This window comes from Sciurus carolinensis, chromosome 3, assembly GCF_902686445.1.
Source record: "Sciurus carolinensis chromosome 3, mSciCar1.2, whole genome shotgun sequence".
NCBI lineage: Eukaryota > Metazoa > Chordata > Mammalia > Rodentia > Sciuridae > Sciurus > Sciurus carolinensis.
In genome coordinates this window covers 143,176,248-143,739,342 of record NC_062215.1, presented here as the reverse complement: position 1 = coordinate 143,739,342, position 563,095 = coordinate 143,176,248, and the positions used below count along the sequence as shown (strand labels likewise).

Sequence of the window (563,095 nt, the reverse complement as noted above, 5' to 3'; positions counted from 1 at the left end):
TTTTTTTTTAAAAGTATTTTTGGCAGGATTCTGCTGCAGGGTTTTTTGTTGTTTGATTTGTTTGCTTATTTTTTAATTAACCATTTCAAGTTCTGGATACTTAAGACTTTAGAGGGAGAACCCAATTTTCAATTATGTTCACTTTTTATAAAGCTTGAGTTATGTAAGATTTAAATAAAAGTTTGCTATTAAGATGATGGCCTTATTGAATAGGTCACTGTTAAATTCCTTTAAATATTGATATTTGCTATTTGTGGAATCAGTGTAAGTTCTATTAAAGTGTAAAACAAGGCAAGCCTCAGACCAGCAATAAATTATTCAGTTTAGATTTAAAAAAAAAAAGAGCTGTCCTTTAAGTAAATTAATCTTTATTCATAACTGGGTTGGATTCTGTGATTTACAACCCAATGACCCTAGCTACTGCATCCTATACAGCATAAAGTACTGCATCTGGCATGTAGAAAGTGTTCAAAATATGAGGACTACAGAGGCAATTGTCTGATATTTGGCTTCCCAAAAGTTCTGCTCTGTTCTCATATACATTGATTTTGACAAGGCCTTGCTCACCTGTCTGCTGGACATCTCTGCGACTCTGACCAAAGAGGCAAAGAACTTATCTGTTATTGACTGATCCATTTCTCTCTCAATGGGTCCATTGCCTGAATCACACTGTGAGCCAATTATTAGAGTCTGCTCTATCCTCTGGAAAGTTTCCAGAGGATACCCAATGGTCAACAGGTGAGTCTCATTTCCTTGACATTAGAGACTGGGGAGGACCCATGAACCAGAAGTAAACTCTTGGTGTTTCCTTTCCTGAGGGTTCATGACCCATGCAGAGGCTCTAAAGTTTATTTAGGAAAGGGTGGCCTATCTCCACCAGAGTGACAAAAACTAAAAGAACTGATGTGTCAAGGTTGGCAAGGATCTGGAGCATTCTCTGCACTGTTGGTAAGAGTGGAAATTGATGTAACCATTTAAAAAACTATGTGGTGGCATGAACTACAGCCAGACATATGCATAGCTATGACCAGCAAGTTCACTTTTGAGTGTGTGCCCAACTAAAATGAGTGTTTATGTCACCAAAACACACATTTGAAAGTTCCATAGCACTTTACTAATACCTCCAAAAATAACGCAATGTAGAATAAATAGATTATGATTGTGTTCATTTGTTGAGCTCTAAGTCAGAAATGAAAAAATCAATTACTGCAGCAGCATGAATGAATCTCACAGACAAAAAGAGTTCAACACAAAAAAAAAGAGGACATACTGTAAATTTTATCTATATAAAGTTTTCAAACAGACAACAGGGGCCTGCAATGATAGAAATCAAAATAGCAATTTCCTTAGGGATACTGATTGGGACAAAGAGCAGGGGAAGCTCTGGGGGACTCAAAATGTCCCATTTCCTGATCTAAGTAACGTTTACAAGGCTATGTACATATTTTGGTTTTATCAACTGTATGTTTAAAATACAAGCACTTCATTGTAGGTCAATAAAAAGGAAGAAGAAAATTTAGATAAGGTAAATTTACTTAAAAAGAACATAAAGCATGATCTATGATACCTGACAAATCTAGCTCATATCCTGGCTCTGCCACTTATTTGTTATGAAACCTTGGGCAACCTTACCAGTCTGAGTCTCACTTTTTTCACTTGCAAGATAGGGATAATTCCTTTATCATACACTCCTTTTTATGTTACATAAGTATAATGCATATTTATTTAGCACATGTCTTTGTACTTGAAAGTGCTTGGTAGGTATTTCTTTACTACCCCACTCCGTCCTAGTGAATGGGTCTCATCATTTCTATCTATTGCCATTGGAAGGCCACCAGATCTCAGTTCTATTTTTAGTGAAAAGTGTCTGGTCTTACTCTGGTCAAAAAAGTAATGTAGCCTTCCCTTGATTGAATGGCCACATCACCTATTTCCTCAGATCTCTTTGGAAACTCTTCTAGGAATGATTTACCCATCTATCCTTCCAATCAACATTTATGGAGTTGCTAATTTTTGCCAGGCACTATCAGAGATGCTGGGAAACACTGCTGAATAAAGTAGTCATGGCAGGCACCTTTGGAACTCCCTTTGGGGAGTTTACAACCTCATAGGCAGGACAGGCAATAAACAAATAAATCCATGATTACTAATTGTAACTTTTAAAAAGGACTATAAAGAACAGGCAGCAGCAGTGGACTGAAAAAGCCTCTCAGAATGTAACATGTAAGATGAGAACTGAAGGTGGAAGAGGAGCCAGTCATTGGAAGATCAGAGGGAAAGCTCTTGCAGTATCCTATCATTGCAGTCCTATAAACATCCAAAATAATTACAGAGTATACATAAAAGACGGAGTCATTGCCAAGGACAATCTTCTCATATTTGAACATTGGAACATCTATCCTGCTTCTCAGAAATGTTTTTGCCTACTTCCTGTGCCTTAAATGTTAGAAAGTCAGATAAGTCATTTTCCCCTGTAGTAATACAAACTCGTTTATATGTGTTGTGGAGATAGGACACAGTGGGGAATAAAAAATGAGAACAGGTAACCTATACTTAGTTTGTAGTGCAATGTACTGAAAATGACATGAAATTGGTAGTCCAAATTCAAATTCTGTCTCCACTTCCTAACTATGGGACCCTCGACAGGTCTCTCTGAGCCTGAATTTCATCTGAGAAATGGGAATAATGAAGGCTACCTCAAAGTTGTGCTTTGAGAATTAAACAAAATGACAAGTACATAGTGTCTTGCATGCAAAAGTTTGGACAAGCTTTATTTGCAACATTCTCATTTCACTTAAAAGCATTATTGCTTTGTATTCTTTTTTTATGTTGTCTCACCATGGAAATGCTAGCTTTTAAAAATGGGTATATTCCTTTGTCTTAACTATCTTTCTCTAACCTTGACAATTGGTTTGCAATTCTTAGCTCCATGTTAAATGTTAGTATTTCAGATGGTAAATCATTCTTGTTTTTAAAAAATTCCCACCCCCAAACTCCTCAGGCCATCCAGGCTGGCAGAGGGGAGTTGGTGTGACTGAGCCAGTTGGGAAGGAGTAGACATTCTGTTTTCAGGTGATATCAGGGCTTCTGATGCTTCATACAGCTGCAGGTAAGACAGCCATAGGGCTTGGCATGGCCTGCCATCTGAATGTTGGATCCTACAAACAAATTGTTTTCCTTTCTTTCCCATTGTTCATGGCTGATGGGTCATTGGGCTTCCTATTGTGGTTCAGAAAAGGGGTGGGAATGGGAAAGGAGAGAAAGCAGGTGCGATAATTTTGCAGTCTGTACAGTCCTCTTTGTTAGGGGTAACCCAAAAAAGGATCCAGGATTTTCAGCTCTAGACTAAACCCTGAGCTTCTATGGACAAGTCATTTTTATAGTCCCTTTTCTCACCAGTAAAATGGGATAATACTAGCCTTGCTTGCAATAACCTTAGAATTGTTCAGGCTCGGATCGGATAAAATGCTGCATGTGAAAATCCTATATTAACTAAAATGTTGTACAGACTTCAGGTGTTATTAATACTAATATATCCTGCACCATATTCAGCATGCATGGCTGACCTAGAAGCTTTTAGACCTGTTCAGGACTGAGCTACTCAGAGGGGATTTTTCTAGGTCAATGAGTAATGGAAAGTGTCTCAAAGGTATTGCCTATTTTTACTCTGAAAGAGCAACCTTCTCAGAGTCAAGCTTAATAGCAAGAAGAACACAAGGACTGGAAGTTTCAGAGTTATTTAAATGCTGAGCAAAACTAGCCTGTTCTGATAATTTGTATAATTTTTTTGACAAATATAAATGTGCTGTTGGCCTAGGCTGAACTGAACAAGGCTCACTGAAGTCATGGGAACTGATCAAATCTTTATTTTTGCAATTTCCCGTTCTTAGCAGGAAGAGAAAAAAAGACAAACACCCTGGGTGAAAGACAGGAAGAAATGAAATCAAATGATTTTATGTCTCTGCAGTTTCATTCAAGTACACCAAGATAATCATCTGTAGAGTGCTCAAAAACCTCATATTTAGAAAGATGTACCCCTAATTTAGGCTTGCAAGATACATGCTCTCATTGGTCATTACATGTGCCTGTTTTTCAGTTTCTCAACCTGTTCTCAAAATGAGGTATGCTGATTTATGCTTTTCTGTTGACTTCAACTGTACACAAGCCTTTCTTCTGAGAGGTTAATGGTAGAAATGGCAGACCAGATTCAGGGGCCCCTAACCTCAACAATCAAAGAGCATGAGAGGAAAAAAGCAAGGGGTTGCTTCCCTTGTGTGTTTTCTCTAAATTATTTCAAGACACTACTTCAAAGAATCTTTAATCTGCAATAGTATTTCAATTGTAGAAGAAGATGCTTTTTCTAGTCAAAATTAATTTAAATCCCTAATAATTTTAGTTAGCATGAAATGGGAAGATCTGAAGGACCTAACTAGCCTGCACAGTTTTCACCTTTGATGTCTAGCAGGAAGATAACTAGATTAAAAATTACTTTAAAACTTGCTTGCAAAACTATAGATGGCAGAACCATTCCAGACCACAGCAGCTTGAATAGAAAAGCTTTAAATAATAACGAAAAGAAACCTAATAGGAACCAGTTCCAAAATCCTTTCTGGATAATTTGGTACATTTGAAATACAGTATGCTTTTCATGCCTCTCTTAAGCACTCTATAAAATGAGATACTCTTAAATGCATTAGAACATTTCTGTTTTGATTGGCTCAGAATGGCTGGAGGTACTTGAAATGATTTATAATGAACCAAGCACATGGTGTGGCGTCACCAGTCATTCTCTTCAGAGTCTCTTGGTCATTTTATAGAAATTGCATAATTGGGAAATAGCATAATGAAAAATCTTACACTCAGCTGGTTGAAAATTGAATCACAATTCCAAAGTCTAGGTAAAAGTTTATAGCTGGAGCAGAATGCCAACTTTTTTTTTTTTCATCTTTAAAAATGCTAAATGTTTTAATTTCTTTAAGTAGTTGTTTGCTTCCTGTGGTGGATAAAGCAAAGAGTACATGTCTTTTTCTTTTTCTTTCCTTCACTTCATTAACTAATAATGGTTTATTAATGGAATTTCAGACAGGCCAATTGATATAAAATGTCAAGATTTATAACCTCAGAAATGAACTAAGAAACTATTTTTCATAGGACCAGAGTTCTTAATTGCAAGCAATGAGGCATTTCTGGATGATTGAAACTCAAAAGGAATGCATTTTACGGACATTTTAAGGCTGTTTGAAAGTACAATGAATCAAAATACAGTCTGTAAAAATTTTTTTAAAAATTAAAAAAGAAAGAAAGAAAGTATATCCAGACAGGAGAGCCAAGGTCAGGGCATGATAACTAGGAATATTCAAAGTCATGTTTGTGGATGGTTCTGGTGAAGATATCACTGCTCCCAAACTTAGGGTTCTACACTGCAGCTTGTAACATGGACACTGCTGACAGTGGACACAGGAGGAGCCACCAAAACTGCTGCTTCTAGGAGGTGATCTCCCTGTAACTCCTCCTCCCATTGCAGAGTTATTTATGGCCTGGCCTCACTAGCTCCAAATTCAAAGGTGCAAGTGAACCTGACTGAAAGAGCCTAAGGTAGCTGCGCGGCAGGGGGTGGGGAGGCTGGGGACACATTAGCACTTGCACTAGCATAAACTCAAAGGGTCAGAAATTCTCTAAATACTGAAGGTGTTAAGATACACCTGATTATAGGGTGACAAATGTCCCAGTCCTATGATTATTTTTGGCTCTAAAATTTTCTATAACCCCCAAATTACTAAGAAACTCCAAGAATTTTGATCTGTGTAGGTTTTATCTATCAATATTTGTCATGCTATATTAGAAATTAAACAAATTTAAAAATATTTATTAATTCATTTAAATGACAATTACACATTAACATAAATAACATATTTTATGAAAAATAGCTATATTTTCCAGAGCAAACAAAAATAGTGATAAGGGTGACATTATTTGTATTTTTGCAATTTCTAATTTCTGGCTTAATAGAAAGCAATGGACTTTCCTATATGCTTCTACATTAATCTGTTGTGATATCACATATCCTGTCGTCTCTAAAAACTCCATCATATGCCCAGAGAAAGAGTGAAAAGATAAAAATCATCTTAGTATGATTATGAAAATAATTTTGGGAACTCCCTGAAAAGGTCTTGGGTTCTCCTTCTCTTCATCTAGTTTGAGAATCGCTTGATGGAAGATTCACTTTGGGATTGAAATTAGATGAGATATCTCAAAATACGCAATTCATTGTATCTCTTTTTGTATCCCTATCACATATATTTTTGCTCAGAGCTCAACAGGATTTTTTTATTTTTGGGTACGGGGGATCGAACTCAGGGGCACTCTACCTCCCAGCCACATCCCCAGCCCTATTTTGTATTTTATTTAGAGACAGGGTCTCACTGAACTGCTTAGCACCTTGATTTTGCTGAGACTGGCTTTGAACTCAGGATCCTCCTGCCTCAGCCTCCCAAGCCCTGGGATTACAGGTATGGATCACTACACCTGGCTTGGTTATTTTATTGAGCTTTGTTTTCTCCTTGGATCTCAGAGGTTACTTCCAGCTCTTTCTGATCCCACACTTCTTTATATTTGGATGCAGCATTTAGTTTTTTAAAAAAACAAACCTTTTAGATTTACAGAATTATAGCAAAGATAGTATAGAGAGTTTCTGCATAGCCCATGACTTATTTCCCCTATTATTATCTTATGTTAGTAGAGGATATTTATGGCATCTAATGAACTGATATTAACACATTATTATTAACTAAGCCCATACTTTATTCAGACTTCCTTAGTTTTCACCCAATGTCGTTTTCTGTTCTAGAACACCATCCAGACTAGCACATTACATTCACTCCTCACACCTCTATACTCCTTTTGGCTGTGATCATTTCTCAGATTTCCCTTGGTTTTGATGGCCTTGACACTTTTGAGGAGTATAGGTCAGGTATTTTATAGAATGACCTTCTACTGGGTCTTGTCTGGTGTTTTTCTTATGACTAGACTGGGGCTATGTGTTCTGGGGAGGAACACCACAGAAGCAAAGTGTCATTCTTGTCATCTTTTACAAGGGTGCATGCCACCACCATGACTTATGGCTGTAGAAGTTAACCTTGATTACCCAGCTTGAAATACTGCTCCTCAGCTTTCTCCACCATAAAGCTGCTCTTTTTCTTCTTTCCCTCCCTGTCCGTACTATACTTTTTGGGAGCAAGTCATTACAGGCAACCCACACTTTAACGAGTGATAAGTTATGCTCCACCAACTTGAGGGGGGAATATCAACATAAATTATTCATAATTCTTCTGTAGGAAGATAATGCGTATTCCTTCACATCTTGTATTTCAATTATTCATTTATAACAACAAGAATCCATGGATATTTATCTTACACTTTGGGTTATAATCCAATGCTGCTTTAGTTGTTGTGTTGCTCTAGTTGTCCCAGTTTTGGCTTCGGGGAGCTCTTTCCAAGGGTTCATGGGTGCCTTTCACACACCTCATTATTGTATGGTATTGTTTGTACTCCCTTGTTTCTGAGACTACAAAAAAGGTTGTGGCCCATCTGAATCGTATAGTTCTATTCCCAGCGCTAGAATCAGCCACTTCCCCAAGAGCTTTGGTTCCTTTGATGGGAGAATGGTATTAGAAACCAAGACCTGGGTGCTAAGTTCACTTGTTGGTTCTTGGGTGTCATTGCTTGTAGGCACTCTCAGCTGACAGAGTAAGAAGATATACGTGTGTATACTAAACCATGTATGTACTCACATCTACAAAAATTTCTAAATGTAAACATCTGTATCTATATTGAGCTAAACATGAGTTTATACTGATGTTTCTAACTCTAATCCATTGACACATGGAACATTCTAACCCTCACCCCTTGCATTTTTAATACGTTTGTAAAGTTATTTTAGTAATGAGGCAATTTGGGAATGGTAGGTATGAGAGGAAACAAAAGGATGGAAAAAAGCAAGGATGAAAGCAAATTCTTGTTTATTTCTGTGTTTGTAATGCTGGGGATCGAACCCAGAGCCTTAGCATATGCTAGGCAAGGGCTCTACCACTGAGCCACCTATCTACATCCGGGCACCAAGGTCAGGCAAACATCCAAAAACTTGTTTTTCTTTATTAGTAGCTACAGTATCACATACCCAATATGTCATGGAGGATGGACTTAAGTCCTGGCTCCAGGAGTTATTGGTTGGGTTACTGTAGGCAAGTATGTGTCTCTTTTCTTTAAAGGAGGAAAATACAGCACATTAATGCCCAAGAATGTGTGAAGATTAGATGAGTTAAGACAAGCGGCACAGTCAGAGCAGTGCCAGGATGGTTACCTGTGTTGTACTCTATGGGGCAAGTATATTATTTTCTCCATTTTACAGATAAAAAAACAGAGACATGGAGACTTTTTTTTTTTTAAGCTACTCCAGGTCTTGCAGCTTGTAAATTACACAACTGCTCCCTCATAAACTGTAAAAAATGTGAAACCTTTAAAGGGTTTCAAACATCTCTGAACTTATTTTTCTTTCTGTAAAAATCAAACTATGATATGCTGCTCTCAAGGTAAAGCAAACTACAAAAAAGACTCAAGGATGCTTTGAGTGCTCTCAATGTCAGAGACACTGCCATAATCAGTAATATTACCATTTCCCATGCTAGCAAATTTTTAGGCCATGAATGGACTCAATTAGTGGAGATTAGCCTTAATGTGTGTGCCATCACCTTAAACCAAAGGAGGCAAAGATCACTCCTAAGCAGTTGGTAGGGGTCAATGTCAGCTCTACCTTACCTGAACTGTGACCCACTGTAAGATTCACTCATTGAAGCGTTCCTGGAAGTTTAACTATTTTTTTACCTGCCTTGTGCTATAGGGCATGTGACACTAGGTCATGATTCATGGTGTATGCCGTTGGGAGAGGAAATTTCTTAGGAAAGTGAAAGAGGAGGAGACTTGTTGGGGAGAGCTAGTAGGTATTATCTACTCAAATCAAATCAGTGACAATTTTACTCCCTGTATTTAGTGCTTTGCTCCATTTGCTATCTGCGTCCCTTTAAGTCCTAGTGACTAATTTCTTTATCTCACAGAGGTCCTGGACTTTACTATTTGTTAACCTTAGAGCTTCATTTTGTTCCTGGTGCCTGTACCAGGCAGATTTTGAAAGGGAAAACAGTCATTTCCCTCTTCCCTTTCCCTACTAGTGACTTTTGTCATTTTTTTTTCCAATGACCTGTATGAGTATCTTATAACATTATTAGACAAATATTTATATGGAATCTACTATGTCTCCAACATTTTGCTAGAAGGTACAGTAGTGAGCTAGACATTGGCAGTCCTTCTCCTCCACTATAAACAACAGCAGTTTAAATAAACCAAGGGTTTAATCTTATGTCACTATGCTTTGAATTCATCATCACATCTAACTCTCACAGAGGTAGCTATTAATATTATTTCCATTCTTACAGATAGGAAAAATGAGGAGCGCCCCAAGTTATATAACTAGGAATGGGCAGAACTTGGACTTAAATGTAGGTCTATCTGATGCTATCCACTTAACCACACATATGTCCTCTCTTTCTCTCTCTCACTTGTCATGAGGTAGGACCTCTGGGCTTGGCATGTTTGTGGTCAGAGGATAGCAACTCTCCTACAACTTTGCTTCAGTTTCTACTGAATACTTTGGTTTGCAAATATGAAGGATTCTCTGAACCACAACCTTAAACAAATGTGTAGACAGCAAAGAAGGAACAGCTGCAGGTAGAAAAATGTGGCCGGATGCCCTGTGGGTGGGTGAGATCCATGTGCAGTCAGGTGGTACGCAGGAGAGGAAGCAGTGACAGGCTGAGGTGAGAGGCACTGACAGATTCAACCCAGACTCTGAACCACAGTGGAAGGAGATGCCTTAAATGTTGTAGAATGCACTTGTATCAGGTTATGCAAATGTAGATAGGATCTGGCTCTACTTTTCTTTGGCCATCATTTGAGTAATTACATAAATAAATTAAAAAAACGTTCCCCCTGAAGTTTGTCTGGTGTAAGGAGGTAATAATATCTTGGGATTAAGAATTAGGATCACTATTCAGCTATGTACCAACAACTAGGTTATAGGTATGTGACTTTTTGCAAGTTCCTAACTTCTCCCATTCTATGAGTCTTTCTTTCTAGAACAAGGGAATTATGCTACTCAATCTTAAAAGATTTTTGAAGTTCTAAGTGACTCTGATGCTATGTTTTATGGAAAACCTACATTGTATCTAGTACTACATCAAACAATTGGAGGTTTAGCCACAATCTGAATCCATGAAGACCTACACTATCCAATGCAGTGGTCACCAACTTCACGTGGCTATGGAATGCTTGAAATGTGACTAGTGTGACTTTTAATTGTATTTTTTAAATTAACTAAGAAACCGATACTGTATTCAGATATTGAAAACTTTTAGTATGTTTGAAACAATGTAAGGGTGTGGCCTGCTCTTTTCAATGGTAATTTTATGAACTCCATGTACAGATCAGGTGTTTTCTATGAAAATTTAGTATCTGAATTAGGAAATGTTGCATGTGTTAAATACACGCTAGCTTTAAGATGGTATAAAACAGAAGTGAAATAGCCCAATAATTATCACTGCATGTTGAAATGATAATATTTTGGATATATTGAGTTCAATAAGATATATTATTAAAATTAATTTCATCTATTTTTACTTTTAAAATATGACTACTAGAACATTTAAAATTACAAATGTTCAGGGAATTTCTTTTTTTTAAATTTTCTTTTTAGCTATACATGACAGTGGAATGTATTTTGACATATCATAATTACATGGAGTACAACTTCCCATTCTGTGGTTGTACATGATGTGGAGTTACAATGGTCATGTATTCATATATGAACGTAGGAAAGTAATGTCTGATTAATTCTACTGTCTTTCTCATTCCCTTTCCCCCTCCCTTCTTGCCACTCTGTCCTGTTCAATCCAGTGACATCCCCCGCAATTCATTCTTTTATGGTTGCGTAACATTTCACAGTTTCTTTATCCATTCATCTGTTGAAGGCACCTAGGTTGGTTCCATAGCTTAGCTATTGTGAACTGAGCTGCTATAAACATTGATGTGGCTGCATCACTATAGTATGCTGATTTTAAGTCCTTTGGATATATGCTGAGGAGTGGGATAACTGGGACAAATGGTTGTTCCATTCCAAGTTTTCTGAGGAATCTCCATACTGCTTTCCAGAGTGGTTGCATCAATTTGCAGTCCTACCAGCAATGTATGAGTGTACCTTTTTCCCCACATCCTTGCCATATTTTATTATTTGTCTTCTTGATAACAGCCATTCTGACTGGAGTAAGATGGAATCTCAGTGTAATTCTAATTTGCATTTCTCTAATTACCTCTGTGAAGTATCTGTTCAGTTCTTTAGCCCATTTATTGATTGGGTTATTTGTTTTTTTTGGTGTTAAGTTTTTTTGAGTTCTTTATATATCCTGGAGATTAATGCTCTACCTGAGGTGCAGGTGGCAAAGATTTCTCCCATTCTATAGGCTCTCTGTTCATGCTCTTGATTGTTTCCTTTGCTGTGAATAAGCTTTTTATTTTGATCCCATCCCATTTATTGATTATTGATTTTACTTCTTGTGCCTTAGGAGTCTTGTTGAGGAATTCAGATCCTAAGCCAACAAGATGGAGAGTTGGGCCTACTTTTTCTTCTAGTAGGCGCAGGGTCCAATGTGTTCATCGCATTTCTTTTGGAAAGATTTGAAGGTTATAGACTATGGTGGGTGACTGAATTGGCATAGTGGCCCTAATCAATGATGGGTGTTTCATAGAAAAGAATTGTGTCACCCTTTGAGAAAGACTCCTGTACAAGTCTGAGTCACTACTCTCTTCAGGGAACACTTGCCCCAATTACTTTTGCTAGCAGTGTGTAAGAGAACCAGGGGATGTGAAGTCTCCTAAAGTCTATTTGGTTCTCAGTGCTTCCAAAATTGGCGTGTGCTGTAGGTGCTGCGGATTACAGAATGATGTCTCCACCTGAGTACGCCCTGCATCTGACCTCTGGAGAGAGGATCTGTCTGGAGGAGCTGTCTCCATTCAATATGCATCTGTTGGGTGGAGGTTTGAGTTATGCCTCTTCAGAAGCTGTTGGCCCCCCTTGCATCTGGTTACCTTCAGTTTTGCCACAAATTTCTGGGTTATTCAGTTGTAGATAGGTAGTAGTGCTTGTTTTATTCTTTCTTCATGGATTGAATTATAAGATCTTAACACAAAAAATTACTGGTTGACTTTCTTTCTAAGAAGGATGTATCAATGGCAGGAGTTTTGAGGTTTTCTTCTCTGTGCAAAATTCAACCCTCCTTTGCATTTGTAAGGAGTAAACATAGGATCAGGGAGAATTACCTTCCCTGTTCACTATGTGGTGACTTGCACCACAGTCAGTAAGGTCAACTTTCCTGAATAAAGCATGGTGGATATCATGGTATGAGCAATGAGGATCACTGTCCCTGGTCACAGGTGGTGATTCACTTGAGTGATCAAGAAGGACCACCATCCCTAGTTAGCTTATGATGATTAACCTTAAGCGTTTGGGGAGAATACTATATTAGCTTGCTAGGGATGCCATAACAAATACAAAGTGGGTGGCTTAACCAGCATAAATTTATTCTCTCACAGTTCTGGAGACAAGGTCCTAGGTCAGGGTGTCAGATTTAGTTTTTTCTGAGGCTACTTTCTTTGGCTTGAGAATGGCTGTCTTCTTGCTGTATTCTCACATGGTTACTCTCCATTTGTGCTGTGTCCTAATCTCTTCTTATAATGACACCAGTCATATTGGATTAGGACCTTCCCATATGACCTCATCTTATTTAATTACCTCTTTATAGGCCATATCTCCAAATACAGTCATATTCTGAAGTATAAGGTATTAGGACTTCAACAACTGAGGTTGAATGGGAGAATGCAAACACTGTCCTGGGTCAGTGTACTGCATTCCAGGATGACTACTGTAATGAACTGTGTGGTCACAGTCAGTGACCATAGAATGACCATCAGGCCACATGGGGATTTCCTATTCAAGGGAATGAGAACAAGAACAATCATCTCTGACACACTTATGAATGTATTTAGGTAAATGAGGTGGAACGAAGGAATGTGTTGAGTCCTGGATTTTTTTTTTTTTTTTTTCTTTTTGCAAGGTGACAGATGGTACAGTCTTCTCCTTAGAAACGGGAATTTTTTGTGACTTGAACCACAGTGCCAGAGATCATGCAAATGCAGCTGAATGTCTTTGGGAGAGCATGATATGTCTGATATCAAGCACAAGGGTCAAGAACCTATTTAGGGAGATGAGCAGATTGAATGAATATAAGTCCTGTACCAAGGCAACTAATTGGGTAAGGAGGTGGTCAGGCTGAGTAGAAAGCAATGCTGATGAATCAGATGATGATGAAAAGCTACAGTCAAGGCAGAAGCAGGAAAATGTAAGACATGAAGAGATCCCTAGAAGGCTGGTTGGTTACAGCAGATGGATTTTAACCCAGGGCATTGGTTCAAAGTAGTAATGGAGAGAGAAAGGTCTGTGTCTAGATGTGATGTGGGACCGGGTTGGTGATAGAAGGAGAGAAGGCAGGTGGAGAATAAGAAGATTGCTAAAAATTGGCACTTGATTAAATGTTAAAATTAAGAAGATTCAGAGTTACACACACACACACACACACACACACACACACACACAAACCCTACAGATGTGATTCTGAAATCCCAAACAGTTACTGGCTGGGACCTCTAGGATGTAGTACCTGTGTTCATGAAAGATGGGAACTGTTTCATTGGTTGGTAGATTGTTAAGACACCTGGAAAGTCAATTTCAGTGTGTGGTTTTGTTTGTTTTCATCCTAATTTTAGGTTTCTCTACTTAGCCCAATTGTAAGCAACAAGAAATTAGATGGAAACAATATTCTCCATCTGACAAAACTCACAGGATACACACATTAAAATGAGAAGAGGACTCAGTGTAAAAACAAATAGGCTTCATTAAATGGCTATGATGCACTCAATGCATTTATCTTGAGGAAAAGTACGGCGTGGAAGAACAAACAGATGGCTTAATGGAAATTTGCCTGGGTCAGTGTGAAAGAACAAGAAAATCTCTCCTTTAAAATTTTGGTTGAGTGTTAAAATCTTTTAAAAGCAAGAGAATGATTTCACTTTCGATATCTCTTCCCAATAATTTTCTACAGTTATTGAAAATATAGCTGGGCGTGGCTCGGGAGGCTGATGCAGGAGGATTGCAAGCTCAAAGACAGCCTCAGCAATTTTGCAAGGCCCTAAGCATCTTCAAGAGACTCTGTCTCACAAAAAACAAAGGATGGGAGCCCAGGATGGGATGTGGCTCAGTGGTTAAGCATCCCTGTGTTCAGTCTCTGGTACCAAAAACAAAACAAAACAAAACACACACACACACACACACACACACACACACACACACATATATATATATACACTTTGCAACCAATTGCAGATTATATTTCTGTACAAGTATAGTATGTATGATCTAGGGTCTTTTAAATAGGTAAAACCAACTGTGACATGCACAGAACTTCAACTTTTTCACTGTCTTCAAGAGGTAACAGAACCTTAGTGGGCTGTTGTGGGCTTTCATATTTTTCCTTGGCATCATACATGAAAATCAGCAATTCATTCTATTTGGACTCTCTCTACACTGCCTTCAGTCAATGTGTCAGGACACCATTCGGTGGAGCGAACTTCAGCAGTGGGGCCCAGGTTCCACAAATCCCCAAGCGATGTTGATGGTGCCAAGAACCTCTGCCAAGATGCAGCAAACTGGACTCTCCACTTGAGGGGTAGGTTCAGGCATAAGGAAGATAATCCGGAAGACTCTGAAAACAGGTCTTTGATAGGCACAGAAGTTTGGTAATGAGTTGTACGCACCTGGGAAGAATTTTGCTTCTTCGCTCTCACAGAGTCGGCTTATTCACACCTCGTGGAATGGTCAGGCTGAACGTGGGAAGAGGTGCACTCACAGAGTTACAAACCTGCGCGTGGCCTTGGCGCGCCGTCTCACCCTTCCCGGCCGCAAATACCCTAGCTTCCCACCTGCTTGCAGAGCCGCCCAGCCGCAGGGCTATTGGGCACGGACCACGCCCTCTCGCCGCTGGGGCCCGCCCCGCAGCACGCGCCGAAGGCCGGCGCCCCGCCCCGCCCACCACGTGACAGCCCCACCCTCCGCGCACGCTCGGGTTGGCTCTCCCTACCCAGGGGGTGGGGTCTAGCAAACTGCACTGCCCCAGACGCGGCTGCAGTTTTCAAACCTCAACTGTAGACTTCGGTCCTCGTCCTCGCCACCGTCGCCGCGGGTCACTTAGTAGGGGACCAGGTCACAACTGTTGATCTTTGTCCGGAAAAGTAAGCGTGGACTCTGCCAAGTTCGGCGTTAGCGAGTGCCTCACCTGGCTAGAGCTGGAGAACGCTTTCAGTCGCGGCCACCCGCGTGGAGCGGGACGGGATCCCAGGGACAGGAGCCCCCTCGGAGGGGGCAGCCCCGGGAGAACCTGCTGCGTCCGGAGCGGCCAGTGTACTGTGCCTCGCGGGGCCTCGGTCCAGCCGGGATTGACGGGTGAGCTAAGGTTGCGACTCCGAACCCCTGAATCGGTTCAGAGACCGGGGAGCGGATCGAGACTCTCTGGAGGGGTCCCAGCGGTCCGGCCGGGTCTGGGGTCTTCCCGGAATCTGGCCTGGCGGAGATGGGCTCGGACCTGCCGCCCCCCCCGCACCCCTTGGCCCTGCTGCTCCGGGCCCCTCTCCCTAGTCGGGCTGGAGTCTTGGGGCGGTTTGCAGTGGGTGCGCCCCGGGGGCGGCCGGGTCCACTGGCCGGCTTCCCAGCCCGGGGGGCGCGTGTGTGTGTGCGGCGGGCCCGGCCCCCGCCCCCTACTCCTCCGGGGTCGCCATGCGGCGGGCCCACCCGCGCCCCTTCCACGTCCCGTTGACGTGGTCCTCCGTAACCCTCGCCCCGACTTCTCCGCGTGGTGTAGGCTCAGGACGTGTTCCTGTCTGCGCCCGGGGACACGTCATGTCCACAGCAGTCTGTCGTGAGGAGAAAGTTTGTGCTCATCTGTGGGGTATTTTCAGTCACCGCTTGTGAAGTTTTTTAAAATTCGTGAATAGAGGACAAGAGGAACTGCAGCTGTTTCAGGGACTTTTCAGTAATCGAATTTTACTTGAATGTCGTAGAAACCACTTTGTGTACAAGACCCACCCTCAAACTGTACATCTACAGGATGGCCACGATTTTGACATTTACCCGGGCTCTTTGTTTTATTGTAGGGAAAAGCGCTTCATTTGCATTCCCTCAGAGGGATAGATAAGTGGAGACAAAGTTGAAAGAAACTTTATGGCCAGCTGGTAACTGGTATTAGTTTTTCCTGTCCATCTGTGTTGGGACTAGAAACACTCAGACGTGACTTTGCACTTTGTAATTAAGAAGAAAACTACATTTAAAAAGTCCAACCATAATACTGATCAGATTTCAATAATATTTGAATTTATCAGGTCTGTGTATCACATTCACCAGTTGTTTGGCAGGAGTTATGTTTACATCTGTGGTAAGAATGAATGATAAGCTGAACCTTGCAGGGATGTATGATATGGTGGATATGGTGTGACTTCTCAAGTCTATGAGAATGTGTGTGTTGAGATGGCAGGGTCTGTAGAAATGACTGGGCAAGTGGTAGCATATGTAACCTGGCATTTTGAACCCAGGAGCACAGTTTTATTACAGGAAAAAATAATTTCTCACAGGTACAACATTCTGCAGTTTTATGGTAAACTGTCTAGAAGTAGTTTTCAACAATTTCTCAATGTGTGTTTTATAAATATTAAACCACATACCTATGAAGTTGTATATTTTTAAAAAGGCTAGTCCATAAAATAGTGCCTAGAATTTTATTGTCCCTCCAGTCCTCCTTATCTGAGCAGATGTTCAGTTTTAAAAAAAATTGTATTAGTTATAGATGGACACAATATCTTTATTTATTTTTATGTGGTACTGAGACTCAAACCCAGTGCCTCACACATGCTAAGCAAGTACTCCACTGTTGAGCCCCCAGATGCTCAATTTTTAAGAAAATTTCTAATACTTAATAATTAGAGTTTATTAATAGCTTATTTTTAAGATGCACATTATGCATGTTAAATCATTTTTCTAAAATATTACAATAAAATATATTTACTTGCATGGCAATGTGCTTAACTTATAAAAGCAAAATTTCCATAATTATTTTGAAATCTTTTTAGTGTGTGGATAGAATGATTTCAATTTCTCTTGGGATCACTGTATAGTGAATTACAAATTGGTTAAGGTACAATCAGTTTTTAGGAAAGTGGAGACTTGACTGATTACTGTCAGCATATAAATAACAAATTTGAAGAGACAGATTTGACAGACATTTCTAGCAGATACTTCTTTCAATTTTTTTAAGCTTGCACTCACAATGTTTTACTGGTAAACATTTCAGCATAATTTTAGAAACTGTTTTGAAGGTGTTTGCTGATTAGAAGGGAGAATTATCTTATCAAAATTTCTGTTTTAATCTTGAAGACTCAATTTAAAACCCAGAATCAAGTAAATCAAATACTGATTCATTCACTTAATCTTTAAATTGTCTCAAAAATGCACATGTGGTATGTTATAGTGCATATTTCCTGTGTATAAAATTGGCAACTGAGAACAGTGCTCTTGACCTAACTACTTTTATTTTTGTGGTGCTAAAAATCCAACCCAGGATCTTGGTCATGTTCAGCAAACAGTTCTACCACTGAGCTACATCCCTATCCCTTACCTACTACTTTTAAAGGTTTTTGATTGATTCTTGGTTGTTTTTATTTTTGTTGTTTAGAATTCTTTTGAACTCCTATATATTGTGTCAGAAACATCAATAGTCATTAAAATACTACCTTTCTATTTGGAAAAACTTAAAATGTAGTCAATTGTTTTCATTTTTCATAATATTGAGGACAAAATTCAATGTTTTTCACTTTAAGTAGTTTATATTTTTATATTCTGTGATAGGCTAGTTTCAAAGGAGATTTCTTTGAATTGGATTCATTTCCCAGCACCAAAGAGAAAAAAAAGTTCTTACAAACTAGGTTACAAGCATATATTTTTATGTAAATATGTTGTTGTAATGTTGCAATTTTCAAGGCATACTTTGTTAAATTTTTTCTTTGATTTATTTATCCTTTTTTCCAAAACATTTAACTCAAACTTCACTGCTTTTTAGACATGAATTCAATTTCTTTTAATATTTATGTGCTATGTATCTTGGTTCATCTCTAACCCTTTTCAGCTACTCCAAGAGAGGGTGTTAGTTATGCATTAAGCATTGAAAATTTTAGTAAGATAGTTTCCTCTTTAATCCTCAAAGGATCAGATTCCATTTTGCATTGTAATAGTTACTGAATAAACAGTACTTCATTGGTGCTGTTAAGTAAACAGTAATTTATTTTACAATAGAAACCTAATTTTCCATTTGATGAATGACAAGCATTGTTTATTTGTTGGCCCACTCTATTTCCGTTTTTTTCAACATCTTATCCTAGTTTATAATTATAGGACTTGATTTTTTTTTAAGGTGGGAAGAGAACATCAGGCCTTACTGTCTTGACACAGTCAGGGCTGGGGTCGTTCCTTGGGATTTCAACCCTTGGATAGTATTAGTATATACTAGACTGGTTGGACTAGAGTCAGTCTAGCTGGTTTTCCATTGTGATTTTCAGGAGATTAAATTCTTTTTTTTTTTTTTTTTTGGCGTTGTTGGGGATTGAACCCAGGGCCTTTTGCTTGCGAGGTGAGCACTCTACCAACTGAGCTATCTCCCCAACCCGAGATTAAATTCTTGAATTCTATTTTCTGTTCAATATTTAAAAGCAAACAACAACAAATTGTTAGTAGAATACATATAAGGAATATACCTTCCTTGAAATTGAAAATCATCATCTTCATCCTTCAAACCAGTACCTTTTCTTCCAATCCATGACTAATTAAAAATAGACCCTCTGCCATGACAGTAGAAAGTTCTTCCTTTCATGGATGTTATGTAATTAAATTGCCAGGTTCCTCTTGTTCCTAGGGACAATTGGGTTTCAGTAAATGCCCATGTAGACAGGAGGAGTTGGTTCTCTGCAGTCTTATGGTTTGCCTTGCTTTCCATTGCCTTTCAGATTTACTTCATGAAGATAATTTATTACTCTTTGATAGCACAAGTATCTGAATTTACTGATTGAAGTATTAAACTATTGATGTTCTTAGCTGAAGTAGGTACTTATATGAAAACAGGTGGTCACCTAGTCTGGAAAGACTGGTAGATAGGAAATGAATGCTCAGTTGGCATCATACTGCAGTATATAATGTAAATAATTTTTGGATGTCCTGTTTTGGCTTGAAAGTCTCTAATAGCAATTTAAATGTGTCTTCTTTTATTTATCTTAAGCAAAGATGAGCTGAGTTTGTATCACCAGTACTAATTTCAGGATGGATCTCAACCCTTGAAAATATGAAATGTACTTGAACATTCATTCTTCTGTATAATTCATATAATTCTATTGATCAAACATTTTTGAATTCTTACCAGGTGCCAGACAACACCTGGTAGTGCCTGTTTGCTTAGGCATAGAGTAAAAGGTTCTTTAGACACAAACAATTGCAGTCTAAGGCATTAAGAAGTAAGGATTATGCCAAAGATCTTCTTATTTAAAGCATAAAGGAAAGGCATTTAAATCAACCTGTGAGTTTTTAGGCAAATCGTCCTGCGGAAGAACCTGGGTAAAAAGAATTAGTCATTTAAGGAAATGTAGAAAGGGAGTTTCAGGCAGAGAGGAATAATCCAGATGGGGAAGAAAAATACAAGATCGGAGTGTGGCTGGAAATGATGGTGGTATATACTAGGCTTCAGGAGCTTTGAGTGTCTCTGTATAAGGGTTTTAGCTTATAGGTACTGAGGAGCTAACAAAGGAATCAAAGCAGACAATTTAGTTCTCATGATGTTTTCATTGTATATTGCAAATATTATTTTCATAAAACTTTGATAACTTTGAAGTGAGTCTCATGATGAGTATTTTTAAAATAGAGCTGGTTAGAGGTTTATAACAGACTATTTGTCTTACTTTTGATCACATCATATTTGCTTTCTCCATTCAAATAAGATAAGACTTAGATCAAACCTAACATATCTTTCTGTTTCTTCCTTCATCAATCATATCTGCATTCTTATTATAATTATTGTAGTGGGAGTTAATGAAAAGAATCTTTGAAAATAAATGTGAAACACCATTATTAGTAGTAGAGCTGTGTAATTGAAATCTTTATTGTATCTTACCTTCTTTTACCTTTTATGGTTAAAAAAAGCACTCATTGTGTCTCTAATTATGTACAGACATACAAATTTACTTAACATCTCTTCAGATTTTTTTAAATTGGTAGAGCCTGATAAAATGTTATGAAATGGATTTCAAATGGAATAAGACATAATTTATAATCAGTTATAGAATCTATGCCCTTTATTTAGATGTCCTAAATGAAGGGCAACCAGATATTTGTGAAGGGTTTGGAAGACAAAGGTAATATTCATGCTTCACTATATGCAAAATTAGCCAAAGGAAAAATGGAAAGATATATGGACTGTGACAACTGGTTCAAGAGAAGTAAATACAAAGAAGATGAATTTGAGAAATGATATACAGAAACTTAAAGCAATTCATGAATATTAGCAATAAGTAGATGAGTGTAGCATTTAATTTTTAGAAATGTACTCTTTCTTTTTCTGAGAAATGGCTTGTGTTCCAGCAAATTCAGAGCCAGAATGAAGTGTATCACAATATCTAAAATGATTTTTGTATTGACATTCATTTAAAAAACAGCTGCTGCCCAACACTTGTTTTAGCTACACCTATAGTTATCTATGTAACATATTTATCTGTTATAATAACCAGCAGTACATGTTAGTGTTATAGAATTTATTAGGGTAAAAAATTAAATACACACAGTTTAGGAAATTCTGTTAAGTAGATTGATTATTAAGTCACTATTTAAATTATCACAATTCATTTTAATCATTTAAAAATAATCTAAACTCCCTTTTTTCCTAACATAACTAAAAAATAATAGACTTTATCAAACTTTATTTTCATCAGTATGTCATGTTCTTCATTGATAAATAGCATTGGGAATATAGCCCAAATAGATCCATAACACAGTCATTTCCTTTTTTTCTATATGTGCGTATATGTTGTAAGTGTGACTATCAGCATATTAAATCACATTTTGAATTTTCTTAAGGGTTCCAGGATGAGTCTGAATTTTCACAAGTAATATTCATAATAAATTCATGGGTCTCAAGATTAACAATTGTGATTCTTTTTATGGAATAATAACTGTAAGTTCATTCAGAGTTTGCTAAGTGTTTTTTCTGTTTTTATTAAAGATATTAACTCTTGCTTAGTATAGACCCTAAGTATATACCCTAAATTCTTATGTGGCCTCTGCATGAGAACTGGCCTATGATTTTGTTGACAAACACCATCAGCTGCTTGTCAATGCAGAGAAAATATAGGGGTCTTTCAAAACCCAATCAGTGATGGCCCTTGAATTTCAGGCTAAGTAAACCCTTACCATGGAAATAGATACCTTTTGCTATTGCAAATGGGTAAGCTGCTGCATTTGTCTATTGATATATTCACAGCGATCTTTTTTTTATAAGGAAGAATTTCACTTAAATTATTGGATTAAGTATTGATATTATTTTAGTTTTAAAAATATTCATCTCATATGATGTGGAGTCACAACCATCTTTTTTTTACCCCAAAGCATTTTTTTATTGATTATTAAAGTAGTGTCTTAGTGTAGTTAACATAAACATAGGAAATTATAAATACTGCCCATAGTCCCACCACTCAAAGATAACCACTATAATATTGTGCCATAGTTTTCCAATGTTATTCTGTTTGCTTTTGTATTTTACCCACAAATTTATCATACTATATATAAAATTTTATACCTTTATTTTTTCAATTAATGGGCTAATAGTCTTTGAAGGTATACTTTTTGTTGAATGTATTATATTCTGATATACTTACTTAACTATTTCCTTATAACTGGACTTCAGTGTTCATGAGTTTAAACTTTTGAAGCATTTTTTGCTATTATAAATCATGCTTGATTGAACATAAATATTTGACTACATGCAAAACCATATTGGTTCTTGAAAACTGAAAGCAGAAAGTGGCCTATTCACAAAAATATCTTAGTTCTACTAGAATTCTTATGAATGGATCATTTTGGAACCAATATATTACAGTATAAGGTAAACCTCCTAGAATCTAGAATCTAGTGAGAGAAAAATCTAGAATCAAGAAGCTGTGGTACTCTTGACTCTGTGTTTGAAGTTGTCATGTTCTTCATTGATGAATAGCATTGGGAATATAGCCCAAATATATCCATAACGTCATTTCCTTTTTTTCTATATATGTGTATATGTTGTAAGTGTGACTATAAGCATATGTAGACCCCTTAATTTAGGTGTAAAATTCTAAAAGCCCAAAGACAAACTGGAAAAAGAAAAGAAAAACCCAAGTTAATTGAGCACAGAAATTGATGCCCATTTTAACTTTTCAGAGAATGATATGTGACCAGTATAACTGAGTGTCATCACAACTAAGAAGATCCAAAAATAGTTCATCAAAACTGCGTGCAGTGGCCCATGCCTGAAATTCCAGCAGCTGGGGAAGCTGAGGAAGGAGGATCTTGAGTTCAAAGCCAGCCTCAGCAACTTAGTGAGGTTCTAAGTAACTTGGTGAGACCCTGTCTCTAAATAAAATATAAGAAAAGGACTGGGGATGTGGGATGTGGGATGTGGCTCAGTGGTTAAGCACTGCTGGGTTCAATCCCTAGTACAAAAACAAACAACAGCAAAACAAAAAAACCCAACCAACCAAACAAAAAAATCCCAGAAAATAAAAAGAGTTTTAAGAGTCGAATGTAGGCAAACTTGAGGTGAGAGTTTTGTGTATGGAATCAACAGCTTCTCAATAATGGCAGAGAACTATCTTTGGGTAGAATGTTATTTTTTTCTAATGGAACAATCATGATGTGCCATTATGACTAGCATGCACCAGTGTCATTCCACAGGAGTTCATCATATTTTGATTTTTATCTTTAGAGCTCTGCAAGATAGATTCTGTTATCATCCATTCTTGTTTTGGAGGGGTACAGGAATTGAACTCTGGGGTTCTTCAATACTGATTACATCTCCAGCTCCCACCCCCCAACCCCTTTTTTAAAACTTTTGATACCAGGTCTCACCAAGTTGCCCAGGTTGTACTTGAACTTTTGACCCTCCTGTCCCAAGTTGCTGGATGTCATCCATACTTTAGAGGCAGCAGAATTGATGCTTTCCTTACTAGTGATCAGGGAAATGCAAAACAGATCACAGTAAAATTCCATTTCACCTTCATCATACTAGAATAGCCAAGAGTCTGATAGTACAAGTATTGTCAAGGTAATGATAAATCCCTCCATCCAGTGCCTGTGGAAGAATAAACTTGGGATGGAAAAAAGGGACTTTGTCTATGATGTTTTTTTTTTTTTTGATGTTTTATTTAATTTAAATGAAATATGGCCACATAAGTAGATTGGAAAGAACAGCATTTATTATGGTATTTGTTTCCTTGCCTCCATATTTGAAGTGTGTGTGTGTGTGTGTGTGTGTGTGTGTGTGTGAGAGAGAGAGAGAGAGAGAGAGAGATATTAATAACTTTATTGCCACAGGTTGGGTGACTTAAGTGGAAATTTGTTTTCTCTTAATTCTGGAGGCTAGAATTCTAAGATTGAAGTGTCAGTAATGTCGCTTTCCTTGGCTCATAGATGGCCATCTTCTCCCTGTGTCTTCACACAGTCCTCATGTATGTTTGTGTCCTAATCTCTTTTTCTTGTAAGGATGCTAGTCATATTGGAGTAGGGACCATCTTAATGACATAATTACTACCAGAAAAGGCTGTATCTCCAAAGGTAGTGACAGTGTGATGTCCTGGAGGTAAGAATTTCAACCTATGAATTTGGGAAGGACATAGTTCAGCCTTCAATAGTAGCTGCTCTGACTTTAACGTGGTTTGTCCTCCTGAACCCATATTGAAATTTAATTTCCATTGTGAGCTATTAAAAAGGTGAGAACTTAATTAGCAGTGGTGTTTAGAGGTAGAGTTGTTTGGAAGTGATTAAGTTTAGATAAACTCATTAGATTGAGACCTGGTGACTTTTTAAGAAGAGATCAGACACACACACACTCACACTGTCTCTTGACGTGTGATATTCTGTGCTGTCTCAGGACTCTGACAGCAAGAAAATCATCACCAAATGGGGCCTGCGTGCAACTCTAGAACCATGGGTCAAAATAACTTCTTTTCTTTATAAAGGAGCCTGAAATTCAGGAATTTCATTATAGTAATGAAAAATGGACTAATGGAGCAAAGTTAAAAAAATTTAATTAGGGTCTTATAGCTGGTATTGATAAGTATAATTCAGACCCTGATGTGTTTCAGCCCAAATGTTATTTTCAGAAAGCTGTATTGCTGCCCTTAGATTTCTAGAGATATACCTCCAAAGTAGTTACTTTCCCCACCCCCAAAGACTAAGGAATTTATAAAAAAAAAAAAAAAGAAAGAATTTACTGACTTGAAAATAAAACCAAGAAGAGAAAATATAGAACTGAAAACATTGAACTCTAAGCACACTGCCTGTTTTCTAAGTAGAATATAGTTTGTATTTGAATATAGGAAAATAAATAATAGTAGATGTGAAGTAGGAAATAGGGGTGGTGGGATATGGCAGAGAATGAACAAAAAAGCCTAGGAATTTGTTATAGGAAGGAGCAAGAAGACTACTACTTTTTCTTTTATTAGGCATACATAGCAGAAAGTTAGAAGTATCTTGAAATATATAGTCGGCTATTATTAACATGAATTCCATTATTACAAAATGGTAGTTTTGATGGTAAACTGGATGCATGTAAATATCAAAAAAAGTTCCAGATAATCTTGAACTTCAGATATGATTAAGACTTCAGAATAAAGCTTTATTTGTGATCAGTTGCTCATCCAATAAAACAATTGAGCTGTTATACATGTCTAGGTTTTGACAAAGGAAGAATGGAGAGTGTCTGGATTTAGTTTTGAAACGTGGTCAATCCACAAAACAAGTTCTATTTCTTATAGTCATTCATAGGACAGTAATATAAATCACAATGTCTGAACATTAAACCAAACTTATTTGGTCAGGTGAAATTAAAATCAATAATTGTTACCTTGTTATGTTAAATTACCTAGTTGTGTGAAAGGTATAATTTTAGAGAATGAGAGTTTAAAAATGAAAATAAGTGATTGCTTTTATTACAGTTTTATGATAACTTTTTTTTAAAACAAGTTGGGAAGAGAATGAAGTCAGTAACTTTATTCAGATGCCATTGAGGCATTGACACCACTTTATATGTGTGCTTCTGGTGTTTCCTCTTGTGGGTAAAATGTGCTCTTTTAAACCATTTTTTTTTTTTTTTAGTTCTACCTTATTGCTATATTTGGAGCTGTATAATATAGCACACATCTTGCCTAAGACAACATCTTTTTTTCTTAATTGCATTTAAGTTATATCCTCTTTCTTCTCTTTTTGTAAATAGGTAAAACTAAGTGATTAGAGAAGTATATCTGGGATTCATCTAAGATGTCTCGGAGAAGATTTGATTGTAGAAGTATTTCAGGCTTGCTAACTACAACTCCTCAAACTCCAATGAAAATGGAAAACTTTAATAATTTCTATACACTTACACCTAAAGAGCTTGGAAGGTAAGACAACTATGATGTGTATACTGTTTAAAGTTAAATTTTGGATATCTGTTTCTATAGTTTGTGAAGTCATCATCTCTGTTGCTGTTATACAGAGTGTCATCTTAACTGACTGGAAAATCAAATCTGTACAAGGTTTAGTGACCTTCTATCAAGTGTCCTACCTAACTTCAGAGTCTTCATGGGAGGTTTCCCTTTCTTATCTAAGTTCATGAATAGAAAGAGGCTGCATAGCACAGTGGACTGCTGAGTCCAGATCTGGTCTCTGTCATTTCCTAGCTGTCTGAACTCATTTAAATTATTGGACCTCTTAGTGCTATAGTTTCCTCATCTGAAGAAGGGAGAATATTAATTGTGTCTATTTTATATGGTTTGTGTAAGGGTTAATTACTTAATATTTATAAAGTGCTTGATACAGGGTGGTATCAGTTTTTATTTAATACTTTTTAAAAATTCCTAGGATATTTTGTACTTGGCTAAAAAAGAAATAGGAAGATTCCTCTCTACTACTTCTTCCCTAATTAAACAAAAGTAGTTAACTTATATCTGAAGTATAGTTCTGTATCACAAAGAATGAGTCTTCTGTAAATAAAAGCCTGTATAAATTTTGCTTTGGCTTAACCAAGGTGTAAATTTCTAAACGCCAAGGAGTAACCTGATATTATGAGATCATTTAGTACTATGTTTTTAGTATACATCAAATTATAAAAGTCATGCCAAGTTATCTATTCAGTATCTTCTGAGCTTTAAATTAAAGGTAATTAATGAAGGGTTGGAAATGGTGATTAATTTATATATTCAGTGTGATTTAATTATGGAGGTAAAAGTTTTGGTTTATATTAAAATGGTCTGGTTAGTCAATGTTTGTATAGGTACATGTATACTAAAATAGTATGGTTAGACTTTTTCTTTGAAAATCTCAGTGTGAAAACAAAATTGAACCATTAGAAGTAATTCTTTCCTTAGTAGTCTTTTTCATTTTTACAGAAATTTAATGTAGCCTTTTTCAAAATGAAGATGATGAGAATATTTTTTTCAAAATAAAGATGATAAGATCTACCTTATTAAAAAGAACTCAGTATAAAAGCACAATTCATAATTGTGTCATATTCATTAATTTCGTGTGCAAAATATTTGGATTTTTTTTTCTTTTTTTGTTACTGGGAATTGAACCCGAGGACACTCAACCACTGAGCTACATCTCCAGCATTTTTTGTTTTTAAATGACATGTCTTGCTAAATTGCTTAGGGTCTTGCTAAGTTGCTGAGGCTGGTTTTGGACTCCTGATCCTCCTGCCTCAGCCTCCAGGATTATAGGTGGGTGCCACAATGCCTGACTTGAGTGTTTTAAAGGTATATTCTAAGAGAATTTTAACAATATTTTTAAATGATTTTGGTAAATCATTTTGTTCTGTCTTTATTTGTCATTGCATTATAATAAGGGATGTTTTTTATTTTCTTTTTGGTTCCTGTATCTTACATTGAATAGTCATAGAATCTTTTCGTTGAAAAGATTTCAGTGGTCTTCTGATACAGTTTTTTTTTTTTTTTTTTTTAATGCAGTGAGCAATCCTTCCTCTTAATTTCCCCCAGCAAGCCCTTAGTCAGCCTTAATTTGAGTACTTCAGTTATCTGTTCCATTTTGTGGATACCTTATAGTCATAAAATGTTCTGTTTTCTACTTGGCTAATATCTATCCAATAGACACTGTTCTTCTTTTATAGCTGTATGTAATGTACATCCATGTGAAAGTCCTTCAGACATTTGAATATTTCTAACCTTGTTAGTTTCCTTAAATGGTTGTCATATGATCTGACTTCCAGACAGCCTTCCTTGATGCAGTAACCCTCTTCTGGATCACTTTGTAGTATTCATTTGTCCCCTTTAAAATGGGAGGCCTATGGTTAGAAACAGCCATCTTACCATTGTTAGCATCTTACCATTTAGAATATAAAGGAGATTGTGTTGAGGAAGCCTAGGGTTCCATTAGGAACCAACCTCCCTCCCTCCCTCCCTCCCTCCCCCCTCCATCCCTCCCTCCCTCCCTCCCTTCCTTCCTGTCTGCCTTCCTTCCTTCCTTCCACCCCCGTTCTGTCATCTAACCACCCTTTTTCCAAAAGCATCAAATCTGTCATATGGCATCCTATAATAGGTAGAAACACTCTAGCTACGAGTCAGTTGGCCTATCTTTACTCTGTATGTTGTATGATCTAGTTGTGTGATTTCATTTTTCATAAGTGAGAAGGAGGACTAGATGGATGTCTCATAGTTTCCTTTTATTGTGTTTGGAAACTGCTGTGAACAGGCAATTGGATATCAAATCCTTGAACTGTACATAAAATAAAAGGCTTTCTTTTGTATTTTTCTAAGATACTATTTTGATGGGTAAATTTAGTTACCTTTATTAAATTAACTTTGCAAAATAAGAGCTCTTATGGGAGCTAGAAAGTCTATTTATAAAGTGTCTTTTTTCTTTAAAGGTTTTAGAAAACTTAAACTTTGATGAGGGCAGTGTCAGTAATTCTAAATTGTTTTATAAAAATGAGGTACCGTCATGAGTAAGACTTACAAACTTGTATCAGTGTGCATTCTAACATTTTTGAGTAAGAACTCTTGGTAGACTCTGATTAAAGCAAATTCAGATTGCTAATGTTGTCATGAAAGAGGCGTAATATCATCTTTTTAAATTGTTATGGGCTAATGAGTCACATGTTAAATAATGATGTATTTAATAAGTAGACCTTGATAAATTAGAAATCATGAATTCATCTGCTGAGAACTTAAATTTCTTTCAATATTGTAACCAATCTTAATATACTGTACTTTTGTGAAATGGAAATAAAGATCATAATCTTGTTTCTACTGAGGTTTACATATTTTATAGTATATGAACATATATTTCTAGCATATGATGAACTATAATGCTATCTTTCTAAATTCACTGTTTTTTTAAAAAAAAATAATTTAAAGATGTCAGTGAGCAGTCTAAAGGAAAATACATGAAAGTTAGTCAAGTTCTTTTTTTACTGCTCTCAAAAACCTTGCATTGTTCCTGTTTTTTAAATATGTTGGGTGAGTTTTTTCCACCCCTCCCCCAACCGAGGCAAGGTTTCATAGGGCTTGTGGTTAGAAGGGTGAGGCAGATTCAGAAATAAACGTCAGCTTCCTTTGTGGCTTACCCTCCCCAGCCCTTCATATTTTATTGTGTATTCTAGAATGCAGAAGGGTAACTGTTAGACCTTTTCACTGCTGGGAAATATAGTCAGCCTTGCCTTTTTAGGGTATGCATTAAGTATTATTGTTAAGGGTTTATAAAGTTTTCTTGAGTGTTTCTATTAAATTCGGTATGGTAACAATTTATATAGAAAATTATTTTGGAGACTTCTAATAACTAGCATTTTAGAATGAAATATACTTGTTTATCCCCAAGGATTAAGATAATTATAAAAATATTTACCTGGTTTCACAGAATATACATATTCATTATATATATATTTACTTATATTCACACACATATAAATTTCGGAGAATCTCCAGCTTTAAAACATACACATGCCTCAAGAACAGGGTACAAAATAGCACAGTAAATGACATTCTAGTAAGATTTCATTCATAATTAGATAAAAAGTATTATTTTTGTTCTTTGTTTCTGAGGGAATTTTGACTTGTAGATACAATCATAAAATTGCAGCAAAACTAAATTGTCACTATTAGTACTATAAACTATTTTCTGATGTATAATTCTCTTGGCTGTTTCTGTTTTCTAAATTTTACAAGATGAATTTCTTTATAAAAAATTTCCTGTTTTAGAGAAGTTTTTGCTTCTAAATCCAAGAATTGGCAGAAGTTAAACTTCTTAGAAAAAAAAAAATTACAAAAAACCAAACTATTTTAAAGGAAAAAATTGTAGTGGTTAGCACAGAAAGTTTAATTCTTGGTACTCCATTTCCATATGTGACCTTTTATGAGTCACGTATTCTTATTCTGACTCATTTTATTCAGTGTAAAATTTATAAAACATCAATGATTCAAATATAAAATTGAAGAATTGATTTATATTTTTGTGTGCTTATTGAAATGCTTCAATTTGTATTACATTTTCATGAAGTGAGAAGATAGTTTGTAGTGAAAATTAAACATTCTCAAATCTTAAAACTGCTTTTATACATCAGATTTATTATATGTGAATTTATTTGAGGTATATTTAATAAATGTAAGGGTCAAATTATAACACTTTTTTTTCTTTACTAACTTGTTTGGTTTCCAGTGCTTTGCGTGGCACCCACTTAGGGGAAATTTGAGAAGAGTGGAAATCTTTATTATCTTTATTCTTGGGAATAGCAAGTAAATAATCAGGCAATTTATTCTACCACCCCGTACACACTCTAAAGACCCAAGCATATTAAAAATTGTTTACCTTGCTAAAGATTTTGGAAGTTTATTGTGAGGGAATTGGGCAAGGGAACTGTGGAACAAAATTATCTTCTAAAAATTTAATTTATACCTGATTTCTTTGTACCAGAAACTGGAGAGTAATTTGAGCTTTAGAATGAAAGTTATTAATTTTGGAATCTTCTAGATCAGTTTTAGAAGACTTACAGGTGGGCTGCAAAATCTGAAAATTTCTAGAATTGAATGTGAAACCGTATAAGGATATATGTACATTTTTTTCTGGAGAGCTTTTATTTCTCAAAATTGTCTTTCATTTAGTCCTTTGTGAAACTAAATGTTGAATGACCATATGCTTGTTGTAGATGCATATACCAGAAGATACTCTTAGTTTTTGGTGTGTTTTTAAATTTTGACTAAGATGCTGAGTACTGATACTGGAGAAAGCCAAAAACATACTGCTTTCTAAAATAATAAATATGATTTTAATGTGTGTGTTTGTACCTACCTGTTGATAATTGTTACTTTTCTTAGTTAAACATGAAATGTCTTTAAATACTCTCCATAGAATACCTCTCTCTGCTATCTGTTACAGGCATCACAGACTCCTGAGCATTACTAAGAAATATAGTGGTAAAATAACTGACATATTGTAATTGAAAGTTTCCAAGCTTGCTAAAAATATTTTCAAATGCAAAATTATTACAAAAATAAAATTAAGTAGGCCAAATACCCATTTTTGCATTTATTTTAATTTTTTGTATTTGAAGAAAGGCTATTTTGATTAGGGAGTTAATGTGATGCCCTATGAAGGGTACAGTCTTTGGAAAAATACCTAAGTTTAATCTTTATCTTGACCAAGTTAAGTATCTTGTTTGAGATCTGCAAAACAGAATAGCATTGTTGTGATTCTTAAACACAATAATTTATGTCAAGTATATGGCATGGAGATGGTATACAGACAAGACTGTCTTTTTGCAGTGATAATGTATCATATTAATAATGAAGAATAAATACAATTCTGCCATATCCTGTTATTAAAGTTTGTCATTTATATTTTTATGTGATAACACTGTAAATTTTATAAAAGTAAATGTGATGCTTGATTTAATTTAGAGACTAAAGACACATTCCTAATGGCATGAATATTTGAAACAATTGATTTTAATGGAGGTGTAACAGTGTCTATAATATACTAATGTGGTTCTCTGTGGCACAATTAAAATGGATTTTCTGTTTTGTTTTGTTTTTCTCTCCAGAGGAAAATTCGCTGTTGTAAGACAATGTATATCAAAATCTACTGGCCAAGAATATGCTGCAAAATTTCTAAAAAAGAGAAGACGAGGACAGGACTGTCGAGCAGAGATTCTGCATGAGATTGCTGTTCTTGAATTGGCAAAGTCCTGTCCCCGTGTAATTAATCTTCATGAGGTCTATGAGAATTCAAGTGAAATCATTTTGATATTAGAATAGTAAGTATGTACTTTAGTAAATTTAAGGTACATAGTCTAATTGGTAGGATAAGGTGACTTGAAATATAAAAAATAAGAATAATAAAAATGTGACAGGAACTTGTAAGGATTCCTTTGATAAATTATTAGACATAGTTCATTTTCAGATGTTTTTCACAAGGCTAAGGAGTATAGCCTTACACAAAACCACAAAATAAACAGCAAGAAATAAATGACAATACAGCATTTGAGGAACGTAGTAAAATGATGATAGTTTGATTTTGCTAATGACGTGGAAATTGAGATTTTTCTGGAAAACAATTTAATGGGGAAGTAGAATTAAAATAATTTATACACTTTGTGCATCTACTTGAAAAACACCTCCAAGGAAATGATCCAAGAACAGCAGAAAGGTAAACTGCATAAGGTAATGACTAGTACATTGTTGGTTAAGAAACACATTTAGTATGTGTGAAATGCATAGTGTTATGTTAGTAATTGTAGCCATAAGAAATAAAATGTCTTCTGTCAGTGTACATTGAAACAATGAAATATTCAATAATTCATGAGGGTAGTGGGAATAGAATATGGTTAAGATAATTGGTTTTACCAATATATCCACATGTGACTCTTAGTGTCTTTATTACATGAAGATCTGACACATTTATTATAGGATGTAAAAAGTGTGTTTGAACACCTGTAACAATTAGAAAAGATCAGTTTAATATATGTTTAGTATGCTTTATATTCTAGTAGTTTTAATAAAGTAAGTCTGTTTTTAGAAGAAAATGTATTGATGACTATATTCTTTTTAGTAGCTAACTTGCCTCTTTGCCGTTTTGAATTTAAAAGCATATTGCCCTTATTTTAATTTCTAGTCATTTTAAAGATGAAGAGCTTTGTTTGCATATTAATAAAAAATGTATTTGTTCCAGGAAATAGATTTACTTGGAATCAACTTGTAAATGAAACTGCTACTTTGGAAAATATTAAATAGACAAGTATTTCATTTCATTATAAATACCATGTACATTTCCCAGAACACCAAGATACCATACTAAAACATGTTATGGGCACCTTCAAAATAAATTCAAATTGCAGTAAATGCCAGGATACTATCAAAATGATTTCATTTTTCATACATTTTGTAATTATTTTTGTCAGCTGTTTTTTGAATAATTATCACATGCATGACATCTGTGTGCTTGAAGTATGTAAACAATAGCTAACATTTTTCAAAAATTGTGATAGAATATTGACTGTTTTCATAAATTCATCTTCTGGGAGTTCATTTAAACATCAACAACAAAATGCATTAGAAAGTTTTGACACATTTTATGGATAGACCTTGTTTATATTCTGAAAATCAATTCAGGTACACTGTTTAGCAAACTAGCGGAACTGTTACTGATCTCTGTAGCTGTGGCTAAAATGTAGCAAGCACTCAGCAAATGCTCGAGTGGATTAATATGTTTAATTTCTTACCTGAGTAACAAAGACTTACTTAAGTTATTGCTAGGATTTTGTCTTAATTATTATGCCCATAACTTTTGGAGTGGCATTGTTATATGATGTAATTTGAGTTGATGGTAAAATATGCTCAGACAGGTTTAGTTGTTTTAAAAGGTGACATTATTTTTTATATGGTAAAAATAAATGGTGGAATCTTTTACTCTAATAACCTTTACCAGTTCCCTAGCCAATCCATTCCACACTAATACTACTCTACAGAAAGATCAGAAAATAGTACAATTAACAGTCTTACATGCTTCACTTTGATTCACCAATTTTTGACATTTTACAGTGGCAACATTTTGAAAATTGTACATATCATGATATTTATCCTTTACCTGCTGAAGTACTTATTACAAAGACTAGGAGTACTTGTCTATATGATCAGTACCATTATCAAACACAGTAGAGCTAACATTAATCCAGTAGTATCATCTAATAGGCTATATTTAAATTTCTTTGTCTCCAAAATGTCTTACAATCTGACTTTTTCCAGTACAAGATCCAATGAGATTCACATATTTCATTGTTGAGTCTCTTCAGTAATTTTATTTTTCATGACACTGACTATTTTGGGGGAAATTTCTATCATGTGTTACTTGAAATGTCATACATTCTGAATTTGTCAGTGTCCCTCCCCATGATTAGATTATGACATTTTCCTTGTCAAGAAGACTGTATAGGTAATATGTACTTTTTATTGCTTCACATCAAGTGGTATTAATGTCAGATTGTTTCATTGTTGGTTTTCTTACATTTGAACTTGGTTAAGGTGCACTCTTTTAGGTCTCCATTTATTAACTATTCATGAAGATGTAGTTATTTGGTTTTTAGATGAGAAAAATAATGTAAATTGCCAATATTGTCTTCCTACATCTCATTTTGGAGTTCTCTGTTATAAACAATAACATCAATATTCAGATTGTCTTCACCATGTTATCATGAGACATATTAATTTCTTGTGAATTTTCAGGGAGTTTCAGGAAGGGGTGAGATTGAAGTGATTAGAACTTTTATATTTGTCTACAGAGCTTTTTCTGCATTGCCATAAAGGGTAATGTGGCAAATCTTTGTTGCTTCTTTCATGTGTCAGACATTTTGATTAATACTTACAGAGGTGATCTGTTTTGATCCTGTTCATTTATAAAATGAGAATAATAACCATCTTTGTAACTTGGTTGTCGTGAGGATCAAAATAGATGATATTCATTTATATCCAGATCTATCTATCTATATGTATAGAGCAGAGCTTGATGTATTAACTACTTTTTTGTTATTTCTATCACAGTTAAGGGAGACTATAACATTATTCACTTACAGAGCAATTCAGTTTTATTTATTGAGTATTCACGTATTAGTACCCAGAATTTGAATTATTTTCGTCATTTATTTTCCTCAAAAATCTCCCCTCCCAAGTGCATTCTATTGTAATGTATAACTAATTAGAACAAATAAGATAAAAAATGTTTTAAAGAATCTCCCCTCCTCCTGCCATTCTTACAAGTATGTACATGTGTACACACATACAATAGAGTTTAGATGGCTGTCTTTTATTTAGCAAATGTACACTATTTAAATGTTATTTTTAGGCAAATGATTTAAAAGTTTGTGTTATATGAATTGTTTTCAGTGCTGCAGGTGGAGAAATTTTCAACCTGTGTTTACCTGAGCTGGCAGAAATGGTCTCTGAAAATGATGTTATCAGACTCATTAAACAAATACTTGAAGGAGTTTATTATCTACACCAGAATAACATTGTACACCTTGATTTAAAGGTAAGGTAAAGTGATTTAAAGTAATGCAAAGTCTGTGTTCCTTCTTTGCTTTTGATGTTCAGAATTTTAAGTTAGTTTTGGTCAGAAACTGGTCACATTCAGCCTGTTCTGGGTGTACTCTGCCTACTTCCATGCTATGAGGACTTAATTTTGCATTGACAGACAGAAGACGACTGCACATGGGAGCAGCTAATCACTGAGCTCTTTAAATGCATCATTCTTATGTTCTAATCCTATAGTCATTCCACACCATCCCTCTCTTAGAGCCACACCCTGGATCTTTTCTTATTTTATGAAATTGTCCACCTCTGAAATACTCATTTCTATTCTCTATCTCTGAAGATATATTCTTAATAATCCTCATTCCTTTGTTTCCATTATGCTCATTATGCTCATTCATTTTTCTCTTGAGGCTTTTAGTCTTCTGACTCCAGATCTTTTAGGCTTCTTATGTAAGTCTGGAAACTTAAGTATTTTAATGTTGTTCTTTCTCTTCCTTTTCTTCATAATCACCCAAGGACCTGAAAGTCTGTATCAATCTGTCTCTTATTTTTTGAACATTGGACTCTTCTCTACAGTCTCCCTGTATGATCCTTTGACTTCCACAACCACTTTATAATCATCATCATCATCATCATCATCATCATCATCATCATCATCCCCATATCTCTACCTATATAGCAGGCCTATCTCCTAATTTCCAAATCTTCCCTTTTTTTTAAACTGCAAATTGGATACCACGTGAATATCCTATAGAAACTTTAAAATGTACATATCTCAGACTGAACTTGTCATCTTTGCTTTCTCTTACCCTTTTTCCAAAAGAAAAGGGGGCAGAAAAGCCCTTCTCTATTGGGTACCCCTGTGGAGGGGGAGCAGTTTTGACCATCTAGTATCCCTACCATTTCCACTACTGATGAGATATAGAAAAAGAAGAAACATAAAAAGTACCAGGATAGTCAGGCTCCCATCAGCTTCCTATTATTGGACTTTTTTTTTTTTTTTCCTGCTAAAGACAAACTAAGTATATTACATAGCATCACACAGCACTTGAAGTCATGGATGGCATATAAGCCTAACTTTGTATACCATAAAGCCTGAGATTGACAACAGAACTAATTACCCTTACTTTTTATCCTGTGTTGGTATCTATGATTCAATAATAAACAAACATGAGATTCTCCCAGAGGTAAGAGACTATTATGATTGTACAGACTTTAGGAATAGTACCTTTGCATTTATATATGTTTTGCTAGTAGCCAGAAACTTTGTCATAAACCATAGTCTTACAATATATTGTAAAGCTGAGTCACATGATTCTAGGAGTATACCATGAATGTATACCATGAATCATGAATCTTATTGTCTAACTTCAAACTTGGGAACAATCAGACCCAGCTCATCCAGAACCATCAGACTGTATTGAAATGCTTTTAGAAATGTATGCATGTTCATTCCTTCATTCCTCCTTTTGTGCTATTCCCAGATCACCTTCCTCCCTGGCACACTCGTGCTTACCCTTTTAAGACTCAACTTAAGCATCATCTCTCCTGCATAGCCTTCTTGGACTTTTTATGGGCAGTATTAAGTAGTCTTCCCTTATTACTGAGTACTCTGTCTCATAATCTATCTGTCAATCTAACTTTCCTCCAAACTGAAAAACCTTTTTGAGTATAATTTTTTACTTTAGTGTTCATTGAATGTATAACTCTTCCTAAATAATAATTCAGTCTGTTTTGATGAATGACTCAAGGAAATACATAATAGCTAAGCAATAAATTTCACTTAATATATCTTCAGTCTGAGATTAACATTCTTTTATTGTACATTTATGTAGCCACAGAATATATTATTGAGCAGCATATACCCTCTTGGAGATATCAAAATTGTAGATTTTGGAATGTCTAGAAAAATCGGGAATGCTTGTGAACTTCGGGAGATCATGGGAACGCCAGAATACTTAGGTAAGAATTTTCTTTTATTTTCTGCACCTTTCAAATTTATTAAGTAATGATACCTCTCTAAAGCTGTATTTTAGAGTACATAATTCCAGAATTCATTAGATTCAAGTCTTTAAATACACTGAAACTTAGTTGTGACACATTTAAGTGAACTGTACTGAATGTAGGATTATTAACATTCACAGGACATTGACTAAACGTAAAAGTTTAGTATTTGTGTATAAAGACTTTGTATGTAAGGAAAAGAGAAATGAGTAAGAGGGGAGTTAGGGAACAGGAAAAAGGCTTTATTAGCAAGAATGTTAGGCTTTAGAAAACAGTTTTGCTTTGGAGAAGTATAGAGAATTTATTTTGCTCCTTTTTTTCTTTTTCCATTTTTTTGTTTTGTTTTTGTTTTTGCAGGTGAAGAGAGCTGGAAATTAAGTGCTTTGGAAATTAGGTTTTTGATATTTTAAAAGGGGTATTTAATCTACTGGAAAATCTGTTATATCCAAGAAGCATAATTTGCTTATAATGTCATTATAAATGCATATGATCCTATTTACTTTGAAAAGATAAACTTAAATCAGTCTAATGAAATTAATTCCTAACAGTAATAAAACTTTAAAGATTTTAGTTTCTCACATTTTATTTTTTCATAATTGCTTCTTCTGAGATTAATCTTAATGAAACCTTGCTTCTTTTTAACTATGTAGCTACCATTTGCTACCAAGAATATTGTCAGCACTTTGAACCATCTGGTCTTATAATTTGTTCAACATTAGATGTGTTTAAATGTGTAATCACAGGATAACTAAACAATGCTAAATTTCTTATGTTATTCAGATTTTCAAATTAAATCCAGTTAGTATAAGTTTTTGTACTTCTTTTTTTTTAATTTTTTCATTCATTCTTTTTTAGTTATTTGTGACAGTAGAATTCATTTTGATAAAATTATGAAAACATGGAATGTATTTTATATTTATGTCATAAAATTTGTCAGTATTGAATTTGACATTTATTTTCTCTTTTAGCACCAGAAATCCTGAACTATGATCCAATTACCACAGCAACAGATATGTGGTAAGATTCTATTAGTTACCTAAATGCCCTCATTTTCTGAAAGTTGGGTAAAGTATATTTTGGGGTTCTTTGATTCCAAGGTTAAAACGATAAGGGTTTTTTTTTTTTTTTTTTTTTTTTTAAGGAGATTTTATTCAAGTATCATTATTACACCACAGGAAAATATTTACTTTGTCTGTCCTTTCAAGGTAACACTTAAACTCTGAGCCAAAGGTACAGAAATAAATGGGAAAATTCCTTTCAGTGATGAAGACACAGTTGAATAAGAGAACAAAATATCCACAGTGCAGAGCTACATGTTCTGTAATAGAGATAAAATGCTCAGAAAGCCTGAGATGAAGCAGTAGACAAAGCAGTCTTAGGTTCCACCTAACAATGGGAAACTTCGGATCTAGGTCCAGGAGAATTAGGCAGAGGTGTTTACCAAGAAGAAAGATGAGGTCTGTTGTATACAAGTTTGGTTTTATAAGGGTACTCTCTAGGGAATTATGAGTTTTTGTGGCTACCACAGAAAGAATATGATGGGGAATAGAACCAGAATTGATGCTAGAACTTCTTTTGGGACTTCAGCAGGAGATTGACTTCTTAGGCCAAGTGGAAGAGTTGACTTATTCCCTGTGTTCTCTGAAACTGCTCATTAATTTGCCAAGGAAAAAAGATCCCTTTGTTAAATATGTTTGTGAAACATGTACCATATTGTCTGTTTCTGGCTTCTGAGTGCCAGCCTTGTCATTAATATATATATAGCTTTGAAAAGTTTTATAGTGGAGATATTTACCTGTCCAACCCTGTGCTTTGCTAAACTTGCATACCCTATGTGCACAGAACCCCTGCTTACAACTTAAAGATTAACACTGTGTCATTGCACACCATTTAGGAACTGTTGCAGCAGTGTTCTAGCTCTGAAACTGGCATCTGTGTTGAAGAGTATATTGTGGACATTATGATATATTTTTAATACATTGTTTGTGTTATGGTAACACATGCAAATTCTCTTTTTGCAAAGCACACTTTGAGGTAACTAGTTATTTTAGTTTTAATAATATAGGAATTTCTAAAAGCAATTGAGTCTATAGTTTATATAAGTTGTCAGGACAGGAATTTATAGAACATTGATTATGTAAATATTTAAAAATTAACATACATTTTTAATATCCTCTCATTTTTCAGGAATATTGGAATAATAGCATACATGTTGTTAACTCATACATCACCATTTGTGGGAGAAGATAATCAGGAAACATATCTTAATATTTCTCAAGTTAATGTAGATTATTCAGAAGAAACTTTTTCATCAGTTTCACAACTGGCCACAGACTTTATCCAGTGTCTTCTAGTAAAAAATCCAGAGTAAGTAATAACATTAATTGTTTAATTACTATTACAAAGTAAATAATATGTGTTCATTAAGAAAGATACATTTTAAAGTGATATAAAATTAGAAGTATGCTGAGGTTTCAGGTAAAATGGGGGGAGAGGTGATATGAAAGATCACTAAATAATAAATATGTAACTTCAGATAAAAAAAATGTTCAAAAGGGAATGGGGTTGTAGCTTAATGGTAGAGTGCTTCCCTTGCATATGTGAGGCTCTGGATTTGATCTTTAACAGCACATAAACAAATAAAATGAAGGTATTGTGTCCATCTACAACTAAAAACAACAACAAAAAAATTTTACATGTACAACAGGAAATTTGGAATGGAAATATACAGGTTATTTCTCAACCAGCTACTAATCCTTGAAAATAATAGAAAGTTTACAGTACATATGGCTGGTTATTATAAGACTTTTTTTTGTGAATGATTTGTAGTTAAATAATTACAGGTATTTAACAAGAACAAATTACTGATTGTCAAATCTTGAAGGATCAGATGCTTAAACAGCCTTGTAACTGTGTATCAGGACTCTTATTCCTTAGCAACTTAAAGGCAAAAAAAAGGAAAAGCCAATGTTTTCTTTATCCAGAATCAGCCCTATTTACTTAAAAAATGGCCTCATTATGCCTGGTATATTCATAGTGCCTTGAACTGGAATCCTGATTTTCTTTCTTTCAGTCTTTCATCTCTGACAGTTATGTAACCTCCTGGAGGACTCAGTTTCTTCATCTTTTAAAAGAGAGAAAAACAAAAAGTCATTGATTCCCCCCACTCCCCCTTACTGGGTATTGAACCCAGGGGCCTTGTGCTTGACAGGCAGGCACTCTACGAACTGAGGTATATCCTCAGCCCTCATTGATTTCTTAATTATTTTATTAGGTTTATTCAAATCAAAACAAGTATTACTGGCTAGATTATAGATATGAATGGTTATTTAATAGAAATTGTGATATTACTGTACTTTATAAACAATTTTTGCTTCTTCAAATTTTAATATTCTAAAATTTCTGTAATGAGCACATTAACTTTACTACAGTCAGGCAAAAACTATACAGAAAAACAAAAGACAAAGCATATACTAAGCAGTGGTTATGTTCAGCTTAGAGTTATGTTTATAGGTGGGTGTTTTCCCTTCTTTTACTACTGTAATATTTGACCATGTTACTGTCATAATAGAAACAAAATTTGAAAACCTCAAGTGCTGGATAAACATCATTGATTTGCCTTGGTTTTCAAGTTTTAGTGTTATTTTTTAAGAACACAAAATAATAGAGAATATGTTACTTATTTATGTTTTCCTCCAAAGAATTGGTAAACCAAGGGAGTTTATAATTTTACTAAATTTTATTTGTTAGGTTAACATATTGTTTCAAGCTTTTTTACTATATTTTCATCTGTAAGTTCCATGGTAAGTTGAATTTTCAATACATGTCAGTATTGAAAATGTAGGTATTCCAGTTTTCGTTCTTTCAGTAATCACAACTAGGAACACTTTTATATATAAAATGAATTTGCACATGAACAGATATGAGGCTTGGAGGTGATGAGGAAATATAAAGCCTAAATAGTTCCTTGATTATTTTTGTTGTTCACTTCTCATTCTCATTCTTTGTCTTTTATCATTTACTCAATAATGAGGCAGTATTTTCTTCTTCATTAAAGGAAATTTCAGTTATCTTTTTGTGAATGCAGACCAGAAGTAAGATTTTCAATTAGAGAAAGTGGTGTTTAGCCATTAAATTTTTTTTCATGTGAATTGTGCATCTACGAAGAAATTTACTAGAAAAAAGTAGTTTTTAGGTCTTTCCTTATACAATATAAGTTCATGGGCTGGGCACGTAGCTAGTGGTAGAATACTTGCTGAGCATGCACAAAGTTCTAGGTTTGATCCCTAACACTGGGGAAAAAAAGAAAAAAATACATATGTGTATATTTTATTTGTTAGATTAACATATTCTTTCAAGCTTTTTTGATCCCTAGCACTGGGGATCAAATAAAGAATAAAATTGGTTCTAAAAGTAAACTTTGAAAGTAATTTTTTTAAATTTGATTTTTTTCATAATCTTGTAGAAAATATTGGTAGGTTTGCATATTAGAGGTCATTTAGAGGGCAGTTAAAACCATCTTTCAAAATAGAAAGACCCAATAACTTTATTAGTGATTTATTCACAGAAAGTAATCAGAGAAGTTCCCCCAATTTTTTTTCAGTGTTCATTTCAGCATTAATTATAGTTAAATCTGAAAGCATCGATGGAGATCTGGTTAAATAAATTATGGCATATCCATATGGAAAAGTGATAAATAATATGACTTAATATGTTAACTCTGTACTGATGTGGAAAATTATGCTTCAGATACTTTACTGAGTGGGTGAAGAAAGCAAATTGCAAAAATATATAGTGTAGGAACATGTGTTTGTGTGTATGTGTATGGGTGTATGATGTGAATTCCAAAGGGCTTGGATATCCCTATCTTGCTAACTGCAGCCCTCATGGCCTTTCTCTCTCACTGCCTGCAACTTCAGCAGGTGTCCTGCATTCCTGACATCTCTAATTTCTTGAGTTCTGCATTATAGCTCTGGCTTCACTCTCACAGCTTTACTGTGAAATCATCCTGTCAGGGACTGCTTGCATGTACTCTGACCCTGCCACAAACAACCTGGCCTCCCAGGCTTTCCTTTGAAATTTTAGTGGAAGCATCCATGATTCCACTACTCTTGAATTCTGCATGCCTGCAAAACCACATTATGTGGATGGTGCCCAGTTTTGCCTCTAACAAGAGATGTACAGGGTCCTGCTTGGATCATGCACGCAGTGGCCTCTGGTGTCTAGAAATCTGAACGTGGGGAAAGCAATCCCAGATAAACAATTCCTGAGGTATCTCCGTGCAAAGAGGGCACCCTGGGGCTCTCTTCTCAAGGGAAGTCTTTGAAACAAGTTTACACTTACCCATCTTTGAGCCTACAAGGGGAGGGGTCTTAACTGATCCTGAGATGCTTTCAAGGCATGTTTCCTATTGTACCAGTTCAAGGACTTGGCTTATTTTTAAGGGTGCTAATCTCTTTAACAACTATACCCTCCTTGTCTGGAACTTTTCTTATACTTCTTTTTTGGCTAAACTCCCAAGTTTTCCAAACTTTTACACTCTGCCCCTCTTTTTTTTTTTTTTTTTTCCTCACTATAAATCTGACTAAAGGCAGCCTGTACTGCCTGTGCCACTTCCTAAGTGCTGTGCATCCATGATATTTTCTATATCATATTAATTAGTCTTTTAACATTAAACTCAGCCTGACACAGTTTTAGGGCATAAACAAAATATAGACAAGTTCTTTGCCAGAATGTAATATGGGTTGCCTCTAGTTCACTTCCCAGTAGAGTTTTCATGTTCATCTGAATCCTTATCAGCACAGTCTTTACTATTCACATTCCTATTAGCAGTTCTGGTCTTCTGAGCCCCTCATCAGAATTTGTCCACTAAGCTCTGCTTATAGCATTTCTAGACTTTCTGTAGCCCATTTCTCAAAATTTCTAAATTCCTTCTATTTTACAAACCAGTATCAAAGGTTCTAAACTACATCATCAGCCCCATACAATCACAAGCAACAGTCCAGCTTCTCAGTACCAAATTTTTGTTTAGTTTGCACTCTGCTGTATTGACACGTTTTATTCAAGATAATCATCTATTAAGATGGAAAGGTATATTTTGACTCATCATTTCAGAGATTTCAGCCCATGGAGAGTTGGAGCCACTGTTTTTGGTCTGCAACAACGCAGAGTCATGGCAGAAGAACATGTGGATGGAACAAACTGGTCTCCTCATGGTGGCCAGGAAACCAGGAGAGGGACGAAGGACAGGGTTCCTTTATGTTCTTCAAAGGCATGCTCCCAATGACCTTTCACTTAGCTCCTAAAGCTTTCACTTCCTTCTGATAGCACTGTAGGCTGGTGGCCAAGCTTTTAACACACAGGCCTCTTGGGGGGACATTCAAGGTCCAGACTACAGCATGTACCATTTGTAAGTTAGGAGAATTTAGGCAAAATCCAAGCCTCTTGGTATCCTTCTTCCCTAATCTGTTAAACAGTATAAATAGTACCTATTTCTTAGTTTCTTTTGATTTTTAGATAATATATTGGAAACAAATAGAATAGTACCTGGAATATAACTAGGCATTCAATAAATGTTAGCTACTATTGTCATTATTATTCTCTACTATTTGGATTTTATATATTATGTGTTATCTTCTTAATAATTTATAAATGTCTGTAATCTATCAATCCAAAGACTTTTTCAACTTGTTTTTAGTGCTAATTTCCCCTTGGTGCTTTCTTTCAAAGGAAAAGACCAACAGCAGAATCCTGCCTTTCTCATTCTTGGCTACAGCAGTGGGACTTTGGAAGCTTGTTTCACCCTGAAGAAACTTCCAGCTCCTCTCAAATTCAGGATCATCCAGTAAGGTCCTCTGAAGATAAAACTTCTAAATCCTCTTGTAATGGAACCTGTGGTGATCGGGAAGATAAAGAGAATATTCCAGAGGATAGCAGCATGGTTTCCAAAAGATTTCGTTTTGATGACTCTTTGCCCAATCCCCATGAACTTGTTCCAGATTTACTCTGTTAGCACTTTCCTCTTTGACTCATTTGAATTGACTTTGAAATTTATGAAATCTACTCCATTGTGAGATTGTGCTTTGTAGCTTCATAGATGACTGTTTATATTGTAAATGCCTTTTTGCATAGTAGAGTTTTAGAGAAGTGTTTTAAAGTTCTGGTTGCTAGCAAAATATCATCTCCTCCACTGAGATAGCTCCGCAGAGGAAATATTTAAATACATGACAAAAATAAATTTTACATGTGAGTTCACATGTTAATAAAAAATTCAAGTTCACGTGAACTTATAAAAATGTTTTATGTATCAAGAAAAAAGTTTATGCTATATTATGGTTGCTGTAAACTGAACAAAATGAAGACTTTGGCATTTAATAGGTTCTCTTAAGATGAGTTCTGTACCATGACTGTTGACATAATTTCTTTAGTAAAACAGTGTAAAATTTAAGCCAAAATATATACTACTTTGTAGATGCTTCAGAGATATTTTACAAGAAAATATTTTTCAATTATAAATATTTCAAAACTGTATTTCAAAACAATTTCCATTATATATGATCTACTATGTGAAAGAGGTTCTTTAACTAGAACAAAATGGAGTTAAAAGACTGATGTTCTCTGCAAGTCAGAGCAATGAGTAACATGGCTTTATTTTTAAACTCACATGTCTTTTGCATACTCCAAACATACTTCAGATCTAATAAGGTCTGGAAGATGGAGGATGCATGGTATGCAAGTGGTTCTTCATGCTCTAGAATACAAGAGACTTGGTAAAATTGAACATACTCTATTTTTAATCCAATGTATTCATTAATTAAGTGTGGAAGAAAATATTGGCAGACCCAGACTGCTTACTGAATTTTTTTATGTCTCCTAAATACAAGTCCATCATTCAGTGCTCTAAAAGTATATATAAAAAATAGCACAGCATCAACAGAACTATTAGCACAATGCCAAGGGTCAGCAGTAGCAAGGTGATGTGATCATAAACATGAGGACATCAAATGCTCCTAAAGTTCTTGTGTGAAATTCCTAGTGATTAAGGAGGCTTTTGGAGGAGGCCTAAGACCACCAACACAGTGGCCTATAATTGTGATATTTTGCTGGGAGCAATGTGGGTAAGTCTAGGGAGAGCCGAATGTTTGGTCAGTGATCACAAACTATGTTCAATCCTAATAGTGGAGTACAATTTTCTCATTTTAGAGGATTCTTTGATGAGTTTTTCTATCTGGTGATCATTAAAAAGTCTGTTATAGCATCTTTTTAAAATAACTGATTTCATTGCCATGTTACTATCAAATTCTATGTTGACAATACAAAACAACCTCATATTTCCCCATTGAGTCAGATATTACTCTAATGACTTAAATTTCTGAAATTTTTATAAAATTCCAAATTCTTTAGATGACTTTAAACTATTTTTTAATGACCATCAGCTTATTTTATTTGACTAATTGGTGAATTCCTTTAATATCCACAGCATTTTAAAAGGTAAAGTTCTCTCTACTTTGTTGTGTGTATGTATGTATATACATATGTGTATATGTATAGATATGTGTATATATGTATAGATAAAATTTAGTCTTTAAGCAACTTTTCTTAGCCATTCTTTGCTCTGATATATTGTGTGCAACTCAGGTGCTACAAGAGCTCTCTTTTTATGAATTAATCAATACACATAAATTCTTTAAGAAGTAGTTTGTTGGTTCAATAAACTAGATACTGCAGATTCTAAATTGAGCTTTTATATATCTAAAACATATATGAATTGTTTCTAAATTGTTGAGTGTCTTTTTTTTTTTTGGCCTTCAGTATTAAGGTAATGTAAGTAAAGTTTAGTAAGTCATTGAGAATGAGGGATGATTACTTTTCCAAAACACTGTATTATATTTTTAAAATTTTAGAGTAATTATGCTATACCAAAAAAAGAGGAAGAAATGTTGAGTTTTGAATTATAAGCTACTTCTTTAAAAATCATTTTATACAGGCTTTCTTTTTCTCTGAGGAATCTTAAAATAGTTTTACATGTTTCCCCTTAGATAATAGAATATTCAGTTATACATTTCCATAACTTTCTTGTAACATTGTTTTATTGTAAAAAAGCAACTGCTTGTTGCACAAAGAATATAAAAACAATCTTTTGATGGAGATAATTTAAATATTTTCACTGATTGAAAGGTGAAAATCAATCTTTCAAGAGAATTTATTAGCAAATGACTGAGTTCTTATTCTTTTTCTTCCAAGATTTTTTTAAAACGTCTATATAAAGCAAATGATGTATTTTCCTGAAGTAGGAATCTAGAGAGCCCCTCCAAATGAATAGGTGTCAGTGACATTTAAACACATCTGAAGAAAACTGTTAAATTGTGATGATTTTATAAAATTATTTGCTTTTTGAATAGGATCCCTGGATAGATGGGATTTTAAAATAAATGGTGTGTAGATGACAATTACAATTGTCATTTTAATCATTTTTCTACTGTAAGTTAACCTAACTGAGCAGTGAAATTATAATGACACTTTAAACAAAGGAAGGTAGTACCTGTTTTCCAATCTGTAGTAATATTAATGTGCCAGAACATAAAATAACTTTTTTTCTATTATGAAAAAAACTGAACCAGTGTGACTAGTGATGCAGTTGATTTTCATTCTGGCACAAACTCTTTCTTTCATTTTGGATGGGTGACAAATAGTTCAAGGCCATACTTTGAATAGTCTTGCTCTAAGTAGCATTTATAAGTTGATATTTTATAACCGTTTACATTTCTTCTGTTTATTTTTGTTTTTGTGGTACTGGGGAATGAACCCACAGCCTTGCAGGCTAGGTAAGCATACCACTTATTTTTAAATTTTCAGTTTGATAACTGATTTGAAATTGTGTCCTTATTGTTGTGTAAACAATTATACTTAAATTTTAAGTTGTATTAAAATTATCTGACTTCTAATTGGGGGAATTATTATCAATTTATAATTTTACAAAAGTATTTTAAAGACCAGTGATTGTAAATTTCACACAAATTGTAATTGCCCTGCCATCTTCACTTCCATTAAATCATCATGTTACTTAAAGCATATAAACACACATTATGAATATTGAAGCAAGAAAAGTCACAGAACTGTTTGTTGTCAACTTATTGATTCTTCTGGTTAAAAATTAAAAAGCACTTTTTGTTTTTTTTACATTTGTGATTATCCTTTGTTTAAAAGCATTTTTAAATTTGCTATTACTAAAAGTTTGCCTGAATGTGCAAGTCTTTGACCCAGGCCGTCTTTGACTTGTTTAATACAGCTATGTTTATTATTAAGTTCTGTCCATTGGAAAGACTACATAAATTTGAAGATAAGCAGGCCTATTCTCTGGTAATAATAAATACTTTTTTAAAATGTGAAGGAATGGCAATGTACATTTTGCACAAAAGATGAATAAAGGTTTTTTTGAGATTTTTTATCTGGTTGTGGACTAAGGTACAGTTAATTACCATTATTCATGGTAGTTCTGTTCTATAAAGTTTCAGTTGGTGAATACTGAAGCATCACTCCTCAGGGAAATATAGAAGTTCCTCAAATCTCTGTTCATAACATTTTTTTAAATGTTATGATTCACACATAACCTTCTTTTCTGTGTTTCTGTCTAAAGACACTACATAACATATAATGTTGATTCATTAACGCTGAACTCGGAACCAATGGCACCACAGCTCATGAAACTTACCTAACACATTTTTTCTCTATAAGGCATATCACAGCCTTCTGGTGTGTAGGAACACATGTAGCACTTTGACACCATGCTTTGGGGTCACTTGGTAAACAGTGAAATCACCAACAAAAAGCATAAGAATGAAAAAAAAAAAGATGCTTAAAAAGAAGGAAAGGACACTTATGGTATGCAAGCTGAAGCAAGGCAGAATGTCACTTTGCTCAACCTTAGCTGAGAATGAGTTTTGACAGATCGCCTTTACCACTGTAGTATGTAAGTGACAGTGACTGCATCACGAGTGTTTCTTTACGAGTAACGAATTTCAGTGAGTGGGTGAATAATGAGGATCAACTCTCTGTGATAAATTCACCATGTAAGGGGTATGAAGTGTAATGAGATTAATGGTATACAGACTTTGACAATGGAATCTGTAGGAAGAAGAAATTTATATATGTTGGAACTTTTAAGTTATATGCACTTTCAAGTTCTGTAGTTTATTTTCTTTTTCTGGTACACAAGCATTCCAAGATTTTCTTCCTGGGCACTGAGCATATCTGAATTATCTTTATTTGGATACAATATAAGTATCTTCAAATGTGAAATACTTCTTGGGCAAAATCATGATCATGTTCTCTATTCTATCACTTCCACACCCAAACTTCTTGGCTGTGTTTCCTCCCTTCGTTAATACAGTGATACTTACCACATATAACAAGTGGAAATCTTTAGTTGTCATTCTAACATTTGTATTTTCTTAGTGTACCCCTTCTAATTAGTCATCAATGTTTATCACTCATACCACTTAACTATAATTTCTAGTCATGTCTTGATTCCTACTGGTACACAATCTTTGATCTAGATCTGGATTTTCTAGATCATCTACAAAGAGATCAGCAAATATCTTCTGTAGAGGGCCAGTTACTAAATATTTTAGGCTTTGCAAGCCAGACAGTTTCTTCATAACTACTTAATTCTGCTTTTGAGCACAAAAGCAACCATCCACAACATGGAATGAATGGGTATCCCAATAGAACTTAATTTATAAAAACAGACACATTGAATTTGTGTACTCAATATTAACAATATTAATAATATTTTAACTGGTTTTCCTGGCTTTAATCTATTTAAGATAAAAGGAGAGAATAGACAAGATGGGGTAGTGCAACATAAGCTAAGGAAGAAATGAGTGTCATCTGAGTTAACTAACAGACTTCCAATAGGAAGACTAATGGTTGGGTGTAACAATTTCATTATGAAGAGGTCACAAGTTGTTAAGAAAAAAGAAAGTAGAAGCCACAGATAAGACATGATTCTTTTGAGAAATCTGGGAGAGGAGGGGGAGATCAATTGTTTGAAGAGTAAACAATGTTAATAGGAGGGGCAGGACTGGCATGTTTGTGGGTGAGAAGGGAGACAGAGTCTGTGTGGAAACAGTAATTAAGTTTAATTAATGAAAGGGCAAGAAGACTGATGAAAGAAAATGCCCCAGAATATGGTGAACTCACAATCACAAATGGAGGAGTCAGTCTTGGATAGAAGGAAGAACATTTTCTCTGAGACAGAAGTGAAGAAAAGGTGAATGACAACAGAAATGTGAAGGGACTGATCTGTTTCTCCTTTTCTAAGATTATAGCTAAATCTTCTGAGAATGAAGTGGAGAGGGTTGTGGTTTGAAGAGAGAAAAATTGTTAAAAGTGAGGAACACAAAAGTCCTTGTCATTTGCAAGTTGGTAGAACTTAGACCTACTAGGAGAGAAACATTCAATAGGGAACATCGTAATTTGTGATGAGTTTATTGTGTAAAGTGTGTGGTCAAGCCGTCTCTTGTAATACCAATTTATAATTTCTGCCTCTATTTTTCCCCTTTGTATTGAAGGACTGTTTCTTTGCATCAGGGGAATTACATGGTAACATTCAGAATGAGGAACCTCAAAACATTCCTTCCATTGGTGCTTTTATAGACTTAAGTCTATTGGGAGAAAATTTGGAGAGAGTGGAAAAGGTTTAGAAGGAAATGAGGAGAAAGATCTCTGGATCTTAGAGCAGCTGGATCTCTTGTCCAGTTCTGTTAATTGAGAATATCACAGGACCTTGTAGACAATGGTCTAACACCATGTAGCTTCTTGGGCCAAAGTAGAACCAAAAGGGTTACATGCAAGTAAACTTTGCCTCTGGAATGAGTATCAGAAGGAAGAGGAAGAAAACACTGGGCCTGAGATTTCTCATATGGGTCTTATTAATGGCATATTGTTTTCCTCTACAACTTCGTGAGTAGAACATAGAAACAACCAATTTTATGTAACTGGTTCTAACAGTATCTCTTGATGGAAGCTGAAAGCATAAAGCCACAATGCAAGTTCCTACAGGTAATTCTGTTGTTGAAGACCCTGTCCTTGGATAATTCAGTGGTGATGACCAAACTTTTTATCCTTTACTTGCCTCCACTCAGTTGCTTTTCAGCTCGTATGGAGTTAGGGATGACCTGGAAGTCTTGAGATGGCTTTTGGTTCTTTTTTTTTTTTGGGCGGGGGGGCATGTACTAGGAATTGAACTCAGGGGCACTCAACCACAGAGCCACATCCCCAGTCCTATTTTTATTTTGTTTTGAAAGGGTCTCACTGAGTTGCTTAGTGCCTCGCCATTGCTGGAGCTGGCTTTGAACTTGCAATTCTCCTATCTCAGCCTCCTTAGCTGCTGGGATTACAGGCCTGTGCCACCACGCCTGGCAGCTTTTGATTTCTTAATGAAAACCAGAAATGCTTCTGACTGCTCCCAATATCTTGGATGCAGGCTGCTTCCATCATCTTATAACTATGAGGGAAGGGACAAGGGAATTCTGGAGATGTTGACCCAGACATTATTATTGGTCCACTGAAGTCACAACTAGTCATTTTAACTTCTCAGTGTGTGATAATAGCAAGGCTACTTTGTTGTTGGTTAAGATATTTTTCTTTGGGTTTTCTGTTATTCAAAACAGAAAGCATCTTTTTTCTTTTTGTGGCAGTGCTGGGAATTGAACCTAGAGCCTCACATGTGCATGCACTCTACCGCTAAGCTATGTCCTCTGCCCTGAAGCATCTTAATTGACACAATTGTTCATGTTTTGCAAAATTGCTTTTCTCTTAATGTGGAAAGGTGTGCGGCAAACAAAGCATTATGTGCCCAATTATGTTTTGGAAACACTATGTTCAACAGTGTTAAACATGAGTTTTTACTGCAGCATCCCTTACAGACTTTATTTTTTTAATAGTTTTTCAGTTGTAGATAGCCACAATACCTTTATTTTATTTACTTGTATGTGATGCTGAAGATCGAATCCAGGGCCTCCACATGTGCAAGTCAAGCACTCTACCACTGAGCTACAACCCCAGCACCCCTTGTAGACTTTGATATGCACTGGAAATCCCCAAGTGAGGAACACAGAACACTCTGTGTATTATAATTACTTAGATTGTGCTAACATCTCTTGAAATATTTTCCATAGACACATACTTGAAAAACAGTAGTAGATGCCAAACCAGTGTAGTCCAATGATTTCCAAAGATCTGCCTTATCCAGGCATGGAATTCAAGTTATTTTGAAAGAATCAATCAATTCCTACATTGGAGAAGGAAGTGGGAAGAACAGGCTCTGACCTTTTTGATCCAAATAAAACTACTTTTAGTAGCCTTCTTTGCAGTACTGTAAACTTTATACCTTTATCAGAAGCAACAGTAGATTTTGACAACGCTCTCCTTGGTTCTTATTGGCCCCCAATGTCTTGAAGATATTTGTTTGATAGAAAGTCAGTCATGGGCTTCTGCTAAGGGTACTCAGTCATGCCCTGGCTTCCAGAACCTACATTTCATCTCCAGCTATTTACCTCTTTAGTGATATCTTCCACACCTGGAAGTAAAAATCTTTCCTTGACTTCTGACATCTTTATTCATCAAAGTGTTCCTGTGAAGATGGAGAAGTTCCAAGGTTTTCCTTTATCTCTCTTTTTCTCTCTCTCCTCTCTCTCCCCGACCTCTCTCTTTCTTTTATACACACACACATACACACACTTTTATATCTCCTTAAGTGGAAAACCTTTCTTCTTTATAGAAAACAGAATGTTCTTCCAGTTTATTGAAAATCATTAAGTACTTCCCCTTAAAATATATTACGAAAGAAATTTAAAATGTCTCCAGTGGAAAGGGTGGATGTAAGTGTGGTCAAAATCAAAAGAATAATCTCTCACGTTTAGGTTCTATGCCAACCCTATGCTGTGGTCAACTCTCAGAATAAGTAAAAAAGGGATTATTTTATAATTAGTCGGGAGGATTCCACCCTCTGTGGTTCACCACTGGAATTTAAATTTAGTCATTATAATACCCCTTTGAAAGGCCAAAGGAAAGATATATGCTAATTATCCCAATATTTCTAGTCAGATTATAAAATGCAACTGGGTCACCAATTACAGACATACAAGTGTACAATCACCCTACCAATATTGAATAGCAAACAAATGAATGCAAATGCATGTGTGGAAAATTATAAGAATTATAGAATAAATGAAACATAACAGATTCTCCATATCCTATATCACACATCACAGCCGTTTCTTACCCTTACAAATCAATAATCATAATGAACCTATGAGGCTTCATGATCTTCCCTAGTTTCAGCCTGTATCATTTTATAAATAATTTTTATGATTTTTACTTTTGGATTAGCTGCCTCTATAGTCATTCAGTTAATTTTATAGATGAAATATTGTAGTTTCTTCCTTTGAAAGCAGTTGTTAGCCCAATTTAATAAGAACGTGATTGGATTTTAAACTGAGATTTGCACAAAAAGGCCTCTGAAGTAAATGAATATTTAAATAATCACGGACTAAAGACCATTGAGAACAAGTTTAAAGGAAGAAAAAGAACTTGGCCATTTATTGAGGGGCCTTTCTGGCTGCTTTCATTTGTGTGAACATCAAGTACTTCTTTTCTTTTACAAAGCAGCAGTCATCAGCTGTTTGCTTCTTTGATTAGTTCTGGTCCTAATTCATTTAATACTAATGATTAAGCATGGGATACTACAAATAAACCTGTCTCTTTTCTTCCCAGAAATAGAATAATTATGCTGGCCAATGGCTGGGACCTTTTATATTACTAAATTTGTTAGAGATTTAATTACTTTGGCTCTGCTCCAATACCCCTGAGCAAATATGACAAACAATACTACCAATCCCACAATATTGTATCTTAAGTAGTCAGTTTAATTTGGAATCTCTTTATAGTTTGTGTCTTTATTAAATGGGGCTTCTGAGATATAGAATACATAAGTTGATTTGCAGGACTGTTTGTACAGATTCATTGAAACAGTATGAATGAAAAAGCCAAATATAATTCCTGATTCATAGTGGGCCCTTGGCAAACTGTATTCTTACTCCTTTAGTTTATGTAATGTGGTGAGAAACCTGAATCTCAAAGAGTTAGGCAACTTTTCAAAGTTATCTAATTATCATAAAGTTATCTAATTTTCATAAGATAGGATTTGAGCCCAACTTCATCTGACTTCAAATACCTTTGCCCTTTCTGTCATACCAAATTTGAACTAAATTTTTCAGGATTCATTAAAAAAAAACTAAGAAAATGATTGGAATCTGGATTTTTTAAAAATGCGTATTAAAATTTTAATTTATGTTTAATGAAAAACTGAAAAAGTATCATAAAGTCAGTGAAATTTAGAATAGGATATTCTAAAGTGAAATATTTTTTGTATTACAGGGTGCAGGTTTTGCTAAAGAGAGAAAAGTAAACAGTTCACCAACGAATGTCCTGGTGAGCACTTTGTACTATGCAAATAGGCACCGTACAGATTACTCGTATTCACACACAGTCACACAATTGCATGAAACAGCAATTGATATTGATCTTTCATAACTCTTTTATTATAATGTCTGGAAAAAAAATGTCTTGTAAATATAGACCTCCTTAGAAGATCTTCTCCAGGAAGAAGGAATAGCCTTATCTCTGAGGTGGGAAAGGCGTTTATGTTTTGGGAACACAAAGGTGTGGCTAGCTATGAAGATAAAAATTGAGATGCCATCATCACATACAAATTGAATGAGGTGACTGTGTAAGTCAGAACAGGGAAGATGGCTGCCAGAATTCAGATTTACATATTAGATGTTCTTACTGACTTGCGTGGAAGACAAGTCTTCATTAGGCTATTGTTTGGGATAAGGAGAAAGGTAAGATAGAGTGGAGATAAGAGGTTGGAGGAACAGTAGAAGGAATTCAGAATCTTTCTTTCATAGAACACTCACCATTCCCATCCACAGAGAGGAAGAGTTGCTTCACCAGCAGTTGTGGGTGGGTGCCTCAGGATAGTGGGAAGTAAAGCATGTCTCTACTTCTGTAAGCACTGGGTTTTCTTTTATCCACACCTCCTTTCCAATTCTTGTAAGTCTTGGTATTCAGTTTTATCCCTATTCTGAAAAATCTCTTCACAGAGAATCTGAGATATATTCATGCAAAAGGCAAAATGACTAAAGAAAGTTTAACAAGTTATCCCCAATTGCAGATTATCTATCCCAAAACATGACCACAAAAATGTTTATGATATCTCATGCTCATCCCTGGCCTTGCCATTCTCCCATCTTCATCCCCACTTGTGTGACTGCATAAATAAGTGACACTGGTAAGTTGTCAAAATGCATTTAAAAAGTTATACAAAGAAATGCCAATTATATCAAATTAATCAAACTACTTTTATTCTTAGGTTAGACTTGAAAACACCCACACTGTATGTAAGATTTACAGATTGTTATCAAAATGTTTGCAATATGTCTAATCTTAAAATGTAAATAAACCTATTCATTCCCTGGATAGGGAATTTTCACATTTGCTTTGAACTTATAGTAAAAGTCTGTGAATTAAGTTATTTTTTCTCCAAAACAATTCTCTAGTTTCACTTAGGAAGTGCAGTATAAATCAGAGTTAAAATGAGTCAACCTTCTGAAAACCTAATTGGAAACTTTAATAATTATCTCTTGAAGCTATAAGATCATCTCAAACAAATATAAAATATTTGTTATGAAATAGTGCTTTTCAGCCAGGAAAATTCTGTTGCCAGAAAAAGGCATGTCTATTATTAGTGCCCTTGAAACTATGGAAAATGAGCCAACATCTGACCATTTTCAATAATGTGCTAAGAGATCTCTTAACTTTTCAAACAACAGTTTTGAGATGAAATTAACATACCATACAATTCACCCTGTAAGATTTAAAGTGGGGACTGGGGTTGTGTGGCTTAGTGGTAGAGCGCTCGTCACACATGTGTGAGGCACTGGGTTTGATCCTCACCACCACATAAAAATAAATTAAATAAAGGTATTGTGTTTATTTAAAATTAAAAAAAGAATTGTGGATTTAAAAAAAGATTTAAAGTGCATAAATCAATACTTTTAGTATATTCACAGATTTGCGCCACCATTACCACAAATTCCAGAACAATTCCATCTCCCCAAGAGGAAATCCCGTACCAGTTTACAGTCACTTTCCATTTCCTTTCTACCTTCTCAAATCTAGGCAACTACTAATCTACTTTGTTTGTATGAACTTGGCTGTTCCATAAAAATGGAATCATAAAATAAGTCATCTTTTGTTATTGACTTCTTTCACCTAGTGTGGCATTTTCAAAGTGCATGAGTATTGTAGCTATCAGTTTTTATTTTCCTGGACAAATAATATTCCACTGTATGGATATACCACATTTTGATTCATTAATTAATGGACATTTGGATTGTTTCTACCTTTTGGTTAAGAATAATACTTCTATGAATATCCATGTACAAGTTTTGTTTGGTTGCATGTTTTCATTTTTCTTGGGTACATATATAGTAGAAATACTGGGCTATATGATGACTCTTTTTAAGTTTTTGAGAAATTATCACATTGATTTATAAAGCGGTCATATCATTTTACAGTGTGTGAGGGTTCCAATTTTTCCTCTACCCTTGTTATTGTCTATCTTTTTTATTATTGCCATCCTAATAAGTGTGATATAGTATCCTTCATGGTTTTTATTTGCATTTCTTTGATGACTAGTAATGTTGAACTTTTTTTCATGTGACTATTGGCATTTGTAAATAATTTTTAGAGAAACATCTATTCAAATATTTTGCCAACTTTAAAATTGGGATTTTTTTCTCTTTATTATTGAGTTGGAAGGGTTCCTTATACATTCTAGATACAGAGGAATCTTTGTAATTTTTTGGTAACTATATCAAAGAAAATATAGTAGATAAATCAGAATATCTTATTTTGGCAGCCAAAATTGAGATGTGTACATACACACACTTAATAAATATAGGAACAATCCTTTTATATTTTAGGAAAACTCATTAATTATAATAATAAAGCATTCACAGACAAGAAACAGTTAGACAAATTATAACATATTATTGTGATTAAACCATATTCTGCCTTCAAAATGATAAACATGAAGTGTTCTTCATGATCTGGGGAAATTTCTATGATACATTAAGGGTAAAAAACCCCACATACACAGTATGGTCTCAACTAAGTCTAAAAACGTGTAGGAAAATGTCAAGAAGTAAACATGACAACACTATGGTTTAGAAATGTCTCCCCAAAGGCCCATGTTGTCAAGACTTGGTCCCCAACCTATGGTGCTATCAGGAGGTAGTGGAACCTTTAAGAGGTGGGGCCTAATAGAAGGAAGTTAGGTTATGGGGGGGCGTGCCCTTGAGGGAAACGTAGAAACTCTGGCCCCTTCCTATGCCTCTTTTGCTTTTCAATTTCCGTGAGGGGACTAGGTCTCTGCTGCCACTTGCCACCAGAGTACCAAAGCAACAGGGCCAAGTGACCATACACTGAAACTTCTGAAACTGTAAAACTTTCTAATTTTTACATTGATATCTAGGAATGCTGTAACAAAAAGCTGACTAATATAGCGGGGATGTTAATCACATCAGTGCCTGGGCAGTGGAATGATAGGTAAAATTTTTTCATGGTATTCAGTGTTTATGATGAACGTATAATCTTTTATGGGAGAGGGGAAGAGTTGTCTTTGCAGTAGCACAATATTGTAAAACTAAAATAATAAATTGTCTAAGGAATTGTGATGAATTTGGAAGTCCGTGATGGTGTTTCATGGCATTGTATTATATCCTTTCGAGTCATGCCAGAAGGAGTTGTTTTATCTCCAATATCCCATGACCATTTATCTTGGACTTTATTTCTCCAAGTGTTTTGGTTACTTCTTGGAGGGTAGTTTGACATACTGAGATACATTTCCTTGGTCAGAAATAATACTTTAAAGTATTAATGCACCCCTCTCCTTGGCACTATCCATGAAATTCTGATCAAAAATAACTTTTCTTTGTTTACTTTTTGTTTGTTTGATTGCTTGCTTCAAATATTATTGAAAGAGAGGCCCATAAAGCTTTGAGAAACATACTTTGTGCCATAAAACTCCATGCAGTTTGTTTTTCTCAGATGCCAAGGACAGTCCCGTGATGTAGGCAAGCAATGGATCTCTGGCCACAGTTCTTGCAAGTGCTATCATTTCAAGACCAACCACTAATTGCTAAGGAATTCCCTGGGAGCTAAAAAAGAGCTTTTCTTTATAACATAGTCCTTTAGACCTCTTGCAGATTTCTCATTCTCAAGCTGAGTTCTTATTATCCACTAACAGTTCTCATTGCCTTCTCTCCATGTGAATGTATTTTAAGGCAGAGCTACTTTTGAAAAACAAAATGTTCTGGTGGGTTTGGATCCACAGTGATACAGTGATGTTGGCAAAGAACTGTGAACACACATCCAGAACTGCTGTTTGTAAATGTGATAGCAATTTTACTAAAATAAGGACTTTCTTTGCAATTTATAGAGGTATGTATTGAGAAGAAACTGCAGTTGTCCCTCGCTTTTCCAATGCCCTTTCATTTCCTGCTATGTGCTGATGTTTCAAAGACTCCACATGAATTAAAGTTCCAGCGAGATTTGCCATAGTGGTTTCTTGGGAATGTCCATAAATATTTTTTGCTTTGCTTTTTGTTCTCAGCAGAAAGTATTGTTTGTAGTTATTCCTTTTCTAAATAATATCTCTTTTTAAGATCTGAAAAATGAGTTTGTATTTTTCAGAAAGCAAACACATTTCTTTTCTTCTGCCCTATGTAGGGTCAAGATATTTTCCTTAAATGGCATGCAGTAAATTTTCAATTACTGGTTCTACTTGAAGGTGACAGTAAACTTACTAATGTTTTCCCTTTTAGGTAAATTTTTTGTACATTTTTCCTGTGAGTGTTTATTGTTTTAGCAGATCAAGTATACTATCACACAAAGTACTCATTGTTCCCTGGGCTCAGTGCCCTGAATAATTCAGGCCCTTCCTTTTATTGAGACAACTCATACTGGGCTTCAGCATTTACTAGTTTTCCCAGAGATTTTCATTCATCCATTTAAAAGTTGGGTAACATTTAAATAATTTTTCAGAAGGAAAAGTAATCAAATAATTCAAAGTGGATTCCTTGATGCCTACCTCTGTTGGACTCTGTCACAAAGTGGTAAATTTATTATTCTCCAAGGCTTTGCAATATTTGCTATGGTGGAAAAGGCCTTTCTTCTACTCTGTTTATTTATTTTTCAACAAAAAGATTCCTTTAAGGCAAATACACAGACACATACACACAAGGGCATTTCCAAGTTCAATTCCTTTTCATGGTTTATACTTTATATTCCTTGGGCAACATCAAGAAACATAGTAGACTGTTGACTTGTCTTGCTATTTGACATCTCCTCCACAGGTTTGGTCACATAGGACTGAGCAGGTTTAAATGTACCAATGGTGTGGTGCACCTATTAATTGCAACAATAACTAAAGTTTATTAAGAGCTGATTTGCCAGTTGTGGCGTAAATTCTACCATTATCACTCCTTTTTCTCATTTAAATCTCAAAACGTCTGGCAGGGATAAATATTATCATTATCCTTGGTTTATTGGGGTTAATTAAATCGGCCATGGATTCCTAGTTCTCTTAGTTATCTCAGAGTGCTATTATAAAATATCATAAACTGGTGGCCTAACCACCAGAAATTTCTCACAGTTCTGGAGACCGAATATCCAAGATCAAAGTTAATTTAGTTCCTGATTTTCAGACAGATGTCTTCTTACAGTATCCTTACATGGTGGAGAGAGAGGTCATCTATATCTTATCTTCTAAGGGCACTAGTACCATCCATATGGTTCCACTTTCATGATCTAATTACCTGCAAAGGCCCACCTCCAAATGCCATCACTTTAGAGTCTTCAAAACATGAATTTGGGGAGAGACACAAAATAATCAATTCGTAGCAACAACCAATGAGAGGCAGAGGCAGGAATTAAATGTAAGCCATTCTGGATACCTGAGTGTTGGCTTTCTACCATTTGCTGCTAACATTTTGAACTCAGTACAAAGGTACCTACATTTGTCAGACGTTCCTGTCATTTCAGGTGCTTCTCATGAACTGAAGTACAAGTTTGCAAATCTCACCTGTCCACTGAACCTGTGCAGAATCACCTCATGTGTTATTTAAAAATGCCTGGCAAGGAGCACTAGAATCCTGTTTTGATAATGCCTTCAACAAACAGTACATTTTATATTATTTGAATTAAATTGATAAAAACTAGAAGAATATAAATTTTTATGAAGTTATTCTAACAGATTTTAAGGTGAATGCCAATATATGCTTACTTTAATAACATTTAGAAAGGTATAGATAAAAAGCATTGTTATATTTTATATATCTTTCCTATTAAAATATTACATTATGTTTTATAGATTTTTATTAAAATGAGAAAGTGCAGTCATCTTAGATAATGCAGAAAGAGAAAGAAATGAAAAAATTTAAATATCAAATTAGATGTCTATATGATCATATCACTTTCTCTTTGTATATCACAGATACATTCTTAATACAAAATGTTCTAACATAACATTAGTTTTAATGACTACATACTGCATAATTTTGTGGGCATAGAATCTTTTAACCAAGCCCCTATTATTGGGCAATTAAGTTTTTGATCTATTCATTGTTTAAAATGATGCATGAGCAAGTATCCTTGAAGGCAAATCTTTGTGCACCTTCACAATTATTTCTTAAATTCCTTAAATGTAGAATTTCAAGTTCAAATAATATGAAATGTAAGATTTTTTCCTTCTGGAAAAATTATACAATTTTAAGGCCCATCAATTAAGTGACTGTTACCATTTTTTTCCACCTGTGCTAATATTGAATATTATCAAATTTTCAAGCCATTATCAATTTCATAGGAGAAAAACAGCATTTTGATTTATTTTTCATGCCTTTCATTACTGTGAGGTCAGGCATCTTTTTATGGTTTTTTTTCACTCCTTTGTCTTTCTCTTCTTATTGCATTTTTAGAAGCAATATTAAAAAAAAAATTGGGTTCAGTCTAAGCAACACCAAGTATCCTGATGCTGATAATAGGTTGAAAAAAAAAAGTTTTAGGTTTTTTGTTTTTTTTTCCTGGAGTCCTCTTCCTTTATTTAGATACTAAAGTCATAGCCTTTGGGGCTGGATGTGCCTTACAGTTTTAAACCATCTAGACATGCCATTGGTCAGTGTGGTAGGCTTTTGTTCTGTGAATGAACATGCATGTAATAGGCACTAAATGAACATGTGGAGAAATGGGCAAATTAATAACTAGTATGACCCAACTAGACCTTTTTCTGACTTGATTCAAAACTTAAATGCTGAGTTACCAGATTATTTGTGGCCACAAAAAATATTATTGGCAGGTAGTCTGGGACTATCAAATTCAGCTCCATCTGTAATTGAATTAGAGATCCACATACTTTTCTCCAAGGGGATTGGTGTATCAAATCCTACTTTTGACATCGAATAATATTAAACAGGATTTCAGCCCATGAACAAAGTTTCTATTTATGGGAAATGTCAAGGATGATAAGCATGAAAGAGTAGTAATATCATTATTTTTTATCTAACTAACTTAATAATTGAACATGAACAGTGAGAAAATTTCTGCCAAGTAATATTCAGTACAAATGTTCCGTCTTGAGAAACTGGATTAAAAGTTTGTGGAATCTTAAAAGATCTAAACCAAATGCAAAACCAGCTTTTTAGATGTGGGCAGTTAGGTAGAAATCCAATGGAAATATGCATATGTTTCAGAGAAAAAAGAAAGGGATCGATTCCCTAAAGGCCAAGATAAATGCCAGCTATTATTCCCCTGTCTTTGGTTGCTATTTTTTACACAGTTTGAAAATTCCACAATAGCAGTTGGAATATCCACTTCCTCATCCCTCCTCCTTCTCTGTATGCATATACCTGAGAGCATGCAAGCACACATGCACACACACGTGTGTACCCAAGACGCACACATACACTCCATATTACTCCCCCACCAGTCAAGGATTACATGTTTCACCACCATAAATTATTTAAAGTAACAGAGATTTTACCTCCAACTGAATCTAGCACAGAACAAATACCCACTAAATAAATACAAACATGGATCAAAGAAGGACAGAACAAATCTGACAGAGCATGCCAGAATAAAGCACTCAGGTAAATGATCCTTGCATTGTCATCTCTACCTGTCAGATGAGAAGACTGATGCTGATAGAGTTGACATTTAAGCAAAATTATATAGTTAGTGACAGATTGAAGTCAAGTGGAACCTCTTATTCCTAGAATTATGTTCTTGTCACTACAAAATACTAGTTGGTAAATTTTTGAGTCTCTAGTTCATATTGTAAAACTGAGTTTAATAATATTATAAAGGTTATTTTTCATTCTATATTTGTTTATACCTCATTTCATTTCCCAAGTAATTCAGAGTAACTCAGACTAGGCAATGAGGTGAAGGTGGGATGGGAAGAGGAAAAGTGAGGGAGGGAGTGTGGTAAAGAGGGAAAGAGAATCATGACCAAGAATTATGAAAATATACACTAGAATTATGATAGCTAACATTTAGTGACTGCCATGTGCCAAGTACTGTTCTAAGTGCTTTTCCATCATTGAGCTTGTTTAATACACACAATGTCTTTTTAAGGTAGGTACCACTATATTCCCAATTTAATGACCATAGGAACTAAAACAGAGAACTGCAGTCACTTTCACTGGTCACGGGGCTAACAGGTGGTGAAGCTAGGACATAAACCTAAAGTTTATATGATTAGGTAATGCAGGTGATGTGGGGAGAGAGAGAGAGAGAGAGAGTTAGTTTATGTGTAGGAGTACCCACATGTGAGTGTCCTCTCTGCCGTGTCCCACGTGGAGGAGGAAAGGGTTAATTGCCAGAGGAGGATGTTGGTGGTTTTCCTATCTATTACCCAAAAAACTTAATCTACTCAATGAACACATAAGAGTTAATACTCTTTTATGACAGAGGGAGCATGATGGGTCTGGCCATACCAGCTCTGACCTCTTAGAACAACATGGGGTCACCTCTCTCTCCTTTATTTATAATATACAGGTAAAGGGGGGCAAGGACTGGGAGGAGCCCCTTCTGTGATGGACAGGATAGGGGGAGTTAGGAGAGCCATCCTCTTAGGGGTAAAATTCCAGAAGGAGACAGGGAACCACACCCACACAGCGCCACATGCTCCCCGGCAGTTCCTAGAAGCCAGGCCTCTGGGTCACAAAGCTCAACCTAGTCTAATTCTGCTCATTAAGAATGACTTCCCACACCCACACTAAGTGCTGTATGTTCTGCCTTTGGAATATCCCTGGGATCTGTAGTTCTCCAACTTCTGTCCCCAGATCCTTGATCTGGGAAACCATGCCCATGAATGTACTCTCACACATAGTTCTAAGATCCAAACCCAGGATCCTCTCTCAGACTTATTACATTTTCACTCTGGTAAATAAGTGTTTATTGAGATCAGTATTGATTTTGTTCTCAGCAGTTGTTTTGATTTACTATTAAGTCTAAGCTCAAATTTTCAGCTCCCTTATTTACTCCTTGTATAATCTTGGGCTAGACATCTACCTTCTGTGTGGCTCAATTTCCTCATCTGTCAAAGTTTGTTATTATTAGTAACTGTGTGATGTTTATAGTGAGCATTAAATCCAACCATAGATGAATAGCACTTGGCAGAATGCTAAGTATGCTTAGCACATAATAATTATTAAATCAATGTTAGTTATTACAGTTATTACAAGAAATTATAGCACTTTGAGTTGTTACTCTTAGGGTCCAGTTTGGTCTGATTCTCAGAGAAAAAAATCTGAATCTTCTAATCAGGCCTAAGAATATAAAATCAAGTTGAGATAATATAACCACTAATTGTTTACAGCATACTGTTAATTAAACTCTGACTTTTGGTTTAGTTGCCTGACCTAAATTTGATAAGTCTAGCTCATCCATACCCAGTTATACATATTTATAAAATATTTCCTGTCTACAAGCCTTCTAGATCAGTTTATTATTTTAATATTTTAAATTATAATGCTAATCATAGAAATAAAGCCACTCATAAGCATGCATTTTAAAAATGATAAGAATTGAATTAATCAAAATTATTGGTTTATGGCAAATTATTGTCAAGGTCCATGCATGGCCATCTTTTATTTCGTTTCTTCATCATTAAATGACATAATGAATAGCAAAGACCCATTGCCTAGACCAAGAAGTCACTGAACATTGCTACTAACTCTCTTCTACCTATTGTTTTTCCCTATTTCCTTCGGACCCTGTGTGCTTTCCCTCTGGAGATGACTATTATTTCAAATTCTGTGTTTCTCGGCCTTCCTTTTCTTAGTTTCATTATGCATACATACGCATGCACACATAAATACATATTCACATGTATATGCATGTGTGTCTAAATAATATATTTAATTTAGTTTGTTTTGAACTTTCAAAACATAGTTTTATATTATTGAGATTATTATTGCAATGGAGATATATTATTGATATTTATATTCATTCATGTTGTCTTAAAGGTTGAAGTTCATTAGTTTTAAAAACTAGGTAATATTTTATCCTGTAGCTATCTTTTATGTTGTTAATGGGTATTTGAAGATATGTTTCTTTGAGTCTTAAAAAAATGTACTCTTTACGTTATTAGGATCAAATGCCATGGAACTGTGGCTGTGGCTCAGTGGTGGAGCGCTCGCCTCACATGTGAGGCACTGGGTTCAGTGATCCTCAGCACCACATAAAAGTAAATAAATAAAATAAAGATATGATGTCCATCTACAACTAAAAAAACTTAAAAAGATCAAATTCCAGAAGCAATTTTTCATTTTATTATAAATTTTAGGGACAGTAATATCTCATTCAGAAGATATATAAAAATTTACCTACCCCCCATCTTTTTATTATTAGACATTGAGGTTATTTCTCATGTTGTGTGTAGTATAATTACCATATAAATAATTGAACATAAATATATTTTCTGAATTTTGTGTTATTTCTGAAAGTGATTTGCAGAAGCAGAGCCACTGGATCAGAGAGCTAAACATGGTAAGACTGTTGTGTATTCTGCTATGATGGTTTCCAAATGCAATCGACTAGTTGAAATTCTACCAGTAATGATTCTGTGTATCATAAAAGTGTCAATTTAAAGTCTAACTATTCAAAGGAAATCATACATTCAAAGCTAAATGTGAGAGGAAGTACATTTACAGCCATCAATGATCTTATTTAGTTGACTTCTTTCTGAAATAGTTGAAACAATCAGTTTTAGAAACCAATTTCTGAGAAGGAGAATATCCAGATCATTACTGTTTTCCCTCTACCATATCAAACATCTGTTTGGAATAATCCAGATAAATGTCAAATATTTTAAAATTTTTCTTTCTAGATATTTGATATGTTTATACAGAGTCAGAATTGAAACAACAAACTGCCATGATGAAAGTTGTTATGTTTCAGGAGGGTTTTGTTGTTGTTGTTGTTTCCTACTTTGTATTTTATCATAAATTAACCTCCTACTTTCTTTTGTGTGTTTCAGAATTTTGTGTTCTCATAGGTATTATTTGTTTTACTTTATGCACCTAATCTACAGTGTCCCATCTTCAAATAACTTTGTTGAAACTCTTGTCAGCTCTAATAGAATCAGATGAGTTTAAAAATTAATCTTTATTCACTTGGCATAGAAATTGCTGCTGTTCAGTAAATTACTTAAAAATCATCTCAATCTTCCTCGCAGTGCCAACCAGCATAAATATAGTGACAGCATTTTCAGGTATCATTCTCTCTCTGGGAGATAATCCAATGAATTTAACATGAAGTTTATTACTATCTCTATCTGTATGTAAGAATTGATAAAGATCATTGGGTTGTATTATATCTAAACCCAATAGCTGTAAGATGAATAAATAGTGATAAGAAAAACCAAATAGGCAAAACATAATTTAGGCCTTTATATCTGGAATGGTTATAGCACAATACTCCATACACAGTTTTGAAAGATGTTCATTCAAAGAAAGGGCAGGATATTTCTACCAACATATAGAAATCATTAAAAATGTTAGTCTGTGTCTAGGGAAAACCAGATTATTTTGATTCCATATCAGTTCCTTGAGGTTTCACATTTTTCCTCTAGTTTATAAGTTCAAGTTCAATTTAGAAGGTTAATCTTTTCTTATTCTTTCTTTGCTGCCCACACACCTTTCATTTTTGTTCTGTTTTTGCCCACCCCTCAGATTAGGTTTGAATGCTGTTTGTGTTACTTAATTTTACAACAGAAAGAATTTTCTTAAAGTATAATGTAAAATCCTCCTGCAGTTTATATCCTGTATCAGGCACATATTTCCTAAATTGTTTCTACTTCCTTTTAAGATACAATTGGAGATCCACCCCTTGCCACTGCTTAACCTTTTCCTCAGATGAGTTTGTGGATTAGCAATGGTTTTCCTCTCTGTGCCTGAAGTTTTTACCTATAAAATGGACATTAAAAATAGTACAATTTCAGGGTGGCACATGCCTATCATCCTACCAACATGGGAGGCTGAGGTAGGAGGATCATAAGTTCAAGGCCAGCCTCAGCAACTTAGCAAGACCATGTCTCCAAATGAAAAGGACCAAGGGCTAGGGATGTAGCTCAATGGAAGAGAGACCCTGGGTGCAATGTCCAGTACCAAACAAACAGAAACTCAGTACCAGTTCATATAGCTAAGGTTAATGAATTTTATGAAGTTCTTAAAATGATAGGCACAGAGAAGATGCTATATAAGAGTTAGTATTTTTGTTTTTATTCAATATGATACAAATATCTATGTCCATGAAATCTCCAACAGATTCTGAATACTTGCTCAAACTATTGAAAAATAATAAGAAAATAATACCATTGGAGTAATAAAATAATAAATATGAAACCTTGATCAATAAACATTTATTTAAGGCTTACTCATAGCAAAGAAAATTATGAACTAAATGAATTTGCATTCTGGGTCAGAAGATTTGGAGCAACAAGAGTAAAGATTATAGATTCACGCACTCTTCGCCTAGTGAACGACTCTTCTTTATCTTGGAAGGTTCTTCTCTCTGGTGAAATTGCTCAAAAGGATCCTTGAGTGAGGAGTGCAGACACTTCACTTGCACCAGTTACGCACCACCCTCCACCTCTCTTCTTCCTTACTAACACAAACAAGGACTTGGGTCAACAAGCCTTTCCATTGTTCTGGGGGTGAATGTTGACCCCATTCCCTCTCTAAGTGACTATTTGAAAAAACATGGACAAGTGATTCAATTCTTGCTAATGCCACAAGAGGAAAAGCCCACTGCGGAACTTCCAAGGACATTCAGGTGCTTACAAAGGGACACATGACAAAGGTAGTTTTCTTTTCCAACCTTTGGACGTTAAAGTGCTTGGAACTGCGCAATTAATTTCAATGATGAGTGAACCAAGCTGACCTTCAAGCTGAAAATGGTAGGGTAGAAATCTGGAGAAAACAAAAGTCTGGGTCTCTGATGATGTCATTGAGCTGTTGAAATAACCCTTGAATCACCCGTATTCTGTTGCTGTCCTTTCAAAATGTGAGATAATAAATTCCTTAATTGTTTAAGCCATTTTGAGTTGTTGCTTCTGTTACTTGCAACAGAAATATCTAAATTAACACAGGGCTAGTCTCACCTGGTCATCCAGAGATATTAGTTTCCAGTAACTGGTATAGCAGATAACCACAAATATGGTGTCTTTAAAAAGGAAGTCCAGTCAGTCTTTTGGCAGAACAGTGTTCCTTTTAGAAGTTGAGGGAAGAATCTATTTCCTTGCTTTATCAGATTCTGGAAACTGCCTATATTTCTTAGCTTGTGGCCTGACTTTGTCTGTTTGGGCTACTATAACAAAATACCTTAAATGGAGTGATTTATACACAGAAATGCATTGCCTACAGTTCTGGAGGGTAGGAAGTCCAAGATCAAGGCATCATAGATTCAGTGAGGATGAGGGGTGGTTCTCAAAAGTGACCCTTTTCTTGCTGTGTCCTCACATGTCAGAAGAGGCAATCAAGCTCCCTTAAGTTTCTTTAATAAGAACTTCATAATTTGATGTGAAATTATTCTTTTTGCCTTTTTATTTTCTATAATAATGCTTGACATTTACATTGAGTCTTTACTATGTTCCAGGAACTATTTTAGGAGCTTTACTTATACTTAATTTGTTATCAGGATGAGCCTCTGAAATTATTACTACTGCTATATCCAGTTTATAGATGAGAAAATTCAACTCCAGTTTCCTTAATTCATGCAGTTTACCATGAGTGCTCATTTTCTCTACTATTAAAGGAGTTGATAGCCTATGGCTTATAATATACTCTTCTGGAAATAGAAACTAAATTCAGATTCCTACCACTGGGGACCAGTTAGGAGGCCTTTATCTACTTTGGCTACGTCCAATGGAGTTTCAACAATAGAGTTTATTGTCTTTCCAGACAAGAAGTCTAGCGGTAGGGAAGGTAATGGTATGTAACTCAGCAGCTCAGTCACATCAAGTTTCCTTTTACTAGGGAAGAAGGGATTTTCCCCCCAAACCCCTAAGTAGTGTTTCTTTTTTGGCTTGATTCCTGCACCGTTCATTGGAAGATGAGAAGGGAGAGTCATGAGTCTCTCTGGTCACGAGTCTGACTACCATCACCATCTTGCTGACCCCTAAACAAAGCCTGAGGTCTATTAGCAAAGAAAAAAGATGAGGAACCAGGGAGCCAGTCCTCTTCAGGACACGCACACCAACAAATGCAGAATGTTAAATGTCTAGCATGCTTACGAAACAATGGTTTTACAACTGGCCCCGTGCATCCCCTGCCACCTGTAACTAACAGGCCATTGACTACTTATGCTATGATCCAGAGCAGCCTTCCCAGTGCTCCTCAGCCAGGGCTGGTAAGGTAGTACATGAGGCAGTGACTGCGGAGAGTATCATTGTAAATAGTGTTTGACTCCCTCCTTATCAGGTCCACTCATAGGACCCGTGTAGTAAACAGTTCCAGATAATTTGGAGATATTCTTTTCAAAAGGAAAGGAAAAAGTTCTCATTATAGGCCAAATGTGTATCTTGTCAGATAGGGACATTTTGTGTTCACTGGAATTTTTTTAAAAGTTGTTTTCTACATGTTTTCCAAAATAATCTGTTTTACCCAGGGTAAAGCACGTGACACCTAATTTATCTTCCTCCAGCAGAGCAAAACTGAGTCATTGGCATGGGGACTGAAACCTTTTCTGCCAAGCAGTCTTGGGAGGCCTCACCAGAGCCAAGTCTCAGTTAGCTCAGTGCTGCCTCCCTCTCCTACAGTAAAGGTTCATGTCAAAACTCAGACTTGGAACATTTGACTCATATATCATAATCATTGAACAAACTGTCCCCCAGTCCATGTCCTATTGCCATATGACCATTTCAATGCTTATTTCTTAAGACGAGTAGTTATTTAGCCTGGAAGTTTAATCAGATAGATGTGCATATTGGAACAAAGTGTCCTCTTACTATCTGAACATCCAAACAAAGTTGAGAGCAGCCTTCTTACCATTAATCAATAACCAGACACAGAGCTGTCTGCAGAAGAGGACTGTTCTGCTCCAGTGGTCCAGCCCACCTCTCTGGTACACTGAGGGATGGATGGTGGGCTGGAAGTAGTTGGAATGTTCAAGATAATAAAGGAGGCAAGTGGTAGGGATCACCTCTTGTTTTGACTTCTGCTTGCGTAGTGTGACTCTCCTTCACTGCCATTGCTACTTTCCTATGTAGATCAAAGTCTCTGGAGTAAACACCCCTCAGTAAGCACAACAGTGCCCTTTGCACAGGTGGAGTTTTCCTTGTAGTTTGAGCCAGATGGTGTTCTATATATAAAAGCAACATTGCATACAGTCTAAGAGGTTCTGACAACTCCTCCTACATGCTCTGTGGCTTGTGGGTGAGACAAGGAACCAAGCTACATGGAATAACTTGGTTTGGGGATGATTAGTCCTTTGAACCATTTGGTCTCACGTGTGCCCCAAGATGTGGAGCAGTGAATGTGCTGTGTGCCACACACCAACATCACTGCCACTTTTGAGATGCTTTTCCCTTCTCCACCAGGATGTTACTGCAGCACTCAGGTGATGTGGAGTCTGAGGATGTCCTTCTGCATGCTGGTCTTCATGTTGAGAGCTAAGAAAGGTGCTGGAAACACTCTATTTTCTCTTCCACTCTGGCCTCTTCAAGAACTGCTTTGCAGTTGTGCTCACTGCCCTTTAAATCACACAGTGCCCCCACTGGCAAGTGTAAGATAATTTCTCTAATTGAAAGTGAAATGTTATCAGATTTGTCCAGTCTAGTGAGAATCACTTGTGTGCCTGAGAAATGAAGTCCTATCCTCTGTTATTGTTGCTAGAAGCTGTATGAAAGGAATGAGTCCCTGGAGTTCAGGACTCACCTCATGAATCTCACACCAGCAGTGCTGTGGCCGTTTAGAGAGATGAAGTAAGAGTCAAGTCCCTCAGGTGGAACTATCATGAAAGTCTCAGATTTTAATAGAGAGGTGTTTTGAGTAGTTAACACATTGAACTTTAATATTATGCACTTGAAGGAAAAATATTTCCTTTGTAGCAGGCAGCTTCTATTATGTTTTGGAGGAATTTTCCAGTAAATCATCTAACAGCTGCTTTATTGTACAGGCCTTGAAATTTTATCCTTTCATTGGTTACATACATTTTTGCTTTTGGAAACTTCACATGCTTTTTTTTTTTTAACCAGTAATATTTTGTTCCCAAAATATCAGCTCCTGGGGAGGATTTAATAAAGACTGACCCAACAAGAAATGTTTTTGAGCAAAATTTCTGGGTATCTTTGGCTAAGGTTTCATATCCTATGTAAGTACTTTCAATATAAGATTACCATTAGAAATCCCAAAAGACAATTCATAGAGCTTTTGTGACAAAAATAAAATGTTAACCATCTCTTAACATCAAGACATGTTTATTTGAGAGTGTGAAAACATTGATTTCAATGAGTGTTAGTAAACGTATTTGTGTGTGTGTGTGTGTGTGTGTGTGTGTGTGTGTGTGTGTGTGGTGTTGGGACAAACCTTGGCAGAAGTATAGCCAGTGGAAATTCTTGTTTTCAGATTGCATTTTGAAGACTCCCTTTACAGAGGAAAAGGTGCTCAGTAACATGCTATTGAACTGAACTTGCAATTCTCAAAAGTATGTTGGGTGTGAGGGTTACCTGGAAAGTCCCTGTTCCAGAATGGTGTCCTACTGTGTTGATTTTTAGAAGGGGTTCCTGATCAATGGGGATTGAAAAATAAACAAACAAACAAAAAAAAAATGAAGACTGGAAACACATCAACCAGGACTTCAGTTCATGTGGGCAGAGTTATTATTTAAATCCTTAAGAAATGAGGATTCCCCATGGATAGTGCAAGAAGGAAGTGGAGGGTCAGGGAAAGTGTAGAACCCTTTGCTCTCAGGCTCATCTGATGCTGGACACAGTGTCATAAAGGCAAAATGTAGGAGGTCAGGAGGCTTAAATTGGGCCTGGTCAATGAAAAAGCTTTCAAGAAGATTTTCAGTGACAACTTAGAATAAGAGAAGAAGAGGGGACCATTTATGAAAACCTTTATGTAGGTAAAAAGTTTGCAAATCACTGGGGAATCTGGTGTTATAGTTGGAATGTGTCGCTCAAAAATTCTTGGGTTGAAAACAATCCCAAAATTCATATACTGATGGGGCCTCTGGGAGGTAATTAGGATGAGTCGAGGTCATGAAGGTGGGGTCCCAGTGATGGCATTAGTGACTTTATAAAAAGAGGAAGAGAGACCTGAGCTAATATGCTTGCTCTGTCCCACTCTGTGATACCTTGCACTAGGTTATGATGGAGCAAGAAGACTCTAACCAGATACCACCCTGATGCCAGTCCCATGCTTTTAGACTTCTCAGTCCCCAAAATTGTTAAGACATGAATTTATTTTCTTTATAAATTACCCAGTCTCAGGTATTCAGTTTTAGCAACAGAAATCAGACTAACATCTCTGGGTTACATTTTGTCTCATTTATCAATTTTGAATTAGAATAAGTCCTTACTTTATAAATTTTATATGCTGGCATGGTAAGAAGTCAATAAGTAGAACAGCATGTTCTTTCATAGGTTCTGAACCAGCCAGTCCAATGGAGATAAAAAATATAAGTCTGATTACTGAAAACAATTATATTAGAGGGCATGTCTCATGTAAATTGTCAAATTGGATTTCTACTCTTTGCTCCCTCTATCTTGGCCTTGATTCAGGAATTTTGGGACATTCTTATCCAAGATTCTTGTGTCATGTTAGTTTAGGACACGAAGGGAAGAAAAGAGCAAATGCCCAATAGTTACAGATATAAAAGTTTTTTAATAGACAAGATCGACTCAAATGAGATCAATGGGTTTCATCCACCAATTTTGAGCATGGAAGACTAGGAAACCCATCTAAAAAATTACAAAAAATTATAATTTTTTGCATGACAGCACATAGAAAATTTTAATTTTGAATGAATTAATTATAATATTCACACATAACAGAAAAATGGATGAGAAGCAGCTAGCTTAGGCACCTTCACAAGCCTTTCTCAAGTTTGGTTCACCTGTTACCCATTTAGGGTACACCACATGCACTGGTATGGAATCTGGACAAACTTGTTGGAAAGCTCTGTCTCAAAAGATCTGCCACCTATTACTGTGCTTTTTGAGACAATCATGTTTTTTTCTCTCTTAATCTGTTAACCAGTGTAATGTCATTCTGAAAATTTTCTGATTCTTTGATACCGACTGTATGTCCTACAATGCAATTTAATTTTGACCCTAACTATCCAGAGTTAATGCAAACCCCACAAGTTGATGGGTCAGTCCCACGAAATGCTCTCACGTCACACAGTAGCTGCAAGACCTGGATTCCATGCATACTTCTGACTGACCAGCTATACATTCTAGGTTTCCCATGATTTCCCTTCAAGTTCAATAATTCTCTAGAATGATTCACAGAACTCAGAAAAGTTCTATAGTTATGATCACAGTTTTATTATAAAGGATACAATTCAGGAACAGAAAAAGGGAAGAAATGCATAGGACAGGCATTAAGATAGAGTTTGGGGGCTGGGCACAAAACTTCCACACCCTCTGTGTATCAACATCTTAGCACATGAACATGCTCACCCACCTGGAAGCTTCCTGGACCTTGCTGTTCAAGAGTGTTTTATCAAAGTTTCATTACAAGCATGATTGAATAAACGGTCACTTGGAAGAGAGGAGAGGATAAAGAAAGATTGGCTAATCAGTAGAAAAATACATTTAGGTAAGAGGATTAAATTCTAGTGTTGCAAAGTGCAGTAAGGGTAACTATAGTTAGCAATAATTTACTGTATTTCAAAATAACTAGCAGAAAGGATTTTAACTGTTCTCAACATATGACAGCACATGTGTTCACCCACCTGGAAGCTTCCTAAACCTTGCTGTTTAAGAGTGTTTTATCAAGATTTCATTACTAAATCACTGGCCCTTGGTGACTGAACAATCTCTAGTCTTCCTCCCTTCCCGGAGTTGGGGAACAAGGCTCAAAATTCTAACCCTTTAATCTCGTGCTTGGTCTATTTGATGATTAGCTCCCATCCCAAAGCTATCTAGGGGCCCTGATAAATGTTTGAGATGATGGATGTGCTCATATCCTGATTTGATTATTAGACATTGTAAACATGTATCAAAGTATGAGACTCTAACCTAAAAATGTGTACAAGAATTATGCATCAATTAAAAATAGAAATAGTACTTGTAACTTACCAAAATAGACTAATAAAAGTAGGAAATCTGATTTATGACAGTAGAATCAGTAATTAAAAGACTTCTCAAAAGTAAACACCAGCTCAGAAAGTTCTATATGTGGAGTAAATGAAACATTCAAGGAACATATAAAAGTTTTAATCTTAAATCCTTCATAACTCTAAAAAAGAGAAATATTCTATAGTGGTTTAATAAAAACAGTTTAACCTTGATAATAAAATTAGACAATGATAGTATGAACATGGAAAATTATAGATATAATTCTCAAAATATGAGAACCCCAAATAAAGTATTAGTAGATCAAATCAAGTATTTTGTAAAATATGAGCAATTTAAGAAGGAAAGAATTCTTCGATGTTTAAAAAATATATTAATATGATTTACCTTATTGTGATTCAAGTACAGAAAGTTCTCATATGACTCCTCAATCCACTCTACCCGAGTTTGAAGTAGTAATAATACCAGTATTAGCATGGTATATTTGTTACAATAATGAGCAACTATTGATAGGTTATTCAGTAAGGTTCAAAATTGACATTAAGGGTCCCCCTTTGTGTCCTACATCCTATGATTCCAACAAATGTGCATTGACCTATATCCACTATTATATTACAGCTTGTTATTTTTATAATTTGAGAAAAGATTACAAAAATAAAATAATAATTATTATTTAGGCTATGGTGACAAGTATTTCTTAGGCAATAGTGATAAGTAAGTGCTTAATTCTACTAAAAAACAGAACAGTTCTGAGAATTCTGTTTCTTGCTTCTACTAGTAGTGCTAATGGCTCAACCTAGAAAAATGCCATCTTTCTGTGTTAATTTATGCATATATCCTTTGGGTCTGAGAAGGCAATTAATTTCATTGAGGTCATTCTTCTTTAAAATATAGAACTGGAAGATTTTGCATCTGTTCAATGTCTAAAACTATGCCTGGTACATTTGGAGGGCATAAGGACCTGGAATTATCTAGGAAGACTTTGTAGAGGAGGTGATCTTTGATCTGGGACTTAGAGAATAAGTTAAAAAATGGATAAATATGTAATAGGAAAAAAGGAATGGAAAATAAATTGGACGACTATTCCATATGAAATATAATAGACTGTTATTGGATGTTTGAGAGAAAGTTTAATTGATGGAGTACCACTGGATTTGTTTGGGATAAAGGTAGACAAAGAAAGATGCTGTTATGGTTTGGATGTGAGGGGTCCCCCAGAAGCTTATGTGTAAGACGACCAAGAATGTTTAGAGGTGAAACCAAGAATGTTTAGAGGTGGGTTATGAGAATCTTACCTAGTTAGTGAATTAATCCCCTGGTAGGGATTAGCGGGGTGGTAACCGTAAGCAGGTAGGGTGTGGCTGGAGTAGGAGGGTCACTGGGGGCATGTTTTTGGGGCATAAATTTTGTTTGTGGTGAGGGGAGTCTCTGCTTCTTGGTACCACGTCCTGAGCTGCTTTCTTCTGCTACACTCTTCTGCCATGGTGTTCTGACTTTCTGTGAACCCCAAGAAATGGACTGGCTGTCTATGGACTAAGACCTCTGAAACCATGAGCCCCCAAATAAACTTTTTCTCCTCTAAAATTGTACTTGTCATGTCTTTTGATCGCAGCAATGTAAAATATGACTAAAACAAATAGAGGAAAAATAGACTCAAATTGTGGAAGATTACAAGCTGAACACATGATGACCAATGTAGAGTTTCTGCATAAAGAAGATTGGAGGAGATTTGACTGGATTGGTGATGAAGGAATTGATGAATAATCTTCTGAGGTAGAGTTCGATGACACCAAATCTAAGATGGATAACTGGATTATTTTAATATTTCCTGCCTTTAAATATACATTGGATATGGAAGACAAAAAGGGCAATTAATTAAGATTTTTAAGCTATCTATGTGTTCAAAGCTTACATTTAAAAAGTGGCAATAAGATTGGAAAGAGGGGATGATCTATAAGACATTTCTATAAAAAAGGACTAACAGAAACTAATGACTGGATTTGGATTTGGAGGACAGGGAGAAAACAAAGATAAATTTCTGTAATCCCAGCAGCTTGGGAGGCTGAGAAAGGAGGATAGTGAATTCAAAGCCAGCCTCAGTAATGGTGAGATGCTAAGCAACTCAGTGAAACCCTGTCTCTAAATAAAATACAAATAGATAGAGCTGGTGATGTAGCTCAGTGTTTGAGTGCTCCTGAGTTCAATCCCCGCTACCCTGCCCCCACCAAAAAAAGACACTGAACTAAGAAGACTGGTGAGGCTGATGGTAAAATGAAAAAAAAAAAAAAATCACAAAGAGAAGATCAGACTTGAAGCTATGGTTTTGAATAGTAGGGCAAATTAGAAGGAAAAGTCAAGTAGGCAATTGAACATAGGATATAGTTGTTCAAATGAAGCGAACACGGGATGGCACAGAAGCAGGAGCCAATAAGCATCAAGGTGACAAAGGAAGCTTGGTGAGATGAGACTTTGGTGGGAAAACTGAGGGACAGTACCAGCAAGGGTTTGGGGAGTACCAGTGAATGAAGAGAGTTAGAAGAGCCAGAAAAAGAAGTGTGAGCTAAGGGAGGGAATGAGGGTAGGCAGTCACTGGAAGCAGAAGGGAAAGGAGTACACTCCCATATGTATATTTTTTCTGCATCTACTTTTTTTTTAACCTGTCAGACATTAATTAAATATTCTTTTAAAAATGTATTGCCATGCATTTATTCTGAAAAGAATATAGATTCAATTATAATCATTAGTATCTGAAAGGATGTTTCTATACTGTCTTCTTAGAGAACATGGAACCTTACCTAGATGTTCCTTACAGGAAAGGTGGGGCCACCTTAAATCAGTCACACTTCAGGAAAGTCACAGAGCTGCTAACAAGCAGCAAGGATTTAGGATTATTTCTTTTCCATGCTATGGTTTGACTGACACTTGGGGAACAGGTGAACCGGTTCATGTGTGATTCTTTATTCTTCATTCCTTTGAAGAGCATTCTAATTCTAGCTTCACTGGCTTTTTATTCTGCATTCTGAATAATACTGAAACTTCAATTTCTGTTTCAGTTCTATGTATTATTAAAAATGCAGTTATGTTTATAGGCATATAATAATAATTTGTATATCTTATGATCCATAATAAGATTTGACTAAGGGATTTTAAAAGAAGAAATGGTTAACCGGTGGTAAAATGTTTATCAGGTACTCTCTTTGCTATATTGTATTTGTAGGTGATGACCAAGACATCGTGGTAACTGTAACCTGTTCCAACTCAAAGCAAACATGCAGGAAAAACCATGGCACAGGTGCCAAAATAAATTGCAGGAGTAAAAGCCCTGATATGTTGTGGTTTTTTACTTTTCCTTTTTGAGGGTCTACGATTCAATGGAAAAACATAATTTTCAGATGGTAACAGAAAAATGATTCCCTGTTGTGTTCTATTATCAAACTGTATGTGACAAAGCAAACAAAGGAAAACTGACGCAGAAATACATTTAAGTTTGTATTCAATGTCCACTTTATATAGAACACCATGAAATATGCTAAAGGAAAAAAATCTCAAAATCTGACAGATTTCTGCCTTACAAGAACCTACCTGGCTGAGGAGACATGTAAATCAAGTGGTAAAGTAGGAATGCACAGCCAGATGATTAAATTAGGTAAATGTTACAGGTGTTTGGAGAGGTGAATTCACTTAGGCTGGAAACATTTTCTGGGGAAAGTAGGATTTGAATTGGATTTTTCTGAAGATGGGAAGGAAGAATTTACATTTGTGGAGGGAAAGAGGAAGTTATTTCTTTCTTTTAGGGACAACAGTCCCTGCCTAACTTCTAGTCGCCCCCTTCCTCTTTCTCTACTCCCAAACCCACATTTTGTAGTAGTTGATCATGAACCATATGGGACATTGTTGAGGTTGGGTATCTGGCCTTATCATAGAGAGTACAGTAATACAACTCTGACCCTATTCTGTACTCTGACATGATTGTCTTGCAAATGTGGCTGAAGTCACATTGTGTACTTATCACCAGCACTTGACAAATAACTTCAGGGCACATAATCTAGGCACATGTGATTTACAGCATTATTTTATAAAGCATTTCAGATGGAAAGAAAGAAAGTCCAGGGAACCTGAAATGACTGCCTTGTACTTGAAACTAAATCGGGTGCTTTTCATACCAAGTGAATCAATCCCTACAACAATTCTAAAGGGCTGCGATCCTGATTTAGAGAGATGAAAAATGGCAGTTTAGAGATGCCAAAGCAAAGTGTTCACCTTCACCAACAAGTAGAGACAAATCAGGATTTGATTCCAGAAAATAGCCTTTTTTCCTACACCAAAGTCCTACCCTAGAGAAAGGTCACTTTTTCTTTAATGACCAGAATCATTTCAGTGTTGCAGTCACACGAAAGAAGCCTTATTAAATTAGTTACAAGGTCAAACAAATATTTGGTAGGCTAAGAATTGTTGGATGGGACTCTGATTCAACCTTTGATCAGGAAAGGAGGACGTCTTGCAGTATGTTCTTTGGAATGATTACTGAAGTAAATAAAGAGAAAGTTTTCCAGTTGCCCCAAGCAATCATGAAAACACTACATATCTATGTGATTACCAAGCAAAGTTCAAAAGCATTTTATTGGGCAAATAAAAAGTCCAGGACGAACTCTGTGCCAGTGATCTTTAAGCCACCTGAGAAACAAGGAACGTGATGAAGTACCACACGTTCACCAGGCGCATAGACAAAAGGTCTCTCAAAGTTTTGACACTTTGGTTTACGAGAAGCATGTTTCCAGAATCCCCAGGGAGGAAGAACTGATGTTTCTCCAAATAAAAATTAGCTGGTTTATATGTCGTTGCTTCACATTGCTTTAGAGAAAAATGACAAAGGGATCACCTGAAATTACAGCATAACATTATCATATATTTTAAAGCAGCCTATTAGTAAAACTTAGTTTAACAAGGAAGTCGGGTTACTTTCCAAACATATAGAATTTTCTTCAGTCCTAAGACATGCCTTGACTTCTGGGTAACTGCAAAACTATCAACATTTAAAAAATTCTATGAGTCTGTGTTAAAGAGTAGTTATATAGAAAAAAATCTGGAGGTTGCCCTCTTCCTGATTTGCAGATGAATATATCTCCCTCTAGTGTTCAAAGAAACTAATGCAATCATATGTGTTTTCTGGATCTGGTTGTGATTAGCAGAAGGTCAATGTGTGGCAACAAAGCAACATCATTATTTGTTTTTACGGGAATTGGTCCATATATAGTTCAATATTTTCACAAACAAATACCACATGCATGAACTGCCAACCACGTTTCGTAGTGCTCTTTTATATCTAAGTTATCTATTGTAACTTTAAATTTGTACTTGCATAACTTTGTTAAAGGGTTGAAAATTTTGCAATTTTTAAAAATTTTGAGTTTCCAGAAAAAGAAAACAAAAAGTCCAGGGCTTGGTCCTTGAGCTGCCTTTTCTCTCTCTTTTCTAGGTACTGCTTCTTGTCTGATGACCTCATCTGCCTCATGGATTCAGTTACCACTTAACTGTAGATGAACTTCTATACCCTGACCAGAGAGCTACTGCAGAGTTGTGTAGCTTCTTGTCATCTGAACATCTTGCTTAGATATCTAATAGGATTCTCAAATTCAACAGATGCCAAATCAAATTTTTTATTTCTTTTATCTTCCATCATGCCTTCCCTCTCCTTAGCCTTCCTCATTTTAAAAGCCCTACCATCTACCAAATGGCTTGGATAAAAAAAGGGAAGAGGCATTTTACCACATTCTCATCCCTTACATCAGCAAGTCCTATTGTTTACCTCCAAAAGTCTGACCTGTCCCCTTCTCTCCATCTTCTCTACCCCTGCAACCATGTTAAGTTGCCATTGTTACTTCCCAGGACTTTTACCTTCTTGGTTCATTGCCCCATTTCTGTGCATGATATCTCCAGGCAATTAAAATACAGTCCTTCCTGATTGGGTTCCTGGCCTTTGTCAGGCGCTGGCTGTGTCAACCTCTTTCCCACATTGGGGTCTACACACTAGCTTCTCCCACTTCCTGGGAAATTCATTCCTATTGTCTTTGGTTTACCTGAAAAGGAGGATGTGTAGCAAACACAGGTCTCCTTCCTTTCTTCCACAGATGCTACAGTTTCAAAAGCAGGAAGTAAATAACTAAGTGGTAATAAATAAAAACATGAAAAGTGGGAATTCAGAAGCTGCTTAAGTTTATACAATATATATTTTAAAGGAAAAAAATCTGATTTCATTCAAATCAGCATAAATTTGGGTACAAAATCCTAGCATTTGGTTCATGTCTAATAAAAACCATTTTAACAAATTAACAAAAATCAAAGAAGCACGCACAGTGTGAGAGAAAACACAAGATCATAAATGCAACTGAATTTGATGCTTAGGGAACCAAGATATCACCAAGTTATTTTCTGTTCCCCATTAGGTTTTTCACATTTGTTCAACTGGGAAAACCAGTTTCTGTTCTGAGATACCTTCCCTTAAAATGAACTTCTGTATTTGTAGATAAGTAAATCAAAGACATGCAGATAACTCTATCCAAATTAAGTACTAAATGCCAAAGTATATCAATCTTTCAAGGAGACAACAGGAGTGAAAAAACTGCCTATCATTTGAGGGATCTAGTAGTTCAACACATCTATTCTAAAGTTCATTTTGTGAAATATGTTGAGGGTTGTCAGGATTTTGATCTGGTCTTAACCTGAACAGTGAGGATAAGCATTTACTTTGCTTACTTCTTTCAATTCAGCACTCAATTAGTGACATTACTGATTACTATGAGAATTACTGTGGGAACTCAATCCCAGGAGCCACATTCCTCTTGCTTGACAGAGATCATGATAACTGACAAATACAAAAGGATTGGCTTTGCCAATTTTTATCAAATTGTTTTCCTTCCATAATTCTGGCAAGGTGTCCAGCTGAAGGCAAATTTAGAAACAGGATTCTTCAAATGAAATGCTGATCCCAGCGGAGCTATATATGGAGGTCTGACAAAGGCAATGTAGAAAGTCAGAATAGCCTGATGTTTGTATATTTCTAACTCTTAGGATTGGAGTGAATAGACAGCGAGACAGCAAAGAACTGAAGAAAGTTTGTAGATGGGAAAGAGTGGAAAAACTGTTTTCTCAGGCTCATTTCTATCTAGTACTGTTGCTGTGAATCCATCTCTTGCTGGGTCACTCATGTGGATTTTGACCCTCCATGAAGCAATCCAGTTGACCTTGAACTGCTAGCAAAATCCTTTCAATTCCTTCTGAACACTGGGAACACCTGGGAGTAGTTCTTTGGGCAGCATGTTGGCAGTCATTAAGCTTATTGTACTTTCACATCTCTTTCTCACTGCCTGTGGCACAAGTCCTCAAGATATTTTTCTTTTCCCTCCCATACTTTTACCTTCTAAGTGCTTTTTGTTGTTGTTGTTTCTGCTTGGATGACTCAAACTTGTAGTGCTTTACTGACTTTCCAATATTTCACTGTGCCCATGAGCTATGAAACAGCAGCAACAACAACTATATCTTCAAGCCAGTCTCAGACCTCTATCCAGACCTCCTGCCTCTGTTGAAATGTTTCCACTTTCCAGATTTGGAAGATGGGGTCTGCAATATTTATCCTATTTTTAAATTTATCCTCTGTACAAATTCTTACCAGTTGTAGATTCATTGCATCTTCTCTCCTTGTCTCTTGCTTCATTTGTTGAAGAATTTGGCTCAGTTTTCCTCTCTTCGGCTACTTCAGCATCCATGAGAATAATCACATTAGCAATTCAGTTCCTTGACCTTCCAATGGCCAAAGCCTCTATGCACCCCATATGAGTGGAATGATACAGTATCTTGTCCATTACTGCCTAATTTTAGTTAGCATAATGTCTTCAAGTTTCATCCCTGTTGTAGTCTGTGTCAGAATTTCCTTCCTTTTTAATGTTGAACAATATACAACACTTTTTGACTATTATGGATACTATCCATATTATGGATATAAATATGAATGTGCACATATCTGGTTGTGTCCACCCAAAGTGTAATTTGGAATAATATGGTAATTCTACTGTGATTTTGGGGGTAATGCCATACTGTTTTCCATTTTATGTTCCCACCAGTGGTGCACAGGATTGCAATTCTTGTTAATATTATTGATATTCTGTATATTAATCCCTTATCAGATATGTGATTTGCAAATGTTTGCTCCTATTCTGTGGATTGCCTTTTTTTTTTCTGTTGATGTATCCTTTGATGCATAAGGTTTTTAATTTGGATAAAAACAAATGTCAGGTTTGTCTTTTGTTGTTTTGGGTGTCACATCTAAGAAATCACCAAATCTAGCATCATGAAGATTTTTCCATTTTCTTCAAAGAGTTTTATAGTTTTAGATCTTACATTTAGGTCTTTGATGCATTTTGAGTTAATTTTTATATATGATGTTAGGTATGGTGTTCAGTTTCAGGTTTCTTATCCACATGTGGAAATTTAGTTTTCCCAACACCATTTGTTGAAAAGACTGTTTTGATTTATTGTACCTTGGTAATACGTTTTGAAATAATCAAGTGAGTCCTCCAACTATGCTCTTCTTTTTCAAGATTGTTTTGTTTATTAGGGATCCCTTGAGGTTTCACAAGAATTTTAGGATGGAGTCTTCTATTTCTTAACATAAAAATTTTCAGGGGAGATAATTTGCCCTTGAAATCTAAACTCTTTGCCATGTTTTATAGGGTCTTTAAAATAAAGTACCTGATTATCACTTGTTTCATCTCTAAATTCTAACCTCCTTTACCCTAATCTACTCTCCAGTCTTTCAATCCATTTCCAGTTTTTCCTCATCTCAGGCTTTTATATATGATCTGCTTTCTACCTGGAACATTCTTTGCATGGCCATGTGTTCCTCCTTCAGACCTCAGCTTTCACATCCCTTCCACACCTTCCATGAGAAAATTAGTTGGTGCTTTGTGTTCTCCCGAGGACTCGAGGACTCACTCATTACCAGCTCTGTCTCCACTCACTGCATTATAAATGCATGCTGGAACCTTCTCCTAGCCTGTGCTGAAGGGACTGTCTGGTCACCCTTGTGGGTGGGGGCTTAGTAGCACCTTCCATATAACAAACCATCCGTGAATTGTGGATTTAAATGAAAATTTGAAGGTTCTTTTTTCTGGTATTCTTCCAAAGGATGGTCTTCTAGCATGTAGGAACAGTCAACGGAAGAATGGGAGTTGGCAAGCGTCTGGTTAATATAGGTGTTTACTGGCTCCAGTCTGGCATACCTGGTTCTTATTCCACTTGCCCATATTGGCGTTGTAATTTGCGATCATTTCACTTCACTAGTCCTCTGTCAGTTTCCAGGCAGATAAAGCTAATTGACGGGTAAGGCGGAAGTCCCGTGCACCCCGCTTAGTTGGAGGGTGCAAGATGAAAGGATCGACTTCAGTAATCAAAGGGTATTCCCTCCTCATGGCCGCCACCCACCGCCTCAGCCCAGGTGCCAGTGAGGGCGCAGAAGGACCTCCTGGAGGAACGCGCTGCAGTTCCGGGCTCAGTTCCTAAGGCAACATAACCGGAAGTGGAACCTGCGCGGGCCTGTTGCTAGGCAACGAACGCTGCCGGGACGCTAGACTGCTTCGGCGCCAAGGGAGCCGAGGTTGAGCGAGCAGAGGCTGCGCACCGCACCCGGACGCCGCATCCCTGATCGGAGGGCTTCCGAGGGTTCCGGGCAGGAGCGACCCGGGAGCCGCTCGGTCGTTCAGCGTGTCCTCGCCGCCATGAGTGGCGAGCAGGTGAGAGGGCCACACCAGCCTCGTCGCCGCCACCTTGCCCGGCATTTCAGAAGTGGTTGAAGCCGCGGCGCCCCGGCCCCGCCGCTGTTACCCTGCCGTGTACCCCCGGGGTATTGAGCACTCTCGGCGATTACCTTGATAGGTTCCCTTCACAGCCGTTCGCCCCCGACGACATGACAACCAAAGAGAACAGCCGGCGGTGCGCCAGCATTAGAGCTGGCCCGAGAGTGGCGGGACCTCTGGCGGCCGGCTGTGTGCCTGCGGGGAGCTGAGCAAGTGGCAGGGGCGGGGCTCTTCCTGGCTGTGTGGCTTTGGGCGAATCACTTGGTCTCTCTAAGCCTTAGTTCTTCCCCTCTTCTGCAGAGGAGGAAAATCAGAGCAACTTTTCTAAGCTGGCTAAGACGTTCAAATATGAGAAAATACTACACCATATCTTAGCTCTGGTATGCCGCATTATACATGGGGGGGTTTGGTACATCCCAAACAGCACTTCTTAAGAAAGTAGCCCCGTGGAGTGTAATAAAAGATGCATGTTGCAATGGCTACTCTAAAAAAAAGATGTCTTTATTGAACTTCATTAACAGCATCTGTAGTTGAAAGAAATGCAGAACAATGATCTATCCTTTTTAATGCCAACAAAGAATGGGGAGGCAGTACCAGGGACATCCCCCCCCGCCCCCCCCAGCTAGCTGGCAAACAACTCCAGTCCTCCACACAGTGGTGAATTGGGCACTGTAAGCAACCAGGACCAAAGAGTTATTTTAAGTCTGCAAATTTTGATTAGCTTCTTTGTTTCGGTAGTAAACTACAATCCTTTTTTCATTGCTTCATAATGCTGTGTGTGTGTGTGTGTGTGTGTGTGTGTGTGTTAGAGTTTATTGTGAAGAACACAATAAAAGGTGATTTAGTCCCGTATTCTATAGGGTTGTAGATTATAACAGAAAATGTCAAGACCCTAATTCATTGAATGCTCAAGAAAATTTGACTTTAGCGTTTTACTGACATGCATAGGTTGAGAATTAAGAAACAGACACTCTGGGGCTGGGGTCGTGGCTCAGTGGTAGAGTGCTTGCCTAGCATGTGTGAAGCACTGGGTTGGATTCTCAGCACCACAGATAAATAAATGAATAAAGTAAAGGTCCATCAACATCTAAAAAAATTAAAAGAGAAATAGACACTTTGATTTACATACCAATGTATAACTAGTAATAGGTAGTAAAATGACAAAGGAGCTAGCAAGAACCAAAAAATTAGATACCAGCAACTAAAATACTGAACAATTGATTACTAGACCTTACTAGTAATTTTTTGTGATGTTATTGTAATCAGTCTTTTAAAAAATGGAATCCTCAGTATATATTGAGCAGCTTTTTTGATTGATGCCCACGTCAGAATTTGACTTGATCTTGAAGCATTTCAAGATTTGTCAAAATGTGAGATAAATCTTTATTAAATTTACAATGGTATTTCTGAATAACTTATTTCTCAATTCCCTTAATTTCCTCATCGTAACTAGAAAGCGTTCACTAAAACCCCACTGGCTGTTAATTTTAAGTTTTGCTTCATCTTCTTAAAAGTGATGCAGGGAAATGGTGCCCCTGGTCTCTCCCTACCTCTCCAAAAAAGGTGTTTTACTGAACAGGCGGAGGGATCTTAAATAGTGAGCATTAGCCCATCTAGGGTTTTTCCCCACTTTCTCCATACTATTTTTAAACAGCAGAGGGCCCCCTCTCATTGTTTTGTTTAACTTGAAATTTAAAAATTTGTCTCAATACTTTATAACTTATGATAGTTTAGAGTGTAGTTTTCCTTTTGAAAAGATGAAAGTTTTCATATTTTAATCTAAAGCAAATAGAATGGATTAAACTTTTGTAAATTCAATTTTAATGTGACATTTACTTATGTATTCATTCAGTTTGAAAAAGTGAGCAGGTGGTAAAATCATATTTACTGAAGAGGTTTTACCATGTTCATCTCATTAGTGGAAGGTTGAGAATGACATGACATTTTTCAGAAATAGCATTCTGGGTTTTTCTCTTAAGTTATTTAAAAGAAATATAAGTCTTATGCAGTTGCTCAATTTTTAAAAGTAGTTAAAATGTAAGGCATTTTGAGTTTCGGTTTAAGAACTTGCAGAGGTTTAAAGGTACGAATAACCAAAGACCAGAAAGCTGTCCACAAATTGACTACACTTAGGAGAAGAGAAGAAGAAATAGTTGTTAGCCTTTTGCTACCCAGGTGCTTTTTCTAGTTATAAAACCAAGGAATTTTTTTCTATGATGTTCATCCCTTCTTTTCCTTCATCATATCTTCTTTGTGTCATTACTCTAAAAAGAAGGAAAAAAATTCACTGTGAGACCAACATCTTGGTGACAACTTTAACAGCCAGAACTTAATATGTGACACTTACATTGAAATCAACTCTAATGAAGTTTGATAGGTTATTGTCAATTTAACTAGACATATTTGATCAGAATAGTTAACATTTAGATTATACCAGGTTAATATCTCTACCAAAATGCAATTAAGTAAAAATCTGCAAAGTTAAACCCAAATGTGAAACCAGAGCATTTAAGGAAGACCTAACTCTATAGCAGTTTTCATTGTGGACTGTATTTTATATTAGGATCCCAACAAAAAACAGATGGCATGCTCAAAAAGATTAATTAAAGAAAATGTATAAAGAGACCACTTGCAGAAGTATGGGCAAGTTTCAGGGACCAAGCATGGGTGATAAAGCACTGAGGTATTACAAGCAGAACGATACCATTACCATTCTTAGGCCTGATAGGTCAATGAAATGAAACACCATTCTCAGAACTTGGTGGAAACTAGAGGTTTGGCACAGTAGTTTTCTGAAAGAAGCTGAGCTATGGGAGAATTTAGCCCCTATCAGAAACACAGGAAACAGGGAGAACTAGGAAATAAACATCCTAACCCTCTTTTTGCCTGCTCTCCAGTCTACTAAAATACCTCGTATTGATTAATCCTCTTTACAAGAGCCCAGATGATGCTTATACATAGAATTCAGCCTCTCAATCCCAGGGCAGAAAGAAAAAGGTAGAGACTTGATTTGAGACAAATACAGGGTAATCACCCCAGAAATTATTATAAGTAGGACCAACCTTAATAGGCCAAACTTTCATAACAACAGACATAGAACATTATGAAGACAAAAACTTCATAACAAAAGACATATGACATTATGAAGAATTATAAAATGTTTTTGAAGGATACATTCTAGGTATGTGAATAAATTAAAAAATTGTATTTAGAAAAGTCAATATCATAATGATATCATTTTCCTCTGTGCTATTCTAGAAATTCCGTATGTTTCTACTAAAGTTCCAAACAGATCATGTAACATGGATCCTAAAGTTCACATGGTGGAAGAAGGATCAAAATTGTCTGATAATTCTTAGGAATAATAAAGTGAAGGGAATTGCCTTGCAGATTTCAGGAACTCTTGTGAATTGTGGTGATTTAGGCAATGTGATACATTCTTTAAACAAATAATCAAAGGAACTAAATAAAGGAACGAAAAGATATGCACATAGTATGTATGTAATATATGAACAGTATATATACACTCATAAGTGTGTATGCAGTTCATGTCCAAGAATTGTGTATATACTAAAACATGAGGATATTCACTGAAGCATCTTTTGTAATAGAAAATCATTGGAAATAAGCTAAATATTCATTTATAAGAGAAAGGAATGTGTAAGTTGTATTGTATTCATATAAGCACTATATAGCTGTGAAAATCAGAGAGGTAAATTATAATTTATCAATTAATGTGGATAAATTTCAAGAACATAATACTAAAAACAGGAGGTTGCCCAAGGATACAAATGCTGAAATACCATTTATATAAAATTTAAAAGCCTGCAATAACAATATTTCAGGCTATTTAATGATTACACATATGTAACAAGTGTAGTACACATTGCATAGGAATAATAAACACAAAATTCCAGAGTGCAGAGACTTAGGATTGATAGTTGGGTTGAGGACATATGACTTTTCATGGCATTTTTTCTGTTTGAAATATTGAATAATTTTTAAGAGAATGGAATGTAAATAAATGTGGTTAGTGTGTACAATTTGGTTCAGGAAACAAATTACGTTTGCGATAACTAGAGTGGAAAGCACAGTTCAGGAAGATTTTATTTTCTTTTTAAAAGATAAACATTCTTTATTTGAATGTCGATGGGAGTGTTCCAATATAAAAGGAGACATTGCTAATTACAGAAATAAAGGAGGATTACTAGGAGCATAGTCCTTGTTAAAGTGAAAGGAGATTGTGGTAACTGAAGGACTGGCTTCTGCTGAGAGGTGGGATACTGTCTCCTTGTAGATGGAGGATAGAATCATAAGGGTGCCATTGCTAGTAGCTTATAGATTTGGTTACATGAAATGAAGGCATTCTCAACTAGTAAAATGATGATATATGAAAAATTTTGGAGATATATTGTTTACCCCCAAAATTAGGAAGGTAAACTTATTGGAAAAATTAGAATATTTGAGTCTATGTGAAATCATCCATAATTAAGTGAATCCAATAGGATTGGCGATAGGATTTTCCTCTAGCAACATACACCTATGTGGGTACACATACAGAGAAGGTGAATTGTTGAATTTCAGTGGGATTATACTTCAGTCAAATGTGTGAGAAAGAAGGAGTTGAGGGTATTTGATATTATAGAATCTAAGATGAACAAGGAGAAAGAGAACATATGAAAGAGTGGATAGATTGTGATGAGAAGTGTGTGGGTTTTATTATCAGAGATCTCAATAAAAGCAAAAAAAAAACCAGAGCCTTTAGGAAAGTACCAGGTGATAATAGAGAATCAAAACATGTGGTGATCAGAGAAGAGATGTTTAAAATCAAGATTTCACAACTGGTACCATATCTAATAAGAACTCAGAAGGGTTGCCTTGGGAATGAATGACATGAATTGAAAAAAAAAAGGAGGTTGCATATAAGATTAAATAACTAGGGAATTAGAATATTGTACATATGATTCACAGGTATATTTTTTAGTCATTGAGATTGATGAACAAGAGTAGATGCTCTTTCTGTTCAAAATAAATATAACAGAACTCAAATTCTAAAAAGTTAATTAATTAGAGAATGACATCAGAATGAATTCAAGTATGAAAGGAACATACAATATTCAGGACTCTTTCTCCCTCCCTCATTCCTTCTTTGTATTCCCGAATATCTCCAGTCTCTCTCCTTTCCTGCTCTACTCTTTCTCTTTCAGTTTCTTGGACCAGGGTTATGGTTATGAATGTGGTGAGAAAATGTTAGATTCAGAAAATATGTTGTAGGTATAACTCAAAGGATTGGCTAATGCATTACATATACCATGTGAGAAAAAAAAGAGGAATCAAGGGTGAGATTTTACCTTGAACTCTAAATCTGAATGGTGATGTCATTTTTTTTTTTTTTTTTAGTTCAAGAAAATATATAGGAATGTTCTACTAGGGCATGTGAGTGTTTATTAATCAAGCAGTATTTTGGACATGTTAAATGTTTTTTAGACCTCCAAGTAGGGACATCAAACTAAATATAGGAGAGTCAGGAACCTTAGAAAAAGGTTAGTACTGGAGAGATAAACTTTAAAGATTTCAGTGTACAGATGATATTTACAATATTTGGACTAGATGGATCACTTAGGAAGGAAATGTACATTAGAACCAAGGCATGTCTATAACATGAAAATCAAAAACATGAGAAGTAACGAGGAATAAGTTCAAAAGATTTCCCATTGAATTATCTTGACACCCTTTTGAAAAATTCATAGATCATAAATGTGCGGGGGTGTTGAACTGCCAATTCTATTGTTTTGATCTATATGTTTATCCTAATGCTAATACCACATAGTCTTCTCTATGGTAGTTTTGTAGGAAGTTATGAAATATGGAAAGATAAGTCTATCACTTTGTACTTATTTTTCAATATAGTTCAACTCTTCTGGGTTTCATACATTTCCTTGTGAAATTTGTGATGGACTTTTAAATTTCCACTAAAAAAAAACAATTTTAGTCTCCCAATCCATGAACACGGAATTTTTCTCTAATTTATTAAGGTCTTTAAAACTTTCTTTTAGTAATACTTTATAATTTTCAGTTTTCATTGTACAACTGTTACACTTCTTTGGTTGGTTTTATTCCTGAGTATTTTATTTCTCTTGATGTAAATAAAAAATTTTCTTGATTTCAATTTTGGATTTTTTTGATAGTATCTAAATATAGTTGATTTTTATATATTCATCTAGTATTCCTCAACCTTGTCAAGTTTATTCATTAGCTTTATTAATTTTTTGGTGGGTTATAGGGTTTTATATATACAAGATCATATGATCTGTATAGTGTGTTTTAGACTTTTGGATGATATGTACTTTATAGTAAACATAAAATTTGGTTGAGTGAATCAATTTTAGCACTAATAGGTAAATTGTTTTGCTTTTTCATATTTTTCATGCAGGATAAACCAACTGGCAAAGAAAAATCCAAGGTACCAGTAAGATTTCTACCACAGTTGCCTATGGTAATTCACTAATATATTATCACTGTTTATTGCTTTTATACTAATATCTAATTTGAAATTCTGTAACTTGAAAATGAGTTACTGAATTCCTGATTTTAAATTCTGTGTTCCACTTGATTTTTTTCTGTTGAAGAAATTCAATGAGGTACATATATTTGGAAAATAACTATCTTAATAAAGTTACTGTAACTACAGTGTCTTAGTTATGTACAAATATTTGAGTATTATGATTAGAATTGCCAACACGTACTAGCAGAAGGAATGTTAGTGTTGGAGTCAGGAAATGAGAACATGGGTCAAAGCTTTGCCCTTTGTGACTCTATGACCTTTTGGGAGTCACTTCTCTGAGCTCTCATTTCTGTATTTAAAAATAAGAGGACTGGACTTGATGATCTTTGAGGAAACAGCTCTTTGTGCTAAAAGGCTATGCTACAAAAGATCTCTTAGATCTTGGCATCCTTTTTCAATATTTTGACTATAAATGATCAGTTTCCTGTTGAAGAGACAGTTAATAGACATTTTCAGTTGATAAAATGCTGAACAAGTTATATTTTACCATATAAATTTTTTTGTCTAGTAATTATGTTAAATTTTTAATCCCATTGAGTTAAACTCTTATAATTCCTAGAAGCTGAGTTCAAGTGGATTTAAATGAGAACATTTATTTTGAAATATTTTAAAAGCTCAGAATGAATTCTACAAGATTTGCATTGCTTCATATGAAGATGATTCCTAATTTAATAATAAATTCTTTCAGCTTAAAACAAACTTGAATGAAAATTTTAAGTGAATAGTCTTGAATATTTGAAAGTACATGTTTCATGAGTCCATTTTTGTTGATAATAATACAAAGATTACCACAAGTTCTGTAAAACAGAATCATAACTTTTTTAGTTTTATGAATATCTACTTTAAGTTTTCTATAAGTCAGAGAAATTGAAATTAAACACTTTTTCTCTTTAAAAGTTAAAAATTTAAAAACTGAATATATTGATATTAGGGGTTTTTATATGTTAAATTTAAATTCACTTACTGAATAAATTTTCAAAACTGAGTTGAATCATCCTTTTAAGCCAGAGATGCATATGGTTACCTTAACTGCTTTTGTTCACTGATTTAAAACCTACTGTGCTCATATTTGACTATATTTTGCAATATTTTTCTGTATCCTTTGGGTTTTATGTCTTTTAAAAAAATCATACTTAAAAGTATGTTACTTTAAAATAATTCTCATTTAAATATTAAGGTTTATATTTGGATAAAAGTTTGGCAGTCATTAAGACTGATTTTCATTATAGATCATTTTGCTTCTAAAAGATATTGTAGTTGAAATCAAAGGTGACCTAGCACTGATAACTCTCAGAGTCTGAGAGTTGGTAACCTGATTCTCACCCTTTCTATATACCTCACTCATGAATACTCACTCCCATGAATCTTAAATCCTTTATAGAGAAAGATGGGAGTGGAAGATGGAGCCTGAGGTGGAAGAATGAAAGAGCACTGATTTTTAAGTGCTCTTATCTTGTCTTAACTTCTTATCCCATGAAAAAAGAGTCTGACAAAAAGAACTTCTGTAGAGCTAGTTTATCTGGGTAGATGATCACAGGATGCAGGAATAAGAGAGGAGGGAGAGCAAAATTAGGAAGAAGTTAATACAAACATGAGCTATCTGACTGGTTGCCACAGTATGCCCCTATTCCTGTCATAGTCTTCTGAGCTTATAGGCTGCTTCCTGTAATATTCCACCTCAGGAGAATCAAGGAATGACATTTATCCATTTTCTTTCATCCTGTGTTGGTAGATAATAGCTCCTGGGGATATTACTTCTCACTTCTCCTGGATGCTTATATGTGTGGGCATAGTGGAATCTTCCTATGCTATGGCATTGTAGGAGTCCCCATCCAGAAGCACAAATACATATTTATTGAGGCAAAACCCTCATGAATTGAAACTAACACAAAACTGTTTACTACAGCCATGTGTGGAATCAGATTTGAGGTGTGAGGATGTTAAATGATGTAAGACAACATATCATTAGCTAGATGATATTACTGCTTATGTGTGAATACTTTTCTTAGTTAGCCAGAGACCTATTATTTATAAAATTTACTATGAGAGATATACATTCTGCACTTTAGTATAAGAAGGAAATATTGAGGCCCTACCAACCTTCTCCACCCAGAGTATTGATGAGACTGGGGGAAGTAGCTCAGCAAAGAGATGGGTAATACAGAGATTCTAAAGTTTGTGTGTAGATTCGTTGTAGGAGGCTGGGGCTAAGCAAGGTGTTTTGGATACTTGTAGACAATTTTGGACATTATAATAGCCTCATTTGAATTGCCTCTGTACCATGTTATCAAAATTCCAGGAGGTGTAAACCATACATCCCAAAACTACTTCTCTGTTATTAATAACTGAATTCTTGTCAAGTCTTTGCCACACTTTCACTCTCCCCAAAGGGGAAACTTCAATTCTGAGAACCTGCTGTGCCTTTAAACATGAGAATGTTGTGCTCATATTTCCCTTGTTATTGTGTGGTCCACTGGGAATGGTAGAAAATAGAGCAGTTTGGGCTACAGCATTGGATGTGTATGAAATATTCACCTAATTTGAAGTTTGTGCTTTGGTAAGTACTTTCTGAAGCTCATTGCAATTCTTTAATTCGTTTTCTCTTCTTTTTCTTGTTACTCTATTTTTAGGATTGTTTAACCAATTTTCTAAGATAAAGTCAGTTTATCCAGCTCTGCAAGACTCATTTAGTAGACAAGGGTGGAATGAGGAGGTAGGAGAATAGGATAAGGTAGGAGCACACATAACCTTAGAAAGAATTTAAACTGTAAGTGTCGTGCATATTCAAAGGAGATCACCTGCAGTTGAAATAAGAAAGAATATAAATATTTCTGATCCTTGTCTTGAAGAAAGGTCATATTTTAACAGAGATTTTGAGGGGTATATTGATGACTCTGTTAGGCAGGGTAACTAATATTAGCTGATGTAACAGATAGACTTCCAAATCTCAGAGGCTTTACCCGACAAAGATTTCCCTATGCTCACATGAAGTCTGATGTAGGTCAAGTAGCCTTCCTCTGTCTTATCACTATGCCAGGCTAGCACAACGCTGCAGTGTGCTGCAGTGGCAGGGGTGAGACAGCAATGGATGAGGCATTCCAGCTCTTAGCTACCTGCCTCGTCCATGCAGCATAGATCACATGGCAACAGAATAACTGTGAGAGAGGCTGGGAAATAAAATAGTTCACAGTACATTGAGGGGGGTTTTGAACACCAATACAAAGACATGTGCCAACTTCTTTGGGAGTTTGTTAATGTCTCTGAGCAGTATGGTCAGAGCTGTGCCTGCTGAAGTGACTTTCTATTATTAGCATTGTCTATAAATCAAGGCCCGTATCTCCTGTTGCCTGGATTATCTTAGAAAGCTGCTAGACTTGACACAAGTCTCTTCTTGTGTATCTTTTTTACTGCTGCTAGAACTATAATCCTTTTCCATGTCCCTGCATGATAAATAGGGTAACAACGTAATTAATCAACCAAATCGACATAACATTAAGAGTGAAAGTGCTACTAATTATACTGGGGCAAGAGATGTCAACTGGGACTATGTCAAGCAAACTGGGATTTAAGATCACCACAGGAGGGACTGCGATAGTAATGTAATGCCAGTCAGGCCAATCATCCCCTAAAATCCAAGTCCTCCATGGCATAGCAACACCCACTTATCCATCCCTATTTCTTCCCTAACCCTTTCTTCAGATTCCTACCCCAAACTCTAGGCTCTTCCTACCCATCTCTCATAGCATTTCTCTAGCCCTTCCCTCTCTATCCCTTTGCACTGTTTTATTTTTCTCCATTGCACATTCCCTATATTATATGACATATCTATTCTGAAATAGCTGTCTGTACCTCCACTAGGATGTACATGCCATGAGGGGAGGGACTTAGTTCTGTCCATGACTATAGACCGAATGCCTAAGTAGAGTCCAAGATGTGGCAGGAGCTCAGAAAGTCTCTGTTGACTAGGAAAATCGATTGCCTTTGACTTGAGTTGGTCCAAGTCCCCTCACCATCCATCCCAACATCCCCTCCAAAGCTGCCAGTCTCATTTAACCCCTAATTCTTGATGCTCCTTCTGTCTTTAGTACACTCCTTGCTGTTCTTCTATGTGGAGATCCTGTGCTGTGCTTCAAGGCTTAACCTCTGTTTTAGTCAGCTTTTTCACTGTTGTGACTAAAGGACCTAACCAGAACAGAGGAGGAAGAGTGTATTTAAGGGCTCATGGTTTCAGAGGTCACAATCCAGAGACAGCAGGCTGTATTCCTTGGGGGTCAAGGTGAGGCAAGACATCATGGAAGAAGAATGTGGAAGAGGGAAGCAGTTTACATGATGATCAGGAAGCAGAGAGAGAGGTCTGTACTTGTCAGATACAAATATACACCCCAAAGTCACGCTGCCAATTCCCACCTCCTCCAGCCACATCCTACCATTTCAGTTACTACTCATTTAATCTCTATCAGGGGATTAATTCACTGATTGGGTTAAGACTCTCACATCCCAATCATTTCTCCTCTGAACCTTCTTGCATTGTCTGATACGTGAGCTTTTGGGGGACACCACATCTAAACCCTAACAATTTCCATATTTTTTCTATTGGAAGTTTCTTAGAATATTTTCCTCCACATCCTGTCCTGGATAGAAGCACATTTTTTTTATGCTAAGTTTGCGCTTTGTGGCAGCAGGAAATATATCATTCCTTTTGTATAATAGGCACAGAAGTGGTACAATGGCGCTTATAATTTTTGAGAAAATTAAATGAACTACTTCATTTAAACTTCTTAGAACAATATGGCACACATATGGTAATCAATACAAAATACACACAAATTCATATAAACAGTTATTGTTGAGCTAATGTATATCCTTTGTATTTTATACTATCTTCAAATTCTAGTATGTATTTTATACTTAAATACGTCTCACCTCAGCCACATTTCAAGTGGCCAATAACTACAGGGAGCGAGTGGCTACTGTTTTGGATAATATTGCTCTAAAAAATGCAGAAATAGGAGATATGAGGATTATCCCCTCCCTTTAAGTTTCAAGGAACAAATTTGGAATTTGAAGCTTTATTTTTTTTAAATTGGGGATTAAACCTGGGGGCACTTTGCCACTGAGCAACATCCCCAGCTCTTTTGTAATTTTTAAATTTTGAGACAGGGACTTGCTAAGTTGTAGAGGTTAGCCTTCACCTTCTGATTCTCCTGTCTCAACCTCCTAAATTGCCGGGATTACAGGTGTGCTGGGATTACAGGTATGCACTGCTGTGCCTAGCTCAAGAAACAAATTTGGAAGAGCCATCCATTCCCTAAACCTTACACTCAGACTTCACTGGAGAGGTTGTTACATGGCTCACTGGATGGGAGAGACATTTGCTGAGGAATTGCAGGCTGGGCTAGAAAGTGCATACCACATGCTGGGATGCTGAAGGTTTGAAAGGAAGCCTCCCTCTATGGTATAAATGAAACTTGTGGAAAATCACCCACAGGAATGCCAGTGAAACCTGCTGGAGGGGGTTGCCACTGGGTGAGCCACGTACCACAGAGGGAATAGCTGTCAACAGGAAAGGATGCTGACTGCTGGCAGCCATGCCACAGAACAGTGAGAAAAAGTGCTGGAAGAGGGAAGGAAGCCTCTTAAACTGTCTCTTTATGTAGTTATTTTGGATGGAAGTCCAACTGAGGGTGAGGACGGCGATGCCTCCCAATAAACAGACATCGGAGACCAGGCTCAGAAGGCACAGATCTAATTTTACTTATGATTGTACAAGACATGTATAGGCACATTATCCACTCAGGTTAAGACGCTTGTTAAAACATAACAGAACCAACCTATAGGTAAGCTGTCCGTCGTACAATGTAAACAAACCAAGTATCCCTAAGTGATTCTGTCCGGCAACAAGTCTGAGAGGAAAGACTGGGAGAAGGGTGAGCTCCAGCACACAGCATGAGGTGAGGCAGCGCGGGCGAACTCACATCACAGCTTGCCATGATGCCTGTTGAGCGAGGCTTCCCCTCCGCTCATGGCTTAGCCTCAGTAAATGCAAAGGCCTACAATCCATGGGGAGTCTTTACCATTTCCTCAGTTTCTCCGTCCAGACCGTTAGGTTTATTTGAACCATGGTGTCAGCTACTGCTGTCAAATAAGCTTAAGGAATGTTCCCTACATATTTAGAATCCTTTATAATTATATACTGGTTGGCAAAGAAGAAATGTTTGAAGGTCCCATCAAATATCGCAAGGGAGGGCTGAAAGGGTAAATCCAGAGCTGAGAGGCAATATGTTGATAACTGGCCAAAAGCACAGCTCATGTTATCTGCTTTATAGATCAAAATGTTCCGTTATCACCCCAGCAGTGTTCTTCTTAGCTAGATAACAATGGAATCATTATGTACTGCAAAGGAAATAGCAGCAGTTTTCTCTTGAAGTTACTGCCCAAAAGTATAAATGTTGTTTTTGATAATTTGAGGCTTCATTAACCTGAATACATTGTAACCTTAAGAAGTATGCCATTTTGGTCTATCAGTAAGGATAAAAATGACATTTTTATAATAGAGTAAAGAGATAAAGCTGGGTAACCCCTGGACATTAGATTCAGATAAATTCTCAGATAAGGATGTGATGGATAAAAGGCTTTGCATACTTTTTAAGCTTTTGACAACTACTGCTATGCACCATTTTCCTTTATTTCCTTGCTCTAAAGAAACAATTCTAAAAAATATTGAGAATTTTAAAAGTCATAGAGTATGTCTTTGAATATGTTGGATAATATGTGCCTTACTGCATAACAGACACTGTAAAATTTGGTTGTTGAGTTTATCAATTTTTGCATTAAGAGAGTAAACAAATTTTGTCCCCCCCCCTTTTTTTCATGCAGGAAAAGTCATCTACCAAAGATAAAGCAAAATCAAAGACAGCAGCAAGAGTTTTACCACAGTTGTCTATGGTAATTTACCTACATACTCTCAATATACCTCTACCTATTCTCTATACTCTCAAATGTTTTGCCATTTAAAAAATGTTTGTTAGTTTTCATACTCAAAAATAAGTAACTGAATTTCTGACTTTAAAATTTGTGTTTCATTTTGAATCTCTTCTGATCATATATCTTAGGAAAAATAGGACTACCTTAATAAAGTCACTGTAACTGTAATTTCTTAGTATGTACAAATATTCAAGTATTATATGAATAGAAGAATTGTGAACATGGACTAACAGAAGGATTATCAGTGTGGGAGTCAGGAACAAGGGCTGGGGTTAAAGCTCTGTCCGTTATGGCTCTGTGACCTTTGTGAAGTCATTACCTCTGAGCCTTGGTTTCTAGGTTTGAAAATGAGATAACTTAATGATCTCTGAGGAGAAGGCTCTTCCAGTACTGAAAGGCTATACTACAAAAAAAAATTCTCAGATTGTAGCATCCTTTTTCTTTATTTTGACAACAAGTGATCCTTTTCCTGTGGAAGCGACAGTTAATAGTTGATAAAGTGCTGGACAAGTTAGATTTTATCATAATAAAATTACTAATATTTGTGTTGAATTTAATGCCATCAGATTACAGTCTTGTAACTCCTAGAAGTTGAGTTTAATGGAGTTTCTATGCAAACATTATTGTTTTACATTGTAATAAAATTTACATAACAAAATTTACTACTTTAGCCATTTTAAATACACAGTTCAGTGGTACCTAGTAGTTTGCCTTGTGTGCAACCATAAGTACCATCCATTTCCAGAACTCTTTTCATTTCTCCAAATGGAACCTCTGCATCCCTTAAATGAAAACTTCCCAATATTTCCCCAAACCCCTACTTTTGTTTTTTTATCTCTTACGTATTTGATTAGACACTTCATATAAGTGGAATCATGCAGTATTTATCCACTTGCATTTGACTTATTTCACTCAGCATAATCTTTAGATTCATCCAAAGCATTACTTGTTTGGAAGGATATTTTAAAAGTTTAGTGCGAATTGCAATATTGAATTTGTGTTGCTCTGTACAAATTTGAAACAAAGATGATTTTCACTTAGAAAACTTGAGTATGTTGTTAGATAAATTATCTTAAACATTTCAAAGTACACATTTTGATTGAAAATATGTTTATTGATAACGTGTTATTATTACACCATGTCTGTACAATTCACGTTTTCCCTAATTCTGCAAAATCTATGTTAAATGTTTAGTTTAAAATGTAAATACCTGAAATGGACTAGACCGTGTATTTTCTTTTTTAAGAATTTAACAAATTTTAGGACTTGGGCTGTAGCTCAGTGGTAGAATGCTTGCCTTGCATGTGTGAAGCAATGGGTTTGATCCTTAGCACCACATAAAAAAATAAACAAATAAATAAAGATATTGTGTCTATCTACAACTAAAAAATATTTTAAAAACTCACAAATTTTAAAACTGAAAATTTGCTCTTAGTTTGTTGTGTCTTGTCAATATACAAATGCAGAAATATAAACCTAATTAAAATTTACTTACTGAATGTAGCTGAGATGAATAATTCTCCTTTCCTGTAGAAAAGCATATAATCACCTACAGTGCTTTGTTGCCAGTGCTCTTGTTCAATATATGCTTTGAATTTTATATGTTTTAGGGGAAATAGTATTTTCAAGATTATTTTTTTAAAAATAATTAATTAATTAAAAAATTATTTTCATTTGAATATTAAGGTTCTCATTGGGATAAAAGTGCTCCAGCAAGGTATAGAGTGAATTTCATTATATACCTTGATTCTTCTAGAAGGTGATCATTGTAGTTGACATCACATTGCTCCAGCACTGGTGGCCTCCCAGCCTGTATGAACTGGTGACCTGATTTTTACCCTTTCTTCATACCTCATTTGTAGCACTCCTGTGATTCTTAAAACCTTTATGGAGAAGATGAGCATGAAAGAATTGAGGGACAGAGGGAAGGATGGAAAAGCACTAACTTATAAGCTGTCCTAGCCTATTTTCCTAAGAAAGAAGAGCTGGAAAAAAACTTGTGTGAAGCTAGTTTGTTTTGGGATGCAGAAGTAAGAGACTGGGCTGAATACAACTATGAAGAAAGAGGACCTAATCTAAGCCTGGGTTGTCAAGTTGGTATGGATATGAAAGGAAGAGACAGACCACATTTTTGCATTAGAAAACAGATTTTCTCCTGGCACTCTCATACATCCATAATCCCAGATACTTGGGAGGCTAAGTCAGGAAAATCCCAAGTTTCACTTGGAAAATTTAGTGAACCCTATCTCAAAATTTAATGAAAAGGGCTGGGGATATAGCTCAGTGGAGAGCACTAACCTAGCAAGTACAAGGCCCTGGGTTCAATCCCCAGTACTACACACACACACACACACACACACACAAATGTAGATTTTACTTTAAAATGTTCTTTTCTGGGTTTGTTGATGAATTGTTGTCTCTAGCAACAGTGGGTCTGTGTTCTGGCATTACAATAATTTTCAAGAGTCAAGTTGGTCATTGCCTTTCTAGGAGATGTAGGTGCTCTCCTGTCTGCTGCAGTTCCCTCCACACTCTGTTATTTCCCAGAGTGAATCTGAGAGCCAGTTACCTATCACCACTCACCTTCTCCCTCTTTATGAGACTCTTCAGATAATGTAAGTGTAAGAATGTGTGACCCAAACTTTAAATGATGGAATAAATTCCCAGGCAGTTTAAGCCATGAGAACTGGAAGCTGAGATGTGAGGGAACTCATTAGCACTATAGATCAGCTGAGGTCATCCTCTCATCAAAATAGAAGGCTTTGAGAGGAAGAAGAGCCTTATGGCCCATAAGGTCCTCTAATGATTGTCTACCCAGAGACAGACCCAAGTTGATCAGCTGCAAAAACACCACATTACCTTCACGAGAGCTAAAGAGATCAGGTAAGAAACCACAATGCCTGTTTTTAGTAAAACAAAATAAAAAGATACCTTGAAGAAGGCAGGGAAAAAAAAGTTCTCTATATCTCCCTTCCCTCAACTCCAAGCAGACCATCTCAGAGAGAGATGCAACTCCCTTACGGGAGGGAAGGAAAATTAAGTGGAGGCTATAGTCTTGAAACCCAGTAACAGGTCCACCATGGTGAAGCTCAGTGCTGAGCAAACTCCTAAGACCCCTATCATCAGGTCAGTATCCACCATCAGAGCCTCTGGAACTGACTGCCTCTAAGGCAGGACAAGAGAAATAAAAATAGGAGACACAAAGGAGGGACAAGGAAATAATATTTTAATTCAGAAGTTTTGCATACTTCTCCAGGCCTGTCACTCCCTAAGCAAGTCTCTCTTGCAGGCCTGTGACTCCCAGATTTTTGGGAAATCTGTGAATCTGTGTGTGTACTGTTAACTAACACCCCCCCCCAATAGATTAAGCAAAGAGAGATATATCTTAAGGAAACTACAATTTTGGGGCTTTTAAGTCTATCTACTGATCAGATAATAAAGACTACATCAACCTGAGGATTGGGAAAGTGGCTAGACCACCAGAAACCATCTTGAGATCATCAGACTGATATTATTCCTACATATCTTTCTATACACACCCCTCACCAAGTTTCCTTTAAAAGAAAAACCAGGAACCCCAAAGCTGCATCTCTCACTCTCAAGATGACCTGCTTCTTGAATGTGTATTCTAGTTGTTTTACCCACCCCCTCAACCCAAATCATCTCTCTTGAGATTGCTCTCCTTCTACCTTGAATATGTATCTACTTTCCTAAATAAACCTCTATGCCTTTGACTGGCAAGCGCTGACATTCTTTTCCATCACATGTGCTAGGAAGTCTGTTGGTCCTGATTTGAGTCATCCTCTCCAGGAACCCCTCAGATCCTTCTTCAGAGACACCTCTTTTGCTGTGATACCTCCACCATTGACCCTCCAATCTCAGGTAGCAGAGCAGGGAACAGGACTCCACTTTCTGGGGAGCAGGATATGAAAGCTGACACAGACCATTGTCTCAGAACCCAGTCCCAGCCCTTATGGTGAGACCCAGCACCTGGTAGAAACTGAAGGCCCCATACACAGGCCAGAGTTCTGAGACAGAGCTCTAGATCTTCGCTGACATCAGGTGTAGACCTGTACACTGGTATAAGAGACATGAGTTTCAGTCTTCCTCATTTCCAGTGTTGGAAAGGGTACGGGAAATGCCTGTCCTCCTGAGACTGCAGTCATGACTGTGACACTCAGGTGTGGCCCAGCTTAGTAACCAGGGAACTCTCTACCCACTCTCTCTCAACCTGTGTTAGCACAGCTGTCGGCAGACCAGAGCTAGCAAAGGGGGCTCTAGAACTTCCTTAGCAGTCGCTGGAGACCTGTACGTAAGAGAGATGGACTCATGTTTCAGCCTGCATCACTGCCAGCTGTAGCATAGGTCCTCATACACCCTGAAACTGCAGGACCATTCAGCTGTGAGGCTCAGGCACAATCCAGCTTACTAGCAGTCTAAACATAGCATGGGGTCAGACCCCATCCACTGGGGGTAGGACTGCATAGTAAGCACAAGACTTTGCCCTGAAACATAGTGCATATCTGGTGAAACCTAATACTGGGAAGATCCTAATGGACCCCATCCTTATCCCTTCCTGCAGAAAAAGCCCATGGAACAGTTCTAGTGCCAGAGAAAGACATGCAATCCCAGTTGAGTGGACTTCTATCCCAGCTAGCATCACCCGTGGCTGGCTGCAATGGTCCGAGGGTACAAGTCTACCTTAGTAATAGGCAGTCCATATCAGTGTATAGGTCTTGGTCCTATCACAGTGTCATGCTGGTCTTGCAAGCTATGCCCAGATTTTGGCAGAATCTTGCAGGGCCTGACCATGGACCAGTAACTGTGAATGAGGCATTTGGTTCTACCTGAGCCCCGGAAGAGGCTTGTGAGCATGGACTACACTTTCTAGGTACTATCCCGGTACTTTATGGATAGCACATGAACAGTGTTTTGGGGACAAAGTTGTACTTGGATTTCTTTCTAGTACTGAAGTAATGATAACACACTGACAACAGACTCCTGACAAATCTGAACCTATACACCATCCACTGCTGAAATAGAGGAAGTTACTGCAATCTTAGAGAAAATAAGCAGTCTCCTTAAAATTTCTGGAAAGACAGGCATACATACACACAAAAAGTCTGATTAGGAAGAATGGAATAAATACCTAATCCATGCACAAACATCTTATGCCAGCAAATATAAAAAGCAAGGAAAACCATGACCTCTCTAATACTCAAAATCAGAAATTGATCAGTTGAAAAATAGAGACAAAATTCTCAAAGTTGCAAGAAAAAAGAAACAACACATAAGTGTGCCCCATTTGCATGATAGTGGACCTTTCAGCAGAAACCTTACATAGGTCAGGAGAGAGTGGCATGAGATTTTCATAGTACTGAGGAGAAAACTGTTAACCAAGGATACTGTGCCCAGGAAAGCTGTCCTTTAAAATGAAAAAAAGATAAAGGTATTCCCAGACAAAAGCTAAAAGAATATGTCTGGTAGACCTGTTCTACTGGAGGTGCTAAAAGAAGTTCTTCAAACTGAAAGAAAGAATATTAATGGATAAGAAGAAAATATGGAAGGTATAAAATTCACTTGTAACTATACAAATTCAGCGTGTTCTAATATTGTAAGCATGGGGTATAAACCATTTGTATCTTTAGTGTGAAAACTAAAAACAAACAATTAAAAAGTAATATGTTAATATGTTAGGATCTAGGTAATATAGAAAGATATAAATTGGGATATAAAAATTTCAAAGTGTGGGGAGGGATGGAGTACAAGTATACAGTTTTCTTATTAATAATATTTTCTCTTGTTTGTTTCTGTTCTTTATAATCATGTTAAGTTGCTATCATTTCAAAATAGCTTGTTAAAATCAAAATGTGTATTTTTGTAATTTTCATGGTAACCACAATACAAAGATCTATAACAGACGAACCAAAAATAACAAGCAAGAAATAAAAACAACTACTAGAGTAAATTACTTAACCATAAAGGAAGACTATAAGGGAGAGAAAGAAAGAAAAACTACAACAAAATTAGAAAACTGTGGGCCCTATTCCTTGGAAGGAGGCCTCCATGGCATTCTGTCAAAAGACAGAGGTGTCAAACAGGATCCTCGGAAACTAGGGCCCCATATTCCTCTCCTATGTTCTGTGAACAGGATGTTCTTCTGTGGTCTGTAAGACAGTTCTTCTGTGGTCTGTGAAATGGCCCTTCTTTGTGTTAAGTTAACAGATGTTCCTCTGTGGTTAGTAGAACTAGGTCAATGAAAATTTACTATACCTGATCTATAGTCTGCCAAATAGATTGGTAACTGCTTAAGTAAGGTTTGACCTTTGCAATGTATGACTAGCTTAACTGCAAGATTATAAAAGACAGTGTTATATGCAGTAAAGAGAGAAGCAGCTTCCTGTGTGACAAGTGCCCCATTTCTCTCAAATAAGCTCTTCTCCTCAGATCTTTGTGCAGAGACTGAGTCCTTTTCCCATGCTTTGCTAGAGTTGCTGACAGAGTTTGTCCAACACAGCGGGAGACCCTCTGGCGTTGCAGACAACAATCGTGCAACAGAAAACAAGTTATGTAATGGCTACACTAAGAATTTACCGACGAATAATTATCTTGAATATAAATGGATTAAATTATCCAATTAAAAGAAATAGAGTGACTGAATGGATTATAAAAAGAGACCTAAATATATGTTGCTTATAAAAAAAACTTATTTACCTCTAAGGACACAAAGACTGAAAGTGAAGGGATACAAAAAGATATTGCATGCAAACAGAATCCAAAAGAAAGTAGAAGTAGCTATGCTTATTAAATCAGATAAAATAGACTTTAAGTGAAAAGCAGCACAAAGAGACAAGGAAGGTCATTATATAATGTTAAAGGGTGCAGTCAGTAAGAGGAAATAACAATTCTAAATATATATACATCCAACATTGGAACACCCAAATATATGCAGTAAATACTAATAGATATAAAAGGAGAGGAAAATTCCAATATAATGGGAGTTGGGGACTTTAACACACACCTTCAATAATGGAAAGATGATCCAGATAGAAAAATCAACAAAGAAAAGGTAGAGGTGAATGGCACCCTAGACCAAATGACCCTAACAGACATCTATAGAATATTCCATCCAACAGCTATTGAATCCACCTTTTTATTTTTCATCAGCACATGAAACATTTTCCAGGATATGATAGGCCACAAAACAGGTGTCAACAAATTTTTAAAAATCGAAATTATATTGGGTATCTTTTCTGACCACAATGCAATAAAACTGGAAACCAGAGACAAGAAAATTTTTGGAGACCTATACAATTACATGGGAATTAAATGACTTACTTTTGAACAACCAATGAATGAGGGAAGCAATCAAGAATGAAATTAAAAACTTCTTGAAACATATGAAATTGGAAATACAATATATGCAACCTATGGAATATAGCAAAAGTAGTAGCAAGAGGGAACTTTATAGCAATGAATTCCTACATCAAGAAAAGTAGAAAGATTTCAATTAAAAAAGCCTATTAATACATCCCAAAGAACTAGAAAAGCAAGAAAAAACCAAACCATAAATTATTGGAAGGAAAAACATAAGAATAGAGTGGAAATAAATGAAATGGAGATTAAAAACAAAATACAAAAGATCAATGATACAAAGAGTTCTTTCTTTGAAAAGATAAAGAATGTAGACAAATTCTTACTTAGACTAAGAAAAAGAGAAGGCTCAATCAGAGACAAAAGGGGAGAGAGCACAACCAACAGCATGGAAATCCAAAAGACCATTGGAGATGAATATGAGCAACTTTTGCCAACAAATTTGGTAACCTAGAATAAACCGATAAATTTCTAGATATATATACTTTACAGGGGTGGGAATAGGGAAAGGTTGATCAATGGATCCTAAGTATATCTAGATAGGAATGAGAGTTCTGGTGTGCTATTGCACAGTAGGGTGACTATAAACAATAATAATGTACTGAACACTTCAGAAAGCTAGAAGAAAGAATTTTGAAAGTTTTTATCATAAAGAAATGAATATGTTAGGAGATAGGCATGTTTAATCTGGTTTCAACATTACACAATATAATATATATAATGTGTTTTGAAACATTACATGGCACTCCACTGATATGCAAAATTTTATGCTTTTTGGTATTAGTTAAAATTTTAAAAAGATAGAGATACTTGTCAAAATCTGGGGATGAATGGAATGAACACCTCAGTTTTAGGTAACAGGCACCCATATCCAACTGGCAGCAGGATTTTGGTAATGTCTCTCAAGTAGGACATACTGTGTGTACTTGATAAAATCTGCTATTGAGTGTTTGTATCTCCTTCCCACATGCCTGATTTGTTTGAGAAAATGTCTGCATTTTAAGAAAACATATTATTTCATGAAAATATATATATTGCTTACTAATGCTATTTAAATATCATATTTTAGGTGAGTACAAAGCCCCAGTGGCAGCAGGCAGCCCCTTCATTCCATTTGAATATAAAGCAAGACAATGAGATTCCAGAAACTTTTAGTGTTAAAAATGAACAGTCATATGGTAAGAACCTCAATATTCTATATTAGATTTAAGAAAAATTTCTAGAGGAAATAATACAACATTTAGCTAATAGAGTCACAAAATTATAAAGCCTAAATGAGATTTATGTCAAGGAGAAAAATTACTCCTAAATATTTTCCATCAGAAAGTAATTGATTCCAGTTCTTAGTTATTTCAGGCTATTGTAAATGCTGTAAGAGGTGATATAGGAATTGGAATGTTTATCAAAAAACTTTTATTTATTGTGGTCAGAATTTGCTCTTCTGAGAGAAATTTTTTTCTAAGAAGAATTTAGTAAGATGTAAATATTACTTCTAAATTGGTCATTTAATTCTTTATTATTACTAGTAGTAGTAGTAGTAATAGTAGTAGTAGTGGTGGTAGTAGCGGTAGCAGTAGCAGTAGTAGTGGTAATAGTAGTAGTACTGAGGATTGAACATAGATATGTGCTTCACCATGGAGCTACAACCCCACCCCACCCCCTGCCCTTTTTTTTTTTTTTTAAATTTTGAGATAGGTTATTTCTAAGTTGCTGAAGATCTCACTAAGATGTTGAGGCTGGTTTCAAAATTGTGGTTCTCCTGCCTTGGCCTCCGGAGTTGCTAATTTTTTAATTACTTTGACTGATTGAAATATAGTGCTTATCAGCTAGGTTTGGTTGCACATGCCTGTAATCCCAGCAGCTCAGAAGGCTGAGGTAGGAGGATTGGGAGTTCAAAGCCAGCCTCTGCAATTTAGTGAGGCCCTGAGGAACTGAGTAAGACCCTGTCTCAAAAATAAAAAATAACAAGTACTGGGGATATGACTCAGTGGTAAAGCATTCCTAGGGTTCAATCCCCAGTACCACAAAAACCCAAAACAAACCAACAAAAAACTATATATATATATCACACTTATATATTGTTTATCAGATATATTATACTTAATATTAATATTTTTTCATGCTGGTCTTGGTTCTTTAAATTTTCTTGAATAGTTTATATTTAATTTTTACCATATATTTAATCTTATTCATTAAAAAAGATTCTATGCAAATACAATTGAAAAATTATTTATTATCATATTAATAGAAATAGAATAAGTCAATTGAATATTCTTGAAACAGACAAAGGTTTCTATTATGATGACATTAAACCAGAGAAGTTTAGCTTAGGGTTCCTTAAGAATTTAAAGCACATTTTTTTTTTTTTTATTGAATGGTGCTTGAGCATTTTATTCTAAGCACTTAAATATTTTTGCTATCTTTTTAAAGGGCTAATTAATTTTTTTCTTTAATTCCAGCTGAATACATGGAACGCTTTGGGAAAAAAGGCAAGATCCTCAGCCAGATTGATGATGGCTCTGCTGGACCATCTACTTCCAAATTAAAGGGCAAGTCTCCACAAAAAGAAAGAGAAAACTTCAGAAGTACTCTTGTTAATGTCATTATGTAAGTTCTGTAAGCTTCTAACTATTATGTTATCCTAGTTAGAGTTCCTGGGAAATTTTATCCAAAAATATAACATAAAAATATAGTATTTCTGTACCTTGTTGCGATGAGGTCAGTGTACACAAAATGAAAGATCTTGAGTTTAGCTCTATTAAGCATGTCCTACTTTTTTAAACCCCATGAGTTTTAAAATGTACCTATGTTAATGGATGACATTGCCTGAGTGAGAAAAAAGTTCTGTTTATGGCCATGGAAGCTGGTGGAAAATTTAGCTAGTTTGTTTTCCCCCATGTTGTCTGCTCAGGTGATATGGTAACTTCTCTGAGGTTTGGGTCTCCTTGTACAGAAAAAGGAATGGGGGTGGAATTGTCTGTAATGGCAGTACGGCCTGAGTGACCCAGTCTGGGTCTCAGAACATTTTATGGAGAGCAATGTAGACTTAAGTTACTAGTTCCTCCTTGTCTTGTTTCCACTCAGCCTCACACAAGTTGTTTGGTACCTTCTTTTGTTTCATTTTGAGTCAGGGTACAAACAACAATTTGTGGAACCATAGAGTTTCATGACCTACTGTGGTAAGTAACTCACCAGCAGAACCTTGTTTGCTGGTGAACCTTGGTGGCACTTTACTGGCTGACTGATCATCTTGAAGGGTTGACAGTGGTTTCTGAGTGCTTCCGAAGTGCATGAGGGTTATTTATGGGAGACCTATTGCAGCTGAATTGAGGCTGTGTGCCTTGTCTAGAGTAGTTTTGAATTTGCTTCTGCCAGGCACCACTAGAGTATTACCAGCCTGGCCCACTCGTACTGTTTTCTTGGTTTTAGCGTGCGTGCGTAACACAACCAGTGTAATCAACACCAACTCAGTGGAAGGTCTTTGGATAAAAATTCTTAAGAAATTTTTTTTTTGTACTTGGAACCTCTGGCCAAGAAAGATGAACTTTTCTTCCTTCCCAATGGTTTGAATGCAAAAATTTAATATACGTAAGAAATACTACCATTAATGAATGCAGACATGCTGGAATACACTACTATTAGATGGAAGATGGCTCTCTTTAGAAAATGAACAGGGTTAGGAGGCTCAGAGTCTCATGTCATGCCAATCAGCCAGACAGTCAGAAGGGCACATGACAAGGGGGCATCAAGGCATGCAGTGAACTGAGATGAGCTTTCTTAATACAAATTCCTATGCCTATAATTTCTAGTCCAACGTTTAACTGACTGTAGAGCCCATCTTGGTTTTCAGCTTAATACAGGGTCTTGGTTTGAGTTCCCCATTCCTCTTAGGCCTTAGAAATCATCTTCTTCCCCATCTGGGCATGAAAATCCAAGGTCCCACCTCTATAAGTGCAGCCATAGCCCCAGGATTTTGCTGATTGCTTTGTCTTGCCATTTAATTATTTTTTTTTCCTGAGTGTTCCTTTTGTTCTTGTGTGCTCAGCTATGATTTTGGCTAATTATCCAGCATAATACAAATGGGAGGTTTTTCAGATTATCTTTGCTGAAAGGTTGGAAGAGAAAGAAGTCTATTTTTAGGCATTCATGTCACTTTTTAGTTATGCCTTTTATAAATGGGATGTACACAGACTTACTAAAATTCAGTCTTAGAGTTTATGTACTTTAATAGCTTATTAATCCCAGTTATATTTATTGGTATTTTTTATATATATGAACTTCTGCCAGTATATTTTATGTGGTTTTGTACCATATATTGCCTTTGCTTATTTTTTTCTTTTTCTGCTTTCTATTGAATTGAAATTTCTTTATTCTCCCTTTATCTGTATTGGTGTAAAAGCTACAGAATATATTTTTGTTCTTTTAGTTATTAGCCTAACATTTAAAACTACATATTTTAATGTGCATTTTTTAAATTTAATATTCATTTTGTCTTCATCTTGAATAACATACAAAGACTTTAGAATGCTTTAATTTAGCTCAAAACTTTCCTTTGTATTTTACATGTGATTATTGTTAAATATTTTAATTCCACTAAGACCTTAAGTACCTGCACTCTTTTTCAAAAGTTAACACATACTTGAAATTACTAACTTCTTAGAAATTTACTTTTGCATTGCACTCTTCACTTGCGAGTTTATTTTCTTTTTTGCCAAAATTTATCTCTTAGTATTTGTTTCAACTAGAATCTGTGTAAAAAGGTCTAGAGTTTCATGTCTGTAAAGATGTCAGTTTCATCCTTACATTCTCCCAAATTAATGGCTAATCTGACTATAGTATTAAAGTAAAAAAGTAATTTTCCCCCCGGACCTCTGAAAAATAATAGATCAAAAATATTAAACCTTATCTCTTCTTATGTGTTAGTGTTAATGAGAAACCTATGTCACATTATTTATCATTGCTCTGTTTGTAAACCATATGTTTTCTGCTAGCTTCATTTTTCTTTGAAAGACTTGCAGATAGCTTTAAAAAAACAGATTTATTGAGAGCAACTTAGTATGCCATTAAATAAATTCATTTATATTAATTGTAAAATTTGAATTTCAGTAAATTTCTGAAATACCTATCACTGAAATCCAGTTTTAGAATACAGTACTTCCATCATCCACAAAAATTCCCTCAAACCCACTTTAATTAATATTCTCTTCCTCCGTTGCCCCAGGCAATCACTGGTCTGCTTTCATCTCTATTGCTTTTCCTTTTCATATAACTGGGATTATATAATATGTCTTTCTTAAAAATTTTTTTTAGTTGTTGATGGACCTTTATTTTATTCATTTATTTATATTTGTTGATGAGAATTGAACCCAGTACCTCACACCTTTATGCTCGACAAGTGCTCTACCACTGAGCCACACCCCCAGCCCAATAGGTCTGTTTTTGAGACTAGTTTATGCTCTTTGTTGGCTCTTGTCTTTGGTTATTATGAACAATGCTGCTGTGAACATTTGCATTAAAGTCTTATGAACATGTTTTCATTTTTCCTGGGTAAATACCTAGGCATAGAAATGTTGGGTTGTATGGTAGGTATATGTTTAAATTTTTAAGGTATCAGTGAACAGTTCTCTAAGTTCCTGTGCCTTTTTACATTTCTACAAGCAATGTATGAAGAAATTTCTAATTTTCTCACAGCCTGCCCACACTTTGGTTTTTGTTTTGTCATTCCAAATATTCTGATAGGTGTGTTGTATCTCATTATGGCTTTAAGTTGTGTTTCCCTAATGACTAATGGTGTTGGACATCTTTTCTTATGATTATTTGACATTTGTCAATCTTTGGTTAAGTGTCTATTCAGATTAGCCCACTTTTTATTGTATTGTCTGTTGTCCTATTATATTGGCAGAGTTCTTTATAGATTTCCTATATAAGTTCTTTTCAGATAATCTTTTGCAAATATAGTCCCCATCTGTGGCTTGTCTTTTTATTTTCTTACTAATGTTTGAAAAATAAAAGTTTTAAACTTTGATAAAGTTTATCAGTTTTCTTTTATTGCTTGTGCCTTAGGAATCATATCTAAAAATCTTTTCCTAATACAGCATCACAAAGACATTCTATATTTTCTTCTAGAAAGTTTGTAGTTTTAGCTTTTACATTTTATGAGATTAAATCTATTTCAACTTCATTTTGTCTGTGAGATGAGGTAATAGTTGAGGTTCATTTCTTTTTGCATATAGATATCCAAATGTTTTAGACCCATTTGCTGAAAAGAATATTCCAGTTGAATTACCCTGGCATCTTTGTTGAAAAAAGTTTGAACACGTATGAGGGTCAGTTTTTGTTCCCTTGATGTATATTTCTTTTCCAACACCAACACCATGATTGTCTTGATTAGTTTATAGTAAGTTTAAAAATGAGATAGTTTAAAACATCAAAATTTATTCTTTTTTTTCAAAATTGCTTTAACTGTTCTAGGTCTTTTACATTTCCATATCCATTTCCAAGATCAGCTTTAGTTTTTGGAAAAAAAAAAGTTTGGTGAGATTTTGAAGATATTACATTGGGTCTATAAAAATGATAATTTTTCTAAAGTTACCATTTTAATAACATTAAGACTTCTTTCTAGTTTATGAATAGGTTATTTCTCTCCATTCATTTAGATTTTCTTTAATTGATCTCAGCAGATTTTGGTATTTTTAAGGTACAAGTCTTGCACTTAAAAAAATTCTTAATAATTTTTTTAAAAAATTTATCATGAACAGAATTATTTAATTTTTCTTTTTAAAGTTTTTATTTGTTATTTTTAGATATACATGATAGTAGAGTGTATTTTGACATTATATATTCATGGAGTATAAGTTATTTTAATTAGGATCTCATACTTGTGGTTGTACATGATGTGGAATTTCACGGGTCATGTATTCATACATGAACATAGGAAAAGTTATATCTGATTCATTCTACTCTCTTTCCTATTCCCATCCCCTCTCCCTTCCCTTCATTCCCCTTTGCCTAATCCAATGAACTACTATTATTCTGTTCCCCTCCCTTATTATGTGTTAGCATCCGCATATCAGAGAGAACATTTGGCCTTTGGTCTTTTGGGATTGGCTTATTTCACTTAGCATGATAGTCTCCAGTTCTACCCATTTACCAGCAAATGCCATAATTCCTTCTTCTTTATGACTGAGTAATATTCCATTGTTTAATTTTCTGATTGTTCTTTGCCAGTATATAGAAAAATCAGTTTTCTACTTATTGTTCTTACATCCTGAGACCTTCCTAAACTTGCTTACTTGTTCTAGAGCTTTTACATTTTTCTTAGAATTTCATATATATATATGAAACATATATATATATATATATATGTTTAAGTCAGCTTTTTCACTGCTGTGACCAAAAGACCTGACAAGAATAATTAGAGGAGGAAAAGTTTATTTTATGGCTCACGGTTTCAAAGATCTCTGTTTACGGAAGACTGACTCTATTCCTTGGGGCTCTGAGGTAGAATATCATAGTGGAAGAGTATGGTGGAGGAAAGTGACTCAGGATATCTCAACATGGAAGCAGAGAGAGTAAGCTCAGCTCACCAAATATGTACCCTGAAGACAAGACCTCTTCCATCCACATCCTACCAGCCGCTCGGTTAATTCTTGTAAGAGGAGGGATTATCACACTGATTAGGTTATACTCTCATAACCCAATCATTTGACCTCTAAACCTTCTTGCATTGTCTCACCCATGAGCTTTTGATGGACACCTCATTTCTAAACCATAACAATATATATGATCATGCAATCTATAAACAGAAATGATTTTACTTCTTCATTTTCCATCTGGTTGCTTTTCTTTTCTCTCTCTCCTTTTTTATACTTATTAGGACCTTTAACTCATTATTGAAAATAACTCATGGAATTCCTTGATCTGGTGTTAAAGCATTCAGTCTTTCACATTTCTGTGAGACGTTAACTGTAGATATTTAAGGTACCGTTGGTGGAGAAGAAGGGATCCTTATGTGCCCTTAGTGGAAATGTAAATGAGTATAGTCATTATGGAAAACTATATGGAAGCTTCTCAAAAAACTAAAAATGGAATTGCTGTATGATCTAAGAATTCCACTTCTGGGTATTTACCCAAAAGATTTGAAATTGGTGTGTTGAAGAAATACCTGCACTCCCATGTTCATTGTAGCACTATTCACAAGAACCAAGTTATAGAATCAGTTCACTAAAGTGTCCATCAATAAATGAATGGATAAAAAAGATGTGATATATATATGTATATACACACACATAATGGCATACTATTCACCCTTAAAAAGTGAAGGAAATTGTCATTTACAATTACATGAATGGATTTGGAGAACTGGCTAAGCAAAAGTCAGTCTTAGATACCACTCATTCTCACTTACATGTGGAAACTAAAATAATCAAACTCAATGAAGCAGAGTAGAATCAAGTGGTAGGGGTGGGGTGGGAAATGGGGAGATGATGGTCAAAGGGTACAAAGCTTCAATTAGGCAGGAAGAATAACTTTTTTTTTCCTTTGAGAAGCTTTGCATAGTGTAGCAAATACAGTAAATAATAATATAGTGTACATTTCAAAACCACTGAGAGAAAAGTAAATTTCAAATGTTCTCACTACAAAAAATAAGTATTTGAGATGATGACTATGTTAGTTTGCTTGATTAAATTATTATACATTGGATTCATAAATTATAATATCACTTTATACCTCCAAATTGATAGAACTATAACTTTTTAATTTATAACAAAAATTTAAAATTAAATTTAAAAGAACACATAAAATGGGAACATGGGCTAAATAAATGTGTACATGAAAATAAAAGATAACTTTTATGAGGTTGAGGAAGGTTCCTTCTTTTCCTAGCTTTTTGAGATTTTTCATGAATGGATGATAGGCTTTTGTCCAATACTTTTTCTGTGTCTATTGATAGAGGAACATTTGACTTTTGTCTTTTATTCTATCAACATATGTTATATCATTTTAATTGCTTTTCCTATCTTATAGTAACCTTGCATTCCTTTTAGTCATTGTGTATAAACTTTTAATATGTTGATGAATTTTATTTGCTAATAGTTTTATAAAAACAAACATAAATAATGTAGTTTATATTTGTGAGTACTCTGAGTCTATGATTTTCTTGTCATGCCTTTGATATTATGTTTTACTACTGGTCTCACAAAATGAGTTGGTATTCTCACCTCTTCTATTTTCTGAGTTTGTGTAGAACTGGTATTTCTTTCTTTTTTTTTTTTTTTTGATAGAATTTATTTGTGAAGACATCTGGACCTGAACTTTTCTTTATGGGAAAATTATTAATTACTAATTCAATTAATTTACATGATAGAGATCTATTCTTATTTTCCCTCTCCTTTTCTAGTCATGTTTGGTCTTTTTTGCCTTTGGGAATGTGTTCATTTCCATTATTTGTCTTAATTTACTGGCATAACTAACTGTTCAGATAACCTCCTCGTTTTCATTCTTCCTACTCATTTCCTGCCTGGATTCCTGCTGACTCCAAGACCAGTGCCTTTTTGGAGTCTGCAGGCGCTGCTATCCTTCCTGCATGACTTACGTACTGTGGTCTTTTAAACTATTTCTTCTGGCCTCTCTCTTCTTTCCATGTTCCAGAAATATTCCTTCAACTGATAACTTCTAAATCTATTCTCAATTATGGGTTAAAATCATTTTGCTACTATTTTTTCAGGGGGAACTCAAAAAAAGATATGTTCACATTATCATCTTGATGAGCAAATCCTTATTTTCATACTCAATTAACTGTATGACCAAGAGGTAGCTGTTTAATCTCCATGACATTTAGTTTCTTCATCTTGAAGTAAGGATAATTATGTCATTATGTTATTTTAACAATGGATGTAAGAGAGAATATATGTGAAACTGTTGAAGGTGTGAGTAGGTGATCAAGAAAAAGCTTTTTTTTTTTTTTTTTTTTATTGTTTCCCACAAGCAGAATCTTGCCAATAACCCTAGAATGAGAGTCACAGAGTTGTAGAGTTGAAAGGATCTTTACTCTGACTGCAAGAATTTCTGCAGTGAATTCTACAATTCTAGTGTTTTCCTCCTCCCTTTTCCCGGCCTTTCTGCATCTTTCTAGGTAGACATTATTTACATAGTGGATGGATTCATCAAGGTAAGTAATGTGAACATTTCTACCATTAAAAAACCCAACAGTTATTAAAGTAATATACTTTATAGTGGCAGAAAGTGAATCCAGATGTCCTGATTTTCTGTGCAGTCAACAGTATGAGATTATGTTTGTGGTTAGAATAAGCAACTCTTCTCTTCTAACTACTGAATACCTTGAAGAGCTCCCATTATTCTTTTCATGCTCACATTTCCTCCCTTGATAAACATTTATTGAGCACCTGTGATGTATTAAATTAAATTGAACAATTACCCAAAGACATGACTTTTTTCTGGCTCACATGATTTAAAAGAATAAGTGTAAAATTCACACACACACACACACACACACACACACACACACAATGGATTCCTGGATTTGCAACAGGTGAATTAAAAGGTTCTTTCTTTGGCTTGATATCTTCTTAGGTATTCAGTAAACCTCCAGTCTTGGTTCACCAGATTGTTAGTGGGAAGACATAATTTTTTATACAACATCACTTCCCTGGATTCATCCCAGACAAACTTGAGATCCAGAGAATGATGTATTTGATGCTAAGCAGGTTAAAGCTATTCCAGAAAAATATTTTTCCTGAAGATGTGTACTATGCCTTTTGGTACAGTGGAGTCCCAGAAAAAAAAATCACAAAATGTGGGTCAGATTTTGTATTATATCATAGTTATAAACATAATGGTTTTATATGAGCAAGTACCCAATAAAAATCCATGGGAACATATGAACTTCCATGTTACTTCTTGTTAACTTGTAATTTTCTAGAAATCTGAGAAAACTCCTTTTGCAGTATGTGTCTGTTTCTTGTACAAAAAAGCATTTAAAGTTCTCTTTATCAGTTCTTCTTTTTCCCATATTTATAAATTACCTTGCTTTGCAAATATAAAGAAGAGAGCACTTGATTTTGGAATAATGAAGGAGAATGAGTAAAGACCCCAAAAAAAGGGAATGGCCTTGAAATTAGTTCTTGGAAATCACTTCTAATACAATTGTCTCCCCATGACTACAAAGAAAGTATTTGGGCAGGAATATGGTACCAAACAAATACGTATATCATTTATAAAATGTTCGGCAATGCTTTTTTATTACTAATAGAAAATAGTCCTGGTGTTTTTATATTATATCATGTTATAACTGCCCTATATATACTTTTCAATATTATATTTATCATTTTTTCAGGCAACAAGATGATGTTTTAGACTCAGCTACCCCTGATGAACTCACAGTTCCAAAAGCTACCACTTCTGCAATAGAAAAAGACATCTTGGTAATAAGCTAGTTCTTTTATGAGTAGAATTAAAAATAAAGGAAATACTTGAAGATATTTTTATATCTTTGAGATTATTTTGGGATTGTCCCCTGTGGAACTCTGTGGATTTAGGAGTAAATATAGAGCTCCATAAAATGGCTCTATTAGATTAATGGAGGAAATATTCTCTTTTTTTGTCACTTAAAACTACAATTAAAAGAATCTTACCAGACTCAGTGGTGCACATCTGTAATCCCAGTGGCTCTGAAGGCTGAGGCAGGAGGATTGCAAGTTCAAAGGTAGCCCCAGCAACTTAACAAGGCCCTACACAACACAGTAAGACCCTGTCCCAAAATAAAAAATAAAAAATGGGCTGGGGATGTGGCTCAATGATTAAGCGCCCCTGGGTTCAATCCCTGGTACCAAAATAAATAAGTAAGTAAGTAAATAAATAAATAAATAAAATCTCAAATCTGCTTGCTTTCCCATCTTAAAGTTAGCCTCAGTCATGTATAACTCTTACATGCTTTTTATTATTTTATGGTAGATTATCTTAGTTATATAGTATGCATTTATCAAGTATATTGACCTCCTGTAAAATGGTAGTTATTCAAGTATTTCAATACATAAGAATTTTTTAAATGTGGATATTAAATAATTTAATAGTGCTAATTTAAAGTTGAGGTTTAAATTTATAAGTGCCATGTAAATACTTGTGAAAATATATTAAAGTTTACTTCCATTTTTAGAGAAATAATACCAGGTTTTGAAATGAATATTTTATGAACAAATATAATAGAAGTTCTAAAATTATAATATAGATTATTAATAGGTCAATTAGAAATTTCCTAAATTCTGTTGTATAATATTTTTGGAATTGCTGTGTAGGGATACTGATTTGCTTGCAGCTTTTTTTTTTTTTTTTTTTTGGTACCACAGATTGAACCCAGGGCGCTTAACCACTGAACCACATCCCCAGCCCTTTTTATGTTTTATTTAGAGACAGGATCTTGCTGAGATGCTGAGGGCCTTGCAAAGTTGCTGAGGCTAGCTTTGAACTTGCAATGCTTGTAGTTTTTAAGATCTACTTTTGATGATCAATAATAAAAGGACAAAATTCAACATTTTCAAACATTTATAAAACACTAAGCTCTAATTCAGCATAGACTTTAAGTACATTATATATTTGGTAATAAAATGTGATGTTTAAGTATATTTGTGAATTAAGATAAAAGCTTTAATTTTCATGAAATAGCATATATATTTTAAATTTAAGAGATCCCAAAAAATGCTTCCAAGAATTGCACAAAATACTTTTCTTTATGATTTATAAAGACTTAGTTCTCTTAAAACTTGAATTTTTCTCCGTTGTTTTATATTTTGACAAACCCTGATCTTTTTTATAATACCTTGTATATTTCCCCTTTTTCCTTTTCGTAGAGATATTACTATTATATTCACCATGGAATTGATACGGACCATGTAGCACCAATGGAAGATTCTTGGCTAGAACATGTATTGAATCTAGTCCCACAACATCTGAAAGTTCTCACTGACAGCATAGTTGTATTATCAGATGAAATGAGAGAAGATTATCTTCTTAGTGTAAAGAAATCCATAGGTAAGTTGGAATTACTTTTTGTTTTTCTAATTTGAATGTGTTACATTAAAGATAATTTTTAATTGAAGGTTAACACTTAAAATTGAAGTTATTTGCTATATTAATTATGTTGTTTCTTTGTTATTACATAAATTCTTAGGCAAATTTTATAATGAAGTCTAAAAAGCAATTAAAAAAATCAGTCTTTCTATTTATAGTATACATACTCTCACTAAAGGATATCACTGAAGAAAATTATAAAACCTTAATTTCAACCCATCAAAATATTTGAGTATCTAATTTATGCAAAGCATTAGATACTTAAGGAGATAGTCTGTCCCTTCAAAGATGGTTCTTTCCTTCAGTTATCTCTTGGTGTAGGTGTAAGAGATGAGACATACATATATGAATAATAACCTAAAAGTTTAGACATTAATAATTAACATTAATACTAATAATGTCATAAATTCACATGATTACATTGTTGCTATGGACCAGATATTGGAAAACCATGGCCCAGCGGCCATGTCTGGTCATTACCTGTTTTTATAAATCAAGTTTTATTAAAACACAGCCGCACTCATTTATTTACACATTGTGTTTACTTTTGAGTTGTGAGAACAGAGTTGAATAGTTGTAACAGAGACCTTGAATCCCACAAAGTTGGAAATATTTAAAGTCTGGTCCTTTACATAAAAAAGAATCATTGACCCATGGTATACACCAATAGATTGATCCTGAGTTTCACTGCATCTTAAGAATCATTTTTAATCTACTGATTTCTGGCCCAACTGAATTAAAATCCTTGGAGATAGGGCCTTAGAATCTGTACTTCTAAAAAAGTTTCCCCAATTGATTGTGATCACAAAACTGAATCGATGCGGTGTTCAAAGTTGGAGAAATCATAACACTTTGGGGTGATTTGGGAACACTTCAGGGAAATGGCATTCTTTGAATTTGGTTTCTATTTAGTATCTTGGTAATATAAAGAGACAAATAGTATAATGAGGGAGATGGACAAATCACTGAACTGTAAAGCACAGTAGTAAGTGCAATGAGGAGACAGAGGATACACTGTAAGGGAGATGTTATCCCAACTTGTTAGGGAGGACTCTGGAGGCCCCTGAACTGAATCTTGAAGAATGAGGAATGTGTTCTAGAGAACATATTTGGCTTAGGAAATGGTGTGAGTGATGGCAGTTTTGGTGACCAAAGCATAGGGTGCATTTTGGAAAGGGGATACTATCTGAAGGACTATATTCCTTTTTTGGTTTTTTTTTTTTTTTTTTTTTTTTCGCAGTGCTGGGGATTGAACCCAGCAAGGCAAGCACTCTACCAACTGAGCTATCTCCCCAGACCTTCCATATTCCTTTTTAAAGCAATCGAAAATAGTGAACAGGCTAAAAATTTTAAGCAAGGTGGTACTAACATATTTGCATTTTATAAGGAGATTCCTGAAAGACAGGCAAAAGATTTAGTATTTTTGAATTAAAGAACACTGAAAATAGAATCAGAAGTAGCTTATTAGACTGATTTTATAACAAGATAGTTTTATATGCTTATGCTATTTAAAAGAGAACAAGTTAATATGTGCCCTTTTTTTCAGTGAAAGAAAAGTTCTCTGTTTTGATGACCTTCAATTCAATAAGAACACTTTTGGTGAAATAGCTATAAAGGAAAATGTAATATTAAAAACAATTATCATTTTCAAATGAAAGAACAGGGATACATTGTTAAGAAAGGGAACAAATATTCTCATAGACACAAATCTGATAGATTGTATCATAACTTTTAAAAATTTTCTTCATAAGTACACAAATTGTTTATTATTAAAAACTTTAATATAATTTAAGTGATTAATTTTAATAGAATTTGTTTTGTAATTGCTTGTAATGAGTTTTATAAATGCACTATAATTAATACAAGGTTATTTATCAAAACTTTACAATTTTCTTTTAGTTGATTTTGTTTTAAAAGACCCTAGAGAAAAAGAAGATGATAAAAAGATAATTGAACTTCCACCCCATCGTGCTGAGTAAGTGATCAGGTTTCTCTAAGAATATTGATTCTATGTGACTATTTGTGTTTATATAATATATTTACATGCTATGTTTTCTCATATATATGTTTATTACTTATATCTAAATATATTCATTGGATAATTACATATGTGTGTATATATATATTTCATATATGCAACTAATTTTTCTTATGATCTTTATTAATGTGTTTAAACTGTAATATGTTACATTCACAAATTAATGAACAGACAAACACATGGACAGATGGAAACTTAGATGGTGTAGAGAACCTGAAATGTCTTTGTATCTCCACAGCAAGTATCAAAAGGCTTCAGTCTTGTGCCAGGCTAGCTCATACTCGGGGTAAGGGTGTGGAGTCAAGAGCCAGACTCTGGGAGTTGGGTGGAAGCAGGCTTGTGACAAGCAGCCTGCAAAATCGTTTATCGCGGGAACAGCTATACATTTTATAGGTTTCTTGCCCAATCACAATGTGCCATGGGGGATCAGACCACCAGGTTCCTATACGTGTTCTCTAGGTAACACTGAGTCAATTGGGGGCAGTTGTTTACTTTCCTAGGTGGCGGAAGCAGAAAGCTCCTCCCCGAAGGTTTACACACTTGAGATGTTCACTGCTGCCAGCCAAGAATTAGGATTTCTCCCAATACTTCAGATATAGCGGAGTATCAAAGCTTGATGATAACTTTCATAAAAATGCATTTGGGAACCTTGTAGAAAAATATGCATATAGAGAATCTTCAATTTCTTACATGGATTAAATCATAGACCATATAATGGAAAAATTCACTTGCTATATGTTTTCCCTAAAAATAATTAACATTTAGGAATAAAACTCTTAAATAATTTGAAGAATGGGACTTATATAATTAAGTAAGCAATTCTGTTTTATTTTCTTTGTTTTACCATTAAAAACGCCCCCCTCCAAAAAAAAAAAGAAAAAGAAAAAAATGAAAGAAAAAGTCAAATAGCCACTTGTTTTCTATGGAGAACATCTCTTCACCTGGGGAAAAGGAAAAATCATCCTTCATAATTTTATAGGCATATCATAATCATACATGAAAAGCTAAATTAATCTTACTATGGAGTAAAACAGGACCAAGTGTTTAAACTCAGTGAGAATAAAACATTATAGTAAAAAAATGGGTATTTAAATATGCAGATGCTTGAAAATACTGTAAGATGAAAACACATTTAATATGCTTACCTGCTGAACTAACTTCCTTCCTTCCTTCCTTCCTTCCTTCTTTCCTTCTTTCCCTCTCATCTTTCCTCCCTCCTTTCTTTCTTTCCAGTGCTGGGTATTGAACCTAGGGCCTTATGTATATTAGGCAAGCGTTCTATCACTGAACTGTACCTTAGCCCAGTACTTTCTCTTGATTATTAAAAAAGTAATTAAATATTTTCTCTTTGTTTTCAGAATGGAAGTTCTGCCAAAACCTTGGAGGAAATCTTTTTTAGCTGCGTGTAGTTATATTAGGGATCACTTGAATGCAATGAATCCCACAATGCTGGCTGTGCTAGATTTGTGGCACAGTACTTTTAAGTGAGTATTTATTTCTGGCTTTATTGAGGTTTTAAAAAAAGACAGAAAATTTATTTGTGTTACATCTTAATTATTTATTTTATTAGTTTCACTGCAGATTACAATATTAATTACAAATGCAAGGTAAGTATTCAAAGTATTCAAATGTGGTTTTAAGTAAACAATATAGAGATACATAAAGAGGGAGTATTTCCTTTTATTTCAAACCCAGTTCTTCCATCTTCCCCAGTTGAATACCACATGCACTTTAAGGATAATTACAGATAAGGGGCTGAATTGTCCCACTTTATTTAAATTACCCAGAACTTCAGCTGTTACAGTCCTTTAACCAATGTAGAAACCTGGTGAATATTTCCCAAGTGAATGGCATGAGGTGAAATTCCAGGATGACTGCTGGGAATCATGGCCTGCCTCCCAGCCCCTGTTTTGGCTGCCTGGTGCAGCTGTATGCAGAGTGTTTGGCAGAGTGTGAAGCCTGGTTGGTAGGTGCTGATGGGGCAAAAATCTTGGCCCCTTATGGTAAAGAGAAGGGTTCAACATGCAATGCTGGACCTTTAGCTTCATATCCCCTGCCTTTCATTCCCCTTCCAAGGCCCTGGAAGCAGTCTAGTAATATGTTTACGTGGATGTATGTTTTTAAAAAATGCAAAAACAAATGTAGATTTATATAATTTTTCTTAAAGAGGACTTTTCTTCAGGTTTTCCAAAACCTGTATCTGTCCCAACCCTTATGGTAGATGAGATGGCACCCTCGTTTCCAAAGCTTGAGTACAAGGGTGGTCTGGCGAGCCTATATGCACCACCCCAACCACAGCCCCTGCTTGCTTTCGTCTAATCTACTCTCAGAGTTTTCAGGGTTTTACTGCACAGGGGAAAAATAAGTGAGTATGCTATCCTGCCTCTCATAGAACAGCCAAGGGAAAGCCCCTTCCTTTAGAACCACATTAAGTATTACGTGTGTTACAGAAGCACATCCGGTGCCCTGGCCTTGGAAACCCTCTGTATGTACCCTAGGGGGCCTGGCCAACCAAGTTCTCTCAACTTCCAACATCAGATTCTATGGGCACACGAAGCACCTAACCCTCATCTTACTCCTGGGGCAGGCTCCACAGAGTGAAGCCATCCCAGCTTGCCAGCTGGGTCTCCATCAGATCACGGACTCTAGTCCCCATCTCTGATTCTCCCTAGGCCTCAACTTTGCTACATATGAAATGATTACTTTGTGGTGTCTAAGGCCCCTTTCTTCTCTTACTCCACCTCCCCTTTTCCTTTCTTCCATTAACAAATTTTAAATTTAATTTCTTTTTTTCCAGATTTTATTTATTTAGTTTTTATTAAAATTATTTGTTTATTTTTTACAGACTGCATTTTGATTCATTGTACACAAATGGGGTACATCATTTTGTTTCTATGGTTGTACACAATATAGATTCATATCATTCGTGTAATCATACATGTTCTTCAGGTAATGATGTCTGTCTCATTCCACCATTTTTCATACCCCCTCCCTCTCATTTCCTTCTACGTATTCTAAAGTTCCTCCATTCTTCTCTCACTACCCCACCACCCCCATTATATATCATCCTCCACTTACCAGGGAAAACATTCAGCCTTTGGTTTTTTGAGATTGGTTTATTTCACTTAGCATGATATTCTCCAGTTCTATCCATTTATTTGCAAATGCCATAATATTATTATTCTTTATGGCTGAATAATATTCCATTGTGTTTTATACCACAGTCTCTTTATCCATTCATCTGTTGAAGGGCTTCTAGGTTGGTTCCACAATCTAGCTATTGTGAACTGAGCTGCTATAAACATTGATGTGGCTGTGTTATTGTAGTATGCTGATTTTAAGTCCTTTGGGTATAAACTGAGGAGTGGGATAACTGGGTCAAAAGGTAGGCCCATTCCAAATTTTCTGCGGATTCTCCACACTGCTTTCCAGAGTGGCTGCACCAATTTGCAACCCCACCAGCAATGTAGAAGTGTGCCTTTCCCCCCACATCCACACCAACATCTATTATTGTTTGTGTTCTTGATAAAAGACATTCTAATTGGAGTAAGATAAAATCTTAGAGTTGTTTTAATTTGCATTTATCTAATTACTAGAGATATTGAACACTTTTTCATATATTTATTCATTGCCTGTATGTCTTCTGTAAAGTGTCTGTCCAGTTCCTTGGCCCATTTATTGATTGGGTTCTTTGTATTTTTGGTGTAAAGTTTTGTAAGTTCTTTATAAATTTTGGAAATAAGGGCTCTATCTGAAGTAGGTGTGGAAAAGATTTTCTCCCACTCTGTAGGCTCTCTCTTCACATTCTTGATTGTATCCTTTGCTGAGAAAAAGCTTTTTAGTTTGAGTCCATCCCATTTAATGATTCTTGCTTTGATTTCTTGTACTTTGGGAGTCTTGTTGAGGAAGTCTGATCCTAAACCAACATGATGAAGATTTGCGCCTACTTTGTCTTCTATTAGGTGCAGTATCTCTGGTCTAATTCCTAGGTACTTTATCCATCTTGAGTTGAGTTTTGTGTAGGGTAAGAGAGGTTTAATTTCATTTTACTGCATATGGATTTCCAGTTTTGCCAGCACCATTTGTTGAACAGGCTGTCTTTTCTCTATTGTATGTTTTTGGCTTCTTTGTCTAGTATGAAGTGACTGTATTTATGTGGTTTTGTCTCTGTGTCTTCTATTCCGTACCATTGATCTGCATGTCTATTTTGGTGCCTGTATCTTGCTGTTTTTGTTACTATTGCTCTGTAGTATAGTTTAATGTTTGGTTATGATACTCCCTGCTTCACTTTTTCTACTCAGGATTGTTTTGGCTATCCGAGGTCTCTTGTTCTTCTAGATGAAGTTCATGATTGCTTTCTCCATTTCTCTGAGGAATGTCATTGGAATTTTAATTGAAATTACATTGAATCTGTATAGTGCCTTTGGTAGAATGGCCATTTTGACAATGTTAATTCTGCCTACCCACGAACATGGAAGATCTTTCCATCTTCTAAGGTTTTCTTCAATTTCTTTCTTTAGTGTTCTGTAGTTTTCATTGTACAGGTCTTTCACCTCTTTTATTAGATTAATTCCCAAGTATTTTTTTTTTTTTTGGAGACTATTGAAAATGGAGTGGTTCTCCTAATTTCTCTTTCAGAGGATTCATCACTTTTGAATAGAAATGCATTAGATTTATGCATATTGATTTTATATTCTGGTACTTTGCTGAATTCATTTATTAGTTCTAGAAGTTTTCTAGTGGAGTTTTTTGGATCTTCTTAATATAGGATCATGTCATCAGCAGATAGTGACAGCTTAAGTTCTTCTTTTCATATTTGTATCCCTTTAATTTCTTTGGTCTGTCTAATTGCTCTGGCAAGTAGTTCAAGGACAATGTTGAATAGAAGTGGTGAAAGAGGGCATCCCTGTCTTGTTCCAGGTTTTAGAGGGAATGCTTTCAGTTTTTCTCTATTAAGAATGATGTTGGCTGTGGGCTCAGCATATGTAGCCTTTACAATGTTCCTACTATTCCTATTTTTCTAGTGTTTTAAGCATGAAGGAGTGCTGTATTTTTTCAAATGCTTTCTCAGCATCTATTGAAATAATCATGTGATTCTTAACTTTAAATCTATTGATTTAATGAATTACATTTATTGATTTCCAGATGTTGAACTAACCTTGCATCCCTGGGATAAACCCCACTTGATCATGGTGCACTAACTGTTTAATATATTTTCGTGTGCGATTTGCCAATATTTTGTTAAGGATTTTTGCATCTATGTTCATCAGGGATATTGGTCTCAAGTTTTCTTTCCTTGATGAGTCTTTGTCTGATTTTGGTATCAGAGTGATGCTAGCCTCATGGAATGAATTTGGATGGGTTCCCTCCTTTTCTATTTCTTGGAATACTTTGAGGAGTATTGGTATCAGTTCTTCTAAGGTCTTGTGGAATTTGACTGAGAATCCATCTGGTCCTGGGCTTTTCTTGGTAGACTTTTGATGGCTTCTTCTATTTTGGTGCTTTAAATTGATCTGTTTAGATTGTATACATCTTCCTAATTCAGTTTGGAAGGATCATGTCTCTAAAAATTTTTCAATGTCTTTGATATTTTCTATTTTGTTAGAGTATAGATTTTCAAAATAGCTTCTAATTATGTTATGTATTCCAATGGTGTCTGTCATAATCTTTCCATGTTCATCCTGAATTCTAGTAATTTGAGTTTTCTTTCTCCTTCTCTTTGTTAGTGTGGCTAGGCGTTTATCAATTTTGTTTACTTTTTCAAAGAACCATCTTTTTGTTCTGTCAATTTTTTGAATTGTTTCTCTTGTTTCAATTTCATTGATTTCAGCTCTGATTTTAATTATTTTCTGTCTTCTACTATTTTTGGTGTTGATCTGTTCTTCTTTTTCTAGGGCTTTGAGATGTAGTGTTAGGTCATTTAGTTGTTGACTTTTTATTTTTTTAATATATGAGCTCAATGCAATAAACTTTCCTCTTACTACTACTTTCAGAGTATCCCAGAGATTTTGATATGTTGTGTCATTGTTCTCAGTTACCTCTGAGAATTTTTTTATTTCTTCCCTGATGTCTTCCATTATCATTGCATCATTCAATAGCATATTATTTATTCTCCAGGTGTATGAGTACTTTTTTTGTTGTTTTATCATTCATTTCTAATTGCATTCCATTATGGTCCTATAGGATACAAGGTAGTATCTCTATTTTTTTGTATTTGCTAATGGCTTCTTTGTGGCATACCATATGGTCTATTTTGGAGAAGGATGCATGAACTGCTGAGAAGAAAGTATATTCGCTTGATGATGGATGAAACACTCCGTAAATGTCCATCAAGTCTATATCATTGATTGTATTATTTAGTTCTATAGTTTCTTTGTTCAGTTTTTGTTTGGAGGATCTATCTAATGCTGAGAGTGGTGTGTTAAAGTCCCCCACTATTATTGTATTTTGGTCTATTTGATTCTTAAAATTTAGAAGGGTTTGTTTGATGTACATAGATGCTCCATTGTTTGGGGCATAAATATTTAAAATTATTATGTCTTGCTGTTTTATGCCTCCCTTAAGCAGTATGAAATGTCCTTCTTTATGACTTCTGACTAACTTAGACTTGAATTCCACTTTATTGATATGAGGGTGGAGACCCCTGCTTTTTTACTGGGACCATGTGCGTGGTATGTTTGTCCCCATCACCTTTAGTCTGTGGATGTCTTTTTCTATGAGATGAGTCTCTTGAAGGTAGTATATTGTTGGATCTTTCTTTTTAATCCAATCTGCCAGTCTATGTCTTTTGATTATTGAGTTTAACCATTGACATGACATTCAGGGTTATTATTGTGATATGATTTGTATTCCCGGTCATTTTGGCTTATTTTTGGTTTTTACCTTGACTGGGTTTCTCCTTTGATTGGCTTTTCCTTTAGGGTAATTCCTCCCTTTGCTGACTTGTATTGTTGTTTTTCATTTCCTCCTCATGAAATATATTCCTGAGAATGTTCTGTAGTGCAGCCTTTCTATTTGTAAATTATTTTAACTTTTGTTTATTGTGGAAATATTTTATTTCATCATCAAATCTGAAGGTTAGTTTTGCTGGGTATAGGATTCTTGGTTGGCATCTATATTCTTTCAAAGCTTGAAATATATTGTTCCAGGCCCTTCTTGCTTTTAGGATCTGGGCTGAGAAATCTGCTGCTATCCATATTGGTTTTCCCTTCCATGTAATCTGATTCTTTTCTTTCACTACCTTTAAATTGTATCTTTATTTTGTATGTGAGGTATTTTCATTATAATGTGCCTTGGTGTGGATCTGTTGTAATTTTGTGCACCTGTGTTCTGTAAGCCTCTTGTAGTTGATTTTCCATTTTATTTTTCAGGTTTGGGAAATTTTCTGATATTATTTCATTGAACAGGTTGTTCATTCTTTTCATTTGTATCTCTGTGCCTTCATCCCAATAATTCTTAAAGTTGGTCTTTTCATGATATCCCATAGTTCTTGGATGTTGTCATGATTTCTTAACATCTCAGTTTGTTCAACTCTATTTTTAAGATTAAATATTTTGTCTTCATTGTCTGAGATTCTGTCTTCCACGAGATCTATTCTGTTGGTGATGCTTTCTATTGAGTTTTTAATTTGGTTTATTGTTTCTTTCATTTCAAATATTTCTGTTTGGGTTTTTTTTTTTCATAATCTCTATCTCTTTATTGAAGTGTTCTTTTGCTTCCTGCATTTGCTCTTTTAACTGTTTATTGGAGAGATCATGCATTGTCTGCATTTGCTCTCTTATCTCGTCTTTTGCTTCATGGATCATTTTAATCATGCAGATTCTAAACTCTTTTTCTGTCATTTCTACTGCCATGCTGTCATTGGATTCTATCAAAATAGCATCTTGGTTTGTTAGGGACACTTTCTTCCCTTGTTTTTTCATATTGTTTCTGATTATTTCCCTCTAGCAGTGAAGATCTGAGGTACTGAAGTTTCCCCCCTGCAGCTTATTGTGACCCTGCCGTTTTCCTGTACCTCTTCTTTGAAGGGGAGATCAATATTAGTAGCACCCAATACAGAGAAAATGGAGCCCTGAACCAGATAGCCCCTATAAAGACTTTAACATTATTATAATAAACAGGATGAGTTTGATTATTATTTACAGTATTTCTAGTGGTGAATGGAAGAGGATGGGGAAGGGTGTAGGATGTAAGTGAGTAAATAGAGATATCTGTCAAAGGACTTCCAGTCTTCTGTAGGTGTCTCAGGAAGGGAGCTGCCCTTCCAATGATGGTGGCCACACCCTCAGGAATAATTCAAAATGCCTGCACCAGCCTCCAAAGAAGCTGGGGAGCCCCATCAAGTCAGTGCGAGGGTGGGGCAGGCGGGCACTGTGTATCCGTCTGCGGTTGGGGAGACCGGTGGGCGTGGTGTCAGGCATTCGTCTGTGATCTCCATATTTTAAATTGGTGCATTATAGTTGTATATAATGGTGGGATTCATTGTTACTTATGCATACATGCACATAATATAACAATATAATTTGGCCAATATTATTCCCACAGCATTACCCCTCTCCCTTCTCTCCTCCCTCCCCGGTTCCTTTTTCTACTCTACTGATCTCCCTTTGATTTTCATGAGATTCCCTCCCCACCTTTCTTCTCTTTAGCACCTACATATAAAAGAAAACACATGACCTCTAACTTCGAATTTGCATTATTTCACTTAATGTTCTCAAGTTCCATCCATTTTCCTGCAAATGATATAACCTCATTCTTTTTTATGGATGAATACAACTCCATTGTGTATATATAGCACATTTTCTTTATCCATTCATCCATTGATAGATACCTGGGCTAGCTCCATAGTTTGGCTATTGTGAATTGTGCTATTAAAACATGGATATGCATATATCACTATACTATGTTGACTTTAATTCTTTAGGATAAATACTAAAGAATGGTATAGCTGGATCATATGGTAGTTTCATTCCTAGTCTTTTGATGAACCTCCATACTGTTTTCCATAGTAGTTGTATTAATTTACAGTCCCTCCAACAATGTAAAATTGTTGCTTTTTCTCCATATCTTTCCAACATTTATTGTTTGTACTTTTGATGCATGCCATTCTAAGAAGACTGAGATGAATCTCAGCATAGTTTTGATTTTCATTTCTCTAATTGCTAATGATGAACATTTTTCATATATTTGTTCACCTGTTTAGTTCATTTGCCCATTTATTAATTGGATTATTTTTGTTTTAAGTTTTTTGAGTTCCTTATATATTCAGGAATCCTCTGTCGAAAGAGTAACTAGTGAAGATTTTCTCCCATTTTGTGGTTTCTCTCTTCACAGTCTTGTTCCCTTGTGTGCAAAAATTTTTAATTTGATACCATCCCATTTATTAATTCTTGGCATTATTTCCTGAGCCTTAGGAGTCCTCTCAAGAAAGTCATCGCCTGCACATATGCATTTTCTTCTAGGAGTTGCATAGTTTTTGGTCTAATTCTTAAGTCTTTTATTCATCTTGAGTTAACTTTCACATTGAATTTTTGGCTTAGATTTGCTTTGGCTATTCTGGGTCTTTTATTCTTCCACATGCATTTTAGGACTGTTTTTTTCTGGTTCAAGGAAGAATGTCATTGGTATTTTGAGGAGATTGCTTTGAATCTGTATATTGCTTTTGTAGTATGGCCATTTTAACAGTATCAATTCTACTCATGCATAAATATGGAAAGTCTTACAGTCTTCATGTGTTTACTTCATTACTTCTTTTTTCTTCAGTGTTACATACTTTAATTGTAGAGGTTGTTAATCTTTTTATCTCTTTGGTTTGATTTATTCCTAGGTTTTTTTTTAAGCTATTGTGAATAGAATTATTTTCATGATTTCTTTCTCATGAGATTCATTATTGGTGTATAAGAAAGCTCTTAATTTTTGTATGTTGATTTTGTAACCTGCATCTTTGCTGAATTTGTTTATTAGCTCTAGCAGTCTTCTGATGGAGATTTTTGGATCTTCTATGTATAGGATAATATGTATAGGATCATATTATCTGCAAGCAGTGATAATTTGACTTCATTCTTTTCTAATTTTATTCCTTTTATTTCCTTCTCTTGCCCAATTTCTCTGACCAGAATTTCTAGCACTGTATTGAATAGGAGTGGTGTGAGTGGACATTTGTGTCTTGTTCCGGATTCTGTTTTTGTGGTGAATTACATTTATTGATTTGCATATGTTAAATTATTCTTACATTTCTGAGATAAACAAAATTGGTCATTGTTATGGTTTAGATTTTAGGTGTCCCTTAAAAGCTCATGTGTAAGACAATGCATGAAAGTTTAGAGGTGAGATTATTAGGTTATGAAAGCATTAACCTAGTCAGTGCATTAATTCCCTGGTAGGGATTAACTGGGTGGTAATTATAGGCATAGAGGGTGTGGCTTAATGAGGTGGATTCCTGGGAGCATGAATTTGGAGTAAATATTTTGTCCTTGTTGAGTGGAGTGGAACTTTCTCTCTGCTTCCTGATGTTATCCTGAGCCACTTTCCTCCACCACACTCTTCCCCTATGATACCTCACTTTGGGCCCAGAGCAATGGAGTCAGCCATCTATAAACTAAAACCTCTTCAACTGTGAGTCCCAAGATAAACAGTTTTGTTCCTCTTGTTCTCACCAGATCTTTTTCTTTTTTGTTTTTTAAATTAAAAAAAATTTTTTAGTTGTAGATGGACACAATACCTTTATTTTATTTATTTATTCTTATGTGGTGGTGAGGATCAAATTCAGTGCTTCCACACATGCTATACAAGTGCTCTACCACTGAGCTACAACCCCAGCCCATCAGGTCTTCTGGTCAGAGCAGTGAAAAAGCTGACTAAAACTGTTGTTGAATATGGTTTGCTACATTTTATTAAGAATTTTTTGCATCTAATTTCATCAGAGATGTTGGTCTATAGTTTTCTTTCCTTGATGTTTCCTTATCTGGTTTTGGTATTAGGGTGATACTGGTTTCACTGAATGAATTTAGAAGTATTCTATCTCTCTATTTTATGAAATAATTTGAAGAACATTGGCAGTAGATCTTTTTTAAAGGACTGGTAGAATTTAGCTGAGAATTTGGGTCTAGGCTTTTTCTTATTGTTATTGTTGGAAGACTTTTTATTATTGGTTCAATATCATTGCTAGTTATTGGTCTGTTTAAATTTTCTTTGTCCTCTTGATTAGATTTTAGTAGGTCATATTTCTTATAGGTTTTCTAATTTATTGGAGTATAAGTTTACAAAATAGTGCCTAATCATCCTCTGGATTTCTGTGCTGTCTATAGTGATTTCTCCTTTTTCATCATTAATTTTGTTAATTTGGATCTTTTTCTTTTGGTTAGTTCAGCTAAGGGCTTATCAATCTTGTTTATCTTTTCAAATAAACTACTCTTTCTGTATTCTCTGTATTGTTTCTTTTATTCTCAGTTTCATTGATTTTGGCTTTTATCTTAATTATTTCCTTCCTTCAACAGATTTTGGAATTGGTTTGTTCTTGTTTATCAAGGGCCTTATGATGCAGCATAATTTTTTTTTATTGGTGATCTTTCTGATTTTCTCACATAGGCAGTCACAGCTATAAACCTTTCTTTAGAAAGACCTTTATAGTGTCCCCTCATTTCTTTGATCACCCATTCATCATTCAAAAGTGTATTGTTCAGTCTCCAATTTCTATGTGTTTATATAGTTATGTAGTTTCTACAGGGTTTTTTGGTGTTGCTTTCACTTTCATTCCATTATGATCAGATAGGATGAAGAAATTATATCAGGTTTTGTTTTTGCTAAAAGTTGCTTTGTGACCTAATATATGGAATAGTTTGGGGAAAGTTTCATGAGCAACTGAGAGTGTATTCTGTTATTGTTGAATTAAATATTCTATAGAGGTCAGTTACATTCATTTGATTTATAATTTTTTTTAGGTCTGAAGAGTTTTACTGCATTTATATCTGGCTAACCTCTCTATTAGTTTGCAGTGTGTGCTGAAATCAGCAGTCTTAAAGTACTGGGGTTTATCTGAGCCTTTAATTTGAGTAGTGCCTGTTTTATTTTATTTTATTTTTTTTATTATAGACAAATGGGATACATGTTGTTACCACATCCTGTTTTATATAATGAGGTACAACAATATTTGGGGTATAAATATTTACTACTATTATATCTTCATGTCGGATTGTTCCCTTTACCAGTATGACGTGACTTTCTTTATCTTTTCTCATTAATTTTGACTTGAATTCTGCTTCGTCAGATATGAGAGTAGCTACTCCTGCTTATTTACATTCTGCATTTACATAGTATATCAATTTCCATCCTTTCATTTTAAGCCTGTGGCCATCTTTGCCTGTAAGGTGAGTCTCTTGCAAACCACATGTAGTTGAGTCTTACTTTTTTCAATTCATTCTGCATTCCTATATGTTGTAATTGTAGACCTAGGAACATTTATGTTAAATATTCTGATAGAGAGATGTTTATTAATTCCTGCTGTTTTGATATATTTCTAATGTTTAATTTGGTCCTGTTTCTCATTTGCTTAGCTACTCATCAAATGAGATTCATCTCTTTGTGAGCTTGTTTTTATTTCTTCTGTTTGAAGTAGTTCTTGAATTTTTTCCCATAGTGCCAGTTAGTATTTGTAAATTCTTTTAATTTCTGTTTATCTTTATTTATTCTTGAATTCTGAAGATAGATTATCTGGATATAACAATCGTGTTTGACAGTTAATTTCTTTCAGGGTTTTTTTTTATTGTAAACAAATGGGATACATGTTGTTTGACTCTGTTTGAGTCAAGGCATACCATTTGTGTAATCATAAATTTACATAGGGTAATGTTGTTTGATTCATTCTGTTATTTTTTTCCCTTCCCCCCCAGCCCTCCCACCCCTCTTTTCCCTCTATACAGTCCTTCCTTCCTCCATTCTTACCACCCTCCTTAACCCTAATCCTAAACCTAACCCTAACCCTAATGCTAACCCCTCCCACCTCCCATTATATGTCCTCATCCGCTTATCAGCAAGATCATTCGTCCTTTATTTTTTTGAGATTGGCTTATCTCACTTAGCATGATATTCTCCAATTTCATCCAGTTGCCTGCAAATGCCATAATTTTATCATTCTTTATGGTGGAGTAATATTCCATTGTATATATATATACCACAGTTTCTTTATCCATTCATCAATTGAAGGACATCTAGGTTGGTTCCACAATCTGGCTATGGTGAATTGAGCAGCAATGAACATTGATGTGGCTGTATCTCTGTAGTATGCTGATTTTAAGTCCTTTGGGTTGGCGATATAGCCCATCGCATAGAGTGCCAGCCTTGCATGCTCCAAAGCCCCGGTTCGAGTCCCCAGCACAGTTAGATTGCGGAAATAACAAACAAACAAACGAGACCAATTCGGAGGATCTCAGTCTTCCATCCTCTCACCTCTTTCAGGGTTTTGAATACATTATTCCAAGCCCTCCTGGATTTATTTTAGAGTTTGTGCAGAGAAAACAGAAATAATTCTGATTGGCTTGCCTCTAAATGTGACCTGAATTTTTTCTCTTGAGGCTTTTAAAATTTCATCCTGTGTATTAGGCATTTAACTTATAATGTGTTTTGGAGAGATTCTTTTTTGATCATGTCTGTTTGGGGTTCTGAATGCATTCTCTATCTGGATGTCCATCTCATTTTCTAGGTTTGGAAAAATTTTCATTATTATTTCCCTGAAGAGGATATCTATGCTATTAACCTTTATGTTCCAACTCTCTTCAATACAGTAATTCCTAAATTTGATATCTTGATGTTGTTGTACCACAACTTTTGTATATTCTAATCATGGTTATTTGTTTTCTGTTAAAGACTGGTCACCATCTTTCAGCTCTGAGATTCAGTCTTTGTCATTGTCTATTCTGTTAGAGAGACTTTCAACTGAACATTTTATTTGATTTACTGTGTCTTTCATTTCCAAGATTTGTCTGGTTCTTATTCAATATCTCTACCTCTTATTGCATTTCCAATTTATATCCTGTACTGTGTTCCTTAATTCACTCAGTTTTTTTGTGTGTTCTGTTGGAATTCGTTGATCATTTTTTTTTGAAGATTCAAGATATTTTATTAACAACTACTACAAACAATAAGATAGCTCAATTAGATTACCAAGTACAAAGTCAACAAACAAAAATCAGTAGTTTACATATGTTCAAACAATCTTTTGGAAGATTTAATGGAAGAAAAGATTTCATATGTAACAGTAACAGAAATATATTGTTTGTCATAAAAATGTGAAATCTATTAAAAATAAAAATTAAAATACCACTGAAGGCAAAAAAAATAGCCTTTCTACAAATAGAAGGACCATATTATTATGTAAATTAATTTGTTAATTTAACAAAACCTCAATGAAAACAGTTTTAAGCTATATCATCTGATGCTAAATTTAATGAAAAAAATTAACATAAAAATGGGACCAGCACCAAAACATTAAGGCATTTTTTAAAGCTTGAATAATTTAAGAGTATCATACTGGTATATTAGCAAAACAGAATGCCCAGAAGTAAGTACACTCATATACATATAGAAATCAAATGTATAAAATGGACATCATCTCAAATCACTGGGAAAAAGAAGTAGTCAATAAATGTTACAGGAATAAGTAAAGTAATATCCCTACCTTACCTCATATACCATGATAAATTCCATATGTACCAAAGATAATTTTTAAATACAACAATTAAATAATAATAAGAAAACTTGAAATTTTTTTTTCTTTACAAATCTGGTGTTAGCAAGAACTATCTAACCTTTCATGACTCAAAATTCCTAAGTCATAAATTATTTCACTGGTACTTTTTATTACATAAAAGTTTTCTATGGAAAGAAGCATCATAAACAAACTTCTGAAAAAGACAACTAAGGGAGATATTTACAGCTCATATCACAAAGAGCTATCCTTCCTAACAGGTAAATTGACAAAATCATAGCCCTTTTGAAACATAGAAAAATTTTGATTGATGAGTTTAGGTCATTAACATTCAGGGTTATTATTGAGATATGATTTGTATTCTCAGTCATTTTGTCTTATTTTGGGTTTTAGCTTGACTTGGTTTCCCCTTTGATTGGTTTTCCTTTAGGGTAGTTCCTCCCTTTGCTGACCTACATTGTTGTTTTTCATTTTCTCCTCATGGAATATTTTGCTGAGAATGTTCTATAGCACAGGCTTTCTATTTGTAAATTCTTTTAACTTTTGTTTATCATGGAAGGATTTTATTTTGTCTTCAAATCTGAAGGTAAGTATTTCTGGTTATAAGATTCTTGGTTGGCAACCACGTTCTTTCAGAGCTTGAAATATGTTGTTCCAGGCCCTTCTAGCTTTTAGGGTCTGGGCTGAGAAATCTGCTGATATCTGTATTGGTTTTCCTCTATTTGTAATCTGATGCTTTTCTCTCAAAGCCTTTAAAATTATATCTTTATTTTGACTGTTAGGCATTTTCATTACAATGTGCCTTGGTGTGGATGTGTTGTAATTTTGTGCATTTAGTGTTCTGTAAGCCTCTTGTAGTTGATTTTCCATTTCAATCTCCAAGTTTGGGAAATTTTCTGATATTATTTCATTGACTAGGTTGTTAATTTCTTTGGTTTGTATCTCTGTCCCTTCCTCAATCCTGATAATTCTTAAATTTGTTCTTTTCATGAGATCCCATAGTTCTTGGAGGTTCCGTTCATGATTTCTTACCATCTTCTCTGTTTGGTCAACTTTATTTTCATGATTAAATACTTTGTCTTCATTGTCTGAAATTCTGTCTTCCAAGTGATCTAGTCAGTTGGTGATGCTTTCCATTGATTTTTTTTTTTTTTTTAATTTGGTTTATTGTTTCCTTCATTTCAAGAATTTCTGTTTGGGTGTTTTTGTTTTTTTTTTTGGTTTTTTTTTTTTTTTGAGAATCTCTAGCTCTTTGTTGAAATGATCTTTTGCTTCCTGCAATTACTCTTTCAACTGTTTATTGGAGTGATCGTTCGTTGCCTGTATTTGCTCTCTTATCTCATCCTTTGCTTTGCAAATCATTTTAATTAATTATATTCTGAACTCCTTTTCTGACATTTGTTCTACCATGCTGTCACTGGCTTCTATTAATATAGAATCTTGGTTTGTTTGGAACACTTTCTTCCCCTGTTTTTTCATGTTGTTTGTGTATCTTCCCATCTAGCAGTGCAGATCTGGGGTATTGCAGTTTCCCCCCTATAGGCTTATAGTGACCCTGCATGTTTCCAAAACCTCTTCTTTAAGAGGGAGATTAATATTAGCAGCACCCAGTACAGACAATATGCAGCTCTAAATCAAATAGCCCCTATGAAGATGTTAACAATATTGTCATAATAAACAGAGAGGATGAGTTCAATTATTATCTACAGTATAACAAATAGATTTGCAATGAGGTCTACAATTTCTAATGGTGGACAAAAAGGAGGGGAGGGGTGTAGGATATAACTGTTAATCATATAAGAAAAGAGTATATGTAAATACTAGATTGTAAGAGTGAAAGCAGAATCAAAATAAGTTGGTTGTTAGCATGAGAAATGAGAGACTCTGAGAAAACATAAACAAAAGGAAAATAGAGTGAGAAAAATAAAGAAATAAAAATTTAAAATTTTCAAAAAGGAGAAAAAAAAAATCTACGCTATAACAGTCATATACTATTCAAACCTCCCCGTCTTCAGTAGCCTGACAATGAGCTTCTAGTCTTCAGCAGGCATTTCAGGATGGGATTAGTCCCATCTAAAGATGGCAGTTTCTGCTTTGAGGGTAATCCAAGATGGCTGCACTGGCTTCCAAACCTGTTAACAAATGGGGAGCTGCAGCTCAGGGTGTGGGCACCAAATCTGTGTGGGACAGTTGAGCTGGGGGTCCTGGAGGCAGGGCAGGGTTGGTCAGGCTGAGGGTCCCGGAGGCAGAGTACAGTCAATTGGGCCAGGGATCCTGCAGGTCCTGGCTGTTGTCCCACAATGGTGGCAGCCTCATGTAACCAAACCTGTGCGTACTGTGACGGTGAACTACCAGGCAACAGCAGGCAGCTGGCAATCTGCTGGCAGTCTATGGGCAGTCTTCAGTCTTCCAGTAGACGATTGGCAGGTGGACCTTGGGTGGTGGGTGATGGGTAGGTGAAAAGCAGGCGATGGGCCGGCAAGAGGCAGGCAAACAGACAAATGGCTGATTATAGGCAGGAGTCAGTGAGTGATCTGCACTCAAAAAGTAGTTGATATGCTGGCAGACTGCAGGTTATCAAGGTGTACAAATGGGATAAACAGCAGGGGATCCATGAGTAGCAAAGACTGCCTCACAGAGAAACAAATTTTCCTCTGCTTGAAACCTGGATTATGAAGCAACAAGGAACACAGTCTCCTCTAGTCCACCATCTTGAATCTCCCATTGGTCATTTTTATAATCATTATTTTGAATTCTTTATCTGCTATTTCATCTGCTTCAATATCTTTGGGGTCAGTTGTTGGTGAATTATGAATTTTAGGAGACATTGTGTTACCTTGTATTTTTATATTTCTTGTTTCCCTGTATTAAATTTCATCTGTTGGGATGGATTTCTTTTCCACTCATGTGTGGGCCTTTTTAGGGACACACTTTTTTTTTTTTTTTTAACCAAAGTGTCCTAGAAGGATGTAGATTGAGACCCATTATAGTTGTGGTATCCATAGACTTTGTGTTGATATTGTCTGTTTTTGCTGTAGCAGTGGATGTCCATGGGTGGGACCTGAGACCCCCCTAGCTGCTGCTACTTGGGGTCTGGTTGTCAGTTTGGGATTTTTATTTCTTCTACTCTTTGTATTAAAGTATTGCTGGAATACGAGTTTGGTTACTTTGTGTGTGGATCAAGATGAGTCGTCTCTTGACTGCATTTAGTTCAGCAGCAGCGTGTCTACCTTATGAACTTGTAGTGTCCCTGTAGATTCCCAGTGCCTTATAGAAAAGGGGGAAATGAAGAATAACAACAACCAAAGCAAACAGTATGCGGCATTAAAATAACGATCCAGTGCCTACTATGTCTTCTACAACAACAATACTAATTACCACAAAAATAGTAACAGTAGAGTCAGCAATTGCCAACTGCAAGAACAATAAATAGCTGTGAACTGGTCTGAAGTAGTTGTCATCTGTGCCATCCACAGTGCTAATAACTGCAATCGTGTGAATGGTGGGATCAGAAGTTATATAAACCAAATAGTTTGAAAAGATGGTAAAAATTCAACTCATTAAAATAAAAGAAAATGTGATAGGAAAGTAAAAGAAAGTTTAGAATGTTCAAAAATGAACAGAATGTAGAAGAGATGTAGCAAGTAATGGCTATAAAGAAGGAGGAGAAAAATAGGAAAAACAAAGTAAAGGGAGAGAGAAAGAAAGAACAAGAGAATTTGGTAGAGAAGAAAGGAGAGAGAAACAAGCAAGCAAAAACAAAACCAAACCAAAAGGAACAGACCAAAAAACCCAAACCCTCAAAAGACAAGGAAAATAACTATTACAAAAAAATTCTAAAATTGGGAAAAAAAGAAACAAATACATGTATATGCATATATATCCATCAATCAATCAGGGCAGCAAGAACACATACAGCCAAAATTAAAATGAAACAAAAAAAAAAAAGAAAAGAAAAGAAATGGGAAAAATGATTCTTAATGAAAAGTGAAAACCTGTCTCCACTGTGGTGATCAAAATTTTTGATGAATGGATGGTCACTTCTACTACCAACTTTCTTTCTTTCCTTCTTTCCTTTTCTTCTTGGGCTATGTACTGGGAGAGAGAAATAGATAGAGGTGCGGAAAAGACTGGGGATTGTTAACCCCTACCTCTTTTTGTTTTGCTCACCAAGCTACCAGCTGGAGTGGCCTAAAGCTGAAGCTAGTTGAAATAACTCTTAGCTTACCTTCCCACCAGTATAGGTAGGATGGAATAAGTACGGTCAATTGGCATTTTATCTTGACATTCAAGATAGATGCACTCCCAGGGTGGGACTGCTGCAGAATTCTAAGAGGAAAGTCCCCGTGGTTGGAGCTTAGGTCTAATCAGTCCTTATGAACTAAGTTGGGTGGTATCTTCTCTGGAGAGATTAGATTCACACACCCCTAGGGTCAAATAGATGCTCTCTGCTGGGATTCTGGATCTCAGGAGCCTCCCAAGAAGTCCACTCCTGGGCATAGCAGTCAACTCTTCACAGTTTTCATATACTCTGTTGCTCAACAATACTGCCTTCCCAGGGTTAGTCCCTATTCACCCTGCCTGATCAGTTTTCTGACCCTCTTCAGCTGGTCTTGGGAGCCTCCAGACTCAAAGGGAGAGAGAGTTGCACTGCCCCTTGCATTTCTGATTAGAATAACCCTGGGCACAATCTTCTCTTGTGTCCATTTCACTCATCATCTTCTAGGTGCACTGTAGGTCAAGATAGGTGCTTTCTAAGACAGTATGGCAATGTTTGCTACAATCTGAGCTCCTACAGCAAGTTGCAACATGGCCTCCTCAAGATGGCTCCTGGCTGAGCTCTCCACTTGAGAAACAGAACTTTTCATATACCAGTTCTCTATGGAGCCTCTGGATCAGCTAAGTTCAGGCTGCTTTTCTGATCTACAGATTTTTTTTTAATGCCAAATTTGTCTGTAATGTTTCTCTGTTTGTATTACCCTCCCCTCTGCAATGAACCGGTACTTCTGCTGCTGCTACTTGTCTCTAATCTACTCTTTCTTGTTTTTGTTCAGTTCACCTAAATTTCTGAGTCTCTAAGACTCTTCCTGTTTGATACTGAGTTTCAGTGAATTCCCTCTTTCATCCACCTTACTGAGAATTAGTACTCCTGCTGCTCGAATCCTTAAGCATGGAGCAACTGGAAATGCAGCATTGCTCTAATCCACCATCTTGAATCTCCCTAATTTTTTTATACAGATGCATGTGCAATTTTATATAAGTACATAAATGTCAACATACAAACTTATTAAGTACAGTCTTTATGAATTTTGCTTGATTCTTATCTTTCTTTTACTTAGATTTTCCTTCCTTTCTATGAACCCAACCAAATGATGCCTGATATCAAGTGAATGAATATTTTCAATGTTTTATAACTTATAAAACCATAGGCATTTGGATTACCACTCACATACACATAGATACCTAGCATAAATATACAAACATATAAAATATTTTTGGTCTTTGTTATATAAAAATTACCATGCGTACCACTGTATTTTGGAAAAATCCTTATGACTAAACTGGCATAGATGCAATTTATACTTTTTCAGAGGCATATAACTTTTCGTGGTATAGCTGAATCACCATTTTTCTCATCTTTACCTTCTTCAAAGATAATTCATTTTACTTTCAGTTTCTGCTATTATGACTAATGCATTAGGAAATAGCCTTCTATGCATGTCCTTATTTACAGGTGTTTTTGTTTCCATGGGATAGTTTCTCCAGGGAGGGAAAGCTGGATAAATGCATTTTTGTGTTTTCATTTTGGTAGATGTTGCTAGTTCTTTCCAGGAATGTTTTATACTTTACCTGTCTGCAGGAGCAAAGGAAAATTTCTTTCTCCAAAACACTAGCTAGTCATTGTCATTTCTGTTTGCATTTGTTGGACTACTAGGGAATTTGATCATATTTTGTATGGTTTTTGGTTATTTAGATTTTTTAGATTGTAAATTCTCTGTTTATATCTTTTGTCTCTTTTCCTCTTGGGTTCTAATCAATTTTATGACCTCTTTGTATAGTAGGGGTTTTAATTTTGTTCCCGTTCCCTGAAAAAAATCAATACTAAAACTCAGATGTAAAATTTATCCATTGACTGTTATATAGAATTTTAAAATTTAACTTTTTTTGGTACATTATAATTATACATAATAGTGGTATTCATTATGCCATATTCATACATGTACAGAACAAAATATGATCCAAAATTATTCCTCAGTACCTTCCTTTTCACTCCCCCTCAAACCCCAGCCCCCAATCCCCTTGCTTTCCTCTACTGGTATCCCTTATATCATTATCATTATTATTATTTTAATTGGTGAATTATAACTATATATAAATGCAGGATTCATTATGGTATACTCATACATGGACATAGCATAAGTTGGCAGATTTCATTCCCCAGTATTTCTTCATGTCCTCCCCCTTGTTCCTTCCTCTCCACCCCTTTCTTGACTCTATTGGTCTCTCCTCTGTTTTTGTGAGATTCTTTTTGTAAAATTTCTTTTATTTTCCTCTCTAGCTTCCACATACAAGAGAGAACATTTGACCCTTAGCTTTCTGAGGCTGGTTTATTTCATTCAGCATGATGCTCTCCAGTTCCATCCATTTACCAGCAAATAACAATTTCATTCTTCTTTATGACTGAGTAAAACTCTGTTGTATTTATGTCCCACATTTTATATAACTTGGCTGTTATGAATTGTGCTGTTATAAACATTGTAATGCATGTATCATAGCAGCATATTGATTTCAGTTATTTTGATAAATATCAAGTTGTGGTATATTTAAATCATGGTGGTTCCATTCCTAATCTTTTGCAGAATCTCCATACTGTCCACAATGGTTGTACTAATTTTCAGTCCCAGCAACAGTGTATAATTGTACCTCCCTACCCACATCCTTGCCAGCATTTATTGTTACTTTTATTCTTGATGATTGCCATTCTAATTAGAGGAAGATGAAATTTCAGTGTAGTTTTGATTTGCATTTTCCTGTTTGCTAAGAACATTTTTTTACACATTTATTTCTCTTTTGAGAAATTTCTGCTAAAACCATATGCCAATTTATTTATTGGGTTATTTATTTTTGGTGTTCCTTTATATATTCTGAATGTTAATCCCTTGTCAGAAGAATAACTGGCAAAACTTTTCTCCCATTCTGTAGGTTTTCTCAGAAATTTTAATTTTTTCATATTATCAATGTGTCTTTTCTGACATTTGAATTCCTGGCTTGGTTAAGAAGGTCTTCCTACTGAGGAAATTTCATTCGACATCTGCCTGGGTATTTTAGCTTTCTGACCAACTAGATATTATTTTTACTTATGAAGTAAGATGGGATTCACTTTGGTTTTCTTTAGAAAGTCAACTTTATTAAACAATTCATCTTTTTTTCCTTAATTGAATTCTCACCTTTATCATAGACTAAACTCTTTAATCTACAGTAACACATGTAATCTATTGTAATAATAGAATTTCTTTCTGAATTCTCTATTTCGTTCCTCTAATCTTTGAAGGTCTTTCTGTACGAATACTGTAATACTGTATTAATTGGATTAAAGTAACTTTATGGTATATTCTTGTATCTAGTGAGAGAAATCCCCATTCGCTAGTTTATTATACTACTCTACATGGCTATTTGTAATATTCATTATTCCTTATTAAATTTAAGGCTATTTTTGCAAATTCAAAAGAGGGAAGAAAGAAAGAAAAATATTATACTCTGTTAGAATAATTTTGGAAAATAGAGATATATAATTATATTCAGTAGTTTTACTCATTTCTTACATATTTCAATGTTTAATCTTATGTACGTATTTCAATGAGTAATTTTCTTCATGTAGATTCTCTCTCACAGAATTATCTCTCATATCCTCTTTAAGACAGGTTTTTCTTTATAAAAATTTTGATTGATTCTCTTTTTTAGGGAAACTTGGTTCCAGCATTTTCAAGAAAATTCTTCCTTCTCCATATGGGTTATTCTAGCTTGTAGTTCTCTTCTCTCTTCACTTCTAGCAGCATTTCGTGGAACTCAAATCAGAGGGCCAATGTACTTGGCTGAATGTACTCAGGACTGTCGAATACAGTTGAATTATACTGTGTTTCTTAAAGCATACTCAGCTCTTCCTTCATATTTTAGGGACCTTTGGTGACTTCAAAGAATGAATTAGGTCCCTTAAACCCCTTAAAACTGGCCTTCATTTGTCTGCAAGCCACTAGGAAGTGCATTCTTCTAACTTTCCTTTGTGGGGTGTGGGTTTGTCTGCTTACCTTGACTTATCATGAAGAGAAAGAGGCCATTTCTTTGTCCCGTGTCTTCTTGTTTCTTTTCTTTTGGACACCGGGGTTCAAACACCTCTTCCTGACAAGGCCCATGATGTAATTCTTCATGGAGTCATGAGTTCATACAATATAGATATCACTTTCACAAATGATGTTTACTATCTTAAGCACATTGCATTTGCAGAACAAAACCCTAAGTTGTTTTCTTTTATATCTGTTAACAGATGCAATCTCAGAAATCACTGAGCCCGATGCAGGGAATAGAGCTCTATTGCCTTACATTTTCCAAAAAGTGTTAGACATTGTCAGGAGGCAAGAGACAAAAAAAAAAAAAAAAAAAAAAAAAAAAAAAAAGGAAAGAAAGGAGGAAGGAAAGAAAGAGCAACAAAACTGAAATAGTAAATAGTGAAAGAGTAAATAGTAGATGTGTCCAAAATTGGGTTCCATGGTCATGGTGGCAAAGATGTTAATAGCAACTGAAACAAAACAAGGCATCCAGGGCAGAAACAAGCAGGAAGGAGATTTTTCAGTCAGTGTGTGGAAACAGAACTCTGCCAACTCCTGTTGCCTTTGAAGGGGTTGGTTGTTTGTACTTTCTGTGGGAATATTAAATGTTTGACTAGTAGCCAACATCCTTACTCTGGGTATCAGTTTTATGCCATGATCTCAGCAGATCTTTTAAATAAAGGAAATCTGTATATGCAGTGGGGAATGTTAATGAAAAAAAAATATGAACAACTCTAAAATGCATGAATGTGCAAATTCAAGTACTTTAATATTTACACTTACAGAATCCACTCAATGTCACAGGGAGTATTTGGAGTCACAGCCTACTTAGAACACACACATTTTTACTTTAAGAAGAATGTAGAAATTATGTGATACAAATTACAGTAGTTGAGTGTAATTTTTTTCAGTACCAGGAATTGAACCCAGGGCCTCGTGCATGCTAGGCAAGCACTCTGCCACTGAGTTACATCTCTAGCTGTCAGTAGTAGAATGTAAAAAGATGTTCAGGAAAGTTAACTTTAACATTCCTGATTTGACCAAGGTGAGCACAAGAAAATATAACTAGTTCAGAACATATGGATTCATTTACTGTAGGGCATTCAATATACAAATTAAATCACTCTTAAATGTATTTAAAAGATGTCTAACTCTTAAGACAAAAATGTAAATAAATTGAAATAAAAATTACACTGAGAAGTCCCCGCCACCAGATTTGGCAAAATTTTAGAATTTTGATATCATATTTCATTGGTGAGCTTGAAAAAATGGGCCTCCTTTTCAGGGAACACAGAAGTATTTACTAAAATTAAAAATTTGAAATTATAAATGACACTTGAACCCAACAATGTCATATTTGGGAAAGTAGCCTATGATATACTTGAAAATGATTTAGTTATAAGGTTCTTTATTGTGGCATTTGTTCGTGAGTCAAAGACTGGAAACAACCAAATATCCATTGGTAGTGGACTGGTTGAATGTTATAAAAACAGTCTCAAGATGTGTAATTCTCATTACACAGCTATAAAGTAAAAGTAAGAAAAATCTCAATTTGCTAATATGGAATGGTCTCCATGATGTACTAATAAATGAAAAAATTGAGAGCCGAACACTGCCTGTAGGGTGCTACTTTGAAAGTAATGAAGAGGACTGGTAAAAGCAAAACACGTTTATAAGAAAGGGACAAGCAAGAAATGTAGGCACTTGGGGAGGATTGAATTTGGGGCACTTGGTTGTGGTTAAGAAGTGAATTTAGTTTTGAGAACTGGAGAACAAAGTCAGAGATTGACTTGATGCTGTGTCCAGGGAATTGACCAGAACTGTTGGAATCCCTCTTGCTTGAAATCAGTGATGTAGCTGCCAGTAGAGGTATGTTTCAGCCCATGATTAATATCAAGTGGCAGGTATGAGGGCAGAAGAGATATGTGACCAACAGATGAGTCTACAGCAATTTACCTCTGATTGCATATGGCAGATAAGAAACAGGGAGAGTTCAGAAAAGATTCTGATCACAGGTTAATGATTTGGAGCTATTTGGTTCCAACAGAACATTGAAGAAGAGATTTGGGTTGGTAGAAAGCTCATTATCATAAAATTTTTAATAAGACTTAAACATTTCTTTATGCTAACCAAACTCAAGCTAATGCATAGTGCTAATGCATAATATTCTTTCTGATCTTTTCTGTTGTCTTAAACCAATGGTTTAAACTATTGTTGCAATGCTTATTTTTTTTCCCTGAGAAAATAGAAACTGTTTGGTAGTATTTTTTTTTCATTTTCTTAATAATTTAGCTACCTGAACAAATGGGAAATATTATCACCAGAGATTTCATGGGAAATTGTACTATAAAACCTTTAATCTCAAAACATCACAGATGGAGCCTATGCCTAGAATTCTTTCTCAAATCAAATACTAAGAAACTAAGGAAATTTTGTCTGGTGGCTAAGAGGCAAAGTAAATTCCAGGGCTCCTACTGAGCATTTACTTCTTATTTGGTACAGTTTGACCACATATATCTGTAGCCTGACTTACAGCTACAGTTTTAAAATATAATAATGTTCAAAAAATTGACCAAGAAGCATAAAGATCTGATTGTGCTGTTGTATTTGTTTTGGTTAGGTTTATTGTATATAATGGAAAATACAAATTAATAGTAGCTGAAATACTTTATCATTTATTTTATCAGGTAAAAGAAGCCCGAAGATACATAGTCAATCTTTGCTAGATGTAATGTCTATTAGGGTCCTAAGCTCTGAAGTTTTCCTTCTCTGTCATGACTTCCATTTTCAAGGGTTCAAGTACTTGCTGCTTGTGCTCATTTTACAAAGCAGTAAGGAAGCAAAATAAATACAACATGCTCTAGTAGCATCAGAAACCTTGAAGGGAGTCTTCCTAGAAGTTCCACGTAGCACATTGCTTAAATTTCATTGGCCAGAGTTCAGCCAAGTTCTGGGAGGTTGGAAGTATAGCACTATATTTTAGAAATATTTTATTTAAAAACACAGAATAACAGAAAATGTTTGTCAGTTACTCTTCCAATATAGAAGTAATATGCAGAATGTATATAGAACAGCGACAACAAAAAGCTCAACCCTCAAAACAAATAATCCATTCAATAAATGGGCAAATGAACTAAATAGACACTTCTCAAAAAAAGTAGAAATGGTCAACAACTATAAATATAAAAATGTTCAACATCATGGAAATGTAAATCAAAACTACATTGTGATTCCATCTCGCTTCAGTCACAATGGCGATCATCAAGAATACAAATAACAATAAATGCTGGCGAGAATGTAAGGGAAAAAGGAAATCATATACCCTGTTGGTAGGAATGTAAATTAGTACAGTCACTATGGAACTCAGAGGTTCCTCAGAAAACTACAAATTGGAGTACCATAGGACCCATGTATACCACTTCTTGGTATTTATCCAAAAGAATTAAAGTTAGCATACTTAAAGATGCATGCATGACCATTTTTATTGCAGCACAATTCACAATAGCCAAGTATGGAATCAGCCCATGTATCAGTCAACAGGAAGATGGTTGAAGAAAATGTATCTATCTTATCTATGTATCTATCTATCTATCGTGGGTTTTATTCAGTCATAAATTAGAACAAGATTATGTCATTTGCAGGAAATGGATGGATCTGAAGACCATCATGTTAAGTGAAATAAATCAGACTCAGAAAAACAAGTTTCATATGTTTTCTCTCAATTAGGGAAATATAAAGAAAAAAAAGATGTCATGAAAGTAGAAAAGAGTGTTGGGGTAGAGGAAGGACAGAAGTAGGAGGCAGAAGGAGAAGATTAGGTGTGGTAATGAGGAGTGAAACTGATCAAACTATGTTATGCATATATGCAAATATGCCAAAATGAAACTCACCACTCTGTATAATTAGTATGCATCAATAAAAATCAACAAAATCATTACTTTGTACAATTGTTTTGAATAACACAATAGAATGTTTCTCTAACAATGGTTACCTATTTATGCCTAATATATTATCAATGTCATATACTGAATGCATCTTAATTTGTGATGAATTTGTAGCTTGGAAGAGAAAGTTTGTAATTTATTACTAATCAGTATTTTAGTCTTTACATAAATTTTAAGTGTGATTTTTTTTTTTTTAGTTAATGTCTTATTAACTTGCCCAGGTTGACCTAAAATTCATTATCCTTCTACCTTAGCCTCCTAAGTAGCTAGGATTATAGGCACATACCAGCATGCCAAGCTTAAATGTGGTGGTTTCTTTTTTTTTCAGTTTTTGTTTTTGTTTCTGTTTTTGGTACTGAAGATCAAACCCAGGGCCTCATTCATGCTTGGCAAGCACTCTATCACTGAGTGACATCCTCAGCCATTTTCTAATTTTTATTTTGAGTAGGGGTCTCCCCTGACCTTGGACTTGCAATCTTCCTGCCTCAGTCTTCTGAATAGCTGGAACTATGTGCCACTATGCCTGGCAAATGTGATGTTTTTAATAGTGTGTTTACTATCTTCCAGAGAACATAAAAATTACTCATTCACATGGAAATTAAACAGCAATCAAGGGAAGAGCTTTGTAGTTAAATTAAGGTGAAAAGCACAATGGTACTAATAGCTAATATTGGTCTTTTATTTTGGTTAATCTGCCAGAGAAAAAATTTAAATGAGTAAACTAAATTATGTACATAATGAAGATACATAGCATTGCAGTGAGAATAAAAGGATTGCATTGAAAATTGCAGACTCCTGCAAGTTGTGTGTTAGAGAAAAAAAAAATCAGACAGGTAGAAAAGATTTTGATACAATGGATCTTAATGAGGTGTTAGAACTTCTCTACTCCCTGGCTCCCTGCTATTCAGGACTGCTTCCTTTTCAGAGAAGGTGCACGTTTTGTTTTAGAAGAAAGTTGTGTAGCGTTGATTATTATAATTGTTCCAGTTTAAAAGCCTTGTTGCAGTGTAAACTATCCATTAAATCAAAGTTATTATGCTCTTCTACTTCACAGAGAAGTTTCATAATATCATATTATGTCCCTATTGAATTTAACTGTATACATTATTTTTAAATTTAGAAAATCTCATGTTATTGAATATTTAATTTTATGGAACACACTTTAAATGATAAAACCTAGAAATATGCTATATTTGAGAAAGGATCAATGAGCAAAAATGTTACATATCAAACAAGGTTGAACTTATATTATCATGTATTTTTTATCTCTTGCAGAAAATTACGTTTGGTTGATATAGAAGAATTTCACAATCGCCAGGATGCCTTGGAACTCTCAAGTTTTCAGAGTATTGCCATGAAACACATGGAATCTGCCAAAGAGACTTTGTTTAAAATGTAAAGTTTTAAAATCTCATACAGGAAAACACAAGTTTATAAATGTAATTGATGGGATATTGCATTTTAACTGCTTTTAGAAAATCCCATTTCAAGAAGTTTTAAATCATTTCCAGTAGAGAATGAAATAGGTCTTTAATTGCCTTGGTCTATCCAGATGTTCTACACATCATAACTTGTGCTGAAACTAAAATGATTATAACTGATAGTTGCTTTTTTCTAACTATCTGGTTTCTGCCCCTGCTCTGGGAGTGGTATTGGATACCATGCAGGAATGATCATGAACTAATCATTTACGAGATAGTTATCTTACATCTACATGCAAAGTGCTGGGTCTCTCCATTTTGATTTTGGATGAGGGATGCAGAAGAGTTTAAAGAATGACTCAGAAGGAAAATATGTTGTTTAAATGAGCTTACAGTTTCAACAGAGATTATATTTAGATTTGTTAAATGATAATTAAACAGCTCCTTGATTGTCCCTTCAAAATGGAATAGACACATATGATAATGATGTTTTACTTGGTAAAAACATAGGAAATAGTTGCTCCCATGGATCATATTTCTAATAAATAGAATATTAAGATTAGATCAAATTTAAAATATCACATGAAACTTACACCATGATTTCCAAAAGTTAACTTAGAAAGTTAAGTTGGTCATTTAAAACTAATCTTTTTGCTCCAATAAGTTAGAATCAAATTTTTTAATATTACTTTGGAAGAACTTTAGCTTTTTATTTCATATTATATTTAGTTAAAATAAAAAGAGAGGAAAGGTGAAGAATAAAATTGCATAACTAGTTGCAGAGAAGAAAATGTCCTCTTAAGAACATGATGCAAATAAGTTATCTTGAACCATGACTTCAGGGTTATACACTAGGAATACATTACCACTATAAATTTTAGTAAAATTGATGTCAAAGTACAGAGGAGAGTGCAAACCCTTACTGAATAATTGTTGCTGGTGAAAAATGTAGATTGATTAGCTTTATCTCTTGATGCTTCCTGATTGATTCTAGGGGAAGAACTTGCTGACCACACTTTAGTGAGCCAGAATGTGTTTATCATGGCTAAGAGGCAGAACATCAGCTCAGAGTGGAAACACAGTTAGCAAATGATTAATTAAAACATCTATCTACACCAAACCCAGAGGAATTTGCTTAGTTCTCATCTTTCACTTTTACTCAGCAGTTACCATAGGTGGTCACATAGCTTTCTGGAACCCTGTGTTTGCCCCTGTGCTTATCTGGTTCTTCTCCACTGTCTCATTTTTTTGTCTACTTAATCTCACTATCTCCTAAAAGTCCTAGGTCTTTTGTTGCTCTTTTTTTCTTTTTCTTTTTTTTTTTTTTTGGTGCTGGGGATTGAACCCATGGCCTTGTGCTTGCGAGGCAAGTCATATTCTTTTGACACTTTCATCTCAACTGTCTGAAGATCTTGTTTTCTGAGCTCTTGGCCCTTATTAACAATTTCATACTAAATATCTCAGTTGAATATCATGTCAGTACCTGAATCTCAGCATATTCATAACAATGCTTAGCTCTTTCTTCTAAACCTATTCTTCCTCTTCTGGACTATTCTTAGGGCAACTTGAAATCTTGTGACTTTTTTTTGCCTCTTTTGCTCATTGTCTCTTTACCCTTACCTGAGTTTTCCTATTTTTTTTTTTCATTTTTTATTGTTTTTTTCTTTATTTGTTCTTTTTAGTTATATGTGACAGTAGAATGCACATTGACATATCATACATACATGGAGTGTAACTTCCCATTATTATGGTTGTACATGATGTGGAATTACACTGGTCATGTATTCATATATGAACATAGGAAAGTTATGTCCGATTCATTCTGCTGTCTTTCCTATTCACATTCCCCTTTTCTTCCTCTGAATCCCCTCTGTCCAATCTGGTGAATCTCCTCTTATTGCTCCCCACCAGCCTATTGTGAGTCAGCATCCACATATCAGAGAAAACATTAGGCCTTTGATTTTTTGGGATTGGCTTATTTCACTTAGCATGATAGTCTCCATTTCCATCCATTTACTGGTAAAAGCCATAATTTCATTCTTCTTCCTGGCTGAGTAACATTCTATTGTGTATATGTACCACATTTTCATTTTCTTAATCCATTTATTGGTTGAAGGGCACCTAGGTTAGTTCTATAGCTTGGCTATTATGAATTGAGCGGCTATGAACATTGATGTGGCTGCAGCACTATAGTATGCTGATTTTAAGTCCTTTGGGTATATGCTGAGGAGTGGGATAACTGGGTCAAATGGTGGTTCCATTCCAAGTTTTCTGAGGAATCTCTGTACTGCTTTCCAGAGTGGTTGCACCAATTTGCAGTCCAACCAGCAATGTTTGAGTGAACCTTTTCCCTCATATTCTCACTAACATTTATTCTTGATAATTGCCATTCTGACAGAAGTGAGATGGAATCTCAGTTTAGTTTTAATTTGCATTCTCTAATTGCTAGCGATGTCAAACATTTTTTCATATATTTGTTGACCAATCATATTTCTTCTTCTGTGAAGTGTCTATTCAGTTCCTTTTCCCATTTATTGATTGGGTTATTTATTTATTCATTTTTTGTTGTTGAGTTTTTTGAGTTCTTTGTATATCCTGGGGATTAATGCTCTACCTGAGGTTCAGGTGGCAGAAATTTTCTCCCATTCTATAGGCTCTCACTTCAGGTTCTTGATTGTTTCCTTTGCTGTGAAGAAGCTTTTTATTTTTATCCCATCCCATTTATTGATTCTTGATTTAACTTCTTGCGCTTTAGGGATTTTATCAAGGAAGTTGGTTCCTGAACCAACATGATAGAGATTTGAGCCTACATTTTCTTTTAGTGGGTGCAGGGTCTCTGGTCTAATTCCTAGGTCCTTGATCCTCTTTGAGTTGAGTTTTGTTCAGGGAGAGAGATAGGGGTCTGATTTCATTTTGTTACATATGGATTTCCAGTTTTCCCAGCACCATATGTTTAAAAGTCTATCTTTTCTCCAATGTATGTTTTTGGCACCTTTGTCTAATATGAGATAACTGTGTTTACATGGGTATGTCTCTGTGTCTTCCATTCTGTATCATTGATCTTCATGTCTCTTTTGGTGCCAATATCATACTGTTTTTTTTTTTTTAATAGAGCACTGAAGTATAATTTAAGGCCTAGTATTGTGATGCCTTCTGCTTTACTTTTCTTGCTGAGGATTGCTTTGGCTATTCTGGGCCTCTTATTTTTCCAAATGAATTTCACGATTGCATTTTCTCTTTCTATGAAGGACATCATTGGAACCTTAATAGGAATTACATATATCCATAGAATACTTTTTGTAGTGTGACCATTTTGACAATATCAATTCTGACTATTCAAGAACATGGGAGATTGTCCCATCTTCTAAGGTCTTCGATTTCTTTCTTTAGAGTTCTGTAGTTTTCATCGTAGAGGTCTTTCACCTCTTTTGTTAGATTGATTCCCAAGTATTTTATTTTATTTTTTATTGAGGCTATTGTAAATGGGATAGTTTTCCTAATTTCTCTTTCAATTGATTAATCAGTGATGTATAGTAATACAGTTGATTTATAGATGTTCATTTTATGTCCTGCTACTTTGCTGAATTCACTTATGAATTCTAGAAGTTTTCTAGTAGAGTTTTTTGGGTTTTCTAAATATAGAATCATGTTGTTGGCATGTAGTGATAGTTCGAGTTATTCTTTTCCTATTTGTGTCCCTTTAATTTCTTTCTTTTGTCTAATTGCTCTGGTAATTTAGAGTTTGCAGGATTATATTGAATAGGAGTGGTGAAAGAGGGCATCCCTGTCTTGTTCCCATTTTTAAAGGGAATGCTTTCACTTTTTCTACATTTAGAATGATGTTGGCCTTGGGTTCAGCATATATAGCTTTTACAATGTTGAGGTATGTTCCTACTATCTCTAGTTTTTCTTGTGTTTTGAATATGAATGGATGCTGTATATTGTCAAATGCTTTTTTTGCACCTATTGAGATAATCATGTGATTCTCATCTTATGTCTATTGATGTGATAAATTATGTTTAATGATTTCAATATGTTAAACCAACCTTGCATCCCTGGGATGAACCCCACTTGATCGTGATGCACTATCTTTTAAATATGTTTTTGTATGCAATTTGCCTGAATTTTATTAAGAATTTTTGCATCTATGTTCATCAGGGATATTGGTCTGAAGATTTCTTTCCTTGACATGTCTTTGTCTGGTTTTAATATCAGAGTGATACTAACTTCATAGAATGAGTTTGGAAGGGTTCCCTCATTTCCTATTTCATGGAATAATTTGAGGAGGATTGGTATAAGTTATTCTTTGAAGGTCTGGTAGAACTTGACTGAGAATACATCTGGTCCTGGGCTTTTCTTTCTTGGTAGGTTTTTGATGGCATCTTCAATTTCATGTCTTCATGTTCAACTTTTTATGTCTTCCTGATTCAATTTTGTAGGTCATATGTCTGATTCAACTGGGTAGCTCATATGTCTATAAAAATTGGTTGATGTTTTCAAGATTTTCTATTTATTAGAGTATAAATTTTCAAAATAGTTTCTTATTATTGTCTATATTTTAGCAGTGTCTGTTGTGATATTTCCTTTTTCATCAGGAATTTTAGTAATTTGAGTTTTCCCTCTCTCTGTCTTCATTAGCTTGGCAAACAGTTTGTCAATTTTATTTATTTTTCAGAGGAACAATTTTTGTGTGTGTATGTTTTGAACATTTTTGCTTCAATTTCATTGGTTTCAGGTCTGCATTTTAATTATTTCTTGTCTTCAACTTTTGGTGTTGATTTGTTATTCTTTTTCTAGGGCTTTAAGATGTAATGTTAAGTTATTTATTTATTTATTTATTTATTTATTTATTTAGCAGTGCTTGGGATTGAACCCAGGGCCTTGTGCTTGACAGGAAAGCACTCTATTAACTGAGCTATATCCACAGTCCTCTATTGTTTTGATGAATGATCTCAATGCAATGAACTTTCCTCTTAGCAATACCTTCACAGTGTCCCAGAGATTTTTTTTTTTAATATTTTTTTTTTAGTTGTCAATAGGTCTTTTGTTTTATTATTTATTTATATGTGGTGCTGAGGATTGAACCCAGGTCTCACACAGGCCAGGCAAGCACTCTACCACTGAGCCACAAATCCAGCCCAAGTCCCAGAGATTTTGATAAGTTGTATCATGATTTTCATTTACGTCTAATTTTTAAAATTTCATCCCTGATTTCTTCTGTTATCCATTGGGCATTCAATAGTGTATTATTTAGTCTCCAGGTGTTAGAGTAGTTTCTAATTTTTATTTTATCATGGATTTATAATTTTATTCCATTATGATCTGATAGAATGCAAGATATTATCTCAATTTTTTGTATTTGCTAAGAGTTTCTTTGTGGCCTAAGATATGATCTTTTTTTAAAGAAGGATCTGTGTGCTGCTGAAGAAAATGCATTCAGTCATTGATGGATGAAATATTCTATATATGTTTGTTAAGTCTAAATTATTAATTTTATTTTTTATTTCTATAGCTTCTAGATTTAGTTTTTGTTCAGAGGAACTAGCAGTGAAAGAGCTATGTTAAAGTCACCCAGTATTATTGCGTTATGGTCTATTTGATTCTTGACATTGAGAAGGACTTTTTGATATATATCAATGATACATTGTTTGGGGCATAAATATTTATGATGGTTATGTCTTGTTGATATATAATTTCCTTAAGAAATATGAAGTTATTATTCTTTTTCCCTTCTGATTAACCTTGGCTTGAAGTCTGCTTTATTTGATATAAGTATAGAGACCCCTTCTTGTTTAGAAGATCCATGTGAATGATATGTTTTTCCCCATCCTTTTACCTTCAGTTTGTGGATGTCTTTGCTTATGAGATGAGTCTCTTGGAGACAACATATTGTTGGGTCTTGTTTTTCAATCTAATCTGCCAGTCTGTGTCTTTTGATTGATGGGTTTGGGACATTTCCATTCAATGTTATTATTGAGATATGATTTTTATTCTGTCATTTTGATTTATTTCTGGTTTCTAATTTGAATTAATTTCTCCTCTGACTATTCTTCTAGTGTAGTTCTTCCCTTTGCTGGTTTTCATTTTTAATTTTTCATTTCTTCTTCATGAAATATTTTTTTGAGAATGTTTTATAGTGAAAGCTTTCTAGTTGTGAATTCTTTTACTTTTTGTTTATCAAGGAAGGTTTTTATTTCATCATCAATTCCGAAGCTTGATTTTTCTGGGTACAGTATTCTTGGCTGGCATTCATTTCTTTCAGCGTATGATATATATTATTCCAAGACCTCCCATCTTTGAGGGTCTGGATTGAGAAGTCTGCTGAGATTTAGATTCATTTCCCTCTAAACATGACTTGTCATTTTTCTCTGGGAGCCTTTAAAATGCTGTCCTTATTCTGCATGTTAGTCATTTTCATAATAATGTGACTCGGTGAGGGTTTTTCAAGATGGCGGACTAGAGGGCGGCTGCATTTCACGTTGCTCCAGGATGCAAGATTCAAAAGAGGAGATAGAGAGAGACTTGGGACCAACTCAAAGCTGCTGGGTAAGTCTCTCCCGTTGGGGAGGCATCCCGGATGGGGTGGTAGCCCCGGAATGCAGGGAACTTGTGAAGTAGAGTTGCTCCGCGAGACGCCCCTCCCCCCCGCTGGAGCGGTAAACACGGACAACTGGGATCATCGTAGAGGAGGCGGCTCAGCACAGCGCTTGGACTCGGAGCAACCACTGGGGCTCCAGGCGGCTGCCTAAGGAGGAGCAGTGTGGCGAGGTGTTTAGACTCAGAACGACCGCTTCTGAACACCAGGGGGTTGCCCGGAGGAAGAGGAGGAAGGCAGCAGGTCGCTTGGTCTAGGAGTGACTGCATCAGAGCCACAGGCAGTTGCCAGAGGAGGAGGCGAGTGGTGAGTTGATGGACTAAAAGCGACCGCTCCTGAACACCGGTAGCCTGCCTGGAGGAGGAGCATGGTGGGTCACTTGGTCTCGGAGCCACTGCTCCTGAACACCCGGGGGGCTACCCCGAGAAGGAGGAGGAGGAACAGGGCGGGTCACTTGGACTTGGAGTGACTGCCTAGGGCTACGGGCGGTTGGTGGGAGGAGGAGACGCGAAGTGAGTTGCTTGAACTCCTAGTGACTGCGTCGGAAACCGGGCGGCTGTCCAAAGGAGGAGGTGTGTGGTGCGTCTCTGGGTCTCAGAGCTATTGTACGGGGCTCCAGGTGGCGGCTCAGAAGAGGGGCCGCATAGCCAGGCGATTAGGTACAGAGCAGGGTCCCAGGAGCTAGGCGGCTTCTTGCTGTAAGAGCCACACAGAGACACGCCTAGGGGCGGAGCGAAGTTTCCAGGACTTCGGGCAGAGTCTCTGGGAGAGGCAGCCTAAGGAGACTCGCCTGCGAAGGGTGAGGCTCCCAGGCCCAGGAGGTAGGTCCGGGCCCCTGGGAACGTTGCAGAGGAAGACAGCCCAGCCCAGGCAGTAGTTGTAGATTGAGGGGAATCTCTAGGAGGGGAACTGACCAGTGAGATCTCCCCACCTGGTGAGTCTTCCCTGCCGGGTGAGGTTTTCCCACAAGGACGGTAAAACCAGAGACACAGGCACAAACAGGCCTTGCCTCAGCCCACAGCCTAGTTCCCCGTTGGATGACCATTGGTCAACAAGTGGAGGCACCTCTGCCCACTAGCAGGGAATATACCCCACCTGAGTGTCACCACCCCTAGAGAGGCAGCTTCTTCGTGGAGCTCCTCATTATCAACTTCCTTCAAGACTTCAGGCTACTGAAGGATAAGAGTGAATATACTAGCAATCTTCAGGGACATTATAAGTTGATAGAGGAAACCTGCAATATCTTAATGACCCACTAATTCCTGAACAATATGAGAAAACAAGGGAAGAAAATGCCCCAAACAAATCTAGATGTTGCATCAATAAAATCCAACAACAGCATGGCAGAAGAAATGACAGAAAGGGAGTTCAGAATGTACATAATTAAAATGATCAGGGAAGCAAACGATGAGATGAAAGAGCAAATGCAGGCATTGAATGATGAGATAAAAGAGCAAATGCAGGCATTGAATGATCGCACCAATCGACAGTTAACAGAGCAAATTCAGGGAGCAAAAGATCATTTCAATAAAGAGTTAGAGATATTGAAAAAAAAACCAAACAGAAATCCTTGAAATGAAGGAAACAATAAACCAAATTAAGAACTCCATAGAAAGCATAACCAATAGGATAGAACACCTGGAAGACAGAACTTCAGATATTGAAGACCAAATATTTAAACTCGAAAACAAAGTTGAACAAACAGAGAAGATGGTAAGAAATCATGAACAGAATCTCCAAGAACTATGGGATATCATGAAAAGGCCAAATTTGAGAATTATTGGGATTGAGGAAGGCTTAGAGAAACAAGCCAAGGGAATGAACAATCTATTCAATGAAATAATATCAGAAAATTTCCCAAATCTGAAGAATGAAATGGAAAATCAAGTCCAAGAGGCTTATAGGACTCCAAATACACAAAATTACAACAGACCCACACCAAGGCACATTATAATGAAAATACCGAACATACAAAATAAAGACAGAATTTTAAAGGCTGTGAGAGAAAAGAACCAAATTACATTCGGGGAAAACCAATACGGATATCAGCAGATTTTTCAATCCAGACCCTAAAAGCTAGAAGGGCCTGGAACAACATTTTTCAAGCTCTGAAAGAAAATGGATGCCAACCAAGAATCTTATACCCAGCAAAACTTAACTTCAAATTTGACGATGAAATAAAATCATTCCATGATAAACAAAAGCTAAAAGAATTTACAAAAAGAAAGCCAGCATTACAGAACATTCTCAGCAAAATATTTCATGAGGAAGAGATAAAAAACAAAGAAGCAAATCAGCAAAGGGAGGAATTATCCTAAAGGAACTGTCAAATAAAGGAGGAACCAAGATGTGTCAAAAATAAATAAATAAATAAATAAAATTTTAAATATGAACCAAATGACTGGGAATACAAATCATATCTCAATAATAACCCTGAATGTTAATGGCCTGAATTCATCAATCAAAAGACATAGACTGGCAGATTGGATTAAAAAGAAAGATCCAACAATATGTTGCCTGCAAGAGACTCACCTCATAGAAAGAGATACCCATAGACTAAAGGTGAAAGGATGGGGAAAAACATACCATGCACATGGACTCAGCAAAAAAGCTGGAGTATTCATCCTCTTTTCAGATAATGTGGACTTCAAGCCAATGTTAGTCAGAAGGGATAAAGAAGGACATTTCATACTTCTTAAGGGAAGCATAAATCAGCAAGATATAACAATCATAAACATCTATGCCCCAAACAGTGGCTCATCCATGTATGTCAAACAAATCCTTCTCAATTTTAGAAACCAAATAGACCATAACACAATAATACTAGGTGATTTTAACACGCCTCTCTCACAACTGGACAGATCTTCCAAACAAAAATTGAACAAAGAAACCATAGATCTCAATAACACAATCAATAATTTAGACTTAACAGACATTTATAGAATATACCATCCAACCAAGAGCGAATACACTTTCTTCTCAGCAGCACATGGATCCTTCTCTAAAATAGACCATATATTATGCCACAAAGCTAATGTCAGCAAATACAAGAAGATAGAGACACTACCCTATATTCTATCAGATCATAATGGATTGAAGTTAGAAATAAATGAAAGAGTAAAAAACAGAAATTACTCCAACACCTGGAGATTAAACAATATGCTAATTATATGATGAATGGATAACAGAAGATATTAGGAAGGAAATTAAAAAATTCTTAGAGGTAAACGAGAACAAAGAAACATCATATCAAAATCTCTGGGACACTATGAAAGCAGTACTTAGAGGAAAATTTATTTCATGGAGCTCATTTAATAAAAGAAGTAAAACTCAACAAATAAACAACTTAACACTACAGCTCAAAGCCCTAGAAAAAGAACAGACCAACACCAAATGTAGTAGAAGACAGGAAATAGTTAAACTCAGAGCTGAAATCAACGAAATTGAAACAAAAGAAACAATACAAAAAATTGACAAAATAAATAGTTGGTTCTTCAAAAAAATAAACAAAATTGATAAACCTTTAGCCACACTAACAAAGAGAAGACGAGAGAAAACCCAAATCACTAAAATTCGGAATGAACAAGGAAATATCACAACAGACACGACTGAAATACAAAACATAATTAGAAGCTATTTTGAAAATCTATACTCCAACAAAATAGAAAATTCGAAGACATCAACAGGTTTCTAGAGACATATGAATTGCCTAAACTGAACGAGGAGGACATACACAATTTAAATAGACCAATTTCAAGTAATGAAATAGAAGAAGTCATAAAAGCCTACCAACAAAGAAAAGTCCAGGACCAGATGGGTTCTCAGCCAAGTTCTACAAAACCTTTAAAGAAGAGCTCATTCCAATACTTCTCAAAGTATTCCATAAAATAGAAGAGGAGGGAACCCTCCCAAACTCATTCTATGAAGCCAATATTACCCTGATACCTAAACCAGACAGAGACACATCGAGGAAAGAAAATTTCAGACCAATATCCTTAATGAACATCGACGCAAAAATTCTCAACAAAATTTTAGCAAATCGCATACAAAAACATATTAAAAAGATAGTGCACCATGATCAAGTGGGTTTCATCCCAGGGATGCAAGGTTGGTTCAACATCAGGAAATCAATAAATGTAATTCACCATATCAATAGACTTAAAGTCAAGAATCACATGATTATTTCAATAGATGCAGAGAAAGCATTTGATGAAATACAGCACCCCTTCATGCTCAAAACACTAGAAAAAGTAGGGATAGTGGGAACATTCCTTAACATTATAAAGGCCATCTATGCTAAGCCCATGGCCAATATCATTCTAAATGGTGAAAAACTGAAAGCATTCCCCCAAAAAACTGGAACAAGGCAGGGATGCCCTCTTTCACCACTTCTATTCAATATCGTCCTTGAAACTCTAGCCAGAGCAATTAGACAGACCAAAGAAATTAAAGGGATACGAATAGGAAAAGAAGAACTCAAACTATCCCTATTTGCTGATGATATGATTGTATACTTAGAGGAACCAGGAAATTCCACCAAAAAACTTTTAGATCTCATTAGTGAATTCAGTAGAGTAGCGGGATATAAGATCAATGCACATAAATCTAAGGCATTTTTATACATAATCGATGAATCTTCAGAAAGAGAAATTAGGAAAACTACCCCATTCACAATAGCTTCGAAAAAAATAAAATACTTGGGAATCAATCTCACAAAAGAGGTGAAAGACCTCTACAATGAGAACTACAGAACACTAAAGAAAGAAATTCAAGAAAACCTTAGAAGATGGAAAGATCTCCCATGTTCTTGGATAGGAAGAATTAATATTGTCAAAATGGCCATACTACCTAAAGTGCTATACAGATTCAATGCAATTCCAATTAAAATCCCAATGATGTACCTTACAGAAATAGAGCAAGAAATTATGCAATTCATCTGGAAGAATAAAAAACCCAGAATAGCTAAAGCAATCCTTGGCAGAAAGAGTGAAGCAGGAGGTATCGCAATACCAGATCTTCAACTCTACTACAAAGCAATAGTAACAAAAACGGCATGGTATTGGTACCAAAATAGAAAGGTGGATCAATGGTACAGAATAGAGGACACGGATACAAACCCAAATAAATACAATTTTCTCATACTAGACAAAGGGGCCAAAAATATGCAATGGAGAAAAGATAGCCTCTTCAACAAATGGTGCTGGGAGAATTGGAAATCCATATGCAACAGAATGAAACTAAACCCATATCTCTCACCATGCACGAAACTAAACTCAAAATGGATTAAGGATCTCAGAATCAGACCAGAGACCCTGCATCTTATAGAAGAAAAGGTAGGTCCAGATCTTCAACATGTCGGCTTAGGACCAGACTTCCTCAACAGGACTCCCATAGCAGAAGAAATAAAAGCAAGAATTAATAACTGGGATAGATTCAAACTAAAAAGCTTTCTCTCAGCAAAGGAAACTATCAGCAATGCGAAGAAAGAGCCTACAGAGTGGGAGAAAATCTTTGCCAATCATACTTCAGATAGAGCACTAATCTCCAGAATCTTGAAGAACTCAAAAAACTCTACACCAAGAATGCAAATAATCCAATTGACAAATGGGCTAAGGAAATGAATAGACACTTCACAGAAGAAGATCTACAAGCAATCAACAAACATATGGAAAAATGTTCAACATCTCTAGTAATAAGAGAAATGCAAATCAAAACCACCCTAAGATTCCATCTCACCCCAATTAGAATGGCGATTATCAAGAATACAAGGAACAACAGGTGTTGGCGAGGATGTGGGGAGAGAGGTACACTCATACATTGCTGGTTGGGCTGCAAATTAGTGCAGCCACTCTGGAAAGCAGTGTGGAGACTCCTTAGAAAACTTGGAATGGAACCACCATTTGACCCAGCTATCCCACTCCTTGGCCTATACCCAAAGGACTTAAAATCAGCATATTACAGAGATACAGCCACATCAATGTTCATAGCTGCTCAGTTCACAATAGCCAGATTGTGGAACCAACCTAGATGTCCTTCAACTGATGAATGGATAAAGAAAATGTGGTATATATATATACAATGGAATATTACTCCGCAATGAAGAATGATAAAATTATGGCATTTGCAGGCAAATGGATGAAATTGGAGAATATCATGCTAAGTGAGATAAGCCACTCTCAAAAAACCAATGGACAAATGATATCGCTAATAAGTGGATGATGACACATAATGGGGGGTGGGAGGGGTTAGTGTTAGGGTTAGAGTTAGGGTTAGGGAGGGGGGCAAGAATGGAGGAAGGAAGGACTGTATAGAGGGAAAAGAGGGGTGGGAGGGGTGGGGGGGAAGGGGAAAAAAATAACAGAATGAATCAAACAACATTACCCTATGTAAATTTATGATTACACAAATGGTATGCCTTTATGCCATGTACAAACAGAGAAACAACATCCCATTTGTTTACAATAAAAAAAAAAAGGGCTTCTATAGGACAGTAATTATTAGTGACTTAAACATATTTATTAATACAAATAAAGTAAATAAAAATCAAATTGTGAAATGTAAAAATCTAAAAATCAGTGTATGAAGAATGTTTATAGATAATCAGTATGAAAATGAGTGTTAAAATGAAAACCATTAATACATAGCAATTCTGGGGCCGCCATGCATAACTGTGTTCTGCCTTGCATGGTCCTCCAGGGCACTATTCATGTAAACTACAATGTTTACACATCTACACAGTCTTCTATGGCAGACCTAGGGAGGGAAGACAGAAAGATGGGGTGGTTTCTTAAAAAAATGTATCAGCTATTTATTGTGAGAGAGAAACAGAGAGGCAGCTGAAATAGGCTAATGTTGACTTTCAGTATTGTGTTTCATTAATAGATGCCTTTTTATTTTTATGCTTTTTGCTATGTGTGCAGTGTTTTATAATTAAAAATAATAAAAAGAAAGTAGTTATAAAAAAAAATGTGACTCAGTGTGGGTCTGTTGTAATTTTGTATATTTGGGGTCCTGCAACCCTTTTGTAGGTTTCCATTTCATTCTTTAGGTTTAGGAAATTTTCTGATACTATTTCATTGAAAATATTGTGCATTTCTTTAGTTTGTATCTCTGAGCCTTTATTTATCCCAGTAAGTCTTAAATTTGGTCTTTTCATGTTATCCCATATTTCTTGGAAGTTCTGTTCATGGTCTCTTAACATCTTGTCTCCATGGTCAGCTTTATTTTCAAGATTGTGTATTTTGTCTTCATTGCTTGAAACTATCTTCCAAGTGGTCTAGTCTGTTGGTGATGCTTTCCCTTGAATTTTTAATTTGGTGTTTTGATTCCTTCATTTCAAGGATTTCTGCTTGATTTTTTTTTTCAGAATCTCTTTATTAAGTGATCTTTCACTTCCTGTATTTGCTGTCTGATATCACTCTTTACATTGTCCTTTATCTCACAGATTAGTTTATCTATGTTCATTCTAAACTCCTTCTCTGACAGAAATGAATTTTGTTATTGAATATCTTGGTTTGTTCGGGACAATTTATTCCCTTGCTTTTTTCATGTTGTTTCTGTGCCTACCCATCTAAGAGTCCCTGTAGATTTATAGTGTCCTGAAAATTTGAAATGTACCAAACTTCCTAGTCCTCAAAAAAATTGATCCATGAAAAATAACTGATTTCAAAAATGCTAGAAATGAGAAAAGAAAAAGAAAACCAAATATGAATATGTGTAAATGTTCATGAACCATTAAAGGTCACAATGAAGCAGAGAAAATAAAAAAGAAAAAGAAATCCTGATGAAAAGTTAAAGAATTGTTTCTATAGAAGTTCAAGAGATTCTCTCAGTTTCCCTTCTCAGCAGTTGGGTGGGTTTGTCTGGAGTATGATGCTTGTTCCACCCTCAGGGTGGGGTTTCTAGGGTGAGAGAGGTAATCCTGTAGGCAGAACTCCTGGAGGAGGGGTTTAATCTTAGGTAGGCTCCAGGCTCTTTGCTGGATACCAGTTGGTCTGGAGGTTTTGAATCAGTGCACGTCCAGTGCCCAGCAATTGCCATTCATGCTTGCAGACTGCGGCCCAGGGATCTCTCCTGGTTCTGCTGGTGTGGTGAAGGAGCCAATTCTTAGTCTACTGTATCACCTGCAGACCCCAAGTTTTCTGGTCTCCAGTTCAGTCTCCAAACTTAATCTTTCCCACCTTGCCTTTTGGAATTCCTGGCTAGGAATGTCTCTCCCGGGTGGTCCTGCAAGCGGCCAGTTGTCCCCTGTGTAAGCCTCTCTCCACATTTGATTTTTCTCCTGGTCTCTTAGGCACACTCTACATCATGCAGTGTGGATTGTCCAGGCCTGTATTTTGGGCCAAACTTGGGTTTGTCAGGAGTCGTCTCCCTCAGCTGCTGGCTTTGGCACTGCAGCTGTAAAATTGTTCTTCCTTTGTCTTCTGCTCGCTGCCAGGAAAGATACAGGTTCTTTCCCATACAAGCTATTGTGCAGCACACCTTTCAGTTTAGTCAGGCAGTTTCCCCTATCTCCAAACTCTCTGCACCCAGACACACCCCTGTCCTCCCCCAAATGTGGGTTTCTTTAATTCCCTTGTCCCTCCACTGTGCTCGCAAAGGGACTGCTCTGGTTGGAGCAGCAGTGGTTGTGGTGCTGGAGATTTCTGGTTTATTCTATTATAGCCAACTTCCAGAGTCCCCGATGTACTTTGAGTGTCCAGTATTAAATTCCAGTAAAGTCCCCCCGCTTGTTTTGTTCACCCACCTTGCTGAGAAGCTGCCTGTCTGCTTTCTTGGTTTTATGCCATGGAGCAGCCAGCAAAATTACCTGGTCTATTCCACTATCTTGAAACCTCCTTTCCTACTTTTTTTTTTAACAAATAAGCTATACTTCACTTATCATAAAATGTGTATAGTCTGTGGTTTATATATATTTACAAAGTGTGCAACCATACCACTAAATCCAGAATGCTTTCTCCACCCCAGAAGAAGTTCTGTATCTGTTAGAGATTACTTCCAATTCATCCCTGTATAAGAACCTAGTAACCACTATGCAGTTTTTGTCTGTATGGATTTCCCAATTCTGAGGATTTCATCTAAGTGGAATGATACAATATGTGGCCATTTATTTTCTGGTTTTTCATAGAAGACACATTTTCAAGATTCATCCATAGCATAAAGCATGTATCAATACTTCATTTCTTCTCATGGCCAAATAATACTACATTGTACAGATAAACCACATTTTGTTTATCCATTCATCAACTGATAGACATTGGGTGATTTTCACTTTTTGACTATTTTGAATAATGCTTCTATGAATAATCATTTTGTTTAAACATGTTTTCCATTCTCTTCTGTACATACCTAGGAGTGGAATTGCTGGTTATATATGTTAATTATATGTTTAATGCTTTCAGGAACTGCCACAATGTTTTCCAAAAGGACAATAGGATTTTACATTCTTTGATTTCTCCACATCTTTGCCAATACCTATTGTCCATATTTCTGATTATAACCATCCTGATGAGTGTGTCAGCGGTATCTCACTTTGGTTTTGATTTGCATTTCCTTAATGACTAATTAAGTTGAGCATCTTTTATAAGCTTATTGTCAACTTATTTATCTTCTATGGATAAATGTTTATTTAGATCCTTTACTCATTAAATATTGGGTTATCTGAGTTTTTATTGTTGAGTTTTAAGAGTTCTTTTTATATTTGGGATACTAAACCCTCATTAGTTCTGATTTTCCAATTTTGCAAATATTTTCCCCATTATGTGAACTTTCCTTTAACTTTCTTGTAAGTGAATTTAATGTACAAATATTTTTACTTCTGAGGAAGTATAAGGTATTATCTTGTTTGGTTCCTTGTGCTCTTGCTATCATATATAAGAAAATGGTGCCTAATCCAATATTACGAAGATTTACTGGTTTACATCTTTTTCCCTAAAAGTTCCAGTTTTAGCTTTTACATTTCAGTCTTTTTTGACCATTAAAACTGGTCCATTTTGAATCAATTTTTTCTATATGGTATGAGGTAGGGGTCCAAGTCAATTATTGTTATTATCATCATCATCATTATTTGTACTGGGGATTGAACTCAGGGGCACTTGACCACTGAGACACATCTCTAGCCCTCTTTTGTATTTTATTTAGAGACAGGGTCTCACTGAGTTACTCAGTGCCTCACTTTTAATGAGGCTGACTTTGAAGTCATGATCCTCCTACCTCAGGCTCCAGAGCTGGCTGGTGCCACTGCAACTGGCTCAAGCCAGTTATTTGCATGTGAATATACAATAGTTCTAGCACTATTTGTGCATGTCTTTTCTTCATTGAATGTCCTTGACACCCTTGTATGTATATATTAGGGTTTATTTCTGGGATCTCTATTCTGCTCCTATGTTCTACTTGTGTGCCTTTATGCCAGTATGAAACTTTTGATTTCTGTAGCTTTGTAAGTTTTGAAGTAGGAAGTGTGAATCCTCTAATTTTGTTCTTCTTCAGGACTACTTTGGTTGTTCTCAGTTGTTTGTATTTCCACATGCATTTTAATACTAACTTCTCTATCTTTGTTTTTTAAAAAAGGGCCACTGACATTTTGATAGGGAATTCATTGAATCTGCAAATCAATTTTGGGAATATTGCCATCTTAATAATATTGAGTCTTCCAGTCTGGGATAGGGAGATGTCTCTCCACTTACTGAGTTCTTTAATTTCTTTCAACCATGTTTTGTGATTTTTTCAGTATACAAGTTTTACTATTTCTTTAGTGTGATTTTTCTAAGTGTTTTATTTTTGTTGCTATTGTAAATTGGATTATTTTCTTAACTTTATTTTCAAATTGTTTTTTGCTAGTGTATGTAAAATCAGTTGCTTTTGCATATTGATCTTTGTATTCTGCAACTTGATGAACTTGTTTATTAGCTTTAACAGGTTTTTCTGTTTTTATTTTTGGCATGGACTATTTATAGCTTTATATAAGGTCATATCATCTTCAAATAGAGGTAGCTTTACGTCTTCCTTTTGGATCTGGATTTTTCCTCCTTTTTCTTGCCTAATTTCCCTAGCTAGACCCTCAATTACAATGCTGAGTAGAAGCGACAAGAGCAGACATCCTTGTTTTGTTCCTGATTTTAAGGGGAAAGCTTTCAGACTTTCACCATTAATTTAGCTGTGTGGTTAACTTTATCAAGCTGAGAAAGTTCTCTTTTCTTAATTTCTTGAATGTCTTTATCATGAATTGATGGTAGATTTTGTCAAATGGCTTTTCTTCTTTGGATTAATATGGTATGATGCATTGATTTTCATATAATAAATGAACTTGCATTCCTGAAGCAAGTCCTATTGTGGTCATGTAGTATAATTTTTTTTTAATATATGCTGCTGGATTTGATTTGTGATAATTTTCTTCTTCTTGTGGCACTTATGTCTGGTTTTAGTACTAGGATAATACTGGTTTCATAGAGTGAGTTAGAAAGTATTCCTTTTGCTTATCTTTTATGGTTTGTGAAGAATTGGTATTAAACCATCATGGTTCCTGGCCTTTTAAAAGTTTTTAGGAAGATGTTTAACGATTGACTAAATCTCTTTATTTGTTAGAGATATATTCATATTTTCTAAAACTTGTTCAATTTTATAGATTACCAAATTTGTTGGCTTATAATTTTTCTTTATATTCCCTTATAATTTTTGGTATTCTCTTAGGTATTAATGTCCTCTTTTCCATTCCTTGTTTTAATGATTTGAGTCTTCTCTCCTTTTTCTTGGTCAGGCTACCTATAAGTTTGTCATTTTAGTGATATTTTCAAAGAATTCACTTTGGAGTTTGTTGATTTTTTTTTTTCTACTTTCTATTTTGTTTTCATTTAAATCATTTTTCCTCCCTTCCTGTTTTGAATTTAGTTTGCATTTCTTTTATAATTTCTGGTATAAATTTACTTTATTAAGTTGAGATTTTCTTGTTTTTAATGTGGATGTTTACAGCTACAAAGTTCCTTCTGATCACTGATTTTGTTCCCTCCATTAATTTTGGCATATTATATTTTCATGTTCATTCATTTTAAAGTACTTTCTAATTTCCCATATGATTTCCTTTTTAACATTGGTTATTTAGGAATGTGTTGTTTTATTTCTACATAATAGTAAATTTCCAAGTGTCCTTCTACTATTGACTTCTCATTTTGAATTTCAACTCTTTCATATTTATTGAAACGTATATGATGATTACCAACTATTTTCTTTCAGAAGCATCTTTCATGTGTACCCCTTCATCTTATTTCTCATTGCTACACCTTTGGTGGGCCCTTTTCACCTCCCATGTAGGCTTTGTAAAATCTGAATAGCTTCTCTATTCCTTTGTCTCTGGCATTTCCTTCTTTCAATCCTGTCCTATAAACCACTGTCAGATGAATCTTAAAATACCCCAGTTTAGTATCTCCCATTTGTTAATGAAATAAGCCCATATTTCTTTTTATTGTTTTAAAACTATTTCCAACCGTTATTACAGAATGTTCAGTTGAACAGGGCATCTTAAAGAATAGTATAATGAATATGGCAAATGTCCCACCTAACTCAATTTTTAATTTTTTTCCATTTTTTTAAATTGTAAATCTATATTTCTTAACCTACCTTTTAAGATTTTCTGCAACATAAACCTACCTTTAACCTTTTCATGGTTGTGGAAATAATTGTGATTAATAAAACAGAATATAACTTGTATGACTTAGTGTGTAATAATTTTTACCACTGTTAAAAATATATCTATGGATTAAATCTGATGTGTTTTATCTCCTTTTTAGCCAACTACTGATTTTTAAAATACTTTTAAAAAATTGGTCAGATGAGGATGCTAGGAAAATTTGAAAGTTGTTTAAGTGCTTCCCTCTTATACTCTATCAATTTCAGCACTGTTATCTTTACATACATAATCGTAATAATCAAATGAACAGTTAAGGAGATTAAAATGGAATAAGGACCTCTTATACACCAGCAGCATAATAATCATATTTACAATGTTTGACACAGCTCATTTCCAAAGAATTCTCTCTTCTGTCCTTTAGATCCTCACCTCAGTATCCCTTCCTCCATGAAATCTTCACTCTTGCCTTTTTGGAAGTGAGCTCTTTCTTCTGAATGCATCTCGATCTTTATTCTCATTACATCTTCCTTTTGTATTTCTTTTGTATGTCCCTCTTTTCCTTCTCTTACTTATAAGTACTTTGAGAACTGAGAAATACTTTGTACTCCAATGTTTTGCACATAAGAGGGAATTATAACTATTTTGAAGATAATGAGTAAATGAATTTTTTTAAATGCATTTAGTCATCCTTTTTAAGTCCCTACAGATCCAAACTTATTTTGTCTTTTGCCCAAACCTACAGGTAGCATCTCAGTTTCCTTTCTTGATTTAGCACCGTCCTCTCCTTGTATTTCCCGCTTGTCCTCTTTATGTGTTGCTTTACCAGTGAGATACCTCACCATAGAAGCGTCTACCCAGGCTTCATCTGAGTGTCTGTCTCAAGTTCTTGGTTTTAATTCCAAAGTTCTGCAAAAGTCCTCATGGACTTTCCTTCACTTGTTTTTTCTCATTTTCCAGTGTATTATCTCTATTATCTGTTATCTCTATTTCAGACAGTGAAATAAGAGATATTAGCACTACCTATCCACTTATTTTACTTTTTAGCCTACGTCCACTTCAGATCTTTTTTCTCAGGGTTTTCTTATTCTTATTTCTATCTATTCTTTGACAAAATTGCCATCTTCACTATAAAACCCTTCTTCAGTACTTACATGAAAAATGATCTTCTCTGTCCTTTGACTTTATACCTGTTTTTGTTGAAGGCACATTGCCTGTATTATTGTGAGAATACGAATGATGTCATCTCTTTTTATGTCTCCTAGAACACTATTCCTAGCACATAAGTAGACATTTAATACTTATTTGTTAAAAGGATGAATAAGAATATTTAAAACTTAGTTGTCTCTCTTGGAACATTCAGGTGACTCCTGAAATTATATTAACTACTTTAAAAAATCCATTGTCTCTCATGAAAGAAGGTACCAGTATTTCCTAATCCTGTAGCATTGGCCAGTAGTTTTACAAGCTGAAAACTCGACTTGTTACCATCATGATTTATCTCTATATGAAATTTCCTGATTACTCTTTTATTATGTATTTTAAACTCTGTTTCAGACCAGTCACTCTTTCAGGATTTCATACTAAGAGGAATGTCAAAATAAAATATATGACTTTGTTGATTTGTATTTCATCAATTGTGAAACTGAATAGCATGAAATACTAAGCGGGTTTAACTTGGTATAAGCTCTGCCTAGATTTAATCAGTTGTTCACATTATGGTTTTAAACTAACAGATATATTCCTTGGAGAGCATTTAAGAGACTGGAAAGAAGTATCTCATGATAGCCAATAAAGTTAGTTCTCATATTTCTTCAAAAACTGCTGGAATCATAGTTCCAGGAGTTAGATTTATGTCTTACAGCATCACATCAATGAGTCATTTTCTATTAGTTATGATTTAAAATTTCTTTTCTTAGGAGAAGTGAAATATTCTAGCACTTACATTTCTGAGAGTGGATAATGTCACTTGGCAATATACCTCTTTATGAAGACCTTTGGATGTCTAGAAATTACAGTTAATGCTTAATGTAAAAGGAGTAATTCACTGAGAGTATTGACTTTTAAAAGTCTTTTGTTCTTTCAAGGTGGTTTCCAGAAGTACAGAATATTTATTACCAAGGTAATAAAAAAAAGCAATTGCCAACCAGTGACAACAGTGCCAAATTGGAATCTTTTTTCAACTGTGCTGCTACACTTATGACTTTACAGCTGCAGGACCTCACTTTAGCCTCCATGCAGGATTTCACAGACTTAATTGCACAACCCCCTGTAAGTATGGTTTAGATACACTGATCAGCATTTAGTAACTTTCTTATTTTTAATTCTTTCAGAGAGGAAAATGATAAAATATGTTTACCAAGAGCAGAATACATCTTTAGATCTGTTATGCTTATTTATTAAACAAAAATGTTGGTGTCAAAAAAGTTGGTGTCAGATAGTGAGATCAAAGCCAGCCTCAGGAAAAGCAAGGCACTAAGCAGCACAATGAAACCCTGTCTCTAAATATAATACAAAATAGGGCTGAGGATGTGGCTCAGTGGTCAAGTGCCCTTGTGTTCAGTCCCTGGTACCCCCCCAAAATGTGTCAACCTGCATATTTGGGATATATGATTATTATCACTGAAGATTAAGGGAAATAAGTAAAATAATTCCATTATTAGGAAATCTGGGTCATAAAGGTTGCGGAGAGTTTTCATGAGAAGTATTTTCTTTTTCTAGAAGAAGGTTCTATTAGTTATATAGTAAACAGAATCTTGGAATTGGAATGTTTCCCCCTGGCACTCATTCTTGAGATCCTAAAGCCCATTACTAAGCATGGTCTGCTTTTTTTTTTTTTTTTTTTTTTTTTAAATACTTCGACCCTGTGGTTAACCTATAGGCCAAGTGGATAATAGATGCCAACTAATCTAGTTTGTAATCACTCTTGCTCTCTCCATTAAAGCTCTTCCTTGGATTAACTAAGATGAAAGAGGAAATGTGGGTGGGTTCCCGTGTATTCTAATTAGAACTGGTGCACTCTCTATCACTATATGTATATAGATACATATATATATGTGGTTGTTTATAGTTAAATATATTACAGTTATATATACATATACATATACATATGTAAATTTTTATTTTTTGTAGGATTCTGTTAGAGCTTTTGAACATCCAGGTTTCATCATGAGACTGATTCTTGAGCATGATGCCATTACGTTTGAACCGGACTTTAATGACTATATAGATATCTTTGTAAATATTTATGCTATCATGATTAAGGCTGTCAGTTCTGTGCCAAGAGTTGAGACAAAATTGTATTCTAAGTGGGTAAGTAACAAGGAACTTCTGATTGCTTTAATTTGCATAATGATATTCACTTCAAATAACTTCTGGAAGGTGTAGACAGGTATCTTTTGTTTCATAGACTATGAATGGCTTAGTGACATTGGCTTATAAGAAAGCTTTATTTAAAAAATACATTTTCCATCAGCATCTCTTACACATATGTATTCTTCTACATTTCTACTGATCCACTGAGGGAAGGAGTTAAAGTTGTGATGGGGTTTGAAGCAGTTGATGAGTGTTTGCTGTGGTCTCAGACTGTTTGCTGTAGCATTCATTCATTTTGTAGACCTCTATTATTCTTTTCTAGCTTGTAAAACTGTCCTTTGGTTGATTACCCTTCTTGTACACATTTTTCCACAAATAGTGAGCTCCTCTCTGTATGTTTTCAATTCATAGATCCCATCTACGACTTTTCAACAGTCATTGCACTTTAGTTCATTAAATAAGCATGCCCGAAGACTGCTAAGCTTACAAGTTTTCCAAGGTTGTAATTCCAAATATAGTTTTCTTCTGTCTTTCTATTTTTAAAATAATTTACAGATATTTCACCCATACAAAAGAGTATAGGATATTAGTGTGTAAAGGTTTCCATAGTAATAAAATTAACATCTGTTGTTGGCTATAGCCCATCTTAAGGGAAAGAATAATCCTGATAACTGAAAGCTGTCCCTCATTGCTCCTTCCTATTTAGATCCCTATTCTACTTTTTAGCACAATAATCACTATCCTGACTTTTGGATTCATTATTCATAATTTTAAAAAATAGACTTATGTCTATAAATATCTAAACAATTTCAGTTTAGATTTTTCACATCTCTGTATAAGTAGAGTCATCTTTTATGTAATTTGGGACTCGCTTTATTTCATTTAACATTATGATTGTGAAATTATGCATATTGAGGATTTTATCCTCATTGCTGAGTTTGTAATTTTTATTTTTTTTCCAGGAACTCCATTAAGTTCTTTTTCAAACAGGCCTGGTCATTTTTGATAATCTTTTGTACATCATGTATTCATTAAGCTTTTACTTTTCTTTATATATATTAAATATGTTATATTCTGTATTTAGGAATTACAGTATGTATGGTCTTTGCTATTCTGATTCTGCTGTTTGCTGACTCTTGTTCCTAGTGTTTTATTCCCTGTGGATATTTTTTCTTTACTATTATAAGCATGTGTGTGTGTGTGTGTGTGTGTGTGTGTGTGTATACACGAACTTTGTGCAGGGAAGTTTTTGATGTTGTGATTTAAGTTGATTCCTTTGGAATTTGCATATAGACGATGGGATTGTTTTTAACTAAATCCTTATTTAACAATTTTGTGGACAGCACTGGCAGTTACCCACCTGTTTGAGAACAAGCTTAAGGTTCTAAATTCTTAAGGCAGCCATTTTTTCTTCTTCACTGAGAAACAAGACAAAAAACAGGACATTTCCCGTTCTTTCTCCCCTCATGCAAGGATTCTGTCACCTTTTAGTATTCTGAAGGATTTTCTCCTCAGAACTATCATTTTATTGTGTCACCTTTCAGTGTTCTTCATTTTATGTGTGGGTATGAAATATTACTTCCTACCTTGCTCAGTCATGAGAGTTTGTCACCCCACAGCCACTTCCCACCTCCTATTTCCACCTTGCTGGAGACTCAAAAGCAAAGCTTAGATGAGGAAATCATGAAGTTCCCAAGGTAGCTGCTCACTTCTACAGACTGTGATCTATCACAAGTCATTCTCTCTCATTTGGGCATCTTAAATTTTCCCATCTTATTTTGTTTCCTTATAAATGATAATTTTAGTCCTTTTATGAATATCTGTTTCTCAGCTTATCATAGTTAGAAGTTACTCAAGAAATTTACTGTTTACTTATCCTTTGTGAAATTCAATTCCTTTATTACATTTTTTCATGTATGATTTGAGGTAGCCTATGAAACCCACAAATACAGCAAATTACCAAGGTGAACTAATAAGCTCTAATTAGATAAAAGTAATAATTGTAATTATCCAAATGAGTACAATTATTATGATTTTATGATTATAAAATATGACTATAAGCTTCCTGATTTCTAAAACCATGAAAATATGATAAGTTTAATTTAGGATTAAAATAATCAATTTAAACTTCTCAGAGGAGAATGATATTTTTCCTGGTATCAGATTTTGAGAGCGAAGTACATTACCTGTAGTAATGTACAAGTATTACCTGGTGACATTTTAAAAATACAAATTCCAGGGCTCACCATGACCACGACCCCTATCCTTTGGTGATCCAGGAAATCAATCAGGTTTGGAAACAAATGATAATAAAGTGTCTTGAATAAGATAATTGCACGTAGCTTCAATGACAGCAATTGTATAAGTAGAATTTATATTGCTGTTTTATCACAACTTTTGATAGGAACTGAAAGTGAACTAAAAATACACTTTTTTTCATGGAAGGCAAACCTGCAAGAAGCCAGTGCACTGTGAGTCCAAGCATGTTAACTGTATCATGATCTAATTTGATATGCTTTAGAGCACATGAGGTGTCTCATACAAAATATCATTTCTTCTAACTCTGGACAGGAGCTGATTAGATTTTAAAATACTTTCTAATGTAGTTTTTTATTATTATTATTTTTATTTGACTTTTAATTTTTCACAGACTGCATTTTGATTCATTGTACACAAATGGGGTACATAATTTTGTTTCTATGGTTGTACACAATGCAGATTCATACCATTTGTGTAATCATACATGTACATAGGGCAATGATGTTTTTCTCATTCCACCATTTTTCATACCCCCCCTCCCTCTCATTTTCTTCTACATATTCTAAAGTTCCCCAAATATTCTCTCATTCCCCACCCCCAGCCCCATTTATATATCATCCTCCACTTATCAGGGAAAACATTCAGTCTTTGGTTTTTTGGGCTTGGTTTATTTCACTTAGCATGATATTCTCCAGTTCTATCCATTTATTTGCAAATGCCATAATATTATTCTTCTTTATGGCTGAATAGTATTCCATTGTGTATATATACCAGAGTTTCTTTATCCATTCATCTGTTGAAGGGCATCTAGGTTGGTTCCACGATCTAGCTATTGTGAACAAAACTGCTATAAACATTGATGTGGCTGTGTTACTGTAGTTTGCTGATTTTAAGTCCTTTGGGTATAAACCGAGGAGTGGGATAACTGGGTCAAAAGGTGGGTCCATTCCAAGTTTTCTTAGGATTCTCCACACTGCTTTCCAGAGTGGCTGCACCAATTTGCAACCCCACCAGCAATGTGTAAGTGTGACTTTTTCCCCACATCCATGCCAACGTCTATTATTGTTTGTGTTCTTGCTAATAGCCATTCTAATTGGAGTAAGATGAAATCTTAGAGTTGTTTTAATTTGCATTTCTCTAATTACTAGAGATATTGAACACTTTTTCATATATTTATTCATTGCCTGTGTGTCTTCTTCTGTAAAGTATCTGTTCAGGTCCTTGGCCCATTTATTGATTTGGGTTCTTTGTATTTTTGGTGTAAAGTTTTGTAAGTTCTTTATAAATTTTAGAGATAAGTACTCTATCTGAAGTGCATGTGGAAAAGTTTTTCTCCCACTCTGTAGGCTCTCTCTTCACATTCTTGATTGTATCCTTTGCTGAGAAAAGCTTTTTAGTTTGAGTCCATCCCATTTATTGATTCTTGCTTTGATTTCTTGTGCTTTGGGAGTCTTATTGAGGAAGTCTGATCCTAAAACAACATAATGAAGATTCGGGCCTACTTTGTCTTCTATTAGGTGCAGGGTCTCTGGTCTAATGCCTGGGTCTTTGATCCATTTTGAGTTGAGTTTTGTGCAGGGTGAGAGGTAGAGGTTTAATTTCATTTTACTGCATATGGATTCCCAGTTTTGCCAGCACCATTTGTTGAAGAGGCTATCTTTTCTCCATTGTATGTTTTTGGCTCCTTTCTCTAGTATAAGGTGACTGTATTTATGTGGTTTTGTCTCTGTGTCTTCTATTCTGTACCATTGGTCTGCCTGTCTATTTTGGTGCCAATACCATGCTGTTTTTGTTATGATTGCTCTGTAGTATAGTTTAATGTCTGGTATTGTGATACCTCCTGTTTCATTTTTTCTATTCAGGATTGTTTTGGCTATTCGAGGTCTCTTGTTATTCTAGATGAAGTTCATGATTGCTTTTTCTATTTCTATGAGGAATGTCATTGGGATTTTAATTGGAATTGCATTGAATCTGTATAGTGCCTTTGGTAGAATGGCCATTTTGACAATGTTAATTCTGCCTATCCAAGAACATGGGAGGTCTTTCCATCTTCTAAGGTTTTCTTCAATTTTTTTCTTTAATGTTCTGTAGTTTCATTGTACAGATCTTTCAACTCTTTTGTTAGATTAATTCCCAAGTATTTTATTTTTTTTTTGACGCTACTGTGAATGGAGTGGTTTTCCTAATTTCTCTTTCAGAGGATTCATCACTTTTGAATAGAAATGCATTAGATTTATGCATATTGATTTTATATTCTGGTACTTTGCTGAATTCATTTATTAGTTCTAGAAGTTTTCTAGTGGAGTTTTTTGGATCTTCTAAATATAGGATCATGTCATCAGCAAATAGTGACAGCTTTAGTTCTTTTCCTATATGTATCCCTTTAATTTCTTTGGTCTGTCTAATTGCTCTGGCAAGTGTTTCAAGGACGATGTTGAATAGAAGTGGTGAAAGAGGGCATCCCTGTCTTGTTCCAGTTTTTAGAGGAAATGCTTTCAGTTTTTCTCCGTTAAGAATGATGTTGGCTGTAGGTTTAGCATAGATAGCCTTTACAATGTTGAGGTATGTTCCTACTATTTCTATTTTTTAATTAGAAGAAGCCATCAAAAGCCTACCAACAAAGAAAAGCCCAGGACCAGATGGATTCTCAGCTGAATTCTACAAGACCTTTAAAGAAATACTGATACCAATACTCCTCAAAGTATTTCAGGAAATAGAAAAGGAGGGAACCCTTCCAAATTCATTCTATGAGGCTAGTATCACTCTGATACCAAAACCAGACAAAGACACATCAAAGAAAGAAAACTTGAGACCAATATCCCTGATGAACATAGATGCAAAAATCCTTAACAAAATACTGGCAAATCGCATACAAAAATATATTAAAAAGATAGTGCACCATGATCAAGTGGGGTTTATCCCAGGGATGCAAGGTTGGTTCAACATCTGGAAATCAATAATGTAATTCACCACATAAATAGACTTAAAGTTAAGGATCACATGATTATTTTAATTGATGCTGAGAAAGCATTTGATAAAATACAGTACCCCTTCATGCTTAAAACTCTAATGTAGTTCTGAAGTCCTGGTATCCAATTATATTAAGAAAGATAAATCTATAGACTTTAACAATTAGAGAGATTGTTAGTAAATTTAAGAAACGGTCTATAGTGAATATTAATGAGTTTCACACAAAAATAAATAATTTCACATTGCACACAGTACATGTTATAGATTATATTATCCTAAAATTTATTTTTCAGAAAAGACGAGAACTAAGCATCTACTAAGCCCAGGGGTAAAGTGGAGGATGAGGTAGCTGGGTTCACTAATATTCTTGTGAAGCATCACCAGTTCTGAGCAAGATGATTTTCTGAAATGCACACTAGGGGGTGTCACAAGCAAATGCCCCCGGCCAAAAGAAAATTATCCAGTTCTCTAAGGAATCCTTTAATGTGACCATTTGGAACATTGTAGGCTATTCACACTGATTTTCATTTGTTACAGTTAAAAATTTCTTCCTCTGGACAACAGAGCATAGATATATTTAAGAGTTATTTAGTTCAGATAATAAACTATGTCAACATAATTACTTGCCGTCTTATTTGAGAAGGGAATAGAGGCAAAGTGTTAAAACTTGTCTGCTTATTTAAACTTGTCTGGTCCATTCATACCCACAGTTATTCAGATTATATATAGCAGAATATAACTTTGCAACTAAGGATTTCAGTAGTTCTAGTTGCTGTTCTCAGAATCAAAGATTGAAGGTCAATGATTGAATCAACATTCTTTGTTCTAGATAAATTTCTCCTCAAGGTCAAGAAGCTCTGTGATTAAAGTATATGATGATATGACATTAAGCTAGTTAATTTTCTTTTAATAATATTCAATGCAGACACAACCTTATAAAGCTAGCATGTACAATTGCACAAATAAAATGTGGATTTTGTTGTTTTTATGTTCTAAATCTTATTTTTCATATATTTCCAAGTGACTATTTGTTGATCAGGACAGAAAAACAAAATACAACTGGCTAGCCTTAAGGAAAACAAAACATTCTATGAAATCTAGATTTTAAAACCCTGCTGTGATTAGAATGAATATCTTTCTGTAGAGTATAGATTAGAAAATAAAAATAGCCTTGGGAGTAAAAAAATAAAAAAAAAAAGGAAAGACAATAGCATCATCAGGTTTGCATTTTTACAAAGACAAATGATATAGTTACTTTAAGGTATTTGAAATAGCTTATGTTATTCTCCTACCTTTGTTTAGGAAAGTAAGTCTAAGCCAACAACCTTGAAGCCTATAATTCTGGATGAAATTGTAGAAGCTCACAAAGCAAAGATTAAGGAGGTGATTATTAAAGAGAGTTTGGCACCTATGGAGCACCTCAGACTCTATGACAAGTATGACTTTTTAATTACCAGAAAAGCTGAGCAAGATGCTGATGCATTCCTTGCAGAAAATCATCATTATGAGACAATAATAGAAGAAATTCGCAAATACCAAAAACTAATTGATGAAATACAGTACACATCTAGAAAGGTAAATGACTCGTTTTATGCAACAGTTATCTGTATCCAACAATCTTTCCCCTGTTTTATCAGCATGTAGTTTGGAACACACAGAGAAAGAATTAGAGTGTTACTATCACCAGGAATAAATTTATTGAGTTTGGGATATGCACCAACCATTGTGGTAAGCTCTGGATATTAGGAGACCGACAGGACAAATAACAGTTCTTGTGCTCATGTAGCGGAAACTGTAGTACCACTACATTACCTTCTAAGTCCTTTATATAATTTAATCCTTCTTTCTCCCAATCCCAAGAACCTAAATTTTCTCTTTGCCTCATGTTAATGAGTCCTTTGGAAAATACAGTAATTATACCAAAATGTGCTAACTTCCGTCTGGTAGAATACTAGTGATTTAAAGTTTTCTTCTTTTGTCCTTTTCTAATTGACATTTTTCTCGTTTTCTACCATGCCCCTGCATTATATTTTTTATACAGAGTAAATGTAACATTTGAAACCTACCTCATCTATTTAGCAGTAACTCAGTTCTTCAAATTGTTTTGACCCATTATTGTTCTAAAATAGAATTGGTTTCCAAGATAACAAATTTCAAGGATGTTTAGCCAGAAGATAGTTATAAAATTTAAATGAGTGTTCAGAAAACCCTCCCTGCATCATATTTCTACAAAAAAACAACAGCTGTGTTGGAGCATAGATACAAAAATCAATAGTGTGAGAATGGCAAAATTATGGGAATCTCATTAATTTTTATTCCATTTCATGTTTATTAAACTTTTAATATGTTACAGAGTGTTCGCTTGGGAATGTTTGAAATACACTGTGAAGAATTAATCAGAGCCTTGGTGAAGCGAGCAGATATTATTTGTGGGAAACTTATAGCAAAAATGTTCAAAGATCATCAGGAAGTAAATACAAGGTATTTGTGTGATATTGAATATATTTTCATTTTGGGAGGGAATGTCAACAGAATAAACTGTCCCACAACTTAACTAATGGACTAGTACATTGTCATAAGTGATTCAGAAGAAAAGATTGTCCCAAATGTATTTTTACTTGACTTTAAGTGTCATTTTGGGATGTGATTATTAATATTATTTCTTTTTTACTACTAATATACTATCCTAATTGTCTAAATTAAGGCTGAATTAAAATTTGTTCACATTTCTTTTGCACAAATCAGGTGAATATTATCTAACTTCAGATTTTTAAAATTTGTGTAATCAATATACAAAGTGAGTTTTCAAAGTGGATTTATACAGTAGCTGTCATGGGTTCTAAGGGATTCTCAAGTTTGAAATTTTGTCTTCCTAATTACTCTTAAAGGCCATGACAAGTTGTTAACTGAAAACTCATTTGTGGATTAACCCAAGATATTTTTAAGAAAGCTGATCCATCTTTTATGATTATGATATTAGAGAAAAATAGATCATCTAAAATATTTATTTCAAGCTGTATTGAAGCCTGAAGGAAGTTTTTTTTTTAATTCCTTGTTTGTCTTTTTTGTTTGTTTATTTTTAATGTATCCTGTATTAGGCACAGGACCAGACTCAAGTGTGACTACAACTTCTGAAGGAAGTTACAATGTAGAAAGGGAGTAGAATATAAATTACAATGGGGTGCAGTGAGTTCTGTACAGAACCATAGAAGTAGAACAGAGGAAGAATGACTAATATTGTTTTGAGGGTGGTGTTTTTGGGGGAGGGGAAAATTAGGGATGTCTGCAAAGAGGAAGTGATGTGCAAATTTTATTTTGAAGGATGAATGTGCTAGGTAAACAATGTAGGTGAAAGAATTTCAGGTAGAGAAGAAATTATGTAGAAGGCAGTGTGGTGTGAAATGGCATAGTGTATTCCAAGAGCTGGGAGTGGTTTTTGTTACTTTCACAGATGTCGTGAAGAAAGAGGGGTGGGGAAGGCTGAAGATGGAGGCACCACAAGTGAGAAGACTGGGACTTGCGTAGCTCAGTTAGGAATAAGATCGTATTTTCAACTTAAAGCACCTTTTCCTCTAGAACTACTAAAAGAATAGAGAAGATGCCTTTTATTTACAGTGTTTCCTACTGGGTGAAATATTTATTTTAATTTCGTAGCTACTTTCTCTGCCTCTTAGTGTCCTCTGAGCTCGTGCTAGTTGTACTTTTTGTTCTCATTTTCTCTTAATCATGCTAGTCTCACTAGACATACAAAGGACATATCAGGAACCAGGAGCTAGAATGACCTCAATTTCCTGCTCCTTAAAAAGTTATCTACCTCTACATGAAGTTCTTCATGGCTTTCTGATGCAGTTTTAGAGGACAGGATTCTGTCTTTCTAACTATAGGTTTCAAACATTGCTTCCCATCACTCTGGACCTGGAATCCCCTCTGTATCCTTTAGGTCAAACCTCTTCTTTTCTGTTGATTCTTCCTCTGAAGTTTGCAAAGATGTTCAAATCTCTCTTCCATCTTCTAACCCTAACTTCAACCCAACATCATTACCATGCTATTCCTTTCTCCTTCACCTTACAGCCAACCTTCGTGAAGAATTTTTCTGAACTTCTTTAACTCCTGCTACTCTTTTCTTTCTTTTTTACCCTCTACCCTGAAGTAAGTTCATTATTTATATTGGCCACAATCCAAATCACTAAGAAAGATTTTCATATTACCAGAAATTTGTAAGCACACAGGTCCATTTTAACCATTTCCTCCAAGTAGAGTTAATTCCCCCCTTCCTTTGGGCCATCTCAACTAAATTTCTGTTAGAACCCTCAAAACTCTAGGTTGGAAATGGTCATTTATAGTCCTGTCTTCGTACTAGGTTTTGAGCTTCTTAAGGGCCATTCCTACAGCTTAGTCATTTCTGTATTGCCATCAGTTAATATTGTAGTTGAGAATATAATAGATGATCCCAAAATCTGTATCGAATGGATAAGTCAATGAACAAAAAATTGCATTTAATTTATTATGTCATATAAATAAGTTATAATCTTTATTTTTCAATTAGAATACTAAATAGGAATGTATTTTGAAATGAAATTTAATCATGAATTTGTAAGTTTGATTTTTGTCTGGTGTTTCAGATTATGTGAAGAATTTGAGGGAATAGCTGAAAAAGCTCTTAGCACTCCTCCAAATACAGCAGAACTAATGGAAATGAAGGTATTGTCTATAAACACATTATAGTTGTTTATCAGTTCATTACTGACAAGATCATTCAGAGAAACAAATCATTCCAAAGGTTGAGACAGAAGCTAAAAATAATATGGACTTTAAAAATGCTTAGTTCATGCATCTGCAGTTTGGTGATTTAGGCTGGACTCTTTTGGGTGTTCTTCTGGTCTCGATGGGGTCATTCACCACTCAATTGGGTCATTCACTCCATTGGCTCAGCCAGCTCTCAGTTGGGTTGACTTGTGTAACTATGGTTTAGAAATTTTCGTTGCTCCACTTGTCTCTCAAACTTGAGCAGGTTCACCTGGGCATATTCTCATGGCATGATAGAGACAAGCAAGCCTGATTGCTCTTCAAGTTCTCTGCTTATGTCACATAGCTAACATTTCACTGACCAAAACAAGGCAAACTGAGAGACATTACAGGCCCTGCATACTGGAGAGGTAAAATATTGGAGCAATTAATGCACTTGTCTACCAGAATATTTTTGAGAGCACTATTAATAATTATTACCATGTTCACAGGTATAAACTGGACTGTTCAGGACAACCTCAATGAATGGTTACCCCTCCTTTTTATCAACAAATGTTTAATCCTTTAGCAATATTTTATTTTGTTTTCTATAAAAGCTACATTTTATTAAATATTAAAATTTCTGTGGTAATTTTCTGAAGTATATTATGTTTTAAGCATAGAATTTATGGCACTGAAAATATTAGGTAAGTTTCAGTTTGATTGGTTTTCATGTTACTTCTGTGTTTGAAGTCTTACCGAGTGGCAAAATAATACAAAACAACTAGTTACTCACCATTTCATGTTACTCCCTTTTCACTTTGGTAACACCGAACTTTTACATAGAATTGCCACCTGCTTCATCTCATAGGCTGTATATTGTAACTTTCTTATCGATAAACCTCAGTGGATGATAATATACATATTGGATGATTAAGGAGAGATTTTGCAGTCCATTGACAATGTGGGGTCATTTCTTGATTTTGTGGGAAGTTACTGTCCTCCTCCAGCTGCCTCTGATGTTTCTTATATGCTCTAAGCAGTGCGTTTCCTTTGCAGTAGGTGTCTCTGTTGAGTGTCACTGGTGGTTATTTGACCATTAACTATCTTCTCAAGTAGATTACAAATACCACGAGGATGAAAATGAGATCTGTTTTTTATCACTCTACATTGCCAGTACCTAGCACAGATCCTGACATAGTTGGTCCTCCGAAATATAATTCTGAGAGAATAAGTGAAATCACTCAGATCGCATCTGCTCCATGTCTTTCAGGGACCCACAGCACTCCTCTCTGCTTTCCCATTGCTTTCTATGTGTTGTCAAGTATTTTCTAAGTTTTTTTTTTTTTTTCTGCCATTTTTAGTGAGGTGCTTGGAAGGGAGGGCTCAGAAGTGATCTGAGCTGTAGTTCCTTAGTTTGAACCAGAAACCTTCACCTCTATTAAGTCTGTGTGTTCTTATGCAATGTATTTCCATCATCTGTTTTTTGACATGAGCAGTTCATTGAAATGCCATTTGTTATTTTTGTTTTTCCTCAGGCTTACATTCAGAAAGTGGAGGCAGTCGAAATGATTGATTTGGGACAGAGATTAGTGGATTCTAAAAACTGCCTTGCCTTCCTCATTGAGTGTGCCAACTTTTCTCCTGCAGACATTAGGTTAAATAATAATGTTTTCCAGTGGTATGGAAGAATGGGAGAAATTTTGAAGAACACAGAAAAATCATTAAAGAGAAAACAGAACAATATCAAGAAGGCCTTAAGGTTGGTATCTTAGATAATTTTAAATTATTTTCATTTCTGGAAATGTTTAAATTTTAACTTTTTCAGAGTATTGCCAAATCTTTTATTTCACAGGTCACATATTGAACTTTCTTACTTTATAAATCTTAGTTGAAGATAGTACACATATTGGATCTCTTATAATGCTTATTGAATGTTTAACAATTGATTACCATATTGACCAGTGTGGGGTCATTTCTTGATTTTTCAAGGTACTAGGAAGAAAACATTGGAAGGTATTGCCCACAAGTGACTATGACCATTAAAAAAGAAATTGCATTAATCTTATATAGTTCTTAGTACTATTTTTGGTTTTTAAATTTTTTAAAATTTTTTATTTTTAATTTTTTTTAATTACTTGAATATCAACACTCCTTTGGCAAAATGTTCCTTCATAACCTCCTAATCACTAAAACTCTCCTAAACACTGTGACTACAGCATTTTCTTTTTGTTTTTGTTTTAATCTTCCAAATGAAGATGGTTTGTGACTTTCTTTGTGTACCTTTTTAGCCTTCTCTCCTACTTCTCTGTACTCCTTGCTTGTGACTTCTCTGCAACCCTAAGCAACGTCTACATCCTGCTCCTAAACAGCTCTCATCTCTTGCACATTGTCTCTGTTTACTCTGGAGCACATTCTACTGCCACCATGTGCTTCTCTAACACACTCAATTTATTTTCTGAGAATTCCTCTCAGACCTCAATGTAGCTTTTCTTTTGCTCACCTTGCATTTTTAACACATGCCTATCAAATGAATGATCCGATTCTTGTGTTACTATTTTCAAGTCTGTCTTTCATCAGATGGCCAGAACCTTGATCGCAAGACTGTTTTCTTTTTATCTTTTCCCCTTATATCCTATTGGCTAGCACAGTGACTGACACACAGTGTTTTCATCCAATTTTTGCTGCTATAATAGAATATCTGAAAAGAACAAAAGTTTATTAGTTTCTGGAGACGGAGAAGACCAAATTTGAGAGACCCACATTTGGCAAAGGCATTCTTTACTGTATCATCCCATGGCAGAAGGCAGAAGGGCACATGCTTGAGAAAGAGCAAAGGGGGTTCTCTGGGGACACAGAGACAAGCCCATTATTTTTTTCGGGAACCCACTTCTGTAATAACTAACCCATTCCCATGATAATGGTATTAATTCATTCATAATACAGTCATTCATGACCTACTCACTTCTTAAAGGTTTTACCTCTCAGCATTGCTTCACTGGGGATCAAGTTTTCTAACACATGAACTTTGGGGGATGCATTTAAACTATAACACACAGGAGTACCATGAGTACTCCATGGCTAGTGTTTGAATAAATGTCTTAAATTTTTGTCTCATTTTATACATGAGTAAACTAATTCCCCAAAACTAAGAGACTCATTCCAGGTCAGCCAGTTAAGATATCCTTTGATCACAAGCATAGCTGTCTTTCTGCCATGCTATGGAAAATACAGTTAATTCACAGAATGTTAGGTGGAAAATTAATTTGTATGCTTTAAAAATCTAAAATTATTTTAAACTGTTAAACTGTGTTTTCTATTTCTGTTTCACCTTTAGGCCATTTCAAAAAATGTTTTAAAAATGTAGAAAACAGAGCTGGGGCTGTAGCTCAGTGGCATAGTACTTGCCTAGCATGTGTGACACACTGGGTCGGATCCTCAACGCCACATAAAATAAATAAAGTTATACCGTCCATCTACAAGTACAGAACAAAATAAAACAAAAACCATAGAAAACATGAGGAATAAATATTAGATACTTAAATTACAATATAATGGGGGGTCTTAGAAAATTTCTATGTGACCCAGAATTATCTATATTGTAAACTAAAAAAAAAAAAAAAAAAAAAAAAAACTACATGTAATTTTCATTAATTTTTCCTCTTATTTTCCTTTCTTACTGGGCCAGATTAATAAATTTGCCAGGAGGTTAGAGAAAAGAAGACAACTAATAGATAATTATCTATCCAATAGAAAATCTATTTTTAATAACCCAGATTTGATTTTTGAATATTTCGTTATTAGCTATCTTTTAGAGCCATTTCACTTGGAATGACTTACCAATGACAATTTTGTAATAAGCCTTTCTCATGAAAAACACATACATTTTATATCAGAATGTTAAAATTTTAAGCTTTTAAATCTGAATTTATTCTCTGTGTTAGAACTCTACAAAAATAGTAGAGAGTAAACTTTTAATTCTGGGAATGAGAGAAATCTTAGCACATTAATTTCAAAGTTTAAAAATCTTGTGTATTATAGATCTTAGTCATCTTTTGAATGATCTCTTTATAGTTTGTCAGAAACAAAAATATAAGAATAATTCTGATAATCCTTAAAACTATTTAAATTTTCTCTTGATGTGTCTAGAGTTTTTAACTTTTAAAAATTGTAACAGCAATTTTTTTTTTAATTAGTTGCGGTGTGAACGGTTTGTGGAGGAATTGGAGAGTTATGCCAAACAGGCAGAAGAATTCTATTCGTTTGGAGATCTTCAGGATGTACAAAGATACCTGAAAAAGGCTCAGACACTGAATGCCAAATTGGATTTAGCAGCAGACAAGGTACAATTTAAAATTTAATTTGTTCAAATTAAAAAAGCATTGCATTTATATTGGGTATTCAGCTGGCATCCCTGTAATTCCAGTGGCTTGGGAGACTGGGGCAGGAGGATCATGAGTTCGAAGCCAGCCTCAGCAATTTAGCAAGGCCCTAAGCAACTCAGCAAGACCCTGTCGCTAAATAAAATATAAAAAAAGGACTGGGGGCCTGGAGTTGTGGCTCAGTGGTAGAGCACTTGCCTAGCATACATGACACAGTGGGTTCAATTCTCAGCACCTCATATAAATAAAATAAAGGTCCATTGACAACTAAAAAAAAAAAAAAAAAAAAAAAAAGGACTAGGGGTGTGACTCAGTGTTAAGTGCCTGGGTTCAATTCATTTGAAATAGATTCAAATGAAACATTTTAACTATCTTTAGTTAGAGAATACAGAAATGATACAAATAGATTTTATAGAGGTTCTTCAAAACAGAATTGCTGTTTTCTATTGGTACTGATTTTTTTCGTGGTCTGAATCTTTTATTTAAAGATAGAGTCATGTCTAAGTCTGCCTCTGAGTTTTTGCTTTGCATCAGTTAAATATCAGCATTATAATTCTATTGTAAATATAGATATTGAACCTATATTTGTTAGCAAAAGTAGGCAAATAATAATTTCTGGTTACTGTTTAGTTTTTACATCTTCACAGAAGCCTGGTTAGATTTTGAAGCTCTATTTTATTTTTATTTTTTTGATTGATGCACTATATTTACACATAATAGTGAGATTCATTGTGACATATTCATCCATGCACATAACATAATTTGGCCAATTTCATTCCCCAAAGTACCTCCTTTTTACCTCCCCTCTTCCCTCCCCTGATCCCTTTCCTCTATTCTGTTTATTTCCCTTCTATTTTTGTGAGATTTTCTTATTATCCTTTTCTTCTCTCAAGCTTCTACATAAAAAAGCAAAAAACAACCCTTGACTTTCTGAGTTTGGCATATTTCACTTAGCATAATGTTCTCCAGTTCAGTCTACTTACCTGAAAATTATATAATTTTATCCTTATGTATGTCTGAAAACTTCCATTGTGTTCATGTACCACATTTCCTTTATCAGTTCATCTGTTGAAGGACACCTAGACTGTTTCCATAACTTGGCTCTTGTGAATTAGAATACATATGTCACTATAGTATTCTGATTTCTGTTCTCTTGGACAAATACTGAGAAGTGGTGTAGTAGTTTTATAGTAGCTCCATTCCTAATCTTTTGAGAAGCCTCTATCCTGATTTCCACAGTGGTTCTACTAATTTGCAGCACCACCAACAAAATGTAGGGGTACCTTTTCCCCCATATATTTACCAGCATTTATTGTTATTTGTAGTCATAACAATTTGTAAAATTGTTAATTGCAATTTTAAATAAAGTAAAGTAAAATTTCAGTGTAATTTTGATTTATATTTCCTTGATTGCTAAAGCTCCTGGACATTTTCCCATATATTTATTGGTAATTATATTTCTTCTTTTGAGACATACCTCTTTAGTTCATCTGCCCATTTATTTATTGAGTTTCTTGTTTTTTCTTATTAAGCTTTTTGTTCTTTATATATTTTGGATTATTAGTCCTCTATAGGAGGAATAGCTGCTAAAACATTTTCTCCTCTTCCATAGGCTCTCTCTTTACATTCATATTTCCTTTGCTGTGCAGAAGCTCTTTAACTCAATGCCATTTCATTATTGAGTGTTGGTTTTATTTCCTGAGTTTTAGGAGTCTTACTGAGGAAATTGATGCCTATGCCTATATATTGGAGTGATGACCCTATAATTTCTCTGGCAGTTGCAAAGTTTCTGGTCGAATTCCTAGGTATTTGATCACATTGAGGTTACTTTTTTTTCAGGGAGAAAGAGATCTTGTTTCATTCTTCTACATATGGAAATCCAGTTCTCCCAGCACCTTTTATTAAAATGGCTGTCTTTTGTCCAATGTGTATTTTTGGCACCTTTGTCAAGACCCAGATGGCTGTATCTGTGTGGTTTTGTGTCTGTCTCTATTTCTTCACTTCATGTCTGATTTTATGCCAATGCCACACTATTTTTTTTACTATAGCTTGGTAGTACAACTTGAGATTAGTATTGTGATGCCTCCAGCATTGATCTCATTGCTCAGAACTTCTTTGGCTATTCTGGGTCTTTTTTTCTTTCATATGAATTTTAGGACTTTTTTTCTATCTCTGTGAAGAATGTCATTGGTATTTTGATGGGGATTGCATTGAATCTGGATAACACTTTTGACAATATTGCCAGTTTGACAATATCAATTTTGCCTATGCAAGAACATGGAGGATCTTTGCAACTTCTGATATTCTCTTTAGTTTCTTTCTTCATTGTTCTGTAAGTTTCATTGCAGTGCTCTTTCATCTCCTAAGTTAGATTTATTCCTAGGTTTTTGTTTTTTGCTTTTTTTTTCTTGAGGCTATTGTGAATAGAATTATTTTCTGATATCTTTTTCAGTGGATTCATTATTGGTGTGTAGAAAAGCTATTGATTTTCATATGCTGATTTTGTACCCTGCAATTCTGCTGAACTTGTCAGCTCTAGAAGTCTTCTGATGGAGTTTTTTTTTTTTAAATTACAAGATCATATCATTTGCAAACACTGATAATTTTACTTCTTCCTTTTCTATTTATATTCCTTTTATTTCCTTCCCTTCTCCTAATTGCTCTGGCTAGAGTTTCTACTACAACATTGAATAGGAGAGGTGAGAGTGGGCATCCTTGTCTTGTTCCAGATTTTAAAGGAAGTGCTTTCAGTTTTTCTCCATTCATTATTATGTTGAATTTGGGTTTTTTCGGAATATCCTTTATGATGTTGAGATAAGTTCATTCTACCCTTTGTTTCTTCAGTGTTTCTAAACATGAATGGGTGCTGAATTTCATCAAAAGTTTATCTGCATCTATTCAGGTGATCATGGAACTTTTGTTCTATTTATGTGATGAATTATGTTTACTGATATGTGTGTGTTGAATCAACCTTACATACCTGTAATGAAGTATATCATGATGTATAATTTTCTTAAAGTGTTTTTGAATATGGATTGCTAATATTTTATTAAGGATTTTTGTATCTATGTTCATCAGAGATATTGATTTTAGTTTTCTTTCCTTGTTGTACACTTATCTGTTCTTGTCCGGATGATATTGGTTTCCTATAATGAATTTAGGAGTGTTCTCTCCATTCTGTTTCATGGAATAATTTGAGGAACCATTGATCTTAGTTATTCTTTGAAGGTTTGGCACAATTCAGCTGTGAATTCATTGGGTCTTTGGCTTGACTTTATTGGAAGGCTTGTTATTACTACTTCAATTTCATTGCTTGTTATCAGTCTGTCTAGGTTTTCTATGTCTTCTTAGTTCAATTTGGGTAGGCCATGTGTGTCTAGAAATTTCTCTGTTTCTTCTAGATTTTCCAATTTATTAGAATATAAGTTTCAAAGTAGTCCCTAATGATCCCGTGGATTTTAGAGATGTCTTTGGTGATATCTCCTTTAAAAAAAAATTAGAGCTTTATAGCTATACACTATTGGAAGCCGTGAATGAACTGTGAGCATGTCTGAGCCATCTGTAAGTGGAGGTGAGCCCCTCGGAGAACTCCAGGTGTTTACACCCATCTGAGACTGCTTCTTTGCCTTGGTAAACGTCCTGCTCAAAGAGCATTCTGTGATACTGTGGAATTTATTGGCTCAGACAACCGTAGGTTCAAATACAACTTCCTGGAGGTAGAGAGAGATACCAGTGTGCCCAACCAGCCTTGTGGTGCCAGCTGCCTGGAGGAGGAAGAATTACTGTGCAAGTGATAAGTCCCCAACCAGGCCAACTTCCCCCAGCTTCTCCCTTCTTGTTTACCTTGAAGGACCCCTCCTCACCATAAACTCCTCTGGTGTGTTTCACTATAAATAAAGTATTCATAGGCTTTTCCCCTTTGTGAGGATCAGACCCATCAGGTCTTTTCCAATCATCAAGCACTCATTTAAAAAAAATATTTTCAGTGTCTTTTGCTTTATTTCTTGGTATTACTTTTTTAGACTTTTATTTCAGCTGGCTCACACCTCCAGGGGTTACTTATTCCCTCCCGCTCGCATAGACCTGTGCTGAGAATACATAGTAATTGGCTTCATCCCAGCAAACTCACACTGCATAGAAATCTGTTCCAGTTCAAGATCCCCCCACTTTTCCCTCTTCTCGCCCATTCTCCTTTTGCTATTAGACTTCCTTTCACTTATCTATTAATTTATATATGATTACCTCTTCACATTATCTTGTCCTTTTCTACCCCTTTCCTTTATTTTACTGTAGCTTCCACATATGAAAGAAAAACATTCAAACTTTGAATTTCTGTCTTTCTTTTGGTTAGTTTTGCTAAAGGTTTACCAATCTTGCTTATCTTTTTAATGAACCAACTCTTTGTTTCATTGATCATTTGTATTATTTTTTAATTCTCTATTTTACTAATTTTGGTTCTACTTGTTTCCTTTTTTCCACTTCTTTTGGAATTGGTTTGTTCTTGTTTTCCGAGACCTTGAGATAACATGATTAGGATATGTATTTGGGGTCTTTCTTATTTTTTAGCACTCAGGTATAAAGTTTCCTCTTAGAACTACCTTCAGTGTGTACTAGAGATTCTATTACGTTGGGTCTCTATTCTTGTTTGAGTCCAGGAATTTTTTCATTTCTCCCCTTATTTCGTCTCTGATTCATTTATCATTCAAAACTATTTTTTTTCAATCTCCATGTCTTTATATAATTTCTGTTTTTTTTCTTGTTGTTGTTTTCTAATTTCGTTCCTTATGATCTAATAAGATGCAAAGGAATATACAGTTTTTTAAAACATATTTTCTAAGACTTGCTTTGTGTCCTTAGTACAAAGCACAAGACTTGCCTTGTGGTTTGGAGAAGGTTTAGAGAAGGTTCTATATAAGAAGAAAGTGTATTAAACTGTTGTTGAATTAGCTATTATATACATGTCTTGTAGGTCCTTTTGAGTTATAAAATTGTTTAGCTCTGAAGAATATTTATTGATTTTGTGTCTGAATGTCCTATCAAAAGGTGAGATAGGTATGTTGAAATCACCCAATATTGTCATATTGGAGTCTTTTTGAGCCTTTATGTCAAGTAGCATTTTGTATAATTAGATGCACCAACATTTATGGTATATTTTGGTTGGGTTGTTCCCTTTACCAGTATGAAGTGACCTTCTTTGTTACTTCTGATTTATTTTTACTTGAAGTCTGCTTTATCAGATATGAGAGTACTTATTCCTGCTTGCTTTCAGTCTCTATTTGCATGGGATATCTTTTTCCATCCTTTCACTTTCAACCTGTGGCTGTCTTTGCCTATAAAAGATTCTCTTGCAAACCACTTATAGTTGAGGTTTTTTTTTTTTTTTTTTTTTTCTGTCCACTCTGCCATAGTTGAGACTATCACATTTGGTATTATTACAGAGAGATATTTATCATTTCCCAACATTTTGATTTAATTCTAAATTTAAAAATGTTAATTTGGTCTTAATTCACATTTGCTTAGTTTCTCTTCAAATGAGATCCATTTTGGAGCTCTGAAATTTGTTTTTAACTTCTGTTTGTATTGTTTCTTGAACTATTTTCTGTAGGGCTTACTTAGTATTCATGAAGTTTTTTAGTTTAAGCTTATCTTTGAAAGTTTTTATTTCTCCTTTGATTCTGAAGATAATAATTTTGTTGGATACAGCATTCTTGACTGGTACTACAGGGCTTGGAATAAAACATTCCAAGGTATTCCTAGGTTTTAGTTCCTTGTAAGAAACCAGGAGTTATAGGTTTACCTCTAAATGTGATCTTGCATTTTTATGCTGAGGGTTTTAAAATTCTGTACTTGTCCTGTATCTTATTATAATATGTTGTGGAGGGGTTCTTTTTTAGTCTTGTGTTTTTGTGATTCTATATGCATCTGGCGTCTGGATGTCCAGCACATTCTCAAGGTTTTGACATTTTTTTTTTTATTTTGGTTTTGACATTTTTCTGGTATTATTTCACTGAAAAGATTATTAATGCCATTAGCCTGTACTTCAGTTCCCTCTTCTATTCTTTTTCTTAATTATTGACTGAATGTTCAAGTTCATACACATTATCTTCAAGGCCTGAAATTATGTGTCCTATGTAGTGAGACTTTCAAACGAATTTTTTATTTGATTTCTTTCAGTTCTAAGATTTCTATTCGCTGATTTTTCAGCATCTCTTTAATGTTTAAATGCTCTTTCACATTTTTATTTCATCTGAGTTTATTCCTTACATTTTTAAATTCATTGATCATTTTAACTATCAACTTTTTGTATTCATCTGGGATTTCCCACATCGACATTTGTAGATTCACTTGTTGAGGGGTTATAAATCTTTGAAGTCATCTTGTTTGCCTATTTCCCTGTGTTTTCTGAGGTCCTATTTTTGCATCTGTTGAGATGGATTCTTCTTCCTCTTTTATGTGAGGGGTCCTTTGATGAGTAGTTATCTATAATAAATCCTGAGCTGGGGTATATCTTAGCATCAATATAAATGAACAGCATAATCAAAGTGTTAATTTCAACCTCCAACACCTCTTTGAAAAGAGAGTTACAACAAATAATAGTGGTAATTTAAGAGCACACTTTATATCAACTTATATCAACATATGTCATAAACATTATTATTAATGTTTCCTACAACTCTATTAACAAAGGAGAATCATGGGTGAGAAATAATACAGAATAGGCTAAAAAAGATTAAGCATTGATTATAGTATACTAATTTGAATTGAAAGATGGGATAACATAAAGAAATTAGAAAAAAGAAAAAGGAAAAAAGAAAGTAAAATGGTGGAGGAGGGGAGGAAGACAAGTCAAAATGGAGAGAGAAAAATGGATGAAGGACAAAGGATGGAATGGAGATGGAAGAGAAGAAAAGAGATAGCAAGACAGGTTCCAGATACTTGACAAAATATATGATATTAGAACTCCGACAAAACAAATTGTAGGGTGATACTGGGAATCAGTTATCAAGCAGTTAATGCAATAATTATCAGCAGAAGTTCTGTTTCCTTCTTGCTGAAATTTTTAAAAGGGGGCCTTTCTTTTTAGGGTTTTGATTTTAGAATCTCCCAACTATGAGGCAGTTTCCGTTATGCAAATATCATTCTATTTGTTGTCCTCTGACCCAAGCCAGACGAACTTGTTTTAGGGTAGTCTGTATGCTGTTTCACCCACTCCTTTCCTTGCTATCTCTGCTCCAGGGGAGAAGACATTGTCTACTACAGAGCAGTCTTTACCCTCAAAATGGCTTTGTTATTATGTCAGGGAATGGGAGTGTGGTTCTGACAGGGCTGCTGACCTGTCTTTCATCTGCTCCATCTGTAGACTGATCTGGGTTGCATTACACCCCTCATTCCAAGAGCCCCAGCCCAAGTGCAGGAGGAATTGGGGAGGGGACACATCAGTCTATCCTCCAGCCTCTTCTGAGTTTTGGGAGGAAGGTCTTTGCTTTCTGCCTGACCCTAATGTGTCCCAGTCTTCCCTCCCGCATCAGCCATACTGCTCATCCTAGAGATCGGACAGCCAATTTCCAACGAAATTTCCCCTTGTTCTCCTCTACTCTTCAGGCTGATTGACTGGCCTCTCTTGAGTTTCTCCCTAGTTAGAGTCACCATCTCCTAGGCCCAAATTAATTCATGGTATGGGTACTACCACTCCAGTGAAGAGTAGAGCCTAAATGTTTGTTTGTTCTTGAGTATTCTAAAAGCAAATATGCCAACAATGGGGAAAAAGAAAAGGAAAGGAAAGAAAAACAGTGAAAATCTCAAAGGTAAACTGCAGGGATTCCTAGTTGGCTGGCTTAGGATTAAGAGGCCCTTCAGGCTGTCACTGCTTCCCTGCTGCAGCCACCTCTGCCAGGATGTAGGAGTCCGTGCCCTAGAAAGCACTAAGGCTTTCTCCCACATAAGCTCAGCTCTGCCACAGCCCATTCAATGCTGCTGGTGTCTGTTGCCTCTATTCTAGAAACCACTATTTTTGGTTTTCAACTAGTTGCTAGTTCACTGGATTGCTTACTGGTGTTTTCCTATTGTCTTTATATCCTAGTTTGCTGCTACCAAACTGATGTTTTAATTCACTGTTAGAGTACTGCTATAACACTGTAGGTTCCTCTGATCCACCATTTTTCCCTCTGCACAGCTATGTTTAAATTGAACCTATTATTTTCTTTCACTGATCCACTTTATTCCTAAAACCACTATTTCAAAAACTAACTTTCTTACTACAAGAAACTGGGAGAAGTAAAACCAAAGACTTTGGTAATTTTCAATATAATACTCTTTTCTACTTTCTGCAGTACCTAAGAAAATGCTGTATATATTTAATGCTATATATATTTATATATTCTTAATAGTGAATGAAGCTAGATCTGCAAAAACTTCTTTATATATTTAAATTTATTTGACTGTTTTAACTAGTATAACCAAAATTATTCTCTGGAAACTATAGTAAAAGTAAATAGGATAATTATATTTAGTCTTTAAAAAAAAAGCATATTATAGCCGGGTGTGGTGATGCACGCCTGTAATCCCAGTGGCTTGGTGGGAGGCTGAGGCAGGAGGATCTCAAGCTCAAAGCCAGCTTCAGCAACAGTGAGGCAGTAAGCAACTCAGTGAGACCCTGACTCTAAATAAAATAGAAAAAAGGGCTAGGGATGTGGCTCAGTGACCCTGAGTTCAATCCCCATTACCCCCCCAAAAGATAGTATGTCATTTGCGACAATATGGATGAACATTGAGAATGTTATATCAAGTGAAATAAACCAAACTCAGAAAGACATATACTCCATGATCTCATTTTTGTATGGAATCTAAAAAATTCAAAACTTCAAAAGCAGAGGGGAAAAAAGTGGTTACCATAGACTGGGGGACTAGATAGCAGGGATTAGGGAGGTGTTGGTCAAAGCATACAAAATTTCAGTTAGAGAAATAAATTTGCATTTGTTAATTAGCTTGATTTATTTGTTCTACAATGTGTACATATTACAAAATACTCTCATGTATACTACAAATATTTACAATTTTATATAATGATTTAAAAAAGAAAAATAGGAAATGGAAAACAGATTACTGCTTACTTTTCTAGATTATTTAAGTTTAATTTTATGGCTCAGTGAGGGCTTTTTTGGTTCACATTTGAAACATTTTTTAAAAATTAATATTTACTATTATTCACTTTTTGGCATTGTAAATGGACAGCATCTTTATTTTATTTATTTTTATGTGGTGCTAAGGATTGAACCCAGTGTCTTATATATGCTAGGCAAGTGCTCTGCCACTGAGCTACAGCCCCAGCTCCTCACTTTTTAATTTATTTTTGTTTTTTGGTACTAGGGATTAAACCCAGAGCTGCTTAGCCTCTGAACTACATCCTTAGCCCTTTTTCTTTTTTATTTTGAGACAACATCTTGCTAAATTGCTTATGACCTTGCTGAGTTTCTGAGGCTGATTTGAACTTGTAATCCTCCTGTCTCAGCCTCCCAAATTGCTGGGATTACAGGTGCATGCCACCATGCTCTGCAATATTATTCACATTCAGAATAGCATATTTAATACCTGTCTTTTCAGATTGAGCAATTTAATGCTGAAGAGGAGGCATTTGGCTGGTTACCATCAATATATCCTCAACGTAAAAAAATTCAAGATGGCTTGAATCCTTATCTTCGTCTTTATGAAACTGCTGTTGAATTTACCAACAAACATAGAGCATGGACAGAAGGACCATATCACAAGGTGAATCCAGATCAAGTAGAAACAGATGTTGGAAATTACTGGAGAGGACTTTATAAGCTGGAGAAGACCTTCCATGATTCTCCAAATGCTTTGGCAATGACAAAAAAAGTAAGAGCAAGGGTGGAAGAGTTCAAACAGTTCATTCCTCTCATTCAAGTGGTCTGTAATCCTGGTTTGCGCCCCAGGCACTGGGAAGCCATGTCCGCAATTGTTGGCTACCCGCTACAGCCAGCAGATGACTCCACCGTCTTCTCCTTTATAGACATGAATCTGGAACCATATTTAGACAGATTTGAAAGTATTAGTGAATCAGCTAGCAAAGAATATTCTCTTGAAAAGGGCATGGAGAAGATGATGAATGAATGGGATACAATGGAATTTGTCATTCATCCTTACAGAGAAAGTGGAACATATATTTTGTCTTCAGTTGATGAAATTCAAATGCTGTTGGATGACCATATAGTTAAAACACAAACTATGCGGGGCTCTCCTTTCATTAAACCTTATGAAAAACAAATGAGGTAAAGTGATATGATATTTATACTATGTTAATAAAAGTGCTTGTAGTTCACGTGAAGTTCCTTTAAGAAGTGATACTGCATTTTATACATAATGTTTTAAATAGTTCATTGTAGGAAATGGTGACCTTTATGACTGTTAATTTTTTGAGGTACTGGGGATTGAACTCAAGGGTGCTCTACTTCTGACCTATATTCCCAGTGCCCACTTTTTAAATTTTTGAGACAACATCTTGCTAAGATGGGAGGCTGGCCTCAAAGTTGGGATCTTCCTTCCTCAGTCTCTTGAGTAGCTAGGATTACAGGTGTGCACCACTGAGCTCAGCTCCTTCATTATTTTTAAAAGAGTACATATTCTTTTGCTAACATCTTATTTATTAACTTCTATATTCATACCAAAGGCAGTGAACAATCAATATCCACATATTTATTTTTATTGCCTATAATATGATCTTGGTTTTTTTATTAAAATTTTTTTTGTAGTTGTAGCTGGACAGCGTGCCTTTATTTATTTATTTATTTTTTTTAATGTGGGTCTAAGGATCAAACCCAGTGCCTCACACATGCTAGGCAAGTGCTCTGCCACTGAGCTACAGCCCTAGCCCCTGATCTTGCTTTTTGATTCTCAAAATGATTTGTGTGTGAACATAGTTTATAAAGTATATGGACTATACAACTGAAGATAATAATATCATTTTCCAAATATGTAAATTATTTTGTTAGAGATGACCCCTGAACATTATTGTAATTTCTACTTATATGAATGAAGGATGACCATTAAGTGCAAAAGAATGAAACTGTAATTTTAATTTGAAGTTTTAAGTAGTAGACACAATCAATTACATTAAATTCTTACCCTGTCTGTCAGTGTTTCCAGTTTTGGAATTTGTATTCGGCAGTTTATGTTAACAATTTAAACAGTAGACATCCAAATCAGACTGCCATCTTCAATGCAAATTTTCATGGCAAGAGGAAAGCTAACTGAGAGTCTCTGTGATTACAACATGATTGTAACATGTTATGATACATAAATTTGAGCATACTTTGATTGGAACTGGCTCATTCTTTATGTTTGATTGTTCTATTTCTTACAAGAGTACCACAGTGTGCACATCAAAAGAAGAAAAACTGCTCTGAAAATAGTACATATAGATTCTTTTTTTTTCTTTCAGGGACTGTGCATGATAATATTAACTAGTAAGAAATTTTCTCCATCAGATAGGGATTAGGAGAAAAAGAAGAATTTCAGACTAAAGCATAGGCATTCATGTCTTCTTGTGAAAGAAAGTTAAATTTATTAACACTGGAAGAAAATAATTTTAGAAGCATTTAAAAATGGTTACTGAGGGAACTATGTACATTTCTTGGATTTAGTGATATAAAATTGCAGATTACCACTTATGTATGGAAAGTTATGTGTTAATATACAAAATAAAGCTATCCTACCTCTAAGTTATTATTAATAAAGCATTCCTTATTGTGGTTATGTTATCTCTGACAGCAGAGTGGTTACGGTTGTCTGGGTTCAAATCTTGGTTTTATCATTTTAATACTTACTAATGTAAGGTGAATTTCTGTCATTTATCAGCAAGGTGAACTTAAGCCTGGAACTTACCCCTATGTGCCTCAGTCTCCCCATTCATAAATATATATACTATGATGGATCCCACCTCATTGACTTGTTGTAAGGATAGAGAAAATACAAATAGAACTTAGAAATGTGTTTATAAAATTGTTATTTAATGGGATGTTATGATTTAGATATAATGGAGGTGTACCTTTGGCGTTTATATTTTGTCCCTGGTGAGTAGAACTCTCTGCTTCTTTGTTGCCATTCCTTGAGCTGCCTTCCTCTGCCATGATATACTGTCTTACCTCATCCCCACATCTGTGGAGTTGGCCATCTCTGAAACCATGATGAGCCAAATAAATTTTCTCTCCTCTGAATTGTTCTTGTCAGGTCTTTTGGTCATAGCAATGAAAAAACTGGCTAAAACAGAAATTGGTACTGAGAGTGGGATTGTTGTAGTGACTAACCTGATCATGTGGATCAGAAGCCTTTGGAGCTGAGCTTGTGGTGGGAGTAATTTAAGTTTGATATGCAAGCTGGAAAAACTTTAGAATGTTGTAAGTGGAGCTTAATGAATGATTATTGTGATAGACATAAAACCAGAATGTTATAGGACTGTGGGCAGTAAAGACTGTGCTCTTGAAGTTTCAGAGAAGGAGGACTGTATTATGGCAAAGTAGTTGTCTACATTTTGCTTATGAGACTTTTTGTGAAGCTGAATTTAAAGATGATTTGCTAATTAATTAATCTGGTAGAGGAAAATTCAAGGCAGTATAGCATTCAGGTGGTGGCATGGATATTGTAGGAAGCTATTAGCCAAGTTTACTATGATAACCAGAAACAGAAAGCAAAGAGGAAAGATTTGAAAACTTGCAGTTTGGTCTGAAAACTAGGAGTAAAACAGGGCTAAGGTAGGTGTGGTTGTTAAAAATTATAGCCACTAAAGAAATGCAAAGTACTTTACCCAGAAACAATAGGAGAAATGGTTCGAGGTCATCTCAGGAATTGGTAAGATTAAACCCAACTTAGACTCAAGGATATAAAAGTAAAAATTCCTATGAGAAGAGGCCATGGGACAACCTACTTGCACAGGGAGGCCTAGGAAGTGTTTTCACCATGCTTAGCCACCCAATAACTCAGAGGCTACTGCAGCCATGGCTCCAGGAGGATTGGCCACTGCTAGAGATGATGGCAGACCTCTGTGACAACCTTATGATAATGAAGGATACTGGAGTTAGGAGGTCACAGAAGCTTCCACCAAGATTTCCAAGGAAGGCCTGGGAGGCCAAGCAAAGTGTAGCAGAGTCAGAATACCTGTGGGCCATCCTTGAAAGGGTGTTGCATGAAGATGTGAGAAGGAAGTCAAAGCTGTATTGGAGATCCCTGAGATTAAGAGATGCCAATAAAGTAGGACTTCTGTCCAGGAAAGTTGCAGAAATAAAGTGAAAAGAAGACCATGTGGGTTTCAACCAACAATGACAGGGTGGAGCTGCACAAGTCCTTTGGAGAAAATATCATGATGTCATGTGCCCCAGAGCTGGGCATGGAGCTATAGGACTCGATTGCCCAACTGGATTTCATTCTTGCTTTGGTCTCATGCCTTCTTTCTATGTCCCTGTTTCTTCCTTTTTGAATGTAAATGTTTACTCTGTACCATTATATATTAGATAAAGATAACTTGCTTTGATCTGTACAGGGCAAAACATCCATGAGTTTGCCTTGAGTGTCAGATGAGATATTGGACTTGGACTTTTGGGCATTGCTCTAACTGTTAATACTATGGGGACTCTTGAAAATGAACTAAATTTATTTTGCATTTTGAGGTGGGCATGAGGTTTTGGGGGTCATGGAAAAAATATTAAGGTTTAGATATGAGACCTCCTCCCAAAGCTCATATGTGAAACAGTATAAGAATTTTCAGAGGTGAAATGATTGGGTTATGAGAGCTTTGACCTAATCAGTAGATTAATCAGTGAGAAGAAAAGGATGTTAAAGTAAATAAATGAGTCTTGGATATAACTATGTTTCCTCAGACATTCAAATACTTCATCATTGAGTATTCTCACTTCAGAATTTGTAACTTCTAGGTATGGAATTGTATCACTGAAGTTTGCTATGACATAAAAAAACCAGCCCATTTGTAGATTGGTATATATTAACAAATATATCTGTATAAGCATAAATGTTGATGTTATTATTTTAAAAACATCTTGTTGGACAAATGTAGTGACTTTGAACAAAACTAGAGGAATGGAAATTGGAGTAAGAACATTGAATACAAGATTACAGTCTACTTGTGGCTTTGAGTTTTGTCACCTGAAATATTGCTTGCTTTGCTCTTGATGAGAGCCACTGTATTTTCTCCTCAGAGAATGGGAGGGCAAGCTCCTGCTGCTTCAGGAGATTCTGGATGAGTGGCTCAAGGTCCAAGCCACTTGGCTTTATCTGGAGCCCATTTTCAGTTCTCCGGACATTATGTCTCAAATGCCTGAGGAAGGCAGACGATTTACAACTGTGGATAAAACATGGAGAGATATAATGAAAAGTGTCATACAGGTGGGTAAAAATACCCTTGAAAATGGAATTATTTAGTTGAAGTGACATGATTTTTATGTTTGAATGTCCATATAAACCAGTATTGTTTCCAATAAACCATTGTCTTTTTCTCATATAAATTTTCTTTTCAACTATTATTTTAGAATTCCAGGAGCAAGAACTACAAAAAGCAAAAATAGATATTTTGTCCTGATTATTCCTTGAGGTCCAAACTGAAGTTCCATTATTTAATGACTTTTAGTCTGTCTTTGGTTCTAGTAGATGCTCTGTTAGAAAGATGGTGCATTCTGTAGGCTGCTTCTCTCTATTCCATGGGCTCCTGGTTATGGGCTGCAACCCACTGAAACACATTGCAGCAGAAGCATTTCAGCATGCCACCTACTCCATTAGCAAGTGACTCTGATAGGGACCTGGAAAAAAAGAGATGAACTTCAAAGATAAATAGATCTAAGGAGTTCAGTAAATGCAAACAAAGTTCAATGAAAAAAAATAAAAATAATACTATGGAGGGGAACTTACAATTTAAGTTAGGCAGGAATTTAACAACAGTCACACTGAAAAAACAGTCTGAATTTTTTCATATAAAGAAGACATTCTTTCTGTATATGAAGCATGGTATGTGTGTTATTGAAGTTAAAGTAAAAATAGAAAAATAATAGTTATATATTTAAATAAATGTAGGCCTCTGCATTGATATTTTGATTGAATATAACACTGTAAGACAGAAGTATCATCATAAAATTTCTTAACCTGAAATAGAAATGTGCACATATTTATTAAACTTTGAAAATTATGTCTATAATCCTAAATACTGATATTTTATTGATATCAACTGTATGATTTGACAGAAAAATATTTAGAAAAATAAGACATGCATTTGTTTATTTAATAGATTTACCTCATTATATGTAACATTACTTGAACCAAATCTGTATAAACCAAACTTTTGTACAATTAATTACAGTCACAGCTGGTATGGCTTTTTTTGTGTTATATGTAGTAGTCTTTCTTTTTTTTCTCTTTAAAGTTAATTAAATTTATTTTAACTGGTACATAAAGGCATAAAACCAGTACCTCTGTACATTTCCATCTGGTACCATGTACTATTTCTATGCATATATACATTGTATAATATTTAAATCAAGTTAAACTATCTCCTCAAATGTCTGTTATTCCTTTATGATTATAAACTTTAAAAAATCTTTTCTTCTAGATTTTTAAATACACAGTACATTTTTATTATCTGTAATCAACCTAATATATAATAGTACTTCAGAACTTATTGCTCCTAACTGTAACTAAATACACATTGATCAACCTTTCTCCATGCCTCCCTTCCCCACTACTCTCCTCAGCCTCTGGGAACCACCCTTCTATTCTCAACTTATATGAAATCAATTTTTTTTAGATTGAACATGTAAGTGAGATCATGTGCCTGCCTATTTCATTTAACATAATGATCTCCATTTCCATATATGTTGTTACAAATGACGGGATTTCATTCTTTTTAAGGCTGAATGGTATTCCCCAGTGTATATATGCTATACTCTCTTTACACATTCATCAGTTGATGGACACTTAGGTTTTTTTCTATTTCCTGGCTATTTTATAGGGCTGCAATGGACATTAAGAGCACTGATGTCTCTTTAACACTCTGATTTCATTTTCTTTGCATATATACCCAGTAGTGGGATTGCTGGACCTATGGTCATTCTATTTTTAATCTTATGATGAACCTTCATAGTATTTTCCATAATGGCTGTACTAATTTACATTCCTACAAACAATTATGCAACTGAATTTGAACTGAATTTGTCTCTTTAGTTACTCTTACTGGTGAGTTTTATACCATCTCATGTTTTCTACTTACACCTTAATGTCTCTTTCAGTTTGAAGAACTCTCTTTAACATTTCTTGTGGAACAGGTCTGGTGAAGATAAATTTTCTCAGTTTTTGTCTGGAAGTGTCTTTATCTTATCGATTTCTAAAGGATGGCTTTGATGGGTATAATATTCTTGTTGGCAATTTTTTTTTTCTTTAATACTGTGAAGTTTCTGCTGAGAAATCTGTTTTCAGGTGAATTGGGACACATTTATGTGTTATTTCTTTTCTGTTGCTGCCTTGGAAACATTAATTTTCATCTTCGAGAGCTTGATTTTAATGTGTCTTGGGGTATACTTGGTTCAGTCTGACTGGTGACCTTTGACCTTGTACTTAGATATTTGTATTCTCTAGGTTTTGGAATTTTTCTATTAATATTTTTCTACATAAACTTTCTACCTACTTGGCATTCTTGAGTATCTCTTTAACCCCAATAACCCAAATATTTGCTATTTTCATATTGTCCCAATGTTCTCATAAACTTTTCTCGTCATTCTTTTTTTCCCTCTGTGTATTTTGAAATAGGCTGTCTTCAAGCTCACTAATTCATTTGTTCTATCCTGCTTTTTATGCCTTCTATTGCATTTTTAATTTTACTTAGACTTTTAGCTCATGCATTTCTTTTGATTTTTTAAAAATTGCTTCCATCTCTGTTAAGTTTCTCTGTTGAAATATTGAATCATCTCCCTATTTTCTTAAATCTTATAGAATTTCCTTAAAACAAATCTTTAAAATTCTCCATCTGAGAGTTCTCCCACAGTGAATACTATTTGGTTAGTTTCTGGCATCTTATTTTGACTGTTAAATGAGGTCATGTTTCCTAAAAACTCTCGATGCTTGATGTGTGACATCATTTGGGCATTGAAGAATTAGGTATTTACTCAAATCTTTCTAAGTAAGGTTGGAAACAAAGTCTTCCTAACTGACTTTTTGTCTATCTTTCTAGAAATTCTAAACAGGTAGCTTTTTTTTTTTTTTTTCTGAGTCTGTAGTGACTTCCATTATCAGCACAGGTTGACACTAAGGTCCATGCGTGCCAGTAGTCTGTTACTGGTATGTTGTTATTGTTTCAGGAGTAGACAGTGATATAAGCCCATATTTGTTCCAAATCCATAATTGGTGCATTGTTCAGAATGAACCAGGGTAGTACTTAGAAAGGGTAGTACATATCCACAAACTTTCCCTGGTACCAGGATAGGTCCAAAAATCTTGTCCACAGTCATTGGCCTATGGTTGTCAGATACTTTGGTAATTTTCCTAACTCTGGGCAGAATCATCATGGATGAGCCAGCCCAAACTTCTTTGTCATAACTCTGGCCACCAGTGGTGCCAAGCTGTGTCACACTCAGCCCACAGCCTGTCAAGACCAGAACAGCACTGGTATTGGACCAAACCCCACACTGCAATGGACTGCCTACTTCTAAGGTGCACTTGTGGCCCAAGTCTGCTTTAACCAGCTGTAGGTGATACTGACTAGAATAGACTTGGGATGCATGTCTTCCCTTGGCACTGAGGCAATTCCAGAGTATCTGTTTTTTCAGGTAGGTCAGAGAATGTGGGCCATTTGGTTTAGGATTTTGTTTGTTTGTTTATTTGTTTGTTTTTTACTATTTTTGAGGAGGTAAAGTGCATGAGTGGCTCACTGTGGGTTGGGTGAAGATCCCAACACAGCTCTCACTACTGAGGACTTCATCTTGAGCTGTCCTCTAGATTTGGTCATCCTCTTTGAGAATTGATGGCATCTTCAAAGTGAACCTCCAATGATGGATTTTGCCACAACATGTCTGATACGTGGGTCTCTTTGCCCCATACTGCAAAATAGGGGTCTGATAGTGTGTGGCATGTAGTACAAAAAATGGTCCATATGGTAGGAATTTGAAATATAAGGGGTTTGAATTGGGCTGAATTTTTTTCAAAAGCACTGAAGTAATGAAATAACATAATTCAGGATTTTAAATTCTCTAGTCCAGATGTGGTCAGAGGACTAAGGAGCTTATGTTGTTGCCCTCAAAGAACCTTTTATTTCTCATACTTATAACTTTGACATAGTCAAAAATATAATTACAGAGACTAATCAGTTGTCAAATTAAAATGTACTTAGATCATAGCCTTTCCAGATCTGTTATTTGAAAGGTAGTTTACTTATAGGGAAAGATTGAGATGGTAAGAATGATAACTTGGGACAATTGAGTGGATTTGATTGACACCGGTTATCCTGAACCTCAAACCGCTGATCCTTTCTTGCCAGAAGCTTTGATAGAGCTCCGCAGAAACGTGGGTGGCAGTGTATTGTAATGATACTTACCTAAGGAGGAAAGAACCTAAGTTAGATGTGATCAAATGTGTTGATGTGAGGGCACTAAATCCTCATTTCAATGACCTAGTAAAGGAGGTGTGAGTGGTACTCTACTTGTTTTGCTCACCAAATCTGGCCTCTCTGATGGCCTATCTCAAATGATAGATGACCTTGATATAATTTAAATAAATTAGAGACTGGTTTACAAATGTCTATGAAAAATATACTTACACCTTCCAAAAGTGGAAATTGTATCCCCACCGGGGATAACCTTAAAGAACAGTAAAAATGAAATTCTTTTAGTGGGTTATAAATTTAAAGAGAATATAAATGTTTGCTTTTTTAACTTTGCTTGGAAAGAGAGATGATAAAAGTATGGATCTACAGTCATCATGTTCATTAGCGAACTTGATTGTATAACTCAAGGACTTGAAAATTAGTAATAGGAAAGAAGTATATAAGGGATCACAGAATAGACTACATGCAAATGCTTATTAAGGTACCATTGCAAAAGGGGGCAATTGGTTACCTGGTTGACTATTTGACTTATTTTGTGAATATCAATAGCTTATACCAGTGTGTGCACAGTGAGTTATGAAATAGGGCAATCATGTAACATATTACACAAACTAGAAAAAATTTGAGACCTAAAGTAATTAATAATTAATTCAGAACAGCAAGCATAAACTAGAACTTCTTGTATCAAACTGGGATGTATGGTCACTCTAGGTAAAAACAAAGAAGTTATGACAGCTGGAATGGGAATTATGGAAAGGTTTACAATCACAGATGCCCCTTCCCTAACTGCTGTATGCTCAAGCTGCCAATAGCAGAAATTAACAATGCTTCTGATACCAACCACACCTGGAGGAATCAGGTAGCCACTTGGAATTGAATACATTGGCTCTCTTTCAATATGGAAGGAAGCAGTAATTTGTCTGCACCAGATAGATTTTTCTTTTTCCACCTGCAAGCTTCTGCCAATACTGTCATTCTCTTACCAACTGAATGACTTATTCCTTGTTGTACTTTCCACACAACATTGCTTCTGTTTAGAACTCACATTACAATGGAAATGAGGCAATTGACAGACACTGAAGTGTGATTTACAGGTCCTACTATGAGCATTGACCTTCTGAAAAGTTAAATGACTCACATTGAAGTCTCATTGCTGTGCCTGAGGGTAGAGAACAATTTATGAATTTGGGGTGCATTTCTAGAGGATATGTTCCTTAGTAGCTCCAAATAAGTGGTTTATCCCATAGCAGAGTGCACAGGTCTGGGAATTAAGGAATGAAAATGGAAGTGACAGTTCTCACCAATCCACCTAATAAAACACAACAATGTTATTTATTAATTTCTGGCTTTGCTGGTTGAATTCCAGAATTGATCCAGTATCTTATTAGATTAAGTCATTTTAATATCTAGGAGAGAAATGCTTCTTTGTTGGGGCCATATTTAGGCTTACATTAAATGGGAAATTCTTGATCTGTGCATTCCATCTTTAATCTCTCTGTCCTTTTAACTTTCCACTTCCTACTCTATTCTAGCCACACAGGAATTCCTTCTTCTTTTTTTAATCACACATAACAAGCACTTTCTTCCCTAGAGCCTTAGTACCTGCCAGCCCCTCCCTCTTCCTGGGATGGTCTGTCTCTAAATATCTACAGAACAATACCTTGTTTCTTTGAAGTCTTTCTTGAGTTGTACCTTCCGAGGCTCACATTGAACACCCTATTTAAAACTGACCCATCGTTGCCTTTTTTGGCACTCCTTACCCCCTTTCCTTTTTGAAGTATCTGCCATCTTCTAACTTGGATATTGTAGGCTCCATTCAGATGACTGCAAAAAAGTAAAAGCAAGTCATACAAAGTTTTTGGTTTCCTAGTGCATATGAAAGTTACATTTACACTCTACTATAATCCATTGAGTGGTAGCATTATGTTTAATAAAAGAAATGTATATAACTGAAGTAAAAAACACTTGTTGCTAAAAAGTGCTAATGATCTTCTGAAACTTCAGTGAGTTATAATCTTTTTGCTGGTGGAGGGATTCGTGTCTATATTGATAGCTGCTAGATGATTAGGTAGTTGCTAAAGTTTGGGGTGGCTGTGGCAATTTCTCAAAATAAGAATGAAGTTTGCCATATCAATTGACCCTTCCTTTCATGAAATATGTCTCAATAGCATAAAATGCTATTTGACAGTGTTTTATCCATAGTGAAATTGGAGTCAGGCACCTTGAACCTTACTACTGCTTTATCAGCTAAGTTATATAGTCTAAATCCATTGTTGTTGTTTTAATGCTGTTAATGGCATCTTAACCAGGAGCTAATTCTATCCCCAAATGCCACTTTCTTTGTTCACCCATGAGAAGCAATTCCTCATCTGTTAGTTTTATCATTAGATTGCTGCTGCAATTCATCCACACATTCAGGCTCCACTTCTAATTCAAGTTACTTTCCCCATCATATCTGTGCTTATTTCCTTCACTGACCTCTTGAGCCCCTCAAAGTCTTCCATGAGTATTGGCGTCAATTTCTTCTAAGCTCCTGTTAATGTTAATATTTTTATCTTTCTCCATAAGTCACAAATGTTCTTATTGGCATCCAGAATGGTGAATCCTTTCCAATAATTTTCAGTTTATTTTGTCCACATCCATCAGTAGAATCCCTCTCTACAGCAGGTGTAGATTTACAAAATGTGTTTCTTAAATAATAAGACTTGAAAACCAAAATTACTCCTTGATCCTGGGGATGCAGAAATGCATGCTGTGTTAGCAGGAAGGAAAACAATATTAATCTTATTGTATATATCCATAAGAGCTCTTGGGTGACCAAGTGCATTGTCAAAGAACAGTAATATTTGAAAAGAATCTTTTTTCTGAGCAGTAGTTCTCAACAGTGTGCTTAAACTATTGAGTAATTCATGTTATAAACATATGTGCTATTATTCAGGTGTTGTTATTTCATTTATAGAGCACAGACAGAGATTTAATATAAATATCAATGACCCAAGGATTTTTGGAATGATAAATGTTGACTTTATCTCAAAGTCACCTTTTCATTAGTCTCTAACAGAATCAGTTAGTTCTTTGAAGCTTTGAAGCCATGAATTGACTTTTCCTCTCTAGCTATGAAAGTCCTAGATGGCATCTTCTTTCAAAAATACCATTTTATCTAAATTGAGAATCTTGTGTTTAGCGTAGCCACCTTCATCAGTTATTTTAGCCAGATCTTCTGTGTAACTTGCTGCAGCTTCTATATCAGCACTTGCTGCTTCACCTTGCACTTTTACGTTATGAAGACGCTTCTCTCCTTAAACCTCATGTCCCAACCTCTGCTAGCTTCAGACTGTTCTTCTGCAACTGCCTTAGCTCTTTCAGTCTTCATAGAATTGAGGATAGTGAGGGGCTTGCTCTGGATTTGGCTTCAGCTTAAGGGAATATTGCAGCTGGTTTGATCTTCTATCCAGACTATTTAAACTTTCTCCACATCACTTATAGAGCTGCTTCACTTTCTTATATTATGTAAAATTCCTTCAGGAACTATTCGTTTCCATTCACTTCTTGGCCAATGGTTTGGCACCAGAAGCCTATCTTGACTTTTACCCTATCTTGACTCTCAGTGGGCCTTCTCTAAGCTAATGACTTGTAGATTTTAATTTAAAGTGAAAGACATGTCACTCTCACTTGAACAGTTAGAGACCACTGTAGGGTTATTAAGTGTCTTAATTCTAATACTGGTGTCTCAGGAAATAGGGAGACCTGAGGAGAAGGAGAGAGATGGGGGAATGGTCAATTGGTGGAGCAACCAGAACACACACACTGCTTATTTAAAAAAAAAAAATTGTAGTTGTGGGTGGATAGCATGCCTTGATTTTATTTATTTATTTATTTTTTTATGTGGTGCTAAGGATCAAACCCAGTATCTCACTCATGCTAGGCAAGCGCTCTGCCACTGAACCACAGCCCCAGTTCGACACACTGTGCTTATTAAGTTTGCCATTTTACATGGGTGAGGTTGTGTTACCTCAAGACAATTATAATAGTAAATATCAAAAACCATTGATCTCAGATTACCATAACAGATATAATAATAATTAAAAGGTTTGAAATATTGTGAGAATTACCAAAATGTGACATGGAGACAAGAAATGAGCACAAGATGTTGGGGAGAAAAATAGGCTTGCTCTACACAAGCTTTCCACAGACCTTCAATTTGTAATAAACAGTATCTGTACAGCATAATTAAGTGAAATATAATAAAATGAGGTATACTTGTATATAATTTATGAATCACTATGTTTGTTATTTATTGTCTATCTTCCCTGTGGAGGATGGGGGTCTTTGTTTTGTTCATTGTTATCACCTAAGCATTGAAAATTGTGACAACACAACCAGGTTCTCAGCAAGTATTTGTTGAATGAGTAAATGAATAAATGGGGTTGGTTCTTGAATCAATTCTGAATTTATTCTGAAAACCCTTCTATGAAAATTCATTTTTAGGTAAGTGGGTCCTAAGATCTGGATTAATCCTAGAAATATTCTGAGTCTTAAATGGATGAATTTCTTCTCCTGATTAAGTCACAGAATCAGAGTTGTAAGGGATCTTAAAGTCCTACTTGACCCACATTTTCTTTCTTAGTGCAAAGGGTTTAATAAGGTTCTACGAGTTGTCTGTTGTCCAGGGATTTCTGATGAGGAAGGTTATGATTCCAGAAGTTTACTGAGCAAACTTGAGCTTAATTCCATGAAGTATATACAACTGCGTTTTCTGTGGGAGCTCCCTGGCAGCTGTAATTAGCAAAAACTTTCTCTATACCCAAATTAAGATTTCAGGTCTGTGTTGGCATAGTCCTTTGGTTTGGAAATGTCAAATCAACCCATAGATCTTTACTTGAGCTGATGAAATTGATGATGCTTATGAAGTGAAAGAAGACACATAAAAAGTTGTAAAAAAAAATTGTTTCTTTAACCAGAATATATGACAGATGATAATTCCTTTCTTCCCCTCCAGGAGACATAAAGTGTCAAGGAAGTCATACCAAGTTTCAAGTTTCTAGCAACTTCCTGTTTTCAGGCTTTATTGTTGTATACCAAGAACATAGCTGATCAGTACCAACCTGGTACAACGTGGGGGGCTGGAATTTCCTTGAGCTTCACCTGCCTGCATTCACTCAGGCATTCAACATATATTCACAGACTACTTATTCTGTACCAGGATTTTATAGTGATACTTAAAAGGAATTCAGTCCATTTTATTTTACTATGATAAATATCTTTCTTGAAGGAAGGCAGATTATAAAATGTTAATTTTAACTCCATTGAAGTGAATGAAGCAATTTAAGTGTCTCATTCTCCCTTTTTCCCGGGAGTTTCTCTCTCTCTCTCTCTCTCTCTCTCTCTCTCTCTCTCTCTCTCTCTCTCTCTCTCTCTCTCTCTCTCTCTCTCTCTCTCTCCTCTTATCCAGGTATGGAAGAAGAAGGGAGTGAAGTTTTAGGTATATGTGCACAATATTAGTCACTTCAAATATGTTGCTAATTTGGTTCTTATACCACCTTTAAGGGAGAACTCTTCTCTCCCTTTTACAGCTAAGGAAAGAGATAAAGCTAATGATCTGAAGTCACACAGGTACCAAGGAGCAAAATGTGGGATAGAAACAAGGTCTACCCTACCTCAGAGCCTTTCCTTTATTTGAAGCAGTCCTTGGTATATTCCTGTTCTCCCTGGGAGAGGGTGAAACTGTTTATCTTTCAGTAATGAGATGACTACTTCTTTGTATTTTTTAAGTTCTTATGTAAAAGTATACACATTACTGCCTGTGTTTATTTAGAAGTGGCATTTTTGTTTTAATCATTGAGCTAATCTGATTGACTTGACCTCAGGAATTTCATACAGACTGAGCCCTAATGGAAAACCTGAAATGCTCCAAAATGCAAAACTTTTACTTTGGATTTTGAATTTCCAGTTTAAGGATGCTCAACTGGTAAAATTTATGCAAATATTACAAAAAAAAAACACCTCTGAAATTTGAAAAACTTATGGTTCCAAGCATTTAAGATAAGGAATATTCAACCTAGAGTAAAAAAAAATTTTACTTGAATGCTTAATTTTTCCACAGTTTTTTTGGCTTGCTTGTTTGTTGTTTGGTAATTGTATTATTTTGCAAAAGGAATGTGACTCGTTATTAAAAACTAAGTCTTAAGCTTTCAAATATTAGATTCAAAGCAGCAACATTGCAAGAAATTATTTGGACAAGAAAAAACAAATATTATTTATCTCTGAAAGGAGTTTTCCCCTTTGATCAGCAATTCTGCTTTTTTTTTTTTTCAACAAAGAAAAGCATACTTTTCCAGAAGGTGGCGCTCGAAGAACACCATTTCGATTTTTAGATTTAGGCATACAGGACTACTACTCTATTATGTACTGGATGAATTGTACATTTTAAATTATAGCCTGAGTCTTTGTCCTGGTGTGTGTGTGTGTGTGTGTGTGTGTGTGTGTGTGTATGTGTGTGAGTGTGTGTACCTGATATTTATCTGAAACACAAAATCATTAGGAAGTAAAATGCTTTAAACATAAGTTGATCAAATCAGTATGTTTCATACATTCCCTTATTATGAAAATGAGTGATAATGGTAATTGTTTTGTTCTTTGATTAAATTTTTCCTAAGTTACATTGCTAAAATTCAGAACAAAGCAGAAAAGTATACTTTTTTAGTTACAAAGTACATTAACAAAAATGTATTTTAGAGACTCTTCTAATAGAATAAATTCTTAAATGAAAGAATTTACAGTTGGCATTTTTGGTTGATCTTTCAGTTGTGACTGAACACCCAAAATAAATTTAATTAATCTTGAAATTCAGTGCTTCTTTTTAAATGATATTCTTACTTCAATTTCATATAAATTTTCTTAAATACCCAATGATGAGAATACATGTTTAGTGTATTCTCATGAAATTTTTATTTGGTCTGGTAACTGAAATCTCTTGTGTTTGAAACTTCCTTAGTAAAGAACTTTTCCATGAACACTGAGTTAGGAATTATAAAACCAAAAATAGATCTAGATGACATCAATCATGTGCTAAGGAAAAAAGAGTTTCATTTCAACTATATCTAGATTGTATTTTAATATGTATTTCTAAAGATTTTCATAAACCCAGTGGTTAGTGAATGGATATTTTGAGAAATCATAAATTCTTTTAAAAAAACAAAACAAAACAGGAGTTCTTAAGATTTGTTTTTGGTTCTTACTTTAAATCCTGAAGCATAAAAGAAAACTCTTTTTAAAATATTTGATTCTGTTTGAATCACTTTGAAGGAGACAGCTCAGAGTGACACTTTCATGTGATAGAACGTTCAGAGTTCCCCACCTTCAAGGTGGGCCAGTCTTATTCTCGTGGGAGCTTGGGAAGAGCCCACCTTGAACTTAAGTCCTTGAGCAAGAACAGTTATAATGTTGTTCCAAGGGTGGTTGTTTATTAAAATTTTAGAAAACTTCTTCCCCACTACTCACAACACCTAATTTATTGCCCATAGTTTTTTTTTTAAAGGGATTGTGGTTATTTTGTTATTACTGACAGCAATAATATTCAAAACTTTCATTTTAATAATGGCTTATTATTTAGGGTACATTTTCTCAAAGAATAAAATACAAAAGGGCATATCTCATACTAATTTTTACCTTCCACCCTTCTGGTAAGTTCAGATAGTGTATTGTCTGTTTTCTCTGTGTCTCTCTGTGTATCTTCCTCTCTTTCTTGTAGTTTCCAACTCAGAATAAGAAAGTATGAACATTATGTCTGAGGTTCAAATCAACCTGACTTTTTATATGACTAAAGAGGCTTGTTAGACCTAGAATATGCAAGACTGCTTTTAAAAAATATTCACATTAAAATTTATATAATCTTCATTTGAATGAAAATGTGTCATCTCAAATATAATATGAAAATAAATAAAGTTAGTATCTAATATTTTCAAGTTGAGTGTTTTCTCTTATTTTTAGGATAAACATGTTCTGTCAGTTGTAACTATTGAGAGAATGCTGGAAAGACTGAAAAAATCTAATGAACTTTTGGAACTCATTCTTAAAGGACTTAATGAATATTTGGAAAAGAAACGTCTCTTCTTCCCCAGATTCTTTTTCTTGTCAAATGATGAACTTCTTGAGATACTATCTGAGACTAAAGATCCCACTAGGTAAGTAATTTACATGTATTATAGTACATGGCTAAGTTTATATGTTTAAATTTAATTTCTAGAATAAGAAAATAAATTATATACAATCACGCTTACATAATAATTTTTCTTCAAGAGTATTCAAGATATTATCAGCAAACAACTGAATAACTATTAAAAACTAGTAATATCATTGAATGCTATTTTTCCCCAATGTGCTGAACCTTAGAATGGATTTCATATTTGATCACATAATTTCTTACAGATTTTTCCAGGACACTTCCCTCTTCTGTATCACAATTAAAGTAAAAGTTAGTACTCTTGCAATGACTTGCAGTAATCCACACAGATAAACCCTGCTGTCCTCCCAATTCGTCTCCTGCTAGTCTTCTGGTTCACTCTGCTATAATCCACCAGTTCCCTGCAATTCCAGCATAAAAGGGCAGCGTCTTCACTCAGCATACATATTCCCTTTGCCTAGGATGCTCCTTATTCAAATGTGCATGAACTTCTTCCTTACCTCCTAGAGGTGGTTGTGGAAACTTATTCAAACTCAGGCAAAACTATACTACTTAAAATGTCACGTCTCCAACACTCCCTGGCCACCTTCCCTAGACCTTTGTTCCCTTCCTTATTTTTCCTGTTGCTTACTTATTGTCACCTGGCGTACTCTCTAATTTACTTATTTGTGTACTACTTGTCTTCCTTTAGTAGAATATAAACTCCATGATTACCGGAAGTTTTGAGTATTTTTCCCCCTCTTGATTTCCCAATCCTTAGAAGAACATCTGATACAAAGAAGGAAGTGAATACATATATTTGTTAAGCAAATTTGTTTATTTTATATCGTGGGCCTTCAAAGAAGGTGTCACATAGTCCAGATAAAAAAAGACAAATTTAGGCCCCATTTGAGTTTTTATACTTTGCTTCTTTTTGCCCATTTGAAAGATGAATGCAACTGGTGATTACTAATGTGCCAAAAATGAGGTGTATAGTCAGTACCATTTATAGTACACCAAAGAGACTACAGTTGGGTATGTCAAAGCAGTTGATTTAATAAACTGTGAAGTACTTAAAATACTAAACCTAGTCCATAATTTTCAAGCAGTCTCTGAAGACTCCACTTGAAATGGCTACTTTTGTGCACTTGAAGATTCTTTAGCTTAGTGTACTTATCTGTGAGTTAAGATTGGTTTGCTTGTTATGTTACTTTTGGCATCTTTCAATTCATTATAGTAAAAGCAAAAAACTTATGGATATCTCCTTTATAGCTCTTATTATGATTTTAACTCCATAGATCTTTCTGTGATTATTCAATTAGTACTGACCTCTTACCTGGATTGTATAACCCATTTAGGCAGAGATTTTGTCTTGTTTTTTGCTTTTCTTTTTACTTTGTTTTTATTTTCAATTTTTGCTCAGTATTTCATCTCCATAGGCCTAACACTGAGTATACATTTGTTAATTTTGAATGAAGACAAATGCACAAAGAACAGTGAAGTGTTACGTACTGCTTTCATTTGATTAATTCTTTAATGTTTTTCCTTGGTAGGGTGCAACCTCATTTGAAGAAATGCTTTGAAGGAATTGCAAGGGTAGAATTTACAGAAACTTTAGATATTACTCATATGAAGAGTAGTGAAGGAGAAGTTGTGGCACTCACAGAGATCATTTCAACATCCAAAGCCAGAGGTCAAGTGGAGAAGTGGTTGGTTGAGTTAGAGAGAATTATGATTAAATCCATCCACAAGGTAATTAGTATACTTATTATTGCTTTTAGGAAAAAGTGATCAAGTGTTACAAATTTATCATTGACATATGTGCTATTATTTAAACAGAAACTGAGGCATGAATTACCATTTCAAGTGTAATAGACGCTTGAAGGCTTAGAGATAGTGTAAGGTAGTTATTTTGTAGTGACTCACTTGAAATAGGACAAAATATCCATACTACCCAAGAAAACCTAGGTTTTAATAATGTGTCTGTCTTATTCCTTACAGTCATATGTTAATGCTTTCGTCATTAATTAGACGCACTTTTGTTCACATGAGCTTTTTCATCTTGCCCTGGAAGCCCATCTCTACAGGTTCACATCAATCTCTTGATAGATATGAATCCTATTGTTCTCTGTGTATGTAAAATCACAGAGAATCATAATATATCATTTCAAGTAATGCCAACTTCATGCCTTCCACATTTCATAAATCATACTGTTAGTTCCATTAATTTTTTTTGTTAGTAGAGAATTTCAAGTCATGCCCACAGATAGATTGAACACTTAATTTTTTTTTCTATAATATGAGCTTAGTATTCAAGTTAAGTTTTCCATTAAGAATAAAAGTCATGATTAAGCAGGGGAGCAGGAAGGGAGCATAACAAATTAATTTTTAATTTTTCATATTCTCTCATGTTATTGGAGAAATTTATTGGAATCTAGGCATTTAATGTCACCCAAGTGTCTTAAGGTTTCTTTCTTATCCTAAATATAGCTTTAATATTTCCCCTTATAATATTTTTCAGTAAATGTAAAATCTTTTGCAAGTTTCCCATTTTCTCCCTGTTATAAACAGTATTACAATGAATGTACTTATCCATTCAGTTGGTTTCTTTGATTGAACTAGCTGTTTTCTTAAAATAACTTCTCATGTGTAGGACCACAGGGCCAAAGATGAATTTCCATAGACCTTGCTAAGTACTAAGAAATAGCATGACTATTTATGTGGTCATTAGCAATGCAAATGAATTCAGCCCATTAAATTGGGTTATATGGTTTCTGAATTGATGTCATGTACAGTTATAACTGATTTTTGTAGACATGCCTGTTACTATTTCAAGTATTCTTTTAATTTGTTTGTCAAACTACTTAGAGAAAATATTTTGATTGCCACCTTAGAGCCTTAAGATGTGGTGGCAAGAAATTGTGTAGGAAATAGATAGCTTCTCAAAACACTCATGTGTAATTTTTTGTTGGTCAAATGATCAAGTGAATGCAACATAAAATACTATAAATAGGAGATATGTGTGTAATTAAGTTGTGCTATATGTAGTTGCATGCTCGAGATGTGATTGCATTTATAAATACACACTACATGGTATTCATAGATAATAACAGACTACTGTGGAATTTTATATAATAATTTTTCTCCTCATCTAACTCTATATAATCCTTTCTGTAATTCAGATTTTAATTTCTTCCTCTCGTTCTCCCCACAGTGTCCTTCTAGAACACACATTTACTCCATCCGGGCATTTCTCTTCTGTGTCTTTCTATTATTTTGTTTCTTTCATGCTTCAGTTAACTGTCCATTTTCACCTACCCTTTTTGTGACTTCTGGTTTTTTAGAAATTTATATCAATAGCCATCATTCTGTCTTTTATCTTTGTTTGCTTCTATAAATCTCCTAGCTAGGCTAGAAATCCCCCAAATTTGAACCATGTGTATATGTTTTGCTAAAACATCTAATTTTGACAGTTTTCTTGAAATTCATACACTTTCCAGAGAATGTTACTACTTTTGATTGGTACATTTGATAGACTGTTTCTCCACTGATGGTGGTGCAAAAAGTAGACATACCAGCCCAGTGAACATATGCAGCAAGGTATATAAGTTAGACTTCTTAGCTTTACAGCCCTCAACTCTCCATGACAGAATTTGTACATCTGTTCCTGTCATCATTGCCTGGGGAGTCAAAATATACAGGATTGAGAGGGAAGGAGGTCTGGAACATAGGAGGCACTTTAGAACACCATGTGGTTCTTCTGTGTGTGCATGTACACACATGTATGTGGCTGGGCGGAGAGTTGATTAAGCCAAAAGAAAATCATTAAGCTTAAATTTGATGAATCTCATTTTGAAATTTTTTGAATTTATATTTCACAATAAAGTTATTCATGCTTGTCCAATATGATAGAATGTCTTTGGCTAAAACTTGTCAAATGATTACCTGATTTAATGTGGTTCCTACAAATGACAATGAATCAGCAAAAGCAAATGTTATATAATACATTTGCTTTGCTAACAAGTATGTGAATAAGATTGAGTTTAGATAGTTGAATTACATCATTTATTGTGAATCTTTCATAATTGGTTAAGAATGTTGTAAAAAGTTAAGCAGTATGAGTTACTCTATTTTAGGAGTTTAACTCTTCATTTCATAACTTTTTCAGAACAGGGTTCATCCTTAGCATTTTATTTTTAATTAGGTAATTGGAGATGCAATTTTGGCCTATACAAAAAATGAACGAATTAACTGGGTAAGAGAATGGCCTGGACAGACTGTTCTCTGTGTATCCCAAAACTTTTGGACAAAAGAAGTACAAACAGCTATTCCAATGGGGCTAGAGGTAAGCTTTTATCACCCCCAATTTTTTTTAGCATTTTAAAAATAATTACCTTTGCCAGAATGTCCTTATTTTACAAAGACAGTCTACATAAAAATCTACTTTATGCTATAAGTCAAATTACAGATTTCTTAAATAAAATTTTATGTTGCGAGTAGGTAGAAAAACTTATAAAAATAATTATTTAAAACTTATGTCTAAACCACTTGTTTATTTATATTATGCAAAATTCAAGGGTATTTGATCCTCGTCTTGTGATTATATACATTTGTGTGCCTTTAAGTATAGAGGACTAAGAAACTTCCCCCTAAACTCAGAAAGATTTACATCCATAGAATAATAAAATTATCTTTTATGCCTTGAATAAAACTATCTTCTAGGGGCTGGGAAGATAGCTCAGTTGGTAGAGTGCTTGCCTTATAAGCACAAGGCCCTGGATTCAATCCCCAGCACCCCAAAAAAAAAAAGAAAAAAAAAAAGAACTATCTTCTGTAGACAAGGGGTCAGTTGATTGATTGTTTTTTTGATGTTTGATTTTTTTATTTTGATGTATTGATTTTGAATAAATAATATTTTGAATGATGCTTATTAAATATTTAAATATACTAATGTATTTGGATATCTGAATTTAAAATTATTAATTGGATGGCTGCTATTAATTAAAAAATGAATTTACACTTAGTGCAAACATCTTACCCTTGAGGTAAAATTTCAAGTAAGTCAGTTTTATAGTTGACCCATCAGTCTAGCAATTGTAGATCTTTAGTTTAAAATCACTGATTTAAAGTTACAGATGGACACACTGCTTTATTTTATTTATTTATTTTTATGTGGTGCTGAGGATCAAACCCAGGGCCTCCCACATGCTAGGCATGCATTCTACCACTGAGCTACAACCCCAGCCCCCAAAATCACTGATTTTAAATACACTTTTGACATGGAATGTGTTATGTCTTTAGTGCTAAGGCAGTGTTGAACACTAGTAAGTGTCAGAGTTTGGGAGGGATACATTATCTCTGCAGGCAGGCAGATCCCAAAGAGGAAGAAGCTGAGTGACGCATGCTTAAATTACTGTAGTTTACCAACATGTTATCCCAGTAAGGACCTGGGGCTATTTCTGGGACTCTGGTTGCCTCTCCCTTGTGCATTTCTCTGTGGGGTTAGAGAATTTATTTTGTCTTTTCAGTCTTTTTTTATTTATTTTTTTATTTTTTTATTTTTTTATTTTTTTACGTTTACATAGGGTAATGATGTTTATTTTATTTTTCCACTCCCCCCCACCCCTCCCACCCCTCTTTTCCCTCTATACAGTCCTTCTTTCCTTCATTCTTACCGCTCTCCTTCGCCTAACTCTAAACCTAACCCTAAACCTAATGCTAGCCCCTCCCACCCCCCATTATATGTCCTCATCCGCTTATCAGCGAGATCATTCGTCCTTTAGTTTTTTGAGATTGGCTTATCTCACTTAGCATGATATTCTCCAATTTCGACCATTTGCCTACAAATGCCATAATTTTATCATTCTTCATTGCAGAGTAATATTCCATTGTATAAATATGCCACAGTTTCTTTATCCATTCATCAACTGAAGGGCATCTAGGTTGGTTCCACAATCTGGCTATGGTGAATTGAGCAGCAATGAACATTGATGTGGCTGTATCTCTGTAGTATGCTGATTTTAAGTCCTTTGGGTATAGGCCAAGGAGTGGGATAGCTGGGTCAAATGGTGTTTCCATTCCAAGCTTTCTGAGGAATCTCCACACTGCTTTCCAGAGTGGCTGCACTAGTTTGCAACCCCACCAGCAATGTACGAGTGATCCTTTTTCACCACATCCTCGCCAACACCTGTTGTTGCTTGTATTCTTGATGATCGCCATTCTAATTGGGGTGAGATGAAATCTTAGGGTAGTTTTGATTTGCATTTCCCTTATTACTAGGGATGTTGAACATTTTTTCATATATCTGGTGATTACTTGTACATCTTCTTCTGTGAAGTGTCTGTTCATTTCCTTAGCCCATTTGTTGATTGGATTATTTGTATTCTTCGTGTAGAGTTTTTGAGTTCTTTATAGATTCTGGAAATTAGCGCTCTATCTGAGGTATGGTTGGCAAAGATATTCTCCCACTCTGTAGGCTCTCTCTTCACATTTCTGATAGTTTCCTTTGCTGAGAGAAAGCTTTTTAGTTTGAATCTATCCCAGTTGTTGATTCTTGCTTTTATTTCTTGTGCTATGGGAGTCCTGTTAAGGAAGTCTGATCCTAAGCCAACAAGTTGAAGATTTGGACCTATTTTTTCTTCTATAAGATGCAGGGTCTCTGGTCTGATTCCGAGGTCCTTGATCCATTTTGAGTTGAGTTTTGTGTAGGGTGAGAGATAGGGGTTTAATTTCATTCTATTGCATATAGTTTTCCAGTTTCCCAGCACCATTTGTTGAAGAGGCTATCTTTTCTCCATTGCATATTGTTGGAACCTTTGTCTAGTATGAGAAAATTGTATTTATTTGGGTTTGTGTCCATGTCCTCTATTCTGTACCATTGATCTACCTGTCTATTTTGGTACCAATACCATGCCGTTTTTGTTACTATTGCTTTGTAGTAGAGTTGAAGATCTGGTATTGCAATACCCCCTGCTTCGCTCTTGCTACTGAGGATTGCTTTAGCTATTCTAGGTTTTTTATTCTTCCAGATGAATTTCATAATTGCTTGCTCTATTTCTGCAAGGTACATCATTGGGATTTTAATTGGAATTGCATTGAATCTGTATAGCACTTTAGGTAGTATAGCCATTTTGACGATATTAATTCTGCCTATCCAGGAACATGGGAGATCTTTCCATCTTCTAAGGTTTTCTTGAATTTCTTTCTTTAGTGTTCTGTAGTTCTCATTGTAGAGGTCTTTCACCTCTTTTGTGAGATTGATTCCCAAGTATTTTATTTTTTTCGATGCTATTGTGAATGGGGTAGTTTTCCTAATTTCTCTTTCTGAAGATTCATCACTTATGTATAAAAATGCATTGGATTTATGAGCATTGATCTTGTAACCTGCAACTTTACTGAATTCACTTATGAGTTCTAAAAGTTTTCTGGAGGAATTTCCAGGTTCCTCTAAATATATAATCATGTCATCAGCGAACAGGGATAGTTTGAGTTCTTCTTTTCCTATTCGTATCCCTTTAATTTCTTTGGTTTGTCTGATTGCTCTGGCTAGAGTCTCAAGGACGATGTTGAATAGAAGCGGTGAAAGAGGGCATCCCTGCCTTGTTCCAGTTTTTAGGGGGAACGCTTTCAGTTTTTCACCATTTAGAATGATATTGACCATGTGCTTAGCGTAGATTGCCTTTATAATGTTTAGGAATGTTCCCACTACCCCAATTTTTTCTAGTGTTTTGAGCATGAAGGGATGCTGTATTTTATCAAATGCTTTTTCTGCATCTATTGAAATAATCATGTGATTCTTAACTTTAAGTCTGTTGATATGGTGAATGACATTTATTGATTTCCGAATGTTGAACCAACTTTGCATCCCTGGGATAAAACCCACTTGATCATGGTGCACTATCTTTTAATATATATTTGTATGCGATTTGCTAAAATTTTGTTGAGAATTTTTGCATCGATGTTCATTAAGGATATTGGTCTGAAATTTTCTTTCCTCGATGTTTCTCTGTCTGGTTTAGGTATCAGGGTGATATTGGCTTCATAGAACGAGTTTGGTAGGGTTCCCTCCTCTTCTATTTCATGGAATAGTTTGAGGAGTATTGGAATGAGCTCTTCTTTAAAGGTTTTGTAGAACTCGGCTGAGAACCCATCTGGTCCTGGACTTTTCTTTGTTGGTAGGCTTTTGATGACCTCTTCTATTTCATTGCTTGAAATTGGTTTATTTAAGTTGTGTATGTCCTCCTCGTTCAGTTTAGGTAGTTCATATGTCTCTAGAAATTTGTTGATGTCTTCGAGGTTTTCTGTTTTGTTGGAGTATAGATTTTCGAAATAGCTTCTAATTATGTTTTGTATTTCACTCGTGTCTGTTGTGATGTTTCCTTGTTCATTCCGAATTTTAGTAATTTGAGTTTTCTCCCTCTTTCTCTTTGTTAGTGTGGCTAAGGGTTTATCAATTTTATTTATTTTTTCAAAGAACCAACTATTTATTTTGTTAATTTTTCCGATTGTTTCTTTTGTTTCGATTGAACCAAATTACATTCAGGGGGAAACCAATAAGAATATCAGCAGATTTTTCAATCCAGATCCTAAAAGCTAGAAGGGCCTGGAACAACATATACCAAGCCCTGAAAGAAAACGGATGCCAACCAAGAATCTTATACCCAGCAAAACTTACCTTCAAATTTGACGATGAAATAAGATCCTTCCATGATAAACAAAAGCTAAAGGAATTTACAAAAAGAAAGCCAGCATTACAGAACATTCTTAGCAAAATATTCCATGAGGAAGAGATGAAAAACAACGATGCAAATCAGCAACAGGAGGCGCTAGCCTAAAGGAATAGCCAAATAAAGGAGAAACCAAATCATGTCAAAAACAAATATGAGTCAATTGACTGGGAATACAAATCATATCACAATAATAACCCTGAATGTTAATGGCCTGAATTCATCAATCAAAAGACACAGACTGGCAGATTGGATTAAAAAAAAAAAATCCAACAATATGCTGCCTGCAAGAGACTCATCTCATAGAAAGAGACACCCATAGACTAAAGGTGAAAGGATGGGGAAAAACATACCATGCACACGGACACAGCAAAAAAGCTGGAGTATCCATCCTCATCTCAGATAATGTGGACTTCAAACCAAAACTAGACAGAAGGGATAAAGAAGGACATTACATGCTGCTTAAGGGAAGCATAAACCAGCAAGACATAACAATCATAAATATCTATGCCCCGAACATTGGCTCATCCACGTGCGTCAAACAAATCCTTCTCAATTCCAGAAATCAAATAGACCACAACACAATAATACTAGGCGATTTTAACACACCTCTCTCACCACTGGATAGATCGTCCAAACAAAAATTGAATAAAGAAACTATAGATCTCAACAACACAATCAGCAATTTAGACTTAACGGACATATATAGAATATACCATCCAACAAAGAACGAATACACTTTCTTCTCAGCAGCACATGGATCCTTCTCTAAAATAGACCATATTTTATGCCACAAAGCTACTGTTAGCAAATACAAGAAGATAGAGATACTACCTTGTACTCTATCAGATCATAATGGATTGAAATTAGAAATAAATGACAGAATAAAAAACAGAAACTTCTCCAATACCTGGAGACTAAATAATACACTATTATATGATGAATGGCTAACAGAAGACATCAGGAGGGAAATAAAAAAATTCTTAGAAGTAAACGAGAACAAAGACACATCATATCAAAATCTCTGGGACACTATGAAAGCAGTACTTAGAGGAAGATTTATTTCATGGGGTGCATTCAAAAAAAGGAGTAGAAATCAACAAATAAACGACTTAACACTACAGCTCAAAGCACTAGAAAAAGAAGAGCAGACCAATACCAAAAGTAGTAGAAGACAGGAAATAGTGTCTTTTCAGTCTTAAGCTACCATTTCACCAACCTCCCCACACAGAGGGGCCAGTGGGGAGAGCATAGTGCCCTACTCCCTGACCCTACAACCCATCACACCAATTTTGTCACTTACCGAGACAAGAGTTTATGCTTCTTCTAAATTTCTTCAGATTTTAATGTGGTGTTTATTACATCTCTAGTCTTATGCCAAGCAGGCAGGATCAGGCACATGCAGTGTAGGTTATCCCCATTTCAGTGGGTACTCTGCTTAAACTACCTGCCTTTAATTCTTCTCACATTTCTTATAGATGAAAATAGTACTTTTTTAATTTCTTGTTTTTAGATTACATGACAGTAGGGTATATTTTGACATATTCTACAACATAGAGTGCAACTTATTCCAATTATGATTCCATTCTTGTGGTTGAACATGATGTGGAGTTACACTGGTCATATATTTGTGCATAGGAAAGTTATGTTCAATTCATTCTACTATCTTTCCTATTCGCATGTCCCCTCCCTTCACTTCATTCCCCTTTGTCTAATCTAATAAACTTCTATTCTTCCCCTTTGTATCCTCCTGTTACGGGTTAGCATTCACATATCAGTGAGAACATTCCGTCTTTGGTTTTTTGGGATTGGCTTATTTCACTTAGCACGATAAATTCCAAATCTATCCATTTTGTATTTGTACCACATTTCTTTATCCATTCATCTTTTGAGGGGCATCTAGTTTGGTTCCAAAGCTTGGCTATTGTGAATTGAACTGCTCTAGACATTGATGTGGCTGCACCACTGTAGTATGCTGATTTTATGCCTTTGGGGAATAAGCCAAGGAGTGGAATAAGTGGGGCAAATGGTGGTTCTATTCCAAGTTTTCAGAGGAATCTCCATATTGCTTTGCAGAGTGGTTGTACCAATTTGCAGTCCCACCAGCAATGTATGAGTGAATCTTTCCCTCCACATCCTGTTGCTTATATTCTTGATAATTGCCATTCCAACTAGAGTAAGATGTGATCTAAGTGTTGTTTTAATTTGCATTTCTCTATTTGCTAGAGATGTCGAACATTTTTTCATATATTTTTTGATGATTTGATTTTCTTCTTCTTTGAAGCGCCTGTTACATTCCTTTGCCCATTTATTGATAGGGTTTTTAATTTTTTTTTGGTATTAAGTTTTTTGAGTTCTTTTTGTGTTCTGGAGATTAATGCTCTATCTGAGGTGCTGGTGGTAAAGATTTTCTCCAATTCTGTAGGCTCTCTGGTCATGCTCTTTATTGTTTTCTTTGCTATGAAGAATAATTTTAGTTTGATGACATTTCATTTATTGAGTCTTGATTTTACTTCTTGTGCTTTAGGAGTCTTATTGAGGAAGTCTGCTCTTAAGCTGACATGTTGGAGAGTTAGGCTTACTTTTTCTTCTAGTAGGTGCAGGGTTTCTGGTCTAATGCCTAGGTACTTGATCCACTTTGAGTTGAATTTTGTGCAGGGTGAGAGTTAGGGGTCTAATTTCATTTTGTTACATATGGATTTCCAGTTTTTCAGCACCATTTGTTGAAGAGGCAATTTTTTCTCCCATGTATGTTCATGAAGCCTATGCCTAGAATGAGATAACTGTATTTATGTGGGTATTTCTCTGTGTCCGCCATTCTGTACCATTGGTCTTCACTTATATTTTTGTTCCAAAACCATGCCATTTTTGTTACTACAGCTCTGTAATGTAATTTAAGGTCTGGTATTGTAATGCCTCTGCATTACTTTTCTCGATAAAGGTTGTTTTGGCTCTTCTGGGCCTCTTATTCTTCCAAACGAATTTCATGACTGCTTTTTTCCATTTCTATGAAAAACATCATTGGAATTTAATGGGAATTGCTTTAAATATGTATAGTACTTTTGGTAGTATGTCAATATTAATTCTGCCTATCCAAGAACATGAGAGGTCTTTCCATTTTCTAAGGTCTTCTTCAATTTCTTTCTCTAGAGTTCTATAGTTTTTATTTTAGAGATCTTTTACCTCTTTTGTTAGGTTGATTATCAAGTATTTTCTTTTATTTTTTGAGTTTTATTGTGACAGGTGAAGTGGTATGCTGGGGAAGCTGGGCTGCAGGTGAGGGGCAAAGCAGCTGGCCACGATGGTGGGTGGGGCAGGTGGATCAGGGTCTGGTGCTGGATCCTGTGGGCCAGCAGTGAGGCTGTGTGCTGGACTGGATAGGTCTGGTGGCGAGTTGGGGTCTGACCACGTTGTGGGGCCAAGCTGGTCTGTACCAGGTGGGTCAGGGCCAGGCTCTGCTTCCTGCGGGCTGGCTGCAAAGCTGTTTGTGTGGAGGGGCAGATCTAGTGGCAAAGCAGCAGCCTGGCATGCAGGGCTATGGGCCAGCAGCTATGTCATGGGCCTATTTGGCAGAATGGTTAGCAGATTTGGGGCCTGAGGATTGAGAGACTGGAGATGGGGAACTGGAGGGCCAAGGTGGGTGCTGGACTGGTGCCAATCCTGGTGGGTCCTGGGGACCAGTGGATGCCAGACTGTGGAGGGAAGTGGGGACCAGGCTGGTTCTGGGACCTGGCAAGGTCTGGACCAGATGGACCCCAGGAACCTGGTGGATACCAGACCGACTGGCTGAGTAAGCAGAAAGCAAAATCCCTCACACCCTCTCTTCCAACCTTCAACCTCTGTAGCCAGCCCTGTCAGTCTCTGCAAGTCACAAGACTTACAGAGCTTGGGAGAGCCCAATTCTCTGGAGATTTTATAACCCGTGTTCTCCTGGGTGACATATTCCCAGTTTCTGACTTTCCGCAGGTTTGCCAGGCTCAGAAAGAACCTTGCACACCCAGCTGCAAACTCATGGATCTGGGTTTCCAGTTTCCAGAACCTCTCCGGTACTGCCAAGATGGCTCCTAGATCAGCTTTCCATGGACCATTGATAAACTCAGGGCGAGAGGTTTCTTTAGATCTGATTAATGGGTCAAACAGTGTGGTTTGGCTAGGGCAGACTGCCCCTCCAGTCTCAGGATTTGCTATTGTAAACCTCATGGAGACATAATATTCCTGCTGCTTGAGTTCTGGGTAGCCAAGACGTAAGTATTCCTGCTACCTGAATTCTAGGAGAAATGCTGCCTCATTCTAATCCACATCTTACCCCCTCCAGGGGTTTCATTGTTGTTGTTGTTTTAAAAATTTACACTGATACCGGGCTAGAGCTAATTATACATTATTATTCTATTCATTTTTATTACACAATATTAATATAGTGCAGATCTGGAACCAGTCACCAAGAATGCCAGAATAGAAACTGTGTTTTCCCCTTGAATGGCTTCTACAATAATATTAATAATGTACTTTCACAGCTAAGTTTTGTAGCATGAAATCAAATTTTCATACATCCTCAAAAATTCTTTTCTTTTTTATTTGCTTGTGATTTTCTTGTTTCAATCTGCCCTTCATCAGCTGACAATATATGTCCCTGACATATTTCATCCAAGTTCCGGTCATTCAAGTTCTGTAGCAACATCCTGAGGAGCTAGTACATGCTTTAGTGTTCTTTAGAATTAAAAAAAAATAATAATAATGGAGGCTAGCATATGTTTTAATATTCTGTGTTGAGAATTTTTCCCCTGATGAATGAGTGGCTCACATTTGAAATTGTTGACTTCAGTTGAGCAGTAGAAGACTCTTCGTAATCTCATGGAAGACAGACTGCTTCCAATCTCTGCAAACATCCTAAATTGCCGGGAGCTGAATGCCTTGATAGCACCATATTATACTGTCATGCTCCCGGGGACCTGTTCACCCCAGGATCTGTGTTTACATTTATTTATTCAATGACTGTTTATTGTAAAACAAGTCTGCATGAAGCATTGTAGGGAGTATAAGATAAATGGAAGATTTACTGCTACTACAGAGCCCAGGATATTGTAAATACTAATGTGATTTTGAGGCAGCATATGGTGGTATAGATAGAAGAATCTAGGTATGATAGAACTGTGAGATTTTAGGGAAGGTTTATTTTAGTTGAATATTATACAAGTTACATTCAGATTAATTGACTCACCATAAGATTGTTTGATAAGGAATGGAATGTAACAAAAATATTATCAGTGTAGCCAGGCGCGGTGGCTCACACCTATATTCCCAGAGGCTTGGGAGGCTGAGCCAGGAGGATCACAAATTGAAAGCCAGCCTCAGCAACAGCAAGGTGCTAAGCAACTTAGTGAGACATTGTCTCTAAATAAAATACAAAATAGGACTGGGGATGTGACTCAGTGGCCAACTGCCCCAAATTCAATCCCTGGTAGCCCCCACTCCAAATGTTATCAGTATAATGATTTTTTCAACTTAATTCATCAAAAAATTTTATTGATTCATTTAACATAGTCCTAAATAACTTGGTTTATTATAATCTGAAGCTAAATTTTAGGTTCAAATCTGTTTTTCTAGTATAGAAAAATTCTTCTGGGCATAGAATTTGTACAAATAATAAGTTCAAATGTTATTTTTTTTATGTCACAATACAATGTGAGAACTCATAAGTCTCTTAGAGATCCTGAATTTAACTGATGACGAGGAAACTAAGATACATCAATAGGCAGAGCTTGTATTCCTAGGATCAAAATTGTCTTTACTTTTGTGTATACTCAATATAGTTAAATTTATCTTTTGGGTCTAAGAAATTAAATATTTATGCAATTAAACATAGGTGGAACCAGTTCATTTTTCATTACTTAAGAAAATTACTAACAAATTAATCATGTAAATAATAGAAATGGAATAATGTTTAAACACCAAACCTTTAAATATAGGGCTTTCTTAAAAATAATAATTTTGAAAAGATAATATATTTCAAGGAATAAGACAAATATCCTGATAGAAAAAGCCTTCAATTCTCAGGTCTATCTTTTAAACTTTTTCTGATTCTTGGAAAGACTTACTTTCAGTTTAATCATTATACTTAGCAATGGACCTTAAAGAGTGAAATAAATTCCTCAGTGTATACTGTTTATTAAATATTATTAGAGTGAAAAAAGTGACTTGCTGAGCATATTAACAATTCCCCTAAACACAGTGATGTTCATTGATTCTAATTTGATTTTCATCATAAACCCTCTTCTGATTTGAACTTATTCATTAGATTTATCTACCAGAATACAGACTCCAAAGCAGGCCTGGTCCTCAGAAAACTAAACCACTTGGTGGTCCGTTTATTAGTATCTGTCTTAGTCTATTGCAAAATACCTGAAGCCGTATACTTCATACAGAAAAGAACTTTATCTCTGTCACAGTTTTGGAAGTTGCAAGTCCAAGATTTGGCAGTCCTATCTGTTTGGCCTTTGATGAAGGCCTTCTGGTTACATCAAACATGGTACATGGCATCGGTAGGAGTGTGTGCAAGAGGGAGCGATGACATGATGCAATAAATAGCAAGAGAGGCTAAGGCGGAGCCAGGATCCCTTCTGAAATAACCCATTCTCATGGGAAGTAGTCTAGTTCCACGAGGCCTGCATTAATCCCTTCTGAGGGTCATGTCCATGATTGAATTACTTTCCAATAGGCACCACCTTATAGATGTTCCACCACCTCAACACTGTTGCCCTGGAGACCAAGCTTCCAGCACATGGACTTTCTGGGGACACACTCAAATTATATCTAAACCACAGCAGTATCTTTTTATCTCAAGTGGCACAAACCTTTTCAGAAAACTTGTGTAAGAGCCTTAGAAGGACTCAAATCAATGGAAAAGAAAGTCAGAGTCAGAATCTCAGGACTTCATCATTGCGATAGTCCCTCTTTCATTGTCTATCTCTGACTACTAGTTACTGGCAGGTTTTTTCTGTAAAGAGAAAGAAAAAGTAAAGAGTTTCTTTTCTGTAAAGAGAAAGTATTTTCATGAGGGCATATTGATAGTCTGTTAGACTAGTGAGAAGCACCTTTTCTCTTGGTCTGGATAGCAGTCCCTGGGAAGAATTGTGATTGGCTCTCTTTGGGTCCCACGGACCCCCTTCATGTTGCCACAGAGATGGGGAATATTATTGATGACTCCAACAGAATCACAGAGAACAGAGAAAGAATATTGTATAGATACAAATCACATATATCTACTATATCTTGCCAGATTGGACTTGTTTGCCGAACACCTTTTAGTAAAACAAATAGATTATTTTAAAATTGTCTCACAGAAATTATGACAAAAATACAAAGAATACCCTATACATATGTGAGTTCAAATGGATTTTGTTCAAAATTATTCTGATCACATTGGGAAATTGTATCTTATTTTACTTTCTTTCAGGCTCTTAAGGAATATTTGGAAAAATGTAATAGACAAATTGATGATATTGTCACTTTGGTCCGTGGCAAATTGTCTAAGCAGAATCGTGTTACTCTGGGAGCCCTCGTCGTACTGGATGTCCATGCTAGAGATGTCCTTGCAGCACTTGTGAAAAAAAATGTTACTGATGACAATGACTTTGAATGGTTAAGTCAGCTGCGGTACTACTGGCAAGTAAGTGCTCTTATTGAATGTTATTACACAGCAATTTCAGCTCATGGTTTTTTAATTTGTGCTTGCTTGCTCACAGGGAAATAGTAATGTAGGATTTCTTGCTGATGACTGACTATACTTATATAAGTGTTTCTCCATATTGAAGATTAAGATAGCCTATATATCTATATTTTAATATCTATATTTATATATAATATATCTAAGTGTATAAATATGTATACATATGAATATAAAAATGATCAAAAATTATTCATTTTGAGTGAATAATCATGTTTACTATTTTTAAAATGTTGGGACTAGTCAATTTTTAGATTCCTGGTGCATTCAAGGAATGTACAAATCAAACTATTTCAGTCCAATATAATCATGAAGTTTCTTCTCATTGACCAATAGAAGAAGTCAGAAGCATAATTCATAAGGAAGGATTTTATTGGGGCATATGCGTGACTAAAAATGTGATAATAATCATAACTGGGAAGGCAGAAAGAGGAGGAAGTTAGTACAGTGGAGAAGATTGACCTGCTAAGTGGGCAGAGAGAGATGCTGACTGAGAAATGGACTTGGATGTACTCAGCATACAAGTTTTTGTAGAGTCTTGAGAGATATGGGAGGAATAAAAGAGTGGCAAGAACCAACATCCTGGGAAACCACTTGAGAGAGCTCAGATGGTAGAGTGTTGTTTCAAATGTCAGCTCCTGAGCAACAATTGCCCCACCCACTGTACTGCAGCAACAATGGCACCTACGTGGAGCAACAACCACACTATGGCTCCCCATCTACCAACACGCAGCTCCCCTAGCCGCCACCATCTTGGGACACTGCAGCCACCACCATAGCCCCATCCATATGGTAGCCTCCACCTTGGGATAGTGGACAGGGCCTGGAAGCAACAGCCTGCCACAAAGCTGTGTCTCCAAACAGACCACCCAACACCACCACATGGCCACCCTTGCAGCCAGCCTCATATCTGAAAGTGGTCACCTCCATCTTGGGACACCTCTGCCACCATCTTGGATTATCTCCACTTCCCAGCTTCCATCTTGGGATACCACCCGGGGCCTGGAAGCCCAACATCAAGATACAGGTTTGATGCTGCTGCCTTCACCAACTAGGAACATGACAGCTTCCATCTAGAGATAACAGTCAGGACATAGAAGACCATCACCAAGGTCCCCACAGGCTTGGTATCCCAGCTAAGTGTGCTAATAGCTACCATCTTGTGGCAGAAGCAAGAGAGAGCCTTGCACAGGGTCAATAGGAGGAAGAAGGTGTGAGGGCATCTTAATCCTGGCTTAACCAGCCTGGTACTCACTGGGATTCTAGGGCCAATTAAAGTGACACTTGCTGGGACCTGACACCAACTTGGTCCCTGACTCCCTCCCCAATCTGACATCCACTGATTACCTGGTCCTGCCAGATTGGCAATCAACAGGGCCCTCCAGTTCCTCAGTCTCCAGGCTCCCAACCCCACCCAGCCACCAACCCAGCCCATCACTTGAAACTCCATGGCTGGCCTACAACTCTCAATGTCTGGTCCTGATCTGTGCTATACATAACAGCTTTCCACGACAGGCATGTAGGTCCCAGTGCTCAGAACCCAGGACCTCCAGAGAGAATGGTTCTTGATTGGGAAGTCAAAAGGGTAGGTGTGGGAGAGACTAAATTAGAGACCAGGAATTATGGGGTCCACAAAAATAATATAAGAGGCTAAGACAAAGCTCCTACATCACATGAGTGGACCCCAAAGAAGATTCCTGGAGTGCCGTCTTCCAGAGGGACTGGTAATTACTATACCCTGCCTCCAGGAGTCCTGCCTCCAAGTCTAACCTTCCCATCCTAGTAACCTTTACCATTCTGAGGGTGGAGTTAACAGCAAACTCCAGACAGCCCCACCTATTGGTTGAGAAAGAAAGCAGAGAAAATATTGAACTCCATCAGAAAAAAATTATTCAATTTTCCTTTGTGATTTTTTTTTTTCTTTTTTCATTTCCCACTTTCACATCCCCAACATTTCCAAAAACAAGTACTTCTCATACATCAAGCTACTGAGAAATGGGATGCTGGAATAGTATTTTACAATTTCATTGTATATTCTTTTATCTTTACATTTTTCTTTTTTTCTTTTCTTTTCTTTTCTTTTTTTTACTCTCTCTCTTTATTTTCCTCTCATCTGTTTCCCCAGTCTCTTTCTCTCATTTCTCCTGCTAATAGTCAACTTCTTTTGATTCCTCTCTTACTCTTCCTATGATCTAATACTGCTATATTCTCACCTACTACTTCATAAACATCACATCCTACATCCCCCCGTTCTCTCTTTGTCCACCATTAGAAACTGTAGATCCTATTGCAAACCTACCAGTTATATTGTAGATATTAATTGAACACATCATTTCTGTTTATTGTGACAAAACTGTAAACATCTTAATAGGAGCTATTTGGTTTAAGACTGTATGTGGTTTTCATTGGGTGCTGTTAATCAATCTCCCCTTTAAAGGTGAGGTTTTAGAAACCTGCAGGGACACTATAAATCTATAGGGTAGAAAGTGTAATACCTTGGATTTGCACTACTAAAGGGGAAGGCACACAAACAACAAGAAAAACACAAGGGAAGAAAGTGCCCCAAACAAACCAAGATGCTACAATAGTAGAATACATTGACAGCACAGAAGAAGAAATGTCAGAGAAGGAGTTCAGAATATACATAGTTAAAATGATCTCTGAAGTAAAGGATGATATAAGAGAGCAAATGCAGGTAGCAAAAGATTACTTCAATAAAAAATAGAGATTCTGAAAAAACAAATCCTTGAAATAAAGGAAATAATGAACCAAATTAAACCTCAATGGAAGCATCACCAACAGACTAGATCACTTGGAAAACAGAACATCAGGCAATGAAGACAAAACATACGATCATGAAAATAAAGTTGACCACATAGTGAAGATGATAAGAAACCATGAACAGAACCTCCAAGAATTATGGGATAACACGAAAAGATCAAATTTAGGAATTATTGGGATAGAGAAAGTCATAAAGATACAAACTAAAGGACTGCACAATCTTTTCAATGAAATAATATCAGAAAATTTCCCCAAACCTGAAAAATGAAATGGAAAATCAAATACAAGAAGCTTACAGGACATTAAATGTACAAAATTACAACAGATCCACACCAAGGCACATTATAATGAAAATACCTAACATACAAAATAAGGATAGAATTTTAAAGGCCTCAAGAGAAAAGTATCACATTATATATAGGGGGAAACTAATCTGAATCTCAGCAGTTCTCTCAACCCATGCCCTCAAAACTAGGAGGTCCTAGAACAATATATACCAGACTCTGAAAGAAAATGGATGTCAACCAAGAATCTTATACCCAGCAAAATTAAGCTTCAGATTTGATGGTGAAATAAAAACCTTCCATGATAAACAAAAGTTAAAAAAATTTACAACTAGAAAGCCTGTACTATAGAACATTCTCAGCAAGATATTCCATGAGAAGGAAATGAAAAACAACAATTAAAGTCAGCAAAGGAGGAACTACACTAAAGGAAAAGCCAAAGGAGAAACCAAATCAAGTTAAGAACTAAAAATGGGCCAAAATGACCAGGAATACAAATCATATCTCAATAATAAACCTGAATGTTAATGGCCTAAACTCATTAATCAAAAGACATAGACTGGCAGATTGGATTTTTAAAAAAGATTCAACAATATGCTGCTTTCAAGAGACTCACCTCATAGGAGACATCCACAGACTGAAAGTGAAAGGATAGGAAAAACGTATCACTTACATGGACTATGTACAAAGCAGGGGCTTCCATCCTCATATCAGATAAAGTGGACTTTAAGCCAGAGTTAGTCAGAAGGGATAAATTAGGACATTTCATACTGCTTAAGGGAATCATATATCAACAAGACATAACAATCATAAATATTTATGCCCCAAACAATGGAGCATCTATGGACATCAAACAAACCTTTCTCAATTTCAGAATCAAATAGACCACAACACAATAATTCTGGGTGATTTTAACATACTTCTTTCACTCAGTAGTGAGATAGATAGATCTTCCAAACAAAAACTAAACAAAGAAACTGTAGAATGCAATAATACAATCAATAATTTAGACTTAACAGACATATATATAATATTCCATCCATCAATGAGTGCATACACTTTTTTCTCATCAATGCATAGATCCTTCTCTAAAATAACATATGGTTATTTTATGTTATGCCACAAAGCAATTTTTATCAAATGAAAAAAAATAGAGATGCTACCCTGAATTCTATCAGATTATAAAGGAACGAAATTAGAAATCAATAATAAAATAAAAAATAGAAGCACTCCAATATCTGGAGAATAAATAATATGCTATTGAATGACACATGAATAGCAGAAGACATCATGAAGGAGATTAAAAAAAAATACTTAGAGGTAGATGAGACTACCAATACACCATATCAACATCTCTGGGACGCTATGAAGGCAGTCCTGAGAGGAAAGTTCATTGCATTGGGCTCATTCTTTAAAAGAATAAAAAGTCAACAGATAAATGACCTAATATTACACCTCAAAGTCCTAGAAAAAGAACAAATCAACACCAAAAGTAATAGAAGATAGGAAAAAATTAAAATTAGAGCTGAAATCAATGAAATTGAAACAAAACAATTGAAAAAATTGACAAAACAAAAAGTAGGTCCTTTGAAAACATAAAATTGATAAACTCTTAGCCACACTAATGAAGAAAAAGAGACAACTCAAATTACTAAAATTTGTGATGAGAAAGGAAATATGACAGACACTATTGAAATACAGAAGATAATTAGAAAATTAGTATTTTGAAAATGTATACTCCAACAAAATAGAGAATCTCAAAGATATCAACAAATTTCTAGAGACATGTGACCTACCCAAACTGAATCAGAAGGACATACAGAATTTAAACAGATTAATTTCAAATAGAAGTCACCATCAGAAGCCTACCAATCAAGAAAAGTCCAGGACAAGACAACTTCTCAGCTAAGTTCTACAAGACCTTCAAAGGAGAACTAATACGGATACTCCTCAAAGTATTCCATGAAATAGAAAATGAGAGAACCCTTCCAAACTCATTCTATGAAGCTAGTATCAATCTGATACCAAAACCAGACAAAGACATATCAAGGAAAGAAAACTTCAGACCAATATCTCTGATGAACATAGATGAAAAAGTTCTTAATAAAATTCAAGCAAATTGCATACAAAAACATTAAAAGGATAGTGAATCATGATCAAGTAAGTGAAGTTCATACCAGGGATGCAAGGTTGGTTCAACATATGGAAATCAATAAATGTAATTCATTACATCAATAGAGTTAAAGAGAAGAATCATATGATCATCTCGATGCTGAAAAAGCATTTGACAAAATGCAGCACCCATTCATGTTCAAAACACTAGAAAAAATAGGGGTAGTAGGAACATACCTCAATGGTATAAATGCTATATATGCTAAGCCCAAGGACAACATCCTTCCAAATGGAGAAAAACTGAAAGCATTCCCTCTAAAAACTGGAACAAGACAGGGATACTCTCTCTCACCACTGCTATTCAACATAGTCCTTGAAACTCTAGGCAGAGCAATTAGATAGATGAAAGAAATTAAAGGGATACGAATAAGAAAAGAAGAACTCAAACTATCACTATTTGCAGAGGACATGATTCTATATTTAGAGGATTCAAAAAATTCCACCAGAAAACTTCTAGGACTAATAAATGAATTCAGCAAAGTACTAGGATGTAAAATCAACACCCATAAATCTAATGCATTTCTATACATCAGTGATGAATCCTCTAAAAGAGAAGTTAGGAAAACTAAAAATTGGTGCAATCACTCTGAAAAGCAATAAAACCTTTCACAATAGCCTCAGAAAAAAAAAAAAAAAAGCTTGGGAATCAATTTAACGAAAGATGTGAAAGACCTCTACAGTGAAAACTATAAAAAACTAAAGAAAGAAAATTAAAGAAGATCTTAGAAGATGGAAAGATCTCCCATGTTCTTGGAAAGGCAGAATTGATACTGTCAAAAAGCAATATATAGATTCAATGCAATTCCAATTAAAATCTCAACATCTTTCCTCCTAGAAATAGAGCAATCATGAAATTCATTTGGAAAAATAACATACCCAGAATAGCCAATGCAATACTTAGCAAGAAGAATGAAGCAGGAGACATTGCAATACCAGACCTTAAACTATACTACAGAGCAATAGTAACAAAAATGGCATGGTATTGGCATCAAAATATACAGGTAGACCAGTGGTACAAAATAGAAGACCCAGAGACAAACCCACATAAATACAGTCATCTCATACTGAACAAAGGTGCCAAAAACATACATTGGAGATAAGTTTGTCTCTTCAACAAATGGTGCTGGGAAGACTGGAAATTCATATGTAGCAAAATGAAATTAACCTGTCTCTCACCCTGCACAAAACTCAGCTCAAAGTGGATCAAGGACCTAGGAATTAGATCAGAGACCCTGCACCTATTAGAAGAAAAAGTAGGCCCAAATCTTTATCATGTCAACTTAGGACCTGACTTCTTTAACAAGATTCCTAAAGCACAAGAAATAAAATCAAGAATCAATAAATGGGATAGATTCAAACTGAAAAGCTTCTTTTTAGCAAAGGAAACAAACAATAGAATGAGAGAAAATCTTTACCACACGTACTTCAGATAGAGCACTTATCTCCAGAATTTATAAGGAACTCAGAAAACTTAACACCAAAAATACAAATAACCCAATCAATAATTGGCTAAGGAACTAAGCAGACACTTCACAGAAGATATACAATTGATCAATAAATACATGAAAAAATGTTCAACATCTCTAGCAATTAGAGAAATGCAAATCAAAACTAAGATTTCATCTCACTCCAGTCAGAATGGCAGTTATAAAGAATACAAGCAATGATAAGTGTTGGCAAGGATGTGGGTGAAAAGGTGCACTCATATGTTGCTGGTGGGAATGAAAATTGGTGCAATCACTCTGAAAAGCAATATGGAGATTCTTTAGAAAACGTGGAATGGAAGCACCATTTGACCCAACCATCCCACTCCTTGGTCTATACCCAAGGGACTTAAAATCAGAATACTATCGTGGTGCAGTCACATCAATTTTATAGCAGTTCTATTCACAATAGTTAAACTGTGGAACCAACCAAGATACTCTTTCTAGATGAATAGATAAAGAAACCATGGTATGTGTACACAATGGAATATTACTCAGCCTTGAAGGAGAATTGAATCATGGCATTTGCAGGTAAATGGCTGGAGTTGGAGAATATCATACTAAGAGAAATAAGCCAATCCTCCCAAACCAAAGTCCAAATGTTTTCTCTGATATGTGGATGCTGATTCATAATGCAGTGTGGATAGGCAAGGGAAGAATGGAGGAACTCTGGATTGGGCAGAGGGGAGTGAGAGGAGGGGAGGGGGCATGGAAGTGGGAAAGATGGTGGAATAAGACAGACATCATTACCCTTGGTACATGTATGATTGCATGAATGATATGACTCTACATCCTGTACAACCAGAGCAATGAAAAATTGTACTCCATTTGTGTACAATGAATCAAAATGCATTCTGCTCTCATGTATACCTAATTAGAACAAATAAAAATAAAAAAATTTTTGAAAAAGTCAGTTCCTCCCCTTTCTGGATATATAATGTTGGGTGAATTCCTTACTCTCTTTAAACATCAGTTTCCTCATCTTAAAAATGTTGATAATGATAATACTCACTCTATATTGGGGGGAAAAAGATTGAGAATATGGAAGAAATAAGGGACAAATTCTAAAATATTCTATGGGAAAAATTAAAACCACTGACCTTTATCTATGAAAGTTAGCTTTTGAATTCTTCTGAAGCAAATAATAATTTTACAAGTAAATTTTAAAGAAATCTATTTTATGGTTACTATTTATTAAAAAGCTTGAGATCATATTGTTTAAAATGTTGGTATATTGACCTAACTTAATTTTATCTGCCTTATCCTAGGAAAATCACTTAGAAACAAAAATGATCAACGCTGGTTTGCGATATGGGTATGAATACCTGGGTAATTCCCCTAGGCTGGTTATTACTCCACTCACAGATCGATGTTACAGGTAACCCCTTTAATATAAGGGTCTATTGGTAATGACTTTAACTCACCCTTAGCCCAGTAATTTATTTAAGAATACCAAATTATCTTTCACACTGGAAGTTTTATCCTGTGTTCTTTTTTTTTTCTTAGACCTTTAATTCTCCTCTCAACTTTATCCTCCATTTCTTTTTCTTTGCTGGTTTCTTCCTCTCAGCTCAGGCTCTCAGTATCCTCAGTTGTTGCTGTTGGTCTTGACACTCTCCAGCCCTTCTTTCTTCCTGAAACTTCCTAACTTCCTTTTGGATCACTAGAGCCATATTGTTCCTTTCCCTCAAATGTTAACTTTTCTGGAGTTCCATTCTCGTGTGGTGTTTTGTGTCATGCTTCCTGGTTTCCTGAATGTTATCATACATGCTCAGGCTTTAGTGGTCTACATCTTGAAGAGTCCAAATCTGTTTCTCTCTCCTGTAAGCTTTTGCTATATGCCCGCTGGATATACCCATTGAATATCTCATTGGGACTTGCGTTTACATTTTTTTCCAAAATAAAATTTATCATTTTACCTTCTACCTAGCTTTGACATTGACTGTTTCTCAGTTCTTCTTATTTAGTCACACACTAAGTCCTACTGATTTAATTGAATTAAATTAATGTATTTGCTTTTTAAAAATGTAACTGTCCATTTCCTTCCTTTAAAAAAATAGAACCAAAAGATGAGCTATGGAGGATAGGCACAAAAATAACAAAAGACTGACCACATCTACCTTTTCAAATGCAGTCTCTGATCCAGTTAGGCTTAAGTTGGGAGAAAAGGAAAGTTTTAAATTGGATGAGAGACATTAGACCTAAGTAGACTTTTACTAGTTGGGGGGAAAAATGACACAATTTATTAATGTCTCCCCAGCAGTGGGGGAAAATATTTGATGAAGTTTAAAAGAACAATGATAAACCAAATGAAAAGCTTCTTAACAGTGAAGGAAACAATCAAGAATGTGTACAGATAGCCTACAGATTGGGGGAAAATCTTCACCACAGTACCTCAGATAAGGCATTAATTTCCAGGACATACAAAGAACTCAAAAAACTTAACACCAGAAAAATATATAACCTAATCAATAAACAGGCAGAGGAACTCAACAAATACTTCACAGAGGAAGAAATATGAATGGCAAAAAAAAATTTTGAAAAAATGTTCATCATCTCTAGCAATTAGAGAAATGCAAATGAACACTACACTGAGATTCCATCTCACTCCATTCAGAATGGCAATTATAAAGAATACAAGTAAACAAATGTTGGCAAGGATGTGGGGAGAAAGATACTCTCATACATTGCTGGTGAGACTGCAAATTGGTGCAACTACTCTGGAAAGCAGTATGGAGATTCCTTAGATAACTTGGAATGGAATGACCATTTGACCCATCTATCCCATTCCTTGGTACATACCTAAAGGACTTAAAATCTATGCTGATCATAGATTGATGATCTATCGTGATCAGTCAATAGCTTTCATATACTGCAGTAGTGAATCTGATGAGAAAGAAATTAGGAAAGCTATCCCATTCGTGATAACCTTAAAAAATAAAGTGGGCATAAATCTAACCAAGGAGGTGAAAGACCTTTACAATAAAAACTGCAGTTTTCACTAAAGAAAGAAATTGAAGACCTTAGAAGATGAAAAACTTCCCATGTTCTTGAATAGGCAGAATTAATATTGTCAAAATGGACATACTACCCAAAGCAATAAACAGATTCATTTCAATTTGCATCAAAATACCAATGACATGCTTTGTATAACTAGAAAGAAAAATAGCCCTAAAACTCATTTGGAAGAATAAAAGACCCAGAATAACCAAAACAATCCTGAGCAAGAAGAGTGATGCAGGAGGCATCATAATACCCAATCTCAAATCATACTACAGAGCTAGAGTAACTAAAACATCATGGTATTGACATCCAAATAGCATGAAGACCAAAGGAATAGAACAGAACAGAGACAAACCCATATACTTACAGCCATCAATACTTAGCAAAGGTGCCAAAAGTAAATGTTGGAGAAAAAAATAGCCTTTAAACAAATGGCGCTGGGAAAACTGGATATCCATATGTAGAAGAGTGAAACTAGATCCCTATCTCTCACCCTGCACAAGTCAAATCACAGTGGATCCAAGATCTAGGAATTAGACCAGAAATTTCTAGCAACTGCTAGAAGAAAATAGAGTCAACACTCCATCATATTGGTGCAGGTACTGACTTCCTTAAAAAGACCCCTAAAGCTGAAGAAATAAAACCAAGAACCAGTAAGTGGAGTCCCATAAAATTAAAAAAACTTCTGCATAACAAAGGAAATGATTAAGAATGTGAAGAGAGAGCCTACTTAATGCAGGAAAATATTTGCCAGCTGCTCCTCTGACAGGGGATTAATATTCAGAATATATACAGAATGCAAAAAAAACTTAACATCAAAAGAAAAAAAGCCTAACAATCAACCAACCAACCAACCAAACAAACAAAAAACAAGTAACCCAAACAATAAGTGGGTAAAAGAACTAAACAGACATTTCTTAAAAGAAGAAACACCAAAGACAAATAAATACGTGAAAAATGTTCAACATCTCTAGCAACTAGGGAAATACAAATCAAAACTACACTAAGATTTCATCTCACTCTAGTCAGATGGCAATCATACACAACTAAGAATAAATACTGGTGAGGATGTAGGGAAAAATATACATTGTTGGTTAGACTACAGATTATTACCACCATGCTAGAAAGCAGTTCAGAGATTATTCAAAAGAATAGGAATAAAGAACCACCATATGACTCACTTATCCCACTCCTTCATGTTTATCCAAAAGAACTAATATCAGCATACCATAGGGATATAGTCACTTCAATGTTTACAGCAGCACAATTCACAATAGCCAAATTACAGAATCAGCCCAGATACAAACTGATAGGTAAATGGATAAAGAAAATGTGGTATATATATATATATATATATATATACACCACACATATATATATATATATACCATACATATATATATATACACATACATATATATATATATACATATATATATACACACACACATATATATATATATATATATATACATACATATACCGTGGAGCTTTATTCAACCATAAAGAAGAATGAATTGTGACCTTTTCCAGTAGATGGATGGAAATGAAGAACCTCATGCTAAGTAAAATAAGCCAGACTCAGAAAATCAAGGTCAAATGTCTTTTCACAGGTGTGGAAGACAGAGCAAAATAAGGGGAAGAAGGTGGTGGGGCAGGAATAGGGAATATCATAAAGATATAGGGAAGATCAGTGGAGTAGAAGAAGGAGATCAAGAAGGGAGGGAAGGAGAATGAGAAAGGAGAGGAAATGTGGAATCCATTAACAAATCACATTATGTGCATATATTAATATATCACCGAATTTCATCTTTATGTATATGTACAAAGCATCAATCAAAAATAAAAAAAGGAAGATCAGTAGAGTAGAAGAAGGAGAATAGAGAAAGGGAAAGGCAAGGGAAAAGGATGGGGAACAAGGACTGAAATGGAGTAAATCAATTTCCATGCATATATGACTTTGTCAAAATGAGCCCAACTTCTATGTATAAATATGATGCTCTAATTTAAAAAAGAATACAAACAATAATAAGTGTTGGTGAGGATGTAGGGAGAAAGATATACATTTTTGGTTGGACTGCAAATTATTGCAACCACTCTGGAAAACAGTATGGAGATTACTCAAAAGAACAGGAATTGAACCACCATATAAATTGCTTATCCCACTCCTTGGTGTTTATCCAAAAGAACTACTATCAGTATACTATAGTGATACAGGCACATCACTGTTTATAGCAGCTCAGTTCACAATAACCAGGTTATGGAACCAGCCCAGGTGTCTGTCAGCAGGTGAATGGATTAAGAAAATGTGGTACATATACATAATGGAGTTTTACTCAGCTATTAAAAAAATTGAAATTAAGGCATTTGTCAGTCAATGGACTGAACTGGAGAACATCAGGCTAAGTGAAATAAGCTAGACTCACAAAGTCAAGGGTTGAATGTTTTCTCTCATATGCAGAAGCTAGAGCAAAGTAAGGGAAAAACAGGGGGGTAGATATCACAAAACTAGAGAGAGATTAGTGGAGTAGAGGAAGGAGTTTGGACAGGGAGAAGGGGCATTTTGGGAGAAAATGTGAAATGAATTTGACAAAATTATACTATGTATATATATGAATATTCCACTGAAAATTCTACCTTTATGTATATTTATAAAGCACCAATTTTAAAAAATATATGATAAATAAATAGAAGGATGAGCAGTAGAGTAGATGAAGGGGAGTAAGAAAAGGGGAAAAGGGGAGGGAAAGAAGAATCACTAGGGACTGAAATGAGCAAATTAAATTCCACGGATGTATGAGTATGTCAAAATAAATCCCATTGTTATGTATAACTATAATGCATTAATAAAATCAGAAAAGAGGGCATTTTATTTAAAAGTTACTTCACATTTCCTTTCATGTAACATTTCCATATGCTTGTAGTAAGAGCTCTCTGTGTTGTTCAGGGTCAGATGAATTCTGCATGTTGACCAGAAGTTGACATTGAATTTTAAAAATGAATTTGTTCTAAGTTTGTCATATATACAGCTATTTAGAAGTGAAATAGAATAACAAAGTAATGTAGTGTCAGCGATTTTGGGAGGTTAATGGGGAGGAAGAAATTATTAAAAAGGAAATGGTGAATTTGGTTCTCCAAAGTTTTCTTCTTTTTGGCATGTGCATTTAAAAAATCACATTATTCCTGAAGGAATGTCTATTTCTTCTACTTCAGAACCTTATTTGGAGCCCTTCACCTGCATCTGGGAGGAGCACCTGAGGGTCCAGCTGGCACTGGAAAGACAGAAACTACTAAGGATTTAGCAAAAGCTGTAGCCAAACAATGTGTCGTTTTCAACTGCTCTGATGGGTTGGATTATTTGGCCCTAGGAAAATTCTTTAAGGTTTGAATTGATTCCCCATTTGTTTACAATAGGAAAATTGACAGGAAAGTTCTTTATAATAACATAATTAAGTACAAGTAAAAACTTTACTGTATCTTAAGTAAAAGTAAAAATTTAAGTACTGTCCCAATAATTCTGAGGGGAAGTAGGGTTCTATTTAAAGTTTTCTTGAGGAGGAGTTCTGCTGCCTCTTCAGACAGTCCCTGCTACAGTGGGTCATTATTACTGATAGGAATGAGTGAGTGAGTCCGTAAATATGTTAGGGCAGATAACAGTTTGAGAACTACTACATTGTGTAAAGGTTGTAGGGGTCTAAAGACTTCTTTCATGTGTAGATCTTGTTACCAGCAGTTTTGTTGATTCAGTAAATTACTGAATTATAGGCGCATTCTAATTAATCTTTTTCATTGAGCTTAAATTCTTTGCTTCTTTGTTTTGTTTATTTCTTATTCTGAGTCAGATTTCTACTTATAGCTGTGTAAGATTCCAAAAATGGAATTGAAGATTAAAGAAATTAAAGTCTGTTTACAAACATGAATGTGTAGTCCATTCAGTAGTTCATTGCTAGAGCTTGCTATTCTTTAAAATATTAGGTGACACCATTTGGGATTAGGGGTTCTTTATATTCATATATTTTTATTTTCTGTAATTTTCAAAATATATTTTAATTATCTTGTAGTATTTACTTTTATACATTTTCTTCAGAAAAGTTAACATAAATAAATTCGTGGAACTGGGAATTTGGCTCAGTGGTGGTAGAGTGCTTGCCTAGCGGGCAAGAAGCCCTGGCTTCCATTCCCACATCTCCCCCAGCCCAAATTAATAAATAAACAGAAAATAACATAAAAATCCTACTCAATACAGTGAACTGTTTGTTGACTAATATATCCTGGCCATTTTATTAAAAAATTGGAATTTTATAATACTCTACATTTGTGATACTGAAACAATTATATTGAGTTAAAAATTAAAAGTGAGAGTTAAAATAATGAGTTAAAAATAAAAGGAGTCAAAATTATAATAAATAAAAAAACCAAGAAAACATTTAAATAACATTTTAGTTCATCCTCTGTAATGACATACAAAATTGCTATAAAATTATTTAATAAATGAATAGCAATTTTAAAAGATTCTATATGTAGTTTGAATAGCCACTGTATTCCTATGTGTTGAAAGGAAATTCTGGTATATTAACAGTTTTTAATCTATATTGTGATATTTATAGTTCTTTGATTTAGATTCATACACTAAATTAAATTTGCTTATGATAGTTTACTTAATTATGTGGATACTTTATTAGGTTCAGGATGAATTATGGAGGTAAAAATAAAAAAGACATCATTCTCACTATCAAGAACCTCACAATCTATATAACTGAATATGTGACTTTATAAGTATTCTGTTCTGTGTGATTTCTAATCCTTTTACTATATCTATTATGCATTAGAGGTAAAAGTCATGAATAGAGTCTTCTCTAAATATGAAAATTGACTATTCTTTGATATGCTTGAAGTTCATGTTCAATCCAGTATGGTTCAATAATAGCATGATCTATGTACAAATTCTAGGTCAGACACTATTAGTTGTGTGGTCTTTGCTAAATACCAACATGTCATATGGTATAGCCTTTGTTTCCTTGCATAAGATATCTGTAAAGTACACTTGCACACACATGATATATAAAATGTGTGTTTTTAACAAATATTTTTGAATTGATATTTTTAAAAAGTAAATCTGAATGCTTGATTTTCCAGTTTTTCTTTAAGAGCAAATGGCACATATTTGTGAGGTAGCTGTGAGTTAAGATTGTAAATTAGGGTCTCAAATTATGTTAGTTGGTTATTAAAGTCTCAGACTACAAAATAGTTGCATTGGTCACAGAAGTCATCTCAGGGAGAGGATTATTACCGTCTATTATATTGAGTCCATATGGTAAAAGCAAATAAAATGAAATCATAAATAAAAATAAGAAAGGCTTTGAAATTACAGGTGTACATCTAAACACCAAAGATACACAGGAGGTAAAAATAAATTGGAAAAATTTCCAGTTGATCAAACTTTTTATTCATGCAGAATAATGAATTAGTAATGAAAAATAAGCTGTCTTTAAAGATAAAAGTGAATAAGCAATTTCCTTGATAGGATATTAAATCCTTGAAAAGATCAGGTAAAAATGCAACATTTCAATGTAATATTCAATCAGATAAAGTTGAAAAATTTCATTACTCTTTTCTCCTAGGGACTGTTATCTTGTGGAGCCTGGGCTTGCTTTGATGAGTTTAACAGAATTGATTTGGAAGTGCTTTCTGTGGTTGCTCAACAAATCCTTACTATCCAAAGAGGTAATGAACTAATCTGTCATTGTATTATGTGAAAATAGAAGAAATATAGGAGGTAATGAGTGGTATAAGCCACATTTATATGTGGTATTGCTAAGTCATTTCATTCTTGATTATCTGCAGGTATTAATGCAGGTGCTGAAATACTAGTGTTTGAAGGAACTGAACTAAAACTTGACCCCACATGTGCTGTCTTTATAACAATGAACCCTGGATATGCTGGGCGATCAGAACTACCAGATAATCTGAAGGTATGGAGAATATAATGATATCATCCATTTTCTTTTCATAACTTATAAAGTTAATACAAAAAAGAAAGATTATGCCACCCTAAAATTTTATGTGAAATATTTGCTTTTGGGCATTATAATATTTTAGAAAATTGGTCTAGAAGATTATCAAACTCTGAGTACCTTCTGATAATAAATATGTATGGTGGATTCAATTTCCAAAATTTATATTTTTAAATAGTGTTTGACATTTAAGTTACTTTTAGTTTTCCTGCATTAAAAATAATGTCACAGTGGGTAGTTCTCCATAAGGCTTTTCTCTATTTAAAACATTTCCTTAGGTAGTGTATAGGATGAGCAGTATACTGCTAAATTGCCTTTGAACAGAGGTTGAAACAATTTATTTTCCACATCAATCCTCAATTTTCATTAATATACTGCACTAATTATTTTTGTTAAAGAACAAAACACTGCCCTAAGAGAATAGACCACAAGCTTCACTTGAAAGTGCATGCTCGAGTACACACACACACACACACACACACACACACATATACACACACAACACCTTTGATTATTAGTGAAATGTGACATCTTCTTCATATCTTTGTTAGTCATTTTATATTCTTTTCTGGTGAATTGCATGTTGTGTCTTTTTCATAGTGAACAATGTTGGAGAATAGTGCAATGTTGATTGCAGATCCCAAACTAAGCCTTCTGACCTCATTCCATGTCTTCCACTATTCATGTTTAGTCTGACAGCCTCTCAAAGTAAATGAGCATTTTTTCTTTTCCATCAAAAACTTTGGATATGCCAGGTATTTTTGTATCCCTGCACTATGTCTTTTTATATGTTAAATGAGATGTTTTAGTACTTTGCCATAGTGAAGGAAGGCATGATTTAAAATGAAAACCAGTACATCCTTTACCTAAGAAGCATTTTGTGATTTTTCATTGCAGTTTTCTTTTGGAAAGCTCTTTTTGTAGTAGTTTTGATATTCATTTGCTTATGTTACTCTTTTATTCAGTAGGATCAACCTGAATGCATAAATATTTATGAAAGCAAGGGAGGCAAAAATCTGTGAGTAGCTAGTTGTAAAATGCTGGGACCCTTTATTGGTTGAATCTGTCAATGTCCCATGCAGACCTTTCCAGAGTGTGCACATTGAAACAATATCAAACGATTCCTCTTGTGGTTCTTGGGGTCTTTTCATTCTACATTAAACCAAAAGCTGTTCTCAAATGTGATAGCTATTTTTGTTGTTCTTCTTCTTGTTGTTCCTCTATTGTGTTCTCTTTTATTAGAGCAGGTACAGAATATCTGTTTCAAGTATATATGGAAATACCTAAGAAGTCTGAAATGGAAGAGTTATATATTCCTACAAACAAAGACAAAACCACAAAAACTAACAGACAAAAAGCCAGCTGGGCCATATTTTTACCTGTCTTAAGAATCATCCTTGAAATCTCATCTTCAATTGATGATTCAGTCAGCCACCAAAAACCAAGGATCCCATCTCATGAAAGTCTTACAATTCCTGCTGATCCTGGCTAGTTCTGCTGCCTAAGCTTGTTTCCACCCCTCTCAGTCTTCTCTTGGGTATCTTACTGTGACAGCTTTCTTTTCACCAATCTCTTTCTCACCGGAATTCACTATGATGAACTCACCATTACAATGCTACCACTGTTATCTATCAAACAAAATTTAATCATGTAATTTCCAGACTTAAAAAATGCTGTACTCCTTCCTGCTTAAAAAATAAGTTTCAAATTTCTTGGTAAAATCTAGGAGAGCTGTGGCCTTAGGACCCAATGCATGTGTACTACCATTTGCCTGCATCTGTCTGTGCCATGGGGCCTCACTAGCCTCTGAATGTCCCACGCCTTTCTGCATGCTGTTTCCTCTCTTGAGTGTCCTGCTAAATCATCACTTCTCTGCCTGTTAGATTAATTTATACTCATCTTTTAATCTAACAGTGAACTACTTTACATACCTATAGTTCAGATATAACCATCTGGATGAAGTCCCTGGACCTGGCAAAGGTCTATGACTGAATCCTGTCATATGCATGTCTATGACTTCTTTGGGTACTCCTCAGTTGGGGCTCTCCACTTGTAACCAGTTGTCAATCCCTCCTCTCTGCCTGGATCTCTGGTGGCCAATTCCATAAAAAACACTTCACTGTTGGAGAGTTCTCAGTCTGCCATGAGCTATATTGGTTATATTGGGCAGGACTTCAACAGTACATTTGAGCTCTTTTTTTTTTTTTTATTTAATTGCATGCATCTCATGTATCTTTTGTCTCAGCAAATTGTGGGAATTGATCCTGCTGCCACAGGCCACATTTTCTTTCTCAAACATAAGCCAGGCACTAATCCATATCCCTTCAAATGCAGGGATACCTTCCAAGCTCTCACTAGATTTGGGAGCGGGAAATGGGTTCAGGGGATTCACAACATAATAGCAGCTCCCTTTGAAGGAAATGTTTTCATAAGTCCTTCCTCCTTCCTTACTCTCTCCAATACTGTATGATCGACAAAATTGTGAGATGAGAAGCTTCAAGGGTTGTAAACATTTCCTTTGTAAATTTTGCATATTGCACAAGTAAGATGCACTTTGGTAACTGGTAAGTGTTATTTCTTGCAAAAAGAATCCCATTTTGACATTTGTTACATCTAGATAAAAACTTCCTAATAGAGCAATTTCTTAAGCACAACTCCTCTTGAGAGAAGCTGTATTTTAGATTGAAGTTATTCTGAGGAATCAATATTTAATTATCCTTTCAGAATAGTTTAATGGTAGAAGCCATGGTAAAAAGGGCATGTTCTAGATCTCATGCCCAGAAGCCAATCATCTGATACCTAGATTTCCAGAGAGTATGTAGGAGGAGACATCCTAGTATTACTGTAAATCCTGAATCTCCCATTTCACTCAACTAAAATCAGCTTCATTCCTTAACAGGTCAAGGTAATTTTGAAGTTTATTTCCAGGTCCCTAGAAAGAAATAGTTAGAAGTTATTGTGTAGTGGCACCCCCTCCCCGACCAATGCATCTTAGTTAAGTGAGATGAGAAGACCAGAGACCCTCACCACAATTGTTCTTGTTAACAAAATATCAGTCAAGATCTCTGCAGAAGGGCTCAGTGTGATTAGATGCCCTATTTCCTGTTGCTCTGCTCTATCTTGCAAAAACTAAATTTAACCACAGATGTGGATGTACTCTGCTTTTGTGGTATAACCTATAAAATCCCCCCTGACTGTTCTAAGAAATGGGACAATAGGCACCTTCTAAGAACTCAAGTAAAAAATTGCTTCTATACTTCTATTTAAACTTCTGAAAACAATTATAAACCTCCAAGTTCACCCCACCGTGGGGTATAAAGTTCAAAGAATTTCTAGACTTGGCATTCAGGGGAAGAATTTGTTTTAGGCAGAAGTCCCCTCTGGACCGGCTATAGCCAGTGAACCTGCTTTCTACTAATTCTTAGGGTGTCCAGCCTCTTCTGCATCAATGGCTTGAAAAATTTTTTTATTGCACCAATATGCAGGCCTTTGACAGCATACTCCAGAAAGTAGTATATACAGTATTTTACTTAACAGTCTTCTGTAAATAGGGCAGAAGCAGGAGAGTCACTAATCTCAATCATTTATCATTGATTACTATTGAGATAAACATGAAGGGCTGGAATGTTACCAGTATCTATGTCCTTCCCTTCCTTCCTTCCTTCCTTTTTTTCACTCAAGAAGTTATGCCATTAGCTGAGCTAGACTCCAATTTAGTTTTTTTTTTCCAAGAAAGGACTAAATTTGACTCAAATGTACTGCTGTCACTAACAAATTATTTGACACATGTTAAATCAGTGTGTCATCTATCTTGTTTTGGAATCACTGAATTAGGCCTAAAAATGTTTTGATCAGAATGCTTTTCTCTGTGATAAATGAGTACCAGTGTTAAACATTTGGTGGAGGTCTCCTACTAAGCGGAACTTCATGATAAGCTCTTGAACTTTCTTTACTCAATAATGTTTTATTTTGTTTCCTTTGTACGGATGTGTCTGTTTCATAGTATTTCACAACCATATTGCTACTGTGCTAGGAGAACATGAATAGGGATTTGAGAAATACCTTGAGTGGTCATAGGAGAATTTACAACTCAGTACTGGGTGCAGATGCCAAACTCTACTACTGTAGAAAGACTGTCACCCTAACCTAGACATAGACTAACTGATTTGTAAATCCAGTCATTTTCTTTTATTCAAAAGTAATTGTTGAGAACTTAAACTTTTAAAGAGCTACCATTTGGATTATTCTCTTTCATGCTTTTATTTTTTCTCATGTATATAGTAGTTAGAACACTCAAGATTCTCTAAAGTTACTTGCCTAAGCTATATTTTGACATTTTATTTTTCCCATACTTTAATGCTAACCTTATTGGTAAGACAGTACTAAGGTCTCTGTCTAGTAATTTACATAATCCCCTGAAAGGAGCTTGCTTGATACAAATCTGTTACTTTTTCTCAGACTCAGAAGTGTCATAATAGAGCACTTAGGCATGATGTTCATATTTATTTTTATCTACCTGTGTTTTGGTAATTCAATTAATTTCTGAAGGTAAGATGTTTATAAAATATATGAATACAATTACCATTCACTATTACCATTCACTATAGGGGCTTTATTTTTCCCTCTACAATATTTTTTTTCCTCTTTATTACAAGAAAGTTATGTTTTAATATATGAACTATTGAAACCTAAATTTTCATACTTATTCTTCAAATATCTATTGAGCTTTCTGTTTACTTACCATGCATGACATTTATTTGTCCAACGATATTTAAAATACTGTGAGAATAAATTCCCTTTATAATTTGAGAACTTGAATTATCTCTAATAATAGTCATCCATGACTTAACTCTAATTTTCTTCCATTCTTATGTTTGCAGAGAGCACAACATTACTATAGACTCAAAAAGGTTCAGAATTTCCCCAAATATATCATTTATTTAACACAGTCTTGTTATTAGGGGTTATTTGATTAGCTTCAGATTTTGCCTTTTTTTTTTTTTTTTGTGGTACTGGGTATCGAACTCAGGGCCTTATGCTTGCGAGGCAAGCCCTCTACCAGCTGAGCTATCTCCCTAGCCAGCCTCAGATTATAAAATTAATTAGATCCCTAGAGAATCTTGCTTGGAGCCCCATCTCCCAACAGTAGGCACTTTCTCACCAGCCCAGATGAGAAGCCTGGCTTTTGGACATCCTGGCCAAATCCAATCTTCTTTTCCCTATGATAAATATGCTGCTTCCCATAAAGAATATAACATAATTGATATTTAACATTCAAATAGAAAAAAATTTATACAGTTAATGATATATTTATTTTTATAGCTAAAGTAGGAAGGCAATTTTTAAAAATACATGACTTGAGCATTGTCATTAATACTTATTCAATAAGTATTATTTGTTGTTGAATAAATGTTAAATTGTTGCTTTAAAAACTATGAGGTTGTAGCACGGTATAAAATAAAGAGTATCTTAATGATTTTTTCAAAGTACCTTTTCTATGCACCCACAGGCTCTCTTTCGGACAGTAGCAATGATGGTCCCTGACTATGCCATGATTGCTGAAATAGTCCTGTACTCCTGTGGGTTTGTCACTGCTCGGCCACTGTCAATAAAAATTGTGGCCACATATCGCTTGTGTTCAGAGCAGTTGTCATCTCAACATCACTATGATTACGGAATGCGGGCCGTGAAGTCAGTGCTGACAGCTGCTGGGAATCTAAAGGTAGAAACTCAAGTGCTTCTGACTCGTGAATTGCCCATTTGTAAAGCTAAGGATTGTGTATCTTCCTAGAGTTCCAATAACAAATTGGTTTCATGAATTAACTGAAAAAACAAATATTGTACTGAAATGATTTATTGTTTTCTACACATGAAAAATAAATTTTTATAATAATTTGTAATAATTTTATAATGATTTTTAAAACCTCATTAAGAATGTATACTCTTAGTGATTTGAGTTCTATTCCATAATTTTAAATGTATGAGACTGAGTACTGCCAAGGAATAAAATTGCTTGATGCTGAGAAATACTTTGAAGACTTTCAGTCTATAAAACATGTATCCCTTTAAAAGAAATAATGTATAATTAATTAATATATGTAAAAGGCTCTAAACACCTTCACTTAATGTAATTACCAATTGCGGCCAATTGTGGACTAGTGGTGATCAATTTGCAATAAAATGTTTGTACTTGAAAATGGTCTAAATCACACATAACACACTGAAATATATACTTATATAATTTATTTGTACTTATTTATTATATAAATATATATTAATATACACACATACACATGTATATGCATGAGAAACCCAAATACTTTAAGATTTGGTTAACTTTTCTTTAGAAGTATTTTGTGGGATCATGAAATATAAATGTACATTAGTTAGTTCTTTATGAAGTCAAGATAGATCTATACTTAGGAGCACAATACAAAATGTGACCTTGGAGTTTACAGAATTTTCCTGTTCCTGATTTGTAGAAGATATAGATTTTAAAATATATCCTATGTGATTAAGAGCAATGGCATGCATTTTATCTTCTATAATAATGTTATGGAGAATGCTGATATATAGTGGTGATATTCCATTTCACATTAACCTAACATAACTTCAAGCCATTGTTTTTTGCAATAAACAAAAGTGCCTAGGAGCAACAATTTGTATTAACCTGGCATGTCAGTATTACACTGCAGTCAGATAATGGGAGAGATAATGCATTGTCTTAGTGTGTATCGTCTCTGAAATCTTGACTGTGGAATTGAGCTATTAAAGTTAGGCTGCAAATGAATCCTGAAAATGAATCCTATCATTCTTGGTAGAAGCTAATTTAGAATTGTTGAACGTTTTGACTTGAATATTTTGAAGTTTGTTTCTATTACATAAACAGACAATTTAAATAAACATTTGTTTCAAAGTAGTAGCCTCTCAAATAATAAAACAGGCTTCTGACACTTCACAATTTATTTGTGGTTAGATTGATCAAAGAAAAAACCCCAAAGAGCAGGACTGGTTTTGGCATTGGGAGCTCTAGAGATTCAGAGGTGGCTGACCCTGACAGCCAGGCATCTTTGACTTTGTAAGATTGAAGCCACTTTAGTAAGAAGGAGGCATTTATTTGATATAAAGGTTTTAGAGAAAAAGGAGAGGGTTCTAGAAATAAAAACATGATGGTTGGAGAAACTTTGGAGTGAGATGGTGTCAGAGTTGGGAATAAATAATTCTGGAGTTAGATTTCTGTGAATTATGTGAATGCTATTATAGGCATGAGTAACAAGTCAGAGTTTGGTCAGATTCTTAGTAAACTTTGGATAGATGTTTTGGAGTTGAATGTAAATTTTCTTAAACACCCTCAACTTAACTGACTCAGCACGTCACCCAGCCCCCTCCATGTTCTCTGTGGGCTGATACCTGGGGCATAGTGAGCTACAACTAGCACATCGCACTGCTCTGCCCTCACTTCTACTTCTAGCAGAAAAGCTTACCTCATTCCTTACCCAGTCAGTTTGCTGGCTATTGTATCTTTGAAGCCAGTTGGAACATATTACTATTAATATGTCATTTAATTGCATGGTAGAGAAACTGATGACATATAAGCATGAAAAGAAGGAAAGTTTCCATTCTATGAAAACTAAGATTATTGTTTAAGAAAGATTCAGTAAAGATGAAGCAGTGACTTTAAATTGGATGTGAGTGAGAAAAATGTATAAAATTGAAAGACTTGAAAATTTATAAGTATGACACACTTAAACTGTCATACAAGTATCTTTGAAGACCATTATCCCTGTCAATAAAACAAAACAGAATGAAATAACTAAACTGGATGGAATAGATAATGCTTTACTGATATGATTTTTGCAATAAATAAAAATGGGTGCAGACCTCAGATAGAGCATTAATCTCCAGGATATAAAAAACTCAAAAAATATAACAACAAAACCCAAATAAGCCAATCAATAAATGGGCAAAGGAACTGAACACTTCACAGAAGAAGAAATATAAATGGTCACAAATATATGAAAAAATGTTCAATATCACTAGCAATTAGAGAAATGCAAATTAAAATAACACTGAGATTTCATCTCACTCCCGTCAGAATGGCAATTATAAAGAATGCAATTAACAATAAATGTTGGTGAGGATGTGGGGAAAAAGGTACACTCATACATTGTTGGTGGGAATGCAAATTGGTGCAACCACTCTGGAAAGCAGGTTCTTTAGAAAACTTGGAATGGAACCATCATTTGACCCAGTTATCCCACTCCTCAGTAAATACACACAGGACTTAAAATCAGCATACTATAGTGACACAGCCATATCAATGCTCATAGCAGCTCAATTCACAATAGCCAAGCTTTGGAACCAACCTAGGTGCCCTTTAATGAATGAATGGATAAATAAAATGTGATTACACATACACAATGGAATATTACTCAGTCATAAAGAAGAATGAAATTATGGCATTTTCTGGTAAATTGATGGAACTGGAGGCTATCATGCTAAGTGAAATAAGCCAGTCCCAAAAAAACCAAAGGCCAAATGTTCTCTTATATGCAGATGCTGACTCACAATAGGTGGGAAAGAGGGAGGAGTAGAGGTTCATCAGAATGGACAGAGAGGTAAGGGAGGAAGAAAAGGGGGATGGGAATAGGAAAGACAGTAGAATGAATTGGACATAACTTTGATTCATATATGAGTGCACGACTAGTGTAACTCCACATTATGTACAAACACAAGAATGGAAAGTTAGACTCAATGTATGTATCATATGTCAAAATACATTCTACTGTCATGTATAACTTAAAAGAACAAATTTTTTAAAAAGGGTGCAAAACTCCAAACTCACAGAAAACATCCTGGTATCAAAATATAGGAAGTGATTGAGTGTTTCTATGTTTTAAATTTAAATGCAGTATTTTTTTTTTCCAAAAATGCCCACTTGTACTGATTTTCACTGAGTCAACCTACTGCTGGTCTTAAATACAAAGCAATGGTGACTCCAAAACTATATTGAATTCATGGCCAATGACTAATTACCTAGTATGTTTGAAAATGTACTTAAAAGTAGGTTTTATTATAAACTAGTAAAACATTCAGCAAGCATAAATGTTGGATTTCATAATTAATCCAATAATATAAAAAATGAAAGTAACCTTTTTTTACATTTGCTTAAATTGCCCTTAGGGCCTGTGTATTTGTATGTGTTTGAACACCAAAGGAGTGTATTTAGCAGTATCTTCATGAATATATTTTCTTTTAGCTGAAATATCCAAATGAAAATGAAGAAATTTTGCTGTTTAGATCTATCATTGATGTAAATCTGCCAAAATTTCTGTCCCATGATTTACCACTCTTTGAGGTAAGAACAGTTATTATTCCTATGTATCAAAACTCTTATAATAATGTACTACTTATTAAATGTTCAAGTTTGTAAAACTCCTTATAAAAAAATTCCACTATAGAAAACGATGACATGATACATAGAAATGTAGATCATTCCTTGTTTTACTTGAGATATGTTTGGTTAGCTTTGTTGCTTCAGTTGACTTTCAACAACTTGGGATTTTTTAAAATAGTACTTTTTTTCACTACAGAATATAATGAGCATGCAAAATTTTAAAAGTGTTTGCTTATAAATTCCACAAGAATGTAGGACCTGTGAAGAAAAGTAATTTTCCTAACACACCACTGAATTCTGGATTCAGAGTCTGGAGTTCTCACCATTACACCATGGAACCACCACACCACTGAATTCTAAGCAAGAATATGTACTCAGTAAATATTCATTCAGTTAGTGACTGAAGAAATAAAAAAAAAAGGTTAATTTCCTTAAAAGAATGAGATGACTTTTTTTCTGATAATTTTAAATAAGAACCAAGTTTGATGATCTTCTTATCTTTTAAGATCAGATTATGAGTAACTGAGAGGAGGAAATATTAGATGATTAAAGTTAATGGTTAAATTTCCCTAATATCTTTTGGTGTTCATGTTTTCCTCTTCCCCTTTTCAGCTAGAGTAATCAAGGGAGCGGTGGGCTGCTTATAAATGTTAGATGCACTGTCTTGCACTACTTGGAGTACCAGCATTTAGCTTTCAGCATGTGAAGACTGAAGATACCATGACTTTCATGGGGAAGGAGAAAAGAGATGCTGCCACCAGTGTGGTTCAGTGTCATTAGCTATACATGGCAACTGTGTTTCACAATTTTGTGAAAGACACTTTCCTTAGTATTTAGAGTTGGTGGTGCAAATATTTTACGGAACAAATCAATAAGAAAATATTTCAAATTTTCTTTCTTAAGTTTTTCCAGTTTCCTTGGTACTGGTACATTGTACAGATTTTTTAAGAGCAAAAGCTATATTTATTTTCAGAATGTGGAAACACACCTCACTACATGTAATCTTATGCAGTTGCTGATTCATTCAGTAAACATGTATTGAGCATGTTTCTCAAATGGAACATACTTGACATTTCCACCTGGGACAATTTCTTATTATACAAGACTGTCCCAAGCCCTGCGGGACATTGCCCCCCAGATCTCTATAGACTTATCCCATAGTGACAAGCAGAAGGACACCTCCACACATTTCCAGCTCAATAACCAACGGGAACGTGTGGGGTATTGGTCATGGTTGGAAGGTACTGAATACCACATACGTCCTGCTTCTTTCGGATGTATGCACAAACCAGTTGAACAATGTGAAAAGATATTTCTCTTTTAGCAAACACTATGGTCCTAATGTGAACCAGATACTATTTGTGTGTGTGATGTTGGGAATCAACCCTAGGCCTCCCATATGTTGTATGCACTCTACCACTGAGTATAATCCCAGCCTGGACCAGGTATTATTTTCAGTGCTTTACAAAGAGTTATTTATTTAGTGCTCCATTGACTCAAGAGGGCAGCTGCTATCATTAGCCCTGTTGTATAGATGATGTAACTGTGGCACAAAGATGGTAAGTAATTTGTATTTATGGCAAGTACCTGAGGAACAGGGATTCTAACCACAGTCAGGCAACTTTCCTATGTTGTCATCTTTTTTACCCCAAGGACCTTTATTGCTCTGATGAACTGGGATGAATTTTTTCATAACAGTATCTAAAGGATTAAAAGTAGAGGCAATTAAATGGGTAACTCGTAAGTTGCATAGTGTGTATGCTTTCATATTAACCACCATGGAAAGTTCAATTTTACCTTCAAAGTAAAAAGAATTTTCATATTTCTCATGAGTTGTGATAATACTTATAAAATAACCTTACAAGTTTATAAAAATAAGTTTCTTAGACCTTGTAATTAATTCTATTTATGATTATGTACAGTATGAAATTGTAATTCTCTCTAATCATACATTATGTGATTATATTTGTTTCCTGGGGTTGCCATAACAAACAAACAACCACAAACTTGAAGCATAAGGCAACACTTATTCTCTTCACAGTTTCAAAGACTAGAAGTCTGAAATCAAGGTGTTGGGAGGCCATGCTGCTGAAGGCTCTAGAGAAGAGTTCTTCCTTGTCTCTTTCGAGCCTCTGGCAGCCTCCTGCAATCCTTCATGCTTCCTGGCTTGTGACTGCTTCATTCTTGGCTCTGCCTCTATTGTTATATGACTTTATTCCCTGTGTCTGAACCTCTCTCTCCTTTCTCTTATGTAGATGTCAGTCACTGGATTTAGGGCCTGCCCTAAGCCAGTATGACATGATCTTAACTAATTTCATCTGTAAGACCTTATTTTCACATAAGGTCACATTCTGAGATTCTCAGTGGGCATGAAATTTGGGGGGACACTACTCAATCTACACAATACATTCTTTAAAATACTTCTGAACTAATTTATATATATGCATGAGTTATGGATTAAAGTTATTTTGTCATAGCTAGTTTTTCTAGTACCCTTTGTTGAAACCTTTGTATCTTCATTGAGAAGCAGTTGTTTATATATGTTTGGGCTTCTTATTCTGTTCTATGGGTATATTTGTTACTTTATACCAATATGGCAGTCTTCATAAGAAACCTCAAGATCACATAGTATGAGTCCTTCAACTTTTACTTTAAAACATTGTAAAACTAAATATAAAACCTCAAGCTAAAAAATTTTTAGAAGAAAACAGGCAATTTTTGAACTAGTCATTATTACTTAAAAGCTCTATTTCCATCTAAATTAAATATATATTTATATACATATTTTAACCAACATACATCATTTACTTATGTATATTTAATATAAATGTATAAAATATAAATTTTCCAAATCATCTGTCATCAGGGAATTACTTCAGATTTGTTTCCTGGGGTGAAATTACCAAAACCAGATTACAATGATTTGCTGGCAGCTATTAAAGACAATTGTGCCTCCATGAATTTACAAATGACTGACTTCTTTTCTGGGAAGATTCTTCAAATATATGAAATGATGATTGTACGTCATGGTTTTATGATTGTTGGAGAACCATTTGGAGGAAAAACCAGTGCATACCGTGTCTTAGCCGGGGCACTGAATGACATATGTGAGAAGGTATGTGTTATTAATGCATTAATTTACCTAAAATCAGCTTAAATAATTTTAAAGGACACCACACAACTTAAAATCATGAGAAAAATGAGTCAAAGAGAAAATAAAATTAGATAAGTAAAATGAAACCAGTAGGAAGTTCAGCATATAAAGAATGTACCACAAATTTACCTGTCGACCTTTTATTTTTTTTAATTGTAAAGTTAATAAATGTTAATTGTAGAAAAGAGTCTAAAAATACAGAAAAACGTGAGGATTTTCCTTTCATTCTTTTAAGAGAATTTTTTATTTTCTAGAAAGTTAGATTTGTAATGAAATCTTCTGATATGGGCTGCTAGTGGAATTAATTTTAAAAAGGGACTATGTATGTGTATATACATATATATGACATATACAAATATGCATACATAATGCCTATTTTTCAGGTTATTATTGTATGAATGATGTATATGTACAACTTAATGGATTTCATTGTGATGTTTTCATGTGTCATATTGATTATATCCACCTTTTCTTCTAACCTTTTTAGCGTCTTCTTTCCCCTCTCCCCCAGTTCCCTTCCCTAATAACCTCTCTTCTACATTCAGGTCTTTTGTTTGTTTTTTTGTTTCCACATATGAAAGAAAATGTGCCACACTTGTCTTTCTGTGTCTGGTGTATTTTGCTTAACAGGAAACCCCCCATTTCCATCCATTTTCCTACAAATGACATAATTTACTTCTTCATGGCTAATGCCACATTAAGCATATATATCACATTTTCTTTATCCATTAATCTATTGGTGAGCACAGAGGTTGACTCAGTATCTTGGCTACTGGAGATAGTGCTGTAAAAAAGGGTATCAAGAAGGGTGGACATGGGCTGGGGTGATAGCTCAGTCGGTAGAGTGCTTGCCTTGCAATCACAAGGCCCTGGGTTCGATCCCCAGCACCACAAAAAAAAAAAAAAAAAAAGGGTGGACATGATCAAAGTATAATATATTTGTGTATGAAAATGTCACAGTGAAACCCATTGATTTGTATAGTTAATATATGTTAATTTAAAATAAGAAGATTACAGAACTTTCTCATGGTTCTGAATTTAGGAAGTTACATTGTTAAATACTTCCTGGGCATGGATAAGAAAGCAAAGAACTTGAACTTGTTTTATCACTTAAGATTAGTAAGTCTGCATCCTTGGTAGTTTCCACAAAATTTGGTAGTTTGTGTCCCAACTTCTGGCTGTATTGAATAAAACTGAACTCGTCATGTTGTTAAACATAAAAAATTACTGTAAATAAGTGAAGCACAGGGGATTTTAAGGTAGTAAAATTATCCTATGTAATACATGGTGGCTAGAAGATATTATGGATTTGTTAAAACCCATAGAATTTTACAACACAAAGAATAAATCTTAAAATTATAGACATTAGATAATAATAATGTATAAATATAAATCCATCAATTTTAACATTGTAGCACACCAATGTAAGATGTTAATAATAAGAGAAACTCATCAGGGAGGAAGTAAGTATTTAGGAATCTGTACTTTCTGCTCAGTTTTCCTGTAAGCTTAAAACTGCTATAAAAAAAAATACGATCAAGGGCATTAACAATTCTTGTAATTATGCCATAGATCAACTTTAAGAATTCTGGGCTAAATAGACAATTTACCAATATTAAGATTTGCATACCACAAGAAGTACATATTTCTGAATCTTTATTTTTTTTAATTTTCTCTCAGAGAACAAGACAGTTTCTCTTTGTGGTAAGAGTCAGCAAATTACAATCCATGGGTTAAAGTCTGCCCTAAGCTTATTTTTGTAATATCAGTAAACTTGGAATGGTGTTAAGGTATTTTAAAATCTATTAAGACAAAATAAAGAAAAATAGAATATGAAACCTGGAAAGCCTATAATATTTACTATGTAACTCTTTACAAAAACATTTACCAACTAATTCCTGTTTTGTATGACATTTACTGATTTCTTTCTATGTAGTGTTTTAGCTTTTAAATACTATTGTAAATGGGACTTTTTTATTTTTCAATAGTCTGTTGACATTATAAAGAAAATATAATTGATTTTTATACATTGAGCTTGTGTGCTAGAACTTAGTTAAATTCACTCCTCCCTCTGGTAGTTTATTTGTGAATTTCTTAGAATTTTCCATTTGCATATTCATGTTTTCTATGAATAAGACAGTATTCTTCAAAATAAATAAATGATTGATTCTTTTGTATTAAGGGGCTAATGGAAGAAAACAAGGTTCAAATAACTGTCTTAAATCCTAAATCTATCACCATGGGTCAGCTGTACGGACAGTTTGATTTAGTGTCCCATGAGTGGTCTGACGGAATCCTCGCTGTCAGTTTTAGAGCATTTGCTTCGGCAATGGTAAGTACTAACACTTATTTTTTTAAAATATGCATATTTTAAAAATATGCATATTCTTCTGACCAATTTCTGATTTTTTAATTATTTCAAACAGACATTTATATTTATAGTTTAAGATATTTAGAAATGTATTTAAGACACATTACTATATAGTCTATCAGTATTTCTGTGAAGAACAATGTCAGCACCTGTAAATGCCCGTGCCTTTGCATGAGGTGTTAGAGAAGGAAGGAGAAAAACACAGAGCCAAGGTACTTGTAATTCTCTTTCATAAGCTAGAAGAGTCCACAGACCAGTAAGTGATAACTTGGTTGCCAGGTTTTAGCAGGTTCTCCATAGAGTGTAATTATATGAGTGACAGCTGGCTAAGGTTGGTGGAATAGAAAAAGGGTCCTAGACTAGAAACATCTATTTATTTGCTAAGTCCTTGTTTTCTTTATTCTAACTACCATGCATGCTAAATTTGGTGCTCTTTACCACACAAGGGTCTGGTGGACTATGCATGCCTCACAAATTGGTGTAATAATAGAAATCTCAGTTTGGTTCTTTTGGCAGAAAGACCTTAGAAAGTGAGCAAAGTAAGAATTAACTATCCTGGGGCAGAGATCCAGTATCAAACTTTCCTAGTAATTTCAAAGATAAAAATAATCATGAAGCACAGGTGAAGTAGGTAGTGGTCTAGGACCTTACTGTGTCACTTCTTAGGTCTTCTCTTGCCACAGTGAGCACACTCTGGCCTAGAATAGCATATGAAGTCTCTAAGTAGTGCATACAATTACATTATTTACACAGAAATAGTCATGAGATATCTTGATTCAGTTACACTGCATTTTTCTGCATTTATTATCCCATAAATATTGAGTATCATCAAGGTTAAATAGGTTACCAAAAGTCACACAGCTCTTAAGTAGAAGAACCAAATGAAAAACAAGATCCTTTAGACTGTGTGAAGCTCAAGTGTCAATCTCACAAAGTAACAGTTAACAGGCATGGGAAACCCACAGCCTGAAATTTGATAAAATTTCAAAAGAGAAATTTTATCTCAAGATGATCACTGAGGTATGGCTTTTCCTTGCTTCCATCCTAGACACAGCCAGAACTAGCCTCTGAGTGTGGGTAGTTGGGTGGTAGTTTGAGCCTGAGACATATCCATTGTCTAGTAGATTAATGAGTTGGCCACGGGGCCTGAGAGTGTGTTAGGATGGATTCAAATCCTTTGCCACTTCAACTTGAACTGGGTGTTTGCTGAAGACAAACCAAGACAGCATGGGCATACACCAAGAGGTGGCATTATAGAATCTGGGAAGGAGAATCTGTCTTTGCACTCTCCAGATAATGCCTGGACTCTCTTTCATATTTGTTTAGCCTTTATTATATTCTGGACATTATATAAAATATTTTCATATTTATTAAATGACTGTTGGACTGAGAATATTATATTGATTTTAATACCCTGTACTATATGAGCAAGTTCACCTCAAAAGGCGTTTGAATATGTGTGTATATGTCTGAATTCATTCAAGAGAGGGAAGAAAAAATTTGGCTTAGCAACAAAAGTAATTAGTCTATATGAAGTTATGTTAGTAGAATTCATGTTAAAAGCAATCTGTGATTTTCTAAGAACTGACATATCTGAATGAAATTCTGTTTTCCCTGGCAATTACATTTTTTCTTCTAATATTTTCTAAAGCATATGTATATATGTGTATGTATATATATTTTATATATGTATATATATATTTGAGTTCAGAAACATGGAAAAGATTGAATCTTAAGGAAAAATGTTATTATATTTCTGTCTTGTTCATGACATATATAGGCTTCTTCATATATATGTGTGTGTGTGTATATATATATATATATATATAAAATACATGTGCACACACACGTGCATTTTTCAAAGGGCACTTTTATATTTTCATGGTAAATTTAATTCTAAGAGTTTTATTTTTAAATTTTGAAATAACATTATTGAATTATTCCTTTATCCCCTTTATTCCCTATATGCATACAATAGACTCCAGATAGAAAATGGTTAATTTTTGATGGACCAGTAGATGCAGTATGGATTGAGAATATGAATACTGTGCTGGATGACAACAAAAAGTTATGTCTGATGAGTGGGGAGATTATTCAAATGTCACCACAAATGAATCTTATTTTTGAACCCATGGATTTAGAAGTTGCTTCTCCTGCCACTGTAAGTTCTCAATTTTGAAATCTGCTTGTAAATTGCAAAAGATTAAAAATCTTTTGTTTATGCAGTAGCTTTGACTTTAAATGAAAGATATTAGAATTTATTCCGAGTGATCTTTTTTATCTCTTCCTCAGTACTGGGGTTGAGCCCAGGACCTCATACATGCTAGGCAAGTGTTATACCATGGAGAGCTACATCCCAGCCCTTTTTAAAATTTTATTTTGAGTGGGATAGCTGGGTCAAATGGTAGTTCCATTCCAAGTTTTCTAAGGAATCTCCATACTGCCTTCCAGAGTGGCTGCACTCATTTGCAACCCCACCAGCAATGTATGAGTGTACCTTTTTCCCCACATCCCCGCCAACACCTGTTGTTGCTTGTGTTCTTGATAATCGCCATTCTGATTGGGGTGAGATGGAATCTTAGGGTGGTTTTGATTTGCATTTCTCTTATTACTAGAGATGTTGACATAGGGTGATGTTGGTTGATTCATTCTGTTATTTTTTCCCCTTCCCCCCACCCCTCCCATCCCTCTTTTCCCTCTATACAGTCCTTCCTTCCCCCATTCTTGCCCCCCTCCCTAACCCTCACTCTAACCCTAAAACTAACCCCTCCCATGCCCCATTATGTATCATCATCCATTTATCAGCGAGATCATTCTTCCTTTGGTTTTTTGAGATTGGCTTATCTCACTTAGCATGATATTCTCCAATTTCGTCCATTTGCCTGCAAAATGCCATAATTTTATCATTCTTTATGGCTGAGTAATATTCCATTGTATATATGCCACAGTTTCTTTATCCATTCATCAACTGAAGGGCATCTAGGTTGGTTCCACAATCTGGCTATGGTGAATTGAGCAGCAATGAACATTGATGTGGCTGTATCTCTGTAGTATGCTGATTTTAAGTCCTTTGGTAACATCACCCTATGTAAATTTATGATTACACAAATGGTATGCCTTTACTCTATGTACAAACAGAGAAACAACATGTATCCCATTTGTTTACAATAAAAATAAATAAATAAAAAAAAAGAAACATAAAAAAAAATTTATTTTGAGACAGACTCTTTCTAAGTTGCCTAGGCTAACTTTGAATTTGCAATCCTCATGCATCAGTCTCCTGAGTAGCTGGGATTACAAGCGTGTGCCACCTTACCTGGCTTTGGTCTGTGATACTCAAAAAAGAGACATTTGTTGATATACCTTGACAAATGTAATGGTTAGAATGTTTTCCTCTTTCATTTGGGACCATTTAGTAAAGTCATATGTGAAAATTAAGATCATGAAATTATAAAAGAAATTAAGCCTCTTTTTTCCCCAAAACTTTCTGAATATTAAAGAAACAGATGACCAAGTCATATCAAAGTCATGCTTGGAGGTCAGATTTCATGCTGGACTCCCTGTTTAACCTCACCTGACCCTTGTCTTCCACAATGATCAGGTGAAGTATGTTTTCTTTCATTGCCATGAGATTGACGATCATCAAGAGGCAGCTGCCCCTTTAGCTGGTCCATTGTATAATATGTCAGGAATTGCTTGTGGGCAAAATAATGAGTGATAAGAATAATCTGAGGAAATAATGAGCCAAGAAAACCTGCACTTAAGAGAAGCTGCTCTCCTATTTATGATCACCTGTCTCCTATATAAACTGCCCCCAAATCAGCCTCCCCTGAAGATTTTTTGTGTGTGTCTCATCTCCTAATCTGCTAGTTTATCTTAAAGTCCTTTGTCTTTAACCGCTTTGCTTCTCAACTTACTGGCTTCTGTCATACCACAAGCAGACCTGTACATGGTAATAATATTTCTTTGGTAAGCATTTCCTTAATGGTAAACAATCATTTTTTTCCAGGTTTCCAGATGTGGTATGATTTACATGGAGCCTCACATATTAGGCTGGAGACCACTGATGTTGTCTTGGCTGAATCTTTTACCTGAGTCAGTCAGTTCTATTGAGAAGGAATTTATAACAGGCTTATTTGACAGAATGGTCCCTATTTCTGTTGAATTTATTAGAAAGCATACAAAGGTAAGAGAAATGGGAATTTTAAAATTAAAAAGTAAATAAAAACTTTACATTAGTCAAATATATCAATTTTAATGTGTTATTAACCAATTGATGAGATATTTCTCCATTGGTTTGATTGAACCATTTTTCTGATTAAAATAAAAAACTTTAACTCATAATTATCCTCCAAAACTATTTTAAATGAAACTCCTTAGAGTTCAAGAAAGTGTAATTGGTGCTTGTCTTTTGAAAAAACAAAAACCAAAAAAAGTCAAAGGCTCCCATAATCCTGTCTGGATAGCGAGTTCAAAATGTTCTCTCTTATTTCTGATGGAATGTTGTATAATTTCCACTTTTATAAACTTATTTTGCAAACTTAATAAAATAAGCCAGTTCCTGGTAGAAGGATTGTAAAGAGGTCCTAAAGTAGACAAATCCATTTTTCTTCCTTCAGTATACCCTGGGGAGCAGGTGAGGAAGGGAAAAAGGACCCATGGTAGAAAAGGGACAGTGGCAAGGGAATCTGCTGCCTAAGGGTGGAAGCACCATCAAGGCCCCCAAACTCTCTCCAGCTGAAAATTATAAATTATGCTTAATTTCTGCTTTGGGAGAGATTAATCAGAGGTCTTTTAGAACAACTTTGGCTCTGTAACAATAGGGAAATAGGGTTGATGTTTCTTCTGCATTGGGAGATCTAATAAAAGACCTTAAAGGCAGAAGTTGGGCTCCATGTAGATTTGGAGAAGGGAGTTTAAAGCCATTTTGCCTAACGGGAAAATTCAGGAGAAAAAATAAGAGAGCAAAAGACAGAATCTCTGGTGTACAAGTGACTTAGAAGAGAGAGGGAAAGGAGAAGAGCATTTCAGGAAGAAAGTAGTCAGTATTGTGAGATACTACAAAGAAGCCAGGTGAAGGCAGGAAAGGGACATGTGTCCCTTGGTTTGATGGTTGAGAACATGGAGGACACCTGGCAAAAGTCCTTGAGGGGAGGGAGAGACACTTTAGGGTAGAACCTGGAAGATACATGTGACTACAAAATAGGTGTAGCCTGCTCTGGTCCAGAAGTTTGGCTATAAACAAAATATTGGAGATACGAAGTAATCATGTTTCAAAAACAGCTAAATATGTATGCATTGAGGGTCATAATAAAACAAACAACAGGATTTTTTTTTCCCTAGTGCTTTCAGAGAATTCAGGTATTACAAGTGGAGTGAAACTGCAATTATGAATGCCTATCATTTACTTGGTAGTAATATGTGGTAATAAGCATCTATCTTACTTATAGTAATAGCTATATTTTATTGTTGCATCAGTACCAAAGACTCAGCTACCATCTCTGCTGAATGGGAAGCCAACAGCTTCTAATCTTCAAAGAGTCAATTTCAGATATTTTTTTCTTGTTAATCATGAAGCAATGCAACTCTATAGGCTGAAATAGAACTGGGAGGGAAGCCAACAAATATTTATTGAGAACTTGCTATACACTGCATGGTTCTAGAAGCTGTGTGTGCTATTTAAATTATTTTGTAAATTTTCCTGGTGAGGTAACCAAGAAGTGATGGCATTCCAGCAGAGTTTTTGTAGACTCTGAAATTTGAAAAATGTATTTCATGGAGTTGGGTTTACCATAACTAGTGATGTGGCTTATAAATACGTTCCAAAGTGGGTTGTATTTACTGAGTATTGCAGATACAGAAATGAACTGCCTTCTCTGAAAGACATTTTTGACTTACAAAATTAACAAAGCATAAAATCTGTCTTTGATTTAAATTAATTAAACATGTACCAGTACATTTCTTTAAATATGAGAATTAGTGTAAAAGAGGTTAAAAAGCACACACTACCTAAAGGTGAGATTTTCTGCTGCCACACTCTAGGCAGGAATTAGTGTGTGCCTCAATTTCCAATTGTAACACAAAGATCATAATAGTACTACGGCTGTTAGAATTAAATGAGGTCAATAAACATGAGCTAATGCTATTTTATCTGGTTTTAATGGTTTTATAGACTCCTTTTTCTGACTTTTCAGGAATTATCTCCTACTTCAGATGCAAACTTGGTCAGATCCTTAATGAATATAATAGACTGTTTTATGGATGAGTTTGCTGATGATACCAAGGCAAAAGAAAGAAATGATAGAGAAACTTACTCTTTGCTTGAGGTAAGATCTTGCAATAGAAAAACATCTTCAGCTTTCTCTAAACTTTCTAATTAACAAGACTCATTGTAGCTTATATTTTATGAAATAAATTGTAATCGAAGGATAGTTTTCCAAGAAAAACAATCTGTGTGTAAACAAGGAACAGGTGAACAGGTTTCACTATGGCTAAAATTTGTACTTTGCATTGTATTATATGTAAGAATTATAAGACATGCAGTTTGAAAAAGCCTACTTACTACGACACACTCAGAGGACCCAATGTTATATATCAGCTCATGGATTTCCTTTCAGAGGCCTTAACCTGACTACAAGGATAGATTGACGTTATCTTTAATTGCTCTGTATCTTCTCATCTTTCCAATGCAGGGAATTTTTCTGTTTTCATTGATCTGGTCTGTTGGAGCTTCTTGTTCAGATGATGATCGGTTGAAATTTAATAAGATTCTTCGAGAACTAATGGAAGGTCCAATTTCAGAGCTAACTCGAAATAAGTTTAAATTACTGAGTGGTACTGAACAAACATCCTCAAAGGCACTAACTGTCCCATTTCCTGAGAAGGGAACAATTTATGATTATCAATTTATCACTGAGGTAAGAGTTTTGAAGCAAGATTTGTAATTGCCAATCTGGCCATGTCTCTTTTGAGACACTGCCTTTAATGACTCTATGGCCATTTCTTCCTCACAGTTTACCTTAACAGACAGAGTGGAGAAGAGGAATGTATACTGGTTCCGAAGTCAGACATATCTGGGTTTGAGTCCTAGTAAAGTTACTTTCTTTCTGTATAGCCTTGGGTTAGTTGATTTCCTTGAACATAGTTATTCACAATGATTAAATGTGATAATAATAATACCTGATGGGCCAAAGTGCTCATTAAATAGAATTATGCATTATGATCTAACCCAGCACCAGTCACATACTGTTCAAGGACACCTCTTAGAGTTTCATGTGTACTCGAATATTACAGGCAGTAAGTCCTGTAGGAATGTAGCTGGTTAAGTGTTAATTTAACACTTCCCAAATGGATTGGGCAATAAAATTTGGGTAGCATTTACTTGTTTTTTTTTTTTTTTTTTTTTGTGTGTGTGTGTGTGTATGTTTAACAACTCCCACAAATACTGTGCTGAGGATAAAGTTTAGATATTTTAAAAGTTTATATATTTAAATATATATACATTTAAGTGAAATTGGAACCACACAGCATTCTTTTCTATTTAATAAGGAAAACACCTTGCCCTCTCAATGACATTGCTTCAGTGAACTTACTTCCTAAAGCTTCCCTCAGTCTTCTGATGGATGGACCATCATCTATTTATTCCATTTCTTCCCTTTGACCATTGGGTTGTCATTCTTGTTTTTAGTGTCTGACTTTTTAAAAATACTGCTTTGTTGAACATTTTTTGGATAAAATCATGGTTTGCATCTGATTATTTTCTTAAGATGAACTTTTAGAAAAGGCATTTGAATTTTATGACTCTTGAGATGTATTGCCATACTCACCCCAGAAGGCATTCTTTACCCTGTTCAGCACAGATACTATTGTTCTTACTGATTTTATTTCAAATTACTAATAATCTGCATTTTCAGGGTACTTGACTGTTTATTATGCTTTCCCATTTTTTTTCTATTTTGTTTTCTAGCACCAAGGTGAAATAGAAAGAATGGGATTATTTTTTCAGGTTCTACCATTGAACTAGGGTTCAGAGATTTTTTTTTTTAATTTTTAAAAAAAAATTTTTACAGACTGCATTTTTCTTAAGTGATTGTTCCAGGATCACTTAATTGCTAATTGACTATATAGTCTGAATTTTTTAATGCTCAATTCGTCCTTTCCCATTTGGTGTCAAAAGACACATGTTTGAAAAGGTTAGCTAAAATATGGGAAAAGCACTATTCATCAATTCTAGAAACAATTGCAAGACAGTTTTCAGAATGATGTGAATTTGGTGCCTCAATACACAGCCTTGTACCAGAAGACATGAAAATAATGCACAGTTCTGCCCTCAGGAGTTCATAACTCTATGGAAGAGAGACATGTCACATTATAGGCTAGGGGAATGTCATATGTGAAAGCCCAGTGGTGGGGGTGTGTTGGGACTAATAGGCCCATCAGTGAAGTCTGGTTGTAGGATATTTGATGATATGGAGGAAGGATAGGTCTGAATTCTGATGTGCTTTGAATCACTAGAAATTTAGATTTAATTTCACCTTAAGAATGGAGAAGGGGCCTGGCATGGTGGCACATGCCTGTGATCCCAGCAACTTCAGAGGCTAAGGCAGGAGGATCACAAGTTCAACATCAGGTTCAGCAAACTGGTGAGGCCCTAAGCAACTTAGCAAGACCCTGTCTCAAAATAAAAAGGGCTGAGCATGTGGCTCAGTGGTTAAGTGCTCCTGGATTCAATCCCCAGTATACTCCAAAAAGAGAATGGAGAAAGGGACTGGGGATGTAGCTCACTGGTAGGGTGCTTACCTAGCGTGTGCAAGGCCCTGGGTTCCATCCCCAGCACCACCAAACACAAAAAAGAAAAAAGAATGGAGGAGGCATTAGTATTTGTCTAGAGAAAAAAATAACATATTTTTGAAACATTATAAATACTGTCATAGAAAGTTAAAATTTTAGTCCACAATCTAATTGGATGCAAAGATACAGCATATGAACTCATAATAGTCACAAATCAGCAAATCTAATGTTCTGTGGATCTGCTACATTGCAATAATACACTTAATAGTACTGAACTGTATACTCACAAACAATTGAATACATTATATTGAGCATATTATTTTACAATTGCAATTTTTATAAAAATAAATCTTGCCTGAAATGTTGAAATGTTGTTGATGTTTTATCATTATAAGAATCAAGTATTTTGCAGTTGATCTTCTAGAGAGCAAAAAATTCTGTAATTTTTAATGTTTATTGAATAAAATTCTTTACTCTTCGATGCACTGATTAGTTGAATTTTCTCAATACCATTAAAGAATTCAATGTTTGTTCATAATAATTGATCATTGGGTTAGCTTTGGTAGTGATTTCAAGGCATCAAAAATATCACAGCATAGCCACTTCATTTTTTATTTCCTTAATTTACATATACAACTAACTATAAACTGAATGTTAAGTATTTTAAAGGATAAAATGAATATTTGAATAATAGGATTTGTTTGTCACGGAAGTAGAGTTTTTAAAAGTATTTTGTAATATAATTTTTTACTATTCAGTTGTTTATTCTGAATAGGGAATAGGGAGATGGGAGTTATGGGTAAAGAAATTAGAAGATGCTCCTCCAATTCCTAAAGATGTGATGTTTAATGAAATCATTGTACCGACTTTGGACACCATTCGATATTCTGCATTAATGAATTTGTTGACTACTCATCAAAAGCCTTCAATATTTGTAGGACCAACAGGAACAGGAAAGAGTGTATATATAATTGTAAGTATTACTAAAATCTATATATTTCAAGGTGTATACATAATAGTCTTAAGAATGCTATTTTGCTCAGCTGGTAGAGTGCTTGCCTTGCAAGTACAAGGCCCTGAGTTCGATCCCCAGTACTATTTTTGAAAATAGTAGGCTTAGATAATTTTTAAAAATCCTCAAGTATTTTGTTTGAACCACAGAGAATTTTTGAGTAATTGACTTTTTAGAAAATTAACTGAAGATATAATATTCTGGTTTTTTTTTTTTTGTTTGTTTGTTTGTTTTTACCTCTGGTGGTTGGGCTGCCAGTATCAGATGCTGAAATACTGATGCCATTTTTTATCTAAACAATTGTTCCATGTCCCATTTTAATAATAAAAACTTGTTCAGGAGGAAAACTTCTTTCCTTGAAAAATAAGTTTTAATTACACTTGATATTTAATTCATTAATTACTTTGTATCTGAAAGTTTACTATGTAGTAATGATTGTAATGATCGATTTTGTTTTCCTTAATGTTTTTGTGGTGTGTTAGTTAAGATGATGCTAGTTGGTAAAACAGATAATGCCCCAAATTTCAGTGGCTTTACACAACCTGAGAAGAAAGGTGCTGTCACTGGCCCCTCTTCTGTTACAGGTTCATGTTTATATGCATCAGGAGATGTCTAAGAGGGAGGAGGGGAGAAGTTCTCACTGAGAGTTAAAAACAAGGCGTTGATTTGGCCTGTATTTAAAAAAGTAACTGAACATGTACTTGATATGCAAAATATCAAGAGCCAGGGAACAGAGACTTGATGTGATGAAAGACAGTTTTTGTCATTTGTACCCCCATCAAATTCAGTTGAGATAGTAAACTGTCCAGTATAAAAGCATTCCTTTTCATGAAATTGGGAGCATATTTTGTAATCTCTATTTTTCTTTTTACTTGTAAATATTTTCCTACTTTCTTATTTACATTTTATAAATATTTTCCTGTTGTTGGTAATTTTAAGGATATCATAGTATTTGATTCTATAATTTCATGACAATCAATCCAACTCCCTAACTTAGGATATTACACTTTAAAAATAAGATTGCAGTGAACATTTTTGTAGCTAAATCTTTGTTTTTAATCTCTGCTTATTTGCTTAGTAAGAATTTTTTGATTTCTGGAAGTGAAATTGTTTATGTTTCAACAAATGTTAGCGTTGTTTAGAAAGGTTATTCTAATCTAAATTGTCTTTTATGGCCTCTAAAGGATATCCCATTGCTCCAATTAATTAAGAGTTGATTGTATTATAAGTAATATCCATATAAGACTGGGGCTCAAAATCTTATTTTTGGGTGAAAGAGAATATTATTTTTGAGGCAATGCTAGATACCTTTTACTTCTATAATTTCATTGAAAATTTTTTCAAATAAGATATAATGAAAATTTGTATGTATTTACAGTTTTTCTTATTGAAGTGTTGAAGCAGGAAATTTAATATTTCCAGTGATTTTCATTAAAATTATTTTATATCTAGATATTTAGATTTTAAATAAACAATGAAAAATAAGTAGTTATTTAGTTAGAGGTTACATTAAAATGTAATAACTTATAATGACATTCTACAAAAAAGACATTTATTAAAGATACTCCCTATGAGCAAATATGTTGAAGAAGTTTAAAATCCTGTGATGGGAAAGGAGTCTATAATTTCACATAATTTACATTGTTAATAGGTTAACTTAAAAAAATTGTGAGCAAATACAATATTTAATATTATGTTTATTTCTCATTTAAAGGTCAGCTCTGTTGGCATGAGTATTTTTCTTTTCATATAGCTACACAGATTTTATAGAATAACTTTAACATATAATTTGATAATCAAATTGAAAAAGAAGTAATTTTTATAGGTATGTAACTAATTTCAAGAGTATTGTATATGAACATAAAATATTCATTTTGTTCAATGGGTCAAATGGAATTTTATATGTGGGATAATTAGAAGAGATACTGATGAACAACAAGTATCCCATTTGTATACAATAATAAAAAAAAAAAGAAGAGATACTGATGATTCATTTAAACTGAAGAGCAGGACTTGTCTAATGACAGCTTATAAAAACATTTTGTTCACATAATTTTTATGGCACAATGGTAAAAATGTACTTACTTTGAAATGTTTTCATCAATGACTATCAACTTCTGGAATTACAAAAACTTTTGATAATGGTCTTTTTACATGATCAATACACAGGACCATACTATATTAATTGTCCTCTTTGATTAGATTCTTTTTACTTTCTGCAATGACCTATACTGCAATTAATTCAGAAACTAGTGAGGAGTGATGAGGGATTAGAAAAAACAGACACACGTAGAGAGAAAGCTGAGACTAGGAGGGACATTACCCTCTGATGAAGGTATAATGACATAGAGCTAGCTCTGCACATTTATCATGTAGATTTTATCATCAAAAAGGTTTCCAGTGAGAAAGTTTCTTCAAAGCGGGCAGACTGAAGGACAAGTACTGGGCAGCCAATTATAATTACCTTTTTTGTGCTCATAATTCTCTACCCCTGGCAACTGGTGTCTGAACTCAGGGTCAAAACTGATAGTGCCATGCCTAGCACAGAACTTCCTTTAAGCAGGACATCACCATAGTAACTGGGCAGTCTTAACTTGAAGTTTTACACAGGAAGTTCCCAGCATCTGCCATAGGACAATCAGAGATGGAGATTCAAATCATCCCTCCAGAGGGTTTTCTTTTAGTTTTCTTTTACATGGTTTATTTTTGCTGTTTTTTTTGTTTGTTTTGTTTGGTTTGGTTTGTTTGTTTTTGTAGTTTAAAGCTGTCTGAGTCACTTAGATTCAACATATTCCTGCATTTTGAATTTGTGTGTTACTCTAAGTCCTTTTTTTCTACTATTAGGCAAATTGATCTCAGATACATAAATTGTGATGAGTCATTTTCCTGTATTCTCCTTTTCTGTTTTTTTATGTTCTTTTAAAAATGTTAATCCATTGACAGGATGGCGTGTTTATTTTCTTCATATCGATTTAGGATGTTACTTTAAAATTCTATCAGCTTTGCTTGAATCTATTGTAAGTAACTGAAGTCTTTTTCTCAAATCTAATTTTTTCCCTAAATTCAGTTTTAAAATGATTCTTACTATGAGTTACAGGGCTCACCTCCTGACTTTGTTCCCTATCCAGTTAGCTATATAAGGCTGTGATGCTACCTAATGCCCTGTTCCCTTAATCTTCTAGAAAGACTGAGATTTTAAAAATCTGTTATTGCTAAGTTATTCTGAATATGCTTCAACTTATAGTCACTTTAAAATAATAATTACATTTGGATTGTTTGTAAAACTATTCATATTTATTATAGTTAGACTTAGCTCTGCTTTGAAATGGTCTCAGTGCCAAACTTTCTATGCCCTGACTTATGCATGTGTTGAGGATTCATTTTCATTCTTGTTGCATTTAATTTATCTATCATTTCCTCCATCTGACAAGACATATTAGTTATCACTATGGAGGTCATTATTAGCTGAAAAATTCATTATAATAAAAATATTTGCATTATATGCCATGTAACCAAATAAGGTGAAATAATTATTTAGCATTTTAGGTCAAAAATATAGAAAATATAAATTTGCTTTATTCAGACATGTAAAATATCAGTTCATTGTAGTAGCTGCTCAAAATAGTCATTTAAAAATATTTTAAAATCACTTGTTTTCAAACCTTTTTTCTCTTGAAATAATCTCTCATTTACATTGTAATTATATAATCATAAAAAAAGACATTTTATTCATAAAATCATGAAAACATACTCCTGTTTTTATTCTAAACTTCACCCTTGCTACTTTTGGCTAATCTAATGGAAAACAATTTCTTCAAAGGTCTTTAAAAGCTTACATTTTAGACTGTGTTCACTTTATGTAAAAGAAAATAATTTTAAATTAAAATAAAAAGAAGCTCCTGCTGGATGGTTGGAAGGAGTGAACATTTAGCCCTAATTCTAAAATCTCTAGAGTTCAGCACTTGACTCTCCTTGCTTGCTAATTTTCTTTTATCCGCTCTACCTCATTACAGGGACAGAGATGTGTGTGCTGAATGTGGTTATTAATGGCAACATGCCAGTTCCTTTTCAAAATATAAGTGTTGCTATGATAAATAAGTTAAGACTTTGAATTGTGCTTTCAGAATTTTCACTCACTTGATTATAGGAATGTTTAGCATGTAATTGTGTTTATGAAAGGGGGACCTGCTTAAAGTGTTTTACCACGCGATATTTTGGGTTAATAATGTAGTATCTTATATACAATAAAGCTGAATACTAGAAGCACTTAAAATAAATTTTGGGACAGGTTAAAAACCTTCACCTTTTTCCTTCCCTTACTCATATACATAGTGATAGATAGTAGTATCATTAAGAAGATGTGATTTAATTAAGATTTTCCAATAAGTTGACCCTGGGGAGAGTATGTAGAGAGCTCCTGAGAGGAGAGTTAGGAATGGTAAGGAGAGGTAAATACATTTTGAAGAACTTCTCAGGAGATTCTGATATTCCCTGTCCCTGTCATACATCTTGATTAAGAACCATTGCAATTCCACCTGTTTTTTTTTTTTAGTGGAAATACCTTGATATTATGTAAACTTCCTAATTTACAGAAAGATAACTTGATATATAAATAGAAAGACAATAAGCTAGTTCAAAAAGAAAACAGATCTGGAGAGAGAAAAATGGCAGGATGGATTCCTGTTCATGTCTGAGATCAGAGGCAAGTTTCCTAACCTCTGAGTCCTTATGACTTTATGTTAAGAAGGAGCATGTACTCTTCATGCTGGTTGTGGAAATCAGAAAACACATGCAAGGAACCTGGACAGATAGAGACACTCCTTTGGTGTAGCAAATTATTCCTTTGACTTTATCTCTTTTTACATTGTTATGACATGTAAGGTTAAATTCAAGTTTGTCAACAATGATTCTTTGTGTTTATTCTGAAATGACAAAATAGTTTCAACTCTGACTCATTTTATTATTTCCTGTTATATAGAATTTTCTTTTAAATCATCTTAATAAGGAAATTTACAAACCTCTGATAATCAACTTCTCAGCTCAAACTACAGCAGCTCAAACTCAGAATATTATCATGTCAAAATTGGACAAAAGAAGAAAGGGAGTTTTTGGTCCTCCTTTGGGCAAGAGAATGGTAATTAATGGCTTTCTGTTTCTATACTTATAGTATAATACATGTCCTACTTATGGATACTTCTGCAAATCAGAACAAGGAAACCAAATATACTGAAGATTGACATCTTTACTAGTTTTTCATCACAAATTTTTGTCTTAAAATTAAATTAAAACCGGTCATATTTCTGTGTACACTAAACATCTTATTTGTAAGAACAAGCAATATCTGTTTGAATTGAAAATAGAACATACATTTGAGAAATTATTTACCCTCCTAATTCATTAACTAACATTTTTACTCAGCAGGGTCTTTGCTGCTTACTTTTCTAGATCTTTAACAACTCAGTTACCAGTTTACTTATCTGTGTTCCTCTGAAAGGAAATACCCTTATGATATTCACATTCACCACTAAAGTTTTTAATCTAAAACTCACACCTTTTTCATCTATTTTAATGAATTGTTATACAAGGAAAAAAGACAAGGCACACTGTGAATCAAATAATACGAGAGGATTAGTGAATCCTAAACTATTAACCTACAATGAGTAGTAAGGATAAGGTATCCCAAGTCTTAGAGGAACAAGGAACAGGGAAAATAATCTCCCTATTCCATTAAAACTAAAAATATTATCCTTGTTTGGAAAAGAAAACATAACTTCTCACATATGAAAATAATAATTCACCTCAACCTTGTATACACAATAGGATGCTATCTTATTGCATTATTTTCTAATACCTTCTCTCTTTTCATTCCCAGATTGTATTTGTAGATGATGTCAATATGCCTGCTCGGGAGGTATATGGAGCTCAGCCTCCCATTGAGTTACTTAGGCAATGGTTAGACCACTGGAATTGGTACGACCTAAAAGATTGTTCTATGATTAAACTAGTGGACATTCAGATCATGTGTGCTATGGGACCTCCAGGTATATATTCTAATAAGTGATTATTAAGATGAAAAATCATTCTGGCTATTTATAAAGAGATAACTGGAGAGAAAGAAAGAGAAATTCAGTTGGACAATATAAGTTACAGTATTTTATGTGTGTATTTCCCATGTGAATCCACTGTGACTTCATGGTATGTACCACAATTACTGGCTCTATAAAGTGAGTGACCTTTTTTGGGCCATTTGCCCACCAACTCTTCTAAATCCCTTCCTCTACTACTTTCTGGGGCTTGGCTTCTCATTTCCTATCCCTACATTCTGAGAATCCATATGGATCCCCCTCAGGCAGCTCATGGTTCCCTTTATTTCATTCCTTAAGGCTTCAATGGAGTAGAATGCCTGCTTCAGATATCATCTTCACCCATACAAGTTCCATTCTCATCTATCTCTGGATTTAGGCCTCTAAGAAAAATTTAAGTAGGAAATGATCAAAAGAATTAGCCCTTAAAGATCCTTTACATTATCCAAGAGAAATTTATATTTCAAAAGAAATCTCTAGGTAGGGAGAAGAATTTATGGTAATGTGTTTAAAATGGCTTAATTCAACTAACTAGAGATCTTTAATGATTCTCTTGAATTCAAGCTGGTATTCTATTTTTAAAAAAATTTGTTCTCTCAATATACCATTTCAAATGGTGGAATGAGACAGGCATCATTTCCCTATATACATGTACGATTACACGAATGGTATGACTCTACACCGTGTACAACCATGGAAATGAAATGATGTACCCCATTTGTGTACAATGAATCAAAATGTAGTCTGTAAAAAATTTAAAAAATAAATAAATAATTTTAAAAAATATATACCATTTTGGGTAATTTCTCTGCTATTTGCCTCCTAACCCCTAACTCTGTCTGATGTTTAACATGGACCTTTTGCTCTGAGTCAGAAACTGCTCTTTCAACACTCCCTGGACCACTTTGAATCCTTTAAAACTAACTAAAGTCTATAAGACACCTGGGTCTCAGACTTCTCTTCTGCCATTGTCCCAAGCTAGTCATTTGTACTCATGTGCCCACTTTTTCCTGCCTACTCAGGTACTGGACAGAAGAGTAGGTGGAATTCATGAGGTATCTTCCCCTGGAACCCCATTTTTTAAAAATACCACCATTTCTGAATATTCTCTTGGGAGGAAGTGTTGGAAACAAAGTTAGGGTAAATGATTTCTCACTTTTCTTCTGCAACCCTTTAACTACCTCCTTAAACTTTTCCAGGTAAATTAGTTTATAAATTCATAGACATACATAAGTGTTTTGACCTATACTCCCAGTTACAGGTATATGGTCTTACACATTAGGCACTTTTTCAGAAATGGCATAGAATAATTCAGTGATTGATACAAAACAGATTTGTCTTGCTTTAAACGAATATAAAACACATACCAAGTGTATCTGTACACGTGGTACAAATACATAGATATATGCTTTGAAAATCATTTCTTAGCCAGGTGTGGTGGTGCATGCCTGCAATCCTGGTGCTCGAGAAGTTGAGACAGGAGGATCACAAGTTCAAGACCAGCCTCAGTAACTTAGCAAGGCCCTAAGCAACTTAATAAGACCTGTCTCAAAATAAAAAATTTAAAAATTTTAAAGAAAGCAAGCTGGATGTATAGTTCAGTAGTAAAGCATCCCAGGTTAAATCCCCAGTACTAAAAATAAATACATATATACATACATAAATACATAAATAAATAATACATTAAAATTACTTCTTTACAAAATGTTTAAAAAGCAAATGAAATTTGCTTTATTTGTGGTGCTGGAGATCAAACCCAGAGCCTTATGCAGGCTAAGTATGTGCTCTATCATTGAGTTATACCCAGTCATATGTATTTTTAAAAGTATAGAATTTTCTAAAATGATGTGTTAAAATTTAAGTCACTTATTAAAGCATCATATTTGAAAATGTAATCATTATTTTATGAACGTGAGATAATCTCCAGTTTTTAAAAATACAATCAGCCAGTGAAGTAGCTCCATGTACTATATAGACTAGTCTTAGGGAAATTGATTTCTAGATGCAGGGGGAAAATTAGGCCATAGGCCATGGTTGTATGGAATTTCAATTATATGGTAAATATCCTTTTAAAGTTTAGTTAGATATCTCAAGGTTATATTAATGTATAATGTACCAATATTGAATTACAATGAAAATGTTTACAGTTTACTTCTTTGGACTGTGAACCACAGAGAACACAGTCAATGGCTCTTTCTGTCTGATGTGAATTCCTTTGGTAACATAGGTCTGACCCAAGATTATGTCTAATTAGTTGAACTCATTCAAATAATTCAACAAGAAAAATAATATCTTGAGTTTAATGGGAAACCAGTTTTGATGTCATGGTTTCCTGAACAATTACTTTTAACTTTTTGTGTGCTGTGAATTTGTGATCTTTCATGTTATTTCAAACTGTAAAGTACTGGAGAAAATACTCTGGCATATTCTAGTAACATTGGTTAAAGTTATCCTTTTTAATATTTAGGTGGTGGCCGGAATCCAGTAACTCCTCGATTCATGAGACATTTCAATATCATAACAATCAATGAGTTTAGTGATAAATCCATGTTTGCAATCTTCTCTAAAATCTTAACCTGGCATTTGAAAATATGGTAAGTGATTTGAGGCTTGAGTGTTTTTTCATTAAGAGATACAAAGTTTTTTTTTTAGAAACCAATCAGTGTAAACAAAACTTCTCAAACATTTCCATGAAAGCATCCCTAGGCACAGAAAAGGTAACAGAGAAAATTGCTCCCCTTCATTCCTCCTGCTTCCCAGTATGGAAACATAACACAAAGGGTTTAAAGAATTCTGCTGTGTATGTCTACATTTGAGTTTGTATTTTGAATTTTATAATGGAATACCATTAGTGCTGGAAAGAGGTGCCAGGTTTATGTCATGACTTTGATTCCCTCTGGTACAATTCTTGAGTTATGTGAGGGTATCTGTGTCCAAGCTTAAGAATTATAGCTTTGAAGTCTCTCTCCTGGAGGAAATGTTCTTCCCTAGCTCTGGAGATTCAGTTATAATCCATAAGATGCCTTGATGTCGAGAATTCATAATCACCTGGGCAATAGAAGTCTTAGCTCTCTGAGGAAATGGTTATTCCTTGCTTTATCCAGTGGTGATGGAAGAGACAGCTGACTTTGTCAAGACAAAAACTAAATATAGCTAATCTTTCCAAATGGTTATTCTTTCACTGTATTTTTTCAACCCTATCATGTGCTTTGTCCTTTTTATCCTCTTTACTCTTTTGTCATTTACAGAACATTTTTATTTTCTTCTTTTTTTTTGAATTTACTTTTATTTTTTTCTTTCTTCTGAAAACACCCATTTCACTAATGTTCTTTACAAATTCTATTTATATGGAATTAAGAATGCCAGGTAGTAAGAGTTAAAAAGCATCCGTTTCGTAGATAATGGATTTGGGATTACATATAGTTTCCTTGGCTGGCTCTTCTATTCACTTGCTTAAATAGTTTTAAGTCCACTACACTGATCCTGCTTAGTTCACAAGATTCCTTCAGACATAAAATAGGGAATGGAAAATAATCTTAAAAGAAGTAAAAATCTTATTAAAACAAGAAATAGGGTGTTTAAATATCAAATTGACTCAAACAATTAAAATTTGATACTGGTCATGCTAAATATCATTTATGTAACATAATTCTATATTTACTAATATATTTTCTTTTTATTTAAAAAATTTTAAGTTACAAATTTCCAGATGAATTTCTGGACTTGACTACACAAATTGTAAATGGCACAATGACTCTGTATAAGGAAGCAATGAAGAATCTCTTGCCTACTCCAGCTAAATCTCACTACTTGTTCAACCTTCGTGATTTCTCCCGTGTCATTCAAGGTGTTTGTTTGTCAAGACCAGAAACAGCAGAAACCCAAGGAGTGATTAAACGTCTTTGGGTTCATGAGGTAAAACTCCATGTTATTAAATTGTGATTGTATAAGACACAAAGATTTAGTGTGCCAACGACTAGGTAAACAAACAAAAAAAAAATCATAGTTAAAATTGTCGAAATGTGTTTAGCTATTTGGCCTTATATAGGCCAATGATCAAGATAATTTTTTAAAATAATAGTAAGATATTTATAATGTTTAAAATGCTTATGCTCCCATTTTTAGGAATTTCTGTTGATTTATAGGCTATTTCAAAGTAGGTATTAATTTGAGCCAATCTCCTTTAGATGACTTAATCCTTGTTAATTTGGTTTCAAGAAGTTTTGAAATGGAACACTTCTTAAGTAGTTGTTTATCAAAAAAGTGAATGAATTAATTTGCATTTTTATTTGTAGAATTACTAGTTAATGAGAAAAAATATCTACAAAGAAAGTAATTTTGAGAGTTCTTAGTTTGAGAGTGTCTATAAAAATGTATAGAAGTTCTCAGGAGTAAGTATATGAATGTGTATTTTCTTATAAAAAACAGTGGAGGGAGGAAAGAATACAAAGTTTATACATCAAAATAATAGTTCAGTTTTTTAAAGTGCAAACACTATGGAATGGAAGAAAAAATGGGAGAAAAAAGATCTAACCCTAACCCATTTTTAAGATATAAATACTATAATTTTAATTTTAATAATGTATCCAATAAACCAGGAAAATGGGGATTTGTCACTATAGTGAAACCATGTGCTACAGACTCATATATTTTACAAGGTCTTAAAAATTTAGTTTCTCTAGACTTTTTAGGTATACAAATTGAATTCCTAAATCCTTACACATTCAAATATGTATCCAAGTGATGATCCACTTTACTTGGAAACTTTGGCCACAGTAAAGTCCCTAAATGTGTTCTTTGGAAAAGGATGCTGTGGAGATTCTCACAGCTTTTTACCATCACTTACTGTAACCTACATCCTGGGACATGGGTACAGGCTTTCAGTTTGGAGAGCTTTATGGGTGGTAGAAATATGCTGAAAACTGGAGAGAGGGAGCAGCTGGAGGGGAAGGTGATACTAAATTCATTGAAGGAGTGATCCTTAAGTTTGTTTGGGCTACTGTAGCAAAGAACCTTAAACTGGTTGCCTTATCAATAACAGGCATTTGTTTCCCACAGTTCTGGAGACTGGGAAGTCCAGTATCAGTGGGCTGGCAAAGTTGGTGTCAGAGGAAGCCCTGTGGACTCCTTGTTCATAGACTGTGCTTTCTCTCTGTCTTTGATGTGGAAAGGGCAGGGCAGGGAGCTCATCCATAAAGCATTAATCATTACAAAAGCTCTGCCCCTGTGACCTGAATACTTCCCAGGGACCCCCACCTTTTAATACTACCACATTAGACTGAGAATTGAAACATATAAATTTTGTGGAAAGCATTTAGGCATGAGAGAATCTTACTCTATGAAGCAACTGGCATCCTATACCTCAGGGACTTGCCCTTGATGTTCCTTCTCCCTCAAACATTCTTTTCTTATTATCCACCATCCTCGCCCACTTATTTCCTTAAGACCGTTGCTCAGGTACCTCCATATCACACCCATATATCTCCCATAGCTTATTATTCCTTGCTTTATTCTTCTTTATAACACTAAACATCACAAGTTTTCTAAAATTTTTGCTTGCTTGTCGTCGCTGTTAAAATAGAAACTTTATGAGAACAGCAACTGTCATTTATTCACTACTTTTTCTAGTGCCTGACACATAACAGACACTCAATAAACACCTGTGGATGAGTGCATAAAGGAAAGAAGGTAGGCTTACTATACAAAACATATTTTGTTACTTGAGATTTTACATGCCATTGCTTTCTTCCTATGATGGGAGTAGTTCACATGCGCTATTATATATTTGTGGTATGTATATAATTACCTTTAAGTCTTTTTCAGATTCTGTACTGCTTTTTATGTCAAATTATTGACTTTTGACATTGACTGTTGAACTCTTTGGGCATTTAATGAAGTTTATAACAATGTATTTTTTAATGACTACTTCATATTTTGGTATATACATCTCATAATATGAGTTTAGGTTCTTAAAACCTTGCAATAGCACTCTACTGCATTCAGAGGAATTCGGGATTAAAATCCAGTGGCTCATAAGACCTAGTATGTGAGCCTCTTCCTCTCAGGTTGTTCTCTGTTCCCACCTTCATTCACCCCCTGGCTATTCACTCTTCCTGAAATGTATTTCCCCCTCATAGTGGTCCTTTGGAGTAGCTCTTGCCTGTCCTGGGTCAGATCTCTCCTCTTCAATGGACTGTACACTTGCTGTCCTGTCTAATACTTTATATAGCCTGACACCCCACTCCCACCCTAAGTCTTTCCTATCCTATTCTATTTTCCTTCTTTATCTAGCATTTATCAACTTCTAACATATAATTCGCTTGCTGTGTTTAGTGTCCATCTCCTTCAGATAGGATGCAAGTGCCATGGGAAAGAAATTTCTTTTTTTTTCTACAGCACTGAAAACAGTGTTTGGCACCTTGTTGTCAGCATTTCAAAACATAGGAAATAACTAAACTCAACACTCTTAATTCGCACTTTATTTTGATTGACTCGAGAAAGATTCCTTCAGGGTCAAATATGTTTCAGAGACTATGGTAGGTGTTTTACTTTTCAGACATCGTAGTACACTGAAGGACCTAGTATAATTTCATGAAATAATTTTGAAGATATAAAATTGGCTTACTCTCCTTTGACTTCTCCATGACTCTCAAACTTTAGTGAGCATATTACCTGATTTGTTTGTTAAACATAGATATTCTGCAAAAACAATAAACATAAAAGAAATGGATTTTATCAAAATTTAAAATTTTCATGCTCCAAAGAGAACTATCAATGAAGTGAAAATACAACACATTAAATGAGAGAAAAATACTTGAAAATCATATATCTGATAAATGTACAGTATCCAGAATGCATAAGAAACTATTACAACTGAACAAAAAGACAAATAATTCAACTTAAAAGTGGGCAGAGGATTTGGATTTGAATAGATATTTCTCCAAAGATGATACACAAATGGTCAATAAGCAATGAAAGGACACTCAGCATGATTGTCATTAGGAAATCCGAAATGCAATCAAGTACCCTTCATACCCACTAGGATGGCTATAATCAAAATGATAAATAAGAACCTATATTGGTGAGGATGTGAAATAATTATAACCCTCATACATTGCTGATGGAAATGTAATATGGAAAACAATTTGGTGGTTTGTGAAAAGGTTAAACATAGTTACCATGTGACTCAGTGATTACACTTAGATTACACTCTGGCTATATCCCCCACTCCCAAAATTGATATATGTTCATGCAAAAACTTCTACATGAATTTTATTAGCATAATTATTCATAATAGCTCCAAAATGGAAATAACACAAATATCCACTAGTTGATGAGTGGGACAAATACAATGCTGTATACATACAACAGAACTTTATTCAGCCCAGGACAAAATATTGTTATATTTTATAACAAAGGTAAACCTAGAAAACCTTATACTAAGTGAAAGAAGTCAGGCACAAAAGATTATATATCACATGTTTCCATTTATTTGAAATGTCCAGAGTAAGTGGATTAATAGAGACAGTAAGTAGATTTGTGGTTGCCAGGGACTGGTAGGAAATGGTAATGAGAAGTATCTGCTAATGGGTACCAAATTTTTTGGAGGATGATGAATAAGTTTGGAATTAGATAATGGTGATAGTTTGAATTTTCTAAAAACCATTGAATTGTATACTTTAAAAGAGTGAATTTTATGTTATGTTAATTATAGCTTTTTTTTTAACTCGGCAATTAATACTTTGACATAAGTTACTTCAAAGCACAAAATTACAATATAAGCATGCCACAAATTACATCTTTTGCAACTAGATTTATAATAGAAAGTTTTACATATCAATTTAAAGCATGAATAGTGATAATAGACCAATGAGTCCTTTGGGGGAGGGGGAGGAAGACAGGGTACCACCAAGAATGAACATGAGGTAGTCTGTCTGCTAAAGCCCTGGAAGCATTCTGCGTCTTGATCTTGGTTGTGATTAGATGGGTGTATGAATTTGAAATAATTCTTTGAGTTGTATACCTAGGATTTTTGCACTATATATGGGAAAAAATAAAGAGATGAGGAAAAAACATATTTCTAGACACCATTCTCAAAGTTTTTAATTCTGCAGGTCCAAGGTAGGACCTGGGATCTGCAATTTAATAAGAACCTCAAATGATTCCAAAGCAGACATGTTGACCATTTTTGAGAAATCCTATCTGAGGATACTACAAATTGCCAGTTGGATAATAACATTCTCAAGTCATGCTAAGACATTTATCCTGATATGCAGGGTTGGTTTAATCTAGTTTCCACCTTTCATAGAAATATTATCTGAAGTCTTCAGTACCTTGGTTCAAGAAAGTGACTGTTGGCATATGTTGGGAAATTAGATTGCTCCACAAAGAAATACTTTTGAACCAGTTGGAATATAGAGGAGATTTAAATCATATCTTTATATCATACTATTTGCCTGTGCAGCCACCATTACTAGAAAAAAAAATATATATATATGCTATTAAATCATTGATTTGACAGTAGTAAAAACTAAAACCATAGCTCTCCAACACTATTGACTTGATGCCAAGGCAGTTTGTAATTGTTACATATTTCAGTTCTCTACTTTTTTCACATATTGTCATTTTATTTTTGGCACAAATCCATGAGATTTCTGAACTAGGTATTGCCACTTCCATTTTGTAGGTGAAGAAGCTGACGCAGATGATTTAAGTGATTTACCCAAAGCAGCAGGTCAGAGTTAGGACACAAAGTTCTGGTGGCAAAAATATGCATTGCTTATATCTGTGTGTATTAGTTTGCTTGGGATGACATGACAAAATACTATAGGCCCAGCAACTTTGTTAATTTTCTCACAATTTTGAAAGCCAAAAGTCCAAGATAAACATGCCATCAGTGTTAGTAAGAAAGAAGCGGGAGGGGACAGGCAAGTGAAAAAGCATGCTGGTGTCTCTTTTTCTTATTATAATTCTACCGTATTGGGGCCATACCCGTGTGATTTCTTTTAACCTGAATTACTCCCCTTAAAAACCTTATCTCCAAATGTAGTCACATTAAAGGTTAGGACTTGAATATGTGTATATAGGGGCACACAATTCAGTTCAAAACAGATTGTAACCCCAGGACACTCATATCATTTTGAGGAAATAGTTATTATATGTAACAACCTGATTATTTCTTGCAGTCCCTGACTTTAGGCAAAAATAATTAAAGATGTCCAAAACAACTTTCCCTCCACTCAAGACTTTTCTTCTTATTTCTAGAAAATGTACTTAAAAATAAAGCAAATGATATTTATTGATTTACCAATAACTTTAAAAATGTCATCTGTATTGGGAAAAGGAAATGTTGATGGAAAAGAGGTGGCAAACCTGGATGCCAGTGCCCAGCCCTGAGATCCTTGTGTGGTGGTCAGCAGAGGCAGTCAGTATCTTTGCAAGGCCTTCATCCTCTTAGCATCTACACAATCCACATCAACTCCCCAAAATACCTTTCTTTTATGGATAACTGAATGTAACTGTTTATTAGTTCAACTTGTTTTAGTCAAAATTACTATTTAAAAATGAACATCTATCCATCTAGCTTATTTGGATATGCTTTTAGCAAAGCCTGTTGAAATTTGTCAGTATTTTTATATTTTACAATAATTTATACTGCAGAAATAAGAAAACTAAAAAACACCAAAAAACAAAAAAAGTCTACCAAAAAAATAGTTTCTAAAGCTACTTTTTAAAATTGCGCAGGTCCTTAGAGTATACTATGATCGCCTGCTGGATAATGCAGACAGAAACTGGCTCATCAACTACATTCAAGAAATTTTGAAAAAGTACATGTATGAAGATTTTCATGAGCTATTTCAAAGTTTGGATTTTGATCATGATGGAGTGGTGCAAGAAGATGACTTGAGAAGTTTAATGTTTTGTGATTTCCATGATCCCAAGAGGGAAGATACCAACTATCGAGAAATTTCAGATGTGGATCAACTTCGAGTGATAGTAGAATCTCACCTGGAAGAATACAACAATTTGAGCAAGAAAACTATGAAACTTGTCTTATTCCGATTTGCCATAGAACACATCAGCAGAATTTCCAGGATCTTGAAGCAGCCACGAAGCCATGCTCTCCTGGTTGGAGTAGGAGGGAGCGGAAGGCAGTCTGTCACCAGATTAGCTGCCCACATGGCTGATTATTCACTTTTCCAGGTTGAAATCTCCAAGAGCTATGGTAACAATGAGTGGCGTGAAGATTTAAAAGTGATCTTAAGGAAGTGTGCCGAAGGTGACATGCAGGGGGTCTTCCTATTTACAGACACTCAGATTAAAAAAGAGTCATTTCTAGAGGATGTTAATAATATGCTAAATGCTGGGGAGGTTCCAAATCTCTTCGCATTAGATGAGAAGCAAGAGATATGTGAAAAGATGCGCCAGTTGGATCGCCAACGGGATAAAACCAAGCAAACTGATGGAAGCCCCATAGCTCTTTTCAACATGTTTATTGATCGCTGCCGCAACCAACTGCATGTGGTTCTTGCCATGAGTCCTATCGGAGATGCATTTCGAAATCGTCTTAGAAAGTTCCCTGCTCTTGTTAACTGCTGTACCATTGACTGGTTTCAGGTATTGCCATGTAAATTTTAGATAGAGCTTTAGAAATGTTGACTCTCTATTACCCATAACTTATTTTATATTTTATATTTTCCCAAAAATATAGTTTAGAAGAATTTTCTGAACAAATGTAAAGGATTTTGTAGAATTAAAATTATAATCATAGAAATCAGCATAATAGAAAAATATTTAAGAATATGTGTAGTCATTACTCTCAATATATTATGGGAAATATTAGGATAAATTTTTGAATCAGAATCCTGATGGGAAACAGAGGGTATATTTGAGGAGTTTCATAAAGGGACTGCTCACAATGGTGAAGCCCAGGTTGAGAGCCAAGAGGGGATGTCAGAGCACACAGGAAGTGGTGGAACAATAGCAGGAAGTTGTTACTATAACTGGCTATTAAAAAGCCAGATAGGGGGATCCCAAGTTCAAGGTCACTTCTGCAACTCAGTGAGACCCTGTCTCAAAATAAGAAGGACAGGAGATATAATTCAGTGGTAGAGCCCCTGAGTTCAGTCCTCATTATCAAACATCAATAAAGGCAGAAGGAGGGAAGAGTGTTACTGTATCTCAGAGAGAATGGGTATATGGAAGGAGGACTGCCCAACTGAAACCAGAAATTTAGAACTCAGCTACTGTATCACCCCACCCCACCCCAAAGTGGAAAGAAAAAAAGCCAGAGGGACACTTTTGGTAGTAAATATCTGTTGCAGAAAGTACAGAGCTGAGCAGAAAAAGGCAGAGAACAGATAATGGGGCTTGGGGAAGGGAACAGCAAAAGAAGACCAACTGACTCAATATGAAAAATAATTTAATTCTTTCTGGCTTTAACAGTGTATCATAATGGACATTCTCTAAATGTCTAGTAGGAAATGTGTGGGCTGTAAAATGGTTTAATACATAAGCATTTATTATGTTGGAAAATTTACATGGTCTCTATACTTCCATTTCCTGGTAAAAGTATTTCATGTGAAACATGTTTATTGAATTCTTGTTTTGAAGAGGGTGCTATTATAAAAGCTAGAGATGAAGAGGCAAATAAACAAGACCTCTGTTTTCCTTTAATTTACTTTCGACAGATAAATTAGATAGCCTATAGGGAGTGAAGACTTTCTGAATAGGTGACCTTTAAAAGGAAACTTGAAAGACAAAAGTACCAGTACCAAGAAGATCTGGGCAGAGTGTGTAAACTAGAAAAGGCCAGGGACTAGACGGAAGGCATGAGAGGGCAGGAGGCAGGCAGGATGACAGGAGCAGAGAAACAGAGGGAAGGAGCATTATCGAGATCAGAAAGACGGAAGAGGTCAAATGAGGCAATGATTTGCAAGTAGGTTTAGAATTTCTTTTCTTTTCTTTCTTTCTTTCTTTCTTTCTTCTTCCTTTTAGTGGTACATTATAATTATATAGAGTAGGGGGCTTCATTATGCCATATTTATGTAAGTACATAACAATTTTGAGATTGATTAAACTACAGAGTTAATCTTAAATATGCAGGGTGGACTTCAAAGGGTTGTAAGTCAGGCAGTGTAGTATGAACTGATTTATATTCCGAATACATGCCTCTGACAGCTATGTAGGAAATGAAAGCGGCTAGGGTACTATTGGAATATTTGGGGCAGGTGATGATGAAGACTAGAGTTAAGACAGTTGTGATAGATATAGGAAGAAGGAAAAGGATTTGGAAGCTATTTTAGGATCAATAAGTGTAGAACTTGCATATGGAGTAAGATGTAGGTTTGAGGAAGAGGTGAAAAATCAAGGACAACTCTCATTTCGGCTCAGGGAACTTGGTAAATGGTGGTGAGTTGGGAAGACTGCAACTATGATAGGGGAGATAGGGATTGTGTTATGGGATTGTTGACTTTGAAATGTCTATTTGCTTCCCAAGACTGGTGGAGGAGGTAGTTATTCTTATGATTCTGTTGTTTCCTGAGAAAGGATAATAACATTTACCTCAGAGAATTGTTGGGAGAATTAAATGAGATGATACTGGTAAAAATGTGCACAGAGGTAGACATTCTGTGAGTTTAGACACTTTCCTTTTTCTTGCTGTTACAATGCTCATGAACATTTTTTTAATCCCAGAGAAAACTGTAAAGTCTTAATGCTCCATTCACTCTCTAGGGCTGCCCTGCCCTTAGCAGTAAGTTCCTTGTATAAGTGTCTTTCCCACTCCATGCCTCCTGCTACTCCTCTCCATAGCCAACATCTATAAATTGTAAGGACAGTAGTAACAGACTCATGTTAGTAACCTTGATAAAGTGCTAAAGCATTTATCTTAAATTTAGTCATGGCCTGAAGATGCATTACAGGCAGTTGCCTCAAGATTCTTGGAAGAAATTGAAATGTCAGAGGGAATACGAGATGGCTGTATCAACATGTGTAAAAGCTTCCACACTTCTACTATAAATTTATCAAAATCCTTCTACGATGAACTTCAGAGATACAATTATGTGACTCCCACTTCCTACCTCGAATTAATCTCCACCTTCAAGCTCTTGTTAGAAAAGAAAAGAAGGTAAAGGTGAAATTTCATATTTCTGAGTAAGCTATGAGAGTTTAAAATTTCCTGTGTACAAATATGACATAACAATGACATAACAGGATTTGTTTCTTAGAAATATACTGTTTGGTTGAATCTTCAAATGATTTAATCCATACACATTTTGAGGGTAGGAGGCAGCTCTTAGGCTTTCAGTCAGAGGCATTGCCTCACACATTGCAAAAGCATAATTGCATGTTTGTTGAAAGAATGAAGGTGAACCCTTCAGGATTTTGGTGAGATTCCAGGGTTCTTTGACAATGACATTGAGTAGACTTCATTAGAGAATGATTTTTCTTTGATCCGTAATAAGATAATACATAAACTGTCTTTGGGTTCTGAACAGCTGAGACCCCAGAAACTGTCATTTAATACACATGACCAGCTTTCCCTCTAATAAACTCTCATTTGAAAACATCAATATGTGCATCAAGAAACTTGTGCTATGGAAAGTAGCAAAATGGGTTTTCAGAAAAGTTTTTCAAAAGTTTTTTTTGGTTCTAAAAAATTAATACATAGTACATATATTATAATATTTAAGAACATTAAATAAGAAAAACAGAAGTTTAGAAAGTCTTTGTGGTCTCTTTTCAGACCAATTAATGTTCAATCTCATTCAAAAACTTATTTAAATGATTTTTGTACTACATTTGTACTTTTGCTATATTTTCGTTTCTCTTAAATTCTGATTTAACAAATCAAGTTTTCCTAGGTACCTAAATAATTTATAAACTTAGTAAGTTAAATTTATGCATATTGTGAGCCTTAAGTTCAATGTTTAAGCATTATTTATAAAATTCATGATATTTTTACCTGAGTATATGAATCTTAATCTATAGCTCAGTTATATAATATTTATATCGGAATTTCAAGCTAACCTATTAATCTAACATAAATTCTTTTAAGTATTAAAAACATACTTGAAACACCAACTTTGTATAGATTGCTTAATATAAAAATATTAATACTCTGAGTTTTATTTTTATTTTTATTTTTGTTGCGGTTCTGGGGCTTAAACCCCGGGCCTTGTGCATTCGAGGCAAGCACTCTACCAATTGAGCTACATCCCCAGCCCCAAGAGTTTTATTTTTATTATACATTTCCATAGTGAATCGCAGGTCTTCCAGTGACTAACCCACTGTTTGAAGCACTTCTGCTCTTATTGGTCAAGATGCTCCCTAGATACTGAGATTACATTCCTTATCCACATCCATTGTGGTTATGGCTGTGCCTCCCAAGCCAAACACTCACCCCTGTCAATCACACCACTAGTAATTTTTCCATCTACTTAGTGAAATCTGTGACTCCCTCCCAAGACTGCTTCATGACTCGGTTGGATTTTATTATTTCCCTGGCTCTCAGGATAACTGTCTTTCTGTGTAGATTATATGATTTTTACTTAATGGAACTTTGTTTTCTTTTTCGTTCTTATTTTCCTCTCCCAAGTTCCTGGAAATTTTAATTAAATCTGGATATCTCCCATGGTCAAGACTTTGTGCACTCATAAATGTCATGCTAATTGAAAGTAAGATTATAATAATGAGTTACAAACTTATAGAAAGATTGAATCATAGCTTTCTAGGCATTTTCAAATATTTTTATTTGTCTTTCAGATTTTCTTCTTTCAGTTTTTTTCCCTTTCAAGTTTTCTTGCAAATTAAAAAAAAAAAAAAATCTTCTTTATCCCAACTAGAATCCCTGCCCTGTGGATTCCTCTTCCCTCAGTAGCAAAAACTTTCAGATCTCCTCATAGCCAGATATAACCTAGAAACAATAGTTATCGGGTCACCTGCTGAGAAATCAGTGGTTTAGCATCATGTGGGGTGAAGTACAATACTGAAGCTGCTTAACACTGACAGGAAAAAGACCTTTGCTGTGCTTGCTACACAGAGCTTCAACTGACAAATAATATAGTATTGTATATCTAGCTCCTAAGGTCATAGTTCGCTCCCTCAGAGAATTCAACATGTGACAAAAAAATGTGGCATGACTTCACTTCTGGTTTTTGTTTTGTTTTGTTTTGTTTTTCCCTGTGACAGTTTGTTCAGTCTGGTTTGTTCAATCCAGCCCAAGCTGATTTCCTCCCCTAGTATACTTTATGAAAAGGATTTCTAAAATGTATCACTTTTTACTCTGAAACATTATGACATTATTTTTAAGGGATACAATTATAAAGGAGAGTTTTCCCTCTAAAGAGAACATATATGAATGCATATAAAAATTTCAAAGAACATTAAAATATTAAAATTTAAAGCAAAAAAGATATTATATTATTTCTAATTAGTTACTGATATTTTATAATTATTTTGTACCAAAAGTATTGAATTTAATTATCTTATTTATCCCTTTTGTCTTAGTAAATCATTCTTTTTTTTGGTACCAGGAATTGAACTCAGGGGCACTCAACCACTGAACCACATCCCCAGCCGGATTTTTTGTATTTTATTTAGAGTCAGGGTCTCACTGAGTTACTTAGCACCTCTCTTTTGCTGAGGCTGACTCTGAACTTGTGATCCTCACGCCTCAACCTTCTGAGCTGCTGGGATTACAGGCTTGCCACCATGCTCGGCTTAATAATGCATTTTTATTTTAAGATGTGAAATATCTTGGAAAACATTTTTAGCTCTGGTGACATTCAAAATATGTTTTGGGTACTGAAATCTATTTAAAATAAGTGATTATAAAAAGATTTTAAGGAACAATAGTGTGATCAACTTCCAAAGTGAATAATTTTGGAGGTATGTCATTGATTTTGAAATAGAGACTCCTTGCCTTCTATCTAGTGTATTTATTCTTTTCAATTTGTTATGCATATAAATACTATGTAGGTACTAAAGCCACAAAAAGGACTAAGACTTTTTGCTCATAATTGTGCACAATTTTTTGACAAACAATATATATGAAAATCTTTTAGACCACTCCTTTAGTTTATGTCTTGAAAAACCTGAAAAGCTCAAGAACAGTTTTCTTCCTTGTCAGATACAGATCCTCACAAGCAACCTTGTTTTATTTATTTGCTTTCAGTGAAGTAATGAAAATGAAAAGGAGGTACGAGGTGGGTTTGGATAAACTGGACTCGGCTGCTGCTCAAGTAGCCACGATGCAATATGAGTTGGAGGCATTGCAACCGCAATTGAGAGTTGCTAGCAAAGAAGTTGACGAGATGATGGTTATCATCGAAAGAGAGTCTGTAGAAGTCGCCAAAACTGAAAAAATAGTGAAGGCTGATGAAATAATAGCAAATGATCAAGCCATGGCAGCTAAAGCCATCAAAGATGAGTGCGATGCAGATCTGGCGGGGGCCTTGCCAATATTGGAGTCAGCGCTGTCTGCCCTGGACACCCTTACTGCACAGGTGAGCATTTACCCTTGTGCTTTCTAGCAACCACATGAGCACAGCTCAAGTGGGGATCCAGCCTGTGCCATACCCTAATTTGTCTCTCTGAATTAGTCTCCAAGTTTCATGAAATTGAAAACATTTTTAAATTGGCAAAAGGATTCCCTAGTTCGCTGAAAAAAGATATGCATGTGCTTGACACTCGGAAGAAAGCTGCCAGATGGCGTGCCTGCCAAACATGACAGCTCTTTCAAGAGCTCTGCACCCTAACAGGCTTGAGACCCAAGTGTATGTTCTAAATCTAACACATATTTTTTCATTTTAGACATGTGTGGAACTGGGATATGCCTTGCAGGAGATAGGATGAAGTGTGGTACCAATGTTCATCCACAGTTTTTTTTGTGATATATAAAATAATAATGTCTTTCATGATAATTTATTTTTAATAGCATGTCTTACATTTGATTAAATGTATTAAAAGTTGAGAGGTGAAATGGGCATATTTCACTTTAGAAAATTAAAGGTAGATTTAGTTGGGAAATGAGCTAAAATCTGGCAATAGAAGAGAAATGTATATGATGCTTTCTTCACATCTTACTGTAAAACAGATTTCAGACAAACTTAAATGTAAACAGCTTTATTATTATAAATACTAGAATAGAAGAAAGATAGGTCAGATGTTTATAATCTAGGGTGGGCTAGGACCTAAGGATTTCCTAAGTATGATAAAAATCAGGAAGAAAAATTCCACTAAATAGACTATAATAATGTTCTCCCAATGCTCCTTATATATTTTTCATAAATAATAAACTTAATATGTAAAAATCAAGACATTTGGTTTGATGTATATGCCATAGACAGAATTTTGGAAACATTGGGGTAAATATGTAAATATTGAAACATATGGCAAACAAAGGATTAATATGCCTATGTGTTTAAAATAAAACTTAAAATCAATAAGAAGAAAAAGTATCTTTAATAATGAATGTTATAAAGGCATAATTTACAAAACAGAAAATATAATAGTCTATTAGCATATGAAAACATATCCTACTTCAATTATATTTAAGGAAACACAGATTACTTTTGCCTACCAGAATGCCTGCCTAGTGCTGGCAAGGGTATGTCCAATAAAACCAGCACCATTGTATACTTTCTGGAGAGCTCTTTGCTGATATGTGTCAAAAGCTCTAAAAATAAAAGGTATAAAATCTTTAATTCAACATGTCAATTGTAGTAGTAAAAATAGAGAAAAATAGCATCTTAATATGGTGCATGTCTTTGCTTTGGAATGCTATGCAGCCATTCAAAATGATGATATAAATGTTTACTAGCATAGAATAATGTCCATGATATATTGCTATTTAAATACAGCAGGTTTTAAAACAACATTTATGTTATATATGCATTAATTCCACTGATTAAAATGTAGTATTATACACTAGTTTATAGCATATACCCAATTACCTTTTTCTATAAAATTCTTTCTTGTTGCTATTACTTTCCTCCTCTTTGACCTAGAGATTGCCATAGGAAAAGATGATAGAAAGAGAGAGAGAGAAATTCATTATGGACAAAAATGTTTCTAGTTGTTCATTCTGTATAGCAGCATTATAGAAGACCTTCAGAAGTATTATGAGACACCTCAATATGTACAATTTCTCTGTTTTTCTAATGTGTACAATAGCTATCTCTTATTTTTATAGTTGTTAAGAAGCTAAAAAACTCTGTGACATTCTAATCTCTTTGTGGGTTTTTTTGTTTTGTTGTGTTTGTTTTGTTTTTGGCAGTGGAGATTGAACCCATGGGTGCTTCACCACCAAATTACATCATTTTAATTTTTTTATTGTGAGTCAGGTTCTCACTAAATTGCCGAGGCTCCCCTCAAATTGCCATCCTCCTGCCTCAGCTTCCTAAGTACCGGGGATTACAGGTTTGGGCCATCCCACCTGATTCTCATGTATTTGCAGTCAACATCATGTGATAAATCTGTCAGATAGGGTATCCTCCTATTCTTTTAACTTTTTCTCTGGGACAAACTTGTCAACCCTTTTGACATAGTTCTATTATTGCTCTGTTTCTGTTATAGTTTAGATAGTTATCCGCCAAAAGCTCATGTGTGAGACAATGCAAGAAGGTTCAGAGGAGAAATGATTAGGATATAGCCTTAATCTAATCAGTGAATTAATCCCTGATGGGATTAACTGAGTGGTAACTGAAGGCAGGTGGAGTGTGGCTAGAGGAAGTGGTTACTTGGGGGCATGGCTATGGGGTATGTATTTGTATCTGGCAAGTGGAGTCTTTCTCTGCTTTCTGATCAACCTGTGAGCTGCTTCCCTCCACCACACTCTTCCACCATGATGTTCTACTTCACCTGTAGTCCAGAAGAGTGGAGTTGGCCTTCTATGGACAAAGACCTCTGAAACCATGGTTCCTCAAATAAACTTTTCTTTCCTAAAATTGTTCTGGTTGGGTCCTTTAGTCACAGCAGTGAAAAAGCTGACTAAAACAGCTTCTATTCAACTAGTGGGTTTCTGTATTTTTAAGATTTAGTTTGAAAACACAAATTAATTATAATTAATATACAAGGGATGACTTTTTTTAATAATTGCAATCTTGTTATTTCAAGGATATTACAGTGGTGAAATCCATGAAGAGTCCTCCTGCTGGTGTCAAGCTTGTTATGGAAGCTATCTGTATTCTGAAAGGCATCAAAGCTGACAAAATCCCTGACCCAACAGGATCAGGAAAAAAAATTGAGGATTTCTGGGGACCAGCTAAGAGACTTCTTGGGGACATTAGGTTTCTACAATCGCTTCATGAATATGACAAGGACAATATTCCTCCAGCTTATATGAATATCATAAGAAAAAGTTATATTCCAAATCCAGACTTTGTTCCAGAGAAAATTAGAAATGCTTCCACAGCTGCAGAAGGTCTGTGCAAATGGGTCATAGCAATGGATTCATATGATAAGTGAGTACTGATAAAAAGAAATGACTATTTCGTTTTCATGTATGTCATTCTGATAATAGACAACTTACAAATGTTTATTTGCCATGCTAGAAGTTAAAATGGAGAATTTAAAAAATATTTACTAATTCAATTAAAAATAGTAATAAAACATTATATGGTAATATAACTTATTTTGTTTATTAGAAATCCACATTTATATCAAAAATGGAAAAAAAAAAACACAGTTGTGAGAAGAGTACTGCTTTACTATATTTTTGCAAGTTTTTTTTGTGTTTGGTTTAAGGCTAGGCATTGGTGAAGCTCAGTGGTAGAATACTTGCTTAGTATGTGTGAGCCCCTGGGTTCAGGCTCCAGTACTAAAAGAAAAAAGATGATTTAATATGACAGTTGGACTCCCAAATCTTATGCTTCTTTCAGTATGTTGCAATGTGTTGTTTTGATTGAAATATATAAAGAAAATCCAGCCTCACACAGATGTTTAGTTAGACAGGGAGGGCCTCGTGAATTCCCTGAAGTGGCAGATGTCTTTAGGATCCCTACAGGTCCACAGACCATGTTTTGAAAACCACTGCCATAACATATATTATCGTGAGATGTGAAACTTTTTTTTTGATGATTGTATGAGAACCATTTATGATGCACAAAACAAGTAAAATTTATTTTTCCAAACAACTATTGTAGGATGTCTTTTAAACTCATACCCAATTGAATCATTATACATATATAATAATGTTATCTATGCTTCACACCATGATATTAATGGTAAATTTTAATTTCATTTTTATTATTTATAAATATAACATGACTGGTTTAAGTTTCTAGATACTGAGAAGAGAATTTAGAGCCATCCTTTTTCCAATGTAATCCCTTTCATTACTATATATGTATTTAAAATACGACTGTTTGGGTTGAGTGTATATTCTATGATTTTTGTAAGTAATTTTTTAGTTGTAGATGGATACAATACCTTTATTTTATTTATTCATTTTTATGTGGTGCTGAGAATGGAACCTTGTGCCTCACACATGCTAGGCAAGTACTCTACCACTGAGCCACAATCCAAGACCCTATGATTTTTTTTTTTAAGAAGGAAAATGACAAAGATGAACTAATTCTCCTCATCAGAGTTAAGTTCTAAACAATTTGGCTAGTTAAATATTGCAATATTCTACATAAATATCCTATTGTTCTTCTGCAAAAATCACCAAAATTCACCCTGATGATGTTTTATTTTGAATAAAAAATTATTTGAAAACACTACATATATTTGTTATCTATTTTAATAGTCATATCATGTCTTGGATTAAGATTGATCCTTAGATGAGATATGAAATATAGAAATTAGTACAAATTTTGCATAAAGAAGTGTTTTGAGTCAAAGTAAGGATATTACGAAAAGTAAATTCAGAAGTAGAAATTACCCTGTAATATTAAATGGATACTTAATTTTCCAATTTTACTTTTTTGCAGAGTGGCAAAAATAGTCGCTCCCAAAAAGATAAAACTGGCTTCAGCTGAAGGGGAGCTTAAAGTTGCCATGGATGGTCTTAGAAAGAAACAGGCAGCACTTCAGGAAGTTCAGGACAAGCTGGCCAAGCTTCAAGACACACTTGAGTTAAACAAACAAAAGAAGGCTGACTTGGAAAACCAGGTGTGTGCTCATACTAAGTACATATGTAGGGCAGTACATATACAGTGTTGTGAATGATTGTTCATGCTAGCATGTGACACTTTCATCCTACTTTCTTCTTGGTTAAGAGGTGGCACACTGTGATTCCCAAGTCAAGTCTGCCCATGACCTGTTTTTGTCTGGCTCACAAGCTTATGGTGGTTTTGACATTTTAAAATGATTGCATGTTAAATGGCTATCTAGGTAACTACATAATATATAAATCTTCAGTTTTGCTTCTTGGCCCTTATGCTGTCAGCTCTTTGTCACTTTGACAAAAATACCTGACAAGAACAACTTAGAGGAGGAAACGTTTATTTGGGGTTCATGGTTTCAGAGGTCTCAGTCCATGATTGACCTACTCCATTTTTCTAGCCTGAGGTAAAGCAGAGCATCATGGTATAAGGGTGTGGCAGAAGAGAGCTGCTCAGTTCATATCAACTAGGAAGCAGAAAGAGAGCCAGGAGCCAAAAGCAAGAAACAATTCCCAAAGACATGCCCCCAATGACTTATTCCTTTAACCATGCCCCACCTGCCTACCGTTATCACTCAGTAGTCCATCCAAATTATTAGTCCATCAAATGAATTAATCTGCTGATGAGATTACAGGTCTCATCACTGCCTAAAACCCCACCTCTGAACCTCACTCTACTGGGAACCATGCTTTCAAAGATGAACTTTTTAGGGGACATTCCAGATCCAAACCATAACAGTTCTGAAAGACTGAAATATTTACTTTTGAACCTCTACAAACAAACAAACAAATAAACAAAAAATGCCAATCTCTGCCTTAGATTACTAGAATATTGAGCTATATTATATAAATCACATTTGACCTTATAAATAAGGAAATGGAGAATTGAAGCATTAACTGACCTAGACTGTATAACAGTTAATGGCAGAACTGAAATTAGAACTCAGTTCCCCAAATCATATGATGTCTAATGAAAATGTTTTTAAGACTAAAAACAGATTTAATTTGTATAGTGATATCATTTGCACAAATTAATTGTTGAAGTCTGATCATATTCCAGAAAAAGAAGTGGTTTGGATATGAGGTGTCCCCCCGAAAGCTCCAGTGTTCATATAGGAATTTTGAGAGGCAAAATGATTAATTATTAGAACTGTAACCTAATTGGTGGATTGATCCATTTGATTAACAATTTGAAGATCTAACTGGGTGGCAACTGTAGGCAGGTGGAGTGTGGCTGGAGTAGGTAGGTCCCTGAGGGCATGCCCTGGAAGGGTTTATCTTCTCTGTGGCTCCTTCCCCCGCTTTCTCTGCTTACCAGCTGCCATGAGCTGAGTAGCTTTCCTCTACTATGCTTCTCCATCATGATGTTCTGCCTCATCTTGTACCCAGACCAATGGAGTTTGCTGACCATGGACTGAATCTCTGAAACCCTGAGCCCAAAATAAACTTTTCCTCCTGTAGTTTGTTCTTGTTGGGTATTTTGGTCATAGTAACAAAAAGTGACTAAAACAAGAAGTGTTAAAATATTTTATAACAGCGCTTATTGAGTGCTTATTATGTACAAGGCATGCCAATTCTTTTTTAATCATTACATTGGTTTATTTTAAAAATGATAACAATAATAAAATGTTAAATCCTCCAGAGAATGTAAATGTAAAAGTCCCACTTCCCCCTACTGATTCCCAGTGCTTCTTCCCTGGTGCAAATACTATACCTGGTGTCTTGCAAGACTCTGTTGTTCTAAGAGCATTATATATTATTTCATGTATTCTCACAACTTTCTGGGGAGATAACCTTTTTTGTTGTTTTTTTTTTTTTTAACCATTTTGAGGAAACTAAAGCATGGAAAGGTTACATAATTTGTTCATGGTCAGCCCACCTTCTAAGCATTAGTCTAATACCTAAACCTAGGAAATCTGATTGTAATGGTTCCACTCTTTCTGCAGTACCAGACTGCTTCTTTCTATGAAATCTATTGGGTGTACTTCCAAACTACATTTGCACAAATATAGGACATTTTGCTAATCTGTCAGATATGACCTACTGTTGGACACGATAGCTAATCAGTTTTAGTTTAAACAATATAACCAATAGGTGTACTTGCCCCCTGTAAACATTTTCAACTCTGCTATGCATCTGAAATTTGTGGGTTTTTTTTAATAATAAAATGTTGGAACATTATGGTAATGTAAAATTAACATAGATATATATTTATACTAAATACCTGCTTTTGGAAGAAAAAATTTAGTTGAAATATTTTTATTTGGTTTCTAATGACAACTTTATTATAGCCCAAGGTCTAATTCAGTTTATTATTAGCATTGTTTTGAAAGAAGAATGAATGAGGAAGGAATGGAGGAAGGCAGAATATACTTCAGGAGGAAAAATTGAATAGAAAATGTTTAAATTTGGAATATCAGAAATATTACCTATCATGTACCTTTTGCTTTTTTCAAACCTCTTTGGATAAACTGATATTTGATATTTTGTATCTTTTAATTTGAAAACATTTATTTAACATAAGCAATAGTATTAGGAAAAGTATAAGACAAATTCATATTCCAAAATAACTCAAATGTCTCTTCTTTTATTGATTATTGAATTCTTCTTTTCATAAAAGTTATTTCAGTTTGACTCTCAAGATAAACTTTACTTAATTTTGTCTTCTTTCAAGAATAATGATGCTATGCAACTTAAAATTAAATCCAAATAATTAAGGTATTTTGCTGGAATATTGCTATTGTGTGGGTTGAAATAGCCTTTCCTCAAGTATGCCACCTTCAAAGGTACCTTCTCCCCTGTCTTTGTTTTTCAGATCACATTCTGTAATTACATATAATCAAATTTGGTTGATAGTTTTAAGCACAAAGTAGGCTCTTAACTATTAATTAATCTCCTAATTTAAGCTTAATTGCAAGTATCTGCATAGGTTAGCACCATATAACTTGAAGATTTGTTTTGTACATAAGCATAAATTGTTAGTCTTTAAAACATTTTACCTTTAAAATCATCATCAAGCCAACCATTAGTTAAGTGAGGAAAAATGTTTATAGAATATTTGAAATACAATGCACCTGGATTTTTTTTTTTAGCAGTGCTGGGGATTCCACCCAGGAACATAAATTCTAGGCAAGTGCTCTATCACTGGCTATACCCCTGTTCTCCCACCCGCTTTTTTCCCAATTTCTTAAATAGAGAGAAAACATCTATATTTGCAGAATGTTCTCTATTAGTTAACTAACTTTCCAGTGTCTTGTAAGTCTTTTCCTTAGAGTTATAATTTATATCATATGCTAGATATATCATGAATTTCATAAATTGTATTATAGATAATTTATTTTTTTTAATTATAAAATATGATGGACTTTATAGTAGTGAAATTATCACATTTTTTGGGGGATGATTTTTAAACATTTCTAGGTGAAAGTTTGAAATTCTTTAAAAATCATTTCTAAGACTGCAGTCTTGCAGAATTTAAAACTTATTCTACTTATGGATGTTGATAAAAGCTTGCATTTATTTTTGAGGTTGACTTATGCAGCAAAAAACTAGAAAGAGCTGAACAGTTGATTGGAGGCCTTGGAGGTGAGAAAACTCGATGGAGCCATACAGCACTGGAGCTGGGTCAGTTGTACATCAACCTGACAGGTGATATCCTCATTTCCTCAGGAGTTGTCGCTTACCTGGGGGCCTTTACATCTAACTATAGACAGGTGAGGAATGTTTTGGATCTCTTCTTGACCTTATCTTGTCACAGCCAACATTAACCTTAGGAAGATTGTTGTTGTTTTATGTGATTTTTTTGAGGGTGGGGGGTAAGTACAAAGAGCAACAAAATATTTTCAAATGATTTCTAGTTGTGTGTTTTAGTTATCCTATAAATTAGATAGGTAGCCAAAAGATGTTATATGAAGTACTCTTCAAAAGCTATTTTTTTAAAGAATAAGAAGATATACTGAAAAATGTGTTTTAGTCAGTTATTGCATTGTTGTGACCACAGACCTGCAAAAAACAACTTTAAAGGAAGAAAAGTTTATTTTGGCTCATGGTTTCAGAGGTTTAGTGCATGGTCCACCACTCCATACCTCTGAACCCAAGATGAAGTGGAATATTATGGTGAAAGAAAGGGCATGCAGAAAGAAAGCAGGACATGGTGCCCAGAAAGGGGAGAGAGAGAGAGACACACAGAGAGAGAGAGAAGACACACTCTGCTCATCCGCTAATCAGGGACAAAATATAAATCCCAAAGATGACCCAGTGACCTACTTCCTCCAGCTACTCTTTACCTGCCTATAGCTAACACCCAGTTAATCTGTATCAGTGGATTAATTAATTGATTAGGTTGAAGATCTCATTAATTATTTCAGCTCTGAAAATTCTTGGAGTTTCACATATGAGCTTTTGGGGACACCTCATATCTAAACCATAACTAAATGTAATGTAAAATGATAGACTCTATTACAAAATTTTCGTTCCTAAACAAGCGTAAAGGAATCAAAGGAATCAGGTGTGCATGTGTGTGTGTTGTTTGTATGTGTGTTATGGTTTAGTTGTGAGGTGTCCCCCAAAAGCTCACATGTGAGATAACACAAGAAGCTTTAGAGGTGAAATGATTGGGTTATGAGAATGTTAACCTAGTCTGTGTGTTAATCCCCTGATAGGGATTCACTGAGAGATAACTAGAGGCAGATAGGGTATGGCTGGAGAAGGTGGATCATTGAGAGTACATTTGGGATATTTATTTTGTAAGTTGAGCTTAGTCTCTCTCTGCTTCTGTGGTGTGATGTCCTGAGCTTCTTTCTTCCCACCACACTCTTCCACTATGATGTTCTGTCTCACGTAGGGGCCTGAGGAATGGAGCCAGCCTTCTATGGACTGACATGTATGAAACTTGTTAGCCCTAAAACAAACTTTTTCTCCTAAAATTACCCTTGTCAATTGCTTTGGTCACAGCAGTGAAAAAGTTGACTAAAACAGTGAATATGCATGTGCTTAATCACTACTCTCCATGAGTCACAATAAGTCATTTCAAAATCACTTCAAAGACTGAAGTTTTGGGGGATGGAAAAGATGAGCCTTCCTAAAACTCTATTAATTGGAGATTCAAGATGGTGGGCTGGAGTGAGGCTGCATTCCTTTTCCCTCCATGACCAGGGATTCAAGCAGAAGGGATACTGCTTTTCTGCAAGATGGATGAAAGGAATTTCACTAAAACCCAGTGATGGTCAGTCAGAATGTCTCAGAGACTCAGAAATTTGGGTACATTAAACAAAGAAAAGAGACTTACATTTTAGCCAAGCTGGTTGCTGCTGCTATAGCAGTGTTACCAGTGGCAACCAGTTCCATTTCCTCAGATGTGAAGATTGAACACCTGAGAAATGCCAAGGGGAGCATAGAAAGCAAGTTTTATTTAAAGAATAGAAACAGACTTCTCCTGGGAGGAAGAAGGGGACCCAGAGTGATTTCCAAAGAAGTGGGAGAGTCCTGTCCCTTTTTTACATATTAGATTTTTTGTTTTGTTTTGTTTTCCTGCCCTCTTCTCCCCTTATCTCTCCCCATCCTGGATACAGGGATGGGCCAAAAGGTGAGAAGCAAACTGGCAGGGGAAGGGCCAAATGGTGCAGTGATCCAGGCAGGGAGATAATAGCCCAGGAGGCTGTTATCAATATTCCTTCAACTCCCTGCAGAAGGGAACAATCCCTGAGGAAGGTTAACTTAGCAACAGGTTGGAGAAGGAGAGGTAAAGGGCTCTGGAGATGTCATCATTTTATATCCTTTCCTTTCCAACCAGCCCCCATCTTCCCTATCAGACCCAAATCATTTATTACCTATTTTGACTGTCTTTTTGTCCTTCAGCTTCAGCAGCAACAACTGCAGCAGCAGTGGTAGTGGTGCTGATTCAGCATAGAGGGAGGGAGAATTCAGAGAAACACAACAGACAGATTTAGTTGGGAAAATCCCAAGTTCAGGAAAGTGGCCTGCCCTTGACACATCCAGAGACTGCACAGTACACTGGTGTATGCAAGGCTCCCTGAATTTCCCAAATGGCGGGAGCCATCTTGAAGCAGCCATGCTGAGCTGCAAAGAGAACTAGACAGTCCTGGCAAGCAACTGCCACATAACCTGGGCTCTACTTAGCAGAACGAGAGTGCAACAGGAACAGAGCTTTTTCCCAGAGAGATTCAAGACGGAAAAGCAAAAGGGGGCCCAACTTGCTTCCCCCTTTGAGTCTAGCATCTTACAAGACCAGTTGAAGTAGGTTGGGAATTTGAACAGGCAGGTGTGAATATATTCAGGGACTAAGCCCAGGAAGTCTGGAAAGGCTATGTTCAGAGGGTGTGAAGGATTGGTTCCCTCACCCCATGAGTAAAATCCTGGAAGACTACTAAAGTCCAGACTCCCCCCTGAGATCGGCAGCTGCCAGGTCCTAAGGGTGTGTTGATCTAATCTCTCCAGAGCAATCTCCACCCAACAAAGCCCCTGAGGTCTGATTCAAGCCCCACCTGTGGGAACTCCACCTCTAAAACTGCAGTGGCACCACCCTGGGGTGCATAAACTGGGTCTGTGCAGACAGAACTCCAGATGACAGTACTTCCATCCCATCCTACCTCATCCTGGTGAGAAGGGAAGCTGAGAATTTTTGAATTCCAACTGGCAACCTGTTGAGCAACACAAAAAGAGGAAGGGTTTAACAATCCTCAGCCCTTGCTCTCACACTCAGTATACAATTCAAGAAGAAACAGAAAGACACTTGGGCACAGACAGCGAACATATATCCTCATTGACCATTTTGACCACTTCAGTGGAAACGGTTTCTTAATTTCCATTAAGAATCTTTTTTCTTTCAGTTTGTGGCTGTATGTGTGTGTGTGTTGATTGATTGTCATATATATAAACACGTATTTATGGTTTTTCTCATTTATAGCATTTTTTAAATGTAATTATTTTTACTTGCCTTGTCTTTTGAGGGTTAGAGTTTTGATTAGTGTATTTTGGTTTTGTTTTGCATTGTTTTTCATTTGTCTGTTTCTCTTGTTTCTCTCTTCTGCTGGCAGCCAAATTCTACTGTTCTTTCACTCTTCTTTTATTTTTAATTCTATTTTTTCTCCTCATTCTGTATAACCATCACATCCTACATCTCTTCTGCATTCTCTTTGTTCATTTTTTGAAATTGTAAATTCTTTTCTGCTTCTATCATATTTTCTTTTAATTCACCTTCTTTTAGCACTAATTGGTTTATATAATGCCTGCTCCCACTATTAATCACTATTGTGATTAATACTGCTGTAGATGTCATAGTTGACACCTGTTGCTTGATTTAATGCCAGATATAATGCATGGTTACTTATTGTTTTTGCTGATGGCAATTACTGGCCATACCATTTCTGGTTTAACATTGTAGATGTAGGAACCAAGTATTCAGTTTACTGTTTTATATTGTCGTTGCTAATATTTGTTTCCCCCTAATTTGTGAGATATTGGAAGCCCACAGGGACACTACAATTTCATAGGGTAGAAACTTTGCTACTGAACTAAACTCAACCAAAAGACTTTGCTCCACACCCAAATTAATGACACTCAATATTCAGCTATACTTTAACACAAAGAATAAAAGAGACAAAAACCCAAACTAATGACCAGGCCCCAAGTGGAAATAGCTAGGGGTGGGCCCCCAGATCCTGCCTACGGACTTCCATTGCTGTAGCAGAAGCAGAGTGACATAACACAAAAGCTATGGCCATCACCTATACCAGGGGATCTCTAGATCACTCTAGAATACTTTAGCAACTGAAGACAGTGCCCTAAAACAAGAGTAGAGGAATCCACTTCAACTGATGGGCAGAACCAAGACCTCTGAAAACATGAGAAAACAGGCAGACAAACCTCCCCTCCCAATTCACAATCCCCCAACAAACAAAACCACTTATAGTGAGGTAGATGAAAACCCAGAGAAAGATTATAAAAAACTGGTTATCAAAATGAACTAAAAGAAGATCTAAGGAAGGAATCAAGAGCTCAATTATAGGAGATGAAAGATCATTATAATAAAGAAATTAGCTGGGTGTGGTGGTGCTCACCTGTAATTCCCAGTGGTTCAGGAGGATGAGGCAGGAGGATCATGAGTTCAAAGCCAGCCTCAGCAAAAGCGAGGTACTAAAGCAACTCAGTGAGACCCTGTCTTTAAATAAAATACAAAATAGAACTGGGGATGTTACTCAGTGGTTGAGTGTCCCTGAGTTCAATCCCCAGTATTAAAGAAAGAAAGAAAGAAAGAAAGAGAAAGAAAGAAAGAAAGGAAACCAAGTGGAACTCCTAGAAATGGAAAACAAGATCAATTAAATTACACACTCACTTGAAGATATAGATAACAGACTAGATGGTATAGAAAATAGAACCTCAGCCCTTGAGACAAAACTTCAGGCATTGAAGTTTTAAAATAATAACTTTATTTTTTTATGTAGTACTGAGATTGAACTCAGTGCCTCACACATGCTAGGCAGGCACTGTACCACTGAGCCACAACCCCAGCCCAGGCTATATGATCTTGAATACACAGAAGGCAGTGTATGGAAAAAACTGTAGAGCATGACCAGAATACACAAAGCTCTGGGACTTTAAAAGACCAAACCTGAGAACTACTGGGATAGAAGAGAACATGGAGATACAAACTAAAGGCAAAAAGAACATTTTCAACATTTTCAGTATCAGAAATGAGACAGACATTCACATACAGGAGGTTTATAGGACCCCAAATAGACCCAACCAAATGAGAAGCTCACCGAGACATACCATAATCAAAATGCCTAAAATAGAAAACAAGGAAAGAATATTAAAAACTGCAAGAGAGAAACAACAGGCTGCATTTAGAAGCAAAACAGTATGGCTGGCTTTTGATTTCTCTGCTCAGACCCTAAAATCAAGGAGAGCCTGGAATGAGGTATTTTGATCCCTTAAAAAAAAAAACAAACTGTTAGCCAGGGTTACTAAGGTTACTATAATCAGCAAAACTCAGTTTCAAATTCAAGGAGGCAATAAAAACATTCCATGACAAGAATAAAGTAAAAGAATTCATGAGCACAGAGCAGCACTAGAAAGAATTCTTAAAGATAAACTTCACACAGAGGAATGAAAAAACAATTCCCATAGCTCACAAACAGAGGAAGTTCAATAGCAGAATAATCCACTAACTAGAATCAAGACAGAATAAAATCTAGCAAAAACCCCAAATGGCAGGAAACCACAAATACATATCATATTAGTATTGAATATTAATTGTCTCAACTCCCCAATTAAAAGACAAAGGTTAGTAGAATGGATAAAAAAACAAAATCCAACTGTAAATGATATTTACAGACGACCCATCTTATAGACAGACACCCACAGGCTAAAGGCAAAAGGATGGCAAAAATTATTTCAGGCATATGATCCATGAAAACACATATGGGTAGGTATTCTTATCTGACAAAATAGATTTCAAGCAAAAATTAATCAGAAGAGATAGAGAAGGACATTATAATCCAATAAGAAGATATAAACATTGTAAATATTTATGCCCCAAATGTACCCAATTACATGGAAAAAATACTCCATGACATTATTTCCAGATAGAACTCAACACACTAATACTGGGGGATTTCAGTACACCCTTATCACCAATAGACAGTTCATCAAAACAAACAAATCAAAGATCTCTTCAACCTAAACAACACTATAATCAAATGGACTTAATGGAAATGTACAGAATATTTCACCCCCAAACTGAAATCTGAATTTGTCTTCTTCTGAGCTATGCATGAGACTTTTTCTAAAATAGTTCATACTGTAAGCCACAAAGAAAATCTTAGCAAATATTTAAAAAAAGAAGCAATCCCATGTATCCTCTCAGATCATCATGGAATGAAACTAAAAATCAACAGCAAGAAAAATAAGAGAAACCACATAAACTCATGGAGACTGAACAATACTCTTTTTAAAAAAATTTTTTTAGGTAGACGCAATGCCTTTATTTTATCTATTTATTTATTTTTATGTGGTACTGAGGCCACATCAAGCCCAAGACCTCACACATGCTAGACAAAGGCTCTACCACGAAGTCAAAATCCCAATCCAAACAATACTCTCTTAAATGAAGAATGGACCAAAGAGGATATAAAAACAGAAATCAGAAAATTCTTAGAAATGAATAAGAACAAAAACACATATCAAAGTCTCAGGATATAAAATCAATACTCAAATCAATAAAATCTCAGGATATAAAATCAATTCTCAAATCAATAAAATCAAAATCAATAAATCAAATGAAATTCACTCAAAGAGAAATAAAACTACCCCATTCATAGTAGTCTCAAAAAAAAAAAACTTTGGAATCAATCTAAAAAATGAGATGAAAGACCTCTACAATAAGAACTACAGACCACTAAAGAAAGAAATTAAAGAAAACTTAGAAGATGAAAAGATCTCCCATGTTATTGGATAGGTAGAATTAATATTGTCAAAATGGCCATTCTATATTAGTCAGCCATAAAGAATGATAAAATTATGGCATTTGCAGGCAATTGGATGAAATTGAAGAATATCATACTAAGTGAGGTAAGTCAATCTCAAAAAACCAAAGGACAAATGATCTCGCTGATAAGTGGATGATGACACAAAATGGGGGGTGGGAGGGGTTAGTGTTAGGGATAGGGAGGGGGGCAAGAATGGAGGAAGGAAGGACTGTATAGAGGGAAAAGAGGAGTGGGAGGGGTGGGGAGAAGGGAAAAAATAACAGAATGAATCAACCAACATTACCCTATGTAAATTTATGATTACACAAATGGTATGCCTTTACTCCGTGTACAAACAGAGAAACAACATGTATCCCATTTGTTTACAATTAAAAAAAATGGCCATTCTACCAAAAGTGTTATACAAATTTTATGCAATTCCTATTAAAATCCCAATGACATTCTTCATAGAACTAGAAAAAGCAATCACGAAATTCATTTGGAAAAATAAGAGACCCAGAATAGTCAAAGCAATCCTTAACAAGAAAAGTGAAGCAGGAGGTATCATAATACCAGACCTCAAACTATACTACAGAGCTATAGTAATAAAAACAGCACTAGAACAAACATGTAGACCATGAATAGAAGACACAGAGACAAACCCACATAAATACAGTTATCTCATACTAGACAGAGGTGCCAAAAATATCTACTGGAGAAAAGATAGCCTATTCAACAAATGGTGCTGGGAAAAATGGAAAGCCATATGTAACAAAATGAAATTAAACCTTTATCTCTCACCCTGTATGAAACTCAACTCAAAGTGTATTAAAGACTTAGGCACTAGAACATACACCCTGCAACTACTAGAAGAAAAAGTAGGCCCAAATATTCACCATGTTGGCCTAGGATCTGACTTCCTTAACAAGAACCTAAAGTACAAGAAGTTAAATCAAGAATCAATAAATGGTGGTTTTCAAGATGGCAGACTAGAGGGCGGCTGAATTTCATGTTGCTCCAGGATGCAGGATTCAAAAGAGGAGATAGTGAGAGACTTGGGACCAACTCAAAGCCGCCGGGTGAGCCTCTCCCGTTGGGGAGGCGTCCCAGATGGGGCGGTAGCCCCGGAATGCAGGGAACTTTGTGAAGTAGAGTTGCTCGGCTAGATGCCCCCCCCTCCCCCCGCTGGAGCGGTAAACACGGACAACTGGGATCATTGTAGAGGAGGCGGCTCAGCACAGCACTTGGACTCAGAGCAACCACTGGGGCTCCGGGTGGCTGCCTGAGGAGGAGCTGCGTGGCGAGCTGTTTGGACTCAGAGCGATCGCTTCTGAACAATCTATTCAATGAAATAATATCAGAAAATTTCCCAAACCTGAAGAATGAAATGGAAAATCAAGTTCAAGAGGCTCATAGGACTCCAAATATACAAAATTACAACAGACCCACACCAAGGCACATTATAATGAAAATACCTAACATACAAAATAAAGACAGAATTTTAAAGGCTGTGAGAGAAAAGAACCAAATTACATTCAGGGGGAAACCAATACGGATATCAGCAGATTTTTCAATCCAGACCCGGAAAGCTAGAAGGGCCTGGAACAACATTTTTCAAGCTCTGAAAGAAAATGGATGCCAACCAAGAATCTTATACCCAGCAAAACTTACCTTCAAATTTGACGATGAAATAAAATCATTCCATGATAAACAAAAGCTAAAAGAATTTACAAAAAGAAAACCAGCATTACAGAACATTCTCAGCAAAATATTCCATGAGGAAGAGATAAAAAACAAAGAAGCAAATCAGCAAAGGGAGGAATTATCCTAAAGGAACTGTCAAATAAAGGAGGAACCAAGTTGTGTCAAAAAATAAATAAATAAATAAATAAATAAAATTTTAAATATGAACCAAATGACCGGGAATACAAATCATATCTCAATAATAACCCTGAATGTTAATGGTCTGAATTCATCAATCAAAAGACATAGATTGGCAGATTGGATTAAAAAGAAAGATCCAACAATATGTTGCCTGCAAGAGACTCACCTCATAGAAAGAGATACCCATAGACTAAAGGTGAAAGGATGGGGAAAAACATACCATGCACATGGACTCAGCAAAAAAGCTGGAGTATCCATCCTCATTTCAGATAATGTGGACTTCAAGCCAAAGTTAGTCAGAAGGGATAAAGAAGGACATTTCATACAGCTTAAGGGAAGCATAAATCAGCAAGACATAACAATCATAAACATCTATGCCCCAAACAGTGGCTCATCCATGTATGTCAAACAAATCCTTCTCAATTTTAGAAACCAAATAGAGCATAACACAATAATACTAGGTGATTTTAACACACCTCTCTCACCACTGAACAGATCTTCCAAACAAAAATTGAACAAAGAAACCATAGATCTCAATAACACAATCAATAATTTAGACTTAACAGACATTTATAGAATATACCATCCAACCAAGAGCGAATACACTTTCTTCTCAGCAGCACATGGATCCTTCTCTAAAATAGACCATATATTATGCCACAAAGCTAATGTCAGCAAATACAAGAAGATAGAGACACTACCTTGTATTTTATCAGATCATAATGGTTTGAAGTTAGAAATAAATGAAAGAGTAAAAAACAGAAACTACTCCAACACCTGGAGATTAAACAATATGCTATTATATGATGAATGGATAACAGAAGATATTAGGAAGGAAATTAAAAAATTCGTAGAGGTAAATGAGAACAATGAAACATCATATCAAAATCTCTGGGACACTATGAAAGCAGTACTTAGAGGAAAATTTATTTCATGGAGCACATTTAATTAAAGAAGTAAAAGTCAACAACTAAACGACCTAACACTGCAGCTCAAAGCCCTAGAAAAAGAAGAACAGACCAACACCAAAAGTAGACAGGAAATAGTTAAACTCAGAGCTGAAATCAACGAAATTGAAACAAAAGAAACAATACAAAAAATTGACAAAATAAATAGTTGGTTCTTCGAAAAAATAAACAAAATTGATAAACCTTTAGCCACACTAACAAAGAGAAGACGAGAGAAAACCCAAATCACTAAAATTCAGAATGAACAAGGAATTATCACAACAGACACGACTGAAATACAAAACATAATTAGAAGCTATTTTGAAAATCTATACTCCAACAAAATAGAAAATTTCAAAGACATCAACAGGTTTCTAAAGACATATGAATTGCCTAAACTGAACGAGGAGGACATACACAATTTAAATAGACCAATTTCAAGTAATGAAATAGAAGAAGTCATCAAAAGCCTACCAACAAAGAAAAGTCCAGGACCAGATGGGTTCTCAGCCAAGTTCTACAAAACCTTTAAAGAAGAGCTCATTCCAATACTTCTCAAAGTATTCCATAAAATAGAAGAGGAGGGAACCCTCCCAAACTCATTCTATGAAGCCAATATTATCCTGATACCTAAACCAGACAGAGACACATGGAGGAAAGAAAATTTCAGACCAATATCCTTAATGAACATCGATGCAAAAATTCTCAACAAAATTTTAGCAAATCGCATACAAAAACATATTAAAAAGATAGTGCACCATGATCAAGTGGGTTTCATCCCAGGGATGCAAGGTTGGTTCAACATCAGGAAATCAATAAATGTAATTCACCATATCGATAGACTTAAAGTCAAGAATCACATGATTATTTCAATAGATGCAGAGAAAGTATTTGATAAAATACAGCACCCCTTCATGCTCAAAACACTAGAAAAAATAGGGATAGTGGGAACATTCCTTAACATTGTAAAGACCATCTATGCTAAGCCCATGGCTAATATCATTCTAAATGGTGAAAAACTGAAAGCCTTCCCCCTAAAAACTGGAACAAGGAAGGGATGCCCTCTTTCACCACTTCTATTCAACATCGTTCTCGAAACTCTAGCCAGAGCAATTAGACAGACCAAAGAAATTAAAGGGATACGAATAGGAAAAGAAGAACTCAAACTCTCCCTATTTGCTGATGATATGATTGTATACTTAGAGGAACCAGGAAATTCCACCAGAAAACTTTTAGATCTCATAAGTGAATTCAGTAAAGTAGCGGGATATAAGATCAATACACATAAATCTAAGGCATTTTTATACATAAGCGATGAATCTTCAGAAAGAGAAATTAGGAAAACTACCCCATTCACAATAGCATCGAAAAAAATAAAATACTTGGGAATCAATCTCACAAAAGAGGTGAAAGACCTCTACAATGAGAACTACAGAACACTAAAGAAAGAAATTAAAGAGAACCTTAGAAGATGGAAAGATCTCCCATGTTCTTGGATAGGCAGAATTAATATTGTCAAAATGGCCATACTACCAAAAGTTCTATACAGATTCAATGCAATTCCAATTAAAATCCCAATGATGTACCTTGCAGAAATAGAGCAAGCAATTATGAAATTCATCTGGAAGAATAAAAAACCCAGAATAGCTAAAGCAATCCTCAGTAGAAAGAGCGAAGCAGGGGGTATCACAATACCAGATCTTCAACTCTGCTACAAAGCAATAGTAACAAAAATGGCATGGTATTGGTACCAAAATAGAAAGGTGTATCAATGGTACAGAATAGAGGACACGGACACAAACCCAAATAAATACAATTTTCTCATACTAGACAAAGGTGCCAAAAATATGCAATGGAGAAAAGATAGCCTCTTCAACAAATGGGTGCTGGGAGAATTGGAAACCCATATGCAACAGAATGAAACTAAACCCATATCTCTCACCATGCACGAAACTAAACTCAAGATGGATTAAGGACCTCGGAATCAGACCAGAGACCTTGCATCTTATAGAAGAAAAAGTAGGTCCAGAACTTCAATATGTCGACTTAGGACCAGACTTCCTCAACAGGACTCCCATAGCACAAGAAATAAAAGCAAGAATCAATAACTGGGATAGATTCAAACTAAAAATCTTTCTCTCAGCAAAGGAAACTATCAGCAATGCAAAGAAAGAGCCTACAGAGTGGGAGAAAATCTTTGCCAATCATACTTCAGATAGAGCACTAATCTCCAGAATCTATAAAGAACTCAAAAAACTCTACACCACGAATGCAAATAATCCAATCGACAAATGGGTTAAGGAAATGAATAGACATTTCACAGAAGAAGATATACAAGCAATCAACAAACATATGGAAAAATGTTCACCATCTCTAGTAATAAGAGAAATGCAAATCAAAACCACCCTAAGATTCCATCTCACCCCAATTAGATTGGCAATTATCAAGAATACAAGCAACAACAGGTGTTGGCGAGGATGTGGGGAGAAAGGTACACTCATACATTGCTGGTGGGGCTGCAAACTAGTGCAGCCACTGTGGAAAGCAGTGTGGAGACTCCTTAGAAAACTTGGAATGGAACCACCATTTGACCCAGCTATCCCACTCCTTGGCCTATACCCAAAGGACTTAAAATCAGCATATTACAGAGATACAGCCACATCAATGTTCATAGCTGCTCAGTTCACAATAGCCAGATTGTTTAACAAACCTAGATGTCCTTCAATTGATGAATTGATAAAGAAATTGTGGTATATATATACAATGGAATATTACTCAGCCATAAAGAATGATAAAATTATGGCATTTGCAGGCAAATGGATGAAATTGGAGAATATCATGCTAAGTGAGATAAACCAATCTCAAAAAACCAAAGGAAGAATGATCTCGCTAATAAGTGGATGATGACACATAATGGGGTGGGAGGGTTTAGTGTTAGGGTTAGAGTTAGGGTTAGGGAGGGGGGCAAGAATGGAGGAAGGAAGGACTGTATAGAGGGAAAAGGGGTAGGAGGGGTGGGAAGGAAGGGAAAAAATAACAGAATGAATCAAACAACATTACCCTATGTAAATTTATGATTACACAAATGGTATGCCTTTATGCCATGTACAAACAGAGAAGAGAAACAACATGTATCCCATTTGTTTACAATAAAAAAAAAAGAATGAATAAATGGAATGGATTCAAACTAAAAAGCTTCTTAGCAAAAGAAACAATCAATAATGTGAAGAGAGAGCCTACAAATTGGGAGAAAATCTTTACCACATGCACCTCAGATAAAGCATTAATCTCTAGGATATATAAAGAACTCAAAAAACTTAACACCAAAAAAACAAATAACATAATTAATAAATGGGCTAAGGAACTGAACAGACACTTCACAGAAGATATACAGTTGATCAACAAATATATGAAAAAATGTTCAATATCTCTATCAATTGGAGAAATGCATATCAAAACTAGGATTTCATCTCACTCCAATCAGAATGGCAATTATCGAGAATACAAGCAACAATAAATGGTGAGGATGTGGGGAAAAAGGTACACTCATACATTGCTGGTGGGAATGTAAAATGGTGCAACCATTATGGAAAGCAGTATGGAGATTCCTCAGAAAACTTGGAATGGATTCACTATTTGACCCAGTTATCCCACTCCTCAGTTTATACCCAAAGGACTTAAAATCAGCATACCACAGTGACGCCCACATCAATGTTTATAGCAGCTCTATTTACAATAGCTAAACTATGGAACCAACCTAAATGCCCTTCAACAGAAGAATGGATAAATAAAATGTGAAGGAATATATGATGGAATATTACTCAGTTTAATAGAAAAATGAAATTATGGCATTTGCTGGTAAATTATGGAATTAGAGAATATCATGCTAAGTGAAATAAGCCAAACCTAAAAATCTGAGGGCCGAATGTTTTCTCTGATATGAGGAGACTAAGTCACCATAAGCCTGGGAGGACAGGAAAGAATAGAGTCACTTTATATTAGGTAGAGGGGAGTGAAGGAAGGGGAAGGGGTTGGGGGTAGGAACTATAGTAGAGTGAAACAGACATTATTACCTCATGTACATATATGACTGCTGACTGATGTGATCCTATAATATGTATAATCAGAAAAATGAGAAATTACACTCCATTTTTGTATGATCTATCAAAATATATAAATGCATTCTACTGTCATGTACAACTAACTAGAACAAATTTAAAAATTTTTAAAAATCTCTGGAACAGTATGAAAGCAGTTCTAAGAGGAAATTTTATAGCACTGAGTGCCAACATTAAAAAAATTAGAGGGATCCCAAATACATAAGCTTATGTTCCACCTCAAGACCTTAGAAAAAGAAAAATAAAAGAACAAACTAACCACCAAACCAGTACAAGACAGGAAATAATTAATATCAGAGCCAAAATCAATGAAATTGAAAATAAGAAAACTATACACATGCATGATCAATGTAACACAGAGTTGGGTCTTTGAAAAGATAAATAAATTTGACAAAACCCTTGCCCAAACTAACCAAAAGAAAGAGTGAGAAGAATCAAATCAACAAGATGAGGGATGAAAAAGAGGTATCACCACAAACCCCTCTGAAATCCAGAGGATTTTCCTATTTTGAAATTTTATACTCCAATAAACTGGAAAATCTGGAAGACATGGACAAATTTCTAGACACATATTAACTGCCCAAATTGAACCAGGAAGATATAGAAATCCTAAACAGACCAATAACAACTAATGAAATTGAAACAACAATTAAAGGCTTTCCAAAAAATTAAGATTTTCCAAAGAAGAAAAGCCCTGGACCCAATGGAGTCTCAGCTGTGTTCTACTAGACCTTAACAGAAGACCTGACACCAGTCTTTCTCAAATTATTCCATGAAATTGAAAGAGATCAGATAACCCAAAAACTTTTTATGAAGTTAGTATAATCGGGATACCAAAACCAGACAAGGACACATTAAGGAAAGAAAACTATAGGCCAGTATCCCTGATAAACAGATGCAAAAATCCTGAATGAAAGGTTAGCAAACAACATTCAAACACATCAAGAAGATAATACACCATGATCTAGTGGGTTTTGTTGCAGGGATGCAAGTTTGGTTCACCATTTGCATATCAATAAATGTGATTCATCACTTAAACAGAATTAAGAACAAAAATCCCATGATCATCTCAATACATAAAGAAAAGGCCTTTGATAAAATTCAGCACCCATTCATGTTAACAATGGTGGAGAAGCTAGAGATTGAAGGAGCTTACCTCAACATCATAAAGTCCATTTATGACAAACCCACAGCCAACAACATATTAAATGAAGAAAAACTAAAAGCATTTCCATTAATTCAGGAACAAGATAAAGCTGTTTACTCTCGTCACTGCTATTCAATATAGTTGTCAAAACATTAGCCAGAGCAATCAGTCAAGAAAACGAAACCAAAGGGATATGAACAGTAAAAGAAGTCAAACTATCTCTGTTTGCCAATGATATGATCCTATAACTAGAAAATTAAAAAACTCCACCAGAAGACTTCTAGAGCTTATAAATGAATTTAGCAAAGTAGCAGGATACAAGATCAATACCCATAAATCAATAGCTTTCCTATATTCCAACAGTGATGCAGTTGAGAAAGACATCAGGAAAACCATCCCATTCACAATAACCTCAAAAAAATTAAATACTTGGGAATTAATCTAATCAAGGAAGTAAAAGAGCTCTACAATGAAAATTATAGAACACTGAAGAAAGAAGTTGAAGAAGGGCTTAGAAGATGGAAAGATATCTCATATTCTTGGAGAGGCAGAATATTGTTAAAATGGCCATACTACCAAAAGCAATACAGATTCAATGCAATCCCTATCAAAATACCAATGACATTCTTCACAGAATTAGAAAAAAAAATTATTAAATTCATCTGGAAGAATAAGAGATACAGAATAGCCAAAGTAATACTAAGCAAGAAAAGGGAACCAGGAGGCATTACTATACCTGATCTGAAATTATACTATAGAGCTCTAGTAACAAAAACAGCATGATCTTGGTACTGAAACAGACCAGAAGACCAATGGAATAGAATAGAAGACACAGAGACAACCCCACAAACCTACAACTCTCTGATATTTGATAAAGGTGCCAAAAGCACATCTTGAAGAAAAGACAGCCTTTTTTTTTAACTTTTAAAAAAATTTTTTATTGTAAACAAATGGGATACATGTTGTTTCTGTTTGTACATGGAGTAACAGCATACCATTTGTGTAGTCATACATTTACATAGGGTAATGATGTTTGAATCATTCTGTTATTTTTTTCCTTCACCCCCACCCCTCCCACCCCTCTTTTCCCTCTATACAGTCCCTCCTTCCTCCATTCTTGCCCCCCTCCCACCCCCCATTATGGGTCATCATCCGCTTATCAGTGAGATCATTCACCTTTTGGATTTTTGAGATTGACTTATCTCACTTAGCGTGATATTCTCCAATTTCATCCATTTGCCTGCAAATGCCATAATTTTACTATTCTTTATAGCTGAGTAATATTCCATGGTATATATATATACCACAGTTAAAAGACAGCCTTTTTAACAAATGGTGCTGGGAAAACTGAATAGCTATATGAGAAAAATGAAATTAGACCCCTGTCTTTCACCCTGTACAAAACTCAAATTGAAATGGATCGAAGACTTAGGAATTAGACCAGATACCTTATAAGTGCTAGAAGAAAACATAGGGTCAACACTTCATCATGTAGGTGCTGGCTCAGACTTCCTTAATAAGACCCCCAAAGCACAAAAAATAAAACCAACAATCAATAAGTGGGGTACCATTAAATTAAGAAGCTTCTGCACAGCTGAGAAACTATTAAGAGTGTGAAGAGAGAGCCTACATAATGGAAGAAAATCTTTGCCAGCTGCTCCTCTGACAGGGGATTAATATCCAGAATATATAAAGAACTCAAAAAACTTAACACCAAAAAAACCAAATAACCCAATCAATAAATGCACAAAAGAAGTAAACAGAAATTTCTCAGTTGAAGAAACACAAAAGGCCAATAAATACATGAAAAGTGCTCAACATCTGTAGCAATCAGGGAAACTGCAAATAAAAAATGCACCAAGATTTCATCTCAGTCAGAATGGCAAGGATCAAGAATATAAACAACCATAAATGCTGATGAAATTGTGGAGAGGAAGAAACACTTACATATTGTTGGTGGGACTAGTACAACTGCTCTGGAAAACAGTTTGGATATTCCTCAAAAAATTAGGGTTGGAACTTCCATAATACCCAACTATCTCACTTCCATGTATATTCCCAAAAGATCTATAATCCACACACTACAGCAACACAGCCACATCAATGTTTATAGAAGCATAATTCACAATAGCTAATTTAGGGAATCAACCCAGATACCTGTCAATGGATTAAGCAGTTGTGTTTATTATACAATGGAGCTCTACTCTGCCATTAAAAAGATTGAAATTATGGCATTTGCTGGTAAATAAGTGGAAATGGAGAATATCATGCTAAGTAAAATAAGCCAAACTCAGAAACTCAAAGGTAGAATGTTTAGTCTCATATATGGAAGCTAGAGTGAAATAAAGGAAAGGGGGAGGAAAGTATAATATTACATAAAGAACCAATCAAATACAAATTAATAGGTGAGCAAAAGGATGTCTAATGGAGGAAGGAGAAGAGGGGGAAGGATGAGAAGGAAAAAGGAGATGGAAAAGGGGGGAATCATGAACTGAAATCAATTTCCATGCATGTATGAGTTTGTCAGGATAGACCCAACTACTATGTATAACCATAAGCTCTAATAATAAATAAATAAATGAAAAGACTCTTTTAAGTGGCTTCTTTCTGTATAACAAAAATTGCAAATTTCCTGATTCTCATTCCCACTCCCTTAATTATGCCTCTGCCTTCTCGCAGACCCAACTCCTCACTTTAAGAGTTAATCCCTTTTATTGATTGGGTTATTTGTTTTCTTGGTGTAAAGGTTTTTGAGTTCCTTATAGATTCTAGAGATTAGTGCTCTATCTGAAGTGTGTATGGCAAAGAGTTTCTCCCACTCTGTAGGCTATCTCTTCACATTGCTGATAATTTCCTTTGCTGAGAAAAAGCTCTTTGGTTTGAATCTATCCCAATTATTGATTCTTGCTTTCATTTCTTGTGCTTTGGGAGTCACGTTAAGAAAGTCTGATCCTAAGCTGACATGATGAAGATTTGAACCTACTCTTTCTTCTATTAGGTGCAGGGTCTCTAGTCTAATTCTGAGGTCCTTGATCCATTTTGGGTTGAGTTTTGTGCAGGGTGAGAGAGAGCGGTTTAGAATCATTTTACTGCGTACAGATTTCCGGTTTTCCCAGTACCATTTGTTGAAGAGGCTATCTTTTCTCCATTGTATGTTTTTGGCACCTTTGTCTAGTATGAGAAAACTGTATTTATGTGGGTTTGTCTCTGTGTCCTCTATTCTGTACCATTGGTCTGCCTGTCTATTTTGGTGCCAATGCCATTTTGTTTTACTGTTGCTCTGTAGTATAGTTTAACGTCTGGTATTGTGATACCCACTGCTTTGCTCTTCCTGCTAAGGATTGCTTTAGCTATTCTGGGTTTCTTATTCTTCCAAATGAATTTCACAATTGCTTGCTCTATTTCTATGAGGTACGTCATTGGGTTTTAATTGGAATTGCATTGAATTTGTATAGTAATTTTGGTAGTATGACTATTTTGACAATATTAATTCTGCCTATCCAAGAACATGGGAGATATTTCCATCTTCTAAGGTTTTCTTTAATTTCTTTCTTTAGTGGTCTGTAGTTCTTATTGTAGAGGTCTTTTATCTCTTTTTTTAGATTGATTCCCAAGTATTTTATTTTATTTTTTAGGCTATTGTGAATGGGGTAGTTTTTCTAATTTCTCTTTCAGAGGATTTATGACTTATGAATAAAAATGCATTAGATTTATGAGTGTTGATCTTATATCATGCTACTTTACATGATCTACAAGAAATCAGCAGATATGTGAAAACATGGTCAACATCTCTAGTAATAAGAGAAATGCAAATCCAAACTACCCTAAGATTTCATCTCACCCCAATTAGAGTGTTTATTATCAAGAATACAAGCAACAATACATGTTGGCAAGGATGTGGGGAAAAAGGTACACTCATACATTGCTAGTGGGGTTGTAAATTAGTGCAACCACTCTAATTTCTTAGAAAAATTGGAATAGAACCACCATATGACCCAGCAATTCACTCCTTGGCCTATACCCAAAGAACTTAAAATCAGCATACTACAGTGATGCAGCCACATCAATGTTCATAATTGCTCAATTCACAATAGCTAGATTGTGGAACCAACCTAGATGCTCTTCAGTTGACGAATGGATAAAGAAATGGTGGTATATATACACAATGAAATATTACTCAGCCATAAAGAAGAATAAAATTATGACATTTGCAGGTAAATGGATGCAGTTGGAGAATATCATGCTAAGTGAGATAAGCCAATCCCCAAAAAACAAAGGCTGAATGATCTCTCTGATAAGTGGATGATGATACATAATGGGAGGTGGGAGGGAGGCAAGAATGAAGGAAGAATGAATTGTACAGAGGAAAAAGGGGGAGATGGTGGGGGACAGGAAAAATAATAGAATGAGACAAACATCACTACCCTATGTGCATGTATGATTATGCAAATGGTGCGACTTTATTTGTGTACAACCAGAGAAACAATAGTTGTACTCCATTTGTGTACAATGAATCAAAATAAAAAAAAGAAAGAAATGCCCTAAAAAAAAAAAAAAAAAGAGTTAATCCTTGCCAGTTGCGATAGCATACGCCTGTAACCCCAGTGGTTCAGGAGGCTGAGGCAGTAGGATCACAAGTTCAAAACCAGCCTCAGCAAGAAAGTGAGGTGCTTACACAACTCAGTGAGACCTTGTCTCTAAATAAAATACAAAACAGGGCTGGGGATGTGGCTCAGTGGTTGAGTACCCCTGAGTTCAATCCCTGGTACCAATCAATCAATCAATCAATCAATAGTTAATCCTAATCCTTCTTCCTCCCTTTCTCTCCCACTGTCTGTTCCTTCCTAGTGAAACCCAGCATGCTCTTTGCTCTCTTTAGACAAACTGAACTGGAATCCAACCCTAGAACATGACTCTTCTAGTGCAGAAGGAGAGATGTAGAGAAATTTAAAAACCTAAAAGAGTGAGAGAGGGATAATTAAGAATAAAGAGAAGGGAGAAATTTGACTCATTTGGCAGTAGCTTCTGGTAGTATGCAAGGAGAAGAATAATGAAAACTCACTTTCACGTAGAGCTTTGTAGTTTTACCCAATTAATTTACGCATGATGTCAATTGAGCCTCACTTAATTCCAGGACTCTCTTCTATGTAGGATTGATTCCTGGTGCCTCAGTTATGGAACTTATTTAATTTTTTTTCCCTTTTATTTTTTAACCAAAGTGGCTTAAAATCCTTACATGGATGGTATGTCTGTCTTTAGCAGCCTTTTGCATTCTGGTAGCCTCTATCCTGGTGCATAACCTTCATATTCTCCTTAGCTTTGTCTGTTCCTTTTTATCTTTGAGTGCCTTATCCAGGATTATGGTCTTGGCACCGTATAGTCCAAACGGCTAACTTTTAACATAAAAAGTTGAACTTGTTTGCTTGACAACTCGAGAATTATAAAGTTTGAGAATTACTGAGAGCCACATAGATGATTTAATAAAAGCAGGAATGAGACTGGTGGTCACTGGAATCCTAGTTTAGCACTTTCTGCTCTTCTACAATGACTTGTAACAATGGACATTGTGGTTCAGAGCAAACTCCTGGGTGTCTTGCTGGCTCCTGGTTAGCTCTACCCAGTACCCTTCCCTCCTAATCAGCCCTCTCTGACAGTTTCATTCCAAAGAACTGCATCTTTCTGACTCTGTCATCACCCCATTCCTAACAGGATGGGGGTGGGTGTTGCCAATCAGACCACCATGTAAATGCTTTGAGGAGGCCTAAAGCTCCAGCACGAAGAACTTGAAAATCTATGACAGAAGCAAAGTCATACTCTAGCTGGTCACAAGGCACAACCAAGGCTCAGAACTTTTTCTATGAACATTCATTCCTGTCTTAACTTGGGATTCAGTTAGACCCTGTCCCATCCCATCTCATGTTGGAGAAGGTTTGAGGGCATTCTTATCCCTCCCTACTTCACTCCATCAAGTTAGAACTTCACCTTTCTTTATGAATCTAATTCCTGTGAATTCATTCTCTGAGCCCTGTTCTGTGGCCTACACTCATGTTATCAGTCTCTAAGTCAAGACAGTTGGCAGTCTGCACTCCATCAGAGGTCTCTCATTCAATGTTAAGCCTAAAGGCTGTAGTGACAAAGTCAGTACTATGCCTAGATCCTCTCCTGGCCTCTTCAGTGCTTTCACATTCAATGGTCAGTAACTGTGGCTTTTTTTTTTTTTTTTTTTTTCAGGAGTGATGGTGTTAGTCTTCCCTTGGGTTCTTAGACCCCTACTTCTAGCTCAGACAGAGGCCGGAACATGAGAATCCATTTCCATTTCTTGGGATTGGGACAACTCCAGGGAATAACTTACACTCCCATGGTTTCCTGTGGGAGCAACCCAAAATCACCTCCTACAGAAATGAGGACAATCCCTCACCCTTGATTGGCTTCTACTCCTTTCTCTGGCATCCCCTCTTCAATAAAGTGCTCACATCAGTCTTTATCTCAGGGTCTGCTTGTAGGAAAAGGTCCCTCTAGCTGGATTTCCCCTTAAAGCCAGAATCTGAGTAGTTGTCAATTATTCATCAACCCCTTCCTAGAATTTACTATGCTTTTCATAATTATAAAAAATCGAATTTGTTACCTGGGCCAGTAGTTCTTCAACTCCAATGACTATGCCCATCCCCTAAATATCTTGCACTGCTGATAGGAATGTACAGATCACAGATTTGACTTAATTCAAACTTTTTAAGCAACATTTTCCCTGCCAGTAATCAAATTAAAAACTAGGGGCGATATTGTCACCAGTATGGCACTTATGGCTACTTTTCCACTTGTATCCTCTATCTTACCACTTGTTTAGTAACTAGGGTCATTGGCTTGTATTTTAAGATGCTTATTCAGAGTCCTCCATGTTTCTTTCATTTACTCTCTGGTGTTACACCCTTACAGACATATAAGTGGGTCACTTAAATTTCTACTCCAGAGTTCATCTGTGGCAACATACTATTACCTGTGAACTTTAAACAGAGCATTCCAGAGGAAATATTGCTTCCATTTTCTCTACTCTTCCTCCATGTCATTGACTGTCATGCCTACTCAAACATCAAGTTCGCTTTGAACAAACTTGCAGACTTCCCCCAAAAGTCTTCAAGTCAGCTGACAGCCTGAACACAAGTAAAAGAAACCATGCAAATAGGAATTGTGTATTAGAAGACAGAATCCACATAGGAAATGCAATCTGTCCCTCTAACTCACATAGTCACTCCACCTGTTCTGGGTACAATGACCACATAAAACAAAATAACAGCCAGATGATTGATTATGTACCTGTAATAGGAAGGATTTCACCCTTATTGATCTTTATCTCCAAGTATGACTACATTTATATGTATTTCTACTTGTGAACATGTTGTATGATACAGGGACTTTGCAGATGGAATTAAGGCTGCTAATCAACTGACCTTAAAATAGGAAGATCATTCTTGCTTATTCTAGACATCACTATAAGATAAGCATGAAATATCTCTTATGAGCAAGAATAAGGAAGTACACAGAGAATAATGGCCACACAGGAAAAGGACATAGAATTTAGCTCAGGGTACTTCCGCTGTCAAACTTTAGATAATTTCAGCATCACAATAAATAATAGTAGCATAACCTATTGAATAAAATATAAAAAGATGAATCTATACTGACAGTTAAATTAATAAGTGAAAAAATGAGTGCTTGACAAAAGCCAGGACATTTTCCTAGTCACAAAGTATCTGTAGAAAGGGCTTCACTATTAGTTGCAAAGGGAGGGGAAAGAACGACTCAGCAGTGGAAAAGCTGTGATATCATTCACAAGTGCTGTCTTCACTGTTTTAAATCATGGATAAAAGCTCTGGATTCTCATTTGTCAGCAGTTTCCTAAGCCCTCGCCCTAGATTTTTCTTTCCAAGCTCTAACACTCCTGAGTTATATTAGGCTCCCTCCAGAGGCTCCAAGATACTGGATACCAGGAACAGTCCCTTTTCTGTGCCCACAGAATTATTCAAAATATCCAGTCCCCTGGAAGTACATGAAAACTTGCTAATTCCATCCTGCTTACCACACGCAAGCTGCCTCTTATAGCTCCAGCTTTATTACTCTGTCTCTGGTACAACACATTTTGTGGCACTGTGGGACAGCCTTCTTACAGTTTGGAGCTACAAATAACAAAAACTTCTGGGGCTGGGGAGATAGCTCAGTCGGTAGAGTGCTTGCCTTGCAAGCACGAGGCCCTGGGTTCGATCCCCAGCACCACAAAAAAAAAAAAAAAAAAAAAAAAAAAAAAAAAAACTCATCTCGGTGCCTTTGTGTTGTGTACTACCATCCAAAGAACCTGTAATCGTGCATATTATATAATTTGAAATAGAAGCCTGGGAATCAACACTTTAATCAAGTGATAAAAAATTAATTATCAGTAAGTGAACAATTTGAAATCATGGACCATTGATGGGATGCAATGAGGAGAACAACAACAACATTTCTGTGGTATTTCAGACAAGGTGCTTGACAAGTTGAATCATGAGGAATGTCATATAGACCCCAATATGGGGCATTCTACGTAATATTTACTAGCTTATCAAAGTCATAAAAGTCATCAACTCCCCCAAAACCATCAAACCAAAAAGAATGTTGGTCCAGCCTACTCAGCAAGAACCTAGGGGAGATGATGGTGCCCACCATGCGCTCTCAGCCAGTGCCACCTGCGCGCACGCAGCAGCCTCATCAAACTGAAGGCTGGTACCAACACCATACAAATTCACCTTCCTGTGTGGCTTGTTGATATCTTCCTTTTGTTCCTAGCTCATTTTACTCCACTCATGCTTTTTACTATTTCTGAAGATTTTGATCTGTAGTGTGAACTGGAATATGAACTTGTCACTTTCTGAGTATGACCCTTGACTTTAGTGCTCTCCTGCTTCCTGGGAATCCTAACAGACTTGCCCTAGCTAGAGTACGGAAAACACCAAAATGTGTCTTATTCTTTTTTTTTTTTAATTGTATACAAATGGAATACATGTTGTTTCTCTATTTGTACTTGGAGTCAAGGCATACCATTTGTGTAATCATAAATTTACATAGGGCAATAATGTTTGATTCATTATTTTTTCCCTTCCCCCCACCCCTCCCACCCCTCTTTTTCCTCTATACAGTCCTTCCTTCCTCCGTTCTTGCCACCCTCCTTATCCCTAACCCTAAACCTAACCCTAACCCTAACGCTAACTCCTCCCACCCCCCATTATATGTCCTCATCCGCTTATCAGCGAGATCATTCGCCCTTTAGTTTTTTGAGATTGGCTTCTCTCACTTAGCATGATACTTTCCAATTTCATCCATTTGCCTGCAAATGCCATAATTTTATCATTCTTCATTGCGGAGTAATATTCCATTGTATATATATGCCACAGTTTCTTTATCCATTCATCAACTGAAGGGCATCTAGGTTGATTCCACAATCTGGCTATGGTGAATTGAGCAGCAATGAACATTGATGTGGCTGTATCTCTGTAGTATGCTGATTTTAAATCCTTTGGGTATAGGCCAAGGAGTGGGATAGCTGGGTCAAATGGTGGTTCCATTCCAAGCTTTCTGAGGAATCTCCATACTGCTTTCCAGAGTGGCTGCACTAATTTGCAACCCCACCAGCAATGTATGAGTGTGCCTTTTTCCCCACATCCTCGCCAACACCTATTGTTGCTTGTGTTCTTGATAATTGCCACTCTAATTGGGGTGAGATGAAATCTTAGGGTAGTTTTGATTTGCATTTCTCTTATTACTAGAGATGGTGAACATTTTTTCATATATCTGTTGATTCCTTGTACATCTTCTTTTGTGAAAGTGTCTGTTCATTTCCTTAGCCCATTTGTTGATTGGATTATTTGTATTCTTGGTGTAGAGTTTTTTGAGTTCTTTATAGATTCTGGAAATTAGGACTCTATCTGAAGTATGAGGGGCAAAGATATTTTCCCGCTCTGTAGGCTCTCTCTTCACATTACTGAAAGTTTCCTTTGCTGAGAGAAAGCTTTTTAGTTTGAATCTATCCCAGTTGTTGATTCTTGCTTTTATTTCTTGTGCTATGGGAGTCCTGTTGAGGAAGTCTGGTCCTAAACCAACAAGTTGAAGGTTTGGACCTATTTTTTCTTCTATAAGATGCAGGGTCTCTGGTCTGATTCCAAGGTCCTTGATCCATTTTGAGTTGATTTTTGTGCAGGGTGAGAGATAGGGGTTTAATTTCATTCTGTTGAATATGGTTTTCCAGTTTTCCCAGCACCATTTGTTGAAGAGGCTATCTTTTCTCCATTGCATATTTTTGGACCCTTTGTCTAGTATGAGGAAATTGTATTTATTTGGGTTTGTGTCCATGTCCTCTATTCTGTACCATTGACCTGTCTATTTTGGTACCAATACCATGCCGTTTTTGTTACTATTGCTTTGTAGTAGAGTTGAAGATCTGGTATTGCGATACCCCCTGCTTCGCTCTTTCTACTGAGGATTGTTTTAGCTATTCTGGGTTTTTTATTCTTCCAGATGAATTTCATAATTGCTTGCTCTATTTCTGTGAGGTACATCATTGGGTTTTTAATTGGAATTGCATTGAATCTGTATAGCACTTTAGGTAGTATGGCCATTTTGACAATATTAATTCTGCCTATCCAAGAACATGGGAGATCTTTCCATCTTCTAAGGTTTTCTTTAATTTCTTTCTTTAGTGTTCTGTAGTTCTCATTGTAGAGGTCTTTCACCTCTTTTGTGAGATTGATTCCCAAGTATTTTATTTTTTTCGATGCTATTGTGAATGGGGTAGTTTTCCTAATTTCTCTTTCTGAAGATTCATCACTTATGTATAAAAATGCATTGGATTTATGAGCATTGATCTTGTAACCTGCTACTTTACTGAATTCACTTATGAGTTCTAAAAGTTTTCTGGAGGAATTTCCAGGTTCCTCTAAATATATAATCATGTCATCAGCAAACAGGGATAGTTTGAGTTCTTCTTTTCCTATCCATATCCCTTTAATTTCTTTGGTTTGTCTAATTGCTCTGGCTAGAGTCTCAAGGATGATGTTGAATAGAAGTGGTGAAAGAGGGCATTCCTGCCTTGTTCCAGTTTTTAGGGGGAATGCTTTCAGTTTTTCACCATTTAGAATGATATTGGCCATGGGCTTAGCATAGATGGTCTTTATAATGTTCAGGAATGTTCCCACTACCCCAATTTTTTCTAGTGTTTTGAGCATGAAGGGATGCTGTATTTTATCAAATGCTTTTTCTGCATCTATTTAAATAATCATGTGATTCTTAACTTTAAGTCTGTTGATATGGTGAATGACATTTATTGATTTCCAGATGTTGAACCAACCTTGCATCCCTGGGATAAAACCCACTTGATCGTGGTGCACTATCTTTTTAATATGTTTTTGTATGCGATTTGCTAAAATTTTGTTGAGAATTTTTGCATCGATGTTCATTAAGGATATTGGTCTGAAATTTTCTTTCCTTGATGTGTCTCTGTCTGGTTTAGGTATCAGGGTGATATTGGCTTCATAGAACGAGTTTGGGAGAGTTCCCTCCTCTTCTATTTCATGGAATACTTTGAGGAATATTGGACTGAGCTCTTCTTTAAAGGTTTTGTAGAACTCGGCTGAGAATCCATCTGGTCCCGGACTTTTCTTTGTTGGTAGTCTTTTGATGACCTCTTCTATTTCATTGCTTGAAATTGATTTATTTAAGTTGCGTATGTCCTCCTCGTTCAGTTTAGGTAATTCATATGTCTCTAGAAACTTGTTGATGTCTTTGAGGTTTTCTGTCTTGTTGGAGTATAGATTTTCAAAATAGCTTCTAATTATGTTTTGTATTTCACTCATGTCTGTTGTGATATTTCCTTGTTCATTCCGAATTTTAGTAATTTGAGTTTTCTCCCTCTTTCTCTTTGTTTTTGTGGCTAAGGGTTTATCAATTTTGTTTATTTTTTCAAAGAACCAACTATTTATTTTGTTAATTTTTCCAATTGTTTCTTTTGTTTCAATTTCGTTGATTTCGGCTCTGATTTTAACTATTTCCTGTCTTCTCCTACTTTTGGTGTTGATCTGCTCTTCTTTTTCTAGGGCTTTGAGCTGTAGTGTTAGGTCGTTTATTTGTTGATTTCCACTTCTTTTGTTGAATGTGCCCCATGAAATAAATCTTCCTCTAAGTACTGCTTTCATAGTGTCCCAGAGATTTTGATATGATGTATCTTTGTTCTCGTTTACTTCTAAGAATTTTTTTATTTCCCTCCTGATGTCTTCTGTTATCCATTCATCAAATAATAGTGTATTATTTAATCTCCAGGTATTGGAGAAGTTTCTGTTTTTTATTCTGTCATTTATTTCTAATTTCAATCCATTATGATCTGATAGAGTACAAGGTAGTATCTCTATCTTCTTGTATTTGCTAACAGTAGCTTTGTGGCATAAAATATGGTCTATTTTAGAGAAGGATCCATGTGCTGCTGAGAAGAAAGTGTATTCGTTCTTTGTTGGATTGTATAGTCTATATATGTCGGTTAAGTCTAAATTGTTGATTGTGTTATTGAGATCTTTGGTTTCTTTATTCAATTTTTGTTTGGAAGATCTATGCAGTGGTGAGAGAGGTGTGTTAAAATCACCTAGTATTATTGTGTTATGCTCTATTTGGTTTCTAAAATTGAGAAGGATTTGTTTGACATATGTCGATGAGCCAATGTTCGGGGCATAGATATTTATGATTGTTATGTCTTGCTGATTTATGCTTCCCTTAAGCAGCATGTAATGTCCTTCTTTATCCCTTCTGACTAGTTTTGGCTTGAAGTCCACATTATCTGAAATGAGGATGGATACTCCAGCTTTTTTGCTGTGTCCGTGTGCATGGTATGTTTTTCCCCATCCTTTCACCTTTAGTCTATGGGTATCTCTTTCTATGAGGTGAGTTTCTTGCAGGCAACATATTGTTGGATTTTTCTTTTTAATCCAATCTGCCAGTCTGTGTCTTTTGATTGATGAGTTCAGGTCATTAACATTCAGGGTTATTATTTTGATATGATTTGTATTCCCGGTCATTTGGTTCATTTTTGTTTTTTGACATGATTTGGTTTCTCCTTTATTTGGCTATTCCTTTAGGCTAGTTCCTCCTGTTGCGGATTTGCATTGTTGTTTTTCATCTCTTCCTCATGGAATATTTTGCTGAGAATGTTCTGTAATGCCGGCTTTCTTTTTGTACATTCCTTTAGCTTTTGTTTATCATGGAAGGATCTTATTTCGTCGTCAAATCTGAAACTAAGTTTTGCTGGGTATAAGATTCTTGGTTGGCATCCATTTTCTTTCAGAGCTTGGTAAATGTTGTTCCAGGCCCTTCTAGCTTTTAGGGTCTGGATTGAAAAATCTGCTGATATTCTTATTGGTTTCCCCCTGAATGTAATTTGATTCTTTTCTCTCGCGGCCTTTAAAATTCTGTCCTTATTTTGTATGTTAGGTATTTTCATTATAATGTGCCTTGGTGTGGGTCTGTTGTAATTTTGTATATTTGGAGTCCTATAAGCCTCTTGTACTTGGTTTTCCATTTCGTTCTTCAGATTTGGGGAATTTTCTGATATTATTTCATTGAATAGATTGTTCATTCCTTTGGTTTGTTTCTCTAAGCCTTCCTCAATCCCAATAATTCTTAAATTTGGCCTTTTCATGATATCCCATAATTCTTGTAGATTCTGTTCATGATTTCTTACCATCTTCTCTGTTTGGCCAACTTTGTTTTCAAGATTAAATATTTTGTCTTCAATGTCTGAGGTTCTGTCTTCCAGGTGTTCTATCCTATTGGCTATGCTTTCTATGGAGTTTTTAACTTGGTTTATTGTTTCCTTCATTTCAAGGATTTCTGTTTTTTTTTTTTTTTTTTTTTTCAGAATCTCTAACTCTTTATTGAAATGATCTCTTGCTTCCCGTATTTGGTCTTTTAACTGTTGATTGGTGCGATCATTTAATGCTTGCATTTGCTCTTTCATCTCCTCCTTCAATGCCTGCATTTGCTCTTTCATCTCCTCATTTGCTTCTCTGATTGTTTTAATTATGTACATTCTGAACTCCCTTTCTGACATTTCTTCTGCTGTGCTGTCATCGGGTTTTATTGATATAGTATCTAGGTGTGTTTGGGACATTTTCTTCCCTTGTTTTCTCATTTTGGTCAGATGTCAATGGGACCCTGAGATATTGCAGATTTCCTCTCTTGGCTTATAGTGTCCCAGTAGATTTCCAGTGTATCACCTCCCAGCCTTCAGTAGCCTGAAGTCTTGGAGGAACTTGATAATGCAGTGCTTCTGAAGAAAGCTGCCCCTTGCCGTTACTGGTTCCAGGGCTTGGAGCTGGCTCTGTGCGGAAAGGCTCTCACTGGGGGTCCTGCACCACGCAGCTGGCCGTGTGGGAGGAACCCACCGCCAGATTGTGCAGGGATACCTGGGGAAGACTCTAGCTGTCCTGCCCTGCTCTGATAAGATGCCCCTATCAGTGCCTGCCTCCCAGGCTGAGCTTCACCCGGTGGGGAAGACTCACCCCGTGGCTCTATTTTAGTCTGAGATTCTCAATGCCTCCCCTTCTTGAGTCCTGGGTTCTGGAGGGACTGGAGATGCAGTCACCCTCTAGTCCACCATCTTGGATCGCCCCGTGGAAAGACCCTGCAGCCGGAGGGAGCAGGGCCTCCTGGAGAAGTCTCTGGCTGTCCTGCCCCGATCCCAGAGGCTGCTTGCGGGTCAAAGCTCTCCGTTGGCATGAGGACTTGTGGCTGGCTCTGTGTAGAAAGGCTCTCACTGGGTGGTCTGCTCCGAGAAGCTAGTCTTGAAAGGTACCTCCCGCCGCAGGGGGCCAGGCTGCTTGGGGAAGTCCCTGGCTGCCCTGTCCTGGTCCCTGAAGTCGCTTGTGGGTCGGAGCACGCCGCGCTGGCTCTGGGACTTGGAGCTGGTTCTGATCAGAAAGGCTCTCACTGGGGGGCCTGCTCTGAGAAGCTGGAGAAGCTGGCCATGTGGGAGGGGCCCACCGCCGGAGTGCGCAGGGCTGCCTGTGGAAGTCTCTAGCTGCCCTGCCCTGCTCCAATAAGCCACCTCTATCTGGGCCTGCCGCCGAGGCCGAGCTTTACCCAGTGGGCAAGACTCACCCGTGGCTCTATTTTAGTCCGAGTCTCTCAATGCCTCGCCTTCTTGAATCCTGGGTTCTGGAGTGACAGGAGATGCAGTCACCCTCTAGTCCTCCATCTTGGATCACCTGTGTCTTATTCTTGATGAGAATAGCCCTTACCATAGTCCCTCTCAAGGACCTGTGAAAGCTAGACATAAGTGTTTTCTGTTTCCTCTACTTGTTCAAAATGAACTTACTTTTATTCCATAATATTAAGTTTTGCTAAATATTTGTAATCCAAGAAAATTGTGGTTTCCAATTACTTTGTAAAACATGAAGGTTTAGAATAACAATTAGTAATTATTTTTTTGCCAGATACAAAATTCTGACTTCATTATGTAATCAGTCTAGGTATTGTCTTAACATTAAATATAATTCGTTTTCATTTAATTGTATAACTAACCTTCTTAATTACAATTTTATTTTAACAAAAATCTACTACAGAAGTCATTTTTGAGGTAGAGTTTTAACAATGGTTTGTTTTCTCAATGTTCAAAGTATTATTGAAGAGTTTTAAATTATTATTAACATTCTTTCCATATATCTTTCTGTGAATGCTTTAAAGAACCAAACCAAGGAGTGGACAGATTTGTGCAAAGCAAGAGATATTCCCTGCTCAGATGAGTATTCTCTTATGGGTACCCTGGGAGAAGCTGTGACAATTCGAGCTTGGAATATTGCTGGACTACCTTCTGACTCATTTTCTATTGACAATGGCATCATCATAATGTAAGTAACCTCGGCTTTAGAACTCTCACAAATTGACTTCTAACTCTTTGAGAAAGAACATTAACTTCTAACTTTCTGAATATGAACCTTGGCTTTGGTACTATTCTGGTTCCTGGGAATCCTAACAGACTTGCCCCAGCTAGAGTATGGAAAACTCCAAATGTGTCCTATTCTTGAAACTTAATAGCCCTACCATGGGCTTAGACTTACTAGCCCTACCATTGTCTGAGTATGAACACCTTGGCTTTTTCCCCTCACAAATTATTAAATAATCAGCAGATTTATTTATTTGCAAACCTCTTAACAACTTTGAATAACAGAATTCTACATTATTGAAACAATTAGTTAGCTAAGTTAAATATGAATAGTGGAGACTAGTAAACAAACAAAGCCAGACGACCTTTCTTAATCAATTGTTTTGGAAAGTAGAGAAAAATTCTGCCATAATTAAGTGAAGTCCAAAATTTTCATTCTTATAAAATGTTGAATTTTGTTATGATGGGCTATTAAACGTGCAGCAGTGGATTATGGGTTGCGATTGGGTAGGGTGTTCCAAATTCTGTCTGAGTCCCTAATGTGGAACAGGTTTAAATTACATGCTTACATTTCTTGATCCTTGGCTGACTGGATCTTTCAAGGTTCTACACTCTTGATGGAATCTCCTGGTAGTAGATGAGCCCCAGAGAATCTGGGTTGGGAAGATGCCACAGGTATTTCAGTCACACCCTCTCCTTCAGGTCTTACCTCCAAGAAACCAAGGACTTCAGCCTGTTCCTGAACAAACATCAGTTGTGTTATGTCCAAGTTCACATTACCAAGGCCTTTTATGACTGGGCCAGTTTCTTATGATTTCAGTGTGTTAACAGCACACCAGAGGGAAGTATTTAGTTGTCTCACAAGACTAGCTTGATTAATTGATAGTTTTCTATTTAAAAAGTAGTATGATGGTACTTAATTTAAAGTAACAACACACAAGATATAGGTGTGATTTCTAATAATAGAAATGACCACTAAGTATGATGACGAATTGCTCTTAAATTTTTATATGTAGCATTTATGAAAATCGTTCCATAAAGTAAAACTCTGGTGAACATGTTTTGACAGATAGATTCCTTTAGCATTTATTTACTGAATTGTTCTGTAAAAATTTAAGGTATGCACTAGTTGGTTATATCATGAAACAAGAAAGAATTTGATTAGACTGTTAGGGAGGGAGTAGTTACTATTAGACCCTTGAGTTAAGCTAATCCTTCTAGTTGGGCCTGGAAGTACATTTAAGCTTTCTGATAACTAAGGCAAAAATGAAAACTGTTTCACATAGTCCTCATTTAACCAAGTAAATTTTACTTAGATAAACTTGTTCAGAAACTAAACTTTCAATTTAATTATTTTGTTGGTTTAGAGAAAAGTCTTTCTCTATGGGACTAAAATTAAGTATTGAGTTCTCTGATTCTACAATCTAAAAATTAATCCAGAAAGGAATCAGAGAATGTAAAAAAAATGGCAGATTCATTAATTTGTCACTAAAATAGCAGTTTTAAGTACCTCTTAACAAATATAGAATGATATCTAGTTCATTATTGAATTACTTAACATTGTTTAACTGGCATGCAGTGTTTGTGTTGACATTTAATATACAAAAGGTTGACATATGTGGAAAATTTCTCAAATTTTAAAGTCCAACACTTATTTTCACTTCTGTCCAACTGGATCAATTAGCTCAAATATGAAGAATAATAAAATTTTTACTGCTTTTTTGTATTATCATTGTTATTGTTTTCTCAGAAAAGAAGAACTTTGGCTCTTCTCAAGTACTTGTGAATATAACTGATCACATTCTACAGAATGATTGTTAATGTCTTCATTGTTTTGATTTGCTGTTTATATATCTTTGTTATACCTAGAAGGATACCTGTAATCATTATATCCATTGGAGGTCAAATTACATCTTAATTTCTAGCAAAAAAAAAAAAGTACTAGTTCCATCAATTTAATTGCAAATGACAGGATTTTATTCTCATTTACGAATGAATAAAACTTTCTTGTGTACACATATCATATTTTCTTTATGCACTTATCTGTCAATGGGCACCTATGCTGATTCCATATCTTAGCTACTGTTTTACTCAGCTTTTTTTGTCACGGTGACCAAAACACCTGAAAAGAACAATTTTAGAGGAAGAAAAGTTTATTTAGGATTCACAGTTTGAAAGGTCTCAGTCCATTACTCTGGGTCTGAAGTGAGGCAGAACATCCTAGCAGAAGGGTATGGAGGAGAATGCAACTCAGAACATGGCAATTAGGAAGAAGAAGTTCACCGGGGACAAAACATAAACTCCAAAGGCACACCCCTCAGTGACCTACCTCCTCCAACCCCACCCTACCTGACTACAGTTACTATTCAGTTAATACATACAAGTGGATTAATGTACTGATTAGGTTAAGACTCTCAAAACCCAGTCATTTTACCTCTGAACATTCTTACACATGAGCTTTTGTGGAATACCTCATATCTAAACCATAAAAACTATTGTGAATAGTGCTACAATAAACTTGGGTCTAGAGGTGACTCTTTTGTATGCTGACTTCATGTTTATACCCAGAAGTGGGATAACTGAAGCATATGGTAGTTCTAGTTTTTTGAGGAATCTCAATACTGTTCTCCACGAGTGGCTATATCAATTTTTATTCTTACCCATAGTTATAATTTCTTTTTCTCTGCTTTCTCATCAGCTTTTTAAAAAAATTTATAATAGTCATAATAACTGGGTTGTGATGGTATCTTATACATTTGATTTGCATTTCTCTTATAGCATTTTTTCATATATTAACCATTTGTACTTCTTTTGAGACATGTCTATTCATTTTTTAATCGGACTGCTTGTTTTTTGTTAAGTTTTTAAAGTTCTATATATATTCTGAATATTAACCTTCTGTCAGATGACTAGTTGGTAAATATTTTCTCTAAGTCTGTGGCTGTCTCTTCCCTCCATTGAATCTTTTCTTTACTGTGCAGGAACTTTCTATTTGATATAATCCCATTTGCAAATTTTTGCTTTTATTTCCTGTGCTTTTGTTGTCCGATTAAAAAATCATCACCAATACCAATATCTTGAAGTATTTCCTCTGTTTTCCTGTAGTAGTTTCAAATCATACATTAAGGTCTGATCCTTTATTTTTTTTGTATAGGGTGAGAAATAGGATTCAAGTTTCAGTCTTTTGTATTTGTACAATCAGTTTTCACAGTGCCATTTTTTAAAAAGGCTGTCCTTTCTCCAGTGTATGTTTTTGGCATCTTTGTTGAGACTTTGTTAGCTGTATATGTTTGGATGTATTTCTGGGTCTTCTATTTTGTGTCTTTTTTTTTTTTTTTTTTGGCCAATACCTTGCTTTTTTTGTACTATGGTTCTATATTATGCCTTAAAGTTGAGTATGGTGATGCCTTCAGCTTTACTCCTTTTTGCTCAAATCACTTTGGCTATTTAGTGTCTATTGTGCTTCAATAGGGATTTTAGAACTGTTTTTTCTAGTTTTGTAAAAAAAAAAAAAAAAAGTCATTGGTACTTTGATGGGATTTGCATTGAAAGATCACTTTGAGTAGGACAGACATTTTAATAGTATTACTTCTCCTAATCCATGAACATCAAGGTCTTTCTGCCTTTTAGAGTCTTCAATTTCTTTCTTTGGTGTTTTCATTTTCACTTTCTTAGTTAATCTATTCCTAGGTATATTATTTTTGTTTGTGAATATTGTGAATAGGATTGCTTTCATTATATCTTTTTCAGCAAATTCATTTTTGGTATAGAGGAGATTTACTGATTTTTGTATGTTGATTTTGTGTCTTGCTACTTTACTGAATTCACTTATTAGTTCTAATAGTACTTTGGTGGAGTTTTTAGGTTTTTCTATGTATAGAATTACATCATCTGCAAATGGGGGTAGGTAATTTGACTTCCTCCCTTTCTATTTGTTTGCTTTTAATTTTTTTGTTTTGCCTAATTGCTCTGGCTAAAATTTCTGGTGCCATGTTAAATAAGAGTGGTGAGAGTGGACACCCTCATATTAGTCCTGATGTTTTTATTTTTCCCATTCAATATGATGTTGGCTATGGATTTATCATATATAATCTTTATTATTAAGGTATGATCCTTCTATATCTATTTTTTAAGGCTGTTATCAGGAAGGGATGTTAAATTTTATCAAAGAATTTTTCGGCTTCCCTTGAGATGATCATGTGATATGTATCCTTCATTCTATGTGTGTGATATATTACATTTATCCATTTATGTGTATGTTGTACTATCCTTACATCCATGGAGCTAAATGAACTTGGTCAGGGTGTACGATCCTTTTAATGTGCTGTTGTATTCAATTTTCAAATATTTTGTTGAGGATTGTTGTATCTTTTATTCATTGGGGATTTTTGTCTATAGTTTTCTTTCTTTGTTGAGTCCTTGTCAGGTGTTGGTTACAGGGTAACATTGGTCTCATAGTTCCCCCTTTCAATTCTATGGATTAGTGTGAGAAGGATTAGTGTTAGTTCTTCAAATGTTTGGTAAAAATCAGCAGTGAAGTCATCTGGTTTTGAACTTTTCTTTGATGGTTTTGAACTTTTTCTTTCATTACCACTTCAGTCTCATTACTTGTTATTGATTTATTTGGGTGTTTTATATCCTCTTTGTTCAATTTTGTTGGGGCATATGTGTCCAAATTTGTCCATTTATTCTAGATTTTTTATTAATTAGCATGTGGTTTTTCAAAATAATCCTAAGAATTCTTGAAACTTCTAGAGTATTAGTTAAAATGTGTTCTTTTCATCTCTAATTTTATGTATTTATTTGGGTGTTCTCTCTTTTTTATTTTTATTTTTTTTATTAATCTCACTGAAAGTTTGTCAGTTTTATCTTTTCAAAGAACCAACTCTTTGTTTCATTGATCCTTTGTTATTTTAGACTGTATTTTATTTACTTCTGCTATGATCTTTATTATTACTTCTTTCTACTTATATTGGGTATGGTTTATTTTTACTTTTCTAGGTTCTTGAAATACACCATTAGGCTTTTTATTTTAAACTGAACTTCCTTTTTTTGAGTAGGCACTCATTCCTATGAACTTTTCTCTCAGTACTACTTTTGCTATATCCTGTAGGTTGTTGTATGTTTTGTTTCCATTTTCATTTGTTTCAAAGAATTTTTAAATTTCCCTTCTGACCTTCTTAGTGACGCAGTATTTGTTCAAAAGTGTGTTGTTCAGCCTCCATGTATTCATATAATTTCTAAAGTTTCTCTGCCACTGATCTAGTTTTCTTTTCTTGTGATCAAAAAATATAGAATATGATTTTTTAAGTATGTTAGTAATCCATCCTAGAGAAAGTTCCATGCAGTGAAGAAAAGAATGCATATTCTGAAGCTGTTGAGTGGGGTCTTCTGTAAGTGTCTATTAAGATCATTTGATCTACAGTGTGGTTTAACTCTGATGTTTCTTTGTTGATTTTTGTCTGGATGCACTATCCATTGGTGATAGTTGGATAATGAAATGCCCATTTTTTTTTATATTAAAGGTTCTCTTTTCCTTAAGACTAATATTGTTTGCTTTATAAAATTATGTGCTCCCTTATAAGGTGCAGCTAAATAATTGTTATATCCTTCTGATAAATTGATCCCTTGATCATGATATAATTGACTTCTTTGTTACTGTTTTTTTTTTTTTCCTTACCATTTGTTTTGTCACATATAAGTATAGCTACTTCTTATTGTTTTTGGATTCTCTTTGCTTGGAATATCACTTTGCTAACCTTTCCACTCAGTCTTTCTGTGTCCTGACTGATAGGCAAATTTCCTGTACTCAGCATATTGTTAAGCCTTGTTTTTAAATCCATTCAGTCTGTCCATATTGTTTAACTGGAGAATTAAGACCATTTATGCTCAGAATTATTAATTAAAAGTATTGATTTGGGCCTATCATTTTGTTGATTTTTCTTCTAGTTGTTTTGAATATTCTGTGGTCAATTATTTTTCTCAGTCATCTTTATGGTTCAACGGTTTATTGTATTATAACATTTGATTCTTTTCTGTTTTATTGTATTTATAATGTTGAAACTTTTCTACTTCCCATTTGTTTATTTGCTCTTTTAGTGGGATTTATAATTTCACATATTCCTCTGATAGTGATTATCTTTCTCCTACTTCTTAGTAGAGAATTCACTTTAGTATTTTTTTGTAAGACTGATCTAGTGGTCATAAATTCCCTTAATTTTGTCTTATTGTCATTTCTCCTTCACTTTTGGATAGCTTTGCTGGTTATGAATCTTGGTTGGCAGTTATTTTCTTTCAGGACTTGAAATATATCATTTCATGTCCCCTGACCCGTAGGATTTCTTCTGAGAAATCTGCTGCTCATCTAATGGGGTTGTCCTTAAATGTGACTTGGTGCTTTTCTCTTTGAGATTTCAAAATTCTCTCTTTGTTTTGCATTTTTGATAATTTGCTTATCAAATTATCAGGTCGTGAGGGCCTTTTCTGCTTATGTCTATTTGGGGTTCTATAGGCCTCATATAACTGGATGACTGTGTCATCCCTCATAATAGGGAAGTTTTCTGACATTATTTCATTGAATAGGTTTTCTATGCCCTTAAACTTTACTTTTCCCCTTTCAGGTATGCTCATGTGCAGTTTTTGATCTTTTAATAATTTCTGTTTTAGTCAACTTTTTGCTGCTATGACCAAAAGACCTGACAAGAACAATTTTAGAGGAGAATAAGCTTATTGGGGAATGACAATTTCAGAGAACTCAGTCTATACTTGGCTAGCTCCATTGCTCTGGACCTTAGGTGAGGCCAGACATCATGGCAGAAAGGCATAGTGGAGGAAAACAACTCAGGACATGGTCACCAAGAAGCAGAGGAAGATTTCTTTTCTCACTAAAGACAAAATATATAAAAAGTCATGCCTTCAGTGACTCTCCTCCTCCAACCACAGTCTACCTGCCTACAGTTACCACCTGGTTAATCCCTATAAGGGGAATAATGTATTGATTAATTTAAGACTCTTATAACCCAATCATTTCACCTCTAATCTTTTTTGCATCATCTCACACATGAGCTCTTGGGGTACACCTCATATCTAAACCATAACAATGTCCTAATGCTCTGTTCATTCTTCCTTATTTTTTTCTTCATTTTTGTCTATATGTGATATTCTATCTAGTCTGCATTTAAGGAGTTCATCTAAATTTGTTTTAAAATTGTTATAGGGGTCCCAATATATTGCCTAAATCATCCTCTTCCTATCTCAGTCTTTCAAGTATTTGGGATTGTAGGCATGTATGTGCTACCATGCCTGGCTTCAACTGAATTTTCCTTTTGAATCTTTTTTTGGTGGTACTGGGAGAGTAAACCCAGGGGCACACTACTTCCAAGCTACATCCCCTAGTCCTTTTTATGTTTTTTATTTTAAGGCAGAGTTTTGCTAAGTCACTGAGCCAGGTCTTAAGCTTGTAATTCTCCTGCTTTAGTCTCCCAAGGAACTGGGATTAAAGTCATGTGCTACTGCACTTGGCTCTCAAAATAATTTTTTATCCAACGTGTTGAGTTCTTCATTTCAAACTTTCTGATTGGTTCTCTAGAAAATCTCTTTCTTTGCTGAGTTTCACATTCATATTCTACATTGTCTTCCAAACTTCCTTCACCTATTTATCTATGTTCTTGTAGATCTCATTAAGTTTTCTTAAAAATCAGTCTTTGAAATTCTTTATCAGGCATTTAATCCAACATCTTTGGAATCTGCTACTAGAGAGTTTGGTCTTTAGGAGGTGTCATATTACCTTGTTTTTTAATGTTTCTTGTATTAATATGTTGAGACTTGTCATTTAGTGAAATGGATTATCAGTAGCACTTTTTGTTATGGCCTTCTTAGTAAGTGGATTTCTGTGTGTCTTGGAGTATCAATTTGTTATGAAAACGGATGCAAACTGTTGAGTTTATTTCCAGCTGGCTACTGTAGTCTAACCTCTCAGAAACTACTTTGGCTTTAGTGGGTTTGGCACATTGGATATAGTATCAGTCAGAGAGATCCACTGTCTGTAGGTTGCACAAGAGTGGGGACACCAGCAGTTCAGGCAGGTACGGTGCAGACTGGAGAGTGAGTGGTTATTCCTGTGATGGGAGTGGTAGGCTCTATCTGGTGATGGGTGCTTTTTCAGGTACTATTGCTAATAGCTCTCTGTTCCTTGAGTGGATCACTGGTAGTGGCTGCTTGAGTATTGGGGAGAGGCTTTAAACATTTGTTCTCTGATTAGACTTCTCTTTCATAAGAAGGGGCAGGAATTACAGAACCCCCTCTGTGGTACTCATCCTTAGTATTGTTAGCAGTATGTGATCAAATAAGGTATGGGGTCAAAAAAGATGGGGACCCTTATAGGTATAAAGATAGGAAAAGTTGTGTTATTCTTCTTTGCTGCCACTATAGGCATGCTCTCCCCGGAGTGTAATTTTGTCCCTTCTTATCTATGCATGACTGGAGTTAGCGTGATGGCTGGAGGGTTTTCTCCTCAGATGTTTCTCAGTTGTAATGCCCACCAGAGCTTGGGCAGGAGTGTGTCATAACTGGAGTCTGAAACTCCCTCTCAGTTGAGATACTCGAAGGAGAGAGTGAAAGGGGGAATGTGTCTGGTGCTGGACAAAGTTTCTTTCCAGACTTTCAGAGCCTGTGCACCTCAAAGGGAGGACAGCAGGGTGTCAAAGGGGGCTTTTCTCCCCACTCTTCCCCATTTTTTTTTTTTTTTTGTTGTTGTTGTTTATAGTGCCCTGTAGGGATTGAATGGGAGTGGGTTGCAGGTGGAACCTGCTCTAAGGTGGAGCAGAACACAACCATAGACCCTGGACAAAATTTCTCTAAACCTTCCTAGGTTGTTCATCTTGGGGATGTGGCCACAACTGGAGCTGTGATGGTGTTACCAGAGACTGCCACAGCATGCTTATGTGGGTCAGGGAGCCATGGAAACTCAGTTCTTTCTCACCTTGTTAGTGACAGGTGCTCATGTGGTCCTGAGAGAAGATTAGTGGGAACTATGTGGGCAACTGCTTTTCGTCCCAGCACCCATGAAAGATTACATGTGGCCAGTCGTACCACTGGGCTCAGAAGGCAGGTTCTTGTGGATGGTACCTTCATCTCCTCCACATCTCAACATCTATTTCCCATGTATAGTACTCAGTGAGTTTTTATCAGTTATTCCACCAAGCCAAGTCTGTCTCATGAGGCAGTCACACACTGAGTCAATACAGCATAATGTCTGTGGTGACCCATGTGTGGGAACATGCAGGGGTTTCTGACCCCCAAGAGCAGTCTAAATTCAGACAATAGGTCCCTTCTCCAGATGACTCCAGGCTATATCATCCTCCTTGGAGAGATAAAGTGAATTCCTTTTCATATTGTTCAGTTTTCAGTCCTCTTTTCTATTTAGGCCAGAAGCCTGCAAGGGCTGCAGAACTTTCTGATTGCTAGGATTACCAGTGTCTGAACTGGTAGTAATGCTGGAACTCTCTTTCATCTTTATTGCTGTCAAGGGGAGACTCCTCTTCCCCAAGCTATGGAGCAGGGGATTCAGTGCTGGGATATTTTGTTTCTCTTGCTACACTGCTGTCCCAGGTTTCTGGATTTAACAAGGGTTCCACTTCTCTACTTCCTTTCCTAGTGTTCTCCAATAGTCATTCACCTTACTCTGTAGCTGTATATCTGATGTAGGGATGTGTGGGACCTCTATTCAGCCATCTTGCCAACTTCCACTTCATCTGTTTTTATCTTTGTGTGTGTGTGTGTGTGTGTGTAAAGAGGCAGTAGAAAAATTCTCTGAAATACATCACTGCTATGTATTCAAATTACGTGTCCTCCTGTGAAGACTGCTGTGAACATGTATTATAACTGTTAGAAATCTGTGATTTCAAAAACTCTGAAGAGCACCAAATAATACTCCTCTCTAGACAATAACAAAAGAACAAGCATTGCCCAAACCTGGAACACTGAGTGCTGTAATAATTCATTTCCCATTTGGGAACTACTGGTTTTAAAGAATTTATGGATTCGAGAATGTTTGATGGAGGAAGTATGAGAGGGAAAGATTGCATAGAGGAAAAACACTTTCTTGTCAATATATACAAAATAGTGATGGAAAAGAAGTCAACAATAGAATGCTTGGTCATTTTGAATTCAGAATTTTCATCCAAAGAGTGAGATTAGTTAAGCCCATATTTGTTGCATATAGTTTTACACAATAATTATTGGCATATTTCATTCTAGAAACTAGTAGTATCCTTATCTACCCTAAAGAGTATCACCTTTGCAATGTTATTCATTTAATATGTTGTTCTATGTAACCCCAAAGTTTTAAAAACAAACATTATAAACTGAAGTCACAAATACTGTCCTATCTTTTAATCAAAAGACATTACAATGAGAGTACTATTTAGTGAAAATATATGTGTTATAGTTGTTAACTGGGTACAAAAATTTGTGTGTAATTACACACACACACACACACACACACACACAGGAGGGAGTGGATGACCATCTTTCTAGCATATTGTTGGAAACATTATCCTTTTTTTCATCAAATTTGATTTTTTATCTTTTTTGAAAATCAGTTCTTCATATATACTTGAGAGTTTATTGCTAGATTCTTTATTCTGTATCATTGACCTATTTGTCTTGATACAAGTCCAATATTGCTTTGATTGTTGAAGTTTTATATAAATTCTTGAGGTCAAGTAGTATGCCTTCCAACTTTATTATTTGTCAAAATTGTTTTGTCTAGTTCTTACCTCTTAATGTAAATTTTAGAATTGATTTTTAAATAAATTGGTTTCTACAAAAGATTCTTCTGGGACTGGGAGTGTAGCTTGGTGGTAGAGCATCCCAGGTTCAATATCTCCAAAACAGGAAAAAAAAATCCTTCTGGAATTTGATTAGGGATTCAATGGTACTACAAATTGATTTGGGAAGACTTGAAAAGTTAATAACTTATAATTCATATACACAATGTATTGATTCATTTATTTAGGTTTCTGATTTATTTCATCAGTGTTTTACTGTTATATTTACACACGGTATTTAAAAAATCTTCATGTGCTATTTAGTAAATATTACTTAAATTTTTGTTGTTGTGCAATTGTTCATTGCTAGTACTAGGAAAATAATTTTCATTTTCTGGAAGCAATTTTAGCTTATTGACTTTGTATCTGGCAAACTTTTAAAACTCATTTGACCTTTTATGTAAGTTCATTAGGATATTCTATGTAGAAAATCATACTGTCTGTGAATAGTGACACTTTAATTTCTTTCTTTTTAAACTTTATGCCCTTTATTACTTTTTTCCTTGGTGTATTGCACTGACAATGACTTCCAGGATAATGTTGAACAGAGATGATTAAATAAGACATTGTTGCCTATCCAATTTAAGGTTAGATTACCATTACATATGATATTAACTCTATTTTTTTTTTACTGCATCTATACATTCTTTTTATTGTGCAAAAAAAATCTTCTACTGCTAGTTTGCTGAGGGCCTTTTGACAAATGCTTTTTCTGTATCTAGTAAAATTTTTTTTGTCCTTTTTTATATTTAGTCTGCTAACATGGTAAATTATACCAATTGATTTTTGAATGTTGAAATAACATTGCATTCTCAGGATACACTCCACCTGGTCATAATTTATTCTCGTATTTATATATTTCTGGATTCAGTTTGTTAATATTTTATTGAAGATTCAACATTTATATTCATGAGGAATAGTGATCTGTTTTGTTGTACTGTCTAATATAGTTTGGTTTTAGGGTATTACTGGCCTTATGTAGGAATTAGGAAGACTTCTCTCATATTTTCTGGAAGAGATTATGTAGAAATAGAATGACCAAAGAAATTATCTGTGCTTCAAATTTTCTTTGTCAAAAGATTTTATTTGTGAATTAATTTTTTTTGGGGGGTGCTGGGGATCGAACCTTACAAGTCAAGCTCTCTACCGACTGAGCTACCTTCCCAGCCTCAGAATTAATTTTTTCAAATAGTAATAGGTCTATTAATGTTATCTGTTTATTCTTAATTCTGAATTTGAGTAGTTTTTAATATTTTAAGAAATTGGTCAGTTTCATCTACATTGTCAAATTTATGGATATAGAGTTGTTTGTGATATTCCCTTACCCTCCTTTTGATGTCTACAGGATCTGTAATGATAATCTCTTCTGTCAATTTATTCTTTTCTTCTGGTAGCTTTAGGCATAAATCAATTTTTAATAGTTTTCCTATTTGTTATTTTGTATTTCTTTTCTAATCTATGAATTCAATGCTGTACATTTTCCATTAAGTATTGCTTAGACACATAGCACAAATTTTGATATATTTTATTTTATTTTATGGCTCTGGAGATTGAACCCAGGGTCTCACACATGCTAGGCAAGCACTCTGCCACTGAGCTATAATCCCAGCTCTGATAGATTTTAATTTTCATTACATTTAAAAATTTTCTAAATTTTCTTGAGACTTGCTCCTGTTGGATTCATAAACTACTTAAAAATGTATTGTTTAATTTACAAATAACTGGAAATCTTTAAGGTATTGTTTTAGTCTGCTTTTTTCACTGCTATGACTAAAAGATCTGACCAGAATAATTTTAGGGAAGAAAAGTTTATGTGAGGGCTCACAGTTTCAGAGGTCTTAGTCCATGGACAGCTGGCTCCATTCCTTGGGGCTTGAGGTGGGGCAGAACATCATGGCAGAAGAGTGTGGCAGAGGGAAGCAGTTTACATGTGATCAGGAAGCAGAGAGAGAGCTCCACTTGCCAGATACAAATATATACCCCAAAGCTCTGTCCCCAGTTCCCACCTCCTCCAGGCACACCCTATCACTTCAATTACCAATCAGTTAATCCCTATCAGGGGATTAATTCACTGGTTGGGTTAAGACTTGCACAGCCCGATCATTTTTCCTCTGAACCTTCATGCATTATCTCACAAGCAAGCTTTTGGGGATACCATAACAGGTGTCTTTCTGCTATTATCTTTTAATTTCTTTATTTCTGTTATGTTCAGACATCAAACTTTGCATAGTTCCAATTGTTTAAAAATTTTTAAGGTTTGTTTTATGGCATAAATATATTGTATATTTGTGAATTTTCCATGTGCACTTGAAAAAAATATGCATTTTGCTGTTATCAGGGTGAAGAGCTCATTAAATCTCATTTAGATTGAGTTATGTAACTGCTGTTCATGTCTTCATTGGTTTTCTACTTGCTCTCTCTTTAGTTTTATGAGTTTTAGCTCATTTACTTTTGAGCTCTCTTGTTAAACACATACTCATTTAGAACTATGTCATCTTTTCTCTTTATCATTATGTAATGGCCCTCTTTATCTCAATAATTTTTTGTATTCTAAAATCTACTTTTTCTGATAGTATTATAGCCAGTCCAACTTTCTTATGATGTGTATTTGCATGGTATTTTTGTACCAACATTTTACTTTTAATGTAATTATATTAACACATTTAAAGTGTCTTATGGAGAATATATAATTGTATCTTGTATTTTTACCTAATCTGATAATCCCCTTTAGTGTGGTTAAACAATTTACTCTTTAACTAGTTATTAATACAGTTTAATTTCCTTCTACCATTTTATTATTCTATTTTTGTTTTTACATCTGATTTTGTTGTTATTATCTCATATTTTATTCTTTTGAAATATTTTAATAATTTCTATTTTTAGTATTCCATTTTCATTTATATACTGTTTGTTCCACCATAATGCTTTGCATTTTTTAAATAAGAACTTTCCCAATCTAGTTATAGCAGTCATTTGGATTATATCTGCATATGTGATAGTAAATTTTATGTGTCAACCTGAGTGACCTTGGTATACCCAGATTAAGCATTATTTTAGGTTGTGACTGTGAGGATGTTTCTGGATATGATTAGCATTTAGTTAGTAGAATCAGTGGAGTGAATTGCCCTTCCCAATGTAGGTGAGCATCATCCAATCCATTGAAAACCAGAACAGAAGAAAAGCTAGAGGAAGGAGGAATTTATCCTTCTTGCTTCCTGTTGGACTGCTTGAGCTAGGACATATAACTTCACTTACATCCCCCTGCCTGGGATTTACACCACTAGCTCTAGGCCTTCAGACCTGGACTGAATTACACTAGCAACATTCCTGATTCTCTAACTTGACGACCATGACTTCTCAGTCTCATTATTAGTGTAAGCCAATTCTTCATAATAAATAAACAAATCCTAATGGTTCTGTTTCCTAATATAGCATACATTGAACTCCACCCTAGACTGTGTTAATATTTTTGCCTCAACAATTATACATAATTTAAAAGGAGAGAAATTGTTATATTTACAATAATACTTTTTATTATTCTTTATTTCTAAAATTTCAAGTTTCCTCATGATATTGCTTCCCTTCAGTCTAAAGAACTTTAGAGTTTGTTGGAAGTAGGTCTGTTGGTGAAACCTTTCTCAGTTTTCTTCATCTGAGAATGTCTTTATTTTGCCTTTATTCCCAAATAATTTTTTTTTTATAGTATTTGGGTTACAAGTTCTTTCAGCACCTTAAGGATGTTCTCCTATATTCTGGCTTCATGATTTGTAATCAGAAATCTTCAGCCTTTTGAATAATTATTGCATATAAATAGCATCTTTTTCTCTGTTTCCAAAACTATTTTATAAAATCTTTGGTTTTCAACTATTTGTATGTCTGGTTGTGAGTTTTTTTGAGAATCTTCATTTTGAGGTTTGCTGAGCTTCATGAAACTCAGTTCTTACGTATCATCGTATTTGGGAACATTTCAGTCATTATTGTTTTCAAAAGTTTTCTGTGCTATCTCTCTCTCTTCTCATTTCCAGGGGTCCCCAATGATATGAAAGCTAAACCTTTTAATATTGTTCTACAAGTCTCTGAGGTACTATTCATTTTTTTTTTCCAATCTTATTTTTTCTTTCGGTTCAAATTTGGCCCATTTTAGATTCATATGTCTTCAAGTTTGCTTATTTTCTCTATCATCTCCTTTCCACTACTGAGCACATACAGTGGAATTATTATTTCAGATATTACATTTTTCAGTTCTAAAATTTCCATTTGGTTTTCTATTTCTATACTTTAGAACATCTATTATTGTTGCATATCCCATGTGGGCGAGGGAAAGTATTCCTGTCGGAGGGATGGGCTGGCTGTGAAATAATAGCTAAGAAATTTATTTATCAGAAAAAATGACAGGAGACACAATTATCTTTAGAATAGGAGTGTGACTGGTTGAGCTGTCTAGATGGGTCTGGCTCTAACAAATGAAGCAGCCCAAGTTTTCTTTATTTATAGAGGTATAGATCAAAAGGGCTGGTAGGAGCTGCTTCTGTGAAAAACAGGATTGGGCAGAGTTAAGCAAGCCATTTGGCTCTAGGGGGTCATTCCCATATTTAGGACCTACATTCCCGCTTCAGCGGTCAACCAATGCAGGGTAACCACATGCTTCAGGCAATCTTGAACAATTTTAGGTAACTGCGAGTTCCTGAAGCCAGATTTCCCTGTCTTAACAGTTCAACCAAGCTTGGTTCTTTTTTACAGGCCATGGGTGGCTCCCTGCAATCTATCTCCTTCAACAATATTCACCTTTTTCTCATGGAGAATTAGTATAATATCTGCTTTAAAGTCATAATTTTTTTGGTTAATTCAACCTTCTTTGTCTTTGATATTTAATGACTCTTTGGTTCTTCGTATGCCAAGTAACTTTAGATTATATTCTGAAACTTGAATGCAAAACCCTGGGTCGTGTTAAAATCCTCTGGATAAAATTGATTTTTGTCTTAGCAGTTAAAGGACTCAAGTTTAGAGTCCTTTAACAATTTCTGTTTTTCCTCCAGTGGACAGTGTTTCCAGTGTCAATTTAGATTTGAAATGCTCTTTGTTACTTCTTGTCAGCACACATTACTAAGCAGTTAGCTGGAACTGGGATTTATGTCACAGTTCAGAGCCTTTGGTTTACTTCTTTAGGTGGGTTGCATGAGTGCACAACTTGGGTAATGAGCCCAGGACTAAGTCTTCATTCACAGAGTGAATGAGTTCTGTCTTCAGGTCTTCTGTAGGTATGTATACTACATTTTTTTTCTGGCCAAAATGATGGAGTTCTTTCATTTTTATTTTCTTACACTATTGTATAATTTCATGTCAACACTTTGGCCAAAGAGGCAAGAGAAAAAGGGAGAAATACTTGAAATCCCCTCACCTTCTATGAATGACAGAATATTCTTATTCTAATTCTTCTATCCAGAGAGAAGGTTTTTGCTCAGTGATTTTGGTAGGTGCACCATTTCTTGCTTCTACCATGGTAATTCAGCTCTGTGAGGTTAACCTTGGAAAAGGAGAAAACAACAACAAAAGCACGTAGATTCTCCCACACGCACGCTTTCTGCTTCACATATGGCCTTTTTCTCATTTCTCTAGTTTGAGTTTTTGCTCCCCATGTCTGCTGCATAAGACTTAAAAAAGGGCAGAAGACTTAAAAAAGGAAAAGAAAAAAAATCCAGGAGCCTGACCAATTCCTTACTGGCCGTTCCTCAGGTTTTTTACTTTCCTTCTATTTATTTTTATTTATTCCTAGAATCTGCAAGTAAGTGTTTTTTATATTTTGTACAAAGTTTTTTTTTTGATAATCAATACAAGAGAGAGGCTGTAATGTGATAAACTTTCCTTGTACAGAATCAGAAGTTCTTTCCTCTGATTTTGAAATGCTATTCATTGAACCAAGTATTTTCTGTGCAGCGATATCTCTTAGAGAATTTAAATTTTATGAATGAGTTAATTCATATAGTGTTTGCAAATCAGTGGATCACTTAATACAAACTTAATTTGATGTAGGAAAAAATAATGAATAAAAAACCTGACCCTCCCCTTGAAGGACCATAAAATTTGGTTGTTTGGGCTGGGGTTGTAGCTCAGTGGTGGAGCACTTCCCTCGCACCTGTGAGGCACTGGGTTTGAGCCTCAGCACCACATAAAAATAAATAAATAAAATAAAATTTGGTTGGTTGCTGTAGCTAAGGAATTATATAATTATCATAATAGCATATCACCAGTGAAAGTACTGTAAATGCAATATGACTAAATTGCTAAAGATGTTCAGAGAGAAAAGAGATCAAGAAATGCTTTGTGGGCTATATAGCTTTTGAGCTGACCTTGAAAGATGAGTAGGACTTGAACATGAAAAGATGGGGAAGAAGTACATTTTGGACAAAGAAACAGCATGAATGTGGGTATTATGGCTTAAAAAAATGTGAAAGCAACAGGAAGAAGAGGGTTATTCAATTTCTTTAAGGAAGCGTAAATGCCATTTCACCCTCACAAACCTCCAAACCTAAAAATATTTTAAAAAGGTGACAATGAAAACTTTTACATAAATGTAATTTCTTTCTTTCAAATTTTCTTTTATACCCTCTTATTTTCAAAAGCATATGATTCTGTTTTAATTAGTGTGTTAGCTGACAAATAACCTGGGAAAAACAATTTAGAGGCAGAAAAATTTATTTTGGCTCATGGTAACAGAGGTATTAGTCCATGGTTGACTGGATCCATTTCTTTGGGCCTGAAGTGATGCAGGACATCATGGCAGAAGGGCAAGGGAGAGGAAAGCTGCTCAGCTTGTGGCAGCCAGGAAGGAGAGAAAGTTTTGTGAAGAAGATAAGCCCTTCTAGGGCACACCCCCAGTGATCTACTTCTGCCAACTAAGTTCCATCTCCCAGCAGTCCATCAGCTATCATGAAACTGGAGTCCTCCCTAAAACTTTCTCCTCTGAACTTTGCTGCACTGGAGACCATGCTTTCAACACATGAGCCTGGGGATCCAAACCATAGCAATTTGTTAATTGGGTCTAAAATATTACACTAATCTTTTGGTCTCTTTTTTCCTGAGTATAATTAATGTGTTGGACTGTATTATGCCCCTATCCTTCAAATTCAGATCTTGAAGCCATAACCTACAATGCAACTATATTTGGGGAGGGACTTTAAATGAGGGCCTAAGGGAAGATCCCTAATGTAACAGGACTAGTAACCTTCAGAATGAGAGACACCATGGGTTCTTGTACAGAGAAAAAGCCATGTGAAGACACATGGAGAAGTCTGCCATTTACAAGCCAAAGAGATAGGCCACTGGAAAAAGCTATGCTTGCTAATATCTTAATTCTGACTTTTCAGGTTCCAGAACTACAAGAAAATATCTTTTTTTTTTTTTTTTGGTACTGGGGATTGAACCCAGGGGTCCTTAAACCCTGAGTCACATCCCCACATCCCCAGTCCTTTTTATATTTTGTTAAGAGACAGAATCTCACTAAGTTGCCAAGGCTGGTTTTGAACTTGTGATCCTCCTTTCTCAGCCTCCCCAGCTGCTGGGGAGAAAATGTCTATTCTTTTTTTTTTTTTTTTTTTTTTTTTTGCAGTGCTGGGGATTGAACCCAGGGCCTTGTGTGCTTGCAAGTCAGGCACTCTACCAACTGAGCTATATCCCCAGCCCAAAATGTCTATTCTTTAAGTCACCCAGTCTTTGGTATTTTCTTATGACTACCTATGTAGCCTAATATATAATGCTGATACTGAAGAGCAGGACTGTCTTTTCAAACATTCAATCTACATGTTTGTATCAGGCTCTAACTTTTGTGGTAAAAAATGTCTTCCATTTGGGGAGAAAAATTATTCAATGACATCCTAAATTCATGTTATAATAAGGGTGAATTGAATATATCATATAGTTCTATCACCATCTCTTATTTCTTAATCATCTTCATCTTTATTCTCCTACTCTTCTGATGTTCTGTATGATTTTTCTCTGCTTATTTTTAAACAGCATGACAGTATTGTTAGGAAATTGACCAGGATTATGACTTGTGTTTATCAAAACTTCCAAGTAAAAGAAAAAACACAGTAATCTTAAAACTGATTACTTTTCACACAAGAAAGGAAACTGTGGGGCTGCATCTATTTGGTGATGGGAGATACTACTTAACTCTCTGTGACTACCCAAACCATGGGAAATAAATGGTTCCTCATGGGATACTGCTCTCATTCTTATCACTAACAGGGAGATGTGAGGGAGAATAAAGCAATAAGTGTAAGCATTCCCTTGATGCAGACCCCCTGACTGTCAAAAAATATGTTTCTGTCCACCGAATACAATCACTAGGCAAATATACTATGATCTACATAGATGACATTAAACTTACAAGTGTTTGAAACAAAGAGTAAGTCAAAAGTAATAGTAATACTGCATTGTCCATGACAATTATGAAGGTTAGATGACATAAAATTATTCTTTTCACTTTTTCTTTAGGTTATTAAACTTTTAATGACCTAGATTTAAGAGAGAGAGGAAAAATATATGTTCTCAACATTTTCAAACATGTTATTAACATTTAGAGACTGTAATTTTCCAAAATGAGTAAAAGAACTTTTGTTAACTTTGCAGGATGGTTCTTGTAGTAGTAGCTCATTCAATCTGTGTCTGTTTTAAGAGCATCATTACTAATAATAAAAGGTGAAATATTGTTACAAAGGATAAACTTTAAGGAAGTGATGTGTTCATAATAAAATAGCATGAAAACAAGTTGTAGTTTGACTAACATCATCTTTTTTCCTCCATTTCAGGAATGCAAGAAGGTGGCCACTGATGATAGATCCACAAGGTCAGGCTAATAAATGGATCAAGAACATGGAGAAAGCCAATAGTCTTCACCTAATTAAATTAAATGACCCTGACTATGTCAGGACTCTGGAAAATTGCATCCAGTTTGGCACTCCTGGTATGTATCTGAATAACAAACATACATAGCCAAATACCTAGAGAGGACACGATTAACCCAAAACCATGTAGACAATTTTTTTCTAAAAAATATATCACTCACCATAGTTGGCAACTTTGTTAATCTCTTTAATTATTAATAATCAAACGAGAACTTTAGAGATTATAAACCTACCAGAAGGTTAGGAGGTTTTCTTTGTCAAAAAAGTTCATTTTGATGCTTCTCCAACTTAGCTATTTTAATTCTTAAGGGTTGTTTGCCATTCATTCATTCTCTTTATATTCATTCTCAACTTCTGCAATTAAAAGTTCCACTTGATATTGCCAATAGCACTTTAACATAACATTAGTATAAAATTCTATTTATTCTTCCTGCAGTATTTCTACAGGGAAGATTTTACATCTCTGACTGTATCTGCCATTTATAGTGGAAAGATTAGAAACATGACAAGGATTTTTAAATCAAGCTCTTATGCAGATGTCACAATTGTCAAAAAAAAGGGAATATTTATTTATTTGAGTTAATTGGGGTTATTAGTCATGTTTTGAAATTCATGCAACCTATCAAATTTTGACCAAATAAATGTAAACACTTACAAACCCACAACATATTTGACTCCAGGACAATTTCAACAAATCCCACTTGCTTTAAAGCTGGTAAAATATGGAAGAACAATAATAAACACACCAGGAGTCAGAGGCATCTCATTTTTCCAAATTAAAGAGTCCATTTTCAAATATAATTTTAGGTTCTATTAAATTAAGCATGAATGAAAAAATCTATATCTATAAAATTTTGGGTTTATGTAATAGACACATACACATACATGCACACATTATTTTATTCAGCTGGTCTTTTTAAAATTTTAACTTTTAAATTGACATAAAAATTGTACACATTTATGGGGTAACATGATATTTTGATACATGTATACATTGTGTAATGTTCAGATCAGGCATTTGTCATTTCTGTATACTGAAAACATTCAAAATCCTTTTCTATAGCTTTTAAAAAACATATAGTACATTATCGTTATCTGTAGTTACTCCACTATGCAATAGTTCTTATAGTATGACAATATAGAAGTTATTCAATAAGGGAGGATAATCTCTACTATCAAAATTTTTGCTTAACACCAGGAAAATAAATAAATATATTAATTTTATATGTATGTATAAAATAAATGTTTATCATTATAATAAAAATAGAATGTGGCCATTTATCACTAGCTCTTATTAGGACCAGTATACTATTAGGGGCAGGGATGCAGCCTTCTGTATTCAGAGTACCTTCCTCTGCCACTCAGTGTTTGCTTCAGTGACTCAGTTCCTCATCTGTATCTTAACCATATAATATAAGGAAGAAATTAGTTATTGTATATTGGATACTTAGAACAGTATCTGATAAGTGCTAAATTTATGTTTTGTGTGTGTGTGTGTGTGTTTGTGTTTGTGTTTCCTTTAGTGCTTTTAAGTCTTGACCAGTATCAAACCCAGGGTCTTGTGCTAGCACACACTCTACCAGTGAACTGTATCCCCAGCCCTGTGTTTTGTTGTTGTTGTTGCTGAGCATTTACTAAGTGGCTTATGTGGATTATCTTAAAATGTAACAAGAAATGCACAGGTAACACACCATAAAAATTCAGAAGAATCTGATTTCTTGAAGAAATGGCACCTTAAATACTTTACATAATCAAAATTACTTAATAAAAATATCCAAATAATTTTCTCAGCATAATAAAAGAATTAAATGATAATTGTACATCTACCATCTGCTAGGCATTCTGGAGGTTTCTCTGATCTCAGTCACATATATTGCAGGTAAAATTTCATAATTGAATAGAAGAAAGAACCATAGAGATGACCTATCTAGTGTTTTTTCGCATTATGAGTTATAGCCATGGGAAAACCAGTTTCATGGGTTATGACCAATAGAGCATAGTAGGTAGCATAATACAGAGGAAGGATAAGCATTAGTTCATGAACCTTTTAAGCTTTATATGAGTAGGTATACTGGGTCAAGATTTAAAATGCATTTCTTTTGAGTTGTGACCTTGAAAACTTGAAATCCAATAATATTCCAACCACTTAATTTTAATGAGGAAAGTGGAGTGTTAGAAGATGTTACATAGCTGAACCAAGTTAGTACAGCCAGTTAAGGGGAGGGGGTCACTAAAACTAACCTCCAAGTCTTCTGCCTCTGTCATGTACTTACCATATCACACAAGCAAGACTTTCTTTTGGTTGAATTAACCTATATTTTGAAAAGAGTTATTTTAGAAATGGTTAATGATTTATTTATTGTGTCTTCTAACATTAATCATCAAAAGTAAAAAGCTTTAATCTCTTATAGAAAAAGAAATAGAGGATAGATTTTTACAGCTGTTTTTATATTTAACCATCAAGTAAAAGAATCAGCTAGTGATAAAGTTCTAAAACACACGTGGTTAAAGACTCTTCCATTTAAGAAGTTATCGTTAGATGTTAGCTCTTCAGGGACAGCGGCTTTTGATCTATTGTCCCTCACAGGCAGGCTGGGTTGAGAAGGCAGAGGTTTTTGACTACTTCATCTACCTGCTTCTACTTCAACCAAAGCCAGGTCTCCCTTTTCTTTTTTTATATTGAGTTTTAAGATAAGATCCTCTTTGAGAAAAAGTATTGTGCTTTTAAAAAAAAAAAAGTTTGAAAGCCAATGTTCTAGAATATAAAGTTCATCTGCATTATCTCTATCTAAGGATAAAGTGTGCATATAATATTAATCAAATAAATTTCACTGATAAATCAATTTGTATAGAAGATCTTTGAGTGATTTTCCATTGAATCTATGGGAAAAATCTTCATTAATAGCAAAAGCTATCACATCTCAACCTTCCTTATTTTCTTATCTCCCAGAACTTTACTTTTTCCCTCTTGTATGACAAATCAAGGATGCAAAATTCATTCCGTTTTAATATTTCTTTCATTTTCTCGTTTGTTCATTCAAAATAAACATTTATTTTGCAACTACCATGTAGCAGGAATTGTGGTGGGCACTGAAAACACAGTGGATCAAAACAAACTTGGTCTCTGCTTTCATTAAGCTTATTGGTTTAAAGGGAAAGGCAGAAATTGCAGATGAAATATGAATTAGAAGATGGAAATACTTGGGAGCAGGCAATATTAATAGCATTGTTTCAAATCTCATTTTCTCTCTGAGTTCTTCCATGTATCTGGTGAATTCTTTTTTTTTTGTCTTGTAAGATACAATTCAAATTCCTATGTTTCCTAGTCTCTGTTGTGTATATGGCCATCTGACTCTGGTTGGGTTTGGTCAGATAACTATGTTCTGACCAATAGATTTAAATATAAAGTACTGTTATAGAATTATGGAAAGTACTGTTTGTGACTCTCAGTAAGCATCCTTAAAAGATCCTGCTTCTTTTTTCTTTCTGATGGGTAGTATGTATATGTGATTTGAAAGGCCATATTGGCCAAAGACATTAAAACAACCTGTTAAGAATAGTGAAACAACAGGTAATGGGAAGTTGGATCCCTCACAGTTCAGATACACAGATCTTCCAACCCTGCACTTTCTGAGGCTTCCCTCTATATGAGATATACATTCCCTTTTGTTGGCAAAACTATTGCTTTGGGATTTCTGACATTTAAAAATGGACACACTGTAAATAGCATACCCTACAGTGGAAAAGTGGGCAAATATATTAACAGATTGTTTCCAGAAGAAAAAGTATAGTTAAAGAGCCCTTAAAACACCCTGCGCCCAAATCAAACTTTAATGTTTCACCTACTGAATCCATTTACCTATCCAATTGTAACAGTCACATGTAATATATATATACACACACACACATATACATTCACACACACACACACACCCGTGCACGCCTGTATATGTAAGTCAGTATTTAGTGCTGAGAGTATCACATAGTGGTTAAGAGAGTGACAGAAGGGCCCAGATTGCTATGTCAAGTCTCCGGTCATTTGCTAACTATCTTACCAAGAAATTTGCTTCAGTTGCCTGTGCTTGTTTCACCTGCAAAACTGGAGTAACAATAGTCCATGGTTTTTAAAGTTATAAGGATGATGAGAAAATATAATGCCCACACCATGTCCAGTATTTGTAATTATAGTGCTTTTATGTAAAAATAGGTTTAAAAACAAACTACAAAATGAGTTCTCTTTGCAATTCAGAAGACTACAGCTTTTCAAGAAAGTAGTCAGGCAATAGCAGGAGCTTTTAAAATGATCCTAACAGTTGACAATTCATTCTACTTTTCAGACTGTAACCTTATAAATAATCAGAAATGAACACAAGGGTTTATTCAAAAAGATGCTCACTGTAGCATTATTAATAATACTGGAAAATGGAAACAATAGAAAATTGATGTATTTAGTATATTATGATGTACTCATATTATTTAACCATGAAAAATAAACATTTTTATGAAAACAGAAGTAGGAATAATCTATGGGATGAGCAGAATATTTTTGCACTTTCACTACAATAAAGATCCAATTAGGGGCTGGGGTTGTGGCTCAGTGGTAGTGTGCTCGCCTGGTATATATGAGGCCCTGGGTCGATCCTTAGCACCACATAAAAATAAAATAAAGGTATTGTATCTACCTATGCCTAAAAATATATATTAAAAAAAAGTCCAATTATCTATCATCTCAGTGCCCTAACCCCCTCTTTCCCATCCAGATTACATATCCAGTCTTTCAAGGGACTCCTACAAAGTACCTGTATCCAAGTGTGGCTATGATAACACCCCAACAGCAAAATGTTGGATTTTAACTTGGCAAATGTGTTAAGCCTAATGACATCACCAAATTTTTATCCAGGGATTCCACTTTTAAAATGCTCTCAGAAGAAAATATTTTGAAACACAAAATTTTGAATATAATGCTATTTATAATTTAGAATTTAAAAAAATCCAAATCTAAAATAACAAAATGAAAGTTACAAAATGAGAGAACACTAATATGTTTGTTAGAGTTTTTAATAACATGGGGAAATATTTGTGCTATAATGTAAAGCAAAATAAAATTAGGATGCAAAATTCAAAATATTGCTTAGTCTCAACTTTGTGTGAGAAAAGATGAATAAAAATACTGAAGAGGAAAAAATAATTTCTTCAGTAATTATGTTGTTCTGTGTCATTTTTCCATAGCCTTAGATGGTATGAATCAGTTATATAAAATAAGGGAGAGTAGAGAGAAAGATTAAGAAAATCCGTTCAGAGGTAGTTTTCTAATTTCTTCTTTAATACCTTTCCTATATTTTCCAGCTGTTCTACAATAAGCACAAGATTTGTTAAATTAAAAATACAATCACTATTTAAATAATCACAACTGGAGATGCTTCTTCTCTGGTGTCACAGATGGATAGACTACACTACTATCATACTTGGTTTTATAGTGAATTGCAGGCAGCAGAGGAGTTTCCAACAGGACTGACTGATCTGTTTGACTCTGGGGTACGGAAACAGGCAGGATGACCTTCCCACAGGCGTACAATATTGTTTTGTCATCATTTTCATATACTTGGAAGAAAAAATAATCATTTTATAGAGGACTAGGAACAGAAGCAGTCTAGGAAGCTGAAAGAACTCAAGAGTTGAATGTTTATAACCAATATTTAAAATAACATGGAGATTCTTCTTATGATTTTACTCCAGTGATGCTAGAAAATGTTGGAGAAGAACTAGATCCTGTCTTGGAACCTCTTCTACTAAAACAGACGTTTAAACAGGGAGGGAGTGTATGTATCCGGCTTGGGGATGCTACAATTGAATATGCTCCTGACTTCCGTTTCTATATTACTACCAAGTTAAGAAATCCTCATTATCTTCCTGAAACATCAGTAAAGGTTGGTATCTAAAATGAATGTTTCTTTGTCCGTTTTTACAATTAGTGACTATATTTTTCTCCTTAACCATAAGAGGAACAGGTCTTCCTAAAAAAATTGGATTTTGTCTTTTTTTTAAATTTCCTGAGATTAGTATAATAATTTCAAATGTTGCTTTTATGTGTGCATGTAATAAAAGAGTCTTTGCTATGCTATGAAAAAAAAAACCCATCAGAATCTAATTTCTGCAACTGATATTATCCTTAGATTTTCATTGTTAAAAGTAGATGACATATGTTCACATTCTTTCTTTGTAATAAATGATAATATGCTAATTATTGTAACTGGAATTTAGGAACAGAACTCCATTCTTTCTCAGGTTAAGGTTGCTGGTATATGATTTTATATAATTACTTAAAAGAACTGTTTTCAATCTCTGTTCTTTTAAAATACTAAAAATTCCTCTAAGGAGTAAAGTTAGTTTAAAGTTTTATTCAATAACTAAAAAGACTTGAGATGTTGATCTGTAGCTGAGCTCCTGGAAGACTAGGTACTACACCTTATTCTGACTTTTATTCCTAATTCTTAGTGCTGGTTGGTACTCAATAAATGTTTGTGGGGTGAGTAAGTGAATGAAGGGTGGCTTTCATTTACAGAGGCATACAGGAGATAACATTAATATTGATTCAGGGGAGGGTCAAGGTGGCAGATTAGAATGAGGCAGCATATCTCCTAGCTAGATTACCCAGAACTCAAGCAGTGGAATACACAGTCTCAGGCAATGAAGACAAAATTTATAACCTAGAAAATAAAGTTGACCATGGGGAAAAGCTGTTAAGAGACCATGAACAGAACTTCCAAGAAATATGGGATAATATGAAAAGACCAACTTTTAAGATTTATTGAGACATATGAAGACTAGAGATATAAACCAAAGGAATGCACAATCTTTTCAATGAAATAATATCAGAAAATTTTCCAAACCTTAAGAATGAAATGGAAAAACAATTATGGGAGGCTTACAAGACCCCACATATACAAAATTACAACAGACCCACCCCAAGGCACATTTTTATGAAAACGCCTAACATACAGAATAAGGATAGAATTTTAGAGGCCACCACAGAGAAGCAACAGGTAACATTTAGAGGAAACCAGTTGAGATATCAACTGATATCTCAACCCAGACCCTCAAAGCCAGGAGTCTTGGAATAATATATATCAAGCTCTGAAAAAAAAATGGATTCCAGTCAAAAATACTATACCCAGCAAAATTAAGCTTCAGATTTGAAGATGAAATGAAACCCTTCCATGATAAACAAGAACTAAAAGAATTCACAACTAGAAAGCCTGCTCTATAAAACATACTCAGAATATTTCATGAAGAAGAAATGAAAAATAAAGTGAAAACCAGCAAAGGGAGGAACTATACTAGAATAGTCAGCAAAGGAGAAACTAATTCAAATTAAAAACCAGATATAAATTAAAATGATGGAATAAAAATCATATGTCAATAATAACATTGAACATAAATGACCTAAACTCATCAATCAAAAGGCATAGATAGGCAGATTGGATTAAAATACAGGACCTGATAATTGTGTCTCCAAAAGACTGTCCTCATAGGCAAAGGCATCCACAAACTGAAGGTAAAAGGATACGAAAAAAAAAAAAATACCCATTCACATGGATCTCATAAACAAGCAGGGGTTTCTATCCTCAGATCAGATAATGTGAACTTCAAGCCAAAGTTAATCAGAAGGGACAAAGAAGAACTTTTCATACTGCTTAAGGGAATTATTCATCAATAAGACATAACAATCGCAAATATTTATGCCCAACAGTGGAGTACTACATATGTCAAACAAATTCCTCTAATTTCAAGACTCAAATAGACTACAACACAATAATACTAGGTGACTTTAACATGCCTCTCTCAACACTAGGTAGATTCTCCTAACAAAAACTAAATAAAGACGCTATCGAACTAACAAATGCAATTAATAATTAAAACGTAACAGACATATATAGAATATTTCATCCATCAAAGACTAAATACACTTTCTTCTCAGCAGCACATAGACCATATCTTAGGCCACAAAGCAGCTCTTAACAAACACAAAAAATGAGATAATACCCCGCATTCTATCAGATCATAATAGAATAAAATTAGAAATCAAAAACAAAATAAAAAATAGAAACTACTCTAACACCTGGAGACTAAATAATACAATATTGAATGACCACAATGAATAGTAGAGGAAATTAGAGGTAAAGTAAAAAAATACATAGAGGTAAATGAGAATCTGCACACAACTTATAAAAATCTCTGGGACATTATGAAGGTAATTCTAAGAAGAAAATTCACTGCACTGAATGCACTTTTTAGAAGAACAGAAAATCACCAAATAAATAACCTAACATTACATCTCAAAGCCCTAGAAAAAGAACAGCAAATCAACACTAATCTTGTCTTCAAAGCAGTAGAAGACAGGAAATAATTAAAATCAGAACCAAAATCAATGATATTGAAAAAACAACAACAAAAATAAAATTCAAAAAATATACAAAACAAAAAGTTGGTTGTTTGAAAAAATAAAAACATTAGTAAATCCTTAGCCAAGCTAATGAGAAAATAAGAAAGAAGACTCAAATCACTAAAATTCATTATGAGAAAGAAAATATCACCATGAAACCCTATTGAAATACAGACAATAATCAGAAGCTACTTTGAAAATCTATACTCCACTAAAAAAAAAAATCATGAAGACATCGACAAATTTCTAGTGACATATGACCTACGCAATTCAAGACAGGAAGACACAGAAAGTTTAAACAGATCAATTTCAAGTCATCAAAAGATGATGAAGCCATCAAAAGCCTACCAACAAAGAAAAGCCCAGAACCACATAAATTCTCAGCCAAGTTCTACCAGACCTTCAAAGAAGAACTTACACCAATCCTCCTCAAATTATTCCATGAAACAAGAAAGGAGGGAACCCTTCCAAACTAATTTTATGAGGCTAGTATCACCCTGATACCAAAATAAGACAAAGACACAAGGAAAGAAAATTTCAGATCGATAATCCTATTGAACATAGGTTTAAAAATTCTTGATAAAATCCTGGCAAATCACAAACAAAAACATATTAAAAATATAGTGCGCCATAATCAAGTGGTTAATTCTAGGGATGCAAGGTTGTTTCAACATACAGAAATCAATAAATGTTATTCAAAAGCTCAAATTATTCCTATTTGCCGATGACATGATTATATATTTAGAAGACAAAAAAAAAAAAAAAAAAACTCCACAAGAAAGCCTCTTGAACTCATAAATGAATTCAGATAAGTAGCAGGATATAAAATTAATTAATTAATTAGTAGGATATGAAATCAATTGTGTTCCTATACACCAATGATTAATCAGTTGAAAGAGAAATCAGGAAAATTATCCCATTCACAATAGCCCCCCCCCAAAAAAAAACCCAAAAAAAACCTTGGGAATCAATCTAACAAAAGAGATTAAAGACTTGCACAATTAAAACTACAGAACTCTGAAGAAAGAAATTGAAGAATACCTTAGAAAATGGAAAGATCTCCTATGTTCTTGGATAGGAAGAATTAATATCGTCAAAATGGACTTACTACCAAAAGCACTATACTGGTTTAATTGCAATTCCATTAAAATTCCAATTCTGTTTCTCTTCAGATAAACAGAAAAAGCAGTCATAAAATTCACTGGGAAAAATAAGAGGCCCAGAATACCCAAAACAATCTTAGTGAGAAAAGTGAAGAAGGCGTCATCACAACCCCAGACCTTAAATTACACTACAGAGCTATAGTAACAAAAACAGCAAGGAATTGGCACAAAAACAGACATGAAAACCAGTGGAACAGAATAGAAGTCAGAGACATACCCACAAAAATAGTTTATACTAGACAAGGTGCCATAAACATATCTTGGAGAAAAGAGAGCCTCTTCCATAAATGATGCTGGGAAAACTGGAAACCCATATGTCGTAGATTGAAATTGAACTCTTATACCTCACCCTGCACAAAACTCAACTCAAAGTGGATCAAAGACTTGGACAGTAGACCAGAGACCCTGTGCCTACTAGAAGATAAATTGGGACGAATTCTCCATCATGTGGGCTCAGGAATGGACTTCCTCAATAATACTGCTACAGCACAAGAAGTAAAATCGAGAATCAATAAATGGGATGTGGTGAAAAGTTTCTTCACCACAAAGGAAACAATCAAGACATGAACAGAGAACCTACAGAATGGGAGAAATCTTTACCACCTGCACCTCAGATAGAGCATTCATCTCCAGGATATATAAAGTAGTCAAAAAACCTAACATCAAAAAACCCAAATACCCCAATTAATAAATGGGCAATGGAACTGAACAGGTAATTCACAGAAGAAGAAATATGAATGGTCAACAATTATATGAAAAAAAATGTCAACATCTCTAGCAATTAGAGAAATACAAATTAAACCTCCACTGAGATTTCATCTCAGTCCAGACAGAATGGCAATTATCAAGAATACAAGTAACAATAAATGTTGGCAAGGATGTGGGGAGAAAGGTTCACTCATACATTGCTGGTGGGACTTCAGATTGGTGCAACCACTCTGGAAAGCAGTATAGAGATTCCTCAGACAACTTGGAATGGAACCATTTGACAGTTATCCCATTCCTAGGTAAATACCCAAAGGACTTAAAAGCAACATACTACAGTGATGCAGCCACAGCCACATCAATGTTTAGCAGCTCAATTCACAATAGCCAAGCTGTGGAATCAACCTAGGTGCCCTTCAACAGATGAATGGATTAAGATGTGGTATATATACACAATGGAATATCGCTCAGCCATAAAGAAGAATGAAATCAGGGCATTTGCCAGTAGATGGATGGAACTGGAGGTTATCATGCTAAGTGAAATAGGACAGTACCCCCAAAATCAAAGGCCAAACAATTTCTCTGATATGTGGATGCTAACCCATAACAAGGGAAGGGAAGTATAGAAGCTCATTAGATTAGAAAAAGGGGAATGAAGGGAAGGGAGGTAGGATGGCAATAGGAAAGACAGTAGAATGAATCAGACATATCTTTCCTATGCTTATATATGAATATATGACCAGTGTAACTCCAAACCATGTATAACCACAAGAATGGGATCCTAATTGCAATGAGTTGTACTCCATGAATATATAATATGTCAGAATACACCCTACTGTCATGTATATCAAAAAACAACAAATAAAATTTAAAAAAAGAAAAATTGATTCATATTTGGAAAGTCAACTTATAGAAGCCAGATTTATCCAGAGTTCAGATGTTCCTCCTTATTGGGAATATTTAAATTAAAGCAGGCAGTGCAGAGAAGCAGAGGAAGGGCTAAGATGGCATGATCTATTCCCTCCAAGACGATAAACTTGATGTCTGCCCTCAAGAGGTTTACACTGTAAACAGCAATGTGTATGCAAAGTGTGGTGTGTGAACAGAAGAAATAGGGGAACTCCTGAGAGCTCAGAGTGAAGGACACACTGCACGTTCAGGAGGCCAGGAAGACTGGGGAAGGTCTGGGGACCCTTGAGCTGGATTTGAAAAACAGAAAGTTAAATATGGAAATTTTTGACCATTCTTTTTAATTATTTAAAATACAGTATATTATCTAGACACCTAAAAAATCTGTTATCTATTTACTTATTAGGAGAGAATATATCCAATGTAATAAAAAAAATGGATTTGAAATCCTGCTCTATCGCTCTACAGTTGTGTGATTTGGGACATGTCACTTAAATTCTCTGTGCCTGAATTCCTTCATCTGTAAAATGGGAATAATAAAAGTTTGTATCTCATACAGGTTCATGTGAAGACTAATTTATATAAAATGCTTATAGAATATGGCCCAGTGGACAATGTTATATGAATGTTAACACCAGCATTACTATTTAACTTTTAAATATAAGTGAAAAAGAATGAAGTCAAAGGGGAAAAGATAAATCCCAAAGCTGTGTTAGAAAAAAAATTTAAATAAATAACAGGGAAAGCACTTTTTACTTTCCAGTAAAATATATGAAAAGATCACACAACATAACATAAGCAATTCTTTGTTCACTAATAGCTGGTTATGGTAGAAGTCATAAAACGCCGTAGGAAAGAAACTGATCTATGATTCACTATTGAAATCCTTAAGATCCCTAGAGTGTCTTATTGCTTCATTATTTTTAATTGCTGGGATTGATTAAACAGGGATTAAAAAACATAGGGAGGCAGTTACTTGCTTTCATTTACAAACGAGAATACTTTCTCTTGATTCTAATTTTTAGGATCCTTTATATACCTTTTGCTTTCAAAAACACCCAAGGGATGGTGTCAGGCTGCCATAGTATTTTGAGTCTAAATAAAAGTAAACTTATAACACCATATTTGTATGATTTTAAATATTTATGTGAACAAATGGATAGCTTGAAAAATCTTGATTTCAAAAAATGCAACATTAATGAAATAGGAATGAATACTTTGTTTTTGAATGCAGTAAAGTAAAAGTTATAAAACATGCATTTTGTTAATACTGTGCCTATAGTTTTTGGATTAAAGCAAATATAACCTGTGCTGCATGTTTTTTCATGCCAATAGGAAAAAGAATCTCTTAAAAACTTTAATTATGATTTTTCCATGATTAAATACCGAAGTAGTAGAGAATTATGTAACGGTTAATGTTTTCCAAATTGCTCAGTTTCAAGAATTTCTAATTATTTCATCTAAATCTGTGATTATGTTCATGTGATCTATACCTAGAGGCATTCAAGACCTGCCATGGCACAAATGAGAAAAAAATTTAACCTAGACAGCACTACCAAAGAGCAGGTGCCTGGGTTTGGATAGGAAAAGGGAATCACCTTTCTAGGGTGCTGCCAGAAGCTATTTTACTCTTACTGACCCCAGGTAGGAAACTTCCTTACAAAATCAAAATTATACTCTTCCTAAGAAGAGTATATTCCTAAGAAGAAATACTCTCTTATAAGAAAAGACAGGGAAACACAATGTCTGCCACCCAGTAACTGCAGCTGGGACAGATAGATGAAAAGACAGACCCAAAATAGAACAGCAACATCAGTAACAGCATTATCTATTTTCAGTTTGAAAGAAAGGAAAACCTTTGTGTTTTGGCAATGCCAACATTGCAAACCAGGCAAAACCGTCAGAGGTGCTAAAGAGTTCAAAGACAACATTATTTTTGACCCTTGTTGTTGTTTCTTTTCTTTTGTTTTTTAACCCTCCTACTGCTAGGGAAATTGCTCATCCTTGGGGGAAAGAATGTGGCTGCTTCTGTAGTTGTGCATTTTGTATGTAACACAAAGAACTGAATAGGGCTGAAGTCTAACCGAGTGCTTTAGTTGGCCTAGTGGGGCTGTCAGCAGGAAGAAGGCTTCTTTTTCTAATCCACACAAGGTGCTTCCTAGATTAGCAGAGCCTTGAATGGAATAAAACAAAAGGAAAAACATGTGGGCTAAGCAAATAATCCTTCTAATAAACTGCGTGTATTTTATTTGGTTAATCATAACCTGAGACAAGTAGGTAGTTTGCCTAGTGGAATTTGTTGTTGTTCTTTCTCTTCTAATTCTCCTGTTTTAAATTTATAATTTAAAAAACCCTCAGATTTAGGTTTGCAAAAATGACAAATGACAATATTTAGCACCTACACAATGTATGTAAGTTGTGATATGAAATATATTAAAAACTTTTGAAGCAGGGTATGGTGACCTTTGCTTATAATCCCAGTGTCTAGGGAGATTGAGGCAGGAGGATCACAAGTTTGAGGCCAAACTCAGCAACCTAGCAAGACCCTGTTTCAAAATAAAAAGTTAAATGAGCTGGGGATGTAGTACAGTGGCAGAATGCTCTGGGGTTCAATACCCAGTACCAAAATAAAACAACAACGATGACGACGACAAATTTTTGGACAAAATGACTGCTATAGGATTGAGAGCTATTATCTGAGTTTAGGAGGGTACTTCCTAGGAAGAAATTTATTTTCATTAGTGAAATAATGAAAGCTTGAACAAATACTGAGTTGCATCTGGTTGTGGTAATTACTAAAACGCAGTATTTTTAAGGGTAAGAAGGCTGATGCTTATGAATGTTGAATACTCAAGTACACGTGATAGAAAATGCCCATCTTACTAATCCTAAATATACCGCCGTTAACCAGTGTTGAGTTCTGCTTCCTCTAATGTTGAAGTTTGAACGCCAGAGAAGCACGACAAGGCAAGCATATTAAGCAGGTTTTATTTAAAGTTAATAATACAGACTTCTCATGGCTGATGTTCTAGAATCCCAAGAAGCAAGCACACCCTACATCTTTTATAGCCTAACATCTCTTTTGTTCTCCAGTTCTCTCCCCCCCTTATCTCTCCTTCCTGCCTGTGACTATGCCTGGTTTTGCAGGTGAGATGCACAAAGTGAGAAGCGAATGGGCAGAGGGAGGGCCAAAGTGATTCAGCCAGGCAAGGAACCAGGGGACATTAATTAGCAACTCCTTGCCTGTGGTCCTTGACAAGGGCAGGTAAATTTGGTAATCAATGGGTAAATAATGGAGATCCTTGACATTCCATTCTCCCAGGGGCGGTCTCCAACTTCCAGAGGCAGATGGCTTTCATGACCCCCATTTCCTCAATCTGACGGGATCCCCTATTTCTACACTTACTGCCTGTCCCCAATTCTGGCTTCAATCTTATTCAAGAAACATGTTCTTACTGTATGATAGCTTAAATTTAAAAAAAAAAAAAAAAAAAAAAAAAAAAAAGCCCAGTTCCCAGCAAGGTAGAGGGCACCATGCTCCAATTAGTTTTAATTTCCCTGAAAGAATACATCATGAAGTCCTATAGAAGTTACCCTTTCCAAGAGCTCTAATGTTAGTTATTAAGAGTGGAAAGGTTTTGTTATTACTAACAGAGAATGGAGGAATCAGCTTATAGTTAATATTTATTCTATTTCATGTACTCAATGGCGGACTAAAACTCTATTTTGAGCTTTAAAGAACTAGACATAGGAAGAATACAAATTGTACTTATGATCAATCTGTTTATTTTTTTATTAAGTGGGAAAAATATCCTTAAACTTAATCATAAACACTAAGAAAGTGATGAAGACCAAACACCACATCAAAGCTCAGAGGAATACATTCTCTTATACCTATATATAACTTTTAGACAATTTGTATACTAAAGAAATCACAGGTTCCTTACAAATTTGAGCAAATCATAATTGCTTATTTATTATTTTATCTAAATATTAATATTAAACTTTATTGTATGTTATTTTGTGTCCCAGCACCATGAAATCTCCCCATCTGAATCTAAAGGATATATCTGAATCTAAGGATATATTGATTATTAGTATTAAAAGCAACTGCACATGGAGACATGCCATGCCTATGGCCCCCAAGAGGGAGGATGATCTTTCAACAGAATTGTGTCAAGTTTTGAATCCTCTACTCCAACAGAACCGTGTCAAGTGTTGGAGTGGTAGGAAATGATGCGACACTCACTCACTGGATGTTATTTGTACTTCTGTTTATCCAACTAATCCAAAACTTCTGAAGTGCAAGGGCCAGACTGTACCTTATTCTTCTTGTGGCATAACAGAATAATTGTCAGATGCAAATTTTAAGAAACTGAAGTAATAGAAAGCAACTCCATGAATAGGAATACCAACATTCTGATTGTTCATTCAGTAAGTTTGTAGGGAGCATTGCTTTTTGCCAGTCAGCAGAGCCAGGAGGTCAAAAAGAGATGATCCCCATGGTAAAACTACTTTTACTCTAGTCTGGGAGAGAGATGAGTAACCTCATGATTGCATCCAGTATAATGTGTGCTATAGAGGAGTCAGGACCCCAGTGAAGAAGAGCAGAAAGTAGCCTGGGTAGGGCTAGAACACATGGTGTGGAAAAGTGTCCAAGAAGAGAGAATACTCCATCTGCACCTTAGCAGATGAACAGCAGTTGATCTGGTGGATGACAAGAGGAAAGGTATAAAGTAGAGCAAACACTGAAGTACACAGAGGCATTTCATAGTTGGTATGTATGGGATTCCACAATCAGTTCATTGTTACTCAGATAAGACACCTTAACACACGTGGGCAGGCAGACTGCCAGGTACGTGAAAAACAACAAAGGGAGGATTTCGCCGGAAGCCAAGCTCAGGCAAATGTTCATTGACTTATGGCTTCATTGTGACTACAACTAGAAAGTCACTATTGCTTATTGTTGTGTGTATTTGTGGGTACACAGTGACAGAGAAGGAAGCAGATTTTAGAGGGCCGAATAATGAAATGAGGTAGAGACAAGAAACATATACAAATAACATTTTCAATAAGTATAGTTGTGAAGCAGAGAGGGAGAGATCATTCCAGGGCTGGAAGGGATTGTAGGAACAATAGAATGATTTATTTGATTTTTTTTTTTAAATAAAAGAGAGACCTGACCATGTTTACGTGTTTATGGGAAAGAACCAGGAGAGGAAAAATGTTAAGATGTGCAACAAGAGAGATCTGTCTATAAGAGCAATTAGGTACCTGAATTAAGCAGGTGTGTTAGCAGACAGATTTTTTTTTAAATTTTTTTTTTGTACTGCTATCCCTGGCCCTTTTTATTTTTTATTTTGAGACAGGGTCTCACTAAGTTGTTTAGGGTCTTGCTAAATTGCTGAGACTTGCTTTGAACTTGAATCCTCTGCCTTAAGCCTACAGAGCTGCTGGGATTACAGGTGTGCGCCACCACACCCAGCTGACAGACAGACTCTTGATGGACATCATTAACATGTTAATTTCTGAGTGCACAATAGAGGTTGATTATCATATTGTAAAAATATTTTGCTCGTGACAAGTAATAAGTATTGCTTTTCTCCCCTCATTTCACTTCGTAAATTTTCCTTTGCTTTTGACACCACTAGGATCCTTAAAAAGTAAAACAGCTAGTCCTGCCGAAATAAAGGATTACTTCCAAACTGATTCTAATTTTAGTATTAGAGTTGTCAGAAATCAGATTAATTTGAAATGAAAATAAAGTGGCCACCAAACAAATTCTTTGGCGTATTATACTTCTGACTATGACAAACTTTTGAGAGGTTTTTAATCCAACAATCAGGCTTTTCTATTTCTTTGATTATATTCTCTACTAATTACACTTCCACATGTATGACTGCAGTAAACAGAATCTTTTACGATCAAAACTTGAGGCATATTAAGCAGAGGCTTTCTCAATAGAAATACTAATGCATTTTTCACTTACACTGTTTTACTCCTAGGTAACATTGTTAAACTTCATGATAACTCCAGGAGGAATGCAGGATCAGCTTCTGGGCATTGTGGTGGCACGAGAAAGACCAGATCTTGAAGAAGAAAAGCAAGCCTTGATATTGCAAGGAGCTGAAAACAAAAGGTTTTAATAGTCATAAAACAACTATTCTTATCTCGAGATAACTTAGAATGAATTAAAGTACATGTTAAAGATTTATTTTGTTAACTTATCAGGTACACGAAATGGGAAAAATTTAAATATAAGGAATTACCAAATGTATCTTTACACGCAAGTTCTTAGATGCTAGGAGAGTTAGAAGGCCTGGCACACATCAAGGCAACACATTTTCACCTCTTCAACAAAGTTTTAGGGTGAAAGTGTTGGTATCCCTCAGGTAACTGAGCATGTTACACTAGAGCACAGTATGCATGAGTGTGTTGAATCCCACTTTCTACTCATATCTATATCATAGGTAGAAAGGGTAAAGCTATGTAAGTCATGAAGAATTTCAAAAATAAATGAAGGGATACTTCCTGTTCACTCTGAGCTGAGCTACTTGATGGCAGAGTAGGTTGGCTAGCCATACATCTCTCTAGGTACCACATAAATGATCATTAGAGAGAGAACTGGAGCAGGAAGTCTCATCACTGTGACATTTTGTAAGATAAGACATTAATTATACAACATCTCCATTACAGATATTTGTCACAAAGTGATACATTTCTTTAGGTTACAAGCTCTTTGTGTCTTATAAAAGAACATATATGTGAAGTGTTTTTGGATGATTTCTTTTTCTTTTGAGAAAACTGTGCTTTATTCCAGGCAGTTAAAGAAATAGAAGACAAGATTTTAGAAGTTCTTTCATCTTCAGAAGGCAATATATTAGAAGATGAAACTGCTATTAAGATATTATCTTCCTCCAAGGCTTTGGCTAACGAAATTTCTCAAAAGCAGGAGGTAGCTGAAGAGACAGAGAAGAAGATTGATGCCACCCGCCTGGGCTACCGTCCCATCGCGGTCCATTCCTCCATCCTGTTTTTTTCTATTGCTGATTTGGCCAACATCGAGCCCATGTACCAATATTCACTGACCTGGTTTATTAACCTTTTCACCCTGTCTATTGAAAATTCAGAGAAATCAGAGCACTTACCAAAAAGGTATGTAAAAGAAATCCTAATTGATACTAAGGAGTGAAAAGTAGTAATTTGCAACTTTCATTGTTGTTTCAGAATGGTGCAGGACTCTTACCTAAAATGAACTTGGTCAACTACTATACAGATACTAATTTGAGAATTAGAAATTGAGCAGATGTGTCCAAATTTAGTTCATCAAGAAAATTTTTACAGATATAGGTTTATAATACAACCATAGAACTAGAAACATTTACCTCTATTTTTCACTTGCAAAATATTTCAGTGATTGAAGGCATGGAAAGAGTCATTAATATCCCTCAAACTACATGACTCCTACTCTCTTTGAGCTTGCCTTCCGAAAGTTGCTTTTCACATTTTAATTCACACATCTATAATTTGTCAGGTACCAAGGTAAAAAAAACCCAAATCTTGTTATGATTATTTGTGATAATTAGAGCTTCTTTTTTTCAGAGCTTTTTTATGTTATTCTTATCAGTAGAATATACCTTATTTTGTATAATAAAAATATTATTATAATACTATTATAATGGCTATTAAAATAAGTAGAGGAATTAAGATCTTAATAATAAATGTATGATAGAGCAAAATTTATTTGACTTGTTATCAATTAGTTAATTTTTAGTTTGGCATTAAAATATGTTTTAAACAGGGTCCAACATGACATTATTTTTTGAAAAATAATTACAACTTTTGCCGATTTTAAACTTCTTGATCATTATAAACCTAGGTGGTCAGTTTCTTTGCTGTTCAGACCCACAAGGGAAACTCAATTGAATAGTTACCACTCACAGTAAATAATTATTTTTTAGAAATCATAAGTGCTAATCTCATTTAAATCTGAATAGAATTTCTTTCATTTATCATGGTAGAGATCTGAAATTTTGAGTGCTCAGATTGAGCAATTTTTTTATGTCAGAATCATTCTTTACTCTTCAAGTTTGCATATTAAACTAATAAAGGTGTACAGCTGGCATCTTGAACTTGGCAAAAAATATCTCATGACAAAGAGAAGAGAAAAAGGGAGTTATTTCTCAGGAATAAATGCATGATAATAGTTTCAGGTTCATTTTAACATAATGATACTTGAAAATGTTTAGATTTTTCTTTATTTCTTTCAGTTCCTGAAATGTTCAAATTTAGCAAGGATTACTGTAAAAAAGAAAACAAACTTTTAGGTGATCTTTCTTTTAAAAGTTCCTGGCTATTTGCATTGCATTATAAGTTATTTAATTAAGCATGCATGTCTGGTTTTCACAGTAGACTCCCCAAGGATTTAAAAAATTCCCAGCCTTTACTACAGTGCTAATTATATTGTAGCCATATAGTAAATGATGTTCTGCCTTTCACTGGGATTCTTAATTTCAACCTTGGTTACAACAATAACCACCAGAATGTTATCCTCTAATTAGTTTAAACCCCGACTATTCATAGGAGCCTAAAGAAGGCTTGGTTTGCCATTTAAAGAAATGTCTTTGTATAAGATTTAAAAATTAGAACAAGTCTATGCTTTTTTTAGAGGGAGGGGGAGGGTACTGGGATTGAATCCAGGGATGCTTAACCACTGAGCTACACCCCCAACCAACCCTTTTTATTTTATTTTTTAAACTTGAGGCAGGCTTTTACTAAGTTGCTTAGGGCCTTGCTAAGTTACTGAGGCTGTCCTCAAACTTGCCATCCTCCGGCCTCAGTCTCCTGAGTCATGGGATTACAGGCATGTGCCACCACACCTGGCCAAGTCTGTACTTTTAAAATAGCTCTTGTTCCTTTATTTATTCTTGTTTTATGAAATTAAAGCTCATCCAAGATATGGCATCTTTTTCTTTATAACTATGATTGATCCCTTTTAGAGTTAAAGGAAACCAACTCCTTTTACTCAGATATAAGATTTGGATAAAATCTAGAAAACTAATGTGGCATTTTCTTTGCAGTCAAACTCCTTGAATCCTTTAATTTAGATCCTTTAATTTAGAAATAATGAAAATCATATGCATGACTCTAGAAAATCTAAAGGATAATTCTGGAACCAAGTACTAAATAAAGAAATTATATTTTAAAACATTGACTGAAATATTAATGGACCTATGGAAATGTTTAGAAATCAGAAGTATTTACTCAACAAATTTTCAAAAGTGAGTGTACCTGTGAAACCAGCACCCAACTCAAGACACTGAACATTATCAACAGCCCAGGAACTCCTCCCTGGTCCCCTTCTAGCCACTGACTTCCCTCCCCGAAGGTAACCGCTATCCCAACTTCCAGCACTGTAGATTAGTCTTGGTTGTTTTAGAACTTCATATAATTGGGCTCACCATGTGTGCTTTTCTGTGTCTGTCATTTTGCACTCAATATTATGTTTGTGATATTCATGCATATTGTTGTGTACAGTGCAGTGTTTTATTCTCATTCATTGTTAAATAGTTCTCCATTGTGTGACTCTTGTTGGAGAAATGTAATTAAAATCTAAATCTTCTCCTGACCCAGCAATTCTCTCCACAAAGGTAATAGAGAAAGAAAACAGCTTTATTGCTGAATGAGCATTAAACCAGAATGTGATGCACATCACAGGCAATCCACAGAGAGACTGTGAAGACAGACATTTTACCCCCTATTGCTAGCCAAGCAGATAAGACTCATAATGTCACACTCAGTTCATCCTAACTCTTCTTGCTAATTGAGGTGACCATCTGTGTTAGCATGTTAGCTTTATGTAGAGGCAAGACACACTTTTCATATCTATATGACTACAGGTAGTTTTGCAACTTGAAGCAAGAAGCCCAGTGAAGTTGGGTCCTGCCCTTCCCCAGTATGTTTATATTTCAAAGTTGTAAAGCAGACAAAGGCCTGACCGGCTTTCTAGAGGATTCATGGACATTTTTCAAAGAGGCGAGAAAATAATTACAATTGAAGGTGCTTTACAACAAAGGAGGGGAAGGGAATCTCATTACCAACCAGAGAATTAGGCCTCTCATTTTAAATTTTTGTTTGTCCTAAAATTATACCCGGAAGTATTTATCCATTCTACTTTTGAGGCCATTTACTTCTAGTTTAAGTCTGTTTTAAGCTTTGCTGCCTTGAGCATTCTCCTGCGTGGGTAGGTACATACCCAGGCTTGGAACCCATGATCAAAGGACATGGGTGTGTTCCCTTCCAGTCAGTACTGCAGAACAGTATCCCAAAGCAGCCATACCAAGAGAGACTCTTTAGACAGTCCTGCTTAATCCCCATCCTTCCCTTTTTTCAGAAAAATAAAAGTTTTCAATTAAGAAACTAGCTGCCAGATCAAAAATTAAAGAGAGAAAGAGTTTTTATAGGAATGATTTATCTGCCAATCATTGATAAATATTGGATAACTGCTGGATTATAGCCATTTTTTGGAACATAGCATACCAAAAGCTCAGAGAGAATACAACCATTAATACTAGCCTACGGATTGTTTCAGAAAGTTATCTCTCATTTCCATTTACTCAGGTATATAAATGTATTTCATTTTGTCTGTTTTCTGGTGGTCGTTACTCATAATGATTATTTAAGTATGACACAAAATAATATGTTATGACTATTATGGTAGATACCATGAAATTTCCATAAATAATTTGAGTTATCTGTTATTTTAAAAACTTTGTACATTAGAATTTAAGTAGCAGAAGAAATAGTTAGCAATAAAAAAAAAAAAAACCACAGAAACAAAAATATAACTAGGATACAGTTTTGTTATTAGGGACCAAATGAGACTTCTCTCTCCCTCTACATACACACACACAAAGTGCACACACAGTTTTTTCTTTTCCTTCCACTTATATCAAAATAAATTTTCCATGTTATTAAATAGTCTTCGGAAACATTTTTAGTAAATGCACAATATACCATTTTATGAATGTACCATAATTTTCTTTAAGACTTGTAGGTAGTCTCTAGTTTTTGTACTGTATATAATGCTGCAGTAAATATAAACATCCACATCATTAGGCTAAAATTCCAAAATTAGGACAAATTAATTAAGTGTATTCAGAAAATATAAATTCCTTTATTGGAAAGTAATTGAAATACACAGTTCTATCAGAGAAACAGGAATGCTATCACTCCCAGCATTGAATGATTATTTTTAATATTTTCCCAATAGAATATTTTAAGTTATTAAAGTATCACATTTTAATCTGCACTTCATCACTAGAAGGATTGAAGTTGAATTTCTAGAATGACTGACCTTTATAATTTCCCTTTGATCTTCCCATGTACAAGAGGAAATATGTCTTAGGGTGGAGAGATTTTTATTTTATTCTAGAAAGACCAAATCTGAGTTACCTGAACTAATTATACTGTTCCAGGTGAGACAAATTAAATGCCATGCTTGAAAAGGCCTGTTAGCATAACCATAGGAACAGGAATAAGAATTCAACTGTATTTCCACAACTATTTTTAGGGCCTTCTCCACCAAACCCTTTTTCAGAGTTCTCAGCTAGAAATAAGATAGGTGCATACTTTGTTTTATTAATTTGTTGTCATCTTTTTTATGGGAATGCTGGCAGGTGGTGAAATAAATAAGGAAATAGGTAGGTAAGGAAAAATGAAAAAGAAAATAGTGAGGGCGAGTAACAGTGTAGGGTATTATATGAAAACAAGTTCTGGTCTTAGCAGTAATTTTTTTTGTGTGTGAACACTTTAAGAAATACCAATATAATTTTGCTTATTCATAATCAAACTATGTTGATTTTTCCTTCAGATAAATTGATCTGCTTAGAAAGTTTAGGTCATTAATTCATATTAGTCATTAGCTCCTTATAAATATTTTCAGATATCTATTCTTTCCTATTATAATTTTTATAGTTTATGTAATAAAAATATTTTAATTTGATTTCAATAATAATTTATTTACTGTGACAAGTAAGTTAAAATGCATAAAGTGCCATATTGATGTTAAGAATTATTATGAATAGAGATCACACATAGCTATCAGTTGTTATTCAGAAATATTGTAATTATCATATGTCCATGTTTTGTCTCTATGGCTAATAAAAAAACATAATCAAGTTGTGATCTCTCTGGATTTTATGGATTTATGATCAGAGTGTCATAAATAACAAAATAATAATTTTATGGATTTATTAATTAATTAATTTATTGTGTTTATTTAGCATTGATTATAAAATATTTCAAAGTATCTGTATTATCAAGGTCATATTTTACCCCCAGAAATGCTTTGTAGTTAAAAATAGCCCACTAATGTAATAGATTAACATACCATGCACTGACTTTTTTCCAAAAGGAAGATGAAATTAAAAAAAAAAAAAATCAGTTGGCAGTAAAATACAATTCTGCTAAGGTGTTTCTACACTGCCTGACTCTTAAATTCATGTACTTGCTGAAGATCCTTGATTCTTGGGGTTAATTGACCAGAAAGTTTATTAAAAGAACATACATCTAAATGGCTTATAATGGGTTTTTTTAAGAGTGTTTTTTTTTTTTTAAGTGTACTGTATTTTTATTTATTCACTTTTCCATGGACTCCTCAGGCTACAGATTCTCAAGGATCACTTCACTTACTCACTGTATGTTAATGTCTGCCGGTCCCTCTTTGAAAAGGACAAGCTGCTCTTCTCCTTTTGTCTAACTGTGAATCTACTGATACATAACAACGTGGTCAGTACTGTTTTAGTCCGTAAGAACAAAAACACCATAATATTAACACTGGTTTATTAATTTACCAATTTGTATGGGAATATATATGAAAAGATTGTAGGTAGTTTTAAATGATGGTAATTTTTATTTAAAGCAAGGCATTACAACAAGATAGTTTACTCACAGAGGTGAAATATAAATTAAACACAGTTCATTATGTTCCTATCACTTAAATTTTTATGTTTTAGTTTAAAATAAACCTGTTTCTGTTAGAATTCTAGATAAAAATGCATATAAATTCACTACATATGTTTAAGTATTTTTATCAGATAATAGGGTAAATGGCAATATTTTTTCCTTCAACATTTTTTTAAAGTTTTTATTTGTTCTAATTAGTTATACATAACAGCTGAATGCATTTTGATTCATTGTGCACAAATGGAGCACAACTATTTATTTCTCCGGTTGTACATGATGTAGAGTCATACCATTCCTATAATCATACAAGTACTTAGGTTAATGACGTCAATCTCATTCCACCATCTTTCCCTCCCTCCACCCCTTTCCCTCCCCTCACTCCCCTCTTCCCAATTCACAGTTAAATAACAATATTTTTAAGATCTCATGCAAGTTAGTCAAATCTAACCATTTGGACTTAAAAATATCTTACATAAATTTTTGTTATCTTTTAAATCTATTCATTTAAAAGATGAAGCACTTTTTTAAAATGGAAAAGAAGTATAAAGTCACTGTTTTATGTTCAAGATTTATTGATTTCATATGGTAATATATTGGTTGAATTCTCAAAGAGTAATGGCTTTATTCTTTGCATTTCTTTTTTTTAAATATTTTTAGTTGTAGATGAACACAATACTTTTATTTTATTTTATTTATTTATGTGGTGCTGAGGTTTGAACTCAGTGCCCTACACATGCTAGGCAAACACTCTACCACTAAGCTAAAACCCCAGCCCATATTCTTTGCATTTCTTGCTAGTTTTCTAGTAACTTGGTATATTTTGTGGAAAATAATTGAAAACACGGCAGATCGATAGTTTTCTCTTTCTACAATTTATAGACCTATAGGACTCTAAGCAATCATTTGAAAGGACAAATATGATAATAGGATATATTCAGATTTTCATGTTTAAATTAGTTCTGGAAAAAAAATTGAAAAATTGTTATTTAAAATGGAACTATTCTGAAAACTCTTTATCATGGATACTTTGGTTTCTTCTGGCTAAATAATGAGCTATGTGAAGCTACAGAATTTCATTGGGACTATATCTGAAACTTGTAAATAAATACTCAAGTCTTTTAAAATGGTCGTAAACTAATGTGTGATGAATTCATTCGTGTTGCTTTGTTTTCTAAAGATCAATAAAGCCGAGTGGAGATTTCTGCTAACTGGTGGCATTGGACTGGATAATCCTCATGCCAACCCTTGTACATGGCTCCCTCAAAAGTCCTGGGATGAGATATGTCGATTAGATGACTTGCCTTCTTTCAAAGCAATTCGTAAAGAGTTTATGCGCTTAAAGGATGGATGGAAAAGAGTATATGATAGTTTGGTATGTTTTAACCCTCTTGCTTATTTCATAGTTTTTAAATGGAGAAAATAATGTTAAATAACTTATCTGTGCATAAAAGCAACATTTAAATAAGCTTTAAACAATGGGATAGATGTTAAAATACAAGCTTTGATTTATATTATCCTCACCTTCTAAGTCAATGGTTCTATTTCAACTTCCATTCAGACTTAGAAATGTATGGAAATGCAAAGGAGCTACATGTCCTTAAAATATTTTGGTTACCTTTCCGTGCCAAGTTTTTATTCATTATCAATTTCGATTTTGGCCATCATAATAGCAGATGAATTGAGATTTTATCAAACATGCTGGCTGTGGTGGCACACACCAGTAGTCCCAGTTACTCAGGAGGCTGAGGTGGGGGATCACTTGAGCCCGTGAATTTGAGATCAGCCAGGGCAACATAGCAAAACAACCACTTCAAAAAAACAAAGCTCTCCCACCACCCTCAAAACGAACTGTTGTTTATATAATCTGAATGCAGAATACAAGCTAATAAATACTCCTTGTCATTTGAGGAAAAGGAGACCTAATAGTTTAAAAATATTTTCTTAAGATGGGGGTCTTGCTAATGAGAGTCATATGACAGACACATGCCCAAAACAGTTTCCTTCTGGGGTATGTAGCAACTATTGCTTTTCCTCAGTTTTTCTTTAGCACATGAACTAGTATTTTCTAATTCCCAGTTATTTTTTTTTCTCTTCCTTTGTTTCTATTCTTTTGACTTTCTGTTTTCCTTTGATATAATATACAAGAGCTCTGGGAGAAAGTTGGAGAAGAGAAAGATAGTGGAAAATTTTTTTAAAGTTGGGGTTACCTCTATTTTATTTGTTGCCTATTTTAAATGATGGTGAGATTGTACCTATATATGATGTTACATATTTGAAATAAATCTAGTTTGGATTTCTCCTTCTTAGTAGTAAGAGGTTTCCTAGAAACAAGTGTTTTTGCGCATACTCTTTTCTAATTTAAAATTGAAATTTTCTTAACTGTCTCTAAAGCGTGGAGATTGATGATTTGAGAAACCACATAACCTACCCCAAAGTTTCAAAAACACACGTTGCCAGGCATTGTGGCACGTGCCTGTAATCCTAGTGACTCAGGAGATTGAGGCAGGAGGATTACAAGTTCAAAGCCAGTCTCAGCAAAAGTGAGGTGCTAAGCAACTCAGTGAGACCCTGTCTCTAAATAAAAATACAAATTAGGGGGGCCAAGATGGCAGACTAGAGGGCGGCTGCATTTCACGCTGCTCCAGGACGCAAGATTCAAAAGAGGAGATAGTGAGAGACTTGGGACCAACTCAAAGCCGCCGGGTGAGTCTCTCCTGTTGGGGAGGCGTCCCGGATGGGGCGGTAGCCCCGAAATGCAGGGAATTTGTGAAGTGGAGTTGCTCGGCGAGACGCCCCTCCCACCGCTGGAGCGGTAAACACGGACAACTGGGATCATCGTAGAGGAGGCGGCTCAGCACAGCGCTTGGACCCGAGCAGCCGCTGGGGCTCCAGGCGGCTGCCTGGGGAGGAGCTGCGTGGCGAGCTGTTTGGACCCAGAACGACCGCTTCTGAACACCGGGGGGTTGCCCGGAGGAAGAGGAGGAGCGCAGCGGGACGCTTGGTCTAGGAGTGACTGCATCAGAGCCACGGGCGGTTGCCAGAGGAGGAGCTGCGTGACGAGCTGTTTGAACTCGGAGCAGCTGCTCCAGAACACTGGTGGCCTGCCTGGAGGAGGAGAGCGGTGGGACGCTTAGCCTGGGAGTGACTGCATCAGAACCACAGGCGGTTGCCAGAGGAGGAGGCGAGTGGTGAGTTGATTGGACTAAAAGCGACCGCTCCTGAACACCGGTGGCCTGCCTGGAGAAGGAGCGTGGTGAGTCACTTGGTCTCGGAGCCACCGCTCCTGAACACCCGGGGGGCTACCCCGAGGAGGAGGAGGAGGAACAGGGCGGGTCACTTGGACTTGGAGTGACTGCCTAGGGCTACGGGTGGTTGGCAGGAGGAGGAGACCCGAAGTGAGTTGTTTGGACTCCTAGTGACTGCGTCGGAAACCGGGCTGCTGTCCGGAGGAGGAGGTGTGTGGCAGGTCTCTGGGTCTCGGAGCTATTGTACGGGGCTCCAGGTGGTGGCTCAGAGGAGGGGCTGCATAGCCAGGCGATTGGTGCAGAGCAGGGTCCCAGGAGCTAGGTGGCTTCTTGCTGGAAGAGCCGCACAGAGACACGCCTAGGGGCGGAGCGAAGTTTCCAGGGCAGCGGGCAGATTCTCTGGGAGAGGCAGCCTAAGGAGACTCGCCTGTGAAGGGTGAGGCTCCCAGGCCCAGGACGTAGGTCCGGGCCCCTGGGATCGTTGCAGAGGAAGACAGCCCAGCCCAGGTGGTAGTTGTAGATTGAGGGGAACCTCTAGGAGGGGAACTAACCAGCGAGACATCCCCACCTGGTGAGTCTTCCCTGCAGGGTGAGGTTTTCCCACAGGGACGGTAAAACCAGAGACATAGGCACAAACAGGCCTTGCCTCAGCCCGCAGTCTAATTCCCCATTGGATGACCATTGGTCAACAAGTGGAGGCACCTCTGCCCACTAGCAGGGAATATACGCCACCTGAGGGTCACCACCCCTAGAGAGGCAGCTTCTTCGTGGAGCTCTGCATTATCAACCTCCTCCAAGACTTCAGGCTACTGAAGGATAAGAGGGGATATACTAGCAATCTTCAGGGACATTATAAGTTGATAGAGGAAATCTGCAATATCTTAATGACCCACTGATTCCTGAACAATATGAGAAAACAAGGGAAGAAAATGCCCCAAACAAATCTAGATGTTACATCAATAAAATCCAACGACAGCATGGCAGAAGAAATGACAGAAAGGGAGTTCAGAATGTACATAATTAAAATGATTAGGGAAGCAAACGATGAGATGAAAGAGCAAATGCAGGCATTGAACGATCGCACCAGTCGACAGTTAACAGAGCAAATTCAGGAAGCAAAAGATCATTTCAATAAAGAGTTAGAGATATTGAAAAACAACCAAACAGAAATCCTTGAAATGAAGGAAACAATAAACCAAATTAAGAACTCCATAGAAAGCATAACCAATAGGATAGAACAGCTGGAAGACAGAACTTCAGATATTGAAGACAAAATATTTAACCTTGAAAACAAAGTTGAACAAACAGAGAAGATGGTGAGAAATCATGAACAGAATCTCCAAGAACTATGGGATATCATGAAAAGGCCAAATTTGAGAATTGTTGGGATTGAGGAAGGCTTAGAGAAACAAACCAAAGGAATGAACAATCTATTTGAAGAAATAATATCAGAAAATTTCCCAAATCTGAAGAATGAAATGGAAAATCAAGTCCAAGAGGCTTATAGGACTCCAAATACACAAAATTACAACAGATCCACACCAAGGCACATTATAATGAAAATACCGAACATACAAAATAAAGACAGAATTTTAAAGGTTGTGAGAGAAAAGAACCAAATTACATTCGGGGGAAGCCAATACGGATATCAGCAGATTTTTCAATCCAGACCCTAAAAGCTAGAAGGGCCTGGAACAACATTTTTCAAGCTCTGAAAGAAAATGGATGCCAACCAAGAATCTTATACCCAGCAAAACTTACCTTCAAATTTGACGATGAAATAAAATCATTCCATGATAAACAAAAGCTAAAAGAATTTACAAAAAGAAAGCCAGCATTACACAACATTCTCAGCAAAATATTTCATGAGGAAGAGATAAAAAACAAAGAAGCAAATCAGCAAAGGGAGGAATTATCCTAAAGGAACTGTCAAATAAAGGAGGAACCAAGATGTGTCAAAAATTTTAAATATGAACCAAATGACTGGGAATACAAATCATATCTCAATAATAACCCTGAATGTTAATGGCCTGAATTCATCAATCAAAAGACATAGACTGGCAGATTGGTTTAAAAAGAAAGATCCAACAATATGTTGCCTGCAAGAGACTCACCTCATAGAAAGAGATACCCATAGACTAAAGGTGAAAGGATGGGGAAAAACATACCATGCACATGGGCTCAGCAAAAAAGCTGGAGTATCCATCCTCATTTCAGATAATGTGGACTTCAAGCCAATGTTAGTTAGAAGGGATAAAGAAGGACATTTCATACTGCTTAAGGGAAGCATAAATCAGCAAGATATAACAATCATAAACATCTATGCCCCAAACAGTGGCTCATCCATGTATGTTAAACAAATCCTTCTCAATTTTAGAAACCAAATAGACCATAACACAATAATACTAGGTGATTTTAACACGCCTCTTTCACCACTGGACAGATCTTCCAAACAAAAATTGAACAAAGAAACCATAGATCTCAATAACACAATCAATAATTTAGACTTAACAGACATTTATAGAATATACCATCCAACCAAGAGCGAATACACTTTCTTCTCAGCAGCACATGGATCCTTCTCTAAAATAGACCATATATTATGCCACAAAGCTAATGTCAGCAAATACAAGAAGATAGAGACACTACCTTGTATTCTATCAGATCATAATGGATTGAAGTTACAAATAAATGAAAGAGTAAAAAACAGAAACTACTCCAACACCTGGAGATTAAACAATATGCTACTATATGATGAATGGATAACAGAAGATATTAGGAAGGAAATTAAAAAATTCTTAGAGGTAAATGAGAACAAAGAAACAACATATCAAAATCTCTGGGACACTATGAAAGCAGTACTTAGAGGAAGATTTATTTCATGGAGCGCATTTAATAAAAGAAGTAAAACTCAAAAAATAAATGACCTAACACTACAGCTCAAAGCCCTAGAAAAAGAAGAACAGACCAACACCAAAAGTAGTAGAAGACAGGAAATAGTTAAACTGAGAGCTGAAATCAACGAAATTGAAACGAAAGAAACAATACAAAAAATTGACAAAATAAATAGTTGGTTCTTCGAAAAAATAAACAAAATTGATAAACCTTTAGCCACACTAACAAAGAGAAGACGAGAGAAAACCCAAATCACTAAAATTCAGAATGAACAAGGAAATATTACAAGAGACACGATTGAAATACAAAACATAATTAGAAGCTATTTTGAAAATCTATACTCCAACAAAATAGAAAATTTCGAAGACATCAACAGGTTTCTAGAGACATATGAATTGCCTAAACTGAACGAGGAGGACATACACAATTTAAATAGACCAATTTCAAGTAATGAAATAGAAGAAGTCATCAAAAGCCTTCCAACAAAGAAAAGTCCAGGACCAGATGGGTTCTCAGCCGAGTTCTAAAAAACTTTTAAAGAAGAACTCATTCCAATACTTCTCAAAGTATTCCAGAAAATAGAAGAGGAGGGAACTCTCCCAAACTCATTCTATGAAGCCAATATTACCCTGATTCCTAAACCAGACAGAGACACATCGAGGAAAGAAAATTTCAGACCAATATCCTTAATGAACATTGACGCAAAAATTCTAAACAAAATTTTAGCAAATCGCATACAAAAACATATTAAAAAGATAGTGCACCATGATCAAGTGGGTTTCATCCCAGGGATGCAAGGTTGGTTCAACATCAGGAAATCAATAAATGTAATTCACCATATCAATAGACTTAAAGTCAAGAATCACATGATTATTTCGATAGATGCAGAAAAAGCATTTGATAAAATACAGCACCCCTTCATGCTCAAAACACTAGAAAAAATAGGGATAGTGGGAACATTCCTTAACATTGTAAAGGCCATCTACGCTAAACCCATGGCTAATATCATTCTAAATGGTGAAAAACTGAAAGCATTCCCCCTAAAAACTGGAACAAGGCAGGGATGCCCTCTTTACCACTTCTATTCAATATCGTCCTTGAAACTCTAGCCAGAGCAATTAGACAGACCAAAGAAATTAAAGGGATACGAATAGGAAAAGAAGAACTCAAACTATCCCTATTTGCTGATGATATGATGGTATACTTAGAGGAACCAGGAAATTCCACCAGAAAACTTTTAGATCTCATAAGTGAATTCAGTAAAGTAGCGGGGTATAAGATCAATGCACATAAATCTAAGGCATTTTTATACATAAGCGATGAATCTTCAGAAAGAGAAATTAGGAAAACTACCCCATTCACAATAGCTTCGAAAAAAATAAAATACTTGGGAATCAATCTCACAAAAGAGGTGAAAGACCTCTACAATGAGAACTACAGAACACTAAAGAAAGAAATTAAAGAAAACCTTAGAAGATGGAAAGATCTCCCATGTTCTTGGATAGGAAGAATTAATATTGTCAAAATGGCCATACTACCAAAAGTGCTATACAGATTCAATGCAATTCCAATTAAAATCCCAATGATGTACTTTACAGAAATAGAGCAAGCAATTATGAAATTCATCTGGAAGAATAAAAAACCCAGAATAGCTAAAGCAATCCTTGGCAGAAAGAGCGAAGCAGGGGGTATCGCAATACCAGATCTTCAACTCTACTACAAAGCAATAGTAACAAAAACGGCATGGTATTGGTACCAAAATAGAAAGGTGGATCAATGGTACAGAATAGAGGACACGGACACAAACCCAAATAAATACAATTTTCTCATACTAGACAAAGGAGCCAAAAATATGCAATAGAGAAAAGATAGCCTCTTCAACAAATGGTGCTGGGAGAATTGGAAATCCATATGCAACAGAATGAAACTAAACCCATATCGCTCACCATGCACAAAACTAAGCTCAAAATGGATTAAGGATCTCGGAATCAGACCAGAGACCTTGCATCTTATAGAAGAAAAAGTAGGTCCAGAGCTTCAACATGTCGGCTTAGGACCAGACTTCCTCAACAGGACTCCCATAGCACAAGAAATAAAAGCAAGAATTAATAACTGGGATAGATTCAAACTAAAAAGCTTTCTCTCAGCAAAGGAAACTATCAGCAATGCGAAGAAAGAGCCTACAGAGTGGGAGAAAATCTTTGCCAATCATACTTCAGATAGAGCGCTAATCTCCAGAATCTATAAAGAACTCAAAAAACTCTACACCAAGAATGTAAATAATCCAACTGACAAATGGGCTAAGGAAATGAATAGACACTTCACAGAAGAAGATCTACAAGCAATCAACAAACATATGGAAAAATATTCAACATCTCTAGTAATAAGAGAAATGCAAATCAAAACCACCCTAAGATTCCATCTCACCCCAATTAGAATGGCAATTATCAAGAATACAAGCAACAACAGGTGTTGGCGAGGATGTGGGGAGAAAGGTACACTCTTACATTGCTGGTGGGGCTGCAAATTAGTGCAGCCACTCTGGAAAGCAGTGTGGAGATTCCTTAGAAAACTTGGAATGGAACCACCATTTGACCCAGCTATCCCACTCCTTGGCCTATACCCAAAGGACTTAAAATCAGCATATTACAGAGATACAGCCACATCAATGTTCATAGCTGCTCAGTTCACAATAGCCAGATTGTGGAACCAACCTAGATGTCCTTCAATTGATGAATGGATAAAGAAAATGTGGTATATATATACAATGGAATATTACTCAGCCATAAAGAATGATAAAATTATGGCATTTGCAGGCAAATGGATGAAACTGGAGAATATCATGCTAAGTGAGATAAGCCAATCTCAAAAAACCAAAGGAAGAATGATATCGCTAATAAGTGGATGATGACACATAATGGGGGGTGGGAAGGGTTAGTGTTGGGGTTGGAGTTGGGTTTAAGGAGGGGGGCAGGAATGGAGGAAGGAAGGACTGTATAGATGGACGGGAAGGGTGGGAGGGGAGGGGGGAAGGGAAAAAAATGGCAGAATGAATCAAACAACATTACCCTATGTAAATTTATGATTACACAAATGGTATGCCTTTACGCCATGTACAAACAGAGAAACAACATGTATCCCATTTGTTTACAATAAAAAAGAAAAAAAAAATTACAAATTAGGGCTGGGGATGATGCTCAGTGGTTGAGTGTCCCTGAGTTCAATCCCTGATACCTGCCCAAAAAATACAACACATGATCTTGTTTTGAGTCTTTCATATGTTTTAAATTTTCTTATTATTTATTTCATAACTTTGCCCCAACTTGAATAAAATAATGAAATTCACACAAGCATGTTTTCACTTTTTCATTACATATCTTCTCTAAAAATTGGTTTATATGTAAAAATACTGCTTTTTATACATAATCTTGAACATTGAATTATATATGCCTTGAACTTTTAGGAACCACACCATGAGACTTTCCCTGAAGAGTGGGAAGAAAAAGCAAATGAGTTTCAAAGGATGCTGATCATCCGTTGCTTGAGGCCAGATAAGGTAAACCTGGTGATTCCTGCCTCTTCTCTCTGCACAGTCCAGCCAAATGTGCATTTCCAAATGTGCAGGTGGGGGAGTCTGTGAAAAATATTCCATTTCCTTTTAATGTAGCCATTTTTCAGAAAGTTTGTGTGTTTACTAAAACCATTCTAAATTAGTTACTTTTTTTTAGTTTTATTTATTTTATGACTCTTCTTTATATTTCATGGTTCCCACACCTCACAATCTTTTCCCTTTACATGTTATAGTTTCATTTTTATTCTTACTACTTTGGGGAAATCAATCAATGGCATGAACATCAAGTTACTATGCTAGATTTTTTAGATGCCTTGAATGACTATATATGTGTGTGTATGTGTATGTGTGTGTGTGCATATATATATATATATATATATATATACACACAATTTATACACATATGTGTGTAAATATATATACATATATTTACTGACTATATATCGTCAGCCTTTAGAAAGCAAGTCCAATGTTATTTTTTAGATATTCATCATTGTTGACGACAAAGGAAAATATCAATAATGTTACTTTTAAGTTCCTTAAATAACAAATTATATAACTAACAAATCAGGATATGGATTTGTATAGAATGCTCATCCATATCCTTCTTTATATTATAGTCTATATAAAATAAATTCACCTAAGTTTATTGACCTATATTCACAGAAGATGACACCAATTTACTCTGAATAATATAAACTATAGATACATTGGGAAAAATTTGGGAACATATCCTAATTGTCCATTGATACTCCATAAAAGTTTTACATAATTATTTCAAAACTTACCGTATTCATAATTTGAGTTGAGGAATATCAGGTACTCCATCCTAACCACAATAACAAAACAGAACTTAAATGGTAAAAGCACTATAAAAATGTTTTCATATACCTCAGTGATAACATGGCATAGAGACATTTTTTCCTCCTGGAGCACAGTCTGATCAGGGCACACATCTTCTCACATGACTTGGCAATCTGTTCTTAGCCAGGGCCCAAGTACATTCAACTCAGTGGGCCCATGATTCTTTTTAGGTGATCCATGAAAAAAAAAATTTTAATTTCTTTTAAAGTCAGAATAATTTAGTCCAACTTGTGTTACATTTGTCTTTATACAAAAACATTTGTAAAATATAATTTTGATGTTTTTTTAATGGAGGACAGAACCTACCAAGTGCCTAAAAAGTCATAATGCTGATCTGCTCTTTTAAGCTGGAAGGAAATAATTACAGCATTTCATGTTCATTGTGAACCCAATGAAACATTTTCCCCTGTGATGACCTTGCCGTTTTTAAAAAAGAATTTTCATTAAAACTTTAGTGTTAAGCTTCCCTTTAATACTTCACTTTAAGTATTAAGTATGGAGAAAAATTAAATGCTTTAAACTCTTGCTTAAAATGATTTTCTCCTGTAAAACGTTTTATTAAAATGTTTAGCTTTTTGCTTTTTTTCCGACCTAAAGACTGTTATACCAAAAATGACTTAATCTGCACTGTTGACCTTTCCTCCTCCATATTTGGAAAACAAACTTCAGTTCATGATTTATGTTGTTTGATTAAAAGTGATTAATGAGCCATCTCCTTATTGTAAGTTTCATCTGCAAACATCTCTTCCCAAGTTTTACATTTTTAAAAATTTGACAGCTTACTCTGAAAATATATTGAGCTAGCAAATAGAAAAGTATTACTGCCTGTATTCATTCTCTCCTTAAAGTATATCAGAGGGAATTACATATTTGAGTTGATTTTTTGTTGTTTTTTGGGGAATTTTTTTGTATGCTGTTTGCTTGCTTTTAAATCAGTGGGGGTTAAACTTATTTTCATAACTTCTGTCAGCTACTCCACCCAATACTTTAGCACCCTCTTTTATAACTTTTTTGTATATATTCAAAAATCTCCCCTAGATTTTCCCCTTATCTTTGGTTAGGTGGACGAGCATGTAGACAAATGCTTATTACCAGTGTTTCTAGCTTGGTTCTCCTCTCCCTCAGTGCACACTTGAAGTGGAGGGATTGTGGCCACAGACCTCACTTTTGGACCATGACATATAAACACGTGTGTCAGGGCAGAAGCATGTGACTTCTGGTATGAGATTCATCAGTGCACTCTCCCTGCCATCAAAAGTGTAGAATGATGTGTTAATGTGTAAATGCCAAAAGCAAGCTTGATTTCTGAGCCAACTGACAGAATTAGTTCCTTTATACTCAGAAGCCTTTGCAGGGTCAAGAAATAAGCTTCTGTTGTGGTAAGCCACTTTGACTTGGAAATTATTTACAACTAAACTCAATCTATCCTAAGTATATTACCTAGTAGACCATCACACTCATGTCCTTAATATAAAAATAATTGTCAGAATGCCATTGTATTATCCAGCAACTTCAAACCCTTTAAGCTTAGTGTTAGCATGTGCTCCAATTTCTAGTGGTGAAGTGATGATTTTGGAATCTGTATATTATAAAATGATATGTGGCTATTATCCTTTTAAAGGGGTAGTTTCCAACACAAAATGGTATTATCTCAGGGAAAGGAATGGAATATGCTGGTAGTCTATAGATTATATTTCTTTGCCATCTCTAAGTCAAAAGATAATAGGTATGCCCACTAGTCAAATTGACAATTGATTGATCTCTAGCTTACAGTGTACTTTGTCAGCATATTCTTTTGGGGGAGTAGGCCTCCTTTCCATTTCTCTCTCCTAACCCTACCTAAACCCAACCCTACTCAGTAGTGAGAAGCCACAAATGCCAAGTTCTCTAATTTCTTCAGTTTGGGAAAATGTGGAAGATTCTCACTAAATCATCAGTAGGAATAATGAGGAGGGCTTATACTTTACTTTAAATAGGAAATAGTTTATAGTGGTTTTTAAAAAAAATTTTGTTGTAGATGGACACATTACTTTTATTTTATTTATTTATTTTTTATGTGGTGCTGAGGATCAAACCCAGTGCCTCACACATGTGAAGCAAGAACCCTACCACTGAACCACAACCCCAGCCCCAGTTTATAGTGTTTTATCGACAGAAGAAACACATCAAATGGGTAAATAGCGAGGTGTGGAATGTTTTGAGTCCATTTGCAAAATGAAGAACTTTTAGCCATAGTTCTATCCTTCTGAACTGTAAACAAAAAGCAAATGAATCAGCTTTCAGTAAGAAACTTGTCAATAAAAGTTAATATGTTTCTCTGACCCTAGATAAATCCGATAGGAATTTGCAATACACAGAAAAGCACACATAGAAGATCACAAACTTCTTTCCTCCCTTTGGGAAGACAGTTGCCTAAATTGGTCTGTAATTTTTGTCACTGGCAGATTTCACTTTACCAACCTAACACTGGCATAGTCAGATTGCAGGAGACCCAGTTGCAAACTGAATTGCTAGCACTGCTTCACTGGTCTTGGGAAGTAACAGTTCAGTCTTGGTAGAAAGCAAGTTTTGTTCATTGTTAACATTATAAGTGCAACAGTGCAATTTGTTCCTGCTGGTTTTCAAGTGAACATCCCTCACCTGGTCCTCTAGAGTTGACAGACAGAAGAAGCACTTCACCATGTCACCTATACTTGCCTGGCACAGTGACTGACACCAGCTTGAACTTCACAACACTAGGGCCATTTGTATCCCAGACCTGTTACAAGTACAGTCATGCATTTAAAGTTCACATGCTTTTCACTGTGTAAAACTTTTAGGGAAGTTAACCATGGGAGGAAGAGGTTATAAGTGTTTTGCTTTCTTTTGTTAGTTTTTATTATATTTTTTTAATCTAGGAGAAAAGACCAGCTATAGGAAAAAAAATACAAAAGAGAAAGACAAGAACAAGGCCTGGGACAGGCAATTAGGCTATTTTTAGTATTCGTGCAGTAGCTTGGCATCTGTGATAATTCAAAATACATGAAACATGAACAAATTATCTAGAAATGAAACATTATATATAAGTGAATTTATTATTGATTTTTTTGTTTAGAAATTCTGTAACTAGAATCCCACCCTCATAAAAATAACCAACTTCATCGATTTTTTTATCCATTTGTTCATTCAATAGATACCAGTTGTACATGAACAATACATCTTGTTAAGGAGATCCTTGCATCTCAGCATTTATAAATGTTTTTTTAGTCATCCACATTTTTTCCATACTTGAGGGGATCTAAGAAAATATTGGGAGAAATTAAAAAGTCATTTTTCCAGGAACGCTCTGCTCCCTTCACCCCCAACACCACCAGTCACATATAGGGCACAGACCCAGGCTAACACAGGGACTGACTTTTTAAAGACCGTGTGAGTCAGTAATTTTTACCTACAAACCTGAAATAAAATAGATGTTCCAGAGGACACACGATTGGAGTTTGGAGATACTTATGTTTTTCCAGAGGAGGCTATCTTTTTAAGTTATTTGGCCACTTGCAAATTCCCCCTGCAGTTTGCTCCAAGGTGAAAAAAGTTGCAGCTGGTTTAATTGCCAACCCAACTTGGGAGTGTTGTGTGTTCACACAATTCCATCTTTGTATATGTTGTGTGTTCACACAATTCCATTCTTCTGGAGTGATTCTGGGGCCTTCAAAATATATTTTCCATTACTCCTTTTCCTGAGATAACCCTTGTTCCCTTCTGAAACTTGTATGCTTTGATAGTCTCCTGTCTACTAGGATTTTTATTTTAAACTTTTAAGTAGTGATCACAACATTCTATGAAAAGAAATCAATCAATTTGTAATACTAAAAATGAATAGCAAGCATTTACTATTCATTTATGTATTCATATATGTATTTATGTATACATATATACATATTTCTGAGCAGGATAAAAAGTAAATTTGGTAGTAACTACTTAGGAGACAAATTAAAATTAGACAAAGTATTCATAATGTTGTCCACATGCACATTGGTAGCTGCTATTTATTATCAAAGTGAATGTAAATTTTGATCATGGCAAGTGGATATGAAATGAAAAATATATTTCTAACTCTAAAGTAGTAGTTTTAAAGATGTTTATAGTATTTTAATATTTTAACATGAAATTGTTAATTCAGCTTAGTTGTCTTGTATTCCAAGGAGAAAATTCAATACTTAGCAGAGTAAGGGAGGCCTGAAAACTCTTACAGTGGATCAAGGACTGTATTAACAAATGCAGGGTTCTTTCTCAACTACACTCTTCAAGGACATGCCTATAGCTCTTATAAAATCAAGCAGGATACCTTGTCCATTGACTCCCATGTCCATGTCTTCCTGCAATTAACAAATATTTCAATTCCTTCATTAAGTGTGGTAGAAATTTAAAGAATGTTATTAATTTCCCCAGCATAAAACTTAAATATTTTATTTTCCTGGAGAAGGACCCATTGATATTTGTTTTTATCTATTTTTTAAAAGTCTCAAATGAAAATCACAAACAAATCTACAAATAAGACATAGGAGAGAATAATGTCAGGAAAAAGAATGCACTGGTGTCTCACTAAATTTTCTCTTCTCCTTTTCCTTCTGGCAATCTATACTTCCTTATTATTATGCCGTTATTTGCCCCTATTCAACTACTTTTGTGCTGGCAAAGCAAATTAATGTTGAGCACAGTTCAAGGGACTTTTATTGAGCTCCTTGATGGGGGAACCAGCAATATGAAGAAATCACAGTTATGAACAAAGGGTGTTTGAGGGAAGAGTTTATATAGTTGGAGGGAGAAATGTTTATATAATTTGTTAAAGTAGATATAGGGTTTTTGTAAACCTATTTGTTTCACTTGTTTTGGTCACACCTGGGTCCTGATTAGTTAGTACCCTCAGAGGAGATGCCAGGTGCAGACTCATCAGAATAAAGGAATGATGTAGCTGAGGTATACATCAACTGCACTGTAACACAATTCCACTCCTGCTCTAGTGCCTGAAAAGGACCACTTACGAGAGACCCCAAGCCACAGAATTCTGTTCTTTCTCAAACAGGCTTCCAGAAAATTGTCAGACATACTATAAGAAATTGTACACAGTAGAGTTTTGGGAGTATATGACTTGTTTCTCTTTCACAGAACTCCAACAACAACTCTCTTCTTCTTGTTCCTTCCCAATCCTGGTTTCCCGTCCTCCTCCTCTTCCTTGTCTTCTGTCCCCAACTATACTAATTTTTTGTTTTTCTTTTTTCTTTTTTTTGGGGGGGAGGGTGTAGGGATACTAGGGTTGGAACCCAGGACCTTTTGCATGCTAGGCAAGCCCCTATCAGTCCATCCTTAATGGTGTGGGAAACTATAAATTGAAACTTTCTATTGTTGAGTTTGGGCTTTTGAAACATAATCATTGTTTTAAAACTTTAGAATTTAGGTTCTTCTCCTTCTTTACATATCAAGTCTTAGATATTCATTAAAAAGAAGAAAAATGCCTTTGAATTTGGTGTCAGTTACCACTCACTATTACTTAATTCACTCACTATTATTTAACTTTTTTTCTATCTAAAAGGCATTTGTTTGTAGAGTGACAGCTTTGACTCTCCAACATTGAAGAATACCTACACTAACCATGTGAGGTGGCATATGGCTGTAACAACAGCTACTTGGGAGGCGGAGGCAGGAGCATCCCAAAGCCAGCCTGGGCAATTTTGCAGGACCATCTCTTGAAAATAAATTTTAAAAGGTCTTGGAGTATAGATCAGTGGTCGGGTGCTTTCCTAGCATGTGCAAGACTCTGGGTTCAATCCACAGTACTGGGTGGGAAGCAGGGGGAGGAACACCTAATTTAATACATCTAGAGTTTTCCTTCAAATTTGAACTTTTTAATATTTTAGAATAATTTTGACTATTATTTCAAATATATTCTGCACCTTTCTAGATTATTCCAATGTTGCAAGAATTTATAATCAACAGATTGGGACGTGCATTCATTGAGCCACCCCCCTTTGATTTATCCAAGGCATTTGCAGATAGTAACTGCTGTGCACCACTGATTTTCGTGCTCTCTCCTGGAGCGGATCCAATGGCTGCTCTTCTCAAATTTGCTGATGATCAGGTACCTTACAACAGATGAGCTTATCTGATGTTACTGATTTTTTAAAATATTTTTATTTGTTCTAATTAGTTAAATGTGACAGTGAAAATGCATTTATGTACTTTGATATATCATACATAAATGGGGTGCAATTTCTCTTTTTCTGATTGTACTTGTTGTAGAATCACATTGGTTATGCAGTCATATATTATATAAGATAATAATGTCTGTTTCATTCTACTATCCTTCCTATTCCCACACCCCCCCCTTCACTCTCCTCTATCTAATTTAAAGTAACTTTTCTTTGCTAGCACTCCTCCTCTTATTGTGAATTAGCATCTGCATATCAGAGAAAGCATTCAGCTTTTGGATTTTTGGGATTGGCTTATTTCGCTTAGCATGATATTCTCCAACTCCATCCATTTACCATCAAATCCCACAATTTCATTCTTCTTGAAGGCTGAGTAATATTTGATGTTACTTTTATAAAGCAATAAGCAATTTTTATAAGCAATTTTCTTATAATTGAAATCCTCTGGCATGAGGGAAAGCCAAGAATTGTCACTCAGCCCTTGAAAGACTTGGGATTCTGGAGATTGACAGGGTCCCAAGAAAATGATACTTAAATGACAACACTGACATTAAAAATAGCTCCTGATCAAAAATATGAAGCCAATATTTGGATTTGAGAGACATTACTTTTGTCAGGTCTGTGACATCATTTGTACCAGTTTATGAGCTTGAGTTGACTTAATAAATTCAAGTCTGGACAATGACTCCAGAGTGAACCTTCTGTGAGTCTGCCCCTCTCCAGTCTCTAAAAAAGACCTTTGATGACTTTTCAGAACAATTATTCATTATAGTCACTTTACCAAATTAGTCCTATTACCTACTCTTTTAGATTTTAAAAATAATTCAAAAAAGTTCACTAAAAGTGTTCTTTTGTCATATAGTCTAGAAAAAGAAGGTAACAATGAACAGGAAGTTGGGCATTTCTGAATGTTTTTTTCCTATTTTGGTATAATCAGAATAAATTTTTGTGTTAATACTGCTGAGATATATAAATTATTACCACTACTTTGAGTGTGTAATGTCTTATTGTTAACCTGACCAGACCTTGTTAAAAAAATTTTTTTTTCCTTTTAATTTTTACAGAATCCTATGTGGTAAGAGGTGGTACCTCTATTCTCAGATAGGGATACTAAAGTATAGAGTGGTTGAGTAGCTTCTTAAAGACCACATAGCTTATAGATTAGAATGTTTTCTACTAGGTTAATTTATTCTTTAATAATACATTTTATTTTGCATAAATGTAATACTTATACCTTCGAAGATTCATTGTCTAACTGCACTTTGCTAAAGTGGTGTTGAGACATTGCTGTCGTACTGGAGGAGATGAGTTATGAGATCTATGAGGGAACAGAATATGTGCAGTCTTTTTATGCTACAGTAAGGACTTTGAGAAATATGGGAAGTTGTGGTAGGGTTTTAAGTTACAGAGTGATGTGATCTAATCTACAATTTATGACATGATCTAATCTGTAACTTATAAAGCTATCCTCATTCAAATTTAAAGAATTGACTTGAGTGTACAAAATAGTTAGGAGGGTTCCTGAAAATCCAAGAGGAGCAAAAACTGTGGGTAAGACTAGAGTGGAAGCAGTGGAGGTGATGTGAAATATCAGTCTCATGAGGGGACCCACCTCTTCAGATCAACATGACCCAGATGTCCCTTTGAGCTCTTCTAGTTCCTGTTTGTATTACTTCCAGGTGAGACCACACCATTATCCTCTGGCCCTGGTGTAGGTACTGCTCCATGCATTGTCTTCACCTGCTATCTCCACTTCTTCCAGAAACAGTATTATGGAGTGACAATAAGTCTTGGGCATTTAGAAAGGGCTCAAGATCCTACACTTCTGCTGCTACCGTCTCTCACCCTCTTCCTGAGAGGCAGTCTGCTGTTAACTATAGTAGAAGAAAGGAAATCCAGAAACCACAGATGAATTGGGATGGAGTAGAACTGAATTCCAGGAAAACACTCCCACAGAATTCTTTAAAGCAAACTTTATATGGAAATTAGTGGTTAATATTTTTACTTTTTTTTTTTTTGCTGTAGCCAAAATAAAATATACTCAATATGAAGATCCAAAGGAAATATACAAGTTCATTTGTCTATTCATAGTTTTCTTGTCAGCTTTGAATTTTAGGAGTTGCTACAAGAGAGTTGATCCCCTTTTATCTCCTTATATTAAAAGCCTTATTTTTTTCTATCTTTTATATCAACAACCAGAGATCCAACAGAATTTTCTGGTTATTACCTTGATTTTTTTCCTACATGAATTGACTTGCTTTTTATATAAGTGCTTACTAGAGTGTTTTAGGGTTGTGTACATTTGAGCCTGTGAGGGATGCTACATAACTAAACTGTAATATAGTTAATTTTATTATTGCTTATAATAACAATATTGATTCCTCTAAAAATGTGGTGTTAAATAACATCTTTACTACTCTTTTACACAGGGGTATGGAGGGTCGAAACTTAGTTCTTTATCTCTTGGTCAAGGCCAAGGGCCCATTGCTATGAAGATGTTAGAAAAAGCTGTCAAGGAAGGAACTTGGGTTGTTCTTCAGAATTGTCACCTTGCCACCTCTTGGATGCCAACCCTTGAGAAAGTTTGTGAGGTAAAAGTACAGGTTTATATTTTTGGGTTATATGCCTTCAATCTAACTAGTGATATACATACCATTCAAGTAACTCCTTCCTATCCTTTGGTTTGGAGAGTGGCAGGTTAGTGGCATGACTAGATTCCAGGAGAGATGGGCTCACAGTGAGGATTCTCTCTGGAGAAACAGAGGAGGGCACACAGTCAGACCTTGGCAATTTTCCCTTAAGGGAAATTTAAACAAGGGTTTATCCAGTAATGTGGAAATATTCTTAATCCAGAGGAACAAGCTAAAAGATGAGAGTAAACCATCCATAGCGGAAATATAACCCAATTTAATTTTTACAACAGTAGAACAAAAGCAATGAAGAAGACTGTTCAAGGTGAAATTCACTCTACACCAAAAGGCTTTAGAATGTAACATTTCTTTAACTCACTTCTCATCTTCTTGGCCAGCTATCCTGTCATAGAGGATCAATCTGAAACCAAAAGGGTACTATTCCCACTTTCCTTGAAGTGAGTTTTGGTACCTCCCTATTTTTGGTGGGCAGAAATTCCAGGATGAAAATTCCATGTAGCTCAAATGAGTAAATGGAAATCCTGCCACCTGATTTCAATAAACACAGAGAAAATGTGTCCACTGGAAATACACATGACTCTGTCACCCCTCTACCTCCCTTCTCAGAGTCCCTCAGGTCACTAAACATTCAAATTAATCAGAACTCGCACTGTCCAGCTATCCAACAAAATCTTCCAGGAATAGATTGCTTTGTTTATTTCTTTATGCCACACATCACCACTGTTTTGCCTGAATCTTAACTACAGTGTAAACTCTGTGAAAATATTGACTTTGCTCTCTTCTCTTCTTTGTCTCTGCACCTTGTATAGTGCCTGGTCCATAGGAAACAGTAAATAAATTTATATTGAATTAGTGATTGAATATTGCTTCCTTGCTTGAAACCTTTCAGTGGCTTCCCATTGTATGCAGGACAAGGTCAAAGCCCAGAATGACTTGGAGAACACCATTCCTGCTCTGACTTCTGCAAGTTTGGCCATCTGCTTTTCATTTTGACCTCTTTGCCTTAGTCGTATGAACTTCATTCACTTTCGTTGGAGCAGCCTGCTTTCTCAAAAACATAGACCATCATGATAGATATTATGCCTGCCTGAAAAACTGTTCTTTTTATTATGTGTTTACCTTGCCAACATGTCCTCATACTTCTGGTCTTATAGTGAAGGTTTTATATTTGTGGCCTTTTCTCCTGTGGTTTTTCATGGACCAATCTCATGATCTGTTGAATTGCAATGTAAATACCCATCACAAAATCATATAAAATGAAAGATGTCCCTAAGGTATGATGAACTTGGCTTAATGTCCTATTAATCATATTGTTTAAGTTACTATACATAGGGTAGCCAGTAGAAAAAAAAATCCTGTGCTTTTTCCCACCACTCTTATTAAAGAACATAGACACCTATATATCCTTCCTAAATCACCCCTTTCCTTCACATGAGTGCTCAAAAACTTTTTTACTGATAAAGATTTGAATTTTCAAGAGATGCAGGTACCACTGACATGGATAATTGGAGAAGATAGCAATAGGGAGTGAGATTGGACAGAAATAATGGGAAGGGCCTTTGATAATTTTTCCTAGGTCCTGTATAACAGTGTTGAGAGTTCTATAACCCTCTCGTATTCTGTGCTTGTCCCCTTAAACAAATAGAACTAATAGAGATAAGGTATGATGCTTTAGGATATATCAGTTCATCTCACCCTTTAAAATGTTTTTCAAAAAAACCTTTGCGTCGTTAATTTACTTATACCAGCGTATTACTTACTCTCCCACTCTGGCTACAGCAAGAAGGGATTAGTCTTAATCTAGCTCTAGACAGAGAACTGTTTCTGTAAATATTTCTGGAACATCAGTGCAGATATGAGAACTTGGGAATGTCATAGTCTTTATTTTTGCCAACTCTGAACTACATGGCACCTTTTTAAACTTTGTATTTCTCTGAGTTTTCTTAAAGAGAATGCCAACGCTCTGGGTTTCTGCAGTGAAGTATACTGGTTTAGAGGCAGCAACAGATTTTGAGACTTTTGCTGAAAATCATGACAATTACATTTCTTATTTTATAGAAGTATTTCCTCCTCCTCCCAGCCCATCCCTTACACAGATAATCTTGAGATTCTTCTTTGGATTTTATCTAATCTTTTATATCTGATTTATTTTCTTATAGGAGTTAAGCCCAGAAACAACCCATCCTGATTTCCGAATTTGGTTGACAAGTTACCCATCTCCAACTTTCCCTGTGTCAGTACTGCAGAATGGAGTGAAGATGACCAATGAAGCTCCGAAAGGTTTACGGGCTAATATCATTCGATCATACCTCATGGACCCAATCTCTGACCCCGAGTTCTTTGGCAGCTGCAGAAAGCCTGTTAGTAATGGCTAAGTCTTGTTACCTCGGCCTGTAAAGCAATTCAAGTGGCCCCTGGTGATCAGGGATGTGTGTGCTGAGTAAAACTACAAATTAAATAGGCCTCCTGTACTCCAGTGCAGTTGGTTTTGATTACTGATTATTGACTGTGCTGAAGTCAATTTTATTAATATTTTATTTTAATTTTACCACCAGTCTCATTCCTGCTCAGTTGAGATCTTATGGGGTGTCATTAATAATGTAGCTTTCTATTTAGAAAGTCAGCTGTAAGCCATTCCCAGTACAAATCTGCAAGGTTGGGGAATCTTGTTTCAGGATATTAACTGAGCCCTTTGCTATTTGGAGCCATATCTCTAAATTAAAACATAAAAATATTTCCTCCATATAACTATAATGAGAGCCAAAATGATTTTCCTCCTTGATTGATGGGACTCATAAGGGTCTTTTTCAACATCACCAGGCGAGTAGGGAAAACACCCACTGGTTTCATGATTAGAATTCTGCATGAATGTCTGTGACCCAAAATTGTTTCACAGTGCTTTTACCATAATTAAAAATGGAAGAGTTTCTTTTTAAGAGGGGTTATGAACCTTAGTAAGTTTTGCCATTAAAAAGCTCACACTCTTGATGTCTGAATGTGGTTTAAGTGTACATCAAAAGAAAACATTCGAAATAAAGAAGTACTTTCATTAAACATAAGCCCAAGCACTAAAAATAAGTACCTATGTTTAAAACTAAGTCAAAGCTTATCCTGAGCTTCTAAGAGCTGTGCTGACTAGTTTTTGCATTGATTAGACCCAGAGAAAGCAGGTTACCTCCAGACAGGTGGTGAGGGCATTTCTGCGTCTGATAGGCTGAACGGAGATTCTTTGCAAAATGTAACTGGGCCCTCCCTTTCTTCTAGATCAAAAGGCCTTGCCAGCAGTAGTCACAGATTTTAGAGGTCCAGACGCTTATGAAATGCAGTCCCATCCAAACCTCATTAAATGTAAAAGCAGCACTTCAGTTTTTCTGTTTTAACTTTTTATTTGGAAATAATTTTAAACTTACAGAAAAGTTGCAAGCATAAAAATAGTATAAGGAACACCCCAATATCCTTTATCCACGTTCACCTTTTCTTAACGTATTATTCTGTTTGCTTTATAACTTCATTTATGTTTTCTATCTTTATCTATGTTAGTCTATATGTCAGTTGTCCTTTATTATCCATGGGAAATTGGTTCCAGGACCCCCTTGGATATCAAAATCTTCAGAAGATTAAGTCCCTTATATAAAATGCCACAGTATGTACAAACTACATAATCCTCCTGTATACTTTAAATCATCTATAATTACTTACAATGTGTAATACAATGTAAATGCTATGTCAATAGTTGTTTTACTATCTTGTTTAGGGAATAATAACGAGGAAAAAGTCTTTACAATACTCAATTTTTTTTTTAATTTTCAATTTTCAATATGAGATTGATTAAATACATGAACACAGAGCCAGCAGAAGATATGGAGGGCCAACTGTGCATGCATGTGTGTACACATATATGTATATATACATATATACAGGTACATGTACGTGCACGTATATGCATATATGTACACACATGCATGAACATATGAGTGATGCCCATTTGTCCCTTATTGGAGATACTGATTTTGATCACCTGGACAAGGTACTGACTGATTTATCCACTGTATAATAACTGCTTTCCCCCTTGCAATTAATAATCCATCTGTGGGAAGAATCTTTAGGATCATGTAAATATTCTGTTCTTCATCAAAATCTGACCTCCTATTCAGACTTAATATCCATCGATAGTTCTTGCCTGATTTATGTTTATGATGGCTGCAAAGTAATTATTTTCCAGCTGTAGCACTCTGCACATTTGACACTTGACACACCGTCATAAGCAACAGCTATCCTCTCTCTCCCATTTGTTTATTATTTATATGGACTTGGGAATTTCTGAGGAATTTAGTCCCAATGATTTATAACTCATTACTGAAGTCTTTTGATGTTCAAATTGTTTCATATTTGGCCAGAGGGTATTCTTTTAAACTGGTTTCTTTTTACTTATTACAGGTCCTATCTTTTTAAAAAATTATTATCATCATCATCATCTTTTACTTCTCTGGTATAGGATGTTCCAGAATCATCTGTATCCATCCTGTCCTAGTCATAGAACCTGCCCTTTTTCTGAAAAGTTCTGTTTCCTTTTTTCTTTCTTTTTTAAAATTTTTATAGTTATAGATGGACAGCATGCCTTTATTTTATTTATTATTTTTTTTTAGTGCAGTGCTGAGGATCAAACCCAGTGCCTCACATATGCTAGGCAAGCACTCTGCCACTGAACCACACCCCAGTCCTCTGTTTCCTTTTAATGGCAAATGCTATTAGAGACCACAATCTGGGGATTAGATAAGCGCATTACTACTGCATTGTCTTTGGTTCTTGACCCTGTCATTGGAGAGAATTTGGAAATAAATTCATGTACAGATATATACACACATACACCTACAAACAAGTACATATGCATATACTGATTTATCCACTGTATAATATCTATAAGATATATATATGTCGATGTCTGTATTTTAAGAAGTGATGGATTCATGCCAATACTTCCAATTTACATACATCTTCCCAGGGTTCTTCCATATTTCTATATTCCTTCTTCTACCTTGAGAAATCTGGGTTCCAACAATGACACATTTGCAGATTTGATAATTCTCTAACATATCTAAAATAGTTTCAGAATTAGCTCAGCATGTTTAACTTCAATTTCTTTGGTTAAATTTATGCTATTTTTTCTTTTGTTTCTCACTCTCCTTTTGAAATTTATTTTGTGAATAAACTTTTCTCTGCTCTTGGATAAAACTTCGGGCATCCCTGTGACTTTTCTCGTTCTTGTTGATTAATAAAATATCCTATAGTCATTTAAAATTGCATAGCCAGTCTTGACTCAGAAACCAGAAAGTATAATGCAGTATATTAATCATTACTTCAAATTTTATTCCTAATATTTTACCTGGAACCTATAGTTGATGAGTGTCATGCCATCACAGGAAGAGGATAGAGTTGGCATACTTTTATAACCCCTCTTATGTTTGATAATTATTGATACTGACCACAGTTTATTTGGGGGATGAGGTGGGAAGGAGCAGAAATTCCTGTACTGGGTGGTAATACTTAGGGGTTTAAAGATGACTCTTTGACTCTCTTATGGTTCTTCTGTGAGTTTTAAGTAGTCTCCACTACTGGCCATCCCTGACGATGACCCACCCACCTTGGCAGTGCCTTGCTTTCAGATGGCAGCTTCTAGACCCTTCGGCTTCTGGTTCTACAGCATTCCCCTCTGACAACTCTTACATTGGGATGTAGACTTCTACCCCCAATTTAGAAGTTGTTTTGACCAGAGCATCTTCAAAATGATCAATGACTTCCATACCTAGCCCACACTACCCATCTGCTCCTTGGGGGTCCCATCAGCGTGGCCCACAATCATGTGGTGATTTCCCTCTCTAGCCCTCTGCCCTGCAGCCATAGATTGCTCTCCTTTTTCAATCATGACTTTTGCACTTTTCCACCTGCCCAAGCTGCAGGGAATAAGTATTAATTCTCTGAGTGACCCAGTAATTCCTTCTCAGCAACTTCAACTTGGAAGGTAGACCTCACCCACCCTTATTCCTTGGTGGTGGGAGAAGTGGATTTCCAGCACAGAAGTTAGTATGACTGAGGAAATCTCTTCACAGATCCTTTCTCAAGCTCTGTTTTGACCATTTGATATTCTCCTTGTGGGTTTTAGAGCTGTTTAATTGGTTCAAATTATTTTCTTTGAAATTTCTCTGTGGTAGTCTGGGATTATACATTCTTGCCTTGTGATGCTTCAGTTGGCACCTCCAAAATCCTTTAAGGCAACATTCAATTAGATGAGTGTAAATTGGGTGTATTTAGCTATGTATGCTAAATACAATACAAATGGGCATGTTTTTTGCCTGAGGAGTCAGTAGAAACACAATTGAAAATTGTGTGTATTTAGCTATGTATGCTAAATACAATACAAATGGGCATGTTTTTTGCCTGAGGAGTCAGTAGAAACACAATTCTGTTTTAGTTATGCTTTGGGATGAATATATTTCTATGCTATTTGTAAGCAAAGGAATTTAATTACTTTCATTTTAAAATATGGTAAGTAAAATGCAATGTTAGGAGAAAAAATAATGATGTGGCACAATTTCTTCTCATTACAGGAAGAATTCAAGAAATTGCTTTATGGCCTCTGTTTCTTTCATGCTTTGGTACAAGAGAGACGGAAATTTGGACCCCTGGGGTGGAATATTCCTTATGAGTTCAATGAGACTGATCTCAGAATCAGTGTACAGCAGCTCCACATGTTCCTGAACCAGTATGAGGTATCATAAAAACCACACATTATTTATCACACTGTGTCTGTACAGTAAGCAGGGAACTTTGATTAATTCTACTCCTATAAAATAAATAGCAGGGTAGTTCCCAATAGCTTATTAAATAGTACTTTATTATAACAGGATATTTAACTACTCTAGTAGGTGGTCAGAATGTCACTTTATCTCTAGGAACCTATATTTTATTATTTATTTTGACACTTAAACACCTATAGAGATTGGAAAGTAATTGTATTTATTTTGAAAAGACTTGAGGAGACCATAAATCTACCAGCCTCAAAAATGAGGAGGGAGGGGGCCAAAAACAAAAAGAGACCAATTTTCTTGTTTTCTAGAACATGGCTTTATTTTTAGAGAAATGGCACTATATCTTTATCCCGGGGTTTGGACCATTTGTCAAGAAAGCAAACTATTTTAGTAGTTGGTATTAACCTGAAGTATAGATTCTGGAAAAAAACCAAAAAGCCTAATATCATATCGACCACATTTCATTCTCTACAATTCTGATTCACTGTCTCTCTTCCTCTCCCTTACCCTGCTCCTCACATGACATGGTGGTAGTCTTTGCTACCTGTTTACATTTGGATTTCTAATGTTTATGTGTTTGAAGAACTGTTTGGTAAGTCAACTGAAGTGCCTATAAGGATAATGAAGCTTTTTTTTTTTTAAAGTTGGTCTTCTAGAAAAGATAGTGGACTGAGACAGACATTAATATCCTATGTACATGTATGATACATGAATGATGTGAATCTACATCATGCACAACCATAGAAACAAAACGATGTACCCCATTTTGTGTACAATGAATCAAAATGCAGTCTGTAAAGATAAAAAAATAAATTAAAAAAAGAAAGTTGGTCTTCTATATCTTAGAATTTTGTTCAAATTTAGTTGGAAATCTTTAATTCATTTAATCAATGGAGTATCAAAAAACCTACGTTTTTGAAACTTTTCATGAATTTGGTTTATTTTGTAAAAGGTTTTCAAGCCTTTTAAAGGCATCAAATTCTGTTTCTATAAAAGCAAAGGAGGATCTCAGAAAATAAATATTGAGAGCTCAAATGACATCTAAACATGTAAAAAACCTTTTATCTGAGTTTCTGTGTTTCACTGGACAAATGCAATAAATTGAGGCGGCTTCAATTTTACAGCATGTAAACTGGGCAAAATGTTCAAATGAATCATTAATTTGATATATTTATTTCTTGTAGTAACATTGGCCAAAAAAGGGTAATAATAATAATAATAATAATAATAATAATAATGATAGAGCTGTTGCTGCCCGCAGCAACAATTCCGCAGGAAGGAATTGGAGGTGGACTGGGAATGAACTACTTCTATTATCTTTCTTTAGTGGGCTGCTTTCTTGCTTGCTTGCTTGTTTGCTAGTTTATAGAGGAAGAGAGACTTGCTTGCTTTTAGAGGAAGTTTTAGAGGAAGAGAGACTTGCTACGCTTTCAGAGAGGCTACTATTGTCAGAGAGGCTATGCTTTCAGAGGAGCTATTTCTTAGAGTCCTGCTGCTTCTTCTTAGAGGTGCGTCCTACATCCTGTATCCTAAAGGTGCGTGCTAGAGGTGCATGCTGTCAGAGGTACTTCTTAGTGGTGCCTCCCGCTTACTGCATCCTTCATTCTGCGATCTAGAGCTGTGTTCTCTGAGGTGAAGAGAATATCTTATATACACTAAAGCAGCCAATCAGCTTAGGATTAAGTAGCACAATTGGAGCACGCACCATGGTACCAATCAAGAAAGAATGAGGAACATCTGTTGATCACTAGCGCAGAAGAAACTTCAACCAATTAGGCAAAAGGTCATGAGAGATCACGCCATGTCAACACTAATCAAGCGCCACCTCTCGGCCCAATGCCAACCGCCATCTTAGAGCTCTCTACAATAGAGGCAAACAATTCAGTGATACAGAGTCTGAGGAAATATTTGAACTAAAATAATTATAATACAAAAATATAAGGAATAAAAAGCTCTTCTAATTAGCAATTTGTTCTGAATACCTGGAGAATATATTCTAATTTAAAATATAGTCAGTAGTGAAGAGTCATTTGTATGCAGGTGTGCAAGACTGGTTCAACATTCAAAAATAATTAATGTTACCATCACATCAATAGATTGAAGAAAAATCACATGACCATATCAATAGATGTACATGCAGAAAAAGCATTTGACAAAACCAAATAGTCATTCATAATAAAAAATACTCTCCATAATCTAGAAATAGAGGAGAATTTCCTCAAGAGAATATCTATAAAAAGTTTACAACTAACATCATACATAAATGGTATTCAGTATGACTGCCATTATCATAAGAAAAGAGAAATTTGGACACACACAGAGGAAGGACAGTATTGAGAAAATGAAAGCAGTTTGGTTTGACTACCACAAGGTGAGAAGCACCTGGAGCTACCAAAAACCAGAAAGGCAAGGAAAGATTCTCTTGGAGGCAGTGTAGGGAGTGTGGTCCTTGATCTTGGACTTCTGTCCTTCAGACCTATGAAACAGTAAATTTTCTTGTTTTAAGTTACCTAATGAGACATAGAGAAACAATACAGGAGACCATCATGATAATCCAGGCAGGAGATGTTATGAATGTAAACTATAAAGCATTTAAGCTGGGAGGGCGAACATGGTAGAGATACCTTTGGATACATAAGGGAAAGGACTGAAATGACTTAAATGACTTAGATATTAAATGGTGAAGGGAGAGGGAGAACTGGTGTGAATAGTTTTGATTAATATTCATTAATCCAGATGAGGAATAGTGTCAGGAATTCATAGATGTGTAGCAGGTTAGTAAGTGAAAATCCAGGTAAAAGAAGCAGAGCAAGGAAATCTGTTTCCATGAACAGTTATCAAGGGTTGCCTTTCTCCATGTTCTACTCTCCCCCTGCATCAACCCTCAAGCTAGAAAACTGATGCTTAATTATTTTTTATCCTGTCTCTACCACATCTTGCCTCTCACACTCCCTCTGCCTGCCTCTATCCCATGCCCTACATTACTTTACTATAGTCTACTTTGTCTTCTCCATGTGTGATGTGTTCTTTCACATCTCTGAGCTTTGGCATTCATATTTCTCTCAATCTGATTTGCCCTTTCCTGTGCTCCATCTTGATCTACTTTTGCAACTCTTTCTTAAACAATTAGTTCAGACAAAGGAGTGAAGTTTACCTCCAACTGGCACATTTTTACATGCTACTAGGATTGACAATCACTTTGATCATCCTTTGTTGAGACTCTTGATTATCAGATATGAATACCTACAAGAGTAGGAGGTGATTCCAAATCTTTTTATCTTTCATGGTCTACTTACCCATCATCTCTGTGATGCTGTTTCTAAGATACTGTAGTATAGTGCACAGAAACATATGTGTCTAGGCTCTGGCAGCCTTAACAGAGTTGGTGATACACCTGGGTTACTGGAAACTACAAACTTTTGCTAAGAAGTAGAGTATATTCTGCCAAATCATGAGCCACTAGGTTATGAGCTTTAATTTGTTTATTCATGCATCCTTAGTGCCTAGAACACTTAGTGTCTAGTGTGTAGTGCTCTATAAGTGACTGTTTAATAAGTGAATCTTAGTGAGTGAAAAGGTCTTCACGCTCTCACAATAAAAATGGCAAAACTACTATATGTTGAAATTTAGAACAATAATAATAGCATTTATAATAAATAGGAAATGGAAAAATTTCAATAAATAATATTAGAATAATTGGTTATTTGCTAAAGTTAGAACTTTTATACTGTGTAATTCCTAATTGATTAAGAAATTAGAAAAATTAAAATATAAAAGAAGAAAATACAGGTGGATATATATTTTCCACTTGGCAGGTGGGCAATTGCTTTGTTTTTCTTGTTTTGGTCAGGTCGTGTGTGTTTGCATGTATGTGTTCATGAAAAGTTCGCCCTTTACCCTTCACTCTCATCCTAATTTCATCTCCAAGGCAGTCAGCGTCATACCTTAGACATATGTATCCAGACATTTCCTGTGCATATATAAATACGCATATACACATATACATAAACACAACATTTATACGATCTTTTCCCTCAAAAACAATATTTCAATTTTCAGCTTGCTTTTTTGTGTTTGTTGCTTTTAAACAAACTACTTCATACATAACCTTGAATTCTAGTTGTTGACTTGGAGTTCTGTTGCATCTATGCTCTCTCCTGCCCACGGGTCCAACTCTGTTACCACAGAACAAGAAAGCAATTCAAGCAGCAAGCTACTACTTGGGGACTCCATCCTATTAACTATGCCTCTGGGAGAAAAACACTCCCCCATTTCATTGGTACTGTTTGTAACCAAACTGCTGAAACAACAGGCATCATTTTCCCTACAAACTCTCAGGAGTGTGTCGGCCAAGTTTAACCCTTTTATCCTTAAATTCAATTCTCCTCCTCCTGATCTCAGCTGCGCCTGCATCACAAAGTCCTCTTGGGAGCTAGCTGGGCCATGTGTTGCTCCACCTCACTTATTATTTAGTTAATTTGCATATGAGTTTTCTTATTTTTATGAGATGGAGCCTGTCAACCAGGCAAGTCCACACAGTGTTTGCATCTGGTCAAACTCCTCTCATACCTATAGCTGAAGAATAAAAGTACTCTGGAGTTATGCTCTATTGTGTTTCTCCTCAAGGTGTTGCTCCCTGGCACAGTCTCATGTTCTCTGCCTTAGGTTCCAGTCTACCAAATTAACAACTCCCATAATTTACAACCCTAATTCAGTAAGTTTCTCCTCTCAGATCACTACTACCTGCTCTTCCCTAGTGTTCTTCTTCCTATTAAAGAATCAGTCCTGAAAGTGGGGTCCCTGGAATGTTGGATCTATAAACTTTAAATTTTAACAGATAGCTAACTATAAGAGGGGAAAAGGGTATACAAAGGTAATGAAAAAAATTCTCAAGAAAAAGTGCTATATATTAGTTAAAATATTTTAAATATTACTCTAGTAAAATACCATAGACAACTAAACACCATAAAATAAAAGGCAAATAAAAATAAATAAAAGACAAATAAAAATGGGAGAAAACACCTGAAATTTATCTGGCAGACTATAAGGAGCTTTTAATAAAAAGAAAAAAATAACATTCAGGTGAGAAAAATATGTAAAACAATGGAGAAGTTACTCTGAGGTTTTATTAGAACTCATTTGTAAAGCATTTACATATACTGGGGAGTGGGGTGTGTGTTGGGAGTGTGGTGGAGGGCAGTTGTGAATGCCAGCCCAATTTCTTTATTATTTTTGGCTTATTTATTATTCCAAAAATATTTTAAGTCCATTTTCATAATATTCACTGTATATTGGTTACTCTGCTATTCATGCTTATTTTTCTATAAAATGCTCAATTTCATCTAAGTTTTTGTTTGTTAGCATAATGTTATTTGTTGCATCAAAATTAAGAATAAAATCTCAACTGTAAAAAAAAATACAAATGGCAAATAAACACTTTAAAATGTCAATATCAAAAATAATATTAACAAATAAAAATAGTTTTATACTTTATCAATTTTTCCCCAAATGGTAATACTCTGTTGGAAGCAGTGAGAAATAGAATTCTCTCTACTGCTCGTTCGTGTGTAAGCTATTCATGCTCAGGATAAAAGAAATTGCAATGTGAAAAATCAATACCATTGTGTTTGAAAAATATTTTAGAATTCATATACTAGAGGATAAAATGAAGAGCAAAAACAAAAAATAGAAAATCAGTTTCCACAAATTTGATAAATACCAGTTTGTAAGAGTTTATACAAATAAAAACTGTTAAAACTTTAATTGAAAAAATGTAAGAAGCTAGTGCACAGAGGAACAAATACTATTAAACATGAAACATCATCACTAGTATTTTTAAAAATACAACTTGAAGTACTTAATTAGCAGAAACTTTTAAACTGGAGGCTACAATTGCTAAACCTTTCAGAAAAGCAATTTAGTAACATTGCAGATTGCTTTTATAAGCTCCTTTCCTTGGAATAGAAATGGTCATTTCAAAGTATTTTTAAAGAATTTTTGATGAAATACTATAGGAAATCTCATGAGATTTGGTTGAAAAAAAGTAAAATTGAACATAGAGTGTGATTCCAACTGTCAAAATATATGGATGTAAAAAGGGTTTGAAGAAATTCTGTACTGATTATCTCTGAATTATATTGGCTTTGTTTTGCATGTCGCTCAGCAAGGCAAGGTTTTTAAGAATGGCGTTGTGGTCTCATCTGTGACTACCACATAGTAGGCACTCAAATGATTTAGTTGAAGAGAAAATGAGTTCACAAGCAAATAGGAGTACTAGTCTCAGCATTGACTGAATGGAAATGAAATAACACAAAAGGAAAGAAAGATCCTGGGGAAAACCGCAACAATTAGTAGGAACTCATATAAAGGGAAATCATACCTCTTGACTGGTTGGCGACTGAAGCTCTCGATTTCAGGAACTGCCTTATGACGCCCTGCGGTATATGACAGGCGAATGCAACTACGGAGGCAGGGTGACCGACGACTGGGACCGGCGCACCCTGCGCACTATTCTGAATAAATTTTTCTGTACAGAATTAGTTGAAAATGCAGAATATAAATTCGACTCAAGTGGCATCTATTTTGTCCCTCCTCCTGGTGATGTAAGTATGCCCTTCAAGAAATCTAAAAGCCATAGTGATACCACCGGTTTTTGGTGACGAGTTCTGCTTCCTCGAATGTTGAAGTTTGAACATTAGAGACTCACGCCAAGGCAAGCCTATAGAGCAGGTTTTATTAAAGGTAGTAACACAGACTTCCCTGGGGAGGTAGAAGGGCTGGTATTCTGGTATCCCAAGAAGTCAGAGCGCTCTGCCCCTTTTATAGACTAAAGGTTTCCTTTGTTCTCCTGCCCCTTCCCCCTCCCCCGCTTATCTCCCTCCTTCCTGCCTGGTGACTAGGCCCAGGAGAAGCTGGTGGGATGACCAAAAGGTGGGAAGCAGATGGGCAGGGGGAAAGGCCAAATGGAGTGATCCAGGCAGGTAGCAGCCCAGGGGGCATTAATTAACAACTCTCCTCTGCAGCCTTTTGGGAGGGGTAGCATAGGCAGGTAACCTTGGTGATCAAAGGGCTCTGGAGACATTGACATTCCAATCTCCCAGGGGCGGTCTCCAAATTCCCAGATGCAAACTGGCCTCCATATCCACACATATTTGACCTGGTCACCTACAATTTTGGCTTCAATAGGACATGAAATTCCTATGGGAGCTGTGCTTTTTTTTTTTAAGTTATGATTTTTCCTTTATTTTATTTTTGCTAACACTTGTGTGTGCTTTCTTCAGTTACATGGGGACAGAGCACACATGGAATTAGTTTTTGCTGTAATGTGAGGAGTCTCAGAAACATTCCTCACCCAAGGAAAACTTCTTCAGTGGCCTGAAATTCTATCATCTTGAATTCAGTTCTTTGGGTAAAAAGACCTTATCCCCAATTAAAATGAATATACACATGAGAGGGGTTACAGAATATTATTAACAGTAATTACTAATATTTATATCAGAAGTCCTTAGAAGTAATCATCTCACTAGAGCATCAAATTAACATTGGTACTATTATCCCTTTTATAAATGAGAAAGCAGATTCATTAAGGTTGACCCAGGTGGATATGTCAGGGAGTGACAGAACCACTGAGGCACAAGGCTATGGTTTCTTGCCTAAATATTATCACACAATAGATACCAAGGGACTTCCAGGATAATAAGCTTGCTTCTCATTTGAACCCCAGTAGTCAAAGGGCATATGTCAAAAGTTAAATACATGGCCACATACAGACCATACTGTAACTCTCCAACCCTAACCCTATCATCCCCTGGGATTAATGTTAGCTAAGGGCAGATGTCACTATGGATGAAGGGGAAAATCAGTCCCAGAGCCACATCACTGATCGGATGGACTAAGTCAACTTGAGGAGTTAGGGTAATAAGATAACCAATGATGAATTGTCAAATGTGAAAGAAGTCCAAAAATGAAGTAAGATGAATGTAACAGGGTCCATGTCATAAAACCATTAATGACCAAACCTCCTTTGCTCTGTGTATGTTTGTATATGATTATATTTATAACAAGGAAGGCATAAAATTTCAATAGAAGTCCACGTGAATAAAATGTGTGTGCACAAATGTAAAAAGATGTATAATGTTAATAGTAATAATCTTGGGACAATAAAATTTCAAATAATTTTTACTTTTCTCAGTTGGGTGGATTTCCCACAATAAGATTAAACAAAATAATCAGAGTAAACTAGAAAAAATTATTTTGATAAGTTAAGAAGAGTCACAACAAAATGTGACATGAAATTCTCTGGAAGAAATTTCTAAATGAAGTTACCAGATTTCTCCTTCCATTGTTTAAAAACCCATTCCAGTTCAATGGGATATTTCCTTTTTTTCTCATAACATGTTCATATTGTTTTTTAAACTTGGGCCCATGTTGAGTTGGATGAACCTATGAGATGGATACTGAAAGTCTTCAGTATCCAGTCTCACCTTCATCCAACTCAATATCTTGAGTGTCAAAAAACTATCGCTCTTAATTGTGAAGTTCTGCAATGCGATTGATTTCTAAACTCCCAACTTCTTGTAACTTATTTTTGCAGCATAAAAGCTACATCGAATACACAAAGACTCTGCCACTGACCCCAGCACCAGAAATCTTTGGAATGAATGCCAATGCAGATATCACTAAAGATCAGTCAGAAACTCAACTGCTTTTCGATAACATTCTTCTTACACAGGTACGTGTGTGTGAAGGAGTTGACTTGCTGAGCCTGTGAGGGATGCTCTCTGAGCCTCATGTGCCAATATGGAAGAGGTTCCTGACATAATTCTGTCAGAGTGGAGGGGCATTTAAAGGACAAGAAAAAACACAGCATACCTTAAACATAGAGTACGTGAACATGCAATTTTTTTTTTCATCTTTTTTAGAACCAAGATCCATTCTGTGAATAGTATTCTGCTTCTCATCATTTCAATTTCTTTCTTACAAAAGGCTTGTCCAACTACATTTTTTATGTTTGTTTTTAAAAAAAACTTCTTTAAGTTGGAAAAAAGAATTTCAAAGATATTTGGGAAGCAGTTTGAAGGCAAAAGCTATCTAGAATTTAGCCTGTTTTATTTTCCAGTCTCTTAGGAATTCAAAGCAACTATTTTTAGTGACTTACCTTTATTAAATCTTCCAGAAGCTCTGGGAATGTGACTCAGTGGTAGAGCACTTGCCTAGCAGGTATAAAGTTCTGGGATAGATCCCCAGTGCCACATACATATATATCTACATACATACATACATTAACATTTCACCTACAGAAAATGTTTTATCAGGTTATATAATATTTAAAGCATATAATTGGTAAGTACAAAATAAAAAGGGTTAGAAGAAATATGCAGCTGATTCTTGGCAGACATGCAGCCCTACTGGTGAGAGCATAAATGCTTCACAGCTAGGAGAGTAATCTTCAAAGGTACCAGAATTTAGCATGTTGTGGGCATCAGTCAGTATGTTTGAATAAAACCATTTGCTAACCGTTTGTTAATCTTGCTTGACTGTTAAGAGATCTTCCCTTTTATTATTCTCCCTTTAAATGTGCTCAGTTTTTTTAATTTTTGAAAGGAAATTAATCCAAATGACAAGAGTTCCCATAGTGATTGAATGAAATTTTAATAATTAAGGATAGGTGTCCATCAAGCAAATGATACTACTAACTGAATTCTAACTCATTTAATAGTTTTTATGGAATCTTGATAAAAATGAAAAGTTAATGTTTATCTAGTACTTATTGTGTGCTAGCATGGTTGTAAGCACTTTCTTTAGAGCATCTTAATACTTATGACAATCCTATGAGGCAGGAGCTATTATTCTTCCCATTTTACAACTAGAAAACTGAGGCACACAAAGATTCAGTAGTTTTCCTAATGTCAGCTGGTACAGTTTTGAGACAGGACACAAAGCCAAGTGGCCTGGCTGCCACTAGTTAGGCTCTAGAAACTGTGCTCTGAACTGCTACCCTATAGGTCCCCTTCTAGATTCTAGAAATGGTACATGACTCAATGGCAGAAAGCCGAAGATGCTGAAAAATGTAAGAATTAGGACAGTACTGTAATGTGTTCTTATTGACAGAAAAGTCCACAAAACTCCTATTTCTAATCAAATCTATAGTGACATTTTCTAACAAGGCAAAAAGGACAAAGACTTTTTATGTCCATTTTACACGTTGATGGCATTAAAGTCATTGTTGCCTGGGTGGCCATAAAAGTATGTGAACAAACAGGAATAAGTAAATCTTTAGGAACATTAGCTGCATGTAGTACATAATAGTCTGGCAACAGGACATTTACTTAAAGTGTCTTTTGGCTTTATTTAAACTTGATGGGGTGTGTCACATTATAGAACACATAAAACAGTAGGCTCATTCCAACAGAAAATGACTCAGAACCAAACGAATAAGTTTAAATTCACAAGGGTATCTTCTCCGTATGTGTTTCAACAACCTCTTTTAATATCCTCAAACTTGGATTGAAAGTACAGTTATACTAATGGGTAAGCAGTAGTTCAGTGAATCATGGTTCAGAGGCAGAGAGACCAGAACTGCATAGCTTGGAGATCAAGTTAATGGTGATAAGACTTTTTGTATTGTATTTAAATAAAAGATATTAGAAAGAATAAAAGAGGGAAGTATCAGAATTATGACTTTTTGCAGAGATCTTTTTCATATGCTTGACTGCTGTCCTCCATTTTGAGTAGGAAAATTGTTTGGACTTAGAATATTAGAAAACTAATAGGGTGCAGGATCTCTAAAAGTGTTAAACTCTGTGATGTCTCCTTAAAAATAAATTTCACTTATCTTTATTTAATAAAGTAACCCTTAGAATATTCCAAATGGCAATTGTGAAAACTCTAAGGATAGGTAGTAAAAGAGAAAAAGCTAAGATAAACAATTACGGATAAATAGCACACAATTGCTCTTCATTCTTATTATCAGTTGGATATTACCTTCAAAAACCTGCCACCCACCCCAGTTATATAGTTTTGGTGTGTGAGAAATACATATGGGAAGTGTCTATGTTACTGAAGTATTTTTATTGCATTTTTTGATGGGCAATAGACCTGAGTTTTGTGTGTTTTCTTTTTATGGAGGCACAGTTCTTATTAGAAAATAGGAATATTTTTAATGATTTTATAGAACATGTATGTCAAACTGCAAATAGAAATCAGCATTTGATTTTTGAAATGCAGTAGAAATAGACATTTCACTAGTTTTGGTCAAATGTTCATCATCTTTTTTGTTCTTTATGATTTGTTTTATATATTTAGTTGTAAACCAAGGACCTTGGTATTAAATAAGGTATTATATGGAAATATCTTTTTTTTACTATCACATAATTAAAACTTACCAACAATTATTTATAGTATGACTTAATAGGATCTTACGGTGGTGGTATGTGATGGGTAGGTAGAAACTTAAGTAAAAATAATATTTATAGCATAAAAACCAGGAAATATAAAATCTGAATTAAAAAAAGACTAAATACAATTTCCTTGGACTGGAAAAAATATGTATTTTCTAATAGTGCTATTCTCCTTCAGTGCACACAGGCACACACACATGCACATACATTCATTTATTCTGAGAATTTAAAGAGGTTTTCCAGAAAATATAGATTCATTTACACAGTGTCACTGTAAACATAAAAAACAAAAATTGGGTTGAAATTCTCCTTCCTTGCTTCCAATGTGAATCACTAAAGTCTGTCTTTTATCTATAACTCTTCCAACTGTTTAGAGAAGATGAGCTTATTTTCTTTGCCCTGCAGGTTCAAGGAGAAAACTGTATTTCTACTTTGGTGACCAGTAGGCCCCAGAGTTATTAGCAAATATATTTTGCAGCAAGCTTTTTCAAAGCAGATCAGATTCTCTCCTCACCGTCACTCCAGCAACTTAAATGCTTTTCTCTCTCTATCTGCAGCATCTGATTCGCCCCCTTCACCCAGGCAGCAAAACCTATATCTTATTTGCTTTCTCCAGATTCTCTTTCGCCTCTGAACACATCACATATTACTCTTCTTCCTCTCTTACAATTGTATTCTCTAAGGAATTTCTCCTCCTGACTGTTATCATTGCTTTAATAAATCTCATATGAATGCTCATGGATAAAATAGCAGAACAGTATTCATGCTTATGAAGATTTACCTTAGGATTTTTCCTTTGCAATTATTCTTAGAACTTTATGAGGATTTTTGAGTTATCATTTGGATTCTTCATAGTCTCGTTCAGCAGGTGCTGGTGCAAAATCATCAGATGAAGTAGTAAATGAGGTTGCTGGTGACATATTGGGTAAACTTCCAAACAACTTTGATGTTGATTCAGCAATGAGGAGATACCCGACAACTTACACTCAAAGCATGAACACTGTACTTGTCCAAGAGATGGGTCGGTTCAATAAGTTGCTGAAGACCATAAGAGAATCATGCATTAATATTCAAAAAGCAATCAAGGTAAGATGAAACACACACACAAAATCATTGAGCTACACATAGCATTAATCTATTTAGCAAATATTTATTAGACATAAGTACTGTGCAAGCACTGTTCTTGATTCTGTGGATTAAAAAAACAATTCTCGATTTTTGAGGACCTTAACAGAATTCTGGGAGCAACCGTTAAAACAGGTAAGTATAGAGTGTGCTACGTCGCAATAGCGCACTGGATAAGGTACATGCTAAAGAGACACAAAATGTTAAGGAATGAAAAGAAAAACAAAAGCTTCTGACCTTGTGAGTTTCCATTTTAACGAGAGAAACAAACCAAAAATAAGCAAATACATTTATAATCTTGGTAAGTGATAAGTTCCGTGGAAAAAATAAATAAAACAGGGTAAGGGACTAGAGAATGATGACTGAGAAGCTCTGTCAGTCAGACAGGGTCAGACCCTTCTGAGGAGCTGACCCTTGGACAGGCCAAAATGACTTTAAAAGGGAAGCCAGGGGACTTCTGAGGGGAAAGCATTTTAGATAGAGTAAAATCAAGAGAACAACTGTGGCATGATCCAGGAGGATCAGAAAGATGACCCCTGTGACTAGAGCAAGTGAGCATGAGGTAGACAGCACAACCAGATCATGATGACATTGTCAGCCATGCTTAGGATCTTGAATTTTATTTTAAAATACAATGGTAAAAGGAAGGCTTCAAACGGTTTGAAGCAATGAAGTTAAATGACCTATTTTACATTTTCAAAAGGTCACTGTGACCCCTGTAGAAATCTTGTGGAGGACCAGGAGGAGCACAGACAGAGGCTCCTTACACAGTTGAAGTAGTCCTGCTGAGCTGGCCTCTGGTAGTTACATTAGAGGGAGAGAGATGTGGTTGCTTATGCTATTATGCCTTAGGAGTCTACTAGGGTGGCTGAAAGCTAATGTGGGAGGAGTGGACAAGAGAGGATCAAGGATCACTTCTGGTTTGGCAGAAGGAAGTAGAAGGCTTGGGGAAGGAACAGGTTTGAGGGAGAAAGTCAAGAATTATTTTTTGGTCAGATTAATTTTGAAATGCCTCATAGACTTAAGGGAGAGATGTCATTACTATTAGATACGTGCTTTAGAGTTTAAGAGGGAAGTGAAACCTGGAGATAAATTTTACAGTCTATGATATATTTATTATGTTTAGAAAAAAATTTATAAATTATCTCATATATTTTGGTTGTACAGATGAGCCTAGTTTACTTTGAGGCATCAAATTCTCCCATCCATTCACCCAAATTATATGAACCACTTTTGATTTTCTTCTTATAGGTATGTATATGGGTAGAGAGATGGTCAGCACTGCATTTATAATAGAAAACAGCAGATGACTAAAATCTAAATATTTATTCAGTGGTTATGTTAATACAGACAATGGAAAGCCCATCACTAAAAAGAACACAGCAGATTTATAATTGCTGATGAGGAAAGATGGCAAGACATATCAATAAACAAAAAATAAAAGTGTGTAGCTTTACTTTTTTACTCAATTTGTGATTTTTTAAAAATGTACATATGATCAGTAAAATTATATTCTCCTGAATTTACCATTTCTGCTTTACCATTCTCCCTCTTTATGTGTTATATACACACACATATCTATATAAAATTTTTTCCTAAATTTTTTAAGAATAATGCTGTTTATATTGTACTCCTTTATCTCTTGATAATTCAAGGCATACTTCCTGAGAACAAGGGTATTATTTTATGACACTACAATATACTTATCAAACTCAAGAACATTAACCTTAATAAAATATTTTATCTAATCAGCAATCAAAATTCCAGTTTTGTCAGTTGTTCCAATGATGCTATTTATAGCTATATATTTTTTCTGGTAGAGATTCGAGATAAGAAAATGTATATCTTATAAGTTCATTATCAGGAGGAATAAAATTTAAAATCTTAAAATCAAGAAGGAGAAAGAGGCAGAGAAAGGGAAAAGAAGGGAGGAATCAAGGTGTATAGAAGTATTGGACCACTTAATTCAAAAACTGACCTAATTGGTATATATAGAACACTGACTCCAGAAAGAATGTAATGTACTTTCCTTTTTCAAATTCACATATAATTTTTATAATTATTGATCATATTAAAAACCATTAAACATGTCTTAATAAAAAATTTGAGATGATCAGAGTATATTCTCTGATTATAGTGGAACTAACTTAGAAATGAACAACAAAATTGTGAAATTCCCATATATTTGGAAATTCAGGAAGATAAAAACCTACTGTTTAAAGAAAAAATTGAATGAAAAATTAAAAATAATTTATATTAAATCATAACAAGCAATCTAGCAACATATTAAAATTGGGGAATGCATCTTCAAATATATATGTTAGAAAAACAAAACACTTAATGAAATAAAAGCAGAAACTAATAAAATAGCAGACAGACATATAATAGAGATAGGCAAAAAAAACCAGTCATTATCTTAAAAAACTAATTAGACATGACCCAGAAAAAGAAGTAACAGAAAACTAATGTCCACACAAGTTAAGCAACCAAAATCTGAAACGTTCCAAAATTCAAAACTTTTAAACCACTGCCAACATAACCTCACAAGTAGAGAACTCCACATCTGACCTGACAGTCAGAATGCAGGTGCTCCAAAAATATTGTGTAAAATTACCTTCAGTCTATGTGTATCAGATATGAAACATAAATGAATTTTGTTTAGACTTAGGTCCTATTCCCTGTATATCATATGTAAGATATATGATATATTTTCAAGTATTCCAAGATCTGAAAGCATCCAAAATAATTCTGATCCCAAGAATTTCAGAAAAGGAATACTTAATAGAAGAAAGCTCATTATAATAGACACTGTAGCCTAAGAGGTCTGAAATAGTACCATGAAAATGTATGCCAGTAAATTAAAGAATGTAAATGAATGTACAAATTCTTGAGAAAGCATGCTACACAAATTACACAAGAAACAGAAAATCTGTAGTCCTCTGTTTATAAAAATTGAATGCTTAATTGAAAAACACCTTCATGTTGGTAACCTTCTTCTGATGTCTAATGAATCTGAGTTGTCTACTTTTAAATAAGAATGGGAAACTTTAGAATATGTAGAAGGAAATGAGAGGGAGAGGGGCATGAGACAGACATCATTACCCTATGTACATGTATGATTACATGAATGGTATGAATCTACATTGTGTACAACCATAGAAATGAAATGATGTGCCCCATTTGTGTACAATGAATCAAAATGCAGTCTGTAAAAAAATTAAAAGCTTAAAAAAAAGGGGGGGGGCACTATACTATCATGTTGAGGGGCCACTATAAGAACACTGCTGATTGCTGACTGTGGTCTTCACTGTAGAGTAATCTGGGTGAGCTCTTCGGCAAAGAAACACTCAGCATCATTATATGTCATTATATGTTTCTCCTTGACCTGGTTCTTCCTGTTTCTTTCCTGGAAGATAAAGATTGGCTTCTAGCATTTTGGGGGCTGAAAAGGTATAGAGACCATAGGAATCTCAGCATTTACTACCCATGCATTCACTTAATACCCTTGATTTCTGTATGATAACTCTCTGACCTCAACTGGACTTGGTATCCCCCACTCCAGGAATTTCTGCATTTTCCTTTCCAGGTTACATTCAAGGTCAGGGATGTGCAGTTAGGGGGAAGAAGACCTAGGGATTTGTTTTATAAATCAGGTTTCAAAATCCTTCCTCATTTCCTCTTGGTCAGCGTTACCTGGGGCTATTAATTCCCAAGACTTTGGAGGATTCCTCAGTGTATATCTAAGTGATTCTTAGCTTTCCTTTCTTCCAGTTCAGCATCAGGTGCTTTTTGTGACTACTGAGTCAACTATCAGCAGTCCACATGTTTTGTAGCTCCCAAAATTATGTTGTCATTATCCCTTTCCTTGTGTCCTTTCTGTACTTGTGGGCTTATGCCTTTAAAAAAATAAATTTCTTGAATATTGTTGCAGTAGAATTTTGAGAAGAAGACAAATGAAATATGTGTGTTTAGTCCATCACATTTACTGGAAAATCTTCTGCATATGTTAGCTGAAATAATATTTTCACTATAGGAAAAACAGAAATGATAATCATAACTGGCTCAATTGCAAGATCAAATAGGCAGGGATTTTCAGGAAACTCAAAGTTTCAATATCTGTGCATCAGTGATTCAAAATGCAACAAGGTCAGATAGACTTCACAATGGAATTCCAGATATTTTAACTTTTCAAACCGTTTCATGTAATTTTCCTAATTTAATACTCATCACTGTCCATCTAAGAAGACAGAATGGAAATATATTATTAGTCCATATTAGAGAAATAAATTAAGTCAAAGTTAGACTGTGATTTTCCAATTAATTTTGGTTAGAATAAAACTTAATATTTTTCTAAGGACTAGTTCAAAGACTTCATGCCTACATGTAAGCAAAGCAAGTATCTTTACTCTGTTAGCATGATTGTAAAGAAGGTATTTAAAAGAAGACTGTTCATAATCTATTCTGTCGTGTTAGCAAGGTTAAATGTGTTTCAGGGGCTGGTAGTGATGTCTACAGATCTTGAAGAAGTGGTTAGAAGCATTTTGAATGTCAAAATTCCAGGAATGTGGATGGGTAAATCCTACCCAAGCCTTAAACCACTTGGCAGCTATGTGAATGACTTCCTTGCAAGACTAAAATTCTTGCAGGTGAGTTCATCCAAATTAACACACATTGTTATGTTTCTTCTGACTTTATTTTCTTCATCAGAATGCCCAACACATGAGTATTCTGTAGTTTCCTGTGAGGGCCAGACACAAATGGCCACTATTTAATAACATTTTATATAATGTATGTACTTGTTACATTGAACAGTAACAATACTAGTACTGGAAGTGGAAGTTCTGCCTTTGGAGTAGGTATTCATGTTCAATGAAGTTAATGGCATTTGAAAGGAGAAAAACATCTGGCATATTGATTTTCCCTTTAAATACTTAGCGTTAAAATAGATGCTAAGAAGATCTTATAAAGATAATAGAGGATCTTATAAAGCCAGACAAGTTACTAGTGAGGAGTTTGATTTCTTAATTTCCTGACAACATTTTTGGTCATGAAATCACCGCATAGTTGGTTTAGCACAAGACACAATGACCTCAATGGCTAATTGTTTTGGAAATGTTGAATGGGAAGAAGCCTATGTCCTAATTACTGGCAATATTGGTGCTTAACTGTGCTCTTATTAATAGTTATATCCATGAAATATCAGTTAATTTCCTAGATATTGTATATGAGGCATCAAAAACTGTGAGGAGATTTCTTGAGGGACAAATTGACTTAATTCCCTTTTTTGTAGTACTGGGCCTCTGTTGTATGAGTTGGGCACTAAGGAATTAAGATTGTTCTTGAAAGATGAGGCTGTACTTTGGGCTCTTATAGGAAAAAGCTTTTCCAGTTTATTTTTTCAGACTGTCTCCTATAATATACTATATACTCTTTAAAGTCATTATTCAACCAGTTCACTATTAAAATCTATGATATTAATAATGAGTCTTGATATTTCTAAAGACCTTAAAATCTTACTCCCTGCTTGTTTCAGGAGTTCCTTATGCAATATTGTGTTTCCATATGTCAGATTTCATCATATTTTAATGAAATAGAAGGAAAAACTTCCACAAGAATATTCTACTGGGTACTAGTGACTAATTTTACTCTAATAGAGTAAAAATATTTTTAAAGAATAAACCACATGACCAGACTATGAATCTCTTCTGTTCAACTAATTAACATACTTTGTGCAACAATGCATATTAGATGTTCACTATGGTATGAAGATTTTCTGAAAGAACTTTGGGCTTGTGTAAAACAGACATTTATATCTGCATTCTCACACATTGTAATTCCTAAGCTGGTGTGAGAGAGATGAAGTTGAAAGTCAGAACAAATGCTGAATATGCTACTTATTTTTGGCTTGTCATTCTTCAGAGTTCATTTACTAGTTTGGCTAAAGATAACAAAAGTGTTTGGGGGCACATTTTATCAAGCAATATTGTTTTCAAAATTCGAAGACTCTATTATGAGGACACTTGTGTTTTGATCCACCACAGCAATGGTATGAGGTTGGCCCTCCTCCAGTCTTCTGGCTTTCCGGCTTCTTCTTCACCCAAGCCTTTCTGACTGGAGCCCAGCAGAACTACGCCAGAAAATACACTATTCCCATTGATCTCCTAGGGTTTGACTATGAAGTGATGGAAGACAAAGACTACAAACATGGTCCTGAAGATGGTAAGTAAAGTAAGAGAATGAGTTTGCTCTTACCTGGGCACTGAACAGAATTATAACTTCTTGCTTACCTTCCTCAGCTATTAAAAAAGTAAACATCGTGTAGGAAACTTAGCCTCAAAATGGTTGGGAAAAAGTTTATGGGAGAGGCTATATGATAAAGTAAATGGGGCACATTTACCTAGCAATAGGTCAATCTGGAAAAAAAAAAAAAGAGTATATGTCCCTGTGTTTTTTCAGAATTATGTAAGTTAGAAATTACTTCTAATAAGTTAAAAAAATCATCAAATTAACAATATATGTGATAAACAGTCATAACCTTATTTTGACCTTGGGGTATCAGGATGATACCACTTTGAACAGAAGAAGGTTCTTCCTGATTCCTCAAAGAGCATACTTTTGCAAAGTGCTAAAATATGTCATTTTTCCTGTTATGTACAGAATTCCAAAACTTATCACTAATAGGGACATTTGTTTTATGATTGACCAATTGGTTGTGAGGAAATCTTTTATTTTCCTTATCAATTGCTTTTCAACTTTGTGATTACTCTGATGTTTTATTTCAAATTCGGTGGAGAGGGTTCTAAACTATTTTAAACAAGTGTTTATAAAAATGCTATGGATTCCTAAATTTTACCCAATTGGTGATGTCTTTAAATGAATGGTATCTATTTCTAAATAACTGTTAATATATACTGCCTCAACTAATGTGTCAAAGTCAACTCCTCTTATTCATCATTGAGTTATGAATTCACTGGTTCACTTCATTAGGTACTAGAGATATCAACAAGGAAACATTAGGATCTAGTTCCTCAACCAGCTTAAACTTTAGTGGGAGAAACTGACAAGTTAATATGCAGTTACAGTGTTTGATAATCACATTACTGTGCCAAGTGTTTTTACTTTGTATTGATTTTCACAAAAGAGTCTGCAACACAAAGCAATCCTACTACTATTCCCCTGAGGAATTTGCCTTCCCACTCTCATATCCTGCTTTTCCCTTCCCTCTACCCTATCTCACCTCATCCTTAACTGCAAAAATAAAAAACTTTCAGAAGAGAGCTTTCAGCATCACTAAATTCTTAAGCCTGCCAATATCTGCACCCTCTGAGAATCCAGACCCCATTTCCTTGTCCTTCTCTAGGGCTTTGCTTCTTAAATTGTGCCTTCTCTTTCTAGAATCAACATCATCTCTCTCATGACTAGAAAATCCCTAACAACATTCAGCATGCTCTAGAATCTTGCTCATCTTAAATCAAAAAACAATTCCAATTGCCATAACATCCACACCCCCTCAGTGACTGTTCCTTATCTATTCTCCCTTTTATTGCAGTTTCTCTCAAAGTAATTATATCTGCAAGCTGGCTCCAGGTTCTCACCTCCTGATTTCTGTGTGCTTCTCATCCTCTCTGATCAACTGGTGCTATTCTTTTGAGAACTACTGATAACTTCCATGTTGACAAATGTCACAAATTCCCCTTGGTCTTCTCTTAGCCTTAGCAGTTTTCACCAGTTGCCAACTTTGTCTTTTTAGAGACATCCTTCTTCGTTTGCTTCTAGTATATCACCTTCTACTGATTTTTTTTTTTCTTATTGGCCACAATTATGCTTCTTTGGTGGCTTATGCTCCTCTAAATACTGGAGTTTCTGAGGACTCAGTCCTGGGATTATTTCTTTTTTCTAATTGTATCCTCTTCCCCAGTGACCTCATCCTGTTCTGAATCTTTAAACATTTCTTTGCTGATGTCCCCCAGTCTACAATCTAGATCTTTTCTCTATGATCCAGACAGCTATATCCAACTGCCACACGAACATGTCCACTTTAATTTTCCTGGATATGGAAAAACTTATAATAAATTTTAATAAATGTCATTACCATCCAGTCAAAACCCAGGAATTCTTCTCTCTTCTGCTCCCTCGTAGTGCTCACATCAGATGCAGTTGCTCACCTACAGTCTTACTGCCACCACCATTTTTTGTTAAGACCTCTATGTTAGCCTATTATCTCCCTACTAGTGTCATTACCTAATTATAATCCTTGACTTACACAGACGCCCTGGAAGGTTTTGAAAGATGTAAACAGATCATGTCTGCTCTAGCCTCCATTGAAAAATCAGACAACTAAATAAGTCCATAATGATATTTGCCCAGATTTCTTACCACAGCTAAGAGACCAGGCACATTCTGGCTACCCTTTACCTACACGAGCTCATCAAGTGCAAGTTCCTCATGTGTCATTACTCAATTCACACTGACCTCTCACAGTCAATAGAATACCTCAAGTTTTGTTCTCTTTGGGATCTTTTGTATGCGCTATTCCTAGGCACATACCCATAGTGGTCACTTCTCAACTTCCGGTCTCACTTTTAAAAATTGCGGGTCATCAGAAAATAACCTCCATGAAAATTCAATCTATTGAGGCCTCCACTCCCCTTGCAATCCTTTTTAACTACTATGCTTCTTAACTTCAAACACTAGCCACACTCTGCAATCACATTACGTGTTTCCTCCTTTATGGTCTCTCTTCCTATGACAGTACCAATACCGAGAGAACTGTGACCTTGTCAGTCTTCACCCTTCTTTCTTCAGTGACTATTGGTGTCTGTCTGGTCCTCAAATGCAGCTGTAAAAATTCCAAATTCATGCTGCTTAATTTCTACAAATGAAGGGAATCTAACATAACACTTTAAACCACCTTTTATTCCATCTTTAATATTTAAACAGTTTTATTATAGATACACATTTAAGAACAACAGACATGAGGGAAAGGGGGGTCCTGGAGACACACATTATCCTATAGCTAATCATTTTCTTCCCAGCCACAGATCTAGCTAATCATTAACCTATTTGTACAGAATCCCTTTATTCTTAATAGATTCAGAATGGGAAAATTGCTAAATACCTAAAGGAAGTTTAACCACTGTCTTCTGCCAGGTTTTTAAAAATTTATTGCTTCCTTAATTGTACAAGCTTTTAAAAATTCACTTTCTGTACAGCATTATTTTACATGCTGTAAAAGATACTAATAGAGTTTGAGACCCTGACCTCATAAAATTCAATATATAATTATATAGAATTATATATAATAATCAGGAAAGATAAATAATTTGTCTCAAACTAAGTACTTAAGAAGAAGTGGTTAAGCTGTGTCTAAGTCGAGTAAAGAAAATTCAAGGGAAGGGCATGGATACCTAGCATGGAATTGCTTTCTTCCACTGCTGAATTCCAGAAACTTCCAAGTCCTTTACGTTTAATCCTCATAATAACCCTACATCACAAATACCACCACTATCCCCATTATATAGAGGTGAAAACTAAGGCTCAGAGAAGTTAAATAAATTTCCCAAGGACTCAACAGTAGTCATGGGCAAGAGTTGAGATTTTAAATCCAGGCTCTTTGACTCCCTGGCTTATCTGCTTTCTTCATGGCCAACTGAGTATTTATCAGAAATTTGAAGGCATCACATTTCTCAAGGAGTTTTCTTGAAAAACTTATGGTTAATTCTTAAGTATTTACTTCTGGGAAGGGATTGGTTTTCCTGTTTTTTCCCCCATGATATATATATATATATATATATATATATATTTTTTTTTTTTTTTTTTTATAAAAGGCAAGAATGTATCATTTGGATTGAAGTCTGAGCAATATCAGTGATGTCTCTTGGAGTTATATGTTTTTGAACTTGGCTAACAGATTGAATTTATTAAAGTATTACATGCAGTTTGTAAACCAGCTAATATCTAAGGTCAAACTATTCAATTATCCATCATTATACATTTAATTTAGACAGTTCAAAATTCCTTTCCTCTTTTGTGTTCCACACCTAATTTTAGTGTTGCTTTACTTTACCAGGCAAAGTGTAGATGCCTTTGAAATGTTAATGTTAAAATACTCAGAAGATTGCTTTCATTTTAGCACAAGCCTTAGATTGCTAACCTAGTATCACCTGCATAATATTCACATGTAGGCATTTTAGATTGAGAGCACAATCAATATAAAGTAAATTAATAAAATGGTATATTAACATTTATTTTATGTTTAGGTGTTTTCATTCATGGATTATTTCTGGATGGAGCTTCCTGGAATAGAAAAATAAAGAAACTTGGAGAATCACATCCGAAAATTCTTTATGATACAATGCCTGTGGTTAGTATTTCCTAATGATATAGACATATACAGCCAATTCTTATTATTTTGGAATTATAATGCTCTATAAAGTTGCTGCCAACATTGGATTAGCAAATTCATGAACCATTTGTTGCTCCCAGGGGAAATATGGGGTTGAGTTCCTGCAGTCTGTTTTGTTAGTTGATTGACACATAATTCTGTTTTTGTTTTTGTTTTTTTGTTTTTTTCTATTTAAAGCCATCTTATTTAACACATATTCTTGGATCAGTAACATAAGCTCATGGCTAACAGTACATAACTCATTCCTGAAGAAAGCTTGTGGTATCCTCTCTACATTACACAGCCTATAAGCACTAAGCTAATATTAGACCACACTGTAGTGTGCACTTGGGAGTCATTTTAAAAGATGAAATTACAAAAAGAAAAAAAAAACAGGAAAAGGTAAACAAGATGTACTAAATAGACTGTGAAAAGGACACTTACTTATAGTTATGAAAAATGAAACAGAAAGCAGAGCTTCCCCTGGTTCAGCCTTAACTGGGAACATGCACATCAGATACCGATGACTTGAATCTCTAATGCTCTACCCAGGTCTGCCAATGACCAAAAGTGCTTTGTCTAATCCAGTGAACTTCTACTTCCCAGCCCCTTATTGTATGTTACCATCCCCATATCAGAGAGAACATTTAGCCTTTGGATTTGGGGGTTTGGCTTATTTCACTTAGCATGATACTCTCTAGATCCATCATCCATTTATCAACAAATACCATAATTCATTCTTTTTTATATTCCATTGTGTACATATACCACATTTGCTTTATCCATTAATCTGTTGAAGGACACCGAGGTTGGTTCCATAGTTTAGCTATTATGAATTGAACTACTATAAATATTGATGTGGCTGTGTCACTGTAGTGTGTGGATTTTAAGTCCTTTATGTATTTACCAAGGAGTGGGATAACTGGATCAAATGGTGGTTCCATTCCAAGTTTTCTGAGGAATCTCCATACTGCTTTCTACAGTGGTGGAACTAATTTGCAGTCCAACTAGCAATTTATGAGTGTACCTTTTTCCCAACATCCTTTCCAACAGTTATTGTTACTTGTTCTTGATAATTGCCATTCTGACTGGACTGAGATGGAATCTCAGTGAAATTTTAATTTTTGTTTCTCTAATTGCTAGAGATATTAATTCTGCCTATCCATTTTTTCATATATATATATTTTTTTTTCCGGTGCTGGGGATTTGAACCCAGGGCCTTGTGCTTGCGAGGCAAACACTTTACCAACTGAGCTACATCCCCACATCCCCAGCCCCATATATTTGTTGACTCTTCATATTTCTTCTACAGTGAAGTGCCTATTCAGTTCCTTTGCCCATTTATTGATTGGGCTATTTTTTTTTTTTTTTCAGTTCTTCGTATATCCTGGAGATTAATGCTCTGAGGTGCAGATAGAGCATTAATCTTTTCCCATTCTATAGGCTCTCAGTTCACACTCTTGATTATTTCCTTTGCTGTGAAGAAGCTTTTTATTCTGATGCCATTCCATTTATCGATTCTTGATTTTACTTCTTGCACTTTAGGAGTCTCATTGAGGAAATCGATTCTTAAGCCAACATAATAGAGAGTTGGACTTACACTTTCTTTTAGTAAGCTCAGGGTCTCTGCCTAGGTTCTTTCCACTTTTGAGTTGAGTTTTTGTCATAGTGAGATATAGGGGTTCAATTTCATTCTGCTACATATGGATTTCTAGTTTTTCCAGTACCATTTATTAAAGAAGCTATCTTTTCTCCAATGTACGTTTATGGCATTTTTATCTAGTTTGAAATATTTGTATTTTTGTGGATTTATCTCTGTGCTTCTATTCTGTTCCATTGGTATTCATGTCTGGTTTTGTGCCAATACCATGCTGTTTTTATTACTATAGGTCCATAGTATAATTTAAGGTCTGGTATTGTGATGCCTCCTGCTCCACTTTTCTTCTTAAGGATTGTTTTGGCTATTCTGGACCTCTTATTTTTCCAAATGAATTTCATGACTTGTTTTTTTCTATTTCTCTGAAGACTGTCATCAGAATTTAAATAGGAATTGCATTAAATCTGCATAGCACTTTTGGTAGTATGCAATTTTGACAATATTAATTCTGCCTACCCAAGAACATGGGAGACCTTTCCATCTTCCAAGCTATTCTTCAATTTCTTTCTTTGATGTTCTCTAGGTTTTTTTTTTTTTGTATAGGTATTTTATCTCTTGTTAGATTGATTCCCAAGTATTTTTTTTTTTACATTATTGTGAATGGAATGGTTTTCCTAATTTCTCTTTCAGCTGATTCATCATTGGTATATAGGAATGCAATTGATTTTTGGGTGTTAATTTTATATCCTGTTACTTTGCTGAATTCGTTTATGAGTTCCAGAAGCTTTTTGGTGGAGTTTTTTGGGACTTCTAAATATAGAATCAAGTCCTTGGCAAATAGGAATAGTTTGAGCTCTTCTTTTCCTATTTATATCCCTTTAATTTCTTTCTTTTGTCTAATTGCTCTGTCTAGAGTTTAAGAACCATGTTGAATAGAAGTGGTGAAAGAGGGGTATCCCGGTCTTGTTCCAGTTTTTAGAGGGGATGCTTTCACTTTTTCTCCATTTAGAATGTTGGCCTTGAGTTTAGCATAGTTTTTACAGTGTTGACGTGTGTTCCTTCTATCCCTAGTTTTTCTAGTGTTTCAAACATGAATGGATAATATATTTTGTTAAATGCTTTTTCTGCATCTATTTAGATAATCATGTGGTTCTTGTCTTTAAGTCTATTGACGTGGTGAATTATGTTTATTGATTTTTGCATGTTGAACCAAACTTGCATCCCTGGGATGTTATTTCTCATTTGTGTATCTACTCTTCTAAAGAGTTATATACTTTCACATACTATTCTGATGTAATTATCTTTCTCCTGCTTTTTTTTTTTTTTTCTTGTGGGGCTGAGGATTGAACCCAGGGCCTTGTGCATGCAAGGCTAGCACTCTTGGCTCTCCGACTGAGGTATATCCCTAGCCCCATCTTTCTCCAACTTCTGGGTATAGGACTCCTTTAAGCATCTTTTGAAGGCTTGTGTGAAGGTCCTTAGTTTTTGCTTATCTAGTGAAGTCTTTATTTCTTCTTCAGTTCTGAAGGATAGCCTTACTAGGTCTAGTAATCTTGGATGGCAGTTATTTTCTTTCGGGACAGCAATATATCATTCCATGCCCTGTTGGCCAGTATGATCTCTGCTGAGAAATCTGTTTTATGTTTAATGAGTTGTCCTTAAATGTGACTTGGTGCTTTTCTCCTGAACACTTTAAAATGGTTTTTCCTTTACTTTGGGGGTTTGTTTGTTTTGTTTTGTTTTGTTGGTACTGGGGATTGAACTTAGGGGCACTTGACCAGTGAGCCACATCCCCAACCCTATTTTGTATTTTATTTAGAGACAGGGTCTCACTGAGTTGCTTAGTGCCTCACCATTGCTGAGGCTAGCTTTGAACTCGTGATCCTCCTGTCTCAGCCTCCCAAGCTGCTAAGATTACAGGTGTACACCATCATGCCGAGTTTTCCTGTACTTATGACAGTTTGATATAATATGTTGTGGTGAGAATCTTTCATGGTTATTTCTATTTAGAGTTTTATAGGCCTCCTGTACCTGGGTATCCATGTCTTTCCCAAGATTAGAGAAGTTTTCTGCTATTACTTCATCGAATACATTTTCTTTGCCTTAATCCTTTATTTCTTGGATATGCTAATGATGCAGATATTTGATTTTAATGATATTCTGAACATCTATGCTCTCCTCATTCTTTTAATTTTCTTCATTTCTGGGTGAATGTGGATATTTCAAAAGACATGTCCTCAAGTTTTGATATTCTTTCCTCAACTTGATCTACTGTGCTATTGAGGCTTTTAACTGAATGTTTGTGTTTTTTTTTGCTACTTTAAAAAATAGTCTGCAGTTTTATTTCTAAATGTTAATTAGATCATATAATTCTTTTTTTTATTTATTATTTATTTTTTTATTATTGTACACAAATGGGATACATGTTGTTTCTCTATTTGTACATGGCGTAAAGGCATACCATTTGTGTAATCATAAATTTACATAGGGTAATGTTTGATTCATTCTGTTATTTTTTTCCCTTCCCCCCACCCCTCCCACCCCTCTTTTCCCTCTATACAGTCCTTCCTTCCTCCATTCTTACCCCCCTCCCTAAACCTAACTCTAAACCTAATACTAACTCTTCCCACCCCACATTATGTGTCCTCATCCACTTATTAGCGATATCATTCTTCCTTTGGTTTTTTGAGATTGGCTTATCTCACTTAGCATGATATTCTCCAGTTTCATCCATTTGCCTGCAAATACCATAATTTTATCATTCTTTATGGCAGAGTAATATTCCATTGTATATATATACCTAACTGAATGTTTTAATTCGACTTATTGACCTCTTCATTTCCAAGATTTCTGATTAGTTCTTTTTAACAACCTCTAATCTTTATTGAACTTCTTATTCATGTTCTGCATTGTGCTCCTAATTCCACTTACCTGTTGTTATGGTTTGGATATGAAGAGTCCCCCCAAAACTCACGTGTGGAAAGTATGACCCCAATGCAGCAATGTTTAGGGCTCTGATTTCATCAGTGGATCAATCTATTTGCTGGGTTAATCCATTGATAGCTGAATGGACTCCTGGGTGGTAATTATAAATAGGTGGTGATGGGGTGCCTAGAGGAAGTAGATCACTGGGTTAAGATGCCTTTGGACTGTATCTCTGTCCCCATCCCTTTCCTCCCTCTCTTTCTACTTCCTGACTGACATAAGCTGAGTAGCTTTCCTTTAACATACCCTTCTGTCATGGTGTTTTGCCTCACCTCAAGCCCAGAGTAATGGAATCAGCCAACCATGGATTGATACCTCTGAAACCGTGAGCCAAAATAAACTTCCACTCCTCTAAATTGTTCTCGTCAGGTATTTTGGTCACAGCAATGAAAAGCTAAGTAACACAACTGTTTTGTTTTCTTAAAATCTTTGGAATCTGCTATTACAGAGTTATAATCGTCATGTTTTTAGTGCTTCTTGTAATCCTACGTTGGGATCTGTACATCTGATAGAATGGTTTTCTCTACCACTTTAGGGATGACCTTTTTAGTGGTTTTCTGCTGAACATGTGTGCTGGGGTATCAACTTGTTAGGCAATGTTGACTTTATTTCTAGCTTGGTACCATTGTATCTCCCTGTTGTTTCTTCACCTGTGATAACTGAGTTTGGGCACAGTGTAGACTGTATTGTGTTGGTGTCATAGAGATGATTCTCTTTGCAGGTTTGCCGGAGTGGGGATACTCTACCAACTCAAGTAGGTGTGGTATAGAGAACAGATGCATGTAGGATGCATCCTGTGAGGTATTCCTATGATGGGAGTGGTGACCCTCTGGCTACTACTTGAAAGGGTATCTGCTGCTCCAGCAGTGGTGAGGGGCCTAACACTCGTCCTCTGATTAGACATTGGTGTAGGTCCAGGTACTTCATAGGGAAAGGTGGGGACAGGAATCATAGCCTCCCCTCTTTGACACATCCGGTCTTGTCAGCAGTGTATGATCAGACAAGGTGCAGGGGTGACCCAGGCCGAAGACCCATGTAAGTGTGGTGGTAGAAAAATTGTTTCTTCTCTTTGCTGCTATGGTGGGAGTGCCTGCCTAGGAGTGAGACCTCAGAGCCTCTGTAGCTGTCCGTGCCTGGGGACGCAGCAGTGGCTGATGACTTTTCTCCTTTCCTTCTTTCAGTTGTGGTACCCACCAGGGATTGGGTGGGAATAGGTGCTTACAGTAGAGAGGGAAAGCAGAGTCTATCTGACACCGGGCAATGTTTCTCTCTTCATTTCTCTCCGGACTTTCTTAAGACTTTTCCCCCTGCCCACCAAGGGCAAGGTGACAGCTGGGAGCTTTTCTCCCTCCTGTTTTTTCAATTGTAGTACCTGTCAAGGATCAAGTGAGAGTTGGTGAATGGAGTCAGGTAAGATTTCTCTCAGTTGAGGGGCTTCCAGGAGAAAGAACAGAAAGCCACTAGGCGCTTGACTGTTTCTCTCTGGATGTCTTAGGCTGTGTACCCCAAGGGCAGGGCAACCTTTGAGAACTTTTTCTCCTCCCACTCCCCCTTTTCTTTGATTTCTAGTTTTCTCCAGGAACTATCAAGTGGGAGTGGATCACAGTTGGAGCCCAGTGAAAATAGCTCTTGGCTGAGGTGCTTGCAGGAGTGAGGGAGTATGGAACACAGCTGTCATTTAGTGAAGTTTCTCTGGACCTTCCCAGGCTGCACACATTGGGGATGGGGCTACAGCACTGCAGGAGACTCCCTCTGCTGGGAGCCATGTAGATTGTCTTTCTCTTCCTGGTTAGGTGCCCAAGTACACAGTGCTGGGAGAAAGGTAGTGGAAACCTTGAAAAGTGCCCTTAGTCTGGTACCCACACAACTGGACATGCCGCTCAATGGTCTTGGGGGCAGATGCTCCAATCCAGTTGTGGATGGCACATTCTGCTTCTCTCCACCTCACATCTGTCCCCCACTATATACCCCTTAAGTGATTTTTGTCAGCCAGTCCACAGAGCTAAATCTGGCTTGTGAGACATCTACCCATCAAGCTAGTGTAGTGTAAAGCAGTGAATGTCTAAAGGGTCTCAGACATGGGAATATGCAGGGATTTCTAACCCCTAAAATGGTCCAAATTCAAATAGGTCTTTTCTCAAGATTGCTTTGGTCTACAGCACTCTGGTGGTGGCTTGCTGGGAGATGAAGTTACATAGCTGTTAATAAGAGCTTCTGAATTTTTTGGAACTGGTTTTAAATTAAGACACATGGTTCTCAGTAGTAATTTTCTTCTTTGAAAATGTAACTTTTGTCTTGTTAGTGCAAGCCCCCAAATCATTCCCAGGTAAGTATGGTGGAGAGATGCTAAATTGCTTTTCAAGAATAAGTAAAAACTATTTTTTGTTTTAAAACTGGTTCTGAAGTTAAGAGCTTAAAAAATATTGTCAGCAGTTGCTATGATTGTTCAAAACATAAGATCTGTTTGTGCCACAGAAATTTGCCCAGACATGGCTAACCTGATTCTGAGAATACCACATAGGCTCAAATACACACAGGTATAATAACCTTGACCTAAAGAATGTTATGCGATTTCTTTCAGATGTGGCTAAAGCCCTGCAGGAGGTCAGACATACCAAAACGACCAAGTTACCTTGCTCCATTGTATAAGACAAGTGAGCGGAGAGGAACACTATCCACCACTGGCCATTCTACAAACTTTGTAATTGCCATGATTCTTCCCTCTGAACAACCCAAGGAGCACTGGATTGGACGTGGTGTGGCACTGCTGTGTCAACTTAACTCATAACCCAAAGATGTCACTTTCTTGTTCCTATTTGTTGTTATTTAAATAGAAAGTATATTTTACTCTGTTGAAACAATTTTTTTAGTTTAAGTACATTTGACTAACATTTTTCAAAAGTATGAATTTGCTTATGTGCAAATGCAGTCTAAATTTAAAACCTTTCATACTTTAAGGAAATATTGTGATGTAGGCACTAAAAAAAACACACCGGTATATTTGTGTGCTCTTTTTGAATAACTTTATTTTGGGAGAGTTCCATAAGCATTAGGAACACACATAAAATGACACACCACTGTTGACAATGAAAAAAACAGCAATTGATCATTTCCAGCTTTATAAATTTGTTTTTAAAAAAAATGATTCAGTTACAACAAAAAAGTTTAGATATTTTAGCAAGTATCACCTTGCAGGACCATAATCACATTTAAGCCACTGACTGTTAATGGAAAAAATTCACACTGCATCTAGTTACTATAGTATTTCTAAGCATAATCACAGCTGATTGACTGCAATGTGATATACACTAAAATTCATATGGATGTCACACAGTGACAGCATTGTACAAGTAACATTAACGACCTCCAACAAACACATGTTAAAATTAGACTGGTCAAGCTAAATGGAATGTTGGAGCCAAACAGAAATGTAGTGGAATTAAGATTGTCTAGTAAGACTTGAAACTATACATTAGAATGATGTGAAAACTAAATACTGGTGGAACCCTATCAAAATACTAGCAGCAACTGTTACAGCACTCGTAAAAGGTTAGAAAATCTAGCAAATAAAGATAATACCATTTTCAAGAGAATATAAAACTTTTGCATAACCGATTTGCTTTAAATGAGGCATTTAAGACTGGGAGTATATTCCAGCTGTTGCTTTTATATGAAGCAGATTTAATGCTGGAATGCAGAATGTTTGTTGGGTATCAAAACCCGAAAATAAACTATAAATATCTTGTTTCAGAAAGCAAGATATTTCAATCACTAAGTTGGCAGTACTAAATAAAATATCAGCACCTTTTAAGCTAGGTTGCTTGAAGGGCCAAGCAATGAGATGAGGACTGTCCTAATTCAGTGCCCATTGCTGAAAACAACTGTATAAAAAACTCCTACTTATTAAAAGGAGGCCACAGAGAAAGCCAGAAATGATTTTTCAAATTCAACAATAAATTAATGATGTAACAAAACCTAATCTCCCTTGCTTATTACAGCATAAAGAAGAAACACTGGCAATAATCTAATAATACCTGGATGCATGTGCTGCTCTTAAGTTTTGTTTTTGTTAAAAAAAATTCATAGAGTAAGAGGAAAGGAGAAGGATTAAATAGAGACATTTAAAATGGAATGGAAAGAGTTTGGCTCTTACATATTTGAACAGCAAGATTTTTTTTTTTTTTAAAAGTTATACTCGTTGCCAAGCAGATTAAAACAAAGCTAGCTGCACATAGTTCAAATATAGTTTACCTGGCATAAATGAAGACCATGTGGCACAAAATGTAAACAGAAAGCTACATGCGTATGACTAGTACTACAAATTATTGAGTCAAAATCTAGGATAAACATGGCTTGCACTTCTCACAAATCATTTACAATTATGGTAGAAGAACAGGGCACCTAAAAAAGAGACTGATCCCTATCAGGCACCAACAGCATATCTTGGCACAAAATGATCAAGTGATTTCAGCTTAGTCATTTACTTGGTACCATGATAGCCATGGTATCAGTGTAGTTTATCCTGGAAACTGTTTAACTGACACTTCACGTACAGATTACAGACATGGTAAACTTGGATTTTCTGCCTTCCAACTTTATTGCCAGCCACAGCATGTGCTCCATTTGGTGTTGGTTCTAATGCTAAACTGTTTACCGAACATTCAGAACTTAAATTTCCCATTTAATCTAGTCAGTACTGTAAAGTCGAAAAATTGAATGGTTTAGACCATGTTTGGGTTCATATTTTCTAGCAAGTTATAATTTTAAGAAAAATACATTTGACCACATGCTTTGATCCCCACCTCCCCCGCAAAATCCCAGAACAAAAATAAAATTGAAGTTTAAAAAAAAGAAAAATACCCCCAAACACCAAGTATTATAATAATACAAAAAACCATTATGAATCTTTCATTAAACTGAAGCTCACACAAACATACAATCACAAATTTCAGTAGTTTAGGCTGCAAGTTTAAACACTATGCAAATATATACAAAAATAGTAACTCTAGATTCAAGAATAAGGGCTTTTCCCGATGCTAAATTCATACTCTAATGCAGCCTGAGCTTTCCTCTAGTTCCTATAGTCTACTTTAGGCGGTTTCAAAGTTGTGTCAAGTTGATCCCTATTACCATATGTATATATGTAGCTGAATTAAAGGGCACTACAGTTCATTCTTAGCATACACAAAAATGTCTGCTCAAAGTCCATTTAAAATATTTTTAAAGTTTAAATGATTTTTTTTTGGTTTAATTTCTAGTTCTGCATAGCCACAGAAGTTTCTACTAATAAAGAGACTACTTTAGTGTTTTATATGATTATTTTTTAAAAAGTTTTAATCAAACCTGTATCAACATTGGTTCATGGAGTCCCATTTTTCTCCTCTTTATCACCAACTTTGTTTTTAAAAGACCCTTCATATAGGGAAAACAGTACTGAGCACCAGTCTTTTGTGGTTAGGCTCAAATCTATGGAACTTGTAAGTAGTGCAAGCCACTGACTTTTCTTTGAGCAATGTGCATACAGTACAAGGAACAGATGCAAAGCTGAATGGTAACATCCTCGTAATCAACAGTGATTACTGGGAATGGTCAGAACTGGATGTCAAACACAATTTTGTCTTCATAGAGGGCGATCACCAGCATGATGGCAAATCCAAACAGTAACCCTAAATTCTGAAGAATGAATTGCCCCACTGGACAAAAGCCATGCTCTTCGTTGTCACCATCACCATGCAACATTTCTGGAAGCTGGAAACAAACACACACCAAATCTTTATAAGCAATTTAAAGTTTGTGAAGTTTATACACTAACGATTTCCAATATCCAGCTCCAGTAAGACTATTTTGCCTACATCTTCTCTACCATCCCTTAAGTTTTTATTGTTATAAAAACTTTTCCTTAACACTTAATCATAAATGACACAGAGGACATTTCAGAGATTCCCCCTCTAGATATGCATGCACACTAACTAGAGCAGGCACTGTGTCTTCACCATATACAACTCCACATTGAATGCCAACACCCATGTTACATGTCACAACCACAGCTACGAGCCACCAACACCTACTGGTGTGGCCACACTTGGTGAAACACAAAAATGTTCTCCTATTGATTGACAGTGCTGTCCAAAGTCCCCTAAGATCAGATATCTCCACTGGGACATTTGATAGGAATGCCAAACTAAAGCTGACTTATTAAATGGCTTTGAAGACATAGAATCTTCCTGTAGGCAAAGTGGCCTTTCTAAGCTAAAAATGTGATCATGTCATTTTACTGCTTAAACCCCTGTATTAGCTCCACAAGCTTTACAAGATAACTCTTTCTACCATGGCAGGCGGCATGACTGTCATGTTCTTGTGAACACAATTCCTGCTGACAATGTGGATATAACTTTTAATCCATTTTTTTCTACTTAACATTAGAAAGTACGTAATTTTAGAGTGTTAAAATCTGAGAATATATATGTTGTGGATAGTTTCTCCTGAACATTTAGTGTTTCCAATACAATTGTGGCACTGCGAAGAATACTTCAGTAAGGTTTTACTTTTGTTTGCTTGCTTGTTTTATTAGTAATAGCCATTTTAGGTTATTTCCTCAGAATATAATCCCGGGAGAAGAATTACTGGTCAAAGAAATATTGTCATTTATCCCTTCACCTTATTCATATAATCTTCCCTCTTTGCTTCCCAATGAACTTTTCCATATTCTTTAAGACTTAGATTTCCTATTACAGAAAAACTCCCTCAATTCTCTTTGATAACCTGCCTCTGGTACATTAACATTACAGATATTTAAAAAAATATAATCAATGACTACTTTTCTTCTTTATTATTAGACTCTAAGTAAAAACTCTCTTTTATATCTTCCTAATACAAGAATCGGTTCACTCATTTTTTATTCAGTACTAAGTGTTAACTATATTTCCAACAGTGTGTGAAATAAGACAAAAATCCCCATCCTTGGGAAGACAATGAACCCATAAGTAAAATGTTTGGTGTGTTAACACATCAAGATATAGGTGCAAAGGGAAAAAAAAGTAAACGATTTGAAATGTTAGGGGAGGAGGCTGAAATTTTAGGTAGGACACTTCACAAGAAGGAAGTGAGGGAGCTAGCCCTCAGGTCTATAGGAAAGGCAAGAGCCACAACCTGGAGGCACGCCATGCCTTGGGGCAAGGTTAGGAGAATTAAGGATTCAGAGTGCAAATGTTCAAGAACGATGAAAAACCAGGCAGGTCAGAGAACTTGGGGCTTTTAGTCTGAGTGAGGTGGTACTGAAGGTCTGAAGTACACAAGGGTCATGAATGACGATCTCTATGATGTGACAGGATCCTCAAGCTGAGGTGCTGACCTAGGGCTTTGGTGGGCAGGGTGAGGCAGAATCAGGAAGAGCAGTTCAAAAAGGAAGATGACGGTGGCTGGCTGAGACAGGCCACAGGACTCACACAGCACATGTTGGAAGGGCAGACAGTGTGGACAGAGCACGGCACGTAGGCTTTTGCTCCGAAAAAGAATTAAGTTATCATTTATGAGATGATGCATTATATAAGAAATGTTCATGACGGAGTGGGGCTGGCAAATATCACGGGCTGAATTCAGAACATTTTCTGAAGTTTCCAATGCCTTTAGACATTCAAGTAAACACATAAGTCTAGAGCTGAAGGAAAGGTCTGGGCCAAAGATGTAAATTCAAGAATCGGTAGCCAATAAATAGTAAAGCCACAAGATGAGATGACTCAGAGTGTTTGCCAACATTTGAGGTAGGGGAGCTGATGGGTATCCAATAAAAAAGACTGAGAAAAAGGTCAGAAAGGCGGGAAGAAGGTCAGAAATTATGGTGTCATAAAACCCTACTTACAAAAAAGTAATTTCAAACAGAAAAGGAGGATCAACTATCAGATGCTGCTGTTAAGGCATGAAAAATGAAGACTGGAAAATGGCCAGTGGCCTTAACAATGCTGTGATCCATGGTACATCTGACAAAAGCAGTTCTGGCAGAGCAGTCAGGAAGAAAACTGATGAGGTCAGACTCAAAAAGAAAACAGATGATGATTTTCTAAAAGAGGGAAGAGAGTAACAGGATGACAGCAAACAGAAATCAGAGCTGAGGTTCCTCTCCCTTATCTTTTCAAGAAAGGATAAAGTAATGTGGTGTATATGTTAACAGGAACGGTCAGGCAGGGAGGGTAACGTGCCTGGGAAAGAGAGGGGTGACTGAAGGCATGTGGCATGTGGCATGAGGGGAGCAGTTTGAAGAAATGGGCCTTAGCTGGAACATGGACATTTCTTCACAATAAAAAGAAGGCAGGCAAATGGTCATAAATAAAAGAAAGGGGAGTGGGAACAGGAACTTGGGAAGGTGTCTTGATGGCATCAGTGTCGACAAGATAAGAAGCAGGACTATGAGCCAAGGACAGGGCAAGAGCTCTGAGGGGTCTGAGAAGAGGAGAACAGCTACCTCTGGGTAACAGTCTCAACCGTTTTTATTCTTTTTGTTTACAGTTTTTAAACTTTTACACAATAAATGGGCATTAGTATTTTCATTAAAAATTTAGGCATATAACTACAAAATGAAGCTATGTGATAGAAGACAAGTGGATGTATAATCAAGTTACAAAATCTAAAAAATGAACCAAATTACTAGTTCTGTAGAAACACTGCCATATTTGGGATATAAAGCAAAATTAAAATTATTAACTTTAAGCTGAAGTTAGAAATGAGAAGTTACATAAATCCCCTGGCATACATAGCATTTCCTGCAGAAGACTGGCTTACCAAACAGGTGCAGCAGTTCTTTGTTCACTGCCATAAAGCAAGCTCGAAAGACTGTTAAAATGTAGTACTTTACCAAGCACCTCAGCCTGAGGATCCTGTCACGTCATAGAGATCGTCATTCATGACCCTTGTGTACTTCAGACCTTCAGTACCACCTCACTCAGACTAAAAGCCCCAAGTTCTCACCTGCCTGGTTTTTAATCATTCTTGAACATTTGCACTCTGAATCCTTAATTCTCCTAACCTTGCCCCAAGGCATGGCGTGCCTCCAGGTTGTAGCTCTTGCCTTTTGGATATTTCACAAAATATCCAAAGTAGTATGATTCTTTGGTAATTTTATCCCTAAATAGTACTGATGATTATTTGAACAGAAATAGTAACATCACTTGGTCACAAATTTTAAGCATCTCAAATGGTTTCCAAGAAAGGATTCCTACTTAAATGCCTTTCCCTAATAGATTATTTATGATATCACCTATCTTGAAGATGCTTTATATTTTTAAAAAGTTTGACTTCCAAAGATTTCTTGTGTTTTTGGTAGATGCATTCTATTTATAGGTTTTACTACAACAACAACAAAATATGTATGTATATGAAAAGTATCTTACCATATCCACCAAGGCTACATAGAGGAACATGCCTGCGGTGACTGCGAAGATCCAGAGTGTGATGTTATTGGCATACTGACCGACAGCTGTGCCTATGAGCATGCCTATGTAGGCCATCATGGCAGAGAGGAGGTTGTACACAATCGCCTGCTTTACAGTCATGCCTGCTTTAAGAAGAACTGCAAAATCACCTGCAATTAAGACATGGAAGTTTTAAAACCACAAGATTTAAAAAAAAAATGTGGAAAAAAATTAAGAATAACACTAAAAAGATATATCTTTCATAACATCGTGTCGGGTAGGAGTTTTGGGGTAGTATAACTGTTCTGGTGTTCTTATTGTGTTGGTTATAGAAATCTGTATACATGTTAAAATTCAAAGAACTATACACAAAAGAAGTCACTTTTACTGTGTGATAACTTAAAATATAAGATTTTTCTATAAAAGAAAACAAGAAAAACAAAAGAAGCATCTCTGATCTTTTTGCAACAAGAGCTTTCTGCTTTAACTTCTGCTCTTCAAAGGGAAATGGCCCAAGTAAGAACATAGATAACAGGTTCTTTACATTTTATATTCTTTCCACACCCCGGTCCTGCCAAATTAAAGCTTAATTCTGAAAATCCTAGAAGTGAAAGAATAATTAACTTTCCCCACCATCTTCCTTGCTGCCATAATGATGTACATGAATGTCCTGGCTGATGCTCTTTAAAGCATCAACAATGCCTAAAAGACAATAAACACTAGGTTTAGAAGGCTGTGCCCCAAGTAGGTTCCTGTGATGATGACAGTTGAATGTGTCATCATCCATGATCACAGAGCTGAAGCAAGACGAAAACAAGAGGAAAAATCCTAGGATTCCTTTTCTAGAGATGTAAATACATACAAGTGCCTCAATGGATCAACAAACAAAACCAAGCTGATTTTTTTCTTCAATGTAAAGGCCCAAAACTGGGAACAACATAAATGTCTCTCAGGGGGTGAATGGATAAACAAAGTGAGTCAAATTTGGGATGAATATTACTGAGCAATAAAAATTAACTCCCTGATATATATGATAACACAGATGCATCTTTTTAAAATTTATTTTGAAATAAAATAAATTTCGTACATACACATAATTTGATCAATCTCATTTCATGGATGAATCTTACATGCATTATGCTAAGTTGAAAAAAAATCCCAGACTCTGTTATGTATGATTTCACTCACACAATTGTTCTTCAAAAGGCAAAATTTTAAGCAAATCTTTCTTTGTCCAGGGCTGAGGGCCTGAGGGAATATTGGGTGGTAATGAAATGGAGTCCTCAACTCTGTCTAAAGTTGGAATATTGGGGGGAAAATGACTAATTACTATTACTAATTACTATTTAGAGAGATGTTAGTAGAAGCACAGAAGGCTGCTATAAATAACACTCTTCAAGCAGAAGGGTCAAAAGCAATGGTTTTAATTGTAACAGGTTTTTCTTTGTTTTAGTTACTAAATGTACAAACATCCAATTGATTATTGAACACTTAGTATATGCAAGACATATACTAACATCCACATATCTAAATATGCATGATCTAATTTTTCCATAACTTGAGTTGCGGCTACAAAGTCGAAGTCTGTTAACAGCAAAGAATTAGTACAAGGCATTATTTTTCCATATTCCATCAAATTGCTACCAACTGCAAAAGGCAAGAATACTTTGAAAAGTCAAGATGACACACCACAGATATCTTCCATTGATTTTTAAATGGCCATTCTCTAGATTCCACCTAATACTGTTCTTACACCTTTTCCCCTCGGATCCTAAATACTGCCCCCGAATTTTCCCGATGAGACGTGGATTTAATATCAGCTTTTACCTTTTCTCTCCCCTGGCATTTAGTTTAATTTCTTCCTGTCGTTTTTTCCCCTCAGTTTCCTGACAAGCTACCTAACTCCTCCACAAATTTTTATTCCATATTTTAAGTAATTTGACAGTGCTAAAGGGGTAACTTCATTTAGCAAGGGATTATGTAATGTAAAATGAGATTATAGAAGTGTCTTTTAGATTATGAAATACATTGCTTCCTTTTAGAATTTCATAATGGGGTTTAAAAAGGAGCATGATTTAATACTAAATGAACAATACTGTCAGGACAAACTGTACCAACTTGTTGCCTTCACTGATATTGGATGGTACAATGATTTATTTCATTCTTAAGTAGCAACCAAACAGCATGAATTAACTACTCAAAATGCAGGCCTAGTTAGTTTTAATACTTTTTTAAAAATTAAGGCATAACTTTTGTAATTTTTATTGTGTTTTTTGATATAGAGTTCTATGGATTTTGACCAACAAACATACCATATACCCATAACCACCATCACTGAGGAACTGTTTCATTACCACTCAAAATTCCTTTAGACTCCTCACCCGTAGACAACCAAGGATTTTGCTTTGTGTCCTTAAAAGTTCTGCCTTTTCCAGAACATCACATAAATGGAATCATACATACTGTAGTTTTTTGAGTCTATTTTTATTAGACCTGTAAACTCATCCATATCACTAAATATATATCATATCATATATAATAAAAAATTCTTATTATATATATATATATATATAATCAGAAAATTACATTTCATTGCTCAGTAATATTCATCCCATAGGTGAATCATACTTTGTTTATCCATTCTCCAGCTGAAAAACATTAAAGTTGTTTCCAGTGTTGGGTCCTTATGAAGAAAGTCACTAAATATATTCATAAACAGGCTTTTTGTTTTCATTTCTTTTGGGTAGATACTTAATAAATGGGGTTGCCAGGCCATACAGTAAGTGTATTTCTAGCTTTATATGAAACTGAATTTCCATCAGCAATGTATGAGGGTTCTACCTGTTCCACATCCTGCTAGCCAATAATCACTAACAAACTTCGTGTTTATTTACCATCTGTTTACCTTATTTAGTGAAATATCTATTCAAATCTTTTGCCCATTTTGCAGGAGAGGAGCTAGGTTGTTTTCTGTTACCAAGTTGAGAGGTCTTCAAATATTCTGGATCTAAAGGCCTTTTGTCAGATATGTATTTTGCAAGTAATTTCTCCCTGCCTGAGACTTGTCTTTTTATTCTCTTAACGGTATCTTTTTTGAAGTTGTTAATTTGTATGAAGATCATTTGCATCTTTTTTTTCCTTAGCTGATCTTGCTTTCAGTGCTATGGATCAGTTTGCCTAACCCAAAGACACACAGATATTCTCCCATGTTTTCTTTTAGAAGAATTACATTTCTAGACTCTCCATTCGGATAGATAATCTATTTTAAGTTCATTTTTGTCTATGGTGCAAAGTGCAGGTCAAAGGATTTTTTGCAAATGGACATCCAAGTGTTACAGCCTCATTTGTTGACAAGACTTTCTATATAGAATTTCCTTTATGCTTTTGTTGAAAATAAACCACATATATATGAAGGCTCTAAGCTATTTCACTGATTTTATGTTTCTTTTACAATCTCAACTGTTTCAAAATTACCTTAGTTGTCCTTTTACAAAACTTTCTGGCTATTCAAGTTCCTTTCCATATAAAAATTGTTAAAAAGCTCACAATATCTGCAAAAGAGCCTGCTGGGTTTTTGACTGGGAAAGCACTACATCTACAAGAATTAACATCTCAACAATACTGAGTCTTCTGGTCCATGAACCTGGTATCTCTTTCAGCAGCATTTCAATTGATTGTGGTTTACAATATATGGATTTGATGCATGTGGTTTAGATTTGAGCTAAATAATTCATGTTTTTAGAGCTATTATAAACAGTACTTTTTGAAAAATTCAATTTCTAATTATGGACTGCATAAACAGTACATGTTTTGTATAATAATATTTATATCAAGATTATTATAGATTTCACTTAAAATGTTTGTCCTAGTCTTAGTTCAGATTATAAATTCTCAAAGGTTTTTCTACATTTTCTCCACCTCCCCCCTTCTCAGTAAGAATTTGTGTAAACACTTCAATTAAGCACATCAAAGGAACTGTAATTTATACTGAACATGCAAGTTCATTCATCATTTGATGAATCAAACTTTCTGCTGACAAGGGGCATCATTAGGGCAACAAATGAGGTGTGTCTGCCAAGCTGTTGAATTAACATGATCCAATGCTATAACTACATTTTCATTAATTATTGACATTTTTGAAACAAGTCTATATTTTAAGATTTTTATTCTTATCTTAAATAATGCTTACTTATGAGAATTCTATATAAATCTTACAATGACTGCTTAAGCATCCCTGGACAATTTAGCACATTACAGAAAACTTATTTTTGATTTCACTTTAACCCCTAATATACTTGAGAGGAAAAGGAAAATGTATAGCACTCTTAACTCTGAGTTGTCTTAAAAATATGACATTTATTTATCAAAATGTTATCTGAAGCTAAAACACATTATGCAATATCAAGAAGAGAATTTAGATGACATATTCTTCTGAATTAACTGCAATTTCATTGCCCTTTTATGTACCTTTTCACAGGCCTTCTTATAAATTACTTTTCATATGCTTATAACAGTTGCTTATTGAAAGAGTGTGTAAAAATAGTGAGAATGCAACAAAGTAATATTGTAACTTACTTAAATTCAGCTGTAGTTTGGCAAAAATAGGAGAGAGTAGAGACTTCATAAGTCAGGCAATTTCACCATTACCACACTTGAGGGTAACATGAAACAAAGGACATGGGAATGCTACTTCCTTGATGGTTTCAATTTCTTCATGCCTCTTAAAGAGTGAATCTTTCTGAGCTTTCTATCATTCTAAGGTTTCTAAGGGTTGTTCATATCATATTCCTAAACACAAACAAAAACACAGCTGGTGTACCACTGTTTAGAAGAGGAACACCCAAACTTGGAATTACAGATTGGCTGAAGGCAGGTCTCCAATGTACTGCAATGTAATTTAAGTACCCAGCTTACTTCCTTGGGTCTGACATTATTATGAAAACCTTGGACTAGTTTTAAGAATTCATTATCAAAAATTATGGACTGAGGTTGTGGCTCAGTGGGAGAGTGCTTGCCTGGCATGTGTGAGGCACTGGGTTCAATCCTCAGCACTCCACATATAAATAAAAAAATAAAGGTCCATCGACACTAAAAAAAAAAAAAAAAAAAAAACACCCTGTCTTTAATAAAAAATAAAAAGGGCTGGGGATGTAGCTCGGTGGAAAAACACCCCTGGGTTTAATCCCTGGTACCAAAAAACAAAACAAAACAAAACAAAACAAAAAAAAAAACAAAGCAAAACAAAAGAAACAAACAAACAAAAACAGGCCAAAACAGGTTTTAATTAAATAAAATTTCCTGAAATGTGATCTATTATTGCTTTGTCAGCATCTTAAACTATTAAGTGAACAGACAGCTTCTTCCTTATTAACCTGCCATGCGCTTCTATTTCAGTCTATAGGAGAATGCTTAGAGTTCTGAGGAGGTTGCTTCTCTGCCCATATCCACATCCTGTTCTTCCCCAAGTAAACAGATGATCTGATCCAAGTAGGGACTTTCACCTGGTCCTATTTTACAAAAAATGCCCCATTACTATGCCTTTGAAGGAAAACGTAGACTTTACAATCATGATTTTACTTCCTTTATTTACAGTTGGTGCTTCACCTCATGAAGTCACACTGATTTCCTTTTGGCAAAGTTCAGTAAAGTTGGTACTAATTTTCTTCTCAAGGCAGTAGCAACATCTCAATGTCTGGTTTGGGGGACAAAACAGGTAGACACTTGTGGTCTGAATGATTGAGTGAAAGATCCTGACCCAAGCAGGGTCTCTAATCTGGCTTTTTCCCCCAAGAGTTCTGCATTGAATTTCAGGGACTGGCCTATACATTAATTGATGTAGTGCATTTGTTCTCCACATAGAATATCTCATGTGTTACTCCTTCAATGAGAAAGGAGCAAGTGGTAAGAAAGCAACCATCTTTCATTTCTAAAATTCATTGTTTTCAATTCTGTGCTAAATTGGATTCCTCCGGAGCTGGGGCAATTCAATAAAACAATATTTAAACCCAAAGTGCCTGACATATTCCACACTTAGCGGGCACTGGATGGATGGCCAGGAAGGTAAGTTAGAGGTTCTCCTATTACACAATGGACATGTGTGTAATAGCCCAAGTCCATTACTAATAGGGCTTTTTTAAACAGTGAAAGATTGAAATATGGTAACATGTTACATTAAAAAGCTGACAGAAAATCTTAATTTGTTTTGCTATGGAGTTGGGCTAAAGTCAGTATCTGCACATTTAAAATCCTATAGTTAAAAAAAAAATGGGACATCTAAAAAGGAAATTTACTAAGTACCAAAAGAAAGATCACCCAGAGAAAGTGATAAATTTTAGAGGGAAGAGCAATATAAGGTGTAGGGCAGTAGATGACAGTAATGAAGACGGAGAAACTAAGAGTCATACTTAACATGAAACTAGGGATAGAGTATTGATATCAAGTAGGAGGATGGTACCAGCAAAGAAAAAGATTCAGGTACTCACACAGCCAGTCTGGTGAACTGTATTTAGGTGAAGTAGAAAACATGCAATGAGATCTATTATAGGGAAGACTGGAAAGGCAGGCAGAGGGCAGAAGTGAAGGTCATTGAAACGGGACCAATGAATCTAGCCTTACTTTATACATAAGAGAGGCTACTGGAAGACTTTGATTACATAAGCACCTCTCATGTAAGAAGCTATACCTGGTAATAAGGTATATGTAATAGAACAAAATGAAGCCAGAATGTATAGCTACGGAAATTACCCAAGTAAAACACACAAAAGGCAGCAGTGACCTAGTCTGGGGAAAGGATTATGGGGCAAAACCAAGACCATCATGATGTGCCCAAAGTTGGCAAGGTAACCAAAACTATAGGGATTCAGTCCTATGGAACAGGTGCTAATTGTGTACTAACACATTGCTCTGCTTTTTGTACGGAGATACTAATTCTTAAGTGAATTTTATTAATAAATAAACTCTACTAACAGTAAGCAAATAAGGTTAGCACCAATCAAGGCAATTAGATAATCAAATGAACGATGACATTTCACAGCTAGATCTGAGTTTTCAAAAAGGTATTAAATCACAGCACATGAAGAAGCTCCTTAGATACTCAAAATACGAGTTCTTTTACTTCAAATTGATGCCATCTCCACTTCCCTCAAATGTTTTCTATGAGTGCACGTTCACATCTTTAGCTATGATTTTTCAATGTATAGAAGAGAAAAACCAAAGCACACAAAGAGAAATTAGTTACTGGATAATCAATAAATACCAACTGAAACAACAAAGAAACATCACTTTACATCTATTAAATCAGCAAACTAAGCAATTCAGTTAATAATAAATTTTGGCAAAGATGTGCAACATTAGGTATTGCTGGCTGGAGATTACACCTGTGAAACTATTTTGGATAATGATATGGTACTTCTTAGGTATGCATGTTCTATGATCCATCAATTCTGTCCCTTGGTACACACATGAAAGATGTTCTCAAAAGATCAATAAGTACTGCATTTATAGATGTTCAATGTATCATTATCTGTGGTGGCAGAAAATTAAAAGGCCACAAGATATATATCTAACACAAGATTCTAACCATGCAAAAGGTAGTGAATGCATACCTGTGAATGCATACCTCCAAGTACTGGCAGAAACAATTAATTCATGGTAATTGGATGGAGTTTAAAGTATCTACAATGGTAGCAGCATAAGGTAATAAACAGAATGGGATATAAACATCATACTGTTTACATAAAAATGTGTGTATATAAATACCAATATATATTCCTTGAACATATAACAACGATTACACAATAAACATAAGAAAATGATAAGTCTATAACAGGGAAACAGAAGTGAATAGAAGATAAAGGAGAAAGTCCAACCTAAACAGAAAAATTATTCATTTTAATATTTTAGAAAAAGTCTATTAATCAATGAGAAAATATAAAAAATTTTTTAAATGGTTTTAAAATTATTTGGGGGGCATTAAGTTCCACTCATAAAAATCACATGAGAAATTAATGTAAGATTTTTGGGCATTAAGATTATATAATACTAAAATATATATACACAAACATACTATATATATTTTATATATATTTATAAATACATAAATATATTTATAAATATATATGGTATATATATATATTTAAATAAAATATTAAAAAATAAAGAATCATCCAAACCTCTTACTTAAGAGGATTATAAGTTACTGACTACTCCAAACCCTTGGTGCTAGTGCTAGTCAAGACTGCAGTCCAATTTCTTTCCTAACTATCCAGTATGCTTTTTAGGACAATATTATGTTTCCATCACTTATGAAGAAAAGACTGCCTCACATACATCTAGGATAACTTCTGATTATGCAGTCTGCACACTTTGCCTTGATTCTTTTAAAATATAGTTTACATGGTATATGAAACAAAATCAAAAATGGGTTACTAGCAAAATCAGGTACTTAAAAGAGATAATTCTTTTTTAAAACATCATTTTCAGTGAACTAGTCCTTTATGATTCTTCCATATAATAACATAATGATGTTCCTGAATACAAAGAAAAGCACACAGGAATGAACATTCCATTAATCTTAAAAAACATGTGTTTTTCATATTTTACATCAGGATATGAATTATAATTAATGACACTTTATAGTTGTCATCAGCCACTTTTTGTTTTAACATGTCTGAAGTTTGGAAGTATCTACAATTGGAAAGTCTTAGATTTGATGAAATCTGGTAAAATTCTTAAGGTTATATTACCTAATTCATGTGGCAGTTCATGACAGAAGACTGCTATAGAAGTACTGATTCCTCCTGTCAATCCAGCACTGAAAGCTGCTCCTGAGGAAGAGTAAAAGAAAAAAAAAAAAAACAAGTGATATTTACAGATCTTCTGTTTTTCCAAGCTTATTAATGATGACTGGTCATCTTTCTGCATATCTAAATTAATTTCACATATGTGCATAGCTTACCCATCTTACATACTATAGTTTTTGAATATCAAGTGAGTATATAATCTGAGTCTACCAGAAGAATCCTTTATTCTTTAGTATAAATAGCTACTGTGGATGCAAAAATACAGTCTTTCTCAAAGAAAGCAAAGCATGCTTCTGAGAGATTAATAGTCTCTCTCTCAAAGACAATCACATATTGATCACATTCAATGTTCTCCTAAAATGGTAGTATGAGTTTACGTTAACAAGATTCTAATGTATTTGCCAAGTGCAATGGTGCACGCCTGTAATTCCAGAGATTCAGGGGGCTGAGACAGGAGGATCACAAGTTCAAGACCAGCCTCAACAACTTAGCAAGACCCTAAGTAACTTAGTGATGTTCTGGTTAAAAAAAAAAAAAAAAGAAGGCTGGGGATGTGGCTCAGACATTAAGCACCCCTAAGTTCAATCACCAACACCAAAAAGATTATAATGAATTTGGATTTAGTACAGTGATTTTTCATATGTTGTAAAAATTTTCTTCACTTTTTTGAAATGTAAAAAATGTATTAAATCCAAGATTGAAATTAATCTGTTTTCCATTAGGGAATATACAAATGTATTTGAAAATATAACATTAAAATAGCTTTTTTGATAAGGTGACTGTACTTTGAGAAAACAAGCTATTTAATAAGTATATTATACACATTTAATTTCCAAAAAACAAACACTGAAATTTTACCTTTAACTTCCAAATACATCTATTAAACATGTAATCACATCTTTTGGAAAAACTCCTCAAAAGCACAGTAATGAATACTAGTGCATTTGTTAAGGTCTAGATAAATTTTAGTTCATAGGATTAATATGGGCAGCCAGATGTGATGGCACATGTGTGTCATCCCAGCTACTCAGGAGGCTAAGGCAGAATAATTAAAAATTCTAGGCCAGGCTGCATAACTTAGTGAGACACCCATCGCAAAATTTAAAAATTTTAAATGGGCTGTGGTGCCACTCAGTGGTAGAGCTCTTTGCCTAGAAATAGGTAAGGCCCTGGGTTCAGTCCCCAATACTGTAAAAAAACAAAACAAAAATTATAAACCAAGTTTCAAGTCCAGTCCACTTACCAATTGCCAGCCCATCACTGAAATTGTGGATGCCATCCCCCATGATTACCATCCAGGCTATATTGGCTATTCCTGTCTCTTTCAGATCTGATCCAGAATGACAGGGACCATGTGAATGATGAGAATGTTTGTGGTGCCACTGGTGATTATGCTTTCTCAACACAGTTTTATTCTCATCATGGTGGTTATGTGCAGTAGCATGGAGATCATGCTCATGAATGGTATGTAATCCATCACTATGAGAATGGTCCATGATTTTCTCTTCTTCTATACAAAGGTAGTTTTTAGGAGGGGATTCCTGTTGGCCTTCTAAATCTGTCAGTTCAGTTTCATTGAGTCGATCTTCAGAAACAACTGAGTCATCGGTTCCTAAAATTATAGGAAAGATGCTTTAACAGTAAGTAAACGTATGAATATTTGCTCATTTAAACCCAGACAGAATAGCAATGCGATGAGCATTTTTTAAGTGAATATGAATCTTCAATAAATATAATTCCCTAAAATTATTTAGAAACAATATCCATAGTACAATGATTGGGAAACCCATCAACTAAATAACTAGATAGATAAGATAAACCCAAAATTTTCAGAGAAAGGAATCTTACTGGTAACCCACTCTAACCACTTCTTATTTAAAAAACAAAGACAAATAAAATTTAGAAAACTTGCCTGAGTAATACAGTTACTTGATGGTAAAGATCTTTATATCCCTCAATGCTCCACTTATATGACAATGCTACTCAACAGATCATTGCTAGAATGAAGTTCAGAACCCCATGCAGGTGAGAACATGTTATAAGGGATATGCAATATATATATATATATATTTTTTTTTTAACTTTTTATTTATTTTTTTTTAACTGAGTATGGCCTTTCTACTAGTTTTCCAAAGCTCTTTTTTTTTTTTTTTTTTTTTTTAATGACAGAGTCCCTGATACTTCCCAATTGTATTCTGGGCAGAGTTATTCATTAGATTCTAAGTGCCCATTTTTTTGCAGAAAATCATTGATACCTTCAAGGAAACAAGCTGAAACTGAAAATGAGAAAAATTAGGTTAAAAAACATTTTCATGTTTCCCTGAAAACCATGCTACCTCATTACAACTATCAGAATATGGATAGAGCAGATTTTAAAAAAGACTAAGGACACTTTCCTTTAAGCATGAAGGCAATTTTTCTTTCTCCACATTAAAGCAATCACGTTTGGAATAGAGATTTCCCATTGTCAAGAAGTAAAACTCTAATTCCATACCTAGAAAGACTTTGATTTATTCAAAAATTTTCCCTCTAAGCTAGAAGTACAAAATGTTTCTTGCCCCATAATCTTCTTGGCCTACTTTCAGCATAAATAAGGCTGAAATTAACTAAAACAAATCATAAGACACATTTACATTTAAGAAAAACAGGTTAGAAACTAATATTAGGGAAGCCACTAGGACAAAACATTTAAAAAAATACAGGTGCCGTTTAGAAGCAATTTTTATATTAAAACGTTTCTCTTTAGTCAAAACTGTTGATACCAGCAAGAGGCTTGAGTTGAAGCCAGTCAGCATCTGGTGTATTGTTTAATTTATGGTCTGAAAGCTTCCTTCCAATAGTTGACTCTTCAGTGCTCTGCTTGATAAACCATTTCTGTTTTCCCTGGGGAAAAAATTCTGATATTAGTAAAATCTATATCCACAATTAGCAACAATATCCCTTTGTTAACACTTACTGGAGACAAATGGTATTAACTTTATACATAAATAATTTAGAAAAGGAGAAAAAAATTAAAAGTTAATCAAGGGATCTAAACAGATGAAGAATCAAACTAAATGCATGTACTGATCTATTGATTGATTGATTGATTGTTGTGGTGCTAGGGATTGAACCCAGGGTTGCTTTACCACTGGGCTACATCCCAAGACCTTTTTATTTTGAGACCGAGTTTTGCTAGGTTGCTGAGGCTGGCCTCAAACTTGCAATTCTCCCATCTCAGCCTCCTGAGTGGCTGGATTACAAGAATGTGCCAAAATGCCTGACTAAAAATTCTATACTTTAAAAAATACTAAGGTTTAATTAATCTACATTAAAGAATACAGTGCATACTACTAAATGTTTACATACTACCCCAATGAAATGTGTGAAATATATATAACAGAAAATTTCAAAAATTAAAGCTTATTCCTTTGGATTTTATTCTGTGCTTAATGCAATCTCTTTATTTCCCTAATTTTGCTACAATGAAAGGAGTCAAACTTCAGGTAGAATCCTAAATTTGGAGTTTATTTCTTTCAGAGGTTCTAACTGTATGGTAGCGTTTTCTTGTTGGTTTTGTTTATAGGCTGTAATATGTCAGATGTTCAAGCCTTCTAACTGCTGCTTAAGTGATCTTATATGGCTAGCTGGGCATGAAGCAGTCTCCAGAGATGGCCACCACCCACCTCCTCCTTCCCTGTATGACTACGCCACTGTACATCTTTACCCCTAAGGAGGTGGAGTCTATCCTGGGCCCTAGACTTCAGCTGTCTTTCTGACTCATTCTGATAAACAAAATGAAGCAGAAATGATGCAGTGCCAGTCCCGGGACTAGTCTTAAAAGGCCCAGGAAGGTTTTGCTTTTGCTGGGTGAGGCCAGCCACAGAACCAGTGAGGTGTCTTGACTCTGAGGATCGGTAGGGGGAGGAGCAGTAAGATGCAGACAAGAATGAAGCACCTTCCAGCTCTGCCCTGAACAGCCCACAGCCAGTCTGAACATTTATATATATATTTTTGACCACTGGTATTTCTTCTTCTGTGAACTGCCTGTTCAGTTCCTTTGCCCATTTATTGATTAGATTAGTTGGTGTTTTTTGGTGTTAAATTTTTATATATCCTGGAGATTAATGCTCTACTGAGGTTCTTTAAGTACTCTCCTCGCATTCCTGATTGTGAAACTAGGTATTAAGATGCCTCCGGCTTTGTTCCTTTTGTTCAGTATTACTCTGGCTACTAGGGTCTTTTGTGCTTCCATAGTTTTGAGAAGAATATCATGATATTTTGATGGGGACTGCACCGAGTCTGTATGTCACTTTGGGTAGTATGGCCATTTTATCAATACCAAGTCTTCCAATCCATACACCTGTGAAGTCTTTCTATTTGTAGGTGTGTGTCTCCCTCAATATCTTTCATTAGGTGTTTTCTAATTTTCATTGCAGAGATCTTTCATGTCCTTGGTTAAATTTACCTGAGGGTTCTTTTAGTTTAGTTTTACTTTTTTGTCAACTATTACGAATAGGACATGCTTTCTCAGCGAGTTCATCACTGATGATTTCATATTCTGAAATTTTACTGAATTCATTTATTAGTTCTAGCATCTTTGGTGGGGTCTTTAGGCTTTTCTATATATAGAATAATATTACCTACCAACAGGGATAATTTGACTTCTTCCCTTCCTATCTGTACACCTTTTATTTCTTTCTCTGTCCTAACTGCTCTAAAACATCTAGTACCTCATTGTCTTGTTCCAAATCTTAGAGGAAACACTTTCGGTTTCCTGCCTACAGTATGACATTGACTGTGGGTCTGTCATATGTAGCCTTTATTATGTTGGGGGAAAATTCTTCTATACATAATTTGTTTAGGGTTTTTATCATAAAGGGATGTGAATTTTATTCAATGATTTTTCTCCATCTACTGAGAAGATATGACTTTTAAGTGATAGATGCTTAAATACTTGCATTTTTATATCTAACTAACTATAAAGTCCTCTCACTGATTCTCATCTAAATAATTCTCTTAATCACCTTCTCTTCCCCCACTCCTTATGCCCATGACCCTAGTTCAAATGCTTATCACTTCTCTTCCGAATTATTCTTTCCTTAGAGAAAACTTGTGTCCCCCCCTCCAGTCATTCCTGCCTCAGCATCTTTCTCACCATGTTTTATTCCCCATAATGCTTTTGGGATTATTTCACCTCTCAGATGACCTTCAAGAACAAAATGCTGTTAGATCTCTTGCCCTTTTTCTAAATTGATCCTTCCCAGTTCCTTGTGCCTTTCTTCTAGGCTTATCATCTTAATTATCCCTCCTTTAGAGGCAAACAAATATTATGATGTCCTGACTAAAATACAGTAACTAAAATTAAGTACACAATCTGAAATATGATGTGAAAACATAGATATGAAATAAGATTTATTTCCCATGATTTAGATGACTACTGTAAATGGTGGGGAATGAGTTGCAGTCACACAGCTAGCTGTGTGTGAACTAGAATTACTCCCCCAATCTCAGTGCAGAGCTCTGTTTGAAACCTAGTTTTGTCTCAAGGGGATAGCAAACAAATCATATACATAAAAACGACATAAAATTAAGAGTGAACCATGATATCCAGAGTTTTTGAGAGGGAAAAAATATATTTGGAGTTAACAATATGTAAGATTTTTTTTTGATGGAAAGTTTTACTTAAACAATATACTTAAAGATAAGCGTTATTGTTTTAAACATGCTAGTGAGTTGTATTCAGGATAAAGTTTTTGAGGTAGATATGAACCAATCAATGTAAACAAGAAGGCAGGTAAACCTCAGTAAAATGGCAGTAGCCCTGAGCTTCTTTTCTTGGTAGAAAAATTCTTTTTAGATATATATGTTATTCTTATAAATGTGACAACATCAAACACAGAAGCTAACTGCATGACAATCAGGGTATTTAATAAATAGTCCAAGCATTTTCTCCCTAGTTGTATATCACTCTTGAAAACAATGACCATTTCCATCATTTTATCCTATTTCTCTCCACAGAGTCCCCTTATTCTGACCTCTTCTTACCTCCAATACTTCTACTGGTGAGGCATTTCTGATGAAATGTATTGTGTGAAAACATTTTCACTAGAAAATATTACATACTATAATATTTGTAAGATATTATAGTGAAAATTATCACTGAAAATATTACCTATGAAGACTGATGAAATTTGCTTCCATCTATACATTTTTGTACTAAGTATAAATTGGTGAATAGCTTTTACCATCCTATTTAAATCGATTAGATATGAAAGAGAAATTAACTGAAACTGAGACTGCTGTATCTTGATTATAAATCCAAAATAAATGTAACAACAAAAAACGGCAACAAAGTTCAGCCCTTCCTTTGAAGTTTAGCTACTGAAAGATACAGATGGGGACTGGGTGTAGCTCAGTGGTAGAGCCTGTGCATAGCATGTGCAAGGTTCTAGGCTGTAAAACCTGGTACCACACACACAAAAAATAAATAAATAAAAAAAGAAAGAAAAGAAAAAAGAGAGAGCTATAACGCAGAACAATATAATAATTAAGAAAAGCACATATCCAGAGTAAGATGATTTTTGTTTTGAGTTTATCTCAGAAAATAAATAATTTACAATTACTTACTCTCTGTTGTTTGTAGTGCTTAAACATTCTAATGCAGTGTTCAATGATAAAGAGCAGGTAAATGCCTCCTAGAGCAACAAGTCCTTTCAACACAGCATCATATTCTTCCAAAAACTTCTTAGATTCATGTCCATGCGAATGCCCATGCCCATGTGCATGCTGATGACTGTGGTCATGTCCACCCTGAGACTGAAAAGAAGAAAGAAGAAAACGTGTAAACAAATAACCGAAATGGCATTTCAATAATGGAGATTATAATATTGTAGAGAACATAGAAAATATGTTTTCACTGTTTTTAATTTTATTTTTAACTGACAATAAAAATCGGACATATTTATGGGGTACCATGTAACATTTCAATTACAGTATAAATTACATAATGTTCAAATTAGGGCAAACATATCCATCTCCTCAAACATTTATCATTTCTTCATGGTGAAAATATGTGAAATATTTTCTTCCAGCTTTTTAAAAAACATATACAGTACATTATCCTTATCTATAGTCCCCTACTGTTTAATGGCACACCAGAACTTAGTTCTCCTACCTCACTGCAATTTAGTACCCCACTGATCAACCTCTCCCATCCCTTCCTCCCTTCTCTTCTCCCCAGCCTCTGGTAACACTATTTCAGTCTCAACTTCTATGAGATAAACTGTTTCAGATTCCACATACCAGCGTGATCATATGTGAAAAGCTTTTAGTTTTCGAAGTGCTCCCCTAGATATTATCTCACTTTCATGTAATTTACGTGATCACTTGTCTAGAAAGTAATATATTTCATGGTGAAGCAGACACCATGAACTCAAATGTCTGAAAGAGTAAGATACTATAGTCAAAGAATCAAGCCAGAAGTAAAAAGAGGAGGTGAGGGATCCTTTACAAATAGGAACAGTGAATGCTTCAATGCTTCAAGTTTTGTAATAATAAAACAAAATACACCAACTAATCCACCAGCAGGTCACCACTATGACTTCCTGGCTATATGCACAATCACTGCAGCTCTTATCCATTTCTTCTAAAGGCTTTCTTGGTATACCACACTGATAGATATATTATTCCTTGATGCAATTTAAAAACCTAATGATTCAATTTATTTAAAAATATTGTTAAACTGTGAAAATCAAACAAAACAAATTTCATCCAATAAGTAATAACTCATCAAAAATACTAGATTAGTATTGGTACGGCTTGCTACTAAACAATCCTTTTAATTTCAATATTTAAAAAAATTTTAAAGGTTGGAAAGAATTCTTACATGAGGCAGTAGATGAAGAAGGGCATCTCCACTCATTGTTCCCACGGCGAGTGCAACAAGAAATGTGAGAAGGAATTTAAAGCATCCCTGGTTAATGATGGGAACCAAAATCACGCCTAGCAAGGAAAGCAGGCTAATGACAGTGATAGAAATGATACCACAAATCCATGCTGTAGGGAAAAATTGTCAACATTAGTATGACGGCATGAAATAGAAAAGTCCTAAAGAACAGACATAAGGTAAATAAGTCATGGAAGACAGATTATATTACCCAGACTATGCTTTTTAAGAAACTTTATGAACTGCTATTCTTAAAAACAACAACAACAAAACCGTAACATTTAGCCAACTTGAACTCTTAAAAAAAAAAAGAAATACAAATCAAGTTATAAATAGTACCTTCGATGGCCCACAATATTAGAAACAGTGACATAAAATGACTCAAGGTCATAATTTGCTCTTAATGTCTAGATTATAAATAAAAACTTTCCACAGTCTGAAGGCAGAGTCATAAACAATAGAACTGTTTGTTTAAAGAATATAATTATAACACTCTCCTGTAAGCATTAAAATGAAGTATCTACCTAATGTTTGTTTTTATAAATCTTTCTAATACAAAGTTTAAGAACAACGTATCAGTCAAAAATGGCTGCATATTCACATGAGGATGTGACAAGAAAGCATTCTGGCCACTTCATGGTTACAAAGGATAATTCTGTGCTCTTCCCCTTGATTTCTTCTCCCCTCTACACTTACTCTGGAATTTCCTTTTCTTCAATTTGGCTTCCTATACAATTTACCACTTTCTAAACATCTCACTATCTATAACTGGTTAAGAATATGAGAAACACTTTTATAATATGTGGTGAACAGGAATTTGTGCACAATTCTTTATCAAGGAAAGCAGATAAGATATCAGAAATAAATGCTAGAGTTTGGGGGGCTGGACATTTTCATTACAACGTGTATTAACAGCCTAAACCAAAACAGAAATGTGTTTCCTTTAAAAATTCTTTACGAAATTCAACTATAGAAAATTTCACTGAAGAGAGACAATTCTGTGCAACTTCTAATCTAAAATACTATTTTTCTAATCAAATCTAATAGGACTATCAATTCTATTAAATTCAAACAAGTTTTAAAGGCTCACTTAATAAGGAGCAACCAAGTTACTCTGCCCCTGTTTTACAGGCAGGAACAATAACATCCATGAGAACCTGATAATATTAATAAGTCAGAGAGGTGGCCATGGGTATAGATTTTAGACAACAGAGTTGGAGTCAATAAAATTACAGGCCAACTAAACCAATCAAGGTTTGTCAAAACTGCCACAGCTCTCTAGCTCCAATTCTATTAGGGGAAAAAGGAGATAAAAAGAGGTTACTTTAGGACAAACTGAGGTTGGAAACAAAAACATTAACCTGAAGATAAAATGTCTCAGACTGTAAATACATAACACTCTCTTTCCAAATATGTATTTTCCTTAGTTTGGCAATAATCCAATATAGAAGCAATTTATCTCACAGCAACAACGTAAAAGCAACTTAAATTAAGAGTTTAAAGAAAAATGTACTAAACTTCTTAGGAAAGCCAGAGATGTATATGTAATCCAGCATATTTTATAAGAGACTAAATAAGTAACTATATATACTTATAAATGTACATACACGTAGATGAACACCACCAAAACCACAAAGACCCAAAATATACAATATATACAGAGTAAATTTGTTAACTCCTCATAATTATCAGAAATTCTTATTAATCAGAATAATTTTAGCCCAAAACCACACTTGAATTAGTTATCAAAATTATCCAATAAAGGTACTTATTTCAGTTCTATCTATATCTCAATGTCCAAAAAGTTCATATAAATTAAATTTTGCAAAATCCACATTTGCAAATCTCTAGTTGGGTGAGGCTTATTACCCTGATTTATTCTTTTTTCTAGGCTACATTACATTCTACATTGGACCTACTTATTAATACATCTGCAAGAGAAATTAAATTTTAAAATCTTAACATATGGAGAATACCTTTTTTTAAAACTTTTTAATTGTAAACAAATGGGGTACAACTTGTTTCTCTGTTTGTACAAGAAGTAGAGGCATACCATTTGTGTTATCCTACATTTACATAGGGTAATGGTGTTTGATTCATTCTGTTATTTTTTTCCTCTCCCCCACTCCTCTATACAGTCCCTCCTTCCTCTATTCTTGCCCCCCTCCCACCCCCCATTATGTATCATCATCCGCTTATCAGCAAGATCATTTGTCCTTTGGTTTTTTGAGATTGACTTATGGAGAACACCTTTAATTTGAAGTATTATACAAACTGAGACAATAATTTATACAACATAACTTTGTAGGCTAATAAAATATTAGCAGAAGTATATTTCAAATTGTTTTTTTTTTTTTTTTTTTTTTTTTGGGTGCTGGGGATCGAACCCAGGGCCTTGTGCTTACAAGGCACTCTACTGACTGAGCTATCTCCCCAGCCCCTATTTCAAATTTTAAGTTTATAACATTCCCAAACTTAGGACCATATTAAAACAACATACATATTCTTATGTGAGGGTAAACTCTATTGCCTAATCATAAAAGTAGTGTTACCAAAATGAGCATTACTCTATGCAAATATGAAAAGTTTTTTTTCTAAAATTCTCACAATATTAACTTATGGCTAGGATCTTAAATGTGAAACCATGTCCAGTAAGATTTCAAGAAGCCAAATACATATTGCAATGTTCTGAAAAAACAAGTATAATTTCAAATGCCATTTGGTCAATTAGTCAAAGGTCAAGTCACCAAATGACAATTTAACCAAAATCCAATTTAATAAAAACCAATTTTTCAATATACCAACAGAAAACATCAAATATATTATAAGTGAAGACCAATCATCAGCAGACTGACACATGTTGAAACTAGCCACGTGCTTATACGTTTATTTGTGGACAGGTGTGTTTGGGTGAGTTCATGTGTATACAAATCAGGACACATACGCATATAGTATCAGTTGTTATAACTACACAATTCATTCTTAGCCAAAGCTAATCCATGGTCTAGGAGGTGATTAAAAAAAAAAGCTTTGAAAGAGAAAAGTCCATCTTATGATTAGAAAACTTCTGTCATTTATGTGATATCTGAAACTTGGAGATATAATCTCACAAAGAAGAAAGCCTTACAAACCCATCTAGGGTTATGACACTACCCAATTTAAGGCACCATGCTTATTGTATCTTTAAGGGGGCAACATTTACTTAGAATACAATGTAAATGATACTTGAAGTTGTTCAAGGAAATGGTATCATATTGAGCTTGGAAAGCATTCCTCCAAAATGCTTTGATAAATAAATACATATATATGTACTTAAAAAAAAAAAACTTTCTTTGGTGTCTTGTTCATTATAAAAAGCTTGTTAACAAACTGGGTATTGAGTAACAATAAAATGTCAAAAATCACAAGACTCCTGCTCTTAGACAGAATTTAAATAATCCATATGACTTTGAACATTTAATTCTTTAAAAGAACTTCTTCAACTAAAAGAATACATATGATTGCTATACAAAAGGCTGACCTTCAAAAGATACTTAATTTTTTAAAAAAAATCTAGGATTAAAAAAAAATGACCCTGTATCTTTCAATGACTTTTTTTTTTTTTAAACACACTTAGTAGTCCACTCCTTCATGTATGCATTGCTCTGACTGGCAAAGAGGGAAATTTTAAAAATATTTTCAAAAAGTCAATTTATCTTAATTCTTACTTACTATTAGTTATCCGAACAGGCAACATAGTAGCTACTGTCATATGACTAGAAAGGACTCTGATACTAGCCACTATTCAAACTGTGTCACGAGATGAGGATATTTCAAAAGGAAGGGTAAGAAGATTTAAGAGTCAAGTAAGTTGCTAGGCATGGTGGCACATGCCACAGGAAACTGAGGGAGGTGGATCACAAGTCTGATGGCAGGGCTGGACAGTACAGTGAGACCTTGTCTCAAGATAAAATAAAAAGTAGCTGCTAACAAGCAGTGGAGTGCTTGTTAGCATACACAAAGCCCTGGGTTCAACCCCAGAATGGCAAAAACTTAACAAATGAAAACAGTTTTCCATTAAAAAAAAAAAAAAAAAAAAAAAAAAAAAACAGAAAAGTACAGCCCAAAAGGAGAAAAACAAAATGAAAATGAAGAGTTATGGGAATTGTCCCTGGAAAATCTGATGACAGACCTACTAGACAATGACTTTTCAACACTTTCTCAAGGATGTTCCAAAAAATTAACTAAAGGAAAACATGTAGTCACTCGAGAAAACAATATACAGACAGAAATTGATAAAAAGAAACAGAAAACCTTAAATAAATTCAACCAACCAACCAACCAACCAACCTCTGGAGTGGAAAAATACAATAACTAAAATTAAAAATCCAGAGGGATTTGAAGGCAGGTTTGAGCAGACAGAACAAACCAGCAAACTTGAAAAGAGAACACTGGAAAATACTGACTCTGAGGAACAGAGAGAAAAAAGACTGAATGAAAGTGAACAGAGCTGACAGAACCCAAGGAGCACCATCAAGTGGAACATCCTAAATCCCAGAAGAGAAAGGGAAAGCGACAGCAAAAATATCTTAAGAAATGATAGCAAAAATGTTCCAAATCTGTTAAAAGACAGGAATATAAACATCAAAGGAGCTAAATGAACTCCAAGTAAAATGAACTCAAAGGGAGTCACACCACGATACATTATAATCAAACTGTTAAAAGCAAAGGACAGAAGGAAAATGGAAAGCTACACGAGAAGCAACTCATCACATCCAAGGGACCCTCCACAAAATTATCAGAAGATTCCCCATTAAAACCTAGAGGTCAGAGGCAGGGGGCTGATATGTTAAAAGCCCTAAAATAAAATAAAAATAAAAACCCTGACAATCAAGAACTGGTTAAAAGACATGGAAAAACTGTCCTTTCAGAGTGAGGGAGAAACTATGAAAAAGGGGACCTCATGAAAATAGAAGGGAGACCAGAGAAGTGGAGGATGGAAATCAGGGGAGGAAGAACAAATTATATTATGTGCACATAGGAATATGTCACAATGAATCCCACTACATTATGTATAATATACCATAAAAATTGTTCACCAAAAGATAAATGAATAAATAAACAAATAAAAGTGAGGGAGAAAAAGTCATTCCTAGATAGAGGGGGCAATTTGTTACCACTAGACCTGCACATAAGAAATCCCCAAAGGATATCTGATATGTGACATCTAATCCAAAATAAGGTGGGGGGCCGTTAAAAAAAAAGAATAGAAGAAAGATCAGTGGAGTAGACAAAGGGGAATGAAAGGAAGAAAGGAGGGATGGGACAAGGAAAGTCAGTGGAATGAATCTGACCCAACATTCTTATGTACATATACAAATATGCTACATATGAAACTGCCTAGGACGATGTTATGGTTTGGATGTGAGGTGTCCCCGCAAAGCTCCTGTACGAATGCAGGAATGATGTGAGGTGGAAATGATTGGATTGTGAGGACTGTAACCTAATCAGTTCATCGCAGTTTGGATGGACTGACTTGGGGGGTGAGGGGTAAACTGTAGGCCAGCAGGGTGTGGCTGGAGGAGGAGGTGTATCTTCCCTGGGGCTCATTTCAATTCCTGGCTGCCCCGAGTGAAGTATTTTCCCTCATGGTGCCCTTCCCCCACTATGTGCCTCCTCACTTCTGAGGCAGAGCAATGGAGTATACCTTGTGTATACGGAGACCTCGGAACCCACGAGCCCTGAATAAACTTTTCCTCCTCTAAGTTCTTTTTGTCTGTAACACAAAAGTTGACTAAACTACACCCCAAATAGCTAAAACGAAGCTAAAAGTTTCACTTTCTGATTTCAAAACTTACCATAAGGCTATAGTAAGCAAAACAGTATGGTACTGGCATATGGATACACATATATACCAATGGAATCAAACAGCCAGACCAGTAATAAATTACCCTCACATATATAGTCAAGTGATTCTTTTTTACTTTTTTGTACTGGAGATCTAAACCAGGGGCACTTTACCCCTGAGCCTCATCCCCAGCCATTTTTATTTTTTTAGGGTCTTACTAAGTTGCTAAGGATCTTGCTAAGTGTTTGAGGCTGGCCTCAAACTTGCAATCCTACTGTCTCAGCCTCCTGAGTTGCTGGGATTACAAGGGTGTGCCACCTCACCCTGCTGGTCAAATTAGAGTATCCAGACCATTTAAAGGAAACAGGATAGATTCTTCAACAAACTGTCTAGACAAAGTAGAAATCCACAAGCAAAATAATGGAGTTGGACATTTAAATCGAACACAAAATATAAAAATGAAGTCAAAATAGATCAAAGAACTAAGTTATATGAAAGGTCTAAAACTATAAAACTCTTAAATTGTAAGACAAAAGCTTCAGAACAATGGATTTGGCAGTGGTTTCTGACTTAACACCCATAGTACAGGCAACAAAAGCAAAAAACAACTGAATTTCATGAAAATGTAAAAAATATATGCATCAAAAGACAATATCAACAGAGTTAAAAAGCAACCCAAAGGAGTGAAAATATTTGCAAACCCTCTATCTGGTAAGTGTAATATTCAGAATATATTGAGAATTCCTAAAAGTCAAGATCAAAACAATCAGATTAAAAAACATTTTTAATCTGATTAAAAGACATTTTTTGAAGAAGATATACAAATGGCCAACAAGCACATGAATAGACGTACACCACTGTCAATTACTAGGAAAATGCAAATTGAAACTGTGAGACACACCTTGTGCCTGCTAGCATAGCTTTAAAAATATGAATAACAAGTTATAGCAAGGATGTGAAGAAAGTGGAACCCTGGTGCACTGTTGGTGGAACTGTAAACTGGTAATGGCCACTGCAAGTTTCTCAAAAAATTGAAAACAGAATTACCACAGGAGTGATTCCACTTCTGGGTATATACACACGCCAAAAAACTGAAAATAGACACAACAGAAAGGTGGTTCATGCCCAGAGCTGGGGATTAGGGTAAATGAGGAGTTACTGTTTAATGGGTATAAAATTCAGATATATGGGTATAACATTTTCAAGTATAAAATGAAGAGTTATGGAGACAGTGGTGATGGTTATGTAACTTTATGAATGCACCTATTACCACTGAACTGTATACTTAATAATGGCTAAGATCATAAAATCCATGTTATGCATATTGTAACAGTAAAAAAAAACTAGAAAAAATTTTGTTCAAAGAGCTAATTTTATGTTATATATGGAATAATGTGTGTATGCACAACTTTTAGAAGTTAAATATTTAGACAAAATGGCAAAGTAAAGAACTAAACCCAAAGTCCTTTAACTCTTAAGTCACTGTTGAAATCATAGTAGTTTTAGGATTTCTCAAAGTGTTTTATTTATCACTCATGTATTTACCTCCGAAAGGTGGCTTCGCAGAAAAGAAGATCTAAAAGAAAATCAAGTACAACTGAACATAAAAGAAGCATTTTTAAAATCTAAATATGCCTTCAAAAACTTTCAAAATTTGAGTTCATTAGAAGCTGGGGATATAGCTCAGTGGTAGAAGGTGAGGCTCTAAGTTTGATCCCTAATGCCACAACACAAAAGCGAAAACTTAAGTTTATTAAGATAGTGGTCAAAAAAAGTACTACAAACCAAACTTGTAATGACATGAAAATATCAGAAAATACTTTTATTTTAATGACCCTAAAAACAGACATAAGCAGTAAGGTCAATTATTTATTTCCCATCTAACATGAATTATCACTTATTCCTGCCATTCTTAAGGAATAAGGAAATCAGAAAATTTCTGGATATTTTCTTCAGATTACAACCATTCCAGGACAACTGTTTTGTTAGCAAAACAGCCCTACCATTCCTTCATATGTACACTATTCTAAACATGCTTTCTTATTCTCATTTACTCTTAATTTTTAAAACAGTAATTTCAGCTCTCTGGTACTACAAATGAAATAGTTCATTCTTCTAAACAATCTTCAAGGGAAACAATATCCTTTTAACCTTCAGGAAGAGAAGTGTGAAGCTGCTGGAACATACTAAATTTGAAATACTTTCCTATGCTATTTACTTACTTTTAGAATTTATAACATTTAAATTTATACTTACATAAACTCTAATTTCCTAGGTGTAGCAAAAAAGCAATATAGGTAATAAAATTGTTTGATTCTTAACCAATTTGCTGGTTTTTTTTTTTTTTTTTAAATCAGAATTTGGTATAAGAGGAAAAAAACAAAACCAAACCAAAACCAATAAAAGGTGTCTTTTAAGAAGCTGATCCCAAACTTACAATATGTGAACTATTAAATACAACTAGCAAATGTTTTCTTTATTTGTACCCAAGATACCACATGCGATAAAAAGCACTAAATGTCTGAAACAAGCTTCACTTATTCTGCAAATTAGGTTGCTTAAAACATTAAAGGTCTTCAAGCTTAGTTATTCACCAACTCCCTTTCTCATTATCAAGAGAGAAAATGCATTCTTTTAAAAAGAAGCGCTGGTCTGTGGAAACTTTCTAATTAACTTGGCGCAAAGCATGTGCAAGATGGCAGTTTTCTACACTGTTTCAGCATTTTAATTGGTAGAAAATGCTTAGCAGCCTATTCGCTACCCCCCTTGGTAATTAAGCTAGGGTCAACTCTATGACTAAATGGACCAATCTTGTGAAACAAACGATTTCTACCATCACAGTATACAGCATATTTGGTTTACAGCAGTCTTTGAACAAAGTTAATGAGGTAGTAGCAGTGTCACTATGGCAGATTTATATAGAACAAGTTAACCTTTTTTTAATGGTGCAGCAGTCATTAAAAATAATCACTAGTACGGCATTCTCTCTAACAATTATTAACATCTATCAAGAAGTAATTAATTCAAGCTGCATTTCTGACAATGCTAATAACCACCTGCAAACAACTAATCAATATTCACTATTAGTAACATATCTGTTTTTAAAACAAGTACAATTTCCTCTAGGCTTTTCAGATTGAATAAGCTGTAACTTTCAATATTACCACAGTTAAGCATCTGTCAACAGTTTCATTACAATATATGGATTATGGCAATATTATAACACAGACAACTCTAATTAAAAGTCATAATCCACAGACATGAAAACAACCAGAATTTTTTAGAAGCCTTCAAAATAAAAAAAGTCATTGGCTTTAACTTTATATGAGATAATCCTGTCAGTCTCCACTTTTCTCTGTATAGAACAAATGTATTTTATTTTTAATTAAGTTTAATCTCAGATTCCCCTTTTCTCCTGCCACAGTGAGAATTTATAAGCAACTGAGAGTAACTATGCCTCTTAAGGTATTTACTTATCTATACAGAGCAATAAGCATGAAGTCAAGAAAGAGGACAAATCTTATCTATTCCAAGATGAGGACTCGAATCTATAGTTTGTGGACCCACTTTTTCTGTCTTTATACCACTAAACAGCCTGAACCCAGCTTGTCTACCATCAGAAGACCATTCTTGAATTTTGTTTTTTTCCACTGACTAATATACTTAGAACAATATTTATATTGACACTTATTATCACCTTTTACCCATGTCTGCATGATTTGTTAAAATGCTACTAAATATGATATACAACTCTCCACACTAACTGTTAATATTTGAGCAAAGCACTCTTAAGAACCTTTTCAGCAGGAAGCATAGAGGTCAGTGTTGAGGATTATAAACCTCAGATTGAGAAACTCAGGTTCATATACAGCTCTGCTAACATGGTAGGTGGGTGGGCTTGGGCAAGTTACTTAACTTCTCTAAGCCTTCTTTTCTTCATCAAATGTGAAGTAAAGCCTGTCCCACAGGCTTAATAAATTAAACGAGCTGGGTGCAGTTGTGCATACATATAGTCCTAGCTACTCAGAAGGCTGAGGCAGGAGGATCCATCAAGACCAGGAGGTCATTGCCAGCGTGGGCAACATAGTGAGTTCCACCTCAAGAAGAAACAAATAAATTAATACCCTTGAAAAAGTGTTCAGTTCAGCACATGGTAAGGTCCCAATGAGTACAATTTATTATAACTAGCTTATCTACACTAAGGTTGTTTTCCTGCTGAAAAACAACCAGAAATAAAAATGCAGGTGCCTAGGAGATTTACCTTTATGTAACAATGGCTTCTCCTTCTATTTGTACTCTTTCAAAGCTCTAAACTCTCTATCCCAAATAAAATCCTTGTATACCAAATCTAATATTCCTAAACATGTCTACTTTATTCCTATAGTATGAAATTGTTTTTAATTTGATCCTTTCAATTTTTTATTATGCCAGAATTCAGTTTTTAGTCCATATTCACATATACCATTTTAGTCACTTTAAATACTACCTTCTAGGCCTCCTATATCTTGGGCATTTCAACCAGAACTGTGTTCATTATTCTGAGTTCATAACTCCATCATGGTTTTGCACATGGAGAAACAGTTCATGAAAATTCCATTTGTTTTGAGAATATTTTATTATCAAAATATACTTAGGCTGATTGATATATCTGATGATCTTCAAAAATGCATTTTAAAAAGGTGTCTTTCTTGGATTATAACTAAAAGCCTACAGGCTAATATTAAACCATTTACTCATTCAATCTACATAATCGCTTACTTTTTATCCCAAGTTCCCTTTGCCTGAGGCACTAGAGATAGAGAGATTAAATTCTCAGTGACAGCCTTTAAGCAACCAAAGTCCAACAAAAACAAATTAATACAATTATTAAGATTCCTCAAGATTTGTACTACAAATGGCAATATCTAAAGGTCCGTCAAGGAAGGAAATCTGACTAAGCTTAGAATATTAAATTAGCTCAGAAAGGCTAATGCCTAAGCTGAATATTTGAGGAAATACAGTAGTCAGATAGAGAAGAATGAATGAAAAACAGTATTATTATTAGCAGTTTGTTAAAGTTATAGCTGAGAAAAGAAGAAATAAATGAATGGTGAGGGATAAGGATGAAAAGACAGAGAGGCATGCGTCATATTACGGAAAGCCAGTGGGTTAAGTAAAGGAATCTGAACTTTGAAACAATACAGCATACTGTAGTAACACATGACAAAAAAATATTAACTAGCATATCATATCAAATTCATGCTCTCAGGGAAGTAAAAAAAAATATATATATATATATACACATATATAATAAGGGATATATGAGAGATATAATGAAAAGTATTAAATAGTGTAAAAGTTCATGGTAAAAATAATCATAAAGGTTGTTATGGCTTAGACCTGGAATGTTCCCCAAAAGCGCATGTATTGAAGACTAGGTCCCCAATGTAGTAACCTCTAGATGTGGGGCTTTTGAGAAGTGACTGGATCATAAGGGCTCTAACCTCATCAGTAGATTAAATCATTTAGTCAGTGGGTTAAAAATTTAAATGAACCACTAGGAGGACGTTAAAAACTGTAAGCAGTGTGGGCACAAGTGAAGGGAGGTGGTCACTGGGGAATGTCTTAGAATGATTTAATTTTGTCCCTGGCCCCTTCCTCTCTATCTGCTTCCTAGTTGCCATGGGCTGAGCTTTCCTCTACCGTGTCTCTCCACCATGATGTTCTGCCTCACCTCAGGCCCAAAGCAATGGAGTCAACTAACTATGGACTGAAACTTCTGAAATTATGAGACAAAAAATAAACTTTTCTTCCTCTAAGTTGTTTGTGTCAGTTACTGCGATCACAGCAATGAAAGTTTACTAAGACAAAGATTTAAATAAATGTGAAGAAAATGGCATAGGGATTAGATACCCAGAAGTTTTGTCAGACAAACCTTAGGGTCTGTGAGCTTCAGAATTGTGGGCAAGATAGTTCTCTATGCCTCAGTTTCCTGAAGAAGACAGAGGAGGAGAAAGAGAGGAAGAGGAAAAGGAAGAAGAGAAAGAGGAAGGAGGAGGAGGAAGAATCGGTAGAAGAAGGAGGAGAAAGAAGAGGAGGAGGAGGAGAAGAACAAGAACAAAAAATAATAATCATCACAAAATACTTTACTCAAGATTGTTGCTGAAATTAACAATTCACACACCCACATTCAGCACATTGATGACAAAATGGCTAAACAGCACAGGCTTGAATGCTAGTACTATCACCTACTATTTCTGAAATTTTAGAAATGGTATTGGAAGAATGACAAATGAATTGAGTTTAGAACAGTGCCTGAAGAGTGTATGAGTATGTGCACGCACGCACGCGTGTGTTAGGTAAATAAAAATGATGTATTAACTAAAAGTCAGCAGTAACTACAAAAAGAAAAACTTAAATGTCAGAGAGTGTCATTTTCATTTTAGAATCTACAAATCTACTGTAAGTGCTACAGATGTCTTGCAAGGTGGACAAAACCTAGGCAGGAAAGATAATGAAGTTATCTCAACAATCAAAAAAAAAACCCCAAAATGGACATGAACTAAGGCTATGATGAAGTGGAAGGAGTATAAAGATATATAAGAGACAAATTCAACAGGATTTCATAACTGATTATAGAAGGGGAAAAAAGGGGAAAAAAAAATCAAAGAATTCCATGTTCTTTTGAAAGAATCAAATGCAATAGCATTTAAGATCCAATAAGAGGTACCAACTTTTATGTAGATGTTTCTAAACATTAAGAGGTAAGTACCTATGACCACCACAGTTGAGCTATCTAGCCAATTGGAAATGATGGGGGAAAAAGTCTAAGAGAAGTTTAAAAATTGTTATTGGTTTTACCCTGGTTGAAGCTCTCTAAAAGCAATTGTGATGAAGTTCATAAGTCAACCTCCTGGCATTTATTTGAGACACTCCTAGAATTTAACTACACTAGCTTCCCTTGCTACTTCTTTAGGGGTCTCATTATTTATATTTGATTATCGAGAAGAATCCATTTACCAAAAACTTATATTTCCCCTTTAATCTAGTTCTTTATCCATAGCAGAATATTCTCTGTAATGCCAGGAGAAATAAAATGTACTGTGACTCCCATCTTCCCCCCATATTTTTTAAACATGTGTATCTAAACCTGATTGGAATATATTAAAATCTAACACAAAAGGAAGCCAATAATTTGGAATTGTTTTCCAATTCAACTATAGATTAAAATGTAAGTACAAATATTAAGGAGAAAAAACTTGAATCTCTTTCTTACCTGATGCCCCTACATTTGCCTTATCTTCAGGAACCAGATTTTTATCCTTATTTAAATCTTCAACTAAAAGTTTGTCAAAATGCTCAATACAAAGTCTGCTGTCGATCTGATATAACAATGCAGGGCAAAGATATGTAAATAGATCACGTGAGATGGGAGAGTTGGCACCATGACCATAGTATTTTAATAACTGAGTGACGTTCAAACACTGCAAGGAAATTGATAAAACAAATTAAGTAAAAGAATGTCTTTAAGAAGATTATGCAGAAAACGAATTATTGTATAATGAAAATATTCTAAGAATTACTTAAAAATAATGTCCGATACATAGACATCTCATACAAATAAAACTTTTGAAACAGGAATTTATATTAGAGATACATTCAACTAAACACTTTTAAGGATTTTAATCATTTTTCCGCTACAATATATGAAAGATAATGACTCACAACTATATTCCCAAGATTTTTATGGGATGAGGTTAAAAATGATTTCTCAGGCTGGCAATAAAGCTCAGTAGGTAGAGAGCTTGCCTTGCATGCACAAGGCCCTGGGTTTAATTCCCAGCAGCACAAAAATAAAAAAAAAAAAAATTCTTATCAAACTGTAATCATCAGTGACTCAAAATTCATAATACAGATATTTTCTTAGCCAAAGGAACTCCAAAAGAACACTATTGGGGCTGGGGCTGTAGACCAGCAGTAAAGTTCCTGCTTAGCATATAAAAGGCTGAGTTCCATTCTGAGAACAGCAAAGAAAAGAAAAAAAAAAAAAGCCATAAAAAAGGGAGTATAGTATTGTGAAACTCAAACCCAATGTGTTTAGGAAGACAAAACTAGAATATGGAAGAAATGAAAAAAAAGAGGTAACTTCATCCACTGGTACTTTGAAAACAACACAGAAAACAAATGTAACAAAATTTGGAGCCATCATATGGCAAAAATGATATCTACAATTAAGGTAACAGAGATGGCCCTGGCACCTGTTCACATAGATCCACTCTGGTTTGCATGCTTGTTTACTAACCTATCCCTGCACTCCCTGCTTTCATCTTCAATCACCATGAGGAACTACCCCAATCAATGCATGAACATTTTCAGAAATCCTAAGAGAGTTTCCAGTATGCATTAGAATTGTAAGGGCACAAATAACAAGTTTGATGCTGTAGATTTCACAGGTCTGACAGAGTACATATGAAGAATATGCAGGTATCAACAAAATATTTTAGGATATATCATCCATAATAATAAATTCATACTATGTAAGTTTTTTTCAAGTCAGTGTTTATAACTGCTGAAAACTGAATATCTGATAATTTTGCCAGGGAAGAAATTCAGTTATTTTGATGCAAAACATATCTTGATGATAGTGATAGCAAAAAGCAAGTTCATTTTCCCCATGTGATACTGTTGCTTTCTATTCATATGAACAAAACAGAAATTTAACAAATTTTCTAAACTCTAATAAGAATGCTGAAAATAATAAACAAGGGTGTCTATACACCTTTAACAAAACAGAAATAAATGTGCTTAAGGTAAATAGTTTTTTTAAAAATAAGAATGAACTGATCAAATGTGAAAGTATCCAAGATCACAAAAATTTAGAAGGACAACAAGACTGTCCCACATCACTGGAGTTTCCTAATACTGTATCTTTGCATGTACCCCAGGTCTGTTAGGCCTGAGAAAAGACCAATATCATGAATAAGTAGGCCTTCTCATACAGCGAAAGAGAATATGAGGCTACCACATGTACAAAACACCTGACTTTGGAGCTAGATCAATGACTGGGAACCATTCAATAAATTAATAATTATGAAAAAAAAAAAAAAAAAAACAAAACTGTTCTAGCGACTCCCCAGGAGGAACAACAAAAAAAGTTTTAATTTTCAAATATCCAGAACCCAGTTAATGGTAACAACAATGAAACTGACCTGGGGAATCAAATAAATCATAAGCAATCTAGTGTGTGTGTGTGTGTGTGTGTGTGTGTGTGTTCCTTTCTCCCTTCCTCCCAGTGCTGGGTACTGAATTCAGGGTGTCCACACTGAGCTACATCCCCAGTCAATTTTAAATTTTATTCTGAGACAGGTCTTGTCAAACTGCCCAGGATGGCCTCAAATTTGGGATCCTCCTGTCTCAGTCTCCCAAGTAGCTGGAATTACAGGCATGCACTACCACACCTGGCTCAAAAATTATTTTCTAACACTGAAACACTTAGATTTGATGATCCCAAATTTGAAAAACAATACAAATAACAAAAGAAGCAAATAATAAAAGTGAAAATTCAGATAAAAAGTCTTCATACTGACTCTGATTCCTTAAGGTTTTTTGCCAGGAATGTAACCCGATATTCCACATGGAAGTAAGTTTAAATATGACTAACTATTCCACTTTTAATCTTGTCTTTTAACTAAAATGTTCCGCAACTATCTGAGAACTACAGAGCTACCATCAGACATCTTTTTATACTTACTTCATGTTGACGGTCATCTTCATTATGATCTTTGTGATTAGCAGCTGAATAAATTGCACTTTTTTTAACATGTGGTGCTTCTCGCTTTCTAGTGTGTCGAAGTTCACTTTCAATATCAGGATCAAGATCTTGGTGTCCATGACCAGGATCGTGACCATTATGTTCTGGAAGATGTACATGAGAATGAGCTGGGTTATGTACACGATCAGTTTTATGGACCCGATTATGCTCATACTGTTCACCCTGATCACGGTTAAGGGGGAAACCTGGTGTGATGACCTCAGAATTTTCATCACTTTTCTTTCCTTTCTTCTTCCTCTTTCCTTTTGGTGGCTTAACTCCAGACTGTTCTTGTGTTTTATTGGTCTCTGTCGAAGGTTCATGGCGAGGCTCCCCACGCTCGCCATGAGTAATGGAATCGTTATGAATGTGGCGAGTTGTGTTATGCTCAAGGTGGTGATGCAAGCGATGGTGATGATGTAAGCGATGATTACGGTCATGCACGTGTTTGTCGTCAGACTTCACAGATACTTCAACTGTCTCTTTCTCTGGATCACATTTGTGGTTTCTTTTTGTTGATAAACTGGTCACAGTTTGATTTTCTGAATTTAAATGATTGTGGGAATGCTGGTGGTTATGTGAGTGAAAATGCTTTCCCTCTTGAACTGCCAAAATATCTAAGTGAGAAACATGATCGTGGCCAAGATCCTCATGATTAATCTCAACTACTTTTATCTCTCCAAGGCCCAAGTTTGTTAAAAGTTTCTCCAGACCAAAAAAGGATAATCTTCCATTTTCACCATAGCGGTCAAAAAGTTTTTCAATATAGTATTTTTTTTCATTTTCAGCATCCTGCTCTGAAAATTTGCTTGGCTCCAATTCTGTTATTCCACGGTGGTGTCTGTGAGGCTCTTCAGGGCCGTGGTCATGTTCTTCATGGCAGTGGTTGCAGTGATGGAAAATAAATGTCAGCAAACAAATGAGGCAAAATTTTGTGTGCATATGTACCTTCATTTCTACTTTTCCTAAAGAGATTTAAGAAGATACAAGCATTAGTCAAAACCTAGGCACATTGAAAATAGTCACAAACTTTCTACCAGCTGCCAATATTTTATCCCATTTTTTCAAGGTTGTGAATCATTCTTTCCCTCCTCAATTCCTACAAACATGGCCCCCTTTAATCATAATACCGTACATTCCTTCAAATTAGTACAAATTGCTCACGACTCCCTTTAAGTAAAACACCAAAAAGTCTATATACATTTACACAGGTACTGTGTAAGAAAAAGAAAAAGACAAAAAAAGGAAAAACTAAAACTCATTACTCACAAATGGTAGAACTGCATTTGTAGAGAATCCTAAAATCAACTGTATTTGTATATACCAGGAATAGAGAATGAAATTAATAAAAAATATCATTTGTAATAGTAAATTCCTAGAAATAAGTCTAACAAAAGATGTATAAGACCTTTACATAGAAAAGGATCAATTATGACTTATAAACAGATGGCTATTATCATGGTTATGACTGCATGAGCTATAAATTCATTACAACCCCAATCAAAATTCTAGAAATATGGGCTGGGGTTGTAGCTCAGAGGTAGAACGTTTGCCTAGCCCACGTGAGGCCCTGGGTTTGTTTGATCCTCAGCACCACAAAAAAATAAATAAATAAAATAAAGGTATTATTATTATAACTAAAAAATATTTTTAAAAAATTCTAGAAGTTATTTTGTGAAAATTGATGAACTATTTTTAATATTTATGAGGAAGCACAAAGGGTTGACAGTGGCCAAGACACTCCCACATGTAGATAATGGTCATCACTTTGGATGGTGCAGATATAGTGCATAGAAAGTTCTACTGGACAGCAGACTTATACAATAAAAATATAACGTGAGTCTAGTATGTAAATTATTTTTTCTAAAATAAAAAAGTGAAACTAACTTCATTTCATATTTTAGTTAGCCCATTATATCTGAAATTTATTAATGAGATATTTAACATTTTTTAATGCTATGTATTTGACATTAGGAATTATTTCACATTTACAGTATATCTTAAGACTGTGTTCATCAGTCACATGGGGCTATAATCTGTTATTGGAAAGTGTAGATCTAGATTTATTTAGAAAACTACTTTTAAGACTTTTAAGAGAGGATACAAAAGACATTATAAAGAAAAAACCGATATCATATATTTCATTAAAATTAAGAATTTTTTCAGACACAACACCAAAAACACAAAAAAGCATCTGGTTGCGGTGGCACAGGCCTGTAATCCCAGGTACTTGGGAGGCTGAGGTAGGATCACAAGTTTGAGGCCAGCCTTGACAATTTAGCATGACTTCATCTCCAAATAAAAATCAATCTTACCTAAGCTTTACTATGCACATATACGAATATACCAGTGAATTTCACCTTCATGTACATCCACAAAGCACTAATTTTAAAAAATCTATAAATAAATAACAAAAAGATCAGTGGAGAGAAGAGAACAGGAGTGGTAGAAGGGGTGAAAAAGGGGAAGTACTGGGGACTGAATTAGAACAAATTATATTTCACACTTGTAATAACTATGTTGAAATGAACACTAATATTATATATAACAAAAAGGAATTAAAAAGGGGGGGCTAGAGCTGTAGCTCAGTGGTAAAGCTGCCCTGGGTTGTTTGGTCTCCAGTACCACAAAAACAAAACAGCAAGCTATGGACTGAGAGAGGAGTATCATGATGTGCAATGAAAAAAATATAAAGAACTCCTACAAATCAATATGTAAATTATCAAACAACCCAACAGAAAAGTAAGTAGGAATCTTGAATCAGCACTTCATAAGAAGTAGACGCATTACTAAGAAGCATATAAAAACATGTTCAATCTCGACAATTATAAGGAAAATTTAAAATTACAATTAGACTACTATATACCCACAAAAATGACTAGAATATAAAAGAATGCCAAACAAAAGTAGAAAGAATATGGAGCTAACTGGAACTTCCAATATACTGCTACTATGAATGTTAATTTATTATCTATTTGGAAACCTGTCTGGCAACATTTGCCAAAAGTTGAGGACATGCCTATCTACTTGCTCAGCAATTCTGTTCCAGGTATATGCTTAAAAGAAAGGTATATATATGGACACAAAAAGATACCAACAGGAATGTTCATGCAATATTATCACAGTTTGAAACTGAAGAAAACCTAAATGCTCATAACAGTTGAGTGAAAAAACAGAATAACCTGACAATGGAATACCACCTCAGAAATGAAATTGAGACTACAGATTTACAGATAAACAAAGATGTATTTCACAGACTGAGTAAAAGATGGTGAATATCAAAGAAAACCATATTATATGAAATTATGTTTATGTAAAGTTAAAAATGAGTAAACAAACCAAGACAGTAACTACTTTTTGAAAGAGGTTAGGAGATAATAATTGGGAAAAGACTAGAGTAAGAGGGATTCCAAAGTGTGGTACCTTTCTCTTTCCTAACCTGAGTGTAGTTACACAAACATTTACTTTGTGATAATCCACAGCAGTTATGCTCTGTGTACTTTGTAAACTTTATTTCGACTAAAAGGGTTTTTATTTATTTTTTGTATGTGTGTGGGTTTATATTAGTACTGGGAACTGAATACAGGGCTTGTGCATGCTAAGCATGTAGTTCACCACTAAGTTACATGTCCTAGCCCTAAAAGTTTATTGAAAAATCGGATTTTCTCCAGTGGAAATCAATGAGAAAAAATAATCATATACAAAATTATATGGCTTCTTGAATAAGTGGAACACAGTATATAAACTCATTAATAGCAAAAATTTGTGAGACATTACTGAAAGAGTAGAACTGCAAAAACTAGAGAGATATCTACCTGGGTAGATGGAAAACATTATATAAAACATATAGCCTTCCAGTTGTATATACAAATTTACTTAAATGCCTACGAATGTCCTGTATCTGTTTAATTTTAGTGAGATTCCACAAGCAAATTCAAAATTTTGTATGGAAGAGCAAAAATCCAAAGACAATCAAGACAACTCAGAAGATTAGTAAAGTAATAAAGACTTCTTTATATTAAAGTCACACTAACTAAAATAATAGAACTGGCACAGGGCCAGACATACAGGGCAGCAGAACAGAAGAGTCTAGAAAGAGAATCAATAATACTGATGTAAAAACAGTCCTTTACACCTTACACAAGTCAATTCCAACAGTCTTAAGACCCATATGTGAAAAGAAAAATTCCAAAGTTTTATAAGAAAAGTAGAAGAATATCATTATGACTTGAGACAGTGAAAGATTTTCAAGACTAGAAATAGAAAGCACATGTCATTAAAAAAGAGTCGACTTAATTAAAGGCAATTCTTTAAAAATTATTCTACGATAAAGAACACCATAAACTAAGCTTATGACAAGTCACACATCAGAATGTATTTGCAGTGTGTATGTATATATGTGTCAATAAGATTAATATTCAAAATACATAAACATTCATCAAATGGAAAAAAATTCCAACACTACATAGACAACTATAAAAGGATATAAATAGAAAAAATGGTTAATAATCTTGAAAATGCAAATCTAGATAATGCTCCTTGACACTAATGGATACCACAGACAACAGTATCACTAACATTTGACAACACTAGGTATTGAACAGATGTTTAATGTAGAGGAATATAAACTGCTGGTTAATACAACCGTTTGGAGAATCATACTGACATCTACTAAGATTGAATATGAGCTTACTTTATAGCCCCTAGATTCCACTTCTATCTACCCTGGCATTTAGGTACAAGGAGACAAATTCATGAATCTTTACCACAAAATTTTAATGTAAATTACCTACAAACAGGGTTTTGGTTATAAGTAACAGAATAATCAAAGCAGCTTAAAAAAAAAAAAACTTTCACAAAAGAAGCTGGGAGACAAGGGTGATTTCAGGGTAATTACAATATCTAAAGTCCAAGCACTTTTACCCTCAGATTTGTCTTCAAGATAACTGTTAATCCCACAATCATGCCACCCTTATACAACCACATCCCAAATGGGATCTTCATCTATTTTTTTAACACAGAGAAAATTCTTACTTTTAGGTCCCTTCCAGATTTTCCTTCAAATATCTTTGATCACATCTATACCACATGCCCATGCCAAAGCCAATCACTTCCATTATAGTGAGTGGCTTACACCAATCAACATTCATTCCCCAGGGACCAAGAGGCTACCTTTTGTAAGTACACACATGGAGAATAAATGTGTGTAGAACCTTTAAATTCAAAGAAAAAAAGAGATAAATAAGGAATGGCAGTTGATTATATATCATCATTTTGGTATGTACATCATAAATTCATCAGTGAAAGTGGATAAAATAAGTGGTATATTATGTAATGAAAGACAACACTGCAGTTATGATTGTATGTTTGAAGGAACATATATTCAAAAAATCTCAAAAACATAATATAAAAAGTAAATTACAAAGATTTGTATCATTTATCAACAATTTTAAAACATGTAAAATACCTCCCTCTTGGGATACATGTATGTATTAAGACTATATAACATGGGGATGATTACATTCTGGATGATGGTTATCTTTTCAGGAAGGAAGAGAATTAGTTGATGGAAGAGGTATACATGTAATCGCCATCTACAGAACTTTATCTGAAGTAATGTAACAACGTTTAATATTTGTTAAAGCAAGATAATGACATTTCACATGTTCATTATTGTTCTATGTGCTTTTCTATATATTTTTTATTTGTTTGTTTGAAAAAGTATTACAAAACCTGTATCAGTGGTTAATCAAACTGTAGTTGTAGGAGTAGCAGTAGTGGCCTTAGAAATGCTAATTATTACACCCCAGCCACATCTACTAAATCAGAAACTCTGGGGGCAGAGCCCAGCAGTGTTTTATCCAGCTTTCCTAGTAAGAACTGATGTAAACTTGCTAAAGTTTAGTAAGATTTACTATTTATACCAATAAAGAACCAAACACTCCTATTAAAGTAATACTCTAGTCACCTGGACCTTATGATTATCTGAATAAATTCAGTTGGATTATATGTGGCTTGTATAGGTTAAAATTTTTAAGTAACAGTCTGTAAAACATTTAATTTCACGGCTAAAATATGAGATTTGTTTGTTTTGTTACTGGGAATTTAACCACCGACTCATACCCAATCCTTTTTATTTTTCGAAGACAGGGTCTCACTAAGTTATTTAGGGCCTTGCTAAGTTGCTGAGGCTGGCTCTTTTTTTGGGGGGTGGTGGGGAGTGGTTTCCAAGGATTGAACTCAGGGGCACTCCACCACGGAGCCACATTCCCAGTCCTACTTTGTGTTTTATTTAGTGACAGGGTCTCCCCGAGGTCTTCACACCTCACTCTTGACGTGGCTATCTTTGAACACGAAATCCTTCTGCCTCAACCTCCAGAGCTGCTTGGGATTACAGGCATTTGCCACCCCATCAGTTATTTACTTTTAATTCAAACATTTCAGTTTCTCATTTTGTCTCAGGGATAAAGTCACCACTTTAAGTACATAAATTTTAATGTCACTTGCAGGAAAATGGATGGGATGTGACAGCACTGTGTTATGCAAAATAAGCCAGATTTAGAAAGTCAAGAGTCATATGTTTTCTCTTATATGTGAAAACTAGAAAGGAAAAAAAGGACAAAATGTGTGGGGCTTATGAAACCAGAAAGGAGACCAGTAGAGTAGGGGAAGTGGATCAAGGCAGAGAGAGAAGAAAAGGTACTGGGGAATGAAACTGATCAAAATTGTTATTCGTATATACAAATATGCCACAATTAATCTACTATATTTTAATTATAGTTTGCCAAAAAATTAAATTCATATATATCAGTTGTACCTGTACATTAATGAAGATGAAGGGGTGTGGATGATTCTGATAAATTACTACTAAGCAAGAGGACGCACATTCCTTTAGCCCTAACACAAAGTTACCCTGGTATTCTATTAGAACATGCTAATGAAATCTGATGTTGCAGGTTGTTCCACTCATTTGATAAACAAATGTCATAAGGTTTCTTCGGTGCATACTATTGCACTGTCAAATGAACAGGTACCAGTGGTTGAAAAAAGACATATGTATGCCTATGCTGATGAGATTGACATGAGTGAATGACTCCACACAACACAAATACTATGGATGGTGTACATTAAACTGCCATTCATCTTTCTTTTTTAAATGCATAGCACTCGATTATGCAAAATACTCAATTTATTGTGACGATTCTAAATATCTCGAGTCTACCAATCTTTTGCATTAACAAGAATACAGGACTGCAAGGACACAAGTGGACATCATAAGGGTAACCTTAAAACTGGTCTAAGTATTTTAATAAATAATTCATAAACTTTGCAACATAATTTAGAACTCCTATAGCAGATATAGTCTTAAGAATTACTTGGAATCAGGCATTGTGGCACACACCTAATATCCCAGCTACTCAGGAGGCTGATCCCAAGTTCAAGGCCAAACTGTTAAGACCCAGTTTCAAAATAAAAAGAGCTGGGGATACAGCTCAGTGGTAATCACTTGACTAGCATGGGCAAGGCACAGGGTTTAATCCTCGGTACTGGAGAAAAATAAATAAATCTCTTGGACAAAATATGCATCAGTTAGCATAGGCTAAGCACTTATTGCAAACACCTCTCCCAAATGGCAGTGGCTGAAGAAATAATCAAATTCCAAGTTTTCTCTCAAAAACGGTCCCCCCAAAACAAACCAACCTAAAAAACCAGTCCAAGATGATGGTCCATGTTTGAGGGAAATTCTGCTCCAGTTATTCACAAATACATAAATTACATGGATATGTGCTAGTCTAGATAATGGGAAAAGAAAAAGAAAGGAAGTCCAGTTTCAGAAATTTTCATCTTCAGCAACAAGGGAAACAAATTGCAGTTTCTCCTCACATTCCATTGGCAAGGGCTTAGCCACATGCCATCAATCAGATAGGAAGCTAGGAAATATAGTCTCACCTTGCAACTTACAGAGCCTCCCAGACATTCCACAGAATCCTTTTTCTATTCACAGCACAGAGCATCTTTCCAGTAGAGAAGGAATGGGGGAAATACTGCACCACAATTCCATATACCGCTCAAATCTAAATATTGGCTTTTACAGAACTCAGATTTGTCCTAGCCAAAATATTGTCTCCTGTTTTGGAGTTTTCCAGTTTTTTTTTTTTTTTTTTTTTTTTTTTTTAATAAGAATGTTATTTTTATTTTTTGGTATTGGGGATTTAACCCAGGAGCACTTTACCACTGAGCTACATCCTTAGCCCTTTTTGTTTTTTATTTTGAGACAGTGTCTGGTTAAGTTGCTTAGGGCCTCATTAAGTTGCTGAGGCTGGCTCTGAACTTGTGATCCTCCCGCCTTAGCTTCCCAAGCCATGGGGGTTACAGGTGTGCACCACCATGCCCAGCAAGAATGTTACTTTTATAATTAAGAGTACTTTTTCCATTTGGCAAATATATATTGAGCTATCCACTCAAAACTTAATATTAGGTGCTTTAGACATCACTGTATAACCCTAGTACACAACAGATCGAAGAATTAATTCTGGTAAATAACTAGCAGTTGCCACCACAAATTTATTTTTCATGTTTTGCTGTTTCTTTACAGTATAACATTATAGTTAAAAATGTAAGTACTCTATCATTGTATAATTCTACATTAAGAGTGGGGTTAAACTAATATGATCCTACAATATGCACAATCATAAAAATGAGAAATTATATTCCATTTATGTATGATTTATCAAAAGGTATAAATGCATTCTACTGTCATGTCCATATAATTAGAACAAACTAAAAATAAAAGTGGGATTAATTTACAATAAGACTGTTTAATCATTATGCTAATTATATTTTTTTGATGAAAATATTTTTGCTTTAGATGCAAAGAAAGAATGAAGTTAACTAATGTTCTCCTGTAGTTAACTTTAATAACAGAACTAAATATTCAGTAAGAATTGTGGTTATACTTTTGATGTGGAAAATGATTAGATGATACGATGTGTGGAACTCTGGGTTGTCAGTAAGTTCTATTTTTTCACCTAGAAGGTGGTCACTTCAAGAAAATGGTTGAGGGAGGAAATTTAAAAAAATAGAGATAAATGAGAACACCAATACAACATATCAAAATCTCTGGAACACCATGAAGGCAGTGCTAAGAATTCATACATTAAAAGAATAAAAGTCAACAAATAAATGACCTAACATTACATCTCAGAGTCTAGAAAAAGAACAAATCAACAACAAAAGCAGAAGACAGGAAATAATTAAAATCAGAGCTGAAATCAATAAGACTGAAACAAACAATTCAAAAAATTGACAAAAAAGTTGGTTCTTTGAAAAAAGAAATAAAATTGATAAACCCTTATCCACACTAACAAAGAGAAAGAAAACTCAATAAAATTCATGAGGAAAAAGGAAATATCACTACAGACACTACTGAAATACATAAGATAATTAATTAGAAACTATTTGAAAATTTATACTCAAATAAAATAGAAAATCTCAAAGACATTGACAAATTTCTAGAGACATATATTATCCACCCAAACTGAAGGAGGAGGACACACACAATTTAAACAGATGAATTTCAAGCAATGAAATAGAAGACACTATCAAAAACCTACAAATCAAAAAAAAAAAAAAAAAGCTGAGATTCAGACAGATTCTCACCAAGTTTTAAAAGACCTTCAAAGAATTACCACCAATACTCCTCAAATTGTTCCATGAACTAGAACAGGAGGGAACCCTTTCAAATTCATTCTATGAAGCTAGTATCAACCTGATACCAAAACCAGACAGACACATCAAGGAAAAAGAAAAACTTCAGACCAATATCCCTGATGAACATAGATGCAAAAATTCTCAATAAAATTCTGGCAAATCGCATACAAAAACATATTAAAAAGAGTACACCATAATCAAGTGGGGTTCATCCCTGGGATGCAAGGTTGGTTCAACATACTGAAATCAATAAACATAATAAACATCAATAGACTTAAAAACAAGAATCATATGATCATTTCAATAGATGCAGAAAAAGCATTTATATAAAATATATTATCCATTCATGTTTGAAACACTAGAAAAACTACAGATAGTAGGAACATACCTCAACATTGTAAAAGTTATCTACATTAAACCCAAGGCCAACATCATTCTAAATGGAGAAAAATTCAAAGTATTCCCTTTAAAAACTGGAACAAGACAGGGATGCCCTCTTTCACCATTTCTATTCAACATAGTCCTTGAAACTCTAGCCAGAGCAACTGGACAGACAAAAGAAATTAAAGGGATACAAATAGGAAAAGAAACTCAAACTATCACTATTTGCCGGACGACATGATTCTGTATTTATGAAGATCCAAAATTTTCCACCAGAAAGCTTCTTGAACTCATAAATGAATTCAGCAAAGCAGCAGGGTATAAAATCAATACTCATAAATCAAATGCATTTCTATATATGTGATGAATCCACTGCAAGAGAAATTAGTTAAACTTTTCCATTCACAATAACCTCAAATAAATAAATAAATAAACAAATAAATAAGACTTGGGAATCAATCTAATAAAAGAGGTGAAAGAACTCTACGATGAAAACTACAGAACACTAAAAAAAGAAATTAAACCTTAGAAAATGGAAAGATCTCCCTTGTTCTTAGATAGGCAGAATAACTGTCAAAATGGCCATACTACCAAAAGCATTATACAAATTTAATACAATTCCTATTAAAATTCCAATGACATTCTTCATAGAACTAGAAAAGACAACTATAAAATTTATTTGGAAAAGAGACCCAGAATAGCCAAGGCAATCCTTAGCAAGAAGAGTGAAGCAGGAGGCATCACAGTACCAGACCTTAAACTATACTACAGAGTAATAGTAACAAAAATGGTATGGAATTGGCACCAAAATAGACACGTAGATCAATGGTACAAAACAGAAGACATAGAGACAAACCCACATAAATACAGTTATCTCATACTAGACAAAGATGCCAAAAACATATGTAGGAGAAAAGAGAGCCTATTTAAGAAATGGTGCTGGAAAAACTGGAAATCCATATGTAACAAAATGAAATTAAACCTCTATCTCTCACCCTGCACAAAAATCAACTCCAAGTGGATAAACAAAGACCCTGCGCCTAATAGAAGAAAAAGTAGGCCCAAATCTTCCTCATGTCAGCTTAGGACCTCACATCCTTAACAAGATTCCTAAAGCACAAGAAGTAAAACTGAGAATCTATAAATGGGATGGATTCAAACTAAAAAGCCTCTTCTCAGCAAAGGAAACAGTCAATAAAAGAGGAAAGAGAGCCTACAGATTGAGAAAAAAATCTTTACCACATGCACCTCAGAACACTGATCTCCAGGATATATAAAGAACTCAAAAAACTTAACACCAAAAGAAACCAAATAACTCAATCAATAAATGGGCTAAGGAACTGAATAGATACTTCACAGAAGAAATACAATCAATCAACAAACATATGAAAAACTGTTCATCATCTCTCGCAATCAGAGAAATGCAAATCAAAACTACTCGTAAGATTTCATCTTACTCCAGTCAGGATGCTAATTATCAAGAACACAAGCAATAATAAGTGTTGGCAAGGATGTGGAGAAAAAGGTATACTCATACATTGCTGGTGGGGCTGCAGATTGGTGCAAACACTATGGAAAGCACTATGGAGATTCCTCAGAAAATCTGAATGGACTCACCATTTGACCCAGCCATCCCAAAGGACTTATACCCAAAGGACTTAAAATCAATATACTACAGGGACCCAGTCGCATCAATGTTTATAGTAGCTCAATTCACAAGAGTCAAACTATGAAACCAACCTAGATACCCTTCAAAAGATGAATAAGTAAAGAAAACATGGTACATATACACAATGGAATATTACTTGGCATTAAAGAAGAATGAAATTATGGCATTTGCAGGTAAATGGATGGAACTGGAGAAAGTCATGCGAAGTGAAATGTCATTTCCAAAAGGCTGAATGTTTTCTCTGGTAAGTGGATGCTGATTCATAGTAGGGAGCAGGTAGGGAAGAATGAAGGAACTTTGCATTATGCAGAGGGGAGAGAGGGAAGGGGTGAGGTGGGGTGGTGGGGATGGGAGGATGGTAGAATGTGATAGACATTATTACCCTGTATACATATATCATTATACTACTGGTGTGATTCAGTACCAGAGGAATGAGAAGTTATGCTCCATTTGTGTACAATGTGTCAAAATGCATTCTATAGTAATGTATAACCAATTAGAACAAACAACAAATAAAGAAAGAAGGAAAATGGTTGAGTTTTGGCATGACTGTAACCCCAGCTACTTGGGTGGCTAAGGCAGGAGAATCTTAAGTTCCAGGCTCATCTGTGGAACTCAGATCCTGTCTCATAACAAAAAATAAAAGGGCTGGGGATGTAGTTCAGTGTTAAATGCTTGCCTAGCATGCATAAGTCCCTGGGTTCGGTCTGCCGTTCAAGGGAAAATTTAAAAAAGAAAATAGATGAGTTTTACACCTCATACTTCAGTACTTTTCTGTCGGTATGTTGTGGTTCACACCTCTTGCCCCTTGCACCAATTCCACTTAAACCTGAAACTCACATCAGTACTCCTGGAGATAGATAGGGATGAGGATACTTGGCAAGTCCCTCCTCTCCCCATCTTCCCACTATAGTTACATTAGATAAATTTCTTTCCTGTCTTTCACCATTACTTCACCAACTGGTTTTGGAGGCAAGTGACCAAATCTGGTTTCTTGGGACTTCCAGAAGTCAGGTCTCCCTCTGGCTTAGGAATGCAACAACAAAATCACTGAACCCTCAAACAAGATCATGTAAGCATACCGTGCTTTAAGTAAACAATGTGAAAGTCCGTTGAATAATATATACACACTTTCCTAATTTTACAAAGGACTTTGTTGATTTAAAGGTTTTGTTAAAGGACTTCTTTAAATAATGATTAAAAACCAGCTTTATTTATATCTTCAGCTACATAAACACAACTAGCGTTTCTACTAGTGAGTGGCTTCAATCTTCATAATAATCTAGGTTTAGTTTACATCAGTTTAGTTTCCTTCTGTGATCCAATACAAGTTCAGAATAAGTGAGGAGAAGCAATGAGACTTCTTCACATAATGAAGAACTATCAGTCAAGGAGTCAAAAATCTGTTAGAATCTAAACTGCTACTTATTAGCTATGAGTCCTTGGGCAAGTCACAATGTCTTTAGATCTTACTACCACTTATAGTGAGGCTATTAATGTTTTATTTTTCAGTTACTAAAATAATCAGATAAAATAAGATATATAGTTTAAGTGGTAAAAGGCTTACATGTTTATTATTTTCCTGTTTTTATAATAAATTTAAGTGCAATTTAAAATCCATTTAAGTGCAAGTTATTAATAGTAACAAAATGAATTTCATCCCCATTTCTGATACATCCACCAAATGTATTATTTTCTATACAGTATCACAGAGCAGTAATCAGAAACCTTTTTATCTAGTTCATCCCAGCACCATCACTGTTACCCCTCAGAAATAACGTATGTAAAACTACTTGGGAAAGCAATTAGGTATCTCAACTTAAGGTATTACCATTATTGGATGTGGTATTATGAATCTTTCACTGAAATTATAAAAAGTACAGAACCAGGGGGCAAGGTCCCTTTGTGGTGATTCCTTTGAAAGAATGCTATCAAAATATTCCAAGAGCATATATGGCATTAATTAGCACATCCAAGACCAGTTCTAGATTACAGGATACATTCACTAGTATTTGAATACAAGTTGGAAAGACTCACCACAACTTACCAGTTTCACTGACACTGTAAAATTCTTCCAGGGATAAAAGTTTTGCAGTAATGAGTTCTCAGCAGGAAACACATAATCCTCTTACAGCTTCACGGTGTGCTTTTTTGTACCCCCACTTCACAGCTACCTAATCTACTAAAGTTATATTCACAGTTTAGAATGCCAGTGAAACTCCTCCAGGAAAATAAAAACAAAAAAACAAAGTTCAGGCAATCTCCTATCTTTCCACTGAAATTCACTTATGTGAAAACAGTAGATGCACACTGCATTTGGGTATAATTCAGTGTTTGTTCTATTTCGCTAACTTAAAAAAGTGAGAGTCTAGAAACATCTATGCCTTGATTTAAGGTACCTTTGAAACTAATCAAATATTTATGCTTTTACTCCTTTAGTAAACAGACTTCAATCTTTTTCCATTCCAGATGCATATAAGTCTACAGTAACATGGATGATGAAGATGACTTGCCCTCATACTTAGAATACCTGCTGCCACTGACTCAAGTCTTTATCATGTCACCATCTTCACTCATCTGTTTTCCTCTTTAAACATGCTATCACTGTTAACATATCCCTAATTTTGGTCAGCTTGCCCTTCATAAGAACTGCTAGTTAAAATGGTCCTTATGAGGTCAGTAGGCAAGCAATGATCACAGAATCTCCAGGATAATCTTTTCATAACAGACATTTTCTGATGCTGCTGACAACACAGAGGCTATTTCTTCCCTACCATGGAAACTTTCTGCCCAATTATTATTAGCTGTCCTTACAATTTTTTTTGTGTGTGTGTGTGTGTGGTGCTGGGGATCGAACCCAGGGCCTTGTGCTTGCAAGGCAAGCACTCTACCGACTGAGCTATCTCCCCAGTCCCCTTACAATTATTTTGAAACATCAAGGTCCTCTTAATTGTTGAACAAAATTAAGAGTTTGGTCATTTAGCAGGCTCTTATAAAAATGTGACCCAAATACAAAGATATTTAATTTTTACTAACAAACTACCAATCCAATAACATCTATATTACCAAGTTTAACAATTTCTAATATATAAGAAAATTATACAAATTCCTGAACACTGAATCTTCCTTTACAGAGCTACATTTCAAAATACAGAGCTAGTGTAGATTTTGATATATATACAGAAGAGTTATAATGAAAAAATAATTTAAGAAAATTATCAATGCCAGGAAAAAGGTATTACAGGAAAGGAAAAATAGTTTACTACAAAAGAGCAATTTTAAGTAGCATTTATAGCATAACACTAAATAATATTCTAAACAAATTACAATTATATTGTAATTAAAATAATTTATTGTAATTTTGAGGAATTGGAGTATAGGAAATGGGAAGGTATGGAGAGAAGTGAGAATGCTAAATCATCCTTCACCAAACAGATAAGGACTAAAATTGAAAGTCAACAAAAAGTAATGAACATGTTATTTGGAGATGTGGTAGTGATTAGCCAAAAAATCAACTAAGAAACTAAAACGTTCTTGATCTCTCTCAGCAGATACAAAAGGGTTCCGAGGACTGGCTACCCCCTACCTCCAAAGTCTTGCCCATTACTATTTGATTCTTCAAACTATATTCATATTTAAGCGTGGCTAGGAAAAAAAAAAGATGAAAAGCAATTATACATTTTAAGAAACTTTAACTGATAAACTAATAAAATCACACCACAGATGGAAGAAAATCACATTCGGTTCAAGATTTTCAAAGACATTTATTGGTAGAATTTTAATTACAATATGCAAACAGTGTTAATTCCAATTTAAGTTATTTTTAGTAATTTCCTTACAATTAATAACAAAATGTGAGAAAGACTACAAAAATTTCAAAACTGTTTAGGTCTTGCCATGTACTTGGAAAGTAATCCAAATTGTTTTCTAGAGAAATTAAACTTTGGTTATACTGCCACCAGCTGTATGATCACAGTACTCTCATTAACACTCAGAATTGTTAATTTGGGAATTACTGAACAACTTTGCCTTATTTTTAATTTGTATTTCAAAATTTATTCCTGACGTAACATTTTTATCAATATAAGATTTTTTTCTATAACGTGACTTGGTCATATTTTCAGCATTTTTCAGTTCTGCTGGCGTGCCTTTTTAGTTTGATTATAATGTTTTCCCTGACATTACAAGTGTTTTCATAAAAATGTCAATAAAATGAAAAGTACTAAGCTCTTTTGTAATTTTTCTACGATTTCTAAATTTAAGAAGCTCCCCCCCACATATTTAATATGTAGTCTTAAAAAAAGTGCAATTAAAAATAACATGACCTCTTAAAGAATTAAGACCTCTAATGTCCATTTCCTTTTCAGGAAAAAGGAAAACTTCCATTGTTAACATCTGATATTTACACATACTTATGAGTTAACCAAGAAACTCTATGTCTTAGCCTCAAAAATACTTTCAAGTACATGTTTTTAGACAAAAATTTTTATAGGAAAAGTTTTAGTAGTTGTTTTATAAGTGATGCTACATAAAATTATATTTACAGTGAATTAACAGAACATTTTTTTCTTAAAAGCCCCATTCAGCGATTTATTTTTAGCCTTTCTGATTTCTTTCTTCAGTTTGTGTATATTGGTATGACCATTTTATTGAAAATAAACTTCATATTTATACTGGTTATATACTCAAGAAAAGCAGAATACCTTAATTTAAAACCAAATTCTCAAAAAAATAAAAAAGGTTTATTCCAAACATTAAAAAAGTTATGAAGTGATATTCTAAACCAAAAAAGGGACTATGAAAACAGAAAACCTAGCCTTGCTGCTTTATTTTTTATATATATATGTATATATATATATATACATATATCTCACGTTATGCTGTTGTTTTATATAATTAATACTACCTTATAATTATTAGATATATTTTTATTATGTTGTAATTTTATAATGTAACAACAAATCATATACTATTCCATTTATACAGACAAGGCACACAAACCAATTTTTCCAGGTATACAAACCAATCAAAAGGTTTAAACTCTAATACAATGCAGAGTATACTTATTCACACATAAACAAAATTCATCTTCAATACAGTGCACAAAATAGTATACCAAACTGTTTGTTCACAGGCCTCTGTTAGTATACAATTATAAATTGCTTTATGAAATGAGTGAGAAGAGATAAAGGAGGATGGGAAAAGGGAGGCATAAAAATAAATATGATACATTTTCTGTTGTGAAGAAGTTATAAGACAAAATCAACTTTCTATTAGAGAAGATAAATTTAACATGTTATGTAAGTAGTAGTAGGAAACAGTATGGCAAGAGTTAGTTGGCAGCCTGAGGTTTTATATTCCTTTCTTAACTCAATGCACAAAAAAAGGTCTATTTCTCCAATACAGGGAAAATGGAAAGGGGGAAGAGATGAAAAGTTACTGTGCTATTTAGATTACGAACACCTGAGAGTTTACATTATCACTATAATCATTTGACTGAACACTGCTACTCATGTATTATATAGTTTCCAGGACAATGTTAACTATTTAAAATAAAAACAGTAAGTGTAATAATGCAGAAAATTAAGAATTAGATCTAAGAAGCCAGCCTGGACTCTTTAGCACAATTGTGTTTCAAAATAAAAATCAAAAAAGATTGGGAACATAGTTCAGAGAAAGAACACTCCTGGGTTTGATCCCCAGTACTACACACACACACACACACACACACACACACACACACACACACACATCCAAGGGTTGGTTGACTTGAAAGGGTCAGATACTAAAACTAAGGGTGTGTAGTTTTGAAGTCTCTATCACAACTTACTCAATATTGACAATTACAGCATAAAAGTAGCCACAGAAAATACATAAATGAATGAGGAAGCTATGTTCCAATAAAAATTTACAAAGAGTTAAATTAAGGGGTCACAGTTTGCTGATCCCTGATTTTATCTATACACTTCTAAAAAAACTAGTTCAGCAAACTGTAAGGGGAGCAAATACTTTAAAACTTAAAACACTTCTCATCCCTAAAAGCTTTTTCTGAATGGGATGGGTGTCTCTCCAAAAATAGATACAGTTTAAGGATAAAAATTAAACCTGTTAGAAATGTTAATACAAAGACTCATATCGTCTATACTTCCCTCTCTTTCAGCAGCAAAATATCTTTAAAAAAGATTACGAAAATATAAAATTATAAAATCGTCTACCCTTAACTTTTAGATTGTGAAAGTAATTTAAACACTACTTGAACAAGATTTTATCTTTTACTTGCACAAACTTGTAACTATCACTAACATCCTATTCTAACATCTTTTAACATTAAAAATCTATTAAATATCCAATCCCTATATCTCAGCAATCTAAAATCCTTATGTCCCGATAATAGGAAAGTAACACTTCACAGTGCTCATGTGATATGACAATAAGTTATTGTGTTGATTTAATATTTCAGAATATTAATAAGATCTCCTAAGCAGTCAAAATGAAATAATTTCAGTAATGCTATTATTTAAAATCTTCCAATTTCAGTTGTAAATTGTTTCACCTCTGATGAACACCCTTTTGAATATTCTAGTACATTTTTATTGTTTGAAAATATATTTAGTTCAAAAAAATCTTAAAGTCACTTTGTGGTCAAACTGCAGAACTCAGAGAATGAAAAGGAAGAAAAACAGTTTGGATTACTGATAACTAGTATAAGGCGAAACCTTTAGAGTATACAAAAATGACTATAGGAAATCCTATTTTTTTGAAAAATCATTAGATACAAATCATAGTTGAAAGCTCAACATGTGAATCTGACATTTTCAAACTTTATTATCAGTATAGTCAAAACAATACAAAGTTATATGGGACTAAAGTAAGCCAGAAAGCAGATTTTTATAACACTTTTTCCAAAAGTAGCAGCAGCCCAGATTAAATGAATAAAATTGCTATCATTCACAAACAAAGCTAACTTCAAAGATTAACTTCCTTCCTGTTTGGGGAAAAAACACATATACTATTGCAAGGTAATTTGATGACATGTAGTTCCACCTCCATGTCCAATTTGGTCCCTATTTGGACAACTAGGGGTGAAAAGTAATCAACATTAAACAATTTTAAAAGACTATATACATTTTATTAGCAATACTAATCAGCTGAAGGAAAAACAAAGGAAGATTAGATAAAAAATCTAATTGTAATTCAAAGGATATCTCATTTTGGGAGCATGTGTAGGTGAAACTTCAAGAAAACTTTCAGGGGAAAGAAACACTAGGGGGCAGCATCAAACTGTATGAGGTTTACTCTGGCAGTCTGGACTTGTAAACTTGTCGTTTTTTTTTTTTTCTTTTTTTGCTGTGTGGGGATGTAAGAGTTATACCACTGGGCTACGTCTTTTCTGCCTACTTAAAGTATATTTTTAATAAAAATTACACTATAATGAAAATGGCCTAAGATTATTAAACTTGTTGTAATCAAGAAACTGTTTTCACTGCCCACCTTTCTCTTTCATTTTGTTTAGTTTCTTTTACATCCAACTTATGAATAACAGTTTAAAATGCACCAATGGGAATGTCCCTTTGATATAAAACAAAACTCATGGCATTTCCATTCTTGATGGAGGCACTATATAGATAAGAGCTGACATTTTAATCCAAAGTTTCTCCTTAGTTGATGCTTAATTCAAGTAGTTTCAATTAACATTTTGAACTTGATTAAAAGGGCCGGACAATCTTTGCCCATACACTGAATGTGTCATGAATACCATGTGACTAAAAGCTTTGGGGTATGCCTCCCCCACCTTTCAGGAATTTAATCTGGCAGGGGAAATGAAATGTACATGAAATTATAGAAACAAGAAAGGCAGGAAAACTTCTATGGTTCTTTCATGAGTTAAAAAAAAAAAAAAAAAAACAGGATGGAAAACTGTATCCTCTCAAAGACCCAGTAGAAACTATTACATCTCATTTTGGGAGGGTTATCACACATGAAGTGAAAAGAAAAAGAGAAAGTAGTCCTTCAACCACTATAGAAGGCAGGGAAATACTTATGTAGAAAAGGTAAAATGAATTAAGTACTTAGAGCCCTCTGGTTCATCATCTCATTTTATGGTCACAGTAACCTCATCAGGTAAATTTTACAGTAGTTCACAGATAAAAGGTTAAGGAAGGAACTTGCTCAAGGTAAACCAAAACTAGTAAATAGCAGACCCAAGTTTTAAGTTTTTAATCTTACTCCAAAGTCCTAAATTCATTCCAATACTGGCCAAAATCGAGGGTGGGAGAATAAAATTTTCTTTAATTAAAAGCAAATGTGAAATGGAGGAAGGAAGGACTGTATAGAGGGAAAAGAGGGGTGGGGGGTTGGGGGGGAAGGGAAAAAAAGTAACAATGAATCAAACAACATTACCCTATGTAAATTTATGATTACACAAATGGTATGCCTTTACACCATGTACAGAGAAACAACATGTATCCCATTTGTTTACAATAAAAAAAAAAAAAAATGAGAATCTTAACCTGCTAGTGATCAGCTTAGTGACCATATGCCTATGAAGAATGATAAATAAAAAAAAACAGCTGAGCTGGAAAAAAAAAAAAAAAAAAGCAAATGTGAGCTGGGTGGTATTATACCTGTAATACCAGTTACTGAGGAGGCTGAGGCAGGAAGATCTCAAGTTAAAAGCCAGTCTCAGCAACTTAGCAAGGCCCTAAGCAACTGTCTCAAAATAAAATATTGTATATACAATGAGCATAAAAATAATTTTGTAATGAGAAAAAAATAATGAAAATAAAATGTCTTACAAAAAATTTTTAAAAATTAAAAATAAAAAAATAAAAAGGACTGGGGGTGCAGATCAGTGATGAAGCATCCCGGGGTTCAAACCCTGGTGGCAATTAAAAAAAGCACAAATGATCTGCCAGGTATGGTGTTGCACACTAAGGAAGCTAAAGACTGAAAATCAAGGAAGCATGGGCAACTTAGGAAGACCTATTCTAAAATTAATAAAAACGGGATGTAACTCAGTGATAGAGCACCCCTGGGTCCTAAGTCCTCAACTATTAAAAACAAAAAAAGAAGCAAATGATCATAACAGCTGTTGAATAATTTCCATTGCTAGAATATTCATATCCTATCTTCTCAATAAAGCACTTAAGGGGGGGAACACCTCTAGAGCAGCACCGACCTACCAAAATCGAAGACCCCTCAAAGTACTTCAAATCAGGTGCTCAAAAATGAGGAAAATTTATGTTAGTTTTGAAGTTGTTACTGGAATATAAATTGGGAACAGGAAAACCTAGCACAGGTTGACCATCCCCAAGATGAAAATCCAGAATGTTTTGTGCATTAACCTGACACACGGTATCCACAAATCACCTCGTTTGGCAGGTCTCAGTCAAAATGAAAATACAGGAAAAATATATAAATTTACCTTTATGCTGTAAGGCTCAAAATATAAATTAATTTTATGTTAGGCTTGAGTCCCACCCCAAGATATTATGTATGTGCAAATATTTTTTTAAAAATTGAAATTTTTGGTCCTAAAGCATTTTGGATAAGGGATACTCAACCTACACAGCTTTCTAATGTCACATACGAAGAGCTCTTTCCTAATCACTTTTTAAAAAAAGCATCAAAGTTATCCGTGCACAGGTATTCTTAACAAAGAGTCCACTGGCAGAATTCAGGTTTGTAAATTTGTGTAGGATAAAAAACGATCACTGAAATGTAGTCATTCCTTCAGTATTCATGAACACAGCAAAATTGCAGCAATCAGAAATACCAGGAAAAAAAATCATTACTATAACTACTTCTATGCAACTGCTTAATGTTGTAATCCGTATTTTATTACACGTAAAACCATTAGTCTTGAGCCGGGGATGTAGCCTGGTGGCAGAATGCTTGGGTAGTATGCACCAAGCCCTGGGGTCAATCCCATCACAAAAATAACAAAACAAAAAACACATTAGTCTGAGTTTCACTACACAAGAATGTTAAAAATGCCTGCCAGCACATCATTTTATTTTCTGTACAAGAATTACCTCCCAGAATTTATACTGTTAGTTTCTCTCCCTAGTGGAATGTTCAGTGCACGTAGGATGTACGTTGTCCGGCATGGATTCCCAAGGTCCAGAAAAAAAATGACTGGCCCACATTAAGGGAGAACAGGGAGTCTTAATATAAAACAGTACACAGAAGTGGAGTTAAGTCTTTCAATTTCATTACTACAATTAACTAAACTCTAGTAAGTCTCCAGCTTTTTCAATGTATTACTTGCTTTTTCTTAACAATAAACAATTTAGATACACATCCGAAATAAAAACACTGAACATAAACCTGCCACATGCTATTTTTGCTCCAAGGATGACTCAGTTGCAAGGTAAACTGGAATGCAACAGCGCAAAAAGACAAATGAAAGTAAAAAAAAATAAATAACAGGTTCACTTTTTTTTGTTAAACTTCTTGTCTCTCTTAATTACTCAGAACAGGTACTTGAGTGAAGGACCCCTTCCAACTGAGGGCGCGGGTCTTGCTGTGATTGCTTCCACGTGCCCTGCTCCTTAAAGGCAGCCCACGAGGACCGGCTCCCACGTGAACGTTTCTTTACCGAAGCCACAGGAAGACCTTCAACGTCACGTCGCCCTCGCCCTCAGAAAGCCCCCTTCTTAGCTGGGGCATTCTGAAGATCCCACGGGAGAAGCTAGGAGTTCGGCAGGTTCCTAGCCGGGAGCGGGTGCCCCCCAAGGTTCCCCCAACCGCGCCCCACGCCGCCCTCCACCCAAGGGTTTTCAGGAACAAAGCCCCGGCCGCCGCGCCACCTCTGCACTCGCCACGGCCTAGTCCCACCCGAGCGCTCAGCTCTCAGGACCCCAACAGGCTGAGATCTTCACTCCCCGCGCCCCGCCTAGGCTTTTCGGTTGGTCGGGGAGAAAACAAGCCCCCACGAGGCCCCCGCGGTAGGAGCGCAGACGCCGCCGTCCGTTAGTCTCCCGATGCCGGAAGAGTGGCGCGGAGGCTCCATCCCGGGGTCCCCGCGCCCAGCCCTTTTCGGACCAGAAGGAAGGACTGCAGATAAAGAATCGGGGGCGTTCGTCGCCAAGCCAGCCTGCAGATACTCCCACCCTCGGACCACAGGGTCCCCTTCTCCGCCGGCGACGCCACCGCGGCCCCAGGAAGCCCGCGCGCAGCCCCCTAACCGCCGCCGCCCGCCCAGCGGTCACTCCTCCGCCACGGCGCGGGCCGCGCGGCTCCCCCAGCCTCGGCAGGAGGCCGAGAGGGACTCGGGTCTAGCACGCGGGGCGGACGCCTCCCGGCTGCCGACCCCGCGGCCCGCAGCAGCCCAGAGCGCACACGAGGAGCCGCGGCGCCCCATGCGCTGCCCACCGCGCGCTCTGCTCCAGCTCGCCTTCGCCGCCGACTGCAGCTGCTGCGGGAGCCCTAGCGCCCAGATCCCCGAGGGACCCTGCCCGGACACCCCGGTTCTGTTCTCCCTTTCTACCCCCCACGCCGTCCCGGGACTCGCAGCCTCCGCCGCGCATGGGGCCGGTTCTGGGGGAGGGAATGTAAACAAATCGGGGTTTTATAGTTACCTCACACTCGAGTGCCGTGTGCATCTCCTCTCCGCTCGGTACCAAACCCCGGCTGCACCAAATCGTGTATTCATCAAAGCCGGCTGCGCTAAATGCGTCGCGGAAGCCAGAGCGTCAGACGCCGCACTACGCTAGCGGCGTACAAGGCCCACTCAGGTCCCTGCGCAGCCGCACCCGGTCCGCCTATGGGTGCTACGCTACGGGCGTACACGCACCACCCAGTCATTCACTTCGGAAACGCCGCTTGCGTAAGGGAATTGCACCACTCGCGGATTCCACACGGATGGTCTGAGCTGTAGAAATTCGCGTCTACGCAAATTGCGGAGCTCCGTGGCTCCGCGCTAGTTTTGTTCCAAGAAAGGACGCTGTGGGGGAGTTGGGGCGGCTTCTAACGCATGCGTGGAGCGCCCTTCACCACTTGATTTTTCTCCCAGTGTGGCAGGTCGGTTGCTGAGGCCTTGGGCAGGCGAATGAGAAATGGAAGTTTCTGAAGCAATTACTTTAGCCAAAAGATGTCAGACTGATAAATTAGGATATGTATCTAAGTAAAATCTCTGTTAGACTATTTCCTCTCCCTCTGTAAAAGTAACTGCTTTAATCTCTTAGGGCAAAAAATGTGAACTTACTCAGTGCTAGGTGCGATGAGTTTTGCATAGCTGCCCCTACCGCGCCTCGCACATTTAAAACTCACTAACTGTAGTTCTTTTAAGACTAAAAGGGAAAGTTGAGTCCCGAGAACAAGTTACACACTTAAGTCTCGTTTTGAGGCTTTTGGCAATTTTTCAAAGTCTTAATCGATCTACTGTTTCTTACACCAAAGAGCAAAAACTCCTGATCCAGCCAAGCAGTTGCACGGACTGCTGCCTTGCATCACGCTCATTCTTGCTGCTGTTTCTTTGCTTATGCCATACCTCCAGTTTGAATGGTCTCTCCACTGCCCCGCCCCCCATCTTAAGCAACTAATACCCCACATTTTTCTCAAAAGTTGGATCTGGATATCTTATCTCTGCTTTATTACTCTGTTTCCTGTCTCTTATTTCACGTGTTGAGTTTTATCTGTATTCAACCATAATTTACTAAATAGTAAAATTCTGGAATTTTCTTATTGGTATGTAGCTGGATGCATATGACCATGATTAATAATGGTAAGCTTTAGTATGTATTGGGTACTTCTAAATTGGTTTACATGTGTATTAATTCCCATAACACAGTAAGTAAGAATTATTCGGGAAACTGAGGCACAGGAAGTTAGGTAATCTGCCCAAGATTACAGAACAGGGAGAAAAGAGAACTGGAGTCCAAATCCACTTAATATGGCTACACGGTGAAGAAGGTTGTTTCTCTTTTGGAGTATTTGTTTTCTGTATATTTATATTAGACACCTAATAAATGCCTACTGACTGCCACGAGATTAAACATCTCCTATCTTCTTTTTCTTGTTAGGAAAGAAAAACCTTACTCCTCCTGGCAAAGGGAGAAGTCCTGAGGTGTGCAGGAAGGAGTTAGTCTGAGGTAGTATCACCATTGCCACTTACTGCGGGAGCCAGTGGTCATGATCCTCAGACTCTTGGATAACTTGAGAGGATTGTTTTTAAAGTATTCCAGGGTTCATTCTAGACCCGAAGTCTTTAGAATTCATAAAATCATGATAGTACAGTCTTTGAGTCTAAAGCATAAAAAGTAACCCTGATATTTTAAGGCTCATAATTATCCGATTGAACACATTATCAGTATCCTTAAAATATACACACCTCTTTTTTCAAGCAAGATAGAGCACTCACTTTCCATATATTTTAGGGCACCTACTCTGCTTTTTTTACTGAAGTACTTACAAGGCTAATGTTCAACTGGTACATACAGATACAGCCTGAACCCTTGACCCAATACTGAAAACTACAAGAAATACTGAAAACTGTCAACAGCTACAACTCAGAATGGGATTCCCCCCATGGTCTGCACCCCTATCCCAGCCCTTCCTCAAGACTCCACAGGCCTCCACATTTTAAGAACCAAAAGGGGGCTGGGGAGATAGCTCAGTCGGTAGAGTGCTTGCCTTGTAAGCACAGGGCCCTGGGTTCCATCCCCAGCACCACACACACACACACACACACACAAAAAAAAAAAAAAAAAAAAAACCACAAAAGGCTAACACCTGCTAAGGTAAAGGTCTTGGGATCCAGATCTTATTAGTGACTCTTATTCTAATTTATTATTGGCTATTCTTTACTAATTGTTCTTTTAAATATCACACTTGCATAAAACTATATAAGCTACTTGAAAATAGCGACCATGTCTCCTACTGCTTTTAGAAAAATCACCCAAGCATTCATATTCATTTAAGTATATGTGTATTGATTTGGGCAGGGTTTAGAGCAAAATTATTAGATAATATAATGATTAAGCTACAAACTACTGCATTGGTTTTCTACTAGGAAAAGGACTCTCACAAAACAACTCTTAGGCTTATGCAAAATTACCTGCTGCTGGGAATTTATAATATCTTAATATCACAGAACTTGAAAGGATAAGACTTTATTTTTCCCAGCCACCTGATTTGATTTATTAAGAAGCTCATTTGAACTATAAGAACAGTATAAATGATTTCCAGGATCTGAGAGAAAGAGATACTATTGAAGTATGTGTAAATGGCTTACCTTTCATTATTTTGCTTATTCACATTGCTTCAATCACAATATTATTTCACATATCTAAAATCTTAAAGGTGACCAATCCCTCTTTGGGAGTCCCAATATAATAAATCCAGTGGCCATTTTGTCTTTCCAAGGATTGGAAAAGAACCAGCTACAGTAGAGGTTAAGAATCATACCTCACACCTGGATCTTTAGCTACAACTGAAGGAAGTCCATGTCATAAACCTAACTTTCCCTTTAACAAGAGAAAATAGTCCTCATCCACAGGGAAGATAAGAATCTTTAATGGAATCTATAAAGAACATGACTGATTCTACGAAATCAGACCTTTCAAACTCAATCATTCTTTTTATGAATCAAGATTAGTTACAACCAAAAATAAAGAAACCTCCTTAAATTCTTCTTTAGCTTTAATCTAATTTTCACAAGACAAAAAAAGTTTAGATCATACAAGGTTATGCCTAAGAGGCCATTAGACAAGAATACTGACAAGTATTTAGGCAAGACTAAATAATACTCATACTGTGTGGGCGGGAAGGGGGGAATTAAGTACCAGAATGGGTATTAAAGAGTTGGAAAAGGAAGACTTCAGGAATCTGTTAAATTCTAAATTTTAACCTTAAAGTTAGTAACTATTTATTTTCAGATACCATATATTTTGGCCTGGAGTTTGAAACTCTGGTTTTGGCTCTGAGGTCAGAGAAAAATGTAAAAGATACATCCCATTCCTGTTCCTTGAGGCCTGTGACACTGTCTAATATCTAATGAGTCAAGCCCAATGTCATGAGGAGGAGATGGGACCCCCAGGGCAGTCTTTTTCAGATTCCTTGAGAAATCACAACTCCCCAGTCTTGCTGTCTTTTGCATAGTCTCAAGATTCACCATTCCTAAACTTAAGATATATGGAACTGGGAATCTACCTCAGTGGTAGAGCTCTTGCCTGGCATGCAGGAGGCCCAGGATTCAATGCCCAGCAAGGCAGGGGAGTGTGAGGGTGGGGGTGGAAATAATGAACCTTGAGAAGTCTGTGGAAGTTACCACTAAAGTACCACCGTTGCCCTTCTACCCATTCTAAAGAGCAAGACTTGTGTATCTGAGGCCATCCTCTTCCACAGAACCAAACACTTTGAGATGCCAGAAGAAATAAACCAATCCACTCTGGTAAGAGATAAATTTGACTAATGTGCCTGTCAAGTGAAATCATTCTGAATTGGTAGACTTATGCAATAAAATGAAGTTTCAGGCTCTCTGCAGAAATAAAAATAGATTGGAAACTGAAATGATAACACAAAACTTGAAGCAAACTTCCGACCCAGAGAAGAAAAATTAACTTTTATGATGTTCCTAGATGATCCTAGCATTAAGTAGCCAGACCACTTACTCTCTGAGCCATGGCAATGCAAGCAAAGGGCCTGTAGCATGAGGTATCTCTACTGGAAGAGGGACAGAGAGGTTTGATAACCTTGGATTCACAGTGAGGAGATCTTTCATGAATAAAAGTGTGACTGGCTCCAGAAGAAGAGGAAGAGTCATTCAGAAGATGAACAATAGCAAAACAGCTCAGAAAGCCAGACTAACAGGCTACCCACTTGGGTCAGGAAGATTTCTCTCCCCAAACCTATGCTGCTTCTATTCACCAACCCCTAGAATTCCATGTTTAGCCCCTCATTTTTGGGTCTTGAAACCAGAGACTTAGAGAGAAGTTACTGCCACTTTGTTATTTTTACTGCTAAGGGAGCACCCTCCCCGCCTCCCTTGTCTTTTCTGAAGAGGAAGTTCTGAAAGAAAAAAATATGGTTATCTAGATTCCTAAGGGCAGTGTGGTGCAAGGTGAAAGAAGAAAAACTAGACAAATTGACAGCCTCTCAATCCTGCTTCTGGAAAGCCTTGCTCACTCACAGAATGTTAAGATAAACAGTAGGGTTGATAAGACAGCCACTAGAACTGACCATGAGGACCTAGATGCTACCAGACGGCCATTTCAGATCTCTTGGAATTCTAGCAGCACAGCAGAAATCCATCTTCCAAAACTCGACTCAGTCCAGAGGAATTAGAAAATAGTGGCATGAAAATAGCTACATTAATATTATGAACTTGGAAAGTATTTAAGATGGTTACACTTCAATTTAAGGAAAATTGTCAACATGGAAATTAATTAGCAATAAGTGACCATGTAAATTTATTTTTAAAAATGGTTTGTTAAACTTGTTGAAATTAATAAACCCATTTTTAAACTTAATTTTAAAACTGTCATTACATGAGAATAACTTTCAAATCTTGCCTAGGGCTTCCAAGATAATTAATAAGGAGACCCATTTCACAACTGACATTTATGAAAATAAGAATATCTTTTAAAAATCAAGACATACTTGTTTGATCTTAGCAAATATTGCTTACCTTTGTTTATTAAAGAAATCTGACAGCAAGGATTCAGCAAAACTCTAAATATTAGGAAAGTCAATAAATAAATTGTCAAAACAAGGGTGATTTGTAGCAATTTCTGAAATTTTCCTATACTATTTCTAAGTAAAACTCGAGTCATACTTTATTCTTAATGAAATAAGCCACTTTTCCAATCTTCATAGAATCCCATTAACCACCACTTCTTAGTAACACGTGTCTTTAGAGAAGTTTTAGGAACTTCCTCATATGTGTGGGGAACAAGGCTTCTGGCAATACCCCACAGTCCAGGACCCACCAGGCTTGGCTGGCTTTCTTTCTCATAGATGATCTCACCTGCAACCTCCAATGATTTCATCATATCCAAGTTTCACCCTAATTACCACAGTTGTCTTTTGCTAAGCAGTTATATTTCAGAGTCAGTCTTCCCACCCTGCACACATGAAATTGTGGTTTAAAATGTGTCAGGCACCATTAAATGCTTTAATATGATAACTCACTTAATTCCTACAACAATGTTGTGAAGTGAATATTATGAGATCTATTTTATAAAAATACTGAGATGGTTACATAGCATATGGCAGAGCCAGGACCCCAGCCCAGGCAATCTGTCTCCTGAGGCTATTCTCATGTTCCTCTTCTGTTGAGGCTGTGTGCAGGTCCCTATTTTTTTTTTTTTTTTTTTTTAGGATAACTATACTACTTTCTTTGAAAATGTTGATAAAAAAGAAAATCAAAGGAACCGTAAACTGGTAGCTTCCCAGTCTAAATGCTGGAGAACAATGGGAATTTTAAATGTAATATTAAATGAAAAAAATCAAAATACTGTGAACATTTGTTCTTTTTTGCCTTATCTTGCAGCTTGCCCAACTTAAATCAATCCTAAGGGTGATCTTTAATCCACTCTTTTAAATTAGAATGTTAGTTAGCCAATCTGGTTACACATCTATTTGAAAGCTTTCCCCCTTTCACAGTGTTTTGATCCAGTTGATCAAGTATTTATTTAGATTAGTAAAGTTATATAAAAATTAAGCAGAATCAGGTGTGTGTTGATGACCTCCATCCCAGTAATGCAAATATGAACAGCAAATGTGTAAATCGATGATTGAGTACAGGAAAACATATTCTAGCAGATTTAAAGTAAAACTCATTTAGGAGATGAAAGGAACATTTCCATCCTCAGGTTCATATGACCCTATGACTTCAAGTCTACCCTGGAAAAATAGACAATATTAATGGAGGAATATCTTCAAGTCAAATTTTGTGTTTCTGTTATATGCAAGCCACTATGTAAAGTAGCTAAAATGCCTGTGAACAAAATGAGATTATTACTCTTAAATAATCCAGTGGGGAAGGTTATTAAAGAGGTGATTATAGAGTGACAAGTGCTATGTTAGAGACAGGTATGGGTGGTTATAGCAGCAAGCTTCCTAAAGGAAGTAACATCTGGCTTCTGATTTAAGGATGAGTGGGAGACAGACAGGTAAAGGGATATGGGATGGGGTTTCCCACACAGATGAATGACATCAGTGAAAGCATGGTTTTCAGTTTAGGAAACTGAAACAACACAGTCTTGTGTGTTTTTGGCGTCAGAGATTGGGAGAGATGAGACAGGACTGGTAAGCAGGGCCTTTGTGTACCATCTTAAGAAGTCTGAATGCTACCCTGAGGGCAGTAGGAGTCCCTGAAGAATTTTAAGCAGGCAGGTGGCATGATCACAAGCAAGAAGGGAACTGAAGAATACCATTAGTGTGGTAGACAGACTAATGTCCTCTCCCCCTCCCAGAGATGCCCACGTCCTAGTCCCTGGAAACTGTCAATATGTTAAGTTACAAGGAGAAAAAAGGTTAGAGATGAAATTAAAGGTCCAATTAAACATGTGGGTCCCTAAAAGCAGGAGATGAAGGAAGAAGAGGAAACTCAGAGAGAGATACTGCTGAGGTAAAGGAATAATGGTCAGAGCAGTGCTGGGAAAAGACACATGCAGATGAAAGGAAGGCAGTCTCTAGAAGTTAGAAAAGACACAGAAATGATTCTTCCAAGAACCTCCCTACTGACACCTGGGTTTTGACTAAAGAAGACCTGGGTCAGGCCTCTGACCCACTGAAAAGTGAGATAATAAATTTGAAAAGTTTTAAAACACCAAATTTACTGTTACACATCATAGCAGCAATAGAAAACTGAAACAGTGAGGAAAATATTATAGTAATAGCCTGTGTAAGAAGTGATGATGGATAAAGAAATTGTTAAATTTGAGTTGCATCAAGGAGATAGAATCACATTGGAATGCCAGCTCTACAATTTACTACCTGTGGCTTTAACCTGACCATTCAGCTTCATTTTCATTGCCTGCAGGATGGACAATACATTCATTGCAGGGTTTTGTTTAATTTCTTTTTTTAATCAAAATACTTTACTATAATATGAATGAACCTCAAAAACACCAACCTAAGTGAAATATGCCAGACAAACCCACAAATACCCTATGATTTCACTTCTATGAGGTACCTAGAAGAGGCAATTCATAAAGATGGAAACAGAAAAGGTTACCAGGGACTGGGAGTAATGGGTAGTGGAAAGAGAGAGGGAATGGGAAGTTAATGTTTAGTAGGTACAGAGTTTCATTTAGATGATGAAAAATAAAGTAAAAATATAAAGCACTGCATCAAATAAAATTGAACAAGTATACTTTCTAGTGTCTCTAATGTTCAGAGGATTGGATTATATTATGGCACGTGAATGATTTTATAATTTTTGTTTTGTTTTAGGTGCTGGAGAATGAACCTAAGGCTTTGTGCATGCTAAGCACATGCTTTATCACTGAGCTACACGCCCAGTCTCTATAGGGTTTTTAATGTAACTTTGGAAATAAGTTTCCAGAAGAAATTTGTAATTTTCTTTCTATATTTTAAATAGGAATTTCAAATACTAAATGGTATTTTTGTAGCTGGAGCAGTTCTGAGATGACTAAAATGTATAGGTAATTCCGTAAGCCAGTATGATGCTGTATTCCTTTGCACTTTGTACTCATATTTTAAATGAATTGTAAGATTGGCCATGGGTGAAACCACTGGAGACAACTTTGAGTGTGATGCAAATGTGATTTTAAATTATTTGGCTTCATTTCAAAACAGATCCACCCTCTTTGGAGGAAATTTAAAAATAACTAATTTACATTTAACCCAATTAAGCTTCCAGCTATGTTTAGAAGGGAAGCGCTAACACTTATTTATCTCTCCTTTTATCTGAATTTTTATACTGTGTAGCACTCCACATTCATGTTGAAAGCAAAGCACATTTTTATATACTACATTTCTACAATATCCAAGCTAATAGTCAACAATGTTAAATAACAATTTAGTGGCCAATCAGTCAATTCTAGGTTAACCAGGTAATGAGGTGATGCTGAGATGTAGAGAGAAAGTTACAACTAAGTCAAAATGACTCTAACAATGAAGTCCTGATAACTTCTTATGTATCAGAAATATGTAAACTGATTTATGGAATAGTCATGGTTAAATGATCTTATCAGTTTGCAGCTGGGTTGGTGATGTCTGCCAATTACACATGATTGGCCAGCGAGGGACAGGTAAGAAGGTGACTAAGAAATTCAGATTCAGAGCTTCAGTGTTTTTCTCCTTTCTCATTGCCTTTATCATCTCCAACCCATTATAGCTTAGCCCAGCTGGCATTTCTTTCAAACCATCGGTAATCAGCTACAGTTATTCTGCACAATGATTATCCATTCCAGTAATTAGTAGAAGAGATGATAGTATGACTCAACATCATTTGACTGATTTGAAAGTACAAATGTAACATTATTTAATAACTACATTCTATGACAGTATGGTTTCACAGTATTGAATCAACCCACATGATAAAAATGAAATCTAGTGTGCAGACACAGGAGGACATGCATCTCAGCATTTTCCAAGACACCTTCTCTTTCCTCCTATTCATAACCATAGATACTTCAAAAGATTTTTCTACACACTTACTTGATCCCCTTTTCAACTCACATATTGAAGCTGGGCTTCCATTCCTATTAGGTCACCCAAATTGCCACCATAGGCCTTAATTTCTGAAGTCAATTGTGGCTTTCAACTGGTATTCTATTTGATTTCTCTGCTACATTTGAGGCAGTTAATTACCCCTTCACTCAGATCCTTAGGGAATTTGATGCATTTGGTGGTGGGTGAGAAGGCATGCCCATGACATACACCTTAGGCAGTAATCAAAGGGTGATGTGATGTCTTTTTTTCCCTATACTGATTGTCCTACCAAGTAAGACACCTACCTAGATCTCCCACCTCCAGACTTGCTCCCCTTTACACAAGATTCTAGCAAAGTGCCCAAACACACATATTTTAATAGCAGATAGCATTCTTCTGGTTTTTCAACAACCTCTTTAGTAGCTTATTTGCTAGTTTCTTGAGAGCTTTTGTTCTCTAACCTTCCATACACATGAACTACCTCTTCTGGTTCTTCTTATGTATCATGCTACACCAGTGTTTTTAAAGGAGTGCTTCAAGGACCACTTGAATCAAATTCTCTAGGAGCTCTTATTAAAAGTGCAATTTCCCACTGTCCTCCAAGACTTGCTGAACCAGCATAATGGAGAGTAAAGAACAAAAATCTGCATTTTAAATTAACTTCCAGGTAATTCTTTTTTAAAATTCAGATTAAAGGAACTGAATGCTTGTCCAGCATGCTTGAGACTCAGATCCCTAGCACCTTAAAAAAAAAAAAAAAAAAAAAAAAAAAAATGTTGGACAATGACTGCTTAACATACTTAATACACTCATCCTGGGAAATTTTATATACTCCTATATTAGTCCAATTTCTATTGCTGTAACAAAATATATGAGGTTGGGTAACTTTTAAAGAAAAGAGGTTTATTTAGCTCACAGTTTGAAGCTGAAAGTTCAAGGTCAGGCAGCCCCATTGACTTGTTCTCTGGTGAGGACTGTTTCGCTGGTTCACTACATGGCAAATGGCATCGTGACAGAAGCACATGCACACACAAGAGATCACATGGTGAACTGGAAAGCTAGAGAGAACAAGGAGGAGCCCAGGGCCAGTCTTGCTGTTTCATAACAACACTCCCACAAGAACTAATCAGAGTTTCATGAAAACTAATCACTTGAAGGCAGTGCTCCAAAGACTAAAGATCTACTACTAAGCCCACCTCTTAAAAGTCCTACTGCCTTTTAAAAACTTTTTATTTTGTGCAGTTCTGGGGATCAAATCCAGGGCCTGGTGCATAGGAAGCAAGTTTTCTACCTCTAAGCTACATCCTCAGTCCTTTTTATTTTGAGACAGGATCTGACTTAGTTGCTCAAACTTGGCTCCTCCTGCCTCGGCCTCCCAGGTAGCTGGGATTATAGGCATGCACGTCAGGCCTGGCTTCCACATCTGAACATCATCACACAAACTTCTAACACCTTTGGTTTGGTACACAAACTACATGAAACCATAGCAAATCCCATGTTTTCAGTTACTATCTATATGCTGGTAACATGTCTCTCTGTGTGATACAAACATTACACCTGAATGTCTCATAGGCAACTCACAATTTAAGATGCTCCAAACTGTCTCTCCATCTTTCCACTCTTTCCTTGTTTCCCCCAGTTCTCAAAATAGTTCTATTGTATTTCTTGGGAGCATCAAGGAGGAGAAGCAAAAACAAGGTAGTCATTCTTGTCCTCTCCCAGGACACTTATCAATGCCTGCAGGTTAATTCTCCTTATGATTGATTAATTACATTATTTACTTATGTATTTGTTTATTTATTTTAGAGACAGAGTCTTGCTGTTTTGCCCAGGCTGGCCTGGAACTTCTGAGCTCAAAGGATTCTCCTATCTTGGCTGGGACTACGCACGTATAAACTGGTGACTCCTACATCTCACCACTCCCTTGTCACTCCCCTAAAGTTATGTTCATTTATTGGCAGAACTACTTGGATCCTGATCAAGCTCAGCTCCAATCCACTGTCCACAGTGAAAGTCAGAGTCATCAGTTACTTGTTGAGTTACTCTCATGCATAAAACTTACAAAGCTTCCCATAGCCTGTGGGTTAAACAACTTAGCTGACAAACAGTAGTTGATCTAATCTGCTCCCACATTATCTCTGTGAACTTACATCTCATTACTTTACTCTAGAATTAATGCTTTCCAATAATATGGCAGCCACAAGTCACACATGGTTATTTAACACTTGGAATGTGGATAGTTTACATTGAGATGGTGATTTAAATGTAAAACATACAATAGAATCCTAGAATCTAGGGCAAAATTATAAAAATATCTCAGTAATAATTTTCCTACTAATTATATGCTGAGATTATATGATTTTAAATATATTGGGCTAAATAAAAATATTAGTAAAATTTCTGGGGACTGGGGATATATATCAGGGGACTGGGGATATAGTTCAGTTGGGAGAGTGCCTGCTTTGCATGCACAAGGCCCTGAGTTCAATCCTCAGCGCCACCAAAATAAATAAATAAATAAATAAAATTCACTGAATTAATACTTTATTGATATAACTACTGAAGATGTTAAAATTACATATATGATTTGTATTGTTTTTCTATTGCAACTCTGTGACCCAACCATACTGAGTGACATGTTTTGTTTCCTCAAATGTCATGCACTTTCTTGATTAATGTGCCTCCTTTCTTCTGCACCCTTTTCCCTTCCTCACTCTCGTACTTGTCCTTCAGGATTTCATTTAGCTATCACTCTGCGCTTCCCTGCCCTTCTCTTCCCAAACCAACCCCACTTTGGCACATAGATTTACTCTCACAGCTCATCATTTGCAATGTACTGTACTTGTGTTTAGTAGTCTACCCCACTCCCTGTACCAAGGATTCCTATACTCACTGATTCCTTGATAGCAGGACTGTGCAAGTAGTATCCCTTCAGCTTCCAGTTTGCTGCTTGGTATAAAGTAGGTGCTCATAAGGACTACTGTTGATGGCTGCTGAGAATGGTTTCCCTGGACCCAAAGCAAGAACACGACTGATAATATGTGCAGGAGGAGTTATAATGTGCAGGAGGAGTTATAAATTAATATTTTCTTTTTATCCTTCACCTGTCTACGTTCTATCCAATACTACGCCCAACTCACTCTCATTTCTTTTGCCCCCGGCAGAATAACTTCACCATTTATTGACTGAGGAAATGATCACAGAACAAAATGAACACAACTTTTGTCTTCTAAATATTTTTAAAGGACTTTATCACTGGAACATATTCACTGTGAGAAAAATTACCTATTCATTGGAAAACATTTTTATGTCACTTTTAAAGATCAAGTCTTTGCAGGAATTTAAATGAGACCTAAAATCAAATCATTTTCTCTATAATCCTACACTGTTGGCATTCACAGAGAAGTTCTGAGTACTTCAAAAAGTAGTCTGGCATTCTCACATTGTAATTAACGTTTACCACATTACTCCCTGTTTTTAAAAAAAATAGTGTATGCCAAATAAAAAGCAGTAAGAACAGACAGTGATGATTTTCTTTCCTAAGTCTCATGAGATAAATTTTAAGAGGCATCCTCGGAATTCATTCAATTTGGCCACTCTGATTCTTTGTTGTTGTTGTTTTGATTGGTTTTCTTCCTTCTCCTTTCCCTTTTTCTTTCCTTTCTATGCTTTGGGGGTTTTCATAGTATAGCCAGGGCTGTCATCTATTTGTGTTTTGTGAGATTAAAATTTAAAGACCAACCTTAAGCTTCCCCTGGCTGCCAGGTGCCTCTGAAGCATCTGTCTGCTCCCCCTGTTGATACTTAGTTACTCCTCAATTCACCGGCATGGCTGTGTTCACCAGCTGGGGTGAAACAGCTCCCTAAAATGTTATTGAATGAAGACGTGTAAGAGACACAGGAATCCAGAGACAGAGAGCCCAAACCTGGAATAACGTGAGCAACAAAATACCATTTGGGATTATAACCCGAGCTTAAAATAAATATTCATACCTCTGTACTGAGAGAAACAAGTGATCAAAATAAACTAATAAATAAGGAAGAACAGACAAATATTCCATGGGGAAGAATTTCCAATAATTTATGTAGATTTTCCATCCTTGAGGAGCGAGAGCATAACTTCCCAGTCACTAAGTGTGGACTATGCATAGAGACTTCCTTTCAAAAAAGTACAGTCTGGAAAAGAGGAAACAAGACTTAACGGTATGATGGGGAAACCTGACGAATGCTGGCTCAGCCTGGTGAGCAAGGTCAACATCACCAGCGAGGAATCATGATGATAGCATCTGGTGAAAATGGCACCTCAGGCCTGAGGGTGAGACTTAGTGGAGAGCACCTTTGCGAGCCAGAGGCCCTGGTCTGATCCCCAGCAACACACACACACACACACACAAAAGAAAATGACACTGTACCTCTAAGGTCTTCCTCTCCAAATCCCATAACCCCAGATTAATCATGAAAAGAATATCAGGGTCGTTCTACAAAATATCTGACCAGTACTTCTCAAATTGTCAAGGTCATAAAAAATAATGAAAATTTGAGAAGCTGTCACAACCAAGAGATCGAGACATGATGACTAAAGGTAATAGGGTAATTTGGATGGGATTCTGGAACATAAAAAGGAAATAAGATTAAAAACTATGGACTTTAGTTAATAAATGTATATCAACAAGAGCAGGCACAATGACACATGTCTGCAATCCCAGCTACTCAGGAGGCTAATGCAAAGGATCACGTGGTCCCAGGAGTTCCAGGCCAACCTGGGCAACACAGCAAGACCCTGTATTGAAACAAAAAACGAAAACAAAAACAAACTGACAAAACTCCACGGTGATTCATAATCATAGCAAATAAACTAATGTAAGGAGGTAATAATAAGGTAAACTCTGTGAGTCACATAGAAATTCTCTATGCTATCTTTTGCAATTTTTCTACGAATCTACAACTTCTAAAAAGCAATTTACTTTTTAAAAGTCATCATTGACTTTTTACTTGTCAAATCTTACTAACTCTCACAATTTTCTTCCTGCATTGTAGGATAATGTTCTCCTTCTGAATTCTCTCTCTTTAGCATCTTTAATAAAACCTTCTGTTTCTGCCTAATCCACTTTTCCAATCTCCTTTTCCTAAATACCTGTGACTGCCTTATCACTGCAGATTATCCATCAGGTGGAAAGAAATCTCAGTGACTCCTATAGCTTCAACTATGTCCTTTATATTGAACACTACAAAATCTGTATTCTAAACACAATCTCTCTTTTAAAGGTCAAACTATATTTCCAACTACCTAGTGGACATCACAGACCTCTAGGGATATTAAATTCAATATGTTTAAAGGAGAAATCCCTGTTTTAAACCCTAATCCTGTAGCTCCTATTGTGTTCCCAATTATAATTGTTAAGAGCAAGCAAGCAACATAATTTCCCTAGTGATCTGATAGGATCCTTACTGTTTCTTTACCACTATTACTCTCTCTAATCTTATACAGATATTGTTAAAGTCTATTTCTGACTGTTCCCTTTATAGTCACTGTACTAATTTCTTGAATAATTACCAATCCATCCATCAAAACAGCCTTGACTGACTTGTGGAGCCTGGAGGTGAGTTCAGGTATAGCTGTGACCTACAACTGGTCCAGGACAGAGGTATGGAATCTCAGTGTGTTGTATTCCCTGGGAAAGAAACAAAACTCTTGCAGCTTAGGAGGAAAATGATCATTGCTTTTAAGAGCTAGACCAAAGACTCAGGTTGATTCCCAACAGGCGTCAAAGACAACTAACTACCCCTGTCTATTTTCTAATTGCATCTTTTAGAGGAAATCTTCAGGAACTTGGCATGTGAGGTCTATGTTCCCGAGATCTGAGAATCCTTTGCCAATATTTCCCAAAAGATCCCCCAAGCTTATTGATTACCACATGGTGCTGGAAAATTCTCCTTTACCTCAGCTGTGGCAGATGATTGTTGCCTCATCAAGCCATTTGCCACCCCTCCTGTGTTTTCTTTGCCAATAGAGTCCTGATTTTATTGAGACAACAGAAAATAATGTACACAGGGGAGGCCAAAGCCAAGCTCCAAATGGCATATCTTTAATTAGTCTAAACTAGGTAGTTCTCAAACATTCTGGTTTCAGGACACTTTTATATTCTTCAAGATTGTGGAGGACTATAAAGTACATTTGGTTATGTGAGTCATATCCATCAATATTTACCATTTTAGAAACTAAAAGTCAGATAATTTAAAAATACTTATTCAATTTAAAAATATAAATAACCAACTCAAGTATTTTGTGAATAAATTTTATGGAAAAATAACTACAATTTTCAGAATAAGAAAAATTGTCTTTTTAATTGAAGACATGGATTCTCATATCTGATTCTGCATCCAATATGTTGTTTTGGTCCCAATCTGTTGTTTTGATCTCTTTCTCAGAGAGAAACAGAGAAATAGAGAGAAAAATCCAGTCTCATACAAATGCATAGTTGATATGAAGTATTTTAATGTCTTTTCAGATAATTTTGGATAGTCTTCTTTGATACTACACTAACACTCAAAAAACTGTAGTTTCTTGCTGGTTATTTGCAATGTAGAACATGGAATAGATCAGTGAAATGTTGTATTATGCTATTCTTAATCTTTTGGTCTATTTTGCTCTTTAAGATGGATCTTTTTACCTATGCATGAGTTTGTAATATCCATCAGTCACTGGGAAAATACTGGTTCAGTGAGTTACATAGAACTTTGCAATGATGGCACATTTTACTATACCATGTTAAAAAAAAAAAAAGTAAATCACTTTTGTTAGTATCACCACCAATCTCATCATCTCGTCAGAAAAATCTTCTAAGTACGAGGAAGCTGTCAAGCTCACAGTGGTGGATACAACTTCTCCAACATTCTAATTTTCACCTGAAAGCTTGAATTTTATCATTTGCAACAAATACTGTCAATTGTTTTCCTTGAAGTGACAGGCTTACTTTGTTCATTTTCAAGAAAATGTCTGCAAAATAGCCAAGTCTCAATAACCATATTTTGTTTGTCAGTCATGTCTGGTAAAAACCAAAGCAAAAGTTTCATGAAAAAAAGTGGACTTTTCAGCTCAAGATCCAAACAACTTCACGAGGTATACTGAGACAGAGATAACTAAAGCACTTTCAATGTTTACCAGGTAAACAACCAGTCAAAAGGTGAAACTTCATATGAACTCCTGGCAGTGAAGAATAAGATTGCTGTACATTTTGGTGCCTCTCCTTCAGTTGGTTTTTAACTATTGGCAGAGTTGTTCACCATCGCTACTTCTGCATTTTCAGTACATGGAAAAGACACATTCTATCTTAGCATTATTAGGAAAAATTATTTTAAAAATCCTAAAAGGAGGCCAGGGACCCCATGTTTTGTGGACCACAGATGGATTAAGCTGATGTGATATTCTATTTCAGTTACTAGTTAATTCTGGAAGAGACATATGGGACCAGACTGGCCAATAGGTCAAAGGGCCCTCTGGGAAAGGTTCTTCCTTGTAACAAGAAATGGGAAAATAGGAATTTCCCATTCTGTCTGTGGACTATGTCATCTACATGAAACACCTTGAAATAACCCATCCAACAGGACATCTGGCCAAACTGATGTCAGTGCTGAATCACTGATGATTCAACTCTGGAAGTGTCCTATCTCTACCTAACACTTTACTGACCTGTAGATGGGTTTTCTGTCCCTTAAAGTTGAAAGCATCTTGAGTCAGACATATTTTTCTACTTCCTGAGCCCATGAACCTGAACATCAGTGTTTGATCCCTTCCAAACTCTCTGAAAGAAACACGAAAAATAAAGTGATGACAAACCATTTAACAAGGCACAGTGACTGGAAGGAGGAGTCACACCACGTTGAACAAACAACTAGAACGTGTGGCTAATAAGGAGGCAAGCTAATAAAAGAGATGAGATTAAATTTTAATGGAAACACAATGAGAAACCTTAAGGGGATGAGAATATAACATCACGAATTTGGAGACTTAAAAATATTCCTCCATTATATAGAAATCCAGGTCTGAGAGTAACCAGGTGTTCAGAGGCAAAAACCCTGGAGTATATCCAAGCATCAAAAAATCAGATCACAGACTCTATAGAACATCAATAGAAAAGTATTCATGATTCTGTGTTAACACAACTCATGTCCTACCACCAAGGCAGGGCTACCAAGATGTGGTCATGAGTTGGAGTACAGAAAAAAAAAGTATATTTGTGAGTCATCAAGTTACAGTAAGGAGTTCTTTACAAAATAAATTAGGCCTGTCTTTTGATACCTGGATGTAGGTTTGGAGCTTTTGAATCCATTTTATTTTTTTAACCTTTAAACTATCAAACTATGAGATTCACAAAATAAAATGCTTAAATCAGAGAAACACAAGGGAAAAAAAACTTGTCTTATAGACAGAAAAAAACATTATTTTTCAGCCCTTCTATCCACTTCCCCTTGTATGTCAATAGAAAAGCAGAAATGGCTCATATCTATTTGTACTTTTCAAGATCTGAGTTCCTTTTTCTACAAGGAGAATCGAGTCCACTTTATGAGAAATGGTTTTAGGAAAGTAGCAATCTATATCTATAAAAATCAACTTTCAACTCCTCTAATGAATAATAATTCTAAAATTGAAGAATAATGATATGTTTTAAGCTCACATGGCTAACTATCATTGAATTACTTACATATTTTAACTTGTGTTTCAGAATGCAAAGATTTTGCTACTTCAAAATTAATTATTCAGGGCGGGGGGGAAGGAAAAAATAACAGAATGAATCAAACACCATTACCCTATGTAAATGTATGATTACACACATGGTATGCCTTTACTTCATGTACAAACAGAGAAACAACATGTATCCCATTTGTTTATAATAAAAATAAATTTAAAAAAATTAATTATTCAGGGCTGGAGTTGTAGCTCAGTGGTAGAGCGCTTGCCTAGCATGTGCAAGGCACTGGGTTCGATCCTCAGTACCACATAAAAATAAATAAAATAAAAGTATTGTGTCCATCTACAACTAAATTTTTTTTAGTTACTTATTCAAGTTATTTCAAAATAAAATAGTACTATCTCTTTATCACCAGAAGAAAAGACCAAATTCTCAAGTGAAATGGGTCTAGGATCTAGAAGGAACAGATGGAACCAATAATCTTAATTAACATTAACAGATCCAGTACCAAAATTGTTCAAGAGGAAGTAGGAGAGCTCGGGACCATGTTTTATATTTGACAGTACCACTCAAGTCACTCAAATGCAATTTTGTGGAAAAAGTTCTTCTTTGGGGGACAAGGGGGAGTGGGCAGCATCTCACTATGTTGCTCACACTGGTCTTGAACTCTTGGGTCCAGTGATCCTCCTGCTTCAGCATCCCAGGTAGCTGGGACTACAGGTGTGCACCTCTACCCTGGCTCCATGGAAAAAGCTTTGATAAGAACAAAGCCAAGAACTTCTTTAGAAGTAGCTCATATCAAATCAAAGGAATGATGAAATTGCTTTAATATCAAAAAAATATGGAAAATGCAGATCTCTAATATCCTTCAACAGAGAGCCTCTGCAATGAAAATTATCCAAATTAAGAGTTACACCTATCTATGATGCAGCAGTTTGAATAATTGTGCTCTATAAAGACAATAAGTAGTAGTAACTGTGCATTGAGTGAAGTTTTCTATCCTTTGTCATAAATACAATCTAGTTTCTTTGGCTTTGATTAACAATGATAAGTATATCCATAAAAATTTGCATTGCTTTCTACCTTACAATAGAGTAAAATTGATCTTGTAGTAAAATCAATACTCGTCCCTACATCTCTGTTGCAAATGGACATAAATATTCTTAATTACAAATTGAGATTGCATTCAAGGATATTTTTCAGAAATAACTTTAAATATCCTGCAAGGATATTTCCATTCAATTCATGTTTTTTGGACCATCTTGAAGCACTAACAAAACACAAGGCAGGTTATTAGCAACTTTAAGTTAATTACGATTAAATGATTCAAGGTACAATTACACCAACAATTTGGTGTCATCAAAAAATAAGTTCTTGGGCCAGGTATGGTGGTGCATGCCTGTTAACTCCAGTGACTCAGGAGGCTTAGGCAGAAGGATCATAAGTTTAAAGACAACCTCAGTAACCTAGCAAAGCACTACTACTGATAATAATTGGGCCAGGGATGTAGCTCAGTAGCCAGAGTGCTTGCCTAGCATGTTCAAAGTTCTGGGTTCAATTCCCAACACTGCAAAACTTTGAAGTAATGTTGTATTTTGAGGGTATTGTGACTAGTAGTATATTTTGTTTGTTTTGGTACTGGGGATGGAACCTAGCAGTGCTTAACCACTGAGCCACATCCCCAATCCTTTTTATACTTTGTTTAGAGACAATGTCTCGGCAAGTTACTAAGTGCCTTGATAATCTGCTGAGGCTGACTTTAAACTCTCGATCCTTCTGCCTCAGTCTCTGGAGTTTCTGGGATTACAGGTGTGCACCACGGAACCAGCTTATTTTGTTTTTTTAACTGCTATACATCTTAGGGTAAGTTATGTTGGGTGTTTTTAAGTCAGATTTAATTTGAAATTTTAAATATAGATGTCAAATGAAATATCTGGCTCAATTCTTCCAGCAGTAGTGTAGAAATATTTCTTCTCCGACTTGTCCCTTTCATTTAGGCATTGCAAGGAAAAAAATAATTTTGAGTTATGGATAGCTTTATTAGTCAACAGAAGAGGAATTTTTCTGAGTCATTTGTATAAGTGCAGAGCTCTATATTTAAAATGTCAAATTGAATCACACCTACCGGAAAATATTAGGTGATATGCTCAGTCTGTGGCTCCCTAACTGTGGTTGTGTTCGAAGCAATGTTGGGTGTATTTACTGGTGCAATTACGGTAATCCAAGGGGAAAATGTTGGCTAGATGCAGTGGCAAGAAAAGTAGACAAACTTGAGATTTATCTTGGAGGTATAATTGATGAGAGTTGGCTGTGGTCTAAGTGAGTGTGGCTGTGGACTATGAATAGAAGTATCTTTTACTAAGTGAGAGATGACTGGGGCTGGAGGTGTAGCTCAGTGGTAGAGGGCTTGCCTGACATGCACAAGGCCCTGGTTCAATTCCCAGAACCACAAATAAAATAAGTTTCAAACAATTTCAAGGTGACTAAAAAGGCCTAACTATGCCAGCACTAAGTCCATTAAAAAATAGAAGAAGATGAAGAAGGGGCCGAGAGGGAGGTGAAGGTGGGGAATGAAGATTTAATAGTTTGAGATGTTTCCAGTTTGAGGTACCTAAGGGACATCTCCATGGAGATATGAGTGGGTAACAGAATATTCAGGTCAAGCTCCAAAAAGAACTCTGAGTCAGACTTAAAAAAAAAAAAATTGGCTTTATCAGCATTTAGATGATACTTGAAGCCACAGGGTTGGATAAAATTGCTTAGGAATAATTGAATAGCATGGAAAGCAGGCTCAGGATCTCTGCCTAGAAAACTTGAGAAATTAACTCACTCTGTTTTCAGTAGGCTAACTGCTTCTATTTTTAGGTCTTGGCTTTTTATTGTTGTGGTGGTGGTGGTTGAAAGAAATTCCCTGACCCCTTAGTCTAAATTAGATCACGTTTGCTGCTGTATGACCTTAACTTTTTTCTTCGAAATGCTTATCGCGAGTTGTAATTAATTATTTATGACTATTTTGTCTTTGTCTCTCCACCAGAATGTGCATTTTCATGAGGGCAGAAGCTTTTAGTTTCAATCTGTATCCCTAGCACCTAGTGCAGTGCCAGTTACATAATAAATATCATGTAAGTAACGAGTAATGAACTAGAGTGGATGTGGACCCTGGTTGATAGGAGCCCACTACGGTGATACTAGCAATATAACAATTATTAACAAATGTAAAAGTTTAAAATGTTAACCAGTTATATATCTTGATCTTTCCTAAGGGAACAGAAAATCACATAGCAAAGAAATAAGACTGAGAGTACAACTTGATGGTAGAATGCATGCCTGACATGTACCAGGCCCTGGGTTCATTCCCCAGCATAAGAAAAAAGAAAGAAAGTAAATAGCAAAGGATTCAAGCATTTTAGTTTACTATTTACCTCCATGGAGGGTCTGTGATATATGAATGTTTACAGAAACTTTTTTGTGTTTCGAGTCCAGACAATTCATCAGCCCTACAAGTGTTCACTTACATGTTCCCAGGTTGGAGGAAGCATCTTTATCTCTCTCCGGTTCTCTTATGTATTATGAATGTCTATAAATGTTTAGTGTTTCAGTGTATGTTTTAATTACAACATTAAAACATCTACTTGTATGCCTTAATTATGGCTTTGGCAAACAACTTAGAATGACACCAATTTTATTAGCATTTTGTTGTTCTTACTCAAAATGCTCATTTTTGTAAATGTGTCTTAAACCAGAAGTCTGTTTCTAAAATGTATTTTAATGCCTCTTCACAGAGAGAGCTCTTCCACAGAGGACTTAGAAAGTTAAGTATGAGGTTGTCAAAGTTGAATTTCAGCAGCGATCCACTCGTCTTTGCAATTCCCTTTCTTCTCCAGTGGATTTTTGCTGCCCTTCAGTATTTACAGATTCTCAGCACAGCACCTGGTCTTTCAGTATACTATACATACATCTTCTTTCCCTCAGGTTTATATGCCTTGTTTCCAATTCCTTTCTAGTTTCATTTCCTATTCTACAAGGAAATTTCTAGCTGTGGGTTAATAAAACACACAGAGCATGTTAGAACTGGCAGGTCCTTAGAAGTCTCTCTTCATTTTTCAACTACTCTTCGGGGTATGTTAATTTGGGTAATATAATTGTTTTTATGGTGTGCTGCTAATGGTGAGAAGCTGTGGCTGCTCAAATCACATCACCAGCCCACTGCTAACATGGAATAGCATCCATTTGGCAGGTATATAAATAGGTGTCATCATGTTTACTCCATTTTAAAATGGAAGAATGGACAATTACTGAAGTTGTGTCTATTCTCAAATTGCTGAAGTGGGTGTAAGTCACTGGGTGAGAGGGTTGTTTTCTTCTAATACAAATTTCTAGACCTACTGTTTCAAAATCTTTTGAGGGCTGGGGAGATAGCTCAGTCGGTAGAGTGCTTGCCTTGCAAGCACAAGGCCCTGGGTTCGATCCCCAGCACCGCAAAAAAAAAAAAAAAAAAAAATCTTTTGAGAGATACCTTAGGACTAAATTCTCCAATGTCATTAGAGCAAATTGGAACTTAGGCATATGACTGGTTAAAACCAACTGATGTAGATCACCTCTTAGGTAATAGTGAACCTTTCATTTATACAGAAAGTAATGTTTTAAAATACAACTTTAAGGTAAATCTTTCAGCTGTTGAGAATTTACTGATGCATCATCATGAATATATTTTCCCCAAGAAGCATAGATTAATACTTTGAGATTAAAAATAACCGAGGGACATAGGAAAACAGTTATGTGTAAGGAGAGAAACCATATCTCCAGGCTACAGCTATTTATCAATTTTCCTTCCAATAAAACTTGCCTGCCAGTTTGTGGGTCTGGGATACAGATGAGTAACTCTACATAGAAAAATCAGATCTCTGGAGAAAATCTGCTCAGGTAAATTATTACCCATTGATGATATTTTACCTGACATCCTCTTCACTCTTATCTGCACCTTGCACAGATTCTGTCCAGCTGACTGTAACCATAGTCCATGCTCTGCAAGAGGAATCCCTAAAGTCTTCCTTAAAATCTAAAGATGTACTTGGTTTTTAAAAGAAGGCTATCCTACTTTCATTTCCACAGAATTCTAAAAGTCATGTTAGTAATACACATCTTGCAACTAAGAAAAGAGTATTTGCATTATTTTTCATTTATGTGTCTGATGAAAATTGTGTTTATCACTCTTAGCACAAAGCTTTAGGAACAAAGTTATTGAGAAAGAAGAGGTAAATTGGAAAGTGGCATATATTCACATACAACACACACATACATATATATATACAGTCAGGCCATCAAGACAGAATTGTATTCATTGCTATCAATGTCCCACTATTATCAATCTGAATGAAGCCTTCTTATTCCAAGAGAAGCCTAAAATTTTTAGGGTTTCTGATCATAAGACTTCATTCTCCAAGCAGGGGGTTGGGGGTGAGTACAGAACAGAAGAAAATCTCACAGGCTTTTAATCTCCACAAGATTAAGAAAGCAAGGAAGGGCCTCATTTAGAAGGGACCTGAAGTTATGATGAAATTGTGATTCCTCATCTATTGTTCAAATAAAGTCACAATACCAACCTATTAATTGCAAAATATAAAAATTACATGTAGACGTAAAGAACTTTTCCAAAGGGTCTTTTCTTTTCTTGTCTTGTCTTTTTTCCTTTTCTTTTCCTTTCTTTTTTTATACCAGGAATTGAACTCAGGAGCACTTAACCATTGAGTCACATCCCCAACCCTTTTTATTTTGTGTTTTGAGACAGGGTCTTGCTAAATTTATTAGGGTCTCGCTAAGTTACTGAGGCTGACTTTGAACTTGCAATCCTTCTACCTCCACCTCCTGAGCTGCTGGGATTACAGGAATATGCCACCGTGCCTTGATCCATAGATTTGTATTTGTTTATGGGGTGCCAGACATCAAACTCAGGCTTCAGGTATACTTGGCAAGCACTCTACCACTGAGCTACAGTCCAGCCCTTTATGGATTATTTTACTTACAAAAATCTGGTCAATCTCATCATTACTGAGTCATCTTCAATTTTTGGTATCACTGCCTTGATGGTGTCCACTAATCAATCTAGGGTGGGAAAAATCTTTCCTTAAGTATGTATTCTCCTGGCTTATCTTCCATCCCAATGCCTTGCATGAAGGAGGTTCTTAATATGTGGAGTGTGGATGAGGATGGAGGGTGGTGAAGATGTATTCCTTCAACTATTAATTAGAATAAAATTTCAACAAAGTTTTAACCCTTTAATGTGTTACTGGACAAAGACTATGGATATTCTCAAACCTAGGTTATCAATACCTCTTAAAATTAGCTTTTTGCAATTCGATAATTTATGAGTGAAATGTTCACCTTGGCCTCCTCCTGCAGAGAAAGTCATACATGGAAACAGCACACTTGCCTTTATATATGAATACAACTGGATGAGCCAAGATTTTGACTGGTGAATTATCTCTCTCCTTTATTTTTTTTCCAGAGTACAGATTTTGGGAAATGACAATATCTTTACTTTAACTTTGGAATCCTTGATCCAACTTTTCCCAAATCATATGCCAAAGAGGTATGTGTGACCATAACATCTTTACTGATACAATACTTCCACAGTGCGATAAGTATATTCATAATGTGTCCAGGCTCTTTCATATTCAAAGAACTATAAAGGCAAGTTGCTGAGGAAAAAAAAAGAATAATAAAAATAAAAGTATATATAAGGTGGTGTAGATATTTTGTCCCACTTAAAAGATGAGGAGCTGAAGGCATAGCTTAGTTGCAAAACTGAGTGCTTAGCATGTGTGAGGTCATGAGTTCAAACTCTAGCACTACCAAAAAAAAATTGAAAATAAGAAATTTTATAAATTCAAAATTGTTTCCTTTTCTGGAACAAATGTCTGTTTGCGAGCTAAACCATATAATCAATAGGTTGCCTCAAACTTTAAATGATAAAGTCAAAGTAAAAATTACCGTCTTTAAAGCTTTAAGTGGAAACCAGTATTTGGTTTAACATGATCCTCCTTCATTTAAGAAACATATACCAAGGTCCAAAAGGATTAACTTACTTCTATTACAAGAATATATCATTAACAATGTATTTATAATAAATTATATAACACTGGGTAAAACTGGAGTAGTAAGAGAAAGGGAGATTCTGCATTCTTATAATAGTCAAATCATAAAGCCATTCTAAATGAACCTTAAAATAGAATTATAATATTTAATATTAAACATAGGAGAAAGATCCTGTTGTTAATAGAATTAACAAGGGCTGGGAATGTAGCTTAGTGGTAGAATGCTTGCCTAGCATGAGCAAGGTCCTAGGTTCAATCCCCAGCACTGCAAAAAAACAAAACAGCAACAACGAAAAAGGTATAACACACTAAAAACCAATAATATCATGAAAAATACATGCCCTTGGATAATTTTTTTTTATATATACCAGGAATTGAACCCAGAGGTGCATAGCCACTGAGCCACATCCCCAGCCCATTTTATTTTTCATTTTGAGACAGGGTCTTACTACGTTTCTTAGGACCTCGCTACGTTGCCAAGACTGGCTTTGAACTTGTGGTCCTCCTGCCTTAGACTTCCCAGTACTGAGATTACAGGTGTTGCACCACCGAGCCTGGCTTCCCTTGGATAATTTATAGAACATTCTTGAATACAGTGAAACTTTTGATTAAATGGATCTCAAATTCTATTTTAAAGGGACATCATTCATTTAACTACAAACTTTCACCCTTACTTTTCTCATACCTCGCTCGAACATGTGTTCCAGGCTTAACTTACTTAGTCTTGTTAGTCACTGTTTGGTGACCCTATCTCTGTGGAATCTCCATTGTTGCTCTTTTTGCTCTTCTTCAAGCCCAGACATCAATGATGTCCAAACTTTCCCATGTTGTTTATTCACAAGTCACTCCATCACATTTACCACAATTTTTCTTTCAAATACTTAAGTTCCATCTAAACACCCTGCCCTCAAGAAATGACCTTTACTTCTGCCTGGAAGGCACAGCTGGTTAGTAACAGTTTGGGTCTTGACATCTAGTTGCTATATTCCCTTGGCTGCACCCCCAAAATGTTCACTTTGGTAGGTCCGCTTAACCTGCTTAACCCAAAACACTTCTGGAAGTGTTGGAATGCTTGAAGTAAAAAGGAGTTTAGTATCTAAACTGCTCATTTTCTAAAGCAGTACAATGGGCACCACAGTAAGAAGCAATGAAAGGGATTCTCATCTGGAATCAGGTAGATTAGCGGTTGAACTCCAGCACCACCACTTCCTAAGTAGAGAAAATTATTTAACCATTTGGGCCTCAGCTTTTTCATCTGTGAAATACGCCTTGCCCTACAGGGTGTTTATGAAAAGTTTACAGGAAAATATTCATTAGGCACCTAGCATAGTTTCTCTGCATGTTGAGTTGATCACTGGATGTATGATTATAGGTAACTGTTCTATAAAAAACAACTAATTTGACAATCCCCTGGATTTCTCCTCTCTCTCTTAACCTCTTCCGTCCTCAAAAAATCATCAACGTCAGTCTGTTCAAGATCAGTTCCAAAAATCACCCTTTAATATCTACTTTCCAAGCCAAACTTTGTTAAAATGCAGTCACTTCATACTTTACCACAGGTTTATTCTGGCTGGTTTGCACATCTATGAACTGGTGATAATTTTACCAGTAAAATTGTCTTTTCCAAAAGTGCTGGCTTGTACCCTTTTTCCTTTATCCTACCTTCTGCTGCTGTCAGCTCTTCTTTCTAGTGACTTGGATCAAGTGATATCAGGGTGCTTCAAAGTTTTGTTTAATTGGTGGTGTTGGGGATCCAACCCAGGGCCTCCTGCTTACCAGGCAAGGGCCCCACCACTGAGCTATGCCCCCAGTCCTGTCAAAGTATTTTGTGATAGTAATTACAAGAGGAAAATGACTCCCTATCCTACAGGTAGCTTCTAAATTGGCATAAACTTCTACAAAGATGTAAACAGTCTTTGTTCCTATACTGAATTCAGTACCAAGAAAGCAAACTCCATCAAACACTACCTTCAAAGAAATCAAAGAATTCATGACTCATATAGCAATCAATTTCCAAATCTAAATGTTTTAAAAAACATTCAGCTAGTTTCTCAACATGTGCCCTTGTAATAGTCTCCAAATATTTTATATTATTAAGCATCTAGAAATACATGGAATGTCTACATGTATTAAATAAACAGACTACTTAAATGATGCATATTCTACTATTTCCTGCCCACTCAATTAAAATCAGTCACTATGTCTCTAATAAGCACCATTATTGATCATCATGCCGTCTTGTTCACTAGTGGCCATCAAAGAGCAAAGAGTCAAAAGGAAATGATTAAACACCATGAATAAATTGCATCTTGAATAAATTTGATACAAATTAAGACTACAGGTAATTCATGTTCAGATTTTAAAATACTTAACCCAACCAGGCACAGAGGCACATGCCTCTAATCCTAGAGATTGGGGAGGCCGAGGCAGTAGAATTGCAAGTTCAAAGCCAGCCTCAGCAACTTAGTGAGGTCCTAAGCAACTTAGCAAGAACCAGTCTCTAAATAAAATATAAAAATGATCAGGGTTGTGACTCAGTGGTTAAATGCCCCTGGGTGCTTGAATATATATATACATTTATATATATATATATATATATATATATATATATATATATATATATACGACCCAGACTCTTAGTGTATTTTTGGAGCAAGGATTCTCTAGTCTTCTGTACTGATTTCTGCAACACAAGAATCGGGCAGGCATATGGCAAAAAACAGATGAGGGATCCAGGAAGGGGGACTTTGTGCAATAGGTTTTAAAGGTGAGTACAAATAACTGTACCTGATCCAAAAAACTTTGTATGTGTTTTTTTCTTTTTCTTTCTTTCTTTTTTTTTTTTTTTTTTTTCCTGTTTTGTTTGTTTAGGTCATGTCCTTTGCATCTAAAATTATGTCTCATACATATTGTTTAAACATAGTTATTGAGGCTGGATGCAGTGGCCCTTACCTGTAATCTCAGAGATTCAGAAGGCTGAGGCAAGTTAGAGGCCAGCAAAATCCTGTCTCAAAAAAAAAAAAGTGGGGAGGTTTGGTGTGTAGCTCAGTGGTAAAGCACCTATGGATTCAATCCCCAGTACAGAAAAAGAAAAGTTATTGAGGGGCTGGGGATACAGCTTAGATAAAACCCATGCTCAGCCTGTGCAAGGCCCTGGGTCCTCTCTTCCCAGCATTGTCAAAAAATAAACAAATAAAGTTTTGGAATAAACGAATGGCTGTTGAAGGGACACTCAAGTGGAGATGCCTTCTAGAAAATAACATCTTGTGGTAACAACCCGCCCAAGATTTGTGGTGTGTTTTTGCTGGCAGGGAGGCAGGGATCAGGAACTTCTATCTGTAAGTAGAGAGTGCTTGCTAAATACAGAATTTTTGATGTAGTTCTCCACACTTCAAAGGTTCACAGAAGACTTCACAACTTCTAGACAACTTGTACTACCAAATATAGCTCCATTATGTATGTAACCTTCATTCCAGGAAGTTTTGTCCTGTATCTCATGCAGATCAATTTAGAATTTAATCCCTTCTCTTGCTGTGAACTCTGGAGAAATATTTCTAGGGGGCCTTTATTGTGGAAAGAGTCACCATTTGGTCTTTTTTCCAGTTTAACTCAAGTATACTTTTATACCTCGGTTATTTTTTTCTAACTCTTTAATTATCTCTGTTGTTCTTTGAATGTCCTCCAGGATTTTAACGTCTAAAGCCCTGGAGCCGAAGCTTGGATATAAAATGCTGGTACTGGCAGGTAGAGGCTAATGCTAAACTATTGTTGCCACATCAGCTTATTCTTCCTATTCCAGTTTATATAAACATATGTAGATTATTTTCAGCTTTAATGTTCTTTTTTATTTTTCTTTCTTTCTTTCTTTTTTAATTACATGCTGCATTTGCAAGTTCATCCCACCATTGAGAGACATTCATCTTTTATACTGGAAATCTGTAGATTTAACTTGTCACTCTCTAGCTTCTGTGTATGCAATTTCTTTCCTCAAGTATGTTCCTTGTGTGCATCAAACTAAATCTTCTCTTTTTTTATAAACACACTGCAGTCTCAGTCTAATGCTAGGTAAATATAAGTAGTACAAATACAGTTCTGATGTATGAAATCCAAAACCAAACTCTTTTCCTTATTATTTCGTTTTCCATCTCCAAATGTGTTCCTCCTACTACATTCTCTGTCTCGTTTCTTAGCACCACTACTTGCCCAAGCTAGAGGGGGTTGACCATTTTTCATTCCTTTTTCTATCTTACTACCTACAACCAACTGGTTACCAAATCCTGATGATTTTAATTCTGATATATTCTGTCAAGTTCCCTTTGGAGTATGGCCCTTCCTCTCCATTCTACTCTACTACTAGAGGTCAGGTTTTAGTATCCTTGTATTGAACTACCATAATAGTCTTCAGTTTCTCTCATTCAAACCATCATTCCCTCCTTTTGCTACATACATACCTTACCATACTCTTTCTGCCTTAAAAAAAAAAATCACATTGTCCCCATTGCTCAACATGCATTCAAGACCCAGCATCACCTGCCTTTTCAGTCACATCTCTTGGTACTTCTCCTGCTAACATTTCTTCCCAATCAACTCCTTCACCAAGAGTAGCACATGTGGCGATTTTGATTAATTGGAAGTGGCTGCCTGAAACAATGCGTTGTAAGGAAAGGTGCCATGACTGCCCAAAAGGGGAGGTGATAGCAGCGCCTATGTAATGTGTTTGCTGGCCATCTTGCTGCACAGATTGAGTAGTTAAATTTCCCTAACCTTTCATTTGCTTTAGTAGTTCATGACTTTTTATTTTCCAAGAACTGGTCTTCTAGGCTCAATGAGTCTGTTTTTCCTTCTCAATGTTTTTTATTAATTTTTTAAAAATAATTCAAAATATGGTTTTTGGAAAACAGATGGACATACAAAAAAAATTGGACCTGTACCTTGTATCATGTGCCTAATGTATATGAAAGATTAAAGACTTAAAAGTAAAAAGGTGGAAATTTCGATGTCCTAAAATATAATATGGAAGAATATATTTATAGTCTGGAAGTAAGGAAGGACTTTGTAACTATGATTCAAATTCTTGACATAATAGAAAAGATTGATAAGATTATTAAAACCAAAATCTTGGGGGCTGAGGATGTGGTTTAGTGCTAGTGTGCTTGCTTGGCAGGTGAGGCCGTGGGTTCGACCCTCAGTACCACAAAAACAAACAAACAACAAACAAACAATATTTTCTTTAAAACAAAGATTAAAAAAAACACTATAAGAAAATGCAAAAAAAAAAAAAAAAAAAAATTAACCAAATTGGGAGAATTGCTAGCAACTCATCAAAAAAGTATAATATCTCTAAAGTATATAAAAAGTTAAAGTTTTTAGAAATCAAAAGGAAAATTATCAATAATCCAATATTAAAAATGGGCAAAACATTGTTGTCAGCCTTCCTCTTTGTTCTGTTTTTTTTCTGTTCAATGATATAAAATATAATTCTTGTTCAATAAATCAGATCAATAAATTAGGTCCTAATTTTTAAAAAATCATTAAAGGATATGAAAACAGCTTACCAAAGAAGGGGGAAATATAAATGCCTATTAGACATAACAAAAACTATCAACTTCACTTATAATAAATCCAATTTAAAATGCCAATACCTTTTTTTTAGCCTATTAGAGTGGGATAACATTCAAAATGTTGGTAACACATTACTGAGGAGGTTGTAGGAAAAAAGGAACTCATACTTTAGTCTATTGTAAAATTATGCAATAACTACAGAAAGCAAATAAGCAATATCACTCAAATTATAAATGCATGTATTCATGATCAGTAATCACTTTTTTGGAAAATTATCTTCAGATATATTTCCATATGTGAAAAATGTCTAAAGTGCACAGTTGATCACTGTGATATTACATGAAATAGTAAACTACTGGAAGCACCCTAACCATAGGAGGCATGTTTGCTAATACATTCATATAACAAAATAATGTGCAGCAGCTTTAAACACACTTTTCCTGAGAAAAAATACTGAAGATTTTACTGAAATTAAAGGAAACAAAGAATGTATGGTTCTGGTGGGGAAGCAGTGGTTCAGAGGTAAGAATATAGTGCTTAGCATGCCTTTGCTTGAGCGTGTTTAAAGAGACATGAAAGTACACAGACACTCCTAATAGTGGGCACTTCTCTGGAGAACTGACTGGTTAGGAGATGGGATAGGAAGTAGATTTCTGACTAAAAACTTAAATTTTTTCTTTCCTTCCTGGTGCTGGGGATTGAACCTAGGACCTTCTATATGCTAGGAAAGTACTCTACTATTGAGACACATCCTCAGCCTCCAGATTTCTTTTAAAAAAAAATAATAATGAAAATACACAAATAATTAAAAACTTAAAATACTTTCAGTTTGATGTTCCAGGGATTTATAACATTCTCTAAGAATAATAACAACAATTTTTTAGAGTCATTGTCACCTTCAAATTGTAATCAATCAATACAATCAAATCAACCAGGTTTCCTGTTACTTTCAAATGCTATGATGGTATCAATCCCATTTATTGATTGAAGCCTCCTCCTTCAATCATTATATAATAATTGAATTTACCATACCACTATTTGTCTTCTCTGGGAGGAGGAATTCATTGCTCTGTCATTAACATTTACTAAGTTTCCTCTAGTTTCCCAGGTACTCTGAATCCTCTTGATTAAGTAAACTCGATCCACTTCAGTGCTGTGTGTGCACAGATTTCTCTACCTGTAATGTCTTCCTTCTCCTCCACCTCCACCTTGTTTCCTATTCTTCAGGTTCCACTCATTGCCTTTAGAAGACTCCTTTTCCAGTCTAGAAAATTTCAGATGTCCTCACGTCTCCTTGAAATCTTACATTTTGTTTTTGTGCATTATTTGTGGATTTAGGTGAAGTTCCTATAGGTCAATAAGGAAGGCATCTGTTTTTTGCACACCACCAGAGCCTGACCTGCTTGGCATAGGAAATCTATGCGAATGTTTGTTGAATGAACAAATGTATGCTCAGGACATTGTGTGGGGGCACTGAGTGGGAAACCACAGGGGAAGAGAAAAGAAGGGAAATAATCTCTGCCTTTCGGTTTTTTATCAACTAGGGAGGTTAGGAAAAATACACATAACTATAAGACATAAAGTGATTGTTGCCTTAGGAGTTACAAATAAAGTTTATGAAATTTAGAACAAGGTGACTGTTGGAAGAATTTTTAAAATGTATTATACATCTGAAAAAGTGCAGTATTATTTGAAAAGTTGTTTCGAAGACTACTATGATTTCATAAAGTAAAGGCAGGGCATGTAAGTCACGGGCTTATGGGCCAAGCAATTGGTGCTCATACATGAATGGATTGACAGGAGGAACCTGAGGTAAAAGAGATCTAGAAGTCCTTAAATCTGGCTGTACACAGGAGAGGTTTTATCCTCCCTGGGACAGAACATCCATACCCAGTATCAGCAATCCAGGGTTTCTGTGGGGAATGCAGATCCTCTGACTATAGTTTACTTTTTGCATGAATACTGCTGGCAACAACGCAGATGGTTGAAATCAGGTACAAGACACCAAAAAATGACTGAGGTTTCCCAATTTGCTAGCAAGGGAATGGTGAGTTAGTGTAGTTTGTCTAAGCTTAGGTTGTTCTAAGGGGGAAGTTAATATGGATTTTCTAGTACTTACTTAAAAATTTCTTTAAGCAACTTAAGCAATCCTATCAACAGTATTTTATGTCAGAGTTCAACAAGGGATATTACTTTCATTGAAGTGGGTAGAGGATTTGGGGCACCACCAGCTCAGCAACTCTTGCCCACAACTCCCTTAAGCAAAATCTGAAGGGTATATTGAAAATAAAGCTACAGGGCTGGGGATGTAACTCAGGTGGTAGAGTGCTTGCCACACATGCACAAGGCCCTGGGTTCAATCCCCAGCACCACAAGCTATAAAAGTTTGCAGGGCTTGAAATGCTAAATTAAAGCTCTTGTGCTTTAGTTTGGCAACATAAAGTCACTCAGTATTTTTAAAGCTGGGATTATAACTGCAATACAATCAATAAAGAAAACTTGCTCCCTCATGATTCAATTGGAGATATATTGGACACAAAGGAGACAGTTGGAGACTTTTATGCAACAGATACTTATCAAGCTCCTACTATGCATCAGATGCTATTCCAAGTCCTTTAACTTCATTTCTTTAATGGTCATGGACCTTACCCTAGCCAGCCAGCCTCCTGGAAAATTGATGTCATCATTCAGAGAATGAAGATAAAAGGGGGGATAACTCAAAGCAGTCTATCCCTCCAGCTAAGACTGCCAGGAGATAAGTGGCTATGTCTTTGAATATTAAGGATCACTGGGATTGGGGACAGAAAAAAGGAAGGGGCAGAGCAGATAAAAATGTACCTCTTTCTCTACATTGCTAAAGAGTTTGGCAACAGTTACAAAATTAAAAATGATAACACTGGAGTGTGTCTTTCAAGGAATAATAAAAATCAACAATCATTTTCTCTTGCTCCCACAATGCTTACATTCTTCTTCCTCCTCCCCTCCACCTCCTTCTCCTCCTCCTCCTCCTTCCCCTTCCCCTCCTCTTTCTCTTCCTCCTCCTCCATCTCCCTCTCTTTTCAGGCACTAGAGATTGAACAGAGCCTCACATATGCTAGGCAAGTGCTGAACCTTGCAGTACACCCCCAACCCTGTTAGCCTTTTTAAAGGTTAAATTGTTACACTAGACAATGTATTATCTACTGAAATATTATATAAAACCACTTCTATGTATAAATAGAACTGCTTAATTGCCAAGAAAAATTTTTAAAAAATTAAAAATCAGTCTAAGACTTTTAACTTGCTGAATTTCCACTTCACTATAATAGTCATAGCTAATTCTGAAGCACATTAGGTATTTTTGAGAACAATCCGTAAAAACAAAAACCAGAAACTTCACAAAATGAGTTTCTGTAAGAAGTTCGTTGGTAGGCTTTTTTTTTTTCTTTCTTTAAAGAAAACACTAAACACTTTCAAATTTTTAACTTCTCTAAGACTATAACCCCTGAGAACAGCGTGTTATTCCTTCATAATTTTATAAAGCATGCATTTACTTTGTTTTGATACAAAGCTCAACATTTGGTTTTCAGATGTGCACAAGCATGGTAACAAAAGAAAAGAAACAATGGAATGTATTAGATAGGCAAGGCACACAGAAGCTACCAAAAAGGAAAGAAGTAATTCTCCTTCAGAGCCGAAAAGAACGAAAAATAGTATTATCATCAAGGAGGAAGGAAAGCATCACTGAAAAAGAAACATTTTCCCACTTATGAGCTCGGGAGATGTGGGGATGGGGTGGGGAAACAGAGGGTACCAGGTGAGAGAACACTGTTTAATGGCCCCAACCCATAGAACTTCGATTCATATAACAAATCAATCCACTTACAGGAGGAGCTTAACTTCACCTGTGGGAGGACAGTTCAGTCTCTTTCCCCTTCTCTGAATGAATGGAGAGGGCTCAGGCTCACCCTCTGCCTCCCACCACAGGAATGTGTGCTATCTAGAATTGTTTGGAAACCCACGGTACTTAAAGGAGCTGTATCAACAGGTTTTTCCTTCTCCCTAACACTGAACCAATTGTAAATGTTGAATGAGAACCTTGAACAAGTTAAAACCATCGCAGGAATTCAAAACCAGGTCTAGCTAGGGTTTCTTTCTTTCTTTTGCAATAGAATCACAATTTATACTTTCATTACTTGCTTTTTGAGCCTAGGCCATCAAGTTGACAAAGAGCTATTTCCTGACAGTATAATACAAAGCATGTTTCAAGGAAAGACTGAAAGTTGACTTTGAAATTAAGTTAGGACAGAGAACAGTGACTTTTTGCAGATGGAGCTGCTAATGTGTGTCAAGCAAACCCAGGAGACTAAAACATGTCCTTCCAAGTAATGCAAGAAGTCCCAAATCTTTTCTATACATAGAATCTATATGTGTTTCCATGACTCTTCAGCACAAATATTTATCTTTTCCCTCTCAACTTTGGCCTATAGAATTTCCATTCTGTCTTGACATAAAACTGCTCTTCGCGTGAGGGTGGCAGGTAAAATTCATCACAGAAGCTTCGTCCATCTGGCACTAAATGCTGAGGTGGAAGTCATGCACAAACCTGAACCATATTTTAAACATCTACCTATGATTATTAAAAAAATCAGAAATTGAGAAGTCATATATATAGATTAACTCCGTTTGGTCTAACAGTCCATGTCCAGAACTTGGTTGGTGGTGCCATTTTTTGCTATCTCCATATCATTTGCAGTTTGTTCTATAGTACCAAATGACTAAATTTAAAAGGTTCTATGACTTGATATTATTTATCACAAAGCTCTCAAACTTCATTTGGCATGAATGCAATTGAAAATGACTATACTCTGATTTCAACACTGAGCTATGATGTTACAAATAATGTGTATTGGGCTGGGGATATAGCTCACTTGGTAGAGTGCCTGCCTCGCAAGCACAAGGCCCTGGATTCAATCCCCAGCACCACAAAAAACCAAAAAAACAAAGAATGTGTATTGTCCCCCATAACTAAATAAAAAAGATTACAATTAAAAATAAGCCAACATTCTCAAAATGAACACACAATGAAAAAGACTATCCTTAATCCTAAAGATAGACAGAAATTTAAATGTCAGTAATTAAAAAATAAACTGCTATGCAAATAATTTGCTAATTGCCACCACTGATCATTTTAATTAACTTTTTTCCTAGATTATGTTATATATATATATGACATATATATGTATGAAATTTTTAAAAAGTGTATAGTGTCTAAGTAATTAATTTGTTAATGTGGTAGATTCTATGGCTCAAGAAAACAGGGCTGGGGAAATAGTTCAGTGGGTAGAGTGCTTGCCTTGCAAGCATAAGGCCCTGGGTTCAATCCCCAGCACCGCAAAAAAAAAAAAAAAAAAAAAAAAAAGTGAATGTCTAATGACTCTATATATTTGAGGAAGCAAAATAAAGTAAAAACAAAAGCAAAGAGATTTAGGGGAACTGAAATAAGGACAAAATATAAACTTCAGCAATGGAGAAGGGCACAATAGTATACAGATCACAGGAATGCTTGAAGAGGTGGTTTTCTCCACCTCCCTGGAAAGTTGTTCAAGAGTTTTGGACTCTTCATGAAGTCAAAAAGACCACTGCAACAAAACCCTTTCAAGAAAAATACTCAAAGTCAACCAAACTGCCTAGGGAGCTTGGTCCCAGAACTTGCACTTGACACTGTGATTTTACCACTTCTTAAAGGGATATGATGCAGCTCTTTAAATGATTTCCAGAGGGCATGGAGTGTTTCCAAAAGTGAAGTAAAGAAGTCTGTAATCTTGTAAGCATTACTTATTTAGCCATTGCAAATTAAGATGATCAGATATCTCTATAAAATGGGAATTATGAGTATTAAGATTTTTTACTAACATGCCCATACATTTTCTTTTCCTCCCTTCTTCTCTTTTTCCCTCGCTCCTCTCTCTTTCTCTCTTTTTTTATTTCAATTTTGGGTAAACATGAAATTCTACTTTCTTTCTTTTTTTTTTTTCTTTTTGGTGCTGGGGATTGAACCAGGGTCTTGTGCACAAGCACTCTACCAACTGAGTTATATCCTCAGCTCTCTACTTTCTTTGGAATTCTGGAAAAAAATAAAAAATAAAAAATGTGGAGCAAGATCAGTGGGGTAGTGCAAGGCCCTGTGGCTCATGCCTGTTATACCTGCTACAAGATCATGTGATCCTGCTACTCGGAGGTTGAGGCAGGAGGATTTGAATTCAAGGCCAGTATCTGAAATTTAGTGAAATGCTGTCTCAAAATAAAAAATAAAAAGGGCTGGGGATGTAGCTTAGAGGCAGAACACTTCTGGTTTCGATCACCAGTAAAACACACACACACACACACACACACACACACACACACACACTTATTAGCAGGGTACTGTAAATCCTCTTCAGAATTCTCCTTGTCATACTTTTACAGAAAGAGGTATGATTAAAAAAAAAAAGAATTAAAATTAAAAAAAATAAAAATCCACAGTGGAGATTTTCAAGGCAGCTTTACATAGGATATTCAAATATTGAAATCAATATAAATATTCATCAACGGGGAAGGATAAAATTGTGGTACATTTATGCAATGGAATACTGTATACTGTATGATGAAAGAACAAATTATGGACATGTGGAACAATGTGGATGAATCTCATTGGCTTCATCTTTACCAAAATCCACTGAACACAAGAAAGTAGTTTACGGTTCCATTTATATGCAGTTCAAATCAGGTAAAGTGTTTACGAGGGAGGGATTATTGATTGGGAAGGGACATCAGAAAGCCTTTCATGTACTAAAAATACCCTAGATTTTGATTTGAGTGAAATACCTCACTATGTAAAAATTTGTGAGGGTTGGGAATGTAGGTTTCAAGGTAGTTCACCCAAGCGGCACTGGGTTTGATTCCCAGCACCACCACCATCTGGGAAAATTCATGGGTCTACTTTATTGCAATTTTATTTTTAATAATGAAGTTCAAAGAAAATTCACAGTGTTGGGGGAGGCAAATTAGGGCACAGTAGCATATGCCTATCATCTCAGCTACTCCCAGTCACTGGGAAGGCGGAGCCAAGAGGATTGCAATTGGAGGTTCACCCTGGACATCTAAAAAAAGACCTCTCTCAAAATAAAAAGTGAATATGGCTGGGAATGTGGTACTGTAGTAGAGCACCTCTAGGTTCAAACTCCAGTAAAGAAAAAGACATTAGAAAGCCACCTTCAAAAAACGAATAGATTCAACCAAAGGGATGGTCCCATTTTAAAATTCTCACTCGCCCAGGAGTTGAAAGGCCAATCCTTTTTCTGTTATTGTTTATTCTCTTTCAGTAGACATGGGAAATGGGAAGAGGAGGGGATCGAATGAGTATAAAGATTCCAAAAAAACCTTGTAGGTTTTAAGGGCTTTCCTGGTTATGGATATCTTTGTCTCCTCTAAGGCTCCAGCCGTGGCAATCACTCTGATTCTATTTTGAAGGAGTTTCTTGAAGAGTTACCAGGAGGATGAAGAGAAAGTGAAGAGAAAACTGACTGTCTGGGTTTCAGGTATATAACTGAAAGTGTGGCTTTTCAATACTCTTCTTTTGAACAGAAAAGGAGGGAAGAGTGTCTATGAGTGCGGGGTGTGTGAGTGTGTGTGTTGCGGGTGGTGGTGGTGGTGGTGGGGTTAGGCTTTCCTTTATGCTCTCTGGGAAAAACTAAAAGATTTGGGAAGTCAGGAGCAGAAAGGTGAGAAACCCCAGTATTTATTTATAGTGAAATGTTTTTGAAATAATTTATTTTATTTATTTATGTTTTGCAATGCTGGGGATCTGATCACGGGCCTTGCACATGCTAGGCAAGTGCTCTACCACTGAGCTACACCCACAGCCCCATATGTGCCTTTTTAAAAAAAAAATTTCCCCACGCATTTTGACAAAAATAAATTCTTATCTTCTTACCTACTCTTCTTTTTTAAACTATTTTTCTTTTTTTCCAGGCTTTTTCAGCATGTTCTCCTTTTGTAATTCTCCAACCCTCAGGAGGTCGTTTTGAACATCAGATACTAAGCCGTGTGGAAAGATGACAACCCGGCCCTTGAGAGTCATGCCCTGACTTTCCTACCTCATGCCTGAATTTCTAACAACTAGATAGCTGCCTTATTTAACCACCCAACGTAGTGCCAATTAAAACCTGAATGTTTTCATGAAATTGATTAGAAATCTTAGATTAAAATTAATTCAGACAAATATGACCAGTGCTAAACCTGAGCATTCATTTAAATAATGTATATGCAAGGAGGAGAATGAAAAATTGAGGACCTATGTATGTGTTTGTTGTTTTATAAACAGCTGCACCTAACTCTTATGACGTTTCTGTAAGGTAAAAACTAGCATCTCCATTTCTCCATTTTACAAGTTGAAATCCCTCTCTCTCTCTCTCTCTCTCTCTCTCTCTCTCTCTCTCTCTTTCTCTCTCTCTCTCTCTCTCTCTCTCTTTCTCTCTCTCTCTCTCTCTCTCTCTCTCTCTTTTTCTCCTCTCTTTCCCCCTTTTGGTACTGGGAAATTGAACCCAGAGGCACTCTAACATGGTACCATGGAGCTACATCCCCCTTCCTTCTTATTCTTTATTTTGAGACAGGGTCTCACTAAATCGCCAGTCTGGCCTCAAAGTTGAGATCCTCCTGCCTCAGCTTCCAAAATAGCTAGGATTACAGATGTGCACCACCATACCTATCCACAATTTGAGATTTTGGATTACAAGGAACAAAGGAACCAAGTATGCATAGACAGGGTTCAAGCTCAGAACCATGTAAAATTTCTAACTGTTGATCAGGCAAGATGCTTACTTGCAACCCTCAGAGCTAAGTTACTCTTTTATCCTATGAACAAATACATACAGTAAATTAAATAAACTGAAATAAATAATAATCTCCTTGAGAGTAAAGGCTGATTACTTCTTTCTGTGTGGCATAGAACATGCCAGGGTATGTAAAGGGCATATTTCCAAATAGGTGCATATGAGATAAATGTTGATTTTCTACATCAATCACACACATATGCGTGGGTGTGCACACACCACCCCCACACACACCGCTTTCTCAAAGCATGTGTAAGCATCTACATCACTGTCACTATGGATTCAAATACCTAAAGAAAAGATAAAATTTATTCAAGGTAATATTGTACAAAGCAAAGTCAGTAAAAAGATGGTTAAAATATCAAATGATAACATAACTCAAAAAATTAAAATTTTGGATACTGAGTTAGTTGCTTGTCTTTAGCTTAAAGGCAAATTGGCTAATATTTCTGTTATTCCATACATAACAAAAAAGCAACATAAAGCCTTTCATGGAATAACTGACCCTAAACATGGAATCACTTCAAAGAACATGCAAATACAAGATGTTCTGCTTATCCAAGATGAAACCTAAATGAGCAAACTAAAATCCAACTATTAGAAAAATTACATTCTGATGATCAGTTCTTTGCACCATAAAATCCAAAAACTCACTGGAAACATTCCTTATAGGATTTCTCTCCCATGTTATTTCAGTTTCTCATGTGAACTAAAATCTCTGAACAAGATTCAAATTCTTATTGCCTTACTTTTTGATGCAAATCAGTCTGAAATTAGTTTGTTTATGTTTAAATTAAGGTATAACCTGTTACTGAAAGAACTGTATCTGGGCCTTTCTTGTTAATGATTCTTTGCAGTCAAAGCCATGAAGAATTCTAAGGTACTATGCTTTGTTATTTTCTTCTTAGTACTAAGACTAGACTGAGTCCTTCAAATTTTAAAGTTATATCATAAAATAAAAGTCTTCCAACAATAGAAATTCATTTCAGGTTTGTGGTGGTTGCATTTCTCCTTTAGAATTACCTAGGATGAGTTTGTTTGTGATCCTAAACCTGCCTGTGGGTAATCAGTTAATCTCCATTAATTGCAAGCATGTCTGGTTAGTTTCAGGTTTGAGATTTTAAGGGGGAAGCAAAAAAAAAAAAAAAAAGCAGTATTTCTTTCTTTCAAGATTGATTTTTGTCTCCCTTACTTTGATCATGGAAATTATTGTAGTAAATAGACATTCTTGAAATTTTAATAATGTGGACCTGTGCACATTTTTTTCTCCATTATTCCAAATTGTTCACTCTTGCTGCTTGCATCTTACTTTTGTGGTTATCCTCTCAATATCTTTAAAAGTGGTCATTTCCTGTCAAAAAGAGTGACTACACTGGCTCATTTTTTTTAAAAGGCAAACGTCTTTTTTCCATTATTTTGGCTTATTTTTGAGAACAATCTCCAACTGATTCCTACACACAATCCCTGGTCCACATTTGGGTTCATAAACCAATCTGACTGGGCATGTGAATTTTCTTCCTGTTCCTGCTTCTCCATTTTTAAGGCTTTCCATTGTCTCAGCATTCTTTCAATTTTAGTTCACATTTTTTTTTTTTTAATTCCTTTGTATGAACTTTTTCTCTTTTGAGTGGTAGCTACTACATTCTATTTTAGGTCTTTAAACTTCTTTCTTTTTGTCCCCTCTGAGTCTTCTTCTGGTGATACTAATTCATTAATGCACTGAAGGTTAATAAATGGTACACTCCTGCACATGAAATTTCTGGGGTATGTGGGGAGATGTCTGTTACTAGTCGCACTGGTCCCTGTATGACTGAAGAAATTGTTACTCAAGAATAAAATGGTAAAAGAAATGTCCAACTGTTTAATAGCGTATACTTGGCTAAATAACTATACCCTATAACGAATGGTAAATAAACAAAACTTACCCTTTGAAGAAGATTTCAAAAGGTGGCTTAGGATCTCTACCTCTTTATTTCAGCTCACTCCAACTCCGTTAACAATTATGGAAGCTTCTTGGGTCCAGGGGCTGTGGAGACCACAAATAGAAGGATAAAGCAAGTCCCTCCTCCTATATTTGCATTCATTTGGATTAGTGAGGTGCCAGGGCTTTCAAACACCAAGCTTTATATAAGGTGTTTTTCTTGAAGGATGCTTAGTAACTGTTTTCCCCAGCCAGTGAGGATCTTAGGTTTCCCCCTTTTTAAAGCTTCAGGTTGTTCTTCAACTATTCTTTTTATGTTGGATAACCCTCAGGGGTTTATATCTGCCTACCATATTTAATGTATTTTAATTCGGCCTTGTAATGATCTGTATTTATGCATTCATGAGCTCACCTTTCCCTGAGGACTTACACAGGTAGCAGAGATTAAGTTGGCATTCTTGACTACTTCCTGGCATTTACAAGTCTGACTTCATAAATACCTTTATTTCTGCACTTGCATCCAAATGTTTTAGAGAGAGAGAGAAAGAGTGATTAAATAAATAAAACAAGGTCTTTTGGACTGATCCTTTTACGACACCATAACTATTGTTGACTGGTAACACACATTCTGGCTTTTCTTCTTCTTCACATGACTCCTCTCCATCTTTTTTTTTTTTTTTAATCTGAGTGATCCCTTGAAAATCTTGCAAATTTCATGTCTCTTTCTGGTAACATGTATCATGCTCCTACCTTGACTATAATATTCTGTACATAGTTTGTCTACTCTATTGGTCCTAGAACAAAACATAATTTTGCATTTGGAAAAAAAGAGTATTTTCCTGTGTATTATTCTCTTCTTTTAGCAAGGAAAATGGGATGGAAGAGTGTGGAAGAGAAGTAAACCCCCAAAGAGAAATGAATGGAACCGGATTCATCTGTAAGTGGCTCCTTCAAGGAGGTTGTGGTCTGGAGGAATTCTTAACTGGAATGATATCAAATCCACCTCCTGACTTCAATAACTCAATAGCAAGAAAATAAACAACCCAATCAAAAAGTGGGTGAAGGACCTAGATAGAAATTTCTCAGAAGAAGACCGACAAATGGATAACAGATACGATGAAAAAGTATCCATCATCACCAATTCTCAGAAAAATGCAAATTAAAACTATAAATGATATACTGCCTCACACCTGTTAGAATGGGTATTATCAAAAAGATTAAAGATAACAAGTATTAGCAAGGGTATGAAAAAAGGAAACCCTTGTGCACTGGTGGTGGGAATGTAAATTAGCACAGTCATTATGGAAAACATTATGGAGGTTCCTCAAATAACTGAAAATAGAATTATCATGTGATTCAGAAATGTCACTTTGGCATTTATATCCAAACTAATTAAAATCAATATGCCAAAGAGATGTCTTCACTCCCATGTTCATTATCCACAGGAGCTAATACGGAAGCAACCTAAGTATTCATTTTCAGATAAACGTATAAGAAAATGTGGTACATATGAACAGTGAAATATTATTCAGCCTTAAAAAACGAAGGAAATCCTGTCATTTGTTACAAACTGGATGAACCTGAAGGACATTATACAAAGTGAAATAAGCCAGGCACAGAAAAACAAATGCTACATGATGTCACTTACGTGTGGAATCTAAAAATGTCGAATTCATAGAGGAAGAGAGAAAAATGGTGTTCACCAAAGATGGGGAAGAGGGTGGATGGGGAATGAAAAATGTTGCCCAAAGTGTACCATTTCAGTTAGAAAAAAGCTTTAGAGATCTATTGCAGTGAATAGTGACTCCAATAAACAATCGTATGTTCCAAAATTGCTAAAAGGGTATATTTAACATGTTTTCAGCACACAAAAAAATGATAAATGTGTGAGGTGATGAATTAATTAACTGAACTCAATCATTTTACAATGCATATGTATATCAAAATGACACATAATACCCTACAAACATACACAACTATTATTAGTCAATTAAAAATAAAATCTAAAAAAATGGGGACTGGGGATATAGCTCAGTTGGTAGAGTGCTTGCCTTGCAGCACAAGGTCCTGGGTTCAATCCCCAGCACCGTGGGGGAGGGGGAGTAGTGGGGGGGTAGTTAAACACCACCTCCTATTAACAACTTCTCAAATAACTTCCTTCCCTGGCTGCAATCTCCTCCTTCATATAAATACTGTCATCCTCTACTTTCTGTACTGTTTTATCTCCCCACTCAGATTCTGCTTCTATTTATTCTTACCTATAGCACCTAACCTGGTCCTTTCTTTAGACTTTTGATAAATATTTCCTAAATTGAAGTACACTTGATCTTGCTCAGAATTCTTTTCCTAGTATGCAGAAAAAAAAAAAAAAACTTACTTACTTGACACATTCATCTTTACATCACATTATTAAGGTATATAAAGACCAAAAAAAAAAAAAAGAGAAAAAAAAATCCCATGGTTGATTTTTAAATTCCAGCATTATTTTCTTCTTGAAAAAGCTCAAAATGAACAGCTCTTAGTGCTTAATGGTGTAAGCCCTCACAGATGTGAAAGACATGTTTTGTAATCTTTAAATATTTTGTGGATAATAACCAAGAGTAATTACATTAAGTGCAACTTTGAAAAAGTTTACAAAATAAAATGTTGCTTACACTTGAGTTTCTCTTCAGTCATATGTATATAGTGCAATGGATCATATTGAAAGTGCCAAGAGCCCACATGCCTGCCTGTAATTCCACCTATTTGGGAGGCTGAGAAAGGAGAATTGTAAATTGAAGGCCAACCTGTGCAACATACTAAAACTCTGTCTCAAAATAAAATAAAAAATAAAAGGGCTGGGGATGTAACTCAGTGGTGGAGCACCCCTGGGTTCAATTCTCTGTACCACAAAAAATAGCTCTGGGTTCTATCCCCAGTGCTAGAAAAAAAAAAAAAAAAAAGCACAAAGGATCTGTGAGTTGCTGGAGTGTATGTCTCCACATTATTCCGTGTTCAGACCTGAAAAAGTCAAGACTACACTGCCTTAATTTTTTCATTTGTACAACTGGGCTGGGTCAGGAGAGGTAGAGACAAAGAAGAACTAGTGATGGTACAGGGTTTCTCTGTACTTTACTCATGAGTATGTTCTTGCCTATGCAAGATGAGCTACTAAACCATCACCAGTGCAGTGAAGGAATCAAAGCACACACCCGTCCTGTTGGTGGGAGGCTGATGCATCAGATTGGTTTATGAAGAGGAGCAGGGTATTGGTAGTAAGATTCCACTAACAACCAAAATATCCTGGTATATCTGTGTCTTATTATGAAGAAATACAACTAGATTCTTAACCACTTGGAGTCAACCTATTTATTTTGATTTCTTCCCTGTCACCAATGTCTTCAATGTGTTTGTTTAAATGAGAATATGGAAAGCTGTTATGCAATTTGCATGCATTGAAATGCTATATATATCTTAGATAATTAGCATAATGTTCTACCCTCTAAGTATATAGCACAGTTACATATGTAATTGGTTGTGAAAAAAAATTCGATCATTTAGGATGACAAAATTTTGCAAACATTTCTATTATTTAGATTCAAGGAGCAGTGGCCTATTTTTTTTTTTTTTTTTTCCTCCTGGGGAGTGGCTGCTGACATTTCCAAACTATTTATTGTGTCACCTGTACAACAGTTCCCAAACTGAAAGGCAAAACTATTGCCATTTTAAAGGGTCATTAAAATTGAGGGGGAAAAAAATTGAGGGAGGAAAATCACACTTGAGCCATCCTTCAATTAAATTCTAAAGTACAAGTAAAAAGTTTCCCAGGTTGGAAGACAAAGTGCCACTCTCTGATGAACTGTATAACTAGTACCTTGTGCCTGACTGAGGGTGGGAAATAGTCTTCATCTGGCCCAGAGCTATGATAACTATGCAATGAGTGGCTCCCCACTTATGAAATGGGGAGTGAGCACCATTAAGGAAGCAAAATAAGTTACTGGACGTGCAGGCCAGGACTTACGACATTAGGACACAGGCGGTGATGGAAATCCTCTACTATCCACGAGTCTTAGCCCCAGAGACTCCAGCTAAGCAAGTTTGTAATAGGCACTTGTGTTTTGAATCTCCTGCTCCTGATCACCGTGTCCAAGATAAAGGCAATCTAATGCTTAAGAGTGCACTATTGGGCTGGGGAGATAGCTCAGCTGGTAGAGTGCTTGCCTTGCAAGCACAAGACCCTGAGTTCGATCCCCAGTACCGCAAAAAAAAAAAAAAAAAGAGTGCACTATTTAGGGTCAGACAGACCTGGGATGGAGTCCCGATTTGCAATTTATTGTGTTACTTATATAACTACACACGCATCCATAACCACACATAGATCCATCCTTACAACTCTCAGTTTCCCGATGTACGAAATTGGATAATCATTGTGCCTCTTTCGTAGGGGGCTTGTAGGGCAATTTGGATGACACAGTATACATAAATTAAGCACTGAGCACAGTGGCTGCCTCTCTCAGGGGATGTTAGCTAAACACAGTGAAATAGCAACTACTCCCTCTCTCCTATCTGGAAGGTGACAGGCTTGAGAAATGCCCATGCGGCACGGGACACACGATAGACTGTGCCCCTCTGAGTGAGGGCTGCTGACACACCCTGTCATCTTGTTGTTGAGGTCCCCACTTCATACTTCCCATCCTTGCCATAGTCAGAGGTTGCTAAAGACACTCCTCGTTCAACACAGGTGGAGTAAGTGCCACCTGCGCATTAAGTGGTCAACTTTGTGTTGGAAGTACACCAGTGAATACTTTACAGGGAAAATTGAAAAGACAGTTAATAAATAAGATAAAAATACAAATGCAATAACGGTCACTTTTTAAAAAGTGACTTAAAAAAAAAAAAAGTCCCCGGATTTCACTTTAGGGAAATTGTCAAGGGAAGACCTCTGTGAAGGGAAATTTAAGTCAAGACACAAAAGATTACAGAAAGCACAACTTCTTTCCACACCTTTTTCTGCAGATCTTTTGATAATCACCAACCTGATATCCTGTAACCACGGCTGTCACTCTCCAGGTGTTAACAAGAGGCATACCTGATAGACTGTTTCCTGCCTAGAGGGAATGCAGGGTCAGGGTCAGAGCTGTAGCCACTGGGCAATCCACCACAGTTACACAGGGTGTTACTGTAGAAGGCCAAGTGCCCTGAAAGGAGTCTGTAGCATCTGGCTACGAAGAAGGGGCACCTTTTTCTAACTTCATAAAGGTAGAACTAACCACTAGCCATAGGCACTCTCAAAAACCAGTGAAAGGTTTTCCAAAGTACTCTGGTACAAGGGACTCCGGGTGCCCTACTGGAAGAACTTAATTCCTGAGTATAGGAGATGTATGAAACCCACATCACTGCAAAACAGAACCGGGATGCAGAGTCCACTCTTAAGGGGACAGACATGCTTCCTCTTCTTGGCATCTGAGGGAGGAAGGTCTGTGCTGTCTTTCTCGCTGAGTGGAGAAGGCAGGCCGTGACCTGCCAGAGTAGAGGTAGCTGAGTCCCTACTAGCCACGTCTTCACAGGAACCCTCAGTTCTTCCAGCAAGTGCTGCTTCAAAGGGTCTCTGTCTGTTAGTGCCGGTCCCTATAGTTGTAACTAATGATCCTTCTCAGGTTCTCAAAATGAATAGTTCTTGTTGGATTTGGAATGATTCTCCCTCATACGAAAGCAGAATCACTCTTTCTGATTACCAAAAACAACGCACGAAGAATTCTTTTTGGGTTGTAGTAATCTGTGGGAGTGATGAAAGAAGAAACAGGGAAGAAATGTGAGAGAATATGAGCTAAAAGCAAGAGAATGTAAGCTAATGTTTGCATTCTCAGAGCAGTATCTAATTAAGAGATTTCAAGGGGTAGCGGAAAAGTTTTTACAGAGAATTGCATTAAACGAGTTTCAATCAGTTCAACCAAAAAAAAAAAAAAAAAAAAAGAGAGAGAGATTCACATGTAACATTTTCTTGGCTAGCTTTCTTACATATTAAAACCTAGAATTATGCAGATAAATTCTCAGGCTAAGACATGTTTTGGCCTAATTAAACACACCTCAGACTAGCAAGCAGGCCTCTGTGATTTTAAAGATAGCACTTATCCTTAAGGTAAAAACTAGTAAAACTGGCCAGACTTGATTTCTGTCAAGGTTTTCTTGGAGTGAAACAAAAAAGAAAAAGAAGGAAGAGGTATCAGTCTTTTAGAGAACTGAAATGACAGAAAGCTGAGCTATATGTCAACAGTACACAAATTTAATGTGAATTAATTTAGATGCATTAAGAACTATATAGCTCTCCTGCCACATTAGGAGACTGCATAAATTATAACTCTAGTTAGTAGGTTTCACAATTTCAAATTGTTCACAAGGTCAATCCAGAAATCCTGGTTTCCTGGCATGCCAGTTTACCTGTAGTAATTTCAGGAGGTGTTGTAAAAGTTTCAAGATAAAATTAATATTGCCAGGCATGGTGGTGCACACCTATAATCTCAACAACTCGGGAGGCTGAGAAAGAAAGATTGCAAGTTCAAGGGCAGCCTCAGCAACTTAGAGATCCTGTCTCAAAATAAAGAAATAAATGGACTAGGGATATATATAGTTCAGTGATAAAGAGCCCCTGAGTTAGATTCCTACCCATAAATAAATAAATAATTGAATAAATAAATAAACTAATTGATCTTTCTGAATCTTAAAAATAAATAACATTGAAATAGGTCTTACAGGGGGACAGTGAGGTTACTCTAAAAAGTTTGATTGATTCTATTGCAAGTACCACAATTTATTTTTCCTGGGCCACAAATGACTGAAACCTCTTTTAAAAGAGTAATGTCATGGGTTTCCATTTGGGGTGATGAAAATTTCTGGAAAGAGTAGTGATAATTGCATAATGAATATGTAGTTAAAACATTTACATGGGCTATAATTAATACATTTGAATAAAAATAATTTGAAAAAGGGAGTCACGTGAAGAAACAAAAACTTTGTAAGCAGATGACAAAATTTAAAAATTTGCAATCATTAAAAATATTCTATGACATAAAAATTTCAGTGCTACAATCTCCCTTCTGGTCCCCCTTTACTTCCCATCCTGAACTGTCCACCATGAAACCAAATTTGTACAGATTTACCACATAAATTTTTCTCTGGATGTTTTCTTAACATTATCAAAAGACAATAATCTCTTGAACTCTAAATAACTGGAAACATGCAGTAAACCCTTCAGTGATAAATTTAGAAATGCATCTCACATGGCCTTTCACCTTGATGCTCATGTACAATTGTCTGAGTGCTAGTGACATAGATACACTGGTTAGGTTTGACATTATTCTTTAGTAGTTCATTCCTGAATTCATTTAGAATTCAGGGTTGTAGCTCAGTAGAAGAACACTTTCCTAGCATGATAGGCCATGAGTTCAATGCCCAGCATGACCAATAAAAAGAAAAATATACTCTGTGTAAAGGTGAAAATATAACCACACTTATGACAATTCATGTATTCATTCATTCATATGAGACATATTTACAAGTAACTGATAGTTCTTGGTACTTGGAATAAAACAACAAACAAAAACAATCAACATTATTAATCAACTTGACCTAATTGACATAGAGAACTGTATCCAGAAACAGCAAAATTTATATATTCTTCAGTGTACATGAAACATTCAAGAAGATACATCAGGAATTGAAAATAAAATCTATCCCTGGCCATAATGGAAGAAAATGATGGGACTCAGGACATATTACTCTAAAATATGGCACCTATGCATTACAGAAAATAGTTCAAGCAGGAAGTTCTCACTTATCTTCCCTTGACCCTTTTCTGAAGCAGGTCAGACACAGGTCCTAAGAACTTCATTCCATGCTCCCTCCTTTGCTGAGTTTTCCCCATATTAGCATTAGATCACATCTTTTTATCTAACCATACTTCCCTTGACTGTCTATTCCTTATCAAACCTAAGCATAAAATCCACAGGTCTCCCTGTTGCTTTGGGTCTTCATTTCCTTATGAAGAAAGTTACATTAAATAAATTTATGTTTTTCTTTTGTTAAGCTGTCTTTCATTAGACGGGACTCACCTCATGAACCATGACCGATATGAAAAAAGAAATCTTTGCTCCCTTACAGAAACCAGAAACCAGTGATTTTCTAGATATGGAGAATCCTCAAATAGTTGGATTAAGCAAAATAGTTCTAAACAGCACATGATAAAAATAAAATACTTTGAAGTGAATAAAAAATTAAAACAAAATATAGCAAAATTTATGGAATGCAGCTAAAACAGTATTTGGTCAGGAACTTATACATAACACTAAAAGCTTATATTAGAGAGAAGGAAGGGAGCTGGGTGCAGTGGTGCATGCCTGTAAACCCAGCAGCTCAGGAGGTTGAGGCAAGAGGATCAAAAGTTCAAAGTCAGCCTCAGCAACTTAGCGAGGCCCTAAGCAACTTAGCAAGATCCTGTCTCTAAATAAAATATAAAAAAGGGCTGGGGATGTGGCTCAGCAGTTGAGCATCCCTAGAACCAAAAAAAAAAAAAAAAAAAAAAAAAAGAAGAAGAGAAGGGTTTAATATGAATGATTTAAACTTTCATGATAAGCAACTAGAAAAACAAATTAAAACCATGATAATCAAAAGGAAGAAAATGGATAAGAAGTAGAAGACAATAGATTAGAAAACTGACAACAAAGTGATGTTGGCCAGATTATGTTATATTGTGTGCATGTACAAATATGGAACAATAAAGGCCATCTTTATGTATAACTATAATACACCAATTAAAAAAATAAGAAAAAAAAGAAAGAAACAAAATGCACAATAGTCAGCATGGTAGCCCACACTACTCAGGAGGCTGAGGCAGGAGGATAACTTGTTCAATGTCAGCTAGACAATTAAACAAGACCCTGTCTTAAAATTTAAAAAAATTTTTTTTTAGGTCAGTGGTAGAATGCCACTGGGTTCAATCCCCAGTCACACATACACAAAGGGCAGCAACAACCACAACAACAACAACAACAAAGCTGAAAAAAAATGCAAGCTAGGGCTGGGGATATAGCTCAGCTGGTAGAGTGCGCTTGCCTTGCATGCACAAGGCCCCAGGTTCAAACACCACACACACACAAATATATAATATATATATGTATATATATGTATAAATTTATTAATTTATATATATAATATTTTTATTATATATATTTTATATTTACACATATATAAGCTTTTTAAAAAATTTATCTATATATAAGCTACATGAATGACAAAAATCCAGACTAATCAAGGGTGGAATTTTTTTCAACACTTTGCTAAATCAATTTCAGACTTGCTAAGAAAACCTATCACTTCTTTTGAAAGAAAGTTTCAAAAGCATCAGTATATTCGTATATAAAGTAGAAGTAATAGTTACTAAGGAAAATGTAATGGGAAAAGCAAACAAAATAATATTAAAAATGTAAAGGTTTTATTTATTGGTATAAAGAATTTAAGGCCATAAGAAGAAAAAAATAAATCAAGAGAAAAGTTATTGTTTAGAAGTCAGAAAGGGAAGACTTGAATAAACAAGGGGGAGAGAAAACTTTATCTCCTGATCCTCAGGCAGAAAAGTCTAACCAGATGGACAGGTCTCTGTGGAAAGCCTGAGTGTTGAATTCGTGGCTGCCAAGTAGTAGAAGCCATTTCCAGAAATTAGGTTCTATAGTATATGAATTTATTATCTAGAGAGCTGACATTAATTAAGTCTCAGTTTCTGCAACAAGCCTTATTTTCAGAGCGGACTCCCCAGCTGCTGGGGAACACACTGCCAGACACCACTTTCACTTTCAAGAGGCCTTTCTTCCACTTCAGGCCGAGAGCTGCATCCCTCTTTTTGGCAGGTAGACTTTCAACTCTCTGAGGAATGAAGATTTCCTGCAGATTTGCCACAATTATCTTAACTTGCCTTGTACTAAGTTTTTGCTGCCCTGACACTCCCCTGCTGATCCACAGGTCAGTTCTGCTTACTTATGTCTGATGAAGTTATTGTAAAATAAGATATAAAAAATCTAAAAGCCCAGTGGGTTGACTTAGGAAATTTAATATTCTCCTTTAATGCAGGTATCCTTTTATCCTAGATCCAAAACTGTTCCTTCTATTTCTTTAACTGTTTAAAAGAAAGTACTATGTACCAGATGATTTTTCATACCAAATGATTTTGATGGATACCTTAAATATTTAAGGACAAAAAGATTCTGAGATGGTATGACCTTGAGAGAATGCTGTTCAAGTCCAATGGAAATAAGTGCATTCTTGAGAATGCTGCAGAGATGTGAAAAAAGAAGAGATCCTGATGAAATGAAATGTTTTCCCCAGCAGTTTGGTGAGGAGAGTGAAGGTTCTGGGCTTCAGGACTGGGTTCAGTGGTAGTGCTTGCTGCTGAGAAACCTACTAGGGTAAAGTAAGCATTTACCTCATGTGAACATCACCCGCTGTATGCAGCAGCGAAAACATATATCTGCATCCATTTAGAAGATAAGGTTCACTTTCCCATAACAGAAGCAAGGCTTATTCACCCTTGACACAGTTTCCTGCCTCCTCCCATTTCCTCCATGTGGTTGGATTTAGATATCTACCTTAGAAAACCGTCTCCTTTACAAAACCGACCAGGTCTCTATGGCATAGCTGGATAACCTACTGGACCCACCCTCCTAACCCCTGCAGCCTGCATGGACTGTGCAGATATGCCACAGTGACCACCTCTTAGCCATAGTGTGATTCCTCAGAACTCGTGTCTCCTTGTTCTAAACACACCAGTTATAACCCCTGAAGGAAACCTGCTTGAGTAATATCCTGGATCCCCAAAAAGGCTTTGGCTCACAGATTCCTTTCTTTTTCTTCTCTTTCTTTCCGTCTGCTGATTGAGTGTGCATGCCCAGGGCAATTAAGTTCTATCAACTGGTTCTACCAACTGGCCCTAAGTGAGCTGCATCTTCTGTCTGGGGTCTGTAATACACTTCTTTTGTGATTTTATGCATTTCGTTGAGTTGCCTCCTCCACATCTCACCTCACTGACACACCTGAATCTAACTTCTTTCCAGGTTGGGACTCTCCTGGGATAGGGTTATCTTGGTGGGAGTAAATAGGACAGAGGTCAGATGACAGCCAAAGAACAAATGCCAGTCTAAGTAAGTCCCCTGGGTCAGGATCACCTGGTCACATGTAAGATACTCAGTCATTAGCTCATCTAACACAATAAAGAAGTATTCCTTGAAAAGCACACTCTAAATATCTATGACCACCTATCTGCTTGGGACCCCATCAGGGCATCTCAAGACTAGATTAGAGGAAAATACAACAGAGATATGTCAATTCATTTATTACAACCCAGAATTGGCCTAAAGGTACCGAAATTTACTTAAAACACAAGAGTGGATTCATTGTTTTTCTTATATTCACTTACATTCTACAATATTCTGAGTGTGAAATGAGTAGCCATATTATAGCCAGGGGACCCTGGAATTGTTTATAATCTTGGGACACACCCCAGCAAGCATTTACCCCATGTAAACATTGCCCACTGTATGCATCATCAAAAAGAAATGAGAAGTATCCTGATAAGGAAATGGTATAATGGTAGAATTTAGAAAAGTTAAAAATTTTTATTTTTATTTTTGTAATACTGAGGATTGAACCCAAGGCCTCATGCAGTCTAGGCAAGCAGTGTTCCATCGAGCTACATCCCCAAACAGTTTTAAGTTTTATTTTGAGACAGGGTATCACTGATTTGCGCAGGTTGGCCTTGAACTTGAGATCCTCTTGCCTCATAGTGGGATTATAGTCATGCACCCTGGCTCCTGGCTTCAACTCTTCTGTTTCAAAAAAGATTTCCTAGAACCCAAGAAAAAGTATGATACTCTCCAGAATTTAATAGCGAACAAGACACTTGGTTAAATGAGAATCATGACTAGAATTTTAATTCAAAAGGATGACTTTCCTAAGTTTCAAGGAAGCAGGTTATCATTTGCCCAGAAAGATATTCTCATGGATTTGATTAATCAAAGATGAATGAAATCTCAGGACACATATCTCCAAGCTTCCTTTTGTCCTTTTCCCAACACATTCAACCTCAGGCAGCTTGACAAATAAGGTCAGAACTTGAACTTGCACACACTGATCATTAATTCCTCTGAAAGAAAACCACTAATTAAGTAGAAATGTCTCCACAGTTTCCACTTGGTTGAAAATAGGGAGTTTTGGTTTCTGACATGAAAAAGAAACCCAACAGCAAATACCATTGAAAACTTTCCAATTTTCTTTGGAAGAAATTACTTAGATATATCTTATACACTTACTACTTATATATTTCTTATTTTCTTTTTGTGCATTTTCCCTTCTTTACTGTCAACTGCCAACTACCAAATCTGATCTCTCTGCTTTTAGGTTTCTGTATTAGGACAATGAACTCCTATCTGGACGGGTCTCATTAGTGGAATATGAATATAATTTGATTAATGTTTTATAAAGAACTTATGCTGCACCTTGGCAGAGGTAGAGATCCCAATTTAGATCAGAGATTGTCTAGCTTTTTCTACAAAGGGCCAGATGGTAAATATTTGGGTTTTACTGACCATATGGTCTCTGTGGCACCTATTCAACTCTGCCCTTACAGTTCAGAAGCAGTCCCAGATGAGGCTTAAATGAAAGTGTAGCTATGTTCCAATAAAACTTTAGGTATATCTCAAATTCTAATTTCATATCATTTTTATACATCATAGAATTTCTTTTTTTGCTCTTTTGTAACCATTGAATAGTAGAAAATATTCTTAGCTTGCAAGCTTTAAAAAAAAAAAGATAATGAACCATATTTGGCACATGGGAAGTAACTCAGTAACTCATTGGCCTCTGACTTAGAATCACATTAACCCACACTCCACCCTATAATTGCTGTAAAAAGACAAGTCGAAATGCCCTAAACCAAGTGTAAATAATTAAGTAGTAATTTGGACCTACTTGTATCTTGCACTGTTTGGATTCCCCCTCAGGAATCACCAGATTGCTTGAATACTGGCTTTTCAGTTTACCATAAAGTACTAAACAGGGAGAACCAGAAGGGTGTACTATGGCAGGGCAGAGCTGGCAAGAAGTTGGTCTGCCCCATGTATGTAATTTCCTTCAAGTTCTGTATTTCATCTCAAATATTTTGTGAATTTGTCATTCTACTTCATAATATTTTCCCCCAAAATTTTCTAGTAAAGTTAAAGTTCCAGAAGGCAGGACTGTTTGTATAGAACACTATTCCTACAAGGACATGGTACTCTAATCTGAAAAGCCAAAGAGACAAGGTTAGATAGAGACTCCCATACTCAAATGAAAAATTAGATAAGAATTTAGCTGCAGAATCCTGTGTTGTTAAGCAGCTTCTTCCAGGGATAATCGTTCTAAAAGAGAACTTTGTTCATTTATGCTTTTCTGTAAAAAATTAATAAAGCTCTTAATGTACAGAAACAATAACTTCGAATGAAAATATAGCAAGATCAAATCTATTGTCATGAAGTCTTCCACAAGTAATCCCAAGGGGACAGCAGAGAGCTAAGAGCAGAAAACAATTTCTTTTATAGTTCCAATTCTTACCAAATATGTGCATATTTAAATTACAAAATAGCTGCAATTGTTTTTGACTTTACAGTTCTTTCTTTCAGCCTTGCTATCTGATGTGTCTTCTCCAGGCTTAGCAAGATTTACTAGTTGATACATTTCTTTTGTCTTTCTCCCAAGATGCTTTCAAAAGTTCAAACCAGTAACTTAAACCAGTTTTGGTCTACTTCCAAAAGATTCTTTTCTCACCCTTTTAATGCAAACACTTGATATCCTCTTTTAAGAATGTAACCCAAAATTGTACCCTAAAGCTCACAATAGTCTCATAGGCTGGTGTGTTACCATGGCAACCCTTGGGCTAGCTTCTGAAAAACAGTAACAAGGGTTTCCATCCTGTTTCCATTATTGTGTTAACACAGCCCCATCCTGCCCTTTGGATCCCAAGAAGAGGAAGATCAGTGCTAATTCTGCTTCAACTTGCTTCTTTTCTTTGAAGAGGTGAGACGGAAAAGAGGTTATCCTCTGTCCTGGAAATGATTGCAATGAAGGAAAGAAAACTCACCCAAATCCTGGAGCCAGCATTTTGCTTTATAAGGTAGTTTATTTTTAATTAGATTTTTGAAATTTTGTAGTTTTCTTTTTTTAGTATGATGGATGGATGTGTTAAATCTGGAATCATACTTTACAATACAGGATACCCCACCTTCTTTTTACAAAAGAAGCCAACAGCTCATTTTGGAAGGTTGCAATTGTAACCTGACAAGAATTTGGAATCTGACTAGACACAGTGTTTCCCACCTGCCCCTGGTGGGCTAGGGCAAACCAGGCACTAGTTTAGCAGAAGCAGATCAAAGACTGCTTTGGCTGGTCACTACACCATAGGACTTGTGGTTTTCAGAGGATGAATGCTGGTTCCTTCTGATTTAATCTTTCTACTCCCTACACCCAAAGATCCTTTCCTCTGAGCTGCTGCTCACAAGACACCACCATCACACTTGAGTGTCAAAGCCTAAGGGATCTGAATGTAGTTCAGTTGTAGAGTACTTGTCTAGCATGTGTAAGGCCCTGGGTTCTATTCCGTGCATTGTAAATAACCAAATGAACGAATCTAGGAAGAACAGGGAGAGATAGGTCGCCTGGCAGGTTCCCAAAACTCCCTTCACCCTGAACTTTTGCTCAAAAGGCACAAGTTTTGAAATCAGGTTTTCTGTTCTAGGGTCTTCTTTGACATCTGAGAAGCCTTGATCTTCTACACAATTCCAGAATATACCTTGCGTATAAACACTACTGTTTCCTTTGGTTTTATTTGTATATATAAGTCAAATTTTCAGACAAAAGCAAAACAATTCTCTTCCCCCACCATGTTCCAGCTCTTCCGTTAGTACATCTAGAAAGGTTGGGAGCCCGGTGTACTGGCACATGCCTATAATCCCAGTTGATTGAAGAGACTGAGGCAGGAGGATTTGCAAGCTTGAGGCCAGCCTCAGCATTTTAGCAAGGCCCTTGGCATCTTAGCAAGAACCTGCCTCAAAATAAAAAAATAAAAAGGACTGGGGGTATAACTAAGTGGTAAAGTGCCTAGTTTAAATCCTCAGTACCCCCCCACACAAAATTAAAAAATGAACAAACAAACCCCCCCCAAACAGACAGCAAGAATAAACATAGAAATGTCAGGTACTCAAACAAGTCATTTGGCCAAAAAGAGATGGTAAGCCAGAAATAACTCATCTCTGGGTCAGGGTTTAGTCTTAAATTTATTATCATCATAAGAAAAAAGGATCAAATGCTAACATTGACTCCTTTGGAAGACTTTTAGAATCGACTACTAAATATGAGAAGGCCTGATCAGCCTGCAAGTATCTCACTTTGGAGGCGTCTATGGTAGCTTTTAAAGTTAGGCAAACAGTGCAAAATACCTTTTGGTCTGCTAGTCTTGCTGCTGCAGGCCTGGAGCTTCTGACAACAGCCTGAACACTGCAGCCCATTGTCCTCCTCCAGACCTTGCACACAGTGCACGCTGTGTCTGCGCTTCACCTCTCACACACCTAGCCCTTCAGTCGGGGAACCAGCAATCTTTGAGTTTCACAGCAAACAATAGACTATTTACTCACAGCAAGTCATGCTTCTCCTATTACACACAGCTCTATTTCTGTATACTATTTCCTAAACTATGAACTTTTCAGTGTTGGCCGGTGAGAACTGAGAAGTACTCAGTTTGTGGGAATTAAGAAAGAGGAAAATAGGAGGTTGGTAATAGAAAACTGAGTTGAAGAAGATACATTAGCAAAAGGAAAGGAGGCTGAGAGGTAGTCATTCCTGGCCTCAGAAGTGCCTTTGGCTGGTGACCTAAGAAAAGAGGCAACAGAGACTTGAGCAAAATAACCCAATGGCCTGAACTCAGTTTGAGGTTATCAAAAAGAGCGTACAGCCAAAGGAAAGGAAATCAGATGTCTGCACTCCATGCTTGTTATAGCACTATGCACAACAGCCAAGATAGAGAAACAACCAAGCTATTGACAGACGAATGGATGAAGCAAATGTGGTATGCATATATAATGGAATATTATCTGGTCTTAAAATCCTGTCACTACAGTCTCATGGATGGTAATGGAGGATATTATGTTAAGTGAAATAAGCCAGGCACAGAAAGACAAACACTGCATGTTCTCATTCACATTTGAAAGCTAAAAAACTGATTCCATAAAAATGGAAAGTAAAATAGGTTAGCAGAGGCTGGGAAAGGTGGCAGGGGAAGAAGGTAGAAAAGGAGTTTTTAATATGCAAAAATATAGTTACATGGGAGGTTTAAGTTCTTGTGTTCCATGGCATAGTGGGATGACTGTAATTAACAGTTATTTTTTGCATATTTGAAAATAGCTAGAAGGAAGGATTTTAGACCTGGTGGCTAAGGAGGTTGAGGCAGGAAGACTGCAAGTCGGAGGTCAGTCTTAGCAACTTAGGGAGACCTGGTCTCAAAATAAAACAGTCAGGCCCAGTGGTGCACACCTGTAATCCCAGTGGCTCAGGAGGCTGAGGCAGGAGGATCACGAGTTCAAAGTCGGCCTCAGCAACTTAGCGAGGCTCTAACCAACTCAGGGAGACCCTGTGTCTAAATAAAATACAAAAAAAGGGCTGGGGATGTAACTCAGAGGTTAAGTGCCCATGAGTTCAATCCTGGGTACCTAAAATAAAATAAAATAAAATTTAAAAAGCTGGGGAAATAGCTCAGAGGTAGAGGGCCCCTAAATTCAGTTCCCAGTACCTCCAAATAAAAAGGATTTTTAATGTTCCCAGCACAAAGAAATGATAATATTTGAGGTGATAAATATGCCAATTTTATCTTTGTATCAGGTAAAATATGTCAATTTTACCTGATTTGATCTTTAGTTTGATCTTTATCCATAATATATGTGTATCAAAACATCAACATTGTACCCCATAAATATGTACAATTATTATGCAGTAATTGAAAGAAAAAAAAAGTCAACAGTACCACATGTTTTAGAGAGGAATGAGAAATATTTACTCGGTTATACAGAGTAAGCAAAACAGATAATCCACAAACTTAATCTTCTAAAATTGTTAAACTTATTGTATTGCAAAACAGTTTGAGGATTGGGAGATATGTAAAAAGATGCAAAAAGGCCCACATCAACAGAAGAAAAAGAAATCTCTTCAAGATTCACACCATCTATAACAGGATAATCTCACTGTAGCTCTGTAGAAATGAGACCTGGATAGTTCTGAACAGAGAGTAAGGTAAGTTAAGAAAATTACCAACCTCCTTGATTACTGATGTTTCCCAGATATTAGTTTTATTTAGTACGTTCACTTGGCTGCTTTCTTTCAGAAACAGCAAAATTATCATGCAAATTTCTATAAGGCTATATCCTTATCTCTAGTTCCTGAATGTTTCTCCCGAAGGTCTCAGCCCTCTAAATTGTATACATTCTGAGAGAAGAGTTCAGAGATCTAAATTTGGGATGGACCACCTACACAGGGAAGCTGAGGGTGTTTCAAGTTGGAAGAGGGTTTGCACCCACAGAGTTAATTCACACTTCAACTCTTCCAATAGCCTGGAGCCCAGCTTCTATCCCAGGGAGTGGACACCCCCCAGTACACTTCACAGTTGGCATTGACCCCAAACGCCTACTGATCTGTCTGGGCCTGTAAGGAATTTTCTTTTATCTTTAAAATTGTATCCTTGCTACAGCTAATCTCAAGGTGTAACATTAAAAAAAAAAAAAAAACAACTTTAAAAGCACAGAGCAATTCTTGTATATAACGTATAATATAAACCAAGATTAGAATTTTTTCACCCATTTTCTATATTCATAATAATTCCCCAGTAAACATTAGATACTATTTAATAACCAGAGCTTTGTCTTTGTGTCATACAATTTGTCTTTACTTCTTCAACTTTTAAGACCAGCATCATGAAAACTGTACAGACTTTTAAAATGTTTTAATGTGTGTGTTTTATCTCACATGGAAAGATACTTGTATTTATTTCTGCTGTTCTGTGTCCCTCCTAATTTCCCTTTATATTATTCACTTACTATTTTACTTCATCATTTCGTAAAAGTGTTTTTGCAATTTGTATTTGTCCTTTCCTTTCTTTTTCTTTTCTTTTTACTTTTTCGTTTTCTTTTTCCCTGTGATACTATGGATTGAACCCAAGGCCTCATGCATGGTAGGCAAATACTCTGCCACTGAGCTACATCCCCAGTCTTTTTAATTTTGTTTTGAGACAGTGTCTCCCTAAAATGCTCAGTCTGTTCTTGAACTTGTGATCCTCCAGCCTCAACCTTCCTAGTACCTGGGATTACAGGTGTGCAGTCGCCATACTCACCTTTGTATTGGTCTTTCTCAATGCTATATTTAGAGTAGGAAAAAATTTAATGGTCTGTTTGTGCCTTGATTCTTCTGAATTTATTTCTATTCTATTAATATTTTGGGATTAATGATCAATTCCAAGAGATTAGGTCATGTTAGCTATATATCTTCTCATTGCATTTTTAACTGATGCTACAAGGTAGTAATTCAATTTTTCTGATCCATATGAAAACTTTGCAGAAAAATTGCTTATTTTAGATTATTTAATAAGTGGTTATGATCTTTTTACCCCTCCTCAGTATTAGGGATTAACCCAGGGACCCTCTACCTAAGATACATTTCCAGCCCTTTTAATTTTTCATTTTGAGACAGGCTCATGGCTAAATTGTGGAGATTAGCCTCAAATTCACAATCCTCTTGCGTCAGTCTCCCCAGTAGCTGGGTTTGCAGGTATATGCCTTGCCTGACTGAATTTCTTTTAAAAACACAGATCTACCACTTCAAAACTTCTAATAAATGATTCCCTGTGTATACAAAAAACATCAACAATTCAACTTTCTGTGTGCAGAATACTTATATTCTTTACTAGACTTAGTTCCTGGTTTTGTTATTCTGGTGAGAACATGAGAAAAGGGAAGAGAGAAGGGACAAGGTACATGACTGATCAAAGTCAGTACATTTTCTCACTGGGTAGTGAGTTTCTATTTGCAGAAATTCAAGTTCATGTCTTCACCAAAATATTCCATGAATACCCTAAAAGCTCACTTGGCCATTCTTGAATCTTGGTTGACTGACATCAAATTATAAGAGTAAATAGATCCAGTGTGGTGATGCATGCCTTTAAACCCAGTGACTCAGGAGGCTTAGGCAGGAGGATGGCACTTCAAAGCCAGCCCCAGCAATTTAGCAAGGCACTGAGATAGGGATTTAGGATAAAGAGAGAGAAACACTGAAGGAAACACCCACCTATAAACCACTGAGATGTAGAAAGCACAGTTGTAAATCTTGAGCAATATGCCCTTGGCCCATGCCCTTGTAAAATGAGGGAAATACACAAATGCAGAGAAAACTGGTATGAAATTGTGCAGCTCCACCCTGGATCCACCTCCAAACTGGTTCCTGATATAGCCCAAGCGTTGGACCCCCAGCCCAAGTCAGGGCTACCTCTCACTCTCCAGACACCCGGTGTGCTCCCTTGAATGTGTATCTGTCTTTCTAGATAAACCTCTGTCTGTCTTTGGCTCATGCTTAAATTCTTTTCCATCAAGTATGCCAAGAACCCTGCTGATCCTGAGAAGAGTTCCCCCTCTCCTCTGGGAACTTCTCGGACCCTTCTCCAGAGACATCTCTTCTTCCATGACAGCCCTGTCTCAAAATTTAAAAAAATATAAAGGGCTGGGGATGTGGCTCAGTGCTTAAGTGTCCCTGGGTTCAATTCCCAGTACCAAAAATCAATAAATAAAATAAAATGGTAAATAGGGAAATACAAAGCCATGTCCCAAGGGCATTGACCATCCTTTCCGCGACTTCAGCAAAAAAAAATGCCTTACTGCTAGTGTAGTTTGAATGGAAGAAGACTTACCCTGGCCACTGCCGTTCAGGGTGCTCCAAGTCCAAAGCAAAGGATGCAACTCTGCTTTCCCCTAAAGAAATGTCCCTCTCTTGGTAAGGAGAGAACTGATTAGAGGTCAAAATGGTGTCAGTTTGCCTCAGTCGAAGGTAGCGGTGATGGTATTTTAAGGAGGGGTTTGCTGTTTCTAATTAGCATCCCAATGGACTCCTATCAAATTCTAAGCTACAGCACATTTTTAGCTTTTGTGATTTTTATAGCCTCTTAATTCTCTTTGTCTTAATATAGATCATTTGTTCCTGAACTTCCAAACTTCACTTTATAATTTTGTAAAATTTGATAGGACTCTTTTGTTCTTATCTACCACTTCTCTCTAGCTAGCTACCTCTCAGCCCTTTAAAAAAAAAAAAAATGAAAAAAGTATTTTAAGACAGAGTGATGCCAAATTGAATACCCTCCCATTGAACTTGAGTTCGTCCTGCCTCAGCTTCCTGAGTTGCTGGGATTACAGGTACCACCCGCTGGTACTCTATCATTTTTGGTGGAGCTTAATATTGAACCCAGGGCCTTGTGCAAGCTTAGGGAAGAGAAACACTTAGAAACACTCCCAGCCTCAGGATTCTTAGTGTGTACTTGAGATATGAGATACCTTAAAATTTACACACCTGAGGTGATGATTCTCAGGCCTCTGCTGTGCAGTTTTCACTGCCAAGTGAACAAATGTCAGAGAAAACAAACTGACTTTCTGGGTTCTCTTTCTTCAGAAGTGGATCCCAAATATTCAGGCATTCCTTTTCATTCTTCACATCTACCACCTACCTACATAAAGAACAACTGAGGTGTGAAGGTATCGACAACAGGAGAGTGAAATTCTAAGATTACACTTCTGCATAGATACTGTGTTCTCAAGGAGAACAGGAGAGGTGCAGGGGCTTACCTTTTAGTCCCACATAAAACTAGAAATCTCAGGAGGAAGTTTAGAACTCCTGTAGGGCATCATCATGGCCATCATCAGTAACATTATTGCTGGTATTATTTGTTGCAGGGGAAACTAGGGATTTAACCCAGAGTCAATTTACCACTGAGTCACATTTCTGCGCCCCCCCCCCCCACCGCCCCCATATTTATTTTGACACAGAGTCTCACTAAGTTATTTAGGGCCTTGCTAAGCTGCTGAGGTTGGCCTTGATTTTGTGATCCTCCTGTCTCAGTCTCCTGAGCTGCTAGGATCACAGGTGTGAGCCATTGTGCCCGGCATTGCCAGCATTATTGTATTATACCAACATTATTGCAGCTAGTAATTTTATAACATGCTTACTGTGTCCCAGACTTTGCAATAGGTACTTTACATATATTATCTCATTTAACCCGCTAAACAAGTGTATGAATTTCAGTGTATTGTCATTGTCATTTAATAGAGGGGGAAACTAGTGCTTACTGGAGTAAATTGGTCTTACTGAAGATAGTAAATGAGTGGTACTACTGTCCTTTAACTAAAACACAGAATATCTGACTCCCTAGTTACTACTCTTAAGTTCTTGATATCTAAAACTGGACCTGTTAAGCACTGATTTTTAGAGAAAAAAGTGATTGTCAATATACAGTATATTGAACTTAATGGATTATTGTGGATTTAAAAAATTTTATTTATTGTTGGGTCCAGTGACACACACTTGTAGTCCCAGTGACTTGGGAAGCTGAGGCAGAAGGATCTCAAGTTTGAGACTAGCTTCAGAAACTTAGTGAGACCCTGTCTCAAAATAAAAAATAAAAAAGCCTGGGGATATAGCTCAGCAGTAAAGCACCTCTGGGCTTCACCAGTACCAATTCAAACAATTCCCAGTATCAAACAAACAAAAAAGCAAACTAAACAAAAAAATTAATTTCCCTTTTCTCCAATTCTCTCACCTGTCCAGTATTGATAATGAATCAAGAAATTAATTTATCAGTTGTTTATTGGTAGGAATCAAAAATTAAAATTGAAGGATAAAGGAAAACATGTAGTGGCAATAATTTTTAGAGATGATTTTAGTTTGTTTACTGGTTTTGGAAAAAATATGAAACACTGGTTTTTGGCAATTACTCATTATTTTAGTTTTATAAATTTATAGAAATGGTCAGAAAAGCCTAGTCATTTTAATTATTGTGCCAGAAAATCTTCTACATCTAAAACATTTCTGCCCCAGAATGTATTCTGTATGAACTGACTTTTCTAATTATCTGTGGTTTTCTCAGATCTCCCACTAATATCTTTTGTGCATCTGCTCATCAAGTTGCACAGATTTCCAAATGGGATTAACAGTTTTAGCAACTTTGCTATTATCTATGTCAGTAGTATCCTTGGAGGCTGTTTTGCTCATCTTCTGTTCTAGCAAATGTTTTATTGTTTAGTATCATTTGATTTGGGCAACAATCTGACTCTGCATCTAAAACATATGAATTTAAAAAATTGTTTTAACTAAGCCATATATAAATCGTCAATGAAAGTAGTAAATGCCTGAAGGAATTTATTTTTATAATATATCCAAATTACTGAAATATTATAAAGGAAGCAGCTATTTAGGTTTTCCTAACATTTATATTTATGCATATTTAATTTAATTTGTGCATTAATAGTATATATTTATAATTGAAAACAATTTTATCAAATTTGCAAAAGATAGCCAAGAAATTGCTAAATTGTTTCCTATGGCATAGGGATACAAACTTCCCTCAAGGATAAATTTCAAGATTAAGTTTTCTTTTTTGTTGTTGGATTTTTTTGTGGGGGTGGGGTGTGGGAAACCGGCAGTAGCCGGATAGGGATTGGTTTTTGTTGTTTTGGAAGACAAGGTCTTACTATGTTGCCAGGTTGGTCTTGAACTCTTGGGCTCAAGTGATCCTCAAGTCTCAGCTTCCTGAAAAAGGGGTCACCTAGTAAGTTCGTCTCTCTCTCTCTTTTTTTTTTTTTTTTCAGTACTGGGGATCAAACCCAGGGCCTTGGGCATGTTAGGCAAGTGCTCTGCCACTGAGCCAAAACCCTAGACCCCTTCTCATTTTTTAAAGAAGGTGGCTTAGAAGGAGATCACTTAGTACTAATCTGTTAGAGGTTGTTAATATTTTTTAGTAAAACATAGGGGTTGTTTAGAGGCAACATGTAGCTTCATGCACATTTGAGCAGAGAAGTACTGCACACTCTATTGACTTCATACCAGGCTCTCCACTAGGCAACTATAAATTATTGACATTCCAACCCTTGTTGGGTTACCACAGATCAATTTATAAGGCCTCAGGAGAGCTGAGTAGTGGCAATGTTCACTTTGAACTCTCTACAAATGGTGAGAGAATAGGTCTTTACTGGGCAAAAAGGAGAAGTCCATAATATAATTTCTTGATAGCGTCAGTATAGTGAAAGGTCAAAACAGGAAGTGCCATTGTTAATAGGCAGAAACATAAAAGTTCTGTTCTTAAAAACACCTTGAACCTTTTCCCCATGAGGACGTTTTGCATGCAGGAACTTTGGGTGGGACCAAATGGCTTCCTGCATTTTCTTCAAAGTGGTAAAGTTTGTTTTCTTTTTAAAAGCAGTTTAAAAGAAAGATACTTGGGCATTTCAGAAGAAAATAACATTCCATTCCTTTTAGATTTTTTTATGAGCATCTGTGATCATTTGTCATATGTGGTTAAAAAATGACCAGCACCGATGAAATGACATTTTATGTTTAGAGAAAAACCTCAGTACATTTTCCAAAAGTATATTTTTTTAAATCTCTAATTCTTTCTGTACAAGTTTTGTCCATGGCTAAATGTGAGTATATATGCTTTCATGAGGAGATAGTCTTTTCATTCAAATATACTGATGATGAAAAGCTTAAGTGCTATAGTCTTTGAGACTGGGGAAGTAGAATTCACCAGTTCTTTGTGCACAAATACTAATAAGTCATTCTTATAATATTTGTTGCCTTGAAATAATATTTTGAACAAAGAAAAGAATGTCATAAACCTGAATAATGAAGGGAAAGTCAGGAATAATAGGTATCTTGGTCTTGAAACTTTTATTTCCAATCTTCTAAGTTTCCTCATAGCTTATGCCTGATGGTAGTAAAATATTCTAGAATGAAACTAATCATTCAGAATAAGTACAGGCAAAATCTTGTATTTACAGGTAGAACGAATCCAAACTGCTTCCCCCTCCCCTTTTTTTTTAATGATATAAGACTATTTCAAATGAGGATATGACAGTAAATTAAGGGAACAGTTTCAGCCCAAAGGCTTAATTAGTAGTTAATCTTTACTGGTAAGCTGTCATCCTACTACAAATATACCCTAACACAGTAATGAAGTAAAAGACAAAATTCCCACATAATGCACCAGAAAATAAGATAAAGCACCTCTCTCTACACACCTAGATCCAAAGACCTCCCCAGGGACACACCTTTTTGTAGATCTTTCTTTGTGGTCTTAAATGTATTTGAGTTTGTTGTTCCTTACATAATGATTTCTGTGTACAATCTGTGGAAAAAGGAAAGTTTTCTGACTTACCTATGGTGGATTAAGGTATGATTCCCTTTAGTGAAAAATAAGCGTTTTGCAGAACTATTGAGTGAATATGAGAATAAATATTATCCAGAGTAGATATTATCTGACTCTCCTAATCCAGTAGTCAACTAGAACTTTTATTATTTTTTTTCCCTGCCATTAAAGTATAGACTAGGTAAAGTTTGGGATTAGAAGGAAACTCACAAGAGGTATTTTCATCCCACTGTCATTGTGACAAAAATTTTCTTGAAATTGTATTTTTCACTACAGAAACCTGGAGCAGCCACAGGATCAGCAGAGTAGAAGAGGGGTAGGGGATCCCATAGTCTCCATTCGATCCCAGAGCATTGAGTTTGGCCTTCTGCCTCTCTCTCCAAGATCATAATACTTGGCCGCCCACTATTTCGTTTTACAAGATGAGCTGGAAATTTAATGGACTTTATTTATGCCACTGAATTTTGAAATAGAAGGGAAAATTAAAATGGAAGAAGCCCTTGATTGCAGGATCAAAGTTCTATAAAAATAACAAACCTGGGATTCTTATGGGAAGAAATTGAAAAGACTTTAAAACTTCCATTTTACAAGTATTTTACAGTTTACAAGGCACTTCCTTATAAAATGATTTCATTTGACAGTACATTTAGGGAGGTCCCGGATGATAGTATGAGTTACTGGCAGAACTATGGCCATAACCCACACATCTAATTTCCTCATTGAAGAACCTTTACATTACATTTCTCTCTCTATGCTCCCTTTCTCCTTCTCCCATGAAGGATTCTGATATTCATGTTTGTGGAAAGACATAAAAGACTAAAAGATTTTTGAGGGCAAACTTAGTGTACTATTTATCTTTGTATCTCTTTGAATCTAAAGAAAGTGTTCAGTTAATGTTTGTTGAATGGATGAAAGAATGAAATAAAAAATCAAAAAGCAAATTAAAGCAGAGAAACATCTTTTCAGATATTAAGTAAATGAAAATAGAAGATCAGTATTGTCTTGTTTTATTTTATTTTATTTTATTTTTTTTTGGTGCTGAGAATAGAAGCCAGGGCCTTGCCTGCACATGCTAAGCCTGTGCTCTACCACTGAGCTACAACCCCAGTTCGAATATTACAGATTTTAGAGAACTATTCAGAATATCAAGTATTGTATTCGATGCTATCCATTATCTATCCATCTATCCATCACTCCATCATTTATCTATTTATCTGCCATCTTATCTTCTTGGGCTCATTTCTTTTCTTTTCTTTTTTTTTTTTTTTTTTTTGTGGTACTAGGGATTAAACCCAGGGCCTTACACATGCTGGTCAACCACTTCACCACTGAACTACATTCCCAGCCCATTTTTTATTTTTATTTTGAGACAGGTTCTTGCTAAGTTGCCCAGGTTGGCCTTGAACTTGCAATTCTCCTGCCTTTGCCTCCCAAGTAATTGGGATTACAAATGTGTACCACCACAGCAGGCCCCAAATAATGCATCTTGTCATTCATTATTACTTACAAGTTCTCAGGTCTTAAGTTGTAATTATAATTTAGAAAAACTGTTCTGATTGACAATACAGACATTAGAATTTATTCTTCATTATTATAAGATTTATTGAGATCTAACAAATGAAAGTGTTCATAATTGTCATATCTGGAAGAATACAAGACTGTGACCATAGACTCATTATATTTATAAAAGATTTCCTTATTCGTAGCTGTTATATAGCCTTTATAAATTTCACAGGTTTATTAAAGCATCAACTGATTATTTTTATGTTATTCCATATGCATAGCTTATTCATGACTAGGTTTCAACTGACTGTGCCTAGACAAAGCAAGTGTTCATTTTTGTGTGTGTGTTTTTCTCCTGCTGAATGCTTAGGTAGAGATCCTAGGTGTATTGACCTTTGTTTTACTTCTGCGGGGTTTGGATATCACTTAGTGGTACAGTACATATCTAATATGAGCATGGCCCTGAGTTTGATCCCCAATTCTACACACATACACATACACACACATATACACACAATTATTTCTGCAAAGCCTTTATAAATATACATTTGTATACAAGACTTGAAAGAATATGTAAAGGAAGAATTAATTTCTTGTTGTTTAAAACGAATATACGTTGGGTTCAGTACTAGGAAGATACATTGAGGAAAAACAATATTAACTAAAATAGAAATTTTATAGTATGAACCCCATAAAATATACAGAGATGAAATAATCAGGATCAAATTTATTTACTTATTTAGTTTGGTAGTGCAGGAGATTGAATTCAGGGCTGTTCTCTACCGCTCAGCTACACTCCCAAACCCTAGGATCAGATTTAGACTCTCAAGATTCACACTGAAGAAGAAAATATTGAAAAATGGCCCAAGCAGTAACTTTGCTAAATTACTGCTGTCAGGGAACACTACACAATGCCATCTAGTGACGAATGACCAACGTACCATTAATCACATAGAAATGACTAGGTGAGAAGGGGAAAATTTCCCAGTATTGTATAGGCAATGGGGGGAATCATTTTGAGATAATTAAAATTTAATAAATAAGTTGCATTTCTCCAGGTACTCTTAGCTATGAAAATTTCTCACTGATCTACTGCTTGGGTATTTTTACGCTGTGACATCGTGTTGCCCACCTACCTTCAAACCTGTGCCTGCCTCTGCTCCTGTGCCTGCTGCCCTTCACCATTCAGTCCACAGCTGCTCTCAGAAGGATGAGCGTTCTCCCTGCCGCAGCCCCCATCTGATGACAGGTGGTGGAGGTGGAGCACTTTAGAAACCGTCTCAACAATTAAAAAAAAAAAAAAAAAAAACTTCAAAAAAGGGAACCAAGATGATTCTTGAAACAATCTGTGCCAAATTAAAAATAACAACAACAACAATAATAAATAAACTCTTGGAAGTTCAAAGAATAAAACTAAAATAGGGAACTGGGGGGAAATCATTTTTGTTTTTCCTGGCCAATGACTGTGCAGTCCTGATGCTGTCCTGTTCCTTGTACCAAATCCTTATTGAAAATGCCAGAGACCTCTTTCTGAATGGCTGTAGCATTATACCCTAAGGGAAATAATTTTCTTCATCATTTCTCATCTTTTGTAAACAGATGGTATAGAGTAGGTTTTTTTTTTTTTTTTTTTTTTTTAAGAGAAAAACTAACAATCTGTCAACTGTGGGATTTTTATAGTCCAATAGTTTGTTTTTTGTTAATATTTTACAACTAGATTAATCATTGTCGCTGCTATAGATACCTCTAAGAAAATGAGACACGTTGCCGCATTCACATCTACCTGCTTAAAATTGATAGGAATATTTCAGGTGCTGTAGAAAAATACCACGTTAAAGAAACTTCATGAAGTAAAAGGAGAACCTTATCAAAATCTCCAGCTTCAATTATGTTTAGTTGTTTTCTTTTTATTGTTGCCTCCATGCTGTGATTGGAGCACAATGTGTGGAAATTACATAACCATTATTTCCACAAATCAAAGCTATTGAGAAGTGGGAAGGCCATGCAGAGTTGCTGCGTGAAATGTTGATTAAAAACAATTCCACTGTGCCTTTATGTCTAAAGTCCTCTTTCTTTTAAGTGTCAATTGTTTCTTCAGTCTTAACCATCACTGGAATTGGTTTTGTTTCCTAATTTTTACTTTTTGCAGTGCTGGGGATCAAACCCAGACCCATTTGCATGCTTGGTAAGTGCTCTACCACATTTCCAGTCCTCTGTATTTCCTACAATTTTTCTTTGTTCTACTTGATTTCAAAAATATTTTGGGTTAGTCAAGGCAAAGTGCTCTTACTGAAGTATTGGAACCACTGAGAAGCTGTTCAATGAAATCTCCATAATTTGGGGCATTTTTGGTGCCCTCTGCCCAGTCCAGTCTCAGATTTACAGGGACTAGTGAGTGTCCTTGCACTGTTTACTTCACATTTAAAATAGAGACCAGTCAGATAGCTATTTAGTTCAGACATCTTGAATACATCATAAGAGAATGAAAGAATAATACAAAAGCTCATCATTCCTAGCTTTCCCTGTTCTTCTCTTGCTCTGGCAGAGGCTTGGTTGTGTGAGTAACCACACCACACTTACTGCCACAGCTCCTGCTGAGAACTCAGATCCTCCTTCTAGTGATCACATCTGTGGTCGGGCTGGGGATGGCATGGGGATCTCTAATGCTCTCTTGGAATTCAGGAGCTGAAAATGGGTCAAATTGGAATATGGAACGAAGTTTAGTCTTGAGAAATTCTACTGGGGTATTCTGTTAGCTTTTTCACTATTTAAATTCATTTTGAGGAAGTAATAGTCTGCAAGAAAAGGCATAAAAGTTAGCTATGCTTTGACACTTTTCGGCACCTGGGATATAATGAGCATAATAAATATCTTTTGAGGTTTCTAGATTTATGATCAAAGATTGTTTCCTTCTGTAATGTTTTTCCTCAAAGAAGTGTTTCAGCATCCTGTAAAGTAAAATTTTTGGAGATTATAAGGCTAAAATAGCAATTAAAGCAAAAGTCTATGATCAGTCACAGAGTCTAATTTTAAATCATGGTGACAGCTTTTCTTTTATCTTTAAATTTGGTGCCATTTTCTTCCTGTCATTTTCACCACTAGGATTTTTCTAAAGATGTATGTCTTTCTGCCCACATCCCCTTCTAAAAGAATCTGTTTTCCTGCTGAACAGATGGGCTTACTGGTCCATGTTTGCATCAGATGACCCACTCCTCTGGTCTTGCAACTGGTTCAGTGTGTGGAGACCTACTCTGAGAGCCTATTCATAGGTTAGTACAAGATAGTTAGATGATTTTGTTTGAGGATTTTATCACTAAGGTCTAAACATCATTAGTTGGTGACTGGGATTGAAGTTGTGGGGTCAGAAGTATTTGGTATAAGATTGTCCATGACAAGTCTCAGCTATGCGTAAATCAGACTATGAAGGCACCTAAAGTAAGAGTCCTGCATATGGAGCCAGCCTAAGAGAGTGACATGGTACTGACACACTGGGAGAAATAGGAGCCGACACTTGGGGAATCCCTTCTCACCATCTAGAGTTCTTTCTACTCTTTAAGTAAACATAATGTTTTCTGGTATGGTTTAGGTTGAATTGTCTACCTCCAGAAATAATCCATGGTAATCTTCAACTAATCAGTAATATCACGTTACCTTGTCCATCTGACTGGCTCAGAGTAGGC

At 35.5% G+C, this 563,095-nt stretch overlaps 3 protein-coding genes across 4 annotated transcripts; 2 read left to right on the top strand and 1 right to left on the bottom strand.

Annotated features, from left to right (window-relative positions):
- The first annotated feature begins 15,354 nt into the window (after nucleotides 1-15,354).
- Nucleotides 15,355-47,506, top strand: Stk17b (serine/threonine kinase 17b). The gene is made up of 8 exons (XM_047546232.1): nucleotides 15,355-15,658; nucleotides 25,761-25,926; nucleotides 31,575-31,787; nucleotides 34,909-35,053; nucleotides 36,891-37,017; nucleotides 38,028-38,076; nucleotides 39,247-39,426; nucleotides 43,789-47,506. Exons 2-8 carry the CDS (start codon nucleotides 25,805-25,807, stop codon nucleotides 44,069-44,071), a joined length of 1,119 nt encoding a protein of 372 aa, XP_047402188.1. The 5' UTR covers nucleotides 15,355-15,658; nucleotides 25,761-25,804; the 3' UTR covers nucleotides 44,072-47,506.
- A 35,081-nt stretch (nucleotides 47,507-82,587) lies between these two features.
- Nucleotides 82,588-430,164, top strand: Dnah7 (dynein axonemal heavy chain 7). Its single transcript, XM_047547136.1, is given in 67 exon segments — nucleotides 82,588-82,779; nucleotides 89,276-89,338; nucleotides 96,284-96,352; nucleotides 104,835-104,943; nucleotides 106,225-106,372; nucleotides 115,122-115,209; nucleotides 116,632-116,812; nucleotides 118,751-118,826; nucleotides 120,248-120,373; nucleotides 147,134-147,253; nucleotides 168,581-168,764; nucleotides 169,626-169,805; nucleotides 176,340-176,612; nucleotides 177,391-177,518; nucleotides 179,660-179,738; nucleotides 181,301-181,460; nucleotides 181,463-181,524; nucleotides 183,959-184,105; nucleotides 193,745-194,430; nucleotides 198,367-198,553; nucleotides 210,738-210,931; nucleotides 212,463-212,661; nucleotides 215,114-215,254; nucleotides 227,089-227,301; nucleotides 235,348-235,457; nucleotides 240,296-240,464; nucleotides 242,704-242,806; nucleotides 242,927-243,054; nucleotides 248,606-248,818; nucleotides 252,356-252,454; nucleotides 255,360-255,608; nucleotides 257,830-257,979; nucleotides 259,997-260,179; nucleotides 262,028-262,204; nucleotides 264,213-264,344; nucleotides 264,711-264,935; nucleotides 267,584-267,781; nucleotides 272,799-272,954; nucleotides 273,693-273,861; nucleotides 276,371-276,497; nucleotides 277,599-277,818; nucleotides 283,648-284,520; nucleotides 286,803-287,032; nucleotides 290,081-290,411; nucleotides 293,023-293,369; nucleotides 294,840-295,020; nucleotides 298,540-298,725; nucleotides 329,343-329,506; nucleotides 349,178-349,332; nucleotides 355,010-355,200; nucleotides 366,499-366,632; nucleotides 367,314-367,321; nucleotides 367,324-367,648; nucleotides 373,156-373,282; nucleotides 374,637-374,831; nucleotides 383,063-383,155; nucleotides 389,973-390,149; nucleotides 392,649-392,810; nucleotides 395,030-395,230; nucleotides 399,476-399,637; nucleotides 406,093-406,278; nucleotides 408,270-408,407; nucleotides 411,931-412,161; nucleotides 416,694-416,846; nucleotides 418,242-418,419; nucleotides 422,460-422,563; nucleotides 429,748-430,164. Coding segments are annotated over 67 exon segments (12,075 nt in total). The 5' UTR covers nucleotides 82,588-82,764; the 3' UTR covers nucleotides 429,955-430,164.
- A 1,102-nt stretch (nucleotides 430,165-431,266) lies between these two features.
- Slc39a10 (solute carrier family 39 member 10) lies at nucleotides 431,267-560,655 on the bottom strand. Of its 2 annotated transcripts, XM_047547135.1 has the most exons (11): nucleotides 560,552-560,655; nucleotides 533,424-533,524; nucleotides 468,856-469,880; nucleotides 466,381-466,588; nucleotides 453,239-453,408; nucleotides 451,981-452,169; nucleotides 448,134-448,254; nucleotides 446,615-446,983; nucleotides 445,315-445,395; nucleotides 436,550-436,740; nucleotides 431,267-432,914 (listed from the first exon to the last, which is right to left on the bottom strand). In XM_047547135.1, the coding sequence occupies exons 3-11, from the start codon at nucleotides 469,867-469,869 to the stop codon at nucleotides 432,756-432,758; spliced, it is 2,502 nt and encodes an 833-aa protein (XP_047403091.1). In that variant the 5' UTR covers nucleotides 469,870-469,880; nucleotides 533,424-533,524; nucleotides 560,552-560,655; the 3' UTR covers nucleotides 431,267-432,755. The 2 variants fall into 2 exon arrangements, with proteins under 2 accessions (XP_047403091.1, XP_047403090.1); XM_047547134.1 differs by lacking the exons at nucleotides 533,424-533,524; nucleotides 560,552-560,655 and adding an exon at nucleotides 492,259-492,399.
- Between the last annotated feature and the right edge of the window lie 2,440 nt (nucleotides 560,656-563,095).

Excerpts from the sequence above, each read along its gene's own strand:
- Stk17b (XM_047546232.1), top strand. The coding sequence starts at position 25,805 with ATGTCTCGGAGAAGATTTGATTGTAGAAGTATTTCAGGCTTGCTAACT. Across the intron at positions 25,927-31,574 it reads ACACCTAAAGAGCTTGGAAG|AGGAAAATTCGCTGTTGTAA; the intron begins GTAAGACAACTA and ends TTTTCTCTCCAG. Across the intron at positions 31,788-34,908 it reads ATCATTTTGATATTAGAATA|TGCTGCAGGTGGAGAAATTT; the intron begins GTAAGTATGTAC and ends AATTGTTTTCAG.
- Slc39a10 (XM_047547135.1), bottom strand. The coding sequence starts at position 469,869 with ATGAAGGTACATATGCACACAAAATTTTGCCTCATTTGTTTGCTGACA. Across the intron at positions 448,255-451,980 it reads AGCACTACAAACAACAGAGA|GGAAAACAGAAATGGTTTAT; the intron begins GTAAGTAATTGT and ends TTTTTTCCCCAG. Across the intron at positions 432,915-436,549 it reads ATGTAGCCTTGGTGGATATG|CTTCCAGAAATGTTGCATGG; the intron begins GTAAGATACTTT and ends GTTTGTTTCCAG.